At 38.4% G+C, this 555,386-nt stretch overlaps 8 protein-coding genes across 19 annotated transcripts; all 8 read left to right on the top strand.

The window, feature by feature from the left end:
- The first annotated feature begins 72,304 nt into the window (after positions 1 to 72,304).
- On the top strand, positions 72,305 to 128,075 carry cwc22 (CWC22 spliceosome associated protein). Of its 2 annotated transcripts, none has more exons than XM_039683653.2 (21): positions 72,305 to 72,441; positions 77,054 to 77,153; positions 82,957 to 83,132; positions 84,016 to 84,068; positions 84,155 to 84,253; positions 84,370 to 84,624; positions 86,466 to 86,594; positions 87,017 to 87,185; positions 87,256 to 87,309; positions 87,414 to 87,549; positions 87,648 to 87,854; positions 89,647 to 89,709; positions 90,663 to 90,761; positions 94,744 to 94,828; positions 102,098 to 102,158; positions 121,278 to 121,355; positions 122,195 to 122,347; positions 122,491 to 122,618; positions 122,717 to 122,818; positions 122,911 to 123,113; positions 127,208 to 128,075. In XM_039683653.2, exons 1-21 carry the CDS (start codon positions 72,379 to 72,381, stop codon positions 127,768 to 127,770), a joined length of 2,976 nt encoding a protein of 991 aa, XP_039539587.2. In that variant the 5' UTR covers positions 72,305 to 72,378; the 3' UTR covers positions 127,771 to 128,075. The 2 variants fall into 2 exon arrangements, with proteins under 2 accessions (XP_039539587.2, XP_039539586.2); XM_039683652.2 differs by having other exon boundaries at positions 82,954 to 83,132.
- Positions 105,821 to 107,929, top strand: LOC148978380 (uncharacterized). Its single transcript, XM_089133638.1, has 2 exons — positions 105,821 to 106,876; positions 106,965 to 107,929. The coding sequence occupies exons 1-2, from the start codon at positions 105,851 to 105,853 to the stop codon at positions 107,847 to 107,849; spliced, it is 1,911 nt and encodes a 636-aa protein (XP_088989764.1). The 5' UTR covers positions 105,821 to 105,850; the 3' UTR covers positions 107,850 to 107,929.
- A 5,616-nt stretch (positions 128,076 to 133,691) lies between the features above and the next one.
- Positions 133,692 to 272,788, top strand: znf385b (zinc finger protein 385B). Of its 7 annotated transcripts, none has more exons than XM_039683452.2 (10): positions 133,692 to 133,813; positions 162,819 to 163,136; positions 227,646 to 227,788; positions 241,731 to 241,841; positions 253,635 to 253,673; positions 255,892 to 256,078; positions 260,230 to 260,541; positions 269,172 to 269,356; positions 269,618 to 269,719; positions 271,669 to 272,788. In XM_039683452.2, exons 2-10 carry the CDS (start codon positions 162,821 to 162,823, stop codon positions 271,879 to 271,881), a joined length of 1,608 nt encoding a protein of 535 aa, XP_039539386.2. In that variant the 5' UTR covers positions 133,692 to 133,813; positions 162,819 to 162,820; the 3' UTR covers positions 271,882 to 272,788. The 7 variants fall into 7 exon arrangements, with proteins under 7 accessions (XP_039539386.2, XP_039539388.2, XP_039539385.2 ...); XM_039683451.2 differs by lacking the exon at positions 133,692 to 133,813 and adding an exon at positions 162,590 to 162,743; XM_089133375.1 differs by lacking the exon at positions 133,692 to 133,813 and adding an exon at positions 165,315 to 165,372 and having other exon boundaries at positions 162,997 to 163,136.
- A 14,460-nt stretch (positions 272,789 to 287,248) lies between these two features.
- Positions 287,249 to 326,576, top strand: sestd1 (SEC14 and spectrin domains 1). 2 transcript variants are annotated; one of them, XM_039683233.2, is made up of 19 exons: positions 287,249 to 287,383; positions 290,374 to 290,437; positions 292,355 to 292,440; positions 293,629 to 293,737; positions 296,280 to 296,370; positions 300,433 to 300,546; positions 308,113 to 308,226; positions 308,527 to 308,621; positions 308,850 to 308,905; positions 311,659 to 311,879; positions 315,349 to 315,471; positions 317,193 to 317,387; positions 320,178 to 320,292; positions 321,112 to 321,271; positions 321,363 to 321,444; positions 321,534 to 321,656; positions 322,845 to 323,036; positions 323,677 to 323,798; positions 325,404 to 326,576. In XM_039683233.2, the coding sequence occupies exons 3-19, from the start codon at positions 292,386 to 292,388 to the stop codon at positions 325,558 to 325,560; spliced, it is 2,124 nt and encodes a 707-aa protein (XP_039539167.1). In that variant the 5' UTR covers positions 287,249 to 287,383; positions 290,374 to 290,437; positions 292,355 to 292,385; the 3' UTR covers positions 325,561 to 326,576. The 2 variants fall into 2 exon arrangements, with proteins under 2 accessions (XP_039539167.1, XP_088989499.1); XM_089133373.1 differs by having other exon boundaries at positions 287,268 to 287,383; positions 290,279 to 290,437.
- A 1,713-nt stretch (positions 326,577 to 328,289) lies between these two features.
- ccdc141 (coiled-coil domain containing 141) lies at positions 328,290 to 369,271 on the top strand. 4 transcript variants are annotated; one of them, XM_089133372.1, is made up of 28 exons: positions 328,290 to 328,378; positions 328,499 to 329,991; positions 332,875 to 332,997; positions 336,408 to 336,599; positions 338,539 to 338,647; positions 338,939 to 339,192; positions 341,536 to 341,655; positions 342,678 to 342,872; positions 344,225 to 344,397; positions 344,532 to 344,673; positions 345,932 to 346,051; positions 346,197 to 346,388; positions 346,483 to 346,662; positions 347,346 to 347,525; positions 347,696 to 347,821; positions 347,910 to 348,098; positions 349,960 to 350,121; positions 350,340 to 350,489; positions 355,309 to 355,449; positions 356,159 to 356,356; positions 356,643 to 356,826; positions 360,669 to 360,781; positions 360,886 to 360,948; positions 361,473 to 361,991; positions 363,032 to 363,849; positions 365,041 to 365,213; positions 368,531 to 368,670; positions 369,127 to 369,271. In XM_089133372.1, exons 2-28 carry the CDS (start codon positions 329,881 to 329,883, stop codon positions 369,142 to 369,144), a joined length of 5,085 nt encoding a protein of 1,694 aa, XP_088989498.1. In that variant the 5' UTR covers positions 328,290 to 328,378; positions 328,499 to 329,880; the 3' UTR covers positions 369,145 to 369,271. The 4 variants fall into 4 exon arrangements, with proteins under 4 accessions (XP_088989498.1, XP_088989497.1, XP_088989496.1 ...); XM_089133371.1 differs by lacking the exon at positions 369,127 to 369,271 and having other exon boundaries at positions 328,499 to 328,572; positions 329,597 to 329,991; positions 368,531 to 368,775; XM_089133370.1 differs by lacking the exon at positions 369,127 to 369,271 and having other exon boundaries at positions 328,499 to 329,159; positions 329,597 to 329,991; positions 368,531 to 368,775.
- A 2,906-nt stretch (positions 369,272 to 372,177) lies between these two features.
- Positions 372,178 to 533,731, top strand: ttn.2 (titin, tandem duplicate 2). The gene is given in 227 exon segments (XM_089133368.1): positions 372,178 to 372,268; positions 372,798 to 373,001; positions 375,247 to 375,534; positions 375,625 to 375,710; positions 375,790 to 376,010; positions 376,711 to 376,966; positions 380,078 to 380,143; positions 380,229 to 380,487; positions 381,495 to 381,543; positions 381,651 to 381,863; positions 381,951 to 382,093; positions 382,180 to 382,361; positions 382,492 to 382,722; positions 382,812 to 383,050; positions 383,137 to 383,378; positions 383,883 to 384,047; positions 384,130 to 384,298; positions 384,384 to 386,080; positions 386,167 to 386,448; positions 386,539 to 386,805; positions 386,886 to 387,158; positions 387,249 to 387,512; positions 387,620 to 387,880; positions 387,961 to 388,221; positions 388,330 to 388,593; positions 388,714 to 388,974; positions 389,068 to 389,328; positions 389,431 to 389,691; positions 389,777 to 389,918; positions 390,018 to 390,186; positions 390,267 to 390,498; positions 390,584 to 390,868; positions 390,964 to 391,089; positions 391,895 to 392,083; positions 393,430 to 393,480; positions 407,158 to 407,436; positions 407,569 to 408,132; positions 408,429 to 408,710; positions 408,799 to 409,077; positions 409,167 to 409,448; positions 409,572 to 409,850; positions 409,939 to 410,226; positions 410,334 to 410,612; positions 410,708 to 410,989; positions 411,074 to 411,352; positions 411,444 to 411,722; positions 413,380 to 413,661; positions 413,752 to 414,030; positions 414,114 to 414,392; positions 414,484 to 414,771; positions 414,884 to 415,162; positions 415,399 to 415,680; positions 416,045 to 416,323; positions 416,409 to 416,690; positions 416,788 to 417,066; positions 417,173 to 417,460; positions 417,560 to 417,838; positions 417,936 to 418,214; positions 418,315 to 418,593; positions 418,697 to 418,984; positions 419,105 to 419,392; positions 419,645 to 419,935; positions 420,181 to 420,468; positions 421,190 to 421,318; positions 421,404 to 421,677; positions 421,977 to 422,160; positions 425,886 to 425,969; positions 426,203 to 426,470; positions 426,568 to 426,828; positions 427,088 to 427,297; positions 427,384 to 427,461; positions 427,558 to 427,584; positions 427,706 to 427,759; positions 427,855 to 427,905; positions 428,160 to 428,210; positions 428,690 to 428,761; positions 428,995 to 429,054; positions 429,226 to 429,297; positions 429,735 to 429,893; positions 430,102 to 430,212; positions 430,477 to 430,587; positions 430,885 to 430,989; positions 431,312 to 431,445; positions 431,647 to 432,757; positions 433,054 to 433,152; positions 436,306 to 436,395; positions 436,596 to 436,676; positions 437,382 to 437,456; positions 437,552 to 437,626; positions 438,017 to 438,061; positions 438,474 to 440,090; positions 440,563 to 440,607; positions 440,737 to 441,135; positions 441,253 to 441,522; positions 441,612 to 441,887; positions 441,977 to 442,116; positions 442,198 to 442,324; positions 442,433 to 442,699; positions 442,816 to 443,082; positions 443,255 to 443,518; positions 443,620 to 443,759; positions 443,846 to 443,972; positions 444,486 to 444,752; positions 444,852 to 445,118; positions 445,404 to 445,670; positions 445,790 to 445,929; positions 446,400 to 446,526; positions 447,335 to 447,477; positions 448,707 to 448,830; positions 449,146 to 449,412; positions 449,506 to 449,603; positions 449,771 to 449,939; positions 450,029 to 450,295; positions 450,414 to 450,680; positions 450,777 to 451,055; positions 452,170 to 452,578; positions 452,663 to 452,787; positions 452,906 to 453,172; positions 453,265 to 453,534; positions 453,606 to 453,905; positions 453,993 to 454,295; positions 454,380 to 454,567; positions 454,840 to 454,954; positions 455,048 to 455,332; positions 455,422 to 455,573; positions 455,666 to 455,813; positions 455,917 to 456,094; positions 456,183 to 456,304; positions 456,400 to 456,687; positions 456,775 to 457,071; positions 457,166 to 457,352; positions 457,444 to 457,559; positions 457,644 to 457,943; positions 458,511 to 458,810; positions 458,906 to 459,011; positions 459,644 to 459,840; positions 459,997 to 460,308; positions 460,414 to 460,692; positions 460,825 to 461,124; positions 461,210 to 461,512; positions 461,633 to 462,202; positions 462,545 to 462,847; positions 462,942 to 463,241; positions 463,349 to 463,645; positions 463,751 to 464,035; positions 464,135 to 464,428; positions 464,522 to 464,821; positions 464,920 to 465,228; positions 465,609 to 465,808; positions 466,000 to 466,429; positions 466,540 to 466,848; positions 466,940 to 467,121; positions 467,210 to 467,339; positions 467,428 to 467,727; positions 467,824 to 468,141; positions 468,231 to 468,527; positions 468,632 to 468,931; positions 469,388 to 469,702; positions 469,823 to 469,971; positions 470,307 to 470,457; positions 470,546 to 470,827; positions 470,921 to 471,223; positions 471,320 to 471,625; positions 471,716 to 471,997; positions 472,120 to 472,419; positions 472,533 to 472,835; positions 472,939 to 473,247; positions 473,363 to 473,644; positions 474,204 to 474,503; positions 474,614 to 474,907; positions 475,003 to 477,957; positions 478,073 to 478,408; positions 478,491 to 478,775; positions 478,880 to 479,179; positions 479,286 to 479,588; positions 479,700 to 479,975; positions 482,257 to 482,553; positions 482,640 to 482,942; positions 483,022 to 483,321; positions 483,403 to 483,690; positions 483,778 to 484,080; positions 484,599 to 484,901; positions 485,012 to 485,317; positions 485,402 to 485,689; positions 485,783 to 486,073; positions 486,162 to 486,449; positions 487,119 to 487,706; positions 487,807 to 487,911; positions 488,028 to 488,225; positions 488,325 to 488,621; positions 488,705 to 489,292; positions 490,585 to 490,887; positions 490,995 to 508,097; positions 508,215 to 508,511; positions 508,617 to 509,204; positions 509,300 to 509,602; positions 509,731 to 510,315; positions 510,554 to 510,853; positions 510,954 to 511,256; positions 511,372 to 511,677; positions 511,775 to 513,541; positions 513,682 to 513,975; positions 514,290 to 514,568; positions 514,656 to 514,955; positions 515,048 to 517,114; positions 517,227 to 517,529; positions 517,608 to 517,913; positions 518,017 to 518,307; positions 518,401 to 518,700; positions 518,808 to 519,113; positions 519,200 to 519,502; positions 519,658 to 519,939; positions 520,047 to 520,640; positions 520,744 to 521,034; positions 521,130 to 521,429; positions 521,527 to 521,829; positions 521,928 to 522,230; positions 522,366 to 522,950; positions 523,063 to 523,368; positions 523,462 to 523,761; positions 523,842 to 524,417; positions 524,520 to 524,825; positions 525,291 to 525,884; positions 526,020 to 530,794; positions 530,936 to 531,914; positions 532,008 to 532,304; positions 532,399 to 533,731. Coding segments are annotated over 227 exon segments (88,962 nt in total). The 3' UTR covers positions 532,698 to 533,731.
- Positions 394,516 to 402,341, top strand: LOC148978379 (muscle M-line assembly protein unc-89). Its single transcript, XM_089133369.1, has one exon. It carries the CDS (start codon positions 394,516 to 394,518, stop codon positions 401,452 to 401,454), a length of 6,939 nt encoding a protein of 2,312 aa, XP_088989495.1. The 3' UTR covers positions 401,455 to 402,341.
- LOC148978378 (titin-like) lies at positions 401,814 to 406,940 on the top strand. The gene is made up of 4 exons (XM_089133539.1): positions 401,814 to 401,832; positions 402,597 to 403,345; positions 403,427 to 405,877; positions 406,857 to 406,940. Exons 1-4 carry the CDS (start codon positions 401,814 to 401,816, stop codon positions 406,938 to 406,940), a joined length of 3,303 nt encoding a protein of 1,100 aa, XP_088989665.1.
- Positions 533,732 to 555,386: the final 21,655 nt, after the last annotated feature.

Here is a 555,386-nt window from a genome sequence, read left to right as displayed (position 1 = left end):
CACAGGTTCAATGATGGGCCACTTTTAGATGCGCTGAAGTGCGACGCTGAGGATCTGCTCAAGTGTGAGAGACCAGTTACTGAGGCTTTTTACAGAGACCCTGTCTGAATAGAAGCTTGTGTGAACTTATGAACGCATATCTGATGTCAGAGGGGAGGAATAGCTCACCGGGCTCTACATTTGTGACACAATACTGAGCTTATTGACACTGTCTTGGAGCCTCGAAATGTCCAAAATGTTTAGTAGTACTAGGAATGCTGCGAAGTATAGGCTGTATACCAATGTTTCCGAACCTTTTATGTCTTCTGTACTCACATCACCATGACACCATCAGTAAGACATCAAGTACCAATTTAACAATACTGTACTCTGTCTGTTGATCTATTTCTCTGTTTATCTCTATCTGTCTCTGTCTGTTGATCTATCTATAGCCTATATATTTATCTGCCTTTCTATCTATCTGTCTGTCTCTTAATGTGTCTATCTGTTTTTAAGTCTGTCTGTCTATCTGTTTTTCTATCTGTCTGTTGATCTATCTATACCAGTTTATCTGTTTGTCTACTGTCTGTTGATCTATTTATATTATTTTATATGACTATGATCCATCCATCCATCCATCCATCTATCTATCTATTGATTGGTCTGTATGAAATTGTGCGGACAACATGTTTTGATTTTTTTTTTTAGAATTACTATATAAGTCATAGTCTATAGTATATGAGTTATGACGTATACTGAAGTATAGAGCTTGACAGTACATTCTGTTTCCCCTCAATGTAATGAACTGATTATGCACTGTAGACAAGTGTATCTGTCATGATTCCTGTCTTGTGTTCCCCTTGTCTTGTGTTGACAAATTTTGTTGTTTTTTTTGTAGTTTTTCTTATTGAGTAGTTCCTGATTGTTCAGTGGTGTGTCTTGTTCGCCAATCTCCCCTTGAGTGTATTTATACCCAAGTGTTTCTCATGTTCTTTGTGGGGTGTTGTCCTTTGTTGGATGTATGTTTGGTGATGCTCATTCTGTTCTCTGGTCCATCCATCCAAAATATGATTATCATTTAATTTTTAATATATTTGTCATATCTGTGTACTGGAAGCTCCATTTGCCAGATTTTTTTATAGATTAATAAACGGTAAGTGCTAAGCTACGTTATTATCAGCATTGTTATTTGGGGGTATGCACATGATGCCACAGTAGGCAGAAATCTCAGTTCGTCACCCCTTTAACATTAGATATGATATGATCCGATATGTTGAATTTTGGGATAAAATCATACTCTAGGTTATATATTGTATTGATAACCCATCATTTAAATATTTACCATCTGCGTTACTGTAAAGCTTGTCAGTGTTTATTAAAAAACAACCATTATGAGCCTTGTGATCTACAAAGGGGGATGGTTCAGTTGGATGATGTTCTACAAACCCAGTTCTATTTCGTTCTTACTGACCGCCAGAGGCAGTGCTTCACACTGGATACTATCTCTCGTTGCAATGCATAGGTCGAGTCTAATACAAACAATGTCCCACGTGACCAGGATGACTCGGGGTGCTCCTCTATTTAACCCCGTGACTTCCTGCAGACTGTCCCTATAATCTTCTCGCGTGCACGTATGCAGGTCGTAGATTATGTAAAAAAAAAAAAAAAAAAAAAGGAAAAGTAAACTTGAATCCGTTCCTCACAGCTTCGCAACAGAAAACATTTGTTGGTGTCTCGCGACTGCGCGTCCTCCAGAGGCTGCAACGGATTCATTGATAACAAAATAAACAACATGGTTGGTGAGTTTGTTTACATTGATGCTGGGGTTCGTTCTCGTTTTCCTGGCATTGTGTTGGTCGCTAGACAGAGTGTTTTCGCTCGTTGAAAGGGCCATTATAACTTGCAGCTGTAGGTAAGTTAGTAAGACCACGCTGGGAGGGTGTGCACTCTGTATAGCGATTGGTATCTGAGCTACAATAGCTGCATACTCATCTATTGTGTTGGAATGAGTCTAGCATTGTAAAAAATAAAATAAAAAAAATAAATAAATAAATAAATAAAGAGGCAATAATTATACTGTTGGTTTTTGTAGTATAATTACATATACACTTCAATAATTGTTTGTGTTGTTTTTGAATTTTTATTTAATTGTTATTATTATTATTATTTTATTTTTTTTTTTTTGCCGGTCAGGGTGATTGCGCTCGACCTACCAAATATCTTCCTAAGAATGGAGAAGTTAGCTCATACTTGCACATTGTGCATGGCTGTTCTCCAGGAGGATGATGGGCATGACTGCTGCCCTTCCTGTTTAGGCCTAGAACACCTTAAACAAGGCCTCACAGAAGATGCCTGCACAAACTGTAGCGTCATGTCTTGGGAGAGGAGGACTTCAAGGATAACCATGGTGGAAGGGCTTTTGGGGGAGTCACTACCTCCACCCCCACCACGGAGAAAAGCAAGAAAACGTAAAGATACTGAATCAACCAGTGCTTCCGCTGGTAAAAGACCCAAGGAAGACCCTTTAGCGAAGAAGGTGGATGTGATGGCGGCTGAGTTTGCTCAGATTAAGGCCTTGCTTTTGAGGTTGCAACCGGGCGAGAGACTAGTATCCTCAGCCGGAGCCACTGCTAGGGAGTCGCCCATTGAGGAGGAGGATGTCCTTTCAATGGCGGCTTCTCAGAGCCAATTCTATGATGATGTTGATGGAGAGAGGCAGGGGTTTTCTGATCATCAATCCCAATTCTCCCATGATGGCTCCCAGGAAGCTGGTCAGGGATCTGCAGAAGGTCCACAGTCGGAGCAAGAGCTAGTGAAGCAGGCTCTTCAGGCTGCATTGGCTCGATTGGGTCTTGACACAGCCCCTGCTGCGGCAACCTCTTCTAGTGCTTTTTTCAGAGGTTCGGCGCAACCCTCTCCTCTTACAATTCCACCATCAAGGGATTATATCGAGGAGTTGCAAAGATGCTGGGCGAACCCTAGGTCGCTTACACACCCCACTAGTGCAAGCAGGGCATTGGCTGCGATGCAAGATGCAGACACTTATGGCTTGGGTCAGATGCCTAAGGTTGATCCATTTATTGCCTCTTTTGTTCTTTCACCAGAGGAGGTATTGAGGCCTAATGTTCGTTGCCCCCGGCCTCAATGTAGGATTACAGATGACCATCTTATTCAGGCATATAACACAGCAGCACGGATGGGTCGCATTGGCAATTCGTTGTCCCATCTCATGTTGGCCTTGTCTCAATCCCTTCAATCATCAGGGAGTGATCCTTTTAACCAAAACTTAAGTGATGCCTCCCTTCAGGCAATAGCATTCATGACAAGAGAGCTGGGAAGGCTGATGTCAACCCTCACACAAGCACGCCGCCAAGTTTGGCTTGCACAATCACCTCTGTCTGAGGCGTGTAGGAGAACGCTAAGGGACCTTCCAGTAGTTCCAGGGCAACTCTTTGGACCAGCTGCACAGGAGACACTGGAGCGTAGCGTCCAGGTGAATCAGACCAGACAGCAGTTTGCTGACCTGAGGAGAGTTCCACAGGCTCATTTAAATTACCGTCAGCCTTCTAGGGGGTATGAACTACCACACTCTACATTTTCAGCACGCTCAGGTGATATTCACAGGGGCCAGCCTCGGAGATCACCGCAAGTAGGAAATTCTGCTCAGCGGCCCCGGGCTCGGGGTCAGCATGATTTTCAGGCCCCTAGGGGTAGAGCACCTGGCCAACGGCCCACCAGGGATGCTAGAGGCCATGGACGGAGGTCCTGAAGGTCTGCGGCCGGCCGTCGGACAGTTTTCTTATCAGCAGCTCAGTTATTGGGAAGCAACAACTTCCGACCCGTGGGTTATAGCAACGCTAACCCAGGGATACAAGCTGCAGTTCCGACGGCGGCCGCCCGCCTTCAAAGGGGTCAGGATGACTGTAGTCTCAGACCCCAACAGTTCACTTGCCTTAAAACGAGAAGTAGCACAACTCCTGGAGAAAGGTGCCATCGAACCAGTAGATTGGTCAGAACGACTAGGTGGGTTTTTCTCCATTTACTTCATCATTCCAAAGAAAGATGGCGGTGTAAGGCCCATACTCGACCTTCGCAGCCTCAACAAGTTCCTGAAAATCTTACCATTTCGTATGTTGCGCATAACCGATGTTCTTCAGGCAGTCAAGCAGCAGCACTGGTTTACAACGGTAGACCTAAAGGATGCTTACTTCCACGTTCCAATTGCTCCTCAACACAGGCCATTCCTCCGATTTGCATTCCAGGACCAGGTCTATCAATTCCGGGTCCTCCCATTCGGCCTGTCTCTGTCACCACGCGTCTTCACCAGATGCATGGCGGCCGCACTGGCTCCAATCCAAGCCAAGGGGCTACAGGTGCTTCCATACTTGGACGACTGGCTCCTTTGCTCCCACTCTCACGAGCAGGCAGTGTTAGAAATCACACAGCTACTGACACATGTTACTCGACTGGGCCTTTCTGTGAATTTCAGCACGAGTCAATTAGCTCCAAGTCAGTCGGTGAGGTTCCTAGGTCTCACGCTGGACTCACGGTCAATGAAAGCCGCTCCATCAGAACAACGAGTGGACAATATACTACTACTCCTTCAACGGTTTCGGAGGCAGGCCAGACTTCCATTCAGGTGCTTCCTCAAGCTCGCAGGTATGTTGGCAGCAGCAGCGGCAGTCATACCATTGGGCCTCCTGTCATTACGTCCCTTTCAAATATGGATGAACAGTCTTCACTTGAACCCCAGTTGGCACAGGAACAGGTTGATCAAGGTGACACAGCGATGCCTTCTGGCCCTGAGGTCTTGGAGGAGCAGACCGTATCTGACCAAGGGGGTTGTTCTGGGCATGATTCCCTCTCGGAGGGAGATAGTCCAGACCGATGCGTCCCTTACTGGCTGGGGTGCAGTGTGGCAACACAGACCAGTCACAGGACAGTGGGGTCCTCGGGAAAGAGACGAGAATATAAATACCCTGGAACTTCGTGCAGTTCTGCGGGCTCTGAAGCACCTCGCTCCGTTTTTAAAGGGCAGGCATATTCTCGTCAGGACGGACAACAAATCAGTGGTTTATCACATCAACCATCAAGGGGGCACAAGGTCCAGCCAATCCCTGCAACTATCACAGGAACTGCTGACTTGGGCCTTCCCTCGCTTTGCAAGCATCAGAGCAATGCATATCCCAGGGGTATCAAACGTGGTTCCAGATTTCTTGTCGCGCCGCAGAATTCCATCGACGGAGTGGAGGCTCAACCCGGAGGTGGTGGAGATGATATGGCAGCGGTTTGGCAGGGCAGAAGTGGACCTATTTGCCTCGGCAACAACGACCCACTCCCGTCTTTGGTTCTCTCTAGCAGAGGAATCCAGTCCGCTGGGGCAAGATGCTCTAGCCCACGCCTGGCCAGATCGGTTACTCTATGCCTTTCCCCCGATACCGATGATCGGGGTGACTGTTCACAGGGTTCTCCAGGAGCACCACAGGCTGCTGCTAGTGGCGCCAAACTGGCCGGGGAGACCGTGGTTTCCAGTGTTATACAAACTCCTAGACGGGAATCCTTGGACCCTTCCCAGGAGAAAAGATCTCCTCCAGCAGTGGGAGGGTCATATTTGGCACCCGAACCCAGACCGCCTGAAGCTCTGTGTGTGGCCTCTGAGGGGCCGGAACCACTCTTTGGGGCGTGCGATCAAGGGGTCCAGAACACCATATTGAACTCTAGAGCACCTTCCACCAGGAGTGCTTATGCCTATAGATGGAAGCTTTTCTCTGAGTGGTGTTCAGAGCAAGCAGTGGTCCCAGAACACTGCCCTGTTCCTCTGGTGTTACGTTTTCTGCAGTCACTATTAGAAAATAATAGAGCAGCTGCTACTCTGAGAGTTTATGTGGCTGCAATTTCAGCACATCACGTGCGAATAGATGGTCAGCAATTGGGTTCTCATGCCTTGGTTACTCAGTTTCTTAGAGGTGCTCAGCGACTGCGCCCCCCTCAGTCCGTTAGGGTTTCTTTATGGGACCTGGGCCTAGTATTAAAGTCTCTTACATTGCCACCGTTTGAACCTTTAGAGCACAGCGATCTGAAATGGATCTCATTGAAGGCAGCGTTTCTCTTAGCCATTGCTTCGTCTAAACGGGTGAGTGAACTCCACGCGTTATCAGTTAGCGCATCCTGTATGCGTTGGAACGCAGATGGCTCAGTCGTGACGTTATGGCCCAACCCAGCATTTCTCCCCAAGCGGCTGTCTGCCCTTTTTAGGAACCAGGCTATTGAGCTGGCAGTATTTAATCCTCCGATGTCAAGTGCGCTGGAAGGAGATGGAAGCACACTGCTGTGCCCAGTAAGAGCTCTCCGAGGATATCTGAAGGCCACGGAAGTTGTTCGGAAATCAGACCAACTTTTTCTCTGTTACGGGGGCCCAAAAAGAGGTCAGCCCCTCTCAAAGCAGAGATTGTCGCACTGGGTAGTGGAGGTTATCACCCACGCTTACACATCTAATAAATGTCCAGTGCCTTTGGGGGTGAGATGCCATTCGACGAGAGGAATATCAACATCTTGGGCTGCATTAAAAGGGGTCCTTCTGAGTGACATCTGTGCGGCAGCTACATGGTCATCAACAAATACATTTGCCAGATACTACAGGGTGAATGTGGCTGCTTCTGGTAATATTGGAACAGCCGTCCTCTCCGGACCCTCAACTTCCTCTTAACAGTGAGTAGGTCCTCCTCGTGACCTTGTTGTTATAAGTCATCCAGTGTGAAGCACTGCCTCTGGCGGTCAGTAAGAACGAAATAGAACGAGAGTTACGTAGGTAACTGCGGTTCTATGAGTTCTGGATGACCGCCAGAGTTTTCTGTCACTCGGAGTCAGGCGAGAAGATTCCGTAGGGACAGTCTGCAGGAAGTCACGGGGTTAAATAGAGGAGCACCCCGAGTCATCCTGGTCACGTGGGACATTGTTTGTATTAGACTCGACCTATGCATTGCAACGAGAGATAGTATCCAGTGTGAAGCACTGCCTCTGGCGGTCATCCAGAACTCATAGAACCGCAGTTACCTACGTAACTCTCGTTTTCCTTACAAAGCAAGTTTAGATGAATAAATAAATAGGAGCACAAAGCAGTTCTTAAAATCCGTTTACACTGCTCTGTAGCCCATCATCTACCAGATGGTCGCAGCTTAATTATCCAGATAACTTTTTTTTTAAAAGTCTACAAAATATATTGAAACAACCATAATATCCATTAATGTTCTCATCACTTAAATTTCACCAACAAATCCCTTTTTTAAGTCAAGTCAAATTTATGTGTAAGCCTATAGCTTCACAATGCACATGGTTTCCAAGCAGTTTTACAGAAGTTTTAGGGTTGGGTGATATGACAATATATAACAATGATATAAGTAATTATCATGATTTAGCTCTATCTATGTTTTATTTATACTGTTTTGGCTTTTCGTTATATATTTCCCTAGTGTTGTCAATAGATGTCAACCCAATCTTTGTGGATGGACCACTGGGTCTTTGGTAGGTTTATTCAATTTTAAGCAGATAATCGTTTGTTTTACTCCCGTTTTCAGTTTCCCCAACCAAAGCCAGTCGTGTTGAGGAAGGATGTTTTGCCACTCGTCTCTCTGAGGGGGCGTTTCCTGACAGGAAGTGATGCCAATGCATACAGTACTATCTGTCATGATTCCTGTCTTGGTCCCCTTGTCTTGTGTGGACTTTTAATGTTATTTCCTGTTCTGTGCCAAATTTTGTAGTTTTTCTTATTGATTAGTTCCTGATTGTTCCCTGGTGTGTCTTGTTTCCCCCTGTTCTTTGTGTTTCTCATGTTCTTTGTGTGCTGTTGTGCTTTGTTGGATGCATGTTTGGTGATGCTCATTCTGTTCTCTGGTCTATCCCGTTTTCAATTTCCCCAACCAAAGCCAGTCGTGTTGAGGAAGGATGTTTTGCCACTCGTCTCACTGAGGGGGCGTTTCCTGACAGGAAGTGACGTCAATACATACTCTCTATTTCTCATCAGGCGTTTAGCTTTCGCAGTTTGTGAGGATCATCTGCAGTAATTGGCTCTGAAAACCTTGCATCATGAAAGGATTTCTTTGTGCAAGACATTGCAGCATTTGTACCCAGCATGCACCTGGTGGTGATCGTTATGCTTATAACTTGCTATTCTCAATTTTAAACATACCTACTGCGTCAGGCTTATTAATAAAGCATTTAAGTCCATGAATATTTCTTGAGATGACAACACAGGCATCTTTCTGATCTTTTTGATTCTGTCTCTGACTGGCACTGCACTCACTCACTGCTTTTGTTAAAACGGATTATGCTAAAAGTAAATATTGTTCTGTTACCAACAGAGAAGAAATTGATAACTGGTCATTTATGTATTGTCTTCTCTTTGTTCTGTCTGTTCAAACTGCAACAGACTTGTGAGCGTGTGTGTTTGTTTGTGTGGTGCAAATTTGCATGGAAGTATGCCAGACACTTGCAGCAGAGATAAGGCATCATTGATTGATGGGATTCCAGTGAATGGGGCCCTGTCTGCTGTGGAAAACCTCTGGAGTTTCTATTTTCAGCAGTAAAAAACAGTGCCTCATCTATTGGAAGCTACTGTGTGGATGTTTGTGTTTTCTTTTCGTTGGCAATGAAACATCCGACAAGGAAGGGAATTTTTTTCATTTGGTCTACCTAACTAGTACTCCGAGAGAATCAACCAATCTTTTTATAAGATGGTGTGTCTTAACTTTTAAAAACACGCATTGTTGAGACCTCTGCAAAATGTCCAATTGGTCAAGGTGTGGCTAGTTAGCATGGCACAGTTAGCACCTGGATGATGACGTAACTACATATTTTGTAGAAGAGGCTAAAAGCCTGTTTTTCCATTGACACTCAAACATAGCTGTGCATTCAGGAATTTGGTTTTGTTTTGCATGCAACCTAAACCACATTATTTAATTATATCCTTGTAATATGTAACAGAGCATTTGTACTTTTATCATTTTTACTATCTGTTTTTGTTGACATTACAGTTCAGGATAGTGACTAGTGAAGGCATTGGGATTGTGTTCATTCCAGTGTTACATTCTATTTTAGTACAATATAGTGCAAATGTGCCATGTAGAAAATATTAAATGTGTGAAAGTAAGCAATTTTAGCCACAACTTTAGCGTCTATTTTGGGAGTGGGTGCAGTAGATTCTAGAGAGCATTTGATTGGACAGAAAATCTTATGAGAAGCTGATGACATCAAAATCATTGATTCACATTGGCAGAATTGAGAGACTAAGGCCCCGTCCACACTACTGCGTTTTCGTTTAAAAACGGAGAATTAAAACGAAAACGATCTCCGTCCACACTAGCGTTTTACCTGCGTATTAAAATTTATCTCCGTGCACACTAAAACGACTGAAAACGTGGATCACGTGACCATTCACCAACACTGGGCATGCGCGCGCCGGTGTAAACAGTGGTTGGCAAATCAGGGAAAGATACGTCATGACTCTGCGTCATCGTTTGTAAACTCCTCCGTTTTGTCTCGTCCACACTAAAACGCCCTCCGGAGATTCAAAACGCAGCTGCAGCGTTTCTAAACTTCTCCGTTTTAGGTCTTCGTTTTTCCCGTTTTAGTGTGGACGGGAGGTGCAAACGTAGCAAAAGCTCTCCGTTTTTAAACGAAAACGCAGTAGTGTGGACGGGGCCTAAGTTTTTAATCTTCTTAATGTGAATTGTGTCATTGTTTTGGAGCACACTAGCTTTGTAGATAACAGTAAGACTAACTCATTCATATAAAAAGCATAAATACTTCATAAAACATAAATACTTCATAAAAAAGATGCAAAATGGTCTAAGAGTGATCCAATGCAACACATGCTGTATATTCCAAGTGGGAAAATGTTGGGAGCACGTGTTGGGACATTTAGTTTCATTTCTCTTTTTGTGGTCAGAAAAATAAAATTAAGTGTCATGCTACATTACAGCAACACCAAGGTGAGTAAATGAGACTTCATTTTTTTATTTTAGGGTGAAGTTGGCGAACTCTCCCCTCAAACACATGAATTATGATCCTTTTATTTCCTTTTCTCTATATATGTATAGAGAAAAGGAAATAATCATTTTGATTTCATGGGGACTTTAAATATGAGGGCCATTTTTGCACATCTATACAGTATGAATACAAAACCTGCAATACTTCTGGAGTGGAGAAATAAAATAATCTACACTTTTGTGAAGTTCAGAATAAATCTACAATACGAAATCTACAATAAGTAACAATTTGTAAAACACTCAAGCCACTTAAACTATTTAAATGATTGATTTTTGCTGTCACATTCAAGTACTTTTCTCTATTTATCAAAGAATGCAAGAATAAATATGCAGTGAATTTACAAAGTTGTGGAATTACTCCGATAATAATAGCAGAATTCGGGTGAAAATCCGCTAAATCCGAGATGTGAAACTCTCAGGATCGAATCACTGTCACAGTCATTGGTGGGATTCAAAGATTGGAAAGTGGTTTACAATGATGGAGTGTAAACCTGATGTGGAGGGTGCCATTCAGGAGTCTTTTATTTGCCTCTGGCGTGATGCTTTAACGTGCCGCTGAACTCAAATCATCAACACCCCCCTCCCGTTCCTCTTTTCTTTCTGCATCTCCACCGGGTCCATTGTCCTCTGACAGCACAATTGCTACGCTGCCACCGGCTGTGTGTTCAAATGGAAATAGACTGAATTAATATCGTTACTTATGAGTGTTGAATAATTCCACACCTTACCTGCCTCACAATGACAAATGGGAATATACTTACTACATATAGTGCAATAAATGTGTTGTAGTAGGATATACTATTTTGTGACATTGTAGGTTAGAATATGCTCATGTTTGACTATGGCTCGCTAGAATTGTAGAAACACACTACAGTAGGACATTATGTGAATGCAGGTTTTTTATCCTTGGTACAGATGTACATGCTTAATGTGTATTCTTGTATCACTGTGGTGGTAAAAACTTCTTTTTTCGTTTTTGTACTCATATTGCGTATTTAGTTATGCTTTTTGAGCCTTTGAATCTGAGGAGACATTGTCCCTTGTTGATCTATTTGTGTTTGTGTGTGCATATCCTCTCTCTTTGTCTGGGTTTAGTTGTGGCTAGGAGACATCATCTAGGAGTGGAAGGTGTGCAGCGGTGGTTTGCGGCGACAGTGGGAAGTCGGCGCTGGTTATTTTGTTGGCCGGTGCAGGCATTTCAAGAGGCGTCCCCAAGGCCACAGACAGACAGAGCGAGCCGACTCCAGCCCCTCTCCGTATGGAAGAGCAGCTGTATTATTCAGCTCCCACAAAGTGAAGTGCAGCCCCTCCTTTCTGACTGCTCACTGGCAGAGTTTGTTTTTAATCACTGCAATCTGCGGACACTTCTTCCCTGGCTCCCCTGATGGGTAATAGAATGTAATGGTGGGCTGATTCTAGGCTTGGCGTGGCTAGTAACATTTTTTTTAGATTTAGCTCACTTGGCCATGTAGGTTTCCACTTTTATAGCTTGTTTCTTTTGTGCTTTCACTACTTCAGTTTCTTCGTCCCTGTGGCAAAGATCTGCTTATACCAGCATGAATTTCCAGGCTAGGTTAGTCCTGGTTGCAAAGCTGTTCACCTGCAAAACGTAATTGGTGAAATGCACCAATTTGGTGGCGTTGAGAACTGCGCTCTCCTGATTAAGGATGCAAAAAGCCTACGTTCTGTGGAACTCAACAGCTGGGTTTTTGTAGTAATGCCTCTGCTGGGTTGTTGCGTCAGATGGGGGAGGGGTGTATTGTTTCAGTGAGATTGACTCATCTATTAACTCAAAACCCCCCAAAATTGCCCAACAGGCTCAAACAGGTTTTTTTTTTTTTTAGAGTTTATGTCTACTTAGGATGTATACATGACATCAAAATGGTCAATTCTTATTTTTTTTTAAACGGACAGACTGATCTCATGAAGTAGCGTGTGTATGACACGCCAATTCGTATTTCCATTTTTGGCGTGCTATCAAGACGCATGATCACTTTTCAGCGTGTTTATGAACGCCGTTGACTTAACGTTATTACTATATATATAAATATATGACTTACCTCAACCCCGTCCCTAAATCTAACCGTCACTGGGGTTAATGGCATTTATGACTGTTCCCTTACCATCCTAGGAAAAAAAAGATCGGTCCCCAGATGTAGATCTACATTTTGCTTCGTTTCGCGTGGACATTTGACGGCGTGTACAGACACGCAGAATCACTCGGACGTTAATGGCGTAGACATACACGCATACACGCGGATAGCTCAAAATGCGTAGAGATAACACGCCACTTGACTCGAAAGTGGCGTGTATGTTTACGCAAAAGTCATGATGTCATGTTGAAACGGAATATTACAGAATTTATTATAAATTATTCAGCTTTATTTTGATTAATGTGCCCTCGTAATCTTTAATCAAAATAACTTCCCCTCCCTCTTGCAGTGACATCTCTTCTCTGATGATCATGGTACAATCTGTCACTCACATGAGACCGACCAATAGCAAACCACAGCCATTCAACCATCCTATCAAATGCACATGGACAAAACAAATCCTGCCTTACATTTTTTCTTGTTCAAGAAGCCATTTCACTCAGATATATGACAAATTAGCGAAGAAAAGACAGCAAAGTCTCATCCTAAGACGTCAACCATCTTGAAAGACGTCAACTGACGCTTTTGACCATACGTTAACATCCGACGTTTTAGGGTACCCTTTAATGACAGTTAGATGAAGCTATCTAATCCTAACCCTACCCCAGACCTAAACCTACCTGCGTCATCTAACTGGCGTTAAAGGTAAACCGTCAGTTGGATGACGCCCCAGGATCATCATCTAACTGACGTTAAAGGGTACCCTAAAACGTCGGATGTTGATGTATGGTCAAAAGCCTAATCGCCAACTATTGCTAACCTTAAATATATGACCTATGACCAGTTTTTTTACCTTTAATCAACCTCCTGATTGACTTGTGTATTATTTTTTCCTCTAGTTAAGCTACATGTTCTGCAGGATGGGATCTTTGCATGTGTGTAGACCTCAAGTTGAGTATGGCAGAGGTCAGGACAGCCCCTTGAGGAGCTACATTTCCTGTGAGTGGCTGAAGGCATGCGTCCTTCCATTGTTTTGCCCTGCCAAGGTTTTCTCTTGAATGCTGTGTTGTGGAGGCCTTTGTGTCATTTTGCAGTTATTTAAACAATGCTGTCTGCAAGATGAAGATGATAACAGATTACTGTTCAGAACCCTCGGCTCACCGGAGAGAGAGACACCACTTAGATCACAGATTTTCACTGAAGCTTCTGTGCTGCAACCTGAGGGACGTTTCCAAACAAATGCCGTTTCTCTCATGACAAGCATATTTACAGTCACCGCAGACTCTTTGCGTCTAAATCTCGAGATGATTTCTCGCATGAGAGCAGTGTTGAGTGAGAAATGGGTGTGCGCTCTGAACACGATGGGTGTGTGCTCTCTTTGTTGTCTTTAGAGTGTCTATTGGGATATTACTTCCAGTTTCTGCTGCTGGGGCCTGAGGCTAAAAGAGGGATTACAGGATATACACAAAGACAGTTGATTTTGAGTTTCATCACTGCAGTCTTTTTTGGGCCCTTTTGTCTTCCTTTGTGCCGTTGATTCGTTCATTTCTACACACAATCAATTAAGGAGCGCTGCCACATGGATATTGTGCTTTCATTTGTGTCAAGTCTGGATTGATAGCTTGTATTTCTGTCACTAAGCCAGAGGAAACTTTTGGTGCAAAGATTAATCTATTAAGTTCTATTGTCTCGGTGTATAACCAGTGTTATTTTTACTATTATTTTTATACTATTATAGTATTTAACACTTTGAATTGGCTTTTAATTTTATGCATATTCATTTTAGTGTATGTTTTAGTAATTTCGTTGCTAAAACAAATGCTAAATATTAAAAAAAAAAAAAAAACATCTCGGGTTTCGACTGTAACCCTTGTTCATTGAGAAAGGGAACGAGACGCTGCATCAATACGACACTTTGGGGAAAGCCCTTAGAGTAATGCATCTGAAGTATGACTGACTAATCTAATCCAATCCTGATTGGTGATGCGTCATGACATAATGTGACGGCATACTCGGAAGCTACAAAGGGACACCAGCACACAACAGAGTTAGCTTCTGCGATGAAGCAAGTCGCTCCCAGGCAGGGGAAGATGTGGCAGAGGGACACAGTGTCTCGTTCCCTTCTTAGAGAACAAGGGTTACAGTCGTAAATCGAGACGTTCCCTTTCGAGGGAACTCGAACTGCGTCGATACGACACTTTGAGGAACGAATACCCACTATGCCACAACAAGCTCTGCTTTTCCCAGTGTGAAGCTGCGCACAGGCACACTTGGGATAAGAGTACTAGAGTGTACTTGTGTAGAAGGAATTTCCAGGCTATAAAATCTGTTAAAAGTATTAAAGGTGACACACCTGCGCACCTGATAGGCCATAGAGATAGCCTGAACAATTCCAGTTACTGATGGTCTGTTTGAATGCGGAAAGCCCCTTCTTGGGCGATGTCTGCTCTCTGATTCTGGTCCCCTGGGATGTGCATTGCTCTGAGAGATAACAGTTTCCCCTTGGACCACAGGAAGATCTGATGTACCCATCTGGATAGAGGGCACGATCTCAGAACCCCCTGATCAAGAAGATGAATCATAAAAACACTCTCTGAAAATGTTTTACAGTGATCGCTTGGCCTAGCTTTGTCCTGGTCACCGTGGCCAGGATGGACTTGATCCATGCAGGAGACAATTGTGCCTGCATTGTGACCACACCACTCCCAGGAACGTGGTTCTCTAGGCTGGTGCCAACACACTTTTTTTCGTGTTGAGTCTCAACCCCAGGCTCTGGATGTGGGCAAGGATGTCATCTCGATGCTGAATTGCCAGCTCTTGTTGTGACTGGGCCATAATAAGCCAGTCAATGATATCATTCAGCACCCTGATACACTGAAGCCTCAGCGGAGCTAGAACTGCATCTGTTCATTTGGTAAACGTGTGAGGGGAGAGAGCTAGGCTGAACCGAAGAAACCAATATTGGAATGCTTTACCCCCGAAAGCGAACCTCAGGAACTTGCAGGAGATGCAGCGCAATGGTCAAAGATGTCCATCTAGAACTATCTAGTGCCCTATTTAAGGGGACATAGCCTACATTTGCTTACTATAGTGGATGTTATTGAGTGCACTTATTCAATTCCACAATGCACCGCAATAATGAATGTACGTACAACCGATGTTAGCTCCACTGCTTCCATTTTACAAACCGCTGGTCCAATGTGACTACAGCGTAATATCATACAGGCAGCGACGGATTAACGCACTCTACCGGTTTAGTTTTCTCATACTGGTAAATTGTTTGAACCAATTTACCACTAATTTTTTTAAATGTAATCTACTGTTCACACATGAATTTACCAGTAAGGACTTGCATCTCTTTTTGTTGCACATCAAGGGATTTATTCTGTAAATTTGTTTCCGTAGTGTATGCGCATGTCTTCTCATCGGATTAAAAAATGATCCGCCTCAACTGAGCCCACGTGTTTTTCGTGAGCTTTTTTTAGAATTTATGCTCATTAATATGAGCAGCAGCACTAGTTCACCGAAAACTGGAACATTGTCATAATTTGTCATCTCCCCCTCTACTGTAGCTCTCAAATCCCTTTTAAAGGAGTAGCTCACTTAAAAAACTTTTGCTCATAATTTACTCACCCCCATGTCATCCAAGATGTCCATGTCTTTCAATCTTCAGTTGAGAAGAAATTAAGGTTTTTGATGAAAACATTCCAGGATTTTTCTCCAAATAATGCATTTTACTGGTAACCAAACGGTTCAAGGTCCAAACGACAGTTTCAGTGCAAACTATTGAAAGGACTTTAAGTGAACTAATCCTTTAAACTTGTGTTTGATTCAATAATTGTTGTTTTTGCAACAAGTTTGGCATCATTGAAGCCATTGTGGTAGGCCTACGACACATTTGAAAAAATATATAGATTTAATAGCTATGCCAGAAAGCGAGGCTTTCAGTAGCCGACAACAACATGCATTTTGATCTGTTTTTGTCACAAAGATCTCGCATTGCTTTTTGTGGTAAGAAGAATTTTTACTTTTGTGATAATTTGGGTCCTGTTTGGAGCTTGACTTTTTATCACCATCTACTTTTGCATATGGACAACAGGCTCTCAGACTTTCTAAGTACTGTAAAATCATCTTTAATGAAGATTTTTTGTGTGAACTTTTTGCATATGGACAACAGACTCTCAGACTTTCTAAGTAAAATCATCTTTAATAAAGATTTTTGTGTGAACTTTTCTTTTAAACAAAAGACTCTTTCTGTTTTCCAAATTTCAAATGAAATTACTCACCCTCATGTCGTTACAAACCTGTCAATGGAGGGACCAAAAGCTCTGAGATTTCATCAAACATATCTTCATTTGTGTTCTGAAGAAAAACCCGTCTTACGGGTTTGGAACAACATCAGGGTGAGTAATTCATGACAGAATTTTAATTTTGGGGTGAACTATCCCTTTCTTTTCTTTTTATGTTACAAATGTCAATAGCAATATTATTATACATTCAACATAAGCTAAGCTATGAGACTCACTTGTCGCCTGTTACCTTAATAAGAGGCCGACCCAATGGACCTGCAGCTCTGTGAAATGTAAATCAAACTGCTGCGCTTGTGATTTGCGAGCCGGCTGGTGGTTAACGGCAGCTCCTCGCGGTCAGATGTGATAGAGGAAAGTGCTGCGGTGCTGTTGCATTAAAGAGGCATGATGGAGCAGGAACGGGGGCTGGGAGATGGTTTGTGTCAGCCGTGGTGTCTCAACGGGGAGATTCCACACAAAGGGGGGTGGAGACAAAAAGCAACAAGGTTTGTGGGGGAAATCCTGTGGTTGTTTGCATAATACATCATGTTTTTAGAATGTAAGCAGGTTGTCATTATAGTCCATTTCTTAAAATTCATGTATGTGAAGTTATTATAATGCTCAAATATCATTCTTAAATGTGAGAAGAATGGCTGTAGTTATAGATCAGAGCATGTATAATGAAGTCTTACAGAGGAATTCTCGAATGTCATGCACCCGCTGATAGAATTACTCACTCCCATGTCATTCCAGCCCAGTTATGTTTTCTTTTCTTCCATGAAAAACAATAAAAATAGAATGTACGAGCTATGGTGACGCATTCCCCCTTTCATGTTTATTTTAGTATTATTTATAATAACTGTTTTTCAATTGAATTGGCTTTTATTTTTATATTTGTAGTTGTCATTTTAATTTTGGTTTAATGTTTTGTCATTCTGTTTTTTTTTAGGTTAATTTTAGGGATGCACGATATATCGGCCAGCATATCGGTATCGGCCGATATATGTTCATTTTTATTTTTAATGTTATTGTTATCGGCCTGGTAAGAAAATGTGGCCGATATATTAAAGCCGATAAATAATGTATTATTCCCTTCAGCTGAGACACTTGTTGAGCACTGTTTGTTTTTGAATTTCTTGAAATATGATCGAAATCTCTTCAAAAAATGAGAACATCATTATAATCGTGCGCTTGGGACATGTATTTAATTGTGAGATTTTTATTTTTTATTTTTTTATTTTATTTTTTATTTTTATTTTTGTAATCAGGCTCTCAAAATTAGATACAAATTTGGATTTAAATTTATCGGCCGATATATCGGTTATCGGCTTTCAAATATAAAGAATTATCGGTATCTGACAATTTTCATATCGGTGCATCCCTAGTTCATTTATTTTTATTACAGTTTTAGTTTTAGGCTAGTTAATTTGCTTACACTTTATTTTAAGGTGATGTGGTTACATTGTACTTATTCAAATAAGTACTGAGTAATATTAATTAACTACTTACTACACTCTAAAAATGCTGGGTTGTTTTAACCCAATTTTGGGTCAAATATGGACAAACCCAGCCATTGGGTTACATTTTTAAATTAAATTTTTAACCCAATGTTTGAGTTTGTCTAAAATCGACTTAAAATTGTGTTAACAACCCAGCATTTTTTTAGAGTGTATACAGTTACGGTTAAGGTTTGGTTTAGGGTCAATTACTTATAATTATGCATAATGTACTGTTATGGTAAGTAGATGTAGTAACGTGTAATAGCGTCACCCTTAAATTAAGTACTGGTAATTTGTTTGTTTTAAGTTAGTAATTTTAGTGCTTCAACTTATTTCAGTTTAAGTTTTTCATCTAATATTTACATTGTATTTTATTTCAGCTAAATTTTAATTAGCAGAAATATTAATAATAGTTTAGATTTGGTTAACATTAATCAAAAATATTTGGCTGAATAAGTATTTTCAGTTTTGGCCGTAACAACTTTGGGATGCCGAAATCATTGGCAAAAATGAAGTTTAATTAGCACTTGCCGATGGTGCATTTTACGAGTGTCTATTTAAGTGGATAAAACAACATGGTGCTGAGAATAAATGTTTGACTGAATGATTCTTTTAACTGCTATGCAATCCCAACCCTAGATACGTCTTGAATTCATTGTGAGTCTGGAAACTTCATGTTCAGCATTGAAGGAGTGGGCACGGTCATTTCATCATTCAATGTTAGAAAGCCTCATTGGTGATGGCTCTCCATTACAGCTGTAGAGTATCATGTCTTTTGACATCTCATATGATACTGAATGCATGAAATATGCATGTTCACATGATTTGCAAGCTTGTATTGTGAGATATGAGCATTTCTCTATGCGTTCATTCGCTCCATTTGTTTCAGTCACGCTACAGCTGACCTCAAGACCTCATGAATACCTACCTGATTGATGGCCTTTCACGTCACCCATGCGTTGCATGCAAAAGTGATGCTTGTGATCATCCTCTTGAGAACCTGCCACTGAATTCAGTTTCTACAGCAGCTTTTTTTCTCAACTGAAACCAATTTCAGGAATGGGTCTGACTAGTTGATTAGTGTGGTCTAGTTAGTTATTTTTTTGTAGCATAAATATTTTAGCAACAGTGCTGTGACTTTTGTGAGAGGATTTTAGCATGCTGACAGAGCATTGTTAGATTATCAGCACCGTAAACTCTCTCTTAGACATTGCGCCTCTGGTCACACTTTAGATTAGGGTCCAATTCTCGCTATTAACTAAAAAATCAATGCGTTTCATTTAACTTTTAATCATAATGTGGGTCGACCAGGACATTGTGCGTTCACAGATTATTGATCCTCCATCATTTTGTAACATCATCGCCTCCGCCACATTCTGACAGATGAATGAATGCTTCACTAAAAGGTTTCTTACGGTGAGCTGCGGATCACTTTATTGACATCTGTGAGGGATGACCCGGTCTGTCTGCACAATATCAGCGTGGTGTGATTCATTTAAAGGAAATTTAGACTCGGGACAAAATCCTTTATGGACCATTGAGGATGTGAAGTGTGTCAGAGGAGCGAAGCACCACTGAATTAATTTGCTTTTGAAAAGCGCCTGTCATTACCGCCCCATTGGCCAGGTCTTGCTCCCATCGTGCCCAGGGCGCTCCGTCAGCTTGTTCAAGCTGTGGGAGAAGAGGTTAAACAGGCATTGCGATGAGCTGACTACTCGATCGGTCCTCTTGTTAATGGGCATTCACAGGACACGAGTCAATGTCACTCAACATCAGCACACTCAGATGCGTTCAGATATGGCACTCAGGGGCTAATTGATTATCATCCAGTAAGCTATTAAAAAGATATTTTCCCTGCTGTGACGCTGTGGCTTTAAGCAAATGGACCGCGGTGTGTTTAAACCAGTGTTTGATTGTTTTATTGTGGTGTTGTCAGCCCACAGGCCAGTGTTGGGGAGTAACTAGTAAAAGCAGTGACGCTATAACTACATTTTTCAGTAGCTCAGCTGTTTTTAGTGTAGGGGTTTTGATAATTACAAGGTACTTTGTCCAGCAGTTTGTGGTGTAGCATGAAAAAACATCAATATTAAAATGTGCCTAACTGTTCCATTTCTCTCATGTAGGTTGCTTGCCATTCAGGCTTAAATTGTGAATACACACACACACACACACACACATAATTAAAAAACATATATATATATACAGTATATATATATATATATATACATACACACACACACTCACCCACATGCCATTTTATCAGAATGAGGAAGAAAGGTGATTTAAGTGACTTTGAACAAGACATGGTGGTTGGTGCCAGACGGGCTGGTCTGATTATTTCAGAAACTGCTGATCTACTGGGATTTTCACACACAATTATCTCTAGGTTTTACAGAGAACGGTCCGAAAATATCCAGTGAGAGGCAGTTCTGTGGGCGAAAATGCCTTGTTGATGCCAGAGGTCAGAGGAGAATGGCCAATGGTTCAAGCTGATAGAAAGGCAACAGTAACTCAAATAAGCACTCGTATCACAACATGACATCATGACTTTTGCGTAAACATACACGCCACTTTCAAGTCAAGAGGCGTGCTATCTCTACGCATTTTGTACTATCCGCGTGTATCTGCGTGTATGCGTGTATGTCTACGCCATTAACGTTCGCGTCATTCCGCGTGTCTACGCCGTCAAATGTCGAGTCATAAATGCCATTAACCCCGGTGACGGTTAAGTTTAGGGATGGGGTTGAGGTAAGTCATATCTTTTTTTACCTAGGATGGTAAGGGAACAGTCATAAATGCCACTAACCCCAGTGATGGTTAAGTTTAGGGATGGGGTTGAGGTAAGTCATATATTTATATAACGTTAAGTCAATGGCGTTCATAAACACGCTGAAAAGCGATTATGCGTCTTGATAGCACGCCAAAAATGGAAATACGAATTGGCGTGTCATACACATGCTACTTCATGAGATCAGTCTGCGTATCAAGAGAGGTCTGCGGAAGATCATCTCTGAACACACAACACATCAAACCTTGAAGCAAACAACAACAGAAGAACACATCAGTGGCACTTCTGTCAGATCAACAAGGCATCATGACTTTTGCGTAAACATGTTATCTCTACCCATTTTGAGCTATCCGCGTCTATGCGTCTATGTCTACGCCGTTAAATGTCCGAGTGATTCCGCGACGCATGTATGTACACGGCTTTAAATGTCTGAGCAAAACGAAGCAAAATGTAGATCTACATCTGGGGAGCGATATTTTTTTTCCTAGGATGATAGGGGAAGACTCATAAATGCTATTAACCACATTGACGGGTAGGCTTAGGGACGGGGTTGGGGTAGGTCATATATATATATATATATATATATATGCAGTAATGTAATGTCAAGTCAACGGCATTCATAAACACGCTGAAAAGTGATTATGCGTGTTGATAGCACGCCAAAAATGGAAAAATGGAATTGGCGTGTCATACATACGCCATTTCATGAGATCAGTCTGGTCAGATAAGAACAGGAAACTGAGGCTACAATTCGCACACGCTCACCAAAATTGACCAATTGAAGATTGGAAAAATGATTTGATTTCTGCTGCAACATTTAGATATTTGGTGTAAACATCATGAAAGCATGGATTCATCCCAGCGGTTCAGGCTGGTGGTGGTGGTATAATGGTGCGGGGGGATATTTTCTTGGCAAATTTTGGGCCTCTTTACCAGTTTAAACACCAAAAGCCAACCTGATTGTTGTCCATCTCCATCCTTTTATAACCACAGTGTTCCCATCTTCTAATGGCTACTTCCAGCAGGATAAAGCGCCATATCACAAATCTAAGTATGTATATGTATGTCCAACGCATTCTCATCCCAAGGCGTCATACTGACGCTTTTTCCAATGCGTAGACATCCAACACACATGGCACCCTTTAGCGTCAATATAACACGCTTCGGTTATGGGTAGGTTTAGGTCTGGGGTAGGGTTAGGGTTAGACCACTAGGAGGCGCCTTCTGGCCCATATATATCTGCGTCTCATATTGACGCTAAAGGGGGCCATGTGTGTTGGATGTCTACGCATTGGCAAGAGCGTCAGACGCCTTGGGATGCAGCACACCATCAGCTCTGATGTTACAGCATGATTTAAGAGATGAGCTTGCATGTTCATTCATGGAAAGAGCTGTAGACACACACACACACACACTTGCAACCCTTAAATCAAGAGTGCATGCCTGGGGGTGACGTCGAAATTTAGATTTCAGCATGAAATGACAGAGAGATAAAAAGCTTTTGGAAACAGTAATTTGAAAGGGGACTGCAAAGCACCATCAGGAGAAGAGAAAAAAAAACAGCAACAGGAGGGCATGGAAATGATGGCTGTGTCCCTCTCCCACGCACATGATTGAGCCGCTGGACCTAAATGCACTCTAAAAATACACACAGCAGAAAATGACAGCGCTGGTGCTTCTCAGGTTGCACTTGAGGAGGATTCCTGCACCTCGGGGTGGACTGTCTCTCCGTCTTCCGTGAGGGTGCAAGGACATTGCATGTGTTGTCGTTTTTTAATGTCTCACAGAGTCCTGAGACCTGTTTGAGGCATGTACGATCCAAATGGGAAAAACAACAGAACTGGTTTTAGATCAGCTGGAAAGAGACCGCTTTAATCAACACCTTGGGCTCTGGGTGGACGCAGTGGGCTCTGGTGATCTGAGGGAGATTTTGGGGCGAACATGGTTAAGACCTGCAATCTAGTAATGCGAATGTTCCTGCATGTCTCAGTACCTCCATTAGTCATAATGAGGTTCAGCCAGTGCTGCTAATGACAGGGTGATCCAGAGCGTAGGACAGAACACTGCAGGCGTTTGAGAGCCAGCGGCTGCGGGGGCTCTGTGTGCTTTCTAATTAATGGATTTTGGTGATTTGGCAAATGTATTTGCCTCTAATTTTTTCCCCTCCTTTTTTGTGGGTTTAAGCATATCTGCGTCATTTACCTTACCATTAACTCTGTCTCAGATATGCAGCATGGCAGTTAATCACGCTGATAATGTTCCTCGGATTTCTTGCAGGTTTTTCAAATTTTGTGAAAATTAAAAAAAAAGAGTTAATATTTCAATAAATTCTGTAAAAAAATAAATAAATAAATAAAAACCTTAAAGAAAGTATCATGGTTTCCACAAAAATATTACGCAGCATGGCTGCTTTCAATGTGTTTGTTGAACAAAAAAGAAACCCATTATTTTAAATTCTCCAGTTTAAAATTAGTGTGAGTTATTTAAAATAATCGTTTTCTATTTGAATGTAATTTAAAATGTCATTTATGATGGCAAAGCACCGTTACTCTAATCTTCAGTGTCACATGATCCTTCTGGAATCACTCTAATGCTGATTTGGTGCTTGAATTATTAGTTATTATTATTATCAATGTTGAAAAGGGTTATGCTGCCTAATGTTTTTGTGGAAACTGATTCTTTTTTCAGGATTCATTATGAATCTCAGAAGACATACATGTCTTTACAGTCATTTTTGATCAATTCAATGCATCCTTATTGAATAAAAGTGTCAATTTATTGTTAAAGGTGCCTTGTGTCAAAAAAATCAATTCACATTCCACACCAGATGGGGGCAGTATACCTCCAAAAAGTGAGTTGGTCTACTCTAGAGTAACAAACGAGAAACGGCATAGTCTCTATGCTCCGCCCCTACTTTCACAACCACCCTTGAGCCATAGCCGAAGTCGAGCCAACTCCTAATAGAGGACGTTTTGACTCCAGAGGAACGTTGGTTGATGTCAAGTGATTTTGACATCTTCAAGCTACTCCCCTTCACATTTACCAGTTCATATTCATTTTGTTCATATTAAATTTTTATTGTTAGTTTAAATTACATTGATTTGACAGACAGCATTTGCTGATGTTGACCAAGCTAGCGCAATTCAGAGCTGCCAACTCTCACGCATTCACCGAGACACTTTTCGCACACTCTCACTCCACACATGAATTTTGTCACGCACCGAAAAATCGCAAAGCAAAGAGGACATGGAGACCGACAGACTAGACAGAGCAGGTTCGTTTTGATATAAAAAAATTTCAGCTCGCAGATTCTGTCAATTTTATTACGCAATTCAAACAATGAATGTAGTAGGGGGCTGTATCCACACGATTGACATCATGTTCAAGTACGCCCACAAGCCGTGCGAGTTATTCGTTTATTGCAGTTTGGCTGGTGGTTACGTTGCCCCCACACCGCCTCCCATGGCCAAAACTAGTATTATGACACCTGACGACGGGCCAGGGCTAGCTAGTCATTTAGCATGCTAATTCTTCGCATTCTTTTGATGCGTGTATCTAATTTTTTGGATATTTTTACTTCAATTCTAACACATGGCACCTTTAAGAATTGAGATCTAAGATCTTGTTAAGATTATTCATAACAAATGAAAGTTTCCTCCTATTATCACTCCATATATCCTCATTATGTGTAAATAAGATGTCCATTAAACTGCTCTACAAACATTGTGCTTGTCATCATATCGCATAGCTCAAGCTAACATCAGTGGACAATGCAGAAGTGTAGAATATGTATCCCTTAATCATTATTTTATGTGAAAGTGAGATGAGAAGAATCAAGCTGGATGTGATCACCCCATTGTGTCGGATGTATTATAATTACCTAAGGATGTCGGAGAACAGCCCAAACACGCTGTCCTCCTGCAGAGAAGCCTGACTGCAGGCTATATTTACAGGTTATGTGATCCTCCCTTCCTTTCTCTCCACCATCTTTCTCTCTCTCTCTCTATTCCTCTGACGTGCTGTAATAATGATGTAAGACTCTCTCTCTCTCACTCTCAAACTCAATTCTTCGCAGCTGTTCCAAATGACTGCATTACAAGCAATAAATTTCTCTCTTCCTCACATGCATCTGGCTCAGTGGCTCTATTAGTGATTACGAACGAGAAACGAGAATGGAACAAATGTAACATTCCTAATATTAGATTGTGTTGAATAAAACCCCCCTCAGCAGTGGCTGCTGATAACAAACAAGCAGCAGCTTGACTGGATAGAGATGTTTCCTTTACAGTCGATGCATTATTCATTAACAAGGCTATTTTTCATTCACAAAATTTCAGCTCTGAGTGTGAGGAGGATACCCTACTTCCTTTCTCTGCTCACTACTTGACATGTAGAGAGTTTACCACTGCCACAGCCAGTATCTTGTTTTTTTATTATGTTTACTGTTCAACGGCATGACAGTATTTACATGCTGGTTCCAGATCGGGTCCCGTTTTACAGTCTATGGTCCCGAGCCAGATAAACAACATCAGCAGAAAGGTTCTTACAGTAATTATAGACTAGTGGTTTATATTCTTAAATTGGTGTAAAAAAAAAAAGAAAAGAAAAAACTCACAAGTCGTATTTTGCTTCCTGCTTCATTCAATTGTAAGTTGCTTTGGAAAAAAGCATCTGCTAAGCGAATAAATGATAAATGTAAATGTACAACTATATAAATATTTAATATAATATAATTTAGTGGTGTAATATTTGGTTAATATATGTTTTATTAAAAAATATATATATGAATAGTATATGTGCATTTAGTTAAGTGTATATACTGTATATAGTATATATATATATATATATATATAGATAGATAGATAGATAGATATAGATATGGATATTTAAATTTAGATATTTATTTATTATATCAATTGTAATTTCAACCCAATAGAAAGTTAATATTTTTTAGATAACATTTATATATTTATATTTCACAGTTTAAGTGGGTCTTCTTAATACAGAAACAGAATGTTATCTTTTAAGTTGGGGGTCCCTCACATACTGTATTTGGGTATCTATGCCATCAAAAAGTTTGAAAACATCTGTTATAGACCTCCTTGGTTAGGACTACTGTTCAGACAATATACGTCATAGGCCTGGGTGATTTGTAATATCACTTTTTCACATTTTCAGCCTATTTTTGATGGTAAAGACCTCTCAATTTTTACTAATAAAGCCAGTATTTCACTTTAAAGTTTTATACGGTACTGTTTTATCTCATCTCGGTTGGTTTAGTGTGACTTTTGAGTCATTAATAAGCTTGTTTCTCCGTCAGGGGTCTGTATGATGTCAGGGTTTTTAGTGGCTTCATTGTGTGCTTGAGGTCCTGTGGGCAGAGTGTGCTAGCTGCGTAGGTAATGAAAATTGAAGCAGACATGTGAAGAGGTGGATTATTGCTCGGCTTTTCTCAGCGATTCTCGCAGGAGGAGACACAGATGCTCTCTGACTGCTGAGATAGCAGGCGACCCCGACTCTGCACGTTCTGGCTGTGTTAGCCCATGCTGTGAGAGACTAACTCCTCTCCCAATTTGCCAATAGTTAAATCTTCCATACCTTCCATCCATTTTATTTCAACCTTGCTGACATATTTTCTTCTGAATTAGTTAGATGTGTTTACCTGTTTTTTTCTTCCTTTGTTTATACTGCAATGAGTCATTTAAAAGATTGTTTTTAGTTTCTGATTATTTTGTAGTTTAAATACACTCACCATTCCTCAGAGGTTTTGGTCCATATTCACATGATAGCATCACACAGTTGCTGCAGATTTCTCAGCTGCACATCCGTATTGAAAGAGAAGTCATTGTCATGTTCAAGAAACCAGTTTGAGGTGATTTGAGATTTGTGATATGCCACTTTATCCTGCTGGAAGTAGCCATGAGAAGATGGAAATACTGTGGTCATAAAGGGATGGGCATGCAACTATACTCAGGTCGGCTGTGGTGTTTAAATGATGCTCAATTGGTACTAAAAGGTCCCAAGAAAATATCCATTACACCACCACCACCAGCCTGAACAGTTGATACAAGGCAGAATCAATCCATGTTTTCATGATGTTTACGATAATGATGTTCCAATTTCTGACTCTACCTTATGAATGTTGCAACTGAAAGACCAGACAACATTTTTCCAATCTTCTATTGTCCAATTTTGGTGAGTGCGAATTGTAGCCTCCTCAGTTTCCTGTTCTTATCTGACAGAAGTGCCACTGTTCAATGTTTGATGTGTTGTGTGTTCAGAGATGATCTTCCACAGACCTCGGTTGTTACGAGTGCTTATTTGAGTTACTGTTGCCTACTGTATCTATCAGCTTGAACCATTGGCCATTCTCTTCTGACCTCTGGCATCAACAAGGCATTTTCGCCCACAGAACTGTAGCTCACTGGATATTTTTTGGACCATTCTGTGTGAGTGTGTGAAAATCAGAAGTTTCCGAAATAGACCAGCTCTTCTGGCACTAACAACCTTTCTTCCTCATTCTCATGCTTAGTTTGAACTTTGCCTTGACCGTGAGGTGCTTCTCATTTCTTATTTGTGCATCCTCATTTCCTTTCCTCACTTCTTTTCCTTGTGTCTCAACTCCATCCCAGTAGGATGTGAGGGAAGGATTCAAAGAAAAAAAAATGAGGACAGGACAAGGATCAAAGACAAGGTAATGTTTTTTTCACTCGAGCATCACTTCAATGCTTAATCTGTTGCGCTCAAGGGATCTTCCCTTATGTTGTTATTGAAGAAATTCATAAATGATATTAACCCTTGTGCTGCATTAGATTTTTAACACCGTTGAGTGCATTAAGGACCAAAAATGGCCACATATTAAACATTGCCTAAAATATTATATATTATTATTATTTTCCACTTTTACCAAGTTAAATCTTTTAACCAGCATCAGTCCTCATCATAACTACCAAAAATGTATTACAATTTCAGGATTTTAACCCTTTAATTACCAGTTTTGTTTGCGAAACCATCGATTTGTATAAGAGGAAAAAACACAAAAATTCTATTATTTTCAATAAACTAAATGCAAAGAGAAAACTTTAGATTTGGATTATCACAGTCCCACTTTGCAAAAAATCCCACTTAGCGCGTTAGAGACCAAAAATGGCCACATATTAAACATTGCCTAAAATATTATATATTATTATTATTTTCCACTTTTACCAAGTTAAATCTTTTAACCAGCATCAGTCCTCATCATAACTACCAAAAATGTATTCAATTTCAGGATTTTAACCCTTTAATTACCAGTTTTGTTTGCGAAACCATCGATTTGTATAAGAGGAAAAAACACAAAAATTCAATTATTTTCAATAAACTAAATGCAAAGAGAAAACTTAAGATTTGGATTATCACAGTCCCATTTTGCAAAAAAATCCCACTTAGCGCGTTTGAGACCAAAAATGGCCACCTATTAAACATTGCCTATTGCCTAAAATAAGGTGCATTTCCACCCATAGGGAATAAATATGTAGTGACGTCATCTGGTGGAATACACTATATAATGCAAATATAATGCTTTTGCTTCAAAATGAAAGGATGTTTGTGCAAAAATCATGTTTCATGTATTACTGACAGCCTCAGATTTAAACAACGTTTTAATGGGTTTCAATAGGCCATTTTTGGTCTTTATGGTGCTGAGTGTTACTATTTGATCTACACAGTGTGTGTTATACATATTTTGCAAAATGGGATCACATTTTTTACATGTATCCAAAAAGTCACAATTTTGCCAAATTTCATACCATTTGCATTAAAACAGCCAAAATGGTCAAAGAAATTAAACTGCAAAAGACCAAAAATGTCCCTAATGCAGCATAAGGGTTAAAGCAAAATGCCCTGTTGAAATAAGCGAGATGTATGATTTATTTAAACTGCAATGGGAAAATGTAAATTAAAATGATTGTGACAAATGTGAAGGGAGAGGAGAGTATGCGCGTCAGGTTTTTCCACAACACCTGTCTATCCTCACTCATAGCTCATCTGGAAGCTTCCTCATTCCTTGTTCCTCGTCTTGGATGTAATTAGAGAATTGAGATGTTCTTCAACATCAACTAACTTTGATTGGTTTCCGGGTCAAAGGATGGAGGAATTGTGGAAGCTTCAATTTGAGTATTGATCAGAACCCCGTGTCTACATGCAAAATGCATTGAATTGCTGCCATGTGATTGGCTGATTAGATATTTTAGTTAGCAAGCAGTTGATCAGTTTTACTAAATAAAGGCCTTGTCCACACGAATACGTTTCATCTTTTTCTCTTCTGTTTTGGCCTTCCGTTACCATGAGACAACGTTTTTGTTAATGAAAATAAAGCTTTTTGAAGACGCTCTCCAAAGTGGATAAATTTGAAAACGCCGATATCGGGTTGTATTGTGGACTTTCAAAACGGAGGTATTTAAACCGTGAGTGTAGTCAATTGACGCATATTGAACCATATATTCATGTTTATACAGTATTGTGCCTGTTATGTGCTATTCACTTTCACACAGTTGATAAAATGTGTTACTTTTCACACTCTTCATATCACAGTCCTGCAAAGATGACAGAAAATGTACTCACATTTGCTGTCCTGTGGCAATATATGAGAGCAGCTGCGTTTTAGACCAAACATATGGTGACTGAGTGCAACCTGGGCGCATCAGTGAATGGTGAAATATTTAGCTAAATAAAATGATCCTGTCAGAAGTATTGCACGATAAATGTATTATTTATTTGTTTTCGTCTGTATCATCTCAGTGAGGTTTTACGCATACACAGCGCGCAAACGCATAGCGTTTTTCAAAAGTTTCTTATCCACACTGAAACGTCGGAAAACGCCTGAAAAACACTTGTGTTTAAACGAAAATGCCGTTTTCAAATGTATCCGGATTAAAGGAGTAGTTCACTTTTAAAAAAACTTTTGCTGATAATTTACTCACCCCCATTCAAGCTGTCCACGTCTTTCTTTCTTCAGTTGAAAATAAATTACGGTTTTTGATGAAATTATTCCAGGATTTTCTCCATATAATGGACTTCAATGGGAACCAAACGGTTCAAGGTCCAAATGAGAGTTTCAGTGCAGCTTCAAAGGGCTTTAAACGACACCAGATGATGAATAAGGGTCTTACCTAGCGAAACCATCGGTCATTTAAAAAAGTGACTCGAAAAAAGATTTGTTCATTTTGATGAACAAGTTCGAAAAGGAGAGTCACGAACGCGCATCACAGAACAGAGCAAGGTGAGCATTTGTGCTTATAAAACTTAAACTTTTTTATTTATTTTTTAAATAGTCGGTCTTTTTGCTACATAAGACCCTTATTCTTTGTCTGGTATTGTTTAAAGCCCTTTGAAGCTGTACTGAAACTCTCATTTGGACCTTGAACCGTTTGGTTCCCAATGAAGTGCATTACATGGAGAAAAATCCTGGAATGTTTTCATCAAAAACCTTAATTTCTTTTCGACTGAAGAAAGAAAGACATGGACATCTTGGATGACATGGGGGTGAGTAAATTATCAGCAAAAGTTTTTTTTTTTTTTTTTTTTAAAGTGAACTAATCCTTTAATGTAGACGTGGCCTAAGGATATGTCTTTGTTGTTTTTCCAGAGACTTTGAAAAACTTGCACTTTGAAACCCGTTCTCAAAAGTTTGTGTACATGAACAGCCAAAACGCATAAAAAGTTTTACGTTATTAGTTGAAAACGGTGTTGTGTAAAAACAGCCCCTAAAATAACTTTAATGTAATTTTTTTGAAGGGATATCTGGATTATGGATTGCTATCGGATGTTATTATTGGGTTAATAACTTCATTCACTATAGCAGCAATATAATTGAAATGTCCTGCTCCAGTTATCAGAAACTAGTAGAATTTTTTTGGTCAAAAAATAAGACTAGATATATTTGTATAGAAAATATCTTTTTTTTTTCAGTACATCCGCCTTCCATTTGAATGACTTCAGAGAGTTTGTGACCCCAGTTTAAATCGATGGCAGCGTCGGAGGTATGAGCCCAGAGATTGATCAGGTCTTATCTTACAATCCGGTGCGGGTTCTGTGTGATGTACCTCATCATTAATGCTGTGTGTTAGTATGCAGCGGAGAACAAACACTCAACACTACAGCGTCAGGAGGATAAATGGTGGATCACTGCCTGGCTTTACAACACACTGGACACCTTCCAATATCTCAGCTGCTGATATCTCCACTTAGTTATGACAGCCTGTCATGTGATGTCAGATTGTAAAAATTGCTTTAATGGTTTAATGACATCTGAGGAGCTGCACTATGTCTATCTCGTCTCTCTCTCTCTATGTCCCTGCCTTCGTCAGCCAATCTCTCATTCTGCTCTCTTTCTCTCATTTTCGCCCGGTTCATTTTGACCTGATTACACTGATTAAGTGATGTCAGTGTGTGTGTGGGGTTGCTGTTACAGTCTTGAATTGGGAATTATAATGGGAATTTAATGATTCCCTTTCACACAATTCCTTTACTGATTATTTGAATACTTTTGAAGCCACTCTTTTTAATAATTGGTCCTATTAGGGATGCAACAATATTAAAATTCTGTCCCATGTTGATGATTGTTTTCATGTATGGCAGATAAAAGACAACAAAGAAACCTAAATGGTGGGAAAAAATATGAGAAAAAGTATATTTAAATAGGCTACTTTTGCATTCTCTCGTGAATATTTTGCGTTCCCCCGAGAAACTTTGCATTTACTTGCTGAACTTTTGAGCTCTTTGCAAGGGAAAAGGGAATACAAAGTTTCTCAACAAATTGCAAAGGTTTTGTGAGCGAACATTTTTCATAGAAACACACTTTGCATGAGAAAGCGAAAGCATTAAAATATATAATTTCTATCCCTTTTAATGGCTCTGTAAAAGAAAAATGAAATCAAAAAAACTAAAATCAAAACAAAAAAAAACTAAAATCAATCAAGATCACAACATTATAATGTAGACCTAAGTATGAAATGTATGAATACATAACAGTGTTTTTAAATTATTAACTATTAACTTGTTTTAATGGTTAGCTGTAATGTTAGCATATTTTAAAGCTTACTTTAAAAAAACATATTTAACTAGGACATAATTTGGACATGATGAGGCTGCAGTGCAGATCACTGCCTTGGCTTGGAGCTTCTCAGTTTTTCTATTTTTATTGTTTGTTGTATTCACTCGACTTTTCTTTCACTTTTCATATTTTTGTTGTATACGTGTGTGCACTGGAAGCTTAATTTACTGAGAATAATTCCTTGTGTGTAAGAAAACTTGGCAATAATTCTGATTCTATTTCTGATTCTGACTCTATTCAAACCCATGTCTATGGAAGCTTGTTTCTGCCACAGAATGAAAAATAAATCTCATTTTAAAAAAATTACATCTTGCAATTCTGACTTTATTTTTCACAATTGCCAGATATGAAGTCAGAATTGTGAGATAGAAAGTCGCAATTGCGTGTTATAAAGTCCGAATTGCGAGATATAAAGTAAGAATTGCGAGATATAAAGTCATTATTTTGTGAGTCTTTATTTCTCACAATTCTGACTTCATATCTCGAAATGTTGAGATAAAAAGTTGCATTTATTTATTTATTTATTTTTATTCAGTGGCGGAAACAAGCTTCCGTACATGTCTCATGAGTTCAAACCTTGTGAGTTTTTTTTTGACCATTTCATTAGTACTTTTCCACAAATTGAACAACAATGTTTGTGCTTTATGATTTTTTTTTTTTTCCTCATTCAACTAGATGACAAGTCTTATTTGCATTATTTCACGTCCCCCAAGGTCTCACAAAAAGCATCTCGGCGTAAAACTGGTTTGATTCCATCGTCACACTTGCCCTGATTGATGTCTTCGGCTCTCCTGGTTTTGTTCCATTACCGTTTCTTTTCTTTTTTTCGCAGCTCAACACTTTAGATCCTCCATGCTTAATGGCTGCCGCCAATCCATTCACACAAGGTGCTTCCCTGAACAGCCTTTTGGAAGAATCTATCAGGAAAATCCGTAACAACAAGGCACATTGTGTGGCGGCCCCTTGTGGCCGGTGTAATTTGAACGGACAGCGACGTGAATGAAGTCCATTTTGCCACAGCCGCTTTCATTTGGCCATGATGAATAGCGCTCTGTGCCACAGGAGAGCGGTCACTCACACTGAGGATCACGCCCGGACGGCAGAGGGCTTTCCGTGCCGTTACAGGTTATTAATCGCCGGGTCGCTTCGCTCTGGTGCTTCTTGCCAGAGATGGAGGACTTGACACGGGCAGAGGTGCCATGCTGAAGGAGTGTATCACAGTCTGGGAGCTGGGCCTTCACATTCAGCCCAGAACAAAAGGCTTTCTTGTGATAGATTGGCAGAGCTTTTCTCTGTGCCTCCACAGGCCTCTTCTGCCCATTTCTTCAGTAATGCTCTTGTTAGTGCACCGCAGTTTCCTGTCTTCGCTGGTTTCGCTTCTGGTTTTCAAAAAAAAGCTGTAACTTAGGCAAGATTAAATGCGTCATACTGCTCATTTGATATCGTGTTGTGCTGTTAACGATGATGTATCTATTTTTTATGGGTCCATTTCTCAAGCTCTAATCTTTATGCTTGTTAGTTACTCTACCATTCAGAAGACATCAATACTTTTATTCTGCAAGGACACATTCAATTGATTAAAAGTGACAAGACATTTACAGAATTTAAAAGAATCCTGGAAAAGAAAAATAGCACAGTTCCCACAATAAATATTTTAATGACATACTGACTTTGGACCTATAGGGTACATCAATGGAAAAAGTGTGTATTAATTATTAATCATTTTAAAACAAACATATTATTTTTCAGTATACTCTGTAATAGGGAACTGCAGAACCAAAATACAGTCAACATTTGAAGTGGATATTCTTCAAAATTCATGTATAACTTTGAAAGGTTTTGATCCACTTCACTGTATATTACTGCAATAAACTATATTATTTTAATATATATTTTTTTAGGAATTCACAATATATTGGTACCAAGTCTCTTGATATTAGACTTCATCTAATATCTAATATCTTAGATATTAGACTTTATCAGTATCAGATGATATTGGATATTTACTTTTACGTATTATACCATCGAATGTTAGGTTAAAGTAGGTATACACTTTTATCATTTAAAATGGTAGTTTTTAGTGTTTATCTTTGAGTTATTTAGTCAAACTAATAAATAGTTTTAATATCAAGTGACAAGTTCTGTATCTATTGGTGCATCTCTGATTATTGTAGTGTCATACATTTCAATATCAAAACATAACATTGGCTCAACCAATGGCACGAGTTGAGGCTGTTTATCAACCAATGGTTGAGTGTTTGGAAACCTATCTATAAACATAGTTTTTGCAATTCCATTTTTAAAAAATTTTTTATTAAGTGAGCATTTAAAAAATAAAACCAGCAGAATATTTTCACACAAAGTATCATTAAAATACAGGGCAGAAGTTTTAACCTTTTGTTTGAAACATTTTCCAGCCTTCTGTCATTCTTTCCCCCTCGTAGATTCATTGGATTTGCTAAGCATCTTCCGAAGTCGTTCTGCTCACCAGTCTGAGGCCTTCAGTGGCCGTGAGCGTGCAGCCGAGCGGAGAGGTTTGAGACTGAAGAATGTGGGTCATGTTTAAGTCCACTCGTGCACTGAACCACATCTTCCCATAAAGTCTTTATGCAATCCATCTGTGGCTGTCAGAGCAAGCCTGAGCGTTCTGTTTGTGTCTGTGCTGCCACCAATTACTATCCATATTCCCTCGGGGAGCCTCCATTGAACCTGGCTCTGAGATTTTACACAAAGCCAATTTGTCTGTGTTTTAAAGTCCCAAATATCACAGTTTCACAGCAGCTTTGTTTTGTTTGACAAATGAATCCGAGTTGAGTGGATCTTATCAGCATCCTTTCCTCTTGTCGGGTTGATACGAGTGTGATTCTCTGGGGTGAAGCCGTGCCTGTGTAAGCAGAGAGCTGTGTGTTCTGTGTGCGGCGTTTTAATGCGCAGCACTGCAGGGCTTTGCATTGCATGCACATTTATATCTCTATTCAGCTTGTTTATTTAGCCTTGTAGCCATATGGCAACATTAGATTTTTTTTTTCTTCACTTTTATTAATCACAAAAACTCTATTACATTGTTGGAAATCATGGAGCAGGCATTAATGTAACTAATAAAATTGTTTTTTTTTTTTTTAAAGCTATGTAACCTTTGATAATGTTATGAACCTTTGATAATGTTATCTGTATCTTGTTTTAATGTTTGCTGACTGTATCTAAATGTTGTTGTTAACTGATCAACTTTTATTTATCGATTTACGCAATGTTTATGAAAGTATAATTGCATTTAACCATTACCCAATCATGATCCTGCTAAACTAAACTGGGGATTTTGTCTAAATACATACAGATTTTTCTGTTGTTTTACCATGATTTTCTTATTTTATCATCAGCAGTTTTTATATATCAAATTCCAGATGTATGTTTATCAATTGCATCTGTTTGTTTGGAGTGAATTGTGTGAGTAGCCAAAAATGAGTTTATCTGCAAAAGTAAGCGAATTCCCAGCTGCGTTGGTAAAGATGGGTAACAGAATCAGGTGAAACACATTTGGGTGCTTAATTAATCAGTTAATTGGACATCCTTATAGGAAAGTGGGTGACATTCATTAAACGAGAGAGGAAACCAACCAAACCATTGTAGTGCCAAGGTGTACCCACAAAGACAGACAATGCCAAGATAAATGAAGATATCTGAGGACATCAGGGAAGGCAATAAGACCATCTCCAAAAAATTCCAGCTGTAAGACAAATCATCTACAAATGGAGGGCGTTCAACATGACCCCAACCCTGCCTAGAAGCAGATACCCATTAAAGCTATTGTCAAAAATCACCAGAAAAATAACAAATGAAATAAAGGCCAACCCACACATGACCTCTATTGTGTTGCAGACCTCTCTAGCAACATCTGGCATAAATGTACATGTACACGTCTACAATCAGACGTAAATTAAACAGACATGACATTTATGGGAAGGTTGCTAGAAGGATGCCTCTGCTCTAAAAAAAAAAAAACAACAAAAAAAACAATGCCAATTTCAACTTTGCCAAAGAGCATATGGACAAACCAGGAAGTCTTGGAAGTGAACTACCATCTTTGGAGGAAAGCCAACTCTGAATTCCAAGAAAAGATCCTCCTCCTCCTAACAGTGAAGCATGGTGGTGGAAATGTGAAGGTCTGTGGCTGATTTTCTGCATATGGACCTGGACGACTCCATATTATCCAGGGAAACCTGAATTCTCAAGTCTATCAGCAAACTCTTGATGAGAATTTCCTGCCATCAGTTAGGAAGCTGAAGCTGGGCCGAAAATAGGTGATGCAACAAGACAATGACCCAAAGCAATAAAGCAAAAAGACCAAGGAATGGCTCAAAAGAAAGACGATTCTTACTCTGAAATGGCCTAGTCAAAGTCCAGATTATCAATTAAATTGAAATGTTGAGGCTAGACCTGAAAGAGGTGGTACGTGCCAGATGTTCATCCAACCTCTCTCAACTGGCTGAGGAGTGCAACAAGGAGTTGGCAAAAATCCCCAAATGCAGATCTGAGAGACTGGTCAGTGGTTACAGAAGACGTTTGGTTGAAGTAATGGATGCAAAGGGATGTGCCACCAAAGAAAAGGGTTCACATACTTATGCGCAAGTCAAATTTTCAGTTTTTCTGAGATAAACCACTTTTGTTATATATATTGTGTCCATCATTTGGAAAGTCTGCTTTACAAATTGGGGTTTGGATGTACATTTGAAAAGGTTATTTAAAATGCAATTCCTCATGTCTGTAGGGTTCACAAAAACGTATAGTATATATATATATATATAAGCCTCCTTGTTAGAGTGCCCGTCTCCCACGCCAGAGACCCTGGTTCAAGGCCCACACAGAGTAGGGCGAGTAGGTCCTGAGGGGTTACATTGGTGCTGTGGCCCAGATGGGAGTAAGGTTTAGGGGGTGAGTGTAACAGGAAGAAAAGAAAGAAAGCTTTCCTGTAGCTCAGACAGAGGAGCGCTGGCGCTTGCAATGCCAAGGTCATGGGTCCGATTTCCAGGGAAAGCAAGAACTGATGAGAAAGTACAAATGTGTACCTTGAAATGCAATGTAAGTCGCTTTGGATAAAAGTGTCTGCCAAATGCATAAATGTAAATGTAAACGGAGGCCAGCTAGTAAGAATTGTGCGGGTAAACCTCACTCCCCTGATCTCAAGAAGTGCTCTAGCAACCGACGCTCGTGACTGCGGTCTTTAGCCTCTTTGTAGAGCCACCCACCTCCCACACCAAAAACCCATGTTCGAGGCCCGCACAGTAGGACCTGAGAGGTTATATCTACAAATATATTGTTTTAATTATTCCACCTGTTTCTGATCCTGTGGTAATGATCCACGCAGGAGTTAGAGATCTTTGGTTCCCTCTGGAGCCCCATGCTATCGGAGGCAGCTTGGCATAGATGCCTATAGGAATGAGTGTCGAATGCAAGAGGTCTTCAGAGCTGAACTAAAGACTAAAACTTAGACAGTTGTGCTCGGCTTGTCTGGCCTCGGCCTCATATGGTATGACCATGCACCGTTTAGGGAATGTCTGATGTGAACTGCCCTTAAAAACCGTAAAAAAAACTGCCTCAAAATGTCCAATCTGATTGGCTATAGATTTATGCAATTTCTGGGAGTCAATACACAGGGTTTTATCAGTCTGCTGGGAATCAGTCATGTTTACAAGTTCCCAGGCAGTGAATGCTTCAAGGGAAGAACAACTGGCATCAAAGTATAGTAAATAAACAATGGTCTTTAGTTCAGCTTTGGCTATGTTTGGATCGAGTACAAACTACTAAATATATTCCTGAAGAGTATGCACTGTATACTGCCTACAATTATTTAAAAATAGTAAGTGACGGACGTTGGTTTTGGAAAATGCTTGCAATGTCGCATGCTACATTTGACAGTTCATATGAAAACATTGCAAGGTTATTGTCTGATTTCAGACAAATGCCACATAAAAGAAAGCAAAGCTGCGGTTGTTTGGTTGCCTTTAATATCAGTCCGACAGCTTCTTCTTGTGTAATTGTGCGTTCCTGATCTGAATACTGTGCAGTGTGGGTCTGTCTTTATGCGATACTGCTGGTTGTCTTAACAGTATCTAGTCTCAAGCTGAGGCTGTGGTTCTTACACTCTGATTTATTTAGTCTCCTTCCATTCCACTTGTCCTTTTTGAAAGCAAAAGAGCCCGTCCCTAACAAGACTGTGTTGAGAAATGTGAAAGTGGGCGGTCAGCAGCTGGAGGCCGAGATGTCACGGTGGCTGAGCCCAGCTGGAACATCTGTCCCTTGCATTGGACCTTCTCCGTGAGAGGATGGCTCTGCCTCTGTGTCATGCTCAACCCCCTTCGGGGAGGAGAAAAGACCCTCTGTCCCGCTGGGGGAAAAGAGATGCACAGCTCAGTCTTAAGTCTGAGGCGTCTTTATTCTCACATACTCTCTCCATCCCATCTCTCTCTCTCTCTCTGCTCACCACTCTTTGCTGCAGTTCTCAGCTGGATTCAATTTGGGAGCAGATAGATAGCTCTGTGGTCATCTGTAGTGTTGCTGTGGTTTCCACATGGCCCAAGCTTTTTGAGATTATCTTTGTGCTGAGCCAGGGGACATGATGATGTGGGGTGGGGTGCGCAGAAGAATAGCATTCTCCATCTGTTGTCATGGTGTTGAATTGTGTGCGGATTCCACAGCGTAGCTTGAGAGATTTGCTGTCGGTTGATAGACTTCTTTTGATTAAGGAGACACTTTCAGTGTATTTGTGTGCCCTTCAGGGGCCTTTTACTTTTATGGCTACAAGTTATGTTTTAGCTCAACTTCCTCTAAACATTCGTCTTTTTTATTGTATTTGGGGCTGTTTGCCTTTTACGGTAAAACAGCAGAGAAAAGAAAAGGATGAAAGAGAGAGGGGGAATAGGATAAGGATACACTGCAGACTGGCATAATTGCAACAATCATAATCAACTTATCAAAGTTTTTGTTTTGCAACAATGACTGGCTGACTACAGTTTTTTATGTTTCATTTTATTTGTGTTGTTATGTTATTAAAATGTAACCTATTATTTATGTTAGTAAAATGATTATGTTATGTTACGTTATGTTACGTTATGTTATGTTGTGTTAGTAAAATGTAACCTGGACATTTCTTTGTTTGTTATATGTTATATGTTATGTTATATGTTATATGTTATTATATGTTATGTTAGACTGTTATAATTGCAACAATCATAATCAACTTATCAAAGTTTTTGTTTTGCAACAATGACTGGCTGACTACAGTTTTTTATGTTTCATATTATTTTTGTTGTTATGTTATTAAAATGTAACCTATTATTTATGTTAGTAAAATGATTGTGTTATGTTACGTTATGTTACGTTATGTTATGTTATGTTATGTTATATTATATTATGTTATGTTATGTTATATATGTTAGTAAAATGTAACCTGGACATTTCTTTATTTGTTATATGTTATATGTTATGTTATATGTTATATGTTATGTTATATGTTATTATATGTAATGTTAGACTGTTATAATTGCAACAATCATAATCAACTTATCAAAGTTTTTGTTTTGCAACAATGACTGGCTGACTACAGTTTTTTATGTTTCATATTATTTGTGTTGTTATGTTATTAAAATGTAACCTATTATTTGTTAGTAAAATGATTGTGTTATGTTACGTTATGTTACGTTATGTTATGTTATGTTAGTAAAATGTAACCTGGACATTTCTTTGTTTGTTATATGTTATATGTTATGTTATATGTTATGTTAGACTGTTATAAGTGCAACAATCATAATCAACTTATCACAGTTTTTGTTTTGCAACAATGACTGGCTGACTACAGTTTTTTGTTTCTTTTTTTTTGTTTTGTTTTTTTGTTTTTTGTTCTGTTATTAAAATGTAACCTATTATTTTATGTTAGTAAAATGATCGTGTCATGTCATGGTCAGGTCAGTAAAATGTAACCTGGACTTTTTTTTGTTCTATGGCCTGAATTATTGTTGAATGTTTGTTTGCCCTGCCAGTGCTGGTATGCTCTATTTCTCCCTTTTACGTGTATATTTACTTGTTCATTTGTTGCCGGCTCTTTAAAATTCATTAGATATATCCTGTGCTTATGGGTCCAGTGCTTGAATGGCCTCTCTTGAATATGAGCCTTTAATAAGAAGCGTCTTTAATCCCTCACACCCAGCGTTCAGCTTCTTGAGGCCATTAGGGGTTTAAACGAATGTTACACATCACAGAGGTTGATAGATTGGTCTGCAAGGCTCCTTCTCAAATCAAATATGACCCTGGCTCATTTAGACTGACTCCAATTATGAATGGAGTGAATTAATTCAGTGATACTTTACTTAATGAAATGTGATTCATATGGTTGTTTTAAGGCAGCGATGGGACATAAATCAATGGCTCATTCAGCTGATTGACTGTTTGTAAAACGGGCCGTGACCTCCCACTCATGTACGAAAATGTGTTTGCAATTGCTGTAGATTTCCACCTTATTCCGTCATAAAATATGGATGTTCCTCTGCACTCCAGCGTATGATTTACCGAGCTCTCCGCAGCATGAACACGCACCTTTGCAGTCAGAGCTTAAGGTAAAGTAGGACATCTTTCCAAACCTCTTTAGCAGACGGATCTTGAAAACGGATCCAATTTGACAACTGCGTGTTAAGTGCTGAGTGCTGTTCCAGGAAAAGCTCATTGCTGTGTTTGTGTTTGCTGTAACAGATGTTTGATCTGTAATACAGCATCATTAGAGTGACATTACAAAAAGCGTGCAATAGCAAGAAGCTTGAGTTTTTAATGCAACATCCTTTCTGACAGTGCTGTAGACCTCGACATCTTCAGAATAGGGGCCTTGGGAAATAAGCATATGCTTTAGAAGTCTGCTTCTGTGAGGATTGCGTGTGTGTGTGTGTTTATGACAAACAGCCCACTTAAAGAAGTACACCCCAAGGAAGTCAATGCTGATTGCATGATTGCATTTAAAATCCTTCCCACCCTTAAGCTCCACTCTTTCCCTCCACCAGATGATCCAAATGAAATGTTGACTCTCTTTCCACCGTTGAAGACTGTATAGTGGGACTATATCTCTGGATATTTGAATATGGTGGCATCTGGTGTGTCTCTGTATGTCACTTAACAATGACAAAATGTTTCCCTGATTCTATTTTTTTATTTAGATCAATCAGAAAGTTCAAAATTTTGGTAAAGGAAAAAAATGACATGGGGGAAAAATATATACGTATATCAATGAATTGCATTTGCATTCACGACTTTTGTTCTTTTGCAAGCAAATGGAAAGCTTCTCTGGGGAATGTAAACGTTTCGGGAGTGAATGCAAAGTTTGTCATGGGAACATGAGAGAATGCAAAATCATTGACATTTTCTCCCACATCATCTCATCTCATCTCATTTTTTTTTTTTTTTCAGCACAATGTTGCTTTAGGGGCTCCGTACACTACTGGTCAAAGGTTAGGAAGGGTTTTATGTGTCTTTACGCTCACCAAGTCTGCATTAATTTGGTCAAAGACACAGTAAAAACAGTGAAATATTATTAGAATTTAAAATAACAGTTTTCTATTTGAATATATTTTAAAAATGCAATTTATTCCTGTGATGCAAAGCTGAATTTTCAGCATCATGACTTCAGTCTTCAGTGTCACATGATCCTTCAGAATGATAGTGTATTCGTTTTCACAATAATATTAAGCAGCACAACTGTTTCACATTAATAATAATAATAGCCCATGTTTATTGAGCAGCAAATCTGCATATTAGAAGGATTTATGAAGGATCATCTATCTATTTATATATTGTATTATTTTATTATTTATTTAATATGATTATATTTTGCATAATGAAAATTAAGTCTTTTTGTTTTATGCACTATTTAAGAGATGAGGTGAGCAGGTTTAAGAGCTGATTTTTCCAACACAGGACCACTATGATCAAATTTATTAACATCATGGCACCATATTGGTGGAAAAGGCCTAAAACTGTGCTTAGAGTGCCAAAGTCTGTAATTAAAAGTCTAAAATGTCAGTATAAAATGTCAGATTTTCCCAAAAACATAATCTGAGCTATATCTTATCCAAATTAATTGCATAGCTCTACTGTATGTCAACAGTTTGTTTCTATTTTTCCTCCTAAGGAGCCGACAGGAGACAACACACTCCCTGTGTTCTTCTCTGGGGGTTTGTCACGGCTGTAAGTGAGAAGAACACCCTAATGAATATACAGCCAAATCAGTCTTGCTCAAGACTAAGCAGAACCCTCTTGGGTTTGAGCTCTTATCACATTTACACTGATGTCTAACTGAATGCGAGTAACCAAAATCTCAGCTTCATTCATTTGTTTATAGCCGACAAGATCTTATCCAACATTTCTGAGGTTTCTTCTCTCCCAAGCCATGCAGTTTTAGATCTTCATTCTCCGTCTCAAAGGTCTCAGATGACTCTCCAGGAGGTAGATGCAGAATCCTACCATGTTTCTCGAGCGCTTGTGTCCTGAGGGCTCATCATTTCAGGAAAGTTTAATGAAGTCTTTACAGTCACAGGGAGTAAGCTGTCGCTCGTCTGCTCCCGAGTTCAGCGGAAAATACTGTCTGGAAGATATTTGCTTTCTTTGTTTCTGAAAGAAGAGTCTTTTAGGTTTTTTATTGCAAATCATATTTGATGAATAGAAAATCCAACATTAAACCATTTATCTCAAATAGAAATCCTTTAACAATATACATTTTTTTACTGTCACTTTTGATCAATTTAATATGGAAGCTTGTTTCCGCCACTGAATAAAAAAAAATAAAGATCTTTTTATCTCACGATTTGGATGTTTTTCTTAGAAGTGCATTGTATAAACTCAGAATTGGGAATTATGTAAACTCGCAATTCTAAGAGAAAGGTCAGTATTTTTATTTTTTCTATTCAACTTTATAACTCGCAATTGCGAGAATCGCAATTACAAGAAATATTTTTGAATTGTGAGATATAATACATGAAATTGAACAAGTTTTTTTTTCGAAACACAACGACTTTATTCTCGATATTTATTGAGTTTATTCTCAAGATTGTATTACGACTTTTTTCCCGAAATTTAACAACTTTTTTTCTCGAAACACGACGACTTTATTCTCAAGATTTTATTACGACTTTTTTTCCCGAAATTTAAGGAGTTTTTCTCGAAACACAACGACTTTATTCTCGACATTTAATGAGTTTATTCTCAAGATTTTATTATGACCTTTTTCCCGGAATTTAAGGAGTTTTTCTCGAAACATAACAACTTTATTCACTATATTTAAGGAGTTTATTCTCAAGAGTTTTATTACGACTTTTTTCCCGAAATTCAACGAGTTTTTTCTCGAAACACAACGACTTTATTCTCGATATTTAATGAGTTTATTCTTAAGATTGTATTACGACTTTTTCCCGAAACTTAGCAATTTTTTTCTCAAAACACAACGACTTTATTCTCGATATTTATTGAGTTTATTCTCAAGATTGTATTACGACTTTTTTCCCGAAATTTAACCATTTTTTTTCTCGAAACACGACGACTTTATTCTCAAGATTTTATTACGACTTTTTTTCCCGAAATTTAAGGAGTTTTTCTCGAAACACAACGACTTTATTCTCGACATTTAATGAGTTTATTCTCAAGATTTTATTATGACCTTTTTCCCGGAATTTAAGGAGTTTTTCTCGAAACATAACAACTTTATTCACTATATTTAAGGAGTTTATTCTCAAGAGTTTTATTACGACTTTTTTCCCGAAATTTAACGAGTTTTTTCTCGAAACACAACGACTTTATTCGCGATATTTATTGAGTTTATTCTCAAGATTGTATTACGACTTTTTTTCCCGAAATTTAACGAGTTTTTTCTCGAAACACGACTTTATTCTCGATATTTATTGAGTTTATTCTCAAGATTGTATTACGACTTTTTTCCCCGAAATTTAACAATTTTTTTCTCTAAACACAACGACTTTATTCTCGACATTTAATGACTTTATTCTCAAGATTTTATTATGACTTTTTCCCCCGAAATTTAACGAGTTTTTCTCGAAACACAACAACTTTATTTTCTATATTTAATGAGTTTATTCTCAAGATTTTATTCCGACTTTTTTTCCCGAAATTCAACGAGTTTTTTCTCGAAACACAACGACTTTATTCTCGATATTTAATGAGTTTATTCTCAAGATTGTATTACGACTTTTTCCCGAAACTTAGCAATTTTTTTCTCGAAACACAACGACTTTATTCTTAATATTTAATGAGTTTATTCTCAAGATTGTAATATGACTTTTTTTCCCGAAGTTTAACATGTTTTTTCTCGAAACATGACTTTATTCTTGATATTTAATGAGTTTATTCTCAAGATTGTATTTTAACATTTTTCTCTAAATTTTAGGAGTTTAATCTCACATTATAATGACTTTATTCTCGAGATGGTTTTATTCTTTTATTATTGCTTGGCCCTAATCCTCTTATGTACATTCTTACATTGTACATACTTACAATTGCTTGATCAAGCTATACAGTTCATGCATCAAATGAATCAAACCCATGACCTTGGTGTTGCTTGCTTTTTGTTGTACCAGTTTGGCTCAACAGAGGTTTTACCACTATATCTATTATAGAGGACTCATTCATTTTTCAGATTTATTCTTTCCTAACTGGCCATAAAACAAACTGTGGTTTGTCTCTTTATGCCATTCAAGCCGCATTCTTTCTAGTAGCCAGTTCTTTTCTGCTTACGTCGCAAGACCAGGCTCATGTCATTCGGTTTTCAAGCATGAATGCTAAGAGTAGCAGCAATCAATGATCTGTTTAAATATACATGTTAAATTTGTCCTGGGTGTAAAAACATGGACATGATCACACTTTGCCATATTGATATAGCCTGTTTTGAGGTCAAATCTTTGCATCTTCTTCCATCGCTGAAATCTACCGTTTGTTGATCATTAATGGTTCCTTAATCAGCAACTGAAATGCCTATTAAATAATGGCAGTTATGGTTATATACTGCTAGTTTTATGTGTTCATTTAGTAAAATCATTTATATGTGTTAATAAAATAAAGCACAACACAGAGGTCAAAGACAGTTGTTTTATACAAACAACGATTCAGCTCACTTTTTAGCATATTCAATAATTTACACATTTGCCATTGTGATGTAATGTCTTTTGATTCTCTTCATTTGGGGTCTTTTCTCAGAATATATTGATAAATGAAACCAATTTATGTAACTAAACATTTACATTTGTACACTTGATGTGCAATTGATGTGTCCTCTGTAGTGTCTGTTCTTGGTCTGAAAAGGTCCCTTGAAGGCATATGTGATCTTGCATTTCCTTTTTCGTTTTACTGAGACATCGCTGTAACCACAGTCTCGCCTTGTGAATGAGTTGACATGAAATAAATATGCAAGCTTTAAACTGCAATCTCTCTGAAAGGCCGTGGACTTTAAGATCACATTACAGCTTGTGAAAAAGAGCTGTGCTCTTTACAAAGCTCACACATAATAGGGGATTCATTATGGTGATTCCAGCGCTGGGGGAGATAATAAAGAACATGACACAGGTTTATCACTTGACAAGATGATAAAAGCTGGTGCAGAACAAGATCTGGGATAAAACAAAAACGGCCACTCTCCATCAACTGAGCTGCGTGTTAAACGAGTTTTAAAAAGCAAAGTTTTAAAAATGTGATTTATTTTGTCCTGTAAGTATATCGGATACACATCCATGCAAAACATTTCGATTTTTTTGCGTTCGACTCCTTTGAATTAGTGGCTCATTTTATTGCTCCTAATTATACACATTTAAAAAAAATGCACATAATTACACAAAATTGATGTCACTATTTATAATGTCATAGCATCTTTTTCAGGTTTTTAACACCGCTTAAGCTTTACAATAAGGTTTCATTGGTTAACATTAGTTAATGTATTAAAAGGAGTAGTTCACTTTTGAAAAAAACTTTTGCTGATAATTTACTCACCCCCATGTCATCCAAGATATGCATGTCATTCTTTCTTCAGTCGAAAAGAAATTAAGATTTTTGATGAAAACATTCCAGCATTTTTCTCCATATAATGGACTTCAATGGGAACCAAACGGTTCAAGGTCCAAAAGACAGTTTCAGTACAAACTGCAAACTGTTCAAAGGGCTTTAAACGATTCCAGGCGATGAATAAGGGTCTTATCAAGCGAAACGATTGCTCATTTAAAAAAAAACAACAACAACAAAGTTTAAGTTTTATAAGCTCAAATGCTCGCCTTGCTCTGTTCTGTGATGCGCGTTCGTGACTCTCCTGTTCAGTTTAATGCACCTGACAGTTTAATTTAATCTTAACCAATAAAACTAGGTGGTTTCTTAAGTTTGATAATTAATCTCCTATGTCATGTTCATGACAGGTTGTGTTGTCTTAGTAATGTCAAGTTGTCATGACAAAGACACTGACAGGTCATGATGTATTGTTATCTCAAACAATGTCATATTTGCATTAAAAATGTCATAACTGAGCGAATAACACTTAATGACATGCATAATACTTCCTTCATATGTCATGTCATGATTATGAAGGTGTCATGTTAGTCTTATGCACACCCTTTCAAGGAAAGTGTTACCAGTAAAATAATCAAATCTATACCTAAAAGTTATTTGAATAGTATCTAAAAACAACAATGAAGACAATGTAAATGGTTTCCTAAATGATTTGACTGTAATAGAACACATTTTAAGAAACTAAACCCCTTTAGCACAAAAACAAATCACCAATAAGCGTGGGATTCACCAAACAATACAATGTGAGTGTAATGTAGAATGATTGCCGCTGAAAGACCTTCATGAAATGTAATCACCTACTCTTGTGTAATTTACCAGCTGTTCAATTATGCATCCCTGTCTTTCTGGTGGAGTGTGGCAGATCCAGCGCAAATCTCTTTTAAGGAGAAAAGTGCTGCCGTGACCCAAAGATGCTATAAAAAGTGAAGTGCTTTCATGGAGCAAAATAGAGATGTCAGTTTGCCTGATACGTTTTTTAGACAAGTAGGCCTCATTGGTTTGTCCAATTATTTCGTTTGTTCGTTTCACATGCCGTTGTTCTGAGCGGACCAACAGGAAGCGAGCGGGTCAGCCGCCAACGGGGCTAATCGAGTTGTAAGAGCCTGACTGTATACATTTGGTGTTGGAGGAAGACGGTGAGCCTGAAGATACCTACCTTCTGTCAGCTCTTGCTTAGATTTCCCACTGAGACCGGTCGCATTAAATATTTATAAAGAGGAAGTGGACTGGATCGCAGGCACTAAAGTGAGAATTAATTCTGGAGGACTGAGAAACTAGATCTCGCTGAGGGCGGCCGGTGTTCTGACAATTCATGCTACCCATCGAGATTTCCTACTTACCGGTTATGCGCATGTGCAGACTCACAGACTCACAGTTTTTTTTTTTTTTTTTTACAAAAGGTACATTTTCCTGTTATAATGTATAATTTCCCTTTAAAAAATGCTTACTAGCATATGAATATTTGTACGGTCAGCCAGCTGAAAAGGAATAACTGAAAGTTTCAGTTACTATAAGAAAAGGTGTACTTTGACAAGTCAAAGATGAATATTTTATGATAATTTTTACTTTTCACACCGGTTTAAAAATAAAAACAGTAGTCTACAGTATACAGTAGCTACTCATAACTTAGAATTGTATTAGAATTGTATTTCATACGACTTTAATCGGCATTCTGTGATCAATTCGCGCTACGGTAGCATTTTTCGACAAGGCAGCAAAAATCGACAGAACACCGGCACGCCCCACTGAGTGTCCGGTCTGTTCGCAAAAACACAGATGAAACTATTCTTTGAAAATAAGTAAATGCCAAAAATCTGTTTCGAGCTACATTCATATGTGGTTTGAAATCCAATTCCTATCCTATAGAGCAGGAAGTAAAGCCATGAATTCAAGGCCGCGCCCTCACTCTCGCTGAATCAATCGCAAGCACACGCTCCTGGATTTTAAACGAATAATAGAAATTTAGATATTAAATTAAAAACTCCAATCTCCTCTGAAGATCCTGTCAATCACACCTGTCAATCATGACGTCACACCACCGCATCACATAACTAACTTGATTTAAAAACAAACTCTTGAAATTACATCAGCGTGATAAAAACTACAGTAAATGACAGAAACCATTTTTGGAATAGCGATATTTGAAGTGTAATTTAATTGTTTAGTTGGTCTCACCATTGAATAACATGGGGAGGCGGGGTTTATGATCTATGCTAGGACCGGCCACCGGGGGGCGATCGTGACGTTTTGGCTTCACTTTTCAGGGCTTGCGCGGCACGCGTTCAGTCCCCAAGGACAAGCATACTGATAAACTGTATCTTAATGTGTGTTAAAGTATCTGCCAAATGAATTGAGTCATTCATTGAGTTTGTTTTCCATTTTCCAGTGCTAGAGTCTCCTGTTCTGTCTGCTCCAGAATAAATATTTCATAAGCTGTGGAAATATCCTTCTACATGTGAAAGCCTCAATGGAACAAAAGTGATGTACTTTTTTACACCCTGTATTTGGCTGGAGAAACAATGGGTGCATTATACGCCGTGCCCCTGGAAAGGGGAAAGTGTGCTGGCTGTTGCACGCGTCTAGTGTTCGGAGTGACACACGGGCACAATCGTTGCCTGCAGCAGGACAGAAAGCCGAGTAAAGCTGCATAACACACAATACCCTATGTCGGAATTGGAAAATAAAGTTCATAAATAATGTCTGGGATTTTTAAAAATTCAAATGATTTAATTAGGATTTTGTTAGATTATTTATAATATATAAATATTACAAAATATTCAATATAAATATATTTAAGATTTTGCACTATATCTAAGCCACTTAACCTCTTTATCTACAAAACATGTTTGTGGTTATCAACAGCAGATCATTCATTTCACTGTCCATTGTTTTGAATGCAACAGCTTAATAGATAAACTATTCAGCTGAAAGGTGTGCTAAATTCCCCTTTGTGTTTTTTGGCGTGAACAAACATGCCGTGCAAAACATGAGCCAGGAGCTTTTCATCTGCATCCTTCTCACTTTCTCTGTCCCTCCCACACACACACACACACAGCAGAGAATCTGGGTATTCACTGGTATCTCTGGCATTCAGAACTCGTCCTGCCCTCCTGTGGTGCTTATCACAGAAAACTTCTTTTCCACCCTCTCGGTTCACTGTTTAACCTTTTTTTCTCTACATCTATTTGCTATTGACATGAACGAGTACTGAAAGTATATAAAAATATATACTGTTACATAATGTTACAGATATACACTCACCTAAAGTATTATTAGGAATGCCTGTTCAATGTCTCATTAATGCAATTATCTAATCAACCAATCACATGGCAGTTGCTTCAATGCATTTAGGGGTGTGGTCCTGGTCAAGACAATCACCTGAACTACAAACTGAATGTCAGAATGGGAAAGAAAGGTGAAATAACCACTCGTTACAACCGATGTATGCAGCAAAGCATTTGTGAAGCTACAACACACAACCTTGAGGCGGATGGGCTACAACAGCAGAAGACCCCACCGGGTACCACTCATCTCCACTACAAATAGGAAAAAGAGGCTATAATTTGCAAGAGCTCACCAAAATTGGACAGTTAAAGACTGGAAAAATGTTGCCTGGTCTGATGAGTCTCGATTTCTGTTCAGACATTCAGATAGAGTCCGAATTTGGCATAAACAGAATGAGAACATGGATCCATCATGCCTTGTTACCACTGTGCAGGCTGGTGGTGGTGGTGTAATTGTGTGGGGGATGTTCTCTTGGCACACTTTAGGCCTCTTAGTGCCAATTGTGTTTAAATGCCACGGCCTACCTGAGCATTGTTTCTGACCATGTCCATCCCTTTATGGCCACTATGTACCCATCCTCTGATGGCTACTTCCAGCAGGATAATGCACCATGTCACAAAGCTCGAATCATTTCAAATTGGTTTCTTGAACATGACAATGAGTTCACTGTAATGAAACATAAAAAAAAAAACATTGGATGATTTATTTGTTTTTCATAAAAACAATTTAAGCATGCACAGTCTTTTTTATCTACTTTTTTTTACTTTGAATCAAATGTAATGGTATGATTCATGGTTGGTTTGGCTTTGCTGAACACTATTTTGAATTCCCACAGGAAAAAATGAATGGGGGAAAAAAATACTCCCAGAGCCAAAGCTGCTTCAACAAAAAAGACACACACACACACACATACACACACACAACAACAACAAAAAAACATTCTCACTGTGTAACAATAAAACGTCAAACCCACTTGTAATTACGTTGTCTGCTTTCTTTAATAATTGTATTATTACATATTTTTTTTTATGAGACAACTGGTGGGCAAAGAGCAATTTCTCCAGGCTGTTTAAGCTCATCTCATTTATTTCAGGCCAGGTGGTTGTCATTGTGCAAATTCTGCTTTGAATGCATTATGACAGCCTACAGCGAGGTGTTTAATACTCTACACCTATTTTAAAGCTTACCTCAGGTTAAACAGATCAAACTACCCTGGGGCAATGCACTTCACTTAAATATTACAATGTGCTGTCACTTAACAATGAGGATTTAGCTTGAAGTGTCTGTCTTTGTCCTTATCTCAATGCTGGCAGAGTCATGATTCTGTTTACTGGCTCGTTTTATTCATGGATCAGTCACAGTGGCCATGCCATAAATCTTTTTATTGGTCTGTCTGACTATCTATCTGTCCGTCTGTCTGTCTGACTATCTATCTGTCTGTCTGACTGACTATCTATCTGTCTGTCTGTCTGTCTATGTTCTATCTATCTGTCTGTCTATGTTCTATCTATCTATATCTGTCTGTCTATGTTGTATCTGTCTGTCTGTCTGTCTGTCTATGTTGTATCTATCTATCTATCTATCTATCTATCTATCTATCTGTCTGTCTGTCTGTCTATCTGTCTGTCTGACTAACTGTCTGTCTGTCTGTCTGTCTATCTGTCTGTCTGTATGTCTGTCTGTCTTTCTATCTATCTATCTATCTATCTATCTATCTATCTATCTATCTATCTATCTATCTATCTATCTATCTATCTATCTATCTATCTATCTATCTATCTATCTATCTATCTATCTATCTATCTATCTATCTGACTGTCTGTCTATGTTCTATCTATCTATCTATCTATCTATCTATCTATCTATCTGTCTGTCTGTCTGTCTGTCTGTCTGTCTGTCTGTCTGTCTGTTTGTGTTCTATCTGTCTGTCTGTCTGACTGACTGTCTATCTGTCTGTCTGTCTGTCTGTCTATGTTCTGTCCATGTAACTGTCTGTCTGTCTGTCTATCTATCTATCTATCTATCTATCTATCAATTCAATTCAATTCAATTCAAATTGCTTTATTGGCATGACTGTACATATTACAATATTGCCAAAGCTTGTAACACATAGCATAGTGAAGACATCAATAAAAACAAAGTATTATAACAACTTAAATTGAAATGTACAAATTAAATTAATTGCAAAAAATAACAGTGTAACAGATTATAAATTCTATGAACGTTTGATACCACAGTGTTTTAACATATATATACACACATACACACATTACTGAGGGTCACTGTGGTGGACATTAGGGAGACACACTGAGGTCACACATTCACACACATTCACCTACTGTCTCTCAGGCTGTGGCACGCACACACGTATCTGGCAGTCAGTGCTGCGGTCTGTCCCTCTCCTAGTAAGATCTTTATCTGCTCTACTTCAGTCATGGCTGTAAAGTTCTGTATTAGTTTATTAAGTTTATTGAAGTAGAGGTCTCTAATCGAGCTGTATTTGTGGCAGTGGAGGAGGAAGTGTGTCTCTGTTTCGATCTCTCCTGTGCTACACTGAACACACACCCTTTGCTCTCGGGGTAGCCAGCTCTTTCTGTGTCTGCCGGTCTCGATGGCTAGACTGTGTTCACTCAGCCTGTACTTGCTCAGGATCTGTCTCTGCTTTGTGTCTCTCACACTCTGGAGATATTCCTCCATTTCATAATTTGATTTCAGATTTCGATAGAATTGTAGTTTACTTTGTGTTTTGGTTTCCTGATCCCAATGTTCCAGATATGTATTTTTAGACTGTTTAGTAATTTGGTTTATTCTGATGTGTGTGTGAGGAGCAGTGCTGGTCTGAGACTGGTGAGTGTTAGTACGGTTAGTCGGGTTAGTGAGTCTCAGGACCAGCTGACTGAGAAGACTCTTTTCGGGGTTCAGTTCTTGGGTCTGTAATGCTTTAAAATGTAGCGATTCTGTGGGACTTGATTTTAGATGCATCCAGAATTTGAGGAATCTTTTTTGCATATTAATAATCAATGGGAATCGGCCTAATTCTGCCCTACACGCATTATTGGGTGTTTTCCTTTGTAGTTTTAGTATCATTTTGCAGAATTCTGTGTGTAGGGCTTCTGTTGGATGTCTGTCCCATCTAGTGTAGCTCTGATCACTGAGTGGACCCCACACCTCACTTCCATACAGCGCAATGGGCTGAATCACACTATCAAAGATTTTACACCAGATTGGAATCGGTAATTCAGAGTTTTGGAATTTCTTCTTAATGGCTTAATGGCTTAATGGCTTAATGGCTTCTTCTTAATCTATCTATCTATCTATCTATCTATCTATCTATCTATCTATCTATCTATCTATCTATCTATCTATCTATCTATCTATCTATCTATCTATCTATCTATCTATCTATCTATCCATCCATCCATCCATCCATCCATCCATCCATCCATCCATCCATCCATCCATCCATCCATCCATCCATCCATCCATCCATCCATCCATCCATCCATCCATCCATCCATCCATCCATCCATCCATCCATCCATCCATCCATCCATCCATCCATCCATCCATCCATCCATCCATCCATCCATCCATCCATCCATCCATCCATCCATCCATCCATCCATCCATCCATCCATCCATCCATCCATCCATCCATCCATCCATCCATCCATCCATCCATCCATCCATCTATCTATCTGTTGTCTATGTTCTATCTGTCTGTCTGACTGACTGTCTATCTATCTTTCTGCCCCAATTTATAACCTTCAAATGTCAAAACAATCTTCCAATTTCCATTCGTAAATCTTTGTTTTGACAAACCTTTCTAGTTTTGTATCCAAATAACATCCTGTCAATGCTATGTTATTATGGTGGATAATTCGAATGAATAATTTCAAAGCAAATGTGTACCGTCTCGTACACATCTAAACCTATTCTGGCGTAAGTTAATATCCCTCAGTTACATTTTTTTCTCTTTTTGGCATCCATATCTCCCTCTCTCAGCACAATTATCAGATATGGAAGTGAATGAAACCTGATCAGCGTAATTAGAAGCATGCGGAGTGCTGAGCAAGCTCCAACGAGGACCTGCACAGTTCACTCAAGCTGAGCACATTGTTGGATTATTCCAAGGTAATTAATTCCTGCCCTGAACACTGGCCGACAACACAGTGTTTGTGTTTAGCAGCTGTACTGAGATCTGATGTTTGAAAGGAGTGTCAACCTGCATTAAAGCTTCAGGCTTCTTTGTGAGTTGGATGAATGCACAAATATGTGTACAATGTGCACAGTGTATGTTCTTCGGATGGCATACCCATCTGTGCAAAAACATACAGTTCTGACAAACAGCTGTAGCTTGTTAAGTTTTGTGAACGTTCATTTAAAATTCAATACTTCATTCATAAAAGCAAATAATGCCATCATTTACCCATCATGTCTTTCCGAACCCGTATGCAAGGGATAACATACAGTACTGGTCATTGTAACAAAATAAACCCTTACAGGGTCATAAGGACATTCAGGACAACACTTTTTAAATTGTACTTTTTAACACAACAGTTCAGGCCCTCGAATTTGTTTAGAATTTTCAATGCAAATCTTCATGCAAGTTACACTGATACACCAGTAGGTGGCGACAAGTGACTGTCACTGAATCACAGTCGATGAAATGTATGAATGAATCATTGAATTATTCACTCAACTGATGCATTCAAAAACAATGCATCATTTAGAAACAAAACAAGTGGCCGAAAAGCTTAAAACTCTGCCTTTGGAGGATGCATTCCAAGGTGGGAAGGCATCAAGGCATGTCCGAATCCAATATTAACTTCACTTCCTGTCTCCTGGGATACCTTCATCTGATCGATTTTTGAAGGCAGCGTAGATGTATCCTTCACTGCCTTTGATATCCCACAATCCTGTGTGTTTCACTCCGTGACAGTTAAGGTAGCCCTCAAACACTAGCGTAGCCAGGAATCATAATGTAGGTGGGCCCAGAGAAAATCAGGTGGGCACAGCCTAAATGCATCTGTGATCAAAATAGGCCAACATAACTAAACCTTCTTGAATACACCACAGTTTAATCAGAGCACAAGCATGTATGTCATCATCATAAGCAGTATTAAGAACATAACGATAAGAACAGCAGTTTCACTGCGCGCGACCCCGCCCACACTACACACACGTGCGCATCTGACAGATGCAAAACAACACCATCATAAAATCAGCAGGACAGTGTGTAAAAACAATGCTTGGTCATAGTCTGGATCAGCGGCCACATAAACCACGTTAAATAAACAACATTAACTCGGCAACTATACGTAGATTACTTGTGATGACTAGCTTATAACAGGACAGTGCTGGCCCTAGGCTTAGCCGAGTCTGAAAAAATGAACGTACATAACGCTGATATAGTAAATCATGATTCATTCGTGTTAATTAATGCACATTTGTATATAGGCCTATTACTTATCCTAAGACATGGCTGTATGTACCTGTACACTGGCGTGTAGGTGAGGTAGAATGGAGCGCTGCTGGTGAGGGAGAGATTGCTGAATTAACGTAATCTCTAGCAGCAGAGCAGCTCCTTACTACTCGAGACTGATGGCTGTGAGGCTCCTGAACATCTGCATTATTTTCCTCCTGCAGCGGCCGTGGTCTTTTTGACACAAACTTTAGTAAGTTGCTCTGTTTCATTTTAGTTTAGCTAAACTTCAGTTTCCCTCTGTGAAATGTGTACGTCGTTGTGAAGGGGGGATGGGCTGTTCGCAATCTGACTGCGCGGGCATTTCGTCATCACCATGACAACCAAACAAGAATCAAGAAAAATTAAGATTTATTTTATTATTATAATTATTTTTATTATTTTTATTTTTAGTCAAGTATTGTGACAATCGCAACAGAATTCCCTGCTTCAGCTTCATTGTAAGGCCACTGACTGGATGGGCCTGACTGACAGGTGGGTGGGCCCAGGCCCATCCAGGCCCACCCGTAGCTACGCGAGTGCCCTCAAACCGTATTCACTTTAGTCCTTAATCCTGTAATTGTTTACAAATGTGGGCACAGAGGACTCAGGTGTGATCCTAATTTTTTATTTTTTAAAAATGTTATATCACTGTCTTCGATAAAGTTTTGTCTATCCATTTATGGTGTTTTTTATTATTTTGGGGGTATTTTTGAATTTATTTTCTTCAAAAAGTACCACATTTTCTATGTAAATTATGCTTATTTTTGTTTTATCTTTTTTTTTTATTTTTTAACTAAACTAATATATCATTCCAATAAGTTCTTAGAGCTAAAACCTAAAGATGAAGTGACTTTGCTGTCACCTGCTGGTGTCTTATTTTGGCTTATTAGAATGCTCTAAATTGCACTTTTTCCCGTTCATTTCTATGGGTGCCCAACAAGACGCCCAACATTCAACCCGAAAATAGTCATATAACCATTGCAATAACTCTGAAGCTATTCAGTTAAGATATAAAAAAACTGCATAGTGCTGCTTTAAATATTTGCTTAGTTATCACTAAAGCTCTCTCTATTTAGTTGTAGATCATTAAACTGTTACACTGCTTCAGACGCCTGTCTGAAATCAGTTTCACGTGATACCTTTGTGCACAAACGCTGTCTGCAAAGTCATTGTCTGATAGGGCAGCAAGGCAACAAGTCCGCTGGCTAAGCTTTCGAACGCAGCCAAATGACTCACTGAATCGTTCACTCAACTGATTCATTCAGCAACACTGCTGTTACCTGCTTCCATTGAAGAAAATAACAGAATACAAGACGAGGGTGATTAAATAATGACATTTCTGAGTAAACTATACCTTTAAATATATATATTTTTTTCATGACAACACTGATTGGCTTTCGTTTCATTACAGTTGTGCAGATTTCCTGTGTTGTCGTGTACTAAATTAATTACGTTTATTAAATTAATTCAAATCCATGGTTGTATTAAAGACATATTTGCAACAAATCATATGCTTCCCATGCACAACCTCAAAACACACCAATCATGTTTTCATAACAGTTGTTGCATGAATGAATGTCTGAGTGTGAATGATTGAGAGGTTTCAGTGAGTAAAGCTCCTCAGCCTGCTCAGAGATTTCCTTCAAGTCAGCTCATCGGGCAGTATCATCTATCAGCGTGTGTGTCGTCATAAGTGGATTAAACATTCTGTTCCAAGTCATTAACGCTATTATTCAAAACTAATGAAATCTATAGCCAGATTACTGTAATGCTTCTGAATTTACTGACATGAAATAAACCCCCTGTCACAACCGCTCAGAGCGGGGAAGCTAACGCGGCAGCCCTGTCTGTCATCTTAATTATGCTGATGGATAGTAATGCACTTTGAGGGTGGTTGCGTGTCGGTTAAGACTAAGATTGCCCCCTCCAATTACTCTGTGGTTATTTATGAAGATAACATTGATGAGGATTCTTACAGCGAGTACATGACAAAGCTGAAATGACCTCTTTCACGGATAATTACTGTCCGGACACTTTTGAAAATCTAAATTTAACCTTTAAATGATGCTGGATCACATACTCAGATTTTGTTCTTTTCAACTGAAATTCAGCTGCCGTTACATAAAAACGTTTGGTTAACAAGCTATCCTTGCGCTCTTTGATAATTTAACTGCTAGCTAAGGTAACTGTTGCTAGCGCTTTACAGTACAGTCCATGGGAATTAACTGAAAATTTCTGACTGAGAGCAGGACAATTTTCATGTCAGCTCGAGTGGCATTCATGTGCTCATAAAGTGGTACAAATAGATGGATATTATTTTTATGTGGGCTGGAATTAAATACAAATCTGCTGGTTTTCTTTAAATAACGTGGTGCGCATTTACATAATTATCAACTAAAGTGCAATTGAGAAAAAGGCTTCCGCATTCTACTGAAAAGACCAAAACCTTCGTTCAAAAGCTGTTATAGTGTAAGTGAACACAACTATTCCTCATGTTTCTACAATACATTTTGTATTAGGCCCAGTTCTTGGCAGCTATTGAATGGTTGGCTGGCATATATCCTGGGTGCATAGGCTAAATGTCAAAAGAATGTTTCACTTGCTTCTCATTCTATTTGATCATTCATTTTCACACACGCCAGCATGTGTTTTGGTACTGAAGAAACCTTGAGTGACCCTTCAGAAACAGATCTGCATTCCTCAGCACCCTGCTCTTTCTCATGTGTCAGGGTTTGCTTTGGAATGACGAGACCCCCATCAACTATTCGCTTCTAACCGTGGTTCTTCTTCCTGATGATTCACGATGACCGCCAAGTCAGTGAATTCTTTCCAGTTAGACCATTACTCTGCATGGACAAATATCAGTAAAATTCTTCAGGAATTCAGAAGGTCCTGCTGAATGACAGAGCCTGGAAATCAGGGCCCTTTGGGGCCAAATGATGATAACAAGAGGTTTTGGTTCCATTTGATTAACTAATTTATTTGGCAGACATAATATGGTGTGAAGCCTTTGTGCTAATCAGGCCAATTCCAGGAAAAAAAACAAATCCAGATAATGAGCTTGGAACAATATGAGCGTGAGTAGCCTAAATAAAGAGAGAATTTTCCTTTTGTGACATAGCTGGGTGAAACGGTTTCTTGAACATGAAAAAAAAAGAGTTTGAGTTTGTCTGTCAGAAATAATTTTATTTTTGTGATTTGCTATTGGTCAATCTCATGTGAGTGACAGACTGTCCCGCCCTCATGCCGGTAAATACGTCATCAGAGAAGAGAAGTGGTATTTAAGTTTCAAATAGATAACGATGTGCACAGATTGCATTTATAACAAAAATATTTTAAAAAAATTATAAATGTATAATAATTGGTAACTTTAAAGGAACACTCCGACTTATTTAGTTCCCAATATTTATACAGGTTAAAGATGGCTGTGTCTCATTTGACCTTGTTATTTGTACACACTGTGACTATAGAAATCACAACATATGTTTGCGTTATTTTGTCACTTATTTGGGATTAGTATGCTAGCTGTAGCCATTTACATCCAGTCTTTGTGCTAAGCTAGGTTAACGGTGGGTGCGTCAGACAGAGTTATAGCACGCACGGAGATGAAAAAGGTATGTATGGACTTATCTAACTCTGGGGGATATGGTGAATATGGTGAATAAGCTAAAGTCCCAAAAGGTTGGAGTGTTTCTTTAACAGTGGTAAAATCATGGTAAACCAGGTCTTGTTCATTTTGTAACATTTCTCTCTATTTGAATCTCCCTGAACACACATGAATTAGATATCAACATAAAAGACCATTTAAATGCTTTATGCTGAATTTAACATTGTGTTCAGTGTCACAAGCAATATAGGAGGCATCTGAGTGTGTGTTGCTGGATTAAAGCACAGCTATCATCTAACCTGCTTTTGACAGGCAAAGCTGTGCTGCCTGAAGAGACATTAATAGACACTTATATCTGTGTGAAAAAGCTAACTGCATCTGAACGCACAATGCAGATAAGAGAAGTCTCAGAAGGTTTAACCGCAAAGATGATACTCCCTCCAGAAAAACCTTTGCTGGATGACACCACAAATTGTGTTAAATCATGTTTAATGAAAAGGTAGCTCCGCAAGGCAGTCAAGTTGGATTACATAATTACAGGAAACTAGGGCATCAGCACAGCAGCGGCAACACACACGGCATACACCAGGAGACAAACACCTCAGGGGATGAAAGGCCCAGAAAACAAACAATGATTTATCATCCTCTCTCAATATTGCTTTTCTTCTCTGGCCTTTGCAGATTTTATATTAATAATCAACATTAAGTCAAAACTGACCTTATTTACTGTCTCAATAAATGTCTCCAGTCTCATTTTGCAAGCAGGTTCGCATTTTAGCACTTCCGGATCCATCGTCCCGACGTCAATGGGGTTTTTTGTCGGGGGAATCAGTGTGATGTGAACCACGAAATGACGTCAGCACCACTATTTTCTGGTGGCAGAGTCCACTTCTCACAATTAGAGCCCGACCGATCTATCGGCGGGCCGATATTAGGCATTTTCCTAACTATCGGTATCGCCATTTATAATGGGCGATAAATTAATATTTAAAAAATACAAATGTGGGTGCGGTGATTCATGTAAGGGTGGCGATGCCAATAAAGCACTTAAAAGCTGTCGGAAAGAACTGGCAAAATGATTGTGAATACATCAAATATAGCAATTAAGGAGACTTTTTAATTGTTTATTAATAAACAAGTGTTTTCAGTCAGTGTCGCTGCAAAGTTGACGACGCTGACTCGGGATCGCCAAAGAGAAATGCACATTTCATACGGATGACAGCAGAGAGCAGTATTTCAGTATAGATAAATTTCTGAGGTCTATACGCTGAGTTTTGGTTCATTTATGAGACGAGTTGCAGTTCACGCGGCTACCCATCAAAAGTTTGTACACACCAATAGGAATGTGTGTCCAAACTTTTGCCTGGTATACTGTACTATAATACACATACATAATATTGCTACTGTATTATTATATAGGCCTACACATAAATAATATCGGCCGATATATATCGGTATCTGGCTTTTTTTATCGGCATCGGCCCCCAAAAATCCATATCGGTCCTTCTCTACACACAATCCAATCAATTCTTGATGGGTATTGCTACTGTATTATAATATAGGCCTACAAACAAAGAATATCGGCCGATATATCGGTATCTGGCTTTTTTATCGGCATCGGCCCCCAAAAATCCATATCGGTCCTTCTCTACTCACAATCCAATCAATTTTCGATGGGTATTGCTACTGTATTATAATATAGGCCTACACACAAATAATATCGGCCGATATATCGGTATCTGGCTTTTTTTATTGGCATCGCCCCCCAAAAATCCATATCGGTCCTTCTCTACTCACAATCCAATCAATTTTCGATGGGTATTGCTACTGTATTATAATATAGGCCTACACACAAATAATATCGGCCGATATATCGGTATCTGGCTTTTTTTATCGGCATCGGCCCCCAAAAATCCATATCGGTCCTTCTCTACTCACAATCAAATCAATTATCGATGGGTATTGCTACTGTATTATAATATAGGCCTACACACAAATAATATCGGCCGATATATCGGTATCTGGCTTTTTTTATTGGCATCGCCCCCCAAAAATCCATATCGGTCCTTCTCTACACACAATCCAATCAATTCTTGATGGGTATTGCTACTGTATTATAATATAGGCCTACACACAAATAATATCGGCCGATATATCGGTATCTGTTTTTTTTATCGGCATCGGCCCCCAAAAATCCATATCGGTCCTTCTCTACTCACAATCGAATCAATTCTCGATGGGTATTGCTACTGTATTAGAATATAGGCCTACACACAAATAATATCGGCCGATATATCGGTATCTGGCTTTTTTATCGGCATCGGCCCCCAAAAATACATTTCGGATGGGCTCTACTCACAATCCAATCAATTCTCGATGGGTAAAATACGTACTATTTTTTCTATTTCAATCAGAAATACTCATTTCATTTAAGTCATGTAAGTGTGAGCATGTTAAATGGAAAGCACACTACTGTTCTGAGTCAGTAATTTTTAAAAGAGAGAGAGAAATAATACTATTATTCAGTAAGGATGCTTTAAATTGATCAAAAGTGACAGTAAAGACGTCTGCGCTCTGTTATAAATTCAATTGTAAATAAATGCGGTTCTTTCTCAAAGAATCCTGAAAAAACATGATCACAGTTACCACAAAAATAGCAAACGGCACGGCTGTTTTCAATACTGATCAGCATTAGAATGATTTAATGAAGGATAATGAGACACTTAAGACTGAAGTAATGGCTGCTGAAAATTCTGCTTTGTCGTTACATTTTATAATATATGAAAATGAAAAAAAAAATGCATCATGGGTGTTATTTTTTGTTTTGACTAACTGGCTACTGGCCTATTTTAGCAGCAATCTGCCAGTTTTATATTACATTGTGCTTGGACCTGTCATGCATGCCTATATAGGCACATAGGCTTCACGCTGTGTTTCACAGGAAATGCAGATAAAGGCTTTTATTTTTACTCCACTTCTTTATATCGGCCTTTCCCATCTGTAAAATTGGCGACATATAAAGGTGGGCAGGTGCTCTCAAATCAACCTCCCCGCTGCTTACTATCAGCTTAGACCCCTTAATGAGCTGATCATAGACATGTCCAACTACTCAGTGGGGTATAACAGTTAGAATAGGATACAATAAGCTCTTTCTTCCATTGCCCACTGTTCCCATTCAGGTTTTTTACAATCTACACACATGCCTGTCACAATATAATTAGATAGTCTCTTTAGCTAGTTGTATGGTGTTCTTTGTTGTGTGCGTTTCTACTGCTTCTTTGGTCTTAAAATTAACAATTTTCACAAAAATGTAAATAATTTACTCACCCTCATGTTTTTGCAAAACGTGTTAACATTACACTGAATGTCAATGCTGCTCTTTTTCATACAACGAAAGCTGAGTATTCAAAGGTTCAATGACCAATACATTATTTGTAGCACACTTCCTATCCAATATCACAATGAGCTTTGTTACTTTTGATAAAAAAAGAAGCTACTTTTCCACCTCCCCGGGGCAAACCATTCTCGTTGTTTAACCGTTTCATTCCGTGCCATTGCCTTGGTAACACAAGAGTTTACAGACATTTTGAGATGTAAATAGCGATCAGATATTTATATTAAGAACTTGTTTACTTAGCTCAAATAGCCAGTAGAGCTAAGCCAGTTATAGAGAAACTGGTAGCCAGGCAACTGACAAGTGACCAGTTTTGAGTGGTGATGTCACTACACGCAGAGTTATTCAACCATGCTGAAAAATAGTGGAAATATAACTGTTACCGTTCTTACAACTATTCGGCCCGACGATGGAAATGTGGCTACAGTCTCTGATTTCAAATTCTGCCAAATGTATAATGAAAATCAATCAATAATGCTATTTTGTCATTCTTCATGTCATGTGAGAAATTTGTGTAGCCGCTGGAGGGCGAGCGAACTGATCATCTCTCCTCTTTACTACTAGTTATAGCACAAAATAAACAGGAATGAACAACAGCAGGTATGTTTGACTTCAAACAGCTTGTGAATACCCAAGAAAAGGGTCGAAGTGACTGATTTGGAGTGCTCTATAGAACAACACATCTAAAGCCGCGTTTCCATCGCAATTACCAGGAACTATTTGCCCCGGGAACTTTTTTCACAGGAACTTTTTTTTCCCCCAGACCGCTTGCTAACTGCTTTTACACCGCGTAATAAAAGTACCGGTCCGAGGCGGGAAGATATGTTAAACTGAGTGCGACTGCTCTTCCTAGCCTTCCGTGTTTGTTTTGAGTTTTGTAGAGGAGATTCAAGCTTTGCTGCTTTTGTGTGCGATTGGTTTACTAACGAGGTAATTAACAAAACGGCAGAAAAGAGAAGAGTATACCCAAAGCATATTCAGAAAGCTCGTAATGCTATATAAAAGTAGACGTTTTTTATCAGCGGACCCGGACATTGACCGTGAGATAGATGGGACGAACGCGCGCCATCGAGCAGAAAGAATAGCGTGGTAAGAACCAATCAGCATTGTTCAGCGCACAAGTCCCACCCCGAAAGTTCCTGAACTCGCCAGCAGGGACTTTCTGAGGGGGGGATTTTTACCCGGAACTTCATTTAGACCCGGGTTCCTGCGGTGTAAACACACCGAGTACCACCCCAAAGTTCTGGGGAAAGTTCCTGCGGTGGAAACGTGGCTTAATTGACCTATCGGCCCCTCCCCTCGAACGCAGATGAGCCTATGGCAGTTGAGTATCAGTTGCACAGGGACCGGAACTTAGACATCTTTCACTAAATTTATTTGCCATTGATTTGATTCACATCCAATATTAATCAATTATTGATTATTTTCGTTTTGTTTCGGACGGGGCGCAACCTGATGGTCACAGTCTTACCTTGGAATTGACCGACTCAGATCTTGGCCTGGACTCGAATGGACTGATCTTGGCAATAAACATTAGTTGAAAAAGCTGCTTGTTTTCTGAATTTAATTAAAATATCTCCTAAATGTTGACCTGTTCCACCCACAGTTCCACCTACTGCTTCACTTTATCATTTCCTCTGTTCATTTAGAAAGAAGAGAAGCGCTGTGGTTGCCCACAGAGTAGAGGTAGACTTCTAAATAAACATTGGTATTCAGTTCAGTTAGCAGCTGCATCCCCTCTGGTCCAATCGCCCACTATTCAATTTCGACAAACACAAGGTTGCAGGGGTTACAACAATTGTCAGATCTCCCGCTTCTCAAACACAGCTTCGTCAGATGTAAATGACAGACCGACGCTAGATGTCTGCCTCGCAGCGTCACGTATCCAGCAACACCTCTTTCAGATGCTGTGATGTTTAATGGAGTGTAGAACATCTCGACAGCTCGCTCAAAGAAAAGCATTGTGAACTAAATCTCAGGGTGTGTCTAATCTCACATAGACGGAGCTAGATATGGAGTATTGTCTAAATGGCAAGTCCACACTGATTTAGCCCTAAATCGGCCACTACAGGAAGAGAGCAGAGCATCAGTAAGACTTTCTGTGATTTTTCATGGAACACCAGGAGCATGTCGATCAGTTACTCTGTTGGCTCTGGGAACCCCAGAGAACATTCACTGGGATGAAAACCAACAATCATATTGTGTATCACACCATTTATTTACTTTGAGAGCTCATCTCTCCCAAAGGCTCACTGTGGCTTTGTTCCAAAACCTACCGAGCTGCCTTGACAGCCGCTGTCTAAGGGGACATCATAAATAGAACCAGAAGTGACTGATTTGGAGTGCTCTACATACAGAACAACACATCTAATTGACCTATCGGTAAGCCCCTCCCCTCGAATGCAGATTAGCCAATAGCAGTTGAGTATCAGTTGCACAGGGACTGGAACTCAGACATCTTTAGGTTTCTGCGGCATAGAGAAACATTGGAAGATCTGAAGCTCTTATTGTTTTGATGGTGTTTATGCTACAATAATGGTAAAATGACGTGTCTAGCATAGCCTACTTGTAACAATGATATCAGGTATCCTGAGAGGATGGGCATGGGTATTCACGTATGCTTCAAAAGTGTGATAATATCTGCGCAATATGACTGAAGCCTGGTTAATTTATCAATGATGTGGGGTGGGCACAGTAAGCTGGTTCCCTAAGGATTCAACCCAAATCCCAATGAAAACAATTTTTTGGTTGTCATGCTCTTATTAAGTTACAATTTAAGTCAGTGAGTCCATGCTATCGTACAAACCTAGCTAACTGTTCTCACGGCATGTAGAGTGTATCAAAACACATAAACGAAGGTCCACGTTTCAGTGCCTCTCCATATTAAACTTGTTAAATGTAAATTAATTTAATCTTACCATACGTGTAGTGTGGATGTTGTCACATGACATGACGATCATAACATGAGCTTGAACCCTCGCTTCCAAATGAATACCAAATGAGTACCCACTATAATTAGGTAGTCTGGTTATTTTAAATAAGTAATTACTTCATGACCGCTAAAAAAAGCACGTTATAGTATGAGTGTGTAGTATAATTGTACTGTAAAAAAATAATTGTTCAATTTACGGTAAAATACCGTAATACAGCTGTGGTTGCCAGAAATTTACCGTAAAAATACGGTAACAAGACTTTATGGTAACAAGGTTTTACAGACTTAAAATTTACAGAAAGAAACCGTATTTCATTATTTGATATAATGTTAAAGTATCGACCAATTGAAATATTGATATCTGTTTTGTACCATTGTAATACACTGACAACCAACAATCACATCAGTGATGAGAGTCACATGACAGGTCATCACATGCAGCTCTTCCACAAGAAATGTAATATATAGAATTAAACACCATCATGGTAACACACATTTAATTAAATGTCACATAATAAGTACATAACTGATTATTAGAAAAAGACTAAGCAAACTATGAAGAAACAAGTTATTTCACACAAACATACAATTGGAAGTTTTTTTTCACTGTAAATGATACAATGAGTTGTTCATTTTCACTTTAAAAACGGTATTTTACAGTCAAATTACATGAAATTTACCATTAGATATATCACAGTCATTTACCGTATAAGGAAAGCTTCTGTTAACCAGTTAACAGTTTTACAGTTTAGTCTTTTACCGTTAAAATCACAATCATTTTTTACAGCATGTTGTCTTTATCATGTGACCAACCAGCGTCAGTTACACTGCCATTCGCAAATCCTCAGTAAAGTGTCCATGGTATGCACATTTCAGAATCAGAAAAAGTATGTCTTCTGGGTACTTTATGCCTAATTTTCTATGAGTAGCTACTGTGAATTTCGTCACTTTTTATTGTGGTCAATTACTACGACCAAGAGTGACACACAGACAGACACACACATCAAAAGTCAGTGTTGAATAAAAAGCTTTTTATTTTTCAAAATCCTAATTTCATTCTGTTACATCTCACCCTGGTGGATCTCATAATGTTACATCTCACCCCAGGGTATACAACAAACCCAGACTATGGGGTGAATTGGGACATTTCACTCCTCGGGTTTGGAACTAAACCATGCATTTTCTGTTTGTGTTGCGAAGATAAAAGTTATGTAATTTGATAGCAGACACTTGTAACTAGTTTGAATCACATTTTGAGCACACTGGCTTAAAAGTACTCCAAGATATAGATAGAAACATGTTAGAACCATCCCTTTCTCCCCTAATCTCTTTATCACTTTGTCCCCTCCCCCATCATGACAGCATACGCCCCCTACAGGCCTGATGATTGGCTACAAGATTGTTTTGGTGCTCTGTGGATCAGTCTGATCCACTTATTTTTTCTTCTCTTACACACCCAGGGCTATGTGAAAACACTTTCTTTTGCAGCACACACACAGTACAGAAATCCTGCAAATATTCAGCAAAAATGTTTATTTAGGTGTTCATTTAATTTTACAACAGCCTTTCTTACTCCACCTAAGATTGATTAACACTGAATTATTAAGCATTACATATTATTAGGTTAACAAATTCAATAATCCAGTGTTGCACTTCTGAGACCATACAGCTCACAAATTGCAACACAATTTGCAATGTTAAACTAAAAACACAACCTCAAGCAGTCTTGTATTTGGTACAATATGTATATATATACATATATATATATATATATATATATAAACAGAATTTACCCAGCAGCAATATGTATATTCAGCCCGTTCTCATCCCAAGGCGTCATCTAACTGACGCTTTTGACCATACGTCAACATCCGACGTACATGATGGCCACCTTAAGCGTCAATATGAGACGCGCCTCCTAGTGGTTAAGACCTAAACCCACCCGCGTCATCCAACTGACGCTAAAGGTTGCCATGTGCGTCGGATTTAGACGCAGTCAAAAGTGTCAGGTAGATGACGCCCTCGTTGGTATATTTCAAATCAAAAATGTTCTTGCTTTGTCCGTAATTGATCTTTTCCCACTGATGCATTTTCTGTAAAGCTGATTTGAAACAATTATGTATTGTTAAAAGCGCTATACAAATAAATGTGAATTAGATGGCAATGAATTTTATTTAATAAAAAATAGATATGCTGCATAATTACAATTGGAAGAGTCATACTTGCAGCTCATTAGGTTTTAGAGACTCTTCTCTTAATACTGCGACATCCTCTTGTTATCCTTCCTGTCTCCTGTGGTGAAACCAATACGAGCCCTCTTCGATTTCACATTCAAACTTATAAAAATGCCAGCTGTGATAACCTGCCTTCTAAACAGTATTGTGTCTCATAACATCATGGCAGGACTGTGGTAATGGCTTGAACCTGTGTCAGCTTAAACCTATTAGTCACACTTAATGGAACAGAAAGGAGATAAAACTGGGGAATCGTTTATTCATATCCTCTGAGGACTACATGAAAAACATCCAACCTCCTTTATTATTTGATTTGATTTGACTACGCGATATTGCATTTAGAAAGCAGCCGACCCTTTCTGTTTTTAATATCCATCTCATATCTGTGTGTGCAGTCCTGTGAAAGCATTTCTGCAAACATCATGTGGATATTTGTTCTGGGTCACATTCTGTGACTTCAGCTATTGTGTGTCTACATGCGTGCTGTAAACTGTGAAGTCACTAGTGGATTGACATGAATATACAATTTTGAATCTGTTAAGGCAGTGTTAAAATGTTTCTGCCTTTATCCAGACCGCAAGGATTTGCTTGGCTTGAAATAGTATTTTGTGCATTTTTATCGTTTTACTAACAAACGGATTTATTACATACATTAGGATTGCATTTCTTCACAGTAAATTGACAATTGAGGCCAATTCATTACTCTAATTTGTCTGAATGTTTCCCTTTTTGTAATTCCCAGGCAGTTAAGGTAATTAGGTGCTTAAAATTAATTTCTAAATAATTTTACAGTAGCTTAAGGGGCTGTTTACATGACACCATTTTCAAATAAAAATGAAAACTTTGTATGTTTTGGCCGTTCATTTACAGGACAACAGCGTTTGGGGGTCTGAAAAGGTTAACACAGTCTCATCCCAAGAAGTCATACAGCTGACGTCTTGGGACGTCTTTTGACCATACGTCAACATCCGCCTTTATAGGGTACCCTTAAACGTCGGTTACATGACGATCCCGGGCCGTCATACAACTGACGCTTTATCTTTAACATCGGTAGGGTTTCGGTCTGGGGTAGGGTTAGGATCCGATAACGTCATCTAACCGACGTTTAAGGGTACCCTAAAAAGGCGGATGTTGACGTATGGTCAAAAGACGTCACAAGACGTCAGTTATATGACGTCTTGGGATGAGACTGCGCTGAAAAGGTTTCTCTGTGTAAACTACAAAACGCAAATTTGTGAAAAACGCGCATCGGTTCTATTTTTGTAAATCAAAATCCACCAATGTTCAAACTTTTGGGGCTAGTAAGAAGTTTACAAAGGATTTTGAAAGAAGTCTATCCGAAGTCTGCATTTATTACCAAAAACACAGTGAAACGTAGGCTAATATTGTGAAATATTAGGCTATTAAAAGTCCTGTTTAATATTATCGTAAATTTCGTTTTAATATGAAAATTTCAAAAATTTCAGCATCATTACTCCAGTCTTCAGGGTCACATGATCCTTCAGAAATCATATGATGATTTAGTGCTCAAGACGTTTCTTTTTATTATCAATGTTGAAAACAGTTAAACTGATGTTGGTCGTTTTTTTTCAGGATTTATGAACAGCAACTTCAAAATATCTATTTTATTTTATTTTGTAACATCATACATTGTCATAGCTATTTGATCATCTTTATTTTCTTGTTTTTCTTTTGATTGCTCAGTGTATATGTGATTGAAGTATATTTAATATTTCTTTATGCTCTGCATTGGATTCAAGTATATTTCTCAAAACACATTTCATGCACTTTATGCAATGGTAAAATGTAGCAGATCGGCTCTTTATGTAGCTACATTAAAGGAACCTTCATTCTGCTGTTTGTTTACCCGTAGTTCACATTCAACAGCACTTAAGGAACATTAAATGTGATGCAACTTGTATGGTAAGTTAAGCAGGAGCATTAATCTTTTAGCTGCGGTGAGCTGCATCTCTGCCTGCTGCTTCTGATTGCTCTGGATAGAATAAAGAGTCGTTGCAGTCGCACATCATGTTTAACACAATATGACTCAAAGTGAGGCTGCCTGTTCAGGGTCAATGACAGGACACTCATTTGACTTATTGAGTTATTTAAATTACATTAAAGACAATGACTTGAATACATCTTTTTCAGAAATTATTGAATTCAACTTTTGTCTTAATGATGGTTGAAAGCAAAAACGTGAAACTTAGTCTTTATTTTTATTTTTTTATTTTCTGCAAAAGTCCCTTTAGGGGCTCCGTATGTTAGCCTATCGTTTCACAAATTTACATTTTATTTTATTTTAAGACTTTTGTAACAATACAAAGTGTATTTGTATTAACCTTTTCACAATACATGTTGTTTTAAACCAGGTTAATGATTTAGTGTTACAATCAAGAAGTATTCTGGAATGAGTAGGCTAAGAGATGAGTGTGTCAAAATTAATGTTCATATAGAGTAATACACAGCTATATAAGATATGTTGTGTGGTTCATCATGTATCGAATACTGTCATTTTAATTGTTTAAATGAATTGTTTCCTTTTTTTATGCTCTAATTTTGAATGAGATGTGTAAAGTAGAGTCATGAGTTGTTTAAAGTGCCAGTAGATGGCAGTGTTGTCTTTATATACGGAGACTCAGAATGGAAATAAGGGCAAAACCTATGGGGAAACACTTGACCTCGCATTGGTTAACTCACTTTAAATAATGAAAAGTTTACAACACTCAAACTGAGACCACTGGTGAAAATGCTTCTGTTTGCATTATTTTGTCATTTAAAAATATATTTACAAATTTCATCAGCATATTAATTTGAGTGAAAAGTTAATTGAAAATGAACTGGAAAAATAACATGATTTTTTCTTCCCAATTGCCAAATGGGAACAAAACCATGTAACCAATAGTTGATAAATTGTTAAGTTGGTAAATAGTTGATAAATTTCTCTTTCTGTTTTCCAAATAATGGCTTGAGTTTATATATATATATATATATATATATATATAAGGAATATTTCACCCGAAAATGAAAATGATGTCATATTTTACTCATCGTCAAGTTGTTACAAACCTGTATGAATTTCTTTATACACAAAATAATTTTTTTTTTTTTTTTTTTTTTTTTTTTTTTTTTTTTACTTTTTTCCCATTTGGAAGTCAATGTTCAGTCAACTGTTTGGTTTCTGACATTCTTCAAAATGTCTTCTTTTATGTTTAGAAGAAAAAAGAAATTCATACAAGTTTTTGGAACAACTTGAGGGAGAGTAAATGATGACAGAATTTTCCTTTTTGGGTGAACTATACCTTTAACAAATTATCAGTATAATAATGTGAGTGCAGAAGTTAAAAAAATAACATTATTTTTCTTCAATGGAAATAAGACCATAATGTAAATCGTTAATAAATTGGTTTATCTGTTTTTTCCAAACGAATGGTTTGAGATTTTCTTTGGTGTACTTTTGTATCTGCTATTACCATTATAATAATTTCAGTAAAAAATGGTTAATTGAAAATGTTACCTATATATATATATATATATATATATATATACTGTTAACTAATAAATTCTAACCATATAACTAATGTTAACAAATTGCTTTATCTGTTGTCAAAAATAATTCTTTGAGATTTTTGCATTGATACATTTGTACAAATTTTATTATCAGCAAAATCATTTATGTGAAAAGATTTTTCAGTTTTATTTTTTCAGTTAGCAAGACTTATATTTAATGAATTGCTGTATGTGTTTTCCAAAAGAATGGTTTGACATTTTTTGGTACATTTTATGTTACATACCCTTTATCTATAATTGTAATTCAATGTCTTACATTATTTTTTGCTTTATAATTGTTTTACATTTTACAAAGAAAAAAAAGTGTGACTACAGCTCTCATTTATGCCCTCTCACACTTGATTCTGAAATGCCCAGCGAGGTCTTGAGTCGCCTGAAGCTGGCACAGATATTTTATGTCCCTTGACATTCACGCTTTTGCAGACTAAGTGCTTTGAGAGAGTCAGGGGTGGAAATAACAACAGCAGCAGGGAGGCAGTTCAGGTCACTTCACAACGGACGTGTCGTTTCAGTTAAAGAAAATGCCACAAAGCCCTTAAACAACAAAAAGGAGGGAAAATAACCCCCCTCCGGGACGGAATAATATTTAGACAAACCCACTGTCTTCACCTTTATGAACAAGAGCTGGATGGGTCAGGGATGCTTCACATGTTCACATTGTCATTATATTATGGTAAATGCAGCTTGCTTACAGAGTCAAACACATGGTTTGAAACCATACTGTAGTTTTAAAAGCACACGCTTCATGACTCATGATGTGAGAATGACAGAATGATGCTTCAAAAGGGAGAGATTAGTGTCAATAAATGCATGGATTTTTAGAATGCAACCTTTTCAATGATTCATGTAAACAATGATATTAGATTAGATTCAACGTTATATTGTCATTCTGCAGAGTGCAAGTATAGAGTATGTGGAAAATTTCATGTCATGGTCTGTAACTAAATGATACTTTCACTTCATGGATACACAGCAATCCTTCTGTTTTGCTCAAGGGACTTTTTCATGTGCCTTTATGACGAGAGAACGGAAATGATCCAGGTCAGGGATGTGTCTGTGAGAAAGCACTTACGGATGTCATTTGAAAAGGTGACCTATAAAAATAAAAGTGAAAAGGGCTGGGCATTATAGTATATTTATACTTCACACAACTTATGCACAATGGCTTTAAACTTCAGATTCATTTACAGAGGATAACAATATATTCATGTTTTCTTTTAAAAAAAAGGAACATATAATCATTCTAAAATAATGAGAATGACGTTGAAAATATTATTAGATGATTTTTTCTTTGCTTGTATTGCTGATTTTGAAAACGTACAGAGGAGGTGTCGTAACAAAAATGGAAGAACACAGATTTTTTTTTATTTCAAATCATAAATTATAATTTATGTGTGTAAAGGGTAAATGAGCCTAAATCCCTCTGTTTTGGGCTTTTAACTTATAAACTTCCCCATAATAAATAAATACAAATTGTTAAAAAGAATTATTTTATTATTTTTTTTGTTGATAATTTAGATTAAGAAACATCACACTACACTATCAAATTACATATTACACACACACAAATATTAATTTGATGGCTGTCCTAAGTTGAAGTAGTCACCGGTGACACTAAATGAGAAATGAGACATACACCTGTGATTCTTGGAAACAACATTAATTTTGTAATAAATAAATAAATAAATAAATAAATAAATACATACATACATACAAGTAATTAATCTAATTAATCATTACATTTCTGTTAATTTTCCCAGGCCTGGACAAAGCATTAAATTAGCCTCAAGACCTTAATATAATGTAAAATATTATATTTTAATATAATGTTATAAAAATATCTTAATATAATGTTAAGACATCTGTTTCCTGGAGCTTAGTATTTTTTTTCCCATCAGTGATAATCATACAACATTTGCTCAGTAATGCAGTGTGTGGCTGTTGACGAAAACGCGTTTTGCTCCTCTTTGGAACCTCACGGGCATCCGTAGCATCACTTCCGGAAGACGGCGGGAAAGATGGCAGCCGAGGCAAACGAGTCCAAGACGGTGTTGAATATGAGTCCTACATCCAGAAATGAGGTATGGACGTCATCAATCAACCGCGGTAAAACAGTAGTATGTGTGTTTGACTGCGAAAGAGCGTTTAAAGCGGTTTGAGGATATGTTTGGCTGGATTTTACGAGGAAGGCCTGCACACATGGAGCAGATGGCGCTGCTTTACTGTGTGTGTGAGATCAGTTGTGTGTAACATGGTTATAAACACTGAATAAACACGTATGTTGTTTCATACAGCTACTCACTAGTCGTTTATGAGTCCCTTGATTCTCTCTTAGTGAAGTTAAGTTTCCTATACTAGTTAAAAGACAAGGTTATAAACCATAACATGTGATCAAGTCAGTTTGAAAACAATCAGATTACAATCGTAGACAGTAATGGAAGGGTTTGTTGAAATAATTGGCCTTTTTAATGAATGTTCTCATATTGTAGATTATATTTCAATATGACCCATAAATACGTTATTGTATTTGTGCATGCATACGTACTTATATTTCACTGGCATGCAGTGTTTTATTTACTTATGAGTATCGTTTCAAAGCCTTTTGACTTTACAAAACTCACCGTTTGAACAGTGAATACACACAGACATTGACTGAGTTGTCTTTATGTGACTGACAAACTACAGAATACCCATAATTGAATAGCTTGGCACAGACTATGTTCAAGTGTTTTGTTATTTTAATTTTGCTTGTGTGTGTGTACACTGTTCTTGTAGGGCTCTTAAAAGATCATCAAACTGGGGTCCACAGTGAGACTATTCTTATGTCATATCATGCCTATGTTTGTTTCACAGTAATGATACACTTCAGTGCAAAAGTGTAAGGTTAAGATTTTTGAAATGCATCTCTAATGCTCATCAAGGCTACATTTATTTGAAAAATACAGGAAAAACGGGAATTATGTGACATTGACATACTATAACAAGTAATATTTTAAATCCTAATTTATTCCTGGCAATTTCCAGGATGTGAGTCACATGATCCTTCAGAAATATTTTTTTCTGAATGTTGTTCCTCAAACGTTCCTCTCATTGGTTGCCGTCCGAGGAGCAGATAAACTATAACAATCAGAATATAATATCACACCCCTTAAGCGGTACTAACTGCAGTGGAAAAGCAAACCGAGCTAAAGCGAACCGTCATACCACGCAGCGGAAAAGCGAAGCAAGCCGAACTGTACTGAGCCGTACCAGCAGTGGAAAAGTGCCATATTACCCCTGTCTGACGCCCCTGGGTAGGCCTAATGTCTAATCTAGTGAATTAAGTGCTTAAACTGGACCAATTGATGGTATTGTACTTACTGTTCAGCAATATTATTGATCTGACTGTGCTGATGCTGTTGAATGAGAACTGAACTGAGCTGGATGATGACATAATTTTTAAAACAAAACTGAATAACAGCTGAAATGCATCATTTTTCTGTTATCACTGTTAAGCTGCTTTGAAACGGTCTGTATTGTATAAAGCGCTATATAGATGAAGGTTACTTGACTTCACTTGACTACTTCACATTTTTTAGGCTATTGGAGCTAGATGTAAACATAATGAAAATATTATTTTTACATAAATGATACTAAAATGACTTGAAATATTAAAAGTAATAGCATAATGCACATTTTATTAAACTGAACTTGCTTTACAACCCTTAAAGGTTAGTTCACTCAAAAAGGAAAATTCTGTCATCAATTACTCACTCTTATGTCTTTCCAAAACCATAAGTGTTTGAACTTGGATTCAACTGCTCTATTCAAATGGATTTCTTTTACAATCAAGCGTCAGAGTTTTGGGTGAATAGATGTCAATCTAGGGATGGACATTTCTCAGATCTTATTATAAATTCTCGGATCTTATTATTTTTGTTCCAAATTCCGCAGATAAACAGAGTTCTTTTTGGTTGAAATGATATGAATGTAATTCATGACAGAATTTGCAATTTTGGGTGAACTTGCTCTTAAAGGGCATATTGCAGGTTAGAGGACCCAATGAGTCAATCTATAGAAAAATAATGTAGGTTTTCACTGGAAACATTATTACAAGCTTACCGCTTTGAATCAAGCTAAGGCAAGCAGAGAGTTTTGAACACTGGCTGGTTATGTATTCTCTCAAATATGTATTTGGATAATTGTTAACCCCCAAAAAGCTACGGACTGCAGGCTTAAATTAATGATTCAATGACAAAAAGATGTTTTACTGTCATTTGTTACCACCTGCTGGTGTGACGATGTAAAGTTGCTCTATTTCGATCACTTCCATAGAACTTTTATAACAGTACTTCAGTGATAATATGAATATGTAAGACAAATAATGAAATAATGATACTGTGTGTGGTTTAAAAGACAGTGTTTGTGAAGCTGTTTCATACCTACACATGACAACTGCTTTCTCTGGGTCAGATTTGAACGTTCCAGTGTGATTTAGTCAAAGGCCGAGTCGCTGGCATTTAGGTATGAGATCAATTGGGTGTTTTTGAATCGAGATTGCGATCAACAATTAATCTTGCAGCTTTACTGGCCCTCCAGGAGCAGGATTGGACACTCCTGTTTTAAACCATGATCCAGCTATTGATTAGTTGCTGTGTTTTTTTTCTTCTTCTTCTGCATTTTCTCATCAAGCTTTTTTGGTGCTGATATGGCTCTCAGTCCGCTCTCTCACTTATTATCCTTTTTTTTTTTTTTTTCTCAGACAGGCACCGTGTTTCTGAGTGATTTATTCCTCGAGCGCTCAGCATTCTCAGTGTATGTGTAACTCTGAAATGCCAGCCTACCTGCTGAATGGCAGATCCATGTTTGAAAGAGCAGTTTCCCATAAGCTTGCAGAAATCACTCGAGCCGCCCACTGCATTCGGCCTGGGATTAGGCTCAGTGGGAACAGATAGGATGTCGAGTGAGACTGTTTTTTTTTTTTAATATATGGAGGAAAGCAAGCTCATGGCTATTCTTTGAGTGTCCCGCAACCGTTAGGCTGATGCAGGAACAGCATGAAGAGTTTCGCATTATCAACACCCCGGAAAACACATCTGCTTCCTGCCCACAGCCCGTCCTGCCGAAACAGCAAATTGAATTTTGATTGAAACGGTGACAGTGGCAGCTGTGAGTGGCATATTCAGGGAAATCGAATTGAGAGGAGAGAGCGATACTTTACGGCTGCTGGGAGAGAGACTCATGGCTTTGCTGCAGATCCAGATGTTAGTTCACTGATAGCTCGTCTGCTGTCTGATTATTTGTCAGTGCTGCTTGTAATCGAAGTTTACCTCTCTACTGCAAAATGGTGTATAACTGTCAGAAGTGTTCTGTCTTTTGATCTTGGTTATTTAGTAAAGTAATACTTGTTCATGCATACTATTAACATCCAAGGCTAAGCTATTCTGGTCACAACTGGACATAGTTCATCCAAAAATGAAAATGTAGTCATCATATACTCACCCTCATGTTATTACAAACTGGTATGATTTTTTTTTCCCCTTCTGTTAACACAAAAGAAGATATTTTGAAGAATGCTGGGAACCAGAAAACACTTTAACCATTAACATCCACTGTATGGTCAAAAAAAGTTTCTCAAAATATCTTATTTTATGTTTCACAGGAGAAACAATGTCATAAAGGTGAGAAAATTGTCAGAATTTGAATTTTTGAGTGAACTTTAAATACGTTTTTTGTTATTAATATAGCATTTTCTAATAAGCACAGCAAATGTCCGTGCAATAAATATCAATATAGAGTTACAGACTAAAAACAATTCACCACAAAGTATAGACATGCAAATAAGACAGGCATCATGGTAATACAAATATAACATTATGCAATTACCGCCCCGGTATGTTATATAAAACCATGTACAATTGATTGATTGGCTAGAAGAGTGATCAATATTTTTAAGCTGCTGCTGGGAAAAAAACGCAGACCATTCTGCAGAAAAATTCATTTAAAATGAAATGTTAATAATTGTATGTATCATTCACATTTATTGTAATTCAATTTTTTTTTTCTAATTTGAGTAACTTAAATTTAGTTTTTCAGTCAGTTGGCAAGGCAACATCTATTGTCTGTTGTCTGAGTTTAAGTTTGTTAGAAATCAGCTTTATTAAATTCATAATTTTTTTTTTTAAATAGTTATAGTTAGCAAGAACAATCATGAAGAAAAATTAAATAAAATTTTTTATAACAAATTGTATTTTCCCTTTCCATCATTAATCAAATTTCCACAATATCCCATTTAATAATTAGTAGAATAATAGTAATAATATTATTGTACGATAATTATGATAATCATCTTAAATAGAGGTGTAAATTGAGTCCAAAATGTTTTCCCATTAGCTCAAACCACATTCAGAAGTAATCAGAGACCATTAACTCAAAATTCATTCTCAAGGAGTCACAGGCGACATGTGCGTGTTAATACAAGATGTAAATAGCAATATTTTCCACTTCTTGTCCGATCACCTGAGACGAATGTACAAGGTATAAGAGTCTGTACAATGACACAGATTTGGGGCTTTTTTTTTAGAAATCCTTCCTCTGCCATTGTCCTTATTTTCTAGCACACTGCTCTTACTGCACACACACGTACACTTAGACCTACTGTACTTGTACTTTACTGTTCTAGTTCTTATTCTATGTCCTCTCTCTTTCCTCCAGCCGCCCAGCCCAGGAGAAATGGAGCAGCGACAGAGAGAGGCCAGCTCAAGTTCATCTGAGAATGGAGACAGTGATGGTGATGAACGCGGGAGGGTTGTTGGTGAGCTTGTCCTTTTTGATTTTGTTTGGTTCTGTAGCATTCAAGCAATAGTCACATACTAAGCAGCATTGCAACACCATCAGCTTTAATAGTGTTTTTTTTAATCCAAAAAAATGTTGTGCATTCACCTTCATTGTTCTGTAGAACACTATAGAAGATCTTTTTCAATGTTTTAACTGTTTTTGTCTTTACAATAAAAGCCAATGGGATCCAGAACAACATTACACCCCTTTGACTTTCATTATATAGACAAAAACAAAGTCATACAGGGTTGGAACAACATAACTGTGAGGAAATTATGACAGAATTTCTTTTTGGCTGAACTGTCCCTTTAAATCATAATGCCACTGACCCTATGTCCTCTGAATATTACAGTTAAAAATAATCCAAAGTGTAACTCCTGTAGAACAAACCGTACATCTGATGACCAGAATTCTGTTGCCTCAGCATTAAATTGGCACATAAGCCTGCTTGTTTCCTCGCAGCTGAGACCTACTTCCAACATTCCCTAAGTCAGCACAAGGACAAACGCTCACCGCGTTACAAAGTAATGCTTCACTGTAGACGCACCCGTTGTGGGTGAACACGACGCGGTTTGTGTCGCTAGAACGTTTCAGTTGATGTGAAAAAATGACCTCAGTCTAAAGACTTGTTAATACGAAGGACTGTCTATATCAGATTGAGTTGTTCACACTAGACTTACTCATGTATACTTTAAGGGAAGAATTGCCTTTATGTGATTGCCTTTTAGTCTTCCTTGACTGTAAAGTATTTTTTTTTTGGAATATCCTACTTTAAATTATATTAGGCAATCTTTATTCAGAAAGTACATTAAAGGGCATATTGCAGGTTAGAGGACCCAACGAGTCAATGCATAGAAAAACAATGTAGGAACTAGATTTTCTTTAAAATATACGTATAAACACGTTACAGAAGCTTCTGCAGTCGTTTTTGTGAGAACATTTTTCTTCCGGGTCTGAAAATGGGCGTGGCGGGCGCGACGCAATGAGCGGGAGAGCCGTCGATTCACACAACAGGAAAACAATGAATCGCATGACATTTCGGACGCTGAGGAAATACTCGTATGACGGATCAAGCCATAAAGTTATGAGCCTGCTATGCTAAAGAGATCAAGGACAGGCCAGGATAATTTCAGACAGAACGGTCCGAGAAAAATTGAGCTGTGATGTGAGGAGAACCAGTGTAGAACATGACAGGTGCCTTTTAGGGGAGAGACGTGCTTATACGTTTGCTAACGATATACACTGTGCTCACAATATTGTACAGATTATTATGATCCTACAACAGGCCAGCAGACATTAGTATGTTTAGGGTAGATTTATATACTATTAAATGTATAAAAACTTTACTTGAGTATATTTCTATACTAAAAGCATAGGCTATACTCACGTAAATTTTTAATACATATTTTTCACCTAGGTTATAACATAAACAGAACATTAAAGATTTGAGTATTTAAACAAGTTCTATTTAGGGCATGACATGACTAAGTTACCTATATAACACTATTTGATGCCATTGGTAGTATACGACGATCAATATTCTTGCTTCGGCATACCATGTTGAACTCCATCATATTGCCGGGATGCTATAGTCATTTGATCTGAAGTGAACGCTACACACGACCGCGTTTTCCGAGCCGATGCGGAAGAGAAATCCCGTCTCTTCACCTGCTCAAACCGCACCAGGAACGAAAGATAGGCTATATAGCACCGTCACTTTTATTGTAATGGAAACTTGTGGACTCGATCTTAAAGTCCTGACAGGCTGGAGTTTTTGCAATCTCCACAAACACAATAATTTACCATGACGATGATAAATTAAAATGCAAAAACTAACGAAAGCACACTGACTGACGAGCGCTCTCACTGAACACCAGCCTGCTCTCCACTGAGCCGAGGCTGATATGACGTCAAATGACGCGATGTTGAAAAAAAGCAGTTTTTACTAGCAGTCCAAGAAACGCTCACTTTATCTTCTAAATTAGTGCCCGTATGTTGTTTGAAAACATTTTAAATCCTGCATTAACTTTTCATATGGTATTTTCATACAAGGTTATCTATAAATTTCGATATTTTTTTTTACCTGCAATATGCACTTTAATGACATTTTTGAAAAAGAAAAAAAAATTATCCAAGGAAAATATTAGTATTTTATTCATCAGCTTACTCTGTATGATATAGTTTTTTTTTTTTTTAACTCTTTATTTAGCATTTTTCTTATTACAACACAACATACAAAGACAAAGAACAATATGATATTAGTTTTTAGTGTCTAAGGAAATAAAACAATGCATTGCCAGCCAAAATGTCATAATTGTGACAGTTGGATGTGAGCCTTCCCTTTTTGTGATGGATAAGATTCAGAATTGTAAAGATATTTATGCTCATTGTAATGAATATTACTTTACATCCCGACATTGCATGTTGGTGTGGAAAACAATGCTACTTTTGAATGACTTCATATTAAAATATTTGAACTACCTTTCAAAATGTTGGGGTCGGTACGTTTTTTTGAAAGTCGTATGCTGCTTACTAAGTATTACTTTGATGCATTTATTTAAAAATAATAGACGTAATGTTACAAAAGATTTGTCACTTTTGATAAATTTATTGCATCTCTTGAATACAAGTATTCATTTATTTAAAAAAATCTGACTCCAAACTTTTGAATGGTAGTGTGTGTTAATATTATGCTACTCTTTGCCTTGGGTGTCTCCAAAAGCAGTCTTGTACGACAATGTCAAGTCAATGATCAGTGTTTTCCCATAAAGGTGTCTCTATCTCAGGGCTCATCTGCATCCGGCCTCGGTGTAGCGCTGCAGACGTGTGTACCTCGCTGCTTCTGCCTCTTTATCTGATCTATTGCTCCCTAGTCTCTGGAGCTCATCACTAACAGTCTCACTTCACTAGTTCTCATAGTCCATGTTATCATCCATAAAATGCTTTCAATCATCCCTTCTGCTGAGCTGTTGCACATCCAAAATCTGCCCGAGCGAGAGCAACACAAGCGTCCTCCAGCCTCCTGACACCTGCACAAGGATAATTTCCCACGTATAGGTCTGATTTTTATAATTTGCCTATGCGCATGTCACCTATTAGGAAGCTGTGTTGTTCACTGGGCAATATGTTTAAGGACGGCACATTTCACATTTGGCATGCAATTTAGGCACTGTGTGTTCTTTTATCCAACATGATATTGAAAAACAAAAGAATTGCACGTCTGACTTGTCTCACTTATAGGGAAAGCTGTGTTCTAGGAGACCACAGGGACGCAGCATCTCTCTTCAACTGCACTTGTACAGCGTGATGTGACGTCAAAGTCAGTGCAGTGCAGTGCTATTTTAAACTCTATTCATCAGATTTCGTAAAAAAAAATGTATCACAGTTTCCACAAAAATATTAAGCATCACAACTATTATCAAATTAATATCAACTGTTATCAAAGTAATAAAAAACGTCTCTTGTGCACTAGAATGATTTCTGACTGGAGTAATGATGCTGAAGGTGTAGCTTTGCCATCACTGGAATAAATAACATTTTAAAATGTATAAAATTTAGGGCTGTATATTTCTTTTTTAATCGTGATTAATCGCACCCTTTTTGTGCTCGACATTAAGAGCGAAGCTGCCGCAGAGATAGAGCTCCATATTGGGAAATGTTACCAGCTGTCTGGGAGCCATTTCACACTGCGACTGCAGCAATTACGCATTTCAAGATCATTTAACAATAATCTTCCCATCATGCATTTTTAAACCTCTGCACTGTTGTGTGCGTGTTGTGATAAGTCATTATCGTAAATGTCTTCGAAAGAAGAGTGAAAACTGCATTGATAAAAGCTTCACTGTTTTTGTTCTCTTTCTTTGGTGCCTGTGTTTGAACTGACAAAAGGATCTGCGAGAACACAGCAGGTGTTGAGTCACAGGCCCAGTCGTGAGCTCTTTATGATTATTTCATGGGCTTTTATGCTCCCCGGCACTGATTCAGTGCTCAGTTATTGGCTTCTGTTGGTTTGAATGTCAATTGAGATTTGAGAGAATCATCGACTGAGTCATTCTTAAATAGAAATGCAAATCAGTCTTTGACTCCAAGCATGGATTGGGTTTCCCAAACACCACCATAACTCGCTGCTTTCATAAAGGTGTGATGCATCATTGGAGAAACTAGCTTAGTTTATTATTTGCTTGTTCGAACAGAGTAATCTAGGACCATAAATGAAGTGGGTGCCATCCAGTTGAAGCAACAGAGATTATCCCATCTAGAGTAACTCCCAGCTAAGTACTTTATGCCTATGCAAGCTTCAAAGAGATGACCCTAGCAAAAGGAAGAATGTTGGCAACGTTAGGTAGTTGTAAAATATGGGTTGGTTCGGAGATGGCACAGCTTGCCAGAGGTTGTTTTTTTTTTAATTCCCAAGACAAAAGATCCAAAACAGACCTTTTTCTTCTTAAAGACCTTTGAATTAAATCAAATCATTCCAAACAACGCTAGACGGCTAATAATCAAACATTGTTCAACTGCATAATTCAATGTGCACAACCTATATATGTGAATTTTATGCTCAGATCACACATAATTCTATTGAATGGTTGATTAAAAGCGTGCCTTGTTTGGGACCAATGGATGTGTCTAGTTTTAACTCTGACGATGACTTGAATGTAATCTGTGTAAAATGTATCGTATTCTAATAATAGGAATCATGTCTAAACTGTACTCTGCTTAGAGCAGGAAGTTAAGAGACCACAGATAACATGTAATTTATGTTGAGAGGAGGAGAAACAGCAATCTCTGAACTAAAGACCGAGTCTAATTGGTCAGAAGTCTTCTGAATCTTAAGACACGAACAAAGCATTAGACAAGTATACCCCAGAGCAAGATCAGATGGGTTAACGGCTTCATTCAAGCCTAACTATTCTCGTCTCACTTTTCTTTCTTTTACATAGAACACTGGACTCAACAGAAAAAAAATACTAAGCTAAGTTTTGCCACAAAGTTTAGCAACAACCTTTAAACGCCTTCAACTTCACGAGAAAGACTTTATACGCCAACACACCAAACTGATTGGCCCCCAAGACATCAATTCAGACACGACGAGATAGTTACGGCCCGTTCAAGTAAAACCATTCAGTTCTTTCAAAATACAGTTTATTAAAAAACAGTCCTATAAATTAATGAATAATTCACTCGAGCTAAATTGACCTGTTTCCTTTACCATCCTAACAAGAAACTATGCTTCAAACCACAGGTCGAGAGGTGTAGTTCCAATCACACAGCTTTGCGATTTTGTTTGTTGGTGCTATATTCTTGGGAAACACTGAAATGTTGACCTATGCTGGTAAAGACAGAACTTTCAAGGCTATTTTAAGGGATATTCCACTGTATTTTCATTTTAAACTGTTATTCCCTTAACTAAGATGAGTTGATGCATACCTCAATCGCTCTGGTGCGCGAGACACTTTGATAGCACTTAAAGGGATACTCCACTTTTTTTGGAAATAGGCTCCTTTTACCACTCCCTCAGATTTAAAATGTTGAGTTTTACCGTTTTCAAATCCATTCAGCCGATTTTCTGATATTTAGAAGAATATCAGTAACAAGACCGTTTCTGGTCTCATTGACTTCCATAGTATATATTTTTCCTACTAAGAAAGTCAATGAGACCAGAAACTCTCTGGTGGTTACTGATATTCTTCTAAATATAAAAAAAAATCGGAATTCGAAAACATTTTGAATGATGGCAGCTGTCTGAAACCTTGTCTTAATGTTGTGTTACCCTGAAGCAGATAGAGATGAGGGTATCACTGGTTCAGCTCAACCTGAGAGCTCTGGCATCAGAGATGGGAGTCCACGAGCAGGCAGTCCTGTGGCGAGGGCCAGCGGTTCAGACAGCGACAGCAGTGAAGACGACAGTGATGATGGTGTAGTGCACAAAATAAAGAGTAGTGTCACACATATCAAGGTGAGTTACATTCATACAGCATTTTAGTAATGTTAAAGGGATAGTTTACCCAAATATGAAAATTACCCCATGATTTACTCACCGTCAAGCCATCCTAGGTGTAAATGACATTTTTCTACAGATGAATACATCAGAATTATTTAAAAAAAAAAAAATGTCCCAATGTTCCAAGCTTTATAATGGCAGTGAATGGCCGTTTCTGTTTTGAAGTCTATGAAAGTGCATCCATCCATGATAAAACCCCACGACTCTGTGGGGTTAATAAAGGCCTTCTGAAGTGAAGCAATGTGTTAGTGTAAGAAAAATATCCATATTTAAAACTTTATCGACTAAAATATCTAACTTCTGGCAGACGGCCTACACAAGCCGTTTACAGTGCCATACGTAAGTGACAAGCTGCACATAAAAACTGATCACAGCCTTTGCGATTTCAAAATCACGATTAGTCGAATCGATTACATGGAAATAGTGATCCATTGCGCAGCACTAGTTTATTAAACACTTAAAGGGATACTCCACTTTTTTGGAAATAGGCTCATTTTACAACTCCCCTAGAGTTAAACAGTTGAGTTTTACCATTTTCAAATCCATTCAGCCGATTTTCTAATATTTAGAAAAATTTTAGGAACCAGGGAGTTTCTGGTCTCATTGACTTCCATAGTAGGAAAAAAATATACTATGGAAGTCTATGAGACTAGAAATTGTCTGGTTACTGATATTTTTCTAAATATCAGAAAATCGGCTGAATGGATTCGAAAACGGTAAAACTCAAATGTTTAACTCTGGGGGAGTTGTAAAATAAGCCTATTTCCAAAAAAGTGGAGTATCCCTTTAAATAGTGCTATTTAATATGAATCTCTGTGTGTGTGTTTGTTTGTTTCAGCGTGCCTCTGACGATGAGAGCAAAAACAGACAAAGAAGCTCCTCACCTGAGAGGTAAAACTTGTGTTATTCTTGATGTAAGAAAATCGATGTAGAATTGAGACCTTTCTTAAAAACATTGCTGTTTTTCTCTATTTCAGGGATGAAAAGAGGTCACAGTCAAGATCTCGCTCTAGATCCCGCTCTAGATCGCGCTCCAGATCTCGCTCTCCTCAAGAACGTTACGGAAGGGGTCGTAGGTGAGGGATCCTGGTGATTATGTTCTTGACAAATTTGCTGTTGTCTCTTTCGTCTAAATGTAAAAAATTGCACCTTTCAGTTGACATTGACATTTTCTCTGCTATCCTCGCATCAGATCCAGGGAGCGTGATCGAGAACGCTATGGCGATCGGGATCGTTATGAGCGGCGCTCCAGCAGAGAGAGGGATTGGGAACACAGGAGGAGGGGAAGGTCAGCCTCGCCAGACAAAAATGATAAAACTCCCACCGAGCAGCCTCCAGTGAAGAAGAGGAAGGAAGGACTGGACCCCATCCTGACCCGCACCGGTGGGGCCTACATCCCACCGGCCAAACTGCGTATGATGCAGGCTCAGATCACTGACAAGAGCAGGTTGGTTTCACTTTTTGTAGATTTAAATGCATTTATTTCATACTGCCCATCGCAATGAATCAATTCAAAACTCTTATTTTATGGAAATTATTTTGAATCGGCACATAATTTTTCCTACTAAAATATTTTTGCAAAAATACTCTGTATCAATCAAAAGTCACTACGATTTAAAAAAAAACTTTTTATGCATTAATTTGATCAAAAGTGACAGTAAAGACATTTATAATGTTGCAAAAGATTTCTATTTGAAAAAAAAAAAAACAACACTGTTCTTTTGAACTTTCCTTTCACAAAGAATTTAGAAAAAAAGATTCATGGTTTCTACATAAATATTAAGCAGCACAGCGGTTTGATTCTTTGATTGAATATTTTAAAACATTAAGTTTGCATTGTAATAATATTACACAATATGACCGTTTTACTGTATTTTTGTTTAAATAAATGTAGTATTAAAGAGTGCCAAAGTTACGACGTCACTTTGTAGGCCAAAACGCGGAAGTGAGTTAGCATTTTAGCACTTCCGGTTCCCTCGCCCTAAAGTCTATGGGTTTTTTGAATGGGTTTTTGCTAAATCGCCTGAAATAAGGTCTGTGGTTAAAAAAGCCTCTAAATATTTTCACGTTTTGATCTATGACTTAACACACCAGTTATAACCTGCTTGTGGTTTTTTAAACTTTATTGTGTCATCTTGTGTTTTTTTAAAACTTTATATAGGCTTCAAAATGTATAAATTTTGGATTAACTTATAAAGATTATCTTGATAGACAAAACGTGTAAGGGTCACAACTCTTTGTTGAACACATATCTTATTTTTTTGCGATTTTCCATAAGTCTATGGGGAAAATGCATAGCTTTTTCGATCGAGGGAACCCATGCGCCGCTATCTTCCGAGTTTTCCTACAAAGTGACGTCATAAGCGACTTCTTTAAAAAAACATTAAACAAATCTAACGGACCCCAAACTTTTGACCAGTAGTGTATGTAGGTAAATCTAGTTATTTACTTTTTGTTATTTTGGTGTTTGTATATAAATTATTCATTCAATTTCCCTGGCGTTCTTGTGAAAACCAGTGGGAGAAAATAGCTAATTGTTTTTATTAATTTATTTAATTGGCTTCAAATTACTAATATTTAAGCTATTTTTAGAGCAGATACATTACTAAAGTATTTATTGAATACTGTCAAAAGGCTGAAAAATATATAGAAATATTTTTAGGTTTATTGCCCAGCTCTAATAAGGAGTGATCATCAGGGTAGATTGGTGGTCTTTGTTGGCTTTCACCTATATTGATTTTGGAGTCTTTTCAGACATTGTGATAAGAATAGATTGTGATTTATTGAGGATGGGAAAAGCATCCACATGAATTCAATGAAGGGGTCGATTAAATATCCTCATGCAGGAGAATAGAGGTCACCAGCCAGGAAATATAAAGGTGTCCCTTGGGGATGTGGGATATCTATAGCAGGAGTGGAGTGTGCTTGAGGCCAGACACTGAAAGACAGGTGTTCGAGACAATACATCAGAGATCAGTCTCAAGAGCAGCTAAGGGCAGGAAATTAGATGGGGGTGGGGTAGCTGTTCTCCAAGAACACGAGTACGACTCGCAATCAGAGTTTTCTATGCATGCAAGTACAAACTCGAGAGCAGACAGCATTGAGGGTTGTGTCATGCTATTACAGTTGTGCAAACTGTGACCTTTAAAATGGTCTATTATAGTGCCCTAAAGACAAGTATTAGAAATTCAAGATTACCTGCTGTGTTAAAAGGCTGAAAGTGTGTCCTACAAGAGATACATGGGATCAGTGTAGTTGGTTTTTCATCCATTCTTTTTAATTTCACAGTTTGGAGTATCAGAGGATGAGCTGGGAAGCCCTGAAGAAGTCGATCAATGGTCTGATCAACAAAGTGAACGTTTCCAACATTGCCAACATCATTCAAGAGCTGCTGCAGGAGAATATTGTGAGGGGCAGGTAATGACTACTGATTTTGTGCTTTACTGATCTATGGCTTTGTTCCTAGTGTGCTGTCTACATAGGCAGCGTTTAAAGACGTCATGGGCACAATCCCAGCTTGAAAAATGTGGGCAGCATTATGCTACCTCCTAAATGTTTTCATTTGGCCAAATGCTCAATTCCATCATGCATGTTACAAGTGCAGTGGACAAAAATAAGCTTTTATGCACCTGTAATCTTATAGTACTGTGCACCGAAACGCATTGGCGAAATAAAGAGTTGTATCTTTGCAGCTCCATTTTCTGACTGTTTTGATCTTTCCATTTCATAAGCGTTGGTGGTATATTCCCAAAGCTTCTTTCGCTTTTCTTCCACGCACCTTGTTGATCTTGTAAAGTTGCACCAGAACGACTACAAAACACTGGTGTGTCTCTCTCCAGGGGTCTTCTGGCCAGGTCTACACTTCAGGCCCAGGCTGCCTCTCCCATTTTCACCCATGTGTACTCCGCTGTGGTGGCCATCATCAACTCCAAGTTTCCTCAGATCGGAGAACTTATCCTCAAGAGACTTATTCTCAATTTCCGAAAAGGTTACAGGAGGAATGATAAAGTAAGCATTCAGGTTTCTAAATAGAGCACTGATTTTAAATACTGTTCTAATTTTTCTTAAATCATTTCAGCAACAATGTCTCACAGCGTCCAAGTTCGTGGCTCATCTCATCAACCAGAATGTGGTACGTTCTTCTAGAGCTTTAACAGATTTTTGTTCGGACTGTAGAGTAGGGGTGTTTAAATGTACTGTATTATTGTAATTTCTTTTTTGTTTTGTTTTTCTAAGGCCCATGAAGTCCTGTGTCTAGAGATGTTAACCCTGCTGTTGGAAAGACCCACTGATGACAGTGTGGAGGTTGCCATCAGCTTTCTAAAAGAGTGTGGTCTCAAATTGACAGAGGTCTCTCCCCGAGGCATCAATGGTACAGTCTTAACTATTTTTATTAGTTCTCAGTATTGAATGGATTTTATCTTACGTCATATCTACACCGTCATGTTTTGTTGTTGTTTTCTTTTTCAGCCATCTTTGAACGTCTGAGGAACATCTTGCATGAGTCAGAGATAGATAAGCGTGTACAGTACATGATTGAGGTGATGTTTGCCATCAGGAAGGATGGGTTTAAGGACCACCCCATCGTCCCAGAAGGGCTTGACCTAGTGGAGGAGGAGGACCAGTTCACACACATGCTTCCTCTGGAGGACGAATACAACACAGAGGACATCTTAAGTAAGATCAGCCACACTTATTCATGCCATTTCAGAGTGTTTACACCTTTTCCATTTCTTCATATAAGGAGAATGAATGGATGGCTGAATTGAGATTTCAGTTAAAACTGGTTTAAGATTTTTATATACAACTGATTTTATATTTTACCATTTTTAGAAGTATTTTTTGCTAAATAGAATTTTATAAATATTGTTTTTGAGATTTCAATAAAGTACTTGGTCAAATTTACAATTTACAGAATTTTAAAGTTTCCGCAACCACTGATGTTGGATTTCAATTGAAATTTAAGGAAATTGAATACTGCCATTCAAAAGTTTGGGGTTGGTAAGATTTTTAGATAAGTCTCTTATGTTTACCAAGGGTGCATTTATTTAGTCAAAAATACAGTAAAAACAGTAACATTGTGAAATATTCTTACAATTTTAAATAACTGTAGCATAATTTATTTAAAGTGTAACTTCTCTTCAACATCATTACTTCAGTCTTCAATTTCTCATGATCCTTCAGAAATCATTCTAATATGCTGATTTGCTTCTCAAGAAACATTTATTATTATTATTAGAGATGCACTGATTGACTGGCGCGTGACCGGAACATTCTGACATATGCCGATTTTACGCCGGTCAACTGCACTCGGGTACCGCATGATTAACGTTGCGCAGCATCAGTATCACACGTGCACACGGAGCACATGTAGGTAACCTTGTGAATTACGGCAGTTTCACCCCTTATTTACACCTAGGGCTGCAACTAACGATTATTTTGATATTCGATTAATCTAAAGAATATTTTTTCGATTAATCGGATAAAAATTAAATTTCATTTTTTTGTTTATTATAACTAAATAAAAACCCTAAATCAGGGTTGTGGCGAGCAGGACAAGGCCTCGATGATCTGATAATCACTCTTTTGTGTGTTAAACACAATCTACTTAATACAGACAACTTCATTATAAAGAAAAACAACAAATAAAAAAAATAATATATACATATATGACCATAACCTGTGACAAAAATGCTATTATAAACTACTGTAGATTAGTGGATAACTCAGCAAAACTTAGCCTAGAAAAATCACAAGTGCACAATAATTTGATAAAATCTGAACATTTAGTGAAAAAAAAACATTCCTTTGTGGGGAACAAAAAAGAGACAATAGGTGTAGCACTAAATCTGGTAAAACGTTACACATTGCTCTTTGTATTGGTGTAAAATATAGAAATCAGACGCACAGCTGTTTTAAATGTATAGTCACTCTTGATCAATTCAACTCTATTTAATGCAATTCCAAAGTTCTTAATGACCCCAGACTTTTGAACTTTTGTTGTGTAGTTTTATTTCTCGTAGTTTCCACTTAAAAAAAATGTTTAGCAGCTAATTACCTTGATACGATCATTATGGATGACTTCATTCTCTTTAAAGCCACCCACGATGGAACGCATGCTGTCAAACCAGAGGCTGCTGTCCCTGCTCTGTCTGTGTGTAATTGAGGGTTTTGGTCTCTCACTTCTCATATTTAGCCTCTGTCTGTACTCTCTACTGATGTTTACGGATAAGCATCTTTTCTGAGACAAAGTGCACTAATTGAAAATCCATACTAGCAGGCCTTTGGGGAGCATGAACAGCCATTATCACATTAAGCTCTTTTTTTATGTAATGCGACTAATACACAGCAAATTTTTCCTTTATGGGTAATTGCCTCTGATTACATCTCATTGGCACTGACTTAATTGCTGCAAAATGTGTAATTGCAAACAAATGTCTGCTTTACATCAACAATATTCCTTTTGCAGATGTCTTCAAGTTGGATCCCAACTTCCTGGAGAACGAGGAGAAGTACAAAACAATTAAACGGGGTGAGTTAATGACTCGTCAGCTATACGCGTATTCCATTCTTCTCATTACCGCCTATTAAAAGAGATGCCCTCTGATGCACCGTCTCTGTGAGCGCATTTGAATTTTAATTGTGTACTAATTGTACAAAGGATGGGAGACAGCCATATGGTACAGGAAGCTGAAATGTTGGCCCTTGATTGCAACTATTGTAGGCGCTTGTTCTCTGATGTGAAGATGATTACTCCGTTTACAGCTTGAGATGCAAAGGCAATGGAATCCTTCAGCAGTGGAGAAAGTGACAGAACGTAGTTATGACCTAAGACGCCAACAGGGGACCTGGGAAAAGACTGTGTTCGTGTTACGCTTGTCACTTTTTCCTAAAGTCAAATTTAAATGAATCCCAAGTAGGATGAAATTTTAATTGGTAGAGGCTTAGACAGCACTGGAGTTCTTTACAGTAATGCAACTTGTCTGGCTCTTTATTAAAGACAAGTAAACTGTCTCAAATATCGGCATGAAGTCTGGTCTACTTTACAGCTTATTCTGGCCCAGAACCATTCAGATAGTTAGGAAAACTATCTTATGTTGTTAAATATAGATAAAAAATAAAGTAGTTCACAAAAACAAGCTATAGTGATGTATAAAGTGCAGTTAGTTTGAATAAAACCTAAACAGAAATGCATTTTTTATGTGTGTGGTTTCAATGCCTGATTTGTTGTAATTCAGATCCGTATATAAAAAATATTTTCAAAATTACCAATGAAATTAAAGTTATTTATGCATTTATATTAAAACACAACTCAATTGAAATTGTAAACCTAAATACAAAGTGAAACTAGTAACCCTGCGTCTGACCAACATATGAAGTTACCAACCACAGTTTGATGTGTTTTTGTGTGTTTAATATTTAAAAACATTTATTTATTTTTTTTTATTAAAAATGTAATTAATCTGTCTTGTTTTCATACCTCAGAAATTCTTGACGAAGGAAGCAGCGATTCTGGCGATGACGCTGGCGGCAGTGGAGATGAAGACGATGAGGAGGAAGATGAAGAGGCGGCAGCTGCTGAAGGTAGTTATTTTAAATATGAATGCTTTACTCTATACTTTGAGAAAAACGGGCACAACTGTAATAATATTCAGTGTTACTATATGACTGAGGGGTAGTGGTGCTATCCTCTGAATTGGTCTGAGTTGTTATGCGAGTGCAGGTGTTTGGAGACAATGCTTTGCATTAGTTCCCCTAGATAATCCTGCTCATATGGTCCTTTGGGTCTTTGTGTTGAGGAAAACTGCATAAAACACTATGGCCATCAGGAGAGACTGCCTGTTCCAGAGTGTAGCACAGTTCAGGCATTAAAGGGATCATATCTTTTTTTTTTCTCCCTAAGGTCCACTAACAAAGTTTCTTGCACTTAAAACAGTCATAATTTAGTTTTAGGCCAGAAACATGCTCTACTGAAGAATGCAGATGCTTGGGCAATCTAATGTCCTGTTAAATATTTAGATTATTGTGCCAGTAACAAACCTCAGCACGCAAGTGGGGGATGGTTACTTTTAGATGCTATAAACATGTATACTTCAACACGATTTTCTTCAAACGGTCATGAAAGTAGCTGATGTGACTAAGAAAACTGACCATGGCTGTGGTGTCCACATTTTTGTAAAAAGAGGCTAAATTCGTCATTGTTGACACAATTTTTTATATTTATTGGTTAATTTTCATTAACAGAAACTAATTTAATTTTCATTAACAGAAACAATCACATCTGTAAAATTTTAAAGGGTACAATTTAGATATACTTACTGAGTTAGAACTAGGGCTGTCAAGCGATTAATCGCATCCAAAATAAAAGTTTGTGTTTACATAATATATGTGGGTGCACTGTGTATAATTATTTTGTATATATATAAATACACACACACACGCTTGTATATATTTAAGAAATATTTTCATATATATAGATTTATATATAATTTATATTATATATAAATATACATATTTTATAGTGGTGCAACGGATCATCACTGATCCGTGATCCGTTCGGATCAATGTCTTCGGTTCGGCACACACGTGATCCGCGGATTGATTATGAAAAAAAAATAAAATAAATAAAACGTGCGCATGTTGTTCAGTCAACGCACAACTTCGTCATAGCGAGCGGAGGAACGGAGAAGCTTGAACGCCCCGCGTCATTTCAGGGCTCCAGACCAGACTGCGACCAAAATTTGAGAGTGTGCGACTGAATTTTACATCCAGTCGCACATGTGCGACCAGTAAATTTGCCACACGTTAAACGCATGGTAAAGCGGCGCGTCAATAAATCCGTGACAAGAATAGCGCGCGTAAACATCTGTGGGAGGGAGACGGAGACAAATATCACAACCTGATGTGCGTCTGAGCAATCAGCGATCTATCGACTCGTTAGTCGTTACCTAGCAGCGAATGCAAACAAAATGAAAGTGGAACGAAAATACGCCACTCATTTATGATTAGGACCGTAGAGCAGCAGCAGCGATCCATTGACAAAATAAAGCCCCGAACTTGCCAGTCGCGGGCCGATCTCGCTCACGCAACTACTGTTACTAGGAGATCCAGTGAAGAAATCCATTGAATTCGCCTCAGAATTAATAACATCAACACCACGAGATCCAGTGAGAAACACTCCGATTCGGCGCAGAGTTCTGTTATAAACCATATCAGATCAAACAGAGCTGACGTGGAAACCAGGAGAAACACTTATAGAAGGCTTTCAGTCCACAAATCAGCCTATATATGATAATGTGTAAGAAATAGTCAAATGCTTACAAGTAGCCTACTACACATCACTTCAATAATATCATAAATAAATGTTTTATTTTTTTGAATTTTTTATGTGATTACCAACACATTTTTTGTTTATCCTTTAAAGATTGTCCTAAAATGAAAAAAGTACGATGATATTTTCACTACTTTTATTAATTGATATTAAGACATTATAAATGATAATAACTAAGTTAATTTCATCTACACCCTAAATTAAGCTTAGTGATTTATTGTCAGCCCCAGTGCTACCAGAATTTTTTTTTTTTTTTTTTTTTTGTAGAACTCGCTGTGAGTTCTCATTTGAGGTGATGCTGCCCTCAACTTTCAGTCTGGAACCCTGTGAAGTTAAAATAAAACAGAATATCATAATGTTAAGTCTATTTATTATTAAAGAATTTGTCAGTAGGCTATTACAGTTATTTTGGGGGAAATTTGAATAATTGCATTGCAAGCTGATTTAAGGTGTGCCCCTAAATTTTCTGCTTGTGCTCCTAAAATTTTCAGTCAGGGGCAACAGCGCTCCTAGTAAAGTTAGTCTGGAGCCCTGCATTTAAATCACCTGTATGGGACCATTTTGGATTTTCCATCAAATATAACATGAAGGAAAGAGTTGCATAATCAGACCGGGCTAAAGCCATCACAAATGCTATCGGTGTGTTTATAGCTGCAGACATGAGGCCACATTCGGTTGTGCAAAACGAGGGCTTTAAACACATACTGAAAGTACTTGAGCCACGTTACGACATGAACTGTGTTGGATGAACTATCCCGAGCATCTGTTGCGCTCACGACAGGTGGACTTCTAGGGGAATAGAGCTATGTGACGATAACCATTATCGTCACATAGCTCTCACCGCTCACAATTTAAAAGTGTTAATAATCAAAAAGACAAAACTTATGTTTATTTGTCTTGTATTTTTTTTTTTTTTTTTTTTCTGATCCGAAAAATTATCCGATCCGTGACCCTGATCCGAGAAACGATCCGATCCGTGAGTTTTTTGATCCGTTGCACCCCTAATATTTTATATATAAATAATATTTTTTTCTTAAATATACATGCATGTGTGTGTATTTATTTATATATATATATATATACACAATAATTACACACAGTGCACCCACATATATTATGTAAACACAAACTTTTATTTTGGATGCGATTAATCGCGATTAATGGTTTGACAGCCCTAGTTAGAACAATGCTCCTATTAAAATGAACAACATTGTTTCTATGGTAGGCCTAACTAGTATGGTTTTATGGTATTTAGTTGTCAACACATTTAGTATAGATACAAACGCACGAAACTATCTTATAACAAAAGTTTCTGTTGCCATGTTTCATTTGCCTACTCCCCTAATATTTAATACACGTCTACCTAATAATATAATACAATTTTATATGAATATCCCACATTTCTGTCACTATAGCATGTTTACTGTTAGTGTTGCTACTGTAAATCCATAAATGTGTGTGATTTGTGGACTGTTTTCCATATCAGTATTGTTCAGAATGTCAGCGCTGGTTTCATCTGGCTTTAAACTAGTTTAAATCACCAACACGTGTGTTTGTATCAGAGACCTCTGCACACTCACTCAAATGCTCCTCAATGAATCTTACTGCACTGTTTACTGGTCGCGTGATCGAGATGGTCAGAGAGAAAAGGCATTTATTCTGAGCTCATGCTGCGCTGTATTTTGGGCTGAGCTAATAAATGGTGTGGCGCATTTAATGTTTCTCATAAGCAACAGAAATGGCAGTGTTTATCAGTTTTCACCTTTTTTTGACTGAAACTGCATGATTTGCCACATATAATGTATTTTGATAGACAAGTTGCGGGACATTTTAAATTTATAATAATTGATTTTTTTATTAAAGTGCTACAACATTTCTTACTTATTATCAGTTGAAATTGACCACGTTGTAAAAAAGCAACGTCAAGCACCACTCTTCTGTTTTTAGATGCTCCCAAATTTGTTGGATGTCCTGAACTTCTGTAGGATGTCTCGTTGATTTATAATTTAAGGGCTCAAGTACTCCGTGTCATTGAGGGCTTTTGTTCTTGTGATCAGATGAGCTTAGCTCTCTTAATTGCTTCTTCAAAAAAGGATTTGTGCCTGTGAATTAAAATCACTCTGCAAAGTACAAGTACTATTGACCTCTGGAGGGAGACATATCATATGACAAAAACTTCAGCCAGACTGTTTTATCTTTACAGCTCTCTTTCCTGTTTTTCTTCTCTTTATTTAGAACAAGAAAAAGTCACCATTTTCGACCAGACAGAGGTGAACTTGGTCGCGTTCCGTCGAACGATTTACCTCGCCATCCAGTCAAGGTGAGTGTGTATGGTGTGTCATGTGATCTAGTCTCTCGTGTCTTCCTTGCTTCCGTCAGCAGAACGGGAGCAGCTCTAAAAGCCACCAGAAATAGTATGTGCAAAGGCTTGTTTTGGCTGGAATTGAAAAACAACCTACATTTTGAGATCCCATGTGCAAGAGTTGAGGCTGTTTTTTCTTGTTTTTTGAGACCAAAGCCCCTGAGGGCCCCAGCATGCAGATTAAATTAAAAACGTTTCAGATTAGTTGTTTTTAATTGAATTTTGCCGGCACAGAGCAGCAGAAGTGCCATCACAGAACAGAAATTTCTGTGGTGAAAGACTTCAAAATTAGATATTCTTTGATATCAAGAGTGTTTGAAAATTGTTTAAACAACAATTCAGAAGCTGATTGACGAGAGTAGGAGGAAGGCAGCATGAGTCTATTTCCCTTGGCATCACAGGACCGTTTCACAGTATGATCGTCCCCATAGGCATGGAGCTGGAGTCCAATATTTAATATACATTTAATATATATCTTGATATTGGAGTTTGGGTTGTTGAAGCATAACATGTCCCTGAGGGTTTTTTCAATCATCAAAAATCAGTTTTTAATCTAAATTCATGGTATTTAGGAATTTCTTTTGAAGGACCAAGTTTGTTTTAGTTTCTGTTCACCTTTCTGTTATGTTTATGTCTACATTTTTTTACAAGTGCAAATATTCCACATAGTCTCTCAATTAATTGTTTTAGTTTCAAAGAGTCATTATAATTACAAGAATAATGATTCTAAAAGAATTGGCCAAATCTTGTTTAACATAGTTATTGCACAACTATATATACATAAAGTATAAATGTAACAATATTAATCAAAAAATGTATATTTCAATGCATTAATACTGAAATATCTGAAACGGTTCCAATACTCCTTTTCTGCAGTATCGATACACCTGATACCAGCTTCACGTTCTCACTCTCATAAAGCCGCCACTCTCATTTGCGAGAACCAAATTCATTTCTTTTTCATGGCTTATTGCACTCAAATACATACAAAATGTCAACTCTTGGCAAGTTTTCAAGTAAACAGTCAGTTAGAACGTAAATAGTTGGGAGAAATTGGCATGTTGTTTAACAGTATATTGAATCCGTGCATAAGCTTTTAAAGTGACAGCAGCCTAACAAACCTGTACCTCACTCTAGTAAATGACATGTTATTTTGTTTAGATGTCTATTGACTGTTCAGAATCATGGGAGCATTGTGGTCTCTATTTGAAACAAAAAAAATGTGATTAGCAATTTATCCAGAATTGTTCAGCTCTACTTTATTCTATTGTATTTATTTGTGTTATAAGTTTGAAATTCCAGTATTGTGACAACACTAAGAAATAGGTGCAATATTTCATCAAATAAGGAAGGAATAATATTTAATTTAAAATAAATATAAATGAAATATTATTAATATTTTATTAATAAATATTTAATCAAATGGGAATATTATTTAATATTTTTAGGGATGCACCGATATAAAAATTTTGACCGATAACCGATAATTCTTAATAATATCGGCCGATAAACTTAAATCCAAATGTTTATCTAATTTTGAGAGCCTGATTACAAAAACAAGTCTCAAAGTTAAATCCACGTCCCAAGTGCACAATTATAATGATGTTCTCATTATAGTGTTGTATAGCCGATATGTAAAATTTGTGCTGCACATGTTGTCCTGAACCAGATTTTCATCTTTTGAAGAGATTTCAATCATATTTCAAGAAATTCAAAAACATAAACTGTTCTCAACAAGTGTCTCAGCTGAAGGGAATAATACATTATTTATCGGTTTTAATATATCGGCCACATTTTCTTACCAGGCCGATAACATTAAAAATGAACATATATCGGCCGATACCGTTATGCTGACCGATATATCGTGCATCCCTAAATATTTATATATTTATATATGAAGAGTTCAGATGCAAAAGCCTCTAAATGCCATTTGAAATTTTCTTCTTTAATGATGATTTTTATCAAGCTTGTATATTTAAGTTCAGTGATTTCACTTAAATGGCAATGATAATTATCTATTAATTGTTATTTAAGTGAAATTACTGAACTTAAATATACAAGTTTGATAAAAATCATCATCAAAGAAGAAAATTTCAAATGGCATTTAGAGGCTTTTGCATCTGAACTCTTCATATATATATAAGAATATTATTTTTTTATAGAGGTAAATAAATACCGTTTTTACTTTTGTATATTTTTCCTTAAACATATAATTAACACACAAAGACATGAGCGTTTATGTCATGCGTTTTAAAATATGATGTGAGTGAATTTTTCAATCTGAGTTTGAAATGATATTCTATATTATTACTAAAACATTTCAATGAAAACAGTCTTGTGAATATTTATAGTGTGCATTTTAAATTGACACAAGAAACCTGTTGAATCAGAGATTTGGATGCATGGACATTTCGCATGGACAAGTTTCAACTGATTCATGTAGATAAATTGAACTTACTGCTATTTTCTTACTGCTATCTAGTACAACATCTGACTTTGCTCTCTCTAAATTGTGAGTCTTGACAAGGAATGTTTGTGAGACCAGCCAAATGACCCTTGAGGAAACTTAATGGTTGAATAAAAAGTTGAATTCAACATGTATATTCATGTGTCCTGTCCTTAGCTGGCACCAGGTCACACTCCGATGCGAGTGTGTTTATGGCCCTGGACTCCCAGGCAGCCTCTCACAGCTTCCCTTTTACACTTCTATTGACCTAAAGCTTTGAAAAATGTTTCCCTCATGGAGAATGTTTGAAAGCACTAAACCTTTCAGCTTCTCGAGGCTGCCGAGCACTCGCAGGTCAAAGATGCAGCAGAGGCTGTTTCTGTATTAAGATCTTAGCGGTCAAAAAACAGGCTTTGAATGCATATTGGCTTCATTTAACCTGTTTTTTTGTTAAGTCACTCTGTATTTGATCACAGATGTATGGCACCACGTCAAAGAATATGCGGCTGTGATGAGGCTTCATTCGTTCAGTTGCCATATATGTAACACATCTTTAAATATTTTACCAGCTGGGTGTCGACTGGCTTCCCTATAATGTCTTTAAACTTGCCCACTGGCTGCTGGATTCACCTCTTAAAACAAACCTGGTGTCTCGCAGCGCTCTACTGCAGCTCACTGCCCTGTGTGCAGAAAGAGAGCACAGACAAAAAAAGAGGCACTACAATGTTCTCACTTTCCCTTTCTACAAACTGCCTTTGAGGTCGCGTTGAAACTGATTTGGCCCACAAATCCCCCGCCCGGAGGCGAGGCGAGGCTCGTGTATGGACAGGAAAAAGTATGACCCGTCAGGAAATTAGATTAGCCCAGCTATTTTTCTGTTGAAATCAAGTGTATTCGTTTTGTGGCACAACCCTGTGATTCCCATAGTGAGGTTTTCTTTCTTTTTATATAGAGAAGAGAGGAAATGATGAAGAAAGTAGATAACGACCTCTGTAAGTTTGGCCATTTTAACATTTTTTTTTAATAATCTACTGTTGAAACATTTGGGGTGAGGTTTTTTTTGTTTTGTTTTTTGAGAAAGTTATACTTTTATTTAAAGGTACGATATGCAAGATTACAATACAATAACAAAGGCATATATTAATGACGTATATTCCGCATTGAGTGGAATTATGGATCTTGTCGTCGAGCTGATGGATCTTTTATGGATGAGTGAATGCATTGATGTTTTTAACATGACTGTACTATGAAGCAGGGCGCGATTGCTAGACGTATACCAGCGCCACACAAAGAGTCCCGCGTATATAAAGGAGTAAGGACATTTCATTCTACCGAACTACACGCTGAATAACTCACACAAGTCAGTTTATTAGAGGAATTAAACTTGAGGTATTGCAGCCAGCGCTGCTTCACTTGCTCTAACAGTTTCACTATCACACTAAATGGCATTTGAGTGTGTTGAATGTTGTTAGTTAGGTTGTTTGTTGGTTGTATGAGACTAGATTAGCATTAGAGAATAACATACAGATCATATTCTAACTTTTCATCATGTTGAACTATATAACATTGATGAGTTTTATGTACTTTGATTTGCTCACCTGTTCGCTCAAGTAACATGCAACACTCGTGTCTCTGTCAAGTCGAAGTTAGTCGCCGACATGGAGCTCTCGGCATCTCGAAAGATGTTGTTCTTCGTTTGAGTCCTCTTTTTGTCTTAAAATCTGCCATGGTCCATTATGTTTGAACAAAACCCAGCTAGGATCGCTCACGCTGTTGAGCACGCATAACGGGCATAACCGACCCAGTTGTCCACGTCTGTCACCATGGTTACTATCGCAGTACGAGGTCAAACCTGGTGGAAACCGGGGGCGCATCATTGACTGGCGACTCCTCGCCCCTGCTCACATGCCGCATTTCCTTGGTTAAAAATCACAATTTTTACTTTCTAAAAATTTAATTTTTACAATCACAATAATTACAATCACGATTTACTAATAGTTGAAAACATTTGGGATATTGTAAGTAATCAACTAAACAAAATATATAACATTGGCCTAGTGGTGTTGGGATATTTTACTGCAAAAATCCTGCATATTGTACCTTTAACATGGATGCCTTACTTTGATCAAAATGTTTGATGCTCGGGAAATATTTCTTATTATTATCATCAATGCTGAAAACAGTTGTGCTGTTTAATTTTTTGAGAGAACACTTTTTTTTCAGGATGTATTGATGTCCGTAAAGCTGCATTGGGTCATATTTATGAGGATCTGTTGACAGAAATGCAATATCATATACATAGCTATGTTTTCATTGGTGTATAAAGACCTTAAATAATGAACCGTTATGTTTTTATTACCTTAGAATGAGCCATCTAAACATGTAAAGTGCTGTGCTCACTGTGTACTGCTGAACTGTCCTGTCTTTTGTTGATGTGAATAGGGACTGTGTTGAGTGACATTTATATGGATTTTGTCCTAGGGGCTAACTGTGCACCATGGGACCTGTAGTGTCAAGTCTAGCCACCACATCTCTCTCTTTTCGGCTGCCCTCTCCCTTTGAAGTGGTCATGGCAAAGCATTCAAAGAGTAAAGAAGTAGAGCAGAGTAAACTTTATTTAGAACAGAAATAAAATGGTCATAGAGATTCTAGTTTGGTGAAATTTAACCACACTTCCACTCTGTAAACTGAAGCATTTAGCTGAGTTTGTTTCTCATGCTGTTTTGGTTTGTGTACAGGGAAGATTAGTATCTGCAGGCAGGCGTCACATGACTATGTTCGTCAGCAGTTTGTGAAACTAACTGATAGATGCAGAATTCTGGCAGAAATGTCTTAAAGAGATGTGAGGCTCGTGACCACTGACAGCATTGAAAGACTTTGATCTAAACAAACCCAATTTAATTAAAATGCCAGTATTGAGTCAAATATAATGGGTTTTGCAGATACATTTTTATTTTGTTTATTTTCTTTTCATCTTGACTGATGCTTTATAAATGAGTTTTATTTCAGTTCGATACCGATTCAGTTCTATTTGACTTGATATTGATTGATTTATAGAGACCTTAGGTATGGTGCATGGCCAATTTTATTATACTATATTGAAGGTTAAAATAAAATCTACTGATTTGTATACAAACACTTTAATTTACTTTTTACTTTTTAATTTTTAATTAAATCAGTTGTTTCTATTCCAATTTGTTTTTGTTTTTTTTAAATATCAGTATTTAAATGCATGGTGGCTGTCATAACTTGATGGATTCATTAAAACATTAAATATTGAAGAAAAAATGTAATATGGTGCATATATTTGCCTAAATGCTTCTCTCTAAAGTTAATTTTTGTAGCGGACTATCGAGTTTATAGTGACTGAATGGCTTTTCTGATGTAAATGGAACATGAAATATTGATTACAAGCTTTTTTATTGACGTCTTTCCGCAGTTGAAACACTGATTGAGGGATTTTATGGGACATGATATGGATTTCGATCAGTTCTGTATCTTTTAACACCTTTTGATGTTCATTCATGGTTGTTTCATGCTTTAACAAGTAGTAAAGCGGACGATATGGTCAGTTCATGCATGCTGCCTGTTTGTTTGGTCTAAGGTAGTAACAGCGATCTGTCATGCCACGTTAAATGGCACCAAAACTGAATTTATTGTTTGAATTTCATAATAAAATGGACAGAATTTGAAATTGTAGACTTTGTTTCACATCCAAAGTAACAACACAAAGCCTAGTGCTATCTATTGGATGGGATGCAGGCTACAATGGCTTTTATTTAATAAACTTTAAAACAGCATAGACTTGAATAATAAAAATACAGCCCTATAATACAGTATTATGTATTATAGGGTAATGCATATTACTAGCAACACAGATCTGCAGCTAATACATAATATATAATACATATTACATAGTAATATGAAGAGTTCAGATGCAAAACCCTCTAAATGCCATTTTAAATTTTCTTCTAAAATGACCATTTTTATCAAGCTTGTATATTTAAGTTCACTTAAATGACAATTAATAGGTAATCTTCATTGCCATTTAAGTGAAATTACTAAACTTAAATATACAAGCTTGATAAAAATGATCATTTTAGAAGAAAATTTCAAATGGCACTTAGAGGCTTTTGCACCTGAACTCTTCATATGTATATAGTAATATGTATTATACAACAATACAGCCCGATTCTTGGGATTTAGGAATTGATATCGGTTCATAAATTGAGAAATCAATTATTTTTAAAACACTTTTATTTCCCTCTCTGTATAATCACATTAAATTTTTTTTCTCTATGTATCGCAAATTCACAGCTCAGCTACAATATGTCTTTATTCATGCTGCTACAGATCCAGCAGCTCCACAGAAAACATTGGCCCAAAATGTGTCCAATATGCTTCAAAGCGATAGAATCTTGGGCTTAAATGAAGTACTGGAGAGCCAACACAGTCCCAGGACAGGCAAAAGGGTCAGCCTGCTTAAGATAGAAAGCCTCAGTTCTCCTTAGAGTGAACATATTGTGTAATTTCCTTTAGGTTTTAGGGCTGTATTATTATTCTGATCGTGGCGTTAACCTTGTTAAACTTCAACAGATGATGCCCCCTGGTGCTGTGATGGTTTTGCTTAATTTTAATCAAATCTGGTTCATATTTAAAATTACATTTGATTTATTATGTGGAACAGTTGCATGTAATATATTCAAATGATATGCATGTCAATACATTTCATTAGCACATGAGATGCAGAAGGTGACATTTTCATGTTTTTTTCTTCACAGCTTGGACTTCGAAGAATGCGCCCACAAGTTGATAAAAATGGATTTCCCCGATAGCCAGACGGTACGTAAATAAACTCTGCCGTTCTCTCTAAAATCCTGCAGATCTGTGTTGCTTTCTGTGTCCCTGCACACCGCTGTTTATCGGAAGCTTTTAACTTCATATAAATATTTGTTTTTAGTCTCCGAGGTAATTTGTGCCTTTGTGGTCATTTGGGAAGCATTTGTCATCTTAATATCCTTGTTTTGCAGTTTCACAGTGGGAAAAAAATGGGCTGTTTTGCCTAATGGTAACTGGGTGTTCCCTCCTGTTTTAACTGATCAAATGCATTTCTCCAGAAATGGCCCGTTTGTGATTGTCATCCTGTGTTTCAGTGCCAGCAGCTCATAAGTTTGATGGAAAGTCCTGTATTTGTCAGCGCATAAGTGGCATGGCTATAAGTTGAAAATTCACAATCATGTCACCATGATAACTTTTTGGAAATTTAAGTGATTGTGATGGCAGTTTTAGCAATTGCAGCTCTTTCATGGATGCTGGCTTTCTAAAGGTCTCTGCGTGTCTGTTTTTGTCTTCAAGGTGGATATTGAGTGTTTTGTCACTTCTTTTGTTTGTTCACAATAGGGCTGGGGTAAACGATTATTAACTAAACGATTAGTTGGGCGATTATTTTATCGATTAGTCGACTAATCTAATGACTAATTGGACGACTAATATAAAGAATATTTTTTCTTCTGCTCAATTAATAAAAAAACAATATCTCAAATAAATACTAGCATACTGAATCAAGATACTATAAGCTGGCTAACGTTAGTCTAATGTTATGTATTTGAACACCATCATTATAACTCTACAACCGCCAAAACCGTGTTATTAAAATATTTTTTACAAACATTTTTTATCATAGAGAATGTTTAAATATTAATATCTGAGGAGGGAAACGGAGGCGGAGTTAGTGGTGCGATCGGAGGCTTCTACTACTGGAGATGAATCGGGAGAGGTTTGTGCACCTACTGATCAGAGCGCGTGCTGACACGGAGTAAAGCCTTGTTTGTACTCGACACGTCCGCACGAGCGCGAATGTGCGCACGGCAAAAATGACGCGTTGGGTGCGCAAGACCAGGAAGACTCAAGACTGTGGCTGGCTGTGTGTACGCCTTTTTTTTGTAACAGCGCGCCCGGCGCCGCATCCGGAAACGACTTCAAGCCGAATCTGCCCGAGCTTTTTCTTAAGGGTTTGTTTACTGTGTTTGGTTCATTTAATGGATAGCACATTCACTTCTAGTTGTCTTCGTCCTCTATTCTGCAATGTTTCGGTCTCCCACGTGTTTGGCAAGCTGTACCACCGGGAACATGCAAAAAATAAATAAATAAAGAAGCGTCGACGCAATTTAGACGTAGAATCATCGACGTCATCGACGCGCCGCTACAGCACTAGTTCACAACCTATACTACACTGTTATACAACCTGTATAATCGATGAAATGCCAAGTTACTTTCAAAAGGTGCTTGGTTCTGTTTTGATCGCTAGATTTGCTACCATATTCATCTGTGTTTTTGGCTGAAATTTTATCCCAGTATTTCTGTGATATGGCGACTGTTGTGCAAATGGAAAATGCACTGCATTTATATAGCGCTTTCACAGACCAAATGGCCTCCAAAGCGCTTTACATATTGGCTCACCCATTTAGTCACTCATTCATACACAGACGGAGGTGTCAGCCATAGATTTGAATGTTCAGGTATGATTTTGTCAAAGGTTTAATAGACACGGGCGAATCGTGTGTGTGTTCCTCTTTTAAAGCTCTCTCTCTAGGCTATATATGTATATAAGAGAGAGAGCGTTAAAACATAAAAGCAAATAATAAAGAGGAACAATTAAACCTATTACAAGCCATAATCAAGGAGTGCTTAAATTATCTGAACGTTTTCGGGATTTTTCTTTTTCGCAGTTTTACTGCTGTTTTATTCTTACTGATGACATCATAGATCTAATGCGGTAGATCTAATAGGCTGCATTAACACTAATGCACAGATCTATTTTTACATTTCAGATGTTTTACCCTTACTGTTTAATCCCTCAAGACTTAACTGACTGTTTACATTAATCTCGTGTCATAAAAGCAATTTGAGATGCAAGTGCATTTAACTTGCATGGAGTTGAACAGCTGCGAACGCTCTTCACAAAGAACACATGAGCATTTGAAAACAGCTGTCAGTCAGTGAGTTTTGTGTATTGAAAATATAGGCCTGTTGCATTCCAAACTGAGGATTGATTTTTATTTATTTTTTCCACCCCGAACTGTAATGGAGCAAAAATATTTTATAAATATTTTACTAAAAAAGTTGAATTACAGAACAAATACACTAATATCTAATGCATCAAATGTCATCAAAAGTCTGATGAATATTGAGATGGGTGTGTTTTTATCTATATATTCAAGCACTACTCAGAACACACTTGTTTTCTTGGCTCCCATCCCGCTAATCAGTCCATTTGACCTTTTAAGAGAGATGAGGATGATAAACGGATTTGATCCCCTGGGTCCACTCTGCCTTCTTATTCCAAATATGGACTGTCTTGTTTAGCTGGTGCAGTACTGATAAGTCTGTATGTTGTCCCCGGAGCATATATGTAATGTCAAGAATGTTCACGGCAGGGATCGTTGTTTTTTTGCCCCTTTTTGAAATGACTTCCACTGAGACGAACTGTATCAAATAAGATGGGATTGTAAAAAGTCCTGAAATAGAATAGAGCCCCCTTCACCCCCACCACCACATCTGCTGCTTTTGGCCATTTGAGAAAAGAGCCAGTGAGGTGCACAAGATGGAAACATTCTGTTTGCAGGCCTAAGGGAGATTGTGTAACAGGGGTAGCATCCTACAAATGTCCTCTTTATCGCTTCGCTCCAGCTCTCCTTACAGGCTCAGGAGCACGTCAGGAGGGGAGAGGCATGTACTCGCTCCCTAGCATATACACATATGTCAGCTGTGTTGTGGGTGACATCCCTACATCCACCTACTATCATCTCCACATAAATCTGGGATGTCTTTGGCTCGAAAATAAGATTTTTTTTTTTTCAATTGGTGCCAGTAGTTTAGTTTTGCACTTCTCTTGCCAACAAACTTCAGTTGCAGTTGGTGATGTAAGAATTGTAGATGCTTAATATATGTAGGTATCGTTATTAGTTTTTAATGTTTATGCATTTATATTCAGACTTCTAGTCATACTATATATGTCATGATTTTGCCATCATGTCCATGGTTTCTCCTAGTATAGTGGCAGGATCATGACAGACCCTTGTTTTGTGTGCAAGCGCATGGCCAGCTGTTTTGGCCATGTGCTTGTGTTGTCTCGTTTCTTTACTCCGCCCCCTTGTTATCCTCGTCTCGTCATTATTGTCTAGTCAGTCTCACCTGTCCTTGTCATTAGTGTCTCCCTATATTATTCCCCTTGTGCTTGCTGTCTTTTGTCGGTTCATTGTTAATCCATGCCAAGTTTGTGAGTACCTATCCAGAGTATTTGTCCTGTTATGCTATTGTTTGTGTCAGTCGTTTATCTAGTAGTATTTTGTCAGTACCTTGTCTAGTAAGTCTTTATAGTCCTTGTCAGAGTCTTGTTTTGCCCCCTCGTGGGCTTTGTTTTCCCTTTTTGTCTACAATAAACTATCTGTGATTGCATTCTGTCTGCGCCTGGGTTCATCCGCCATCCACATCATAACAGAATGAACCGACCAAAGCAGAACCCAGCAGATGGTATGTCCTCCAGTGTCAAGCATGACTCTGAGGAACTGAAGGAGTGGTGGTCCAAGACCATCGCAAACTCGAGGAGAGGCAAGCTCCCGATTCCCGCTCAGGGACAGCTATCGATAAGGGAGTATGCCCGGGTTGTGAACGAGAGGAGGTTTTTCATTCCGGAGTTCCTCCTAAACTGCTACCTCGTCGCTGGTCTCAACTCTCTTCCACCCCTGGTTGAACGGGAGGAGCTGGTGACTTATCCGTTCACTGATTTGGTGGATTGCTTGTCTCGGAGAGAGTCACAGACACCCACAAGCTCATCATCCGCCAAGCTGCCCGTGATCCCGGAGGGTCGTGTTCTAGCTGTGGTCACTCAGGGGGATCTGGTTTCCTCCGTATCTTCTCCTGAGGTTTCGTCCACACCACCTCATCTCCGTGGCAAGCGAGAGAGACGGAGTTCATGGGATTCTCCTTCTGAATCATCCTCGACAGAGTCAACGCTGTCTGAGACTGCCCTTCCTGCACTAGTTACAGCCCCCATTGAGCTTCTCCAACCGGTCAAGGGTCCGTCTACTACGTCCGTGCCACGGCCTAGGAAGAAAAGGAGGAGGAGAGGGGCCTCTCGTCCTTCATCTCCACCTGCCCCAGAGCCCGCTGCTGTGGGCGCTGTCCCAGAGCCCGCTGCTGTAAGCGCTGTCCCAGAGCCCGCTGCTGTAAGCGCTGTCCCAGAGCCCGCTGCTGTAAGCGCTGTCCCAGTGCCCGCTGCTGTAAGCGCTGTCCCAGAGCCCGCTGCTGTAAGCGCTGTCCCAGTGCCCGCTGCTGTAAGCGCTGTCCCAGTGCCCGCTGCTGTAAGCGCTGTCCCTGAACCCGCTGCTGTAAGCGCTGTCCCAGAGCCCGCTGCTGTAAGCGCTGTCCCTGAACCCGCTGCTGTAAGCGCTGTCCCTGAACCCGCTGCTGTAAGCGCTGTCCCAGAGCCCGCTGCTGTAAGCGCTGTCCCAGAGCCCGCTGCTGTAAGCGCTGTCCCAGAGCCCGCTGCTGTAAGCGCTGTCCCAGAGCCCGCTGCTGTAAGCGCTGTCCCAGAGCCCGCTGCTGTAAGCGCTGTCCCAGAGCCCGCTGCTGTAAGCGCTGTCCCAGTGCCCGCTGCTGTTAAGCGCTGTCCCTGAACCCGCTGCTGAGGACACCGTTCCTGAGCCTGCTGTCGTGAGCGCCGCTGAGAGGGCTGCAGCTGATTCGGCTGCTGAGGCTGTTTTGCGGTCAGTGTCAGCAGATCAGGAGTTGCCTATTGCCGTTGCGGCAAGAACTTTGTCCAAGTACCTGTCAAGTCTGGCCAAGATCCTGGAAGTTCCAGCCAGGACTGGCATGTTTTCTTGTCCCGAGTCCACAGCTGCCGTGAGCGCCGACCCCCAGTCAACTGCCGAGAGCGCCGACCCCCAGTCAACTGCCATGAGCGCCGACCCCCAGTCAACTGCCATGAGCGCCGACCCCCAGTCAGCATCTGACGACGATCTCTCCGATTCAGAGATGTGGAGCGTTGGTACTGTGCCGTCTTCAGGGAGCTCAGTTCGGGCTTCTGCTCCACAGTTACCCGCAGCATCCCTTGTTTTGTCTCCTGTTGTGTTGCCTCCAGTGTCCCCTTTCAAGAGTCCTGTCCCATCGCTCGTTTCTGTCCCTGTGGGGGTTTCCCCCCCTGTCAAGCTACCTAGTGTTTCCCCTAGCGCTCCTGTCATGTGCAAGCCTCAGACTGTGTCCCCCAAGAGATCTCCTCAAGCGTCCACAGGAAAGTCCTCCCGGATTCCCCGTCCTCAGCCCTCGTCCCAAAGACCCAAGACCCCCAGTCCTCCCATCCACCCTGAACTGCCCCCCAAGGACACTGTGTTTCCCCCACCACCTCTGCCTTGTATGTTGTTTCTAATGTTTCACCCCAACCCGGTTGTTGTTTATTCATGTATCCCTTTAGTCATGTTTGCTATGTTTTGTTGGTTTTTGTCCATGTCTCGTTCTGTCTTGTCCCGTGCTTAGTGTCCCTTTGAGGAGCGTCTGGTAGCCGCTCCTTAAGGTGGGGGTTCTGTCATGATTTTGCCATCATGTCCATGGTTTCTCCTAGTATAGTGGCAGGATCATGACAGACCCTTGTTTTGTGTGCAAGCGCATGGCCAGCTGTTTTGGCCATGTGCTTGTGTTGTCTCGTTTCTTTACTCCGCCCCCTTGTTATCCTCGTCTCGTCATTATTGTCTAGTCAGTCTCACCTGTCCTTGTCATTAGTGTCTCCCTATATTATTCCCCTTGTGCTTGCTGTCTTTTGTCGGTTCATTGTTAATCCATGCCAAGTTTGTGAGTACCTATCCAGAGTATTTGTCCTGTTATGCTATTGTTTGTGTCAGTCGTTTATCTAGTAGTATTTTGTCAGTACCTTGTCTAGTAAGTCTTTATAGTCCTTGTCAGAGTCTTGTTTTGCCCCCTCGTGGGCTTTGTTTTCCCTTTTTGTCTACAATAAACTATCTGTGATTGCATTCTGTCTGCGCCTGGGTTCATCCGCCATCCACATCATAACAATATAATTATTATTTGAAAAAAAATTCTGTTTATGTTTTATTTATGTATATAATATACTTACATTTTAGAATATTGTAAGTTAATTTAATCAGATATTTTTGTTGCTGGTTTTTGTACATTTTTTACACAGAAACAAAACATTAAGGAAATTGACAATGCTGTTTCATTGAGCTCATAATGGAGCCTTTGAGTGATTTAAATAAAAAAACAATATAAATGATTACCTCATTGCAAGGAAGTGCTCGTGTTTGCCAGTTTGTTGGTGGTGGGTCGTTCTCAGATCTCTCTCTGAAGCCAGAACTGGCAGAACATGGCTCAGATCCAGACCTACCACAGTCCTCTGCGTCATCACACACAAACACACACACACACACACCTGAGCCTGCCTCAAACCCCTCAATCTCTCTGCAACATGAGAAAACACGTCAACTACTCTGGTTTCCTTAACAGCACTGTTTAATAAATAAGTTATTATTGGAACTAGACATCTGAAACTTGTAATCCGAAAGTTTGACTGGGGTTTCGTTCATCCAATTAAGTGTACACTTTATAGGCGTCTCAATGGCATTAACATATAATGTAACATAAAACGTCAAATGATAGCTTTTTTTGTGTCGTATGATTGATGTACTGTGGTGTACCGCAAACGCTGTCCCTCATTTGGAGCTCCTTGTATCATTGCGGCATGCGCTGTTTCTTTCACACATATGGGTTCACGTCCTTGGAACCCACTGCGTTTTGTCCCTCCTGAGTTGTCGTACCAGAATAAACTGTCCTTGAGTCTTTGGTTATTGCTGTTTCTGCCTAGTGATCTGGCTTTTCTCCTAAATGGGTTCCCACAGTCATCATGAAAAACCTGGAAATATGTGGGAATTTGAAAACTCTTTTCCAGGCCTCCAAAAAGCATGTTGTTAAAGACATGGAAATGAATGGAGTAAATGTAGTTTTCTAGACTTTGTTTTAAAACATTGTACATCTGTGCAAATCATTCTTTTGAGTCATTTGAACTGGTCCATCTGAAAGACTTATTAATGAATTTGAATGTTTTCATTTTCATTTATTTTAATTCATTCTAGGGGACATTCATTGATGTAAGAAACTCTGTTATGCAAAACACCCCATTTGTCCAGCCTTTATAGCTGTAATTTCATTTGTGGTAAAAATTGTTCTGTCTTATGATAATCCCTCTTGATGAGGTCATTAGCTTTTAAAGGCTGCTATAAAAAGGTGGAATGTTGCTTTAAATTCCGTACAGCCGCTGCTGATTGGCAGGTGTTTCTGTTAGGGTGGAGATTTGTTTATAGTCTGCAGCAAGAAGTCTACCACGTGTTTGGTTTCTAGTTTCCACACAAGACATCAAGAACAGCATTACAGAGCCAAAGACCAACATAGAACTTATTTGGAATCGGAACGTACATCATTCCCAAATTTCTACACATCCTTTGCCACTTGTGGATTTTATAACAGTTTGTCTAATTTGTTAGTTGTACGCTTCACTTATCATTAGCCGCGTTTCCACTGCCGGGCCAGGGCCGAGCCGTGCTAGTGCGTGCCAGGGCCAGTCACGTTTTCACTGTCACTTCCGGGTCTTGATCGGGGCCAACGGCCAAATCCTGGCCCGTCAAATACCTTGGGCAAAAGCGGGCCAGTTCGGGCTATGGCGTGCTCAAGGTAAAAGGCGAAGTTTATCGGTGTTATGGAACGTTATGATCTGAAGCAAGATGCACATTGCACTTTTTTTATATCGCGAAAAATAATCGCTGCTCGAAATGGAGAATCGCCTGTTACAATACTGGTCTTTTACAATACCAAAGCTCTTCTGATCATTTGGGCAGGAGAAAGGGTACAACGTCAATGTGACGGCGTGTGAAGAAACGATGACGTTATAAAATGCATCGATGATGAACTTTCTAAGCTAAGCATTCAGCGAGCAACGCTTCAAGTACAGGAATAAAATTAAAAAGTTGCGGGCGCAGTATTGTATTGTATTGGCGACTTGCGAGACAATCGGGACACTATTGCAGCCACGGCTTGTGAGTTAATATACATGCTATTTTCCTAACTTAAAAAATGAATACATTCATAATATGCTCTGAAATGGGTTGGGTTGTGTACGGTTTAGGGCAGCGCTTCGGGGCTACTGGCCCGGCAGTGGAAACGCAAGCCCGGGGCTTGAGGCCCGAGGCCACTGGCTTGGCTCGGCTCGCTGTTTGCCCTGGCCCGGCCCTAGCCCGGCAGTGGAAACACGGCTAATGTTCATTTAACATATATACAATGTTTTATATTTGCAAAAGTGAAATATTACAATTACGCTTGAAATAACTGTTTTACGATTTGAACATATTGTAGAATTTAATTTATTCCTGTGATGGAAAGCGGAATTTTCTACATCATTACTCCAGTCTTCAGTGTCACATTATCCGTCAGAAATCATTAATTTATTGACATTATAACATGGATTTGGCATTTTTCGTATTATTTCCATTGTTGAAAACAGCTGTGCCGCTTAATTTTGTGGAAAACATGATGTTTTTTCAGTAGTATTTGATTAATAGAAAGTTCAAAAGAACAGCATTTATTTGAAATATATTTATTTTGTAACATTATTAAGGTCTGTCACCTTCAATCAATTTAAATCCTACTGTCCCATTACTTTTAAACATTACTTTTAGAAAACATGGGTTGTAAAAACTAGGATGGCTCGTCATTATTCACATCACATTAAATATGCTGTCGACTCTGACTGAGGTCCATGAAGCTGAGATGATTCACTGTTATTCAGCCTTCGGTTTATAGGGATCATTTGATACTTCACCCTCGGAAAAGTGAAGGGCAAAGCATGGCATGTGAAAATATAAATTTTACTTTTAACTTGCTGTGTTGATGTTTGCACTGAAATGTCAGTGCAGAAACGATTGGTAACATTACAGCCAGTCTCATAATTTCCGTGTCGACACATCAAAGTTTCCCCTTCAAAAGAGGATTGTAAAATGTTTCATAGTGCACACTTTCGATGTGGTTCATGTGAAAATTAGCAAAGGCAATGACAATTGATGCGGAGCAGCCGCTGTCTGGCAGTGGAGTTGATGGCGCGATTATTAGTCTTGTGAGCAATAAACACATCACAAGTGTGGAATGAATCATGGGACTTCACAGATGGCCTGTTCATTATTCAGCCACATTTCTGCCTCCGCCCGCCACGGCCACATGAAGTACAAACTTATGGATTGAGTGCATCGAGCTGAATCACAACTGCATTCAGTTAGCAGATAGATAATTCGGCTGCATGAGACGCTAATCGAATGATGATTTATTTCAAAAGCTTCTGCTGCCTTTGTCACTGAGCGAGAAAGCATTAAGTACAGATAGGGTTATGGATGACCTTTCATTTTGTTTACTTGGGGTGTCTTGTTGTATGTATAACTAGCTTTAAGTTGTGGTCTGTTTTCATTTAGTATAATTGCCTCGGATTATCTCTAGATGAATAAATTTAAGTCATTTTCTTCGGAACAATGTTGAGTCTCATCATGCTTATGAGAGAACTAAATTCTTTACACTTCACAATAAGGTCCCATTAGTTAAAGGTGCTCTAAGCGATGTCACACGTTTTTAGGCCCAAACATTTTTTGTCAAATACAGCAAACATCTCCTCACTATCCGCTAGCTGCCTGTCCCCTAAACACACTGTAAAAAACCGCGGCCTATGCAGACAATCCAGGCTCCACAAATGGCAACAAAAACAAACTGCGGAAACCCGCTCCAAGAAACATAACAAACTGTTCCAGCCAATAACTGACAAGAAGGCCCTGGGGGGGTGGGGTTTCGGGGGTTAGTGCATGGATGAGGAGGAGGGAGGGTCTATCTAGCCTCCGTTTTGTTTGAAAATTCTTAAAACGTCAACAAGAAGTCACGTCACCCGACATCGCTTAGAGCACCTTTAACGTTAGTTAATGTATTACCATTAACCCACAATGAGCAATACATTGCAACGGGATCTTTGTTAATGTTAGTTAATAAAAATTGTTCCATGTCAATGTTAAATTGGGTCCATCAATTCAAATTAAATTTATCATTAAAAGTTAGTAAATGCGTTGGCTGTTGCTAACTATTTAAATCTATCGGGTTTGGCGTTTCGTGTCACAAATCCAATGGCGCTGGTAGTGACGATTCACTCTGACCAATCAGAGATCTCCAGTCTTTTCACATAACGTTTTAATATCGGTACGACTCACTTGAAATCTAAACCGAGGTGGAACTTAAAGGGGTCATATAATGTCATTTTTGTACAAGTTAATATGAATCTTTAGGGTTTTTAAATGAGAACTTTTTAAAATACTTTTATTAAAAATTCTCATTAATATTTTAAGAAAACACCCATTTTACTTGCTGCTTCAGCACGCCGTTTCAGTGCATATGCCTTTAAATGATAATTAGCTTCGCTGACTCCGCCCCACTTCTGTGACGTCACACGGTCGAACGGCTCGATTTGAGGCAGGGGAAAACATATAAGGAGATTAAAACAAAACCAGTGGATAGATTTTTATCATTAAATGACGGTTGTGTACAGACACTGCCAACACACATTTCAGTACAATCAACTTGTGATGTGCATGTACCATTTTTTGACTCCTTTAAAGTACCAGGTACTGTACACACTGTACAATTTGTACAGTAAGCTTTCTTTGAGATATATATATATATATATATATATATATATGAAGAGCTCTTTTCCAAAACGCGTTAAACGACATTTTAAAAAAAAATGAGTTTGTCGTGTCATTCTGCTGTGGACAGAACCCTTTCACTGCTCTATCAACGTTTCATGCCGAATCGCTATATTTCCTTGTTTAAAATGTACTGCAAGATACAGTTTCTTTCCAAACCACGATAAGCGCCAGCCCTGTTTTTAGCCTAAACACGATAAATCCTCAAATTCAATGAGCGCTCTACACAATCCAGCACGGCGGCACTCTGAACAGAGGTTTATTATGTTCATTCATTCCTCAAAATGAGTCCTAGTTTTCTAGTCGACTAGTAGTAGATCATTTAAGCCATTTGTATTATCAGTAATCACATATATTGATTTAATTAAATGGGAGAGAAACCATATGAGCGTTTTTAATTGCATATTCCGCATCTCAACGTATGCATAAAGCTTGCCACAAAGAACCGGCAAAAGTAATGATGCATGAAACATTTGAATTGTTTATTAATAAACTAGTGTTTTCTGTCAGACCCCGTTTACACCTGGTATTAAAATGCGATCTGTATCCAGATAAGTTATCCGGATAATAAAAAACGCATGTTAATGCAAGGTGTAAACGCGTTGTGATCGGATCGTGATCGAATCTGCCTGACCACATCTGGAGGTAGTCTGGCTCGCATTGTGTCCGGATCTTTACTAGGTGTAAACGCAATCTGGTTGTTGAAACCACATATGTATATTTTACTCCTCCCAAAAATGCTAAAAAATAAACGAGTGAGAGCGTGTTATACAGGCTATGTCATGTTATAGCCTCAGATGCGACAGGCATCACCGCAGATGAGCAGCTGAGCGTCTATTCAACGTGCAAACATCGCAAATAAAAGTGAAAGTAAGTCACAGACGCAGTTAACACATCTTCAAGTAAAGAAACGAAATTATCTTAGCAGGCCTGTTGCCACTCTCTCTTATTGATGTCTCGGATTTTGGAAATTAGCTGATGATCAATAAAATGCCGCTCAGATCTGTTGCTTTTGGTGGCGTGCAATCCAATAAATCTGCATATAACGCAGGAGGCGAAGATCGGATTTAGTATCCGTTTTGCAAAAACACATTTATGTGGCCAGGTGTAAATGCAATCGGTACTTATTATCCGGATAACTTATCTGGATACAGATCGCATTTTAATACCAGGTGTAAACGGGGTCTCAGTGTCAGCAACAAAGATAAAGTTGATGATGCTTACTCGCCATCTTCGCAGTGAACGCGCATAGAGAAACGCATACTTCGAATTAGCCTACATACGCAGAGAGTTGCCAATTTATTTTAGTTTTTAATTGTTTTGTTTAAAAGTAGATATTTAAAGCTTTCTGTAGCTTAGTTCTCAGGCCTGTGTGAGGCAAGCATCGCGGTGTTTCGTTTCATATTATGAGACGCGCTCCGGTTCACCTGCGCGCCTCTGTGTCCTGATTATATTGTCTGATATTTACTTCTAATGTTTTAATCCAGTCAATTTGTCGATGAAACATTTATTAAAATGAAGATACAATTTATATGAAACGAAATTTACAAGCTTTCTACAAAACAAAACTTAATAAGTGGTCAAAATCATGTCTGACGCACTCCAAATATTTTCCGATATTGGGCAGCTTTTGAATTTTGATCCTATCTTACTCATCTCATGCGGTTCCCTTTTCATAGCCTACTCAACATAGATGAAATAATAAAAATAAGTAATGTAATATTATTAAAAACAAATGTGAAATGTTTATTTTGTTTTTTTGTTTTTTTTTAACTTATATTTAAGCGTCATGCTGCTCCGCTTTGCTCACATGTTATGTAGCCTGTGTGTGTGTGCGCGCATGTGCTGGAGGGGTGCCCATCCCTTTTTTGAATATCGTTATCATATATTGATCATTTTTAATAATTCGTTTTTTTCATGCATATGTTGAAATTGGTATTAATAATTTGTTTTTTCCATGCATATGCTGAAATTGGTACTATTTGTTTGAGGTTTATTTCGATTTATAGCGTTTTGGAAAAAAATAAAATTAACTTTTAAATTATCATTAACAATATTGTTGTTTGATTTAATAATTATTGTTCAAAATGTTCAGACTGAACCAATAAAACATTTAAACAGGATAATTTGAATATTCACAAAATGTGTGGGTCTAGGTAAAAAATGTAGTTTTCCTGAAAACTATTGAAATGGATTTATAGCGTTTTGGAAAAGAGCTCTTCATATATATATATATATTTGCAAATTTGCATGAGTGTTTGAAATTGAGCTGTTACTACCATCGCAAAAAACTGGTATATTTTTTTTTCCTTGTTGGATCGACATGTTACCAGTGTGCCTGTGCTTTTGACATGTTAATGAAATTGCATGACATCTTTATACAGTACGTGTATATTTCACACCCAATACGGGAGTAATGAAAAACACATTTCTCTTGCACAGAGCTTTTCACCTGAACTTTCACTCATTGGAGTTGATTGAATGCTCCAGCTTGTTCTTTACACGGCAGATCTTCAGCATGACTTTCTTTGCCTGTCCCACAGACGTAGATGCGTAAAACTCATCCACGCTGAAAGAAGGTCATCATACTGACCCCACTGCACTTAGGGTATGCTGCTTTGCATCTGATTGAGTTCACTCAATGTCCCACATGTGCCAGTGTTTCAATCAAGCTGTTTTTTTGTTGTTGTGAGGTTTCAGTTGGGTTTTAGCAAGAGAAGTGATCTTTTTTTGTTGTTGTTGCTCTCTATATAGAAGTTTATTGTGTTGTGGATATACTGGAGAGAGGTAAGTGGTTATTGATTGTCTGGATGTGAGTCTGGGTTTCAGTCCTTGTGCTGTTTGTTCGATCTGACCGCTGCCAATTTTTCTTCTGGGGAAATGAAATAGGCTGGGGTGGTTTTGAAGTTACTTCAGATGGTTAAAGGGTTAGTTCACCCAAAAATGAAAATTATGTCATTAAATGGAGGGACAGAAAACTCTCGGACTAAATTTAAAATATCTTAAAATGTGTTCCGGTCCGGAGATGAACGGAGGTCATACACGGTTGGAATGACATTAGGGGGTCATTAAAATGTTTACACGGTATAATGTCCTTGTCCAGAAAGAAAATAAAGACATCATCATTGATGATGTCTGTATTTCCTTTCTGAGGGTGAGTCATTAATGACATAATTTTTATTTTTGGGTGAACTAAGCCTTTAAAGCCCTTCATTTGTTTCTTTATTTTCTTCATGTTCTGCTGCTTTAATAAAAGTAAATGGCATTTCATAATTTATTTTCCATCAGTCTTTGCAGAGCAGATGGCTGGTCATCTGTGGCAACAGTCTTGCTGTGCACGAATGCAGATTTCACGGACGCTCTCCTCATCTCATATCGCTCTTCAAAAATGTCTAGTCTGCCCTGAGGGAAAAGCTTCTATCAGCTTCGTGTCAATCACAATCCGTCCGTCATTCTGCTGTTCTTCTAGCTATAATGTATCAAAGCAGTGAAAGCAGAGTGGAGTGGGATGAGATGTTGCACTTACAGTGAGGGCATGCAGGAGCTCGACTGGGCCACAGGTGCAAAGTAGGAAGGAAATGGCTGTTTTGACCATGTAATACATCTGGTTTGCTGTTTGGGTTGGATCGCCGCAAAAAAGGGTCACTATGGGATTCTGACCCTTCGGGCTTAAAAGATTTACCTGACATCTCCCTTGATAGAATCTCTCATGGTTTTTCTGCTTGAGGCAATGGGGATGATGCTAATGAAGGAATCAGGGAGTGATTAACCAATGCCGAAGCCTGGATTTGTGCTCCTGCTTGGTCTGCTGCACCGTAATGCTGCCTGTGTCATAGAGCAGTTTAATTAACAGGGATTTCCTTGTTCATACATGAAGAACAGGTATTAGCTGAGTCAGAGAACCGTAGTTAGACTTCTAGAACTTGAAGCTTTGCTGACAGACAACTGTATAGAGAGCCTAAGTCCCGCCCCTCCGCTTCCGGCTCATGGGACCTTATTTCGGAAAAAATATGAATGGTAGTCAATGGCGAGAGACAACTTATCTTTTTATTCCGTCTGAACTGTGCCCTCAATTACACATATGATGTTTGTCAATTTAAAAGATAATTCTGAAAGTCAAAAACGTCGCAGTTTGTCATAAAACAGAAGAGTAACATTTAGTTTTATGTGAAAATCGCTCTATGAACTACATCTCCCGGGGAGCGAAACAACGAGTGAGATCCGCTGCCCGTGTGTGTGCAGTCTGGCACAAAACACTCAGGTATGACGGCGTAACGTTACGATTATAACGTAAGCCTATAGAAACAATGACATACAATAGCCTCAGTAAAGTTAGCTTCATTCATTGAGAGAAAATGTGTGCCTGTGGGGTTTGTAGTCTTTGTAATTACGTATTTTCAGTCTTATAGACGAATCCGGCGAAACTACCGGAAGTAAGCGGGCGCCATTACTGAGCTGTTGCTGGGTAGCGTTGCGCCATTGCCTTCTATTGTTTTAGTTGCAACTTGCGTCCACTGGAATAAACAGCCCGCGATTTACGACTGTCACTAACGTTACAACGTTAGCCCTTGTATAATGTCGAGTGGGTAAACAGTTTCTGTTATAAATTGTTTCAATGGTGGCAGTAAAATTTCAATTTTGAAGAGAAAACATTGTGAATACCCCGGGTCGACTGCCCCTGTCTGGTGCCGTACGGTTTACACAGATTTCCTGGGCGAGTACAAGACGCGGACATTCGCGTATAATAACAATTATTTAATGACATAAGTAAAAAAATATAATAAATGTGTGATATAGTGATCAGCAAAATCTCCTCTCTTGTTATTTTTTCTATTCAATTTACATGCTATGGTCATTAAATGGCTTTCCTGAGCTGAATGTAACGTTATGTGACATAATTGTTCTCCTGCTGTTATATTGACCTCTTTCCATGGTTTAAAAACAGTATTTGGTCGATATTGTGTATACTTTCTAGCTGTAACGTTACCTTACCCATGCCCGTTGCAATGAATGTAAAAATGAGATAAATAATGGACACAAATGAAAAACATGAAATTGTTTATTTGATTTAATTTATTTATTTATTTATTGTTGCCAAATGGACAGATCTTTTTTTAGTTTCCTCGGTAGCAAACGTTAGCCTAGCTTGCTTGCCAAGCTATTTTCATAAATAATCTGTAAGATCGTTTGTACCTTCATCTGTGACTGGAGGCCAATGTCTAACATCATCAACCCAACAAGTCTGCCTGGCTGTAGCTGTCATCAAGGGTGCGTTATCACCTTATCTCCGAGGTTTGTTTACATACCGGTGCATATGTCTATGCCGGTGTAACAGCTCAGTAATGGCGTCGCCACAAGATGGCAGCCTACACAAGAACGCTCGTCGGATTCGTCTATACCTCAGCGGTTTTACATCAAACTGCGACTTTCTTTAATTTTTAAAATGTATCTTTTAAATTGACAAACATCATATGTGTAATTCAGGGCGTAATTCAAATGAGATCAAAATATTTGTTGTCTCTCGCCATTGACTACCATTCAATATTTTTCCAAAATAAGGTCCCATGGTGGTCGACCGGAAAGGGAAGGGACTTTCTATTACCAATTTCTGAGATGCTCAACTGGTTTCAACATTGATGATAATATCAAATGTTTCTTTAATTGCAAATTAGCATGTTATAATTATTTCTGAAGACTGGAGTAATGATGCCAAAAGCCTTAATTTTTACCGTTTCTATTGTATTAAATCAAATAAATGCTGCCTTTTGTGAGCATAAGAGACTTTTTGGAAAAACTTATTCTTTTATTTTTTTGTCTTACTGATCCCAAACTTTTGACCTTGATCTGCCATATAACAAATATAAATGGGGTCTCTCTCAAGGTCCAAAAAGGACTAAATGCAACCTAATAGTGCTTAATAATAAGTCATTATTATACAAAAAAAAAAAAAAAAACTTCACTTTAGTTCACAACCATGTTTACGTTTCTGGAAAGTGACTGAACTTTTCCTTTCCTCATGAAATTGCTTGAAAGAGAGAAAAGATCAGTAATCGAGCACAGCCTGTAAGATTTCAGCTCCCTGATATATATATATATGAGAGACTAGTGCTGTAGGGCTAAGCCACCTTTCTGCTCCACACTTGCTCTCAAACTGTCCTGTGATCAGAACACCTTACCGTCACACCTGGCACATTTGGATGTCTGCCTGCAAGCACCTGTTAGAAGAGTCAGAAATGATCTCATCAGGGCTTAATGCCATCTCTACTGGACCCCAAGTGCTCAGTACTTTATCTGCTTGAACACTGTTCTTGATATCCAGCGCTGGTTTCTTTTGCAGGTCCTCTTAAAATGTTCATCTCTAATTTGGTGCCAGACTGCTGCCTGTATTGTTATTTCATTTGTAAATTGATCACAAGCATGCCTTTCTTCCTCAATCCTGAGCTCCCTGGTGAATATATGAGGTAGATCATGAAATCAATTAGCTTATGGAGTGTTATTATAGGGTATAAGTAGAGAAGTGCTGCAGCTCATGCAGTAAGATGAGATGTTACACCTACTGTGTGTGAAGGGCCGTGGAGCTCAGTTCGAGCCGCAGGTGTGAAGCTCAAAAAAACAACTTAATGGCTTTTTGAAGCATGGAATCCTTCCTGTTTCCTGTGAGGGAAAGAATGAGCATCTGTAGGTTGGTTCACATCCAGTCCAGGCATGAGGAAGGGCTCGCTAAGCGACTTCAGAGAATTACCTGACACCACCTCAAATGAATCTCTCCAACCATAGGTTTTCTTTGCATGCCCCCAGTCACTGCAGACTTTTTGATGTTTCTGCCCTAAATGTTTGAAACAACCTTAAATGCTGTGCGTGTGTACCTTGGAAAAGATGTTTAAAGTGCCTAAAAGGTCTCAGTACTACTTTGCAGGTAGGATTAGATGTTCCTGGCATCTTGAACTTGCCACATTTAGGCTGTTGATTGGCTCATATGTACTACTGTTCAAAAGTTAGTCATTTATTTTCATTAAGTTTCTTATGCTCACCAAGGCTGCCTTTTTGGATCAAAAATACAATAAAATGGTAACATTGTTATAATAAAAGCCATTACTCCAATCTGTTGTGTCACATGATCCTTCAAAATCATTCTAAAATGCTGATTTAATGCTCATGAAACATTTATTATTATAATTGTGTTTACATGCACCCTCATAATGTGTTTATAATGCTATTTTGGCATTATTGCGGTTAAACTCTACCTGTACATGTAAACAAGACTTAATGCAATTAATTTGAATTTATGTGGTAATAATTTGATTGAGGTGTTGAAATGCCTGTTTATTTCAGACCATAATGCGGTTATGCTCAAATGTACACGGATGCCACAGCTCCATGAATGACATTATTATGAAGTTTTCATCATTTCTTTGAAATAGTGCAGGCATTTGTAATGTGTATTATAAAAATATTTCTGTCACTTTTAATCAATTTAGTGTCCTTGCTGAATAAAAGTATTACGGTATTTAAAAAAAAAATTACCATGCTGGAATGGGATATATGGTATAAGCAGGGTAATCACATCTGGTGTACATTTAAAGAAGAACCATCTGATGTTAATAAATTCTTATATACAGCCATTCAAAACCCAATTGTCAACCATGTAGCTGAAAGCGATCACCTATAAAATCACTCTGGTTTGGTGCGGGGATTCATGCAGATATCGGATATGAGTTGTGTCTTATGTGAATCTAAAAAAAGAAAATGTCAACAGATCAGATCTGTGCATTATACACACAAATCCCAGTTCACAAAACATTTAATGATTAATCTGTATCTCAAGTGCTCAACACTTCATGCGCCTGGATTGTAGTCCACTGTTTTAGGTTATCCTGCTCACTGAAGGAAAGAGCCTTGAGATTTTACATGAACTGTTTTTAGATCATCACATTTAATGCGGTCAGGAGGAATCATTTGTTAAATTGATCATGTTGCTCTGTCTGTCTCAAAGTCCTAGGCACCTTGGTGAAGATATGAGCGTATGAAATCAATAGACATTAGTGAAGAAGTGCTGGAAATGGATGATCAGCTCCACACCTTCACTTTGTTTCTTTAAAGTGCGAAACTGATTCTCAGTGTGCTTTTTGAGATTTTTTTCTTTCTTATGTGCTTCTGTTTCTCTTCACAGAAAGAGCTGTGCAACATGATCCTGGACTGTTGTGCCCAGCAAAGAACATACGAGAAGTTCTTCGGTCTCCTAGCTGGGGTGAGCCTGTCATTTCCTCGTCACTGTTATGCTGTGTTCACGTCATGTTGAAATGACCATAATTCAAATATTAAACTTGTATTAACTTATTGTTTAAGTTAAGATGACACTTTAAAAAAATAATAATAATAATAGTTTTTAAAAAAAAAAAATATTTTTATTCCTTGCGTATTCAATTGTTTTTATTTTATTAGGTTTGGCAATTTAATTATAAGGTGAAACCTTGTTTTTTTTATTGCAGGTTCATTTTTAATTGATTTATTGGTTTATTTGTTTTGATTTTGTTAAAGGGATAGGTCACCCAAAAAGGGCGTTTCTGTCAGTAATTACTCGCCCTTATGTCGTTCTAGACCCGCAAGACCTTCTTAAAACAAATTAAGATATTTTTGATGAAATCCGACAGGTTTCTAAACCAGCCATAGGCAGCAATGTCATTGCAACTTTCAAGGCCCAGAAAAGTAGTCAAGACATCGTTAAAATAGTCCATGTGACTTCAGAATAATTTTTGTGCTCAAGTACTAACAAAAATAACGACTTTATTCAACAATTTCTTTTCTGTGTCAGTCTCCTATGCTGATCACACAGTGCAGCGCTTCTGGGTTCATTATTGGCCAACGCTGTTCACGCGAGCAAGCGTGTGATGCTGACGCAGGAACTGGCGTTCTGACGTAACCTGCCTATGGCTGGTTCAGAAACCTGCCGGATTTCAAAAATATCTTAATTTGTGTTCTGAAGGTGAACGACATGAGTAGTTAATGACAGAATTTTAGGTGAACTAACACTTTAAGAGATTACAGTTGTTTTTGTTTCTCTGTCTGATATCTTCATCTTTTATTTAGAGGTTTTGCCTGTTGAAGAAAGAATACATGGAGAGTTTTGAGGCCATCTTCCAGGAGCAGTATGAAACCATCCACCGGCTTGAAACCAACAAACTTCGCAATGTTGCCCGATTGTTTGCTCACCTCCTTTACACAGACTCTGTTCCATGGAGCGTGAGTTACATTCCTCCTTTCCATTCACCACATCAGCATTTAGCGTCCCGCAAAGCTGTAATTACGTTTCAGACAAAGACACATTAATACGGCGGGTTTATTGGTTTCCTAATGCAGTAAAAGTGCCTGATGTTTCCTCTCAGGTCCTTGAATGCGTTAGAATGAGCGAAGACACAACGACGTCCTCCAGTCGAATCTTTGTGAAGATTTTGTTCCAGGAACTTTGCGCTTACATGGGTTTGCCAAGACTGAACGAGAGACTGAAGGACATGTAAGTGATTTTCTTTGTGTACTGTGAGGTTTCAATGAATGAAATTAAACTTTATAATGAAGCCGTATAATGGACCATTTCATCTGTTTATTCCTCAGGACTCTTCAGCCTTTCTTCGAGGGTCTGTTCCCACGTGACAACCCGAGGAACACAAGATTTGCCATTAATTTCTTCACATCGATCGGCCTTGGAGGACTGACGTAAGATCCTGTGAAACATCTCTTGTTGGGTCACTTCAATTACTATGAAATAATGCTCATCAAACTTTGTTTTGTTTTTTTCTTTCTTTCAGGGATGAGTTGAGAGAACATCTGAAGAACGCTCCTAAGATGATCATGACCCAGAATCAGGATGTGGAGTCATCTGATTCTGATTCATCTTCCTCTTCCTCTTCAGACTCCTCCTCATCTTCAGATTCCTCATCTGACAGTGACAGCAGTAGCGACTCGGACTCGTCCAGCGGCTCGAACTCCTCCAGCGGTGACAGCTCTTCAGGTATCAAAACACTTGTCATTTTTGGATCCTTTTCTACCGCAAATCAATGACCAGCTACCCTATTTGTCTGAAGTACTAAAGGAATTATTTATGGGATCATTAAGTGGAATCAAAATCACAATAGATTAAACAAGTTAAATGTTCCTTACAACTAGGGCTGCTCAAAAAAAAAAAAAATTAAAAAAACTGAAATTGGGATATTTTCTAATATATATTGTGATAAGAAAAAAATAGGGCTTTTCTCGACATGACAAGAATAGCTATTTGAAAAGATTTTTTTTTTTTTCATAGAAAATAAAAATAGTTTCAAAAATTGCTTTTTTACTCTGAATTTACTTTTTTTTTTCTCAGTACAAATATTCCTTTTATGGTTGAAATAACTTCAAAAATGTGGTATGCACACTTTACTCTTTCAAAGAACTCAAAACTCCAACCTCTTTCAACCATAAAAAAAACCTTCAAATATTTCTACATACTAATATTATATTGTTAAATAAAAAATATATATATATATATATATATATATATATATATAGTATTTTATAAAATTAAAAATAATAAAAACAGAAATAAATTTATAGAACACTGTAAAATTACAATACAAATATTTTTGTCATAATTTTCAAATGGTAAACCACCTAGTTCTTAATTTTTTGTCATGAAGCAGAGCTGTGTTTCACATGCGTTTTACATGCATGCTGCTCATTATACAGTGTTTCAGCATCAGTGAAACCAGCAGCGCATATATTATAATTAATTTACCGTTTCAGTGTCGAACTAAGATTTTGATATATCATGCAGCGGCAGCCCTTATTAGAATTCCCACCTGAATTGTAAGTAGTGTTGTTATACCCATGACTAAATGTCCCATTTTGAATGGTTTAGATTGGATTGAAAGCTTTTAATTGTGGACATTGCAGTGGGTTTACTCTCATAATGAACAAGAGCAGGAACAATCCGGTTTCCCATTGTAACTTGATGAAATGTGAAAGGAAGTGCGGCCATTGGCCTAATTTTTTATGCCGTTTGGTTTGTGTCTAGACTTCACATGCGATCAGTTTTGTGTTTGTGTTTGTTTTTCTTGCTTAATTATTCTGCTTGTTATGGAATGTTCCCACCTCCCTTCCTGAGCTCTGATGATCACCAGTCTGTGCTTCAGGACTTTAGGAGTGTCCACTTTGTAGATTTGTGTGTGTGCGTGTGTGTATATATATATATATATATATATATATATATATATATATAAAAGTGATAACATCTTTAACCTTTAATTATAACCCTAATTTGTTTCATACATCAAATTTTCCTACATCAACAAATATCTTCATCCCAACCAGGAATGGATCATAAGTAGTTTCTTCTAATGAGACTACTGCGTTTTAGATTATGGGCGGCACTTCCAGTTTAGTCCCTATTAGAAGTGTTTACTGGAATGTTTCTTAAGCAGGCAAATACAATATGTGTTGTCTGTCACAATGAATTACTATTCTAAATTGACTTTGAATTACTATCACACAATGTTCAAGTTCATAAACATTTTTGATTAAGGCAATGTGTTACATAATACAGACATATTACTACAGTGGTCTTTAACACATCCGTAATATTGCTGCGGAAAAAAATGGGGGGTTATTAATGGTCTGTGATAGTAATTTGTAAATGCTTTTACACTTTTAAATGTCTTTTTATTGTTCAATGGTTGAAGAGCGAGTAGAATGTCATCTTATTGTACGCAGTTTTTTAAAATACTTATTGCGTTCAAAGAATGAACCTTTGACTGTTAACAGAAGTTACTCCCATAATTTCCACAGTGTCATAGGACGTAGAAAATAGGTGGATAAACACTTCCCCTTCTCAATCTGCATGCAAATAGACACTTTTTTGGACACTTCAGCGATGTGTAAAAAGAGATTATAATTAGATTGAGAACAGGCAGATTCTGACAGGAGTCTTAGAGACTCAGCCGTTCAAGTGCTGTAATTTGTTCTTGAGGCTGTTAATGAAGTTACATTTTTAGACGAGATTGTCAGGCCTCTCACATCTCCTCTGCCACCGTTCAATGAATGTTAATTGATGTTTATTGCTGCTTTTTAAGGAGGACATACTTGCAGTTCTTCAGCAGTTCCCTTAAATGTGTACATGCACGCAAACATTTAGTGTAACCATGAAATCAAAATGGACAAATCTTATTAATTTTTACAGAATGTTGCAGTGCTTGTTATACCAGATTTATATGTCCACATCTTTCTTTTTTTTTTCCTTTTCCTTTTCATGATGTCTCTGTGGAGGAGGGTGAGGTTAAATATCATGCAATCTGGCATTCAGGTCTGCCTTTAATTTAATTAGCAACAACCAACTTCCTACGATCCAATCAATTTCTGAAGGATGGAAACAAATCCCGCCATACATTTTCCTCACTCAGGAAGCCGTTTCACTTAACGTCACAATAACGAATAAAAGACTATTGCAACTTCCATTTCATCTTGATTTCCTGCATTTTAGTGGTTTAGTCATATATTGACTATAGTGGTTTAATCATATATATATATATATATATATATATATACTGTATATACTGTATATATATATATATATATATATATATATATATAGAAAATAGGCCAAATTTAGTGCTGCTGGTTCTCTCGTCTAAATCGCACGCAATGCTCATGAATCGTTTACAAAATACATTTTACATTTTAATGAGTTGATTTTGTTATAATGAATCAGTTAAAAACAGCAATCCCAGTTCATTGGTTTGAATCGCAGAATGACTCACTCACTGAATCGGTTTGAGTTGTTTTGAACTGGCACAGTTTTATCTACTTAACATCGACATTAAAATGATAGTTCACCCAAAAATTTCAATTAGCCTGTGATTTACATATCAATCAAGTCATCCTAGGTGTGTATGACATTCTTCTTTCAGACGAATACAAATGAGTTATTTAAAAAAAAAATGTCCTGGCTCTTCCAAGCTTTATAATGGCAGTGAATGTTTTTTTTTTCGGCCAAACAAACTTACGGATTTGACTGAACTGTAGAACGCAACTTACACAAGTAATGCGACACACTGCTGATATTTACGCAACGCCATGACGCACTACGCTACTTCTGACATCACAAGTTGCGCTTTAGAAGCAAGTAGACTGAAGCTAGAATTTTACTTTGTAACTTGTTAATATTGATATTTTTCTTACACGAACGCATCACTTCAGAAGGCCTTTATTAACCCCCCAGAGTCGTGTCGAGCACTTTTATCATGGATGGATGCACTTTTATGGATTTCAAATGTGAAATGGCCATTCACTGCCATTATAAACTTTTAGAGCCAGGACATTTTTTAATATAATTCCGATTGTATTCATCTGAAAGAAGAATGTCATATACACCTAGGATGGTAAATCATGGGCTAATTTTCATTTTTGGGTCAACTATCCCTTTAAATGGAAATTCACCCTATTTTCTAAATGCATGTTATTGATATTATTGTGAATGATTCATGTTTAATTTTTCCAAAATAATTTTTGGCAAATTTATCAAATTGTCATCTTCCTGCTATGACAAAGTTCTCTCTAGTGACGTACACTGGGCTTCTCCAATCATTTTATCAGCTTAAACCCCGCCTCTTTCTTACAGTTGACTACAAGCTGCATTGAAATCTGAACTCATTGCATAATTGATTCACTTTTTCACTGTTATTGAACCAAACTGAATCAACACCGTTTTTTTAGAGCTTGTTTACATCAGAATTGAATTCTGTTTGCGTCACTGATGATTGCTTTCCTGTTGATCACTGTAAAGCAGCTTTGAAACAATGCATTTTGCATAAAGAGCTATAGAAATAACCAAGCAAGTCTCATCCTACATTTTTTTTTTATCTAAACGATAATCAGATTCACTTGGAGGTACCTCGCAATAAGATCTTACATCTCGACTTGAAGGTTAGCGTGCAATCGTATTGGAACCGAACTAGAATTCCTTTTGATTCCTCATCCTTTTCATGTTACTGAATGAACTCCTCCTCCAAACTGAACACATCACTGTTGATTCTACCCTTGAAATACTTACAAAATTCTTCTTTTCCTTCACAGACTCTGACTCGAGGCGCAAGAAGGCTTCAGGTAAGAAAAAGGACAAGAAAAAGGACAAGAAGTCCAGCAAGGCAGCAAACCAGCGATCTCCTCTGGAGGAGCAGCCCAGCAAGAAGCACGAGAACCGGCGGCAAGACGGCGACAAAGAGGACCGCCGTGGACCCGACAAACTCCAAAGAGATTCTCGCCGCCGGGGACACGAGGACGAGTCGCCCCCTGCTCGACAACGAGGAGAACCGGAGCGTGGAAGAGGACATAAAGAGCAGCAGCATCCCAGACACGCTCAGGACTATGAGGACAGACAGACGGATTCACGCAGGCACAAGGACGATGGCAAAAACGACCCCCGAGCGGACAAGGACAAAGGTAGACGGCAGAGCCGAGAGAGGGAGCCTCTGCGGCGGAGCCGGGACAGGTCAAAGTCACGAGAGAGGAGCCGCAAAGAGATCCACTCCAGGGACTCGTACAGGAACGGCTTGGAGAGGGCTGACAAAGAGAACAGGCATTCTGACAGGAGGAAAGACGAGAGGAGCAGGGATGGCTCACCGAGGAGACGCAGATAGGAAGGAAGATGCAATCAAATTATGGTGTTCAATGTACTTTCACCTGTGTGCTTTTGCTTAGCCTTTATGTTATACAGTAAAGCATAGCGTTTTTGAGCTGTCATTTGAAAGGACTCATGGGGAAATGTACCGTACACACTCTGATGGTGTGTAAGGTGTTCCTGAAACAATTAGCGGTTAAACAGGGCTGTTCAAAAATATTTTGTATTTTGTGTAACCTTTACCCAATTGTATTTTTGATGTTGCTTTGGAAGTAAATGGGGGGAAAATCAAGATTAAAGATAACATTTGTTATAAATTTTAAAGGTTTACTGTGCTTATTAAAGCTCCATTGATCTCTTTAATGCTCACCACCAAGGCAGCATTTGTTTGATCAAAAATACGGTCAAAACAATAATGTGAAATATTTTAATCGTACTATGATGGCAAAGTGGAGTTTTTACGTTCAGAAATCATTCTAATATGCTGGCTCGCTTATCAAGAAACATTTTTTTATTATTATCAGCTTGATATTTTTGATAATTTGTATTAAAATCTGTGCATCCCTTAGCAAATATGGTGTTTTAAAGTTTATTTATTATTTATCATTTAGGTGTCTCGATGGCATTAATGACTTATGATTATTTTATTTTGTCGTTTCAGTTAATTGATTCATACGAGTTGTTGTGAAATCACTACTCATCATACTGTTTTTGAATTAAGAATGCTGTATTTATATTTGTTACATCTTGGTGACTATTTAATGTTGGTTCCTTTGATTGAAAAATGTAAGCCAATTTAGACCAAACACCAAAATATATTTCGGTCTGTTCTGATTTTCAATTAGATATTGAAAATCTCAATTCCTTGCTCATTTCTGTGGTACGCATGATGTTCGCTGTTCACATTCACCAAATGTGATTTCTGTCACATCTCATTTGAGATGCACTGAAATGCATGCGTTTCAAACAGCATGCCCGTCATTGGACATGAAGCTACTTTGCCTTCACTGATTTCTGCCATGCTGCCCAACAGGATTCACATCTGCCGTGACCTTCAGGGGGTAACTGAGACTGCATACGTGAAGCCTAATATAGAAACAGCCCTTTTCTTTGTAGCTGATGTTAATGGGACACAGGACAAGCCCACTGGGATTGTAGAGCAGCGAAACTCATTTGAATTAAAGGTCATCAATTGAAAGCTGGCAGTCAATTTAAAGAGGAAGGATCACAGGTTTGCTTTGTGGTATATATATATGATACAATGAATGGCGTAAATGAGAATTATTTTAGGATGAAAATAATTTTCATCATATACAGTATTTTATTTAGAATATATTTTATGAACTGCCTAAATTCTATGTGGCATTGATTCAACAAGGTGCTGAAAGCATTCTTTAGAAATGTTGGCCCATATTGATAGGATAGCATCTTGCAGTTGATGGAGATTTGTGGGATGCACATCCAGGGCACAAAGCTCCCGTTCCACCACATTTCAAAGATGCTCTATTGGGTTGAGATCTGGTGACTGTGGGGGCCATTTTAGTACAGTGAACTCATTGTCATGTTCAAGAAACCAATCGGAAATGATTCGAGCTTTGTGACATGGTGCATTATCCTGCTGGAATTAGCCATCAGAGGATGGGTACATGGTGGTCATAAAGAGATCAACGTGGTCAGAAACAATGCTCAGGTAGGCCGTGGCATTTAAACGATGCCCAATTGGCACTAGGGGACCTAAAGTGTGCCAAGAAAACATCCCCCACACCATTACACCACCACCACCAGCCTGCACAGTGGTAACAAGGCATGATGGATCCATGTTCTCATTCTGTTTACGCCAAATTCTGACTCTACCATCTGAATGTCTCAACAGAAATCGAGACTCATCAGACCAGGCAACATTTTTCCAGTCTTCAACTGTCCAATTTTGGTGAGCTCTTGCAAATTGTAGCCTCTTTTTCCTATTTGAAGTGGAGATGAGTGGTACCCGGTGGGGTCTTCTGCTGTTGTAGCCCATCCGCCTCAAGGTTATTTGTGTTGTGGCTTCACAAATGCTTTGCTGCATACATCGGTACGAGTATATATAATAGCAAAACAATGAAGCTGGTATTAGGATTGAAATTAAGCACATTTACCATTATGAAAACATTCTCATAACTATATATTTTGAGATATGAGTTGTTTTTTAGCAGTAATGAGAATTTTCATTACAAATTAATTTTTTTTTTAAATAAGGTAGTTTCTTATAATTTGTTTGTTTTAATTAAGACCCAGAACCATTATCTTGACAATCAGATCTTTTTAAAAAGAGAATAACACTCTGCGTTATACGTTAATACTCGGGTGTCTCAACAACATTAATGACTTAAGCTCTTACTGTGGTTAATTGACTTGTTTATCATTGGTTCCTGGTCGAGGCAGTCTTGACAGTATCAGAATAAAATATCTCATTCCCTGTCCAAGAGAAGCGGAAGAGCGCGCTGGAGGGAAAAGCATGCCCGTTTCATTATCAGTGAGGCAAGAGATAGACCTGTTATTTCTTCTTACTTCGACACCACACTGTCACAGTCCTTAGCTCTTTCAGCGTCACCAACATCTCTGCAGGAATTTTACACTTTGGTATCACACGACACTTTTGGAAGCCAACCCTTTCTATTCACAGCTAACTGCCAATTTGCATGCCTTACTCAGAATCACTTATTTTGTTCCATGTGGTTCTTTATTTTCACATTTATGCATTTGGCAGATGCTTTAATTCAAAGCATCTTACATTGCATTTAATGTATACCTCTGATCAGTTCATGCATTCCCTGGGAATCAAACCCATGACCTTGGTGTTGTTCAACTGTTGAAGCTACAAGGATGCATTTTTCGTTCAGTGGTGGTATCAAGCAATGTGTCTTGTCTTCTTCTGTTCTGTTGACATTATAGAATGTATTCATAGTTCACAGGCTGAGAAATGAGGCGAGATAATCAAACACATTCAGGGATGTGGGAATAGCAGCTTTCATTAGACCTGACTCATTCCTGGGACACAGGACAGACTTGACATAAACATCTGGTGCACTTGAGATGACTGCATCCATCTCCATTAATATCTATGCATGTTTGCATTTATGATTATGAATGTGGAAATTGATTTAGACTTATCACCACTCTCTTGATCATCTACCTCCCACTGCTGTTGGTGTGAGAATGGGGAGTTTTGTGAATGCCTGAAGAAAATACCCCATGAATGGAAGCTTTGCCCAACGTCACCACAGGAAGTGAGTAAACGGGTGGAGTTTCTTGTGGGTGCTTCCTCAAACCCTGTTTTTAAATTCTAAAATAGAATTTTTGTAGATCACTGTTCCTGTAGCGTGCAATTAGGGGTCTATACATTCTGGCGGGCCGTCTCGCCACAGCAGACATCTTGAACATTATTCAACTGTGTACGCAAGTCAAATTTGGCTCAAGCTATCCCTGCCTGAAGGAGGCATTGTTTTTATTAGTGAATACTTGGGTTGTCCCAAACCTGTGTGAATTTCTTCTGGGGCCTGTTTCAGAAAGGAGGTTAAGTGAAAACTCTGAGTATGTTAACCCTGAAATGAGGGAAACTCTGGGTTTTCCGTTTCAGAAAGGGGGGTATATCAAACCCGAGAAAGCAGAGTAAGTCAAGCCCGTTTCTGAAAGAGAGGTAACTTATACTCAGAGTCAGTTACCATGGTAACTTACTCTGTGAACCTAACCTGGTCGGGAGCAGGTTTTCTTCGGTAAACCCAGAGTTTCTTGCGGTCTCCTCCCCTTTTTTAAAGAGGAAGTGCTGTTTAAACACCAACAATAATACTAAAATGTATTTACACATTCTTTAAGGAATATATATATTGTTTGTCCATGGTTTAATTGACTAAATCTGTTTTGCAGCACTTTGCCAAAAAATAAAAGGATTAAAACATTTGCTAAACTTTTATTTGATTACCACTGTTTTGGATAATATATTTCTATTAAATCATTGAAAAAATTGTAATAAAATTTAATAAGTTATTCATGATAAAAAATAAGATGTCAATCATAATCATAATCAATTATTGAAGTTAGTTGATATAATGTTTTATTGAACAAATGTTTAATTTATTTAACTGTCATTTTAACTGATGAAAATAATAACCGTAATTTAATAATGCAGTTTATATATTTAACAATTGTTTAATACCATAAACCGTGATATTTTCTGAGACGGTTCTCATACTCTGAAACTCTCATACGTTACAACCCCACATGGGGGAGTCCCCCCACCCCACCCCACCCCCGCTGTTAAACAAGTTACTCAGCAACTTTTACTCATGTTTTAAATTAACTACTTTTTACTTGAGTAGATTTTTTAGACTGGTATTTTTACTTTTACTTAAGTAAAAATGTATCAAAGTAATAGTAGACTACTTTAGGTTGAATAACATTCTTCCAGTTTCACCTCTGATATTATAACAGTTACTCTAAAATAGTTATGAATTATTAACAACAAATGACATCTTCAACGGTGTAGTTAGATTAATGTAATAATTACTATCTCTAGAAAGTATTGGTCTACATATTTCTAAATCCTATATCAACCTCAACCACTTGATTAATACAAGGAGGAGAGACAAGAAACTGCACTTTTAATGCTTTCAAATTAACAATATACAATTGCATGAATTATTCTTGAATTGATCAAAGTGTGTAGAGGGAGAAGGTTATATAAAAATATACCTTTTAAAAATGTATGCTAAATGCACTATTGTTTTATACTGAATTGTTCTATAGTTTATGCAGTAGCCTATTTAATGTAATTGCATCATATTTTATTTTAAATTAAAGAAGAATTAAGAGTAATCCCTTTAATTAAATTACAATATTTAGATTACTTGGTAATTAATTATACCCAACACCTCTTTTTGTCTGGCGCTGTTGCCATGGTGACTCGTAATATCTGCGCTCCATTGATAATGGCTTTTTATAGCTGTGGTGCACGCGCTTAACTCAGAGTCAGTCAACTCAGAGTTGATTGAACTAACTCATTTCAGCTGTTCTGAAACCGAAAACTCAGAGTTTCCCATCTCAGGGTAAGTCAACTCTGAGTTCAAGCTTTAACTCAGAGTTGGTTGAACCTCCTTATTGAAACGGGCCCCTGCTGAACAAAATTATTATGTTTTTGTTGATGTTTTGATATGGGTAACCAATTATTCAAAATATTATTTTGTGTTCTACAGAAGAAAGAAATGCATACAGGTTTGAAACAACTCGAGGGTGAGTAAATTACAAATTCTGCAGGGAAGTTTAAAATCATATGGAAATTTACTTTTAAAATATTATTTTATCAAAGAGCTTGCTTGCATACTTCTATATCCTTGCATTGTGCATTACTGTTCGCTCTTTTTATCTGCTAAATGCATGAATACAAATGTAAAACAAATGTTTAACATTTTTCGGTGTTTTTTTTTTTTTTTTTCTTAATTTCCCCTGAGGATGCAAAGATTATTTGCTTTAACAACAACAACATGTGCAAGAACAGAAAACTTTCAGGGGTATTTTTATTGCCATATAATTGCCGAGCGACTTCTTCCCATAGGGAGAAAGAGAGGAAGGGAGTGTACAGGCAGTGAAAGTAGGGCATGCAGTGTGTGCTCTCAGGTAGCGCTGCCCCTGATGTATCGAGAGAAAAAAATTACGAATTCTACACAAATACTATGGCGACGTCAGTTTGGGAATAATCCTTGCACAGTGCTGACGTCGCGTGGTTAGCATCCAATAGGGAATGCTCAAAATATGTATTTTAATTTCATCACGCTGACGTTCTATTTGAGTGTCCAATGTCGAAATATTGCTAATGAATATTAATTAGTTCCAGGTGACGTTGCTTAGGAACCTGCCAATGGCAAAGGCTTGTGGGATGAATATTACTCACGAGGCCTCCGCCATAGTAGGATTCGTAAACTTCAGTAAGGATGCGGCGCATCGTCTCACAGTCCGTTTGCTCCGTGCAACCTGCAACCCAGAGTGAAGCCAAGTCTGTTCAACTTCACCGGTAAACATCAGCTGTTCAGGTAAGTGAACCGCTCAAGAATTCATATGCTAATGCGTTTTGACAGCTTGAAAGTAATTCAGCACCGCTCCGTCCAACTTCATTTTTAGTGATTGAAAAACAAATATTATAAGTAGTATAACTCATTTGTGTGATTTTATGAGTATTTAGACAGAAATATTGCGTATATTCTCTCTCTTTCTTCATTTTTTCCCCGTATGTTTAATCAACAAGTTTGGCAAAACACTTTCACCTTATCTGTTCTCACCGCTTTCTAAAATGTAAAGTAGTTTACTGTCATTTCTGTCCTGCAATGCATCATTGGCGTCATCTCCATGCTGTTTAGTTTCTCTGTATAACAGATATTTATAATATTTAAAGATAGTTCACTTAGAAATTAAATCTCATCCTCATGCAGTGCCAAACATACACTTTCTTTGAAAGTATGAAGAATGTCCTGCACTGTGCAATATTTTCTGTGCTATATGTCAAGCCTTTACAAAGGACTTGAAATCAAAAACGTGTCATAATAACAGTCGTCCATATGACTCGTATTCTATATTCCATGTTTTCGGAAGCCATATGAGAGTTTTTGTCAGAGTTGATAATCTTGAGTTGTGCCCTTGTTATTTGAAAAGTTAAGGTTCAGTAGAAACTGATTTTGCGTCATTTTTTGAGTTTTGGCATCTTTGACTTTGAGTGAAACATTCCATTGAATAACAGATAAAACAAAATAATAATTCATGAATGAAATTAATTATACAGTATGGTTTCATTGTCAGCATGTATCCATAATTCTTGGGTATCAGACAGCTTCATCGCCTTAGCTATGAATTAAATATATTTTTATGTATGTTGATGTATGTGCAAGAAATGGTGACAGTGGAATGGAAGTGTATGTAGGGCAGGCACACCAGTAATATGGGATTGCTTGCTGTGAGCGTCTTTCACAGTTTGATGCCATCATTTCGCATTTGTCCTTGGACCAAATAATCCTGTCATATTTGTAACGCTACAGTAAGCCTCATAATATACATATGCAACCTAAAGGGCTTATGCTGACTTGAAGCTCTGGCCTTTGAGCAACCTTTTTTCATTCATAATTGTAAATATATTAGAAATATCTTAAATGGAAATACAAAACGGTGGAATATGGTTGCTCTGGACTTTAATCAGTGTTGGTCAAGATTCAAGAAGCGTTGTGTTCATACATCATATCAACCAAATTTGCCTGGTTAAATGTTGTCAGAGTTTTATGCTAATTTTTGAATATTGGGTTGTGTTTCTCTCTCTCTCTCTCTCTCTCTCTCTCTCTCTCTCTCTCTCTTTCTCTCTCTCTCTTAGTGTGTGTAATGTGAACATAAGGCAGTAGGTGTGGCTTCTCAGATATTCTCACTGAAGTGTCGTCTACCTGTACATAATTAATAGAGCACTTATGTCCTTTACTTATCAAGACTAATTTGTTTTGTATTGTGTCATACCTTGAAAAGCAAAACAAGTTGTAGGCTTAAGGCATTCTGGGAAATGGGTTGGTCTGAAACGTCTTTTCATGAACGTATATTAGTCCACCTTGTTCTAAGTGTCCTTAAGATAAATGTACCCAGTGACGGTAAGCAAGCAGTCATAGAATAGGTCGCGTACGTTCGTTCGTTCGTTTCTTCCTTCGTTCCTTCCTTCCTTTGTTCGTTCGTTCGTTCCTTCCTTCCTTCTTTCCTTCCTTCCTTCCTTCCTCCCTCCCTCCCTTCCTTCCTTCCTTCCTTCCTTCCCTCCCTTCCTTCCATCCCTTCCTTCCTTCCTTCTACCTCTTCCTTCCATCCCTTCCTTCCTTCCTTCTACCTCTTCATTCCTTCCTTCCTTCTATCCACCCCTCCCTTCCTTCCTTCCTTCCTTCCTTCCACCCCTTCCTTCCTTCCCTCCCTCCCTTCCTTCCCTTCCTTCACCCCTTCCTTCCTTCCTTCCACCCCTTCCTTCCTTCCTTCCTTCTATCCACCCCTCCCTTCCTTCCTTCCTTCCTTCCTTCTACTTCTTCCTTCCTTCCATCCCTTCCTTCCTTCCTTCCTTCCTTCTATCCACCCCTCCCTTCCTTCCTTCCTTCCACCCCTCCCTTCCTTCCTTTCTTCCTTCCTTCCTTCCTCCCTCCCTCCCTCCCTTCCTTCTACCTCTTCCTTCCTTCCACCCCTCCCTTCCTTCCTTTCTTCCTTCCTTCCTTCCTCCCTCCCTCCCTCCCTTCCTTCTACCTCTTCCTTCCTTCCACCCCTTCCACCCCTTCCTTCCCTCCTTCCTCACTTCATTATTCCCACATACCCTTACTTCTTTGAAGAGAATCTAGAAAGTTTAATATGTCTGGAACATTGTATTATGGGACTCTGATCTATGCATTTTATTAAAGTAAAGAGAGCCAGCCTAATTCAAGTTTGAGAGTGGTCTTGAGCTCAGCATAAAATTGTAACCTAGAGCTCTCAAATGTTCACAGGGTTGTTATTATACCTGCTGTCTCGGTTAGAAATATGAGCTGGTGATGTGCCCTTGGTTTCTCAATGATGAGTGTGGAGAAGCACTTGTGGAGAGTAAAATCAAAGAGTTTCCCTTCTGTGTGGCAGTGTTACACCGTCTCATCACCGCTATTTAATATCTGTGATAATCGCTTATAAAATCTCAATCAACAGCATGCTGTTGCAAGTCATATCGAAGACCTGCTGTAAAATCCAGAGAGAAAATGATTACTTGCACAATATTTAACCTCCCCACCTCTGCTAATGATTATACAAGGTTAACAAGAACATCTTGGCAATTTCATAGATGTCTTTTAAGGAAATACTGGAGCAGTTTGGGGTTATACAAGGTCAATGAGAAAACGTAATTTGGTGAAATGTCATTTCTGTATTCCTGGAATCCCTCAATGTATTGGAACTGTCTGTCATTGGTTGGTTTGATAAATATGATGTCTCTAGTTGCCATCATACTTTCTCTGGGTCCATTTGAAAGGAAGTCAATACCCTGGAGATTGGAGATAATTACACAATGTTTTACATCACAGATTTATATCAGGAATCAAGCTTCTTAGTGAGAACTGAGCTTGTCTCATCTTGTAGTATGATATCTCTCGGCTCTGCAGATAAATAGTTTACCAGTTGCAATACAAAGCTGTCGCCTGAAAAATCTTAAGCAGCTCAACTTTTTCAACCATGATAATAATAAGAAATGTTTCTTGAGCTCTAAATCAGCATATTAGTATCATGTGACGGGTAAATGACAGTAAAGATGCTGAAAAGCTTTGCCAACACTCGAATAAATTACTTTGTGTAATATTCAAATAGAAAAGAGTCATAAATTGTAATTGTAATGTAATGTATTTTTGATCATATAAATGCATCCTTGGTGATGATGAGCAAATGCGCATGAGAGACTACTATCAAAAAAAAAAAAAGAAATCTGTTAACACTTTATTTCGATTGTCCACTTTAGACTTTAAATTCCTAATGGACAAAATCAAGTCGTGTCCTACATTTTTCACTGAATGTCCTGTTTTTTTTTTTACTCTGACATCAGATTATGTCAATAAAACGGGTTAAATGGCAACATGTCATGATCACTGGAAAATGAGTTACAGAGTTCGCCCACAGACAATTCCAGAAAGTTGTTATGTTTCCCTTATATTTACCCAATATTGGTTGCAGACCATACACTGTGCATTATTTACAGTAAACAGACTCACATGGATCATTCTTCTCAGTAATTTGTTTCATACTCCACGTGTATGTTATTGTTTACCTCCTGATTTTTATTTTTTTTCTTCAGACACGACATTGTAGGTCGCTATTTTTTTCCGCGTGTTGCACAAAAGCCTTGTTTCACAAAAGACTGGTTTTGTGGTATAGCTCGTCCCCCCTGCAGCTAAGAGATGCCTGTATAGGTAACTGGTAATTAGTCCCATTCTGTCTGAGTGATTTATGGAGCTCACCATCATGCATGCAAGTGATCCATGAGCCAAAGAGACAGTCTTTCTACACAAGCAAGCACAAGTAGATATTTCGTATTTTAGTCAAATTATTTAGGTTACCTTAGTACAAACCATTAATTGGCATGTTTAAATTTGATCCCATACTGTATTTTGTGGCCTTTTTGGTTCCACGTTGTCACTACCCTAATATGTCAGTAATCAATCCTTATAATATCTAAGGATGGGCAGAATGATGACATTCCATGTTTTTTTTTTCATTGCAATTATTTTTATGGCGGTAATATATGAACGGCAGCAAAAACTGACACACACCGTCACACGGTATATACCGTCATCTCAACAGTAATGTCTATTAACATGTCTCAGTTGGTCTAATAGTCGTCTGTCATTGGCGCGTTACTGTAGAGAGTCTTTTACCAGCTGAATTATATATAACTCATTTGCTGTTAAGGTCATGACTGCTGTGGAGTGACATGCAATTGTGATATGACATCTAACATGACCTGAATTAGCATGCATATTACCTCCAATACACACACGCACACATACGTATACCTTCGTCATTGTGTGCGTAGCTTTTTTGACCTTGCATTTATTTTTACTGACGGAAAAGCCCGGGAGGGGGCTGCTGCTCCTCGTTGGGTATGGAATGGGGCAGAAATAAATTGCCTCCACATCTCCTGCGTCTCTGCGGAGTTTAACAAATGATAAGGAAGCTGGGAAACTAGGATATTGGGAAGGTCAACTAGTCCTAGTAATTAGCAGGAGGGATGAAGATGGAAGGTGAAAGAGGGAGAGGGGAAGGGTTCCTCTTTGAAGGCAGTAATGAATCAGTCTTACTGTATTTTTTCCTGACAGGATGGGATATTTTAAGGGACTTAAACCAAATCCTTGGGAAAGGTATATTCTCCACAGAGAATTTGTTTTAACAATAAGAAACCTTTGAAATACAGTGCATCCAGAAAGTATTCACAGCGCTTTACTTTTTCCATATTTTGTTATGTTACAGCCTTATTCCAAAATTGATTCATTTAATTATTTCCCCCAATTCTACAATAAATCCCATGGATAAGCGGACAAGTTAAATTTCAAACAAAATAAAATGCCATGTTACTTCACGTTATATGCCACTCGTTACGTCTATTTTACGGATTTAATTTTACCGATTTGAAACGAACACATTTTTCGCGCTGCCTGTGAATGTCCTGAATGTGACTCACAGAAAGACGCGCGCCAGTATAATGCGCATGCACAGACCGCGCGCCAGAAGTTCTCTTTCGCGCTTGAACGAACATCAACAACACACACAATTAAGCCAAAATGTCATTTGTCGAGTCTCTTCATAACATAAGAGCAGTCTTATGGTGGAAAAAGAGTTGTGACTCACTGACTCGTGAGAGAATGAGGCGCGTGTGAGATCCGCGTCTCTGTCCACAGCGGCTCCTCTTAAAGGACCAGCTACCAATAAAGCGTTCAGTCAGTAAGGTTAATGAAACAACAAAGGTAACAGAGAAAATTACTCACTGCTCTTGACTAAAGAACTTGTGTAGCTTTAATAAGGAGTAGTCTATATATAATTTATAATTTATGCAGCGCAGACTGTTTGATAACTTTAATCAATTTCTGTATATGTCCTACTTGTTAGACAGTTAATTTTTATCCAGACATCAATGGCTTATTGATCATTATAGGTGTTATCTATCATTTAGTTGTTATTGCTAATTTCAGAATTATCACTACTCTGTGTGTGCATTTGGTTTAGAACCAAAGTTGACTCATGAAACCATTTGTTTATTATATCGCAATCGCATATCAAAACCGCAATATTGACCTCAATAATCGCAATATGACATTTTCCCCAAATCGTGCAGCCCTAGATAAAATTATAAATCTTTACCCGGACAAGTGACTTTTGTGCATGGACAAGTGAAACATAAATTTACTTGTCCGACGGACAAGTGCCTCAAAAAGTTAATGTCAAGCCCTGGATAAGTATTCACCTTTGCTCAATACTTTGTTAAGGCACCACTTCCAGCCTCCCTCAAGTCTTTTTGAGTATGATGCTACAAGCTTGGCACACCTATTTTGGGTGGTTTCTCCCTTTCTTCTTTGCAGAACCTCTCAAGCTCAATCAGGTTGGATGTGGAGCATTGGTGCACAGCCATTTTCAAATCTCTCCAGAGATGTTCAAGTTTGGGCTTTGGCTGGGCCGCTCAAGGACATTCACTGAGTTGTCCCATAGCCACTCTTTTTTTATCTTAGCTGTGTGCTTAGGGTCGTTGTCCTGATGAAAGATGAACCATCGCCCCAGTCTGAAGTCCAGAGAGCGCTCTCTGGAGCAGGTTTTCATTAAGGATGTCTCTGTACATCACTGCATTCATCTTTCCCTCAATCCTGACTAGTGTCCCAGTTTCTGCCGCTGAAATAACATCCCCAACGCATGATGCTGCCACCACCATGCTTCACTGTAGGGATGGTATTGGCCAGGTGATGAGCGGTGCTTGGTTTCCTTCAGACACGACGTTTGCCATTCAGGCCAAAGAGTTCAATCTTGGTTTCATTAGACCAGATAATTTTGTTTCTCATGGTCTGAGAGTCCTTCAGGTGCCTTTTGGCAAACTTCAGGCGGGCTGTCATGAGCCTTTTACTGAGGAGTGGCTTCCGTCTGGCCACTCTACCATACAGGGCTGATTGGTGGAGTGCTTCAGAGATGGTTGTTCTTCTGGAGCTCTGTCAGAGTGACCACCGGGGTCCCCTGATCGCTCAGTTTGGCCGGATGACCAGCTCTAGAAAGAGTCCTTGCGGTTCCAAACTTCTTCCATCTACGGATGATGGAGGCCACTGTGCTCATTACCATACTTGCCAAAATGCAAACTTGTGTATTGGGACAGTACTTGGGACAGATGACGTTTCACAGACAAGAACACAGATTGAGAAAGGCCCACTGTTAACTGTGGGACCATATAGACGGGTGTGTGCCTTTCCAAATCATGTCCTATGAACTGAATTTACCACAAGTGGACTCCAATCAAGTTGTAGAAACATCTCAAGGATGGTCAATGGGAACAGGATGCACCTAAGCTCAATTTTGAGGGTCATGGCAAAGGCTGTGAATGCTTATGTGATTTTTCTTTTTCCCCCCCCCATATTTTATTTGTAATAAATTTGCAAAGATTTCAAACTAACTTCTTTCAAGTTGTCATCATGGGGTATTATTTGTAGAATTTTGAGGGAGTCCATTTATAAAATATGGAAAAAGTGAGGCACTGTGAATACTTTCCGGTTGGACTGTATGGAAACCAAGAGTGGGCATCACTATTGTGTTGTATAAACCACACTCTCTGAATATTTCATTCCCTTTCTCTGTAACACGCAGTCTCTACTTCTCCCTAGCTTCAATGTGGATGTCCCTGTGTGTATCTCTCTTTTGCACCATTAATGTCAATTTAATAAATTTTTTGTTTGTTTTTTGCTTTCCCAAGTTAAAAGCTGCTCTTCGATCTGGGTCCTTCTGAGCTCATTCTTATTTGGCCAGTTCCTGCTAGTTATAGCCCCCATTTGTCACATGCGTTTAACGTAGCTGTGACAATTCACACCATGCGCCGAATGCCAAGGGATGGATGCCATGAGAATGAGAGCAATAAAGAGACTGATGGGACATTACGTCATTAGCAGATTTTGAATGGCAGGATCATAATAAACAATGTCTATGTCTTCACTGCATAAGTCCTGTGGATGATGCCAACATGTATGCAATTCAACAGCGAAAATCTTCACTGAGATAAAATGCTGAGTAAGACTTGATTTTATACAGAGGAATTGATCGGATTGTGTAAAGTGACTGTTAAGTGAAGTGAAGGATGAAACCAGGTGTTTAGTGGGAAGGGATGATAAGTAAGAGAGATTCATGACATCACTCAAAAAGGATAGATGTTTCAGAGGTGGAGCAAGTTTGTATTTGTAATTGCATGTACCTATACATTATGCACAATAAGACAGTGATGAACATATTTATAAAAGTAATGTTTGACTTGTAATCCACTGTGCAGCTCAGTTGTGTTTTGTCTCCTGTATCTTTAAAAAAAAAAAAATAATAGAAATTTCAAATCTAAAGGTAGAGGAGTCAGCTATTTCAGATGTTCCCTCTATGGCACCCAATTAGACTGTGACTCTGCATCAGCAAAATGAGGCAGTTTTCTCACCGTGGTGCATGCTAAAATCAATTAACACTCCAACACTCGTACCTCTTTGACTGACAGTAACTGAATTCATGTAAACACTTTAATACACTTGAAATGTTGATGTCAGTACTAATGATGTCAGTTAATATGAAGTAATCTTTTTTTAATTTTCCTATATCTGGGATGTGACTTTTGTAACCCTGATGTCAAAATGGCTTACATCAGTAGCTCCTACAGGCTGTGTGATTAGTCCTAGTCTGGAAGCCTGTATACAGAGTGGGGAAAAAAAAAACGCTTCGAGCTTTATGATGAACCCCACTGTTAAGCTCTGTACTGATTCACAGGATTCACTGCTCCTTTCATACTGAGCCGAGGATCTGTAGTTCACTTCAGTTGACAACTTGGCTTGCTCATTTGAAATTGCCTGCAATGTCATCAAAAAACATATAGCTTTTAAGATGGACAGGTCAGGAGTTTCCAGTACAACCATTTTTTTAAAAATGTGTCTGTGTGTGTGTGTGTATATATATATATATATATATATATATATATATATATATGCTGGGTTGTTGCACAAACCCAGCCATTGGGTTAAAAATGTAATTTAAAAATATAACCCAATGGCTGGGTTTGTCCATATTTTACCCAAAAAGTGTACAATTTTAGGGTTGGTAATTTTTTTTTTAAAATTTATTTAGCACAGATGCATTAAATCAACAGGAAAGACATTTAATGTTACAAAAGATGCTGTTCTGATAAATCATCAAAATTCATCCAAAAAATTATCATGATTTTCAACATTGATAATAATAAAATTTAGCATTGCGTCAGAGTAATAAATATCATTTTAAAATTGATTAAAATAGAAAGTTATTTGTATACAGTCTTGGTAGACTTAACATCGCACTAACTCCAAACTTTTAAATGGTGTACAATACAATATTCATTTACTTTTTATTCATGATGTTATTGTGTCCTGCCAATATACGTTTTTTCATTTTTCCTTGGATATGATATGAATGTGGAATAAAATCTAATTTATTTTCTTTAACGTTTAAAGCAGTTCAAATAAAGTGCTGAGTCTGCTCGTCCGCTAATTCGGTTGTCCTATAATCAGGTTGCATACAGCACTGCCCCTTAAAACTCTCGGCTCAACTGGGCTTTCGCTGATCTCCTTTTGATTGGCTGCTGGCACTAGGTGTCTGTCCTCACCTAGACTTCTAAGTTCTTTAGATTTCCTGTCAATCAGCCGTGGTTAGTGGGATGGAACCTTCATCCCACCGCTGAAACCCAGGACTGAGTAATGGAGAGGGACTGAATCTGATAAAAGCCCCTCTTCATTATGTATATTTCAACATGTGCATCAATGATTTAAGTCATGAGTGTAGCTCATGTTGGTATTTCACCACCTAGCCAATCCTAGATAATGGAATGCATGTAACTCAATCAGAGCGGATCCAGCAACAGACTTGTTGCCTGTGGACTACAATATTTAATTCATTACAATCAACATTTTTTCTGATTTGTTTTTAATTAAGCATTGTATGAAATAGGAATGCCTTCTCCATGAAGGACACATGCTGCTTTTGAATTTTGCCAAATTAATTGATCTTACAAGGCAGAATAATCATGTAAGGAGGAGCAGTGTGCCCATGATGCCTTAAAGTGCTGCCTACGTACTAGGTTTTGGGACGGAGCTGTTGTGTCTTTTTATAGATCTGCACAAGTGGTACAGTATGTGGGCCAAAAAGTATATATATTATAACAGAACTAGGGATCCAGACTTTAATCAGAGAGCGAGGAATCGTTTGTTAATGTGATTTTGAGGAAGAAAGCAGCTTGTGGATCAGATGAGCCGAGGGATGGTTTGGCTCAGTGACAGATGGGAAACATTAGGGCTCCTCTAATCCTTTCAACATTGACACCAGAGTGTGAGAGAGGTAACTCACACCCACAGCGCCTGAAACCAACGCACAAAGCAGAAGACCTTGCGCAGAATATCTCTTAAAGCTAGCGAAGGAGCAGAACTGCTGCATGGGTCAATGACTTGCTCTGTTTGAATAGAGCGCATTCAATGCAGCTTTATATACTCACTGGAAGCAGAGTTAATGCATTTCTATCAAGGGGTCAAGGTTTGGTGGTTAGCGTGACCCACTTTACCCCTGCTGGTAGATGTACACCATGGGCAAAAAGCATCTTTCTTCTTTGACTGCCGTTCAAAAGTTGTTGTTTAACCTTAATAAAATTGATTATTTTGAAATCACATAAATTTGTCATATTTATAGTAGATGATTTAACTCTTTCTCCACCATTGACAGAAATTTTCGGCTTTTCGTGTTTTTTCACTGTTAAATGGTAGAGGGGCACTATTACACATCCTCTGAAAGATTACTAAATCTCCTGATCAAAACACAGGAGAAAAAGAAGCAGAAACAAGCGATAGAAGCGATTTACATATGTAAAATAAAGCGATCATCAACATTAAATGGCATATAAAACAAAACTCAGAATGAGTTTTCAGTTGACTCAGAATGAGCTATACTGTGAAATATTTGTGGGTGTTGATGGACTCGATCTACTACATCCATGTTTTGATCATCTTTCTGAATCCTAGACAGTCTTTGACAAAAATGCGATTTTCTCAGCTTTTTGCTCAATGTAAAAAAAAAACATATACATTGTGTGTGTGTGTGTAATAGCAGAGGGTCTGTTCTTTCTTTTGATATATTGCATGTTAAGATTTTAATGTTTACATTTTAAAATGTCACGCTGTCGGAGAACTTTTTTTTTGTCACAACCATGAAAACAAACGCAAGACTCCAAGTCAAGCGTCGTTGACCTTTTATTACAAAATTAAAAAAAACTTCTGAACCATCATGTACTATACCATATATACCTTTATCATTCTACTTAAAATCAACTTAAAATTTTTAATTAACAATCAAACGATGAATAATACTTCAACAACCTTTATTAACCTGAATGTTACAAAGGGATTGGATTGTAAAGTGTTTTTGTAAAGTGTTACCATTTCATGTAAATCCAAACCATAATTCTTAGATGCAGAATTGCAATTAGATTATTGTATGTATACTCTCCCACTTTATTTGGATCTATTTTAGAACGAAGTGTGTTTTGTTGCATTGTTTTATCCGTTTGAGGTACTACTAGCGGCTTCTCAGCCTCCTGCTGTTCTCTATGCAGAATCTACTCAACACATTAATTACTTTATAATAATATGAAAAAGAGTTGCCCGTGAGCACACTTCTTAAACCTAAAATGACAAACAGGGCGGCCTACAGTCTTGTGCACTTAACGGACAAGCACGCGGCGACCATTGTAGGTCCACGAGATCATACAGTAAGTGCATATGAAGTGTGCCATTTGGAATAGGGCTTATCTGTCAGTTGCTGTTTCCCAACCACCTATTTTTATGCAAATTTTGGGATATTGCATAAAAACGCTGGATGGAAATGCCAAGATGTGTATAAATTATAAAAATGCACACAAAAAAATAAAAAACATGCATTTTTTTTATCTGATGAGCACACACACTATGATGGTAATCTATCAGTAAAATAAATTTCAATTTTGCATCTCATCTGCTACCTCATTTCGAATTTCCAGTTGAAGAATTAAGCAACTGATAATGCTAATGAGTATTTTTGGAGGTCGTGTACACCACTTTTATGAAGCCCTCAACCGCAGTAACTTCTGGACTGACCATGGGTTACTCTCTCTCTCTCACTGTCAGGTGTTAGTGGTGGTTTTATACTCCTATAAATCATAATGGACAAGAATACAGTTTCCTTTTAATTTCATTTAATATTTTCTGCTGCTGAAAAGGACCCATATGGATTAATTTTCCCACTTCCATTCATTTGTGCAGGTTTACGATGTCTGTCATAAATGTATTTTTTCATGAATCAGCAAATTATACTACAGGGATTTTACTTCTGTGAGATATTTTATGAATGTTCTTGTAAAGAATGAAATGCTTGAATTCTTTCATTTATCATCTGCCACGGTTATTTTTAAAGCGTGTCCCATGTTTATTCATTCTTGGAACATGACGCTTAAAGATTATCTGTCCAGTGAGGACGCAAGAGTAATCTGATTGCATAGTAGGTACAAATTATTGCATAAAGGGCCACACAAGTAGGGTAACAGCTGGCCTTTGTAAGCCCCATCTCTCAGATGATTGGTCAGCGATGGATTACTAACTCTGAGATAATTATGCTGGTAAGTCCCAAATCCTGAATATGCAGCAGCTGTACAGACAAACATGGCCTTTTTTTCACGTGTTGTTATGATATTGAAAATACTTCCCCCTTTCCCCTCTCCTGCTTTGTTATGGTATGATTGTAAATCGCTTATGACTGCTAATCCTGTCGCATTTTCAGTACACAGATATGAGTGATATTGCACATCATCCTATAATTGAATGCCCTATTCCTGACCCACCAATAAAATATTGGGAAAACAAAGTTGAGGGGATTTGGCTGTGTATTATCTAACCAAAAAAGTATTTATGTATTTCTTTACCGGAATACAAAATTAAATAATTGTATAGTTAAATTGAGGGTGACATTTGTTTTTATAGCTTTCCACTGTTTTGATAGCTTTGTCTTATTAAGATGCTGTCCGCAGTCCAACCACACAGTGTATTGACACAGTGGGACTTACAACAAGTCACTGTTACTCTTTTCTAGACAAACTTTGAGCATTTTTTTCTACCAGCCTCTGAGCTCTTTACATTGCGCCAACGTAAGTCTATTGATGAAATGTCCACCTTGTCCTGTCTTTGGACCCTTTTTAATAATTCATCTGTCATCTTTGTTTACGGCACGTATAGTCAGGCCAGGTTCATTAGGATGTCCCACAGCAAGGTGAGCCGAACCTTCTCATTTTTCGCCCAAAATCTTTCACTCCTTCAGACTCCGTCTGCTTCTCTCGATCACTCACTTGAAGGGATTGTTCATCCAAAAATGAAAATTTGCTATTAATTTACTTGCCCTCAGGCCAAACAAGATGTGGGTGACTTTAACTTTTTTTTTTTTTAGTAGAACAGTAAAGATGATTTGTAGCTGAAACCATTGTCCTTGGTGATTCATATAATGCAAATCAATGGCTACTGTCACTTTGAGAGTAAAAAAAAAAAACATATACAGGTAAAACAAAATGAATACCTGGCCCCTGCTGAACCATTACAGAAATGGTAATGGTTTCCACTACAAAACCATTACAAACCATCAGCCGTTAACCATTAAAACCATTACAAAATGGTGTCCATTACGTAGTGTGTTTTGGGCCATATTCTATAAGGATGTATTGGTTTGTATAGGTTTCCATTACAAATTTGTATTGGTAATGATATATTTAATGGTTTCCATTACAGTTTGTATTGGTTCTGATTTGTAATGGTTTCCATTACAAACATGTATTGGTCATGATTTGAACATATTTAATGGTTTCCATTACAGATTTGCATTGGTCATGATTTTAATATATTTAATGGTTAGGACAACCTATGTGTGTGGGTCAGGTTTTGACCTGATCACCAATGTTTTGACCAATGGCTATGACCAGTTTTTAAAAACTGTACCTAGCCTATTAATCATGTGTAGCCTGCATTAAATCATTATTATCAAAACAAAGGAAACACTAAATTTATTGGAGTCCTAATGGTACATAATGGTGTCCAGTAGATACCAACATGTAACCTATAATTTTCAAAGGTGTTCTATTGGTCCTTAATGGTATCCAATAGAAAACATATACCACCAATAGAAGAAAGCAAATTACCAATAGAGACTTACTTGGACCATCACCGTTTCAATTAAAACCAATACAGAGAAAAATACAAAACATGCCACCAATAGAAGAAAGCAAATTACCAATAGAGACCTACTAGGACCATTACAGTTTCCATTAAAACCAATACATTTCCCTTTATAACCATTGAAACCATTAGGAATTCTGTAATGGTTTCTATTGTTTTTTTTCAGCAGGGGCTCCTGACGATACATCTTATGAAGCGAAATGATCGGTCTGTGCAAGAAAGTGAACATATATACAACCTTATTACCTGTAATCACAGCCTCAGCAAACAGTCCTGATTGTTCATGACAGTCAGCAGCGTGAGCTTCCTAACGCATAGGCCTAATGACGTAAAAAAAGTCAAAGATTTTGAAAAAAAAAATCTACGAATTTAGTGTAGTTTATTGAAAACTAGTTCTAATATCAAATTTGTTTCTTTGATTATTAAAAATAATATTAATACATGTTGGTTTATTAGTTTGTTGGTGACCAGATTTGCTGAACATCTAGCTAATTAAATATTTTTGAGCAGAACATGAAAGCCAAAAAAAAAAGATTAAATAATACCCATTTCAGTGACTTTGACCTTTTTTCATGACTTTTCCAGGCCTGAAAAACATCTGATATATCCAGGTTTTCCATGACCGTGGGGGACCGTATTGTGTGTTTTGTATCTTTCTTGATGTATGTGTGTGTGCAAGTGTGTCTTCTTCCCTCTCCAACCCCAGTGACAGGAAGTGCCATTAATGTTCCTCGGAGCTGTCTCCTTGCGTGCTTTCAGATGGGGTGGTTTTTCTTCACATTGTAGGGCAAAAGGAGACATTTTTCTCCTACTTTTGCTCAGTGAGAGAGTTGACAGCCTGGTTCTGTCAGGCGATGAACTGTCAGGTAGAGTCTTTTCTCATTTTTCTTGCTCATAGAGCATATGTGGCTCTTATTCATCTGTAATGGCGTCACGTTCTTCTCCTGTCTTAAGCAGACTGTGAGCTGTGTGGCTAAATACAATAACCTTGACCTGCATCAGGCACTTTGGCAGAGCAGCCACACTACTATACTCTGAGTTGTGGCCAATTAACACAATTAAGCTATTAGCATGTCTGTTATTTTTTTTTTTCTTTACTACTCAAACATTACAATTTTTGTCAGCTTAATTACGCACAAAGTAAACTTACAGACATTATTTAAAGATAATTGACAACAGGATATGGGCGTGTCCAGTGGCTTTAGAAAAATTACATCTTATGCAAAATACTGATCACATTTCTTTATTTAATAATCGAATTAATATTAAATTGACACAATAGCATGTAGACTTCAAGTAAACCTTGCTTTAGTTTAGGGTCTTATGTAAGAGTAAATTGCAAATAATTTTGCAATGGTATTGTATTTTTTTTTTTGTTGACATATTACTGGTACTTTTGACATTCTAAGCGCAGACTGGAATGCAAAATCCTGTGTGGCCCATTGTGGTCTTGTTCACAATGCAAGGCACATACTAAGTGTCATGACAAATTTTTTTAATGCTATTTTTTTTTGCTGTCTTGCAAGCACTGTCGTTTCCCTCAGCAAATGCAGATCTTCCCTCTGTAATGCAATGCAGATTTCTACTACAAATATTTCTCAGCTTGCTCAAAAACCATTGCATTTTCGTTGTCAACACCTTCTGCTCTAAATAGCTCAGCAATATTGACGTTCATAACTAGTTGACGGATGCTGTTGTCAAAGAGATGCCCAACCTCTGAAACAGAACTCATCGCACACATATACCATTACACACTTGGGCAGTCGTGGTCACAATTGCAAGGGCATCCATGCTCACAACGGCTCTCTGCAACGGTAAACTCAAGACTGTTTGCATGCTGCTACAGCACACATGTGAATGCAATGCCGTGGGGGTGGAAATGTTTGTATCTCACACTGCTCTGGTTTCGAGGTCTGAGATGAGGTTGTTTGGTTGGGGAATGTAGAATCTGGTTTCAGGGGATTTATTTATTTATTTATTTATTTTTTTTCAAGTGCATCTTGATCCCCAACATGGGTGGTGATCTTAAAGGGCCACTTTCCAACTATTTCAACTTAACAAAACCGTTTAGAAATCATTTGAATGGTTCAATAACCTGTTCTGGAGAGAATACTGACTTTTTTTCCCCCGCTCCCCCCAGTGTTCCCAGGCGGAAAACCAACATGGGGACTAACGTAAATGAAAAGTTGGAAATAGAAGTCTCTCGAGAATGAGCGAGAAACACAAACTGCTTCATGGCAATTCAACATAATTCTACGATACTCTGTATGATATATAACCCAGTTGGTAGACATAGCTCCACACGATAAAGTTGGCTGACTCCAATAATAACAAATGCTCATGAACAGCAATAGAAAGCGTGAGTGTAACAGAGGCCAGCTAGTACTTGCTGTGTGAGTAAACCTCACTCCCCTGATCTCAATAGGCGCTCTAGCAACAAATGCTAGAGGCTGCAGTCTTTAGCCTCCTTGTTAGAGCGCCCGACTCTCATGCCGGAGACCCGGGTTCGAGTTGGACCCGGGTGGAGGGGTTGCATGAGGAAGGTGCTGCAATGAGGTTTTTTTATGACAGTGTTGTGAAAATATCCACTGCACACCTGTAGGGGGAGCTCGATTAGAAAATATGCGACAACAAAAGTTAAAATCAGCGAAGAAATTACTAGAGTTGCCAAGTGCCCCTTTAAGGGCAGTTCACACAAGATACATTATTGTGTGTGTAAATGTATATAATACTGACCCCAAACACTAAGTGTAAACAGGAAATGAACAGAATATCAATCTGAATGAATTATACGAATAAAAAACTTGTTGAATGAATGGTTCAATGACTAAATACTTAACTTGTTTCATTACTGGATGAGTCAGCATTTTTGAACGAATCTCTTGAATGAATGATTCAATGACAAATACATTTTTTTTAGCGGTCACATGTCACCACCTGCTGGTGTGAATGTTATTGATACAATTTTTTTTGAATCGCCAATGACGTTCAAAAAGCGATCGCTTCCGTAGACATCATTGTATCCAAGTTCTTCTGTGATAAGATGAATATTTGTAACAGAAATAATAATAGTGTGTGGTTGAAAAGACGCTGTTTCATACCTACACAAGACATCTGCTTTCTCTTGGTCAGAGTCAAAGAGTCAGAGTTCATCTTTTGTCAAAGATTAATAGACACAGACCAACCGCTTTCATTTAGTAACGGAATCGAGATCAGCAATGTTACATCTTTTTAACTCGTTAACTCGGCATGTCTCTATAGACAGGCAGAATGAATTCCCACTTTAATTTTCCAAATACTGTTGTTGTGTCATGGAATGTACATTTAAGAGTTTTCAGGTGAGAATTGCCCAAATCTGCGGTTTATTTATAAAAATAGCGGCTATTCTAAATTTTGCTTTGAAGTTTTCACACTGTAGTTGTGAGGTCCGGGCGATCACAGTGCACTTACCTCTGCAGGTCCTTCTGACATTTCCTGCAGGCTTTGATATCTCTAGCTGTTAAATATGACATATAATTTATTTTGGATACTTCTGAAAGGCAATCTTTGGTTTCACAAATAAATCTATTAGTTGATCCCAGGCAAATTGTTTTGTCTGAGGGCAAAGTTAAGTTAACCTTATGTTTATTTAACTTTAATGTTGCTAGAGCGATGCCTCGGTATATTCAACTGTATTGTATGCTTGTCTGTTTCCTATTGTATAAATATTTCAAAATGTAATTCAAAGCTGAATTATCAGGATCATTACTCCAGTCTTCAGTGTCACATGATCCCCTAGAAATCTTGATAATATTTAGGGTTTTTTTTGTATCAATGTTAAAAACAGTTATTCTGCTAGACATTTTGTGGTCTTTTCTTTTTTCTTTTCTTTTCGAAGGTTTGTTGTAGACTAGTTCACCCTGTCAGAGCAGAGGTCACCACGTTCATTCTCCGTGTACAGTCAACCAAGAACTCCTGGAATTGAATTGGGTTTTGTGTGAGTTTATGAATGCGGCTAATGTGTGGGAAGAGCTGGCACACTGTGAGGTCTGAATAGAATGTTGAGCATGAGCTTTGGTCTGACAGAATGAATAAAACTGGTTATATACAACTTCACCTCATTTTCAGTTTAGGTTTTTTCTTTAACAAAACAACAGTCGAACAGAATGACTTTCTAATAGAAATGCATTTAACTTAGTCCTAGAACATTCCTTAATACTTAAAGGGATACACATATTAAACTATGTCATTCCCTTAATTAAGACGAGCTGATGCATACCTCTCTCGTCTCAGTGCCTGCACTCTATCGCTCTGTATTGCCGCAAAACTATGTTAGCACTTAGCTTAGCCCAGTGCATTAAATATGGGCCAAAAAGAGAAGCGACAAAACACTTCCTCGTTTTCCCTATTTAAACACAGTTACTCGATTAGTGTAACTCGACCTAGGCTGGTGACACAAAGCGGGAGCCGGTAAGAGGACTTTTCACGAGTGAAGGTATTATTGCGCCAAGTTGAAGTGCTCTAAAGCACTTTTTTTATGGTATTCCGCCATACAATATAGTCATCAATTTTAAACGCTTAGAAAAACACAACGTTTTATTTTGTGTCACCAGCCTAGGTCGAGTTACACTAATCGAGTAACTGTGTTTAATTTAAATAGCTTAGCCCCATATTTAATGGACCGGGCTAAGCTAAGTGCTAACATACACTCACCGGCCACTTTATTAGGTACACCTGTCCAACTGCTCGTTAACACTTAATTTCTAAGCAGCCAATCACATGGCTGCAACTCAGTGCATTTAGGCATGTAGACATGGTCAAGACAATCTCCTGCAGTTCAAACCGAGCATCAGTATGGGGAAGAAAGGTGATTTGAGTGACTTTGAACGTGGCATGATTGTTGGTGCCAGAAGGGCTGGTCTGAGTATTTCAGAAACTGCTAATCTACTGGGATTTTCACGCACAACCATCTCTAGGGTTTACAGAGAATGGTCCGAAAAAGAAAAAACATCCAGTGAGCGGCAGTTCTGTGGGCGGAAATGCCTTGTTGATGCCAGAGGTCAGAGGAGAATGGCCAGACTGGTTCAAGCTGATAGAAGGGCAACAGTGACTCAAATAACCACCCGTTACAACCAAGGTGGGCAGAAGAGCATCTCTGAACGCACAGTACGTCGAACTTTGAGGCAGATGGGCTACAGCAGCAGAAGACCACACCGGGTGCCACTCCTTTCAGCTAAGAACAGGAAACTGAGGCTACAATTTGCACAAGCTCATCGAAATTGGACAATAGAAGATTGGAAAAACGTTGCCTGGTCTGATGAGTCTCGATTTCTGCTGCGACATTCGGATGGTAGGGTCAGAATTTGGCGTCTACAACATGAAAGCATGGATCCATCCTGCCTTGTATCAACGGTTCAGGCTGGTGGTGGTGGTGTCATGGTGTGGGGAATATTTTCTTGGCACTCTTTGGGCCCCTTGGTACCAATTGAGCATCGTTGCAACGCCACAGCCTACCTGAGTATTGTTGCTGACCATGTCCATCCCTTTATGACCACAATGTACCCAACTTCTGATGGCTACTTTCAGCAGGATAATGCGCCATGTCATAAAGCTGGAATCATCTCAGACTGGTTTTTTGAACATGACAATGAGTTCGCTGTACTCAAATGGCCTCCACAGTCACCAGATCTCAATCCAATAGAGCATCTTTGGGATGTGGTGGAACGGGAGAGTCGCATCATGGATGTGCAGCCGACAAATCTGCGGCAACTGTGTGATGCCATCATGTCAATATGGACCAAACTCCCTGAGGAATGCTTCCAGCACCTTGTTGAATCTATGCCACGAAGAATTGAGGCAGTTCTGAAGGCAAAAGGGGGTCCAACCCGTTACTAGCATGGGGTACCTAATAAAGTGGCCGGTGAGTGTAGTTTTGCGGCAATACAGAGCGATAGAGGTATGCATCAGCTCGTCTTAGTTAAGGGAATAACATAGTTTAATATGAAAACCCGGTGGAGTATCTCTTTAATAAAAAACTTTACTGATTACAGAATATTTTCTAAATTCTAACACTGAAACAAACGTTTTCTGTAAAGTTTCTTTGAACCAATATATATCGTGAAAAGCGCTCTACAAATAAACTTGAACGTGAGTCTGAATTTCGCCCTGAAATCAAGGTCTTAGAAATCATTCAAATTTCCAGTTTTCTCATGAATTTCATGTGTACTTTCCCCTTGAACGTCCTGCATGCATACAGTCTTATAGTGTTGAGTCTAACCATGCTCTGTGTCAAATGTCAAAAATGTCACACCTTCCCATTCAGATTGCCCTCTGAGAAAGCACCCACAAATGTTGTTGTTTTCCTTAGATGTGCCAGCTGAACCAAGAGAAAGGTTTATTGAAGTCTGGACTATTTAAGAGCATTCCTTTCAGACGGTGAAACATGTGCATGACAAATGTCAGTATGTGTCCAAAGCTGTCCTTTGCTCTTATTTGCTCTGTCTCCTTACATTTTATTGCATGAATCAGCCACAAAAGTTGTTTTTTCAGACATGCCAGCTAGAGCCAGAGAACCACGTCTAAATTGGTCAAACGCACCAGACACATTTTCAGACGGCCCAATGCGTACTTAGTCACAAAATGTGGGGAAACATGATTACTCCGCTTTACCATCAAGCTAGTCCCTGAGTTTCAGTATGACAGAGACATAAAAATACATACTTTGGACCAAGATAAAGTCTTTACACAGTAAGTCTGCTGTGAGAGGGTGAGATTACATGGAAATGGTGTGTGTGTAATGTTTTTTTTTTTTTTTATAAGCGGCGCATGAGCTGTGTTTCCTAGTTGGCAGCATGGTGCCCAAAGGCCTGCTGTGTGCTTCAGCCGCTCACCTCACATTCAATCAAAGAGTTGGGAATCGAAAACCAATTTCTTTTCTTCTTTTATTTGAAGGAATACTGCGACCAAAATGATTTAAAGTTAATAATGTTAGTTAAGTTAACAGTATCTCTTTCCCAGGTTACATTTGTTACGCCTAGTCGCATGATTATGAGTGATTCATCGAATCATTCTTTCAACTGATTCATTTAAAAACAGTCTTTCTGGAATGAAACCAGTTACTGTCTTTTTGAGTGAGTCATTGAATCATTCATTCAGCCGACTCACTAAATCGTGAATAGGTAACTGGAATCAGAATCAGATTAAATTTCATTACAGTTCCCATCCATATCCAAGACTGCATTTATTTGATGATAGATGCAGTAAAATGTAATAATATTGTAAAAAAAAAAATGATTACAATTTAAAATAACAGTTTTCTATTGTAATATATTAAAATTTAATTAATTCATGTGATGACAAAGCTGAAAACAGACCGTAGTGTCATTGATCATTTTGAAACCATTGTAATGTTCTAATGTTTGATGCTAAAGAGGCGTCATATAGGCGTCAAGGCGTCATGTACTGACGCGTTTGACAATGCGTATACATCCAACACACATGGCACCCTTTAGCGTCAATATGAGATGCAGATGTATATGGGCCAGAAGGCGCCTCCTAGTGGTCTAACCCTAACCCTACCCCAGACCTAAACCTACCCATAACCAAAGCGTGTTATATTGATGCTAAAGGGTGCCATGTGCGTTGGAAGTATACACATTGTCAAAAGCGTAACTATATGACGCCTCTAGGATGAGAATGGGTCATCTATTTAATGCATCTTTGCTAATACAACTATTTATTTATTTATTTAAATATGAATAAAAATGAAATCTTACCAACCCCAAACCTTTGAATGATATTGTAGACCTGGAAATAGATGTGCAGACATATATGGGCCTGTACCCTTTCATAAGTGATTCTCTCTTTCTCTAATTCTGTTTCTTATTCTCAATATATCCCTCTTCTGATCTCCATCTCACTTGCCATCTTTTTCATCTCAATCTCCTCACTCCATTTTTACATCTTTTCTTCAATTCCCTTGTCACTCTCCCTCCTCTGCCTTTTATCAGCCTTTTTTCTTCATGGATCTTTTTGGTAATGACTGAGTGGTAAATACAGTCATGTCTCATTGCCGTTATTTATAGTCTGTCTGAGAGAGTGTGTCCATGCGATAACCTATTTTATTTTCTCTTGGCTAGTTTGTCTTGTTGTCTGTTTTTAGGGAATTAGGGAAGTTGAAAGTACCCATACCAAGTTCAAAAATTGAAAGTACTAAAATAAAAAGGCCTCTCATTACAACAAGTTTTGGGTAGAAACATCCATATAGAGGTTAATTATGAATGTTCTGCTTTATTGAGTTCTTTCAGTGAAGCTGAGATGGATAATGTAGCTGGAAATGTTCCCATCCTCATAGTTAGTTTGTCTGTGTGCAGTGCTGAATCTGAGAGGTCACTCATCGGGAACGCAACGGCGGAGCAGGTGCAGTGATATCAGACCCCTTGGTAGGCAGATTTTCCTCTTGTATTTCCACAGACTCCAGCATTGTCAAAGACCCCTATCAACACAACCAATCCGATGCTCCACCGCCTGCATGTCTGTTCTGTCAGCTTTAAAGGGAATCAACATTGAATCATGCCACAAGGTCAGACACATATGTCCGACATATGTCTGCTCAGCCCACAGTCTTATCAGCGCAAGTGTTTTCAGTTCAGTTGCATAAAACTGCTATAGTGGATTGGTGTAAATATAATATCCACATGCTCCGGTCAAAGGCACATTGAGGACATCTGTGAACAGCTTAGCGATTGAGACTCTCCAGTTCTCACCTGACACTGCTGTAAGCTGCCGACCGTCCATTAACAGAGCTCTTCCTGTCCAGATGTTGCGCATGTGCGTGCCAAGCCCTCCCTGCGTGTGACAGACGCACACGGAGTGGAAAACTTTCACATTCGTTTTCTTTTTTCTGTGTTTCTGCTAAGAGCTTCCAGTGAAAGGCATTAGCGCGGAATTGGCCTGCAGAAACACGTTAGCGACCTTTCCATCTGTGAGATTCTAGCTGTGGGTTTTGTAATGGGCCATAAGTTTGAAATAGGCACGGCTGACCGGGTGTGACACGAGCATCTCTCCGTCTTTACGATCCCAAAGAGAGCTTTGAAGTAATTCCTCACTTTTCTGATGTGCTTTCTATCATTTATACCGTGTCCTAACCTGGCTCAATGTGAACAGGTTTCGTTGTAGTTGTGTCTGTGGGATTTAAAGACAAATGTTATGTTCAATAATGGATATGCAGATCTTTTTCAACTTTAATGATTAAGCAATAAATAATATTGGAAATATAATCTGCATTATGTAGCTGGGTCAATGACGTATAAGGCCTTTGAGAGGCCCATTTTTAAAATACTTGAAATAATAATATATTTGTCTTTTTTCTAAACATGTGGAGTGTAGTCTACACTTGCATGTGTGTGAAAACTTCAAACAAAGATATTTTAGTGCTTTTAAACTCAAATGAATAGGGCAATGACCTTAAAAAAGTCATTTGGGGCGACCGTAATTTTTCTTATAATTAATAGATTTCCTTTACATAAGTTATATTTTAAGAGGTATCAGTAATTAATTGAACTGTTTAAGAAAGATATACTCATGTGTCCTTTCATTTATTGCAAATGATGTTAAATACATTTTTATCTATAATGGCAGTGCCAAACAGAAGTCAAGGCCGGACGGTCGCCCCACATGATGTTTTCACACATCAGGTGGCAGAAAATGCCAATAAACCAATTATTTTTAAAGAAATAAGAGTGGGCATATGTATAAGGGAGGTGGTAGACATACAATATATAATTTTATTAATTTTAATGTTTATTAATTGGTAAAAAGTTCAGTCGGACAGAAAAAGCAAGCGTCACGTCATTGACCCAGCTATATCAATTACATTTTTATTAATTTAAGAATCGTTTTTTATTCATTAAACCATTTATAATTATGCAAAATATCTGTTAAAATCAAATCTCAATTTTTCTGTAGTTTCTAGGTCTTGAATATATTCGGAATGTTCTAAATTGTATATTTTCGGAATATTTTCGGATTTTGCCATTAGTGGTGTGTATAAATAGAAGTAATCGCTGATTAAAGCATATTACTATTGTATAGGATTGTTGTTTTTTTTTTCTAGAAGTTGTGGCATTACTTTTTAAGGTTCCACAGACAAATAATTGATTGGCTAACGGACGTTCTAGTGCATTTTGAGACTATATGAAATCCCTTAAAATGACCAACTCCCTGATCAGGGCCATGACTACTGAACTAGATGCTCCCATAGAGATAGGTGTAATTTCATATTCATCTCTATTTTTCTCCTTCCGTCTCTATTTTCTATCATCTCTCTCTCTCTCTCTGTCTCTAAATGCACAGTGGTTTTTAGTTAATGTTGCTATTTTTGTTCAACTCCCACAACAACCTGGCATAGAACTCAATATCTGGGTAAAGCTGGTAATTAAGCCCAAACTGTTATAGAAGCTAAGAGTGCCAAAGCATTAACATTTACCTTCTGTGGCTCTTAAATATGGCCTGCAGTGTATTCATCAGCACCTGCCCACACAGAGGTCACCCATACAAGCTCTTTGCCAAGGGCCACAAACCATTATACTCGAGACATGTGTTTTGTGCTGATTCCTGGTTCACTGTTGAACCACAGACTTGCCTCTATTGGATATTAGCATCTCTCAACAGAGCAGATATATTTTCTCACTTTTCTGTTTTTTTCACACTTCACTCTGATTTGTACTCTTTTTTTTTTTTTTTTTTTTTTTTTTTTTTTTAGATGAGTTTTTCCTGTGCACATTCATTCAGTTAGTGCAGTGCATTGCAAAAAACTAGATTGTTCCCATTATAATCAGCGAAGCTGTCTAGACTGGGAGCACCAATTCTGTCGTATCGTGTCACACTGTGAAGTGCCTTCAGTTAATGAATGGACTCTAGCTACTCTTCATAGATACTGCAGATATATACTGCTCTGAATTGGAATAAATACATAAAATGTATGTGTGTGTAATATGTGTTTATATAAATACATAATGTTAAATATTATTATTAATTATATAATATTTATATCAAACTTTATCTTAATGTAGAGATATTATCAGTTCCTTCAAATGGTTTGCAGAAATGCAGAATTTAAAAGATAGATAGATAGATAGATCGATCGATAGATAGATAGATAGATTATATATTTCATATATAATCTTCCTCATATATATATATATATATATATATATGAAGAGTTCAGATGCAAAAGCCTCTAAATGCCATTTGAAATTTTCTTCTTTAATGATGATTTTTATCAAACTTGTATATTTAAGTTCAGTAATTTCACTTAAATAACAATTAATAGGTAATTATCATCGCCATTTAAGTAAAATTACTGAACTTAAATATACAAGCTTGGTAAAAATCATCATTAAAGAAGAAAATTTCAAATGGCATTTAGAGGCTTTTGCATCTGAACTCTTCATATATATATATATATATATATATATTTCATATATAATCTTCCTTTCTCTTCCTCTCTTTCTTTTTCCTTTAGATTTTTCTTTCTTTTTTTGTCTCCCTGCATTACTGCCTACTTGACTGGAATGACCTGTGGTCACCTGATTAACTTCCTGTTGTCTGACCTCAGAATCTCACCATTGATTGCACATGGCATGCCTGAGCGCACGGCTCTCCATCTTAAAGCTGGAGAAGAAAAAAAGTTGGGGGTTGTGTGTGTGTGTGTGTTCGAGTGTGTTTCACTTGAACATGAATATAAGGGTTTCCTCAGCCGACAGTCTCACCTTTTCCCTCAGGCGTACAGCTGACTACAGATGACCACAGCATGACACTTATCATGTCATGTTTGTTTTAATGCAGTTATCACCTGACCTTTAAGAGGTAGATTATGAGTTGAAGGGAGAGAGAGAGTGAGAAATAAAGACAGATTAATAGCATGCGGATGTGTTAGGAATGAATTGACGATATAAATGTTCAAGATCCGTTAACTACTAAGCATTTGCAATGAAATGAACAGATAAATTAGTCAAAGATCTGCCAGCATTACACTCAGCTTCCACATTCTGCATGCTAATATACAGTAGTGCATTTGCATTGAAGGTTCCCACGCTATTTTAAACCTCTCGTTGCGTTATATCTTAACATTTGCGTTTGCTCTCCTATGAAGTGAAACTTCACTCTTCACAATTTCGTGCAAAGGTAACCTTTATCATCGAACAATCCAATGTTTGACCTTTTGACCTCTTTTTTAAATGGTCCACTTCAGTCTATATTTCTCTGTACTGGAGTGCTGTAATGGATGTTTTCTGGAAATTGCTACACTACACGTGAAGTATCAGGGTCAAAGCGCTCTTTATTTTTGCTTTATAGTATCGATATCCATTTTCCAGAAAGACCTTCAGAAAATGTCTGAGAAATGTTTGCACTTGTTGTCACACAGTAGAACTGCTTCGTAAATTTCAAAAGGACATTTTCATAAAGTCACTGCGTTCCACTGATCAGTCACGATAATAACGTTTTATAGTTCTTGGCCTACTTTGATCTGTGATCTGCTTCAAGATTAACACATTTATGGCCTTCCTGTTATAACAATGACGTGTACAGAAGAGTTTAGTAATTCATTCTTTTAAATTTCTAGGTCTAAACTATATGTTGTCTTGATTACATCGTCTGTTTGATTTGAAATGCATCGGCTGTTTCATTTAGGTCATGTGATTCAAAAAAGAGACTCACATCACTATATTGTTAGTTTGTACAGGTTTGTGATAAAGCTTTTTATAAAATCTTTTTTATAACTAAAGGCAAGCAGTTTTACAAAAACATTCCTGTACAGAAGGCCATTCCCTGGAGTATGCAATTTTAACAAATAAAAGAAAGTTATCTTTTAAGATTTTAAAGCTATGAAGCTATAAAGCTTACTATTAGGATTATGTAAACATCAAAATTTTTATTTCTTATGTTTGAAATACTAACATACAATTTTTTCAGTGTGTACTATGCAAACAACAACAACAACAAAAAAAAAAACATTAGTTTGCATGTACAGTAATGGGATGATGACTGATTATATTTGCCATAATATGTAGTATAACTTCAGAGCACATTTAATGTAATAATATACTGTGTCTCACAAATAATGCAATGGTTTAACTTCTATTTCCAGAGTGACAAATGTGACTGAGATTCTACCAGAATGAAAACCAGCATTTGATTCATTATTTTTGTCTTAAAACAATTCAGATTATCACAGAAGAACTGGCTTAAAAGTGTATAGCTCGGATATAAACACTTATGTGTTTGGTTGTGAACAAAATAGTATAAAACACCTTTTGAAAGTAAAAATTGTATCGGTGATATCGTTTGTTTATTGAATCATTTGATTCAAAAATGCTATTTTCATCCAGGAATAAAAAAAACACATCAAGTATTCGTGAGTAAATCATTGAAACATGCATTCAAACCGATTAAAAATTTAAATATAAATTTTGTTAAAACCTCTTGTAAATTAGGTTATATAGTTTACTAGTCTGTTCAGAATCGTGATCTCTATTTCAAACGAAAACCAAAAAATCGTGATTCTTAATTTATCCAGAATCGTGCAGCTCTATTATGTAAGCTGGCACTCAATGTGTTTGCACATTGATGTGACACAGGAGTGTTGGAGATGCCACTGAGGAAACGTAGAGGACCCTGGCTGGTTGATTAGTCGATCGCTAAAACCAACAGATGTGATGTGAACAGCCACGAACTGAGCATCACAGTCGGTTTACTTCCTCCAAACCCCAGGGCGCGGACCGCACCACATATCTGGAAATCCTGCCTGCGTATACAGGTCACCAAAATCACTGCAGCTTCGTTTTTTTTTTCATCTCACTGGCCTCATTTCCACCGCAAACTAGAGCAAAGCTCAAGCTTAAGTAATAGCTAGGAGTTAGAGAAATAGATTCACAACATTGAAAGAAAGTGATTAACATCAGGGATTTCCACTTACAGTTTTTCTTTCTCTGAATACAATAGATTCCTGAGAAAGTGTTAAGGAATGGAGGAGAGCTGAATGGCCCGAGAGGCAGGGGAAGTTAGAGGAAGTTTATCTGCAGGGATTATAGTGTGCAGCTGGCCCACAGAGATTACTCAGACAGTGTCAGGAGGATTACTAGACAGGGACCGAAACATGCTCGACGTGTGCAGCCTTTAAACTACATACGTGTCTGGGTCATTTCACCCTCAAATGAAAAGGGAAATCTTTTTTTTTTTTACTTCAGGAAAATCACACGTCTATTCTCTCACATGTAAACACCTGTACATGAGCACAGCGATGGATGTTTAATCCTCAGCAGGCTCTCGAAAGTGCAGCAGTTGACTCAAATGGTGTCTTTATGCTCCTTTATCCTCTATCAACCCTGCAGCCGTGGCTTTAGTGCAGACTGACCAGAAATTAAGTTTTTGCAATTTTCGGATTAAAAAGATCACCGTTTCCCAGAACTCATCATTCCCTTTTTTGAAGCTATCCATTACACCAGCCATTTAATTGTAGAGCTCAAGAGGTCGTGGCTCATGGGGAGGCTTTATGTAATTTATTCACTCTTGCAGACCACCAGACACACAATAGGGGTTTTGGCGTCTTCTTCCGCTGACATACAAATCCCCTCCTAGCTGATCATGCCCCCCTAGGCCGACTTGCTTCCTCCCATCCATGTTGGTTGTGTAAGACCCGTGGGCATGAGGTATGCGAGTCGGGTGTCTTCGTAAAGGCAACAGATGGGTCCGTACGCAGCTCTGTGCCCGCTCCACAAGTGGGGAAGCTTGGCTTGAGAATACCAAGGGGAGGAGTCAGAGCTCAGCGAGAAGAGAACATTCAGCCACCCATGTAGCCCACACAAGCGCTCCAGACATCCACACACACACACACGTTCCCGCTTCTCTACCTTGGTGGTTTTAGGATGTAAACTCTCCTCACCTGGTGTTCAAAAAGCTCTGTGTGGTGTGATGTTGAATTCAGAAGGTGAGTCATCGCCAGTCCTGGTTTGGATTAAACACTTCCCATGCTTCTAACACTCATCCTTTTGCTCTCCCGCAGGTATGAAGACCCCCTTGAGCCCCACCCAGCTCATAGAAAATGGACAGCTGTGCTTCGCCATCGCAGGCCGCATGGAGGTAAAGGAGCCTCATATTATCAACGCGGACATGCATCTACATCAGGAGAAGAAGAAGCTGCTCTTCTCGCTTTGCGAAGTCTGCAACATCCAGCTGCACTCCGCCACGCAGGCCCAGGTCCACTACAATGGCAAATCTCACCTCAAGAGGGTCAAACAATTGAATAAAGGAGAGCTGCCCACGGCAAGCGTCAGCTCGGCTTCCACTCCTCAACACTCTCTCAGCAGCAGTGGCAGTCAAGGTAAGACCCAGGGGAGTGAATCCTCCGATGCTTGCCTCCATGCAGGCGTAAACAGCTCTGATGGTAATGCGCCCTGAGTTAGCATTTGACTCAGAGGCCCTAGCTTGTCATTTCTTGTGGCATTTCTCTTTTAAAGAGGTGGGTTTTTTTTGTTAAAGCCGTATAGTTTACCCAAAAATGAATATTATGTCGCCATTTACTCCTCTTCATGTAATTTCCAAACCTGTATGACTTTGTCAAACACAAAATAAGCCAATTTTGGGTCTGTCAAGCTCAACATTTACAAAAAGATTTCATAAAAGTACCACAAAACAGTCTATAATGACATATTGACTGACTCTTATGGTTCCTCTGTGTCAGACATATGACTTCAGAAGTCTGGAAATAAGTCATTATTCACTGAAAATGAACAACCAATTTTGAGTCGGATCTTTTAATTGAATCAGCTGATCCAGTTCACGGAGCAATCTGGTGTGTGTTTCCCATAAAATAGCATAACTCGTTGGCATACAGTAACTATCATAGTACGGTGCATTGCATTGGATAAATCAACTAGCAAGTCACGAATGTTTCCCGCAATAACTTTGTCGCACGTGCCATCATGTTGGTTTAACAATATAGAATTGTTGATTATGGTGTCACAGAGCTGCTGGGTTAAAAGCTTCTGCACGTAAATTACTTTGACATTAAATTAAAGTCATATTATTGCTGTAAATAATGTTTAAATTATTTTGCTCAAAAGTCATACTAACAAGAAACTATGCTTGTAAATATGCTGTAATTTGTGATGCTGTTTGCTTCTAGAAGCACAGAATCATTAAACTATGTTGATAACGACGGAACTTTTTACCATAGTTGGCTAATGATGCTAACGATTGAATCAAACTGATTTGAATCTCGATTTCGAATGAACTGACTCAAATGTTTACATGTTTTTCAATGAATAATGACTAGTTTTTGGTCAGTTGATCACACAAAAGTATTGAATGACTTCTGAAAACTTGTGTGGTAAGCAGGGCGGGGCCAAGAGCTGTGGGAACGGAGTGGGGCCGGAGGTGTGAGTACTAATGAGTGTCACCTGCACACCACACTGATCTTGATCCTCACAGAGGAGATCCTCATGGCTCTTGGCCACACCCTGCTTACCAGACACATTCAATACTGTAATGTTACTTCCTATGATCTTACTGTTACACTGAAATTGCTCAGTCTAGTTCACTAACTGTTTTCTCATATTATACATTCACCTGATATTGCTGATTGTGAAAGAGACACGAATAGTTACTGAAATGCCTTATGCTAGATAACACCACAAATGTAGCGTTATCATCGTATGAGCATGGAGCATTAGTTCAACGTCAAACTGATAAAAGTAGCCTATTATTGTAACGTTGCAGTGGGAGTTTACATGAGTTTAGAGCATGTTGTGTGATGCTTTCTCCAGTGTGTTGAAAGTCTCAGTGTGGCCGTGTACCATGAGTGCTCGCTCTTGTGTTCGACCATGCGCAAGAGCACCAGCGCTCTTGTAAAAATTGGTTGCAATTTGAAACATCACCAATAGAGGCCGCTAAAAAATACATATAGCACCTTTAATTTCTGAGTGAACTATAATTTCTATTTATTTCCAAATCCAAGCCACCATTTAGTAAAGCAAGAAGCACACTTAGAAACCTCAGGTTCAGTGTTTTTCTCAGGGTCACACAGTTGTCACGGTCGTCTTTTGTGGGGCTTGAACCGGCAACCTTCCACTTTTATGTCCTGAACTTTAGACATTACAGAGACCACTTACACCACTTTGTTGATTTTGCTCATAAAAAAAAAATTTGCCTATTTGTCAAACAGTTGTGCAAATACTTTTAACTGAACTTAAATACATTCTAAATCTGAACAATTTTGGGTGTTACCTATATAAACATTATATTGAAAAATATTTTATATACAAAAATACCTGTAAATTATACACAATATATCATAACACAAACACATGCACACAAAAACACTCAGCTAGAGAACATTTTAAATAATTCTTGCACTCATTGGGGATTGTCCCGGAGCAGTACGGAGGCTTGTGCATCATTTTTGTAACCTCTTGGGAGTGTCTGACAAATAATGGCAATTAAATTTTGCTAAAGTATGCTTTTCACATGGACTTTCAAGGATAATGTGTGTCTTTAACAGGCCTGTGGTGGTGCTGGCATGTGTAACTGGTGCGAATGGCAGCAACTGCACTTGACCAGTAAGTGACAGTTTATCAGTGTGTTCACAGTCTGGTTGGTGGGTGGAACTGTTGAGACTGAAAAAAAGACCCTGTATTAATGGCTCATTCAGGTTATGAATAGGATCCAGATGCAGGTGAACTCTTCATATTTAAACAAACACTCTCTTGTTTTGCATGTTACCTGGGAAACATTTTGGTTTGCATTGATGCAAGATGGGCAGAGGATCTGTGAGAAGTTGGTGCTGGACTGGCAGGCGAGACTGTGGCTTCCAGTGCAGTGTCAGAGCGGTGGTGACCAAACTTTCATTAGATTGGTGGAAAAGTAGCATACAGGCTACAGACATTAGACAGAACTTGTTGGACTCCATGGGAAAACTTTTGCCTCTTTTGAACTGGCGGCCAAAGCAAAATGGAATTTTTGATTCAGTTTGAAGAGCTTATTGCACTATTAGAAGGTCTACTATGTCATAGCGAATTTCATGACTTTATGAATGCTGGTAAAATAATCTGTGTGCTTTTGCTTATGAAGAATCACAGATAGGATCCCCCCCCCCCCCCCACCATGACGCTACTATTAAACGTAAGAGATGTATGCCATAATTCTTGGCCAAGTACACAATAGACAGTAAAAACTTAGGGGAGTGAAAAGTTCTTTCAAATCCCTTAAAGTATCATACTGTTTGTGATGGTTGATGAATTGATCATCTAAAATGAATTAGAAACATGAATGTTTTTTTTTTTTTAATGTTTTTTGAGACTGGTATGGATGGGATCTCGCCACATGGTATTTTCTATCATGATATTATAATTTCTGAGCCACAATGTAATATTATCATGATTGTTAATATGTACACTACACAGAAGTTTGGGGGTAAAATATGTATATTTTATAAATATAATATCTTTAGCAAAGGTGTGTTAATTGATCAAATGTTAATAATGTTGTATTTTAAATAAATGCTGTTCTTATGAACTTTTGATTCATCAAAGAAGTTTCCACAAACATATTAAAGCAGCAACTGTTTCAACATTGATAATAAAAAATATATGTTTAGCAGAAAATCAGCATATTAAAATGATTTCTGAAGAATCAAGTGACACTGAAGACTGAAGTAATAATGCTGAAAATGTAGCTTTGATCACAGGAATAAATTGCATTTAAAAAAGATATTAGAATAGTGTATATATATATATATATATATATATATATATACATGAAGAGTTCAGATGCAAAAGCCTCTAAGTGCCATTTGAAATTTTCTTCTAGAATGATAATTTTTATCAAGTTTGTATATATTTAAGTTCAGTGATTTCACTTAAATGTCTTATGATAATTACCTATTAATTGTTATTTAAGTGAAATTACTGAACTTAATACAAGTTTGATAAAAATCATCATTAAAGAAGAAAATTTCAAATGGCATTTAGAGGCTTTTGCATCTGAACTCTTCATATATATATATATACTATTTTAATATATATATTTTTTCCTCCTCAAACCCTAATATTAATATTTTTTCAACCTTTGGTAAATTAACATATTGCAATGTGTTTTGTTTATGATTTTTAAGCTTTAAAGACTCTGTCAACTATAATGCATGGGTTGCTATTATAGCTGGTGGGAGAACCTATGGTGGAGAGTCAAGACACGCAGCTCTGAAACTTCTATGATGTCCAAAAGAGAGTGAGATCAATGCATTAGCGAGTAGCTGTTCAGTTTAATTCTGTTCATTTAATATGCATTTGTCAATTTTTCTGAAGTGAATTTGATTATCAAATGCAATTTCCACTCCTGTAAATAGCCAAAGTTATGAGCAAACTCAGTGTGAACAGAACAAGATTAAGCACTCAGAAGAGATTTTAGCATATTTATCAGCAGTGTGAATACGGCCATCAAGTTTCTCTGGAAATGAGGAGATTGTCATGTATAACCTGATGTAAGTGCATAGTTTGCCTGTGTTTGTAAGTGTGTCATCAAGTTTCGTTGGTCAGCTAATATGTGTAGCTGGTGTTATATACTGTACTTTTAGCCCATTTGTGCGTGAATGTAATAGTGAGTTATTCCGATTTATCTTTTTAAATATATGGGTGTGTGAAAAGCAGAGGTGATGTTTGATCTGCCCCACACAGCTGCGTCTCCTGCAGGGATGTCACGTGTTTTCATCTCTCTCTGGGAGCAACTCTAGTGTTCCATGGAGCTTCAATAAACAGCAATAAGAGCTGCAGGGGCTGGTGTATTTAAAGCAGTCATCTGTAAACGCCTCAACTGCTATTTAAAAGAATAGGTTAGCTAGTACTGTGCCGAAGAACCTTTATGTGTTTCAATTATTTCTTTTTATGATATAATGAAATAAAATGAGGAATTTCTAAAAATAGATTGATCATACAAGCTGTTTGTTTTCATGGCAAAAGTTTAGTGATTGTAGAATCAGACTGAATGAATTTTAAGCGCACATTTTGATTACCCTAAACTGTTTGTCTTTACCATGAGCAAGTCTCATTAAATCTATTGCTGGTGTTTGAGTGGCAATTTCATATAAGGGAGCAAACAGTCATCTAAATCAAACTGTACTTTGCGATTCGGTGATCGTGCAACGCTAAACCACATTTACGGTATAAAAACGATAAGTCAGAGGAATTTTGAAATGGAAAATGTGAAGGAATCCTGCATAAATCTCTTAAACCCACTTTATCTGTTGTCTAGATTTTGTGTTTGTAAAATGAAGTCAGAAGAGCGCCTGTGTTTGTGATTGATTGAGCGCGTTTGAGTTGGACAATGGTGTCAGTGACTCTGAATCTTTAAGCAGGCTGCTCATTATTTGCTGTAGTCTGAGCCGGACATATGTAATTACAGCAGGGAGGATGTGCTGCGCTTTACCGCGGTGTCCTGTTGACTGACAGTCGATCAGATCTGTTAAAGAAATGAGCTTAGCTCGCTCCTCACATCTGTGCGCCGATTTTGATGGATTATTGAAAGCATTTCTGCCAACGTATATAATGAGTACATTTCTGTAGTCTGTGCATGTGTGTGACCATGTATCATGCTCTTGTTGTGGTCAGAGCACTAGTGACCACTAGGGGGCAGTGTCATCATCTTGAAAACGTTTTCATCATTATGGCCTGCAGAGTTCATTGCAGGTGAAGATGATTGTATTTTTTAACTAAGAGTAATGAAGTTTGTAAACATAATATAAAATGTCAAAGTCTTGCATAGTCATATTTCTAATTTCTGTTTCCTTTCACCATCATTTTCTGTTCCACTCTTACTGATAAAGTGGCCAAAAAGCATGATGACTAATGACATGAATAAGCCAGACAAATTCCCTCTTCCTGTTCTTTGAATCATCATAGCTCATGCCTGTCTACTCCGATTCTGTCAGAATTACCTCAGATTAAAACAAACATAAGGTACATTCACAGCGTGCAGTTCAAATGTGTTTTTCCATCATATGTGTCATAGATCTGGGGGCTTTTTTTGATGGTATTGTGAATCACTGTCAGAAAATGTGCACAATTTGTTCCTTTAGGGGTACTAGCTTGTCGCTGGTTACTTGTCATCTTCATCCCTTATTTACCCCTAAAAGGTGCATATTAGTGTGTACCATTAAGGTACTACTTATGAACCTTTTAGGAGTAATTATGGTACAAATATGTCCCTTTCAGATTGCCCTCCTAGTGACAAGCTGTTATAAGGCGCAATTTTTGCCTTCAGTCGGACTTTTTCAATTTTATCTGTGCCACTGGCATGAAATAAATTGAATATGCATCAGGTTTCTTTTTTCTTTCAGTTTTTTTTTTCATTACACAGAATAGTGCAAAATGTACAGTATTTGTAGACGAACATTTACTTATAAAACGGTAACTTCCAGTATTTCATTCTGAATGCAATATTTTTACATATATACGCAACTGTTTAAAAGTTTTAGATCATGAATGTTTTGAAAGTTCACCAAGGCTGCATACATTTGATCATATTTATTAATATAGTAACCATGGTAATATTTTGAAATCTATTTACAATTTCAAATAGTTGTTTTCTATTTTAATATACAGTATGTTGAAAACCGTTGTGCTGGTTAATATTTTTGGTGGAAACCATGTTTTTTTGTGTTTTTTAGGATTATTTGTAATAGTTAATAAAGAACAAAAGTTCAAAATAACAATATCTGAAATATAAATATTTTGTTACAATATTACACCCGATTTCACAGTCTCCGACTAAAATGCAGCTGTTTTGACTGAAAGCAACTTGCACTGCTATCATGCCTGTGCCATTGTTTTGTCTCAAGATGCACATCAGTAATGTTTTTTTTTCTAAGGCATTCTTATAAAATCTACTTAAGTATACTATAATTAAATTAAGATCTAATCCTGGTTTAATCTAATCCCTGTATGTGAAACCAGGCCTTAATGCCTTTACTGTCACTTATAATCAATTTAATGTATCCTTGTTGAATAAAAGTATATACAAAAATAAATAATAAAAAGACCCAAACTGTTCACCAGTGCTTTATCCTTTAACACAGTAGAACTGTTGCTTGTTTAGGCATGCCAAATATGAGACAAATTATCACTCATGCAAACAGTCAGGCTGAAATGTGTTTGCATTTTATGTCAGTTTAACTTAAATGTTTCATGATTCATACGCCTAGCAGAAAGATGCTGACATACATAGTCAAACTGTAAAATTCATTGTGTGTGAATGGTTTTACATCATCCCACCTTTCCTGGTTCAGATCACGCTTCCATACATCCTGTACTTTTGAGGCTCCATAGAATGTATTTAAATTTTGCCTTTTTTTTGACTCCCGCCCTCATAATTAATCAGCATGCAATTTGACACCAACCTCTACTGCACAATGTGCACATAAGCTTCACAGGCATCGCCTCGCTGTATTTGTTTACCTCCAATGAAAGTGTCAGTGTAAGGTCTTTTATGCAGGCGGGTCAGTTTGGTCAAACTGGTTTCACTGGCCACATTTAAAAGGTAATGTTTTTAAAAAATTAGATTTTAGACAAAAATGTAAGTTTTTCTGCTGTTGTAAGTAAACTCATTAGTGAAACTGCTTGAATTATGCAGCATGTTGATGGATAAATGTCATAAATCATTTGGCGAGTCGTCTGCCGTCTGGTGAAATGCGGACGCCTCATGGTGATGTAGTCTCAGTTGATGAGTCATGACATGTTCGCGAGGTACGACCATCGCCAGGATAAGACTTTAATGGTCCCTGTTGAAAGATTTATACTATTTAGAGCAGCAGGCGTGTGAGGAACCTGGGAAGTTAGGCTCTGAGAGACGAGGAAAACAAACAAGCATGCAAATGGATATTATCGAGTCCGGAAAAATGATAAAGCAATTTTTTTTTATCGGGTGATTTATTGACTATCATGACAGGCCTACCACCGGCCTCCCGCCGGTCCTGCTCACCACACGTACATAATATTCCAGTTGAAGAGTAGGTCATACATGTGAGAAATGCCTCAAGTTGCAAAAAAAACCCAAAACAACGAAAACATTTTTTTTTTCTTGTTTCAGCAAGAAAAATTATGCAAATGTTCAGATCCAATTTTCCATGTGAGTGCAACTCTGCATGGATGATTTGCTATTCAAACTCCATCAAACATGTTTCTGTCGCATAGACAGAGGGTGAGACAACCCACCCAACAGGCGTTTGATGAGTCTAGGACGGCCAGTGCATGCCTCCCAGCAGATGGCCTGTCCTTCCCCTCAGCCTGTTTTCCATGTGGGTTTACATTGGTCTGTGTGTCCGTGAACGAACTTGCCTGCCCCGTCCAGCTCCTTTAGATTAACCTTCAAAATATATCCTGAAGAGAAATTGTTTGGGTAACACTCACAGTATGAAAAGTTATTTATTGCTGTGGGGTCGTTGAGAGTGTGCGCGTGCTGCATGAATTTTTTGCTTTCTGTTTATATGCAGCAGGCACCTTATCTTCATTTTCTTTGAATATGCTGTGCCTTGTTCTTGAAAACAGCCTTTACTCTCCCTTTGAAGTAGAAAAATTGGCCCATTATGTTTGGAGGTAAACAAAAGATATTATTTTCATTGTTGTTTGTTATTCAGATTCATGCTCATCATTATGCTCAAACATGCTTGTGCAGTGAGATGCTGCTTTGTGTGACCACAAAGTCTCTAAACATCTAAAAGCAAGCACCGTTTCACAGACTGGACGAGAGAAACAGAGAACTCTTTTCTACTATAACTATAACTCAAAAAATGGAAAAATTGTCATCAATTACTCACCCTCATATGCACTCTGAGAGATTTCTATCCCTCCATTGACAGTCCACGATGGGTTTATATGAATTAAGGCTTTTTTTCACGTATAGGCAAGCACATAAACAGAAGTGCAACCATATTTGCTTGACGCGTGAGAACAAACCTCATTGGTTCTTGCAGAAGCTCAAGCGTGCTACGTAACACGAGAATGAACCTCATTGGTTCTCGCAAGCATGCTCGACCTTTCGTTTACCATAACCGATGTGTGCGTTGATGAATGTTTATTGAATCATATATTTTTCATGGAGTTTCTATAGAGCTGGTAAGTCCCGCCCCTTCCGCTAACCCAACTGGACCTCTAGGTTGAAAAACCGTCAATGCAAGTGAATGAGAGAAAGTAATTATTTTCTAATCCCGTTTGAATTTTGCAATGAATGTAACATATGTTGTCTGTGAATTTTTTAAATAATGTTTCGTGTAAAGAATGCTACAATTTAGCGGGTATAATTTTCATACGGTTAGACTTTGTGTGAGAGCACTTTGTGGACTACTTTCGACGTGTTTGATATACATCACCCCCACTAGCACACGGATCCCGCTAAACATGCCTGTGTCTTTGGTGTACTTCACCGCCTTCTTTCAGGGCGAGGACAAACTAGTTGAGCGTGATGAAAAACGTGATTTGTGGAGGGAAAATGTGTTATGTGGCGACGTCACATATGCGACGTGTAGTCTTTCTCGTTATGTCTATTCCACAACTGCTAGCCAAAGAATCATACAATAGATGAATCCGACGAGCGTTCTGTGTAGGCTGCCATCTTGTGGCGACGCCATTACTGAGCTGTTACACCGGCATAGACATATGCACCGGCATGTAAACAAACCTCGGTGATAACGCGAACGCACCCTCGATGACAGCTACAGACAGGCAGAATGACTTGTTGGGTTGATGATGTTAGACCTTGGCCTCCAGTCACAGATGAAGGTACAAACGATCTTACAGATTATTTATGAAAATAGCTTGGCAAGCTAGCTAGGCTAACGTTTGCTAACGAGGAAACTATAAAAAGATCTGTCCATTTGGCAACAATAAATAAATAAATGAAATCAAATAAACAAATTCATGTTTTTCATTTGTGTCCATTATTTATCTCATTTTCACATTGCAACGGGCAAGGGTAAGGTAACGTTACAGCTAGAAAGTATACATAATATCGACCAATTAGTGTTTTTAAACCATGGAAAGAGGTCAATATAACAGCGGGAGAACAATTATGTCACATAACCTTATATTTAGCTCAGGAAAGCCATTTAATGACCATAGCATGTTAATTGAATAGAAAAAATAGCAAGAGAGGAGATTTTGCTGATCACTATATCACATATTTAATATTTATTATTTTTTTTTTTACTTCTGTCATTAAATAATTGTTATTATACGCGAATGTCTGCGTCTTGTACTCGCCCAGGAAATCTTTGTAAACCGTACGGCTCCAGACAGGGGCAGTCGACCCGGGGTATTCACAATGTTTTCTCTTCAAAATTGAAATTTTACTGCCACCATTGAAGCAATTTATAACAGAAACTGTTTACCCACTCGACATTATACAAGGGCTAACGTTGTAACGTTAGTGACAGTCGTAAATCACGGGCTGTTTATTCCAGTGGACGCAAGTTGCAACTAAAACAATAGGGGGCAATGGCGCAAAGCTACCCAGCAACAGCTCAGTAATGGCGCCTGCTTACTTCCGGTAGTTTCGCCGGATTTGTCTATATACGGTCAAACTCGTTACATGAGAAATTATATAAAAAATTCACAGACAACATATGTTACATTCATGGCACAATTCAAACGGGATTAGAAAATAATTATTTTCTCTCATTCACTTGCATTGACGCTTTTTCAACCTAGAGGTCCACTTGAAGTTTTACAGATGGGCGGGACTTACCAGCTCTATTGCGTTGTAAATAAAACGACAGACCCTGTCAAGATTCCTGTCTGACTCCTGTCGCACTGAAGCCCAGTGAGCTGGCCTGACCTGAGCACAGATACAGAAAAGATGGAGAGGAACGTAAATGAGGAACACAGCGGGACTCCACACCAGAGGTGTGACATTTCATTAACAATGGATTTAAGCCTAATGGCTTTACCCTCGGCATTTCACCGGATGATTGCATGAATAATTTCCTCTTATGCTCCGGCAGATTTGTCTATGAGTTGGGTCGTTAGGCAGTTCATTATTTAGATTACGTGGAGCTCTTGAGCTGGAGTATGTGCAGTTCCGGAATAAGGCCAGAAATATACTCTATGGAATACTTTGTGTACATCATTGGAAATTTGAACAGCAAATTATATCACAGGTGATAATTAAAACTTTGGCATGGTAACATCAATTTATGTTTTGTCGAATATATCCCCAAGAAGACTTCCTTATTCATGATTCAAAAACTCTAAAATTGTGTTTTAGTGTTAATTAGTATACCACATAATTGGCTTTATGCACAGCTGCACTACTTCCTGAACTTCAGCCAGCTCCTTGTGTCCTTTATTCGACAAACTTGATTAATTCAGGTGTGCCTGATTATTGTTGATGTGACTACTGAGGTCAGACACACATAGATTAATCAGTTTGTCCGATAATGGCGGACAGGAAGTTCAAGAAGTAGTGGAGCTGTGCATAAAGCCAATTTGCTTAACAAAATGCTAACACAAAGTGACACTGTAAATCGAGTCCCCTTGGTGCTTCAACCGAGGAGCGCTATTTCAGCCCGTTCTCATCCTTTAGCGTCATATAGGTGACGCTACATGACAAAACGGCGAAATACCCCTTTATCGTTAATATAACACGCGAACCCAAGGCGTCATAAATCCTTTAGCGTGAATATGAACCCTAAACCTACCCATCACAGCACATGTTATATTAACGATAACAGGCGCCATGTGCGTAGTATTTCGCCGTTTTGTCATACACACTTAGAAAAAAGGGTTCTATATAGTATAGGGTTCTTTACTCAACTGCAAAGGACCTTTTATGCAAAAAAAAAAAAATGATGATAATGTCAAGAAAGAACCCTTTTGGCTCTTTATAGGCTATATTCATTCATACATTATATTTTTCTGCAACATTTTGCAGTTGTAATTAAATTATTGTTTATTAAACTGTTGTAGTAATTTAATATCCCACTTTAATCATGCTGATTTTTGAAGGATAAAAACTGAAATGGCACTCTTCGTGTGATATTGATTTATTACATTTTTTAAACCCCATATCTTGAATTTTGTGATCATTCATGCATTGCATTTTAGGGGAACCTTTTAAGGTTCTATAGAGAACCTTTTCTTCTAAGAGTGTATAGCGTCACCTATATGACGCTAAAGGATGAGAATGCGTGTATACGCGTCTATACGTGTATTTTATATATGAAATATTTGTGAGTAATTGTGATTGTAATTATTGCCTTTTGATATATTTTTGGACCCTAGGAAGACTAGCTGTCGTCTAGACGTCAGCCAATGGGGATCCTTTTAAATAAACAAATAAACAAATGCGTTAGCTATTTGTACGATCCCCAGATTTCGTTTTTATTTCAGTTAATGAAGCATGCTACCTTAGAAGACAGTATACATCAATGCAGTGCACTTTGTTTTGAAACAGAGCCTCTTCATGTACTCAATATGTTTTGCATCAAATTCTCAGTAGTTGTGCGGCTTAAATAAAGATTATTTCCACATCCATCTCATTCAGCCAGTGGTCATCAGTGGAACACCGAGCCACTGTTCTGTAATTAACACACAAACACACACAAACAGGTGATGCTAGCCTTTGGAAACGATGACTAGATGTAACCGTGATAGCTCAGCGTGACATTACTGGTGGCTCGTGTAACAGGGCTGAAATATCCAGTTACATGCTGTGTTAGAATGTCGTTTGGCAGCTGCTCGAAGCTTTCTGAGCCGTGGGGTAACGGGGCTCATCCGGTGACATATACTCACACATTTATCTTAGCCAGCATGGCCGTTTACTCACAAGTGTCAGGTTGTGCTGGCCACTTCTCCATTCATTTTGTCACCTCCAATGGCAGGGCCCGTCCATCTGATTCTCTGTCGCGCGCGTCCCGGGTCCTTTCAGATCGCCAATCATTCTGATTTGTGACGAGGCCCTTTCTGAGGGACACTGATGAGATGAAAGTGTCATTTGGTTTAGTACAGTCATCAGCAGAAGCCTGACAGTTGTTTCAATTGTTGTTTTTATTTGCTTTTGTTTAATATAATTTAATTGGATTCTTTTCGTCGTGTTGCGGGTTCTAAAAGTGGTTTGCTGGACTTTACATTACATTTATGAATAAATAGTTTTTCTTCATTATTTTGCTGCCTCAGCTTGTCTAAAGAAAGAAAAAATACGGAAAAATGATGTGTTTTCTCATGAGTTATGTCTTATGGTGAAAAATATGTGGTCTGCACCATTACAGTGTATGAGCATCAATGACCCGAGGCAATTAGCCGGCTGACACAGTTTTTCTCTCTTCCCCTCCTCCTCATACAGATGTGTGTGTGCCAGAGATTCTGGGAGTCCACTGAGAGGGGAAATAAAGTGGTGTCTGAGGAGGTGCATTGATCTTAAGACTATTGTCACACAGATTAGAAGACACGAGACTGAGGCACTGTAGCACTGCTCAAAGCATTTCTAATGAAGTAATTCATTTTTTAAGGCAAATTTGTTTAATTTAATCTGAAGCCCCTTTATTTAACAGCATCGTGACAGAGTTGTGGATACTTTTGCTTATTCATCCATAAGTCATCTCCATTCTTCAGGTCAGCGGCAGGGCAGCGTGGGGACTAGACGAGGGAGGGGGCAGGAGTTTTCTATGTCTATGTCTGCATCCGGGGGCAGTAGACGCACTCTTGTGCATGTGTATGTGTGTGTGTGTGAGGCAATGGAGTGTGACATGGAGAGGAGGACGCTGGGATCAGGTGAAACAGGAGAGAGAATTCAGCTTGTTTCGTTCAATATGAAGCAAATCATGGATTTGAGGCAGATTAGTAGCTACAATTCACTTCAGATGAGGAGGTAGTCCACAAAAAGAGGTTTATGATACCTGGAGGAAGATTTCAGTTAGCATTGCCATCTCTGAGACAATCATCTGAGCTGTCAATGCCATATGACTAATCACAGTTTGAAACCCTTTTTGTTGTTATTATTATTATATTCTTTTATTCCACATATTTAGGACAAAAGAATGTCGCTGGGTCAAACATCTATTATAATATAATGAAATATATGAAATTTGTATGTTGCGTGCAAAATATTTGATTTCATCACACTACTCAACTATTGTACTTTTTAATGGTTTTCTTTTTGTAATTCAACTTTTTTTATTGTTCAACAGTCAAAACATCATTGTACATCACATTATTCAGTAATCACCTTTACAATTACACATTCCGCCACTAGTCCCCATCAGTGGCATACAACCAAAACAAAACCACATGAAAATTAAACAGTTATTGAGCAGTCGTCTTTACACCATTTTTATATGCTGCCAAAAATGGTCCCACGTTTTTTTAATTTCTCCCTCATTATGCAGTCTCCCCAACATGCTCTCATATGAAGCAATTTCAATCATCCCATCAACCCAGTCTTTAAGGTCTGGGGTTTTGGGGCATTTCCAATTTCGCAAAATCATCCTGGCAGCTGTAATACAGCCAATCTTAATAAGGGTAAATGTATTTTTTTCTATGTTGGGTATCATTGATTTATTTTTTAATGCTTTTCAATGGAGTAAGATGGTTTTCACAGCTAGAATGGTGTTGTTACTAAACATGTTAACCAGCCGATTGTTGGTAATCCAGTTCACAGATTTTTTTTTTGCTTTTTTGAGAAAGTGGTGTTTGGAGACTTGTGGTGTATATTTAGCACATATTGTATTTACATATTATAATAATATATATTATCAATATTATATTTGTGTTCCTGTAGCGAGTTGGGCTTTAACAATTCCAATTCAAAGTCCCAGGGAAATCAAAACATTTTGAATACTTTTGTATATTTTGCAAATGAATTAACCTCTGGTGTACATCTGTTTTTTATTCTTAGTTTATTTAAATACAAATTAAATCATTTAAATAGTATTATTTAAATTAAAATTTTTTTTTTTTGATTCCATGTCTTGAGAATCACATTTTAGATGGCTAGTTAAATCAAGTTAAACATATTTAGTTGTGCATTCTCTACCTGCTTTTGAAAGGATAAGAGCTGATGATTTGGGCCACGACTACCACAAAAAATACTTTCTTCCCACTTCGATTTAAGCAGAAAAGATTGCATCTGGTTTTATTAAGGGCTCCTGCTTCTGGATTAAAGGATGTCCAGTTGTAGGTTGCATTTGTAGTGGTCAATCAAATTTCAAGCCGCAAAACTGGAGCAAAATCAGAATCTCTTTCAAAAGGTTAGTTTATTGATGGCACGATCAAACGAGTGTCACAGAAATAAATAAGTTTTCCCTATCAGACTCTGGGACTTGAAGTGTGCTTTGAAGGCATGAAATTGCATTTGATCCCTGCTCTCTTTCCCCTGTTTACAGGCTCTTTTATTGCAACGGTCAGTTTGTGGTTCACTGCCAGGATTGGCTGCTTTCTGTCTCTAGCCCCGATGCAGTATCGAAAAAGTCAAGGTGTCTGTGTGAGATAAAACACCACAATGACACACCAGAGAGCGGGCTAACCATCCAACTGAGACACCAAGGGCATTATTGAATTAATTCTCTGGAATGACTGTCAGTTTTGGGAAATGTACGATTCATTACCGCCATCTAATTCCATATAATGGCTTTTCGTGCACAGTTTTGTGTTTATGTGGGAAGCGCACAGCATGAATGTGTGTGCACTTGTCTCTGAAATGCACCGCTGTTATGTGTGAGAGTGTTTTACAACCATCTTGTGAGTGTGTGTGGCTGACAATGCACATGAAGTTTAACTTCCTTGGCAGATCAATAAGCACTCCGCGTAAAGGAGCTGTATGTCAGCAGAGCCGCGGTGAGTCGGCCGGCTTTTAGAGCCATGATTTTATTAGCTCCACTAATCGATTTCTCCCCTCAGACCGGACAGCCGCCTCAAACCGATCTCTGCCTCTTTTCCTCCGTAATCGCTTGGCACGCTGAGTCCTTTTGTTTTTTCCCCCTTCACAAGAACTCTGATCCCCAGCTGATTGACATGAATGAATCAAGAGTGAAAATCATGTCATTAATTACTTTCAATCTTGAATGTTGTTATATTTTGTAGAACACAAAAAGAATTTATGGACATTTCATAGTCATTACAGCTGTCAAATAGAGCTTGTCTGTTTTCACCAACATTCATGCTTTTATACTGTACTAAATCAGTTATGTAAAATGTCTAAATGTCTACCTATGATTAGCACCATCTATGGAAGTGCCCAACGACTGTATTCGACAGGTAAGTTTCTTTTCCTGAAAATTGTTCTTGTAACAAAAGCAACTTAGGGGTGGGAATTGGTAAAAATGTGACGATTTATTTGGGCCACGATTTAATATTATTGCAATTCTCATTACATAGCAAGTATTGCGATTCGATTCTGCGATATATTGCGATTCATGTTCCCCATATTATTCAAAGACATCACAAAAAAATTAGGAAAATTAAACTGCTCAACTCACTTTAATTAAAGGGATACTCCACTTTTTTTTGGAAATAGGCTCATTTTACCACTCCCCCAGAGTTAAACTATTGATTTTTACCGTTTTCGAATGTATTCAGCTGATTTTCTTATATTTAGAAGAATATCAGTAACCAGAAAGTTTCTGGCCTCATTGACTTCCATAGTATATTTTTTTCCTAGAGAAAATGGGATGCGTGTCAGATCGCGTCTCTGTCCCTCATTGCACTGCATTAACGTGTATAGCTTACGCTCAACGGCTGTCCGAATTTGCTCACTCGTTTTCATTCACTCCTTCAAGTGAACAGTATTAGTGGACTAACTTGGGGAATGAGGGTTTAGGGGGCGATTTCGGATTGAACCTATGTTCTCAAGCCGTGAAAAATAGAAAAACCAATGAAGAAAACCGGAAAATAAAACGGATAATTTTATAATTAAATGAAAAATTAATTAAAATTAATGGTAACACTTTATAATAACTGCACGCTATTAATCATTAGTTAAGCATGAGTAAACAGTTAATTCATCATTTGTAAAACATTAATAGACCTTAATAAGCAGTTTATAAATATAGCTATAAATGCTTTTTTCTTGATTTATAAGCATATCTATAATGCGTTTAATAATTGTATTTTCATACTTTGTTAATGATCAATTAATAATTTCTAAATGAAGTATAACATTATTTGCAAACCAGTTGTTTAAGAGTTGTCAGTCATTTATAAGACCACTTAGAAAGTGTAAGTAAATGTAGTAAATACAGGTAGTTATAAAGCATTTATTAGTGGTCAGTTAACTATTTTTGTGAGCTAATCTAAAGTGAGGACTATTCATGCTTTGTAAAGCATTTATAAAGGCGATTTAAAGGCTCATCAATCTTCTAAACAGTAAAAAGTAACAAACACAACGCAGTGATACAGAAGATATTTAATATTTAACATATATTTAACAGCCTTTAAAAATGCTTTACAAGGCATGAATAGTCCTCACTTTAGATGAGCTCACGAACATAGTCAACTGACCACTACTAAATGGTTTATAACTACCCAAATTAACCCTGAATTACAGCATTGATACATGTTAATAAAGCATTTATGAACACACTAAGTAACCATCACTATATGTCTGAATGATAAGCTGTATGAATGTACATTTAAATAGTTTATTAATCATTTACTTACACACTCTAAGTAATCTTATGAACCATTGACAACTCTCAAAGAACTGGTTCATAAAAATTGCAATTCTTCATTTAGAAATGATAAATTGATCATTAATAAAGGATGAAAATACAATTATTTAACAAATTATAGATACGCTTTTAAATTAAGAAGAAAACATTTATAGCTGTATTTATAAACTGCTTGTTAATGTCTATTAATGCTTTATGAATGATGAATTAATGGTTTACTCATACTTAACTAATTATTATTAGCGTGTAGTTATTATAAAGTGTTACCAAATTAATCAAATAAATCAATTAAAATTGCAAAAAAAAGATTGATACTTGGCGCCCGTGTATCGATACAGTATTGCCACAGAAAATATCGTGATGCTATGCTGTATCGATCCCACCACACCCCCCCACCCCTATGTATATATTACTTTTTCACTCGACTAAAGCATAAAAATACCATAATATGTCTGCAGATATTTAGGAAACATGCTGAGTTCACATTCTCATTTCTCTGAAAAACATTTCCACAGCCAGCTATTGTACTTTGAAATGTGTGTTCCTTGTTAGAAGGTCTGTTTTTCTTTTGGTCCGTGTGATCTCGCCCACTGCCAGTTCACGCAATAGTATTTCGACACCCTAGGATGACAGTTGGCAAGAAACACATCGTATTGCATCCAGCAAACAAACTGGGTCAGAGATTGCAGATTCTACCCAACCTAAAACGCTTCGGTATCCATCTAAAAAGCCGACAAGTGTGTAAGTCTCCTCGGCTTTCATTGTCAGTCGCGCTCGTTCCTGTTGCGTGTCCTCAATCCTTGTCCTTGGCATTTTGAAGATCAATCATGCTGTTCACTTTCTTCTTTCCAGGCGGCTCTTGTTGTTATGAAAATATATGCATACTGGAGTGCTCCGTTAAGATTATGCAACATTAAAACAGGCTTCTGTCTGTGATGACGTCTTGACTTCTTACCTCACTTTAGCTTTTATTCTTGTTTGTTAAACTAACTCTCACCGATGGAGCCGACGCGATTCAACACACTGATGGGAGCACCGACAGACTCTCACCGATGGCCCAACGCTGGCCAAAGGTGACTATTGGCTTGGTGTTTTGCGGTCCTTACTTATTTAATATACTGTACATTTACCATAAACTACTTAACTTTTTAGCCTTTTTACATCTATTCATTTTGAAGTACGTAGTTGTTCTGCTTAGTATTTTTTTAAAGTATACTTTTTTTCAGGATTATTTGATGATTAAAGTACCACAATTTATTTGAAATAGATTTTTTTTTCAACCAGGGTTGAAATATAAATGTCTTTACTGTTTTTGAACAGTTGTGAAGCTTCAAAGAAAGATGGCAATAAACATGCGACCATTTAGTATAATTGCATTAATAAGAATAGATAATATGCTAAAATTGTTTGTGGAAATTGGTTATTAGTCATTTAAACATAAAAATGTTGGTCCATGAAATACAAACGAAATGTGGTTCACCCAGGACAACTTTTGTAGAGAATTGGTCTTTTTAAAGGTTTAGAGACACTGGCATGTGTTTTTTATCCCTTTTTGCTCATCTTTAATTTGTTTTCTGTCTGGCTCATGAATCTTCACAGAGAAAAGTACTCATTACTAGTAGATATGGAATATAGAGAGTTGATTTAAGATAAATTTCAGCTGCTTCATATAAAGCCTGAATGTTGTATCAAATGTATTCAAATGTTTTAGCTTCAAACTGGGCAGTTTTTTTCCCATGTCCTTTCCGTAGACTCATTCATACGATTTATTTCCACAATAATTGCTTCTTTTCATCTTATCAGCAGTTGTAAGAAGAAATATCTGACCATGAGATAAAATGTGAGTCAATAGCCATTAATGCTGCAGAAAAAGTAAATATGCAGTAGTTAAGAAGCACCATGAAAGCAGCGTTCATGTATCGCCCCAATCCAATATTCACGTTCGCGTAAGAATGGTTCTTTGATTCTTCACTTTACCCACCTTTTCAGTTTCATTAAATTAGATTAGCCTCATCAATGGAAGTCACTTCATTTCACATGTCCTCAACTTAAAAAATAATGGCGAGATATTGGTTTCCCCAGCATCTCGAATTTCTACGGGTTATTTCTATTTTCGCTGTTTTTACCTTGGAGGCCCCTGTCATCTTTACTCTGCAGCGTCTCTGGAGAAAACTATCTCTAATGTTGTTACTTCATCATTGCTGTAGTAGTGCTGCAGCAATTAGGATTTCAGCATTGATAGTCGGCAAACACGGATGCTGTGCCAGTGTTGCTGATGCATTACTCTGAGCCACTCTGCACGCAATCTCAGTCGTCTCAGATCACAGCTGATGTTAATTGATTTGGACATTTGCACACATGCACATAACCGCAGTAGTACCGATCTAGATTTCCACCATTTCATTATAAATGTAAACAAATATAGCGGTCTCTTGATTAACAAGAATTTACAAAATAATGCCAGTGTCGTGTATAAAGCAATAAGCTGGAGACCATAAATTATAGCAATATTTTTATTTTTATTTTATTTTTATTTTTATTGTGGTAAAATCACTGTAACAAATAGTCTCAACATTCAGGCAATGAATTGTCATTTAAGTGAAATTACTGAACTTAAATATACAAGCTTGATAAAAATGATCATTCTAGAAGAAAATTTCAAATGGCATTTAGAGGCTTTTGCATCTGAACTCTTCGTATATAGGTTTGGCTGAGAAAGACGTTTAAAGTCGGCATGAAATGGAATCTGAGTTAAACAGTTTTTCAAAAAAGAAAAAAATTAAATGTAGGACGGGCCTTGATTTTGTTCATCAGGAACTTTTTGGATCATTGGATTGTTCTGGTTTGCTAATGCTGTGATCTCATGACAGACACATATCATCTGAAGAGAAGGGATGAGTTCAATGAGCTGTGTATATTATTGCTGCCTATTACTATTCGTACTATTTCCCACTTCTGAAGTTGTGATTATGAGCTTGTCGCATTCAAAGGTTTATTGTCATAAAAAAACGTAAATCGCGGAGGACACCAGGTTTATTCTTGCCTATTTATTAAGAGAATCGATGAAACACTTTACAGTAACGTTAATGCAACTATAAACCAACCATTCATCTTTGTTAACGTTAGTTAATAAAAAATACAGCTGTTCTTTGTTTTTTTCATGTTAGTTCACAGTACATTAACTAATTTTAATAATGTATTAATGTTGAAATGAACACTAACAAAGATTAATAAATGTAGTAGAAGTGGATTTCATTATTAATTCATGTTCACTAATGTAGTAATGTTTACTAATAAATAAAACCTTATTGTAAAGGGTTACCGGCAAATCTTATTAAAGCCAAAATTATATTTAACGCCCCAGTCATTGACAGCCATTGACGAGACAAGGCAGTGTAGCTGTTGTGGATAAACGAATGCCAGTCACAGCAGCGATTGTTCGCCCCTTCGCCATGTTTAAAGTTTTGGCTCTCAGCTGATCCATATCTATAGGAATACAACGCCTATCACTGTATACATATATAATCTCCTTCAGTATTATCATCAGCTATTGCATTCTCAGGAGCTTATTACTCTCCTTCTCTCACCCAGTCAGGATTTGGCATTCAGATTCCCCTTGAATCAGGCTAAATTCTCAAAGTAATTGTACTTTAAAACCTTGAATTAATGATATCTGCATACATTCATGTTGGTTCTGTTCTGTTTACCCTAAGGCGGGTTATTTCTGCACTCTGAGTTAATTCCGATGGCACGTGAAGGCAGCATATGTCACGGTGACACTGCAATGTTGGTTTTGTGCTATTACATGTAGAAGAAGACTTACTAAACTGTTAAATCTGACATGAATCTTTTCACCACAGCATGGAGGTTGAGACCTGCGTGTGATGAACATCCTCTCTGTGTTTTATTACTGGCATTATGGCTTCATCCTCACCACAAATGTCTTCTCTTGATGCCTGATAGTGGAATTATGGTGAAAAACAGCTGGTGGCTCATTCACATGCACTTTGCCAAGCTTTTGTGTGGTTTGTTCTTGGTTAAAAGAGATCTCCGCCATATGCGAGCCATTACTGTCAGTTTTTACTCTATACGATGCCTGAAAGAGCCTGTGATGCCCTTGGATTTAGAGAATCGCATTCGATTCATGTAATTTCAAAGCTTGTGTTAACATGGTGTTCAGTTTGTCTCCTTTGTGAAGAAGCTGACTCACTGTGTTGAATAGCCTTATTGGAAAATGTGGCCCGTAATAATGATAAAAAATGAGTAGCTACCAGTAAACATGATCTTTTTCATTAGAATTAGTGTTTTTTTTTCTAAACATTTCCAGAAGAATTCTGGATTTTTCTCTACTTTGTGGGGATTTTCAGTAGTTGTGTTGGTTTGCTGAGATAATTAAGCTCTCAATATGTGTATTATGATCTAAAAGAGCTCATTCTCTATCATTTACTGTGTTCTTGTGCAAGTCTTGGCTCATGTGATTCATTTTCCCCTCTAAAGCATTGTTCAAGTGTGCTTAGGTGACGCAATGCTTACCCCTGCAATCCTATTATGCTTAAGACCTCTGTTTAGGCTCCAAAACCTGGAACTAAAATCTGAGGTAAATTCCAAGTTAAACAGTTTGCACTATTGGACTAGTAAAATCTTATAAAAGTCAACTTCAGTCTTAATCCTCCAACTAATGTTTAAGATGAATATTTGATTGGTGCTGGAGCAGTGACTGTTCCTGTTGAAATCACTGTGAGAAATTAACCTCTTTTGTTAATGAGTTTCCTTCACTTTCATCCTCAAGAGAAAGCGATAAAACACAGATGCAAAGAAAGGATATTCATGTTCTTAAATTGGATGCATTCAATTTAAAAGGCTTCATTTCAGAAATAGATGTGAACAGCTGATAATGTCTTTTTTTTTGTGTGGTGAATTAATATTAAAGGATTTTGCTGCCTGGCCAGCTGCTTTGAATAATAGGCAGCTCAGCTGACAGACGCAATATTTTGAGTCTATTCATAAAACTTACTGTCACCTTTTATAACCTCTATGGATTTAGCCAGTCAGAAGATCGTAAGCCAATCAGAAGGAATTTCACTATAATTTACAACAGGATCTGCATTTCCATGGGTTTCAAATAAAAGAAAAGGTTATAAGAGACAATAAAAACAACTTTGTTGCATCAAAAGCACTCAAAACCAGTTAAAAAATGAACTTGACAAATTTGTTGCAGCTGAATGTAAACATTTTTGACTAGCCAAACATGTCAGTCTCTAAGTAACTTGTTATTTATGAAATAAACGTATTTTACATTCTGTAATATATCAGAAATGTCTGACTTAATAAAGGTAGGGCATGTAATTTTCAGAGAGGCTAGCAATAGCAAGATTGAAAGCATGAGATCCCACCCTCCCTTCAGAGCATCACCAAAGCCATGCCTCCTTCAAAACGCATGAACGCATACAGCAGGGATCAAAGAAAAGCGTCACAAGAGACGGTGTTAAACTACCTCATGTAACAAAGCAATAAGATTAAAATAATAACAATCAGAAAGACCTGTACCACCTGACTGTTGTATATCAAAGGGGTCATGAACTGGCTTTTTAAATTTTATTTTATTGTTGTCTGAAGTCGACTTATGACGTTCGCTTGGTTTTCTCATTCAAAAACATCAAAATGAATAAGTAATAGGCTTTTTTCTACCCTAGTTTTGAGCCCAGCTCAGAAACCCTCGGTTTTTATGGGTGTCTCGCACTGAAGACTTGGAAGTAAACGCCCACTGCTGTGAGTGGATAACAGTTTTGCATATTATAATGAGTTTCAACTCACCCGTCGATGCACTTGGGGAAAATTGTTTTGAAAACGTCCAACGTTGTAAAATGGCAACCGGAATGATTCGCCCATACATGTTCGACCCAGAGTCCGTGTGTTGCACAATTCCTGTCAGATCCAATATAGACGGCACAGTCTTGTTTACAAAACAATCCTCAGTGAAATGAAGCGAACGGACGGACAATGTTTTACCTCATCAGCTGGAATGTCATTAAAAATAAAGTTTATCCATGCAGTCCTATTGGAATCCAGAGAAAGCATATGCACCGACTGTCTTCTTCCACAACCACGCACTGCACAATATTTTGTATTGCTTGGTAGCTCGATCCAGTTTGTCATCACAAGGTAGGCCTCTGTTATTTAGCTATGCGTGTAATGCGCGAATCGGTGGGCGGGGCTAAGCCGGCCGTGTTGAAGTAGGAGTTGATCTTCTTCTGCGGGGGTGGTGTTTTATCCTCTTTGACGTCATAGTTCCCCACTTTTAAAAACGAGTCCTTTGCTGAGGCTGGTGTCAGTAAAAGCTTTTATTGGACTAATAAGCCCGTTTTCAGTTCTGAAACTTAAAGGATATTCTTATAATATGATGACCTCTTAGATGTCAAAAGTTCAAGGAAAATTTGATTTCTGAGTTCATCACCCCTTTAAATTTGGCATTGATAGTGTTGCCATTGAAATGCATAAATTCGAGTCACGAACTGCTCCGAGTATAACCTCATTGGTTTCCATCTCTTCCAAATGACAGTAGTTATGGCGTGAACAGAGTGTCAACATGTTGTTTTGGATTAGGGGGAACTGTAAAAGGTGGCTGCGGTTGTGGTTGCGGTTCCCTTGCTCACGCTGACATCTGTGTAACTTGCTGACGACGTGTGATGTGAGGGTATGTGAAAACATACGTACATTGACAGGCAGGTAGGATGTCCTATTGTAGCCCTTTTGGTGGGCTTTGGTGGGAACGAAGCCTATTATTGCACAAACAATGGGGATATTCAAATTAAATGACCCATCATTGATCAGCTCTACCAAACTTGATTGTCTTTTTTCCATGAATAAACAAACAGTGTTAAGTTGTCTTGATTGATGTTGTGAAGCAGCTTTGATACAATCTGTATTGAGAAAAGCGCTATATAAATATATTTGACTTGACTTGACAAACATTTTATGGTCCTACACCGTCGACAGTCAATACAAATACATTAAGACCACTTAACTTAATGATTGCTTAGCTATCGGGATATGAAGAGATTTTCAACTAGCATAAAAAAAAATAATAATCTGGAATTAAAAATAAAAATAAGTTTTTATACATTGGCATTATGAGCTTTTTTTTAATCATTTCCATAAAATGAATATTTTAAGTGCCTCTGTTGTAACATGTGCTGAATAGCCTACACAAAGACAGAAGGCAGGAAGAGTGGATAATGTGCACATAACTTGCAAAATTACTGTATAAATGTCTATTGAGACTCGCATATTCTGCTTCTCTGTGTTACTGCCTACCAGGAGTGGCCGTCCAAAAATGAGTTAAGCGCCATCTGAGCATCTAGAAGCTCTGGCTGTCAGACTGTGTCGACTTCAGATTCCCTACTGTGAATTTGAATGTAGCCTGAAGTTGCAGTTCACTGAACCAGAGCTTGAGTTCTTCCAGAGTAATACCTTTTTGCATGAGCTTTCTGCATGATTGCAAATGTACATGCATGACTAGTTTTTTTTTTTTTTTTTTTGGTATTCCATATGAAACCTCATCAACCTAAACAGAAGGTTTATGTCCATTCAAACTTAGCAGGCATGACTAGACTATGCTTATTATTAAAGGGATGGTTCACATTGCGGTCCAAACGATTGACTCTCCTTGTTATTTTTTGAAATTTCATCTTTGTGTTCCAGGGAAGAAAGAAAGTCAAAAAGGTTTGGAACGTCATAACACAAATCAATTACAGATGGCAAGAGGGAGGCCAAAGTTCCTAGAGCACATTTAAGTAATACACTCCAAGGATATTAAAAAGTTGTCTGTAAAGTCTAGTCTATGGAACCAAGTGAGGTAGGTTTGCCATGGGCAAGCCCGTCAAAAATACACGCCTGACCCTTAATCCAGTCTTAAATGCTCTTGAAATGCTCAATGTTTCTGAGAATAAGTGGTTGACTCTTTGGAATGCTGGAGAGGTGTATAATAAATTCTTGGATGTAAATTCCAATCAAAGTCCACAAGAGAAAGCCAATAGTTGTGGTTTCCCTTGGAAACTCACTCCAAGGGTTATCTGGAATCAATTTTCCTAAAACGATGTTATTCGGAGATGATGTCATGGTGAAAACCTGCAGCTGGACTCTGGAGTTCAGAGAATTGTACCTTTTGGCTCTGGATCACATTTCCAAGCCTCACGTCAAAACTCATTTTCATCCTTCCAATAAGTATTACACATGGATTAGGTTAGCTGAAGAATTGGGAGTTGGTAATAGAAAAAGAAGACAAAGGCCCACCAAATCGGCACCTGTTTTCCATCCCCTGCTGTTTGGTCTCCAAGCTTTCCTCTGCAACTTGCTTCATTCAAGTGGGAAGTAATTATTGTACCATTAGTCTAATGAAATGTCTGACTCTCCGGGGAATGCGTCTGTCCACTGCGATTGATTTCCTTTGTAGCTTTGCAGCATAAACATGAAATCATTTAGTGCGGTTATGCTTTTGTGGTGTAGCATTAACATTTTGCCATGATTTGCTGTTTAACCCTTATGCTGCATTAGGGACATTTTTGGTCTTTTGCAGTTTAATTTCTTTGACCATTTTGGCTGTTTTAATGCAAATGGTATGAAATTTGGCAAAATTGTGACTTTTTGGATACATGTAAAAAATGTGATCCCATTTTGGAAAATATGTATAACACACACTGTGTAGATCAAATAGTAACACTCAGCACCATAAAGACCAAAAATGGCCCATTGAAACCCATTAAAACGTTGTTTAAATCTGAGGCTGTCAGTAATACATGAAACATGATTTTTGCACAAACATCCTTTCATTTTTAAGAGAAAAAGCATTGTATTTGCATTATATAGTGTATTCCACCAGATGACGTCACTACATATTTATTCCCTATGGGTGGAAATGCACCTTATTTTAGGCAATAGGCCAAATAAATTGCTAAATAATTGAATTTTTGTGTTTTTTCCTCTTATACAAATCGATGGTTTCGCAAACAAAACTGGTAATTAAAGGGTTAAAATCCTGAAATTTAATACATTTTTGGTAGTTATGATGAGGACTGATGCTGGTTAAAAGATTTAACTTGGTAAAAGTGGAAAATAATAATAATATATAATATTTTTTTAGGCAATGTTTAATATGTGGCCATTTTTGGTCCTTAATGCAACCAATGGTGTTAAAAATCTAATGCAGCACAAGGGTTAATAGACACAATGGAGTTGGGTCTTTTAATGGATAGTTTAGCCAAAAATCAAACTATTGTCATCATTTCAGAAGTTATAGACTTTTATAATACTTCAAAGTGCCCAAGTTATGCTATTTGAAAGGCTTCTTGTTTTATTTTGGAGGTCTCCTACAATAGATTTACATGCATCCAGAATTTGCTCTTAACATACATTGAAGCAAGTGTCTAAAACGGTTCGATAAAGGATATGTTCTTTATAAACCCCTCCTTTCTGAGCCTACTGTGCTGTTATGAAATGAAACGCACATTGCCATATCTAAATAAATTTCAGCTCTGGATCTTCCTCAGCTCTAGATGCACAGTGATCCAAACATTAACTATGGGACCAGTTTTACAGTATCTATTCAAGACTGAGTCCTCATCCTTTGGAAGTGCATGTTAGATTTGCTTTTGCAGGGCAGAAAACAGCGTATTCTCCATGTTTCAATAACATAAACCAAACTCTTCCAGCATACAGCTCCAAATACAGTGTTTGGGAGCGGGTCAAACTACATGGGGGAGCCCAAACTTGTTCACAGGGAGCCAATAAATAGGCTGGCATTTTGCAACGACTGGTTTCAGGCAGACAATAACTCCATTTATTAAACTTTTTTTAATATAAGCATGTACAAAACATGTCCCTTTTGTGCTCCACTGAAGAAAGTCATAGAGATTTGGAGTAAAGGATGACAAAATGTTAATTTTTGGCTGAAGTGTTCCTTTAATGAGAGTTACATTACTGCTGTTAAAATGTGCATACTGCATATTTCCTCTCTCAGCACCGCATCATGCAGCCCCCAGACTGTCATTTCTATTGCTCTTTAAATAACAGATACGCTCCATATGCAAGTCCTCTCTCAGAGCCACGTAGCAAGTCAGAGTTTGTCTGTGCACATATTTTCTTTCTCAGCACAGGGCATCAAAGGCAATTGCCTCTGAACTGCCTCACAGTTTGTCTTCTTTTGTGACATTTTGATTTGACATCTCTTTAATGTTTAGTATTGTGTCTACTAGGCTTGTATCCCACTGAGACATGAATTTTCCAACTGTGGCAGGTTAGAGATGTTACACTTTTTTTTAGATTAGAAGATTTTGGGGTTTAACAGTAAAGATGCTCTGAGGTCATTGTGAATGTTTCTGGTCAGATTGTATGTTCTTGCATTCATCATGTGTCAATCAATCAATCAATCAATCAATCAATCAATCAATCAATCAATCAATCAATCAATCAATCAATCAATCAATCAATCAATCAATCAATCAATCAATCAATCAATCAATCAATCAATTAATCAATTAATAATTTAATAATTTATTTCTAGAGCACATTTAAAACACAACCAAAGTTGACCAAAGTGCTTTACAAAGAATTAAAGAAACACAAGAAATAAAAATGTGCATGAACTCATGAAATTTTGTCTGAATTAAAGGACTGTGTTTCCCCTACCACTGTTTTGCCGTCATTTCCCCAAAAAATGATTTATATATTTTCAGACTCTGCAACTGATGTACATTAGTGTCATATTTTTGTTAAATGCTTGAAAATACCTGTGCTTTTAACTTTTGAATGTGCAAGGTGAATAGCTCTCTACGTTTTGTGGTATGTATTTACTGATTAAAAAATAGTACAAATGTGATTTTTGAAATATTGTGCAATATACATTTAGATTTTAATGATTGTGGAAAAGTTGTCCCTTGTATAAACACATTAGTCAACCAGTACCTGAGCGGTAATTCAAACACACTTTGCAATATATATTTAACAATATAGTACACCGTTTCAATTTGAATTTCAAATCAACAATTTCTTAATAATATATATTCATATTTCAAAAGTGCATGTTTTGTATTTAAAATGTATTTACGTATATGTATTTATATTTTTTATTACTTTCTGAACATGCTTTAAAAATGTAAAAAAATAATAATAATAATAATAATAAAAAATTTTTTAAAAAAACTTGTTGTTGAGCCCTGTACTATTTTGACCATGGATTCACAGAAGCCATGATTGAATTGGAAAATGTTTTAAGAAATCATATTGTCGTCATTATTGTAAATTGATCTTGGAAGCCCCTTTTATTAGCTCTTTTAATGGGCTCCCTGTTCATTTCAGGTTGCAATTTAGCTTTTATTGCTCTGCGGTCCTTAACTGGGAATTGCATGTAGTTTTATAAGAGGTCAGTGGAAGTCGTTTGTAGATAGGCCCAGTCATTGTACTTTTAACTTCCAAAGGGTCCGACTCGTCCACATTGCCAAACTAATTCATTCTGACACAATGCTGACAATATTTCACTAAGTGTCCCTTTAAGGATGTGATTTAGCTGTTGGAGCTTAGGAGCAAAGAGGACACAAATCAGGAAACCTCTATAAAAACCTGTAAACATGACTGTAAGAACTTTTATGAACCTGCCAGTGGTTGCCATTACAGACTTCCAGCAGGGGTATGGCATGAGGGGTGGTTGACTCGAGGAGGGGTAGAGGATTAGCATGAAGGACATCTTGCTAGAAGCTTCAGCAGAAGGAAAGTCCAGATGGAAAGTGACAGCTCGGCCTGTCCATTGTGCAATGAAGGACACCCAGTTCTTCACAAGCAGACGGCAATTCCTTGACTTTGATTGGCCAGCCTCATATGCTCCTCTAGACTATGACTGGCCACATAAACCGCTCATTACCTGTTCCTCAATGCTGTGAGTGAGGATAAGTGTATGCAAATTCCCCTGAGAGTTGCAACCTAATTTTTGAAACTGGAAATGCAGAGTAAGACACAATCTGCTCTAAGGGAACGGCTGTGCTAGACGCTTCAAGGCGTACTTGAGCCTTTATTTGGAAAAGACTTGATCTGAAGACCCTGTCATCTGTTTTTGATGAGCTTCCTCTGATCCTGGGATGGTGTCGCCCTTCCAACACCAGACGGAATACTCCCTAAAGAAAGCTCTAGGTACAGTAGCAGCTGGGTAGACTGGCGGTTTTGAGAGGCAATTATTGAATAAGTTAACTATACAAGCATAATGCAGTCAGATGGGTAAATTGGGTTGATTTGAGCACAATTCACTCTTGAGGTATTTTTTGGTGTGTCAATAGGGGCCTGTAGGTAATTTTCTTCAGAGAATTTCCCAGCAGGCCTCTGGTGCACAGCAGCAGTGATGAAGCGAGGCATTTAAAAGTATTTGATATTCTTACTTCAAAAGCTTTATACACTATTAGAGCTGTATTGTTCCGCTTTCAACTACTGAAGGAACGTTCCGGGTGCAATGCATTTTAAGCTTTACTACAGCAAATAATTTCAACTCATTCCTTAGTTCGCAAAAACAAACAAAAATGTGTTTGCAGTAATTAACTTATAATTGAGAGCTGTGGGACAAGGATGATGTTGAAATGTAAAAGACATTAGACAAAACAAATGTGATTAAAATGTTTTAAAGGGATAGTTCACGCAAAAATGAAAATTAAGTCATTAATTGACACCCCCATGCTGTACCAAACCCGTAAGACATTCGTTCATCTTCGGAACACAAATGAAGATATTATATTTTTGATTAAATTTGAGAGGTGGATCACTACCACATAGGCTGCCTAAGGGATCGAAACTTGACTTGACTAAGTTTAAATAAGATTATCAAGCGACGAGAATACTTTTTGTGCGAAAAAAAACAAACAAAAAACGACTTTATTCGACTATTCCTTTTCTTCCTTGTAGGCTTGAGACGAGATTTCAAGAGATTTCCACGACGCACGCGTGAGAACTGAACTGAAGTTGTTGAAGATCGCAATTCTCGCGCATACGTAGTGGAAATCTCTTGAACTGGGCCGTCAAGTTTCGATCCCTTAGGCAGCCTATGTAGCAGTGATCCAGCTCTCAAATTTAATCAAAAATATCTTCATTTGTGTTCCGAAGACGAACAAAGGTCAAGGGGTTGGTACAGCATGGGGGTGAGTAATTAATGACTTAATTTTCATTTTTGGGTGAACTAACCCTTTAAAATCACTTTATAACCTAAAGCTGTTTAACCCAGTAACTTCCACAGTATATGCACAATGTCGCCAGATAAGAACGACGTAACAGCACACTGGATTGACTTCTGTAACACAGATGTTCATCGTCCTAAAATAGTAGTTTCACCGTTAAAGGATGATTTAAACCAGCTGAAATGTTGCAGTGCATTTCTGCATTTAAACTCTCTTGAAAACCTTGCCACTAAGACTTACTTTGAAGATGCAGTTCTTGTACACTTACTTATTAACATAAAAGACTTTAAAAAAAATCTTGCTGACCCTAAACTGTTGAATTGTTGTGTATGCCACAGATGCTGTCAATAAAGCTTAACTTGTATCGTACTATGAGACTTCTCCTTAAAGCGTTAGTTCACCCAAAAATGGTGAACTAACGCAACCATATACATGAATTACTTGCTGCAATTCATGTACATTTGTATTCATACCGAATACCGCCTGTCAAATTCTAAGTGAGGTTAAAGTGTTAGGCCTAGTTGACCCAAAAATGAAAATTCTATCAGTAATTACTCTCCCTCATGTTGTTCCAACCCCATAAGACTTTCGTTCATCTTCAGAAAACAAAATAAGATATTTTTTGAAGAAATCTGAGAGCTAGCTCAGTAAGCTCACTCCCTCATTGGCTGACTTTGTGTTTTTTGAAGATGAACGAAAGTCTTACAGTGTTGGAACAACATGGGGGTGAGTAATTACTGACAGAATTTTCATTTTTGGGTCAACTAGGCATAACACTTTAGCCTCACTTAGAATTTGACAGGCGGTATTCGGTATGAATACAAATATACATGAATTGCAGCAAGTCATTATTTTCAAAAAGCCACAAATAATTAGTTTTGGAGCTCAGCAATCAGATGAGAATCTATAAATTGTCATATCATGAGAGATCAAATTTTCCTTGATCTTTTGAGATAAAAGAGTTCATTGAAACTTTCAGTCTTCAAAACTTTCTGCACAGTGATAAATGTTGTATGTGATATATATGTAATAATGAGGTGTCCTTTTACTACTCACCACTGTGTAATGTATGACTCACTGTACTTATTATCACCCAAAGCCAGAAGACATTTTTCACTGGTATCATTTTTAAATGTGTGTATTATAATTATCCTTCTTATCTGAAGGAATATTTTTACCATATATACCCAGCTATAGATTGAGACGCACTGGATATCTCTCCATCACTGTGCCAAACATCTTCAAAGAGAGTGGTAGACGTGCCTTTCCAGACTGGAATAGCCTGCCTGGGTCTCTAAGATCTGTCCTGTCACATCATTGTGTTCCTTCAAAATATCTCTCTTTACTTACTTGCAAGCAAACTGTTGCTGTAAATGTTTTCCTCATGTGTGACTGAACTTTTGATTTGTATACCCTTTATATCTGGGATACTTATTTTTTATTTATTTATTTATTTATGTGTACATATGCGAGATACGGTTGTTGGTGTTAACGGTGTTACACGGTGTGAACAAACAGTAACACACACAAATTATGCCAAAATGTCCAGTCTTAAATGATTTAAACAAAGTCTTAAACGAACTTAGAGATTTTTGAGAAAATGGGAAGTCTCAACTTTCAAATTTGGTCAGTCAAAGAAAATTAAACAATAAATAGGCCTCTTGTTTTGTGTCGTGACAGATTGCCTGATAAAGCCAAGTTCCACCGACGTTAATCTACTAACTCTCCTGAGTCTGACTGCTTTATTGGGCAAAAATGGTGGATTTTGATTGGTCAGATCACATGTATGTCAATCAAACTCCAAGCGAAGGATGAACTGACGCTAATTTAAAAGTGAAAGTGATTTAAAAAAATAGCGCATATTCAGGGCACAATAACAAAACAGTTCTATTTCGCACTACAGCACCATTATGAATGGCCATTCATGCCCGTGCAAATGCGCGCATTTTGCGTTTGCCTTTAAATTAGCAATTAGCGGTGACACCGGTATAACCGGTGTTGTCACATGCCGATTAACCGGTGAGAAAATATCCTCACCGTCACATCCCTAGTATAGACGTGTATATGTAAGGGCTAAATGTTATGCATCTTAATACGGCAATATGTTATTTGTTTCCAATAAGGAGTTGGTGGGCTAGGTGGGCAGGGCGGGCCGGGCAAGCGGGATGAGGTAGAACTTTAGTGTGAGTGAGTGTATATGTGCTGTATTATCTTTGTCTTTGTCTCGAGGACCCCCTCCAAAAAACGAGATGTTTCATCTCAATGGGTTCTCCTCAACAACAAAAAATTCAAATACATATAAAGTTGCCAAACCTTGTGATATTCCTAGCACCTGCCGAATTTCATATTTTTTGATGTGAGAAGCTAAGCAACTGATAATTGCATGTATTAGATCTTTCACTGTGTAATCAGGCTATGAAAAGAGTCTAATATTGAAGGATGGGGCTGTTGGGTCCAACCTGCTCTTTTGTGATTGAATGCAGTAGAGCGTTTCTCAATTCACAGTGTTTACATAAGTCTGAAAGACACAGCAGCAAAAAAAAAGCCTGTTTAACAAGACTAATATTTATTTATTTAGTGATTTGAATTCAACAGAGACAGATTTATCAAGAATTAAAACTATTAACAACAAGACTGAGATTTATTTATTTACTGTCTTTAACATGTTTTTGTGACTCTTGATCACTTGATTCGACTTTTGCTTTTTGACTTCTGATCTTGGCATTCGGTGAGACGTTGTTGAGATCTGCGCGTGCGATTATCGTAAGTGTATTTCATATCATGCATTTTTAATTAATGATTAAAAATGCATGATATGACCACTTTAAATGTCAGTGAACACCCTAATCTAGCACCAAAAGTGAATAATTGTGTTCATCAATAGACTAGAAAAGAGATTTTACAGTATCACGCAGCCATGGCAATTCTGCAAATTGTCAATTCCTTTTCTATTCTCATGCCCCATGTTTCCACAGCCCGAGGGGCACGATTGGGATTGTATTTCGCCCCGGCCCCAGCCTGAAGAAGTCACAGCAGGATTAAGCAGTTGTGCCCCACCTGACACGAGTGATCATTCCAGTCACCATGGGGCTGCAGCTCAGATGGCGATGACAAACAAGCAGAACCCGAGCGGTAATTCCATCAGCACTCTACGGGCATGAGAAGGAGCTCTCACAGCGAGATTGGCCCTGGACCTTTGATAAGGTCCTCCTCGGAAGTCCTAACATAAAGACATTTAAGGAGAAACAAAGGCGGAGGATTGTAAGAGGGGTCAAGCGAACAGATAAAGATAGATAGAGTGAGAGACAGGCCCGAGGGGAGGGCTGAAATAAAATGAAAGAGGACCGGGTTTGAGACAGAACAGGCGGTTCACATTCCAACGTGTTTTAATGACTGATGTGCAGAGGAGTCCTGCCAGAGCCAACGACAGCATTGGGTGATCCTGGGAGTGGGCTTTCCTGTCAAGGTACACAATCCACACCAGAGCTCATTAGTACGACGTGTCTAATATCTTTCACTTGGAATCTCTCTTAAGTAGGTTTTATATTGTCTCGCGAGCTTATTTGATTTACGGTCTGGTAGAGGCGGCCAGCCATGTTAAGTGAAGTATTTGTGTCCCGCTGCAGAGATTCGCAGCGTGCAATGTGTCCAAGAGCGTGAAGACAGCAGGGAATAAATCTACAAATTGGAAAAAGTGAACTTCCACAAGTGGAATCTTTGTAATGGTTGTCATCCTGATCTAATGGCCGGTGAGAAAACAATAAAATATTGTTTAATTCTGAACAGTGTGAAATTGGAAGGCCTAAAGGGTTTTCCACGCGTGTTCCAGAAACGTGACATTTCAGACGCCTCTGATTTTCACAGGGCGGCGCGATTTTAACCTCGTCTTTCTACGGATATTTTTTTAATGAGAACCACCTCATACTCGATCACAACGACCCATAAAGTCGACGTGAAATCATAATTGAATCTGCTTAATATATGGAATTCCTCTGTGCATATCGTTATCATTATTTTTTTTAACATTTCATTATAATAATAATAATATTATATTTATGTATTCTGTATACTGTTAAACAATAATAAATTAGAATTATTAATAATAGTATTTTTAGCATTTATTATTATGATTATTAAAAAACATGCATTGAAAAAGGATGCTCTCTGGAGAGAAGAGTTTTCACTGCAGAAATATAATCACTGCACTTCCAAAAAGATAGTATTGCTCAGATGTTCCTCTTTGTCTCTAAATTGATTTTGGGGAAATAAAAAACAAATTGTTTGTGTAAGCCATAAAATCAATGAGGATGGCATATTTCATAGATATTTGTTTCTTGGACACATTTTTCATGATTTGATTGTGATTTAAAGATTTTTGATTTTGGAAAATCGGAGCACTGTTTCATAACTTTTTTTGACAATACTTTTTCAGTGGCAACTGTATTCCCTACAATCCATTGCTTTGTACTATAAATAATTACAGAATTGTAATTTTTGGGTGAAGTGGATGTTTCATTTTCATATCAGCTCAAACAAATCATACAAAGCTACATGCCTTCATCAGCACGGGTTTGTCCTTGTGTGCTTGCCCGGCATCTGCTGCACACAAACCCCCCTTTAGTCTATTAACTTGCGCAGTGTGCCATTGTCTCAAGGCTCAGTGCACTCTGAACCTAATCTAACCATAATGTCCATGTGACTGACTCAATTCCACCCCTTATCTGTGCTCTGCCTTTATAGTAACAAACTGGGGATCTCTACATGCCCTTGTTTAACTCATTAGCAAAACGTTGCCACAGGCTCTATTTGTTTGTGTTTTTCACCACCTATAAAGTTCTGGCATCCTCTCGTCTGCTTAATGATATCTTAATGAAATACAGACACACTGTATGGCTCTTAAAGCTGTTTTTGATGTTTTATTAAGTATGCTCTGAAGCATTGTGGGTAAACTTGCATTATACCATGAGTGCTGTGCAAGTTAACGGAGTAGTGTATATATGTGTGCGCTACTATTTAAGTCGTTCCACTTCAAAATTTTACGTTGAATTCAATGTGTTCCTTGTCGTTTCTTTGTAATTATTTGTGAAATTAGCTAGCAATTTGGGTGAAAGGGGTTTTTTCAGACTAAAACTAAATGTAACTGTGGCTGCTGTTTCTCTTCCTCATGTTCAAAATAAAGAGTCTCTTATGCATGAGTGAAAAAATTCTCGGATACTTCTGAGGGACTATTATTTTGCCTGGCTAGCATTTTCCATCTCATTCTTTATGTTCTTTTTTTGAAAGCGATTCAATGATTCGTCTCATGAGAAATGGCAGCTGATATCTGGATATATTATAAAACAGATTATGTCCATCTGAAGCACTTGAGTCCTTGTTAGAAGACACAAACTGCTCCATGGTCTGTGCCTTTACCTTTCGCGCTTGCCAGAAAAAAAATAGATAATTTACAACTCTTTGAGTCTGACAGCGTCTTTGTGGAGGACGCCATTATTTACTGTAGTTCCTGACTGTTCACACATGCTATATTATCTTAGACAATGACAACAGGCCAAACAACCGCTCAGGGCAGCAGTTCTCAAATGAATGTGTTTGACAGCACAGCACCAAGGTGAAATGAAGCAATTTACAAAATGTCCCAAACGGCACCCTCAGTGTTCACTATCCTATACTTTGCAGAAAGTTAATTGGGTCCAAAACTCTTTTTTTTTCATATTTCTCTTGCTTATTCTTTCTTCTCCCTCATCATGAGTGTATATGCCCCTACTGCTGATTGGCTAAAAGTGTGTTTTGTTGCTAGGTCTGATTCACTTTCAACAGCGTAACCAACTGTGACCAATCTGTCATGTTTTGCTCACCCTCATGTCATTCCAAACCCATAAGAAACCCATTCCAAACCCATAAATGTTAACACAAATTCGAAACACAGATTAAGATGCAAGTTTTAATGAAACCTGAGAAGTTTCTGTCCCACCATTGAAAGTCCAGGTAACCAAAAATCCAAAAGGTCCAGATTCTGTATCCTTTGATGACACCTTTATGTCCAAAAGGTTGTAAAAATTAATCTGTATGAATTGAACCGTTTAATCCAAGTTTTGAGAAAAGATACAATCACTTCATATGATGAACAGATTCAATTTAGGCTTTTTTATTGACACAAACGCATAACTAGAGCGCATCACATATGGTAAACATTAAAGAACATGTCTGAGCTTCCATGTTTACCATATGTGATGTGCTTTAAGTTTGTGTGGTGGTCATTGTTTAGATCTAATTAAATCTGTTCTTCATATAAAACGATTGCATCTCATAACAAAACTTGGATTATGTGACCGCTCAATTCATATGGATTCATTTTGCGACTCCTATGATATGTTTGGATCTCAGAAGTTCTGGTTACTTGGATTTTCAGTGGAGTGACAAACCTTTTTGTTAAAGGGGTCATGCAAAAGTACATGCACTTTTTCAAGTTGTGCCTGTACACAACCATCATATAATAATAAAAATCTATCCAGTGTTTTGTTTTAATCTCCTTGTATGTTTTCCCCTGTCTCAAATCGAGCCGATTGTTGACTGACAGCTGCGTTTCAACACATCCCTGCCCTGAGCGAGCTGTCATCATAGTCCGCCGTTCTTGATGCGCTGGAGCAGAATAGCATCTTAGCGATTGTGGTGTTCTGTTCTTGGGTGTAATAAGAAACATAGTCATTTTGATGTTCCTAAATCCGAACCGGTGACGACACAGTGGCTGAGTTTTGTTTTCGAAGGGAATATTCCCCACGAGCAATGTCAATGCTTTCATGTTTGTGCGATTCGCAAATCTTTTCTCACCAGACTGCTTTATAAACGAGGGTCAATATAAAGTAGGGATGTTAACCGAAGACCGTTTGACCGATGGTTGACTGTATCAACGTTAACCGATCAAAGTTGTCGGCATGCAAAGAAAATAGTGTGTGGGACCATTTCACCTAAAAGAATGACACAGATGTAATTTGGAAATACATTACATCTACAATTCAATGGTAAGGTGATGATCATCATCATCTTTCTTTATTATTGTTAGCACTAACGTTAACGTTACCTCAAACTATTTTTCAAAGTCATTTTCTTGAATGAGCCACGGCAATGTTTCAAATGAGCTTCTAACGCTAGACTAACGCCTTTATTTTCAATGCGATCACCTTGTACCCAAACCATTTCGAAACTAAAAAGGAGCCATTTGTCCTCCGATTACATACAAGCTCCTTGGCGCCGCGTTTGCGGGGCTCATGTTTCGCGCTGTATGGGTATTTTAAAAAAGTGACATGAGTGGAAGGGCGGCGTCGGGGCAGTGTGTGTTTGTGTAAGTGGGAGGCAGAACGGCAGAGAGATGCGACAGAGTTGTGAAATTGCAGGCGCGGCTCAAAATGGCTGTTATTTCAAATTTTAAACCAAACGGTTAACCAGTTTCAACCGGCTAATGAGGCTCGGTGGTCGGTCAAGAAAATTTTTAGTTTTCGCCATCCCTAATATAAAGCTGTTTTACTAAGAAGCTGCTCCTAAAAAACGAATCGCTACCAACTATTCATGTCCCTGCTGCACCTCCAGAAGAAGTGAGTGTAAAATGTAACTAAACTTTATATTAATCTTTGCAAATTGCTTTTACTCAAGTTACTCTACCCTGCCAGTACATACAAAGATAGATCAAAGTGACATTACGTTAACCAACCATTCAGAAACGTCCTGTCCGTGCCTTAATTGTCGAACTTCTTTGCGGCCGTCATCTTGTTCCGGGTCCGACTCCGGTTCAAACTGATACGATTGCACAGATGTGTCCTGACATGTGTCCCCAACTGTTGTCAAGGCAACACTCCCTGGGCATTGTGTCAAAACGGCCGCAGAACAGAGGGACGAAGTAAGCGAAGCTCATTCCCAGCAAACACAGAACGTTCCCCAAACGTTCCCGAGTGGTCTCATGAGGTTATTTTTTTTGTGAACCAAACACGAACATAATAGGAACGTTCCATGTAGGTTATTTTTAGGTTCCATTTTTATAACGTAAGGAGAATGAATGTTGCGGGGACGTTCCCTTAACCTTAAGGGAAAGTTCTAGGAACGTTCTGGGAACCAAAAACTAACGTTCCCAGAACCTAAATTTGTTTGCTGGGTTACCATTTAAAGGCATATGCACTGAAATGACGGGCTGAAAACAGAGCTGTTTTTGACCTGGTAAAATTAGTGTTTTCTTACAATACCAATGAGAAATTTTAATGAAAGTATATTACAAACTTTTCATTTAGACCCTAAAGAATCAAATTAACTTGTGTGATTTGATTTGAAAAATATTTCATTTGTGTTTAGAAAATTTAAGTCTCACGGGTTTGGAATGGCGGGAGGCAGAAAAATTATGACCGCACTTTCATTTTTGGGTGAACTATCCTTTTAAGTAATGCAAATTGTGGGGCAGAATTGGCGCACTACATCTTTAACACTGTACAGTGCTCCAAATTCAAGACTGCTTTGTTTTGTCAATGGAAAGAATCCTTGATATGCTTCATATATTTATAGTTCCCCCTTAGCTTTGCATGTTGATGTAAACAGAGAAAGGTTAGAGTAGTATTCGGCACGTAATGGAGGCAGTCTGCTAAGTGATCAGCGCTTGTAAGGCCTCTCTATCCAGCACTGTAACCAGAGAAGGAGACAAACTTTTAGTTGCTGAAATGTTGCAAACAGATGCCGCTGTCCCTGTCCCGGTAAATCACATCAGCACCTCCTGGAGGGGAGGGTGTGATAACCCTTCATAACCTCCTAGGCTCTAGGGCACCGACTGGACGCTGGAATATTTGTCGAGATGATCGGGACTGAGGCGCTGAGAGAAGCGTGAAGCGTTGTTGTGCAAAATTATTTTTCTCCGAAACGGATTTCCGCAGAAAATGAGACGAAAATTGCCTCTGCTATGACAGGTTGGTCATCTCATTGTAACTTTTATGGACTGTGCAACCTAATCTAAGACACTAAAATAATACTTTTGGTATGTCCGAGTGGACTGTGATTACGAGTTCCATTCAGGTCGAACGTGTAGGTTGGAAACCAGATCTAGGCATTACATGGACTCTTCAAAAAGGAGGTTGTGTGAAAGTAGAAGTTCTGTTTGTTCCGTTTTGTTCTCTGCCCTTCCTCAACTGCACCCATGACGCATCTGTCTATCTCTCCTTTGTAAGCCGTCGGATTTACATGTCGTGAACTGTTGTATTCTTGGATGTGGGGTCTTGCACTCATCGCTAGCCAGAAGAGTAACTTGATCCTAGAGCATTCTGTGTAATTTCTTTCAAAATGTTCCATGAGAAACCCAACACCAGATGAAGGGCTTTGAGACCTAAAAAAAAAAAAGCCCATGCACAGATGTTTCACCCCTAGATTTGCACCTCCTCTCCACCTGTGTCTTTATATATCAGAAAGTTTCCTTTATAAAGTCACTCTGTGGTCAGTTGTTTTCTCAGAGAGCGGATCTGGTTTTGTTAACGCTCCTGGGATATTTACACACGCAGGGTCTGATATGACAGAATCACATTATGATTTCTCTGCATATGCGGCACATCGCTGCAGCTCAGTCACGATTTTGTTTTGTTTTCATTGCTGGCACTGTCGCTTATCTTGGTGGATGATGTGCAGATCTGTTCTGTTGTTTGGTTTTATTTACTGTGTCTATATTACTTTGTCAAGGTTGCTGGTTTTCTTTTGGACACAGATGATAGGTGTTCTGCCACAGTAAATCTTAGAATCTTGTATCTGCAAATAATTAACTATGCATTGTCACATGAATAACTACTTGTCAGTTGATTCCAGTGTTGTAGTCGAGACCACCTCACTCGAGTCCGAGTCGAGACAGAGACCAGAGAGAGTCGAGTCCGAGTCAAGACCGAGTCCATAGAGAGCCGAGTCCGAGACCAGAAACGGTCGAGTCCGAGTCGAGACCGAGACCAGTGAGGGTTGATTACCTAATTTACTTTTATTTACTTAGAGAAACCCTTTTTTTTTACTGAATTTACTTAGAGTTTAACAAATATGATCAGTTTAGGGTAAAAAAGGCCACATAGTAGGTGGTGTTAAAAGTAATTTTATTACAATTTGTCATGCGCAGTTGCGCACTAGAAAATCACCAATCACTGGGCGTGTCAATCAATTTAAAGAAATATTATGTATGTATTAACATACATTAATAATTATGAAAAATATTTTGAATTGAACTCGAGTGGACTCTGGAATAAGTCCGAGTCCTAAAAAAAAAAATGTTCGAGTACGAGTCAATTCCGAGTCCAAATGCACACGAGTCCATGACAAGACCAAGACCATTAAAATATGGACTCGAGATTCAGTGATTCAGTAACCAATTCATCGAAGAACTCGTCAAACCAATTTAAACCAGTAACTTTAAGGAGTTATAACAACCAAATCATAAGAGTAATCTTTTCATAAATTAAAAACTGCACTGGTATGTTTGTTTTCACCCTCAACTTAATTGGAACACTCAATCAGGCGTGTTTACTAAAAAACCGATCCCCATTCACACGGATCTGTGAAAATGACTAAAAACACTGCATTATGTTGCTTGTCCAGTATTTGGCGGTGACCTTGTAAAGAAATGCTACATGCCTATTGACTGAGAAAGTAATACGCAGGCTCATGATGTCACAGTTTTCAAAAATTCGCATTTTTGCAGTTTACACTGAGACTTTATAAAAAAAGCACTTTGAAAACTTTTTTCAGGCCCCGAAAACGCCATTGTCATGTAAATGAATGTCCAAAATGCATAATGTTATCTTTGTTTAGTTAAAAACGGTCGTGTGCACATTCAATTCAGACTGAAAAAAACCCCTTCACATTATGATAATCATATGATAATCACATGTTGGTAAAATAGGATTTATTTTGTACTATTTTTAATGTTTTTGAAAGTAGTCGCTCTCATTTTTTACCAAGGCTGCATTTATTTGATCAAAACTACATTAAAACAATAATATTTTGAAATATTGTTATGATTAAAAATGTAATTTATTCCTGTGATACGAAGACTGTGATTACTCCAGTTTTTTTGCCACGCACATTTACAAATTTCTCGACTTTTTTGTGCACCCCCTCACCGTTCTTTTGTAAAGGACATTTCTTTCAAACAAATCTTTTGTAGCCCTTATAGGACTCACTCTCCAACGCTGAATCTTTCTATATTATTTGAGTGACCAGTCTGTGTTCCAGCGTTCACAAAGTGAGGCTGGGATTGCCCCTGATTTACGAGATCCAGATTCCTACGAGCTGATTCACAGCCAGGTGCACGATTTCCAAAGCAGATCATCCAAAAACCCGTCCGATCAGCTGCTTCGCTGATTTTACACAGATTCTCGTGCCACATCCACAGTGCAGCGACCCAGATTTTCCCTTATTCTCCACGCTCAGAGGGACTGTGGGAGCCGCATCTGCCGAATCCGTCTCTGGGTAGACTCTCTCTCTCTCTCTCTCTCTCTCTCTCGCTCTCTCTCTCTCTTCGCTTCATCTCAGCTGAGAGCAGCACGCGTTCAGAGTGCATTCTCTCTCTGTCAGCGCTGTACCGCACGGACTGCTCCTGCACGAGTGCTTCATCACTGAGCTTGACCGGCACAGAAACCCTCACCAGCAGCACCTAAAGCGCTAAACACACAGCCATGCTTTTAGGTGAGTACGCTTTACACTCAGGGTAGCGGCATCGATTTTGTCTGCATGCGATACAGCGGTGAACATCTTAAAGAATGTGCCGGACTGGACCTGCCGTGATTCCAGATATAGTTGAAAGCAGCTTGTGATTTGTTCGGTTTGGCTTTGCTCTGTGTGTTTGCCAGGGGAGCTGAGCTTTGAAATACGACTGTGCTCTGGATTTATGTAAGAGATCCTGTCAGCACCGTTGTTTTGTTTATGTGGGTTAAGTTTGTTCCAATACTAATACAGCGTGACACCTTATCTCGCCTGACACGAACTTCACTGAAAAGACTGTCTGAATCCTTATAGCATTAAAGACAATCGATAGCTCAGTTAAAGATCAGAAATGTGATATTATACTGTGCCCGATGGCTTACAGTATGACCAGAATTTAAATTTTCTCTATTTTTTCATTTTCATTTTTCAAGTCTTGAATTGTTTCAAGTCTTGGTTAGGTTAAGCACTTGACTTTTTCACTCTGAACATATTGTTTCCAGAATTTGCTCACGCAACCCACACCTACCCGCTTAGAGCGTGTGCTGATCGCCCTCGTAGCGTGACATTGGTGCTTACGTGTGGGTGTTCGTGTGCTCCTCCGAAAGCTCATTGATACGAGCAAGATGGAAAGCCTCTCTCAGGAGCGTCTCGTTCGATGAAGTACTAATGCAGTGTCACATTCCAGAGGAGTGCGACTTGGAATAATCAGCGTGTCTGTGGGGAATAGAGGTTTGAAATTGCTGTTGATGGTTGCTGCGCGGCCGTCTGCCAGTCATCCGAAGCCCCCCGTGGAGAAGACCTGGGGGTCTCAGCCCTTTGCCAGAACTTTAGCAGCTTCGTTAAGCTTGCAGCTCCTTTGCACCAATGGAGTGATCTAAGGAAATTAGTTTAGTGCAAGATTTTTTTATATATATATACAAATATTTTTCTGCCCCAGTTTATTCTATAAGGGAGCCTATAAGTAAGTGACTCTAAGCGGGGTGATTTGGTGATTTATATCAAAACATTGTCCCGTTTAATGATCCCGACATAGCATGGCATGAGATTGGGCCGAGACTATCTGTTGGATAATGAAGGTGGGAGTCCTCAGGGAAAACGTACAATTTTTGACGAAAGTGGCGTAGAAATCATTTTAATTTTAATTTAATAAATGCTAATGGCTAATGGGTTTTCAAAAGTTACTAGCCACAATTTTGACATCGATACGATGGGGGAAAACTGCCATATAGATATTTTTTAATATTATCTCGTAATTTGGCAGCAGGTATATTAGGCTGCTGTCACTTTAAGACCTGACACGCAGATCCACTATACTGTTACGCATTACGTGAATACTCGCCAAGACATGCATTTTGACATTATTTTGAATGTATTTGATTAAGCGCAATAAGTAGTGAGCACAAAATCTGCGAGAGTAAAATTTTGCGCAATCCCTCGCCGAATCCAAGCGGGTTTGTGTGCCTCCGACTCACCTTTGGAGAGATGAAATATCGTGCTGGTATCGTGCATCTATTATGCAGATAATGGGTAAGCGTTTCAGAAATATTTTAGTATCGCTATGCATCCAAAAATCTATATATTTGACAACAATACATTGCATTTGGTTTTTTTATTTCAGATTATTTATATTTTCAAGATTACAACTATCAAATGTATATTATATACTAAATTCAACCCGCCAAAGTTGCTAGTCGGAGTGACTGCGTTACATACCACTGCTGAAATACACTCGCATTTGGCAGGTGTTGAGGTCAAGCCCTGATTATTATTATTATTATTTCTCTTATTGATTATGTTGTTTCTTTTTCTCTCTTTCAAACAAGTGCATCATGTTCTGTTCACAGTGTGTAGGTGTAGTACATGACTTCTGGTCTCGTTAGAATACTAATCGAAAATTTGTTTGTTCTCCAGGTTCTTCCTCACCCACTACTACCATTTTTAGTAGTATTTATGCCCACACAGATATATTTAAACATTCACGACATTACACATGCCCAAAATAATGTTCTGCATCATTTAATTTCAGAAAGTAATGGAGGCATTTGCATAATCAGGTTTCTTAAATTGGTGTATATGTGATTAAATATTTAAGCACTGTATTTGAACATCATCCCCTGTGAGCATAGGAGGTTTTGTTGATATAGGGAAAAGCTAAAAGCGCTCTTTCTTTCTCTCGCTCCCTCTCTCTCTCTCACTTCCTTGCTCTTTTTTTCTCTCTCACCGTTTTCTCTTTCTTACAGAGGAATCTGTAGTTGGGTTTTAGAAGCCGAGCTTAAGGAATGCTCTTTGGGTTGCTATACTTCTTGAGACCATCTTAATAATGATGCATACTCTCCAATCCAGTTGTGCTTCCCTTTTTAACAGTTTCACAATTATGTTATGCTTTAAAATCATCAAAAAATGCATGTGCATGTTCCTTTTCTGACTTATAAGTATTTTGAATAAAGAACGTAAAAATACAGATTCATTGGTACACATTGGAAAAGTGTGCTTTCATACTCGCTTATCTAAATGTACACTTATATTTGTTGATATTCGTCTATATAAGTTTGGGGTTAGTACTATTTTTAATGTTTTTGAAAGTAGTCGCTCTCATTTTTTACCAAGGCTGCATTTATTTGATCAAAACTACATTAAAACAATAATATTTTGAAATATTGTTATGATTTAAAATGTAATTTATTCCTGTGATACAAAGACTGTGATTACTCCAGTCTTCAGCGTCACTAAATCCTTCAGAAATCATTCCAATATGTTAATTTTAATGATTAGGTGCTCAAGAAACATTTCCTATTATTAAAATGTTGAAAAAAGTTGTATTGCTTTTTTTGGGGGAAAGTATAATACATTTTTTTTTTTAAGATTATTTAATTATTTAATCAGATTTAATCAGAAGAACAGCATTTATTTAAAGTCTGAAAAAGTTTTTATTGTCACTTGTTTTTTTGTTGTTGTTTTTTTTTGAGTAAGAAAGTGACCAAATATTAACAAATCAAAATTAAGTGGACAATAATTGAACAATAAACATAAATAAAGGCTAATGACAAGTGCTTAGTTTCGTACATCCCACTGTACTATTGCTGTGAGCATCACATTGTTTTCTTTTGACTGATGCTGTAAACAATTTTAACTTGATAACACGGGTCTCAGAAATATCATTTCTTCTGTATGAATTATTTAAATGCCTTAAAAAATTCCATTTTCTAACATTTAATGTCGTTTCTTACATTTACTTACATTAATCTCATTCATGTAGTCATGCAGTTTTGAAACGAGTAAATGATCACAGAATCATGTTTTGCTGTAATATCCCTTTAAGCTCAGATCTATCAGTATGCAAAACGAGTAAGACTTTGAGGTCCATTGTTTTAAAATATTTCCAAATCATTAAGGGAAATAAGTTTGCAGGTACCAATTGTCTTGTGTTGCCATGGTAGGCTGCACTGATATGCATGACAATTACCCTGGTCACCATTTGTGGACCTGATCTCTCGTCTCTTATCTGTAATTAGAGTCGAAGCGCTCTTCCACGCTTCACTGCGAAGTAATCGTAATTGCAAACATTTGTTATAGCAAACAACCCTGTCAGCAGAAACAGTGATAAATCTACAGGGCTCTCTCACTGACCTTAGGTTAATACAGCCACCGTTTTGGTTTTAACTGATGCAAAAGTCTAACTCCTGCCTAGGAGGAACGGCACAGCAGACGTACACAGCCAATATGTCAGCCGTAGCTTTGAGCGATGCAATAATCCTCTCGACAGGATTTGATTTGCATGCCCTTGTATGCTTCTCACTGCACTGAATATTAATGGCCAATACTGTTTGATAAAGTAAAATCAAGGAATGCATTGGGGAGAGAGAGCGCAGTCACTTAGAGCATCGGCCCACGCGCCGCGAGAGCAAACCCACCGGGGCCAATGCAAGGTACGTTTCAAACCAGCCCTGGGGGTTTGTAGCGGCTTGCCAAGTTGGCAACGCTAAGAGCTGGCTTTTAGCAAACATTTGAGATTCTTTGACCAAAAAAACAGCCTACAGCACATTAGCACGGGTGGCCGGAGGGGGCGGTCTGTCTGTCTATGTGTCTGTCTGCTCAAGGGATGTTGTTACCAGAGAGAGCCTCGCTTGGAAACAAGCATTAGGGACGGAGTTTGGGCTCGAGCGTGACAAGAGGTTCTCCCGTTCCCACTGTTCCTTAGTCTCCATGGAAACCACAGAGCTGAAACAACAAGTACTGCCGCTGGTAAAATCACTTTATGAAAGTAATTTGCACAGCAAGAGTGTTGCGTTCGGATACAAGCACGTTGATGGCTGCAAACATGAGCGTCCTCTTATGAGGGTGATATTTACATTTCCTTTTTTTTTTACCATTCTTGTGTGTAAAACACAAAAACAGCCCACTTGGATATTGCATTAACTTACGCACGCCAAGCCACATGAAACGAGCAAATGTGTGTGTAATTTAATCCCAGCTGGCTGATGCTTTTATATGGCAATCTCACCTGATTCATGCTCTCCTTTAATTCTATCGCTCGCACTTTACGGGAGGTTTGTAAATGCAGATCAGTTTTCAGGGGGCCTTGTGTCACTGCACGCTGAATCTGACATATTTTGTTCTTAGTGTGAGTAATGAAACAAGCTCCCCCTGTCATGTACCAGAGATCCCGTGACAGCATGCTTTAATGATCTTGTTATTGTTCTTTGCAGAACAGATGTTGGTGACTTAACCGTTGTTCGCGTTTTTTTTTTCTTGATCTCCCCTTTTTCAAGCATTACTGTCCCCGTAAATCTCTGTGTTTGATTTGCGCTGCGTCTATTTGCATTTCTATAAGCTTTTACTTATCAGCTGATTGCTAAATCAAAAAAACACCATTATTGTTGCTCATACTTAAGGTTTGGTTTTAGGTTTTTCTGTTGTTTTGTTTAAAATCCAGATTGTATCTTATCCGATATGGTATGATCCCATATAATTTTGCTGGGTCATTCTGGGTTTATAAATCACGTGTGCTCCAAAGCTTCTAAGTTTGTCTGTTCTGTTGTTGTTTCGATCCTCTTTTGGAAGGTAAAAAATCTTGCGTTTCCACTGAGCTTACCCAATGCATGTGATGTGAATAAAATTGAGCAGAGTAAGGTCTTGTGTGACCATGGGTATAAATTGAAAGAATATTGTTGGTTTAACTTAAAAAATTAAGTAACCTGGTTGCCTTAAAATTGATTGAACTGGAAAAAGTGAGTTAATACAATGGAGATTGATTTAATCATCAGAAACTCAAAATAATAAGTTATCTGAACTAAATAAATTATTTAAGTTGATTTGACAAAAGTAAAAATGTTGTGATAACAACATTTTTTTACAGTGATAGAAAACACTCAACCATTCCCATTTCGAACACTCAACCATGTTAAACTCCACTGCACTATAGCAATCAATCGCATAACAACAAACAACTGGATGTTTGAATTGTGACTGGAAATTGTGCTAAAGCAAAACCACTCACATTTTATTTTGGAAGTGTAAACATTTATTTCAATTTTACTCTTCCCCTTTCTTTATCCCAGCTTTTTTACTGAGATATTGGGATGAAATCATCTTTTTTGTCTTGATACAGTCTTCTGAGAATCCCTAGAGAAACTAGTAATCATATTATTGACAAGCTGCCAACATATCAGACATTTTTTCTTTCTTTCTTTCTGGTGGTTTTGCTTTGGTGTGCCATGTTTTATTGTTCTTTGTAGTGCAGACCTTGGGACTGATAATGTTGGTGGTATTTCTTTCATGCTCTTTTTTGCCAACAGTGCGTAGCTGATTCATGTCTCTCATCAGGCTGAATATTTCCTTTCCCAACCTCCCCAGAGTGGACACAGATTTAGTTGCGGTCCCTATGTTGGCACGTCTCAGTGCGTTGAGTTCACAGGTGTCCAGAAAGCAGGTGATGGATCTCTTGAACGTTCCCAGTGCATTGTCTCCAGTTATTATCCTCCCGAGAACCTCTAATCCTTCTGTCAACACAAGTGTATATCTCACTGAACGATCAATCCCTGGACACGCAGATCTCCTGCACTTCATTCTGATGGTGAGGGGGTGACAGCTGTGGATTCTTGCAGTGGGATACAATGCATCTTCTAAGCGTCCAAAAACAAAAAGTTGGCTTTAGATTTTGCCCTATGATTCCTTCCTCCTCCTCCTCTGTTTCTTTTAGCCTTTATCTCTCTTTCCATCCATCATCTCTTGCAGGTGGATTGAGTCAATCTCGATGAGTCACTCTTGTGTGCATATATAGAGTAAAATAAGAGTAGAAGATTCACCACCCACTATTCCATGGGGGGATTTAGAGAGCGAGAGTAACCTTCCTTGCTATAGCTGAAATACATCTGCTCATTTGCACTTTCACTCGAGGACCTCACTTCCATTTGCACGCTTACTTTTAGTATGTCCGCCCCCTCTCAGGAGAGCAAACACCAAGCTTCTTCTCGCATACAAATGCGCTTACAACTGAAGGAGGGGGCGAAACTTTTCCATCATATCTCACAGCTATGTTACAAAACAATCTGTAGCGGTCTCGTTCTTGTGTTTGTATAACTCAAAAACCAGTATTTCAGATAAGTGAACCCATTTAATGTTGAAGTACCCTTTGAGTGCTCCGAACGGACTGATGGTAGACAATTCGAGAAAAGTTTTTGCATCTTATTTTCCATTCAACAAAAGCCAAATTTTGTGACTGACTTGGACACAAGATTCTTTGATGAATAGAAAGTTCAAACAAATAGGATTAACTATTTGTGGGGACCAAGGTGTATTTGGGGTCCTTGAGATGTTCTGACATGCCCTGACATTTGTACTTTTTTCAGTTGCTTATAAACATATTAATGGCACAGGTGAAATTACACTCTGTTTAGCCCAAACAGGGCTACCATAATATGTGAGCAACATGTATGTACATGTTTGTATTTTTGAAAGAATATTGTTTAAAAATGAAAGTTTCTGAAATAAGGCCACAAAACACATACGAAATATGTGAACAGGCCAGCCCTCATCATGTATAATTAGGTGATTCTCACCTGAGAGAGACAAAGACAGGCATAATAATGAGCCTTTCATTCAAGTGAGTCAGACAAGAAAAAATTGAAAGGACAACATATATATATATGCACATACTGATTGGCAAAAAAACAGAATGGCCATTAAGCTAATGAGATATCAGATGAATTGTTATTCCTTTTGCTAGTTAAAGTTTTTTAGAGATCTTCCCACAAACTCTTCAATTTAATTCCAAAACCGTTTGTTGTGTATTCACGGAAGATGGTAAGAAAAACAGTGCCTTGTGAGAATGCTGCATTGTGACCTGTGGATGCTCTTGTAATTCCAAGCTGTTCATTGCATCACCTGCCAATTTCTGGCAATGTAATCATTCCCTGTAGCACAAGGACACACGCTCGCAGTGAGGCATGATTTCATTTACCCCGTTGTCAGGAGATTTTTATTAGAAGCCACACCAACTTCGTTTTCACAAATTGTGTTTAAAGGCACAGACTGAGCCCGTTCTGTCTCGCTCTGATGCGGACCTGAAGCACTGGCTTGTAAATCTGCATTTAAATTGAATTTAGGACATTATTAGATTTGCCTGAAATAGTGAAGGCTTCGCGTGCGTTGTCTGCATGTGACCGGCTCCACGCACACACACACACAAAAAACACACATTTGAGCAGCTGCGTCACATTAAGTAGTTTCATCTGACTGTGGTCACTCATTCTACCTGCTTCTAGCTGCGATATCACTCTTTGTGTCATCTAGCTTGACAGAGAATGTGCCAGAATTATGGCCTCTGTTTACTTTTCAGCACCACTTATGATCCATGACTGACTTCATAAAGCCATGTAAGCTGGCTAATAGTTAGTCTATTCCAGTATCATATCAATTTACACTTGACAGTCAGGCAATGTCAAGGCCAGACTTATTAATTCCACAAATATGTTTTGCTTGAATCTGACTTGCAACATTTACTGATCTTTCGACCATCCATAAAAATAGACAATGTGTAGTCATTTCAGAGCATCTTAGTGATTTAAACCTGATATTTACCATAGCCAATTGTAAAATAAAAGATTATTTTTGCATCGGTGAGCAGTTTTGCTGCAAGTAAATAATTCATTTAAACTAATTTTTTTTTAGTGAAGTGCTCTAACACATAGTTCTCTTTTAATATAATTACTATGAAAAAAGGTTTTTTAGACAGCTAGTTTTTAACAAACTTGGTGAGTGGGTGGTGGATCGTGAGCTGAACGGCGGTATTATAATAGCACTGTGTCTTTATGCTCTTTTGGTTCAGTTCAGTACATTTCACACTGGGATGTTTCTGTCGCTCTCTCTTAGACTCTCCTCTGCATGGATTTACATCAGCTGAAGCTAATATCATTGACCTACTGTCGTTTTTCTAATGAATATCTTAGTAATGGAAGGAAGTTCCTCTCCTTAGCAGACACTTCCTATCCATAGTGACTTATGGTGCACTAATTACACGGACAATCCCTCTGGAGAAACCCAGGGTTAAGTGCTGACCTCAAAAAGCTCATTGATGAATGAATAGGATTGCGTACTTGGTAACTCTTCAGCACTGCAACCTTGAGTTTAACCAGTCCGATCCTATTTTAATCATTTGCTCTTCCTCATGTCTTTCTGAACCTGTATGCCTTTCTTCTGTAAACACAAAAGTAGATATTTTAAATATATTTTTTGTGTATTAGACTGAAGAAAGAAATCCCAAAAATTGGATTCACTCTTAGAAGAAATGGTTCTATTTAGAACCAGAAATGGTTCCATCCCCCGCTTCATATATGGAACTCCAAAATGGTAAAAGTATGGACCGAAGTATGGGCCAAGTATGGAACCCCAGGGTTCTATAGAACCCAGAGGAACCCTTTTTTAAGAGTGTATAGAACCTTTTAGGGGTTCCAAATATGTAGCGCTGATAGAACCTTTTCCCAAAAATTAAAACATCATTATCTTACGTTGTTCCAAACCCATACGATTCATTTTCTTCTGTGAAATGCAAAAAAAGGAGGTGCTAGGCTGACCTTTTCCATACAATGAAAGTGAACTGGGACTGTCAAGCTCCAAAAAGGACAAAATGGCACTATAAAAATATACCATAAAAGTGAGGCTTGTGCACTAAATTCCGAGGCTTCTGAAGTCCCATGATAGATTTTTGTGAGGGACTGAAATTTAAGCCATAATTCCACTGATAAAAATGCTAGGTCGAATGGACCACTTTTACATCTATCCACTTTTACTGTATGGAAAAGAACCACTTTGACATTCTGATGAATAATTTTGTAACTCCATGGTTGAACTAAAATCATACAGGTTTTGAATGACATGTCAGAGGGTGAGTAAATGATGACAGGATTTTCATTTCTGTCTGCATTACTCCTTTAAACCACCATTGAGTTGAATCGTGCACCTGCTCGCGGATATTCTAAACGCTGTAGATCACAGAGACAGTCTGCTGTTGGGCTGAATTATTTTCACTCCTCGGAGATCTCCTTTATGCGAGCAGAATCAAATTCAGATGTGTGGGTTTTCGCCTGTGCTCTACAAAAATGAACGTTCATCGTTTATGGCAAGAATGAAAAAGCCCATCTATACCAGGCAAGATGTGGGCTCATTTAATCCCAAACATTTTCCTTTGTTGGCGTAGGAAATTGTCCTCAAACTGTCAGCAATGAGTGTTTCTGCGATTCAGAGTGTTCTCCTGTTGTTTAATTCTGCAAGCTGCATCTCACCGCAGCCTTTTCTCGGTTTCCCGTTCAGTGGGTTTCTTACGCTTCCAATGGTAACAGCCAGAAAAAATATGAAGTCATAACCACAGTATCTGTTTTCCCCTGTACAAAAGCTTAAGCAACATTACCCAGTCTAATAACGTACACTCTTTGGAAAGGCCTTTTTTAGGAATTAGTGATGAAATCATTCTCTGATGCCCATTTAAAAGGAAAAGTCACTCTCACAGTTGGGTTTGGAACGCAATCAAAATTTGGGAGGGCCTAATTTACTCAAAGTACTGGTCTTGCTTGTTTTTCCAACTAGATCTGAAAAGCTTCACCACCACCCTCATTTACTGTATATACTATAATTGCATAAATTCAGCTGTTGATCTTGTGGATGTGAATATCAGCCAAATCAGGGCAGTACGAAGTAGAAAAACACATGCTATGTTTATGATCTCTAGAAATGCCCCTGCTGTAGTGTTTACTGTAGTGAAAAGATGTGGTTTTCATTGCAGCTTGGTTTAGATTAGGTTTCAAATGACATTTGAGCCTGTGCAGGTTCAACATGATTTCTCTTTGCTGCTCATTTGGTGCAGCAGGTGGCTAGAGACCTGCAGGGTGCAAGTGAGTGACCACATCTCAAGATCTCCCTCGCTCTCTCTATCTCTCTTTCTCAGCTTGGTTTCTTGCTTCCAGTACAAGGATTAAACTGATTAAATCCCACCTGCCACAGAGACCCCCTTCCACGTAAACTACCTCAACATTTCCATCCCCACCTTGGAGAGATGGAGCGAAAAACCAGACCTAACAAACAGCCTGGACTCGGAGACCACACAGTATTGTTAATGAAACATCCCTTTGACTTGGATCTTTTTCACTGAATCGGTTGAATCAGTTTGTGGTTTTAAATGATTCTTTCATGAATCATTCACAAATCACATTATTTAATAGCTGGAATTTTATGTATAGGAAACATTTATTTATTATTTCAATTTATTATTATTATTTTAAAAATTCTTAGTTTTGTGTCTATAAGCTGAATTGGTCTGCCACAAACTGAACTAGGAAATATGAAGTTACTTTATTGTCTTTATTGTAACATTTAGAGCATTCAATATACCATACCGGGATATCGGGGACCACATGATGACATGAAATAATATTTTATCCCTTTTATCCCTGTCTTTGTTAAGACGGTGTCTAGTTTGACCAACTAGCAGTAAGACTATGTTTCAATTTAAATGAGACCGTTCAAGTCAAATCACCTTTATTTATTTACATAGCGCCAACTGGAGTTTGTTTATTAAGCGTGCAGGGAAACCACCCAGTAGAGCATTACAATAATCTAGCCGTATTTTTAAGATGGAAGAATGTTTTAGATCTGGTTGGTATCAAAGAGCACACCCAGGTTCCTATCTGACGACGAAGACTTGACCGAGTGTTAGACAGTATTCTATGTTACTATGTGGAGAGGTTTTTTGTCCAATAATTAGAAACTCTGTTTTTTTCAGAATTAAGTAGTAGGAAATTACTAGTCATCCATTTTCATCAGTCATCAGCTATGCATTCCATTAATTTTGTGAAATGTTAAGTTTTGTCCGGTCACGAAGAAATATAGAGCTGAGGATAAGCATAACAGTGAAAACTAATGTCATGCTTCTTAATGATATATGAGAAGCAACGGTCCTAGTACTGAGCCTTGCGGTACACCATACTGAACTTGTGATTGATAGGACATCTCTTCATTTACTGCTACAAACTGATAACGGTCAGATAAGTATGATTTAAACCATGCTAATGCATTTCCCCTAATGCCAACATCATTTTGGAGTCTATTGAAAAGAATGGTGTGGTCGATGGTATCAAATGCAGGACTAAGATCCAGTAACACTAATAGAGAGATACAACCACGATCGGATGATGACAGCAAATCATTTGTAACTCTATTGAGAGCTGTCTCAGTAGTACTATGATACAGTCTAAATCCTGACCGGAAATCCTCACAGATTCCATTTCTTTCTAAAAAAAAAGGCCTTTTCTAGATTTTTTTTACAGAAAGGATAGATTTGAGATCGGCCTTTAATTGACTAATTCTCTAGGGTCAAGTTGCATTTTTTTAATAAGAGGTTTAATAATAGCCAGCTTAAAAGTTGTCGGTACACATCCTTCTGCCTTTTGATGTTACTGACTTTAAATTGTCTTGAAGAAAAAATTTAGACGGCTAATTTTTAATACTTAGTCTAAGAAGTTTATGTAGCCAGCCACTGTTTTGCAGTGAGTCAGAATTCCCATCACTGACAACGGATGTTCCTGTAAAGCTGTGATATTATTCACAAAGTTGTCTTGTGGGCTCCAAATAAGACAAGCAGAAAGGAGACCGAAACTTAGACTTTTGACTTCATAAGCTCTGCTTGATTCCATAGTTTGTTCCAAAGTGTTACAATTCAGTCATTGTGATTATGGTGAGTGAATTTTTGGCAGTTCTGTATCCGTTGAATTATTGTTAGGACTTTGTTCAAGGACACACATCCTGTGTTTTGCGCTGCAGGGTTCATATTTCTTTGATTCATTGGACGGTATTTGTATGATATTTCTTGCATTGTGTGCTTTGGAGGATAATTTGGATTTGGTTCACGTTCACCAGTCTATTTCAGGTGAAATATTTTAGATTTGTGTGTGGAAAACTTTGTTAATCTTTTCTTACATTGGTTCTCAAGTTAATCATTTCTCTGTAAGTAGAGTTTTGTGAAAAGTGAAACGCTTTACGTGAAATTGTGACTTTACAAGTTTTATAGATAGCATGGGGATAATCCTGTCGAACTCTTAAGATGGCTAAATTCAGAATGAATTCTCTATTCCTTTTTTTTTTTCTCTCAGAGTGCCCCTGTGAGATAAGGTGCATATTGGCTAACCTTTGGGGAAAAAAGCAGCCTCACACAACACACTATTTGATATGGCGTTGTCCAATAAAATCAGATGGCGGCACTCAAAATTGCGAAAGAGTGAAGGTGAGCCAAGGGGCTCTCGCCAGATCTCGTTCGTGCGCTGCGGGAGGGTCCAACCTCTCACTCCATCAACACTGCAAATGTCACGGCGCCCCATCCGACAAGGCAAAGTACTGATAAGCACTTCGGTCCTGACCTACAGTCGCTCAAAAAAGGATTTGGGCACTTAAAGCACACTTATAACTGCACAAATGTCACTGTGTTAGATAACAAAATAGGAAATTATCTGCAAACAACTTTCACTATTTTTGACTTAACACTAGAAGTGCCAGAATTCCAAAACTACTAGAACGGCCACAAACGGTCATTTTGACCGTTAGATTCAAAACAGTGTTTATTTCTTTGACGAATAATTTTCGTAATTATTTTCGTCAACCACATTTTTTCAAAGACTGAAACGAGACGATAACTAAATAAAAACTAGGTTTGAATGACAAAAACTATGACAAAAATGTTAGATAGTGACGATATGCGAAGCGGTCAATAGGCTAATAATAATAATAGGACTAGCAGAACTAGTGAACAGCCCATGCAGCAAAACAAACAGCGCAGGACAGGGCAGCAGAGCTCACCAGGATCATCCGATATGAATTGAACATCTGGATCCACCGTGTCTGATGATAGCAGCCGTCTCTTTTTCCTTGATGTGAACTCTGACTCTGAATCACTCTCTGATGATATAGCCTATAACGCACGTATTGATAACTGTAGTCTGGTTTTGTTTGCTTAGTTCTGATCAACAACTAATGTAGAAATTATTATAAAGCAAACACCACTACAGAGGTGACCGGTCGGACCTTTCTGTTGACAGTTGAGAGAGAGAGACCACGATCAACCGCGGGATATTTAACAAAAAAAATATCGCGAAATTCAGTGCGGTCAATATGACCGTCTATGGCCGAAATAGGTAAATATGTTCATTTGTTTTGTTTTGCCTTACGTTTATGTAACTTAATTTATATGAAAATCATTTTAAATGAAAATACAGACAATTTTAGGAAAAGTCAGGTACCAGCAGGATTTTATTATTTTTTTCAACAAAGTTATTGTAGATATAAAATTCAAAACGGTCAAAATGACCGTTGTGGCCGTTCTAGTGTTAACTGGTTTGAAGATAATTTTTAGTAGATTTATATTCGCATAGGTGTCCTTTTCAACTGGAAATTTTACAATTATGGTCGCTATTGTTTTCATTTTGCACAGTATATCTATTGTTTTATCATTTAAAGACCTGCTTGTGCTGTCTTTCTTTGATATTTTTACAATATAATGCAGTGATGTTCAAACATTTTTGAGTGTTGCTGATGTGTCCAAATGTTTTTTGGGCTACTGTATGTTGCGATTGTATTAATGGACTGCTGGCCGTTTACACAGAGGAAACCTCTGAGAGACAAGTGCCGCTACCAGATGTTGCTCAGGCGTTTCATTTCTCGTTTCGGACTTGGAAGCACATGGCTAGATGATGAAACGGAGTTGAAAGAGAAACTTGGGTCAAGACTGATTTGAGTATACTGTATTTTTTAGCTTCTCGATTTCAGACTTCATTCTCTGTGAAAAGGCAGACAACTTATATGGCATTCTTTTCCACAGAAGATCTGTTTCTAAGCTTTGATTATAGACTCTTCAATAACTCTGGAAGTCATCGGTCTAGACTTTTAAACTTGTTTTCATGGCTGAACATGCATAATGGTAGACTTAAACTTGCTGCTTTTCCACAATCAGATGTGGCCTGTGATGGTTTGTTTCTTTGTGCTTTTGTGGCCTACGAGCGCTTTGCAACTCAAAGTCTGTCAAGACGGATATAGTCTCACGCCCACGTGCGTCTACTAACACTCTCCTCTCGCTGACCGTCTGATGGATATTCCAGACATAAAAAGGCAAGAGCTTGATATAAGGTACAGTGATACAGTAAGCACTTTTGAGGTAGAAAATTAGAAATACAAGAATAGAACTGGGCTGCTTTTCTCAAAAGCATTGTGAGCCAAGTTGATCGTAGAGACAATTGGTGCCAATGGTTCTATGTACCAAGGACGATTACTATAACGAAAACAATAATAAAAAAAAAAGTTCTTAATATATAAAATAGCTGAGTCCACAGACACCACAACTATTGGCTATAACAATAATGGCACTGAGAAATTATATCTTTGGAATTACTTTCAGCATGTTTTGTTCCAGCTGATGAACTACTGTATAAAAACACTGACGGCCAATCAGAATCCATCTTGCTTTAAGAGCTCGGGCATTTCAAGTAGCTGACTACAAAACTGAAGCGCTTAGAATGAACAGAACGATATTGTCCTCTGGTGTGGACACTACTAAAAGTTATTATAGTTATCTTTATAGTTATTGTTTTTTGATGTGAGATGGCATTTACTGTAGATGCTTTTGAGAAACCCAGCACTGGATATTTTATTATTATTAATGCTCAAATAATCTCTACTTATTACTTTTGGACAAACAAATTCTGATCACAAAGTTTTAATTTTGGCAAATGTGTTTTTAAAATATATTTTCCAATGCAGTTTTTTTTCATGGTGGTTTTATATTATGGTATTTACTATAAAGCAACAAACTTTCATGTAGATCAGATCATTTCTGATTTAATTGGGCAGATCTTTCTCAGAATAAATCGTTTGTTGATTCCTGTAAATGTTTAACATCTTCCAACACTTTTAAAGCCAATTTTACAACCAATTTATATATATTTTTTATATTTTCTATAACAAGTCTCCCAAGAAGTTCACCAAGGCTGCATTTTTTTGATAAATAATATAGTAAAAACAGTAATATTGTGAAATATTATTAATATTTCAAATAAATGTTATTCCTGTGATGCAAACCTTCAGTCACATGTTCCTTCAGAAAGCGTGCTGATTTGGGACTCCAGAAAAATGTCTTATTATTATCAATGTTAAAAATCAGTTGTTGTGGAAACTGCATGTCTTAATGAATAAAAAAATATGTGACATTAGAAATATAATGTTTCTTTTGAACAGTATCATAGATAATCACAATTTTGATCATCTCAAGCTGAAACATCAGACATCCTATATTCTCAAACCGCTAATCTTTCACATTTGGTAATTCACATTAACCATAAATACAGATTTTTTCCAGCCAGCAGTTTGCAGCTAAATGACAAATTAGCCTTTTAAAAAGTGTATATAACAATAAATTGCAAAACATGATGCAATAATGTGTGTAATAAGGGAAGAAGGAAATGTTTTCTGAGGAACCTGAAGACTTCCTGCAGAAAAATGTTCAGCTTTGCTAGCAAGGCGTCAGACAGGAGCCTGAAAACACGAGAGGGTCTTTGTGTGGATGTTAAAAACCACCTGTTGTTTACCTGGATGCGGTATTTCAGCTGAGGATTATATGCTGAAAATGATTTTAACCTTTCATTTACCTTTGCTAATGACATGCAGCTCACAAGCTTTCGGGGTTGCAGCTGATTTCTTCAGCGTTGTCAGGAGGAGCTTACCTAACTAACCAGCATGATCATTACCTGCATCAACAACTGACTGCTGTAGATGTTGGAGAGCTGTGTGTGAGTGTTCAAGGCTCTATAGCCTGTTTCTGGTTGATTGGAGAGCGTTTGGTGATGTTTTTCCATTTTAAGAGGTTAATTATATTACAGCAGAAGCATTTTTGATAGCTTTTACCCTATTTTTTAACCTCTATCCTAAACCATTCCCTATCCTCAGATTGAATTACTATCAGCGTGCAAAAACATAATGGATTCAAAAAGGGAAATGAGAGTTTATTTTTACCCTCTCCATTATGAAGGTACAGGCAAATCCGGATATGTCCTTGTTCAAATCACATACCCAGAATCCATGTAAATTACACAGAACTCCATCTCTTCTCACAACATGCTCTCTGGCTGTCACCGCCGTTTCCCAGGTAACAGTCATTACTTTCATCGGTTTCATTCTCGGGATACTGATGTTGTTTTTAAGAGATGGTGAATCTATTTGAATGACACATACATTCAGGTCGTTGATATACCTGATAACTGTTGCGATTTATAAACTAATCATAGCAGAAGCTCACTGCCAATTCATATTCATAGTCTATAATCTTCTTGAACAGAGAAAAGAGAATGAACATTTTTGTCTCTTAGCCTTCTAATATGGCAATTATTTATTGTTGTATTTATGTATTTTAAATCTTTTTTAAACATACTGTCATCTATGTGAGGATTTTTAATTAATCTTCCTGGAAGTAACATAGTAATAGACATATTATATGTTTATGTGACTCACTGCCTTAACTAGTGAGTCATTGAATTATTCACTCAAGAGATTCGTTTTAATATCGCTGTTTCATTCAGTCGCACTGTGGACGCAAGTTTGTTTTCATTGGCAGAGCAAAAATACAGTTTTGTCTTGTGTGTGTATGTTACTGAATATGTTTTTTGTTTGAGGATTTTTTTTTTTGTAAAAGTAGTTTCACCACAGCAATACCGAATGCGCTGAATAATCAAAACAACATTGATTGCTTGTGTAGCTTTTTATTTAAATCATAAAGATGTGGTTTCTATTTTAATTATATTAGATAACAAAGTGGTAATCCTAATTGGATAGTCAAGTGAATTTTAAATGTAAGGTGCCCATTATATTATTTACTATTTATTAATTATTTTTTATACAATGCACTTCATAAATTATCACTGACTCTCCTGCTGTATCCTCCTATGCTCTGTATGTGTATTTCTGTATGCTCTGTATGTGGTGGTCTGCTTCATAACACCTGATCTGGCCAAACACAGCTATTACAACAAAGAACAGTAATTACTGTAGCCCATTTCACACACACACTTTATCCTGTCATTGGTTTTAATGATTGGCCCTGACCACAGTCATGTCTGCCCCTGCAACACACAGCATCTTGTCTCTTTGTAATGGTCCGCTAGTATTGTTCCCTGCAATTTAGCCTGATGTAGAGGTAGAGTGTGAGAGTGGTTAAATAAGTACAGAGAAAAATACATTTACTTTTTTTTTTTTTTATGCGTGGAATCCAGAACTTTTCAAAGCCAATTCAACCATCCACAGGAAATACACAAGTTTCCTTGTTAAAAATGGGCAAGAACTCATGTGATATTTACCACAGGGAATCTCAGTGAGAATTTTAAGACCCGAGATCCCGAGTTGGTCGTGCCATAAACTTTAAACATGGTTGACTGGAGAATGATTGCTGCTGTGACTGGTATTCTTTATTATTTTTTTTTTCTTCATAACAGCTACATCATCTTGTCTTGCTGTTAATATAATTTTGTGGAGCCTATTTTATTATGAAGTGTATAATGTTTTATGCACAGCGAAAAATAGCCTCTATGAAATTCCATAATTGTCAACAAGCTGACTATCTAGATAGAGCAGCTAATGTTCACATTAAATATAATTTTGGCTTTAAAAAGATTTTCCCAATAAATCAAGAATATACCTGGTGTCCTCCATGATTCCTCCGCTTTCCTACAACAAAACACTTGAATGCGATAAGCTCGTAATCAAGACTTCAGAAGTCAAGGCGGCATATTACTTCCTAACCACCATGGATGTTGACCTTTGACCCTTAGCCATAATTTTATGACTGTTGTCTTTCTTATGTAACATTGGCTGCATATGAAACCGCATTCTCTTAAGTATTGCGTTTTAATAAGTAATTACTTCACTGTAAATATTGCTGGTTTAACTTAAAATTTTAAATTTTAAGTTCATTGAAATGGAACAAAAAGAGTTAATACAGTGAAGGAGATTGATTTAATCATCAGAAACTCAAAATATTATGTTATCTGAACCACATAAATTATTTAAGTTGATTTGACAAAGAAAAAATGTGATTACACTGTAAAAAAAAAAAAATCGTGATTTGTAATCACAACATTATTTCTTTTGTCAAATCAACTTAGATAATTTATGTAGTTCAGATAACATAATATTTTAAGTTTCTGATGATTAAATCAATCACCTTCATTGGATTAACTCAATTTTTCAAATTTCAATGAACTTACATTTTTAAGGCAGCCAGGTTACTTCATTTTTTAAGTTAAACCAACAATATTTTTTTTAAAGTGTACAAATCATGACATTTTTTTTTTTACAGTGTTATAGTGTGTATGGGTGCAGTCATATTACATTTGTCATGTTGTCTACCTGCTTAGCTGCAGCGTCGTGTGATAGTAAAGTGTCCATCAGATGCACACTTATTGTGAATACTGTGAATTCGGACACACTACCCTTTTCACATACTGTGCAAGTAGACAAGTATGCTATTTTGGAGGCAGTCTGTTTTTATTGTATGACAACATAGAAACAGACAAAACGTGATAAGGCACAAAGTACCCTGAAATACTGTATATTATTCCAGTGGACAGATGTATAACTCTCTTAAAATTTAATCATTTTGGCAGTGGATCAAACGCATATTGCTAATGATTATTGCCTTATTTTGAAGTCAAAATAATCCCTGAGAACATTAGACAATTCCTGCATCAAAGCGGTTAAACTAATACAGTGTGGCAAATCCTTAATGATGGGGGCAATCATTACCCATCTGAATCGGCACATCTCGCTTTGAAATATGCAGCGTTTTGCCTCATCTGAACCATGAAAAGGCAGTTGTTTTATTAAACTGAATGTTCTGGTCAGGCCTCAGAGCTTCAAATCACGGCTATGAATTTTGATGCCAGTCGGAGGGCCAAGTTCAGTTATTACATGTGGTTCTCATTAAACTCAGCAAATGGGAATAAAATATGTCTTTTTCAGTGCTCAGATGTACAGGTGGTGAGGGAGACATCTGTCTAGAGATGGAGTGTGTGCATTTGTAATTGTAATAAACCGAAGTGGACTTGTTCTGGCCTGTGCATTCATTGCAGTCATTGATGTTTTGGGAAAAAAAAAATCATCTTTTACTCGTAAATTAGAAGAGATTTTCTGGAAAATGTTGACATTGATAGTGTGTGAACACTGTTTTGAAAACACTGTAACCATGCTTTTTTTTTCATCTCCATAATTGGATTTTGTTTTAGAGCCACAAATGCAGTTTTATATAACCAAACAATGTTTGTAAGGCAGCCACAAAACATACTACAAGACGCCTCATTGAGCTTGTCTAGTCAGCCTTGACTTGTTGAATGGCATCTGAAAAGGGAGCCAAAAGCATTCCTCATACTCTGCCCTACTCCTTTTGTTTTGCTCTTTAGCTCACACTGACAGCTATCGATTCCTTGTTTATTTTTCGTACTTTTGTTCAGAGAAAAAGCACATTTGCAGCTTTTGGGGTTTTTTTTTTTCCCTGCAAAGAGCACAAATGTGCCACACTAGCTTATGATTAAAGCAGCTTTAGTGTGCATTATACCTCCCGGAGTGCCGTGCAGCAGCTTTAGATGTTCCTCTGCTTATTTTTTAGCATTGCCATTATTTTTACCAGGATTTGTTAACCATTACATAAAGAAATTCAAGACTAAGTTGACACAGCCATGGTCTGCTGTTTATATTGGCCGCTCTCAGGCTGATTTTGTTCCTCTGATTGGTACAACGAAGGATCTCGTATCTCTTTTAATTGAGCAACGAACTGGAAATGACCCTTTTTTCTTTCGTCACATACATGATTAGATATCTCCATGGCACATTACACGGGATCCTTCTTCATTACATGTCCGATTGGAGCTGTCATTGTGTCATATAAATGGACATGGTACTGCTCACGCTTATCAAATCGTATTAAGAGGCCAATTTATTCAGCAATGTCGCTCTAACATTACGACTCGGTTTTATTATAGTAGGGGTACGTGATCCAGATCTCCAGTCAGGATGAATAACTGTGAGTAAATGAATAGAGACTAAGTTCAGGCGGGCGAACACTGGACGAGGACGGACACTCGGGCGTCCGAGGACACTTTACTAGATATTCGTGTCTAAGCCACTGGTACACGGCACTACTGTACTGTACACGGCGAGCCGGCGGCAATTCACGCTAAACACGGAGATTGGAGCTTCCAATGTTGCTGCTATAGCTTCAGAAAATGAAAAGTGTGCAAATGATTTTGTGAAAAGACAACTAGAGAGTGGATTTGTATGTGTGTCACTCACTTGGCTTTAAAAATATTCATAGATCTAGTATATGTGATGTGGTTGTGTATGATTTGGGGACAGCTAACATGTTTAAAAATTGTCTATAGGTGCTCATAACTTGGCTTGGCTCATAATTCCTCGCACACAGTTTCAAGCATCAACGATTTCCACACGATTTCTCCTGAGAGAATCAAATCGACTGCAAGCTTGTATGACAGCCAACGTGGTACCGTGTACATTCGTCTTTAATGATTGTATAGAATTAAAAACTATTTATACTATTTATTTGTAACAAATGTGTATGCTAAAATTACGTAATTTGTTCAAAGCCACTTATAGGAACCTTGCCCCTGAAGTAATGTGGGGTTACACTTTATTTTAGTTGTCCATGTTACAGTATAATTATACATTTAAGTACTGATTAATATTAATTAACTACATATACTTACTATATGGTTATGGTAGATATTAGTATAGTATACTATATTAACTACATTTAACGTGTTTCAAGGACACTAAAATAGTGTTACCACGTGTAGTATAGGCGTCTTGTCAATGATGCAATAGTAAAATTTTGTCTCTGACTGGGCTCAAACCTACAACAGTATTTGAGTATATTGCACAACTAGTGCTCATGAGAAGAAACGAATCACAATTAATCTTAATAGAGTTTGGTAAAGTGCTATTTTTATCTGTATACTATTATTTAACAATGTCTTGAATTAACTTTTATTTTTACATTTTATATTATTCTGTCATTTTATTTCATTTTTAATACATTTCTATTTAGTTTTTTTTGTAATCTTAATGCTTAAGCTAATTTTATTTCAGCTTAATTTTAATTAATAAAAATGTTTGGTAATAGTTTTTGTTTTAGTTAACACTAACAGCACTGTTTTGACATTAGCATACTCTAATAAACAAATGCTTAGCACATTTGAATATTGGGTAAAATATTTCATTTTAAAGGTTTGTTAATACAATGTTGTACAGAATGAAATAAGTATATTATATTTTAAGCAGTTTTGTAATACATTATTAAATGCATTTTTTTGCATTAAGCTTGTTAGAGTTTTTTATGGGATAGGTTTCTTGCAAATAATAATATGTGCCTATGGTGTCTTAAAGGGATAGTACACCCAAAAATGAGGGAGAGTCAATGAGTGAGCTAGGTTCAGAACTTTCCTGATATATTTCTCATCGCCCTCTCACTCATCTCTTTTGTACCAAAATTCCTCCCCAGAGCGCTCAGGTATTCGGCTTCTTTGGCCGACGATGATGAGTTAGTTTCCTCTTATCGCTTCCCGCTCTATAATATACCTTTTCTTGCTCTCCTCATCTATGCACGAGTGAGTGCAGGAAAAAGTATTTTGTCCCTAGAGCTTTGAAAGTTTTGTCTTTTCTTTGTCTTGACCGTCTGCCTCTTTTTCCACTCCAGGAAGTTCCTGTCATAGCAACACGCTCCCCGCGTTGGTTCGGACTCCTTCTCTAATGATGCAGTCCGGTCTGGACATGAAGCCTTTCATGACCTTCCCTGTGGAGAGCTCCTCTCCGGTCGGCCTGTTCCCTAATTTCAATACGGTAAGCAAGCCTGCTTTCATCTCTCTTCTTTTGGCCGTCTGCCGCTTTAATGTTGGCCTCGTTCCTGTGTGGGTTGACACTGATGGAATTAAAACCTTCTCTGAAGATTCAGAAAAGCATTTTTTAATGTTCATTATGTTACATATATATATATATATATATATATATATATCGTTCCTCATAAATTGCAGCTTGTGTGGTTGTTTAGAAGAGAGTCCAATAGTTGTGAGCTAACGGCTATTTAGAATGGCATACCACACTAGAGCCTCGGCCAAAATGAGCCGTGAGGTTAGTAGACATAAGGGAAATAACATTGCTGAATACAGATAACAAAATTCAACTCGTCATATAAACCATGCATAGTTAGATCAGCAAAATAAACTGACTTTTCAATGTTTAAAAGGTATTTTGCCATTTTTATTTTGTGGCTTGCAGAAACCTTGAAACTTGCCAATCTAGGCAGATGCCAAACCAGACAGGTGGCATGACATGCCCTCGACTTCAAAAAATATTTTTGACCCAGACTGTGTTAATGACACCAATGTTCATAAGTTTGTGGTCAATCATAAGTATTTTTTAATTTAAAATATATGTATATAATTATATTTTATTTAGATTTCTATTTCAAATAGAACTGTTGCTAGATAAACTAGGATGTTTATGCCAGACACAAGGCGTTTGTGGAGTGAATTATTGGCCAAGAGCATAAAACCAGTTAGTTCTGGCTGGTCACGTTAGTCAAGCTCGCATCAGCTGAATCTCGGCTAATCCAAGTCAACCTATAGGAATATGACGCCTATCACTGTCTTATAGGGGTGTAACGATCCATGTATTCGTATTGAACCGTTCGGTACGAGGCTTTCGGTTCGGTTTTCGGTACGCATTTTTAAACCGAACTGTTCGTTGGACTATTTTTTTTTTGTCGACCAAAATTTTGCCATTTCAAATGTAGGTGCATCGCGTGTGGTAAGTGCACTCATAATGTAAGAGAGGCACGACATCTTGCAACATTGCCCAACATCAAATAGCAAATGTAATGTAAGCGGAACAAACTGAGATACTCGTTATTGTGTGGTTGACGGACCGTTTATCAGTTTGGACCAATGCAGCGCGAGGCCGCGAGATGTAGTGAGAAACATTCACATTTCTCCGTAATTAACGAATCAAACAGCGCTGACGTGGAAACCAGATCAGCAACATTCACCATTTACACCATTTACTGATTTACTGTAAAACACTACTAACTGTAACCATTGAAGTTTGGCAGGAATAGTAGGTTTTTTTTTCTTATGTCGGTTTTATTTTGACATTATGAATACAATTGCTGCTCTCAAATGTTAATCTGTTTATAACTACTACAATATTACATTACAATGTTGTCCAAGGAGCTGTTTTGTTTTATATGCTCCTAAGAAAAGTCAAGTATAGCTCCATCATTGCTCAGTTATATCAGACAGAAAGCATCCAGTGATTGACCTAAAACAGCCGAATCCCTGCCTGTAAAATATCATACTTTATGATGGTAGTTTTCATAAAAATATAATTAAAAAAATATTAAATCAAGGAAATTTCTCTGCCATTTCTTTCTTTTTGCTGCATCGGAAACGTACCGAACCCAACCGTGACACAAGTGTATCGTATCGAACCGAAACCGTGAGTTTTGTGAACCGTTACACCCCTACTGTCTTCATATATCCTTCAGTATTATCAGCAGCTGTCGCGTTTCCTCTCGTCCAGTCAGGATTTAGCATTCCGATTCCCATTGAATCAGACTAAATTCTCGAATTATGTTGTACATTAAAAAATTGTCATTAATGATATCTGCAATACATTCATGTTGGTTCTGTTCTGTTTACCCTACCTTATTGCTGCTCTCCCTGCTCTTATCCGAGTTAGGCTGCATAGATGCACTGGGAGTTCTTGCCCAGAACAGAACCATACCGCCAATTCAAATATATGGTAATGGTCAATCGTATTTGACGATAGTGGTCCTGACAGAAGTGAGTGTTGTTGGGCCAATGCAGTAAGTGGCAATATTCATACATTTCAGTGAGAATTCAATGCCATTTGGGTTGTTTTTCAGCAAATGTTCCAATTCCAAGCGCTATTCTATTTCTGACACGAACAACAAATAGATTTGCAGCGGATCCAGTGTAGAGACGGTGTTAGTTCACTTGTGTTAGCCTGTGTGGTCTATGTTTGTTTAAACATCCTTAAGCAGGGACTCTTTCTATACCTTGATTGTGGGCAAAAGTCATATTTGCTCACTCAATTCAACACGAGATCTGCTGCTTTAGTTTTATTGTAACCTTGTATTATTCAGTAACCTTGGTGTTTAAAAAAATGTGGCAGTAGTAGTTTTTTTTTTTTTTTTTTTTTTTTTTTTTTTATCAAAGTATGCAGTATATTCCATTCTGAACATCTCCAGTGTGTTTGAGGGAAAGTCTGCAGGCGTGTCGACCCCTCACGCATTGATTCTAGCCCCTGATCCAACCCCCAAAATGAGGGAGCAAAATCGATTTGTGCTTTTATCTCCCCAAACCCAGACTGCTGTGGTGATGGCAATGAAGGGAGACAGAGAGAGAGAGGCTGATGGGATCTGAAATAGAAAGAAATTCAGTCTGAATTTGGGGCTTGTTTAACTGCCGGTTTTATTGTGCCACTCAACCTTCTTCTTTCTTTCTTTTCACTTTCTCCCTCTGTCTCTTTCACTTTCTTGTCACTCTTCTCACTCTCTGCTATGCACTGCCCTGCCCTGATTCAAAGTGACAGTGCTCTTTAAAGCGGTTACTAGAGGCTAAGGCTTGGGTCAGTGTGACACGAGGGTGGTGTGCCATTTAGAATTAAATTACAATCTCTTTTAAATGTCAGTTCAATTCTTAATTTCAATTTCATTTTAGATACCAAACAGGATGCAGTGTTTAAATTTTATACATAACAAAAGGCACTTCTTTAATGTCATCATCCTCCAGAAAGTATATCTGAAGAGTTCAGATGCAAAAGCCGCTAAATGCCATTTGAAATTTTCTTCTAAAATGACCATTTTTATCAAGCTTGTATATTTAAGTTTAGCAATTTCATTTAAATGACAATTAAAAGGTAATCTTCATTGCCATTTAAGTGAAATTACTGAACTTAAATATACAAGCTTGATAAAAATGATCATTTTAGAAGAAAATTTCAAATGGCACTTAGAGGCTTTTGCATCTGAACTCTTCATATATATTTATTGTAGTTATATAACATTGAATCGGAAGTCAGTAAATTCATCTTCTTGTCATTGCAGCCTGGAGAACTTCCTGTGTGGTGTTGCTAATTCAATTCTAATTCCAGCTTTTGGGTTGAATTCTCACTGATCTGTCTGCAGTTGACCGCACTGTTTTTATGGCCTAGCACCCATTGGATTGCACCAAAAATAAACAAATAAACACGGCAGAAGCTGTCATAATTACTGCTTGACTGTTGGTGCAAATCAAGAGGTTCTCCAGGCTGCAATCACGCCACCGCAAAATTAGCGTAATTATACCAACTCCCTACAAAGCCATCAAATGAATTATTTTCTCCTAATGAAGCTAATCACTGTAGTCTGTGTTGAGCTTCCCAGGAACGGCATAGGCTAATGATAGTTAGTTTGTGCATTTTCGGAGGTATCAGTTGATCAGCGCTGTTGTTTGTTTGTCTCATCTACCTCTTGTCATGATGACTCCCCTCCAATCAACATCTAAGGTTCTCAGCTGAGTCATTCCTACAATGCAGTAGCTACATTTTAATGTGCCCATCTCATTTAAAAAAAAAAAAAATTAAATCATAGTTTTCGTTCATCAAAATATCACTATTAAGTAAACCTAGATGTAAATTTTAATCAATTTCACTAGTTTGGTTTGACCGTATATTGCCATTTTTCCATAAGTGAATAAAACATTTACCTAACCCTAACATTTTAATTGAAATATTTCAAACAACGCGTATTTGTAATAGGGCTGTCAAACGATTAATTGCGATTAATCACATCCAAAATAAAAGTTTGTGTTTACATAATATATGTGGGTGGGTGCACTGTGTATAATTATTTTATATATGTAAACACACACACATGCTTGTATATATTTAAGAAATATTTTCATGTATATACTGTATATAGATTTATTCTGTATATTTTTTCTTAAATATACATGTATGTGAGTGTATTTATATCAAAATAATTGTTAGTTTCAGCCCTATTACAGAACAAAACAAGTCTTTAGTCGCTGTAATATTACTTTTGTCAAAAATAGTGCATACCAAACATGCAAGATACCAGAACTCTGCTATGCTTTGCTACCATGCTGTCAATCATCACAATTTGGGAGTACGCACACGGAACAATAATTTAAGGCATTCACTCCTGTATTTAAATGCAGTTGTCACTCCTGAAACTATTTTGTGAGATTAATTATTTTATCTAAAACATTTGATCCTCTTTGATAAAATAACAGAAATTGGTATGATGTCATCCATTTGAAAGTTACAAAATATCAAAATGTTAAAAAAAAGTTTAGCTTTTGGGAATCCTGTTTACTTTCTTGCCTTTGTGTTATGCCTCTCAGGCCCCGTTTACACGATGAGAAAACGCAGATATTTCTCTGCGTTTTTCCCTCTCATTTACACGAAAACGCCGTTTTTATCACAGAAAACGATTACTTCTAAAAACTCCGGGCAAAGTGGAGATTTCTGAAAACGCAGGTTATGTGATGCCGTGTAAACTGGGAGAAACAGCGTTTTAGGTTCTCTATTGTCGATTCTGAGGATTCTGATTGGCTTGCATGGCTTTATCCTTAACCCCTACACTGCCGCCAATAGGTTTGGCATAGTTATGATGGCGCTCGATGGCGTATTTATGCGGGTGTGTGAACAATGTTATTTTTGAAAATGGAGAGGGGGAAAATATTCGTTTTTGCTAAATACCCGGCTTTTTGTAAACGTGGCCTCAGTCTAATCTTCTAAACTTATTTCTAAATGTTTGGTATATCTTTATTTTTTTGTCTTTAAACTAGCATAAATATTTGTATTATTATTTTAAGTTACAGAGTTTTGAAAGTACTGCATAACAGGAATACCTCAACGAAGAGATTTAGAGAAAAGAGAACTGCCATTGTGTCAGAATAACAAAGAGTTCTGCGTGTGTGTGTGTCCTGACATATGCCTCTCCTGGCACACCGTCACAACCGACTGTTTGTGGAACATTATGAGCAGGTGTGCTTATGTATAATTAGTGCTTCCTCCACTCCACATGCAGAGAAGCCTGCAAGTCCTCCCGAGCTGCTATTAACATAAGCCCACCTTCTTACTGAACACGATATCTTTTAAACGCACACACATTCTGCCTTTTGGAAGTGATTTACACTAGAGAATGGAATCATGGCAAATCCATTTTAATTCCAAATCTACTCAATGGTTCCATTATATTTAATGGTAACAATTTATCAATAAATCATCACAATTATTATTCCATCATACTATATTTTGTTTTTATACACTTCTGTTCTAGGTCAGTGAGATTTTTTTTAAGAACATTTTAAAGAAAGCTGAATAATACTTTTATTCAGCTAAAATCCTATTGGATTCTGTCACTTCGGTCTGTTTATTCCTGGTTTAGTGACACTCTGACACTCATTTTGTCATATCATGGCGACTGTGAGCGTGCTCTCATGTGTATTGTCTAACCTCGCCCTTCTTGTTATCTGATTATTGGTTCATTTGCCCCACCTGACCTCCATCATTAACTGCATATTTTGATGTAAGTTAAGTAATGTAAAAACATGTTTACCTGCTGTGACTTAAATGTAAATTGTTTTGAACAGACTTGCCTCATAGGAGCCATTCATTTACGAATCAAACTGCTTTTTCTGCATGCAAGATGTGCTGATGTGATGTACTAGCGATTTTTTTTTCAATGTTTTATTGTACCACTGTACATTGGTGGGTTAAATGTTTAAGAAATGTTAACAGACCCCATTGTGACCAAAATCATAGAGTTTGACTCGAACCCAATTCTCAGTTAATGAACACAAATGATAACAACAGAAAGTGGAAACGGACTAATTTGCCTCATGATTTGTGAAATAAATCTCTGCGATGGAGGCAGTTGAGGCAACATTGGATAAAGAGGAGTTAGTCATCAGCGCGATTGTGTTTATGTGCTTGAGAAGACTGCGCCCGATGAAGGATCCCAGTGTGATTACAGAGAGCACATAGTCACGGCTCTCTCTCTCTCTCTCTCTCCGTGACTGAAATCAATGCTGCCAGAGTCACAACAGACCGAGGCCGGTTTGTGCTCAGCCAGGTGTTCTCAGCCATGAAGAGAATCACCACATTATCCATCTGCTGTGCTTTCTGTTCTTCAGAGACAGTCTCCAGCCTTGGCAAGGTCACAACTATCAGCCCACTTTAAGGTATTCTTGCTATTACAGGGCGACAGATATCATTGAGGAAGCTCGTAAATAGGTTTAAAGACAGTGGAAGAGAATCGAGGAAAGGAAGAAGAGAGAATGTGTATCAATATTTTGATATCAAATTTCATTTGTTTACTTGATTGATTTTTAACTATATCAGAATGACAGAGAAGTGCAAATTTAAATTGATTCGCCAGTGACTGACTGGGGTCTCTTCCACTCAAGCTAATGTGATTAACAATGTCTGATTGACAGGTAGCTTTCATGAGATCCGCCCCCACATTGTGATGTCATTGTATATTTTTGTATAGGAGGTAAACTGTTGCTGATTGAGACAGTCATGTTGATATGGGCAATTTCAAATGGTTTGAAGGGTGCTCATGTGTCTTTGCAGCCTCTGCAATGTAGTGTCAGCCTCAGGCGTCGTGCCAAGCTCATTGGCTGATTGTCTAATGCGAATGGCACACAAAACTGGAAACTCTTCAGGTGTTTCAAAGTCGTCATCTGATTTCTGTTTTCTGGGAGATGTGTGCGTTGCGTTCTTTAATGGTCCACCTGGAAACGAATCCGTTGTGACGCCAAACGCCTTCATGGAAGAAGAAAGCGGTCGTGTTTATATCTGTGACAATGGGTCTCATTCATGAAACACGAGCAGAACGATTTTGTGTGTAAATCGTGTGTAAAGTGGTTCTGGCGTAAATTTCGGATTCATTAAAATGTTCGTATTTTCCAAATGTTAGTTGGTACGCAAGAAATCTACACCTGCTCCCAGCCACGCGTAAATGGTGCGCTTAACATCCGAACGTTTGGCTCATTAATAAGGCTCATTAATTTACCTTAAGCGGGTACATATTTAAACAGCATATTGAAAAAAAAAAAATTATATAGTAATTTCATACGGTTTTTCTTTTTACTTTTATTATGAAAGCCAGTAATAGCAGATCTGGTGATCGATGGCGGTCCTTCTCCAGTTTGAATACGATTTTTCCGAAGTGAACTAATTCGTTTTTTGCTGTCAAGATAATGTCGAACCATTTTCTTCTCACTACTGGGACTGTTCGATTAACAGATTAAACTCCATTAACTGCATCAGTAATATGCTGTCAAGCTTCCTTTTTTAAGGACCTGATAGGCCACTATGTACGCTTGAAAATAAAATGTGGCGTTTTGAATGAACTTCTGATAATAAAACTTCAATTTCTGAATCCGAGAAATCTTTCTTTTTCATTCGCATATGTTATTAAATGCCTCTATATATAGATGTCAGTCGGATATAATGGGCCTGATTTATGGTAATTGAGAATGAACGTGTACGCGCATCCCATTTACGACTGGTTGGAATTCATTAACACACACACACATTTCACTATCACATCCGACGTTTACGAAGTATTTGTGAATCAGGAGAAGAGTTTTCGGGAAGGTCTCTTCACTCTCATATTTACTCGTATATTTACGAATGTTTCATGAATGAGACCCATTGAGCGCTTATCAGGATCAACTAAACGTTTCCAAAAGTATGTGACGTTGTAGGGACATCGACTTTACATTTTTACGCCCAAAGCAAAGCAAACTGTGATTGGATCTTTAAATGTCAGTCAGATGGCCTCTGGGCATTTTTTTTTTAATTTTTTTTTTCAATGAAAGCAAAGTGAAAGTGACGTGAAGGTTACCCGTACTCTGAATTTGTCCTCTGCATTTAACCCATCTTAGATAGTGGACACACATTAGGAGCAGTGAGTAGTGAACACACACATACAAACACACATACACACCCAGAGCACTCCAGACATTTTTGCTTTGGTGCCCGGGGAGCGATTGGGGGTTAGTTGCCTTGCTCAAGGGCACCTTAAAATTATTAATGTAGGCCTACATTTATTAATTTATTATTTTATGTTTTTTCCTAATCTCATAGTATTTTGACGTTTGACATTTAAAAGTTGATCGACCATTTAATGTGAAATCATATTGTTGACGTTTCAGTTTTGAAATCTCTGAGCAATGTCAGTGCAGACTAATTAATATTCATGAGCTCTTTTTCTCCACAAAGGGACGTTGCAACCCATCCGTCTTCAGTTTCCCCCCTCTGTAGAGTGTCCCATACACCAGATTTTGCTGTGGCCACCAGCTGTATCCTCTCTCCTGACCCCTCCGTCTCCCAAAGTCATTGTATCTTTAGCCTGTAACTTCCCTGCACTGATAGCAGTTGTGCTTGCTGTGGTGGGAGAGAGAGATTTTAATTACAGATTACTGCTGTTCAGCATCATGCACAACAGGTAGAGTGTCAGAGAACTGACAGACTGCAACTGTGGACTTTGGATTCTTTAAAAAAAAATGACATGGGGAGTTTTCTGTACTGTGGTTTGTAGAGTTAGCAGCGGAGCAGTGAGGAACTGCATTAGTGACCCGTAGAGGGCATGAATGGATGGCTGCTAGTCGACTGTACCGTTCCCTAATCAAATAGAAAGCAGTGCACTATACTCTTATCCAAGGATAAAATGGCATCAGCAAAATGCATTCAAGTCTGCTTGAAATGGTAGTCTGGGGTCCTGTTTAGGTGAACTCACAATTAGTGCAAAAGCAACCTCTCCTAACTCACAGAGGTGAACTGCCACTGATGACATCATTTGCTTGTTTCCGGTCATGGAGTCAAGGGGTCAAGGTTTTGTCCGCATAAACAATGAAAAAGTTATATAAAATATATATTTTTAAAAGTTGTAATAAATTAATGTGTCACTGTATGAATGTATGTGTTCAATTATATACATTTAAATAATTGTAATTAAATACAATAATTAATTCTATGAAAAGGAGTATTTACTCAAATGTGTTTGTGTTGATATTTTAATGACAGCAAATAAGTTTCTGAATAAGATTATAAATAACTTTCTGAAAAAATGCATATATTGTAGGGCTGTCAAACGATTAATCGCGATTAATCGCATCCGAAATAAAAGTTTGTGTTAACATAATATATATATATATATATATATAATTATAGGCACTGTGTATAATTATTTTGTATATATATATAAATGCACACACATGTATATTTAAGAAAAAAAATATTTATATTTATATGTAATATAAATTATATATTTATAAAAAAAAAATTTATCCTTCATGGGAATCTGTATGTAAAGCACTTTGGTTCAACTTGGGTTGTGTATTAATAGTGCTAATCTATATAAATAAATAAACAAGAAACAAGAAACAAGATATATAAATCTACAGTATATACAAAAAAATATTTTTTAAATATATAAACCATGTGTGTGTGTGTATATATATATATATATATATATATATAAAATAATTATACACAGTGCACCCACGTACATTATGTAAACACAAACTTTTATTTTGGATGCGATTAATCGTGATTAATCGTTTGACAGCCCTAATATATTGATTTCTATACATTTCCAAAGCTGTCAATACAGCCACTTTCAGACTTCCAGTGATAATATCATTTCTCTCACTGTAAACAGGGATTGATACATTGAGCTAAACATCTAGCTAGTTAAGCCAGAATCCAAAAACATCCATTTTAGTTAAATAAAGTCAAGACTTTGGGTGCAATCCATCCGACTCGAAGGGTGACTATCATAAATTCTTAATGGACTGAGTTCATACGAACTCTTATCAGGAGTGAACAGAATTGGCTGTGTAGAGTTGACTCCTGTTTACCCAAGCTCATCAGTTATTCAGAGCTAATCAGCCTAAGATGCGAGGATCAGCAGGCAGGCAGGGTGACAGTGAGAGAGTGAGCGTGCATGCGTGTGTGTTTTTGAGAGATGGAGAGAGAGAGAGAGAGAGAGGTGTTGTCGTGAGAACAGACCTCCAGTGCATCGCTGCCGGAGTGCAAGCCACACCACATCTCTGTCCGTCTCTCACTGGACTCCTCTCTCAGTTGTGATTTCACACAAAAGTGCGTTATGGACACTCTCCATTCGCTCCAGGTAAAATATGCCAGAATTGTGTCTCAAGTTGAATAGTTTTTTGCTTTTGTCTGTATTTTAAGTGAGCTATGAAATGCCTTCCTGCTAAGAGAGACGGCTGTAGTGAGTGTGTGAAATGGTTAAATTACTTGGAGGCAAACTCAGAAGTCAGCTCTCTCAGGGTTTCACGCATGGCTTCGAGAAGTGAAACTCTGTGCGTAATCCTATTGGATGCTGCACAGCACATTTTTTAGAGCTTGTTAAAATTTTGTCCGTTTATTTTCTTGTCTCATTAAATTCTCAGATCCATGAGCATAGAATGGGAACATAGTTAGAAACTACTGAATATCATGATCATTTCTGCTTTTAAGCATTGAATGTTTGTTTTTTGTTTTTTGGCATATTTTTATTTGTTAAAGGAGAACTCCGGCGCAAAATGAACCTTTGGTCTAATAAAACATCGGTACCTAGTCAACCGTTCTCTGAGATTTGTTTTCATGATAATCGAATGTAAAGAGTTTTATCTCTAAAAACTGTTTAGCGAATAACGCTAGTAATGGGGGCATTTACTAAGTAAAAAGAAATCGCTAGTTTATACCACTAGCAAGAGTCAAAATAGCCCCACACTAACGAAGTAACATAATGAGGCTCCATACATGCAAAGCGAAGCATTGAGAACTTTGTAAGTGTACAGACCGTTTAATAAGAAGATACTTTATGAAGACAGTTCACTTCGTGTATACAGACATGAGCCATCTTTGGAAAACAGACTCGATAAGTAGAACCACGAACGCCGTTCATACATCATACAGTTCAGCTCACTTTGCAAATCGTTCGTGGTTCGACTTATCGACTGTTTTCCAAAGATGGCTCTTGTCTATAAACACAAAATGAACTGTCTTTATAAAATATTTTCTTATTAAACGGTAAGTCTGTACACTTACAAAGTTCTCAATGCTTTGTTTTGCATGTACGGACCTTCTTTCTATTACTGTGTTAGTGTGGCTATCACCGGCGAGATGGCTTTGCAAACGGTTAAACATTTAAATTTAGCGCCAGATGATACCCCCATGCACTTTATTTACTCTTATAATAATACTATAGTCATTTAAATTAAGAAATTGTATAATAAATTACCTTTCCGAATCAGAAAAGACAGACATTTGGAGGAAGGAATGTTATAATCATCATGTTTCCTCAAAGTTAAAGGGTTAGTTCACCCAAAAATGAAAATTAAGTCATTAATTACTCACCCCCATGCTGTACCAACCCCGTAAGACCTTCGTTCGTCTTCGGAACACAAATGAAGATATTTTTGATTAAATTTGAGAGCTGTATAACTACCACATTGGCTCCTAAGGGACTGCCTCTTGACGGCCCAGAAAGTCAATGAAGAAAATGTTTAAATATCCCAAGTGACTACCGTGGCTCAACTATATGTTTATCAAGCGACGCGAATACTTTTTGTGCGAAAAAACAAACAAAAATAACGAGTTTATTCGACTATTTCTTTTCTTCCTTGTAGGCCAGAAACGAGATTTCCTTAGATTTCCACGACGCATGCACGAGAATTGCTATCTGCTTACACTACTTCAGATCGCAATTCTCGCGCATGCGTCGTGGAAATCTATAAGGAAATCTCGTTTCTGGCCTACAAGGAAGAAAAGAATTAGTCGAATAAACTCGTTATTTTTGTTTGTTTTTTCGCACCAAAAGTATTCGCGTCGCTTGATAAACATATAGTTGAGCCACGGTAGTCACTTGGGATATTTAAACATTTTCTTCATTGACTTTCTGGGCCGTCAAGAGGCAGTCCCTTAGGAGCCAATGTGGTAGTTATACAGCTCTCAAATTTAATCAAAAATATCTTTATTTGTGTTCCGAAGATGAACGAAGGTCTTACGGGGTTGGTACAGCATGGGGGTGAGTAATTAATGACTTAATTTTCATTTTTGGGTAAACTAACCCTTTAAGAGCGTCAGTCGTTGTCATGGAGAAATCCTGTAAAAGCTCTGTGACGGCATCGCCGACGACTGATGACGTATCGGGTTCATGAAGGGTTGTTCAATTTCGTAGGGGTAATATTTCAACCCCTCGGCCCTTGTAACTCTGTTTTAAGGGCTAAGGGGTACTCTCGAAAACAAGGGGTAGGGCCAAGGGGTGAATTAGGATTGAGCCAGCCTGAGTGCATCTGTCATATTATGAGCTTTCAGGACTTAATTGGAGAAAATGAGTGCATATTTGTAAAGGTTTATAAAAGGCTTTTGTTTGCTTGGATTTCAAATTATTTGTTTGATTAAAGGATAACAAGCTGGCATAACTTCTGGAGCTGCAATCCATCAAGACCACAGATGTGCTTGGTTGCTCTCCTGTGCTGATGTGGCAGTGTTCATATTTGCTTTCCTGACTTCATTATCCTTATAATCAGAGTATCTATTTCTATTAGTTTGAGCCCACGAGGCAAGGCTGCCATTGATTCTCACCGTTAAACAGCTGCCTTGCCGGCAGCTTGGGATTCTTATTGTTCTCATTTAGCGTTCAGGGCCGTGGACATTGACTAATGCAGAGGACACTGTGTGTGTCTGATTCATGTCTCTCTAACTTTCTTTCTAATGCTGTTTTCATACTTCATTTTCTTTGTCTCTTTGCTAATGATACTCCAATTGTTCATTGATGTGAGAGCATTGTGAGTACTAGCAGCAGCTGTGTACCACTGTATCTACGTAATGACATTTTGAATTCACCACTAAAACCTTGCGTTCACATACACAGATGCTCTGCTTCTTGAGCAGAGATGGAAAGTTAAATCTAAGTGGTTGGTTGTGACTTATAAACTTAGCCAAATGACTTGGGCTCCTAATTAGAGTTTTTAGGTTTACAAAGATAATTATTATTTATTTACTGTAATTATATATTATTGCATTTTTGGGGTTGGTTATATTTTGTAATGTTTTTAAATGTCTCTTGCTGCATTTATTTGATCAAAACACAATTTTGTAAAATATTATTACAATTTAATGTTTCTGAAAGTGTAATTTATTTCTGTGATGGCACATCTGAATTCTTCAGCAGTATTTGGTGATCAAGAAACATTTTTTATTTATTTATCAATGTTGAAAAGAGTTGTGCTGCTTAATAGTTTCCAGTAAACATTTTTTTCAGAATTCCTCGATAAATAGAAAAGGTTTTTTTTAGCATTTATTTGAAAAATATATATTTTTAATATTATAAATGTTCTTACTGTCACTATTAAACAATTTATTGCATACTTGCTGGTTATGAGCAATCTATGAGAGTAAGTATACCCAGAATCATGAAAATATGCAAATTCAACATTATTAATGCAATTTCATATCCACAAATTGGACATATTACCTTTATATGGCAATTGAAAACTGCACCCCAAACCAACTTATTTATTTATTTTTATATGTGTGCACACCTGAGTCTAAAAAAAAACCTTTTTCATCAGCCAAACAATTCACACACTGACGACAAACAGACTCTGATCCACACCACAATCTCTAGTGTGAAAGCACCCTAAATGTTCCTCTGCTCTTTGTCTTCCAGATGGACCCTGTCCAGAAAGCTGTAATCAACCACACATTTGGAGTCTCCATTCCTCCCAAGAAAAAGCTAGTTATTTCTTGCAACATCTGTCAGCTTCGCTTTAATTCAGATGTGAGTACAAAAACTCTCTGGTTATTTGTGTGTGTTTTATACGAAGGCATATAAATGTTTGTCTTTGGTGTGTGCATGCGCTGCATCTCCTTCTGCATCTCCCTTTTCTCTTAAATATGGAAAGAGGAGTTATCATAGGCCATTCCAGTCCTGTCTGTGTAAAAGTGGCTGTTATAGCTCTGTGTTTCGCTGTGCACGCTGATCGCTGATTAAAACTAGCCCCAGTACAGCCGTTTAGGGTGCAAGTGGCAGCGCCGCTCTTCATTAATCATACAAAACAAGGTAAGTGCGCTAATGTATGGTAATTTTAGCAGACGTGATGCTGCCAGTTCACTCAGCCAGCTTTTAATGAACACTTCTCAGCCATTCTCAACAAGACGCATACTGGATCATTTAACTCGTTTCATTAAATCGATTGTTATGTTTGCTGTTTTTCAGTGCTGTATCTCATTCACTTCCTTTACCTGTGTTGATTGCGCTAAGACATTGAACCCATAATAAACACTGTTATTCAGCACAGAGACTAAAGTACGCCTTTATAATCAATTTTTGATGTTGTTAGTTGTATACACAAAACCTAAGGGTTTACATGGGGTTGGGAATCAAAAATCGTTCTTATTCAGAACTGAATTGTTATGTAAAAATAAAAAAAAATGGAATGAATGAAAATGAAAATCCAAATTATGTTTGTGATGTTCAGTGTTGATGTCAATGATTAATTCTTGCTTGATTTCTGCATCATGAATTATGGCCAAATAAAAACCATAGCAGAATAAATTATGTTTTAACCAAGTGTAAACAGGGTTGTGTGCGCGATTCCAATTCAGTTCCTAAATTTGAATTAAAGTACGAAATGGAATACAGAATTGCACTTCAAATTGAAATGCGAGGAAATGAATTGATGAATTGAAATTCTAAATAATTCCTAAAATTAATTTTTAACGAGACTTTTAAGTTGAATGTTTGCTTTACGGCCTTGTTTGAAGGCTTTGAAAACAGTATAAAAAGCCTCAACGTTTGAAGGTTTCTGAGATCATTTCAGTTTATGTCATTCAACTTCTTGTGGGTCGTGACATTTTCAATTAATATTCACACTCATGAATTTTAAAAGTCAGCCAATCTTCTTCATTCTGAATTTTGCACAACTCTGATTGTGAGCTTGCAGTATATTGAATTGTCAACATATCTTTATTTCGCATTTCCATCACTTTTACTCACTGTTGTAACATTGTAGTTGTTTTTTGTAGACTATTTTGAACTGATATATATATATATATATATATATATATATATATATATATATACACATCAAAAAGATTCACAATTCAGTCTCAACTACTTAAATGGATAGGTCACCCGAAAATGAAAATTGTCATAATTTGCTCACCCTCATTTACAAAAAAAGAGATATACACACAACAGTTAGTTCTGGTCCTCAAATCTAATAGCTGGGTTTCAGTCACGTGATTATGATGGCACGCAAAATTCAGATGGAGGGCAGGGAGTGAAGAGCGCAATGGACGAGATTGAGGAAAGTCCGTACTGTACTACATTACAACTATTACAAGAGAAAGATATGAACAAAAAATCAAACATATGTTGGATGTTATCCTTTTCGCAGCGATTTTTCAACTGAATTGAGATATTCCTGCCATCGAGGCAGTACCTCATCTTACAGGCATACTTAGACTTTACAAAGTTCGGAAACTGGTACGTTACATACATACAAACAGCCACTTGATTTGTATTAACTCACCTTTGACGAAGTGATCACTGCACACACACGGGCATTTTCCCATTCGGCTCCCCCCGACCGCAGTCGTACGTAGGTTTGCAAGCCTTTTTTCCAGAGTTTTTCCGACAATTTCTTGCATTTCCTCCCCTTATGAACAAAAACATTTGGTACATGATTAAAAACTCCTTGTGGTTTGATTGATTTAAGTAACCATAAACAATGCACAACATAAGCATTTTGAGTTTGTTATAGTGCTTTCTAAACACAGCAAATCACTTCCTGCCCTCCATTTGCATTTCGCGCTATGGCAACGCAGTGGCATGACGTCATATGAAACCCAGCTATTGACTGACATGCGATCAGCACCATGAGATATTCCACCAATATCAGCACTGGTTACTGTTTCAACCTCTCTATATTGCAATGTTAATGTTTTTACTGTATTTATAATCAAATCATTTGGTGAGCTTAAAAAGGTATTCATTTTTATTTCAGTCCAGTTTCATTATCCTAGGTGTTTCTCAATGGCAGGACGGGTCCTTCCAAGTCATTTCCTTCAGAGGCTAGGCAAGGGTCCTCTTTAGCAGGCTACTACCCAAGATGGTGTCCTCCAAGTAAACACATCACTAGCAGAAATTTTCGTGCAAGTGCACGTCATTGCGTCATTACATCAGTGAAAGGTCCGCTTCGGCGCTGCAAAAATCATAGTGCTGGTGTACTGCACTCTTTAAACACACTTGACAGTCCTTATTTTGTCTTGTCAGTCTTCATAGAAATAAATAAAAAAAGTAAAAGGGATAATGTATAGCCAGGCGGTTGTTATAGTGAATACAACCCCGTAAACTCTAACGCGAAGCGGAGGGGTCTTGATTGAATCAGCCTGAAGGGGTTGTATTCGCTGTAACAACCGCCTCGCTATACTTTTTCCCACTTATAACATGGCTACCTACCAAATAAATCAATAATTTGACACAAAATATTGATTTAAAAAGGAGTTTATTCATTCAAAAACGATTATATTACCGGAGTGAACAGAACTACGTCCATACTAGCTGTTAAAACACATGCAATTGTAAAAAAAATGTGACCAACAAAAAAGGCTATAACGTTACATGAAGTAAAAATTAAAAAGTTAATCACCAGTAAAAGGGAACAGCTTTAAATCCCGATTTGAGCCGATATGTTAAATAGTTTAACAAACAGGGGCGTAATTTGCGGGTGGGACGGGTGGGACATGTCCCCACCACTTTCTGCCAGGGTCGATATTGTCCCCACCACTTTTTAAAAGCTCTCCTGGCACGGATAGCTAACAGTAGAAATAAATAAAACATCTCCAACTGGCAGACCATTCATTTCATTCGTTTGTAAAATAAAAGAAGCGATCTGGCCCTGAAATACGTTGTTTTTTAAATCAAGTGATCAAAGTGCTCCTTGCCGCCTGCGATCGGTGGCGCGGTTACAGTATATCTCGTGGCTCACGCACAGTCTTCACATGCTTGCGCGCTTCAATCCGTTTCGGAGACTATTTGTTCGTTCCGGTGCAGAGCATGTGAGCAGAGTGGAGCGGGAGAGAGCGGGGAGCGAGCGGGCGGATCTTGGACAGAGCGCAGAGGGGCATTTTTAAAAGGACGGAGCGTCGTCGCCCTATTTCCCGCTCCATTTTCGCTCCGCTCACCTCACACCACGAGTCTGGCAGAGGGCAGAGGGTTTTCTCCGCAACCACCGCATGAGTCTGTCTGAATCCTCAGACATTGTCCAAACTTGTGTTCTTGAAGGTGAACTCAAAAGAACTGTAGATAAGGAAAGCAATTCGTTTTCTTTCTTTCTTTCTTTCTTTTTTTTAAAAGGTTTGACAACATAAGCCATTTAAATTGTAATCCATGTGCACTCTGCGCAAAATTTCAGTTATACGAATTTTGGCCTAATAGTTCATTTAGCATACTTTTAAAACGTTGATGTAGCCTACAGTAGGCCTATAGCCTGTATATTTTTATTTATACAATTAGGCTCATTGATTCGTAAACTTAATTTTACAGCATTTTTTTTTTTTGGTACAATTGATATAAGCATAATTTTATTTTATTTGTGCACGCTGTGCAAAAGTGTAGCTATCAAAATGTTGGCCTAATAGTTAATTTACTTTTTAAATTTACTTTTAAAATGTTTATGTAGGCCTTTATTCTTTTATTTCTTTACTTTTTTGTTAATACACTTTTTTATCTTAATTTATATTATTGGGCCCATTTATTCGTTTAATTGTATAGCAGTTTGTGTGTACAATAAGCCAATTTAAATTTTAATCGTGCGCGTTCCGCAAAAAATCAGTTATCAAAATTCTGGCCTAATAGTTAATTTAGGCTACTTTTAAAACTTTTATGTATATTTTTGTTTATATAATTTTTATTCATATTATTAGGTCAATTTATTCGTTTAATTTTACAGGACTTTCTGTATAGGCTATTTCCACTGCCACTGGACATGTTGTAGGCCTAAAGTCGGATCTATGTTTTTATTCACGTGTCACGTGTCACGTGATTCATTCATTTACACACATGTCCCACCCACTTTTTAAAACAAAGTTACGCCACTGTTAACAAACATTAAATAAATGGCTAAACTGAAATTATACTTGCTTACATATGAAAGCATATTGCCGTTATCACTCCGACTCCGCTAACCGGCGACATTTTTTATTTTTTGAACAAGATAGCAAAGCTGCGCATAGGATTGTGGGTGATTTAAGAGCGCAAAGGCTACACATATGCATCCTTTCCTGCGTATGGGATATTTTCCGAACGAAGGACTCAGTCCTCGACATCGACGACGTAGCATCCTCGAAATTCCGGCTTCCGAGGATCCTTCCTTGACATTGAGAAACGCCTATTGTTTTGGTGCATCACTTAGCTGCTAGTTATGTGTTCCCTTACATTTTGTAACCTATAATAATAGATATTCATGCAGAACGTCCCAAATAAAATGTAGGATTGTTTACCCACTGGCAGAGCAGTAAAATCCCAGCGGTTGCACTAAACGGTACCGTTGTGTTTACGAGTGCACACACAGGTGTGGTGTTCTGCGCAGAGTTAGCTGGCAGAGGCTTGTGTTGTGTTGTTCTCTATGGGAGAGGGGTAATTACTTACTGTACTGCCATGTTGTTCCACTCTGTCTTGGCATTGATTAAGCCATTTAATTCAAGATGAATGGCACGGGGTGGCAATAAGCCCTGGATGACAGAGGGCTCCCACTGCGAGCGGTAATTGAGAAAAGGTTTCTCTCGGAGTTGAAAACAGACGCAGGAGCACCATTGTGCATCTGTTTTGTCTCCTTCAGGTCTTTTTCATCTTTTTCATGACAAACAGGCAGGAATGCGGCACAGGAACCCGGGGAACCCCTTTGGACTTTTGAGCAAAGGCAGACGTGGTTCTGTTGTCTCCGCTGGGTGTCCCAGCCGGCCTGTTGTTCCCTCCCGCGGTGCGTAATTGCTTGATTGCTATCGAGTTTGAAACCCTTGTTTTCCAACACAGCCTATCTGCTTCTGAATTGAAGCGACTGCTAGAGATTAACTTGTCTTGGCTGTTATCGTTTTCCCCCCTTCTCTCTCTCTCTCTCTCTCACGTGCTCCAAACAAGCACAATAAAAGCGGGAAGCGAAATGACTGCTCTTCTTGCGATAAGTTAAAACGGTTTCCTCCCATTTGAACAATGCTTTTAAGATTAAGCGGCGTATCTGAGCTAGCATGGGGCGAGCAGAAGTGTCAACGGATGTTCCCCAGACTGCCAAGCTCTTTGATGCTAATTCGGGGTGCATGTGTTGCCACGTTGTGATCTCCACCGATAGAGCTGTCTCTCTGTGCTCCCTGGAGATGCTCATCTGCAGGCCCAGTCCTGAGCAGATCTTGCTTAAGTGGAAGTGATGCTCTGGTTTGCGTGTCAGAAGGAATCAGCCCATGTCCTCTGTTTACCTTCGCTCTCCCCAGGCCTGAAGATGCCTTGTTTGTCAAGCGCTGTGCTGTTAGTATTTCATGTTCCAGGAGAATAGAGATCTGCACACATTATACACAGGCGAAATGTCTCGTATTTGTTTCGCAGTTTGTGTGTTGATCTCGGAAGCCACCAAATTTATCCTCGACTTTATTAAAGCTTTAAATAAACGCCTCTTCGTTTTGCCACAGTCCTGCGATGTAATTTAATCTCATACTTTAGCGCACGCTCTGGACTTACTGTGTCATCCAATCCTGTTGCCAGAGGGGAAAAAATCATTGTGCAACTAAAGGTTGAACACATCCTCGGCCAAGCTCGAGTTTCGAGGGAAGCAGTTCCACCGAGTGCGTTTCTTTCCATAATTAGTCTCACTGTGAAGTATCTTATGAGCTTTTTCTGAAACATGAACAGATGAGATAAATAGGGTGTGATGTACCTCTCTTCTTGTACTGTAAAATATTCAAATGATAAAATAATAAAGATATTCAGATTTGTTCGGATCAGTGGTTTTTAAAAAAAAATGTGCCAGATATTCACAGTGAGTGCATGTGTATGTAATTCTCTACATGTTTTCTTGAATATTAGTATGTCTTTATATTTAGTTGTACGTTTCTGATAATTCTAATATTTCTGCATATGAAGAGTTCAGATGCAAAAGCCTCTAAATGCCATTTGAAATTTTCTTCTTTATGGATGATTTTTATCAAACTTGTATATTTAAGTTCAGTAATTTCACTTAAATAACAATTAATAGGTAATTATCATTGCCATTTAAGTGAAATTACTGAACTTAAATATACAAGCTTGATAAAACTGATCATTCTAGAAGAAAATTTCAAATGGCACTTAGAGGCTTTTGCATCTGAACTCTTCATATATTTTTACTTGTTATAAATGAATGTTATGAATAAATTGAATTAGTGTGCTTGCTTGGGCAAAACTTTTAGGTGGTTTCCAAACCATTGCTATATTGTTAGGGAATTCCAAGTGTTTGCTGTGGTTTGTTATCTTAAAAAAAAAAAAAAAACGAAAACACATTTTACACATTTATCTACATTTGTACACAAAATTTCTATTTCACATAAATGCTTTTCTTTTAAAGTTTCTATTCATTAAAAAAAAATCCTGAAATTAAAATGCATTACCGTTTTCACTAAGAATCCACATGACCGCCAGCTTTGCCATCACACTGTAAAAAAATATTGTTGGTTTAGCTTAAAAAAATGAAGTAACCTGGTTTCCTTAAAATTTGAAGTTCATTGAAATGGAAAAATTGAGTTAATACAATGAGTGAGATTGATTTAACCATCAGAAACTCAAAATATTATGTTATCTGAACTACATCAATGATTTAGGTTGATTTGACAAATGAAAAAATGTTGTTATTACAAATCATGAAAATATTTTTTTTTTACAGTTTTTAAATATATTTGAATATAAAACGTCTTTTAAATTGTTATAATGTTACACAATTTCACTGTTTCTGCTGTATTTTTTTATGCAGTCCTGGTGAGCATAAGATATTTTTGAACAGGACGTCGTGTAACTGCTGTCACACTGAGCGTTTGATTTGCCTGTTGAGCGTCACCAATGCTGTTAGGGTAATGTGTACAAATGGACACACCGATCACACGCAGTACAAGTTCCCTGAATCACTATAGATTAGCTCTAATTAATGGCTCAGATCAATGTGTGTAAAAGCCAAACCTTAAATGGCATTTATGTCCATTATGAAACTTTGCCAGGCGTATAATTACGCTTTTTAACCATTCAAATCCATCACGCAATTTACTGACCCCTTGCGACTTAATAGTTAAACTCCAGCCTCTGAAATGCCTCATATAAATGACCTTACCATTAATGTGTTCTGAATTATATTTTATGTTCTTTCCACAAACTAAACATGCTCCTATTTTCTGTAGAATGCAACTTTTTTAATGCCGTAATTACACTTCAGGCGAGGCCTACAGGCAGCTGACAGTTCTATAAACTGTTTTTGGTTTGATATGGGTTTTTTATTTTATATTTTGTCTCAGAAATCTTGGCCCTCGGTTTAGCTGTTAAAATAAATTTTTGCAGATGTGGCCTGAATAAACTCTGCAATTGTGGGAAAATCGCAGCTGAGTTTTTAAGCTTTTTACTCCACTGGCTAATACATATAAACTGTTTATACCTTAACTCTTCCCCCCATCGGCTTTGTCTTTTGTCAGTTATTACATTGTCTGATTTTTTTTTTTTTTTTCCTTTGTAAGGGGTTTGTTTTGAAGGTGAATCAGCCGTGGGTTGTTCTTTTGAAGACTGCATTAAAGAAATGAGAATAATGGCTGGAGTGCGCTCTTAGGTTTCCCTTATCTTCTGTAAATGAGCTGTTTTATCTCCATTTGCGCTCAGTGTAACAGAGAAGCCCCGGCAATTTAATTTGAAGTTACCTGATCTAAAGGTGTGTGTCCTGCTGTGATGTGACATTAGGTGAAGTGGAGGCTTCCCTCCAGAGACCAACAGCCCTTATGTGAGAACAAGCCAATATGGCAGATAACCAGCATATCTCATTAAAGCTTTATGGTCGCGTATACATGCCGTGTCATTACAGCCGTCACACCCCCGCAACACGTGTCTTTGTTGAAATGTCGTGTCGTTGCTTGACTAAAGTTACCCAGCGGCATAAGGAGAGCTTGGTTTCAAATTTCAACACAACTTTGTCAACATTCACACCTGGTATTAAGATGGTGAACAATTATCAAAAAGTGATGGAAAAATATTTAGCAGCACGACTGTTTTTAACATTGATAATAATAGGGAATGTTTCTTTTGAGCAGCAAATCAGCATATTAGAATGATTTCTGAGGGATCAGTGACAATGAAGACTGGAGTAATTATGCTTCAAATTCAGCATAATTACTCATATTGAGTCAAAGGGCATCAGATTGGCTGCCATATTTTAGGGTTTTTCCACTTTCAAAACCTCAATTTAAACCATACTAAAAGGGTTACGCAGTAATATTTTTGGGATGACTGATCGGATCACTGAGACAGATCTTAATACCTATGGGCCTTACAGTACATGTGAGGAGATCTGGAAATGGGTTCCTTCACTACTTTGAGATCTGCAGCAGTTCTTGTGAACTTTGTGTGGGTCAGAATCTGGTCCATTTAATACTGTTATACTGAATAATCTATTTATTAACTTTTATTTATTTATTTATTTGTATAGCGCTTTTCACAATACATGACTGTGTACATGGTGACTGTGTCCATGTAATGTCCATATTTCAGAAATGTACAGTTCAAAGATAATACAAATCCGACCTCATGTATTCATTTAGGCTGAAAAAAATAATAATTATTACAAGTTCGTATGATCATATGATCTGAAAATCTGGCAGTTGTGTGTGTTGATTGAGATTTGGTGTCATCTGAAGTCCTCGCAGCGGTTGGCATCGTCTCTTCACAGGTGTTGTTATTGAATCCACAGCATCACAGCAAAATTAATGATGTTAAATTTAGTTGTAAGCTCTTTAACTCTTTCCCCGCCATTGACGAACATTTCTGTCATTTGGGAGAAATTGCTCCCCCACTATTGATGGAATTTTCGGGGTTTTAATAATCATATGCATATGAAAAATAATGCAATTATTAACATTAAACAGCACATAAATCAAAACTGCCTAATGTTACAGAAAGAAATGTTGACCCACCTGCTATAAGACTGAGCTCTAAGGCCTGATTATATATATATATATATATATGTTGCTGTTTAAAAGCAGACCTTTGTTTAAAAATGGCATGTTCCGATATTCATAACACAAAATATAATGGGGGCCAGAACTTTGATGGTGGCTGGCAACTTTTTTTAAAAACACTGGCTGAGAAAGAGTTATAAGAAACAAACAAAAATATTTGAACAAATACATTCATATTTTAATGTTTTATAGCTGGGACTAATTATGAGGATGGATGTTCTGTTATATAGTACTATTATATTTGGAAGATGGATTACCAGAGGGAGTTCAGATCAGGGTGTGTTCTGCCAAAAGATTAATCTGGAGTTCACACATGTAAGGAACCTCTGATGTCTTGAGCTTTGAGTAGGTGGAAATGTAAAAAAAAAAAAAAAAAAAAGATTTATTATAAGCTGGACAAAAACACTTTTATCTGTGCTCTGAGATAAAAAAAAAAAAGGGAGAAAAAAAACTGGAGTCTGGAAATTGTCTAATAATCAGGCCTTAACGTTTGGCTTGCATTTTTCATCAAATTGAGGCTGTTATTGTGCTTAAAAAATATTTAAAAGGTTGAACAAGTGAGGGGTGAGGGAATAGAGTAGGTAATAATTGCTGTATGACTTCATGCATTGAGGAAGTTTGTGAGCAGATGTTTTGTGGCAGGGACCTGTGGCCTCAGAAAAACAACTAACAATGCTTGTATTGCATAATTGACTAAATCATTTGAGATTGTCTTTGTTAGACTAAATTTTGCACCACTATGCTAGCACACATGCGTTTAAAGGTGGAGTGTGTCATTTCGGTGCCAAACCAAGAATATGACTCATAACTACTGTTTCCAGACAGGTTTTCAGAATCCTCCACCCATCTGCATGTTGTTTGGAAAAGCAGGTAGTCCTTCTAAAAAAGGAGCTATGTTTAAAGTATTGCAGATGATGGCTCACTTATAGGCATTTCAGTTGCATTCTGCCACTAGGACTTTTAACATAGAAGAAACATGTACAAACCACTTTTATAAGACACATTGTAGTGGGATCAGAGGATAACAAAAAATAGGAGAAATAGGAAATCAAATACATTTCTGACCGTGTGTATATGTGTATTGCATCAGCCAAAGCCTGTATGCATGAGAGAATAGACTCCCTAAAAGATAAACTGTGTACTTTCATACATCAAGCTGTTACAATGTGTAGGTGTGTATGTGTTTGACAGGTTTCTTGTACAGTACAGGAGCGCTGAACGGGAGGATACAGAGACAGCTGTAGGGTAATGCACTGATATTGCTGGCAGCTCGTATTTGCAAATATCAGCAGAAAGGCTTACTGGTGCTTATTGCCAATGCAAGCCTTTTTATGTTTGCTCGATCGTGTCCTGCTCTTGTTGCAAAGACTTTTTTTGCAACATAGCTATTAATAAAGTGTGTATGTGCCTGACTGTTCACTGAAGAATGTCATACACGCTCAATGAGCCTCGTTCTTGATACACAGTGAAAATGTTTGTGAAAGTATATTCACAAATAAATTGCAGCATTGTGACTATTCGTTCAAGACATGCAGAATGAATTTGTATATTAAATCGTTTTGCAAACCATTCCTGCATTGATGGTTGATTTTGATAATCTGTGTATGTTACTTTTCAAAAGTTTGGGGTCATTAAGATTTTTTTTAAAAGAAATGAATACTTTAATTTAGCAAGGATGGATTTGTATTTTCTAAATGTAAAAATTATGAAGCAACACAACAAGTTTCATGAGCATCAAATCAGCATATTAGAATGATTTGTGAAGGATCATGTGACACTGGAGACTGGAATAATGATGTTAATTTCAGCTTTGACCACAGGAATACATTATATTTAAAAATTATTTATATTTTGATATTCAAATATTAAAATAGTTATATTTCAAAATATTTTACTGTATATTTGATACAGCTTTGGTGAGCATAAGAGACTTCAAAAAATCTTACAGATCCCACTTTTGAATGGTAGACTAAATCGAACGGCCGTTTGATTCCAGAATTTTCCAGATTTGTTTTAATCAATGGATCTAATTTCAAAATTGAAATTCCAGATTCATTTTCTCAATTCATCATGGGGAGTGAAGAGATAACTAAATAAACAGTGCCATATATACTTTACACTTATGATTGATATATGGATGTTAAGATATTGTTTAGCTACTGTGCTTTTAAAATCTGGAAATTTACATTTATTGGTGATTTTCTTCTGTGGAACACAAAAGATTTGAGAAAAAAAAAAATGCCTCAGTGTTTTTCTCCCCCATACAGTTACAGTCAATTGAGTCCAATGTTGTTTGGACCCCAACATTCTTCAAAATATCCTCTTTTGTGTTTTGCAGAAGAAAGAAATGTGCGTACAGGTTTGGAACAACATGAGGGTGAGTAAATTATGGAAAAAAAAAATGTTAATTTCTGGGTGAACTATACCTTTAATGTTCACAAAACCGTTCTATGTTTAAAAGTATTTACAGAGAAATTTCTGCTGATGGTGTTCCACGAATGAGGCCCTGTGATTGCTAGAGCTAAGCTGGAAGACACTTGATGTCATAAAGACTGAAATTATGGTCCGGTTGTGAATGTTTTTGTAAATATTGAAATGGGCTCACATTTAGCTTGGGAGAAAGTCAATTTATAAATGTCAAGTGCACTTAATCCAGGTCACAAGCGCTGCTAACATTTGCACAGTGCAGAGAAGACAAAACGCCCCAGGTCGTCACATCATTCTCTCCTGTCACTGTCTGCAGCAGCGTCCTGTGTGTCATTGTGACTCTCATGCCTGTCACTTGAACAAGCAATCGGTGCTGTTGGTGCGATGGATGTTGCGCACCTCATTTTCGCCTGGTCTGTCTCTGTCTTTCTTCTCTCCTATCATATTTAATGTTTTTTCAGCTCTGACTCAGATGGTTCAACACACATTATTCACAAGACCACAAGTGAACGGCAGCCATTTTGTCTTTATGACAGAAAAAAGAAACAAAATAACTTTGACCCCTCTTTAATACCAGCACCTTTACTACATGATGTTAGCCGCATGCTTTGTAATAGATATTCTTTTGTCTGTCTGTCCGTGTGTTTGTTTTGATCAATTGTATATATGTATTAACTAGTACAGTTAATATGTTTCTTTCAATAGAGGCACATCCAATACTGTTCTGCAATCACTGAACTTATAAAACTCGGCCTATACCCAAGTCCCCCAAATACAGGTTTGGTGAAGGTTCACACTGAGAGTGATTCATTGTAAAAAAAATAAAAAAAAAATATATATATATATATATATATATATATATATGAAGAGTTCAGATGCAAAAGCCTCTAAATGCCATTTGAAATTTTCTTCTTTAATGATGATTTTTGTCAAACTTGTAGATTTAACTCCAGTAATTTCATTTAAATAACATTTAATAGGTAATTATCATTGCCATTTAAGTGAAATCACTGAACTTAAATATACAAGTTTTTGACAAAAATCATCATTAAAGAAGAAAATTTCAAATGGCATTTAGAGGCTTTTGCATCTGAACTCTTCATATATATATATATATATATATATATATATATATATATATATATATATATATATATATATATTATGATTTGTAATCACAACATTTTTTCTTCTGTCAAATCAACTTAAACAATTCATGTAGTTCAGATAACATAAAATTTTGAGTTTCTGATGATTAATTCAATCTCCTTCATTGTATTAACTCAATTTTTTCATTTCAATGAACTTAAAATTTTAAGGCTACTAGGTTACTACATTTTTTTAAGTTAAACCAACAATATTTTTTTTACAGTGATATATAAATATATATATATGTTAATATTATAATTTTATTGTTAAATATAATTTTTAATAATAACGCAATTGTAAATGTAATAAAATTACAAGATAAAAAAAAAGATTAGCAGCACAATCAGTGTGAATGGCCCTTACCTAAAATGCTTGTTTCAACACCTCGAAAACTAGAATTTGCAGGATTTCTCTTTGAATAATCTGCAGGAAAAATAGTCTGCCCGCACTGTCAGAAATCCCTTAAACGTGCAGTTAGTGAATGTGACAGAGTATCAGCGTTTGGAGAGAAAATCCATCTGCAGGTCTTTTGGGACTTTGTCACTTTTAATGTCATAAAAATGAGAAATTAAGCCCCTAATTCTTACCAGTCAGATATTCAAATGTATCCGAATCCATCATAAGCTGTTTCTCTCTCGCTCCCTCTCATTCTATTTAAGTGTGAACCGTGAAGTAGTCATTTTCCCTTTAAATCTCCACTTGAAAGTTGAACAACTAAAGATACAAGTAAATGCTCCATTAGCAACCTCAATGATTGCCAGCTATCGATGTCCATTTCGTTTTTTTTTTCATTGAGAATCAATCCCCTCTAAACCCGGCCGGCATGTCCGTCTCTTTTTCTTATATAGGCTCTGGAAAATGGGCTCACCCAAATCTCCTCCTTACCTTGATTTGAACAGTGCCTGCTATTGAAAGCATGTCTGAAATGTGTGTGTGTGTGTGTGATTGCTGTCCATGATGGTAGATGCTAGATGTTAGAAATGAGCCTGATTGGATGGTTCATTTGTTCTCCTTTGTAGAGCCAAGCCGAGGCGCACTACAAAGGCAGTAAACATGCCAAGAAGCTCAAAGCACAGGAGTCCACGAAAAATAAGCAGAAAAGTGCAGCCGCCCAGGACAGCGGCGCTAAGACAATCACCACCACCACCACCACCACCACCACTTCCTCCTGCACTGCAGTCACTGCCAGCTGCTCTGACCAACCAGGTTAATAGCTCCTTTTGTTCTTGCTCCACATCACTTGTCCCATCCTCTTTCTCCTCTCCATGTGCGTTTAGTTTAACTCCATGTTTTCTTCCCGCCGCTCTAACCCCGTGTTGTTTACACACTCCATGTGCTTGTGTTTGTGTGCACTGTAGCTCCTCATAAAAGCATCTACAGCAGTTCTCGCCCTGCTGTGGCAGTAATAAGCCACATGCTTTATCATGCTAACGACAGAACACTTTTCCTGCAGCTCTGTTTGCTTCTTAAATCATCACCTGCATATTGAGTTTCCTGCGCATGATCTTTTTGTGTCGCGTTTAAATGTTTAATTATGTAAAGCGCTCACGTAATTGGAACGGGCGGTGGGATGCGTGCTGGGATGCTGTTATTTTCGGCTTTTTTTCCATCCTCTCTGGCCTTTTATTCGACTGAATTAGATTTGTGTTACATTTCAAAGAACATAATCATCTGATCTTTGCTTCACGCTGTGACCCACTCGATTCCAGGCCCTTGTGTCTGATTAAGAATTAAGACCGGGATGTACCAAGACACATGCCCTACGGGGTGCAAATCCGAGCCGGAGCATACTTTCCGAATTCGCTGGCTCTCTAGCTTCAGTCTCTGAGACAGATTTGGGTTCGTGTCGTATATTAGGCCGCGGTGTTCCTCATTGATATGCAGTGTCTTTGCACAAATCAGGCCAAATGAATGTCAGCCTGATTCACAGATGGCTTATGGGTCCTCACTGTCATGCCCGTCGTATTGGTGCGGTGTTGATCTCGGACTGAGGGTCGGGAGGGGGACGCTGTTTCCGTCTCTCCCCAAACCCTGGAAACACACGATTCAGTCAGTTTTAGTTTACATGGGAAAACTTCAAGCACTAAATCATTAAAATTGCTAGCGCCAGTGCTTTACGTAATAGCTTGCTTTATGTAATTTTTCAGAGCTCCATGTGTTGGATTATTCTGGGATGTGTGTGCACGGTAATTGCTCTGTTTGTTTGGGTTTTTTTTTTTTTTAAGATCTAGAATTTTTCAGAAAGGATATAGCAAGGTCATTTCAACATTGCGCCATACAAGCGCCAGTTGTTTTCACTGTGGCTTTGTTCTAAAACCTAGGGAGCTGCCTACATAGGCGTTTTGTTTCAAACTAAGGGTGGATTGCTTCTTTTAGCCAAATTCTAAGTTTGAATTGTTTTATACCATTCAAATTTATAAAATTTTTTAAAGAAAATAATACTTTTAATTTTCACCAGGATTACTTTAAAGGTATCAAAAGTAGGGTTGGGTATCGAGAATCGAGTATCGATTGGAACCATGACTAACTTTTCGTTTTTCCCGTAATCGTTCAAAAGTTAAAATTTCGATTCCTAGTTTCGATATTCACAGTCCGCCGAGCGGAAGAAGAAACCGCTGAACAACACCAACGAAGAAGCATCTACCGGAAGTGTTGGCATGACCGCGCGAGTCGAACATGACTAGCTTACGTCGGCGGTCCCAAAGTGTGTGTTTGTGACAAAAGGAGTATTTCCTTCAGAAAGGCCGTTGGTTAGCAAGGTTAGCTAAACTTTTTTTGACCCTGGCTTTTAAAAGAATCAGAATCGAGAATCGTTGGGAACTGGAATCGAAACAAGGAATCGGAATCGGAATCGGAATCAGAATCGTTCAAATTCAAACGATACCCAACCCTAATCAAAAGTGCCAGTAAATGGTTGTTACAAAGATTTCTGTTTCAAATAATTGCTGTTCTTTTGAACTTTCTATTCATCTAGTAAACAAATCTATCAGATTTTCCACAAAGAAATTAAGCAGCTATTTTCAACTGAATAATAAGAAATGTTTCTTGAACACCAAATCAGAATATTAGAATGATTTATGAATCATGTGACACTAAAGACTGGAGTAATGATTCTGAAAATTCAGCTTTGACATCATAGAAATGAATTGCATAATAAATTATCATATTAAAATAGAAAACAGTTACTTTTAAATTGTAATAATATTTCACAATATTACTGATTTACCCTGTTTTTTTACTGTAAATAAATGCTGCTTTGTAGAAAGTAGGCAATCTCATAATGCACTACATCTGAAAGAAGCCAGATAAATATTTATTTACACATATGCATTTTATATAGAGGTATGTCCAACACATTTTTATTAATTAATGAATTCCATGGGAATCAAATCCATTTCCTTGACACCACTTACTGCTGTTCGTATAAATCATCCGAAACCAAAAACTTTGATTATAAAAGTTTAATCTAATTAAAAATGACCTAATATTAGTGTGTGCTGCATGTTTTTATGCTTATTAAACTATAAGCAGCAACTATGTGTGCGTTAGATTTTTTACTGCCTATATTGGGCATTTTTAAACTGAACTGCTGCCTATGTAGAGACAGTGAGGCAGGTTACTTTGATTTGCTACAGAGTCTATGATTTCTCTTGGTTTTGAAAAGTTTTCCAAATAGTTGTACTTTATCTCTGATCTGTCGTCTTATTCGGTTACAATACGTTTTTTATGACTCACCGCAAAAAAAATAAAAAATAGTGAGAACAAGAACAAAGAGGCATATGTCTCCACCTACCACGCTTTAGAAGATTTGATTTATAAACTGAAACTGGGAGAGAGAAAAATGCAAAAGAGCAGCAGATCCAGCCTAGAGGTTCAGGTTAGTGTCAGTGGGTGTAATGTCACTGTATAGGGGAACATTCGACTGTTCTGGCTGCTTTGAGTCCTCGGGGAGAGAAAAAAAAAAGCAAGAAAGTGACATTCATATAAACCAGCGGAATATTCCCTCAGAAGCCTGTTAGAGAGTGGGTGGAGAGTATAGGCATCCGACATCAAGTACTTCTAGGGCCTCCCGTGGCATGTGACACTATGACAAGGGCGTATGGGTGGTGGGCGATCCAGGGGTCACGTCCTTTCACATTACAGCACGCGGGACCCGAGCAGTCACTGGTGTTAGAAGGCAGCCTGACCCTATCCAGTGCTGACGAGTAACTGGTTATATATGTTTTGTGGATTACGTCATTTGATTCCAAAAGATGGCGTACTTGTAATTGGATAAACTGTACCGGTCAAAAATTTGGAAACATTACTATTTTTAATGTTTTTAAAAGAAGTCTCTTATCAATCCTACATTTATTTGATAAAAATACAGAATAAAATGTAATATTGTGACTTGAAATTATTACAATTTAAAATAATGGTTTTCAATTTTAATATAGGCAATTTTAATATATAATTTATTAAATTATATTTATTTTATATTTATATCAATTTTAATATATAATTTATTAAAAACTTTGTGGTGCAAAGATTCATTTTCATAAGCCCTTACTGTAGTCTGCAGTGATTTGATACTGTATTTCACTTTAATAATACTTATAATCACAACACATTTACTTTTTTTTTGATGATATAATTTCATATTATTCACACAATGCCAGTAAATTATTAATAATTTATTGATTCCCTAATGTTGGTTAATGGTCACATTATTACATGCATGAAGCATTTTATTTTGATTTTAATATTTACTTCATTGTTATGGTATTAATTATTAGTATTGTCACAAATCCCCAGCAGTTCCTTCACAAACCCCACTTTGAGGTCTTTCATGATGTTGTTAAAAAATGGAATATATTTTATTTCTTTATAATTTTCTATATTATATTTTGTATGCATTTTTTTATATAGTATATTTATTTATTTTATTTTATTATATATATATATATATATATATATATATATAATTTATTAGTATTTATTTTTTTTAATATATCTTCTGTTATGAATATGATGATAAATACTCCTATTTAAATGTATATATTAGGTCAAAAGTAATAAAAATGGTCATAATGCATTACCTAAAGTATGTATTGTACTTGTATTTGTAATCGGTAACGGACTACAATTTGTGTAAGTAATCTCTTCAGCACTGGTTGCAACTCATGTGACAGAGAATCTAGATTGTTTTCTTGCAGTGAAGACCTTATATATCAAACCCTAACACACAAAATAGTGGAAAAACAGACAGAAAGGTGTTGAAAATGTGGCAGCGCATAAAACAACATGCTGAGCCCTTCACCACTAACTGTCAGATTTGCTCTTTTCTTGTTTCTTTCGCTCTCTCTGTCTCTGTCCAGAGAAAAGTGCAGAGCCGTCGGCTGCGCACAAAGTCCCTGCCCCCCCGCAAGCCTTTGTGCCAGCTCCCGCTGCGCCCGCGGTGGCATTAGTGCCCAGCCCGTGCAAGACGGCACCCGCGCATGCCAGCCCACCCACCGAGCCGACAGGGCACGCGGCAGCCCTGAAGAACACCTCCAAACCAGCGGCGGTGCCAACGGCCCCGTCAGAGCCCAGCGTGGAGTCCGAGGACGAGAAAGCCAAGAAGCTCCTCTACTGTTCGCTGTGTAAAGTGGCTGTCAACTCCCTCTCACAGCTGGAGGCACACAACACAGGTGTGGCCAACATCTGCCTCCGCATCACACTCTTTCCCACCGCTCCCTCGCCATTATACATTCTTCTTTATCAGAAATGAAATGTGTCATGAAGTGACCCTCTGAGGCTTGGGAGTGTGGAAATGTACTTGCAGTTAAAACATCAATCAGAACCAGTGTAGCGATGTGAGGCTCATCATTGATAATGTATGAAGAACAGGGAAATGTGGACGGGTTTCCCACTGTCAAGGAGATCCTGGACATATTGCAGAATTTTAAAAAGACTGGAAAAGTCATTGAGACTAATCAAATATTAAAAAGACATGGACATTTATGTATTCAATTAAGTTTTTTTTGTAGTTATGCTCAGCTATAAAATATTTTATCTGCAAGAAATAGCTTTTTTTAATGCTTAGAAAACATTATCCAGACACTATAGAAGAATGTGTTCAGAGTTGGGCGGGTGATAAAGCTACAAAATATCTTGATATTTTTCAGCCTTTTGACAATATTCAGTATATACACAACTGTTTAAAAGTTTGTGTATATATATATATATATATATATATACACTGAATGTGACACTGAATATACACAAACTTAATATATATATATATATATATATATATATATATATTAAGTTTGTGTATATTCAGTGTCACATGATCCTTCAGAAATCATTCTAATATGCAGCTTTGCTGCTCTTTTGTATTATTATCAGTTAAAAACTTTTGGAAACTGATGTTTTTTTTTTCAGGATTCTTTGATTAATAGACAACGCATTCTCACCCCAAGGCGTCACCTTTGACCATGCTTCAATATTTGACGTTTTAGGCGCCCTTTAGCGTCACTTAGATGACGCGATCCTACGGCATCATCTAACTGACGCTAAAGGAAAGCGTCAGTTAGAGGACGCGGTTAGGTTTAGGTGTGGGGTGGGGGTAGGGTACACGCGATCCTAGGGCGTCATCTAACTGACGCTAAAGGCCGCCTAAAGCGTCAGATATTGAAGCATGTCCAAATGCTTCCCAAGGCGTCAGTTAAGTGACGCCTTGGGGGTGAGAATGGGCTGTAATAGAAGGTTAAAAGAACAGCATTTTTTTTAAATAGAAGTCTTTCGTAACGTTATATAAATGTTTTTACTGGAACTTTTGATTAAGTTAATGCATAATAAAATCCGAGGGATGCATCGTCAGTAGTGCACCTCAATTTTCATTGGATGTTTCGACCATTATGTTTCAACCATTATAACTAGACATCCTCGGCTGAGGAAGGCTCTACAGGGGTGATCCCTGCAGTGTATCCCCCCAATCACTCAATCTAGCTGGAGCCCAGTCAGAGTCTTGTCTCTTTATCCACAGCCACTGGCTGATTCTCTCAGCTGCCTCAGACACTGCTTTGATAGGCTGGCGCAGGCTCTGGCCTCTGATTCCCAGGTCTCCAAGCTGTCTGGTGGTGGACACTACCACAAACCCCCTGCACTGAACGGACTTCAGTTTTCCATGCGTGATCTTGTGCTTCAGCATCTAGCTCAGCATAGCGTAGTTGTTTTCGCTCGTATGCCTCGTCCACTGAGTCCTCCCAGGGTACAGCGAGTTCTTCTTCAAGGCATAAGTGTGGTGATTGCAATCTCTGGAGGAAAAATGAGCATCTTGCAGTCACAGGCCCCTCGAAGCGGACCATGCTCCAGAGAAGTTGGAAGAAGTTTTAGATGTTTTCTATCTAAAATCCCAAATTTTGAATTGATTCACTTAAAGGAGCAGTTCACTTTTAAGAAAAAACTTTTGCTGATAATTTACTCACCCCCATGTCATCCAAGATGGCCATGTCTTTCTTTCTTCAGTCGAAAAGAAATTAAGGTTTTTGATGAAAACATTCCAGGATTTTCTCCATATAATGGACTTCAATGGGAACCAAACGGTTCAAGGTCTAAAAGACAGTTTTAGTGCAAACTGCAAACTGTTGAAAGGGCTTTAAACGATTCCAGACGATGAATAAGGGTCTTATCAAGTGAAACGATCGCTCATTTAAAAAAAAAAATAACAAAGTTTACGTTTTATAAGCTCAAACGCATGCCTTGCTCTGTTCTGTGATGCGCGTTCGTGACTCTCCTGTTCGAACTTGTTCATCAAAATTAACAAATCTTTCCGAGCCATTCATTTTGTTTGTTGAATGAACCAAATGACTCGGAAAAAGATTTGTTCATTTTGATGAATTTTATGAATTCGTTCAGTTCATTTTTAGCACTGAAACTGTCTGTTGGACCTTGAACCGTTTGGTTCCCATTGAAGTCCATTATATGGAGAAAAATCCTGGAATGTTTTCATCAAAAACGTCTCGGTTACGTATGTAACCCTCGTTCCCTGAGTAGGGAACGGAGACGTTACGTCAGAAGTGACGGAGATTGGGGGTTTCGCATAGAAAGCCAATCCTCTTCGAGTATTAAAACACGAGCCAATGGCATGCAATGCCTTGGGGCTGCGGAAATTTGCATAGCGTACTCCGCCCTACTCCGTGAGTATAAAAGGAGGAAGTGAACGCAACCGCAGTATGTCTTCGCTGAGGAGCCAAGACTGAACTCGGCCTCTACCCAGCGATACAGCAGAAGTGGCAGGGAGACGTAACGTCTCCGTTCCCTACTCAGGGAACGAGGGTTACATACGTAACCGAGACGTTCCCTATCGTAGTCACTTCGAGTTACGTCAGAAGTGACGGAGATTGGGGGTCTGTGCCATCACGCCATCTTCAAGCTGTCTTCCAGTGCCCTGCGAAAGACTGAACCCCCGAGCCTTACCTCTTTTTTTTTTTTTTTTTTTTTTTGGGGATCCGACTTTGACACAGGATTACCAAGGTACACTGGGAAACATATCCCGAAGGGGACATGCTACCAGCTGCCTACCGAAGGGAGGACTTAAGAATACACATATGGCCACATAGGAACGCATATGGAACACTGGAGTACCAACCGCAGGTGGCTACTGATTTAAACTCCAGGGGTGGCAGATGGCTTGCCAAGGGAAGACACATGCTCAGAGAGGCTTACAGTGGATAATACACATGAGACGGTTACCATGGGGAACCGTGCGCATGGAGGCACCTAGCTAGCATCCAGAGCAACGCAGTGGTGCCCGCATCGTCGGTGCTGGAGGACTCAAGACTTCAATGGAAGAACTGAGGAAATATCGCACTTATCCAGTCCGGGGAGTGGAGTGGCGAGCAAGCGAAGACACCTGAGCGGATCCAGAACTGGCCGAAACGAGTACGTGAGAGGATACCGGCTCAATTCGCAGATTATAGAATCTGGCGAAGGTGTTGGGTGTCGCCCAGCCTGCAGCTCTGCAGATGTCTGTTAGCGAGGCGCCGTGCGCTAAAGCCCAAGAGGAGGCTACACTCCGAGTGGAATGGGCCGTCACACCAAGGGGGCACGGAAGGCCTTGCTGCTGGTAAGACAAAGCAATGGCATCCACTATCCAGTGGGACAGCCGTTGCTTTGAGAGAGCCCTCCCTTCTGGCTCCCCCCATGACAGACAAAGAGCTGGTCTGAGGTCCTGAAACACTGCGTTCTGTCGACATAGGTGCGGAGAGCACGTACCGGACAGAGCAGTGCCAAGGCTGGGTCTGCCTCCTCCAGGGGCAGCGCTTGCAGGTTCACCACCAGGTCCCGGAGGGGAGTGGTAGGAACCTTGGGCATATATCCAGGCCGGGGTCTCAGGAATACGTGAGAGTAAGCCGGCCCGAACTCCAGGCACACTTCGTCAACAGAGAGTGCGTGCAGGTCCCTTACTCTCCTGATGGATACCAATGCAATCAGGAGTGCTGTCACATAGGACAGGACAAAAACTCTACCGACTGCAAAGGCTCCAGGGGAGGCCTCTGCAGAGCACCCAGGTCTACTGAGAGGTCCCCAGAGGGCAGGAGGGGAGGGAGGCGGATTTAGCCCCCTCACTCCCCTCAGGAACCTGATGACCAGGTCATGCTTCCCATAGACTTACCTTTCACTGCATCATGAGACGCGGCAATGGCCGCGACATAATCCAAAGGGTGGAGGGCGACAGCCTGCGCTCCAACCCCTCTTGCAGGAAGGAAGCATGACTCCGATCGAACATCTCCGGGGGTCTTCTCAGCGAGAAGAACACCAATTGACGAAGAGGTTTCACTTCAACGCATAAAGGTGTCACGTGGACGACGCTCTTGCGGAAGTGATGGTTGCCGCCACCGCAGGTGGCAGCGAACTCAAACCTGCCTCGTCCCGTCCTGGAGCCACACGTGCAGCCTCCAAGATCGGGACGAGGGTGCCACAGAGTGCCCCGTCTCTGAGAGAGTAGGTCCGGTCTCAGAGGAATAGGCCAAGGAGGTGCTGTCGCGAGGAGCAAGAGTTCGGAGAACCACGTCTTGGTGGGCCAGTAGGGGGCTACCAGCAAGACCTGCTCCTCGTCCTCCTTGATCTTGCACAACACCCGTGCAAGGAGGCTCACTGGGGGAACGCACACTTGCGTGGGCCCCGTGGCCAGCTGTGCGCCAGCGCATCCGAGCCGAGAGAGCCGCGGGTCAGAGAATAACTGGGCGCAGTGGGACGAGTCCCGAGAGGCGAACAGGTCTAACTGTGCCTCCCCGAACTGGTCCCAAATCAGCTGGACCGACTGGGGATGGAGTCGCCATTCGCCGGAGATGGGACGGGCCCGGGACAGCTCGCGGCTGCCCGGTTCCGGTCTCCAGGAATGTAACTGCACGAAGGGACCTCAGGTGCTTCTGACTCCATATCAAGAGGTGGCGGGCGAGCTGCGACAACCGGCGCGAGCGTAGACCCCCCCTGGTGGTTGATGTACGCTACTGCCGTAGTGTTGTCTGAGCGGACAAGCACATGCTGGCCCTAGAGCACGCTCGGAAGCGGTGCCGGGCGAGCCGTACTGCCAACAGCTCGAGGCAATTGATGTGCATGAGGCGCTGGGCTCCTGTCCAGGAACCGGCGGCTGCATGCCCATTGCACATGGCACCCCACCCCGTGGTAGACGCATCCGTGGAGACAACGAGATGCCTGGAAACTCGCTGAATAGGGACCCTGTCCGTAAAAAGCTGAGGTTCGACCACGGGAAGAAGGATCGGCGGCACGTCGGAGTCACTGGAACTCGGAGCGAGCCGCGATGCCATGCCCACCTCGGGACTCGATCGCGAAGCCACAGCTGAAGCGGTCTCATATGAAGCAAACCGAGCGGCGTTGCCGCGGCCGCGGATGCCATATGCCCCAGGAGCCTCTGAAATAGTTTCAGTGGAACCGCACTCTTGCCCTCGAACTGTCGAAGACAAGCCAGCAGTGAGTGCGCGCGCTCGTTCGTGAGCTGCGCGGACATGGCGACCGAGTCTATCTCCATGCCGAGAAAAGAGATCCTCTGCACGGGGCAAAGTTTGCTCTTTTCCCGGTTGACCCGAAGGCCCAGACGGGCTAGGTGCCGTAGCACCAGGTCTCTGTGTTCGCAAACCTGAGCTCGAGAGTGTGCTAGTAACAGCCAGTCGTCGAGATAGTTCAGGATGCGAACCCCGTGTTCGCGAAGGGGAACAAGGGCTGCCTCGACGATCTTCGTGAAGACGCGAGGGGACAGAGCTAACCCGAATGGGAGAACGGCGTACTGGTATGTCTGGCCCTCGAAGGCAAACCGAAGAAACGGTCTGTGTCGAGGGAGAATGGAGACATGGAAGTACGCGTCCTTCAGGTCGATCGCTGCAAACCAATCCTGATACCGAACACATTCGAAAATGCGTTTGGCCGTGAGCATTTTGAACGGTAGTCGATGGAGAGAACGGTTCAAAATGCGCAGGTCCAGGATCGGTCGTAACCCACCGGTCTTTCTTGGGGACAATGAAGTAGGGGCTGTAAAGCCCGGACCTCACCTCGGCTGGAGGGACCGTCTCGATTGCACCCTTCGCCAGCAGGGTCGCAATCTCCGCTCTCAAGACTGGGGCATTGCCACCAACCATCGTGGAGCGAACTCCCCTGAAGCGGGGAAGAGACCGTGCGAACTGAATCGCGTAGCCGAATCCGATCGTTCTGATGACCCAGCGGGAACCCCGGGAAGCGCTAGCCAGGCTTCCAGGAAGTGAGCCAACGGGGTCATGCGAACCACAGACGTCCCCCCGGAGGGGCAGCGAGGCGGGTCGACCGGCATGCGTGCAGGAGTTACCCCGTCCGGATGCACCGTCGAAACCCGCTCCCCGACAGAAGAGACCAGGGAAGGCAGAGCGTTCCACGGGGGTCTGTTCTGCCGGGGGTCTGGCGACAGAGGGGGAAGGGATTGGCGTAGCCCGGGGACGACACACGCACCCTTCCGCGCCCTCCGAGACAGAGAGGAATGAACGGGGCGACGCACTGGACGTCGTGCGCGCTCATTCCAGTCTGTGTGCTCAATGACAGTGTCAGCTTTTCCTCAACCAGCTCAGGGAGCTAGCTAGAACAAAAGATTCTCCACCGGCCCTCCACCGGGGAAGGAGGGGCCCTGCCACCGCCTCCTGAGAAAAACCATGACACTATCACTGAGCGGCCCGCCTCAGGAACATCGCTTCGCCTGGCATCTAGCGGGGCACGCGGCCTGAGGGGGGGCTCTTTTCTTGGGACGCTTACCTGTGGCCTCCTCCGCGACGCGAACCGGCTGAAGGCTGCTGCTGGGGCCGCGTGGGAGGGAAGGGAGCCGCAGGGGGGCGTCCTCGGCGGCGAGCTGGCGGAGGCGTCCGAGCCGACGGCTGGTTGGAGGCAGCAGCTGGCCGTCGGGGCAGAGAAACCGCCTTCGTCTGCTCCTAGGCGGTCGAGAAGTGCTGGGCAAAGTCCTGGACCGCACCGCCGAACATTATGATGCTCCTGGACCACAGCGGTGGGCATCACCTGACCAAGGGAGCGAGCGACCGCCTCCGTGACCCGTTTAAGGACAAGGTAGGCGACAGGCTCGCAGCTCGCTTGGTCCGTCACCTCCTCGTGCACATTCCTGAGCAGCTAGCTTTGTAGGTGCTCATCATATGCAGGGCGGAGGCTGCCTGTCCCGCCGCTCTACAGAATCGCGCCGCCATAGACGACGAGAACCCATAGGCTTTGGAGGGGCATCTGAGAGCAACCGCCGGTTGACCGGGGGAGCCCCAGCGTACCCACAGACAGCCGCATCGCCGAGGGGAGGAAGGGCGGGGAACTAAGCACGCTTTTTTTTTTTTTTTTTTTTTTTAGTGCGTGTCAGTTCCGCATGCAACTCGGGGAAAAAAGGAAATTGGGGTTGGCCGTGGCCGTAAGGCGGCAGCGTTACCCAAAAACCAATTATTCAGCCGCGAGAGATCGGGGAGGGGCGGAGTTCCACCCCCACCCGATGCTCACGGACGCCCGAGATAGCACGGCCATCATCGCGGGATCAGACACGGCGGCGCTGACGCTCCCGAGGGAGGCAACGCGGCCGCATCCTCACTTCCCGAGGAGTCAAGCCCGCCTAGTGATGCTGTGATCGACATCGCATCATCATCTGGAGCGCTGCCCGAAGCAGCCGGTGCCACCGAAGAAGCAACCGACTGAATCGAACTAACGCTCGCTGGCTCTCGCACTGAGGCGGGAGGTGTGGCCCGAGGAATCGTCGGGGCTTATCCCACACCATCACCGTAAATCACCAGGTCCCCGGGTCGACGGGCCCCCTATGGAGGAAACCGATCGAGCGGGGGGGACCGGGACTCTCACTCAAGTGAGATCATTGAGTCTCGACCTCAGTGTAGAGATGGTCATGTTCCCACAGAAGGAAAATGAGTCATCCACGAACGCTGCTGCTGCATGCTGAAATGCCCAGGCATACAAAGCAGCGATCGTGACCATCAGATGACGACAGAAATCAATCACACCCAGAAGAGCACGGGCGAACCGTCTTTAAAAAGACGTGCGCGTGCAGCTCTTTCAATGAGAGGAGGAAATTCACTCTTTCAGCGCTGAAGCGACCAGGGAGAAGCGCAAAGTCTGGCAGGCCACTGCTCAGATCGCAGGCGATGCAGAATCTCGCTGGGTACCGCCGTCACACCAACACTGAAGAGGACGCTCGTCTCGAAGAGTCTTGAACAGTGCTTTCAGGAGTGAAGAGGTTCTCTTGGCTCCGAAGCGAAAACATACTGCGGTTGCGTTCACTTCCTCCTTTTATACTCACGGAGTAGGGCGGAGTACGCTATGCAAATTTCCGCAGCCCCAAGGCATTGCATGCCATTGGCTCGTGTTTTAATACTCGAAGAGGATTGGCTTTCTATGCGAAACCCCCAATCTCCGTCACTTCTGACGTAACTCGAAGTGACTACGATAGGGAACCTTAATTTCTTTTCGACAGAAGAAAGTAAATTATCAGCAATTTTTTTTTTTTTTTTTAAGTGAACCACTTCTTTAATACTCACAAGTCGTGAGACAGGGGCGTATCACAAAATGAGTAGTGAAGGAAATTTAGGAAACTTAAAATACACATACCTTCAACAAAATCACTGTGTACTCGTATATTCCACAACTGTAGGCCATAAAAATAAGCATGAGTTAAGTCAATTTCTCATCTGACTTCATTGAAATATTCATTGTTAGAAATTGTGCAACGTTCGATCAATGCAGCCGAAAGCCTTACAGCTGCACTGAATAAAACATTCTACTTTGTCTGTTTCCCCAGGCTCAAAGCATAAAACCATGCTGGAGGCACGAAATGGAGCTGGCCCCATTAAAGCGTACCCCAGACCCGGGTCCAAACTCAAAGTTCAGGCCACACAACTTAACAAAGGCTCGGGCTTACAGAACAAGACGTTTCATTGTGAAATCTGTGATGTCCACGTCAACTCAGAAATCCAGCTTAAACAGGTATTCGGTTCAGTTTCATGTGTTCTTGTTAGCATGTGTCTTTGGCTGTATTCGGCGTGATCACATTACTTATGCAGTTTACAACAAAACATAACGTGTGCAGTGATGAATAATGAAAGCACTATAAATAGTAATGTGATTCTGTGGCTTGATCTTACCAAATTTGCATGCGGGTAAAATGAAGTTGTACTTCCTATTATGCTGTTTTTGATGGTTCAGTTCAGTGTTAAGTTTGGTCACAAATGTCTGTTTTCTTCACAGCATATTTCCAGCAGGCGGCATAAGGACAGAGTGGCTGGGAAACCCACCAAACCCAAATACAGCCCGTACAACAAGCAGCAGCGCAGCTCCGGCTCTCTGGCAGTAATGCATTATTTATACTCTTCATAATCAAGCGCTTTCATCAAGTGTTTCTCGCAGCTCAAGTGTCAGTGCTCTGAGGAGTTGTTCCACACTTTCTAGGCTGACAAATACCTACTCTGGGATGCTAATGTATCAGAGGGGCTTAATGCTCGCATCTTCAAATTATATGCAAAATATGCTATTTGTAGTACAGTTGGCCCTTCGCTCCACCTCCCTTGGTTACAGTTGCTAGCTCAGACTAGCTTTGCAGAATGTCACATAAGATTTTTTTTTTTTTTTTTTTTTACAATATTTTAGGACAATTTCTGTAAATTATCCAATCTATAGACTTGCATTAGAAAAGAACTATAACATTTTAATTATTACTAATAACAACAACAACAAAAAGAGTAGTAATACTAACATTTTTATTATTTTGTGTTTTATTATTATTTCCAGTAAAGCATAAAATATTTTAAATTATTATTATTAGTAGTAGTAGTAATTATAACAACAATATTATTATTTTTAAGTATTGAAAAAATATTATTATCGTCATTATAATTGTAGTTATTACTATTATAATATTATACATAAAGTATTAAACTTAATAATAATAATTATTATTCATATTATATCATCAATAACGTATTATTAAATAATAATAATTATAATAGGAATTATAATAATTTGAAAAGTATTAAACTAACAAAAAGAAATATTGTTATTGTTATTACCAATAAATAATGAAAATATGTATTATTATTACCACTAACAATTATACCAATAATAACAATATTGTTATTAGTAAAGTATTAAATATTATTATTATTGTTATTACTATTATTTAGTATTAAACTTTATTATTAACTATTATTATATCATCATCATCATCAATAAATGAATAATAATAGTAATAATAATTTGTAAAGTATTAAACAAACAAAAAGAAATATTGTTATTATTATAACCAATAAATAATTAAAATATTTATTATTATTACCAGTAACATTTTTAGTAAACTAGTAAATATTATTATTATTATTATTACTATTATTTAGTTTTAAATTTTATTATAAACTATTATTATAACATCATCATCATCATCAATATATGAATAATCATAGTAATAGTAATTTTTAAAGTATTAAAATAAAAATAAAGTATTAAAATAACAAAGTATTATTATTACCAGTAAAGTATAAACATATTTTATATTATTATTATCAGTGATAATTATAACAACAATATTATTATATTTTTATCATTATATTTAAAGTGTTAAATAATAATAATAACACCTTCAATAACTCTTCTTTTGTTATTTTATTATTCATAAAGTATTCAACTTAATTAGCATTATTATTAGTAGTAGTAGTAGTAGTATATCAATTATAAAATGGAGTATTATAATAGTTATCAATTATATTAATAGTACTTAGTAATAAAATGATTATTATTATTTGTAGATGGGTGAACTAAAGGAAGAGGTTGTAATTTCTGCTTATAGTTGACTATTTTTACATTCCATGTCTAAAAACAATTTCATAAAACCTCAGATGAACATGGTGCATGCAGACCAGAGTATATATGAAGAGTTCAGATGCAAAAGCCTCTAAATGCCATTTGAAATTTTCTTCTTTAATGATGATTTTTTATCAAACTTGTATATTTAAGTTCAGTAATTTCACTTAAATGGCAATGATAATTACCTATTAATTGTTAGTTAAGTGAAAGTACTGAACTTAAATATACAAGTTTGATAAAAATCATCATTAAAGAAGAAAATTTCAAATGGCATTTAGAGGCTTTTGCATCTGAACTCTTCATATGTATTTACATCACAGTAGGCCACATAATCAATGTGCTTTCCATTAACTGTGCAGTCCTCGTTTCTTTATTGAAGCAGACACTGTTCTTTCTCCGTCACCAAATTGATTCAGCGTTTATTTGTTTCCTTTCCTTTCCAGGCCAAACTCGCCCTGCAGAATGACATGGTGAAGCCCATTTCACAGGCTTTCCTCCACACACCCTTCGCCCCCACCACAGTCCCGTCCATCTCCCTCCACCCTCGTCCCAACACCTCCATCTTTCAGACGGCCTCGCTTCAGGCCTCCTTTCTCCGCGCCGCTCCGGGACCGATCCGACACACCGCGGGCTCCATCCTATTTGCGCCTTACTGAGACGTTTCTGGAACCATGCCGCACTATACGTTCAGATCTTGAAACAATGGTGTGTTTATTGAAACTTTATCCTCAACCGTCCGCTAAACCCAGGAAGGATATTCCGTCTTAGTGAGGACTTTTGCATTTGAAAACACTTCAATTAAAGTGTTGAACTGCTTCCTGAAAGACTTGAATTATCATGGTCTTCCTTTTCAACTCAACCAACCCCGGACAATCACACGCCTGGAGGCGCTGTCAGAAACAACCCCAAATCTCACGTGTTCAGTCAACGGCTTGATGTTGTCAGGGAGCCTGTGATGCAGTTTTTGGCCTGTGTGCTGTCTTGTATCGTGTTGTCAATAAGCTCAATCACCAGTTCACCACTTTATCCTTATCCTTTCATCTGACAGGAAACACAGCATTTCTCTTTTCCATGTGTTCGGGTTCCTCTTTTCCTCATATAAGTAGAGTCAGCCTGTTTTCATCACGATTCAAACTCTCTTTTGCGTAATAGGAAAAGCGTGGGCCTTTCCTCTCTCTCTGTGATATTCTTATTTGTCTCGAGACTGCACTCTGCAGCTCTCTGATGATGCAATAATGTATAGATCATTAATATTGATATTCTCCATTGTGTATTTAATGTTTACCTTCCAGGCTGCAATACTAGTTGTATTTTACGAGCTGGAGGAGAACTAGCTATGTTATTTGGTACTTTTATTTTTAGAGATCGAGAGAGAACAGTTTCCATTCACTGAAAATTCTTTAAGTCCATAGTATATGTACGAGAGGCTGTACATAAAGATACTACGTTTTCAATAAAATAATATATTTAAATGATTTCTTCATTAATTTATACTGTATATTTCTTTTCATGAATCTTTGTTGCTCATTAATAAATGTTTAGTAAAAAAACACATTAATATTACATGAATCATTTGATTTATTTTCAGGTGTTTTTTTTTATTAAGTTTCTCATTTGTGCAGGAGATTTGTTTGCTGGATGTTATTAAATCCTTCAGTTCAGTGTTGTGTAATTTTATTATTAGATTATCATAGTCCCCAGGGTTTTTCATGTGCATTCATCTCTGTAATGAATGACTCATTCAAGTCTTATTTGCTAATAATATTAACATGATCAAATCTCAGTTCTCTGTTTGCACAGTATGATTAATTGATCTACAAGTAATGTTTAACTTAATTGACTATAGGATTTATACACACACATTTATTTATTTTTTGTTAATCAAGAATTCAAAGTGTCAGTGTGAGCCTTTCATAATGGGCTTCAAATGTGAAAATGCTGCTGTTTTGCTTTCTTACTAACCATTTTTTCATCCTTTTTTTTTCATTTGAAACTATTTTATCATCACGATAAAATAAAAATTGCAAATATGTGCAATCGATATGTGCAAAAACTGTCCATGAACTTCAGAAAGTTACTTGTTTAATTATAGTGCAGTATCCTTAATATTATTATTTTTTTCTAAATTATATTTTTTAAGTATCCCAAATTTCTATTTTTATATTTATTGTTTATTTCTCAGTTTAAATGAAAAACATCCCAGTCAAATGGCGCTTTTCCACTGCGCTGTATGACTCGGTACGGCTCAGTACGGTTCGGTTCAGCACGCTTCGCTTTTCCACTGCGTGGTACGACTCGGTACGGCTCAGTTTGGTTCAGCGCGGCATGGTTCGGCTCACTTCGCTTCGCTTTTCCACTGCGCAGTACGATTTGGTACAGCTCAGTACGGTTCGGCCCGGCACAGTTCGGCTTGCTTCGCTTTTCAACTGCGCGGTGCGACTCATTGCGGCTCAGTACGGTTTGGTTCAGCGCGCTTCGCTTTTCCACTGCGCAGTACGATTTGGTACAGCTCAGTACGGTTCAGCCCGCTTCGCTTTTCAACTGCGCGGTGCGACTCAGTGCGGCTCAGTACGGTTTGGTTCAGCGCGCTTCGCTTTTCCACTGCGCGGTACGATTTGGTACAGCTCAGTACGGTTTGGTTCGGCCCGGCACAGTTCGGCTCGCTTCGCTTTTCAACTGCGAGGTACGACTCGGTACGGCTCAGTACGGTTTGGTTCAGTGCGCTTCGCTTTTCCACTGTGCGGTACGATTTGGTACAGCTCAGTACGGTTCGGTTCAGCCCGGCACAGTTCGGCTCGCTTCGCTTTTCCACTGCGTGGTACGACTCGGTACGGCTCAGTTTGGTTCAGCGCGGCATGGTTCGGCTCACTTCGCTTCGCTTTTCCACTGCGCAGTACGATTTGGTACAGCTCAGTACGGTTCGGCCCGGCACAGTTCGGCTTGCTTCGCTTTTCAACTGCGCGGTGCGACTCAGTGCGGCTCAGTACGGTTTGGTTCAGCGCGCTTCGCTTTTCCACTGCGCGGTACGATTTGGTACAGGTCAGTACGGTTTGGTTCGGCCGGGCACAGTTCGGCTCGCTTCGCTTTTCAACTGCGCGGTACGACTCGGTACGGCTCAGTACGGTTCGGTTCAGCGCGCTTCGCTTTTCCACTGCGCGGTACGATTTGGTACAGCTCAGTACGGTTCGGTTCAGCCCGGCACAGTTCGGCTCGCTTCGCTTTTCCACTGTGCGGTACGACTCGGTACGGCTCAGTACGGTTTGGTTCAGCGCGCTTCGCTTTTCCACTGCGCAGTACGATTTGGTACAGCTCAGTACGGTTTGGTTCGGCCCGGCACAGTTCGGCTCGCTTCGCTTTTCAACTGCGCGGTGCGACTCAGTGCGGCTCAGTACGGTTTGGTTCAGCGCGCTTCGCTTTTCCACTGCGCGGTACGATTTGGTACAGGTCAGTACGGTTTGGTTCGGCCCGGCACAGTTCGGCTCGCTTCGCTTTTCAACTGCGCGGTACGACTCGGTACGGCTCAGTACGGTTCGGTTCAGCGCGCTTCGCTTTTCCACTGCGCGGTACGATTTGGTACAGCTCAGTACGGTTCGGTTCAGCCCGGCACAGTTCGGCTCGCTTCGCTTTTCCACTGTGCGGTACGACTCGGTACGGCTCAGTACGGTTTGGTTCAGCGCGCTTCGCTTTTCCACTGCGCAGTATGATTTGGTACAGCTCAGTACGGTTCAGCCCGGCACAGTTCGGCTCGCTTCGCTTTTCAACTGCGCGGTGCGACTCAGTGCGGCTCAGTACGGTTTGGTTCAGCGCGCTTCGCTTTTCCACTGCGCGTTACGACTCGGTACGGCTCAGTACGGTTCGGTTCAGTGCGCTTCGCTTTTCCACTGTGCGGTACGATTTGGTACAGCTCAGTACGGTTCGGTTCAGCCCGGCACAGTTCGGCTCGCTTCGCTTTTCCACTGCGTGGTACGACTCGGTACGGCTCAGTTTGGTTCAGCGCGGCATGGTTCGGCTCACTTCGCTTCGCTTTTCCACTGCGCAGTACGATTTGGTACAGCTCAGTACGGTTCGGCCCGGCACAGTTCGGCTTGCTTCGCTTTTCAACTGCGCGGTGCGACTCAGTGCGGCTCAGTACGGTTTGGTTCAGCGCGCTTCGCTTTTCCACTGCGCGGTACGATTTGGTACAGGTCAGTACGGTTTGGTTCGGCCGGGCACAGTTCGGCTCGCTTCGCTTTTCAACTGCGCGGTACGACTCGGTACGGCTCAGTACGGTTTGGTTCAGCGCGCTTCGCTTTTCCACTGCGCGGTACGATTTGGTACAGGTCAGTACGGTTTGGTTCGGCCCGGCACAGTTCGGCTCGCTTCGCTTTTCCACTGCGTGGTACGACTCGGTACGGCTCAGTTTGGTTCAGCGCGGCATGGTTCGGCTCACTTCGCTTCGCTTTTCCACTGCGCAGTACGATTTGGTACAGCTCAGTACGGTTCGGCCCGGCACAGTTCGGCTCGCTTCGCTTTTCAACTGCGCGGTGCGACTCAGTGCGGCTCAGTACGGTTTGGTTCAGCGCGCTTCGCTTTTCCACTGCGCGGTACGATTTGGTACAGGTCAGTACGGTTTGGTTCGGCCCGGCACAGTTCGGCTCGCTTCGCTTTTCAACTGCGAGGTACGACTCGGTACGGCTCAGTACGGTTCGGTTCAGTGCGCTTCGCTTTTCCACTGCGCGGTACGATTTGGTACAGCTCAGTACGGTTCGGTTCAGCCCGGCACAGTTCGGCTCGCTTCGCTTTTCCACTGCGCGGTATGACTCGGTACGGCTCAGTACGGTTTGGTTCAGCGCGCTTCGCTTTTCCACTGCGCGGTACGATTTGGTACTGGTCAGTACGATTTGGTTCGGCCCGGCACAGTTCGGCTCGCTTCGCTTTTCAACTGCGAGGTACGACTCGGTACGGCTCAGTACGGTTCGGTTCAGTGCGCTTCGCTTTTCCACTGTGCGGTACGATTTGGTACAGCTCAGTACGGTTCGGCACGGCACGGTTCGGCTCGCTTCGCTTTTCTACTGCGTGGTTTGGCTCGGCACAGCACGGCACGGTTTGCTTTAGCTCGGTTTGCTTTTCCACTGCAGTTAGTACCCCTTCAAAGTGGGTGGGATTATAGTCTGACCGTTATACTGTAGTTTATCCGCTCCTCTACCGGCAAACAACCAGAGAAACGTCTGCACTTCATCCACTGACCACAATTCAGCCATTTATTTTTTTGGAAGTTTTCTTTCTTCCTTTTTTTTAAAGCAAGTCAAGCAAGTAGTTTTAAAACAGGTGCTACAGCGTTCGCTGTTACCTGCTATTTAAATCTAGCGGGTTTGATGTCTCGCAAATACAATTATTCTGGTAGTGATGATTCTGTCTGACTGACCAATCAGTGATCTGCAGTGTGTTCACGTCACATTTTAGGATCGGTACGTTACGCTTGGAAGCTCAACAGAGGTGGTACCATTTAAAGCGAGCCGTACCGAGCCGAGCCGTACCTTACCATGCAGTGGAAAAGCACCAAAGCATGCCGTGCCGAACCGAACCATACCATACCATGCAGTGGGAAAGCGCCAAAAGTGGTTTCATACTTTTGCACAGCACTGCCACTTTATTAGGGACACCTAGCTTGTGTAGGACCCCCTTTCTCCCTCAGAACTGCCTTAAATCTTCATGGCAAAGATTCCACAAGGTCATGGAAAAACTTCTCTGAGATTTGGGTCCATATTGACATAAAAGCATCACTTAGTTGCTGCAGATTTGTCGGCTGCACATCCATGATGCGATCAATGATCTACCATCCATGATGCACATCCATCATGTGAATTACCCGTTCCACCACATCCCAAAGGTGCTCTATTGGATTGAGAGCTTGAGACTGGAGGCCATTTGAGTAAAATAAGAAACCATGTTCAAGAAACCAGAAATAAGTTGAGCTTTGTGACATGACGTTTTATCATCAACAAGGCATTTTCGCCCACAGAACTGCCGGTTACTGGTTAATTTCTTTTTTTCCGACCATTCTCTTTAGTAGATCAGTAGATCAGCAGTTTCTGAAACTGAGACCATCCCATCTGGCACCAACAACATCACATTTCTTCATTCTGATGCTCAGTTAGAACTTTTACAGTCTACAGTTGCTGCCATGTGATTGGCTGATGACTATATCTGCGTAAGTGAGCAGTTAAACAGGTGTACCAAATAAAGTTGCCGGTGAGTGCAGCTATATATACCATATATTGTGATATTTGGGTAGTAAATGCCAAGAACATTGTGTCATCACTATTTATTTGTTCTGGCATTTTAATTCACACCACCTCACAATTTCTTCCATATTGTGACTTCATTTTTTCATGATAATTTGCCAGTGATTAAGTATGCAATGACAACTGCAACAAGAGTGTTGATATAATGGGACTGCTCTTCACCTCTGCTTTTCATTAGGACTGAAAGAAACACTGGCTGACAGATGTCCAGCTCTCAGAGAGAGCAGTTTAAAGACGCTGAATCCTTTGTGACGTCAAGATGACCGGTTCACTGGGTACAGAACACCCCACTGACCTATAGCACGCCACCCTCGGCATTCATAAACGGAAGGTGGGACATTCCACGTACAGTACTTTTAGAGAGGTAAGTCATAGGTAATATTTCGAGATGGCTAAAAGAGTCTCAGTTTTCATGGGTAAAAAGAAGAAAATGCATTTAAAAAAATACATTCCTCTAAAATTGTATGTTTCATTATGTTCTATTGTATCCATATATCATATGGGTTCCTGTGGTGAGTTTTGTTGAAAATGGAGCTTGACGTCTATATTTGATAAAAAATAACTAAACTAAAATTACCTCTGAAGACAAACGTTTCAAAAATGGCTGAATCAACAGTAAAGCACTGATCGCCTTATTATTAAAAAACTATTCTAGTACAGCATTTATTGTGTTTGAATCTAGTGAGCATTGTCTACAATTTGTCTATATTAACTTTTTTGGCGTGACATGAAATATTAGTCAGAAAAATCGAATGATTCTGTAAACACTTTGATCCTGGCAATGATTTCAAATAATTTAATCTCAAATATTTCTCGTGAGATTCTCTAAATGATCTGAGCTTTGCTTTACACAAGTATGCTTTTTGTATGTCAACAATTGGCTCATTTGTGTTATGTCTTTTTAAGAATTTTAAGATAAAGATATTTAAAAGCAATAAATAAACTCCATAATGAGCAACATGTCAGAGAGGGCCATGCACCGGAGATGTCGAGGAATCCTTTCAGACAAATGATTTCAGTTCTTATTGAAATGCTGAGCAAACAGAGAGGATTAGCTGCCCTTTCATTTGAGCTGAGTGACAAAGCTGCATTTATTCACAGATTCAGTCTCCAAGGCTCAATGTTGTCTCCATGTAAAGATCTCTACAGCTGATTTATACTCATTCCTGTCCCGTTCAAAACACAAGAGAGGAAACCGTGAGCCACTAGCAGCTCAAATATCCCCCACTGTCCATCAGAAGGATTTACAGTCATTGGACACGTATTACATTTCACTAGTTCACTGCCAGCAGCTCTTTATGTATTTTCGGATAAGGCTAGAGTTAACGGGGGCACTGTAGTCATATCCTCTGACAATAATTCCTGTTCTTTTTTTATACCGATTAAACATAGACAGCACAAGAACTGTGTTTGTTAAGCATCTAGAACAATCTATTCTTCACTTTTATACCAAAATGACTCACTATAGCTCAACCTGGACTCTCTCTGAGTACTTTGAAAATAAGCAAATGACACAAATAATTGGGGCACTTTAACTGATCTGGCTACTGCATCAAAAGTGCTGTATGAGTCAATGGAGAACATCATTTAACAAGCAAATGTGTTTTTAGATGAAACGTCTAATCTTTAATCCTTTCAGGAAACCCTCCTTTGGGAACAACAGTCGCAGTACCTTTATGCCTACAGGAAAAAAAAAGATGAAAAACCTTTAAAAAAAAAAAAAAAGACAAAAAGCTATTGTAGAATTGAAGAGACCATGGCGACATTCACCCACTCCTCGCAGAGCCCATTCTTCTCAAAACAACTCTTCTCTGATATTGCTGTAATCAAAGTTACAGCAATAATAAACCCAAATAAACGACTGTCTGACAAAGTCAATAGCAATTACCTTTTTATTACAATATTTACACTCTAGAATTGATTCCTGAGCTTGTATGTGCACATTTATCTTCAGGGTGTTTGTGTCAAACTGAATTAATTAACTGAAAGAACAATTCTATTTGTGAATAGAATTCCAAATATATATACAGTATATATGGAAAATAATATATATATATATATATATATATATATATATATTATTTTTTTTATTTTTTTTTTATTTTATATATATATATATATATATATATATGTATATACAGTATATATAATATTATATATTACAGTTTCCCCTGTATAGTAAGGGAACTCATTCATTGTTAACTAGTTATACAGTCTTTTAAAGTCAAAATTACAATAACTGTCATTACGCTTTAATTAAAACATTCGCTTGGCAAAACGCAGTTTGAGACGTGTGAGAATACTACGATCTTTTTCTCAGGAAAACATCTAATCTCATTGCTTATGAGAAAAAAAGAGAGATATTAAAGAGATTTTGTTTGTGATTCATTCATGGGTAAACATCTGATCCTCAGGCTGGTTTCACACTCACATTTCTTCTCCGCTTATAAGCACACAGCCCACACCAGTGGTTCTCAAAGTCCCGTTGCCAGGGGGTCCGCGAAATCATTTTAGAACCCTGAACAGAATCGCGGAATCCAGTCAGACAGGAAGTGGCCATTGGGAAAATTTTTGATGGGCTGGTCATAAATTGGGCCGGCAGCACTTTGATATAAAGGCAGTTTCTCAAGGCAAAGCACGATGGGGGTGCAGGGGGTCCTTGGAAGATTTTCTCCACTGTAAGGTGTCCCTCGTCCCAAAAATAAAAGCCTACACAACTTAAAACTGCTTGTATTCAGCTCCTCTCTGGATTCAGCTCCTCTCTGGCCAAGTTGTCCGCTAACTAAAGTAGGCCTACTGACTGAAAGACTGTTAGTGTAAATCAAGCTCACTGTCACTTGCTGCAGTAAGACAGTTTAACATTTTCACATGGGCTCTTCTTTACTAATAAACATCAGTCAACGCCTCAGTTGTATAAGTGCTTAGAAAATGTATATTGGTAGTAAAATAAGTTGTATACTTTTTATGCTGTTATGCAATAAACCAGCTAGTATTCCAGTAGACCATTTCCAAAAAAAAAGGTCCCACTTCATATTAAGTGGCTTTAAGTACTATGTAATTACATTCGAAAATAAGTACAATGTACTTGTGCTCATGTTGTATTGTAAAACACTTTTTGCTGCTATTGAGGTGTGATCTAGGTAAGGTTAGGGACAGGTGAGGTGGTATGGGTAGGTTTAAGGGTAGGTTAAAGTGTACATATGTAATTACATGCTGGTACTTTAAAAATATAACATGTATGTACAAAATAAGTCCATTGTATCAAATTATTTGTTTCAATAAAAGTACATAGTACTTAAAGGAGAACTCCGGCGAACAATGAACCTTTGGTCTAATAAAACATCGGTACATAGTCGACCGTTCTCTGAGATTTGTTTTCATGATAATCGAATGTAAAGAGTTTTATCTCTAAAAACTGTTTAGCGTATAATGCTAGTAATGGGGGCATTGACTAAGTAAAAGAAATCGCTAGTTTATACCACTAACAAGGGTTAAAATAGCCCCACACTAACACAGAAACATACCGAGGCTCCATACATGCAAAACGAAGCATTGAGAACTTTGTAAGTGTACAGACCGTTTAATAAGAAGATACTTTATGAAGACAGTCCACTTCGCGTATACAGGCAGGAGCCATCTTAAAAAATAGTCTTGATAAGTCGATCCCCGAACGACGTGCTGAGTGATCTGAGCTGTATGAAGTTCAGCGAACTTCTGAACTGTATGAACTGCTTTCGGGGATCGACTTATCGAGACTATTTTTTAAGATGGCTCCTGTCTGTATACACGAAGTGAACTGTCTTCATAAAGTATCTTCTTATTAAACGGTCTGTACACTTACAAAGTTCTCAATGCTTCGTTTTGCATGTATGGAGCCTCGGTATGTTTCTGTGTTAGTGTGGGGCTATTTTAACCCTTGTTAGTGGTATAAACTAGCGATTTCTTTTACTTAGTCAATGCCCCCATTACTAGCATTATACGCTAAACAGTTTTTAGAGATAAAACTCTTTACATTCGATTATCAAGAAAACAAATCTCAGAGAACGATTGACTAGGCACCGATGTTTTATTAGACCAAAGGTTCATTGTTCGCCGGAGTTCTCCTTTAAAGCCACTTAATATAAAGTGGGACCAAAAAGAAAAATCCTGGAATGTTTTCATCAAAAACCTTAATTTCTTTTCGACTGATGAAAGAAAGACATGGACTTGGGGGTGAGTAAATTATCAGCAAAAGTTTTTTTTTGTTAGTTTTATTTGTTAGTTGCCTTACAAAATGGGAATGGCTTTTCTAACTGATTTCTCTCCTTTAAATGTCTCGCATCAACCTTTTCCTCACAGACTGAGGCTCAAGCTCAATTAAAAAGAATGATTTAAAAGTACCCGCACATCATCCACCAAAAAGAGGATGAGATCCAATTTAGCCAGTGCCTGAGGAAAACAGGAACAGCAGTAATAGTGGCTGGATACTCTGTCCAGTAGAACCCCCCCTGTGTGGAGAACACAGATGCCCTGCCATTCTGCTCTTGTCAAACTGTCCCCAGGGCTGACAGGCAGTAATTACATATCAGCACAATTACTGCACACTGGCATGAGAAAAATACGCTGAACTGGCCGTATCTTTGCATCTGCTCATTACCGCAATCTCCTCCTCCAGTCCATTCAGCCCAACACCTTTATGTGACCAACAACTACAAGATGAAAATTTGTAAGCTGATATAAAAATATGGGAAACCAAAAAGAATCACTTCTTCAATTCCGCTGCATTGGCGTTGATTCCACTCAAATTTGTCCAGCTGAAAAATTCAACAACTCCTCTTGGGATTTCATTAATTCAATTGGTCAAGAAGACACATCCAGATTTGTTCACTGATTCATTCGGTCAATCTTTATTTTGCTTCCATCATAGGCTGTGTCCCAAATCTTAAAAATGCTGCCTTCCAAAGTAGGAAGGCATCAAGGCATGTCTGAATCCAATGTTAGCTTCTCTTCCTCTCTCTCCTGAGATAGGCTACCTTCACCTGATCGGTTTTTGACAGAATAGATGTATCCTTCACTGCATTTGATATCCCATAATCATGTGCTTTCCATTCTGTGACAGTTTGAGCTAAAAAAAATAAAGATGGCATCTGAGAGTTGCAGTTGGTAGTGTAACAGACATTGGCCCGTGAGAGCGGTGTGTGTGTAAACCTCATTCCCCTAATCAGCAGCCTTTAGCCTCTCATGCGGACGGGTCCGGGTTTGAGTTTTAATATTGATCGCCTATGCAAAATGCAAAAAGATTGCCTATGCAAAATACCCCAGCGCCGACGCTAGCCAGTTGCGTTCATGCAGCAACGGAAAAGTAATGTGATTGGCTGCTGTCCCTATGACGGTCACGTCAGCACAACTATTCAGTCTTCAACAACCAAAACATAATAGCAGGACTAGTTTAAGAGCCCATCCACACGAAGAAGCGTTTCACTGTATACGTATACATTTTTTATCGGATTGGCGTTTAGTTTACACGGATCCGGCGTTTTGGGAGAGTGAAACCATTATTTTTTTGAAACCGGGTTTTGAAATTTTTTGAAACCAAAGTGGATACAGTAGATCTGAAAACGACACCCTTGCGGTTTTGTGTGTGCAGCCAATCCATATATTTTGTGAAACGATGATGTCATCACATCACGCGTCGGCTGCGTCACACGCCATCATCGTCTTGTTCTTCTCATAAAGGCTAGATATGTCGTCCCCGCTGCTGGCCAATGGAGGTCGACGTCTGCACCTGGCGGCCATCTTGTCACAGGCAGCTCGCTCACTCGTAACATTCTGTTAATGATACATGTACTATTTAAATGACCATAACTTGCTCAATTTTCTACCGATTTTCAAACGGTTTGTTTTGTTATAAATGTCAGAGATGTAGTTATGAAACTGCATACTTATGAATAAAAAGTGTATAAATAAATAATCATCCAGATAATTATAGCCACGTTTATAACGTTTGTAAGAAACCAAACCGTTTGTAAATCCGTCAAGATTTCAGCGAGATAAGAGTATTTGTGTTCGTGCTGACCACTCATCTTACATCAGCTTGTCTGTGACAAGATGGCCGCCGGTGATGACGATGGAAACTCCGCCGCAACACATCTAGCCTTTATTTACATATCTATGGTTCTTCTTGGTTCGTATACAGCGGACAAGGTTATGCGCATGCTCAAAGTCTTCTTCTCTGTTTATAGTGTATCTCTGTGGCAGAATTACAGCGCCCCATACTGGTCTGGCATATATACTACACCGTTTTCAGCCGGTTTCAGTGGTTTCGTGTGTACGCAGATATTTCTTGAGACGACGCCGTGTTTACGGATTGTTTTTTAGAGCGAGAAAAAAATCGGATGGGGAACGCACCGGCTTCGTGTGGATGTGGCATAAAACAAAGGACCGAAAAAACATTAGTGTTTAAACAATGAAATGTTGTTGAGATTTGACTGAAATTAATAAGAGACATGACTTGCGCAACTGCAGCTTAGTTTTGAAGCATATCTTTATTTCTAATGTAATAAACCGCTCTATTCATATGGGTTAGTTTTTATGATCTCTTTCTGAACTTTTTGAAGCGTCAAAGTGGAAGTTGCGTAGCTGTCAATGGAGGAGCAAGAAGCTCTCAGATTTCATTAAAAATGTCTTGTTTTCCGAAGATGAACAAAGAGGGTTGAGTATAACAGAATTTTCATTTTTGGGTGAACTATTCTATCTCTTTTACAGCTGTTAAAAACAAGTATATATTCTGTTTTAAGATTTTTTTTTTACATAACTTAGTTTAGGGCATAACATCTTTTCTAAAGCAATCTCATAAATTTATTATGGTTATATTTTAAGAATATATTAATTGTTTTTATGTGGCTCATATTAGGGCTTAACCACTAAGCTGTTATAAAGCATTTGTTATATGTTTTTATATTTTATAAATATATTAGTGGCTCAGTTTTGGGCATAAAATGTTCAGTGCTCTGCAAAAAGGCAGTTTGGATCTTTTTAAGTTTCAGCAAATTAAATTACATTATAAACTTTGTTTAATTTGTTTTGCAAATGATTTCTCAAAGTTACATTTTTGGAATGAAGAAAATACTTTGAGTGTATAAACTGAATGAACGTTAATAAATATTTCTAAAGCAATTCGAGTCTTGTGATTAATTGAATTATTGCATTTTCAGGAAAAAATAATGACCAAAATATTACTCTTAAGCAATATTATGTTTGATATTGTTTCTATGTTGACTCAGTTAAATAAGTGATTTTATTTAAGTTAAACAAATATTGATTTTATGTCCATCTTGATCTATTTTTCATTGTTAAAATAACATTGTTCCATGGTGCAGACTTGATCAATATTAATCAATGTTAAATATAACCATTGATTCAGTGATCCACATTCAGTCTTTTCATCTCATTCATCAAATTATTCATCTCTATAACTCAAGTGACAACCCAACAGCACTGGAATAGCTTCCAGTGACTCAATGAGCAAACAGAGACATCTAGTGGCACGTCCTTTTCAGATAATTAGGCTTCTCTAAGCTATTATTATTATTACCATAGCAACTGAATCTATCCATCTTCTTCTATTTTTGGAACCCATACAACATAGCACAGACCTACTTATCTTAATCCCCCTTTCATGCATCTTTTTATTTAAATGAGTAAATCAAACACACACATATGAGTAAATCTATTTGTATTTATATATTTGTTGGCTCCATTGAATTAGATGTATATTGAAACAATGCAGTGACTGCAAATTAGCACATTTACCATATTCCCCACAAGTTTATAAATGCCTCTTACAGTCTTTTACGATTGCTTACACACTTTCCCACAATTAGGAAAAACTTTACACTCAAGGAGCAAAACCCAAGGCTAGATTTGCACAACGCACATTGTTCACACTATTTGCAAAACATTACACACAGTGATTTGCAAAACACTAAACACACTTGTGTATATCAGACACAGAACATCATGATGTCACTTCCTTGCAATTCCAAATCAGTCAACATGTCAACATGGAGAATCACTACAAAACATGTCCCAGTTGTAATTCTAGTGTGCATAACACTGTTACCTCAGCAAACAACAGACAAACGTAAAATACTGTATCCAGTACAGGTTACAATTAAAGTAAATAACAACAACAAACATACAAAATAATCTGAAAATAGGCAGGTGAACCTCCTGCTGCATTTTTATGTATATCAGCCAAACAAAACTTAAAGTGAATGACTTAAGGGTCAAGAGCCCAACTAAAACAAACATTGATCACCATAATGGTGACTTAAAATTATGGTTTTTCTCCTTCAGTGATTCTGCTTGTTAACGTCAGGTGTCTTCAGTATTGGCAAAATAAAATAAAGGTTTCTTCATTCATCTTTGCTGTCTATCTGTTATTCAGATATTTTTGTTTATTTTTTGGTGTAAATTTTACTCATTTTAAATGGTTAACTTTTAAGGAATTCATTTGATTCATTATTACTCAGTTCTAATTTGTTAAATTTAATTAATAATAAAGCTTGTAATCTGTTGTCACAATTTCATTGATTAGATATAGCGTGTTCATTTACAGTGAGAAATCAATGATATTTTCCTCAGTGTGCAGAATTGGACTTGTGTAGTGTTAGGTGAACTTTTAGTAGTATATAGTTGCATGTTATAGTTGCGCTTTCTCTGTGTACTTCATTTACTCTGAGAAACTTGCTAAAAGTGTTTTTGGTCAGCAACAGCAGTGTATAACTGGTTCAAAAAGATTGAAGTCATATGAAATGTGTGTGTTTTGTGTGGTAACAAAATATTGTTTTTATGAAGTCGTGTAGTTTTGACAAAAGCGATCCATTTTACAAATGATCTGAAGTGTTGTGTTACTTTTTACAATCCACAACATATTTAGCTAAAATCATTGAGAAATGCATAATTGCCAAATATGATAGCATTCAAGTTGTCTTGTTTAGAAACATGGATAGTTTTGTTTAAAATTTGAAAAGGAAAATTATTATTTTTTAAATTGATATAGGCCCGCATAAACACTATGCATGCACTTTTTGTAAATAGGAAAGACTGGGGCTAACAATTATCCAGTGTAGATTTCTCAGGGCATAGGTTTATTTGAAAAGTCAATATATTTCATATTTAAAAATAGACACCTGTAGTAGACTATTGACTCTTATACAGAAAAAAAAACTATATATACCATTGTTATCACCAATGAAAAAAGTACAGTTCTTTCAACATATTGACCTCAATCATTCCTGTTTTGAATATACCTGTGTTGTAATTTAAGGAGAGATTTCTATAATTAGTGTTCCCTGGACTTATAGCACTCAATATACTGTAGTCCACTCAATGTTAGACACTTAAACATTTTTATAGGCTATAAACTTCATTATTTACACAGCGGTAAAAGTTAGGAAAAAGTTGTCTTTCTTTCTTTTGATAATGCTATTTATTTATATGTTAATATTTTTTAATTAATCTTTACTCGTCTCTTATCAATTGTCTGATTCAATATTTTATGTGTTTTTCATTTGAGAAATTAGCTTTCTATTCATCGTTATGTTCAATTGATGTTCTGAATTTTTGCATGGTCCACTCCATTTGATGTCAGTGTTCCTCTCAAACAATCCACAAATATCATATATCATTATTTGAACGATGCACTGTCTGTTTAAAGAAACTCTAGACCCCGCCCACTACAGTGAGCGACACGCCCTGCGCCGTCATGTGGGAGGGGCCATGCGCCCCAGGAACAGCCCCTTTCTAACAAAACACAACGCCAAGCTTCTTCTCAGTATCAAAGGCGATTATCAATGTCATAGATCGACTCCGGGGCTCAAAACGGAGAAAGGTAATATTATTTTTTATATAATAATCCCTCAGTGTGATTAAAAATGCATTGACTTTGTGAGCGAAAGCACACGGATCATGCATTCGCGTCTTTAGCAGTGCTAACAATCACAGCATTATTATCGACGTGTATCTAAGGTAAGTTAGTAAGAGGTTGTCCTTGTATTCAACCCCGAAATACACCGCATTCATGTTAGCCATGTATTAACCTCCATAGACTGAAATATAGGTCATTGCATGCTGTTCTGCGGCTCGCGCGTGCCAGTAGCCATGCACGCTGCCAGAAAATATGGTTCATGGTCATGTGAAATAAAAGCCAAACTGCATGTAAATGTGTGCTTTCACGTGGCACCCAGACTCGTGCGTTGTCGTTATTTGTGACGATCGTTTTACTGCGCAGATGACCTGTAATCATAATATTATGTAGGCCACATAGGTGGATACCCGTCTTTGTCTCGAGCTGCGAGTCATTCCTAACTCAGCCAGCTGTTGGTTTGATTCTAGACACTGATTCCCAGGACTGGCCAACTGTTGTCCTTATGTGGCCAGAAATGACTCTCAAAGACCACAGTTTGAATCTTAATTCTTAAAGTTTGTGTTTAGTGCTGCTAGTGCTCTGACATGTAGTGAATCCTTCCAAGAACAATCCCAAGTCCCTTTTCACCACTTAATCAAAGCAAATGAAAACAGTTGTTTTGCTTAAAGAACATTTAAAAACATATTGACACTATGAGCTGTAAGCACATTTATTTTGATTATCACATCATAACTGTAATCCAAAATTGGATAACCCAGTCTGACATTTATTAAAATTCATCAACATGAAAATATTTCTTGATTAAAACATAGAATTGGATTAACTTTAATACAGTCATGATATTCTAATGAATGTGATTTGCAAAGTGAATTTTGATGGAAAACATGGCTATTTGTCATTAAAATTTAAAAGATCTAAACATTGTATGTCATCACACCATTTAAAGGGATACTCCACCGTTTTTACTCGCACTTCGACTCGAGATACTCGCACTTCGACTCGGCGCAGTAATATCATCACTCGTGAAAAGTTAACCATTTAAAATGAGTAAAATTTACACAAAAAAATAAACAAAAAGATCTGAATAACAGATAGACAGCAAAGAAGAATGAAGAACCCTTTATTTTATTTTGCCAATATAATGAAGACACCTGACGTTAACAAGCAGAATCACTGAAGAAGAAAAACCATAATTTTAAGTCACCATTATGGTGATCAATGTTTGTTTTAGTTGGGCTCTAGACCCTTAAGTCATTCACTTTAAGTTTTGTTTGGCTGATATACATAAAAATGCAGCAGGAGGTTCACCTGCCTATTTTCAGATTATTTTTTTTATGTTTGTTGTTGTTATTTACTTTAATTGTAATTTAATTGAATTACAACTGGGACATGTTTTGTAGTGATTCTCCATGTTGACTGATTTGGAATTGCAAGGAAGTGACATCATGATATTCTGTGTCTGATAGTGTTTTGCAAATCACTGCGTGTAATGTTTTGCAAATCGTGTGAAACTGGCAATGTGCGTTGTGCAAATCTAGCCTTGGGTTTTGCTTGTCGGAAAAGTTTCATTTAACTGTGTAGCAATCGTAAAAAAACTGTAAGAGGCATTTATAAACTCTCACTCTCCGGAGTGACGATATTACTGCGCCGAGTCAAAGTGCTCCCATACATATTGTAAGTATTCCGCCATACAATATAGTTATCCACTTTACTCGCTTAGAAAAGCGCAACATTTTATTTCGTCACCGTCCTAGGTCGAGTTACACTACTCAAGTTACTGTATTTAAATAGGGAAAACATGGAGGTGTTTGGTCGCTTCTCTGCTTGGCCCCTATTGAATGAACTGGGCTTGTTAAGTGCTATCAAAGTGTCTCGCGGACCAGAGCGATTGAGCGCACACAGAGGTATGGATCAACTCGTCTTAGTTAAGGGAATAACATAGTTTAAAATGAAAAAAAAAAAACGGTGGAGTATCCCTTTAAAGAAAAAAGACTATTAGGATATCAATTGTTATTTGTTTACTTGGCATTAAGACTCATTTTAATTATTTGATAGTTTATAATGTTGTTGCACTGCCCTTAGTTTGAATATCTAAATGGATGGATGTTTTGCAGCCATTTACAGTAAAGATAAAAAATATCTGAGAATTTGGTAATGTGATGACAATTTGGGGGGGAGATCATGAAAATACTGTCACAATGCAAAAAAAAATCTTATTCCGGTGTTTCTTTTGATTCTGGTTTGAATATTCTTGTTTGTTATTCTTTTAGTGTTTTAGGACTCAATTCATTCTTTGTAAATGCAAAATATGCCACTCCTCGCATATTGAAGCTGAAATTGGCATTCCATCAGTTTTGCATATTCAGTGACAATGCAGAATGTTATTATATCCTAGAACTAGAACACAAACATGGGCATTGCCAAAAATTTGCATTAGGATGGGCCAGTGGGTTGCATGGTAAAGCATTGTGCAGAAGTGTAATGTAGTAATTCTAAAGGTCCACTTGTGTTTGGTTTTTATTTGCTAGCACCCATTCCTGGCTTGCAGACACATCAGCAAACTGTAATCGCTGCTGAGCTGTCCTTTTCTAAATGATGTGGCACATTTCTGTGTATCAGCTTATGTTAAGATCACTTTGCCAAGCTCTGCTTCCTTTTGCAATCTTCCCTAAATCCATTATTGCAGTTGAGGAGGATTTTGATAATCTTTTTTTGGGGGAGCATTTAATTTTTATGATTTATTCTCAGTCAACCAGCAACACTCCTTTGGTGTTACCCTATTGGATGCTTACGTGACTACTTGCATTCTCAGCAGTTTAAGAGGAGGTCTTTACCACTGATTAATTCTGATGTTTTCAGATTGGTTGAACTAAACTGGATGGCAGAATCCAAATCACCAAAGAAGGTCTCAACATAGTTTTTTTTTACTCTCTCTCCTCCTCCGCTCTTTGCAGAACATGGACCAGGAGGGAATCGCATGAGATGGAATGTACTTGATATGCTGCATCACTGTTGAAGGTGAGTGGGACTGTCAGCTTTTTGAAGTCTAGTACAGCCTGCATTTGAGGACTCCAATCACTATGTACTTGAAGCGTGCTGTGAACATTCTAGTGTTGCCTAATTATAGGGATTTAACCTACTTTTCAGCTTGTTTTGACAATTTGTTCTTTTTTTTTGTATCGTTCTGGTATTTCTGGCATGGTTAAATGTTGCTTCTTACAAGCACAACTTTAAACAAAAAGGGCTTCCAACAAAACCTTTGTGTATCCTATAAAATTGAACAGGAATGCATTGTATGACTTGGCATTAAAGGAATAGTTTACTGGCTGTCAACCTCTGAAGTCAAATTATCCCTTTTTGCATGAAGCACAGACTTGAATATAAAGGGAGAGAGAGTTCACCCAAAAATAAATTCTTTACTCACTTCTTACTTCTGTAGGACATAGTATATTTTGAGAAATGTCTCAGTTTTGGTTACTATTGATTACCATTTTATGGTAAGTCGCTTTGGATAAAGGTGTCTGATGAATGACTAAATGTAAATGGAGATTAGAAACAGTGTGGTTTCCAACATTCCTCAAAATGTCAGCTTTTATGCACCACAAAAGAAAGTCATGCAGGTTTGAATGGTGAATAAATGATGATCAGTCACAGCAGGTTTGACATTCTGTGATTGAATAATGACTTCAACTTAGATTGGTTTCTCATGCAAAGCTAAAGCTGGCGTATTTTATAATTTTTTTTAAAATGGTGTTTTTGGTTCTTTTTGAAGCTTGACAGCAGTGTTCACTAATTTTGGCTAAACCATTCCTTAACGTATTTCCTGTATATCAGTGTTTAATTTAAAATATCTCAAATAACTGTTTTTATATCTGCCTGAAGTATTTGAAGAGTTCAGATGCAAAAGCCTCTAAGTGCCATTTGAAATTTTCTTCTAAAATGGTCATTTTTATCAAGCTTGTATATTTAAGTTCAGTAATTTCACTTAAATAACAATGATAATTACCTATTAATTGTCATTTAAGTGAAATTACTGAACTTAAATATACAAGCTTGATAAAAATGGTCATTTTAGAAGAAAATTTCAAATGGCATTTAAAGGCTTTTGCATCTGAACTCTTCATTTCTTATTAAGCCCTTTTCACGCAGCAATCTCGGTAAATTCACACAGAGCATCACACCAATAAGTGTTACAACTTCCCTTACTGGTCAATTGTCAGAACTGGTTTAAGGTCCTTTTCAAACATGATCTCTTACCGGTAAAGACTGTATGCGTGAAAGCGGCTAATACACAGATTTAGTTTTATTCACTCTGTGCCAATGGGACATAAGAGGCTATAATCATGAAAATGCATTTCAAAGTCATTTGTTTTAGCCTTAAATCAGTCGTGGCCTAATGGTTAGTCAAGACTGCTAACCTGAAGGCTGTGGGTTTGATTTTTAATACTGGCAGGAAATGACTTGAGCAAGGCACTAACCTTCAATCGCTCCCCGGGGGCCGCAGTGAATGGCTGCACACTGCTCTGGGTTTGCTGTGTGTGTGTTCACTGTTCACTACTCGTTGCTCCTAATGTGTGTGCACTAACTTGGATTTATTAAATGCACGGGACATATTACCACCGTATGGGTTACCACACCATACTTGGTCTTCATGTCACTGCTCACTAAATTATCACATACAAATCAAACATTAGTTCTTTAATTTCGATCCGATACCAATTTAAGCTCGGTCCGATACCAATCACACCTATGGAAGCATTGGTATGAGTGCCTTTTAAGATTTTTGTGAAAAAGGGTGTATTGTATATGTTTATATAATTTTTTTTTTCTTCCTTATTTTTTGTGTGGTGTATGTTCTGTTGTTGGGCCTAGAGCCTGTAATAAAGTTTATATATAAATTTGTTATCTAACAAGTGTTTCTTCAACTTTTTGCAGCTGTGTAAGTAGACAATAGACTTGTTCCAGGATGGAGGCCTCCATCATACTGCCTGTGCTGAAGAAGAAGCTGGCGTTTCTGTCGGGTAAAGACATTATGTTAAGATTTTAATTGATTAAAGGGTTAGTTCACCCAAAAAAGTCATTAATTACTCACCCCCATGCTGTACCAACCCCGTAAGACCTTCGTTCGTCTTCGGAACACAAATGAAGATATTTTTGATTAAATTTGAGAGCTGTATAACTACCACATTGGCTCCTAAGGGACTGCCTCTTGACGGCCCAGAAAGTCAATGAAGAAAATGTTTAAATATCCCAAGTGACTACCGTGGCTCAACTATATGTTTATCAAGCGACGCGAATACTTTTTGTGCGAATACTTTTTTCAGAAACGAGATTTCGATCTGCTTTACACTACTTCAGATCGCAATTCTCGCGCATGCGTCGTGGAAATCTCGTTTCTGGCCTACAAGGAAGAAAAGGAATAGTCGAATAAACTCGTTATTTTTGTTTGTTTTTTCGCACAAAAAGTATTCGCGTCGCTTGATAAACATATAGTTGAGCCACGGTAGTCACTTGGGATATTTAAACATTTTCTTCATTGACTTTCTGGGCCGTCAAGAGGCAGTCCCTTAGGAGCCAATGTGGTAGTTATACAGCTCTCAAATTTAATCAAAAATATCTTCATTTGTGTTCCGAAGACGAACGAAGGTCTTACGGGGTTGGTACAGCATGGGGGTGAGTAATTAATGACTTAATTTTCATTTTTGGGTGAACTAACCCTTTAAATGAAAAACAAGTCATAGTTTGGAGTAGCTTGGCACAAAGTATGCTGAAGTGTCCGTTTGTATACATGTTGCTTCCAACAGTGAATGTCAACAGGAACATTGGCAAAATTGGGTCATTTACTGAGGTGTCCTCTGATGAACTGATTATTTTTCTATAATTTTGTTTCTTAACAATATTTTTTTATCAAGGTCTTTGCACAAAAATTGGATAATGAAGGCTTCTAGGAAAGGAATTGCTGAAACATCTGATGCTTGGTGTCCTTGAAATGGCGCATGTTCCCATGAAATAGTCTGAATTAATTACAGTTTGCAATGTCACGAGGCTCTACTCCTCCAGAAGGCTTTTTTTATAACCTCAGTACTGTTTTTTTTTCTTTTCCTTGAAGCCTCACACTCTTGCACTGTTTTTCCATTCCTACATCATATTTCACTTTGTTCTGCTGGATTTTCTGCATAATTCCTGACTCGGCCCATTTGGTTTTCCAGGAGGCAAGGACAGGCGCAGTGGTTTGATCCTGACCATCCCACTATGTACCGAACAAACCAGCATGGAGGAGCTCAGCGCCACTCTGGACTACCTACTGAGTATTCCTAGGTAAAAACACAGCTCTGTTGCAAAGGCTACACATCAAGCACATGTCAAAAGTATTGAGAGCAGAAATTAAACATTAATCTGATTCTTAGTAATTAGGGGTGTAACGATACCCTCATGTCACGATTCCATACATATCACGATACTGAACTCACAAAACGATATTAATGCGATACTCCAAGACATGTGGTAAAAGGTTATTAAAATGCTAAATTTGATTTTACATTGTGGGTTTAAATAGTCTTGGACTTGGTGTTTGTAACCCAAGAAAATGGTGACATCAGAATAAAATTGTTCATGATTCTGAAGCTCAATATACTGAATTATTTTAGATGAATATATTTGCACGCTTTCACTGGCTAGATATATTTAAAATAATGTTGGCCACTTTTTACTGGTAACATAAGTCATTTGGCATTATCAGGACCTACAAATATTTTCCCATCGCATTATTATACATTATACTCAACATTATAGTAGTTTAATGTAGTACTGACACTAAAACTCTGAAAACTTGAATTTTTTCTCACAGAATCATTTTTATTTTGGGGGGACTATCCACGATACATATTGCCATTATCCATGATCCGTATTTGCAATATATTGTGGCACTATTAGTAATTATAATGCACACTGTTACGGTATTCACACATGGAATAGAAAGTGGCCATAATTCATGGTCAGACTGTGGTTGCAAGTTGAAAAATACTTTGATTTATCCAGACCTTTGAAGGTCTTTTGGGCTCCAAGGCACTGGAAAGATTTTGCTGTATGTTTCTGTTAGTTTGTCCAGTTTACATTTTGTGTCGGTTGTTACGGTATAAATAGTCTCGCGTAGCCAGACCTTCAGACTGACGGCTGAAGGTCTGGAATTCATAGCAGCTTTCTTTGGCCAAGGCCCGCCCATAAGGCCGTTTGACCGACATGTCAAACAACCAATTACAGTTCGTTTCATTCAGCGTCACGTTTCGGGGCGTGGAAATGTCCCCACAACATCAGACCGGCGTGCAACAAGTCAGTCAGCAGTCACCGGAGGCGCTCGTTAACAATGCTCCGCGTTATTAAATTCACCCACGAACTCGCGCTCATGTCCATCTTATCCCCGCTTTGTCACACGGCCAGTTCAACCTCGTATAAATCAGGTTATGTGTGTAAATCACGTGCTCACGAGCGCTCACTCAGACACACTGTCCCCGGCGCTGCTCGTGCGTCACAGTTATGTTCATAAAGCGCTCCCCGTTCACAGTAACCGGCTCGTCTCATTCAAAACAGCCAGCTGTAACGTTAGCTGTCAGCGAGCCGCCGCACATTGAATACTCGCAGTCAAACGTTTGACTCTGCAGTATCTTATGCACCTTATAATCCAGTGTGCGCCCAATATATGAATACTGAATCTCGGCCAGCTGCGATGTCAGCGTCTGTTGTTTCATGTTTGCCCACAAACGCGGCTGATATCCCCTTCGCAATTAAGTACTTCACTTGATCTTCCATAATTGATAGGAGGGGACATACAACTACGTTTAGCTGATCTTGATTAATGCTCATTGTCACTCATAAACACAACAGTTTTTCTTCCGCAATCACACTTCTGCGCTTTGTTTCCCGGCGGACCGAAAATAAACGCGACACTGACGCCCCCCGGAAATCCGATAAAATTCAACCAATCAGATGACGACTTCGACATTCCTGAAGTGTTTCCAGTTAAGTGTACCATATGCATCAGACGTTTAGCCAACGTTCCGTGGGCGTGACGTCTGAGGCTGAGACTACGGTATAAAGGTTTAACGAATAAATAATTAAATGGATAGTTATGATTATAAATTCTGACTGAATGAGCCATTTTCAAAACCACTAGATAAAAATGCACAGTTTGTAGCCATGAATTGATGCTTGACAGTCACAAACTGTTACTTGACAGAATAATTTGTAATCATTCCAGTTCCATAGAAAAAAGGGGTTTGTGGGCTTGGGTCTAAAACCACTAATTTGCCATGGTAAAACATTTTTCTTCTGGTTTATTGCTTTAATCTGAGTTTGTAAGAAATAGATAATCGTACCGGAGATAATTGGAGTTTTGACTAATGTTAAAGTCTGACAGTCGTGCCTCACATGAGTGCTGGCAGTTTGACCATCTCTTGTTCTGTAATCCCTTTAAATGCTGTCATAGTGACCTTCTCCAAATTACTTTTCTACTGACATTTTAGAGGCATTTTAAGGGGTGAGTTGGCTGTTCTTTTGCCCAAAGAATGAAAAATGTTATTCAGGGCCATTATCCATTATTATTTTTTTTTTGTTTACAAACCAAAATAGTAACAGTATGATTGAATACATGTTTCTTGGAATCTGTGAGTCATTGCTGCTCACACAAGCTCAGTTTATTCATTTTTAAATGCCACCACAGAAAAAACAAATTAGTCTGTTTAACGACACCGCCACAATGGAGTCGTTGTAATTGACTCATTGTATCTGTACCGACAACATGTATTGGTCTATCATTTGTTATGCAACCAAATAAACATCATGTTTTTCTGTTTTATCTCCTCAGCGAGAAGTGCAAAGCTCGAGGTTTCACCGTCATCGTCGATGGCAGGAAGTCTCAGTGGAATATAGTGAAGACTGTTGTTCTGATGTTGCAGGTAGGATAAGAGACTTTTATTTTATTTGCCCATTTTTGGATTTTGTTCAGATTGGCAGAAAGCAACAAAGGAAACATTATGTGAAACATATGTCTGAGCTTGTTTATTTGACATCTGGTGCTTACTTTTCCACTAATGAACTCATTAACATTTGTGGTGATTATTTAATGAGCACTTTACTCTCGTGTAATAGAGCTCACTTCTTAAGGAATACCTGTAAATAATGCGATTTCGGTGCTATTATCAGAAGAAAATTCTGCTTGCGTGTTGGCGGCCTTCCCTGGTTTTGTAGAGTGTGCTGTTGGAAGTCATTCACTTTGAGCTTTGTTGAACTGAATGGATGCTTGTTCTCCCCTGTTTATGGGACACTGCACTGAATTGCTGCTTTAAATAAAGGCTGCTAGTTTTTTCTTTTGCATTACGACTTATTAAAGTCCCAAAATGAAAGTCCGTTCACTCTATGGTCATCTTGGCGATATTTGGACACAGTGGACAGCTATTTTCTAGGCAATACCAATAAATTTGACAGAAGTGGCATCATAAATTGTGCTAAAAACTGTGTTTCAGGCTGTACCAGCTAAGACACGTTTGGAAGGGAAAAACAGGTGGTTGGTAGCCTGGCAAGCCAGAGCTACATCAAGATGTTAGGTCTGGGAAATCACAATTGGCATACCTCAATCTAGGGGTGTGCGATATGACGATTTTTAATCGTGGACGATTAAAATGTCTCCACGATCTGCTTTTAAAGAAATATCGTAGTATCGTGTTACAGTGCATTCTATCAGTTCAGTTCTGGCGCCCCGTCTCAACTGTACAACGCGACGCAGCCTACACATGATCACACGTTAATGAACAGGTACGAGACACTGCAATTCACAAAAGTTCATTATTTGCATAAGCCTTGCCGGTTAAACATTTAATTCACGCGCTAATGCGCTGTTCTAACGTGCGCTTTCCTGACCGCATAAATTACCCACGACAGCAGGCACTAGAAGCCTGTCAAACAGCGCCAGAATACTGGACTAGTTATCTCTCTAATACTGTTAAATACACACAATGTTTACATAAACAGGCTATGTCTAAAGTGAAAGCAAACATTTGAGAGAATATCTGGTGTAATATGCGTCTATGTTAAACGCGTCGCGTGCTGGTCTAAAAGCGACAGGAATAAATAGTAGGCTACTGCCGCTTGTCCTTAAAGGGATAGTTCACAAAAAAAAAATAATAATAATCTGTCATTATTTACTCACTCTAATGTTGTTACAAACCTGTATTAATTTCTTTCTTGTGCTGAACACAAAAGAACGATTTTTTTTTTATGTGGGTAACCAAACAGTTGCTGGTCCCCATTAACTTCCAGGAGAGAACCAATAAAAAACTATAGGGGGACCAGCAACTGTTCGGTTACCCACATTATTCAAAACAACTTTTATTTTCAACAGAAGAAAGAAACTTATTCGGGTTTAAAACATCTTGAGAGAGTAAATTAAGACCATTTTCATTTTTGAGGGAACTATCTCTTTAGTAAAAGAAAAAAAAAACACAAGGAGAAAATCACTCACTGACTGAGAACTTTAATAGTAGCTTTAATAAGAATCAATTTATTCAGTGAAGTCTCTGTAGTGTTTTCATTTCATATTTGTTTAATTTAATTACTTTCTTTAATGCTACTGCTAAATACACCTACTGCATCTGAAAAATAAAGCACTATTTATTTAATTTGAATATTAATTTGTGTAATGTTTATCTTGTCTTATTTTTTTAATAACAAAGAAAATAATGACAAAGATTTTTATCTTCGCCACTGGCCTAAATGTATGCCTTTCTTTTTTATTTTGTTACCTAAGGCTTTGTTTTTAACATAAGGAAATTAGTTTGGCTGTAATGAACAGCCACTTGCAAAATATTAAAACCAACTTGAAAAAGAATCGTGATAAAAAATCGTGATCGTGATTTTCCTAAAAAAAATCGTGATATGATATTTTTTCCATATCGCCCACCCCTACCTCAATCCAAAGGGGCGGGATAAAAGGTTGTCTTTCAATATCCCACTGCACGCCATAGGATAGCGCTAACCAAACAGAGCAACGAATGGCCGTGGCTGAGTGAGTCCCATGCGTTTTCCCGTCAAAACTCCGAACACATCTTCCTTTTTTAAGAATGACTTAAGTGACGTTCTCTTAACTCCAAGTCATCTAGAGTCGCGGCCAAAGCCGAATCGAAGGATCAGCAGTAGAGCCAGACCGATAAATCGGCAGGCCGATATTAGGCATTTTCTAAAATATCGGTATCGGCAGTTATAATGGCCAATAAATGAATATTTCAAAAATAAAATAAAAACGGACGAATCACGCAGCTTATAACTATTAGGCAATGTAGGGGCTAATTATTATTTTATTTAATCAGAACTTTAATATATTTTGATGTTCCTCTGTTGTGACAATAGAAACAAGTTTCTTTTTAAAATGCATTATCATATTATTTTAGTTAAAACTCATAAATAGCTACAAATAACTAATGTTAGGAAAATCTGTCAATATTTTGTTGTGCCTTTCTGAAATAATAATAATAATATCGGCCGATATATCGGAATATCGGATTTTAAAACCAACAAATATTTGTAGCGGTATCGGCCTTCAAAATCCTTTATCGGTCTGGCTCTAATCAGCAGGATCTTGTTTGTTTTCGAGTAGCAGGGAAATCACCTATGGAAATCATGGCGCAGAACCATCACAACTCTGTACATGATGTGATTGGCCTGACCAGAGTTTGGTTTTTCCACTGCGAAAACCCACGAAGAGTTGGTAGACCATACTATTTTGTTGCCACTAGGGTGCGTCTAGATTTCTAGGCTAGGTGGTTGGCTCTTTTAATTAAAAGGTGAGATGTCCTTGTATTGAGCGTTTTAATTTCTGAGTTGTCTCCTTAATACTGTCCAAGTCAGATTTTCTAACCCCTAATATTTCAGAATTCTTCTGTGAATTTGTTTTGTGAAATTAGTGATCCTGCTAGAGTATGATGTTGCACAAAACATGGCGACACCAAAAAAAAATCAGCAAGAATAATACATTTTTAAATGGATTTATTTTAAATTTTAATAATATTTCTAGTTTCACTGTCTTTAAAATCAAATAAATAGTGCTTTGGAGAGCAAAAGAGGCTTCTTTCAAAAACGTGAACCCCAAACTTTTGAACAGTAGTGTTTTACAGATCAGTTACTTGAAGGCAATCTCTTGCATTTTTTGTACACTTGCAATTTTGTTTCCTTACAAATATTGTCTTCTGCGCTTCTGGCATTGACATGCCTTTATGTTTGCCAGTAGGAGATTGTGAGTAAGACTAGATTCTCTGAAGGAAATAGCAGCTTAAAGCCTGCATAGAAAATAGTTTTAGCTTCAGGCTTGGAATAAAACACTTTGGTGTATTCCTTGTTTGTAAGTCGCTTTTGAATTTATTGCTGATGATATTTGTGAAGAACAACGTTTGAGAAAAATCAATACCCTACAACTGACATTGAATGGAACACAGCGTATGACTTATTCTAAATTGCAGTATTGTTTCACCCAAAGAAAGCTGAATTGGTTGTAGTTGGTTATTAAAGTGATTGTAGATTTGTGTAGTTTCTATCAGTGGAAGAGATGGTGAAGCCTCTCTGTTATTGTTGCTTGATGTGTCCTCTGGATGATCAGCAGTTTTTTATGATTAAGTGCATTTGCAATGTGCAGATAACTTAATTTCAACAGCTTTAAAGATAGGATTTAACAATAGAATCAAGTACTTGTATCTCTCAGCATTTTCTCACTTTAAGAGCCTTTGGCGGAATGACAGGAGTTTACTAGTAGGTACAATAGCATTGATCAGCCGATTTTTAAATGGTTGATTTGGCGATTATGTTAATTAAACTGAAAGGATTATGTGACCTTGGTCCCCTCCCCTTTACATCAATGATCGATCCATCGCTATTCTTCAATAAACAGAGTGATCTAAATGTAAGTGGTGCGTGTGTGGCATTGTCGTGTTTTTGGATGACTAAACAGCTGGATTGTGATATTTTTCTTCTAGAATGTGATCCCAGCTGAGGTCTCTCTTGTGTGTGTGGTGAAACCTGATGAATTCTGGGACAAAAAAGTGACCCATTTCTGCTTCTGGAAGGAGAAGGACAGGCTTGGCTTTGAGGTAAGTGTACTACAGATCTTTTGTTTTAGTGGACAAAGAGCTACATTTTTGACGACTATTATTTGACATTAGGGTTGGGAATGAGTACACAAGTACTTGGAAGTGACAGCAGTGTTTAAACATGAAAATGTGAATGGTTGCAGTGGCCCATTGGGAAGTAGCTTGTGCTCTGATTGGTTATAGTTAGGTTGAGTTTGTTTTATTTGTATATTGTAGCTGAGTTTTAACAACTCGCAATGTGGGTCACAGTTCATATCTGGACTGAAGCAAGTGTGTTTCAAGTTTTTAAGAACATATTTTGTTTACTCTTCTCACATATACTTCTGATCATAAACACAAATTATTCTGATACACAGAAGACAATGATGTAGACAGAAAATTCTTCCCAATCCTTTGGTATTTAAAAAAACCCAACTAATGGGTCAATGTCTATTTAGGTTGAACAAAATAAAAGCCAGTTTGCAAGTGTTTTCCATAAATCAGACTTTGGCTTCATCATTTTACTCCTGGTGTAGCTGCACATAATACAATCACACATGACGACAGCGTATTTAATTAGGGACGCCCGAAGGATGTCATGAGTGTAAGTAGGTAATTTCCTGCATTTGCTGTGAATAATGAAACTCCATATACAGAAGCTGTGCATCTTCATTATGGTGGTATGGGGCTTCACGGTAAGACATTGCTTTTGTTATTGACACTAATGCAATGGATTCATTTCTCTTTCATTTATCAGGGCACAAAGAGGGCAGTGCTGTGAGTAAAATAATGTTTTCAGGGCTGTTTTTGGATCTTTAAAGGACATTGGGCTTGTCTAAATGAATAATTCTGGAAAACTGGCATCATTAAGGTTGTTTGTTTCTTTGCTTTCAATTAGAGATGCACTGATCGACAGGCCAGGGACCGGAATCAGCCATTTTTACACATGATCGGCATTGTCCGGTAACCAGCTGGTCGGTCTCATATCTTACTGATTCCAAGCCAGTCAGTTTTATTGGCAATAACGTCAGTTGCATGGTTTTGCTCTCTACTGTCTGATGGCGAAGTGACCCTTGCTCTCAAAGACACAAGACCTTCTCTTACTCATTAGTCTCATTCGCTTTGGTTAAATAGTGTTTTTTGAATGAATATTTTATTCATTCCTGTAGGTCCTGTAGGCTCACACTAAAATTTATGTAAGTGGAGCGCACATAAGCCATCTCTCCGTCTCAAGCAGCTTGTGAGTCGCAAGTAACAAAATGAGTGGCTTACTGCGCTTAAATGGTCTACACACAAAATTATGTCAAAATGCCCCCATCTTGGCGAGTATTCAATTATACAGTTCGTTTTGTAAACGAATTAATTGAGAAAGATAAGTAGTAGTCTATATTGGATCCGTGCGTAAGCTCTTAAAGTGACAGCAGTCTAATATTCCTGCTGCTGTTAATAAAAGAACAAAAGACCAAGAGAAAATCACTCTCTGCTTTTGACTTCTTTCGTAACTAATTGTAAGCGTTTATCTGTTTTTAATTTTTACAATGAAGACTGTCCCAGATCCACTATCGGCCGATCTCTAAACCCAATCCTAGCTTGAATGAAAGTGTTTCATACTTTGAATTATAATATTAGAATGCCTAAATGTTTTTGTTTTGTGGTTTATTTAAGAATGATTGATTTATTCTGGAAAAATGATTGTCTTATTGATAATGGTAAAATTTGAAGCATGCGTAAAGTGTTTAAATCGTTACACAAGAGAATGTTTCATATAGGGTTGGTTTGTTCATGAATCTCTCCGTTTCATCATCTCTCCTGTAACATCATAAATTAGAGCAGACTGCAGTGTTTCCTTGTAATTGGGCCATGAAGAAAATGGGTCAAGTTGGCAGGTGGTTGTGTTTACATTGAATGAGCAGCCCTCCGGCATTCACTTTAGGAGCGGGAAATCGGGCTATATGTGAAAGTAGCCGTAACATGATCATGCAGATGTGCACTACAGTATGCAGTCATGCACAGTATGTGTGCTGATGAAGCCTGGCCTCCAACCGCATGCTCATTTGTCTGGCTGTCTTGCTTAATGCCCTCTCTGGGCATTAACCAAATGCCATGTTGCCTGGCAACCATCACATAGATCCAGCCAAGAGCCGAACGACGGGTTTAGAAGGACAGTCGGACCACTGTCTCCTAAATGGAAACCTCTGTATGTGTATGTTTGTTGGGGTCATTGTGTTGTTTGTGCCGTGATCTGGGCCAGCAGGCCCCTCTAGCTGCTTACAACTAGCAGATGGCACAGTTTGGGCTGAATGGAGGTCAGTGTATCAGCATTAGGAAGTGTGGAGGCTTGAACACGGAGACTAGTGAAAACATACTTTTGACCTACTTGAAGATCCATACTTGAATGGGGGTTTTGTATCTGCATCCGATCGCTGAGATGCACGAGGACCGTGCGCTCTGCATTAATCATTCTGTCCAAGAACCTCTTCATCACTGATGCTTGACCTGGCGTTAGTGAGCATATGGGAAGGAAAAGACCCCGAGGCCTTATTAAATAAGTGGATTCTCGTTCACTGCCACTTAGGGTCTATTGGACCGTCTGTTACAGGGCTGCACTTTTTTTTTTATCCTTCTAGACCTTATTCAGAGCTGCGCTGTGACAGGTATGAAAGCGAGCCTGTGATTGATAGACTGACTGTGTTTTCAATGGCATCTGCTGTAATAAGCTGTATAGAGCTCCTAGATCACTCAATTTTCCACTGCTCATATTCTGTTGACTGCCTTTGCTTATTGAACGTTTCATACAGATGTAAATATAAGTATAACCTTGTATATTTTTTTTGCATGATTTATTTAAAGTCGTTTTAAATGCAGCTTTTTTGTGTGTGTGTGTGTAAACCTTTATTGCTGAAATGCATGTATGTAGAGTATATCGGGCACCTTGCTTTGTAAATACTAAAAAAAGATTCAATTTTGTTTGGCTCACGCTGCATTGAGAAGACACGTTCAGTTTTTAATTGTAGTGTCTGTTCTCTAACTAAATTATTATTGGGTAAGTAAGGTAACTAAGCACATCATTTTCTTTTTCTAATTTTAATTTATATATATATATACCAGAATGCAAGCTGCTAGATTGGTCAGACAGCTTTAGCCGACACAGTGTTTAATCTCCTCCAGCTAACCTTGCAGATGTGAGGGCACAGCTGGCTCCAGTCCAGGCGGTTGCGTTCCTGCTTCAGCACCAGGCTTGCGTTCAGGGTCACTGGAGGATTTCAAAGAGCGCACATTACTTTGCTTAAACACACATCAGATTAAAAGTTTGGTGTGCAGATGGTTTTTCAAAAGAGTTGTTCACCCTAAAATTAAAAACTTGTCATTTATGTACCCACTAGGGGTGGCACGGTTCACGAAACCGACGGTTCGGTTTGTATCGCGGTTTTAGTGTCACGGTTTTCGGTTCTGTACGGTTCTTGTTATTTTTTTCTTTTAATCTTTAACACTTCAGAAATGTACTTCAGCATGTGATATATAGCTTAATTATCCACACTTTAGGATACAGTATAAAAAAAAATTATATTCATGCAATCATGCACAAACTGAATTTGACTCTTTGACTTTAAGCACATTTTGGGACTATCTCAGAGGAAAGCTATAGGTGAGATTTTGACACAGCAAGAGAGAAGAAATTGACATGCTTTTCGTTTATTTGGCAAAAAAAAAGGAGAATGTGTATCACTATGTCTACAAGAACTTGTGCATTTTTATCACACAAATCTTATTTACACAAAGAAATTAACTTGCATTTATGAACTGACAACTTTTGTAGCTCTTACAAAAATTCTATCTTTTAAAAGAAAAAAAGAGGAACTACACTGTCTTTTATGAATAAGTCAATATACATGAAACCTCATTGCCTATAATTAGGCTATAGAAATAGCAAAGGCCATAAACATAAAGTGAAAAGTTCAACCTCAACACAAAAAACAGTATCAACAATGCTTCTATTCCCAAAAAGTGAGGGTACCTTTTTTTCAGTTTAAATTAAAGTGCAGGATTTGGAAACATTTGACTGAAGCTCTTATCTAAACATAAAGTGCCACTGTAACGTTATATTAAAATACCATAACATGAAATCAAAAATGTCCCCACACACCGGACTTATAGGACGCTGGCGCATCCTCCAACTCCCTCATCTCTCCCACTTGCCATTTCTCCGCGTGCCGTGACCTGCAGCGCTCCATACTCCACTTTTACTGGCTTGTTTACTAACTTGAACCGGCGCTGCACAGAGCGATTCGGTAATGACCTCAAATATCGCGAAAGTGAGTGACGGAGCCGTCGTTCCCGCTCTAGTGTGATGTTATTCACCGGTCGCTCTGTGCAGCGCCGGTCCAAGTCGAACAAGCTTATGTCGCGCAAAAAGAAAACACACGTCACATACGGGCACGAGGTTACATTGCGCATGCGTCGAACCGTGAGACGCACACACGCTCCGAACCGAGACAAGCGAACCGAACGGTTCGGGTGTTTTTTCATGTACCGTGCCACCCCTAGTACCCACATGTCATTATAAACTTGTATGTTTTTGGCGTCAATCACAAATTTATAGTGACCACAGATACCAAGGCCCAAATTGGCTTCTGAAATCATACAATGGCTTTGTGTGATCTCCACACTATGTCCAGTTAGATGCAGGTGTCAATGATAAAAGAGTCAAAAAATGACAAAAAGGTGTGCACATTCTAAAACTAAGTTTGGCTCCGGTTCAGGACACAAAAGAGAACGATAAAATAAGCTACCGATCCGACACGATGAAGGCACTTCATCATCACAAGCTTGAAGAAGACCTGATCGGTCGAAACGTTGCACCGTTTATAATAAATATTTATGAATTGAATCGAGCTGTAATTTCAGTGTGCGGATATATCTTTTGTTTTCAACAATGAGAACAGAAACATGAATGAGATTTGAGAGCTGCAGTGTAGGGGAAGATTATTAGTGAATGGCTTTAGTTTCAGATGACTTCAGAGGCCACGTTCAGACTGCCAAAGAAAATGTGTGTTTGTTTTTTTTGCAAATCCAGATTTTATCCATATGTGGTTTTAATTCAGTCTGGATGCTTAAATTGGATTTCAAACAGTCTTTTGCATCACTTATCGATATCGCACAAACAATAACACATAAACGATGACGCCAAAACTGGAGGCAGAAATGCTGGACGCAATTAAATGGTTTGTCAAAAGATTATGGCAATTCGGAGGATTTCTGCACCGCAACTACATGCGTCAGGTTTGGAAGCCTCGTCACATACGTTGGTATGCACACGTTGTTTCTAAAGCAACCCTTTGAGATTGGTTGGTTATTTCTGGAAGTCTTATTTGATCAATTGCAATTAATCGTGTGGACAGTCGGCCTGAAAAGATCTTATTTGAGAAAAAAAAAATCCAATTTGCCTGCAGTCTGAACATAGCCAAAGAGATATTGTAATAGTATTGACTATTATTCTGGCCCTTCCCCTCCCCCCGCCCCAGCATACTGATGACATGAGATGTGACAGCATTTTTGTTTTGAGTGAACATTTCCTTTTAAGGCTTCTAAGGAAGGTGTTGGGTTTGTGTTTTAGTGATTTTCTTTTTTTCTCTGCATGCCTTCCATCTCGGAATTTGCAATGATTGAAGGAGATCGGATGAAAACCAGTTCAAAAGCTTTTATGCTCAAGCTGCATTTTAGTATCTGCCACAAAAACTTCATGGCCCAAAACAAGGCTTTTTAGATGCAAGAACACCCATTAGAAAGAGTTTGTGAAAACTGACATGAAACAAATGTGGCTTTGGCTCATCCTGTAGGTTTTTTCCCCCCCTTAAATTGTCCCCGGCAGACAGCCACGCAGCGGAGGCAGACACGCCTCTTACATCCTGTGAGTAATGTACCCCAGATATTATGAATCCAAAATATTTTTCTCCTCTTTGGTGACACAGGCTGGAACTGTTTGCAGTGAGGCCTTGTCCCTCTGTGCTGTGTGTTGACTCAGCTGAACATATTTGTAAAGACAGCTGTTCTGTCTCTCTTCCTGTCTACTCACCAAAGTGCAGTGAGGACGGGTGTCCTTATTTTTATTGAGACTGCATAAATTATGCGCAGACATAGGAATGATAAACATTTACATGTAAAGTATACCATAAGTCAATGTGTGTGTATAATGTTGCAGAATATATTTTACTCTGCTTGGCAGCTGTAAACGGGCTTGTCTTGTATTACCGAGCAGTCGATTGTACATTTATTCATCTTATTACTTAGCTACAACATAACAATTAAGTAAATAAATAAATAGACATGACGTATTGATTTGAGCTGAAGTGTTTGAAGATCTGTGAAGAAAGAAAACGCTGAGTGGTTAGAGACTGAACATCAGTCTCTGACCAGGGTTTATTTTGTCTAAGGAAAATATACAGTTTATTCATCATTATACAGAATTTATTTACAATAAATAATAATCATAATTTATTATGATTATTATTATTATTAGTAGTAGTTTGTTATTAGGTGTTCAAGCACAAATTTTTTCACCTACTTTTGCGATCTAGTCCCTGGGTTTTTTACCTGATCGGAACCAGACCAGTCTAAGACAATTCTCTGGACTCTTTATGTTAATAATGATAAAAAAAGTTGAATTTTGCCATTTGGTTTGCTTAAACAGGGTCATTTAGAAAAGGGGTGTGACAAAATTCACCCAAAAGCCTATAAATCCTAAAAGAAAACTCAGAACTTCACACAAATTGGTGCACATATGTGTCATAACATGCAGAAGAAGTATGGAAAGTTGTGTGGAGATTGGACCATAGGTGGCGCTATAACCGTCAAAAAGGTCTCATTATTAGGTGTTCAAGCATGAAACTATGGTAAATCATTCTAGAATCATGGTAAATCATACTGGAACATAGTAAATAATGAAAATCACACTGAAATGTGGTGTATCATGGTAAATCATGCTAAAACATGGTCTATTTCCATCTATGATCTCAGTGGTTAAATGCTTGCTTCATAAAACTGTCTTTTGATGCTTTTGTGCTTGAAGACGGCAGTATTATGATTACTTATTTTATAAAAGGAATAAGTAAAGGTTGTCTTTGTTAGTGGTTTTTACTAAAGATTAGTAATGTTCTTAGGCAGTTGTTTTTTTATCATGTTAATTTTCTCAAAGATGACAGGCAACGCTATATAAACATCTTGCCTGGTGTTATTCTATAGAAACAGTTTTGGGTAATGAGTGTGTGTTACATTATGTGACCCAGCGGAAGGGCTGCTTCACCTGCAGAGTTTGTCCTATATGCCTTCAAATATCAAATAAATTATTCACGGATTTTAACCTTGCATGACATTTGACTGCTGCCGAAGCTATTTCAGGTTATGCTACATTACGCGCACAGATGCCTTTTTAGTTGGTTACATTAGTAAATGGTCCACTTTCCCCTCTTACAACAAATAATTCTCAAATGGGTGGCTTTTATTATCTTGTCTTTTACATTCACAGAACAGGTATTAAAAATGTCCTTGGTCATTCCTGAGAGTACTTTTTTTTGTGTGTGTGTGTTTTAGGTGATTCTGGTGTCTGCCAATAAACTCACACGCTACATCGAGCCATGCCAACTTACAGATGAATTTGGCGGGAGTCTGGTTTACGATCATTTGGACTGGGTTAACAAACGATTGGTGAGTACCAAATTGCTTTATTTATTGGTAGACTACAATAGCCACAATACCACAGTTGTTCTGGCTAGTAGGGCTGAGTGATGTATATTCACATGACGTTGATGGCGATGTAAAACTTAGTAGTTTCAGTTTGTTAAATATAACAACACTGTTTGAAACTGTGATCCTGCTTCAGTGCAAATACTAAAATATTGAGATGGGTATTGAATATCTTAGTATTCAATAAGTGTGTAGCTATATCAATGTAGCGGTATGCTGTTTTTAACTGCAGGTCTTATTTGCCATTTATCCCTCATTCAGGTCTTTGAAAAATTCACAAAGGAATCCACATCCCTTCTGGATGAACTTATCGTCATCAATGAAAATGAGAAAGGAAGCCAGGCAGAGAAGGACAGGTATTTTATGTCTCATCATTCATCAAGAGCTCCTATCATGAGCTCCTATATGTCTGCGGTTTCAAGGGCCACTGTTTTTCTATTAACTATTCTTAAAGGGCTAATTTAAAATGCCTTTAAAGGCACTGAACAATCAAATACACATAGCAATCAATGAGTTTGTTTCATTAAATGGTCATAATTTTAAAGAAAATGCTCAACAACAACAACATATTGTTGCAATCATAGGTCTTCAGAGAACAACGTCCTTCCTTCATTTGACCCTGAAACGGTCCTTCAGACTGGTGAGTGCTGTCTGTGTTAGCATGCATGTTGGCATTGCTTTGAAATTGCAAAACTTTTAGATGTTTCTGAAATGGTTTGGGTTTATTTATATAAAAACTAGTTGCAAAAGCAGATTTTGGTTTGGGGATTTGAACTTCTGTGCTGTATCTAGCATGTGGTGTCAATGGTGAAGCTGTTTTTCCAGCTGGCCTGTGACTCCCTTCAGTTTTATTGGTTGGGTAGAGCTAAGAACTTGGCTTTTGTGCTGTTTAGCACTCTAAAGCGATTTCACAGCTCTTGTGTTTGAAGCTAAAGCTGGTTTGTAAAGTGAGTTGACTCTTTCCTGATCAGTATATCCCTCACATCATGCCCTGCAGTAAAGAATGGCTTCATCAGTTTGGTGTACCCCATGATAAAATCCACACTTGAGTGAAAGTATGTAAATAGATGGTAACAATCGTGACATTAATCGTTTGGGTCGGACTTTTTGTCACATTGCTGTAACCGCTTGAGGTACTACTAATGTAGCCTACTACTAATGTTCTTCACTAATGCAGCATTTACTTTATAATGATAACATGTACTGTAATGTAGACTGTATAACATACCATATTGTTGTCTTTGTTTAAATCTGTTTTTGAAGTGTCCCACTCATGTCCTGTGTCAAAACAAACTCCATGAGTGATAGTTTTTAGAGGCTGTTCTTGTACTGTATAATGACAGCTCACCCTTCTCAGCCACTCCAGCACTTGTTTGCACATGCCTGCTTGCTGTCATTCTTCCGACTTAAATGTTTTGTAAGTAACGAATATGCTTTGGGAAAATGTATTGGGGTAAAAGTGTACATACTATTTAGGAAATGTATTAAAGTAAAAGTTGCTTAAGTGATTTTGCTGTGAATAAAATGTAACAAGCAGGGTGGTGCACCATTCAGAATTGAACTGAGAATGCCTTTTAAATGCCTTTCATTTCAACTTGCTTTGTTTCAAAGTAGAATTGGTTATCATCAGTGCATCTCAAATAGGGGAGAGCGGGGCACAACCTAACACATTTTGGTTTTGGCTCAATTAATAAAAAAAAATAAGTTAGATTCAACTTTTTTTTTTACACAAGCAACATACACATCTCTGCAACAAATGAACACTTAAAGTTTTATTCTAGGACCTACCATTTTTGTACTGTAGCACTGAAAGTGACAGAAGTGCAAAACAACCTACCCCATATATGGGGTTAGTTGTAACTCTTGTGTGAAACGCACATAATTCAGTACTATTTTTTTTTTATATATTTTTTTATTATATTTATTTAACAGGGACAGTGTATGGCATGCAGCCATACCAGAATTAGCTACAAGCTAAATTTCATCTGTAGCCCCTGGGCAGGAAAGAAAAACATACAACCAACAATCCAGCAACACATATTAAACCATAAAACATCATCATACAAGCTTCATGGAACAATTGACACATCACACAAATCGCCTCTCAGACAACAAGTTTCACATGATCAATGGGTACATGATTGTATAGATTTTAACCATAATTTCACTTTATATTTAAAACAATTGAATGTACTAATGTCTTTAAACTCCTTTGGGACTAAATTCCAGTGTTTAGAGGCACTGATAGAGAAGGCTGATCTGCCAAACTCGGCACGTCTGTGTTGAATGGCACAGTGGCCACTACTGGATGCCCTAGTTGTTCTCCGGCTATCTGAGAGCAATATTATTAACTCCTCTAATGGGGGCGCAGCCAAATTATTTAATACTCTGTACACTAAACAAACATTACCAAAAAATATAAAATCTTCAAAAGTAAAAAAAATATGTTTTTGAATGATATTACAATAGTGATAACTTGATGGTTTTTTATTCTATTTTATTTGTATAGTTTGATCTTGTTTGTGCATCTGTATAGATAGATATCCATACATCCATCCCTCATTCAATCATCCTTCTATTGTGGATCAATATCATGGATAGAGACATAGAAAAGGACTGCACAGTTTTGCAATAAATAATAATAAATAAAATCATAAAATATTGTAATTGCAATTGAATTAGAATTGTGTGTGGCAGCTGCATGTAAAATTATTATTATTAATAATAATAACAGTAATAACAAATGAGCTTAAAATCAAAATAAAGGGTTTTATTGCATTAAAAACAGGCCATATTTTTAATAAATAAACAAGTGATCAATGCATAGTAAACTAAATTTTAAACATTTTAAATTCCAACATTGTTTGTGAAAGTCCAACAAAGTTAAATGTATAAAAGAAAAGGTTGTGTGGCTCCCTGTTTTCTTTTTATTATCATTGTACACATGGCGGCTTAGTTGTAACACTGTGCAACAACTAACCCCGCTGTGTATTACATATTTTAAGCCTAGCTAACAGTTGCTAGGAATTGCTGACATGTTTCAAAACGGTGCTATGTTTGAGCCAACAAGACAGTGATTAAGGCAATATAAAGTCAGATTTGGAAACGTTTACACCCAACTCAGAAACCTATGTTGAAAAAAATGTATGTCAAAACACTCTTTGTCCAATATCTTCACGAAAAATGATCAAAAACTTGTGGGAGACCATCTTCTGGCAGCAAGAGAAAAAGAGCAGAAAGACAACCCGCTTGATCCCGATTAACTATGTAAAAGGTCCGTGTTACCTTTAACCCCGCGTTAGGTTGTGCCCCGCGCTCCCCTATACATTACCAAAATATTTTAGTTTTTCTCGCATTAATGTTTATTTCCTCTGTTGTCTACCTCTTTCATAGGGCACGAGTTGCTCTCTGAGCTCCAGCAGAGGCGTTTCAATGGCTCTGAGGGTGGAGGAAGTGGCACAGCCTGGTCACCCATGGACGATGAGCTGCTGGCTCAGCCTCAGGTGATGAAGCTCCTGGACTCTCTGAGGGAACAGTACACAAAGTATCAGGAAGTTTGCCGACAGCGCAGCAAACGCTCTCAGCTAGAGGAAATCCAGACCAAGGTCATGCAGGTAAAACGGCAATAAAATGAAAGATCCCCTCCAGATAGTCAGCTTGTGTTTAAGATATGTCCCTCAGGCATTCCTGTTTCATAATGCAGGACTTAGCCTTGTGTTTATTTCATGTCTTTGCACCGTCATCTTTCACAAACCCACAACATGATGTAGTGGAGTGTGAGGGAGTTTTAATGTGAACCATTTTGCTTTATTTATATATCTAAATACCACCAAGGTTCGAAAGAAGACGTCGTACACTTAGTTCAGGCTTTTGCTGGGCTTCAAAATGATGGTGAGTCAGCAGTCTTTAGTCTACAAATAGACATTTTTGGTGGATCTCTGCACAATACAATCTGAGTTTTTCCACAGAAAAACTGTATTCTTGGAAGGCTTACAAAACACACTCCCACCAAATTCCCTCGGAGAATCCGATTACTATAGAGAATCACTGTTAGAGAGCAGGGCTGTGGTGGTGCAATCATACATCCATATATTGTGCTTTTGCTTTCTTTTTTTCTCTACATTGATTTTAAAGGTGCTATATGTAAATTTTTCTTCTAAAATTAATCCTTTTTTTATCGCCTGTGTGTGAAGGGGTTGTTATCACACATTATAATGATCCCTTGTCGTGTTTTGCTATCACCTCTGAAGGCCAGTATTCCTATTTCAATGTGAAGTCTCCGGGTCGGATTTTCTGCGAAATCCATGCACGCTTCCGAGCCTCTCTCCTTTTTATATACGGTCTATGCGACGGCACTGCAGCTGACGACATGAGTCTGATAACACAGTCATTCCCAAAGTCGGGGTCCCGACCCACACGTGGGTCGCGGGAGATTTTGTCTGGGTCGCCAAGTCGAGCACTATTTTTCAGTGTGTTGTAGGCTACTCTCTAGATATGGGCTATTCAATTCAAATCATCTCCATACGGCCGAGGGCACCCCAACCTCCCTCTCCTCCTATTTTCTGGTGGTGCCGCGTGGCTAAATTTGGTTAGATATGCGCGTGGACGCAGTGGCGCGTGCAGCTGGATGACTATACGCACGCACTGTGTGTGTACCATGAGCACTCCGACTGACCTGAGAGAAAAGTTTACAGTCCGAATATTTCAGCAGTTTTTATGTGTGTCCCGTATTTCTGTCGACTGAACCAGCGATAATAATCATTCGTTGGTTTGATTATTTCCTTTCCATGAATTGGCCATTGGCCAAACGCGCGTGCATAACGGTCTGAAACGATTCGGATTTTTTTCACCTGAAGCGGTTTCTCGGTAAGTAACAACAAATAGAGAACAAAATAGCGCTGGTTTCAGTCGTTTCACTAGTTTACTTTGAACTAGGCAGCACGGCCCAGTGGATAACGGAACGCAAAGCTTAAAGGAGTTGCGTTTACTCCCGGTCCCGTACACTATTATTAAACAACGTTGCGCGACATCCTTTAAGAAGCGTCGGACACGTACTCCTCTCTCTTACAAACCACACATCACTCAATGATTTTAACTAGTTTTAAATCGGATGAAACAGTCTTAACATTCCCAACACTACTGATGAGAAAAATAGAAGAAACATGAATAAAGTTAGAAGACTAAATGCCCTAATCACCCCCCTTACAAACATTTACCATGTAATAGCCTGAATGTAATAATTTCAACACGAACTTTCATGAGATCGGGCTGAATAATTTACCATGGTTTGGGCATAAATGTGGAATATTTATATTGAATGCTATGTTATAGTCATTTATATTGCCTTAGATTTATTAGGGGGGTAGAGGAATATGTATTTAATCGTGTGTGTAGTTTTTTTTTTTTTTGTGCCTGTTTAGGCATTTTTATGCAGTGGTAGTGAGCCATGCATGGTTACAAAGTCTCAGTGTCAGAATATTTTAATTTAAGCCTATAATAATTATTATAGTAAATTATGTACACTGTAACTATGAGAATATGAAAACAATGAGATGCCCTGTCAACTTTTCCTTTCTCATTTCACCTCTGCATATTGTCAACAACAGGTTAAACAAAAAAAGTGCTTTGTCAAATATCTGTATCTCTTTTAAATAGTTAACTGGAAGCTTAAAAAAATGACCTTAAAAAAATGGTCATACATATTTTGTTAATGCATAAATTCTCTTCGTGATATATGAACTATATGGGCCTAATGTTTTTTGGGTCACAAGGATTTATCGACTTTAAAATGTGGGTCGCCAGAAAAAAAGTTTGGGAAACACTGTGATAACACCAAAACACTCCTTCCTCCAGCACAACACACACTCCAACACAAACTCCACATGAATATAAAAAAAAAAAATTTGATCTGCTAAAGCTCGTCAGGCCAAACGTGAATCGGATCGAAACGTGAAAACACGGATCAACATCGGCAGAGCGTTTGAATTATGGAGAGACCTCCGCTATTTTTATTGATAAATTACAAGTTTTCAGATATGCTGAAATAGCAAGGTAAACTACAACATATGAGACATGAAATAAATACAAAAGACTGTCCCAGACTGCTGGGAAAGAATGTATAATGAATAATGTCTAAAAAATATCTGGAAATCACCAATGTTGATGCCAAGATTTGAAGTTGTGACTATGAAAGTCTCCCAAAACCACTCCTGTCAGATGAAATACAATGTCTGTTTCCATGGTGATCTTGTGTGTTGGAAAAGGAGTATGGCCTACTACTTGTCTTCTGTGAAAAATTGTGCAGAGAAGAGGGAGATCATTTGTAATCCACAGTGCCTGAAGCAATTACAAACAGGAAGCCTTGCAAACTAAGCAGCGATTCTTTAAAAGTTCAGGCACATCAGCATTTGACAAATTAATGACTTTGTTCACAAATCAAGTTCTCTAGCTGCGGTTCCAGACTTTTTATTTGCTCCCCTAGGTCATTGAACAACAGAAATGAAATGAAATTTTCTGCCGTTTCAGTTGTAATTCCCATTTTTAACTCTTAGCTATCAAATTGAAACTGAACTTGCAGGTTAATTAACGGGTAAGTTCACCCATAAATGTAGTTTTTTCACCTTCATGTTGTTCCAAATCAGTATCCTTTTATTTCTGTGCAAAACAAAAGGATGAATTTTGAAAAATCTTTACAAAGAGGTTTGAATAACACCATTAACGCTGTAAATATTATACTACCGGTATATCTGTGTGAGGAAACCGACTGAAATTTAGGTGCTATTCACTGACGATCTCATTTTGCTCTAACATTGATGTTCATTGAAAATCTGACAGCTAAAGGATCGTGGAGCCTTCGAGACGTGTTACCTACTTTTTTGTCTTTTTGTAAACAAGTTCATATCTAATTAAGTAAATCTTTAATTTGAGCTCTCATCGACCTGATCCTGTCATTTAGTTAATTAGATTTGCTCTTTGTTCCTCCTGATTTATTTCCGATTAGAGTCTGCTCAGGGGACAAATGTGGCAGTGCTTCACTAATTAAAGGTTTCTTTGTCTGTGTTTATGTGTCTTGTGTGCGAGCAGGTTGTGAATTGGCTGGAGGGTCCTGGCACAGAGCAGCTCCGCACCCAGTGGGGGATTGGAGACTCCATACGTGCGTCTCAGGCCTTGCAACAGAAGCATGAGGAGATCGAGAGTCAACACAGTGTAAGTACAGCTGTCATCTATGGCTTGTGTATGTGGTTTTTGTGGAATGTATAGCCCCTCTGAAATGCAAATGGGGAATTTTCTGTATGGGTCTGTTGTATACAATGACATAATGGATTGACCAAATCAAAAATTGATACAAAATAGCATGAAAGTCATGTTCTGAAGTCATATAATTGCTTTGTGTGAGGAACATACTGAAATCTATGGTTCTTATTTGCTAATAATATTTTATTTGAGCGATTAGCAAAAGAACTGATGTTGCTGGATCAGTCAGCGAGTTGACCTCAAGGACCGTACCAGTTTGTTATGTTATTTTTGAGTTGGTTTGTGTCAGATCAGACTGAATCAATTCACAAATCAGAAATAAACTGTTCAGTTCAGCAACTAACTCAGTCTGGTCACAAGTTACTTGTACTTGTACTTGTTCAATACTTGTTATATGTTTGTTACTTTTGTAACACTTTACTTAAAAGGTGTAATTTGTTAAAGTTAGTTAACAAGAACGAACAATGAATAGGCTACTTCAATCCATGACAATCTTAACCTTTAACATTTAACATTAGTTAATGCTACTTGTTTTGTGTTCCAAGATATTATTGCTATCTTGAGTAGATTTGTGTGGTCACAAAAGCAGAAGTTGACTGAAATGCCACAATCATGCAGTTTATGTCCTGCCAATAGGTGGCAGTATTGATGTATTTTGCTTGAGGGAATCACATTCCAATTTTGTTAAACATATTTGTGCTTCACAAACTTTCCTTTATTTGAGGAAATAAGAATGATGTATTTAGATTCATCTTTGATTTCAGGCTACCTAAGATATTTTAGTACATATTTCATGAATACTGTCATACAGTCTTTGTTAAAATGAATTTGATTTGCTGTAAAGATGTCAGTTTTCCTGAGGGTCAGCTGTTTAGGAGTGGTTTGTGGTTGTGTCTGAAGTCTGTATTTCTTCAGTGTGGTTTGTGGCTCAGTGTGATCACAAACAGCCTCTGTGATTTACCGGGATCTCTGTGACGTAGAGTTGTTGGTATTGATGTTTTGTTACGGGAAGGTGTTGTTCTGGAGTGTGTGACTCAGTGGCTTCATGGTTTGTTGAACAGTGACCTCTTTGTCACACTGAGCCAGGAACTGAGCCAATTATAGACATGGTTCAAACCGTAGGTTACGTAAAAGTGATTTCATGTTAGTCAGCATGCAAAGTGGTGTGATTTCTTGCAAGATGGCCTTGCAACACTCCATGAATAGGGATTTTGTACACAGTAGTAATTTTTCTAGATCTTTTCTAAAGAACGAGAGTATGAGGTTGGGATTGGTTGCCAGGACATTATGCGGTTACTAAGGTGTTCAGCTTGGTTGCTAGATGGTTATTTACTGGTCTCTGTGCTGAGTCTATATATACACTATTGTTGAAAAGCTTGGGGCCAGAACGTTTTTTTATGCTTACCAAGGCTGCATTTATGAGATCAAAACTACAGTAAAAGCAGTAATATTGTGAAATGATTAAAATTTAAAGCAATGGTTATCAATTTTAATTGTAATTTATTCCTGTTGGCAAAGCTGAATTTTCAGCATCATTACTCCAGTCTTCAGTGTCACATGATCCTTCAGAAATCATTCTAATATGCTGAAACCTGTGGTGGACCTGTGATCTTTATGAGTGCTAGTGGTTTATTTAACTGTCTTAAAAGCCAATGTCATGCTGTTTTCTGCAGGAGTGGTTTGCTGTTTATGTGGAGCTGAACCAGCAGATCGCAGCATTGCTGAGTGCAGGAGATGAAGAGGACCTGATAGAGCTCAAGGGTCTGCAGCAGCAGCTCAGTGATGTCTGTTACCGGCAGGCCAGCCAATTAGAGTTCAGACAGAACGTCCTGCAGTCTGCCCATGAGTTCCACATGACGGCACAAGATGTAAGATTCGAGACCATATCTGATCATGACATCTGCACCCACAGAATTCTATCTTTAAGCTCTTTAAACATCTTTTGACTGTAGATTTAAGTAAACATTTTGGCTTCTTGGATGCTTCTGTTATCTCTAGATACAGTGTAATACTATCAGTTGTTGTGTGTAAAGTCAACATGAAGTCAAAATTTTACTTTTCCAGTGTCTAGTTTTGGTCTTATTGTGCACAGTTCACCTATACATGTTGTTCAAAATGAAATGCAACCATTTATTAACTTGCTCAGCCTCTAAAATAAATTAATGGCATGAATCCCTCTTTCATATTTTCATCCCATCCCCTACAATCAGCAGGCTCCAATGTGGTATTTATCACCCACGCTTCACAATCCAATCCAAATTCCAGATGGATAAAATCAAGTCTCATCCTACTTTCTATTTTCCTCTTGAATTACTTGGATTTGTCAAAATTTTTAAGTAAAATGTCTTAAAGTCAACATAAAATGCTATTCACAAGCCATTTACGCATATTTAAAGTGCCCCTATTATGCTTTTTCAGAATTTACCTTTCATGTAGTGTGTAATAGAGATGTTAGTGAATGTAAAAGGGCTGCAAAGTTTTAAAGTCCAAAGAGTTATTTGCTGCCTTCCAATTCGCAAACTATCCGTCCTACGTAGTATTCGAAAATAGAATTAGTACGTCCCAAATCGTAGTATGTAGAAATGAGTGTTTCAATAATACCCAGATGGTCTACTATTTCCGGTCAGAATCCGAAATCCAGATTGATACACACTCTAACAGCTGATAATGCCCACAACTCATCGCTCGTTGGACGAGGATTCGGTTAGAACTACAAACACGAGAAAAAAGTGTTAAAAAAAAACTACAGACATGGAGAACCCGCGGTTGTGTAGAGAGGTTTAGATAAGAGCTTTGAGAGATTTATTATCAGTATCTAACCTGATGATAATTAATTTATTCAATGTTGTCCACATTATATTGCATCTGCTACAGCATTGTGAACTTTTGTAAAGACTTTTTAAATGCATCATTGTATTCAAATTGCAAACACAAGGAGAGTCTCCACATGAAAGACCCACGACTGGCAGATTAACGTGCTCAGAAACGGTGTGAAATCAAATTAGATTGAATAGTGGATTTTAACTGTGACAAGATGATTGACAGGGCAGTTTACAGTGACAGGATGTCCTTTAAGATGCACTTTTTCTTTACAAAAAGAGTACATACTTTTAGGGCATAGTATAAGTTAGCCAAATTGGGACGCAGCAATTGTCTCCCAAAAGAAAGAACCAATTCTGGAGTGACTGAAATGAGTCGTCAGCAGTGTTGTGCAAGTTACTTCCAAACTGTAATACATAAGGTATTACTTGTTACTGTTATTTCAAAGTAATTCATTACCTTACAATATTACTGTCCCAGAATTGTAATGCGTTACATTACTCATGTATTACTTTTGAGTTACTTTCACCAAAATAACTAAGTAGAACTTAACTTTGGGGCTGTAACGATATGCAATATGAAACCGAAATCGCGATTCGCCACACGACTCAGATCCACGAACCTACAGAATCGCGACACACCTCTTCCAACTCCAGCGTTATTCTCCTTACCGTCCAGATCCAATGCTGCCTTATCTTTAAATTAGGCTATTAGTATTATTTGAAGTTAACATTATAAAATACGTAGACCTACACCACAAAACTAGTTGAGGATAAATTATTTAAAATTGGGGAAGTCCAGCATTATGGACCTGACATTTGCAGTCAAAACTTGAAATACAAATTCTCAGAAAATACATGTATTGAAACGTATATAGGCTACTTCCTTAAAGGACTCCAGACATTAGACAAATATCAGTCTATGTTTTATTTTTAATATTAGGGAAAAGACACACATTCATGCGTGACAAAAACATAGGAGGCAAAATATATTTTTTGTAATTCTGTTAATTACACTGCGCAAATCGGATGAGGAAGGGTTGGCTCTCCAGTCTCCATAGAACTTAAAATATTCATTTTATTTTAGTTTTCGTATTCGCATTTATGAGGAAAAAACAATGTTACAGACGCGACTGCTCTGAACTGGCACTAAAAGTCTGCTTTAAAACTTTCACATATCTGTTGCCTTTAAGAAGTAAAAGCAGACAATACACTGTAATACAACTGTAATACAAGCCTCACTGAACATGTAACGAGTAAAATATTACTGAAAATTGATTAGTAATGCCTTACACTACAGCGTTACAGCAAAAAGTAATATGTTACTGTAATGTATTACTTTTGTAATGCGTTACTCCTAACACTGGTCGTCAGTAATTCCAGTCTTACTTCCTGCACAAATGTTTGTAAACAATTTGCATAATGCTCTTCATTGGCTGCCCACAAACAACATCTAGTTTGACTCGTTTCAGGCATTTAGTTCCAACACAACAGACTGGGCCATCTGACCAATCACAGCAGAGTAGGAAAGGAGAGGTTTAGAAAGGCCGAACCCTTTATCAAACCATTTCAGACAGTGTGAGAAAAGAGATTATGCTGCAGTGTATATCATGAGAAAATGAAAGTTGTTGTTTTTTTTAACCTTGGATGCATGTAAATCTATTGTTGGAGACCTCTAAAACAAAATTAGGAACCTTTAAAATTGCAAAATGCTGTCTCTTTAAAGCCATTCCACAGATTTCCTCCCCAAATGATCATAAAAAAAGTGTGAAAAATTCTTTGTTGGCCATATATATATGGAAAGCATTTTTCTGATGTCCGTGTCTTTGTTTGTCTCAGTTGTCCCAGCAGTTAGACGGGCTGTTGGGAATGCTCTGTGCAGACGTCGCCCCTGCAGATGGAGCTGCAATCCAGCAAACTCTAAAACATCTGGAGGAGAAACTCAAGAGCGTAGGTTAGGAAGCCCTGTTGTCCTACTTGTATACCTGACAATGTTTCATGTAATTGAAGTTTGATAAAACAGAACTTCTGATGCTTATTCATTAGTCTTACATAACCAGATTTTTAATAAAGCCACCCTGACATAAGGTTATTGTTCAATGTGTTATATAGTATTTCGTTACTGTGTCGTTTATAATCTGAATTAAATAGAATTTAAATTAAAGTTTAGTCTTAAATGAAATGCTATATACTCTGCACTGTCTACTAGTGTATGAATTGTATAAGGTTATTTTGTCATCCAACATCAGAGTCTGATAGCCCTCCTCCTGGCATAGTGTCCAACATTCCACGCTTGATTTTTTTTTCAGTTAAATAAGTGCATCGTCCGGGTATTTGAAGTGCACTTTTTGCATTTGGAAATTTCAGTGTGGACATAATACCTGCACTATTTATAATATTAATAAAACTTGATAAATTAGTGGATAAGTACATGAATCGGGATGCTTTTTAAAAAGCGCAATTTAATTTATATTTAGCAGATGCCAAAGTGACAAAAGAAGTATAATTCAACTCTGACATACTGTAATTCATGAAAACAATGCAGAATATGCAGTTCTGCTTGTAGATGTCTAGTTAACTAGCTAGTTAGTGCTCCCAACTAAAAAAATAGTGAGCAGCAAAAAAAAAAAAAAAAAAAGATTTGAACAGAATTTGTCAATTTTTGTGCAATATGCATCGGGCAGTCAGTGGGCGTGCCGTCCAACTCAGAGACTAAATATGCATGAACATACAACAGGTTTCAGTGTATTGAGTTTCTTTCACTGTCCTCCAGAGGGTGCCTTGCAAAGTTTAAGAGAAAAAGGCCAAGTGCTGCTTGACCAGATGTCTACCCAGACGTCCTTTTCCTACGGCAAGGATGTAGGCATTGAGAACAAAGATAATATCGACCACATTCAGAACGTCATGGAGGACATGCAGCTCCGCAAACAGAGGTTCCTCTCCTCTTTTTATGATTTCTCATCATGGACACATGAACTCCTTTTGTACCAAGAGCAAGCTTATGTGTTCGCTTGTGTTTTACAGGTGTGAGGACATGGTTGATGTCAGGAGACTCAAGATGCTTCAGATGGTACAGCTCTTCAAGTGTGAGGAAGATGCATCGCAGGTCAGAGCATGAAATTCATTTGAAAAGACTATTTTGAAGTGTTTCCGTTGTTCCTGGGGGTCTGTAAGGGCCGTTTCATTTCTTCTCAGGCGGTGGAGTGGTTAGGAGAGCTGCTCGATGCTTTGTTGAAGACTCACATCCGACTGGGAGATGATGCACAAGAAACCAAAGTTCTGCTGGAGAAACACAAGAAGTTTGTGGATGTTGCACAGGTATTTGAAACTGAGGTTTTGATTTTCTTCTTCTAATGCACCTTGCTTTAATAAGTTGGCACATTGAATTTTTTTGCATTGTGCACAGCTCAATTTTCCACATTATTATTGCATTTTATAATATTTTAGTTTAAAATTTTGATCAAATAATAATTTAATCCTGGTTTATAGATTCTCATAATTCAATTCCAGCCTTTTCTATCCTTATGACCTATTATGTTGTCTTTTTTATATGTTGTAGTTTTTTATGAGATGATGTTGTTTCATTTCAAATTTAAATATCATAATTGCCATGATTTAAAAAGTATTTAATCCTCATAAATGATCATCTATTAGCCCTCAATCGGGTCATGGGGTCTATACGAACCCAATCGACTTTTACTTAATAAAAAAAAGGTTGAAGGTTCCCTTCATCTCAGTGGAATAAGATTTTGTGACTTTTCATACATTATCTATCTATATACACACACACACACACACAAAAAACTGGGCTTGATTCGGTTGTTCTAAAGGTGTTTAAAAAAAAATGTTTACACTTCTGGTCTTCGGGGTCAATATGACCCCACATTGAAATGAATGGGAAATGTGAAAAAAACGAAATATATTTTCTTCGTGTCAAAAAAAAAAAAAAAAAAATCCGGCATAAATCTGAAAATTTTTACACAGAAATGAAGGCCTAGTAGTAGAGCATAAATGCAATGTATCAAAAAAAAATTATGAAAATGTTTCATATGCAAGCTAGTGGTGTAGTTGAGGAATTGTGTGGTATATGGATACAAAAGTACTTTATATCTCCAAAAACACTGCATTAATGAATAGATGAGAAGTAAACAAAAAAAAGATATATTAATTGTATGATTAAAAATGTATATTTTTTGTACAATTACTCAATCAATTGTTGGGGTCGTATAGACCCCGAAGCCCAGAAGTGTAAACAGGAAATGAAGACCATTTGAAGGTGAAATAAATTCCTCCTTTTTTATGTTTGTTACAGAAGGAAACAATTAAACAAGTAATTTTCATTATAAAAATGGTCATTTTATTATAAAAAAAAATTCAAAAATGCAATTTTCCCCAGTATAAGTGTATGAAATGAGTTTTCATGCATCTTAGAGTATAATGCCGTAAGAGTATCCAGCCCATGTGGTGTTGATGGCTCACTGTCAATGTTTCCTTTCCTTCCTCCAGAGCACCTATGATTACGGCCGCCAGCTGCTGCAGGCCACAGTGGTGCTGTGCCAGTCTCTGCGCTGTACCACCCGCTCCTCAGGGGACACGCTGCCCAGACTCAACCGTGTGTGGAAACAGTTCACAGTCACGTCTGACGAGAGGCAGCACCGGCTGGAGATGGCCAGTGCCTTCCACACAGCTGCTGAGAAGGTTGGCGCAGTTCTGCAGAACAAATGTCATGCCAAATTTAAAGGGATAATTAAAGAAAAACTCTGTCATTTATGTATGAATTTCCTTATTCCATGGAACACAACAGGAGAAATCTAGATGAGCAGCGTGATTCTTTGGATTTTTATCCCTTTTGTGTTCTACGGAAAATAAAACAGCAAATGGGTTTGTAGCAACATGAAGATGTGTAAATGACGGAATATACATTTTTGGGTGAACTGTTTTAAACATAGTTGAAACTTTTAAAGCAGTTAAGGCATTGCAAAAGCTTTTTTATTATGAACCCATAAATAACTATTGTCTGCTTGATGGTGGAGGAAATATGCATATTCATGTCTATTTTTAGGCAAATGAAAGCATTTATAAATCTCAGTGGGGTTCAAAAAATGAATTTGCATTTTACTTAATACTTTTTTCCTTTAGTATCATCATCATCATCATACAAGTGAAAAGAATTTTTGATTTTTTTGAAAATGTATTATATTCGAGCCGCTTTGATTCTGAAATCTATCCAAAGCTTGATGATTTTGAAGTGATTGATATGATATTATATGTAGACTCGTGCACCAAACCAGAGCTCTGTAATATATCAGACAATAACTGTCTTTCTCCCCGCCTTCAGATTCTGAGAGAGAGCCCTGAATTAGCCGAGCTGATGGTGGATGTGGAGGCGTATGAAGAGGTGGAGACGGTGGGGAAAGGTTTGCTGGACAGGCTCACTGTGCCAGTCATTTTCCCTGATGGGTAAGAGCCAAAAAGCCAAATTCCAGCACATTTATGACACTCTTCTACTGTCTTTTTTTCTCTCTCAACTGTCATTAGTTGTAGTATATTAATTAGAACTGCGCCATTTTAATTGTTAAATAATTGGGATTTCGATTCAAACACCCTTGTGATCTTATTCCTAAATAACAACGATTTGGCTATGTCTATTAAACCTAAAACATCATGTGTAGGTATGAAACCACTTCACAGTGCGGATTTGTGTGATTTTCATGCAATTTGGGGTATTTTCATATCATTCTAGAAAGACTTCAGATAATAGGTGGATTAATGTATAGTCAGATCAAAGTGGAGTAGATAGGCCAGCCATTTTATCCCAGAATAAAGGCTATTAATGGCCAAATACAAACAAATGAATAATGCTAAAAGTAGAATGAAGATTAGATCTCATTACCCGCTGGAGGTCTCTAAAAACACACAAGACATGATCTCAGAAAATGCTTTATAAAAATCATAGTTGTAGAGATAACATCCTCAGATTTGAAACTAAGCATGATCACACTAAAGCCACATTATAAGTTTTATATATTTAACAAAATATTCTTCATATTTGTATTTTTGTTTATAATAATCAAGCGTAGCGTCTGTTCTGGCTGGGCACGTTAGTCAAGCTCGCATCAGCTGACTCTCGGCTGATCCGCGTCTACCTAATATGACGCCTGTCGCTGTATACATATATGATCTCCTTCAGTATTATCAGGAGCTATCAGGTTTCTCAGGAGCGAATTACCCTCCTCCATCCCCAGCTCCTCCTCTCGTCCAGTCAGGATTTGCCATTCTGATTCCCCTTGAATCAGACTAAATTCTCAAATTATGTTGTACTTTAAAATCTTGAATTAATGATATCTGCATGCATTCATGTTGGTTTTGTTCTGTTTACCCTACTCTCTTATTTCTACTCTCCCTGCTCTTATCCATGCTAGGCTGTTAGTTCTCACCCAGAACGGAACCATACCGCCAAACTAAACTCTATGCTAATTGTCAGTTGTATTTGACGATAGTGGTCCTTTCAGAAATTATCATTATTGAATACATTTTTAAAAACAGAATCCTTTAAAATGGAGTAACCATGTATGTTCAATCAGTTCATGGGTTTGGTTCCTAGAGAATGTATGAGTTGAAAAATGTATAGCTTGAATGCTGTTGTATAAGCCATAATGCATAAAATGTTGCCTGCTTGTACTTCGCTTTAATTGATCTATTTACTAATAATTTATGTATCCACATAGAACATCGTACGATTACGTTTTCATTATTATTATTTATGAATACATTTTTTAAAATATGTTCCTTTTAAAAAGCATTGAAGGAGTTGTGATGTACGTTTCTTTCACTATCTGTTCTGATTCATCCATTACAAACATTTTTTTTTTTTTACTTTTGAAAAAAAAATCCCTATATTGGGGCAATTTCTATTCGCCTCAAACCAATTTAATGCATTAAACCATCTTTTAATCTTTATTCCTTAATTGGAATGCTTTATCGCCTTGACCTCAACAATCACTGAGATGGATATGTCTTGTTTTTGTCATCATTCCCCACCATCCCCATTCGCCCTGGTTGCAGGAGCGAGCAGTTCTTCGGCAGCCCGGGGGACATGGCCTCCTCGGCCGAAAGCATCCGCGACCGGATGAAGCTAGTGGAGGAAAAGAGATTCCTGCAGGAAGAGGAGCAGCAGCGGCTGGATGACGAGGCTCTGGAAGCGGGGCCTAGAGAAAGTTGAGAACCCGACACCCGTCATGCCCTCTCGCAGGAATCGACAGCCTGATTCTCACGTGTTGTCCCGCTGCGATCCCGGTCCAGTCCAGGAGCGACCCCGATCACCCGCCGTCTCTGTTGTACTTCACCTCACCAAACCATCTTAACTTACAGAGCGCAGTTAAAGATAGACTCCACGGGCTCGCGTTGCATTGCCTGCGTGGACCGCTGAATACTAAACCGACCACATTACTTTGAACTCTCGCCTCCCTAAGAAGCTTTACCTTACCTGTCGACTTGTTCTCCTCCCGCGAGGCGCCTTGAGCTTGTAATGGTGCTACTAAACCTGTAGAATGTACATAAAGCACCATCTTTACTCCATTTGTACCTGGTGCTCTAGATTTTTAGGCCTTTCCTGACCGTAAGCATTGTATTTTCTATTTCTTTTCTTCAGCTGCTTTCTGTTGAGAATTACCAAACCTTCTCTCTCGTGCCAGTAAAAGTATCCATCCAGAAGGCCTTCGCTGAAATGGCAGAAGATGGCATCTAATGTAGAAGCGGTATTGAAACAACGCATCAGAAACTAAAGCTGTTGTAGTTCAACCATGAAGGTACAAAGCAAAGCTTTAAGGTCCAAATGTAGAAATGTTGTTTTGATGGGAAAATGTGAGCAACGGTTTCATCTCGTATATTGTCTAATGCGTACGCTGCTTGCAAATGAATGCATGTCATAAAATATTAATGCCATATTTATTTTCCTTTTTTTTGTACCTTGCATACCATTTAAATTGTATAATGCTTTTGCCATTTTTAAAAGGCTATAGTGTATTTTATGAAAATATAAGTTGTATAAAATAAATGAAGAAAAAAATCGTGACAGGAGAGGAAAGGCGGTCTCTCTTACTATGTCATAAAGCTGGCAGGTTGTTACAGTTTACAGGACTTTGTTACTGTATGTATGCTTTGCATAAATCTGCCTCATAATGTCCATTGCTGTACAGGAATATTCTAGCACCCATTCAATAAACATGGGCAATATTGCGTTTTGTGATGTTCTTTTTTTGTCAGTGCAATGCCAAATAATTAGCATTTCTGGCTGATTATATCAGTGTTGGTACGTGTCTTTTTTTTTTTTTTTGTTTAAGTAGTCTCTTGTGCTCACCAAGGCTTCATTTATTTGAATAATAATAAATATTGCATTTTAAAATAACTTTTCTATTTTATTATATTTTAAAATGTAATATTCCTTTGATCGCAAAGCTGAATGATCAGAAATCCATTGTAACATTTTAAATGTCTTTACAGTCACATTTTTGACAAATTCACTGCATCGTGAATTTAATTTTTTTCTTTCTAAAAATCTTACTGACCCCAAACTATTTTATAGGTAGCATGTGTTTAATTATAGAGAGAGCGAGAGAATTTTTGGCTGCAGTATAGATATTTACAAAATCTTCATGCATACTGCTTGAACTCTGACTTGTGTTTGTATTGCGGATTTCTTATAACATCCCAAGGACAAATGCAAGTCAAGCAGGTCATTAGTTGCCATTGCTGATATTAGGCATTGCTATTCACTTACAGTACATGCTCTCTGCCATGTTCAGCATTTTAGGAGAAAAGTCCTTGTCAGTTATGGTTAAGAATATATTTTTATACACTGAATATTTAAAGTTGCATCTGTTTAACTGCAGATTTCAGCAGCTCATCTCAAACTCTTGCTTTCTGGTTATTTACAGGCCCTAAATGATTCACTCATTGGCATAACTGGGAGTCGTTTGAATAGCATTCTGATTTGATCTCAAAACCTGTTCAGAACTTCAGTTCACATTTCACCTATAAAGTAAAAAGAAATGCTGAAAATTTGTTATACAAAATTTGTAATTCTCTTTTTTTTATCATTTATTGTTTTTACTGCAATATTATTTAAAGAAGTGAAGTTCTTAAATTGTTTGCATTTGATGTGTATGTGTTTATTCCCTCATTATCAAGATGTAACAGGTGTCATTTTTAGCATATACATGCTTGTCAGGTTTCCACAGAGCTTGTGTGATGACTGGCTTGAGAATCAGAGTTTTGTCTAATAATAAACTTGAGTTTATCAGGGCCCCGACAAATGGCATGGTTGTCGTCAGGGGCCTTCTTAGGTCCTATACAAGCCATTGGTGCTCTCTGAAGTCTATTGAATTTCTCAGCTGTCTTAGCAGTTGCTGCCTCTGTGCGGGTTTTGGGAGGACTGGTGGCATGTCTGTAACACTGGGAAAAAAAACACCCTCTGTGGATACTTTCTGAAAACCTTTATATTCGTTTTTAACAGGCAACTTTTTAAACGGATCCCAGTCTTTACAGTGAATTTGTGCCGTGGATATTTTTTTCTTAATATTTAACAAAATATTGCTCTTTTGTAGAGTGAAACTTGAGTTATTTGAAGGCCAACTGACTTACAAATCAGGACAAGTTATTCGTTAGCACTAAAAGTCTGAATTTGAGTGATTAAAAACAAAATTGTATCTAGAAAACAACTTCAATGGTCATGGAAATACTGTTTAACGTGAATTCCACAGACAGCCTGTAGATTATTTTTCTATTTTCCGTTTGGGTTGAAGATGAAATGACATCGTCTCATGTTCACTGTAATGGTTATATAGCTGTATAAAATGCTGAATAATCGTTCAAAGCACAGCTGAATTGCTCTTCCATTGCTGCCCTGTTGTTATCAGTTTCCACACTTTATCTTTTAACATTTCCTCCATCAGGCACTGGTAGGAAGACCCCATAGCAGGACCTCAGGATGTTCTGCAACTGCTATTGTCCTCAGTGGAAAAGACAACATTGTTGCAGCAGTAAGTATTTGGTGGGATGCTGATCTAAAGGTCACTTTTTCCTCTGTTCACCGTGATCATTTCAGTAATTCATATTTTGATAAATGTTTAAATAGTGCCTTTAAGTGATTTTCATTTTAGGAATGCCAATCATAAAATGTCTGTTACCTGACACCTGTCATAAGAAACTCATACCGGTTTGTAACAACGTGAGGGTAAGTGAATTTTGTCAGCATATACTGTAGGAGTTTTCTAAATCTAACTTTGATTTCATGCTCTTTGTAAAATAATTGCAACAAAGTTTGCTGGGTGTGGGCGAGTAAAACATCATTCACTCGCCCTCGTGTCTTTCCAAACCTGTTTGACTTTCTTTTCCCCTTGAAAAATAAAAGATATTTTGATGAACAATGGTAATTAAACAGCTTTGGCAACCATTGATTTTCATTACATGGACAAAGTATATTTTAAGCAGCTTCACAGGCTTTAAACGACACCAGACGATGAATAAGGGCCTTATCTAGGAAAAAAAAAGATTCGTTAATCACAGAACAGAGCAAGGCGAGCATTTGTGCTTATAAAACTTTTTTTTTAAATGGCCGTTTCGCTAGATAAGACCCTTATTCATCGTCTGGTGTCGTTTAAAGCACTTTGAAGCTGCACTGAAACTCTCATTTGGACCTTAAACCGTTTGGTTCCCATTGAAGTCCATTATATAGAAAAAATTCCAGAATGTTTTCATCAAAAACCTTAATTTCTTTTCGACTGAGGAAAGAAAGACGTGGACATCTTGGATGACATTGGGGTGAGTAAATTATCAGCAAAAGTTTTGTTTTTGTTTTTAAAAAGTGAACTACTCCTTTAATGTAAAGAATAGGAGTAAGTATAGTTAAAACGTGCAGCTTTAAGATAATGGGGACCGACTTAAGGACTAGTAATAGAGCATGACAAGATTTTTAGTAAATGACAACTTTAAGTTTTAGTTTTGGAATATTAGAACTGCTTGTTATTTACATGATATAAGTAAATAAAAGAAGAATGTTTTTATAATTTTTTTCTTCTGGTATGTAATAGTTAGCAATATGTTCTATTGTGATGAAAAACTAAGGCTAAGTGAGACACATGCAAGGGGTGGAGAAAGAGCAACCAAACGGGGGTGTGTCAAATGGCTCTCCGCACAGTGTGATAAACTTAGTGGATATGTCTATTTTTAACACGCCTCTCTCTGCCCTGTCAACATAGACGGCTGTGTTTTCACCATACTGTTCAGTCAGGCCAGTGGCCCTGGTGGAGCCTGCAGGAGCCCAGCTATTGTGAAAGTCCTTTGAGGGGTTGCTGAGTTTATTTTTGCGGATCTTTGATGTGGACGTGGGCTGTGTCTCTTTAAAATCCTCAGAGACTTTACTCTGTTTGGGTTTAGCCGCCCACTGGGACCGTTGTGGAGATTTGGATTACAGCAAGAACCTGTGTGTACCGAGCTTTGTTCTGACCTTTCTGATTCTTGGACGTGTGGACTCGAGGGGAGAATGTCCACAATGTCCAGTGAAGGTGATGCTGGAGGTCAGCCTTCCACAACCACAATCAGCACCGTGGCCGTACAGGCTGGAGACTCACAGATTGTTGTAGCAGTGCTCAAGGTATTTTAATTTGAGCTATTTTACTTTACAATGCAAAGACGTTTCGTTGTGTAAACATGTTTGTGTCGAATTATCTGTATGGTCATCTACTTCTAAAGGTCAGTTACAAACTGCCCAAAACAGAGCTGCCAGGTTAGTATTACATTGTCCAATCAGAACAAACACTATCAGTATGCACCGTCGACTCACATGGCTAACGGTACAGAACAGACTGGTTTTCAATTCAACCCGTTTTCTTATATAACTAAATTGTTAGGTGTGTTCAGGTTAATTCCCATTTGACTAGGTCAGCTGATGATAGCCAGATGATGTTACCACGCCCAAAATCAAAGGCTTTAAAGAGAACAGTTATTTATCATGCCATCAATCATTGGAATAATTGCCCACTGAATATACGCAAAATGAATGGCAAAGTCTCTTTCTAGTATATCTGAGAATGCCCACTTTAAAATTGTGATTATGGAATGGATATATTTACTGTATGAATGTAATAATGAATATAATACTGTAATAATTTATTCTGAATCATTTCTGATGATGTTTATAATGATGTCTATAATGTTTTTCTGCTTTTAGATTATTATTATGTGATTTTTTTTTTCTCGTTTTTTTTTTTTGTGGAACCTAGGAGGACTGTCTCGTCTCACTTTGGTGACAGCTAATGGGGATCCTTTAACAATAAACAACAAATAAACAATATATTTATTGTACAGCAGAATTTTCTTACTTACTAATATAGTATATTAATATATACTTTTTTATTTATAAATTTTGCAGATTTTAATTTAAGTTAAATTTTTATCAATTTGTTTTGTGATTGTTTGTTTTATTTTAGTACTTCCAACTCAACTTATATACTTAAATACTTCATATACTTATATACTTAATTTATATGCTTAATACTTCAACTTATTTATTTCAGTTAGTTAATTATCAATACATTTCTATTTATGTTTGATTACCAAAATATACAGTATATATTCAATTTTTAGTTTAAAAAGTAATTTAATCATTTTAGTAATACAGTGCAATTTGATGGGGACTGAATTTACATTTTGGGGTGAAATATTCCTTTCTTAATAATATCTTTCAGTTAAAACTACTGCATATGTGAACTCACCGTGAGATCTTCGTTGATTTATCTAAAGCTCTGCAACACAGAAAGGAAACTGCTCCCACCAGTGATGTCCTGAGCACACCGTTTGCTTGGGCTATATTCAACAGACTTTAGGCCTAGGCTATCAATACAACCTTTTGTTTTTTTGTGAGAGAATTCCATGCACTGTGAATTTTCCAAAAATGCCTGACATAGTGACTAATAGCCGGAATACAAAAACAGCTGTGAGACAAACACAGAGCCCTGTAATGGTCCAAACTACTTTTGGCATGAATTATTCATAATGGTTTTATGCGACCGTTCATCCTCCTGTCTTGTTATTGTCTAGTGTGTGCTTGTTAGTATGGCACTGCTGTGTTTCAAGGAATAGTTCATCCCAAAATTAATATTTTCACTTCTCGTAATTTATATGCTGTTAATATGTATTTTAGGGTCAAAAAGTAGTCCTTTTGAAGGCTTTGGATAAAAGCGTCAGCTAAATAAAAAATGAATAAAAGTGCTTGCCTGACATCATTTAATAGCTTTGTGTGGGAAACAGTATATTTAAGTTGTTATTCACTGATAATCTTCCCTTCACCAGTGTTGCGGGAGATTTGATATCATTGGCTTTTTAGGTTGAAGCAGTGTTGTAGTCGAGACCACCTCACTCGAGTCCGAGTCGAGACAGAGACCATAGAGAGTCGAGTCCGAGTCGAGTCCGAGACCAGAGACGGTCGAGTCCGAGTCGAGACCGAGACCAGTGAGGATTGATTACCTAATTTACTTTTATTTATTTAGAGAAATACTTTTTTTTTTTTTTTTTACTGAATTTACTTAGAGTTAAAAAAATATGATCAGTTTAGGGTAAAAAGGCCACATAGTAGGTGGTGTTAAAAGTAATTTTATTAAAATCACCAATCACTGGGCGTTTCAATCAATTTAAAGAAATATTTTATGAACATACATTAATAATCATGAAAAATATTTTTAATTGAACTCGAGTGGACTCGGGAATAATTCTGAGTCCTAAAAAAAAAAATGTTCGAGTACGAGTCAATTCCGAGTCCAAATGGACACGAGTCCATGACAAGACCAAGACCATTAAAATATGGTCTCGAGACCGAGTCCGAGACCGAGTCCGAGTCTCGAGTACTACAACACTGGGTTGAAGTATTCACTTTGTTTGTATGGCTGATTCTTCATACACAAAGCTGTTGGTTTTAGCCTGCAATAGACCCAGTATGCTGCCTGAAGCTCTCGTTGAGGAGGGGTTTAGAAAGACTGAATCCTTTATTAGTGGACTATAAGTGAAAATGCTGTAATGTGTATTATTATCTGAAAATTAAAGTGTTTCTTGACCTTAGATGCATGTAAAGCGATTGTAGGACACCTCCAAAAACAAGGAACGTTTAAAATAGCATATCAGGGGCACTTTAATGTATACAGAGCTGTATTTTTTGCTTTTGTTTAACAAACATGACAGGCTGTGGCAGCTGTGGAAGCTTCACATTTCATTCACTCTCAGAATGGCTTGTCCCGAACTTGCAAATTGCAATGCGAATTTAAGATCAGTGCAATTTGCATGCCAAAGTATGCATTGGGACTAGCAATTAATCGGATGAGAATTCACTGAGGGGGCTTGGCATTGAAATCGAAGTGCGCTTTGGCCAGGGGCCAGTGGAGGGACTGGTTTTGTTTACAGTCTGTGAAATGCACTTGGGGCCACGTGGATATAAGAGGTGCAGAAGCACAAGCAAACATTAACACTTCCGTGTGTGTGTTTAAAGTGTGGGGAGCTGGTGCATCTACACCTGATTGAAGCACAACCCAACCTCTTGGAGATTGGAAACAACCAAGATGAGACCAAAAAGCTTCTAGAGGAACACGAGCAGCTTCTTGCCAAACTTAAGGTAATCTCAGCTGTACCAATGCAAAATACAATTTCTTTTTATCTTAACAGACCCCCTGTGGTGAAAATCAAGTTTGTTCATATGTCGATGGTGTTTTTAATTAACCTGGCCCTAGCCAGATGAATTTCGCTCCGCCTAGCTCCACTCATCCATCTGGAACCGATCCATTGAAATGGCGTTTCAGAAGGCTGGGCCTTGTCAAAAATTCTTGCATATGATTGGATAAGCCACTTGTCTGTTATCTTTATCGGCGTGCTATTTCAACCACTCACACCGAAGCCAACCCGTGATGCCGATGAGAGCGACGCAACTGAAATATTAGGAAATATTAAATGAAACAATATTAGGTAGATTGGATAACACGGATTAAATAGCAGCATCAATGTTAACGCTTGCTTCCTCGATGCGAGCCGCCATTGTTGTCTGAATCAAAACAGTCTCACGGTCGCTTCTCCACTACGTCACATCTATGAAACTCCCGCCCTGCGTCCTGATTGGCTAAGCCATAAAGTTGGTTGGAGAAATCACTCTCAATGGAAGAGGTTCCAGATGGATGTGAGTGAAGCTAGGCAGAGCTAAGCGGAACGACATTCATCTGGCTAGGGCCAGGTTAGTTTTTAATGTGGTTTAAAGGAGAACTCTGGTGCAAAATGAACCTTTGGTCTAATAACACATCGGTACATAGTGACCGTTCTCTGAGATTTGTTTTCATGATAATCGAATGTAAAGAGTTTTATCTCTAAAAACTGTTTAGGGAATAACGCTAGAAATGGGGGCATTTACTAAGTAAAAAGAAATCGCTAGTTCATACTACTAACAAGGCTCAAAATAGCCCCACACTAACAAAGTAACATAATGAGGGTCCATACATGCAAAGCAAAGCATTGAGAACTTTGTAAGTGTACTTTATAAAGACAGTCCATTTCGTGTATACAGGCAGGAGCCATCTTTGGAAAACAGACTCGACAAGTCGAACCACGAACAACGTGCCAAATGAGCTGAACTGTATGAAGTTCAGCGAACTTCTGAAATTTATGAACGGCGTTCGTGAGTCAACTTGTCAAAACTAATTTCCAAAGATGGCTCCTGCCTGTATACAAGTGGACTGTCTTTATAAAATATCTTCTTATATGCCCCCATATACTAGCGTTATATGCTAAACAGTTTTTAGAGATAAAATTCTTTACCTTCCATTATCATGAAAACAAATCTCTGAGAACGGTTGACTATGTACCGATGTTTTATTAGACCAAAGGTTCATTTTGCGCCAGAGTTCTACTTTAAGACAATCCAGTCTGTCTACACCATTGGTGAGTATTTTCTCCTTAAAACTGCGGGGAACCAAAGACATGAATGGTGTTTCTGACATCACAAACAACCTTGTAACCAATCAGGTCAACGACTGATCATCAACAGGTGGATCTATGAGCTGTTTTGGTTGCTAATTTGCATATTCATAAAATAGCGTATACTAAATGAGGCAAGGGTGTTACATTCAAGCTATTTTAAGGCATGAATACATTTTTTCAAGGAAAAACTTTTAAATATGTAATTTTGGTGATCAAAGATCAAAGGGATATAATGATTCACTAAACGGGGGCTCTAAAGCACAATTGTTTTATTTTGGAGACTACCAGACAAAAGTTAAATTTCTCATGATCTCTTTAAAACCATTTTTTATCTTAAGGTTTTATGCAGACATTTTATTATTATTATTATTATTTCTACTACTGTACGGAGTTGTACTAGAGAGTGAAGTAAACGTCCTTACTGTATTTATTGATCAAATAAATGCAGCTTGAGTGAGAATAAGAGACTTTGACTCAAAAATTTGTTTTAGCAACTTTAAAGAAGCTATAATATAGTTTTGATGATTCCCAAACTACAGTTATTTTATAGTGTTGATGGCTTTATTATTATTCTGAAAAGTAAAAAGTAGTATGTGTGTTCAAACTTTTGTCTGGCATATATTTGTATGGTTTTCTGTTCTGTCGGTGCCCTATCTTAAGCCCAATGTCTTCCTCACAGAACCATGAGGAGATGATTAATTGCATTTCCACTGATGCTTTACAGTATGTTGCCGTTGTTGGAGGCTCATGAACTTTAATGCCTATTTAAGACCCACCACAGTTTAACTGCAAGATTCTTTATTGTTTCATTTGAGCCTTTGAAATATGATTGTTATAAATCTGCTCTTTTCAGTGGGATGATTCCATCATGAGTAATGTTTTGAAGGTGAATTATAAAGTTATTTGCTGGGTAAAAATCAAGGATTTAATGAAGAGAAATTAATAACAGATGTTTAACATTCTGTGCACAGTTTTCATAAGACACATGCACACTTTTGTATTGCCCTATCTAAATAGCTGGCGTTGCCACAAAGCGATGCTTTCAGACCTTACAAGGGGAGTTCTTTGCTGCTTTGATCTGCCTTAAAAATATTTATTTGAACATACAATTATATGCATTTCTGTGCTATATTTGAAAGTGAAAAAAAAATGGTCAGACCGCTCCAAACTGTTTGGGTGAACATCAGAGCTGCTATCTGACCAAAAGTAACTACAGACCCAGAACGGAGAGTATAGCCTTTAATCAAAACAAACAACAACAAAAAATCCCCTACCACAGTTAAAGCAGCATTGCATATTAATATTTCATTATGTGCGTATGTGCATCTGCCCACCAGACGTGTCTAATCAGCATGGAAGCTGCTTCTTGTTTACAGTTTAAATAAAAGAAAGATTTGGGTACACTAAAAGGATAATTCACTTTGAAATACATTTTTTATACGTTTTAGCTTACCTCAAGGGCATCCTAGATGTAGGTGTCTTTGTTTCCGCAGTATTTTCAATTTTGATATTTTTAGGTCAAACCATTGTTTGTCAGTCATATAATGGAGGTCTATGGTCACCACCTCGAAGAGCATGCACAGAGAAGTCCAAATTAAACATGATTTAATGACTTGTAAATGTAAGTACACATTGATGGCCTAAGACACAAAACGAGCGGTTTGTGTGAGAAAACGAACAGTGTTTATATCGTTTTTACCTCTTGTAACCTCAGCAACATGCAGTGATCTGATGGCGCGGGCGCTTCTGGCTTGCGTTCAGATCACTTGGACATGACGGCTCGTTTCGTGTCTCATGCCATCAATGTGTACTTACATTTACGAGTCATTAAATCATGTTTAATTTGGACTTCAGGTGGTGACCATAGACCCGCATTATATGACTGACAGACAAGAACGGTTTGACCTAAAAATATCAAAATTGAAACTACTGCGGAAACAAAGACACCTACATTTTGGATGCCCTTGAGGCAAGCTAAAACATACCAAAAATTAATTTCAAAATGAACTATCCCTATAATATACTTAATAATACTCTGATAATTGCATTTCAATCCAACAGAAAAATGAAGGAGGTGTGTGGGCTTTGCTGGAGGAGGTAGATAAAACAGCAGCTCAGAAGGAAAGAGAGGGTCTGGTGTATGAGGCAATGGCTGTCTCTCTCAGCGAGGCTTGGAAAACACTGGTGACCCACCTGGAGAAGAGGAGATCCCTCCTGATCTTGGCTTGCTATTTCTTTGAGTGTGCTCTGGAGGTAATGTAGTTGCTTATAGGACCGGCTGACATACTTGAACCCACAGAGACTCGCTGTTGCAATTTGCACGTTTAAAATGAGATTTATTTTTTGAAGCCGAAAATGCAAAGGGAACTGTGTCTTTATGTGTCCTTTAGGGGCCACTGGGCATAACAACAGTGACATTTTGTAACTTTAAAAGCCCATTGTTATATTTTCTCAACATTTTCCAAACATAAAGTATCATTATTTTCATAACCAGCGGCTTTTAAAAACAATTTATAGAAAAAAAGCTTGTTCTCTGATGGTTAAACAGTCCACGGGGATTGCAGTACGCGGTGTACTGTTCAAAACAATGACGGTTTTTGTTTTTACAGCTTTAAAATTGGAAACCATGGTGCTTTTTTGATATTGAACATGCAATGTTACGTTTTTTTTTTTAAATTTCTTCAGTTTTTTATAGTGAACAACCACTTCTGTGTAAGTCAGTCACAATACTTTGAAATCTGCTTCCGCTTTAAATTCCAGATAAAAGATGACTCCTCATCAAGGTCACACGCTGCTGTTTTGACAGAAGCCGAAAGCGAAAACAAATGTTGAACGTGTTTCAGAACAGTGTTTGTTTTGCTGCTAACATTTAAACACACATGCTTCCTGCTAAATTACCGTTATGATGATGTACATAGTCGACTGCATTCATCCGTTGAAGGTTGCTGCTATCATTTTTGTTACGCGATGGAGTTGTCTTTCACCAGAAACTGGTCATGCAGAGTACACACACTGTTTCCGAGCAGATGTTGAAAGAAATGTGGAGTATACCAGATCTCAGATATCGTTCTTTCTCAGAGATGAGAATCAAAAGGACTTTAACTCTTTTTCTTCCAAAGTGATTCCATCAACAATTGCTTTATTAGGAACTTTTGAAGTAATCTGAAGTATTTTGGTAGCATTTTGATATTTGCATTACTGAAACCATCTATTACAACAAAACTCTGTTCTGAATTTGATTCTGAACTACATGTTGTCATGTGAGCAACAAGTCAGTAACAAAAATCTCAAAAACATACAACACAGTAACAATTTTTTGTTCATTTTCGTTGGAAATGGCTATAATCACAAATAGTTGTTTGATTCAAACCAGTGACTCAAGTATTTTTAGTTCATGGGAGTAATTTGCCTTATACTGGTCACATGCTTGTTGCGTACAGTTCTTTCTATAAATCTATACTTTTTTTTTTTTTACAGTTTCCACTGAAAGTGCAATCATTTTCAACATTGACAATAATAAAAAAAAATATTTCTTGAGCGCCAAATTAACTCATGAGAAAGATTTATGATATATCGTGTGACACTAAAAAATCAGCTTTGGATGTACGGGAATAAATTCGAGTTATGTTAAACTGTAATAATATTTCATAACACTATTTTACTGATTAAAGCTACACTGTGTGATTTTTACCCCCATCTAGTGGTGAAAAGGTATATGACCATCCAGTGAATATTAGTTTCTGTTCCTCTCAATTCCGATTTCGTTTTAACTCCTACGGTGGCCAATGTAGTGCAATATTAACATGGCTTCCAGTTCGACCTCGTCCATGAGTGTTAACTCAAACGTAAACGCGAATTAACAGGTATGTCCCTCTTTAGCTAATGTACATTCAAGATGGAGGGGCAACATGGCGACCGACATTAGAACCCCTTACCCGTATGTATTTTCAATGGCATATTATACACTCACAAGAATACTTTATTACTTGAACGAAGTAAATATACATTAATGAGCACATATATTTTTGGAAGAACTAAGTGTTTTTAGCTAAGAATAAACTAAAATAGTTACACAGTGTAGCTTTAAATAAGCCCTAAACTTGAACATATTTTTTTTTAATTAATATTTCCATAAGCCTTTTAATTGTACCAGTCTTTTCAGCTGCCTTTAAAAAACTTTTTTCAATTATAGTTTGCCATCAGCATAGACGAAGCTGAGGACTTTCAGAGTGTTGGCCAGAAGTCGACCTCTGCAGACAACATGAACGAATTGCTTCAGAGACACGGCACTATTAGAAGAGGTACGAGCTTTGTTCCCCAGGTTTGTCTGTCATTCAAGCTAAGTAACTACAGGCACCACTCTGAACACCCTTGCGACTCACAGTCACCCGAACACCAAAGCAACTGACTTAATGTATGACGCACCCAACACCCTAGCAGCAAGAGCAAAGTCTGTAGTGGAAGCTTTGTTAGATTGACAGTAAAAAACACTATAATGAGTTCCTCATCATATGAACGTCAAAATAAGTGTGCATAAAGCTTACTGTTACGCTGTAGGATCAAACACACCAAAGCTTGTGCTCTGTCCTCAGGGATGTTGGAGAAGTCAATGCTGGTGTTGAATAAGAGTCGTGAGTTGCTGGAATTTTTGAAGGACTTCCAGTCTGAGAAGGCCCTGCAGTATGACAGAGCTTCTCATGGGGCCTGGAGCAGCTTTGGGAAAGTTGAAGGTCTAATGGAGATTCTGCAGGACAGACGCAGGCAAGTGGACCTTTGCATGAGACATCAGCAGCATGAGCTGGAAACAATCCACCGGATTTGCCAATGGGAGCGACAGGAACAGGAGGTAAGCCACCCTGCCAGAAGAAAAGGTCCTATTTATTATAGAAAGTGGAGATATTGTGTCTTAAAGGAGTAGTTCACTTTAAAAAAAACTAAAAAAACTTTCGCTGATAATTTACTCACCCCCATGTCATCCAAGATGTCCATGTCTTTCTTTCTTCAGTCGAGAAGAAATTAAGGTTTTCGATGAAAACATTCCAGGATTTTCTCCATATAATGGACTTCATTGGGAACCAAACGGTTCAAGGTCCAAATGACAGTTTCAGTACAGCTTCAAATGGCTTTAATCGACATCAGACGATGAATAAGGGTCTTACCTAGCGAAACGATCGCTCATTTCAAAAATAAATAAAAAACTTTTATGTTCTATAAGCTCATAAGCTCACCTTGCTCTGTTCTGTGATGCACGTTTAGCAAAATGAACAAATCATTTTGTTAGTTGAATGAACGAAATGACTCGAAAAAAGAACTACTCCTTTAAAAGAAGATATGCCATCAGCTGCACCTGGACTTGCAACAAAAGAGTGTAATAGGCACTATTTTTAAGTGTTCAGCTTTGTTGTAGTTGTTTTCTGAATAAAACATTAAAATTTACTGATTGCTCCTTTAAGATATACCACATGACATCAGAATAAAATGAAAACAGTATATGTCTGGCTGTGCTGCATAAAGGGCTCTGCAGAAACCAGTCCCAATCCTGACATTACTGCCATTGTGCAATGAATAACTTGGTAATAAAATATGATATGATGAATATAGCTAACGTGAAAGTCATTATTTTCATGATAACGGCTTTTTGTTGTGTTCACTTTAGTTTGTAAAAGTAAAGGTTACTCAAGCTCAAAGACACTGCAAAAACACGCTGATGACTGGCTGCCTTTTAAAAATGTTGAACTAAAATAACTGTCCAGCATACTTAACATGCTGAGAGGGGACAGCACACGTGCTTGTGTTTGATATGATCCCTGTGAAAATGCTCTTACTGCTTTCACTAATGTTCTGAATCACAAAGTTCAATTAAAATAATAATACTGAATAAAAAAAAAAAACTGTGAATCAAATCATATTTAAGATTATCAAATAAAAAAAAAAACAGTGAGATGTGTTTAGAACAGCCTTTCTCAAAGTGGGTGCCGCGGCACACTGGGGTGCCCCCTAGCTGTGTCAGGGGTGCCGCCAAAAAATTACGTAGGCTAAAAAAATGTGAAAAAAAAAACAGAAAAAAAACCAGCTGACATTTCATATATAAATATATTTGAATTTACATATTTACATTTTTCTTTTTAAACATATGAACATATTAATAAAATTGTAAATTCATTTTAGATAAATATATAAAATTAATCATAAAAAAATCCGTCTCACAAGACCGAAGCAAGACACACACAACTTGACGCAAGTGACGCAATCCATAGCAACGCGTTATAGCAACACCTCAGACTGACAGAAACGTAAAAATAAACGTGAATTTAGGCCACTTTAGTTACAGCATTATGGGTCGTTTTTTGAAAAGAAAATCCCCACAAGAGCCGGGGATTTTTATTTTATTTTATCTGCATCCTGCACTTCATTTGAGTTCTCCTGGTCTGGATTTGTTATTGGGTTCTTGTATTGGGCGGTCCACCTCTTACAGTTTTATGCATTTGTATCTCTGATTAATTATTTTGTGAATTACTTTGCAAACCTGTGTTTTTAAAGGTGCTATAAAGTTTTTATTATTATTGTTATTTACAGTTCATATTATGCTCTGTTCATTACTGTTATGTCTAACTAAACAAGACATTTGCATTTAAATTTGGGTTATGCAGTGTTTTTAAATTATATTTTACACTGGGGTGCCTTGAGATTTTATGCACTTTTGAAAGGTGCCCTAACTGAAAAAAGTTTGAGAAAGGCTGGTTTAGAACATACACTGTAAAAAAAATCTTTCCACGATTAGTAATCACAACATTTTTTCTTTTGTCAAATCAACTTAATTTATTTAGTTCAGATAACATATAATTTTGTTTCTGATGATTAAATCATTCTCCTTCATTGTATGAACTCACTTAAAATTTGAAGGCAACCAGGTTACTTACTTTTTTAAGTTAAACCAACAATATTTTTTTTACAGTGTACCTACACTAATCTTGCTGGAAACAGTGATCATCAGGTTTTATGTATGCCAGATCTGTACTGCTGTCATTAAAGACAGCAAATAATAAAATATATAAAATAAATAATAAAAAAATACTTGTATCTATTTTCAAGCTCATCTTTTGTAATTTAATTTCGTATTAAATTCTTCAGGTCTCACACTTTTCTCAATGTTGCATCTAAAAACTGTGTAATATGTGCTTTTAAACAGGTAACACAATGGTTTAAGGAAAAGACGACTTTGCTCTTGGAAAAAAGTCAGCTGGGTTCATCTCTGTCAGAAAATGAGGACTTACTACATGAATGCAAAGAGTTTGAACAGAAAGCCAAGGTAAGAGATCACTTTACAATAAACATTTGGATTCAGTTTAAATTGAGAGTAAAATAAAATAAATAAACCATATTTTGCAGTATTTGTGGGTGGGTTCTCAAAATACAATGAATAAATGTCATAATTAAATTTGAAATAATTGTTTCGCCATGTTTGCTCTGTCCCAGGTGCGCTGTCTGCTAAAAAAACAATTTAGTAGGAATATTTCAGGTGTTATTTATTTCTCTTTTCCAAAATGTTTCAAAACGAAACACATTCCTCCAGTTTCACAGACCAGGCTTAAGTCTAGTCTCAGACTAAAATGCATGTTTGAGCCGTTTAACTGAAAGCAACTTGCACTGACATCTTAAAATATTAATATTAATGTATTGTTGTTGTTTTTTCTAAGGCATTATTAAATGTCCTAATTAAACTAAAACCTAATCCTGGGCAAATCTAAGCCCTGTCTGTGAATCCAATGTGTTTTAATTGGTTAAATCTATAATTAGTTTAAAGTTCTTTGTCCACAAATGCTATATCACATTTTGCACATTCAAACAACTATTTTACTAGCAAAAGCCAGACATCAGGATGTGACATCATTTTGGTGGGAAAACAACACATACATCAGTTAAAAAAAAAGTATAATAATCGTATACATTAAATAAATAATTTTAATAAAAAATAACATTAATTTAAAAAAATAGTTTGATATAATGACAGAAATGTGTATACTATTATATAACTTTTGAAATTAAATTGGCATCAGCATGTAATTTAAGTCCCTCACTGAGCCACAGCTACAGTAACATTAGATTTCTATTTCTGAACTGTTAATCTACTTGCCATTGTGTGAAATAATCAAGTTATAATTAATAAAATGTCTGAGCGTGACCACAGCATATTACTTCAAATCTGATATAGAAATAGCTGCTAGTATCACAGCACACACACATTCTTATCCAATTTAAAAGGTACTTCATATCAGGACTGGCCCAAATAATACCGTCTGTCATTGTGTTTCATACTGTATCTTCCTTCAGGACTGGGGAGTGCTGGTCGAGAGGTTACTACAGCAGGCATCAGATCTGCTTTCCCCCAATGAGTCCACACAACTCCAGAGCTTGTCAGAGAAGAGTGATAACCTCAAAACTACACACGAGCGCTTCTGGAGCCTCATGATGAATCGTCTGGCTCATCTACAGGAGAGCAATGCCTTTTACAGCAGTGCTAATAAAGTATGCACTGTAGTCTAGTAGCACTTCACATGCTTTGACTAAGTTGAGGTTTGGATAACTGAGCTGATAGAGATCTAACTCTTGGTAAACACTTCAGCGGCTGTATGTCTTCTGAGCGCATGCTAGTGACTTATGTGTTTTGTTGTTGGAGGTAGTACCCCCTAGTGGAGATGTGAATGGGCTCTATGCACGGCGTTATTTCCAGTGAAGGATTAAGGATGCTCGATAACTTCCGCCGATCATAGAGTCCAATGCAATACCGAGAATTTATATTGAATTTTATACTCCATGGTTATACTAAAGAAACGTTAGTCACAAAAACAGATAAAACAGACACCCCTCGTTGTGTTTATGCTTCTTTTTAAAATTATATTAAATAAACATAACTATATATAAAATTACATCTAAACGTATGTACGTTTCGTTTCAAAGACGGGAGGACAGTAAATATTGAAGACTCTGCCATAATCCCGTTTTCTCCGGTTTTCCTCCGCTTTAATCTACACAACCGGTAATGAACGAGCATCCTTACGTCAAATGCGGAACTTATGCGTGCATATAGCCCATTGGATTATAAAAGAGAGAGAGGAGAAAATAGAGTGATTTGTTGCAAACATTGATATAAAGCTGTTTGGTCATGAAGGTTAATTTGCAGTGAACTTTATTTCCTCAGGAATAAAGTTTTTTAAGTCCTGTTATTGACATTTTTTTTTGAAGAAACGTTAAACGTAAATTATACGGATACCTTAAAGGTGAATTTTTGTTGTGTGCTTATAAAATGTAAGTTGATATAGTTTATAAATGCAGAGTGTGTAAAGGAATATCAGGGAAATTGAATATTGCATAATATATTTAATGTCTTTAATATTTAAAGAACAGCAACTACATCATTACAGAAACTTCTACTTTCAGATTACTTTTGACCAAACTCGTTTATTGCATTGAATTGAATAGGGTTTGTGAAGGAACTGCAGGGGGTTTGTGAGTTTAATGAAAAGCAAATGTCAAATTAAAATAATTATTAATGTGTAATTACCCGCCCGACTAATGGCTTGTCTGACTTTCTGAACGTATTTAAGTGCTAGGCTTTTTAGCTTTTTAGGCTGATTTACTGAGTGATAACATCAGTCTTTTGAGGGCCATAATGGAGACATTTGTACTGAATTAATTTGTAAAGTATAAATTGTTTAAATATATATTTCAAGAGATTGGATCCTGACTTACAAATGGAAATTAGTGTCCCTATATTTTATGTGTTAGTCAGCATACACTCAAACATTACTGATTCACATTTATGTATTAAACACTAAAGTTTTTATGACTTTTTTTTTTTTTTTTTTTTTTGTCATCAGGCATTTGAGGTGCTGGGCACGATAGAGATTGCTATAAAGGAGCTGAAGACTCAACCTCTGTCATTACCTGAGCAGGCTAGGAAACATGAAGAGTTTTCACGCCGTATCAAAGACTCATCCACCGAGCCTCTTCAGAGAGGTCAGCTGTTCCTTCAGAAGCTCGACCCACAGAGGTGAGATGACAAAGAGCAGATGGTACAGTGTGTTTAAAAAAAGACCCTATCACAGTTGATATCCAGACACCAGGTTTTCCATGGATTGGGATGTTCTGTGCATTGTCTGGCATCTTTGTTTGTTTGTTTGTTAGTGCCCAAGTTGGAGGAATACAAAGGATGCTGGGATACATCAAAGAGAGAATTGAGGTTCTGAGCCACGAGTGTCATGCCCACAGAGTGTTAACAGGCAAAAGGCAGCAGCTGGTGTCCTCCTTTGAAGAACTGGTGGATAAGGTATGGAAAATGAGATGTTTTAAGACAACTCTAATAAGATCGAATTATGAGAGAAACAGCTTTTTTTTTTTGATACATTATTTTAAAATGATTGTAATTAATAATAATACTTAAAATGCAAAGACATCATTTATATGAAGTATTTATTATACATAATGGTTGTATTTGCTGTTGCCTTTCTAATCAAATGCAAAAATATAATTATTATTTACGGTTGACTTTCTATTTATGCTGATTAAAAACAAATCAAATTTATTTATCTAATGCCACAAAATATGTAAATTTTTAGCACATTTCTCCACCTAATAATTATAAAAAATAATAATGATTTATGTACAGTATTGTTGCCATTGCTGTTGTCTTAAAGGAGTAGTTCACTTAAAAAAAAAAAAAAACTTCTGCTGATAATTTACACACCCCCTTGTCATCCAAGATGTCCATGTCATTCTTTCTTCAGTTGAAAAGAAATTAAGGTTTTTGATGAAAACATTCCAGGATTTTCTCCATATAATGGACTTCAATGGGAACCAAACGGTTCAAGGTCCAAAAGACAGTTTCAATGCAAACTGCAAACTGTTGAAAGGGCTTTAAACGATTTCAGACGATGAATAAGGGTCTTATCAAGCGAAACGATCGCTCATTTAAAAAAAATAAATAACAAAGTTTAAGTTTTATAAGCTCAAATGGTCGCTTTGCTCTGTTCTGTGATGCGCGTTCGTGACTCTCCTGTTCGAACTCGTTTATCAAAATGAACAAATCTTTTTCGTGTCATTTGGTTCATTCAACGAACGAAATGAACGAGTTTACTTGGGAAAATATTCATTCATTTTGATGAACGAGTTCGAACAGGAGAGTCACAAACGTGCATCTAACCCTAACAGAGCAAGGCGACCATTTGAGCTTATAAAACTTAAACTTTTTTTTTTTTAAATGAGCGATCGTTTCACTTGATAAGACCCTTAGTCATCGTCTGAAATTTTGCACTGAAACTGTCTTTTGGACCTTGAACCGTTTGGTTCCCATTGAAGTCCATAACATGGAGAAAAATCCTGGAATGTTTTCATCAAAAACCTTAATTTCTTTTCGACTGAAGAAAGAAAGACATGGATATCTTGGATGACATGGGGGTGAGTAAATTATCAGCAAGTTTTTTTAAAAAAGTGAACCACTCCTTTAATGCTGAAAGGACGAATCCTATTCATTTATAACATAATCATTTTAAGTGTATGTATTTCCTCAATGATCTGGATCTCTACAGGTCTCTGCTTGGATTAAGAGCAGCAACAGTGTCCTGTCTGCCAGCACAGAGCCCGGTTCATCTTTAACTGAGGCTGAGGACACCCTTAACAAGCATGTTGAGCTACTCTCACAGTCTCAGGTGTCTTTATACTCGCCTACACTGAGAGTACAATATGATGTGGAAAGTTCAAAGTGAACTATGTTATTTTATACAACCCCTAAAAAGTTTGTAAAAGTGCTATAAAGATCTACTCATTATAAACCGTGGTGTTTTTGTCCTGCAGGATGCTATGAGAGAATCAGAGGCTATATCTAGTTTTATAAAAGAACTAAAGGAACTGGAATCCCCAGAGACGGTCGAGTTTTCCAACAGAGCTTCACTTCTGGCAGAGGAGATGAAGACATTGGTGAGGAACATATCATCACACGTGGAGAGCCTCAGGCCCTATGTGGACTTTTTGCGCTGTGCAGATGAGGTATGGTTATATATTTATGACATGTTTTTATTATAATGAAGTACCCAGTTAGACTACTGTAAGTCCAATGATGATATTTGCTGTGGTGGCACAGGTTGAGGAGCAGATAAGGACCCTTCAGGAATGCTACAAGATCAAGCCAGAGGAAGAGGAAGAAAATGAAGGAGCATGTGCATCCATGAAGGAAATGTTGGATGCTAAGTGGCAGTCGTTGCTGCAGAGGTTTTTCACCATGCAGGATCTAGGCAACAACTTTATTAACTCATCGAACATGGTAAGAAACGCTGTAGTGACAGATTTTAATACAAGCTTAAAGGAGTAGTTCAATTAAAAAAAAAAAAACTTTTGAATCTTGAAACGTTTAAAAAAACAAAACAAATCTTTTTACGAGTCAATTCGTTCATTTTGTTCGTTGATTGAACCAAATGACACGAAAAAAAGATTCGTTCATTTTGATGAACAAGTTCAAACAGGAGAGTCACAAACGCTCATCACAGAACAGAGCAAGGTGACCATTTGAGCTTATAAAACTTAAACTTTATTTATTTATTTTTTTAAATGAGCAATCGTTTCGCTTGATAAGACCCTTATTCATCATCTAGAATCATTTAAAGTCCTTTGAACAGTTTGCAGTTTGCACTAAAACTGTCTTTTGGACCTTGAACCGTTTGGTTACCAGTAAAGTGCATTATATGGTGAAAAATCCTGGAATGTTTTCATCAAAAACCTTAATTTCTTTTCGACTGAAGAAAGAATGACATGGATATCTTGGATGACATAGGGTTGAGTAAATTATCAGCAAAAGTGTTTTTTTTTTTTTTAGAGGACTACTCCTTTAACAATAAATGGTCTTTACAAATCTATGGCAGTGTCTTGGGGGTTTAAAACAAACAATAAATACATATTATGTGTGTGTGTGTGTGTATGTATGTATGTATGTATGTATTTATTTTGCAGATCAGTGGCAACCTGAATCTAAACGTTAAAGCAGCAGGGCATGTTGTAGAAAAATATATGGAGACACTAACCAGGAAGAAATCTGAACTAGCAGACTTGTGGACATCCTGGCAACTTCATTATAGTCAGATCAAATCTGTGAAGAAGCAATGGAAAAAATGTAAAGATCAACTTAAAAAGGTAACTTGGGATTTCAGAATATGGCAATTTGTGATATTTGGGCCCATCCATGTTATTTTCAATTAATAGAGCATTTTAAGAGACTGCATTTTTTATATATATATACATCAAAACATTATTAATAGACCATCTTTGTTCATTGCCCTACATTTCTGGTTCATTGGCTGCAGGTTCTTCATGATTTAAGGGCATTGGAGGAGATTTTTGCTCCAGCATCAAAGGTTGATTTGGGGGGTGATCCCCAGTCTGTGTATAAGCTACAGGAGAAATTAAACTCTGTAAAGCCAGAATTCCAGGTGAGAGAAGACTTTTTGCTTTCTCATTAGTGCTTCTTAATTTGTTTTAGCAACTTTACAACCAACCTAAATTTGAAAACCTTCATAGCAACTGAATGCAGAGGTGGAATTCCTGGTTAAAACATCCGAGCTGCTCGGCTTAAAGGGGATACCAGTGAAAGAGAAGAACGAGAAAGTTTCTGAGCTTCTGCAGCTACATCAGCATATCACAGATAAAATCAGGGAGTATGAAACCGTTCTCAGTATGGCCGGCAAATTTCACCAGCTTTATCAAGAGGTAAAGTCATAACACTTTATAGAATCAGAGAAATCAGAGATTGTGATGGATTTAAATGTTAATAGATGGACACCTTCTCTTTTTTATTGATGTTTTCACAGTTTTAGAGTAATTAATAATTAAAGCATGAGAATGAAATAGTGATGCGGAAAATTTAAAAGCATCTTCAGTCACCAACCAAGCTGCGCATTCTTTTAGCCAGCGTCACAAGTTACATCCTGACAACTAAAAATTGTTACTAAGCCATTGGACTAAACACTAATTAATAGTAGTAGTAGTAATAATTATAATAATAATCATCATCATCATTCACTATTTGGATGCATTTGTTTTAAACAGTGTTATTACTATATGCTGGAAACTTGTTGCCTGTTTTTCTTTACCTTAAGGCAGGGTAGGTAGGTTTGAGAAACTAGCAGAAAACTGCTGGATTTTGAAAGTATCCAACAGAGAAACTCCCACCCCGCCCTTCTGCGCTCCTTCCAAAGCCACGCCCCCAAAATACAGTAACATCTGGAGGAGGAGTTTACTAGCGAACGGAGAGGAGCGCTGTGCATGGAGTGACATTACCTTTTTTTGCCTTGTTTGCCTGCGCTGACTGTACATGTGATGCGATCTGGGAAAACCCACCACATGGTGAAATTTGACATATTACATATTACTTTCCAAATCAGTTTTTATTTATTTTATCGTATTTCTGTAACAAAAGTTATGGTTATCTGAAGTCGGCTGATCGCTGTGATTTTCAGAAATGGAATTTTGAGAAAAACAGGTTTAATTAACGGTCACGTCCTGCTAGCGGGACGACTGGTGCTCCCTTTTTTATTGCCTTTTTTTCATATCACATATTTTAGTAATCATCATAGATTAGGTATCACTCGAAAGCTTACGAACTCAAAATTCAACCTGTGAAAACCGTTTTGATTGAGAGGCGAGCAAGGACTTTTGAGCGAGCAGCTTCAAACTCCGCTGTTCTCTTGTGCTCCGCATCACACCACATGATAACGCCGGATAAAAATAAATAAATAAAAACTTGCGGGCTGTTGTAGTTCACCCAGGACTGGACTTTATTCTGTTATGTGGTTTAGTTTGATAGGTGAACTGTCTTTAGAAGGAGAGCTAAACGGGAGATATTGTTTTTTGCCCCTCCTCTCCGCCTGCGTGTTCTTAAAGAGAAACACAGTCTTTTCAGCTGGACATTATAAATCGCTATTTTTCTGCACTAAACTAGTGAATTTTCCCAAGATATATTTAGAGATGATAAACAAGATGTTCTAGAATAATAATTTAATAAAAACCCAATTTCGACAAAAAACTGACATTCAATCTATATTTAGACCTTACTGAAAACGTACCAGAGCGACATCCGACGGGTTTTCCCAGATCGAATCACACACTTCCGGCCAATACGTGCCTCTCCTCTTTTGAAAATGAGTGAGTCAACCGGGCGCGCACATGTGGGCAGCTCCTGTAGCAGCAAGGGTGGTCGCCATGGTAGCGAGGGAGAGTGACAGTCGCCCAGCCAATCATTGCATTCGTTCCGAATGGAAAGAGTCGCTGTATTTATTGCAGCCCTGAGAGGACTACAGACACTTGATTTTTATACTCTCCTTTTCAGAGTACTTACATTTAAGATATGCATTGATATATAAAGACAGTTTAAACAAATTTGGGGAAAAGTGTTTTGGAAACAAACTGCCTACCTTGCCTTTAACTACCATGCCAGCTTATTAAATATATATATAAAGACAATTTCGGTTAACCAATAGTATTGCTACTAGTAACAATAATAATTATATTACATTACATTAGATACTGAAATTTGGAGCATAATTGATTGTTTTTACTTTTTTTTTTTTAGTTGGATACCGTCTTACACACAGAACCAGTGATGGTGTTTAGTGACACCAGTCAGGCCAGGACTCAGTTGACTCAGCACCAAGAGAGGCAGTCTCACATCCGCCATCTGTATAAGCTGGCCCTCTCGCTGGGCGCAGACCTCACCAGCACTGTGCAGCAGTCGGTGCGTTGATGGCTTAACAATATTTCATGCCCTCGTTATCTTCAAAAAATCCATGCATTATTTGGATTTCCTTACCTGAATCTAAATTAACTTTTTTTTTTACATTGTCAACAAAAACATGTGTTGATTATTTTATTTGCAATGCATAAACAATACTTATTGATTTGATAGAAACTGCCACAAATGACCATCCTTTTCCCCCTTCTTTATGGTCACAGCATGTGCTGGTGTTGTCCGTGCAGCAGTTACACGAGAAACTGGTAAAGTTGGAGAGGGGAAGCACTGACTGGATCGCTGAGGCTAATAAGTGTGAAGAGAGTTTGATAAGCAACGTTCACTTCTGCCTTCATAAGGAAGAAATCAGTGAGGTGAGTATTGTATGTGTGTGTCAGTTGCTCAGCGTTTAGGTCATTTACTAATCTGTAGTGATCTCTGACCTACTAATCTCATCCGAGGCGCACATCAGGAGAAACACAGGAAGAAAGATTAATATAATATAATATAATATACAAAGTAATATAATATAATATAATATAAAAATAAAGTGTTTATTTGCACTTGACTGTGTTTTTCCCCATGAGGTCCACTTATAATATTTCTGTGCCCAAAGCAATCATAACTTAAGAACTCAGAGGCGTTATTTGCTGTTGTGCTATTAAGACTCCAGTGAAAATGACTGTTGGGTCTAATATAGTTGTTGAGGTCCCTTCCTTCACAGCCTCTTTGCAAAGCCTGCATTGGATTGTGGAAAGCAATGGTGGATTTAAATATGCAAAAATGGCAGTAATTTTTTTAAAATGTATGCATCTTAAAGGAGTAGTTCACTTTTAAAAAACTTTTGCTGATAATGTACTCACCCCCAGGTCATCCAAGATGTCCATGTCTTTCTTTCTTCAGTCGAAAATAAATTAAGGTTTTTGATGAAACCATTCCAGGATTTTTCTCCATATAATGAACTTCATTGGGAACCAAACGGTTCAAAGTCCAGTTTCAGTTTCAGAGCATTTGTGCTTAAGTTTTATAAGCACAAATGTTCGCACAAATCTTTTTTCGAGTCATTTTCGTTTGAACAGGAGAGTCACGAACGTACATCACAGAAAGGCGAGCATTTGTGCTTATAAAACATAAACTTTCTTTTCGACTGAAGAAAGAAAGACATAGACATTTTGGATGACATGGAGGTGAGGAAATTATCAGCAAGTTTTTTTTTGTTTGTTTTTTTAAAGTGAACTACTCCTTTAATGTTGGAAAGTACAGAACAAGCCAATTTTTGCAGCTTAAGTCTCAACAAATGACCTTTTTTCACTGGGGAAGAAATGTTAGGTTCTGGAAGTTAGTATGTTTTAATTTTTTTTTCAGACCACTGAAGCTTTGATTCCACATGATCCCCTTTTAACTGTATAAAGAAGGATTTTGGTCCAGCCTTTCCTGTCAGTCATTTTCCTTAAAGATGTGTTAACGTCCCAGCCCACAGATCCAGGGCTCAGCAACACATGTGTTGGGCTTTTGTGGCTGCCTCTCATTGTCTCTCGCCCTGAATTATTTATAGCTTGTTAAATTTAGTCTGTGAACTGCAGGGATTGTCTTTCCCTCTGTTGACTAAGGGATCCTGCCATTTGTCTCTCATCACTTCAGATAGCAGGAAGGATTCCACCCTTATCACATACTTAATGCCCCCCAACCACAAAACCCACAGTCAATCCCCAGGATTACATGGCAAGCCTCCCAGGGCACTTTCCTATCACGAGTCACGACCCAGTTTCATGATGTCCTTTATGATTTGTGATTACAGCATTGGTTTCTGTGTAAGAGGAAAACAGACATATTCACTTATCTTTCTTTTTCTTTTTCTTTTTTTTTAAGCTGCCACATGGACTGCAAAAAAATGTTAACAATAGTTTAATTTTAGAGATTGGTGAGAGGCAACATAAATCATTTCAAACATTTTAGAACGTCTTCATAAAAACATTTGTTAGCGTTGTGATGATATTATAATCTCTGCCTCCCTCTAGAGGACACAATTTCATTTTTTTTTCCTCTCTGAATGAATAAGCACAGACATATAGACCCGGGGTCCACTAGGGGGCCTCAGCAAACCTTTATAAAGACAAAACATGCAATGAAATTCATTATTTCGAAACATTTTATTTTTAATTTTTATTTATAATTCATCCTCTCAACAACTGTTGTCTTTGAATGATCTTAAAACTGTGATTTCTATACTTTATAAAACCTTATAAATCAGTGTCTTAAAAAATGTAAATATTGAGAACCACTGATTTAGACTTTGTTAATAATCGCAATAATAATTTGTGAACTGTTTAATGCAGAGGACTGTCACTTTCTGTAGATAAACCAGAGAATTAAAAAATAGTTTATATTTTCATAAGGTGATTTCATGCCAAGACATGGGTTGCATTAAACCAATTAAACTCATGGGTCTCTATTAGTTAATCAGCATTCCAGAACCCTTGCGCCTATATCTTACTCCTCAGTCAAATTCAAAGCTTCTTAAACATATCCAAATTAACTATGCCACGTGATGTCATGCTATTTCAATGTATGACTGCTGTAAGACTGTAAATAGAGCAAAGCAATTTCTAAAAGTAGCTGTACTTTATAGAGCTCGTATATTTCCTAGTTTTATGTGAACATTTCTAGTGTGGCTTTAAAATGTAGGGAGTCTTCACTTCTAATCACTGTCTAAACAGTGGGATTTGGAGTGGTGTATAGACTATGAAAAGCTTTTCATGAAATGAAAACATACAAGAGTTCTGTATACAGATAAAAAGAATGGGGTGGATATCGAGAATAAGGCATCAAATTCAATGTCCATGTGAGTCACCAAACCATATTGTCACGTGAGTCATACCCATCGATCCACCATCCTGTCATAAATATTATGCATGAGTAAACAAGCTGACATTTTAGCTTGGACAGTTGCTGCTGTTCATCTGCAAAGAGGACTGACTCTATTTCTCTCACTGTGAGTTCACAAGTCCAGTGTGCATGCTTACAGAAGCGTTCGTATGTTACTGAAAGTATATTTCATTGTAGTCATGCATGTTGACTCCTTTACTGTATATTTTAGAGTTGAATTAGAAGTAAGATCTCTAAAATCTCTGTTTAGTAGTGGATCTAATTGCCCCCAAGATGTGCTGTGATATTTAATGCCTGAATAAAAGTATTAATTTCATATATATATATATATATATATATATATATATATATATATATATATATATATATATACACATATACGTATATATATATTAGGGCTTAACGATTAATCCCGATATACACCACTTTGGTCTGCAGAAACCCCCCATTCCTTGTTTTACAGATCTCAAGGCCATGAAAAAAACAGTGAAATGTTTACTGAGCACAGTTTGAGTAAGTTGTTTAGATGGCAACCATTAATGTAACTGAACTTTCCTCCATGCATATCCCTCTGTTTGGGCGGCAGCAGAATTTTCCTCTACAGCCCCCTGTTGGAAAAATCCAGCAAGACAGTTATGAGGCTTCTTTAACTGGCTCTAAGCTGGGCTGCAGCTGTCTTTGGGCGACACTTGAGCCTGCCATTTGGAGACACGACACCATTGCAAAAACTCATCAGGCTGGACAGAAATGGATCTGCATTATAAATCATCCACCGGTCTGACAATTAATCCCTCTAAAATAATCCCCCTGGACTCTGCCCTCTCCTAAAGATCCTCCCCACATCCATGGACCAACTCATCTTATATTTGATTACGCGTTTCATAATCAGCATGTTAAACAAGGCAGATATTGTGGTTTTAGAGAGGGGTTTTAAAGGGATAGTTCAACCTAAAATGAAAAATGATTCATGTTGTACAAGTTTATGTTGTTCCATATATATCACGGAGGGTGAACCAACACCATGATGATATGCGATTCCGCTTTAAAAACATTTACCATATTGATTTGGCAAGGCAGATTACACAAGTGTATAACACAAGTCTGACTTTATTAGGAATGGGTATTCTCAACCAAAAATAAGATTCGATGATCGCTGGGAATAATTTTGATTATTACTTGAAAATCGCACCCCTCCCCCACACGCTCAGCGGTTAAATGGCGTTTGTAAAAATCCCGCTTTGACTTTAAAGGGTTAGTTCACCTACAAATTAAAATTGTGTCATTAATGACTCATACTCATGTCGTTCCAAGCCCATAAGACCCCCGTTCATCTTTGGAACACAGTTTAAGATATTTTAGATTTATTTCCGAGAGTTTTCTGTCCCTCCATTGAAAATGTATACACAGTATACTGTCCTTATCCAGAAAGGAAATAAAGACATCATCAAAGCAGTCCATGTGACATCAGTGGGTTAGTTAGAATTTTTTGGAGCATTGAAAATATATTTTGGTCCAAAAATAACAAAAGCTACATATATATATATATATATATATATATATATATATATATATATATATATATATATATATATATATAAATATATAACTGTCCTATATATATATGAAGAGTTCAGATGCAAAAGCCTCTAAATGCCATTTGAAATTTTCTTCTTTAATGATGATTTTTATCAAACTTGTACATTTAAGTTCAGTAATTTCACTTAAATAACAATTAATAGGTAATTATCATTGCCATTTAAGTGAAATCACTGACTTAAATATACAAGCTTGATAAAAATGATCATTTTAGAAGAAAATTTCAAATGGCATTTAGAGGCTTTTGCATCTGAACTCTTCATATATATATATATATGTGTGTGTGTGTGTGTGTGTGTGTGTGTGTTTGAAATGTCTATATTAATCAAAACAATTCAAAACATAAAGAAACAGTTGCTCTAGGCTTACTCTATGCTTATATAATCCCTAACATATGAAATGTGCATTTCTCATAGGTGCATTAAACTGCGAAAAGTCAACCGACAAACCGAGCTAGAAAACACTAGCTCATTAATAAAAAATTTAAAAATCTCCTTGCTGTATTTGACACATTCATAATTTTGTGTCATTCAAAGATTTAATTGATTTAATTACTTTTGCCGGTTCTTAAATATTCTTTACAATTTCTAAAAAAAATGTCTGAACTCATGGATATAATATTTCTTCATTCACCCTTAGCTGTCTTTTAGTAGTGTTTTATGCACTTTTTAGGCACTTATTTACATGTTGTTCCTGAATCCTTTATTTTAGCTGAGAGAGTCCTTTAAAGATCTCAAAAAGAAATTCAACAATTTGAAATTCAACTACATGAAGAAAAACGAGAAGTCGAGAAATGTAAAGGCTGTGAAAAATCAGCTCCAGCAAATTGAGATTTACATTGAAAAGCTGCAGGTAAGGAAGTCCTCATTTAATCTGCTTGCACTAATTTTATTAACGTTTTATTCCAAATCTTTTCTTGTCTTTCTTTCTTCAGTCGAAAAGACATTAAGGTTTTTGATGAACACATTCCAAGATTTTTCTCCATATAATGGACTTCAATTGGGAACCAAACGGTTCAAGGTCCAAATGAGAGTTTCATGGCAGCTTCAAAGGGCTTTAAACAACACCAGACGATGAATAAGGGTCTCATCTAGCGAAACCATCTGCCATTTCAAAAATAAAAAAAAACGTTATGTTTTATAAGCTCGCCTTGCTCTGTTCTGTGATGTGCATTCGTGACTCTCCTGTTCAAAATGAACAAATCTTTTATCGAGTCATTGAATGAATGACGTTTTCGCTTGATGAGACCCTTATTCATCGTCCGGTCTGGTTTAAAGTACTTTGAAGCTGCAATGAAACTGTCTTTTGGACCTTGAACCATTTGGTACCCAATGAAGACCATTATATGGAGAAAAATCCTTGAATGTTTTCATCAAAAACCTTACTTTCTTTTCGACTAATGAAAGAAAGACATCTTGGATGACATGGGGGTGAGTAAATTGTCAGCAAAAGTTTTTTTTTTTTAAAGTGAACTAATCCTTTAAGGAGATTTCTTCCTTTTTTAATGCTTTGAGAGTTTTATATTTATAAAATGTAACATCCAAATCCCTCCCTTTTGTAGGTTTTGAAGAAGAAGCTGCAAGCCTTCACTCTGAAAGTATCCAGCAGCAGTGAGAGGCATTTAATTGGCAACAGCCTCAGAGAGATTGAGGATGCCTTAAATGAGCTGCAGAGACAGGTGTGCGACTTTGACAGGGCAGTGGAGGAGTACAAACAGAACCTGGATATGAATGTCAAGCTCCAGCAAGCCTTAGAGGAGGTGGGGTACACCAGGAACATACAGTATAATGAGACAAAACATTTTTTACATGTTCAATTTATAATCCTGTTGTGGAATTTCTGGAATTTTTCATTTCTTTCAAAGTTCACATCTTTTCAACTGTTTACTCTCAGATCTTCCCATTACTAATGCTGCTAGATGAAGTAGAAACAAAAGGAATCGGCTTTGCTTTAACTTATGTTTGCCTTCACATCAGTCTCTCAGTAAATGTCTATAAATAGTCTCTGAAAATAGTCTCTCCTCTCACCTTTCGTTTTAAACACAGTATCAGTTCTGGTGCGACGAGGCAAGTTCCACAATTGTCCGAGTGGGTAAATATTCCTCCCAATGTAAGACTAAGGAAGCAGTCAGCTCTCTCTACAAACAGTTTGAAAAATTTGTGTGGCCCACAATTCCACAGCAAGAGGAGAGAATAAGCCAGATCACAGAGCTGGCAGTGCGGCTGCATGGTGAGAAACTGAGGATGCATTCTGAAATATTGTATTCTTTATCATTACTATGAATAGAGAATATAACCCTCGTTTATGTATGTCAGAGAGCCCAATGGCAGCAATTTGGGAATTTTTTTTAGTTTAAACCCTTCAATTTCTTTATAATGTTCCTCTGATCAATATAAAGTTAGAATGTGCTTTTACAAGGTGAACATGGACTTATTATTAGGGCCCGAGCACTAACAGTGCGAGGACCCTATTGAAACTGTTAGGGTTATTAGGGCCCGAGCACTAACAGTGCGAGGACCCTATTGAAACTGTTAGGATTATTTTTTTTTTTCTTTTTTCTGCAAAGTAAGTGCCATTTTCGGGGCCACAACATGCTCAAAAACTCACCAAATTTGGCACGCATGTCAGGACTGGTGAAAAATTTCGTATTTTGTGGGTTTCGCGGATGGGCGGGGCAAAATGGCACGATAGCGCCACCTAGAAAATTGGAAAAAATTAGCCCCTCGTCCACGTTCAACCTACATGCACGAAATTTGGTGGGGACGTGTATCATATCAAGACGCACAAAAAAGCCTCAAGAACCCATACCCTAAACTCGACAGGATGTCCGCCATTTTGAATTTGGCGGCCATTTTTGGACGATTTACAGACTCCGTACTTTAACGAACTCCTCCTAGGGATTTAGTCGGATGGACTTAAAATTTCTGCTGTGCCTTCTAAAGGCATTGACGATGTAAAGTTGTGCTATCTGCGCGTTTTCGTCGATGGGCGTGTCTGTGGCGTCGAAGATTCGCCATGAAACAGGAAGTTGTAATAACTTGGCTGTAAATGCCCAGACCTGCACGAAATTTTACACATTTGACTAGAGTCCCGCCCTGAACAAATCTACATGCCGACATTCACCCTAAGTCATAGCGCCACCTGCTGGCAACAGGAAGTGACCTGTAACGTAGCAGCCCCCGCCATATGTTTGACCGACATGTACGAAATTTCTGTGGTACATCTACCATGACCAGACGTACAAAAAAGCCTCAAGAACCCATACCCTAAACTCGACAGGAAGTCCGCCATTTTGAATTTGGCGACCGATTTGGGACGATTTACACACTCCGTACCTTAACGAACTCCTCCTAGGGAATTAGTCGGATCAACTTCAAATTTCTGCTGTACCTTCTAAAGGCATTGAAGATGTAAAGTTGTGCTATCTGCGTGTTTTCGTCGATGGGCGTGTCCGTGGCGTCAATGATTCGCCATGAAACAGGAAGTTGTTGTAACTTGGCTGTAAATGCCCAGATCTGCACGAAATTTTACACATTTGACAAGAGTCCCACCCTGAACATATCTACATGCCGACATTCACCCACAGTCATAGCGCCACCTAGTGGCAACAGGAAGTGACCTTAAACGAAGCAGCCCCCGCCGCTTGTTTGACCGACATGTACGAAACTTCTGTGGTACATCTACTATGACCAGACGCACAAAACAGCCTCTTGGAGCGATGCCCTAAACTTGACAGGAAGTCCACCATTTTGAATTTGGAGGCCATTTTTGGACGATTTACACACTCCGTACTTTAACGAACTCCTCCTAGGGATTTAGTCGGACCGACTTCACATTTCTGCTGTGCCTTCTAAAGGCATTGACGATGTAAAGTTGTGCTATTTGCGCATTTTCGTCGATTGGCGTGTCCGAAGCGTTGATGATTCGCCATGAAACAGGAAGTTGTAGTAACTTGGCTGTAAATGCCCAGATCTGCACGAAATTTTACATATTTGACAAGAGTCCCACCCTGAACAAATCTACATGCCGACATTCACCCACAGTCATAGCGCCACCTGCTGGCAACAGGAAGTGGCCTTTAACAAAGCAGCCCCCGCCGCATGTTTGACCGACATGTAAGAAATTTCTGTGGTACATCTACCATGACCAGACGCACAGAAAAGTCTCCTGGAGCGATGCCTTAAACTCAACAGGAAGTCGGCCATTTCTAATTTTACCGCCATTTTTTGATGATTTACTCATTACGTACTTTAACTAACTCCTCCTAGGGCTTTAGTCGGATCGACTTCACATTTCTGCTGTGCCTTCTAAAGGCATTGACGATGTAAAGTTGTGCTATCTGCGGGTTTTCGTCGATGGGCGTGTCCGTGGCGTCGATGATTCGCCTTGAAACAGGAAGTTGTAGTAACTTGACTGTAAAAGCCCAGATATGCATGAAATTTTACACCTTTGACGAGAGTCCCACCCTGAACAAATCTACATTCCGACATTCACCCACAGTCATAGTGCCACCTGCTGGCAACAGGAAGTGACCTTTAACGAAGCAGCGTAGTAAATACACAGCCGCACTGGCTGAGCTGCAGAAAATGCAACGCGGCCGCCTCAGACCCCGACGTGCTACAGGTGCGAGGGCCCGCCCATCGCTGCTTGCAGCTTTAATTTTTTTTTCTTTTTTCTGCAAAGTAAGCGTCATTTTCGGGGCCTCAACATGCTCAAAAACTCACCAAATTTGGCACGCATGTCAGGACTGGTGAAAAATTTCGTATTTTGTGTGTTTCGCGGATGGGCGTGGCAAAATGGCTCCCTAGCGCCACCTAGAAAATTGGAAAAAATTAGCCCCTCGTCCACGTTCAACCTACAAACACGAAATTTGGTGGGGACATGCATCATATCAAGATGCACAAAAAAGCCTCAAGAACCCATACCCTAAACTCGACAGGAAGTCGGCCATTTTGAATTTGGCGCCCATTTTGGGACAATTTACACACTCAGTACTTTAACGAACTCCTCCTAGGGATTTAGTCGGATCGACTTCAAATTTCTGCTGTGCCTTCTAAAGGCATTGACGATGTAAAGTTGTGCGATCTGCGCGTTTTCGTCTATGGGCGTGTCCGTGGCGTCGAAGATTCGCCATGAAACAGGAAGTTGTAGTAACTTGGCTGTAAATGCCCAGATCTGCACGAAATTTTACACATTTGACAAGAGTCCCGTCCTGAACAAATCTACATGCCGACATTCACCCACAGTCATAGCGCCACCTGCTGGCAACAGGAAGTGAACTTTAACGAAGCAGCCCCCGCCGCTTGTTTGACCGATATGTACGAAATTTCTGTGGTACATCTACCATGACCAGACACACAAAAAAGCCTCAAGAACCCATACCCTAAACTCGACAGGAAGTCCGCCATTTTGAATTTGGCGACCGATTTGGGGCGATTTACACACTCCGTACTTTAACGAACTCCTCCTAGGGATTTAGTGGGATCAACTTCACATTTCTGCTGTACCTTCTAAAGGCATTGACGATGTAAAGTTGTGCTATCTGCGCGTTTTCGTCGATGGGTGTGACCGTGGCGTCGATGATTCGCCATGAAACAGGAAGTTGTAGTAACTTGGCTGTAAATGCTCAGATCTGCACGAAATTTTACACATTTGACAAGAGTCCCGCCCTGAACAAATCTACATGCCGACATTCACCCTAAGTCATAGTGCCACCTGCTGGCAACAGGAAGTGACCTTTACCGAAGCAGCGAACCAAATTCACAGCCGCACCGGCTGAGCTGTACAATATGCAACGCGGCCGTCTCACACCCCAACGCGCTACAGGTGCGAGGGCCCGCCCATCGCTGCTTGCAGCTTTAATTTTTAATGTGAAACTTATCCAACATAGTAGCAAATATTGTGGGTCAATTGCACATCAGAAACACTAGAACAATATGATAAAATAAATCCCATTAAACAGGAGTGTATATCAATGATTTCCCCCCAATGTTTTCGTGTTATACTGTAGATATAACCCTGAAGGGCATTTAGTTAGTTGAACTACAGTGTGACTGATTTTTTAAATGTAGGTGCTGAAGATGGGAAGAAATATATGGAGAAAACAATTAACAAACACCATGAAATTGTTGAATCAATAAAAGAACTCTCAAATGGACTGCTGGACCTTGAGGCCAAACTTCAGGTGATGAAAACACCAAACATAATATTGTAATTGATACATTCATCTGAGATTTTTTTTTATGGAAAATACTTTAACTAATATTTTCAAATGAACTCTTTCTGTAGCTAGAGACTTTGAAACAACCTCTTACACCTGAAGACAACAACAAACAGGACACCATTGATACGGTAAACGCCAGTAACACTTCGGCTTACAATTTCGAACATGCCAGAATTACATCGTTCTTCATTTTGTGCATACATGTTACATTCTAAATTGTTACAAATTGTTGCATTCAAATGCAGGACATTACAATTAAAGTAATAGAGTAAAAAAAATAAAAAAATGTTTTCCCTGTTTGTAAATAAAATCTGTGAATATACTTATGTGAATATTTGATGTGTATGATCTAAAGGTATCATTAGTTCAGAGTTTTGAATCGATTCATTGAACTAATTCAGAGAAATGAATCAAACTTGCATATAAACTCTAAAACCATATTTGCTTCTAAAGTTTAAATCCCAACCACAAGACAAGGATCATAAAACCAGTGTAATGATGGTCTAAAAGGGTTTGCTCGGGGCCTTTAAGGAAACATAAAAGACAAATATAATGGTTATTTACTGTCATCAGCAATGGCATTGGAAATATCTGATAAATATTCAGAAAATCGCTCAACCTTAAACCATACTTTTTTCTGTTACCACTTCAGTCTGAACCAAAAGAAAGTGGACACACCCCTGAGATGACAGGCCCACACTGTACTAAAGAAATGCCTGTCGGCAAGAATCCAGAAAACAAGAAACCTCAGCTTCGCAAAACACAAAGCCAAGATCTGCCAGACATGCATCATCCAGAGCATCAAAAAGTGCTACAAGAGACCAGGTTGCACACCCATGAGGCCTATTCCAAGACCAGCAAAGTGGAGACCATCATGTGCAAATCTACTGTAGAGAGAAGAGAAGAAATCCACACTTCCATCTCTAATTCCCGCACCATTAATGTGAGCCATTCCCCTGTGGAGCGGGATAAGAGAAGTCACAGCAAGAGAAACTCACAAGAAACTCCTCCTCCGCCACCTCCACGAGATCCAACTTTATCTCGCCCCATCATCATAGATATAGAAAGGGAATTGCATGGTACAGAGAAACAGCATCCTGTTCAGAAAACCAACTCTGAGGACAAATATCAGGCCTGTAGTAGAAATCATCCTTTACTTTCATATTCCAAGGTGAGCCTTGTTTGACATAAGAGTTGAAAGATGCCTTTTGCCATGTTGAAAAGGGGATTGTTGACTGATTTATTTAGGCAAATTATAAGTAAGATTTTAATAATTCTATTCAATAGGCCTATCGATAAAATCATGTTTTACTTAAATCAATTAATTAATTTACAAATTAATGATGTAGCCTATTTTTAAAACCTACACTACATTTGAAAAGTATGGGATATACAGTATATATATATATATATATACATAATATATGTGTGTATATATATATATGTAATGATTAATCGTTATTAATCACATCCAAAATAAAAGTTTGTGTTTACATAATATATGTGGGTGCACTGTGTATAAGTATTTTGTGTGTATATATATATATATATATATATATACACACACACTATTATTATATATAAATCTATTTACAGTATATACATGAAAATATTTCTCAAATATATACAAGCATGTGTGTGTATTTATATATATATATATAAAATAATTGTACACAGTGCACCAACATATATTATGTAAACACAAACTATTATTTTGGATGCGATTAATCACGATTAATCATTTGACAGCCCTAATATATATATGCAAATATCTGATATATATATATATATATATATATATATATATACAGTACATAATATATATATATATATATATATATATTCAAGGCCATGTCTTGTTGCTTTTTAATAAACACATTTAAAATAATTTCTATAAGCAACTGTGATCTCTCATGAGATTGAATAAGTCTCATGTATTTTTGAGTTAATATATTTGATACTTTCATGTCCTGTGTGCCATTGTTGTAGTCCTGTGTAGTATTTTTCACCCTCAAGGGCTAACACGGTGGAGCCGGCAGAGCTGGAGACCAAAAAAAAAACCCCCACACAGGACTACAACAATGACACACTGGACTAAAAACAGGAATATAACAATATTTAAGCTTGTAAATGCTAACTAACAAAAAATGGTAACACAAAATTATTTTACACAGGCATTATTTTCTCATTATTTGTGTGTTTTATTTCTAGACGGCAGCTCATCATTCTTTAGAGGAGGACTTTTTGTCACATGGGACTCCAGAGCCAGCAGTTCCTGTAGGAAGTGTACCAGAGGGTGAGTTCCAGCCTGACCATCTCACTGAGGAGTCGCTCTCCAATGATGAATATGAGTGCACCTCCCCAGATGACATCTCTCTGCCTCCCTTATCTGAGACTCCAGAGTCCAACATTATTCAGTCAGAAAATGACCTTGATGATGGCTATTGCGTGAGCTCTCACAGCCATCGGGTTAACCAGTACAGCCACCAGTTCCACTCCCAGCAGGGTGACACCCAAAACCACAGGCAACAGGAGTGGATGTCGTGCCAGGCCGAGAGCTGCCCATCTCCCACCACTGGCTCGGGGGCCAGATTTAGAGCAGAATCATCCTCCTTTCTTCAAAGCCCCCTCACAGTACCTGCTCCTAGTCTTGTGTCAAACACCATCTCCAGCATCTTAAAGAAATCTGTCAACCCGCCACCAGGCAGCCTCACTGAAACGCTTTACTCAGTGCATGAGATGCAAAAGTGTGTGCATGAGTCCAGTATGGGTCAATCCCACAGTGCTCAGCCCAATAACATGCATGCTACCCCAACCCCATTAACCACAGAGCTGGACTCGGATCTCTGCAAGCCCACATCCATTCGAGAGGAGATCAGGCGGGCTTCTACCAAAAAGGTTATGGGCAAACTGACAGGCGGCACAAGTCCTAACTTCTCCAAACCCTTGTCTAATACCACGGTAATGGAGGGCTCTCCGGTGACACTGGAGGTGGAAGTCACTGGATTCCCTGAGCCTACATTAACCTGGTGGGTAGCTTATAACAAACTTGACCTATAAGTGAAAACATTCTTTGCTATTTCTTCAATATAGTATAACATAATTTAATGCATAATATAGTTTAATATAACTCTTCAAAAGTTTGGAGTCAGAAAGATTTTAAAGAAATTTAGATGGAAAGATGAAATATTTCAGGAAGGATCCAGTAAATTGTAGTTCACTTTGAAATTAATTTTTTGATTTGTTTTAGCTTACCTCAAGGGCATCCTAGATGTAGGTGTCTTTGTTTCCACAGTATTTTCAATTTTGATATTTTTAGGTCAAACTGTTCTTGTCTGTCAGTCATATAATGGAGGTCTATGGTCACCACCTCGAAGAGCATGCACAGAAAAGTCCAAATTAAACATGATTTAATGACTTGTAAATGTAAGTACACATTGATGGCTTAAGACACGAAACGAGCGGTTTGTGTGAGAAAACGAACAGTGTTTATATCGTTTTTAACCTCTTGCAATCACAGTCACGTCCAAGTCCAAGCGATTAATTGTCGTTTATAATTAATCTCAAAAATTAATTATAAAGTGAACTATCCCTTTAAAGGTGACTTAACACTTATTAATATATTAAAAAAATAAAAACAGTTATTTTAAATTGAAATAATATTCCACAGTTGTACTGTTTTACTGTATTTTGATCAAATAAATTTTGACTTCTTTCAAAAACATAAAAAAAATAAAATAAATGTACCGCCCTAAACTTTTGTAAGTTGGTGTATAAAGATGATTAATTATCGGAATACTTTTCTATCTAAATGGGGTGGCAAATTCTCATTATACAGTATACAGATCAATATCCAGTTTTTAAAAACTAAAAATGAATCACAAAGCCCAGTTTTTTTAGTCCAGATAGATGAAGAATTATGTAGACATATATTTGTGTCTGTCTGCATGAAGCAGGTTTGTTGAGGAACGTTGACATATTCCATTCATTTTGATTCCATTTCATTTGAAGAATTTAACTTCTCTTCCACTGTCATGTATATCCATTCATACTAACTTTTTATTCCATATTTCCTGTAGCTAACATTTCCTTAGTTTGTATGTATTGTCTGTATACCTTCAACTTTAACATACCTCTAATTTCTCTCTTCCATTGGTATTAATGAGTGCCCTTTTTTTTGCTGTGGTGTGATTGTGTGACATAATTCACTCTTTGTTTAGGTTCAAGAATGGACACAAACTGGCAAATGATGAGCACATTGAACTGTCCCATAAAGAAGGCAAACATGCATTGTTCATTCACAGCTCTGCAGTGAGAGACTCTGGGCAGTATGTGGTTACTGCCGTAAACCCAGCTGCCACAATCACGTCCAGCTCCATGCTACAGGTCAAAGGTAACAGCAGCCCTGATTTTGATCTCCTCAAACTGGACTGGCACACCTGCTTTGGCACCCTCTGTTTCTTCTTGTGGCTTCTCTATCTGCTGTTTCTATAACAGACACTGCCATTAACATAAGGAAAACTCTTGGATGTGGACTCTTTACTTTTGAACCTTCTTCACACGCACAAAACCACTGGTGTGCACAAAATTTACTGTGTTTGCACAAATATAAGAGCACATGGGTTGATATTAAGCCTTTTTTTAGACACATCTTGTGGTGTGATGTGCTTTACTCCATCTAAAACTAGTTATTATTTTATAATTTAATGCATATTTTGTTTGGAAAGTTTAGAAAATGTTGTCACGACAAGACAATGCAGTGAACTATAAAGGTGTCTTGAAATAGTGATCAGTCACAGGCCTAAATATACACTTACGGTAAACTTATACATTCATATAAATGTTAACATAAAAAAATTTAGTGTTTTTTTTTTTTAATTAAAAATGTATGCATCAACTAACCACATATTTGTTCGTTTTGGCTATAACACTGAAATCACTATAACAATGTTTAGCAGTAATCAAATTCAACATGAGATTAATTATTCTGTATCTTTCCTAATATATTATGCAAGTTGGAATAGATCTGCATACAATTCCCTTTGTGATGGTAATGAAGCCCTGGTCTGCTCTCCAGTTATTTATAGTTACAGTTTTGAAATAACATGTGCAGCATTTTGCAATTAAATTATTTATTTTTAAAGAGTGTGTTTTTTTTGTTGTTGTTTTTTCTTACAAATCCACTTCCAGATCTTAAGGAAATGGTTCAATGAGGAAAATTTATTTATCAGTCCTTTCAAATCTGTATGACTGCAGAACACAAAAGAAGGTATTTTGAAGAATATATAGGCCTATATGTTTTGCCCATACGATGAAAGTAAATGGTGTCCATTTAAAATTGTACACACCAATAAATAAATACATAGGCAAATAAGTAAACAAGCTGTTCAGGAGGCTCAAGAAGCTCTCAATATTAGTTGACTGTTGGGTTAGGGTTAGTAGAATAAGTTGACATACTTAAAACTGACTACTCTAATGATTCTGATGGTAGTTGACACGTAATTGCAAAGGTACTTATAGTTAGTAGAATGTCCAAAGTGAAATATTAAAATAAAGTGTTACCAATATTTGTTGTATTTTGTTATATATTTATTGAAATTTCCATAATTAATCCGATAAATTATAACCATAATACATACATGATCATAAATTAAGGTAATTTAACCTTTTGGAACAGTGATTAATCTAAAGCTGGCCACACTTTAAACACATGTTGATAACACAACACAAGGGGTGTGCATAAGACTGACATCACACCTTTATAATCATGACATGACACGTCATGAATATAAAGTGGGGTTTATGCATGTTTATGACAACTGTCATTCGCTCAACTATGACATTTTTAATGGAAATATGACATTGTTTGAGATGTCTTCGTTATGACAACTTGACATAAACCAATACATCAAAAGCTGTCAACGCACACCCCTTAAGTAAAGTGTTACCATAATGTTTTATTGTGTTCACTTTTTATTGCAAAACACTTTTGCTAATATTGAGGTTTGTATTCTTCTAAATATAAGTGCAGTATAAAAATACACAATACACTGTATCAAATGATTGATTTAAATGTTAGTAGACACTTAATATAAAGTTGGACCCTAAAGCCTTATACTTCTAGATGAAAATGTATAGTGATCCTTATTTTATACAGACATGTGGTATTGTTGTTCAAAGGACTTCATATCCAACTTGTCAGCACTAAGCTTGATAATAAGAGTAAGGACTGTTGTACAGAATGTACCTTTGGTTGTGAGAGAGTCTGTAATTTGACCTGAGGGAAGTATATTCACCAACCCACCAGCTAATAGACACATCACAATTAACTTTGTTTATTGTATGCAAGTTGCTTGTCAGTGGTGTCATAATATCCGCATGAGTTTCAGATTCTTAGTGTTCTGAATTTCTGTTGATTTTGTTGACAAGTACATTTACTAAAATTTCCTGTTGATAAAATATTTTCCTTTTAGTAGGAAATACATTTTTAGTAAAGTAAAATAGATGCAGGATGGATTATATGTTCTGTAACTTAAAGGAGTAGTTCACTTAAAAAAAAAAAAAAAAAAAACTTTTGCTGACAATTTACTCAATCCCCATGTCATCCAAGATGTCCATGTCTTCAGATGAAAACATTCCAGGATTTTCTCCATATAATGGACTTTAATTGGAACCAAACGGTTCAAGGTCCAAATGAGAGTTTCAGTGCAGCTTCAACGGGCTTTATACGACACCAGATGATGAATAAGGGTCTTAAAAGTCCATTATATGGAGAAAATCCTGGAATGTTTTCATCAAACACCTTAATTTCTTTTCGACTGAAGAAAGAAAGTGAACTAGCCTACTCCTTTAAGGCTTGCTTAAAACCTGATCCTTAAAGACCCTTTTAAATATTTTTTGTATTTTTTCTTCCGGAGTCTTTTCTGATTAAAAATGAAGTTAGGAAGAAACATATTAGTTAACAAACACCATCGCACACCTGCAGGTGATAGGTGGCGTAGAAAAAGAAGACCAAATGTAAACCGAAACGTTGCTAATAAAACGTTTTTTTTATATTACTTGCAAGTACTGTTGGTGTGCGGAAGTTCCTTATTTGAAGGAAGAAACATACCGGATTCACCGATCATTTTATTGTTAATCTCAATATTGATACTTCATTAAGTGCAAGATGAGTCGATGTTTAGCGAGAAGAGATAGTTTTATGAATAATGTTGAATGATGAATTAAATGAATGAACCTTTAGCGATAGCAAATAGATTAGCTTAGCATACAGTATACGGATGACCTCAGATGTTACAGAGTAAAAGCCTCAAAATTAGATTTTTTGGCGTCTTTAAGGCTCTCTACTGAATGAAAGGGCGACTAGCATGTTACTGTTATCACACAGCATAACTCAGGGCTCTCGGGTTACACCTTTGCTTCCTTGCCATGTCGCCCTACTGAGAAGGTGTCTATGGCGTCATTCCTCACCCTGCATTCAGATACAGCTGTCTCGCAGTTATACTTTTAACTTTGCCTCCAGTGCTCTTTACTTTTTTACTTACTACTTTTTTCCAACAGTACAACAGAGGCAGGTTATGTGCTTAACGAGGCACATGTTGGAGTATGATGACCCTTTTTAAACTTTAACATTTTATTAGCGTTTTTTTCTTTTTTTTTTCAAGATAATGATTCAGTGCAGTAAATTATAATGCAAATTGATTTCCTCAGGACACAGTGCCACTTCACACTTCCTCTCCAGACTGGATGAGCAAAATGTATTGGTGGAAAAAGACCTCAGCTCGCACTGCACTTATCCTCAAGTGCTCTGTATGAATGATACTAAGGTTTCAGCATGTGACGAGAACCATGTGAGTCAAACGTATATACACTGAACAAAATTATAAATGCAACACTTTAGTTTTTCCCCATTTTTGATGAGCTGAGCTGAACTCAAAGATCTAAAACTTATTTTCTATGTACACAAAAGGCCTATTTCTCTAAAATATTGTTCACAAATCTGTGTAAGTGAGCACTTCTCCTTTGCCGAGATAATCCATCCACCTCACAGGTGTGGCATATTAAGATGCTGATTGGACAGCATGATTATTGCACAGGTGTGCCTTAGGCTACCCCCCCCCCCCCTTTTCAATTTATGAGCCTTTACAAAGGCAGCCTGTTAACAAAGTATTTATACATCAAATTTTTAAGCCTGTACTTTCCTGATGACTCAGGAGAAATATGTGTTTTGTCTAGTCGACTATTAAAGACTATCTTACAAAATATACAATAATAATAATTATTATTTGTATGTATATTTTTAACAGGGGCCAAAACCACCATAAAGGTCACTGATTATGGGATGTATAAGGATCTGCAAAACCTCCTATCACTCTTTGCATTCACAGACACAGATTCTGTTTATGGGAAAACTTTGGATATTCAGTTCACCGAGCCTAATCTTATTTGTGAATTATGAAAAAAAAGGGTAATATCTGTAACACTACTGCTTGGAACTGATTGTTTTGTTTATACGTTGTCTTGCAAAAGTATTCAGACCATTAACCAATATCAGTAAATGTCATATAACCACATTCTGAACAAAAATAAAAAACCTGAAAAACAGCTGCGTCTATATCGTTTTTCAGTGATTGTTGCTAAAAGCTTACAAAGATGGAGAAAAAAATGATTCATACTATTAAATAACTCCCATATGTGATTATCAACATATAGTATGTGTGTATGTAAGTTATTAAAGGGTTAGTTCACCCAAAATCAGTATTTACTCAAGTCAGTATTTACTCACCCTCATGTTGTTCCAAACCTCTATGTGTTTATTTGTTCTGCTGAACACAAAGGAAGATATTTGGAAGAATGTTTTAATCAAACAGATCTCATTCCCCATTGACTACCATAGTAGGAAAAAATACATACTATGGTAGTCAATGGGGAATGAGATCTGTTTGATTAAAACATTCTTCCAAATATCTTCCATTGTGTTAAGCAGAACAAATAAACGCATAGAGGTTTGGAACAACATGAGGGTGAGTAAATACTGACAGAATTTTCATTTTTGGGTGAACTAACCCTTTAATGCAGTCAAAGGACTGTTTGAATAGTTAACTCATGCCAGTCCTTGTCAACACTAGTCATGCATTCCACTATTAGACGTCACTGCCTATCTTTACATGGTCTCCTTGCTGCTAAACCAACTAGATCTCACCATGATGGTAAAGTTCACAATGTAACTTTTTAAAGTCACTTCTGCCTCACTGTACGGATAAACAAAAATGGGTGAACACTGCCTGTGATCTGAGCTGGAGACACAGAGCCTGAGTGACAGTGACAGCCCTTCTCCCCCATTTGGTTCTTTACTTCTTGGTGATCAACATGCTGAAACAGTGATTAATTTATGAGATAAAGCTAGTGACGATCTCTTTCTTTATGAGGGGCATTTTCCTGTTTCTATAGGTACGGGGGTTTCAGACCCTCTGTGATAATGAGTCCTGCGCTATGTTAAGTAAAGTAGGTGACAGGTGTGAGTTTGCATAAAATGGCCGCTACCTCCCATGATGCCTCGAGGGGGGATGGCCAATGGGGCATGGCAATGTAGTGATGATGCTGATTAGCCAGGGGTATATAAAGTAAAACCACCATGTTAACACTTCTGAGCAGTTGGAGCATTCCCAGCCTTGCCTCGGGTGTAGGGATTGCAAGGGAAAAAAAGCAAAACTACACGGTTAAGACCCTGTGTAGTTTTGTTTTTTGGGATATTTTGAGGCTCATCCGTTCTCACACTGTGTTTTCTGAAATAACATCTGGATAAGGACTTTGTTTCAGAAGACAAAACCCTTTGGGATTCGTCCCTTCAATTCAAGGCACTCTTGGATACAAGTAAGTATGCTTTGTGCTCTTGTACCCATGTGCCAGTGCTTTCCTTTGGTGTGAGGACCCTCTTGGAATTGCTCTGTTTATGATGATGCTTTGCTGTGTGATTCTAACAGAGTAGATGTTTACTTATGCTTATGATCTTATTCAAATTGAATGAATATTCATTTGATTTTGTCCAAAGACTTCTCTTTGCTGAAGGTTATAAAATGGTGCAGTGGTTTTAGTAAGGCCAAGAATAGCCTGTGATAGCATTAGAGTGGTGCCCTAGCTGGGCCATGATGTCTTTTTAAGGGAATCAGCAGCAGAGATATCAGTTGCACCTCTAGCTATGTGCCACATGGTGACTGTCAATCAAGCTGGATACTGACTATTTTTAGAGGATGCCTTTTGTGACACTGGGTTTGATTTGCTTATGAACATTTATTGCAGTTTAAATGGATTTTCTTAAAGTGGTTGCTGGAAACTGCCTTATTGTTGTGCAGATACAGTTATTTTCAAGTTATGGTTCTTAAGGTTTAATTCTGAACTTTTGCTATTAATGAACCTGGTCACCTTTGAATAGAGGCTATCATTTATTTTTATTACTCTTAATTTGTTTATTTTTTAATAAATGAGAATGTAAGTCAAATTATTCCTCATGAAACATGATTTGTTCGTCACTTAAACATACACATGCATTGTTGTGTTGTGGTTGTATATTTCAGAGCAAAGCTACATTTTCATTTAGAATTATTTTAATGAATTTAAATATGTAAACTTAAATGATATCAAATTGATAGCTGTACGGGTAACTATTATATTGATTATACACAAATGTAATAGTACTTTTACAACAATAGAATTATTTTCACCTGATTTTTGTTCAGTCTGTGTTGTTCTATTTTAGGTAAAGGTCATGTGTCTAGTAGTTCCTGTCAGCCATTTTAAATTCTAATTATAAACTAGTTTTCATTTTTTTTTTTTTTTTTTTTTTGCAGTGTTTAAACCTTAAGAGATTGTATGATTATGCAGTATGATTATGAATAACATCTCAGTATTGCTTGTCAGAGGACCAGTTTTTCAATCCAGCATTGAGTCACAAGTTCAATAAAGATGCATGAGCCACTTATTTATATTAGTTTTAGATTTGATGATACAGACCTGTCTGGCTGTTATAACTGGAGGGCTATTCTAAATTATGCGTCATGCCGGAAAAAGAGCTCCCTGCAGGCCACAGGCACCAGTTGTTACTGTCATGTCTCAAGACCTGTCAGTTGATATGAGGCCCAAATGTTTGGCTTAACACCCAATTGAGCCACTGAATCTCAAGTGACAGGCCAGGTTCTCTAACAGGTTGATAGGGACCACACCAAATGATTAGTCTGTTTAGAAGCTGCTAAAAATACTGTTCTCTTTTTGAATTAAGATAATATTCTTTTAAGGTTTTGCAGGGTTCCAAGCCAAAACTATAATTTTATTTTATGTCTTCCTTTAGGGTGCCTTCCACCATGTCAACACAGGCGCCAACATTTACACAACCGCTTCAGAGCGTTGTGGCACTTGAGGGTAGTGCTGCAACGTTCGAAGCTCAAGTTAGTGGTAAGAATGTTACCGATTTGCCATTCCATTGCAGCAATGTAGAATTATACTTGAGTCTTTTACAATGTGTACAATATGAAATTAGTTAAAGGAATGTTTAGAATTTATTTGCATAACTCCAGTGTGTTTACATTACATAGCATTGATGGATTTATCTGAATAAGCAGTTTTCACATTGGGGTCTGTAACAGCATTGTATGGGATTCAGCCATTATTATTTGATCGCTTTATTTATTTATGGGAGGGACAGTAAAACATTTAACTAACTTATTTTTTTCTTTATATTTGTTTATAAATACAAATGTTATAATAATCACTGTGCAATGTTTAAGCATCATGATAAAGTTGTAAATGCATTAATATGGTACCATATGTGCATGCTCAGGTCAGGATTAAAATGAAAACCTACAGCTCCATCTTTCTATCCACCAAGAGGACATGAATTTTGACTACAGATTAAGAAATGTTTGTATTTGTCTAGATAAAATATATTTTATTATATTATGATAACATAAAACTCTACACACAGGTAATCCAGTTCCAGAGGTGAGCTGGTTTCGTGATGGCCAGGTTCTTACTGCTGCCGCTCTGCCCGGCGCTCAGATCTCGTTCAGCGATGGCCGCGCTGTTCTGATGATCCCCGCCGTGACAGCCGCACACAGTGGAAGATTTTCTGTGAGAGCCACCAATGGTGCTGGACAAGCCACTAGCACAGCTGAACTGCTGGTTACAGGTAATAACCAGTAACTTGGTTTGAGCTATTGCCACCGGAAACAAATAATAATAAACATGCCTCCCATGTCATTGCTTTCCAAAATACTACAGTTAGCCAACTAAAATTAGTGTTAATAAAATATTAACTTGTCTCATTTGTTAATGATTATAGTGATTACAAGTTAATTTGTAGTAGAGTCATGAATTCTCCCACTGCGTGCTGGCACCCTTGAGCTACAGTAAGCAAATATGTGGATTGATTGATCGGCTCATAAAGTTAATGACTGTTACTTACTTGTTATAGAAAGTGGGTATAGGCTATTGTTAAATTATGCAGGCTGTCATTGCTCGAATAATTTATGGAAAGGAATGTGTGTCACCTTTTCCAATGCTTGCAAGGCAGTGCTGTATTGACAGGGGATTTAAAGGGACACCATGGAGGAATTCCGTTTTTGTCAAACAACGACCCCTAGAGTCACTGTGGAGTACTTGTAGTATTTGACGTTACTATCGTAAATACCACGCACACAGAGATGGCGTGATGTTTATAGTATAAAATAGCACACTGTGTTTAATTTAATTTGTCGTTTAATTAGATCTAATATATGTTGCTAGAGGTGAGAATTTTTCACATTTTTGGCATGCTATCAACATGCATAATCGCTTTTCAGCGTGTTTATGAACGCCGTTGACTTAACGTTACATTACTGTATATATAAATATAGGACCTACCCCAACCCCGTCCCTAAACCTACCCGTCACTGGGTTTAATAGCATTTAATAGTCTTCCCCTACCATAGGAAACAAAAAAAATATTGCTCCCCAGATGTAGATCTACATTTTGCTTTGTTTCGCTCGGACATTTAACGGCGTGCCGTGTACATACACGCGGAATCACTTGGACATTTAACGGCGTAGACATACACGCATACACGCGGATAGCTGAAAATGTGTATAGATAACACAGCACTTGACTTGAAAGTGGCGTGTATGTTTACGCAAAAGTCATGATGTTACATGTTGGGCTATGATATTTTTGATGTTTAACCCAAAAAAAAAAGATATGGACTGGAGCTTTAAATTGTCTTTTCTGTATTTTTTTTTTCTCAAATAAATGCAGGCACAGAGTAATATAGAGATGTAAAAGCTAAAATGGCTTTCCATAGTATGTCACTGTGTTTTAAATAATAAAAGTAATTCTTGATGGTTATTATTTACTGAGGGATGTGCATACATATTGACCAGTTATGTCCAGCCAATCAACATTTTAAATGCAATATAGGCTAGCCTATTCAATGTATGTCATTTCTTTATTGCAGAGTCGTAACTAAACTGACATGGAAACTAGATAATCATTGTCATGTTTTAAAAGTATATGCGCCTATATGAGGAGTGCCATCACGCCTATTGTACTGGTCCCAGATGTTTTGCTGGAAAGTGCACTGTGCGCGTTTCATTTCGTGCACGCGCATATGAACGTAACGCGCGACGCGGTTATCTTTTCCGAGCTGCAGTAAGTGCAGTTTATAAACAAACACCGTTGCCTTTTTGCTCGTTTATCAAACGTAATACATAGTATTTCACTCTCACTTTTAGTAAAAAAAAAAAAAAAAAAAAAAAAACACAGCCCTGGAAGTGGCCGGCATTAGCAAGACACGGAAAGACAAAAAGATGCACTGCCGAGCTGGGTTAGACAGACTAGAGAGAATGCATCAACTTTACTGTTCTTTGCTGACATTAAACTTGGTGAGGAGAGAAAACAAGTCTACCTGATTGCTGTTTCCGAAATTCACTCTCGTGGTGTTTTTTCCCCCTCTCTTTTCGTGACCAAGGATTCCGCTTAATTTTCTTATTGATGTTAACTTGACACGATTTGACACGAAGGGGAGGCGCGGCTTTGAGTAATTTGCGGGGCTATGCAGCAATTTTAATATCCTAGGCCTGTAATATAATATTCATTTGATATAATTAATAAATATAAAAGCCAGTTCAAATTGCACTTGGCAAGAATGGCAGCAGACACACCTGTCAGCTTCTTAGCATGGTCGGCAGACGCCCATTGTTTTCGCTGTTTGAACATGTAACGTTTACTTGAACATTTTTCTCGAGTTGTGAAATGCCTGACAATGTAATTGTAATCTGATGATTGTCTGCGTTGCTAAGTCACTGGTGCAGTGTGAATTGGCCTTAAGAGAGAATTTGATAGCCTGTTGTGTTAAAAGTAAAAAACAAACAAACATGTTAAACCATATTGTAATTTGCAGCTGAAACTGCGCCACCAAACTTCATTCAGAGACTACAAAGTATGACTGTGAGACAAGGGAGCCAAGTGAGACTGGATGTTCGAGTTACAGGAATCCCTGCACCTGTGGTGAAGTTCTACAGAGAGGGAGCTGAGATTCAGAGCTCTGCTGACTTTCAGATTGTTCAAGATGGAGACCTTTACAGTTTGTTGATTGCTGAAGCCTTCCCTGAAGATTCTGGAACTTATTCTGTCAGTGCTTCTAACAGCAGTGGACGTGCAACTTCAACTGCAGAGTTGCTTGTTCAGGGTAAGATTTTTTAGCCGGTAAAAATATGTAGCATTTTTCTTATTTTTATTTTATAGATGTCGCAAATAGCATTTCATTAATGATTTACAGGCGAAGAAGTCGTACCTGCAAAGAAGTCAAAAACAATCATTTCAGCCTCTCAGATTTCACAGACTCGTCAGACAAGAGTAGAGAAGGTGAGTGACGGTGTCTGTGAACTAGCCACAACAGAATTTTACCCCGTAGATCACTGTGTTAATTATTTTCTTTTAACAGAGGATGGAGGCTCATTACGAGGCCTCTGCCACTTCCATGATGCAAATGCAAGTAGAGGGTGGGGTTGTGACCCATCAGCTGGCACATAAGACACCACCTCGTGTGCCCCCTAAACCAACCTCCAAATCCCCCCCTTCACAAGTGACTAGAGTGTCAGGTGCTCGCCAACAGTCTCCCTCTCCTGTGAGGCATGTTAAGGGCCCGACACCCTCTCCTGTCAGGTAATGCATCGGAAGTTTCCAGATTTACATGTGTAGGCAATTCATATTATATTTTTAAGTGGATTTGATGATAATAAGTAACTTTAAAGTATATTTTAAAATCTATAAAATATTTCTTTCCACATTACAAAATGTTTATTCATAAAGTAGTAAGTAACAATTTTGGAAAATGATTTAAATTATGTGCATGCACATTAGATTGATTGATGTAGATTTCAGTCAAATAATAGTAAGCCTAAAAGCTGTTTTACTCTACCCAGAGTCAGAGTGAATCACATCCTACCATGTTGACATCATGGCCAGTTGTGTCTTGTAGTTTACTACTACTTGTACTACTAACAATAAATAATACATATTTTTAAAAGATGTTCGTTTAGCGTTTTAATGGATATAAGGAAATGTCCATATCTTACTGTTTGTCCTGGAGCTGGTCATTTCTTTTAGGGTTTTCATTTTTAAACATTACCTTTTCTAGTTCCATTTAAACATCTCCAGCTGTGTGACAAGTTAATTTTCTACAACCAATATTCCATGTAGTTAATGAGGTCATAAAAACTGCACGTTTAATAATTGTAAAAGTTGTAAAAATTGCTTTCAGATGAGAATAAACAGTACATATCAAGTTTCCCAGCTCTTATTAATCCAAAGGCTAAGGTTTGTGGTTCATGTTCTCATAATATGTTCTTCCATTTAATTTCAGTTCTGTCTCTCCATCTACGAGACTGTCTGTTTCCCCAATCCGACCAGTCAAATCTCCCGTGATGACCCGCAAACAGGTCACGCAGGCCTCTGAGGTCCTACCCCCATGGAAACAAGCAGGGTATTCCTCAGAAGCCAGCTACACCCGCATGATTTCCGGTGCGACACAAGTCCAGACGACTTCTACCCATGTCCAAATGGAACAGCGTTGGGAGGCCTCTGGTTCTATCCAGCAACAAGTTGGAGTTGTCAAAGAGGTAAATAATTTCCCATTAGACAAACTTGCTTTCAGTCTTTCTGCATGTTATGAATGACTTGTTTAGTGGTGCCACCACTTCCTTTCTTCAAGTGTCTATCTCATGTAAATGTGTATTTGTCGGTGAAAATGCCTGTAATGTAAACTCTAACGACATATTGCAACGGAATTCTACTTGCATGTGAAAAAGGAGCAGAAAAACGTGGATGAGAAAAGTTTTGCTGTTGCCACTGTGGTGGCGGCAGTGGACCAGGCTCGTAGCCGTGGGCCGCTCAGTGGCTCTGTAAATCAGCCCAGTGTTGAAACCGGCATAGCTGGAGAACACATTACATCTCAAAATGAGCAGGTAGTCTGGTACTTTAGTGTTGTGGTTGTCACCCATCCAAACCTCATACTCCTATTTTTTTTGTTTTTACCACTGACTCCACAAAGATTTTTATTGGACAACAATAACAGAATTTACTTGCCCATTTTTCCATCCATAACTCCACCTTTCCAAATATAAACTTTATTTTATTTTTTTACATTTATACAACAATTTAGAGATTTCTTTCCACATGTTCATAGATATCATGTAAGGAAATCCAAGAGGAATCAGTCACAACTGTGACAACTCATAAAATCAATATAGATGTTTCAACCACTAGTGAGAAATCCTTTGAAGAGATCTCATCAACTGCAGCGGTAGAATCTAAGAGAATAATATTTCAGTTGGCCACAATTCTAACGCCTTATATCCTGTTTTACATTCACTTGTTTTTCAGAGAGCACCTTCTGATTTTTTTTTGCGTTTAAGGGCAACATTTGAAAGGTTACATATTCAGTTATTAGGTTGAGTGATTAAATAATTTGATTTTATGGTCTTATTTGAACAATTGTCAACAAATAACTTTGATTATGAAGACAAAACATTGTCTTTTCTAAATCTTCAAGTGAATTGTTTTGTAAAGCGTTAGATGAATATAAATATGTTAACTTATTCTTTAGATGTAAAGTAAATGTAAGCCTATGTAAATGTTACCCTTAAATCAATGGAGGTCAATTTGTCTCTTTTTCCACACCTTTCAACACTAACATTTAGCAGACAACTTCACTGGGTGGTGCATTTTCCAGCTTTCGTCCCATAATGTTTTTTTTTTTTTCATTTACAATATTCAAGATCTGTATTTATTTATTTATTTATTTTTTGATGAGAATGGATTCTGTGTATTATAGATATTGATCAGTGATTGCTCTTGTCAGGGTGATGGGAAAAAAGCAGGAGCCGTTGCCACTGTGCTTGCTGCTGTTGATCATGCACGCATACGAAAGCCCACGCATGCTGAAGGGGCTCAGATGGAAGAAGAGGCTGATATAAGACATCAGGAAATGCTAGCCACTAAGCAACAGGTCATAAGTAAAAAGGAGCTGTTGCTTATCCCCACTGAAATGTCAACTTCTACTACTGAGAGTGTACATGTCACCCAGGTTAGAAGCATTTAACAGAAGCTGAAACATGAACATGACATTTTTAGTCTATCTGCATTCAAATATTCTTCTGTTGATTTGCAATAGATTCAAAGAGCTACTGAGGTCAGCTCCAAGGTGGAGACTGACCTTTCACCATCCCCAGTTCCACATTTCACAGTATCAAAAGTTACTGTACCAAAACCAGATCATAGTTATGAGGTAAGATTTGGTGATTACAGGCAAGCAGTGAAATCCTCCTTTTCTAAGGTATCTGGATTTTCAGATATTTAGGAAAGAGGGTGATGAGAGAGACACAACTGATATAACATTAACAAATGAGTTGGAAACAGATGAAATAAATCTGAAATCTATTTTCTTTTAATTAAGTTGTTTTCCTGCTTGCCTGAAACACAGTTCAATTCAACCGTATATTTATGCACAAGGGGTTCCAAAATCTGAGACCACTATGAATATTTTCAAGGTTTTTTTTAAATCAAAATATATAAAATATAAAACATCAAAATTATTAAATGTTTAACATTTTGCTCAGTTTTAAGCCAATGCACAAATCATATAAATATCAGTTTATGCTTCCAGCGCTCATTCTGGAGAACTTGATCATTAGGTTTTACACAGACTTGAGGAGATCAACTGCTGTTGATATAGCAAAAGAACATACCAAATACTTATACATTCTGAAATTAAAGTACATTTAGTTTTCATATAAAATAATAAAATCCTAAATGTATGCATTACACTAGTAGTCTCAGAAGTTGTGTCCCTTTGTGGTAGACTTAATTTTAACTTTTCATCATTAGCCTTTAACAAGTGCCGCCTATCCAGACCAATCTAAAAACCCACCCTCAATACCTAATATACAATCTTCACAATAACTTTCAACATAACATCCATCCATTAGTTTGTCCATCAACCTCTTATTATATCGTTGAGTATTTGTTATCTAAAATTGCTAACTAATTAATTTTTTCCTGCCATCCTTCTAAAGGTTCCCTGATTGTTCCCCTCTGTGTGGCTAAACAAAAGTGAACTTGTTTTTTTGATATTCTGTGATAATGTTGCTCTTCTTGGGTTGGTCAGGTTTCAATAGCAGGTTCTGCTATTGCCACACTACAAAAAGAGTTATCCTCAACTGCTGCTCAAAAGATCATCAAGCCTGTCAGGCCTCCAACACATAAGATTGTGGAGACTCGTGTGACCCCAGAGCCAACCCCTCCTCCTTTTAGAGACACTGCAGAGAGATATCAGACTCATTTCGACAGAGAGTTACAGAGAAAGATAGGTGTTTCGTTTGCCGGCGAAGAGTGGGACGCACAGGTTTGTAGTTTAACATGTTGCCCACTCGCAAAGCTAACATTGACTTAATATCAGTTATTCATCATATGGAGTCTTGTGTGGTTGGATTATCACTTACAGAAAGATTCCTCAAAGCTAACTATTTCTCCTTACAGATTCCATCTTATAAATTGAGGATTTCTTCTCATCACCTCCACCTAATCTTTATTAAAACATTTTTGTTTGTTTCAAACTCGTTCTTTTCTCAACCTCTTTTCTTTTTTAGCATTACCTGTGGCACTTGATAACAAAGCAAATTGTATTCAAGAGTCACTTGGTTTGTAAACAAATGTTGATTTTTTTCTTGCAGGTTGTTGAGACTGCAGCGATCCCCTCCGCTATCAAAGAGCCTGTAGTGCCCCCTACCTTGAAAGCAGTAAGTGTTTTATTAGCATTTTGATGAAATGCTGCTGATTTGTAGATTCACTTGAAGAACCACTAATTGGTGTCTTGTTCATTAGGGTTTGAAGAATGTGACTGTCACAGAGGGAGAGTCTGTCACTCTGGAGTGCCAGATTTCAGGCCACCCCACCCCAGCTATTATGTGGTTCAGAGAAGATTACAGAATTGAGCACTCCATTGACTTCCAGATCACTTACGAAAGCAGCTATGCCCGCTTGGTCATCCGTGAGGCCTTTGCTGAAGACAGTGGCCGCTTCACTTGCACTGCTACCAGTGAGGCTGGAACTATCAGCACCTCCTGCTACCTGCTTGTCAAAGGTACATTTTATTTACAGTACTGTAATAAAATTTCTGTGTAAACATTTTTTTGTAGAGAACAAAAATATGCTTGTTTTAAAGGAGTAGTTCACTTTTGAAAAAAAACGTTTGCTGATAATTTTCTCACCCCCATGTCATCCAAGATGTCCATGTCATTCTTTCTTCAGTTGAAAAGAAATTAAGGTTTTTGATGAAAACATTCCAGGATTTTTCTCCATATAATGCACTTCAGTGGGAACCAAACGGTTCAAGGTCCAAAAGACCTTCCAAACAACTGTTCAAAAGGCTTTAAACGATTCCACACAATGAATAAGGCTCTTATCAAGCGAAACGATCACTCATTTAATAAATAAATAACAAAGTTTAAGTTTTCTAAGCTCAAATGCTCGCCTTGCTTTTTTCTGTAACACACGTTCGTGACTCTCCTGTTCGAACTCGTTCATCAAAATGAATGAATCTTTTTCCGAGTCATTTGGTTCATTCAACGAACGAAACGAACGAATTAACTCAGAAAAAGATTTGTTCATTTTGATGAACGAGTTCGAACAGGAGAGTCACGAACGCGCATCACAAGGCGAGCATTTGAGCTTATAAAACTTAAACTTTGTTATTTATTTATTAAATGAGCGATCGTTTCGCTTGGAATATTTTCATCAAAAACCTTAATTTATTTTCGACTGAAAAAAGAATGACATGGACATCTTGGATGGCATGGGGGTGAGTAAATTATCAGCAAAAGTTTTTTCAAAAGTGAACTACTCCTTTAAATGTAAGTCTGTAATAAGCTATAACAATTATGTTCACAAATGTTTTAAAACAATACCATAAATTTAAATCTTCTACCACCTCAGTGCATCTCTGTTGAACCCAAGGTTGAAAATCTTGAATGAAAAGACTATGATAAAAAAAAAAAAACAAAAAAAAAACAAACCCAGGGTATCCCTCTATCATAGTTTGAAAATAAAAACAACCTCAAAAAACCATTTATGTTATACTTTTTTTTACAGTGTCAGAGGAGATTGAGAGCAGAGAGGAGATAACTGTCCAGGAGAAACAGTAAGTTACAAGGGCAAGAGCATGGACTACTAAAAGAGTCGAGCCAAAAGGTAACACATTTTAATATTTGGTGTAATTATATTGTGTGTGTGTGTTTTTCAAACAAGGACTGTCATTGAAGCCAAAGAGGAGACCATGTCTGAAATAAGCGCGGTCTCTGTGGACATTGGAGCACCTGTTGCTCCTTTCTTTGTGAAGAAGCCAGTGGTTCAGAAGCTGGTCGAGGGAGGCAGTGTTCTCTTTGAGTGCCAGATCGGAGGAAGCCCCAAGCCCCATATTTACTGGAAGAAGAGTGGAGTTCCACTCACTACTGGATACAGGTATAGATTTCGAGCAAGTAAACTTTGGATCTAGTTGGTCTCTACACAGTGAAAAATAAAGCTCATACTTTCCTCGTAATTTAACAGATATAGAGTTAGCTATAACAAGGATACAGGGGAATGCAAGTTGGAAATTTCCATGACATTTGCCGATGATGCTGGAGAGTACACCATCTTTGCCAAGAACCAACACGGAGAGGCATCTGCTTCCACATTCCTGTTTGAAGAAGGTTAGTTGTGACTTTATTATAAAATGTGACTTACAATTAAATAAAGCTTTGAACAAAAAACAACAACATCCATCATGCATTTACAGAGGAGTTTGAAGCCTATTTGAAGAAACAGGATGTGACATATGTAACGGAAGTGACGGCAATGGTGCAGGAGCCCAAAGTTGCGGATGTGCCCCCTGTAGTTGTAAGTGAATATGAAAAAGAGCTCATACAGAGGAGAATGGCTCAGCAAACACAGATGATGAAATCCTTCATCTCAGAGACGGTACGATTTTATATGGGAAAACAAATTTTTGTAATGAGATCCTAAATCACATAAAACATTTGCATACTAAGAAATGCCTCTAAAAAAACGATAATTAAATAAAAATGTATAAACATTTCATTCTTTTCAGGAATTTCAAATATCTGCTATTGAACGAAAAATTATCCAAGAGATTGAAATCCGCATCCTTAAAATAACTTACCGAGAGCTGGTTATTGAGGATGGTGAGGAGATGGTCATGAATGTTGCTGAGCATGAGGCTGTCGGATCCTCATTTAGCACTCCTGTCAAAAGCTACAGAATTCTGGAAGGAATGGGTGTTACTTTCCATTGCAAGATGGAAGGAACACCATTACCAAAGGTAATGGATGGTATTTATATTGAAAAGCAGTATTTTTACAGCAGCAGCACAATGTATACAAGTAATATTATATGATTTGTGTTAAATAGATTGCCTGGTATAAAGATGGCAAGCGCATTAAGCATGGAGGCCGCTATCAGATGGAGGTTCTACAAGACGGAAGAGCCAGTCTGCGCCTACCTGTGGTGCTGCCAGAAGATGAGGGGATCTATACTGCATTTGCAAGCAATATGAAGGGTAACGCTGTCAGTTCCGGAAAACTCTATGTAGAGTCCACTGCAGCTGCTCAGCCTTACTACCCTCAGGCCGAAGCTGTGAGAAGAGTCCAGTGAGTTGCCTTTGCCTTCATCTCTGGATTTGCTGTTCTGTAATTATGTTTATGATAATGTTGTCCATATTTACACTTTTATTTAGGTCAACATCTCCAATGTCTGCTCGCTCAACTAGCTACTCCCCTGGACGTTCTCCTGCTCGTTCTGTTAGCCGCTCTCCTGCTCGTAGACTTGATGACACTGATGAGAGTCAACTGGAGAGACTATATAAGCCTGTTTTTGTACAGAAGCCATCATCCTTCAGGTGTTCTGAAGGACAGACTGCAAGGTTTGACTTAAAAGTAGTTGGAAGACCTATGCCCGATACTTACTGGTTCCACAATGGTAAGTGTGTTTTAAAGCCGCACTACCATTCAAAAGTTTGGGGTCAATTTTTTTTTATTGATTTATTTTCCTATTGTTCTATTTAGCAAAGACTCCTAAAAAAATGCATCACAGTTTCCACAGTTTTAAAAAACAATTTGTATTAACATTGATAATAGAAATGTTTCTTAAATACTAAATCGAGAATGATTTCTAGGATCATGTGACACTGTAATGGCTGCTGAAAATTCAGCCTTACCATCCCATGAATAAATTATAATAAAATATATTCAAATAGAAAACAGTCATTTTAAATGGTAATATTTCACAATATTACTGTTAACTTTATTTAAGACTAAATAAATGCCATGTCTTGGTGAGTATGACAGACTTCTTCGAGAAAAAAAAAATATACCCCAAACTTGTAAACAGTAGTTTTTGCCTGGTTATTTGTTTTCTTTCTTGCCTGTTGAAAACAGAAAAAAAAGAAAGTTAATTTTTTATCTTTTATTATATTTACCAAAGGACAACAAGTGGTCAATGACTACACCCACAAGATTGTGGTAAAGGAGGATGGAACTCAATCAATGATTGTGGTTCCTGCCATGCCTCAGGACTCTGGAGAGTGGACAGTTGTTGCTCAGAACAGAGCTGGAAAAACAACTGTTTCTATGACTCTCACTGTTGAAGGTAAACCGTTTTTTTTTTCCAACTGTATTTGATCTTGACTCAATGGTGTGGAACATTGTGTAAAAACTCATCTGTGTTACAGCAAAGGAAAATTTGGTCCGGCCCCAGTTCATTGAAAAGCTAAAGAATATCAGTGTTAAGGAAGGAAGTTTGGTTGAGTTGGCAGTAAAAGCCATTGGAAACCCCCTCCCTGACATTGTCTGGCTGAAAAACAGTGACATCATCTCTCCTCATAAATACCCTCACATCAAGTATGTTACTTTACTTTGGATTTTTGTTTAATTATTTCATTTTTTTTTTGTACTATCTATACTAAATTCAAAAATTGTATTACAGAATTGAGGGTACCAAGGGACAGGCACATTTCCAGATTCCTCAGACTTCCGGGTCTGACAGTGCGTGGTACACAGCCACAGCTATAAACAAAGCCGGTAGGGATACCACTCGCTGCAGAGTCAATGTGGAAGTAGAGTACACAGAACCTGCACCAGAAAGAAGACTCATCGTTCCTAAAGGAACATATAAAGCTAAGGACGTTGCTCCACCAGAGATTGAACCACTGCATCTTCGCTATGGTCAGGAACAGTGGGAAGAGGGTGACCTCTATGACAAGGAAAAGCAACAGAAGCCACACTTTAAAAAGAAGCTAACCTCAGTCAGGATGAAGCGATTCGGTCCCACTCACTTTGAGTGCAGACTGACCCCTATTGGAGACCCAACTATGGTTGTTGAGTGGCTCCATGATGGCAAACCGCTGGAAGCTGCTAACAGGCTGCGTATGATCAATGAGTTTGGCTATTGCAGTCTTGATTATGAAGTTGCTTATTCCAGAGATAGTGGCGTCATTACATGTAGAGCCACCAACAATTTTGGTGCTGACCAGACTTCTGCTACACTAATTGTGAAAGATGAGAAGAGTCTTGTGGAGGACAGTCAGATGCCAGAGGGAAGAAAAGCACAGAGAATGGATGAAATGGAGCGAATTGCCCATGAGGGCGGACCCTCTGGAGTAACTGGGGATGACATGAGTGAAAGGACCAAGCCAGAGATTGTCTTGCTTCCTGAACCCATAAGAGTATTTGAGGGTGAAACCGCCAAATATCGCTGTAGAGTGACCGGTTACCCCAATCCCAAAGTTAATTGGTACCTCAATGGACAGCTCATTCGAAAGAGCAAACGTTTCAGACTACTCTATGATGGTATTCACTATTTGGAAATCACTGACTGTAAGTCCTATGATTCTGGAGATGTCAAAATATTGGCTGAGAACCCAGAGGGTAAAGCTGAGCACACTGTCAAACTCGAAATCCAACAGAAAGAAGACTTCAGGGCAATCTTGCGCCGCGCTCCTGAGATGAAGGCTCAGGAGGCACCGGGCCCTGAACATGGCCGAGTGTCTTTTGATGTTGTGAAGGTAGATAAACCTGTAGATGCTTCACAAGCAAAAGAGGTTGTCCGACTGAGGAAGGTCGAGAGAGTTGTTCATGAAAAATCCACAGAAGAGACAGAAGAGCTGCGAAGCAAATTCAAACGCAGAACTGAAGAGGGCTATTATGAAGCCATATCCTCAGTTGAGATGAAGTCTCGCAAGAAGGACGAGTCTTATGAAGGAATGTTAAAGAAGAGAAAAGATGAACTTATGCACTGGACCAAAGAGGTGTCTGAGTTAGAAAAGAAGAAAGAGGAGGAGGAAGGCAAACTTACCATTCCAACAATCAGACCTGAGAAAATCACTCTCTCTCCAAGCATGGAGGCTCCAAAGATCTTGGAAAGAATTCAGAGCCAGACAGTTTCACAGTCTGATGAAGTTCGCTTCCGTTGTAGGGTTGTTGGTAAACCAGACCCAGAGTGCCAGTGGTTCAAAAACGGCATTTTACTTGAGAAATCAGATCGTGTTTACTGGTATTGGCCTGAGGACCATCTCTGTGAATTAGTAATTAAAGATGTCTCAGCTGAGGATTCTGCTAGTATCATGGTCAAAGCCATTAACATTGCTGGTGAGGCTTCAAGCCATGCTTTCCTGTTGGTTCAAGGTATGTTTTTTCATTTATAAATCCGTTTTGTGGTCATTGTTCATATTGAATTTACTTTCTAATAAATTGTCCTTTTTTTTTTGCAGGCAAGCAAGTTATATCATTTACCCAGACATTGGAGGATGGCTACGTTAAAGAGAAAGACACAATGACAACCTTTGAATGTGAGACAAATGAGCCATTTGTTAAGGTAAAATGGATGAAGAACAATGCTGAAATTTTTTCTGGAGACAAATACAGGATGCACTCGGACAGAAAGGTGCACTTCCTATCTGTGCTGATGATCAACATGCAAGATGATGCCGAGTACACTTGCGCTGTAGCTGATGATGACCACATAAGTACCACTGCCAGACTCTATGTTGAAGGTTAGCTTACACTCATGTGTGTTATTGAATTTCACATTTTCAGTCATCTCTGAATTTTTGGTCAAATGTGCCATCTGATCTGTTATACAGGTGCACCACTGGAAATGCTAAAAAAAATAGAGAGTGTTGAAGTGCCTGAGACATACTCTGGAGAGTTTGAGTGTGAACTGTCGCGTGAGGATGCAGAAGGCACCTGGTACTTTGAGAGCAAAGAAATTAAGGCAAGCCTAAAATATGTTGTATCCTCTCGTCGTGGCCGACACACCTTGTCTGTAAAAGATGTCAGGAAGGAAGACCAAGGCAAATATACTTTTAAAGTGGGTAATCTGATGACAAGTGCCACACTGAAAATGAAAGGTAAGTAGAATTTAAATATAGTTTATATAAAAAAAATATATACATGGTATGTAAATAATGGTGTTTTTGTCTTGTATCAGTGCGCCCTGTAACTCTGATGCAAGGCCTCTCTGACTTGACGATCTGTGAGGGTGACATTGCCCAGTTGGAGGTGCGATTCTCTCAGGAAAATGTGGAGGGATCATGGTTGAAAAATGGCCTGCCCATCTCTGCCACTGACAGAATTCACATCGTCATCGACAAACTTGTCCACAAACTTCTAGTCGAAAATGTCAACAGGGATGATGCAGGAATCTACACATTTGTTGTTCCTATTCAAGACATTTCTACAACTGGAAAATTGACTGTCCAAAGTAAGTTTTCCCCCCACTTTTTCCAGATACATTTTTACAGATAAAAGGAGAATGCAGAAATGTAACCTTTCTTTTTCACCCTCTTCCCAGCAATTGAAATCACAGCTCCTCTAAAGGATGTCCATTCTATTGAGGGTACGAAGGCAGTGCTAGAAGCTAAAATCTCTGCCTCTGATGTTGCTGCAGTGAAATGGTACCAAAATGACAAGCTCATTGTAGCTAGTGAGAGAATCCAGATGGTTGCCAAAGGAACCAAACAGAGACTAGTCTGTAACAGGTCCTTTGCTTCTGATGAAGGACAGTATAAGATGGTCGTTGGCAGAGTGGAAACAACTTGTAAACTGACAATCGAGAGTGAGTGTTTCTTTAAAGGAACTTATATACAATCTTTCTCTGGGTTTGCTTAAAAGTTCATTTAATTGGTTTGTTATTATTAACAAACACATTTATGTCTCACACAGAGGTCAGCATCATCAAGCACATGGAGGACTGTGTGTGCACTGAAACTCAGAATGTCACTTTTGAAGTAGAATTGTCCCACACCGGGATAGATGCTTACTGGACCTTCAAAAATCAGCCTCTTAAGGCTGGACCCAAATACAAAATTGAGTCCAAAGGGAAACACTACACCCTGACCATCATCAATGCCATGAAGGATGAAGAGGGCCAGTATGCATTTGCAGCTGGCGAAAAGTCATCCAGTGCAAAACTGACTGTGTCAGGTATGATTTTCACCATTTGTTAAATATGTGTTAAGTTGATGCACAGATATTGCCTCATGGTTACGTTTGTTTCACACAAGGTGGTGCTATAAACAGACCACTCCGTGATGTGACTGTAGCAGAATCCCAAACTGCTGTTTTGGAGTGTGAGGTTGCTAACCCTTCCTCTGAAGGCAAGTGGCTTCAGGATGGCCACTCTGTTGACTTTAGTGACATTGTCAGGAGTGAGGATGTAGGTGCGGTCCGTCGACTTATCTTTGTTACCACAAGACCACAAGATATTGGAGAGTACACATACCAAGTAGCAAACTCCAAGACATCTGCCAACCTTAGGGTTGAAGGTACTATTACTTTGACTACAGTTTTGGCAGAATTTGTTTTTCATACTGATAATATTTTCCTATATGTGTAACTTTTTCATACTGATCCTATTTTCCTGTCTTTCACAGCTGTGAAGGTCAAGAAGACACTGAAAAATCAAACAGTCACCGAAACCCAAGAGGCAATCTTTAGTCTTGAACTCACCCACTTAGATGTGAAAGGATCCCAGTGGATCAAGAATGGAATTGAAATTGTCCCCAGTGACAAATATGAGATAACAGTAGATGGATTGGTTCACACCTTAAAGGTCAAGAATTGCAACTCCCAAGATGAATCAGTCTATGGATTCAAACTTGGAAAACTCTCTGCTAACGCCAGACTGAATGTCGAAAGTAAGTTCAACATTTGGCTTAATCAAATAATTGGCACTAATATATATATATATATATATATATATATATATATATATATATATATATATATATTTAAAATGTTATTTAATTCTCTTGCAGCTGTTAAGATTGTGAAAAAGCCAAAAGATGTGACTTCCCTGGTAAATGGAACTGCCTCGTTTGAGCTGAGTTTATCCCACGATGACATACCTGTTAAATGGATGTTCAAAAACCAAGAACTGAAACCTAGTGCCAATATTCAGATAATGTCTGAAAGGAAAGCACATAAGTTAGTCATTCAAAATGTTGAAGAAAGCAGTGATGGAGAGTACACAGCTGTAGTTGGACATTTACAATGCAGCGCATATTTACATGTTGAATGTAAGTATAACATTTGAAGATTTATAGATTTTAAGTCACCAACCTAAACTTGTCTAGTGTCACACCACTAACTCCATACAATGACTGTTTCAGCTTTGAGAGTCACAAAGCCCCTGAAGAACATTGAAGTTCCAGAGACCCATGTGGCCACGTTCGAGTGTGAAGTTTCACATTTCAATGTTCCATCCACCTGGTTGAAAAATGGAGTTGAGATTGAGATGAGTGAGAAGTTCCGGATTGTGGTGCAGGGCAAACTGCATCAGTTAAAGATCATGAATACAAGCAGAGATGATTCTGCCGAATACACATTTGTGTGTGGAAATGACAAAGTCTCTGCTACCCTGACAGTTAGCAGTAAGTTATTTGTGATATTTTTGTATTTTTGTAGTACAGACATGTACTTACAATGGCAACAAGAATAAGAATTGAGTCAAATGTTTATTCCCTCTCCTTCAGCTGTCCTCATCACATCTATGCTCAAAGACCTGAATGCACAAGAAAAGGACACCATCACATTTGAGGTGACTGTCAACTATGAAGGCATCACCTACAAATGGCTGAAGAATGGAGTTGAAATCCGATCCAGTGATAGATGCCAAACCCGCACCAAGCAGTCCACTCACTCCCTCACTATCCGAAATGTTCACTTTGGGGATGTTGGAGAGTACAAATTTGTGGCCGGATCTGCTGAAACAGCCGCAAACCTTTTTGTTGAAGGTAATATTTACTTCATTATTCAGATTTTCTTATCATTTGTTTTTGGCTAATTCTGATCAAATGGTTTTTTCATGATCGACTTAAGCTCGTGTCATCGAGTTCACCAAGCACATCAAGGACATTAAAGTTACTGAGAAGAAGAAGGCCATTTTTGAATGCGAACTCTCTGAGCCCAATGTCCATGTAACATGGATGAAAGATGGTCAGGAACTTGAAATATCTGAAAGGTACTCAATATAATGGTTTTCCACATTTAGCTTTTTGACATTCATAATCTGTCTTTATGAAGTTCATGTCCTAATGGAGATATCATCTTCACCATTTAGGTTCAAAGTTTCCACAGAAAAACACATGCATCGTCTTATGATCCAAACTGTGCGCATGTCTGATGCTGGAGAGTACACTGTGGTTGCTGGATCGAGTGTATCGAAGGCCAACCTCATAGTTGAGGGCAAGGATGTGCGTATAAGTGAACCTGCCGAGAAAGAAATCACTGTAAGTACCAAGCTGTCATAAATAATGTTTCAATTCTGTTCAGTATATCAATAATGAGTTCAATTTCTTTTTAATTGAAGGTGCTTGAGAAACAACGAAGTACATTTGAATTTGAAGTCAATGAGGACGACATTGAGGGACGCTGGCTGAGAAATGGAGTCGAGATCCAGTTTTCTGTAGATCAGCGCTTCAACTATGTCATTATCAGAAAAATTCATCGCCTGACAATCACAGAAACCTACAGAAGCGACGCCGGAGAATACACATTCATTGCTGGAAAGAACAGGAGTGTTGTAACCCTACATGTCAACAGTGAGTTTGATCTCAAGTTTTCAGTTTGTTCTTGTTTGTCTCAGTGTATCTATTATTAATTCTTATACATTCTTGCATTGTTTAGTCCCTGAGCCTCCTCAGATCATCAGGCACTTGCAGCCCCTGTCTGTTGAGGCTGGCAAACCTGCACGCTTCTCTGTGGAGGTGACAGGAATTCCTCAGCCTCAGGTGTCCTGGTATAAGAACACTCAGGCCCTGTCTTCTGGGTTCAAGTGTAAGTTCCTGAGGGAAGGAAATGAGCACACATTGCTGCTCATTGAAGTCTTCCCAGAGGATGCAGCTCAGTACAACTGTGAAGCTAAGAATGACTATGGAGTAGTCACAAGTTCTGCGTCACTTAATGTGGAAGGTAAAGAAAGACAAATGAAAAAACAAAGGTGTATTATATAAAATGGATTAAAGTTACACAATTTATTTATATTTGCTATGTCTTTTAATCCTCAGTTCCAGAAGTTGTATCCCCCGACACTGGAGCCCCACTGTCACCACCTGTTGTCATAACACCAATACATAACACTTCTGCCAATGAAGGACAATCTGCTAGATTCCAGTGCCGTGTCTCAGGGGAAGGTAAGATCAGTAACTATAGGCCTGTTCCAAAACCTAGTGAGCTGCCTATTGGCATTTGCATTATTATTATTATTTTTTTTTTATCTCGCTTACTAATGCTGCGTTCATGTGCTATGGTAATTATGGTAAATACCAAAAGCCGACGTGGAAAATGCACATGAACACCCCCTCATGTGGTATTTTCCACTGGGCAACTCTTAGAATATTTTGATGGACGAGTTGCCGAGATGAGATAACCTTTGATCTTTTCAAAATGGCGGAGAGCACCGCAAGAGTCGTGAATGGTAAAAATATACTATTCATGATCTAGAAAATATAGGCTACAGTATATTATTTACCTTTTGAGTTTTGATAAATCATTTTCTTGCTGTTGCAGATGACTTAGGCAGTCTAAAATAGTTTTAGCTAAATAACAGGTCTGGATCTCCGTCTTTTTACCACATTACGGCAACAAAAGTACTTGAACGCAACACACTGGTAAATACCAGTTCACAAGTGGAAAATATCCTATTTTCCATAGCACGTGAATGCAGCACAAGTCTCATCAATGAGGCTCTACAGAGGCAGACACTATATGCACCATAGAAATATTTACAGTTTATTTAGGTTCTGCAAATGAAATGGTACAATACTGTAGTCATTTATAAAGCGTAGCTCTTCTATGATCCTTTAAAATGAAGGTGCCTCACTACGTCTTGGCGCAGAACACATATATTGGCACATCCAGAATGATCAAGTAAATTGTCATTTGTACCTTAATTGCTGTTTGACGTTATACATATTCCCCTGATTTACTCCTGTTTAGATCTGACAATTACTTGGTATTGCAAAGACAAGGAGATCAAGCAGTCTGATATATTCAGAGTGTCTCAGTTTGATGAAAACTGTCAGTTGGAGATCACCAGAGTGTATCCTGAGGATGAGGGCGAGTACACATGTGTTGCCCGTAACTCTGCAGGAATGGTCTCATGTTCTGCTGTGCTGAAAGTGGACGGTAAGCTACATTTTCTTACCAAACAAAAATTGCAAACTAATAAAAAGCTGATAATAGCTTCCTTCAACGATAATATGTTATTATTATTAGTCAATAATGCGATTGGTGGTGGTTTGACTATTAATAAGGGTTGTCAAAGCTAACACAGTATTTCTAAAAACTAATCAAACTTTCAGAGCGAACTACACAAGTACACGTCGCTGAGCACCCATGTATGAGTAAAAGTCATTTGCTTTCTGTCATTCATAAAAACATTCATTAGAAAACTTGCAAAGAACTGCATTTTTAAGATATTTTACAAATAGTTACTGATTTGTTGCAGATTTGCATTTCAGTATTTACATTTCTCCTACATTTTGATGAAATTTGAGAAGTCTGTTGCTTTTTTTGTGAGTGAGATGAGTAAAATACACTGTTGGCCTTTTTTAATTTCCTTAAAAAGGAACTGAACTCATTAATGCATTAACTACAAAATGAGATTCGTCATGCTTAAATTCGAACAAAACACAATTGGTACAGGGAAACAAATTTCAATGTGTGCAATGTAGTGATTAGTTGAGGATAAATCAATACTTCCTTTCAGGACAAACACATATTATGGACTGTACATCCAAGTCTCAGTCTCAGTCAGAAGCCACTTCCAGCCTCTTCACAAGCATTAAGAGTGTTCAGAAGGATCCTATTGGCCAAAAGCCCACTTTTATTCAACCCATTGTGAGCTGTGTGGTGGCTCATGGAGAAGTGGCTAGATTTCATGCTCGTGTGTCTGGCATGCCAAAACCAGAGATAAGTTGGTTCCATAACCAACAGCCTATAAAGCCTACCAAAAATGTTGTCTTTCATTTTGATGAGATGACACACACTGCTACGCTAATCATAGTTGATACTTTCTCTGAGCATGCTGGACAGTACACTTGCAAAGCAGTCAGTATCGCAGGAGAGGCAGCTTGCTCAGCCAGCCTTGCTGTAACTGAAGAAGGTAATTGAGATCAAAGTAGTTTATGGTTTTTGATTAACATATCACATTTAATTCACATCATTTTCTTTCAACCAACCTCAAGAACCTCTCATTGAATTTCCTGATCACGTTCACTAATTTCACTTTATGAAACCTCATCAATGCTTCTGAAGAAGTTGTATCATACAGTGCTCTCTTGATGTTGTGCTGGCAATGCATGCTTTTGCAAACTCCCATGTTTCACCTCTTTTTAACATTTTCTCATGTAGATAAACCTATTTTTTTGTCCTTATTAAATGATTGCTATGGTGATCTTTCCTTCATGTTATGGGTGACATATTTGGCTAATTGTTTGTTATTCATCAATTCATGTGACTCTATTTTACAGTTACAAAAGTACGCGAAGAGATTGAGGCAAAAATTGAGGAAGAGGTCAAAGGTAGGATCATTTTACAGTATTTATTTTGTTAATAATGATGATGTCTCTCTGTAAAACTATTGAATTTAACATTTCCGAGCATATTGTATTGCATGCGAACAAATCCTCTTTTATGAGAACAACTTTCATATGTCACTGTTGGATATGTGTATGGTTGAAATCAAGTGTTTCTGGATAGCAAGCAATTTGATTGGTAAAATGCTTGCTGTGAAGCACTTTTGCAAAGTTTTGCATCTGTCTTCCCCTTGAAAAGCATGAAGGATATGGTACTTCTTGGTTGTTTCTAGAAATAAAAGGTGCAGGATGTTTGTCCTTTAAAAGTTCCAGACCACAGGAAATTACATTTCAAAAGATATGGAAATAGCCACATCTTTTATTTGCTTCTTACGTTTCTTGCATCTGGAACACCTTCCTGCAAATATTTCTTAGACTGGCTTGCAGATAGCGGGATGTGATTAATGTTGTTTGCTTTTTAAAATAACATGGTTATACCTGTAAACTATATTAGTTCGAATAAACGCCTTCTCAAAGAAGTCTAGAGCTGTTTTAATGACCACACTCTTTTTTATCAATAGAGTGATGTTTCTCTATATTTACGAAAGATTTTCGTCATTCTAAGGATTAGAAAGGGCGTTTATTCATCATTCTGCAAGTCAGGTAAGGAATATTTTAGGATATATATCCACCAAGTTAAATATAGAAGAGGCTCTTTTCCGAACCAGATCAGTATTATTTGGATACGTGTTAATGCTTTGAAAATAAATTTATGCTTTGAAGAACTGTCCACAGAAGAAGGAACAAAACATCAAGCGATTTTCGTGTCAGAATCTTTAATAAAGACTCAAGTCTTGCGTTTATTCGAACAAATATGGTGAGTGAATTTGTTTTTTATGGCTTTGTGACTTGATGCATGCTTTAATATATCTATTAATATTCTATTTGAAATATATTTCATTTTCTTTAGCAAACTGGGCATTTTGTTGAAATTTGTCTCCCTTTTTTACAGAGCTGTTTTATAATGAAGGAGCTGAACACATGGAAAAAGGAGGACTGCAGCATGAAGCATTTTCAGACCCAGAAGAAAGTTTAGATCAAGGTCTTGTAGCCCCATCTGAAAACTTGAAACCCTCCTTCACCAAAAAGCTGAAATTTCAATCTGTTGTGGAGGGTGACACTGCATCTTTTAGGTGCAAGCTAGTTGCAATGCCGCCTCCAACGATATTGTGGTTTCATAATAATAGACAGATACAGAAGGAGCACCATCGTACAATAAATACAGTGAGTAAAATGCATATGCATGCGACCAGTTTAACGATTAAAGAGATTAAGGAAAAAGATTCAGGCAGTTACAAAGTCATGGCAATTAACTCTGAAGGCTCTGCTGAAACCACAGCATCACTTCTTGTATCACTGAGGGAAGAGCAAGATGTAACTTATTTCTGCCATTCTAGATCCTCAAACAAAGCCCACTCAAGCTCTGATTCATTAGCTGATTCAACAAAAGAAAGAAAATTTAGAGTAGATCTAAGATGTGTTGGCTCTCCTTTTGATAAACAAAGCAAAGGGCAAACAAAGGGACGTCATAGATCAAAAAGCACTCTGTTCCGCACCATGTATTTTAGAACTTCATCCCCATCAAGAACACCAGACAAAGACAGCAAGTTTGAGACGGCATCCGAATGTGCACGCTCTCCAACTCCGATGTACGAGAGACACGAGAGGTTCAGTGACCGGTACAGTGATATATACTGTGACAGATTCACAGGTCGTGACCGATACAGTGACAGGTTTAGTGATAAATTCAGTGACCGATGTAGTGACAGGTACAGTGACAGATTTAGCGACACCGAGAGCCTTCATGGAGAGGTTAAAGCAAAACTTAGTCTCCTACAAAAGGCTGTCAAAAAGAAAAAGAGACTTTCAATATCAACAATGTCCTCTTCCGAGTTTGAGGTGGAATCGGTTGCAAGTGAGCCTGGTTACACAGATTATGTTGAGAGACTCAGAGTAAAGCCATCTACTTTGCCCGAAATTCAACATGTTGTTCGCCCTGGTGAGCAAGCTGAAAGTGGTAGATATTCAGCAGAATATCAGAGCAGACTAGAGAGAATTACTGGACTCGGCTCCCAATCAACAGAACGAAGAGTCAGACACTCCTTTGAACCTCAGTCAAGATCTAGGGCACTGCGAATTATGAAGGGTGAACTTCCTCCAGAGAACACTTTTAGAAAAGACATTCAAGTTGAAGTATCTGATGCACGGATGGATCAAGAGATCGCATCTAAAGAGGAGTCAGAAAGGGATATAGAATATGATATTTTAGATCACAAAGATGATGCAAGCCTGAGTCAGTGGGATGAGGAGGCACAGGCCAAGGCAAAAGAACCATTTGTGTTGCAGTGGTTAGAGGCAGGAGAAGCTTCTAAACAAGCAAGCAATACAAAGGAGATAAGCGCATCACTTGAAGAGTCACAAGAAAAAGATTCATTAAGAGCCAAGGCAGTGAAGCCAATGAAAGAAATATTTTTTGATGATGTAGTTAAAACAGTTCCTGTGCAGAAACTAGAACAAAGAGCCATGTCAGTGGAGAACATCCTTGAGAAAAACCTTGAGAGTGAGTGCTTAGAAAGTGAAGATCAGTTCTTAGCTCAGCGCATTCGAAAATGGCAACAGGATGTGCAGTGGAATGAAGAGCCACAAGTCAAGGCAAAGGAACCATTTGGGTTGCAGTGGTTAGAGACAGGAGAAGCTTCCAATCCAGTAAACAGTCCAAAGGAGATCATCCCTTCACATGAGAAGCAAGCAGACAAAGAGTATTTAAGGACAAAAGCAGGGATGTTAAAGGAAGAAAAAAATCTTGCTGATGGTAGTCTGGAACAGGAAAGTAAAAAGGCTCCTGTACAGAAATTAGAAAATAGAGCTATGCCAATGGAGAACATCACTGGGAAAAACTTGGAGGGTGATCACATAGGAAGTAAAGATCAGTTCTTAGCTCAGCGTACACAAAAATGGCAACAAGATGTGGAGGTTGATCAGGCAGAGTCTGTTTATCCCCGAAAGTCAGAGAAAAAAGGCTCATATTCTCATCAATCTTTTGACAAATTTCAGAAAGAAGAAGCAGAATCAGCTTTATTAGCTCAAAAGGAATCCACATTTAAAAAGACTTCAAGATCTTCCTTTAAAGAAAAACGTTTGCATGAATGCTCAGGTGAGAGTGAGTTGCACTTATTGCGAGAAAGAATAAATGAGTTAAAAAGTGAGAGCGAACATGTGAGTGAAAAAGAGGCACTGACTCAACGTATAATGAAATGGCAACAAGATGTTTTGACTGAGCAAGAACAGGCTGTTGAAATTGATCCTGACTGGGGTGGTGTTACTGAGAGTGCTTTAGATAACACTCTCAGTAAAACTACATGTGAAGATGTTGAATTGGAAAATACGAATAATGTGTCGCCTCAGAGAACAGCAAAAGAGAGGTTCTTTAGTGATGTTTCTTCTCACTCCTATGTTACTGATGGGTCTAAAACACAAAAGCAAATGATTTCTGAGGCTGATAGTGAGAAGTTAAGGACTGAAAGTGACTATTTTGTCAGTGAGGAGGAGGCTCTAGCAAAGCGGATTAAAAAATGGCAACAAGATGTTCCAATTGAGCAAGAAGAAAGTGTTGAATTAGAATCTAATTGGGCCATTGCAGAGCATGTGCAGCCTTCTGTTGTATTACCTGAGACAACGTTGATGTCCACAGCTTTGCCAACAGGAAAAGGTACAGATGTGGCTGTAGGAATTGAAAGACAATATTTGGGTTATGAGGATGTAGTTCAGCAGCATCATGGTGATGCAAACGTTGCGACAATGTCTAGACATGAACCTGATGTAATAGGCCAACAGAAAACTCTCTCAAAACGAGAAATCCCCAGTGTTTCTCCCATTGCAGGGAAAAAGCCAATAAGTGTAGTAAAACCAGGAGCACCTGTCTTTGTGATGACATTAAAGCCAGAGATTGAGGTAAAGAGAGGTCAAATGACTGAATTAAGTTGCCAATTCCAGGGAGATCCCCAGCCATCTGTTTCATGGCTTAAAGATGGACATCTTATAATGAGAGACCCTGATTTTGATGTTCGTACCAAAGCAAATTCATCAACACTGACCATTTATTATCCAACAGTTGACCATCAAGGTGTGGTTACTTGTAATATTGCTAACAAACATGGAAAAGCAAGTACATGCTGCATATTTAAAGTAACTGAAGAAGGTATCTTGCCTCCTCAAGAAGTTAAAGTAACAGATGAGTCAGTGTTCACTGAAGAAGAAATGATAGAGGAAGAACTTGAGGCCCTAATGAAACCCGAGCTAGACAACAAATACACATTGCAGGTACCTCAAGCAGTCATTCACATGCCTCAAACTTCATCTTCATCTATTCACTCCTCACCAGTTGAGATCAGAATAACTGCTCCAACTCCAGTGCTAGAGATGTTTGATGAGGCTAAAGACACATTTAAGCCTGTTGAGCAAACCTCAGAATCTCCAGTTGATGATGGCACCTCTCAAACAGTGAAGCATAAGTTCACATTTGCCTTTGATGATGGTCGTGAGGCTCCCCAAGTTTTCAGAGAACTAGAAAACATTAGTGTTTCAGAGGGACAGACTGCTATTCTTGAGTGCATCATAATTGGTGATCCAACACCTGAAGCCACCTGGTTCCATGATGACATTTGCCTTGATCTTAATAACAGTAAATATAGATTTCAGGTACAAGACAAAAGTTATAGACTTTTCATTGACAATTTCACATGTCTTGATGCTGGAATTTATAGATGTATTGCAAATAACAAACTTGGGCAGGTTGAAAGTGTTGCTGATGTGTCTTTTGATTCGGCAACTCTGGACTCTGGATTTTCATCCATTGCCAAAACAGAACTGGATAACCAAACAAGATCTCTTGGCTTATCTTTAGAAATGACCAAAGGTCAAACAAAGACTTTATCAAGTTCTTCCACACCATCCCAAGATATTACTCTTACAAGTGAGGACATTCTTGATTATGACTCTTCAGTCAAACCTTCTAAATTTCAAGATATTAACAAAACGGATGAACCCTATTACCCACAGCTAGATGCTCCCAAACTTAAGCGCATTAAGAAACCAGCTTCAGATATGCCTGTAATAACAGGCTGTGGGTTGCAGTCATCTGGGGCAGAGGTTAAAGTATCAAAATTAAAACAAGCATTTGAGACACCAACATCTTTTGTAGATGAGTCAATAGCACAATCAAAGGACGAAGCCTCTTTTCCTGTTGAAGATATTCCAGAGTTTGCTCTTGAACCTGGGCAATATGAAAAAGAACAAATAACTTCAATTCTCTCCAGTGAGGACAGGATAAAATATCCTACTTTGACTGCAGCTAAGAGCTTCCCCTTAAGAGCTCCAACAGATGTTCTTGTTCTTGACAACACAGAAAGCACTATAGAAGAAAAGTCAGATGTGAGAATGGCTTCTATAGACTCAACGTTATTTGACTTGCAGCATTTTGTATCCTTGGCAAATGTTACCGAGACTCAGCAATCACCTACTTTATTCAGACCCCAGGCAAGATTACCTGAAAAAATTAACCCAGAAGACAGTTCTGTTAGCCCTAAAACAGTTTTGGGGAGCACAGTTGAGCAAAGAATTATAGTGGAGGAGGCATGCGTTAGGCAAAGTGAAATTGGTAACTATGCTCAAAAACCAGTCATGTTAGAAACCCAGGTACAGTCCGCTGAAATAACTGAACCCATAAAAATGGGTACTATCAGTGTTCAAAGAGCAGAAGTTGAGGACATGCCGCAAGATAACGTCAGTTCAGTTGATATAAAACGTGATGGAATGGAAGCCTCAGATATAACAAAACCTCTTATTGTAAAACCCAAAATTGAGGTTGACAGAGTATTGCAATCTGACTCGGCAGATTACCCTTTGTCAGAGAGACTGCAACCTCAACAGAAAAAATCTGCTAGGCTAGGGGCTGTTGGTGTTGCCAAACTTGAGGAAGAGGAAGTAACTTTTAGTGCTGTTTATGACTACTATAACCAACCGACTGATTGGGGAAGGCCATTGTCGCCAGAGTCAGAAATGTCTATTGAAGTTGGTAGCACATTCAGTGAGGAGATGGCAGAAATAGAACGGTTCTACACACCAGCTTCATCCACTGAAATTTCTCAAATTCAAAAGTCACCAGAATCTTTCCATACCCCCTCTGAGACTCCAGGGGGTGTCATGACACCTCCTGAGTATCCGTTTTCCCCTGTGGAACATAACAGACTCTCAACTAGCTCTAGTGAAGGTTTTTATTCCCCGGCTAAGTTTCTCACTTCTCCAGATGATGAGGGTATTGAAACAACTCCCCCTGTGTTTACTATCGATGAGTGTATGATTCTTCCAGAGGGACGTGGTTCACTAGGCTTGGGGACACTTCAGGAAAAGGTTCAGGGAATTCCTCCCGCTTTCCTTAAGCCACTTACAAAAAGAAGAGTTTTTGAGGGCGATTCCTTACAGTTCTGTGCTGAGGTATTTGGACTACCCACTCCAGAAGTGAAATGGTTTAGAAACAAAACTGAGCTTGAAGCAGATGAGAGGACTATTATTGAAAGAGATGGTGATAACATTGCCCTAGAAATTAGGAATATCACAAAAGCTGACCAAGGGGAATATATCTGTGAGGCTCTTAATTATGTTGGGGAGGCAAAAAGTGTTGCTTTGGTACTTGTTATATCTCAGGAAGCAAGGCAAATGCTACCCCCTCCTATTGTTACCCATCAGCATGTCATTGAGTTTGATGTTGAGGAGGATGAGGATCTGTCAAGGTCTCCCTCTCCTCAAGAAATCTTGTTGGAGGTTGAGTTAGATGAGAATGAGGTGAAAGAGTTTGAAAAACAGGTAAAGATTGTTACCATTCCAGAGTATACAGCTGATAACAAAAGTATGATCATATCCCTTGATGTTCTTCCAAGCATGTTTGAGGAAGGCACTGTGGATTTCATAACTCAAGAAAGTGATGATTTAAAAATAGCTTTTGAAGTTACAGAAATGCCGCCACGCTTTATAAACCCCATTTATGACATTGAGACTTCTGAAAACACAAATGTAATGTTTGAATGTTCTTTAATGGGTATTCCCTCGCCCATAGTGTCATGGTACAAAGGCAATGTGAAGATTCCTATGGATAAGAAAAAATACATCTGTAGCTCAGATAGTGATAATCATTTTCTGAAGATTCTCAAAGCCAACACACGTGACAGTGGCATATATACATGCAGAGCTATTAATGTTGTTGGTGAAACACTTTGCAGGGCATCGCTTACGGTTATGAATCCACAGTCATTCTCAGGAAAGACAAGGGGAAGAGAACTAACTGCAGTTTCTCTTGGCAGTGCAAAAGTTCATCCTCAGAAGTTTGACTTGGTTGTTGGAAATTCATCATTTGATGGAGAACAGACATCAGAGATAGAGCTTGAATTTGAGTTCCAGCAGGAATTTGATGAGTCTCAGAAAGCGGTCAGACTGGTTGCCATTACTGATAATGAGACAAGTGAGCAAGGAGAGAAATATGTTAGTATTAATTTTGATGTCTTTGCGGAACCTTCCAAAGATGACAAAATAGAATTCAAAGGCAAATCAACAAACTCTTGTAGTTTTGAGTTTCAGGTCACTGAAATTCCCCCAAAATGTATAATCCCACTACAAAATGTCACTGCAGCTGTAGGTACGCCTGTGATTTTTCAGTGCTTAGTAAGCGGAAAACCAAATCCTACAGCAGAGTGGTTCAAAGATGGTGCTCCGGTAAAAAATGCTAGATATATTATCCAGGAGAAAGCATCAGGGCATTTCAATTTGCTTATAACGAATGTAACTCACAGTGATGCAGGTGAATTCAAATGTATTATCCAAAACAAAGCTGGTTACACTGAAACAAATTCGTTGTTAAAAGTGTTTTAATTTGACCGCAGTTTAAAAGTGCAGTTTATGAAACAATGTCAGGCAGGTTTGTCGTTTTGTTTACTTTGAACACAATACATACACATTTTTTTTTTATGTATTACAATTGTAAAATATTGTGAAATTATGTATAGAAACGTTTACTCAATCTGCATTCAAAAGTATTATTCTGTGGTATATATTTTAATGATCGATCCACAATTTATTGAAAAGACCTGAAATTATCATCAATGTCTCTTCAGTAACTTACATTGGTTTTCCAATTTGGGGGACAGATAGTTTTTTCCCTTTTGGATGGTCTTGGACTTTGTTTTTGGTGGTGAAATGACATGTTATAATGAAATATTGTACCTTTGCTTATGTCTGCCAACAGTTTGGGTGAGATTTTCAAGCACCGTTTTGAAAGATCCCATTGAATTTCTTGTTAACGCATGTCCATTCTAATAGATTTAAAATGTTGACAGTTTTTTGTTTTAATTCAAATTGCATGAATATTATTTCCCTTTTTGTGATTTTCTCTCTTCCTTAATGTTAAGAGTGTGATCAGAAAAAAAGTAAAGAAAATTTGTTTAAATACTTAGTTTTAATAATGTTTGGAGAAACTATATTTTCCTTGCCCAAGTTCATAATTTATAGTATAAATAAGACTGCATAGTGTTGGGTTATAATTTAACATTTTTTGTTGTATAGTTCGATCATGTTTTTCTAAAAGTAGTAGTAAGTGAGTTAAAGATTTAATAGGTTGTAAATAAAAATGTTAAAATAAAAGTAGGTTAGATTAAAAAAAAACAGTCATGACTTATGAGTAATAATTTGCTTATGTGTTCTCATTTCTATGCCTTTATGTATCTACAATTGTCATTATTTTGGGATACAAATATAGGTAGTGAGGTAGTCAAACCTGTATCGATAGGGATATAGAAATCTAAATGACTATGTTCTACCTATTTATTGTAATTCTATGTACATGAAAAGTAAATAAAATTATGATAAAACTGATATTCTGTTGTTGTTTTTTTTAATCTCTTGAGGGCATTATTATGTCCGCTTCTTTACTAATACTGAATGACCTCCATCTTTATCTAAACTTGTAATTGATGAGAATATTTTGTTGAATCTTTAATTCCATTATTTTCATACAGAATTTTCTAGTTTGACTGTGAAGACCGAAGAAGAGGAAGAAACCTACAGCACATCACTTCATTTACCCGAGAAGTCGAAAACACTTGAACTCGAGCCAGAGCAGAAACGTTTTTCTAGTGTGTTGGAAAGGAAAAAGGAGAAACCTGTTTTTGAGTCCAAGCTTACACCTGCGGAAGTTACCGTTGGAGAGTCAGTTAGGTTTACTGTCACAGTATCTGGTTTTCCAAAGCCAAAAGTTCAGTGGTTCTACAATGGAAAAATTATCACTTCTTCGTCCGTTTATAAGTTTGTAGAAGAGAGAGATGACTACACTTTAATAATAACACAAGTAAAGAAAGAGTACGAGGGAGAGTACTCTTGTACCGCTAGTAATAGATTTGGCCAAACCACCTGCAAGACAATATTAAAAGTACAAGTGAGTCAATTATCAGCAGCAGAAAAGTGGGTGGAACAAATGTTTAAAATACCAGGGCAACCGCCATGCTTTACCACTCAAATTCAACCTGTGCAGTGTGCAGAGGGCAGTGAGGTGAAATTTCAGTATAGAGTTACTGGTACTCCACTCCCTGATGTTCAGTGGTTTAAGGGTAATGTTCTAATTAAATCAAGCCAGATCTGTTCTGTTGTGAGTAACCCAGATGGCTCTGGCTTTCTTATCATGACTAACATCAAACAGAAAGACAGTGGACTCTACACATGCAAGGCTGTAAATCCTTTTGGGGAGGCAAGCTGCAGTGCTGAGTTGATAGTATTCCACAAAAAAGTCTCTGTATTTCATAAACAGCAATTAGTTCAAGAGCAAAAAAGTTATAAGGTGTCCATGAAAGAGGAAGCCACTGAATCACGTTTGTACAGTGTTAGCCTACCTGGACAGGCAGGTGCTAGTTTGCAGGGAGACCATTCGGTAATTTATACCATTGGCACAGAAGATAGGCAAATGGTAGAGAGCGAGCAGGTTGACAGTCTCCATGACTTGGATGTTTCCATTGCAACTGTGCACAGGGAGCAGGTGACTCATCAAGCTGCTGTGTTGGAATCTCATGAAGTGCAGGAGAGAGTAATTTCTGCTTCAGTTCAGCCAGAACCAGTGGTAGCAATCCCTTTGAAACAGCTCCAGATGGCTACCATGACCTCAGCAGTTCAAGAACGCCAAGGCTTCACAGAACAGCACTTTGAACGAATCAGAAGTCCAGAGGTTACAGAGCTGGAAATTGCTAAAGAGCACCGCTCACAAATAATGTCTGCCATAACTGAGAGTGTAACTCCACTGACAATTGTCAAAGCTGAGCCATTATCAACCAGAGAAACGAAACAGATCAAGGCATCTCCTGAGCCCAAGTATCCAATATCAAGTCACCAAGTTGAGTCAAAACTCCCAATTCTTAAAGAACATTCACAGGTTATACCGCATACTCAGGAGGAAAAGGGCTACCAGGTTAAAGAGGGAGTTAAAATACTTTACAGTGCAGTTTCAACGGAGAAACAACAGATCACAGAAGGTCACACTAAAGAACTGTCAACTCAAGAATCTACCTTTCAGACAACAGTGAAGAAAGAACCACCAGAACCAGTTGTCCTTTCAGTTAGTGAGACTGCTCAAACTTTAGCAAAAGAACAGAGGTTATCAATGCACAGGCCAGTTGAGGAGACCGCATCTCTAGTCAAAGACAGTGCATTGAAATCAGCACTCGTTGCTGAGGAAAAGCATCAGCTCCACGCTGATCAGTCAAGTTTGATCCCAGGTTTAGAAAGTGCCATTTCAGTGCAGTCCCAGAGAGAAGAAGAACAAGTTCTACATTTACAGGTCATCACAGATCAGGATATTCTTCCATCTGAAGGCAGGTTTGGCAGTGAGAAACCTGTCCCAGACAAGGCAGATGCTCAAAAAAGTCCTGTTCTCAAGCATACAGTGGCAGTGGATTTACAGCAGACAGTGACATGCGAGGAGTCCTCTCAGTTTTCAGCACAAACAACAGAACTTTCCATTCTTCCTGGTAAGGAGGCTCCTACTCCCTTGCATCTTCAGGCAATTCACTTAGAAAATACGTTGACAAAAGAAGGGATAATCTCAATGGAAAAACCAGATAAACAGATTGCAGTACAGAGGCAGGAAAAGGCCCGTCATCATGCTGCAAGTACAGAAGAGAAAAGAGCGCATACTGCTGATTATTGTGAAGATCTTGATGTGTCTGTTACAGGCATGCAGTCTGAAATCAGAAAAGAACCCAAACCTGAAAGTATTCTTCAAGTCTTTTCAGAGCCAGTGCCGTTACCGAAGGAAACTCCTTTCGTAAGTGATGTTAAACAGCAGCGTGCCCTAGTTCAGAAAGAAGATCACTGGAATATTGTGCATGTGACATCTGTGTCAGAGAGTCAGGATATAGAGGAGGGACACACAGAGAATATAGGAACAATTGAGAAATTTGTGTCTAAAAGCAAAGTGGAACCCAAAATCCCATCTGAATTAATTTATGTAGAAGAAAAGGCTATCTCAACAGAGAGTAGTATTGCTCTTGAGGCCACCGAACAAGACTTTGCAGTTCAAATTCAAGAAGGGCAGTCTGTTAGACAGTCAGTATTAATGGAAGAAAAGCGAGTAATCAAAGCTGAGTCATCTGAGGATATTACAAAATCTGAAACAACCACAGCAGTTGTCAGTGAGCAAAAGATGGGTACTGTTTTAGTGTCAGAGGCAAGAGAGAGCCAAACGCTGCCCAAAGAGCTCACTTTTGTTATTGCGCCTCCAAAACCCCATTCATTGGACATTAAATACCAGTTAAAAAGTACTCTTGCAACTGCTGTTGCTCTTGACCAGCCTTTGATCCTGGCGGATGTAGTGGAGAGTTTAGGAGCTGTGGAAATTCATGAGGTAAAAGAAAGGAGAGAACCCAAATGTGTCATGTTCACTTATCTTATCACAAGTGCAAGTGCCCCTCTTGAAATTACAATTGCTTTTGAAGGAGATTATCCCCAGACTGCTGATCTCAGAAGTGAACTTCAAGCTGCTTTCTACTCTATTGTCTATCGAGAGCAACAGGTTCTGACCTCAGAGCAGCCAGGCACAATGCAAGTCGACAGGCCCCAAAGATTACAGGTAACTAAGGCTTCTACAAAAGAATTGCTTTCTCCTGTGGTGGAGATGGTAAGATCGACAGAAAATGTAGAGCCTTTCACATCACCAAATATTCAATCTGCAACTGTAAAAACTGAAGCCAAAGCCTCTTTTCAGTCTGTAACCACTAAAGAGCAAGCTTTTGCGCAACAGTCCACTATTCATGTGGCAAGTCAATCAAAAATTGAGATTCAACGGTCTATCCAAGTTGAGCAACAAGAAACCAGATCTGTGACAGTAAAAGGGCATAGGAGGGATGTAGGTATGACAACCGAAGCTGTTTCGGGGTCTGTTTTAACTGAAAGTGAAGTCAAATTTCAGAGAGAGGAAAGGGAGGAATATATAACTGAAGCATTTATGGAATTAGAGAAAGAAGTTGTTAAAGAGGGTTACCCAATTTTTGAAAACATTTTGGAGGATATTATAATAGAGGAACATTCAGAGGCAACATTTTCATTGAAAATTAGACATGTAAAGAAAGTGAATTGGCTTTTTAATGGAAAATCTATTAAGTCTGGCAAAGAGTTCAAGTGTTCCACAGATCATGACACTTACACACTAGTAATCAGCAAGGTTATGAAGGATCATCAAGGAGAATATACCTGTGAGGCTCTAGGTGATGCTGGCAAGACCTCAACTTCCTCCCACCTCACTGTGGTCTTAAGAGGTTGGAATTATGGGATTATTTTGTCACCACATGACTAACTCTTGGCATTCATAGCTAAAATAGCCACACTTCATCAGACGTGCTTTCTCAGTATCTCCACACCAACTAATAGTACACTATAGATCTTTGTTTCATATGGAAATGCGTTTGTAATGTCTTCTGCTCTGATCTTCTTCACAATGCTGAGATTTTTCCACCATTTTTTTCCACCCATCACTGAAATGTTAGCATGTCTTCACTTCTTCACACCAACTCTTAACCCGTTGGATCTTTCAGTGTCATTCCAACATTCATCTCCTTCACTCCTGCAGTATTTTCCACGTTTTTGTGTTCACCTCTGTGAATTGGTCATGAAATACTCCATTGTTTTTCATTGTTTCATCAGTCATTGAGCACTTCATTCTTGATCTTTGTTGCTTGCATGCCAAGATGTCAAGTCTTTTTCACTCTTCATGGAATTTGTTTTTCTCTCCCTCATAGCGAGATCACCATTACTCTTCAGTCACTGCTGGAATGCTTTTTTTTTACTCCATTACAGTAACCACAGAAATTGGCACTTTTTGAAAATACCATATCTATAAATATTATAGATGCTAGGATGTACCGAAATGCTTAAATTTAACCTATTGAACTTAGTAGTAAATGATTTTTGTAAAACATTAAAGGTGTAATGAAAGTGCCAATCAGTGGTTTCTGCTTTTCATTCTCACGCTTATTACTTGTTATCGGACATGTTAAATATAATGTTCTAATTTGTTTTTTATCTGTGGGCACAATTTAGTGCCACCTGTTTTTAGGCAGAAAATTCAAAATCTGGAGGTCAATGTCGGCAGCCCTGCAAAGTTCGAATGCGAAATTATGGAGGCTCCTGGTGTGACCTTCAAGTGGTTCAAGTCTGGTTCTGAGCTCAGACATAGTGACAAATGCAGAATTATCAGCTTTCATCACACCTCATCCCTGGAGATCTTTAGCCCATCAACCGCTGACAGTGGAGAATATACATGCAAAGCGTCAAACCGCCATGGAAGTGACAGCTGCTCTGCTAAACTAAGTGCGACAGGTAAGACAAATATAACTTTCTTATTGTCCATTGGTTGTCTTGAAATATTTAACTCTGGAGCTGACATGCTTTGTGTTTGATACTTTGTTGGCAAAGTGTTCATATATTCTTATTGATATCTTCTTTTTGTAGAGCTTTTCCCTCCAGAGTTTGTATCAAAGCCTGATTCGATGACTTTATATGTGGACAAGCAGGCAAAATTTGAGTGTGTTATTTCTGGTTCTGACCCAATGAATGTTGTCTGGCATAAAGACAATATTGCCATTTCAATTGATGATCACTACAAAGCATCCTCTGACAAAAACAAATATTTTCTTGAAATCTTGAATCTACAACAAAGTGATCAGGGAACATACCTTTGCAAAGCTTCAAACAGTGTCGGTACAGCTACATGCTGCTCTGAACTGAGGGTTGTTGACAAACCCAACTTTGTGAAGAGCTTTGAGGCAATCACTATTGCTGTGGGAAACCCACTACGTCTTGAATGTCATGTAGATGAAGATATTGGTGTTTCCATCATCTGGATGAGAGATGGCAAGAAACTCCATACTACAATGGACTGTAAACTAGCTTTTGAAGACAAAATAGCCTGTCTTGAGATTCAAAAAGCCAAACTCAAAGATACAGGTACATATACCTGTACTGCTGCCAATGAGGCAGGAAGCACCAGTTGCTCTGCTAGCGTGACAGTGCAAGGTAAGACTTTCAGATTAATGCCCTTGGTAAGTGCAGCATTTGAAACAAATCTGCATGACTGAGTATTAATTTCTGTCGGTGTGAGCAGATTATTATATTTGCATTGCTTAGACTGATGTCACAAAGCTTAAGCATCAGTTGATGCTGCTCTTCTTTTATTAAGTCTTACAGCTTTTTTTCATGACGGTGCTTCACATATCTCTTATATTTACCTGTTGAAGTTGTCTTTTCTTAACTTGTCTGTTTCTTTCAAACAAATCAAAAATCTTTCCCCCCCATTGCATTTTAATCCGTAGAACCTCCAGTCTTTGTGAAAAGGCTAGAGCCTAAGATCTTATGGAAACAAGGAATGTCATCACGTCTGTCGTGCACTGTCAAAGGATCGCCTGAACTCCACGTGACTTGGTTTTTGAATGACAAACCGCTTAGCTCCTCTGAAAAACAAAAAATCACATTTAAGGCTGGCCAAGCCACTCTTGAGATTATTGAATTGTCTGAATCTGACAGTGGAAATTACACTTGTGAAGTGATGAATGAGGCTGGCTGTGAAAGCTGCAGCTCTCAAGTCACTGTAAAAGGTAATACACACGATTCTTACCTTATGATTAAAGCTCATTATATTGAGATTTAATGTAATATAACTCTTATTGCTTTTATTATTCTTAGAACCTCCTACATTTAAAAAGGAGTTGCAAATGGTGGAGGTAGTCAAAGGGTCCACAGCTCAGCTTGAATGTGAAGTTACAGGCACTGCTCCATTTGAGGTGACCTGGCTTAAAAATAAAAACCCAGTTTCCTCTGACAAGAAGTACAGTATTGTTTCAAAGGACTCAGTTGCATATTTGGAAATCAAATCTTTTGAAAGTGCAGATGTTGGAGATTATCAGTGCTGCATTTCCAATGATGTTGGTAAAATATCTACAAAAGCAGTGGCCAAATTGAAAGGTTGGTACAATCAATTTCAACGGCCTAAAAAATGCTTTGTTGTTAATGTTTTATTTAATGTGAAAGTTAATCTGGCTTTTTTTATGCAGACCCACCATCCTTTGTAAAGAAGGTTGAGAACACCACTGCAGTTTTAGGCAGTGCTGTGAAACTGCAAGGAACTCTTAAAGGTTCTGCTCCTATCACAGTTCAGTGGTTTAAAGACTCAGAGTTAGTCAGAGATGATGATCCTAATATTACCACAAGTTTTGAAAACAGCATCACTATTCTGGCAATAGCAAATGTGGCCATCAACCATGGGGGAAAATATACTTGTCAAGCTGAAAATGAGGCCGGAAAACAAAAATGTGATGCCACTGTTTCAGTTCAAGGTTAGAGTTAAACCATAAACATATCACTATTTAGCAATATATTATTTTGTAGTACGTATTTTCTTCTTCTTGTTGTTGTTAATTGATTGGTTTATTAATTGATTTATTTCATTTTTGTTAAAGAACCAGCTAGATTTGTTGAGAAACCTCCATCCATCAGTGTAACAGCAGGTGACTCTGCAACTCTTGAGTGCAAAGTTTCAGGAAGTCCAGATCTCAAAGTAAAATGGTTCAGAGATGGCAAAGAGATGACAGGAAGTCGAAAATACAAAATCTCTTTCAAAGACAATGTGGCAGTCTTGAAAATCCTCTCGGCAGAGCGGGGAGATAGCTGTGAATACAAAATTGAAGTTTCTAATCGGGTTGGAAAAGAACAGTGTTCTTGTTCAGTCATTGTTCGAGGTTAGTGGTATTCTTCCTAAATTATCTTTAAGTTGTTTGTGTGTGTGTGTGTGTTTTTTAACAATAGTGTTTTACTTCTTTTGAGCAGATAAAATAATACCTCCGACATTCACAAAAACACTTAAAAAGGTAGATGGTAATGTTGGTGGTAGTATTCAAATGGAATGCAAAGTGTCAGGATCCCAGCCTATAACAATATCTTGGTTCAAAGAGGGACAGGACATTACAACTGGAACAAAATATAAAACTGAAATGCAGGAAAGTACTGCCACACTGAAAATAACAGATTTAGAGACATCAGATGCTGGGGTTTTCACCTGCCATGCAACTAATGCTGCAGGACACAGTGAAACAAGTGGAACTGTTTCTGTTAAAGGTTAGACTACTAGATCCCATTTTATAATTTTTGTATTTGCTTGCTGTCATCTTGAAATGTGGTTCTTAAAATAATCTCTTTCCCCCACTCTTTCAAATGAACTTTAGAACCCCCAGTCTTCTCTTTGAAACCTGAAAGCCAAGATGTTATACCAGGAACTACAGTCGTTCTAAAAGCTGCATTCACTGGGACAGCGCCTTTTATTATTAAGTGGTTCAGAGAAGACAAAGAAATGTTAACTGGAGGAACTTGTTTCATCAAGAAAGAAGCCAACTCAAGTTCACTGGAGCTGCACTCTGTGAAGCCAAATCAGTCTGCAAAATACACTTGCCAAGTTTCTAACGATGCTGGACGGGTCTCATGCACAGCTGCCTTATTTGTGAAAGGTGCCTTTTCTTACTCTTGATGATATTTTTACATCTTTATTTTTTGGTATTTTGAATTTAGTTATTCATCTCAATGTGTCATTCTCTTTTTATAGAACCTCCAAAATTCGTGATGAAGCTTGAATTGAATAAACTTGTATTGAATGGGAGTCTTGCAACTTTGGAATGTAAAGTGACTGGCAGCCCAGAGATCAATATTAGATGGTATAAGAATGAGACTGAATTTAGCTCAAATGAAAAATACCAAATGGCCTTCACTGACTCAGTTGCTACACTAAAGATTTCCAATTGCTGTGTTGAAGACAGTGGAGATTATATCTGCCAAGCATCAAGTGAAGCTGGTAGTGATAGATGCAGTTGCTTGGTTACAGTCAAAGGTTTGTTTGAAGTTAATCATCTTACTTCATTTCCTGTTGGTTAAAGCAGTTCTCAATTAGCTAATTGGTGCTTTCTTATCTCAGAACCTCCCGAATTTGTGAAACCTTTTGAATCCAAAGAAATTGTTAAAGGCACAGATGTTGTGTTGGAAGGAACTGTGTCAGGCTCAGCTCCCTATGAGATTTCTTGTTTCAAAGAGTCAAAGCAGATCCGGAATGATAGAAGACATATAATAAGCCTGACAAAGGATGTAGCAGCTCTTCAGATTTTGAAATTTGAACCTGGGGATGTTGGCAAATATCAGTGCACTGTAGGAAATGAAGTTGGCCAAACCTCTTGTGATTTTCATATTACGATGAAAGGTTAGTACGTCTAGGGAATTCTTGGAAATGTTTTTTTTTTTTTTTTTAACATTGTCCTAACATCATCTTGCATTTGATATCCTTCAATTAGAGCCACCATCATTTGTGCTGAAGATGGAAAATACAAATGTCCTCCTGGGTGGTGAGGTTTCCTTGCAGTGTGTTTTGAAAGGGTCATTGCCTATGACCATCTCTTGGATGAAAGATGACCATGAGATCAAGGAATCTGAGCATGTTCAGATATCTTTTGAGAACCTGACTGCAGTGGTACACATTTCTAGTGTGCCATTAATCCTTGGTGGAAAGTACACTTGCCATGCTCAGAATGAAGCTGGTAGTCAGAAATGTACAGCAGTACTGGCAGTAAAAGGTGTGTTGTAATTTTTGTAGACTAATGCATTTTTATGTTTTTGCAATTTAAATCTCTTTTTCTTCAACGTTATTTTTCAGTCATCGTGTCATAGCTCTTTTTGATTTAGAGCTTTTTTTCATGTATTTATACGTATTTTATTGTAATTACAGAGCCTGCAAACATCACAGAGCAAGCCAAGTCTGTCAGTGTTACAGTAGGGGATCCTGCCACTCTAGAGTGCAGGTACTCGGGTTCTAAAGTTCTTAAAGTAAAATGGCTAAAGGATGGCAAAGAGCTGACATCAGTGAAAAAATACAAAGTGCAGAGCACAGATACAAGCTCCAAGTTAAAAATTCTTTCTTCTGAGAAGAGTGATGCTGGAGAATATATATTTGAGATTTCAAATGATGCTGGAAGCAGCAGTTGTGAGGCAGTTGTAACTGTTTTAGGTTAGTATGTTAGAAAATAAAACGTTTTAGATCAACATTTCAGATCAATTTTATCTTATTTTCTATTCACTTTAACAGATCAAATAATCAAGCCTTCCTTCACAAGAAAATTGAAGGAAATGGAAAGTATAAAAGGATCTTTTACACAGTTGGAGTGTCTGGTCTCTGGATCTCTTCCCATTACTATTACTTGGTTCAAGGAAAATAAGGAGATTGAGACAGATGAGAAGCACAAATGCATATTCTATGAGAATGCGGCATCTTTGGAAATAAGTCGTCTTGATAGTTCAGACAGTGGAAATTACACTTGTATCGCTAAAAACCAAGCAGGCACTGTTCAGTGTTCTGGCATGCTGAAAATTAAAGGTTTGCAATTACCCTTGACTTTTATGAGCGAAGATTTGATTTGTTAGTTTCAGTAAATTTATTAGTAAAATATATATTTTAATCTGTAATCTTAAATCTCCCTCTTGCAATCAGAACCTCCATCAATCATTGAGAAGCCTGAATCACAAGACGTTATACCAGGATCCAAAGTGCAGTTTAATGTTCTTGTGTCTGGAACACCACCAATGACCATTAAATGGTTTAAGGATAAGAAAGAAGTTACATCAGGAATTGACTGTTCGGTTCAGAAAAATGACACTTCCAGCTCACTTGAGCTCTTTTTTGCAAAGCCTTCAGACTCTGGAGACTATGTCTGTGAAATAAGTAATGATGTTGGATCAGATGCCTGCCAAGCGATGCTCTTCGTTAAAGGTTTTCACTAAAATTTCTTTTCACTAAACCTTTGTTAAATGTTTAAAATAAGTACTTGATTTAATTTATTTAATTTTTTTTTTTCAGAACCCCCCAAATTTACCCACAAACTTGAAAAAATAACAGTGGTAAAACCAGGCCAATTGGTAGTTTTTGAATGCCATATTACAGGCACTCCAGAGATAGACACCTACTGGTTCAGAGATGGTAATGAAATAAGTCCAAGCGCCAAGCATAAAATTACCTTTGTCAATTTTCTCGCACGGCTTGAGATAAGTAGCAGTGATATCAAAGACAGTGGTCTGTACTACTGTGAAGCCCGGAACGAGGCGGGCAGTGAGAGCTGTAGTATGGAACTAAGAGTGAAAGGTTAGTATATAGTGCACTTTGTAGGCTATGGTTCTTTTAAAATGTCTATAGCCAGAGCATAGAACTGTTTTCATACCAAGTTTTTTTTCATTTTTCAGAGCCACCAGTTCTTGTCAAGCCATTGAGTCCTCTTGAGGTTGTAAATGGCTCAAATGCATATTTTGAATGTCAGGTAAAAGGCACAGCTCCTTTTGAGGTGACTTGGCAAAAAGATTTAAAGGATATCAAATCAAGCCTTAAGCACGTAGTTTTGCAGAAGAATGGCTCTATTTTGACTCTTGATGTACAGAAATGTGATGCTTTAGATGTTGGAGAATATCAGTGCATTGTAGCAAATGAAATTGGCAGTTGTTCAAGTCAGACAACACTCAGCATAAAAGGTTAGCTTTGAGTTTTTCTGATATTTGATATCAGTTTTATAGATTTTATCTCTTTTCACCTTGTTTAAAATATTTTGCACTTCCTATCAGAGCCTCCATCGTTTGTGGAGAGGATTGAGAACGTTGTCACAGTTCTTGGAAAAAAGGTTGAGTTTAAATGTGTTGTAAGAGGATCACCTCCTCTATCCATACAATGGCAGAAAGATGAAAACTGGATTTTGGAGGATCCTGCAATTGAGAGGGCATTTGAGAACAATATTGCCACTTTGAGAATCCCTGTGTGCGAGTCAATCCACAGTGGAAAATACACCTGTCAGGCTGTGAATGAGGCGGGGCAAGAGAAGTGTTTTGGTACACTTGTAGTGCAAGGTTGGTTATTTTTGCAAGTGATTTTTGTAGCTGCCCATCCTAAAGACTTGCTATTATAAATATAATTGTTATGTTATCCCCAGAGCCACCTCAGATAATTGAAAAGCCAGATGTGATTAATGTCACCACTGGAGATCCAGTAAGCTTCGAGTGCAAAGTTACAGGCTCTCCTGAGCTGAAAGTCAAATGGAGTAAAGATGGCAAGGAAGTGATGCCTTCAAGACAGCACAGCCTTAGCTTCATCAATAATGTCAGCCAACTTAAAATTCAATCTGTCCAATTGGAAGACAAAGGAACTTATGTATTTGAGGTCTCCAACCACATCAGTGCCTGCCAGTGCAAAGTGACTTTAAATGTGCTAGGTTAGTGTTCCTTCATTTTCATTAGTTTCCTTGATTAGTATAGTTGAATTGTAGTGATATTTATGATATCTATTTCCTTTGTTTTTATCAGAGCAAATAATACCCCCATCCTTCATCAAACCTTTGATGGAGATGGAGGAAATTCTGGGCACAAATGTTGAAATCGGATGTAAAATATCAGGCTCACTCCCCATAACTGTGGAGTGGGTGAAGGACGGAACTAAACTGTCAGGAAGAACCAAACATAAACTTCTTCAGCATGACAACAGCGTGTCTTTGGAAATTGAGTGTTTGGAGAAAACTGACACTGGAATGTACACTTGTAAAATTACAAACAAAGCGGGCAGTTGTGAATGCAGTGGCACGCTGAGAGTGAAAGGTCAGATGGCTTTTGTAGTATATTTAGTGGTATATTTCATTACCCTAAGATCTCTGACGGCTGCCGGTTTCTTAACAGATGTATTTGTCTTTCTTTCCCATCAATTATTTAGAGCCACCAAGCTTTGTGTTGGTTCCAGAATCACAGGCTGTCATACCAAATACCACTGTTCGCTTTAAGAGTACATTTAAGGGAACACCTCCCTTCACAGTGAAATGGTTCAAGGATGACACTGAGCTGCTTTGTGGACCCTCCTGTTTTACTGGCCTGGAGGGCCTCTCATGCTTCCTAGATCTTATTATGGTTGGAATATCACACAGTGGAACTTACTCTTGTCAAATAAGCAATGATGCTGGTACCGCTAAATGCACCACAACCTTGTTGGTTAAAGGTTGGACATCTTTTCAAGTACCCTTATTGGCACTTTTCAATATCATTCTTTTTTAATGCTTCACCATTTGCATTTTCTTGTCTCGCTTACCTGTCACCATCATCGCTTGTCACCATCATCTACACGCTTTACTCCATTTCAGCCATCATCTGCTATCTTCTTGAAACCATCTTCAGTGCTCCATTTTATATATGATATTATTCGTTATGATAACATGTTTAATTTTGGTTTTACAGAACCTCCAGAGTTTGTACAGAAACTCCCAGCTGCAAAAGTCATAAAGATGGGAGAGCCACTCCAGCTTGAATGCAAAGTTACTGGCACAGCTCCTCTGAAAATAAGCTGGTACAAAAATGATGCCATACTCAGTGATGGTGGCAACTTGAAAATGGCTTTCGATAACTCTGCGGCAGTCCTTGAAATTTTCAAGTCCAGCTTTGAGGACAATGGAGTCTACACCTGTGAAGTCCAGAATGATGCTGGAACTAAGAGTTGCAGCACCACACTCACAGTGAAAGGTTAGACGGTGGAGGGATATTTCACTCACTAGTTTAATGCTTATGCCTTGACATGGTCTATATGTTTCCGATGTGTTACTATTTTATGTTTTATTTTACATGTTAATATTTATGTTTTTTTTATTCTATTTCAGTTTTAGTTTTCATTCATTTCTAGTTAGTAATTTTTGTACTTCAACTTAGTTTGAAAGGCAACATTTAAATTTTTGTTTACTTTTAATAGTAATATTTTATATTATTTCAGCTTTATTACTCATTTTAGTTCTAGTTATTGATAATAGATATTATCTATTGATTTAAATGAACCTTTTATTGATTTTAATATGCATAAGCATTATTTTTTATTTGAATTACTTTCTTGTAGAACCACCAACTTTCCACAAAGTCCCAACACCAGTTGAGGGGTTGAAGGGCAAAGATGGCAGTCTTAACTGTGAGCTGAAAGGCTCAGCTCCTTTTGAGATAACCTGGTTTAAAGATCAAAAACAGTTAAAAGAGAGTAGGAAGTATAAATTTGTGTCTGAGGGATGCTCTGCTACTCTCCACATCCTTGGACTGGAAGTATCAGATGCAGGAGAATATGAGTGCAAAGCATCAAATACTGTTGGAAGTGATTCCTGCCAGGGCACTGTAAAGTTAAGAGGTCAGTAAGATAGGAGTTTAAAGTAGTAAATACTTGTTTTACACTTTAGTTTTCTGACTCTGATGACTATCTTCCTGACATTCAGAACCACCAGCGTTTGTGAAGAAATTATCCAATACGACAGCCATTTCTGGTGAAGAGGTGATTTTGTTGGCAACAGTCAAAGGTTCGCAGCCTATGACTGTGTCTTGGGTTCAGGATAAAGACCACATTCTTAGAGATGGTGACAACAGGAAAATTACATTTGAGAATAATCAGGTCACTCTTAAGATATTTAAAGCTGACTCCACCACTGCTGGAAAATATACATGTCTGCTCAAAAATGATGCTGGAGTAGCTGAATGCACTGCTAACTTAACAATCCTAGGTTTGTAAGAATAATATTTTCCCCTTTCAAGTACATTTAATCTTTTACAATTAATTGAATTTTGTAAATTACCTTAATGACGCTTTTAAATTTCTAGAACCCGCAGCAATTGTCGAAAAGACAGAGTCAATCAGTGTAACCGCTGGTGAAACCGCAGCCTTAGAGTGCACTGTGTCTGGAACTCCAGAACTTAAGCCAAAATGGTACAAGAATGGTGTGGAGTTGTCTTCAGGTAAAAAATACAAAATCACCTTCTCAAAAAGGATCTCCAGTCTTAAGCTATTGTCAACAGAGAAAAGTGATACTGGAGAATACACATTCGAGATCAAGAATGAAGTTGGCAGTGACAGCTGCAAAATGGACCTCACTGTTTTGGGTCAGTAATGTTAAATATTCTTGTATTTAATATTTGTTACAATCTTAGAATGGCGTAGGATTTCTTATGCAGCCAGAAGTTGAGTATGTTGTTTTTGGTCAAACAGACAAAATCGCCCCTCCTTCGTTCTCACGAAGACTGAAGGACACACAGAATGTTGTTGGAAAATCTATTGAAATGGACTGTAAAGCTTCAGGGTCTGCACCTCTCTCTATCTCTTGGTACCATGATGAAGAGGAAATTAAAAGTGGGCCGAACTATGAGATTACATTTGCTGAGAATACTTGCACATTGAAAGTGCCAACTTTGAAACTTTCAGACTCTGGCACATATAAATGTAAAGCAGTAAACAGTGCAGGAACTGCAGAGACAACTGCTTCCTTAATAGTTAAAGGTTAGTGTTTGACTGCAGAATCATTTATAATAACTAATAAATGTAAATCTATTGGTTAAACCACATTTCACAACCTTTTCCATGTCATATTTGCTACAGAACCCCCCTCTTTTGTGACCACACCTCAACCGGTGGAAGCCCTCCCAGGCACAAATGTCACCTTTACAGCAACCGTTCAAGGAAGCTCCCCAATGAAACTGAAATGGTTTAGAGGAAGTAAAGAAGTAGTGTCTGGGAGAAGCTGTGAGATTGCTTTAAGAGGAGATACAGCAATTCTAGAGCTCTACAACATTGATAAATCTCATGCTGGCGAGTACACTTGCCAGATCATAAATGATGCTGGGAAGGAAAACTGTCCTGTGAACCTGTTTGTTAAGGGTTAGTTTTAATTTAGTTAATATATAAGCAACAATTTCCCGTATACTTGTCATAGCAGAACTTTGTGTCATTGTCATTGTCATGTCATTTTCCTCAGAGGCTGCACACTTTGTCAAGAAGCTAAAGAACCTCTCTGTTGAAATGGGCAAAACGCTGATACTTGAATGCACATATGCGGGAAGCCCAAAGATTCTTGTGAAATGGCATAAAGATGAACAGGAAATTTACTCCTCTTACAAGCACAACATTACGACCACTGAGAACTCCTGCATCCTGGAGTGTCTAAACAGTGATAAAGAGGCTGCTGGAAAATACACTTGTGAGGTTTCTAATGATGCTGGACTCGACACTTGTGAAGCAGAAGTGTCCATTTTAGGTTTGTTTCTGAGTAGATGTGCTCAATATAAGCTACTGTGAGACAATATTAAAATGTGCATGCTTTTCCTTATGCAATATGTATGTTTTGTCACTTTTAGAACCACCTTTGTTTATTGAGAGTTTGGAGCCTATGGAAGTCACGGCAGGTGATGCAGTTTGTCTGAAATGCCAGATTGGTGGCACTCCTGAAATTAAAGTGTCATGGTTCAAGGCAGATGGCAAAGTGCGTTCTTCTCCAACCTGCAAGATGGAGTTCTTTAAAGGCACTGCCTGCCTGAAACTTGCTAAAGTTACCAAATCTGACATTGGTGAATACACATGTAAGGCAGAAAACAGCATAGGATCTGCCTCTTGCAGCTGCCACTTGACTGTACAAGGTGATGCATATTTCTTTCTAAAGCTCTGAATCTGTCTCTTACGGAATTTCCCTACACTGTGTAAACACTATCAATGTATTTTGATTCATGTTTTGCTTTCCAGATGTGAAAACACCACCTTCTTTCCCTAAAAAGATTACTAGCATTACACAAATTGAAGGGCAGCCTGTCCAGTTTGAGTGTCGTGTTGCAGGATCCTCTCCTATGGAAGTCTCTTGGCTCAAAGATGGTGAAGCTCTAAGGAGCAATTCAGAAAACACAATGTCTTTTGATGATAACTCTGCTATCCTAAAGATAGCCAAGGGTGAAATGAGACATTCTGGTGAATACACCTGTGTTGCTACTAATAGTGTTGGAACTGCTTCTTGCAGGGCCAAGCTCACGCTTCAAGGTCTGTTTATCTCTTTCATATTGTTCTCTGATTAAATGAGTTTCATGTGTTGTGAAACGCACTGAAATGGATGTTAACATGTCTATGCGATTGTACTGTTGTCTCTATTTAACTCCACAGAGCCAAGATATCCACCTGTGTTTGATAAAAAGCTCATACCCGTGGATGTGACAGTGGGAGATACTGTCGAACTGGAATGCCACATGACGGGATCATTGCCTATAAAAGTTACTTGGTCCAAGGATCACAAGGACATCCGTACAGGGGGCAATTATAAGATATCGTGTGTCGATAACACCCCTCATTTAACAATTTTGAAGGCTGATAAAGCAGACTCCGGTCGTTATTCTTGCCATGCTAGTAATGATATCGGGAAGGACTCTTGTTCCACAGAGGTTTCTGTGAAAGGTATTTGGTCACTGCTTTTTTGGTGTGACTGTCTTCATTGTCTTTATTGTCTTGGTCTGACCTTATGGTGCTTTATATCTTTTACTTTTGTGTCTTCCATTCTTCATGCCTTTGCCTTGGTAATGTTTTTCTTTGCTTAAAATATGGCGCTGTTGAGCATCTTTCACAAATTCTTTAGTTTTTGGTATATGCATTTAGATTCCCTGTCATATATGTCCTGTCTAACAACACCTCTATTTATTGTTCCTATAGAACGTAAAATTCCTCCTAGTTTTACCAAAAAGCCTGGAGCAACTATTGAGGACATTGAGGGCAAAATGGTGAAGATTGAGGCTCGTGTTGCTGGATCACAGCCACTGACTGTCAACTGGTATAAAGATGAAAGAGAAATCTTCACCTCTGACTGTTATGATGTAACCTTCAAGAGCAGCCTGGCTGTCCTGTGCATCAAAAAATCTCAACTGTCAGATAGTGGCACTTATATGTGCAAAATCTCCAATGAAGCTGGCACTGCCTCTTGTGAAGTGTCAATTCAGATTACAGGTATTCTGCTGGTTTCTATGTCAAGTTTTTCTTATGTCCATTGTCTTGTTTTAAATGTTCTATTGCTTACATAAAATACTGTGGCAATGTCGTGGTACAATGACGGTATCAGAAGTTAATTTCATGATACTAAATGTAATTATTCTTGGAAGTACCTATGGTAGTCCCATAGTACTTTCTTGTAAAATATGTATGTAATACAATGTGAAATGTCCCTTTTATAAATGACTTTTTTTTTAATACAGAGCAAAAGGTACCACCAAGCTTTGACTTGCCTCTTAAACCAGTGACTGTGACTGAGGGTGAGCCACTTACCCTCAGCTGCCATGTACGTGGATCTCCTCCTCTAAAGATTCAGTGGATGAAGGACAGACATGATCTTTCTTCATCTGCAAACACTAAGATCACATTCGTTGATGGCACTGCCACACTGCAGATGATTCGTGTATCTAAGACAGATACTGGAGATTACCTCTGCAAAGCAACCAATGAGGCTGGTAGTGAGTTCTGCAAGTCTAAAGTCACTATCAAAGGTAGTAATTTTCTTCTATGTGTAAGAAAAATAATGGTTTTATCATTCTTGGTAATTCTTGGCTGATTTTATATTCCTTAGATTTTTTTTTTTTATTTGCTTTATCCTAACCTATCCTGACCTTATGTTGGCTATTTGCCAATATTACAATATTTGAGTAATTATTAATCTGTTCTGTTTTTTTTTTTTTGTGTGTGTTTTTTTTTTCTTGACCTGGCAACAGGTTACTTTTGCCAGGCTAAGTATATGCTTGTTGCTTGCGAAGAAAAATAAGAAAAAAATATTTTTTTTATGTAAGAAAAATAATGGTTGTATCATTCTTGGTAATTCTTTCTTTTTTGGCTGCTTTTATATTCCTAAGCTTTTTTATTTTATTTGCTTTATCCTAACCTTGCCTTATCCTTATCCTAATCTATTTGCCAATATTAGAATATTTGAGTAATCATTAATCTTTCATTAATCTATTTCTGTCTTCATTTTCTTGGCCTGCCTACAGATTACTTTTGTATATGCTTGTTGCTTACAAACAGGTCTCAGTGATCGCCAAATCTGCTTCTTTGCAAATGTTTCATTGCCATTCTTATTCTTCCTGCAGCTGTGCTTTTTGAAAAAGTTCAACAGATCTTGAGTTTTTGTTGTTCGAAATGATTTAAGCCTGGTTCTTGAATATCTTCAGCTAAAAATGTATGTAACTCACTGCAAAATTCCTTTAAAATATTCAGAGAAACCAGGAGCACCTGCCCCGGCTGAACCTGCCCAGGCAAAGGCCGCACCTTCACCACCACAAGCAGTTAAAAAGTTGGACAACTTGTTCTTTATTGAGGAGCCAAAGAGTGTCCATATCATTGAGAGTAAGTGATGCTCCTTTTCTTTTTCATGAGTGGACTGTATTAAAATGTGGAAGAAAGTGTTATTGAAACTTTTATGTTTTTACAGAGGGTACAGCTACCTTCATTGCTAAAGTTGGTGGTGACCCCATTCCCAATGTGAAATGGATGAAGGGCAAATGGAGGCAGATGACTCATGGTGGCCGCATCAGTATTGAACAAAAGGGCCAAGAGGCCAAGATGGAGATTAGAGAGGTGACCAAATCTGACACTGGCCAGTACAGATGTGTGGCTTCAAACAAACATGGAGAAATTGAGTGCAGCACAGACTTGAATGTTGATGAGAAGAAAGAGACATCTTTAGAAGTGGTCAAACTCAAGAAGTAAGTGTGTGTCAAATTGCAAACCATCTCCAAGGACCCCTCTCCACCAACATTAGTTAGACATTTTAATGTAAAATAACTTAATAAAATGGTAAATTTGGATTAAATACATGGGTTGCTATTATTAAAGCTGAACCATTTGTGCCTACTTGAGTTTAAGTTAAGTTTTTTTTAATGATGCAATTGTGCCATGGACCAGTAGGGGTCATGTCCCCCAACTTTGTGAAACACTGCTTTAATACCTGCCCTAGTAAACTATACAAGATTACCTAAGGTTTTTTTTCTTTCTTTTTTTACAGGACTCCATCAAAGCAGAAAAGCCCTAAAGAGGACAAGGAAATTGACATTGTTGAGTTGCTTAGAAATGTTGATCCCAAGGAGTATGAGAAATACGCTCGCATGTATGGAATCACAGACTACCGTGGACTCCTTCAAGCTATTGAGTTTCTGAAGAGGGAAAAAGAACAAGAAAGTGGAAGACCGGTAATATTCAGTCAGATAATAGTACAACATCATCAGTTCCTTTGGGTGATAAGCCCGAACACATTGTTTCTGTATCAATTTATGAAACATTACCTAATTATCTCCCTGACACATTTTAGTGTCGTTCCAAACAAATGCACTGCAACCTTAACCTTTGTTATTAAAACTTTTAATTGATTCATGATAATACTAATTTTTAGGGATGGGGCCGATCCGATCCAGTATCGGTATCGGGACCGATACCAGCGTAATTCACGTATCGGATTTTTCCGATCCAACCTGCGGAGAAATCCGATATTTATGATCCATGTCTGCGCTTTAACGTTGGCTGCTGAAATGACTCCAAAAGGGATTCCTCTGCTAGTCTGCTAGCTGGCTGCAAACTGTGGAATGGATATCCTGAACGGAGGTGCAGCTCAATCATAGACTGTAAAAAATAGGGCTCAATGAGACACACAGACGCCCGCTCAAGAAATCCATTCCGCAGTTTGCAGCCAGCTAGCAGGATAGCATTGAGCTACCAATATGTTCGCTGTGTGGAAATCCTATGGTGGAAATACTTCACACTGGAAACACCGCAGCAGAGCAAGACAGCAAAATGCAATGTTTGCAAAGCCGTATAAATTAAACTATTTGTCTGTGATGATGCATGTTTGCAATTCGCAGTCCAGAAGAGAAAGAGAGAGAGATCTCTCACGCGGTGCCACAGCACGCACAACACGACAGCCCTGCTTAATGAGTGACGACAGAGAAAACATAGCCTGGTTACACTTTAGATCTGTGATATTAGTCTGATTTCCAAAGATTAAAGAATATATTGAGGTAAAAAAAAAAAACATTAAACAATAGCCGCATTCTGTGTAGCCAACTTCCTTCCCATCGCGGCGGTGCACTGTCATTTCTCCGTAAAACTCAAACTTTAAGACAGAATCAGCACGATCAGTAATTGTTGTAAAATGCCGTCTCTGCTGTTGCTAAATTGCGGGACGCTTTTAATAATAAAAAGAGCTATTAAAAGCACAAAATTTGCGCAAGAGGGCGGCGCGCGCTCCGAAACAGACAAGCAAATTATACTTTCCCAGATAGCAAACTGACATTGAATCAACGTGGAAATAGGACATCGAAACAACGTTGATCTGACATTGTTTTGCTCATCGAATTAATGTTGAACCAACGTCAGATGCGTCATTCTTTCAAAACTAACGGAAAATCAACTTGAAATCAACGCGTTGTTTCAACGTTATGAAAGCAAACCAATTTTCGATTTCATTTAGCTTTGAAGAATGCCGCGTCTGACGTTGGTTCAACGTTAATTCGATGAGCAAATCAACGTTGTTTCAATGTCATGAGAGACGTCGTTTCCACGTTGATTCAATGTCAGTTTGCTGTCTGGGTTGGGCTTCATATGCGCGTCTAAACGATCAAATGTAGCCTGCACAAAAATGTCAAAACGACCGGCTTGGAGATTATCACTTAACTACGTTCATTTTAGACATAAACGGTTTATGGAAATAGTTGGGAGAAAATATGGTGCATCAGTAGACTATGAAATCCGCACTAGTTCTTAAAGGGGCAGCAGTATAAATGTGACGATTGCGACATTACTGCGAATCAAACAACAAAAGGCAAAGAGAAAATCACTCACAGCTCTTGAATTAATAACTTCAGCTTTAATAAGCATAAATCTATCTATGATAAACTTTGCAGTGCTATTTTACTTTTGATTAGTTTATTATAATTCTTTTTAGACGATATACCTGAATGTTAGTAGACCTTCCTGAAATTAAAGCACTGTGTAGGCCTGTATAATGCGTATATCTTTGTTTAATTGTCTATCTATTGTTTAATATATCTATTATATATATATATATATATATATATATATATATTGACATAGGCTACATACGTACGTATCATCCTTGTTTGTAGAGAGGTGTTTATTTCAGCATCATATAAAATCAACAATAATGATAAATAATGTTAAAGCAAACACAGGTCTGGTATCGGAAAAGTATCGGTATCGGCCGATATCCAAAGTCAGGTATCGGGATCGGATCGGAAGTGAAAAAATGTGGATCGGTGCATCCCTATTTTAATTGATAAATCTTAAAGGGATACTTCACCTCTGGAAAGATGAATGTCTATTTAAAATGGGTCATTTATGTAGAAGAAATGTGAAATAATTTTTGAATTTGGAGCTTTCTAGACTGAGAAAAGGCAGAAAATGTATTTTTGGCTTATGTGGATGAAAGACAACAACTCCCAGAATGCACTTCCTTCGCTGCCCTAGGAGGCCACGCCTACCAGTAACCACACAGTAGTTTAACAAGTCTAGGCTACTAGTGAGTCTCCGTGATGAGTCTGCCCAAAAATGTGTTTCGAGATCGCCCAAAATGTCCGGGATTCGGCTTTTGCGTTGTACAGTCGCCATTTATTATGTTTACTGTGGCGAGCACGACGAGTGAGGGCCGCGGGAGAACCGCACGAGGCCTGTGGCGTGAATACTGATGAGTGACACCTGTGAGATGCACCGATCTTGTATCTCTCACAGAAGAGCGGGAATTTTCTTAGCAATGTTAAAATGCACATCAACTGATCGCTTGTTTAGCGTTTATGTAAACACTACATTCAGATTCACCAATCAGAATGAATTCAGTTAGATTGAAACAAAAGATCTGCATGTAAACATGGCGACTGCATAAAGAAATAGCTGAATCCCGGACATCGACGGACGGACATGTCCGGAAAAAGAGGATGGTAACTCTGCTTTCTCGACAGAACAAGAGCCTGCTAGCTTAGCTTCCAAAAAAAGATGGCTGACACTATGTGTGATCCCAATCCTCCATTTTTGACCATTCAATAGTAAGACTGGTTTTCTAAAAATGGAAAGCTTAATGCAAATGGGTGGAGTGTCCCTTTAATAGTTTAGCTTAAAGGGTTAGTTCACCCAAAAATGAAAATTAAGTCATTAATTACTCACCCCCATGCTGTACCAACCCCGTAAGACCTTCGTTCGTCTTCGGAACACAAATGAAGATATTTTTGATTAAATTTGAGAGCTGTATAACTACCACATTGGCTCCTAAGGGACTGCCTCTTGACGGCCCAGAAAGTCAATGAAGAAAATGTTTAAATATCCCAAGTGACTACCGTGGCTCAACTATATGTTTATCAAGCGACGGGAATACTTTTTGTGCGAAAAAACAAACAAAAATAACGAGTTTATTCGACTATTTCTTTTCTTCCTTGTAGGCCAGAAACGAGACTTCCTTAGATTTCCACGACGCATGCGCGAGATTTGCGATCTGCTTACACTACTTCAGATCGCAATTCTCGCGCATGCGTCGTGGAAATCTAAGGAAGTCTCGTTGAGCCACGGTAGTCACTTGGGATATTTAAACATTTTCTTCATTGACTTTCTGGGCCGTCAAGAGGCAGTCCCTTAGGAGCCAATGTGGTAGTTATACAGCTCTCAAATTTAATCAAAAATAACTTCATTTGTGTTCCGAAGACGAACGAAGGTCTTACGGGGTTGGTACAGCATGGGGGTGAGTAATTAATGACTTAATTTTCATTTTTGGGTGAACTAACCCTTTAAATTTACTAAATCAAAGAATATGGTCACGGCAGGCATTTAGTGACACCTTTCAGGAACTCAACTTTCAAGCCAGGGATGAAAGTAAATTGTATTGATTGTTTCACTGCTTGGATTTATTATATTACAGGAAGTGGAAAGTGGTGCAAGAGAGTCTGAGGAAGATTTGGCTAAACTTGTTGCTGATTTGCAAAAGAGGATGGAACAAACAGAGGTTTGAAATCTATATTAAATATGTTCTTTCAGACAGCAGAAATGCTTGAATATCATTGTATAATATAACAGACTTGTTTCACAACTAGCTCTTACAATGTTGTCTATTACATTATTGCCTAGAATTTCTCACTTTGCTAAATACAGCTTTGGTTAGTGTCAAAATGTTGTGTCTAAATACTTTGTGGAGCCACTGCATGTAATTTATAGAGTGTTAATGTGTTTTCTATGCAGCCTGTCACTGTGGTACGTGATATCACAGACCAGACAACTGCTGTTAAGAAGGAAGCTGTGTTTGAATGTGAGATCAAGATTAACTACCCCGAAATCACACTGTCCTGGTACAAAGGAACCCAAAAACTTGACAGTGGTGACAAGTATGACATCAAAATTGTGGGTGATCGTCACATCTTAAAGATCAAGGATTGCCAGACAAGAGATGACGGCAATTATCGTATTGTGTGTGGCCCACATATCTCCAGTGCCAAACTGACAGTGCTGGGTATGTAGCAACATCATTTCCTTTTAGTGAATGCAAAACTTTATAACTATAATTATAAGGTATGTTTTTACAATATTGACCCTTATTGTTTCTGCAGAGGCTGAAGTGGAACAGCAAATGCAGGATGTGGCTGGTAAGGAAGGCCAGACATGTACATTGACATGCCAGTTCTCTGTACCTAATGTAAAAACCCAGTGGTTTAAAAATGGGAAGCTTTTAGAGCCTCAAAGCAGATATACATTTGCTGTGGACAATTACACTCAGAAGCTCTCAATCAAAAATGTTAGACCTGAAGACCAAGGAGAATATACCTGCAAATATAAAAATCTTGAAACAACTGCAAATCTTTCGATTGAAGGTTTGTATAGATTCACTGAACTGTCAGACTTATTAATACTGTAAGTTATGCCATCTACTAACCTCTTATATCATCATCTGACTACTTCTTCTTCACCTCTTATGGAAAAAGAACTCTTCGTATTTTAAATGCCAGGGATATTTTGTCTTCACATTTTCCTGGCTTTCTTTTATAGCAAATCCTAACAGACTGTACTATGAAAAAAAGATTCCACATCAGATTCAGTCCTAATCATCCACCTTGCGTTATCTTTTTCTAGCCAAGCAAATACATTTCACCAAACGCATCCAGAACATTGTGGTGAGAGAACATCAATCCGCCACTTTTGAGTGTGAGGTGTCTTTCGACAATGCTATTGTAACGTGGTATAAGAACACTTGGGAGCTTAAAGAGAGCCCCAAATATACCTTTCAAAGTGAAGGGCGACGGCACTTCATGATCATCCGCAATGTTACCTCTGCTGATGAAGGTTTGTGGACTTCCAGTGTGGGACCATTATTCGTTTTAATAATATTTAAAAAGAAGGCCCATTTAACCAAATCAATAATCCTTTAGGCGTGTACTCGGTCATTGTCAGATTGGAGCCCAGGGGTGAGGCTAAAAGTACAGCTGAACTTTATCTGTCAGGCAAAGGTCGGTACAGCTGTCGTGATCCAGCATTTACTTAACTAACAATCTCTAGAATATCAAGGCTCCTTACAATTTTTTTTTATATATTTTTCCCCCCAGAAATTGAAATAGAAAGTGTACCTTATGGTAAGTATGTGATAATTATTATTATTTTTTTTAACACCTATAGTTCACATTGACAGATTATTTCTCATAGTCCATCATTTATACAAGTAATTTTTAAGAATGTTAAATAACACTCACACAGACATCCCGGATACATCAATACAAGTGCCTGAGGCATCTGCATTAACCATTGAAGGTAAGGTTGGGATGTTATAAAAATTACTTAAATAAATATATCCTTATCCTTAAAAATAAGAGACAGTTACTCACACACTTATTATTTTCAAAAAGCTGAGTCTTCCTCGGAATATTACCATTATGAAGAAAAAACGGAAACGAGAGGTAAAAATGCATTGTTATAAGAATTAAACTAACTTTTTCACATCATCCTTTTCATATAGTATCATTCACTAAAATTGACAAAAATCAATTAACCATCCATCTGTTCAACAACAAAAAAATCAAACAAATAACACGATTGTGTGAGTTTTTTTTTTTTTTTGATTTACCAACCTCTTGCGTGAAATAACAAAATAACGTCAATATTTAAAGTATTCTTCTTTTGAGACGTGTAACGACATTTTACTATTCACCAGAGTATGTGTCCTGGACAGAGGAGAGTGTTGTAGAGGAAATATCAGTCACAGGTATTACTGAGAGCTTTTGGGTCAACAAATATAATTCACCATGTTGTTCTAACCCTCTTTCCTCTTTTGTTTGCTCACATATTGTTATATCTGTGTCGTATGTATTTCTGACATTCATATAATGTTTTTATTTCCCTTTGTCTTCACCATGCCCTCACAATGTCTTATTAAGTTGTATTGTATGTGTTGGTAACACTTATATAGACTCTTTAATAGTTGCTGATGCAGTCATCATTAATTAATGGTTTAGTTCTTCATGAGTCATACATTAACTTATGATTATCTGTGCATTAGTTAAACATGAATTAATGCATATTAGTGCACATGTATTGTGAAGTGTTACCTATGTGTTTGTTGTGTGTTGTCATACAATAAGTAACTTTACCATCTTTTTAAACAGATTTATTTTAAGATTTTGTGTTGTTGTCATATGTTTCTCCAATGCCAGTTTTTATTAAAAACTTTCTTTGTCTCATCAGCCCCAAGGGTCCCGATCGAAGAGGCTGTCACTAGAAAAACTTTGGGAATGAGAGAGATGGCTCCAACAACAGGTACTGAAAGACAAAACAGCTCACTGCTTTTCTACTTGTTGGCAAACCTTTATTCACATTCACATGTGTCATGTTTATAGGTGTGTTTGTGAATTTGTGGTAACTTTCACATCCTTAGTTATGTGTGTCATCAATGTTATGTGCTGTCAATTTTTTTGAAATGCATGATCACTCTCAAAGCTGAAGCTACTAGTCTTGATATTATTGAATAATTGTTCTTAATATTCTCAAAGAACTCAAGGAACCTGAGCCATCTAAACCACCGGAGCTAAAAACTGAAGTACCTGTGAAAGGTATGCAAATGTCTGTCTAATGTGCTCCAGTGTTTCAATTTCTGTTTGTATAAAGAGCACTTTCTTCTAATTCTGTCTGTGATGTCAATATTCTGTTGTAGTGTAATTGTTTTTTTGTTTGTCTAATTAAATATTCGTAAAGCATTTGTAATCATTTTTTTGTCCAACAAGCCAAAAAGCCTGTGGAAGAAATAGTTACTGCAGTTACAGTGCCAGAGCCAATTGAACGGCCCACAGCAAAAGGTATGCAAAGAAAGAACACATGCCATTATTTCCTGTTCTGTGTCACATTACCTGGTTATTAATGCGTGCATATGCACCTCTTAAGCTGATAAAAGTCCTTTTTTACGCCCTCTTGTGAATGTAGATATTTTGCTTCAATGTTAAATATATGTTATGCATAAACGTTTTGTGAAATCAAAATCAGATATGACCCTCTTAATTCTTTCCTTTTTGTATGTCTGGTATCTTTATTGATGTCAAGTCTGCTTGTTCTTTTTCTTATAGCATGCAAACAGCAAATCTTGTGTTATCTTATGTCATCTTTTTCTATGTTTGATGTATGATTTTAACTGCTTCACACTGCTGTTTTCTTTCATTCATATCTCAACTCTTTTGAAACGCTACAAATGTACTAATACCAAAATATGTGTTATATGAAGAAGTGTCACAGCCAGCAGCACCTATAGCTCCTGTGGCTCCTGTACCTAAACCTGAGGAGCCTAAAGCTACACCAGTAGCTGAGCCCAAACCAGAACCAAAATCCAAGATTGAACTTAAGCCCGAACCTGAGGCTAAGCCTACTCCTGTGAAGAAGCCTGAGTCGCCTCCAGCTAAAGGTACTGTTAATTGCTTATGCTTCATGTTGTGTATTCATGTTCTTGTCTACAAGCTTTTTATATATCTTTCTTTGTTGTTGCAATTGTCCAGTTTCCATTAGGAAGTGCATTGAATGTGACGCTGTGTGTTGTTTGACATGTGGTTGTAAACAAATCATTACATGTTATAAAATTAATCTTAAAACAATACAATGCATGTTCTTTAAAGTTCTTGTGGAGGAAAAGAAACCAAAAGCACCAATTCAAGAGCCACTAAAGAAAGTGCCAACTAAACCTGAGGAAGTCATTGCAGTTCCAATTGAAGAACCTCTAAAGAAAGGTATTGACTTTAGTGTGTGTTCTTAATTTACCAGCCACACTCTTATGAAGAACATGTGACGTACAGTGGCTTTTGTTTGTCAATGTCTTTGTCCTGAGATTAATATTGTTTTTTGGTACCTACAGTACTTATTATTAAATGCTGTATATTGCTTCTTGTCCTGCTTCCATTAGGAAGCATGTTTTTTTTTTTTTGTGACATTGTGTGTTCTTTGACATGATTTTGAAAATATTCTTTAAACAATACAATGCATGTTCTTTAAAGTTCTTGCGGAGGAAAAGAAACCAAAACTACCCATTCAAGAACCACAAAAGAAATTGCCAGCTAAACCCGATGAAGCCGTTGCGGTTTTAATTGAAGAACCTCCTAAGAAAGGTATAGACTTACTATTTGTATGTAGGGCTATTTCTTTATCAACTTGCCACACTCTTATGAGGAACACATAACCCTACTGTGGCTTTTGTTTGTCATTGTCTTTGTCCTGGAATATTATTTGGTTTAACTTATGGCATATTGTTCATTTCTAATGCTTTATGTTGTGTGTTTTTCATATACATGTCTTTATGGGTGCAATTGTCCTGCATATTTTATGTGACACTGTTTTTTTTTTTTTTTTTAATGTGTGTGCCTATGAAATTAATCTTAAAACAATACAATGCATGTTCTTTAAAGTTCTTGTTGAAGAAAAGAAACAAAAACCAACTATTCAAGAACCACCAAAGAAAATGCCAGCTAAACCTGACCAAGCCATTGCAGTAGAAGAACCTCCAAAGAAAGGTATAGAGATACAGGTTTTGCATGTAAGAATATTTTCTGTTGTGTTTGTGTTTCTTTATTAACTAGCCGCACTATTATGAAGAACACTGGGTTTTATATCATTGTCTTTGTCCTGCAATATTATTGGACTTTGGTGTATTCTTATTTGCAGCTTCTACCATATCTTTTACATCTTATGTCTTCATTTCTTATGTGTCTTAAGTCTTTTATATTTAGTTGCATTCAAATCTGCCTAAATTTTCTTTCACCCTTCTTGTCTCACTCTTAAATCAGTGCAATTTGAAGCATTGTTCTTAACTTTAATATTCTTTCTAAGTGCAAGAACCTTCCAAGAAGCCAGAGGCCCCTCTGATATTGGCTACACAGAGAGAAGACTTGATTGAAGAAGAACTGCCTAAAAAAGAGACTGTTTCTACCCCTAAAAAGCAGGAAATTGTGCCTCAAAAGGAGGAAATTGTACCTCAAAAGGAGGAAATTGTACCTCAAAGGACAGAGGTTTCTCTTCCTGCTAAACAGAAAGAGGAAATGTTGCCCAAAGATAAAGATGTTACAGCAGGAATTGATCTTCTAAAGAAAGAGGTCTCACTTCCTTTTCAAAGGGATGTGGAAATTGTACCTAAAAAGATAGAGGTTCCACTTCCTGCTAAACAGGATGAGGAAATATTACCTAAAAAGAAAGAGGTCCCTCTTCCTGCTAAAAAGGAGGAAATCTTACCTCAAAAGAAAGGTGTTTATCTTCCTGCTAAACAGGATGAGAAAACATTACCAAAAAAGAAAGAGGTTCCTCTTCCTCTTAAAGAGGAAGAGGCAATTGAACCTAAAAAGAAAGATGTTCCTCTTCCTGCTCAACAGGATGAGAAAACATTACCAAAAAAGAAAGATGTTCCTCTTCCTCTTAAAGAGGAAGAGGCAATTGACCCTAATAAGAAAGATTTTCCTCTTCCTGCTAAACAGGATGAGAAAACATTACCACAAAAGAAAGAGGTTCCTCTTAAAGAAGAAGAGGTAATTGAACCTAAAAAGAAAGATGTTCCTCTTCCTGCTAAAAAGGATGAGAAAATATTACCAAAAAAGAAAGAGGTTCCTCTTAAAGAAGAAGAGGCAATTGAACCTAAAAAGAAAGATGTTCCTCTTCCTGCTAAACAGGATGAGAAAACCTTACCTAAAGAGAAAGAGGTTCCTCTTTCTCCTAAAAAGGATGAGGCAATCGAACCTAAAAAGAAAGAAGTCTCTCTTCCTCTTAAAAAGGATGAAATTCTACCTCAAGCAAAAGAGGTTTCTCTTCCTCCTAAAAAGGACGAGGCAATTGAACCTAAAAAGAAAGAGGTTCCTCTTCCTCCTGAAAGTTCCTCCCAAGAAATTCTACTTCAAGAGAAGAAAGTCCCTAAAAAAGATGTGCCTCATATTATGACTCATAAGAAAGAGATACTTCCCACACAAATTTCAGAGAAGAAAGAAGAAAAAGAAATTTTCTTCATAGAAGAAACTGCACGTCTACAAAAAGATGTGATACTTTCCGCACAAATTTCAGAGAAGAAAGAAGAAAGCGAAGAGATTTTCTTCAGAGAAGTAATTACACATCTAGAGAAGAAAGAATCCTTTATACCAAAACTAGAAGAGAAAGAAGAGATTTTTCCTAAAAAGAAGGATGTAGTTGCTGTACCTAAAAAACAAGAGGTCATACTGCATCATGAGAAAGAAGTTCCTGTTCCTGCTAAAAAGGGTGAAGAGATTGTACCCCAAAAGAAAGAGGTGACTCCTACAAAAGGTACAATATCAGATAACATCTGATTGTCTTTTCTTCTTACTCTTTACTTTCCGGTCGTAGAAACGATTTTCTTTGAAAACTTATCTTGAACTATTTTACTGTACTAATTTCTTAGTGTCTGTGTAGTCCCATATCTGTTTGTCTCTTGTCCATTGCCAGTGTGTTTTTATTCTTCTTCATTAACCTCTTACCACTCGCTAGAGTGATCTCTTGATCCTGTAGATGTGGACTTTCACTTATATATTTCTTAAGTACTGTGCTACCTGAAAAATGTAATACTTTGATAATTTAATATAATATTTTGGTGTGAACATGGACAGAATCTCCAAAATATGAACTACAAAGAAAGCCAGCTACAGTTCTTTTTCCACCAAAGAGAAATGAGAATACTGAAGGTACATAAATCAAACACCACTGGATTCTTTGCAATCTTTTTATTAGACCTTCTCCTTTCAACAACTTTTTTCTCTTGAACATCTTTGTCTTCGTATTCTGTTTAAATCCCATGGGGTATACTAAGTACAGCAATCTTTAATGTCTTTCAAGAGGGAGAAACCAAACCCCAAAATGTCCAAACTAATGCTGCTTCCCTGTTAAAGATACAGATTATGAAATCCCTATAAGATAATTTGTGTAAATTTGTATCAAATGTAATGACTCTTAAATTTAATCGTTCTTTAAAGAGTTGTTTAAAAGCCTGAGACAGTATTCATTCATCAAGTTATTTTTTCAGCAAAGACACATTTCTTACTTTGTTGTACGAAGTATACCCTGTTACCAGATTTACGATTCATCTCCATTACAAACGTAATATCTTTCTATTATCTATGAATCTCTTGGTTCCACTGTTGGGTAAAATTTTCTTCACAATTTTTCACCACATCCAAGATCTTCAAGAGCCAACTTCTGTCCTGAAAAAGGATGAAGTCATGCAATCAGACAATCAGAAAATTGTAATGAAGATAATGATATTGGAAGAAATTTCAAAAGAGCATGTCTTTCATCAAAAACCTGTATCACACACAGAAATGCTGTATGATGGAAGAAAGAGCACAGAAATTGACAGTTTACAAATTTTAAAACTGAAGGATTCTTCAAAAGAAAGTAGAGTGTCTAGTATGAGTAAAAACTTTTCTGATGAAAAGCCACCTAGAGCAATTGTAATGCCAGGTGAGATAAAAAAAGGAAACCCGTGCTTACATTAATTTTAGAATTGTGGATATGATCACTGAGAGTTTAGAGGAATCTTTTATTAGGAGCAACCCCTCTGAACTCTCAGTGATCCGAAATCTCCAATGTCAAAATAATTAAATTAGAAGAGTTGTTTCAAAGTCAGAGACAACATTAATCTTCTGCAATTCTCCTTTTACAGAAGCTATTTTTAAACATTATTCTTTTGAAGTGCAAGAACCTTCCAAAAAGCCAGAGGTTGCTCAGTTATTGGCTACTGAGAGAGGAGGTTTAATTGAGGACATAGGTTTTATGAAACCAGTTGCTGAAGATAGTAAATTAGAAGATATAGAAGGCAAGGAACCTCAAAAAAGAGATACTGATGCTTGTCACCAGAAAAAGAAAATTCCAGACAAACTGCCTAAAAAAGATTTTGTTATTGGCCCTGAAAAGGAAGAACTTGTACCCCAAAGCGAAGAAATTGTACTTAAAAAGAAAATGTTTGCTGATTTTCCGGTAAAGGATGAGGTTCCTCTTCCTCTCAGAAAAGATGACGAAATAGTAGGCCAAAACAATAAGGTTGCTTTTTCTCACAGAAAGGATGAGGAAATGTTACCTAAAAAGAAAGAGGTTCCTCTTCCTCCTATAGGAAAAGACAAAATTACTCTTCAAAAGAAAGAGGTTAAAGAGGAAGAGGAAATGATACCTAAAAAGAAAGCTGTTCCTTACAGAAAGGATGAGGAAATTATACTTGAAAAGAAAGAGATTATTCTTCTTCCCGGAAAGGAAGATGAAATGGCTCTTCAAAAGAAAGAGGTTCCTCTTCCAGCTAAACAGAGTGAGGAAATATTACCTAAAAAGAAAGATGTTTCTCTCAGAAAGGATGAGGAAACATTGCTTAAAAAGAAAGATGTTCCTCTACCTTCTAAAAAGAAAGATGAAATTGTATCTAAAAAAAGATATGTTGATCTTCCCCTTAAAAAGGAAGAGGAAATTGCACTTCAAAAGATAGAGGTTTCTCCTCCTGCTAAACGGGATGAGGAAATGTTACCTAAAGAGAAATATAGTCCTCCAAGAAAGGATGAGGAAATCGTACCTAAGAATAAAGAGGTTCCCCCTCCCCATAAAAAGGAAGAGGAAATTGCACCTCAAAAGAAAGAGGTTCCTCTTCCTGCTAAACATGATTCTCTCAGAAAGGATGAGGAAATTGCATTTGAAAAGAAAGAGAAGGTTCTTCCTCCAAGAACTGATAAGGAAATATTCTGTAAAAAGAAAGAATTTCCTCTTCCTCTTATAAAGGACGATGCTCTTGTATCTACAAATAAAGTGATTCTTCCCTCTCCCAGGGAGGAAGAGGAAATAATACTGAAAAATAAAGATGTTTCTCTTCCTGGTAAAAAGGAAGAGGAAATTGTATCTATCAAGAAAGGGGTTCCTCATAGAAAGGATGACAAAATTGTTCCTCGAAAGAAAGAAGTTATTTTTCCTCCCAGAATGTATGATGAAATATTGTCTAAAGAAATCCCTCTTCCTTTTAAAAAAGACGAGGAAATTGTACCTAAAAATAATGAGGTTCCTTTTCCTCTTAATGAAGAGAAATCCGTTACTCAAAATGATGCTCCCACACCGACAGCAGAAGTAGTAGTTCCAATGAAAAAGAATCAAGTTGTCACTGCTTCTAAAACAGAAGAAACTGTACCTCAGATGAAAGAGATCATGCCCACAAAAGAGAAAGAAGAAAGTACACTTAAAAGAGCAGTTGCTCCCTCTCTTGATAGGGAAGAACTTGCATGTCTACAGAAGGAAATGTCCCACAAACTGGAAGAGAAAGAAGATAATTTGCCAAAAAAGGTTCTTCCATTTTCTCAAGTAGAAGAACTCTTATCTGAGCGTAAACCACAGGAGGAAGATGTTAAGCCTAAAAAGAAAAAAATGGTTGCTGTCACTATTAGAGCAGATGCTATTGTACCTCAAAAGAAAGAGGTGACCCCTACACAGGGTATAATGACATCAGACAACATCTTGCGTTATCTTATTCTAAAACTTGGTGTCTTAGAACTTCTTTTAATCTTATACTAAGTTTTTTTTATGTCTGTGTGGTCTCGTATGTCACTTGCTGTCATTAATATTTATTGACACGGAAAGTAGAAATTTTCTTACAATTACATCCATTTCTTACGACTAACCTCTTCTTTGAGCTGTCTTGAAGTCATAAATACAGTTACGACCCCTGATCTTAAGTATTCTCTAGAGTGTTCGTCATTTTTCCTTTTTAGTGTGTTTTAAACTTTTTAAACCAGTCTAATGGTAAAATGGAAAAAAATAAATAAATAAAAAGGTTTTGGTTTATAATGTACAATTTTATTTGTGATATAAAGTGGCAGAACCAGAGAAGAAACCATCTCCAGAAAAGATACCATCTTTAGAGAAGACACCTGTTTCTTTGAAAGAAGTGGCACCCCCACAAGGTACAATGGGGATTCTTCAACAAAATCTTATTATGTCATACTAAATTTTTATGTTTCAGTTTGTCAAATTATTGTGGTCTCTTTTTATTGTTTGTCCTGTGAGTCAAATCCTTCATATCTTTTACAAATCATATCTTTTTGTTCATCATAACTTCTGAATTTTTCTCATCATAACACATTAAAATTTGTAATTTTCACAGTTGAAAAGAAACCATCTCCACAACCTGAAAGAAAGAAAGAATCTTTGCCCGAGCCTCAGGCAAAGACAGTTTCCCCAGAAGGTACTTTTTTGTTTGATATGTATGTGATATGTTTTGTCTAACAATAGCTTTTTTTTTTTTTTTTTTTTTTAAGCATATTTTAACCTCAATAGAGAGGGCCTTAACATTCTGTACATTTGCTGTCATATTTTTATGTTGTTTTGTATCATGTGTGTTCTGTAATAATATTGGTCAGTTACAGTCTTAATGATAAAAAGTTCACGCTTAGTGAACCACTCTGACTTGGTAATTAGTCTTTCATTTTATCACAATTTTGTGTCGTTAAGACACGCTCTCTTTGGGATGCTTAGAATATGTTCTGTCAAATCTATGTGCATGCATGTCCTTGTAGTTGTTTGCATGAGTTCTTAATACTAACTAATAATTTCTACAGCAAATATCTTCAAACTTTCTTACAATAGTTACTTAAAATATAAGCTGTGCGATATCTTCTCGTATCTCACCTTCTATCACTTGTACGGTTTTAATCTATAGAAAAACATACACTAATATCATGAGAATATTTTGCACATTACTACTAAAATAACTGTTCCTTTTATTTTAACATAAGCATATAGAGTAGATTTAAGTGTTTTATGTGTTTTATGTCATGCTTGTAATATCTGTGTGTCTATTTCTTAACCTCGATAGAGGTTCTTTCATCACATTGTTATCTTAAATGTCTTTCGACTTAAATTTACATCAAACAACACACTTTATTTTAATTTAAAGAAGTCGATAAGAAGGCTGAAGATAAACTCATCTCTAAGCCCAAAGAAGAGAAGATAATTCCAACAAAAGGTATTATGGTAACCACAAGTATATATCCCTGTAATGTGGTGAGAATGAATGTCTAGTACGGAAATCTCATCACATCTTTGAAATTCTTTTTGAAGTACTGACACCTAAAGAACCAGAAAAACCAAAGCCTGCTCCAAAGGAAGAACCGGTACTAATCCAACCAGTGGAAGGTACTGAAACAGAAACCCTTCTTCAAAATAACTCCCACTCTTTATGATATATCTTTATGGAATTATTTTAATTTAAAAAAAATGTATAAAAGGTAAGTCATAATCTGCTTCTCAATGTAAAAACTTCGCAAGGTGTGCTGTAATGTCTGTCAAGTTATGTTTTGTATGTGTTTCTCTTATGTGTAAGCTATTAAGTGAATGCACTCAATAGCGTCCCCTTTCCACTTAATAAAGATCGGTGTCTTATTTAACTCACAACCAGTGAAAATGCATATTTTCTGCACATTTTGATATCCATTATTTAATTTAGACACTTTTCTTTGCAGTAGATAAGAAATATTGTTATTGTAACTTTTTTATAACTTGTTTTTGACCACATCTCTAAATCAGATGGCGAAAAGGGACCAGTTTCTGCACCTGGACCAGGAAAGAAAGGTAAAAGCATTAAAAATGTTTCAATCTTAACAAAAATATTTCACCAACAGATTCACTTAACAGATGGTTAAGCTGATTTAGATTATATGTTCTGTCTAATTGTATTTGTGATGTTATTTTGAATTTGGTTATACATGTATGTATTAAAAAAAAAAAATGTGTATGTTGTCAGCTTTGTCACTTTGTATGTTGTATGTCAAAGGCTTTGTCCATCTTTGTCACTTTGTCTCTTATTGATTTTGTTATTTAGTCTTGTATTATGTTTTATGTTTATCTTGTCTTGTCTTGTATTATGTCTTGTCAGAGTTTGTTGTACTTGGAGGCCAAAGGATGTTACTGTGTTAAATGTGCTGTGGTTGTTTTTTTGTATGTACCGTTCACTTTATAATGCAATAAATTTCCAAATCTAAAGGCAAAGTTCTTGAAATAAAGGAACAAGACGGAAGATTTGAAATTCCTACCTTGAAGAAAGCTAGAAAAGTATCCAAAGATAAAGATGAAGATCAAGAAATGGTTAAACTGAAGAAAGTGCTCAAACCACAAGAGGAGGAATATAAAGAAGGCCCAAAAGTGTACACTGAGGCTCACACTGAAGTTGTCATAACTGAAAGTTATGAGGCAGAAATGCATTTTGAGACTTATGAAACTACCAAGAGAGTTGAGACAATTCAACCTAAGGTAGAAAAAAAGAGTCCTGTTGATCCTGATCAAACATCACCTCAGATTAAACCAGAAAGCGGAGTAGAAGAAAAAGCAAAGACCAAGACCATAGGAAAGGTTCCAAAAAAAGATACACCAGAAGAGCCTGGCTTCGCACTGAAAAAGGTTAAAAAGTTACCATTAGACAAAAAAGATGAAGAATCTGTCAAATTAAAGCCATTTGAGAAACCTGTAAAACCTACTGCCGAAACTGAAAAAGACACCAAAAAAGATGAGAAAGGAAGAGAACCTATAACTTTTGACAGAAGTAGAGAACCAGTTACTTTTCAGAAAGGAGAGCGACCTGAAAAGAATGAAATCCCAAAAGAACTTGATGTCTTGAAAAAAGAAGTGCCTTCGGTTCCTGATAAAAAGGAGCCAGAGGAAGTTGCCGTTAAAGCAGTAACTAGACCTCCCAAAGATGAAGCACCTTCAGAGCCTACAGAGAAATTATTTAAAGGTAAAGGTAAAATTCCATCTAAAGATCAGGAGTCTGAGAAGGTTCAACTTAAACCATTTACGAAGAAACCTTCAGCTGGATCACCAAAAGAAAAGGAGGTTCCAGAGCCAAAAGAACAAAAACCAATTGAATTGTCACCACTTAGTAGAGCACCAAAAGATGAAATTAAAAAAGAAGCAAGTATTCCACCGAAAAGAGTTGAGAGTCAAGAAACTCCAGACAAAGCTAAAGAGGTTCAGAAGATACCAACTGAAGTACCCGTAGATGACAAAAAGACGCTGCCTAAAAAGGTTACCCCGGTAAAGGTCGTTACACAAAAGGAAGATGAGAAAAAGCCTATAGTCACCAAAAAGGGTATTTTACCCAAAGAGGCTGAAGAGAAAGAAGAAATTATTCTAAAACCCGTTAAGCGTGAAAAGGGTGGTTTAGAGCCTGGAAAGATTCCTTCGCCCAAGGTTGTGAAACCAAAGCCAACTGAATTAGCTCCTGTGGAGAAGAAGCCTAGTGAGGATTTAGCAAAGAAGCCTAAGAAAGTTTCACCCAAAGACTCAATTGAAGCTGTTATCTTGAAAAAAGTACCTTCAAAGGTTTCACCTGAGATGGAGAAATTTGAAGAATCTGAAGTTGAGGAGATTCAAGTCCTAAAGGAGCTGTCTCCTGGAGCTGTACAGTTAAGAAAAGTGTCAACCCAGTTTGAGGAAGAAGTTTTTGAAGAAGAGTATGAGGCTGAATTTGAAGCTGAAGGTGAAGAAGAAGAAGCGTGGGGATGGGAGGTTGCTTCTCGGGATAGTTATGGCTCAGAAGGCTCTGAAGAAAGATATTTGGAGGAAGGGGCACTTGAGACTCCTGGGATGCCAGGGGGTAGACGAGGTGAGAGGATGGCTGTGAACTACACCATTGAATGCCTCATTTTCCATGCTATGGAAACCAGCCCCCTATTGTTATTTATTTTCTTCCCAGATAATTTCCATGTCTACATCCATGTTCATCCACATAAAACTGCTAAATCTTGTTTGCCGCCTTCTTCATCTTCTTTCGATCTTCATTGTGGCATGTGTGTTGTATTTGAATGTCTTTTCACCTTGTTTGTTGTTTATATGTGTGTCTTCATTGATCTGAAGTATAAGCACTGGTGGTAAGAACAGTTATCGTATTTGGATCATAATTTGTCATCTAACTAACTTCCCATTAATTGGAAGCATGATTTTTATCATCTTCATGACCCTTCATTCCCTATGTTTAGTATTTTCCTGTTTGTCTCTAAGTGTTTCTTCATTACTTGACATTTCAATTAAATTTTTCACATCCATAAATTGAAAATAATTGATTTTTGCTTGTTCAGAGGGAAAGCCTAAAGAGGAAGCTGGAAGAGGCAGGGGCTTGAAACGTATGTTTATTTATTTATTTATTTTTTCTATAGCCATTTTAAATCATTTATATATTCACTCATGACAGCTCTGGAATGAATGTGTCTCTATGAATTTTTAGTTTAATTAATCCTCTTTTTACATTACAGCAAGACAAACTCCTTCTCCTGGTGATGGTGGAAGGGGTAGAGGCCTGAAGCCTGGCGCTGGTGGTGACAAACCTCCAGGAGATTCACCATTTGGTTTCCAGCTCAAAGCCGTCCCCCTGAAGTTTGTAAAGGAGCTCAAAGATATTGTGTTGCAGGAGGCTGAGTCAATCGGCTCTTCGGCTGTATTTGAGTGCCAGATCTCTCCATCTACTGCTATCACCACTTGGATGAAAGATGGAAGCAATCTAAGGGAGAGCCCGAAGCACAAATTCACATCTGATGGCAAAGACCGCAAACTGCAAATCATTGATGTACAGCTTTCAGACACTGGAGAGTACACATGTGTTGCAAAGCTTGGCAACAAGGAGAAGACCTCAACAGCTAAACTTATTGTTGAAGGTAGTTCATAAAAATATGAATATACTGTCATCTCATTTAAAAGATATACTGTATACAAAACAATAATACCACATGAATTGAGATTTTCTTTTGTTTATTATTTTTTATTTTTGATAGAGTTACCAGTGAAGTTCACAAAGACTCTGGAGGAGGAAATGTCTGTGATTAAGGGACAGGCAATGTACCTGACCTGTGAGTTGAGCAAGGACAAGGATGTGGTCTGGAAGAAGAATGGAAAAGAACTCAAGAAAATTGCTGGCAAAACTCAAGTTAATGTCATTGGACTGCAGCGCTCTGTGACGATCCAAGACACAAATGATGATGATGCTGGTGTTTACACTTGCGAGTGTGAGGACATCAAGACAGAAGCCAAAGTCAAAGTCATTGGTATGCACATGGGCATCTTTATAGTTATTTACTTTATCTATTAATAGTTTTGCACAAAAAATGTCTAAACTAAATATCTAACTTTGCAGAAATAATCAGAGATTGGTTGACAAAACCTTTGAGGGACCAGCATGTAAAACCAAAGTCTACTGCCACATTCAAGTGCGAACTTTACAAGGACACTCCCAACTGGAAGTGGTTCAAGGGAGATGAAGAAATTCCTACTGACCCTACAAATAAGACTGAATTGAAAAAGGATGGAAAAGAGATCACTCTCACAATCAAGAATGCTCAACCTGATGATGTTGGAGAGTATGCCATAGAAGTCGAGGGCCGTAGATATGCAGCAAAACTCACTCTTGGAGGTGTGTTAGACAGACTTTTCATGTATTACCTTTTGCAGAATATTGTTTTTGTATTCACTTTAAATACTCATTTTGACTAATAAATTTAGAGCGTGAAGCTGAGATCTTGAAGCCTCTTGCTAGTATGGAGGTAGTCGAGAAAGGGGAGGCCAACTTTGATACTGAAATTTCTGAAGATGATGTGCCTGGAGAATGGAAACTTCGAGGACAGGTTCTGACAAGATCACCGGTAAGATAATATATAATTAAAGAAAATGCAGATTTATATAGGCTATTATACACAAGTAATTATATCATTTTTCATCCTCAGACATGTGATATCAGAGCAGAGGGAAATAAAAGATTCCTCACATTGAAAAATATTCAACTTGACCAGGCTGGAGAAGTCTCTTACCAAGCTTTAAATGCCATCACCAGTGCAATGCTAACAGTCAAAGGTATGTTGATGAGCATAAAATGTATGTCTGAACAAAAAGTGCAGTATTTATAAACTGAAGAGGGTGGAAAAATAACTATCTTGTGATAACTGTTATTCACACCTATAGAAATTGAAATGGACTTCACAGTCCCATTGAAGGATGTTACTGTGCATGAAAAGAAACAGGCAAAGTTTGAGTGCACGATCACTAAAGATGTGCCTAAAGTCATGTGGTTGAGAGGATCTGATATTGTAACAGCAGACCAAAAATATGATATCATTGATGATGGAAAGAAACACATGTTGGTCATAAACCACTGTGAATTTGAGGATGAGGGAGAATACACTATTGAAGTGTTGGGTAAAACATCAACAGCCAAACTGACAGTTGAGGGTAAGTGTTCATTCAAGCCATATTTCAGTCACCATGGGGTCCTCTGAAAAAAAAAAGTGTTTTGTTCACAAAATCACCAAGCTAAAATGGTTTTGCAATGGACTAACACATTATAGGTATGCGGCTGAAATTCGTCTCGCCGATATCGGATCAAACTGTTAAGGAAGGGAAAACGGCTCGGTTTGAGCTTGAACTGTCCCATGACAGTGTACCAGTGACATGGCACAAAAATGAAACAAAACTGCATCCGAGCAGAACTGTACTTATGCATGTTGATGGAAAGAAACATATACTAGAAATCAAGGATGCTACTCTAGATGATATTTGCCAAATAAAAGCAGAGGCTAAAGGATTGTCGACAACAGCAAACCTGACGGTGCTAGGTAACTTTTTATATGTATGATGGTGGTGGTGGTAAAATAAGTGGTCTTGAAGTCTGTTATCTAGTGATCATTAACTAAACAATAATGATATAAAAGAGTGTTTTATTCCACAAACTACATTACTGGATCTCTAAACTTTATTACTTTTTAAATTTGATTTACTTTAATATAGAGGGAGATGCCTACTTCACAGTTAAACTGCAAGATTACACTGCAGTTGAGAAAGATGAGGTCAATCTTGACTGCGAGCTCAGCAAAGATGTCCCTGTCAAATGGTTCCACAATGAGACTGAAATTAAAGCATCCAAGATGGTTACCATGAAGGTAGAAGGAAAACGAAGAATCCTAAACATCAAAAAAATTGAGGAGAAAGAAAAAGGATTGTATGTTTGCGACTGTGGAACAGACAAGACTTCGGCCACCGTGAGCATTGAAGGTTAGTGTTCAAGGCTATGCTCTACAAAAATACCTGTAATGTTTCAGGTCTTTTTTGTTCTATATGAATAATCTCTCTCTCTAAATAAATAAAAAATTCAGCTCGTGACATCAAAGTGGTGCGACCCATGTATGGCGTTGAGCTCTTCGATGGTGAGACAGCACGTTTTGAGGTGGAAATCTCTGAAGATGATGTCCATGGCCAATGGAAACTGCAAGGAGAACTCCTCTCTGCATCACCAGTAAGGCTACTGAAACTATTTGAAATTATGACAAATGTAACATTTGCATGAACGACTTCATTGTGTTTTTCTCTTTGTGGCAACAGGATGTTGAAATCATTGAAGATGGAGCTAAGCACATCTTAACTTTGTACAACTGCAAAGTGTCCCAGTCTGGAGAGGTTTCATTCCAGGGTGCCAATGCAAAATGTTCTGCCAATTTGAAAGTGAAAGGTACATCATGCCTACATTTTATGGTCTAAACTTTTACCAGCAAACTTAATCATTCAAATGAAAAGTGTGGAACTCAGTTCTGGGGGAAACTGCAAACTACCAGTTACACTTTAAGGCTAAAAACTTTTAGGATTTTTGTCCTCAATACATGCATACAAAATTAAATTCTTTAATTTTTACTGATCTACTATTTTTTAGACTGCTGTTTTATTAATTAATTATTTGAAATTAACTAGACTGCTGCTTACTCTGCAATATACCAGTAAGTTATTGAAGTGAAACAACTGAAACACTTTATCACAAATTAATGTTAACACAATCATTATAATGAGTTAATCAGTTTAATTAATTAAAGTGTGTGTGCTTGTAAATTTTAGTTATTTTATTTTTTTAAATGTTAAGTTTTTTTTTTTTTTTTTTTTTTTTTTTTGCTAAATCAGTTCACGGAGCACAGTTTGAGAGCCACTGTTACAGTTTATTGGATATGTTCTTCATTTATTTATTTTTTTGCAGAGCTTCCCATTACATTTGTAACACCTCTGGCTGATGTGCATGTATATGAGAAAGATGAAGCAAGGTTTGAGTGTGAGATCTCAAGACAGCCAAAAAGCTCCTGTTGGATGAAAGGATCTCAGAAGATTACACCTGATGATAAATTTGAGGTACTTCAGGAGGGCAAAAGACACATTCTGGTGGTCAAATCTGCTTCCTTTGAGGATGAGGCTAAGTACATGTTTGAGGCTGAAGACAAGAGAACGTCTGCCAAACTTGTTATTCAGGGTAAGGGGGAGGAAATAATACATTATTTTAAAAAGAGTTTGTCAAGTTTTAAGTGAAGACTACTGCCAGATTGAATCATGTGCTTGCATTTTTCGCCAGGCATACGTCTTGAGTTTGTCAGACCCATTAAAGATGTCACTGTTAAGGAGCGTGAGACTGCAGAATTCAGCATTGAACTCTCTCATGAGAAAGTTCAAGTCACCTGGTACAAGAATGACGTGCGTTTGCATCCAAGCAAAGTGGTGCACATGTCCGAGGATGGCAAGACCCATTCTTTGTCCTTCAAAGAGGTGTCTATTGATGACACATCTCTCATTAAAGTTGAGGCTCTTGGAAAAACTTGTGAGGCGATGCTCACTGTACTTGGTAGGTGTTAAAAAATAGGAATTGAAGAGTTCAGATGCAAAAGCCTCTAAGTGCCATTTGAAATTTTCTTCTAGAAGTGATTTCACTTAAATGACAATGATAATTACCTATTAATTGTTATTTAAGTGAAATTACTGAACTTAAATATACAAGTTTGATAAAAACCATCATTAAAGAAGAAAATTTCAGATGGCATTTAGAGGCTTTTGCATCTGAACTCTTCAATTGTAGTGTCTTAGAGAACTTATAATTAATTACATTCAATTTCCTCTTGTATATCAACAGAGGGAGAACCTTACTTTACAACCAAGTTGCAGGACTACACTGCAGTTGAGAAGGATGAGGTTGTCCTAATTTGCGAAGTGAGCAAATCATCTGCTCAGGTGAAATGGTTCAAAGACGGCAATGAGATCACTCCCTCTAAGAATGTCATCATCAAGGCTGATGGAAAGAAACGTATCCTGACAGTAAAGAGGGCAGAGAAGGGCAACATTGGCGATTACGCTTGTGACTGTGGCTCTGACAAAACAACAGCCAAGCTTAATATTGAAGGTATGTATCTTTATGTATTTGTGTGTTTTGTTTTGTTATAGATTAATAGATTCAATTGATAAAATCACTATGAACTACTATATCTAGTCTCTTCTCCTCTCCTCTTCCTTTCTCCGCAGAACGTGATATTAAGGTTGTCCGTCCACTGTACAGTGTGGAGGTCACAGAGACAGAGACTGCTCGCTTTGAGACAGAAATCTCTGAGGAGGATGTTCATGGACACTGGAAACTCAAAGGAGATGCGCTGCACCAGTCACCGGTAATTTCTTTTGCTCCAAAATACCAAAGAGTGATTTCTCAATAGCATATTAGCATAACTTACAGATGCTTTTTGGACATTTTGATGTTTATCAAAGCTCTAATTAGTTAAGAGTTAATTAGAATAATTTAATTTGAAATAAAATCATAATAATGGATTGTATTAAAGGAATAGTTGATAATTGTGTTATGTACACACTGTTCTAAACTTTCATTAATATTTTATAGTAGTCTTTACACAAAGCACCATAAAATTATGAAAGTATTAAGTACTTATTGTGCGATATATTTGATGGACAGATTGAAATTCAAGCAAAAAAAAATAAAGTTACTTGTGGCTTAGAACAAAATTTTCAATTTAAGGTGAACTGTTCCTTTAAGAGCTAAATTGTGTGATTTAATTTAAATTACCGTGAATTGTTCTCTGTGCTAAAATGATCTTTCAAGCATGTTTTTTATTTCATTTATTAGGACTGTGAAATTAAGGAGGAAGGCACCAAGCACATGCTTATCCTTTACAATGTCCGCATGGATATGGCCGGTGGTGTAGACTTCAGTGCTGCTAATGCTAAATCTAAGGCTCAGCTCAGAGTTAAAGGTAAGGAGTGATGAATACGATTCTTTCTTTGCATATTTTGGATACGCCAGAAAAATTGTATATCAGTGGAAAGACTAGAAAAATGTGTGTTGAGTCACAAGACAGATGATATGTGCTGCTTTAGAATACAGGATGTGAATTAAAGGCAGTTAAATTAGTCGGGCACTGCAGTTTATCATTAGCTCGTAAATTACTCTGACAGATGTCATGTAGTGATAACAGGGTGTGAAAAGCATTTATTATGGCAGGGATTAATGTTTTATAGATAGGTTTGGCAGCCAAACATTTTTGTTGTTAGATTTTTTTAATACTCATGCTTTAGAATCAAGTTATGACATGGCACCCCTTCACAATGATGTGGGATTATTTTCGTCTATTATAATTTCACATGTAACATGTCACTTTCTCCTTTTCCTGGAAAAATCCAGTAGGTTGATTGACAGTAACAGATTTCTGAGCGGGGTTTCATTACAGGGGTGGGCTAGTGGCCAATCAGGTGTTGCGGTTATTTTAGAATCTGCATGCCATATCTAGAGAGGGTCTGTCAGTGATTGGCAGAGGCTCAACAGAACTACCTCCAGTTTTTTTTTCTGACCATATACATCTTAAGGAAACTCAATATGCAAATGAAGTAGGCCCCCAACGTATGTCCCTCTCTTGCTGAATCCCACTTGTCCTGGAGGCTTATAGGCTCCAGAGCAGTGGCCTGTAGTCAGCGGGAAAGCGTTATGTGGATTTGTAGTTAAGGGATTGCCAGTGACTCTTGGAACTTGGAGGTGACTAACAATGTCTTCTCCTGAATCCAAAGCACGAATGATAGGCCTCTTGAGGCCTCTCAAGGATGTAACAGTGACAGCGGGAGAGACTGCAACCTTTGACTGCGAACTGTCTTATGAGGGCATACCTGTGGAATGGTTCCTTGGGGGTACAAAGCTGGAACCAAGTGACAGAGTAAGTGTGCATGTTGTCCTGGATAAATGCATGTGTTTTGTGGTTTTGGGGGAAAAGCGCTTCCTTATTGTGTAAGCAATAATTGAATCATACCTGAATTAATCAATTCAAGATGGTCGCTCTGACCCTTTAGGTGATACACCGCTAATAGTATAGGATACCTATTTAACGACTGAAAGACAATTATGATTATTTTTTCTGCATATTGCATTATAGTTCTTTACATTTGTGAGTTAAATGCTCTCCTCATATAAGGACCTGGCGGATCAGGATACCAGTTGAGCATTTGATCCGTGTTTTGAGATAACACACAGGGGTATTCTGCTCTGCAAGCGTTCCTCTGGTTATTTTTAACTGCTTCAACTTCAAGACTCTATGTGCAGTGGCAGGTGGCAAGAGGCCTTTTTACAGACATAGCTTGTATATACATGTAGCAATGTATGCATGTGTTGTGTTTAAAGCATTTAAATGTGTTTTCCATGTCATTTGCAATGCGTGTCAGTTAGATCTTCAGTAATGGCCTATTTTGTGTGTGTTATGAAGCAAATGGCTTTGGTAAAAGGCCGTACATTTAGGTGACGACAAGATGTGCTTGTATTCCTGATATGTTTGTATGATAACTTGATTCTTAGTACACATGAACCCTAATTTTACCAGTTGTGTTTAGATATTTTGATTTCAGTGTATGTATTTTCCAGCTACTGCGTTGTATTCGGAAAAGCTCATATTATTATTATTTTATTTGGTTAGTATTGTGCGATTATTATCACATAAACACATTATAATGTTGTTTAACAGAACTAAATGTATTTAATATTTAGAAATGGTAATGAACAATAAAAAAATTACAAGATTTTGCTGCAGAATGCTTGAATTGAGGATTTAAGACTGTTATGTTACTTTGTAAAAAAATAAATAAAACTTTTATTTTTAGTTTTATTTCTATTGATAGATTAAGGTGGATGTTAGTTGTAAACAAATCATATACAACAGTTTTCAATCTTTTCATTCATCTTAGATAATTTAGCCTTATTTGAAGTTGCACAAGCCAGATGTAGGAGTGTATAAATTGTCTCCCATGGAACATATTTGAGGCAGTAGAGGTGTGAAATTGAGAACAGTTCCTAGTCCTCAGCTGCTGACGTCTATTGCAGAGGGGCAGTAAATAGCCTCCCTCACCCTTGACACGGCAAGGGGGACTGATTTATCAATCGGTTTGATTCTCACAGGTGGTAACCCGAGCAGAAGGCAGAACTCACACGCTGATCCTTAGGGATGTGAAGCTGACAGAAGCAGGAGAAGTAAAACTCACTGCAAAGGACTTCTTGACACAAGCTCAACTCATTGTAAATGGTGGGTGTCATTTGTTCACTATGAAATGTAGATTAACTGTAATTGCACCCTCTTTACTAACAAGCAGCACATGTATTTTTTTAATCGTCCTGACGTGCAAACATTCAGGGGTACATGTAAGTAAATGTCTATCTATGATCTAGCTCAGGTGCTTCTCAATAACACAAAACATTCTTGAACCTGTGTAAGAAAGTGTCTTTCGCTGTTTCAAATAAAGATATAATAAGCCTGTCTTAAAATATTAGCACTGGAAAGTATAACTTTGTTAAAAACAGTAAATTGTAAAAATAAAAAATACATTAATTTTCTGTACAGAGCCTCCAGTTGAATTTACCAAACCTCTGGAGGACCAGACTGTGGAAGAGGAAGCCACTGCTGAACTAGAGTGCGAAGTCTCCAAAGAGAAAGCAGAGGTCAGGTGGTTTAGAGATGGACAAGAAATTCGCAAAACCAAGAAGTATGATATGGTTGCTGATGGTCGTAAGAGAAAACTTGTTATCCATGACTGCACACTTGATGACTCAAAGACATATACCTGTGATGCTAAACAGTTCAAGACTTCAGCTTTCTTAAATGTTGAACGTAAGTCAACCAGAATGAAAAAAAAAAAAATCAAATTGTACTTGTAATGAAAAAATAAAGCACTGAATTTGGTTACCTTGATTTGATTTTCAGCTCCGCATGTTGAGTTCACAAAGCCACTCCATGATGTTGAGGTCAAAGAGAAGGAATCTGCCAGATTTGAATGTGAAGTGTCTCGTGAAAGTGCAAAGGTTGGTTGTCTAATATTCAATTAAGTTTTTTTTTTACCTTAAGCCTTTTATTCATCTCTATTCAACTGATATACATCTTATTTTATCAGTGTAATTCATAAGTTAAATGTTAGATATTCTGTTATGTAATGAATTTATCGATATATTCCATTGTCCGTTTTGCATAGGTTCGCTGGTTCAAAGATGGCAATGAAATCAGAAAAGGCAAAAAATATGAGATGATTTCTGAAGGGGTAAAACGTATTCTCATCATAAGCAAGTCTGTCTTTGATGACGAAGCAGAATATGAATGTGATGCCAGGACCTCCAAGTCTTCTGGAATGCTGACAGTTGTTGGTAAGTTATCCTCTTTATTTGTAGTCTAAAAGGAATGAAACAGCTTACTTTGAAAGGTAGACTGATTTGCTTGATTTTTCTTACAACAGAGGAGGAGACTAGATTCACAAAGAACTTGGCTAATGTTGAAGGCACTGAAACCGACAGTGTTAAACTGATTTGTGAGGTCTCCAAGCCCAGTGCGGAGGTTTCATGGTACAAGGGTGACCAAGAGTTGCCTGAAGTTGGTAGATATGAGCATATTGCAGATGGAAAAAAGAGAATCCTCATTATTAAGGGCCTCCGTATGGATGATGCTGGAGAATACCACTGCAAACTTCCGTCCTCACAGACCACAGGGAACTTGAAGATTAATGGTGAGACTTTGTCTTGTCCCTGAAAATGTACTTTATATTTTTTACTTATAAACTGCATTCCTTGTTTCTATAAACATGCTTCATACATGTGATTGCCATTTTTTTCTTAACCGTTTAGAACTTGCCGCTGAGTTCATTGCCAGGCCTCAAAACCAGGAAGTGGTTGAAGGTGAAAAGGCACAATTTGTGTGCTCAGTCTCCAAAGACACATATGAAGTGAAATGGCTCAAAGGAGATAAGGAACTTCAGTCAGATGACAAATATGACATTATTTCTGAGGGCAAAAAGAGAGTTCTTGTTATCAAAAATTGTGAACTCAAGGATGAGGGAGGATTTGTAGTCCTAATTGGAACCACAAGAGCCTCAGCTGATTTGATCGTGCTTGGTATGTACCGCATGTTGCGTTTTTCTCTTTATTTTTCTTTTGAGAAAGGCTGACAGAAATACGAAAATTATGATGTTTTGTTGTGTTATATTACAGAAAAGCTCAGGATTGTCACTCCTCTCAGAGACATAAAGGCAAATGAAGGACAAGAAACTGTCCTCAATTGTGAAGTTAACACTGAGAATGCAAAGGCAAAATGGCTGAAGAATAATGAGACATTATTTGAAAGTAGCAAGTTCATGATGGCCCAGAAGGACAATGTGTTCTCTCTGAGGATCAAAGACACCAACAAATCAGATGAGGGCAACTACTCCATTACACTGACCAACCAGCGTGGTGAAAATGCAAATAGCTCTGCCAACCTTACTGTGCAAGGTATGACACATACACGGATGTCCTTTATTTTTTATAGTTAATAGTTTTTTAGTTTTTTGACTTTGAGCGTGAGAATCCATTTTAAGTTGCAAAACTATTGACTTGGGCTCCAAATTAGAGACTCATGAACAAAAGTCTATATGTCTGCTAGGAAAATATTTTCTATGAATACTGCAACTGTGTTTATATAAAAGGCAATCTCTCATGAACCATCTGCCAAAAAAATAAAAAATAAAATAATAATAATAAATCCCATTGAGTGGGTATTTAGTGGATTGCTTACAATTATTTAGAAACAGTAGAGGGGTTTTAATGTTTAAAAGCTGACATTTGTTTTTTACAAGTAGTAAAACATTATTTTAAAGGATTTAACTATTATAAAATATATTTAAAATAAAATAACATACTTATATAGTCATATTTCTTATAAATATGACATTAATTGTTGTGCTAAAGACTTTATACAACTAACCTGCATCATATAGTGACATTTTAAGTAAATTTATTTCAGACTTAGGCTCAATCCCAATTCACCCCTTGGCCCTAGTCCTCCGTTTTGCACGTTCAAGGTGTCCCGATTCTTGTTGATCGAGGGGTAGGGCTACATAGCCCTCGAAATGGAGATTTTTCTGAGGCACACCCCAAACGGAGGGCTACGAGAGAGTTTACAGAATGCATGGTAAATCACCGGCGAGATGGCTTCGCAAACGGTTAAACATTTAAATTTAGCACCAGATGATACCACCATGCACTTTATTTACTCTTATAATAACCCTATAGTCAATTAAATTAAGAAATTGTATAATAAATTACCTTTCCGAATCAGAAAATACATACATTTGGAGGAAGGAATGTTATAATCATCATGTTTCCTCAAAGTTAAGAGGAGCTGCGCTGATTGTCAGTCGTTGTCATGGAGAAATCCATCGCCGACGACTGATGACATATCGGGTTCATGAAGGGTTGTTCCATTTCATATGTAGCTCTGTTTTAAGGGCCAAGGTGTACACTCGAATATAAGGGGTAGGACCAAGGGGTGAATTGGGATTGAGCCTTAGACTTTGTTGCAAAATCACATGCCAAGTTAACTTACCATACTCCTTAATTTCCACAGAGGAAGATCTTAGAATCATTGTTCCTCCTGAGGATGTTGACACACAGGAGAAAAAGACCATCAGCTTCTCATGCAAAGTGAACAGACCAAATGTGATAGTCCAATGGATGAAGGCAGGTCAGGAAATCAGTCTTAGCAAGAGAATTCAATATCGTGTGGACAAGGACAAGCACACCCTGACCATTAAGGAATGCAGCCTTGCAGACGAAGGTGAATACACTGTAGTTGCTGGTGCTGCTAAGGCATCGGCAGAACTGATCATCAGTGAGGCACCCACTGATTTCAGCACTCAGCTCAGCGACCAAACCATCACAGAGTTTGAGGATGCTGAGTTCACTTGTGAACTTTCCAAAGAGAAGGCTGAAATCAAATGGTACAGAGATGGCAGGGAGATCAGAGAAGGACCCAGGTAAGATGCATTCTGAGGGTTTTTGTTAAGGGCATTTTTGTTGGGTTGAGGATGTTTAATATGCATTTTATGTTCATTTTTAAGATTCCAATTTGAGAGAGATGGCAAAACATGCAGACTGCGTATAAAGGAGTGCAGACCAGATGACGAGTGTGAATATGCCTGTGGAGTGGATGACAAGAGAACCAGAGCCCGTCTTTTTGTTGAGGGTAAGTTTGTTTCAGTGTCCATCAAAAACCTGAAAATATCACAGAATTTCCAGGCGTATAATAGTCATGGAAATGAGTGAAATCTTAATTGTTATTTATGACGTTTTCACCTCTTTAGAAACCCCTGTGGAGATTGTCAGACCACCCACAGATGTGTTTGAGCCCCCAGGCTCAGATATTGTGTATGAAGTTGAGCTCAACAAAGACAGAGTTGAGGTCAAATGGCTGAGGAACAACATGACCATTGTCCAAGGTGATAAGTACCAGATGATGAGCGAGGGTAAGATTCACAGGCTTCAAGTGTGTGAAATTAGGCCACGTGATCAAGGCGAGTACAGATGCATTGCCAAGGACAAAGATGCCAGAGCCAAGCTTGAGCTTGCTGGTAAGACATTACATATTTTAAATTATATGTTTTACAATCAAAGCACAATCACATTCAATGCATGTTCACAAAGCCCTGGTGTTTCTCTACAGCCAAACCAACAATTAAAACCTTGGATCAAGACCTGGTGACAGATGCTGGAAAGCCATTTGTAATGGCAGTTCCTTACAATGCTTACCCACGTGCTGAGGCTGAGTGGTTCTACAGTGAAATCAGTCTGCCAAAAGACAATATTCACACTTCAATCGACAGGACAGAGTACAGGCTTAAGGACCCTAAGAAGTCAGAGGAAGGCTCCTATAAAATCATCATCCAGAACAAACATGGAAAAGGAGAGGCTTTCATAAACCTAAAAGTTATTGGTAAGTTATTTTCATGTTTTTAGTAATATATCCCAATATTGTATTGTTTCAAAATATTGCTCTTTTCGCAGATGTCCCTGGGCCTGTGAAGAACCTTCATGTTGTTGACACTGCTGACGGTGAGGTCAGCATTTCTTGGGAAGAGCCTGAGAGTGATGGTGGCAGCAAGATCTTGGCTTATGTGGTTGAGAGACGTGATATCAAACGTAAGACCTGGACTATGGCCACGGACCATGCCGATAGCACAGAGTACTGTGTAACTGGCTTGCAGAGAGACTCCAAGTACCTCTTCCGTGTCTGTGCACGCAACCGAGTCGGAAGTGGACCCAATGTTGAGACAGATAAAGCTGTTCAAGCCAAGAATAAGTTTGGTAAGTCAAGAACATCCGAAAGTCAAGTTTTTGTGCACCCTATAGCCAATGATTCTCAATTTGTTTTTTTAATTGTACACACTTCAGATGTTCCTGATCCACCACAGAAAGTTATTGTTGGAAATGTCAACAAGTTTAGTGCCACCGTCTCTTGGGAGCCACCACTGTTCGATGGTGGATCTGAGATCACATCATACATTATTGAGCTACGCGATAGAACTTCTGTGTCCTGGGCTCCGGTCATGGTGACCAAACCACATGAACGCACAGCTATCATTAATGATGTTATTGAGAACAAAGAATACATCTTCCGCATTAAGGCTGAGAACAAGGCTGGAATTGGCAAACCAAGTGCTGCCACTAACCCAGTGAAGATCATGGACCCTATCGGTTTGCAAAATCCCAAATATCATTATTTTAGCACAGATGAAAGCTTTCACATGTGATATATGTATTCAATGTTTTGATTCACAGAGAGACCAAGCCCTCCAATGAATTTGACACACTCTGAACAGACCAAGGATTCCTGTCTGTTGACATGGGAGACTCCCTTAAAAAATGGAGGCACAGCGATCACTGGCTACATCATTGAGAGATGTGAAGAAGGCACAGACAAGTGGCTCAGATGCAATGCTAGGCTTTGCCAGGACCTGTTGTACAGGGTAAGTGTCCTAGCTTTTCAATCTTTGCCAAAGACCAACCAGTTTAATGCTATTTAAGCATGGGAAACATCATTTATGGGACAGTTAATGTTAGACTTTGAATTTAGCTATCAATTTTGAGATCAGTATCTCCCCTATTCTAATGTCTTGTTTGCCTGAAATAGTGAACTACCTCCTTGTGAATTGACTTTCCTTGAAAGAGATTTTGTCTTTGATTATTGTAGTGCTTCTTAGTATGTTACAAAATGCTTGTGATTGAATAATTTCCACAGATGTCAGGCCTGAAATTTGGAAAAAAATACAGCTATAGAGTACTTGCTGAGAATGCGGCCGGGCAGTCTGACCCCTCAAACATTATTGGACCTGTGTTGGCAGATGATCCACACTGTAAGTGATTTCACCCTACAGAACTCTTTGATATATTTGAATCTTCAAGCCAAATCAAAATACTTACTACATGATTTGCTTCTCTTGACACAGTTGCACCCACTCTGGACTTGAGTGGATTTAAGGATGGTCTGGAGGTCATTGTCCCTAACCCTCTTGCAATTCGTGTCCCCATCACTGGGTACCCGGTGCCCACAGCAAAGTGGACGTACGGTGAAAATGTGCTAACGGCTGGTGAACGTGTGTCTATGGTTACAAAGTCAACCTTCACAGAGCTCATTATAACCCCAAGTGTGCGTCCTGACAAAGGCACATACTCTTTGATGCTGGAAAATGATGTGACCAGTGTCTCAGGAGAGATTGAAGTTAATGTCATTGGTGCGCACAATATTTGACCATAGGCATTCATACATCAATTTACAATTCAGAAAGGAAAAAGTAAAGAGTTATACTTTTTTATCCTGCAGCATCTCCAAGTGCACCAAAAGACTTAAAGGTTGCAGAAGTGACCAGAAAGCATGTTCACCTGATGTGGGAGGCACCAGATCATGATGGAGGCAGTCCAATCACCGGCTACCAGGTTGAAAAGCGTGAGGTCTCCAGAAAGACCTGGGTGAAGGTATAAACATTAACATATCTTTGACCATTAATTTCCGTGAACTGTTTTGCGAACTCACAGTGATCTGTTTCCTTGTGCTTATTTAATTTTAGGTGATGTCAGGTTTGCAAGACCAGGAATACACAGTCACAGATGTTGTTGAGGGAAAGGAGTACTTGTTCAGAGTTATTGCCTGTAACAAATGTGGCCCTGGAGAACCCGCCTATATTGATGAGCCAGTGAATGTGTCTTCACCTGCAAGTGGGTTTCAATCCTAATAAGATATTAGTCAGTGTTAAATATTCACAATGTCAAAAGTATGAAATGCCCCATAAATTCATGTATTGGTGCGTGTGATTCACAGCTGTACCAGACCCACCAGAAAACCTTAAATGGCGAGACAAGTCTGCTAGCAAGATCTTCTTGTCATGGGAGCCTCCCAAATGGGATGGTGGAACTGCAATTAGAGGTTATATTGTTGACAAGTGCCAACGTGGCACTGACAAGTGGGAGCCATGTGGAGATCCATTGCCTGAGCTTAAGTGAGTGATCATTTCAGATTTCCTTTTTTTGTAAACTGAATTGAGGTGCATACTTGCAAAAGTGAAACTGAATTAACTCTACAAACAGGTTTGAAGTGACTGGTCTCATTGAAGGACAGTGGTATGCTTATCGTGTGAGGGCTTTGAACAAACTGGGTGCCAGTAGGCCTTGCAAGGCGACAGATGAGATCTTGGCGGTTGATCCTAAAGGTACTTTATTAGATTATGCTTTCACATTCTGAGACATTATGACATTATGATTGAGGTTAAGCTCAATGTTTGCCACTTTATTACCACTTTCACAGAGCCTCCAGAGATTCAACTAGATGCAAAGCTGTTGGCTGGCCTGACTGCTAAAGCTGGCACTAAGATTGAACTTCCTGCTGACATCACTGGCAAACCAGAGCCTAAAGTCAAATGGACCAAGGCTGACCTTGTCCTGAAGCCAGATGACAGAATCACAATTGATACCAAACCTGGCCACTCAACACTGTCCATTGCTAAGACCAAGCGGGATGATACAGCTACATACATTATTGAGGCAGTCAACAGCAGTGGCCGTGCAACTGCAACTGTTGATGTAAACATTCTAGGTAGTATGACGACCCAAAAAAAAAAAAAGATATTAAGATTATAAGATTATTTCCATTATATTAATATCTAATGCTACCTCCATTTAGATAAACCTGGTCCACCAGCTGCCTTTGATATCTCTGAAATCACCAATGAGTCGTGTTTGTTGGCCTGGAATCCTCCAAGAGATGATGGTGGCTCAAAGGTGACAAACTATATTGTTGAGAGGAGAGCTGCAGAGAGTGAACTTTGGTACAAGTTGTCCTCCACTGTGAAGCAAACCACCTACAAAGCCACCAAACTTGTGGCTTTCAAGGAGTATGTATTTAGGGTTTATGCTGAAAATCAGTTTGGCGTTGGTCCCCCAGCAGAACATGCCCCAATAATTGCCAGATATCCATTTGGTATGTTATTTAATGCTGCCTCAACAATTCAACACACATTTTGGCTAGCTTTTTAGCTGAATATTAATTAATATATATGTTCACTATATCTTAGAAACCCCTGGTCCCCCATATAAATTGGAGCCATCTGACATTGCAAAGGATGCGGTAACTCTGTCCTGGTATGAGCCTGATGATGATGGTGGAAGTCCTATTACTGGATACTGGGTAGAGAGATATGAGCCTGACCATGACAAATGGATTAGATGCAACAAGCTACCTATTAGGGACACAAACTTTAGGTATGTATGGATGTCATTTCACTCTAGTATGCCATTGTTGTATGTTATAAACTTGTTTGTTTGTATGTCTGAAATACAAATTTGCTTGCAGGGTAAAAGGCCTGCCCACAAGAAAGAAGTACAAGTTCCGTGTTTTGGCAGAGAATCTTGCTGGGCCTGGCAAACCAAGCAAAGAGACAGACCAGATTTTGATTAAAGATCCAATTGGTAGGATTAACATTTGATTGATATACTACTTTTCCTATTTCATCTACACAATTTCATACTGTTTGATGTGAAATTTGCTTTTAGATCCTCCATGGGCTCCTGGTAAGCCCACTGTTAAAGATGTGGCCAAAACATCTGCCTTCCTGCAATGGACAAAACCTGAGCATGACGGTGGTGCAAAGATTGAGTCTTACACCGTTGAGCTCCTCAAGAGCGGAACTGACGAGTGGGTGCGTGTAGCTGATGGTATCCCCTCTCTTGAGCACTTCCTGAGAGGATTGATGGAGAAGCAAGAGTACTCATTCCGTGTCAAAGCTGTCAACGCAGCAGGCGAGAGTGAACCTAGTGAACCAAGCGATCCAGTGCTCTGCAAGGAGAGACTCAGTAAGTCACACTGTTAATATAAGAATTCTGTCTTCATTTATTTATCCTCATGCAGTTCCAAACCTATATGACTTCTGGGGACCATAAAAGAAGAAATTATGAATAATGTAGTTGATTACTCTTTTTCATGCAATTTCAGTAAATGGGGAGATTACATACTTCAAAAAGGACACAAAGGGATCATAAATGTCTTACACAAATAGTCCATATTATGCGTGTACTAGTCTTCTGAAGGCATGTAACAGTTGTGTGAACTGTCTGTTCCTCATAAAAAAGTTATCATATGGCATCAAAAGCCGTTTTCTGGTGTTTTATTGTTATTTTGGAGCTTAAAAGCACCAATCGCTATTAACTCCTCATTATTTACAAAAAAGTAATAATAGGCTGGATATTCTTGACATTCTTAATATTATTCTTTTATGGAAAGATGGAAAGTCATACTGGTTTGGAAAAGATTGGGAGTGAGTAAATGATGGTGAACTTTTAAGTTTAGGTAGAATTAACCATTTCTCTAACATTTAAACATTCAAGTGCATACAACATTTTCTAATGATGATCCTCCTGTAGATCCTCCATCGCCACCAAGATGGCTTGAAGTAGTGACCACTACCAGGAACAGCGCTGAACTAAAATGGACAGCACCTGAGAGAGATGGTGGCTCTCCAATCACAAACTACATTGTTGAGAAGAGAGATGTCAGACGGAAAGGCTGGCAGGCTGTGGACACCACTGTGAAGGAGCTGAAGTACACTGTCACCCCATTAAATGAAGGGGTTCTCTATGTGTTCCGTGTTGCTGCTGAGAATGCAGTTGGACCCAGTGAATTTTGTGAACTTGCAGACTCTGTTCTTGCCAAGGATACTTTCAGTGCGTATTTAGTCCTCCTTATTGCTTATTTCATCCTTTTGATTTGTTGATATTTAGTACTGAATTTGTTTCACTTATGCTTTTCTTCTTCACAGATTCCCCTGGACCGCCATATAATCTGACCATTACAGGTGTCTCAAAGACTCATGTTGACCTGAAATGGGATGCACCTAAGAATGATGGTGGAAGACCTGTCTTGAGGTAGTTACGTACTGTACATATGGCCATTGTAGCAGTTTATTGTTATTTTAACATTTAGCAGTTTTTATTTTAGAATTCTTCATATACTATTATAGTGTTTATTCATATTTTGAATTGAGCTTTATTTTATATTTTCAATGTTTATTTTTAATTGTTTACTGAATGAGTTTTATTGTTATTTTATTTCAGATCTTTTTCAGTTTTAGTCATTTTAGTACTTCAACTTATTTTATTTAATTTTAAGTTAGTTGCCATAGCAACATTTCTAATTTTATTTTTTTTTCCATAAATTTACATGCATTTTTTATATTTTTATTTTATTTCAGCATTTATCTCAAGTTAAATTACTTTTTTTATGACCCTTGAATGCAAAGCTGACCAATGCAGATAGTTACCAGATTACAGCATGTCACTTTTTAGACATTGTCACGCAAATTTAGCATGTTCAATCAGCAAAAACTAGCTCTGACAGACAGCAACAGACTCCGGCAGGGTTAACACACTGATCCGACAAAACCCGGCAAAGCATCTGTTGTCTGTCTGTGTGGTGTGACTTAAAGTCCTCCAGTTAATATATCTCAAAGCATACAAATTCCTTAATTTTTTGTGTTCCAAATATCCATCTTTCCTAGATATGTCATTGAGAAGAAGGAGAAACTTGGAACCCGGTGGGTGAAATCTGGAAAGACTTCAGGTCCTGACTGCCATTACAGAGTGACTGATGTGATTGAGGGGACTGAAGTCCAGTTCCAGGTCTCTGCTGAGAACGAGGCTGGAGTTGGTCACCCAAGTGAACCCACTGATATTGTGGTCATTGAGGACCCGACAGGTATTTCCAGTTTTTCCAGTCTCACAAATTCAGAATACTAGTAAACGCACAATATGGAATATTTTCATGAGACAAAAAAGTGGGCTAAAAAATTGGTTTAATATATTTGATTTGAGATGTAATCCATAATGAAACCATTTTTTTTTATCTTGCCAGGCCCACCATCACCACCCCAGGAATTGCATGTCACAGAAGCAGCCAGAGACCATCTTTGTATTGCCTGGAAGGCACCAGATAAGACCGGAGGAAGTCCCATTATTGGCTACCATATTGAGCTCTGTGAGGCTGGAACTGAGAAATGGATGAGAGTCAACTCTCGTCCTGTCAAAGAGTTAAAATACAGAGCAGGGGATGAAGAGGGCATTGTTCCTGAGAAGCAGTATACCTTCAGAGTCCGTGCTGTCAATTCTATTGGTGCCAGTGAGCCCTCTGACATTTCTGAGAACGTATATGCCAAAGATTCTGACTGTAAGAGTTTATTGTTATTATTTTTTTAAATAAAATTTTAAATGATCATTTGTTACCATTTTAATGTAAGGATAACTGATTGCCCTATTACTTTTATCATTGCAGGTAGCCCAACCCTTGACTTCCAGACCAAAGACCTTGTTGTTGTAGAAGGTGAAAAGATGCACCTACCTATTCCATTTAAAGCTGTGCCGTCACCTAAGATTACATGGCACAAAGATGGAAATGAACTGAAGGCTGATGACAGAACCTTCTTTAGAGCTGAGTACACATCCTGCCATCTGGAAATTCCAAGCTGCCTACACGCTGATGCTGGCCAATACAAAGTTACCTTGGAGAACAGAAATGGTTCAGCAAGTGGAACACTCAACGTCAAAGTTATTGGTATGTCTTTGAGTTCTACTGCTAGTTTAACTGCTTTATTTGAATATTTGATCTGTTAACAACTGATTTATGCTAACATAAAATTATATTTTAAACTAATGCCATTGTTTGTTTTTTTTTAACAAACATTAGGTCTTCCTGGAGTGTGTAAAGAAATTGTTGCTAGTGAAATTACCAAGAGCACCTGCAAGATATCCTGGGATCCTCCAGACTATGACGGTGGTACCCCCATTCTCCACTATGTGTTGCAACGCAGAGAAGCAGGAAGGAGAACCTATGTCAATGTTATGTCTGGGGAAAACAAAGTGAGCTGGCCGGTTAAGGATCTCATTCAAAATGGGGAGTATTACTTCCGTGTCAGAGCTGTCAACAAGATTGGTGGTGGTGAATTCATTGAGCTTCGTAATCCTGTAATTGCTGAGGATCAGAAGCGTAAGTAGTGACATTCATTGAACGGATTTGGATTTACCTTTCATTTTGAATGATATTTTTATTATTTTTTTTTTTCCAAATACAGAACGTCCTGATCCTCCAGTCGATGTGGAAACACACAACCCAACTGCTGAGAGTGTGACCCTTACATGGAAGCCTCCCATGTATGATGGTGGAAGCAAAATTATGGGTTACATTCTTGAGAAGATGATGAAAGGGGAAGATCAATTTAAGAGATGTAATGACTTCCTTGTGCCAGTGTTGTCCTATACTGTTAAGGGATTGACAGAAGGAAAACAATATCAGTTCCGTGTGAGTGCCGAAAATGCAGCTGGTGTCAGTGATCCTTCACGCAGCTCACCTTTTGTCAAAGCCTCTGATGCAATTGGTATGAACTTAAACTTTTGTTACTTGTCAAATCATAACGGTTTTTTTTCAAATGTGAAGTCCCTCTGATGCAAGCTATTGGTACAGTATATGTAAGCATTTTTTGTTATTCTGCTTCCAGATCGTCCAAAAGTATTCCTTAGCGGTAGTCTACAATCAGGCTTGTCTGTGAGACGAGGTGAAGAGATCCGATTGGATGCCAACATCTCTGGATTTCCTTACCCACAAATTACATGGATGAGAAACAATTCAACCATTTGGCCAGAGCCACTGAAGAAGAGACCAGAAAGGCCCATTAAAAAGAAGAAAGAGAAAGAAAAAGAAAAGGAGGAAAAGAAAGAGGCAGATGCCGAAAAGAAAGAGGTAGATGCCGAAAAGAAAGAGGTAGATGCCGAAAAGAAAGAGGCAGATGCAGAAAAGAAGGTGGAAGACAAAGAGGCCAAGGAGGAGGACAAGGCAAAGAAGGAAGAAGAAAAGGAGAAAGAAAAAGAAAAGGAGGTGGAGGAACCGGAGGAACCTGAAGAAGCATACCACCCAAGCTTAAATGAACGTCTTACCATTGAATCCAAGAGGAAGGGTGAATCCTTTATTATCGTAAAAGATACTATCAGAGGTGATCATGGTGTTTTCACCATAAAAGTGGAAAATGATCATGGTGTTGCCTCTGCCACCTGTGAAGTTAATGTCCTTGGTGAGTTGACATAAATATTCTAAAGATTCTTTTTGTCTCAGTAATCTTTAATCAAAACATGATAATGTACTCTTCATCTAAGAAGATAAAGCATGACTTTCCTTTTTTGCTGATGTCACCTACCCCACACAAGCTATTGGATAATGTATTCAATACTCAAATAGCTAATTAGGCATTGTTCAAGTAAATTTTTTTGGTCTGGTATACCACATTGGTATGGAAACAAATTAAGTTGAAACCGACTTTAATAATGAAACTTTACAAGAAACATATGCACCCTTTTCCACCTTGAATATTTTGGGAAAAGAATGGAACGTTCATTTTTACACTTATATATTTCAGATAATCCTGGACCTCCAGTCAATTTCAAATTCGAAGAGGTAAGGAAGACCTCAATCCTCTGTAAGTGGGATCCTCCTCTGGATGATGGTGGTTCTGAAGTCATTAACTACATATTAGAGCGAAAAGATAACTCCAAGGCTGAGCTTGGGTGGATCACTGTAACATCAATCCTTAGAGGTTGTAAATTTCTAGTGCCCAAACTTATTGAGGGCAAGGAGTACCTCTTCCGCGTCACTGCCGAGAACAAGTATGGTCCTGGAACCCCATTCATCTCCAAACCTGTCATTGCAAAGAATCCATTTGGTATTATGAATTTCCATTGTTTGTTTGATCACATAATTTGCATTATTGTTTTTCACAGTGGATCTAACAGTTAAATACGCCTTTGTCAATTCAGATCCTCCAGAGGCGCCGGAGAAACCTGAAATTAAGGATGTTACAGCCAGCAGTATGCGTGTTACCTGGATAGAACCCAATGACAATGGCAGCCCCATTGAGGGATATTGGGTAGAGAAACGAGAAATTAACAGCACACACTGGGCGAGAGTCAATCGCACCATGGTTCCTGATTTGGAAATAAATGTAGAGGGCCTTTTAGAGGGTCTGACATATATTTTCAGAGTCAGCGCGGAAAATGTAGCTGGACCTGGAAAGTTCAGTCCCCCATCAGAACCAAAAACAGCACAGGCACAAATCAGTAAGTTGGTAACATTAAAACTGACTATATAAACCATGAAAATATCGGAATTACCTTTAATTTCAATTTAGAATGTAATATTTATTATATAACAATTATTTTTTCAGTGCCCCCGGGTCCACCAATTCCAAGAGTTGTTGACACCTCAGACTTTTCAATTGATGTTGAATGGGATCCTCCCGCAGACGATGGTGGCGCAGACATCTTTGGTTATCATGTTGACAAAGTTGTTGCTGGTACCAAGGACTGGTCGCGAGCCACAGAGAGGCCATGGAAGAACCGCACATTTACAGTGTATGGAGTGAGAGAAGGCGCAAAATACATTGTCCGTGTTGTTGCAGTCAATTGTGCTGGTGAAGGACAACCAGGTTTTACAGATGGAGTCATTGTGAGAAACCCTGCAGGTATAAAAATAATACTAATGCTAATTATCGTAGGCTATTGTTTAATTGTTAAGCAATTAAAGTGTTCCAAGATAAACAGCTAGTTGTGTTTCTTTGCCAAAACAGAGGTTCCTGTCATCGAACTTGATATCTCTGTTAAAAATGGCGTTGTCGTTAGAGCTGGAGAGATGCTGAGAATTCCAGCACATGTGACTGGCAGACCTTTTCCATTTTTGAAATGGACAAAGGATGATGCAGCATTAGAAAAAGATCGTATGGAGGTAGAAGAAGCTGGACCGCTCAGCACTGTTGTCATTAAAACCACAAAGAGAAGTGATCATGGCAAATACCAAATCCAAGCAGCAAATCCAAGTGGCATTAAGTCTGCATGGACCAGAGTTGAAGTTATGGGTACGAATTTTTCAATTGTAATATGGATTCAAAGTGTACACTCATTTTCATTACAGCATGCATAACACACAGTTGACAACATTTAAAATCTCTCTGCAGATGTTCCTGGACCAGTTCTTGACCTGAAACCTGTTGTGGTTACAAGAAAGCTAATGATGCTGAATTGGTCAGATCCTGATGATGATGGTGGTAGTGATGTGACAGGGTTTATCATTGAAAGGAGGGAACCAAAGATGCACACATGGAGACAACCCATTGATACTCCTTCCTCCAAATGTGAGATTGTAGGTATTATTGAGGGACAGGAGTACATTTTCCGTGTTGTGGCTAAGAACAAGTATGGATGTGGACCTCCAGTCGATCTTGGACCAATCCGTGCTGTGGATCCTCAAGGTAAACCTGACATACACAATGCTTTTACTATTAGAACATCCAACTCTCACTGTTCTTGTGTATTTATTGTCATATGTTTTTTTTTTAAACCAGGTCCACCAACTTCTCCTGAAAAGTTCCACTATATTGAAAGGACCAAGTCCTCTGTTACTATTGAATGGAGACCACCGCGTAATGATGGTGGTAGTCCAATCATTGGCTACATCATTGAGAAAAAGCGACAAGATGAACCAGCCTTTCAGCGTGTCAACCCAGAGCTGATCACTGCTCAAATTTTGACAGTTGAAAACCTTGATGAGTTGCATTTGTATGAGTTCCGTGCAAAGGCTGTCAATGCACTTGGTGAAAGTGAGCCTTCAATTACCATGACTGTTGTAATTCAGGATGATGAAGGTTTGTCCAATTCTAGTTTAACATCACTGTTCTTGAGCATAGACATTTCATCTGTTTTTTTGATGACATACATTTCATCTGTCTTTTGATAATTCTAGTGGCACCAACTCTGCATATGCTAAAGCACTTCAAGGGTGATTTGATCCGAGTAAGGAAAAACGAACCTATTGAGATGCCTGCTGAAGCCACAGGCCTACCAATGCCAAAGATTGAATGGCTGAAGGATGATGTTGTTATTGACACGGGCTCTGAGAAACTCCTGATAGAAACCAAAGAGATTGACAGAGTGACATCTCATACAAAACTCTCCATCCCTGCTGTTACGAGATTGGACAAGGGCACATACACTGTTATTGCCTCAAATCGTTTGGGATCACCCAGTCATTCCATCACAGTGGAAGTGTTGGGTAAGTTATCCTTACATTAAAATAAAAAAGTATTGGACACTTTCACTTAATACTGTTTTTAACAAAATGTCAAACCAAGTGGCATCATGCTGAGGTGATTTTAGTGGATGTTTGGAGTCAGATCTCCTTAAGTTCACACAGTTGAATATCACATTAACTATGGAAATCATCTACTTATGTTTGACAACCAAAAGGTGCCTAATACCCTTGTCTTGATTTATATATATAAATAAATCTCTTATATAAAAAAAATTGTTGTGAAATGTTTTGTCTGCTTTTTTTATATGATGCAATGGCAACCAGTATGTCACAGCTTAAGTTTACAAAGTATGTTTATTTGGCATATTCTTTATGATTTATAATTATCTCTTTTTTCATAGATCGCCCAACACCACCAAGGAATATTGCTGTTTCAAATATCAAAGCAGAGTCTTGCAACCTTACCTGGGATGCCCCATTGGATATTGGTGGCAGTGAGCTTACCAACTACATTGTTGAGATGAAAGACCTTAATGTTGAAGATCCTGAAAAGGCTGAGTGGGTGCAGGTTACTAAGTCCATTATTGAGAAGCGATATGGGGTAAGCAAAACTATTATTTCATAGCATTTGTGTAGGTAGTCATTCAAAATGTTTCAAACAAGAGCATTGTTTATATATTAGACATATATATATATATATATATATATATATATATATATATATAAAACATATATATTTGGAAAATTTGCTGAAATAATGATATCATCTTGTTTTCTAATTTTTTTTTGCAGGCATGGAACCTGCAAACTGGTGGCAACTATAAATTTAGGGTCAAAGCTGAGAATAAGTATGGAATAAGTGAGGCCTGTGAAACCGAAGAGGTTCAGATTAAGGATCCTTTTGCTCTGCCTGGCCCACCTGAGAAGGTCACTATCACTGAGCACTCTAAGACCCATATGGTACTGACATGGGAACCACCTATTGACAGTGGTGGTTCTATGATTACTGGCTACTGGCTTGAGAAGCGTGAAAAAGGCACTTCCTATTGGTCTCGTGTGAATAAGACACTGGTGTCAAAACGTGGCATGAAAGGCTGGGAATACCAGGTTACCCGTCTCATAGAGGGAACAGAGTATGAATTCCGTGCAATGGCTTGCAATTCTGCTGGTATTGGACCACCTAGTGCCATTTCTGAATCTGCTGTTGCCGATGATCCATTGAGTAAGAACATAAATGAAATGCATTTGTATTTTTGATAGATTTCAAATGAATGTTGTTTTTTTTAACATATTTAATGTTTGTTTGTTTTGTGTGTGTGTGTGTGTTTACAGCTCCACCTAGCATGCCAGCAGCTCCTGAGATTAGTGACAAAACCAAACATAGTGTCACTCTTGCGTGGACCCCACCAGCTAAAGATGGTGGTCGCCCCATCAAAGGTTACATCATTGAGATCCAGGATGAAGGAACTTCTGAGTGGGCCAGGATTAATGATGCTGAAAATCCGCATCCTTCTACTGAGTTCACAATTCCAAACCTCCCAGCACTTAAGAAATACAGATTCAGAATCATTGCAGTCAATGAAATTGGCGAGTCTGAACCAAGCCCCAGAACCACTGAAGTTCGCATAGAGGACATTCAAAGTAAAATCTTTTGTACTAAATACAAATTAACTTCCTCAAGAGTCACAATATTTATTTTTGCATGACCTTATGCATTCTCTTAATTCTACAGCTGGACCAAAGATCTTCATGGATATCAGTGCTCATGATCTTCTGTGTATCCGTGCTGGTTCTCCATTTAAGATTCCTGCTACCATCACAGGGCGTCCTGCTCCCAAAGTTACATGGGAGTTTGATGGCAAAGCAAAGACAGAAAAGAAGGATCGTCTTCATATCTTACCAGTGGATTCACAGGTAATACTTTTTCTCTAATTTTAGACACAAATACAATTTTCTTCTTAATATAAGACTGATGTTTATTGGTGATTTTCTTGGGGATTAGGTTGAATCAACTGACACTACCTCAGTTGTTACAATTCCTGTCAGTTTGAGAACCCATTCTGGCAGGTACACAATTACAGCAAAGAATAAATCAGGACAGAAGCATGTCAATGTCAGAGTAAATGTGCTTGGTGAGTTTGCTACTTGCTATTTTAATATTTTAAAGACTTAATCAAAAATAACATTGTGCTATGAAGTAAATTGATATTTTCTTTCCAGATGTTCCTGGAGCACCCAAAGAGCTCAAAGTTACTGATATCACCAGAACCACAATGAGACTCATTTGGAAGCTGCCAGATAATGATGGTGGAGAGAGAATCAAAAGTTATTTTATTGAGAAGAAGGCTGTCAATGGAAAGGCTTGGACAGTTGTCAACGCTACTTGTGCCAGCATGGCCTTTGTCGTGCCTAACCTCCTTGAGGGACAGGACTACTTATTCCGTGTTCGTGCTGAGAATCGCCTTGGCTTTGGACCATTTACTGAGACCACAGAACCTGTTAGGGCAAGGGATCCTATCTGTAAGTTGGTTAGCCCAGAATTTTGAGAAGCATCGCATACCTCTAAATTGTTTTCTAATTAATTTCTGATTCATCTTATTTTCTTTTAATGTCAAGATCCTCCTGATCCTCCAACCAAGGTGAAAATTAACCTTGTTACAAAGAACACTGTTACCCTGTCATGGGTTCCTCCTAAGAATGATGGTGGAGCACCAGTAAAGCATTACATCATTGAGAGGTTGAGCTGGGATACCAGTGGTCCACAGAAAGAGACTTGGAAACAATGCAACAAGAGAGATGTTGAAGAGACTACCTTTATCATTGAAGAGCTTAAAGAAGGTGGTGAATATGAGTTTCGTGTTAAAGCTGTAAATGAAGCTGGTGCAAGCAGACCCTCTGTTACTGCCGGACCAATCGTCATTAAGGACCAGACATGTGAGTTGAAGATCATGTCTTTTTTTTGATAAAGTTTCTTGAAATATGACACTTAGTTATTTGCTAACATTTATTTTTTTTAAATGTAGGTGCTCCAAGTATTGACCTCAGAGAAGCTTTAGAAGGTGCTGAAGGATATGATGTCACCATTGTTGCCAGGATACAAGGCTGTCCATTCCCATCTCTTGTCTGGCACAAGGCTCCCCAGGATAAGCCTGATGACAAAGCTGCTGTACAGTATGACAAACATGTCAATAAACTTGTTTCTGATGAGAAATGCACCCTGTTGATTCAGCAGTCAAAGAGAGATGACAGCGCAATATACACTCTGACAGCCACCAACAGTTTGGGCACAGCCACCAAGAGCATCAAGCTTAGCATTTTGGGTAAGTCCTTGAATTCCATGATTTAATTTTCTCCTACAATAATTTGGAATGATTCATCCATTTGAAAGATAAAAAATAATAATATGCTAATCTTGTGTCCTTAGGACGTCCTGGTGTACCTGTAGGACCAATTAAGATTGGGGAGATTTTCGCTGAAAGGATTGGTCTCTCCTGGAATATACCCTTAGATGATGGCGGTTCCAAGATTACAAACTATGTTGTTGAAAAGCGTGAGGAAAACAGAAAAACATGGGTCCATGTCTCTAGTGATCCAAAGGAATGCCAATACACAGTGCAAAGGCTAACAGAGGGCCATGAGTATGAGTTCCGTGTTATGGCTCAGAATAAATATGGAATTGGACCACCCTTGTACAGTGAACCTGAAAAAGCACGAAACCTCTTCAGTAAGTTTCATATAATTGGAATCTCTAAGTCCAGCTGTTTTTGATTCCCATGACCTCCAAATATGATGATCTCTATGCGAGGGACCACCTTACTAAAATATGTACATAAATTAGGACGCATAATTCAAATTAAGCAAATTGGCTTTTATATCGTCATTATACTAAAGGAGAATATTCAAATGTTATCTGGAACATATTTACTATGCATTAATTTGTCAGTGTATGTTGATATCTAGTGATTTTTTTTTGTGCATAACTTAAAGTACAAGTAAGATGAATGATCTCATGATTTTTAGTGTTTTAAGTCTTTTAAAAACAGAATGAAACATTGACAAGGTAAAATTCAGTAAAAGCTAAAAGGGTTTTAAATGTATTAAATATACCATTCAAACTCGGATCCTTGCAAAATGAATGTATTGTTTAAATTTCTTATTTTACTCCATTTTCCCTCAATAGCTGTGCCTGGCCAATGTGAGAAGCCAACTGTTACAGATGTTTCAATTGAATCTATGACCGTCGAATGGGATGAGCCAGAATATGATGGTGGCTCTCCAGTAACTGGCTATTGGTTAGAGCGTAAGGAAACTACAAGCAAGCGTTGGACAAGAGTAAATCGTGAACCTATCAGAATCAGGACTCTAGGAGTTTCCCATATTGTAACTGGCCTTATGGAGGGTGCTATCTACCAGTTCCGTGTTATTGCAATTAATGCAGCTGGTTGCGGCCCTCCTAGTGTTCCTTCTGATCCTGTTCCATGTAGAGACCCCATAGGTATGTCAGGATTTTCTAGTTTTCTTCATTTTATTTTTTTACTTTTGCATTTTGGTGGGCCTTTCATCTTTACTGATTCATGCATCTATTATACATCATTTGTATTTTTTTTCTCAACAGCACCTCCAGGACCTCCAACACCAAAAGTAACAGACTGTACCAAGTCAACTGTTGATCTTGAATGGATTCCTCCACTTGTTGATGGTGGATCTAAAATCACAGGCTATTTTGTAGAGTACAAAGAAGAAGGGCAAGAGGAATGGGAGAAGGTATGTGACACACACACACACACACACACACACACACACATATATATATATATATATAGACCATTTCAAAAGATGTAAACAACACTGGTCCAGAAGCACTTCCTGTTTCAGTTTGTAACTGTTTTCTTTATTTCAAATGTAAAGAAAACATCTTAAAGATGTTTGTTTAACTTTTTGATTCAGTTTTAAATGTTCTGTTGGTTGTATTTTATCCCAGCTTTTATGTAGTGTTAAAAAACTGAAACAGGAAGTGCTTCTGGACCAGTGTTGTTTACATCTTGTGAAATGGTCTATATATACACAGTATATATAATGTTTTTACTTTTTTATCTTAGGTTAAAGACAAGGAAATCAGAGGCACCAAGTTTGTTGTTCCTGGACTTAAAGAGCTTGGACTCTACAGATTTAGAGTGAGAGCTGTAAATTCTGCAGGTGTGGGAGAACCTGGTGAGGTTTCTGATGTGATTGAAGTCAAGGACAGGACAAGTAAGCATTAGTTCAGATTTTAGATTTCTTTCCTGTCTTCTGTTTTCTGTATTTATTTACTTTATATTTAATTTACCATATATTTTAGTTCCCCCTGAAGTAGACCTGGATGCAACTGTCAAGGAAAAGATTGTTGTTCATGCTGGTGGAGTTATCCGCATCCTGGCCTATGTGTCAGGAAAGCCTGCTCCAGAGATCATTTGGAACAGAGACGATGGTGATTTACCAAAGGAGGCTGCTGTTGAGACCACTTCTATAAGTTCAGCTTTGGTTATCAAAAGTTGCAGGAGACAACACCAGGGCATTTATACGCTGACTGCTAAGAATGCAGGTGGAGAGAGGAAGAAAGCGATTATTGTTGAAGTATTGGGTGAGTGTTTTTTTTATATATATACATATATATCTTAATTCTGAAATGATTTCAATAAACTAATGAACACTGCTTGTTTTTTTCTCTTTACAGATGTCCCTGGCCCAGTGGGTCAGCCTTTCTCTGGTAAGAATCTCACCACTGACTCTTGTAAGTTGACATGGTACTCTCCTGAAGATGATGGTGGCTCAGCTATCACCAACTATATAATTGAGAAGAGAGAAGCTGACCGCAGAGGCTGGACTTCAGTGACATACACTGTCACAAGACATAATGCTGTTGTCCAGGGTCTTGTTGATGGCAAGGGTTACTACTTCAGAATCGCAGCTGAAAATATTATTGGAATGGGTCCCTTCACTGAGATTTCAGCTCCAGTCGTCATCAAGGATCCACTTGGTAAGCCTTGTTTTTGTTAATTTGTACATTTTTTACATGTCATTACATTTAATTACTTGTATGATGTCTCAAACATTTCTCACACAACTTCTTCAGCTGTACCTGAGCGTCCAGAGGATCTTGAGGTCACAGCCGTCACAAATGATTCAATCAGCATCGCATGGAGGCCTCCAAAGTATGATGGAGGTTCAGACATTACAAGCTATGTTCTTGAAGTTCGTCTTATCGGACAGGACAATTTCAATATTATTGCCACAGAGGATAAACTTTTGGATCGTAAATTCAGACATGTGGGTCTTAAAGAAGGATATTCTTATGAATTCCGAGTTAGTGCTGTCAATCAAATCGGTCAAGGCAAACCATCCTTCAGCACCAAACCAGTTACATGCAAAAAAGAGTTTGGTAAGTAATTGAATTACTGCACCTAATTGTTTTTTTTTATTTACTTATTTTTTGACTCTTTGATTTATTGTATACTATACTCTTTACTAGAACCACCAAACCTTGATCTTGAGTTCCGTGACAAGCTTGTTGTTCGCGTTGGGGAAACTTGCACTCTTCAAAGCAAATACACAGGCAAACCAGCACCAACAATTAAATGGTTCAAAAATGATGAGGAGCTTCAGGCAAATGAAGAATTCGCTCTTACCAGCACACCGAATAAATTAGGCTTGACTATTGCAAAAGCAAAACGTGATCACAGTGGAAAATACACTGTGCTTCTGGAGAACTCCATTGGCTCACGCAAGGGCATATGTACTGTTACTGTTGTTGGTAAGCTAATGTCTACTTTTTGTCAAGTAGATATTATATTTTTTATGTATTATTTTTTTTATCAATTTTACAATTATTTCTTTACAAACTTAATGATTAATCTTGTTTTATGAATTTTTCAGACCGTCCACAACCTCCAGAGGGTCCTGTTGTATTTGATGAGATTTACAGGAATTATATGGTCATTTCTTGGAATCCCCCATTGGATGATGGTGGAGCTGCTATTTCTAACTACACTGTTGAAAAGAGAGACACCAACAGGGATTTATGGATGCCTGTTACAGAATCTTGCACAAGGACATCATGCAGAGTTCCAAAACTAATTGAGGGAAGAGAGTACATCATTAGAATTTGTGCTCAAAATATTCATGGTATTAGTGATCCATTGCTATCTGCTGAAACAAAAGCAAAGGATATTTTCAGTAAGTAACAGATTCTGCAGTATAATACAATAGTCAATACATTATTTTAACAAGAATCTTTTAATGAATGGTCTAGAGTTTTACTCATGTTCTCAAATTTCTTACACCTGCAGAGGTTCCAGATGCACCACAAGCACCTGTGATAAAAGAAATCTATAAAGATACGGCTCTGATTTCGTGGATCCAGCCAGCTGATGGTGGCAAACCAATCACAAACTACATTGTTGAAAGAAAGGAGACCAAGGCCAATATGTGGACTAAAGCTGGAAAAGACCGCATTTACCCCAACACAGAATATTGGGTTCCTGATCTTCTCCAGGGATGTGAATATGAATTCCGTGTCACAGCAGAGAATGTAATTGGTGTTGGTGACCCCAGTCCACCTTCAAAGCCCATCTATGCCAACGATCCTATTGGTATGCATCCAATTATATTTTAAATAAAAAAAATTACAATTAACTATTTGTATTAATTAAAGTTAAAATAATAACCACTTTTTTCATGATTGTCTTGTTACAGTGATTCCAAGCCCACCTGTACTTCCAGTAGCAATTGACAAGACAAAAGAGTCTGTAACTCTTTCTTGGCAGCCACCAAAAGACTGTGGCAGAGGCAAAATCTTTGGCTATCTCCTTGAATATCAGAAAGCTGGTGATGAGGAATGGCTTCAAGTTAATCAGACACCCGACTCCTGCCAGGGCACTGTATTCAAGGTTATCAACCTTGAGGATGGTGCACTGTACAGATTTAAGGTGAAGGCAGTGAATGCTGCTGGCGAATCAGAGCCTGCATATGTCCCAGAGCCTGTTCGAGCACAAGACAGATTTGGTAATTTATGCGTATTCGGATATGTATGATATTAGTTAATAATTATGCATGTTATTGCATTTAAGAAAATGTGTGTAACAATATTAAATGCTATTTTTTTTTTTTTTGTCTATAGAGCCCCCAGAACTTCAACTGGATTTGGGCATGCCTCGTGAACTCAAAGCAATGGCCGGAACCCATATTGCTATTACTGCTGGAATCAAAGGAATGCCTTTCCCCAAAGTCACATGGAAGAAAAATGAATTAGATGTTCCTACAAGATCAGAGATTGAAACATCTGGAACAGCAACTAAACTAGAGATGCGTTATTGCACCCGTGCAGACTGTGGCGATTACACACTAACTGTTGAAAATCCAGCTGGATCAAAGACAGCCACATGCACCGTGCTTGTTCTTGGTAATTTTTTTTTATATTACAAAGACTATGTAAAATCAGAAATTGTACAATTTTAAATAATTTATAACAAATATATAATGTATAAGTAAACTAAAATGAAAATACTAGGGGTGTGACAATAAACCTAGCTCATGAGACAATACTACATTATATTGGGCTCACAAGAGCAATTCAAGATGATATTTTAACACTATTTTTAAGAAATCTTCAATGGCTGGAGAAATAGACTATTATTCAACTGAATCACAAAACGCAAAACATTTTTTAAGACTTTTGACTATTAATCGTCTTAATAATTGTAATATATGTCACTATTTCTAATTTCTTAGTATGAATTTTCCTATGTAATAAAAGACAGAATAATATAGGCACTGTAAAAGCTTTTGCCACAAGCTCAACTCCATCATGCTGATATTGCGAGACAGCTTTTCACCTCAATGAGAAAAATCTTCACTTTTTAATATAGCAAGATCTTGTGACTCGTCAAACCCCCTAGAAAATACCGTTCTATTCAGGCAAAGAGTTAAGTTGTTGTTGTTTTATGTGTTTGTTTTTGTAGACAAACCTGGACCAGTTCAGCATCTCAGGGTATCTGATGTCAGATGTGATTCTGCCCAGCTCTCTTGGAAAGACCCAGAAGATAATGGTGGTGCACGCATCACTAACTTTGTTGTTGAGAAAAAGGATGCAGCATCTGCACAATGGGTGCCAGTCTGTTCATCATCCAAAAAACGCAGCATGATGGCTAAGCATTTGATTGAGGGAACATCATACATGTTCCGTGTGGCAGCTGAAAATCAGTTTGGAAGAAGCGAATATGTTGAAACAACAAAAGCTATCAAAGCAATGAATCCCCTGTGTAAGTATGGCCTGAGGAATGTCTCCACAGGCTTATTTAATGTTAATTTTCAAAACAATATATATAATGTATAACAATATAATAAACTAACATCTATTTTCATATTTCAGTTCCACCTGGTCCACCAAAAGACCTGCATCATGTAGATGCTGATAAAACCGAGGTGTGGCTCCAGTGGAATTGGCCCGATCGCACGGGAGGAAGTGACATCACAGGTTTCTTGGTTGAGTATCAAGAAGAAGGTGAAAGGGATTGGATCGTTTTTAAGACTGTCAGCATTCCTGAGTGCCATGTGACAGGACTGGAAGAAGGAAAGACCTACAGGTTCCGTGTTAAGACAGAGAATGCAATTGGTCTAAGTAGACCAGATACCACTGTGCCAGTACTTTGCCAGGAAAAACTAGGTTAGACTCTAATTTTAATGTCCCATATGATTTTTGTTTTGTTTTGTTTTCAATATGTACGATTTAATATTTGTATTCTTCTACTGTCTTTGTAGTACCACCCATTGTTGAGGTTGATGTGAAATTGATTGAGGGAATCATTGTGAAAGCTGGAAGCACTATTAGGATGCCTGCCATTATGAGAGGCCTTCCGGTTCCCATTGCCAAGTGGGTCATTGATGGAGAGGAAATCAAGAGTGAAGGCAATATCAAAATCGACACAGACAACTTCTCCACTGTTCTGAGCATTGCCGATTGTACAAGAAGTCACACCGGAATCTATATTCTCACAGTGTCTAACTCAGCAGGAAGTAAGACTGTTTCTCTGAATGTCACAGTTCTTGATGTGCCATCTGCCCCGATAGGTCCCGTAAATATCCTTGAACTGACTCCTGAATACATGGTCATTGACTGGCGTCCTCCCAAAGAGGATGGTGGAAGCCCTGTCACGAACTATATTGTTGAGAAGAGGGAATCAAATAAGGAAACTTGGGGAGGAGTAAGTTCTGGCAGCACTGCCACAAGGCTCAAGATTTCTCGTCTCCAGCAAGGAGTTGAGTATGTTGTGAGAATTCGTGCTGAAAACAAAATGGGAATTGGCGCAGCTCTTGAAAGTGCACCAACTGTAGCCCGGCACCAGTTTGAGCCCCCTGGCCATCCTGGAAAACCAGTTGCATCTGATATATCTGAAGATTCACTCACACTTGGATGGACAATGCCACTGTTTGATGGTGGTAGTCCAATCAGTGGTTACATTATTGAGCGAAGACATAAAGGAGGCAAATGGATCAGAGTGAATAAAACACCCTGCAAGGACCTGAGATATAGAGTGCTTGGGCTTTTTGAAAGCATCGAATATGAGTTCAGAGTATTTGCTGAAAATATTGCTGGCTTTAGTGGACCTTCACCTATTTCAGATCCTGCCAGACCTTGCAGACCAATTACTGTTCCGGGACCTCCAATTAACCCTAAGATAAAGGACTACAGTTGTATACATGCTGACTTAGTCTGGATCAGACCCACAAAAGATGGAGGCAGTCCAGTCTTAGGATATATAGTTGAATGCCATAAAGAAGGTGCTGAGTGGGAGAAAGTCAATAAGGATGATCTGATTAAGCAGTGTGCTTATAGAGTAAAGGGACTGATAGAGGACACAGAATACAGGTTCCGTGTTAAAGCTGTTAATATGATTGGAGAAGGAGAGACTAGGGAAATCCCAGAGTCAGTTATTGCTAAGGATATTGTTATCCCTCCCGAAATTGAGATGGATGCCACATGCCGTGAACGTATGACTGTCCGTGTTGGACATAACATTAATCTTGTTGCATATGTGAAAGCAAGACCTGATCCAGAAATTACTTGGAGCAAAGGTGAAAGCATTTTGGACAAGGGCAAGCGCACCACTCTGATAAACAACTTCCCAGTAGTGCAAATGCGTATCAAGGAAGCGACCAGAGCAGATCATGGAAAGTATGTACTTAAGGCTGCTAATGAAGCTGGAGAGGCCTCAGCTACTATTAGTGTAAATGTTCTGGATAGACCTGGGCACTGCCAGAATCTTAAGATGACGTATGTAACTAAAAACTCTTGCATGGTGTCCTGGGATGCTCCTGAGGATAATGGAGGCACTGAGATAACAAATTACATTGTGGAATGTCGGGAGCCAAGTATACGAACCTGGTCAATGATATCATCTGACTGCACAAATCGTATGGTAAAGGCAAAGCTCATGGAAAATCATGAATATTTATTCCGTGTGTCTGCTGAGAACAAATGTGGTCCTGGGCCAGCAACAGAAACCAAAACTCCTATCCTTGCAATCGACCCACTTCAGAAGCCAAGTGAGCCAGAGAACTTCCACGTCAGTGATATCGGTAAGAACTTTGTTTTCCTTAAATGGAGAAAACCAGATTATGACGGTGGCAGTCCTAACCTGGGCTTCCATTTGGAGAGAAAAGCAAAGGATGCTGAAGAGTGGGAAAAGGTACATGAGGGAGTCCTGAAAGAGACATTCTTCATGGTGGACAAATGTGTTGAGAACCAAACCTATCAGTTTAGAGTCCAGTCAACAAATGATGGAGGTGAAAGCGCCTGGGTTAAGACATCCGAAATTCTTGTCAAAGAAGAAGTTCAGAAACCAGTTATTGACCTGAAATTTGTTGGTACCATAGTGGTCAAAGCGGGTGAATCAGTTAGACTTGAGGCTGGAATTAGAGGAAAACCACAGCCTGAGGTTACATGGGTGAAGGACAAGGCTACAGGCGATAACCCAAGGATCAGTATTGACACTGGATACGATTACTCAAAATTCCTCCTTACTAAAACCAAACGTAGTGATACTGGAAAATATGTGGTCACTGCTACAAACTCGGCAGGATCGTTCACAGCATATGCCAATGTTACAGTTTTGGATATACCAGGACCTGTCAGAGATATGAAGATTTCTGGCATCTCCACAGAAAAGTGCAGAGTTGTATGGGATCCTCCAGAGGATGATGGTGGTTGTGAGGTGGATAGCTATATTCTAGAAAAATGTGAGACGAGAAGAATGGTTTGGTCCACTTACTCTGCCTCTGTCGTCACCAACTACTGTAATGTAACACGCCTTGTTGAGGGAAATGAGTACATATTCAGGGTCAGAGCAGAAAATAAAATGGGGACTGGGCCGCCAATGGAGAGTAAGCCTATTACTGCTAAGACACAATTCAACAGGCCTGGTCCACCTGATGCACCTGAGGTAACCAAAATTGGTAAAGATGAGATGACTGTGGTATGGGCTCCTCCTGAGAATGATGGTGGAAAGTCTATCACTGGTTACATTCTGGAGAGAAAAGAAAAGCGGGCTGTTCGATGGGTTCCTGTCACAAAGAGCCCTATCTCTGAGAGACGCATGAAGGTCACCAATCTGATCCCTAACCACGATTATCAATTCCGTGTCAAAGCTGAAAATGAAGTAGGATTGGGAGAACCGAGCAAAGCATCCAGGCCCATCACTGCAAAAGATCCAATTGGTGTGTATAATCTGTATTTCATCTATTCATCTGAGATTGTATAATGGTTTTTTTTTATCCCATAAATATGTATTTAATTGTATCTTAATTTTTTTTTTTTTTTTGTAATATTTAGAGCCCCCTGGTCCTCCTGGCAGCCTTAAAGTAGTTGATAGCACAAAGACATCAATTACACTTAGCTGGACGAAGCCTGTGTATGATGGTGGTGCTCCAATTATTGGATATCTGGTTGAAATGAGGGATAAGGTGCAAATGGAAGGTGAACAAGTGAGAGATCCTGAGGAAGGCTGGAAGAAATGTAATACTTCTGGACAACTTGTCCTAACTGAATTTACAATTATTAACTTGGATGAGAGACAGGAATATGAATTCCGAGTTTCTGCTCAAAACCAAGTTGGCATGGGCTATCCTGCTATCCTCAAGGATGCTGTATCACCAAAGGAGGTCAACGGTAAGTGTTTGTTTTAAAGTGTTGCTTATATGATTCCCCTTGAAATTCAGTATACTTATTCAGTCTCTTTTTATCACAACAGAACCTCCAGAGATTGATCTTGATGCCAGTCTAAGAAAAGGCCTTAGCGTTAGAGCCGGATGTCCTATCAGACTTTTTGCAACAATTAGAGGAAGACCATCACCTAAAGTGACTTGGAAGCGCATGGGTGTTGACAATGTCGTTAGAAGGGGTCATGTGGATCAAATTGATACAATGACCTTTCTTGTGATTCCTGAGTGTTCACGTGAAGACTCTGGCAGATATTCTTTGACTCTTTCAAATGCCTCTGGAGAAAAGGCTGTATTTGTTCGTGTAAAAGTCTTAGGTAATCTTACATTTGCATAAAATGCATTTTAAAATTAAGATAAGCTTTACACTTACCCAATATCAAGTACTGTTGGTAAAACTGTTCCTGAAATTTATCAACAGATACTCCTGGTCCTGTTGGTGGACTGGAGGGAACTGATATCACTAAGACAACATGCCAGCTTGCATGGTTGCCTCCAGAAAATGATGGTGGTAGTCCAATCCTTAACTATGTTGTTGAAAAGCGTGAGGTTGACAGGAAAACATGGACAAATTGCACAAATGACTTAAAGAAGACAAGCTTCAAAATCACAAATCTGACACCAGGAACAGAATACTACTTCCGGGTGATGGCAGTTAACAAGTATGGCATCGGTTTGCCTCAAGATTCTCCAAAGTCCTACCTAGCTACAGATTCCAAAAGTAAGTCCACATTGCACCGTATAATTGATTATATTATGTTCTATTGTATTGTATCATATAATATAATGCATTTTAAAAATAATGTGTTTATTTTTACTTTGTAAAGGTGAGCCTGATCCTCCAAAGAAGATGGATGTATTAGAAATTTCTAAAAACAGTGCAACTCTTGGGTGGCTCAAACCACTTAGAGATGGTGGATCTAAGATTAATGGATATGTTGTTGAATACCAGCAGGATGGTCAACCTGAGGACAAGTGGACATCATACTCGGTTGTGAAAGACTTGACCATTGTTGTTGCTGGACTAAAAGAAAACACTAAGTACAGATTCAGGGTTGCCGCAAGAAACGCAATAGGATGCAGTTTGGCAAGAGAAGCTGAGGGCATATTTGAGGTCAAGGAACAGCTGAGTATGTAGACAAAGATTTTGTGCTCTCCCATTATTAATTTATTTTTATTCATGCTATGTTTTTCATGAATCACACTCTGAATACATTTTATACCTTAATACCTTTTTTTAGTGGGACCGAAGATCATCGTCTCTGATGTGGTTACAGCAAGAGCAGGAACTAAACTTATAGTTGATGCTCTTGTGTCTGGGAAGCCTGCACCAGTCACTAAATGGAGAAGAGGAAATGATGATTTAGTTACATCTGATCGTCTCTCCATACAAAAAACACCAACCTCAAGTACTCTTTCGATTAAAGAAGTTACAAGGAAGGATAGTGGTTATTACAGTTTTTCTGCTGAAAACAGCACTGGCAAGGTCAACCAGATCATCCGAATAATCATTATGGGTAAGTTTATTCATATACATAAATATTTATTAAATAGCCGGGCTTGACATCCAGCCTTGTCATGTACTTGGATTTTTGGTGGTGTAAACATAATTTATTCTCAAGCAATATTTAGATACTTTTAGATACCATCAGCTTTTAGATACTTAAATCTATATATTTTTTATTATAACCCCAGGGCGTTATTTACCTTTATGAAGGCAATTTTTTTAACCTGTTAACTGTCACCCCCCTTTTTTGAATAGACATGAAAATGCATATTTTGAACTTAAATGGTTGTAATTCAAGAATGCTTTGGAATATAGACATATGATTGGTCTTGTTTTAAAGAAGACATTTGGCAGATTTTTGTAGAAGTGAAATAAATTAAGAAAGTGAAACAGAAAAAAAGTTATAGAAGTTTGAGTTTATGGAAATGTACAATGTAAAATATTAATTATTCATATTTTACATAAAATATATATTTTCAAAACCTGGGCTACTCTAAAATGGCAGAAAGATCAAAGCCAAAAATCTGAACAAGTTGTGTTTCAAATTTTAGGTTGATATCTCAAAAAATGAGCTTTCAGTAAGATTTTGTTTGAGCGCAGTACCAAACTTTTTCACTAGGGCACAATCAGACTCCATTACTGCCCATATAAGGGCGCCTGCATTTCCATTCGTGTTTTGAGTGATATGAACCATTATTTTCACAATTTTCATACAATTTCTGAAGTAGAGATCCTATTCAGAAGTAGCATGGGAAGTTTGGCAGATTTTGATATGAATTGAACCTCTAAGAAACACATACAAAGAACACGCATGTAAGTCATAGCTAGCTGACACGTCACAAATGGTGAAATTATTATTTTTTTCTTGATATTTCAAACTTTTCAGACCTTTTTTTTCCAAAATAATTGAATGGATTCTATCTTTTGAACTTTTGGCATGAAAAAAAACTGAGGTATCTACCATTTTTCATGTTTACTGCTATTTTAAAATAAAGGTCTGAACACGCCTTAAGAGTATGAAAATATTCTTGTTTTATATTGATAAATTATGGCTCCTCTGTAATATATTTTGAAAATCAGTCACCAAATATGGAAACTAGAGATTGTAAGCTTTCAAATGATATATAGTTTGTCAATATTAGTTAAGGTATTTACTAAGATATTATTGTTTTAAAAATATAGTGGCAAACGTCCCACCTGTGGGACGGTGACAGTTAAGTGTTAACCTTATTAAATCTTATGCCTCATCTCTTAATGTCAAATTCTTACATTTGCTCAATAAATTCAATTATCATAATGAGACACTACAGAGCTGTTACCAATTAAATTAAATAATTTACAACTGCAATAAATATTGTGATGAGATTAATGTTTTAAATGCGATTTTGAATAAACACATAAGACATGTTTGGAAACTAAAACATGAAACTAAACCACCAGTATGTAGCGGCAAGTCCCTTAATGAGTGAGTCATTGAGTCATTCATGCAACCGATTTGTTCAAAATGCTAAATCACAAAAACACCGCTGAGTGTTGCTTTGAGACGGTGCAATAGTTCTGCTGTGATCTTTTTTGGAACTATTTTCGTTGGTGAAATAAACAAAAACAGTCAATATTGTATCTTGTGACTTATTATTAACTACTTGTTTATTGAACTTATAAAATCAATGTAGCATTTGCAATCATAATAATAATATTCAGCAAAACAGCTCCCTTGGACTTGTTACGTTACTTAACTATATTACATTATAAATAAAAAAATCAAACATTTAGAATTAGAGTTTCTTCTGTGAGTTACTTTATGTGTGCTGTTATGCTCATTTCTTTTAATTTCTCCACAAAGTCTCTCACAAAGAGACGGGCAGCATGAGTCTCAACAGCTCAACCTTCTTACCAAAAATATAATATCCATTGCCAATAGCTGTTTACACAGACTGAAATTAATTCTTATTGAATTCTCGCGTTTCAATGCTTCCCTAATTATTTTTTGTCACTGAGGTTTTAATCAGTCTACTTGTCGAGGCGGGCAAGTAAAATTATCTTTCATGTGCCCCTTCAAAAAATTCACTTGTCCTGGACAAGCGGACAAGCATGAAGGTTGAGCCAAATACGTATATATATGAGCAATATCACACAAGTAGCAGTGCGAAATGGATGTATAACAGCACGGCTGTGATTCGGCCGTAGGCACGGTGTGGTATATTTTTTCGTAAGAAAATTGTGTTAATAGTCTTAAAAGGATAAAGTCTATTTTGAAGTCTATTAAAGTAAATTTATTTTCCTTTTTTTAGACATCCCTGGTCCTCCACAGGGTCCTGTACAAATTATTGAGGTGGACGTAGACGCCTGCACACTAGCATGGGATTCACCTGCTGAAGATGGTGGCAGCAACATCACAAACTACATTGTTGAGAAGTGTGATGTGACAAGAGGTGATTGGGTCACAGCTGCATCTTGCACCAAGACCAGTTGCAGAGTTGGAAAGCTCACGTGTGGCAAAGAGTACGGCTTCCGTGTCCGTGCTGAAAACCGCTTTGGAATTTCAGAACCAATTTACGCTGAGAAGATCATTGCTAGATATCCATTTGGTAAGCCTCATAAATGGACACCTTTAAACACAGATATGCAAAGGGATTAGGCTTTATTTACACCAATACAAATCTTTTGATTTCAGATCCACCCAGTGAGCCAAGGAACTGTTGTGTCAACAAAATCAGCAGGGACTTTGTTGTGTTGTCCTGGGAGGTACCAGTGAACGATGGTGGCAGTCCCATCACAGGATATTGCATTGAGCGCAAAGAAAGAAATAGCCTCTTGTGGTCCAAGGCAAATGAAGTCCTTGTTCGCTCAACTGAATATACATGCTCTGGCCTCATCGATGGTCTGGAGTACACATTCAGAGTGTCTGCTGTTAACAAAGCAGGACAAGGCAAACCAAGCAAACAGACAGATTTTATCACTGCGAGATCTCCAGTTGGTATGTGTAGGGGGGGAAACAGGCTGCTGTCACTTTTAGTAAACGTTCAAATTAAAGTTTTATGAATATTCTTTTTCAGATCCACCTGGCAAACCCCAAGTTCTTGATGTGACCAGAAATTCTGTCTCTCTTGTCTGGGACCGTCCAAAACATGATGGCGGAAGCAAACTCATTGGTTATTATGTTGAATCTCTGAAGATTCCAGGTGACAAATGGATGCGTATCAACGCAAGCAGTCAAAATGTACCAAAGGAAGAATACGTTGTTCCTGGACTTGAGGAGGGAGCCCAGTACAAGTTCAGAATAATTGCGAAGACAGCAATTAATGTCAGTCTGCCCTCAGAGGAATCTGATGCTATCCCAGTTATAGCAGAGCATGGTAAGTCTTACGTTCCACCAATAATGTTAACATTTTCTAAATGAAGGACTTTATTTGATGTCTCTCTTTGTATTATCTCAGTTCCACCTAGAGTTGAGATTAGTCTTGAAATGAAGAAATTAATCGTTGTCAAAGCTGGAGCAAATGTCTGCCTGGAGGCTGAAGTTTATGGTAAACCAATGCCAAAGGTCACTTGGAGGAAAGATGGTGTTCCATTCAAATTGTCCGAAGGTATGAAAATGACTCAGAAGGTGCATCTCTTCTCCTTGGAACTGTTCTCTGTGACAAGAAAAGAGTCTGGCGAGTACACCATTTTTGCTGAGAACCAAAGTGGCACAAAGTCTGGCAACATTAAACTGAAGGTTCTTGGTAAGTTAACATTAAAATATGCCAAAAAGCATAGTGTGTGCTTTGTCTTCCTTGTTATGTGAAAAATGCGTAATTGTGTTTCTGCAGATAAACCTGGACCCCCAGCATCAGTGAAGATAAGCCATGTTTATGCTGACCGAGTGAAACTGAGGTGGGAGCCACCTCTTGCAGATGGTGGTTCTGAAATCACAAATTACATTGTTGACAAACGTGAAACAAGCAGAGCTAACTGGGCACAAGTTACTGCTAACATTAATGGTCAGATAACGGACTGTTCCGTGGAGAAACTCATTGAAGGCCATGAATATGAGTTCCGCATCTGTGCTGAGAACAAGTATGGGGTTGGAGACGTAATTGTGACTAATTCTGTGATCGCCAAGAATCCATTTGGTAACATTTTATTCTTTCTTTTGCATTTCTATATTATAGACCGATGAGTGACCATTACAGCATTGAGTTTTTTATATTAATAATATAAATAATATTACGTATAATTAAATATGATTTAGAATGTACTCTACAGCAAAAATCATAAATTCTAGGGAAGTAGTACTCCATTTCAGAAATCTAGTCTTAGTTAAAATCAAACATGTTACATTATTTTCTACTGGGTTGTAATTATGTGGATGAATAATGCTAAAAATGATGTTAACTGTATGTGTTCATCTAATGTTGAAAGTTTTGCACAGGCACAAAATTTGTTAACTACATTATTGGTTAATAAGTTGTAATGGTGTTTTGGGTGCTATTGTTTAAAGGCTTTTTTCACCATTAGAAAAACCTAAAAATCATTCATAAATGTCAAACCAATTATCGGTTGATCTCTAAATCGAATGTAAATATATTATCTAATTTTGAAAATGTGATAAACAGATCCAACCTAAATCATTTTATTTTTTCAAATGAAGGTGTTCCAGGACCATGTGAACCTCCAGTTATTACCAATATCACCAGAGATCACATGACTGTCAGTTGGAAGGCCCCTGCTGATGATGGCAAGGCTACTATTCTTGGATACCTGGTCGAGAGGCGTGAAACTCAAGACCTCAATTGGGCCAAAGTAAACAGAAAACCAGTTATTGACAGGACAATTAAAGCTGGAGGCCTTACAGAGGGAACCGAGTATGAATTCAGAATCATTGCACTGAATAAAGCTGGTCTTGGCAAACCAAGTGATCCATCAGTTGGTGTTATTGCAGTAGACCCAGTGTGTAAGTACTAACAATACTGCATTGGTAGATAATTAACAATTAAGTTGGCAAAAAATACCTTTTTATAGTTCATGCATTTAAGTCCTTGTGTTTCTGTGGTTGTATCATAGATCCTCCTGGACCACCTGCTTTTCCAAAGGCTGTTGACTCTACACATAGTTCAATCAGTTTGTCCTGGACCAAGCCAGCCTATGATGGCGGATGTGAAATTCTAGGCTATCTTGTTGAGTACAAGAGAGCAGATGCAGAAGACTGGCTAAAGTGCAATGTTCCGAAGAATCTCCAGGCGACAAAATTTAATGTTACTGGTCTTATAGATAGCATTGAATATCAGTTCCGTGTTAGTGCTGTAAACAAGATTGGATTTGGAGAACCAAGTGAAGTTCCTGGAAACCATATGGCAAAGGATATCTTGAGTAAGTAGATCTCATAACTGAATATATATGGGATTTCAAAATATGTACATTTCTGATATTATTTTCATTAAAAATTTCTCTTAGTTGCTCCTGAGGCTGAACTTGATGCAGATCTCAGAAAAGCCTTAGTTTTGCGTGCTGGAGTCACAATGAGAATTTATGTACCTCTGAGAGGGCGTCCTGCTCCAAAGGCAACATGGACTAAGGTCAATGCAAACTTGAAAGAGAGACAGGGTCTTATGATCAAGACAACTGAATGGGATACGTTCCTTTATTGTGAGGAAATCAACAGATATGATGCTGGCAAATATGTCCTAACTCTAGAAAACAGTAGTGGTACCAAGTCATATACCATTGTTGTCAAAGTACTAGGTAAGTTTTTTTTTTCTTTTTTTTTTTCTTTTTCTCACAACTTTTGAAGTTTATTATTTACTGTATCTAACTTCTGTTTATAAATGTACACAGACACACCTGGACCCCCAGTCAATCTGATTGTTAAGGAGACCTCAAAGGACCATGTATCAATTACTTGGGATGCTCCGCTAATTGATGGTGGTAGTCCAGTTAAGAGCTATGTTGTTGAAAAACGTCTGGCTGAGAGAAAGGCATGGACCTGTGTTTCTCCTGAGTGTTCCAAGACGTCTTTCAGGGTTACTAATCTTGAAGAAGGAAAGGCTTACTGCTTCAGAGTCCTAGCTGAAAATATATATGGCATTGGTGAGGGTTGTGAGACAGCTGGACCAGTCAAAGCCTCAGGTGAGACTTTAATGTTGCAAGTTAGTTTGCATTTTAAATATATTAATCTGTTAATTATACTAAATTCTAATATTGATGTGTATTGCAGAGCAACCTGGACCAGTTACAGATTTTAAACCTTCAGAGATCACCAAGACTTCTTGCACTATTGGCTGGAAGAAGCCAATCAGTGATGGTGGAAGCCATGTTGTTGCATATGCTCTAGAGATCAGTGAAGGGGAAGACAAATGGAAGCTTCTAACTAAGTCTAAGCTCACACATTACACAATGAGTGATCTTGTAGAAGGAAAGGAGTACTTGTTCAGAGTCAAGGCCATTAATGAAGCAGCTGAAGGACCACCAACTGAGCTTACTGTATTACCTAAAGATCAAATAGGTATTCATATAATCTACTTCAGGGTTTTTTCAAAGTCAAATTTAATAAAATATGAAATATGCTAATTAATATAAATATGACAAATTCTAATAGAATAGAATAAAGATACAAATGAAATAGTGCTTTAAGGTAGTTTTTATTCTCTTGTAAAATACTACAGAAATTAAATTATAAAAAGTAATCAAATACAAAACAAAAAAACTGCATCCTCATCCTTGTATGAATTAAATACGCTACAAAAGCTATTCGGTCAAGAGAAGTGAGTCATTTTTCTCTCACAAGGATGTCAGTTTAATACCTAATGCACAGATCCAATATAATGATACACATATATCGGTTACTTAAGACATAACTTAAGAATGTGTTTACATTAATAGTCTGTGGCATTTTAACAAAGTGTGTATTTGTCCATACAATGGGACTTGCAAGAGAACTGAATTCATGCTGACATACTGCTTTCTGTCCGTGCACCTCGTATGTGATTTATAAATTTATAGCAAAATCTCTGTTGTTTGAAACTGGTTGCACATTGGACATGTCACCCAGCCGTGCTGAAGTGCTCTCCCCAGACTTTGAGAAGCCCTGGTGTGCCTAATAGTTGAATTGGTGTCTTTGTGGGTATACAATTATGTCCATTAACATTTTCCTTTTTCTCTTTTCTCTTTACAGTCCTTCCAGACTGCAACCTTAAAGGCTTGCCAGACTCTTGCTATGTAGCAAAGGAAGGAAGCACTGTTCGCCTTAATATCCCTATTATTGGCATACCTGCTCCAGCAGTCACATGGAAAAAGGGTGATGTTACTTTATCAGATAGTGGCAGAATCTCAGTTGAATCCACCGCAACAAACACGGTCTTGCTGATTCGTGATTGCCAGAGAGTCGATGCTGACAAATTCACTATCATTTTGAGAAACATTGCTGGAACCAAGGAATCAACTATTGACATTAAAGTTGTTGGAAAGCCTGGAATCTGCACTGGTCCTATCAAATTTGATGAAATCACAGCAGAGGCGATTACTGTAGAATGGGGCCCACCCACAGATGATGGGGGATCAGAAGTTAGCAACTATATTTTGGAGAAGAGGCATTCTACTGCTAACAAGTGGGTCACAGTTGCTTCTGCGATTCAGAAGAACTCTATGAGAGTTACAAGACTTCATGACGGAACAGAATACATCTTCAAAGTTTGTGCTGAAAATAAATATGGAGTTGGAGAGTACCTCAAATCTGATCCAGTAATTGCTAAACATCCATTCAGTAAGTATTTAACAGGAAAGCCCAAATATGTTTTATTCAATGTAATGTGCTGGATATTTAAAAATATTTGTTTACGAATACACACTTTTCCCTACACCAGATGCACCAGGGGCTTCAGCACCACCTGAGGTTGTGAGCATTCGCCATGAGTCTGCTATCCTAACATGGTCTGATCCAAAAGATACTGGAGGCTCTCCCATCACTGGTAAGCATTTCTTAATTATAGTTATTTATTTATTTATTTATTTATTTATTTATTTATTGTAGTTATTTATGAGTTTCTTTGTATCTAAAAACTTTTACTTCTAATATTACTTATAGGATATTATGTGGAATTCAAAGATAGAAATAGCTTAATGTGGAAGAGAGCCAGCAAGACACCTTTGAGAGTGAAAGAATGCCGAGTGACCGGTTTGATTGAAGGCCTGGAATATGAATTTAGGGTAATAGCTATGAATGTGGCAGGACTTGGAAAGCCAAGCAAACCAACTGAATCACTTGTTGCACTTGATCCTATTGGTGAGTCTCAGTGTGCTCTTTTTTTCTTCTATTTGTTGATGGTTATGAGGAAGAAAGCACAACATGATTTTTTTGTATTATGATTGTCTCTTTCTATAGATCCACCTGGCAAACCTGATGTGATCAGTGTCACAAGAAACAGTGTAACACTTATTTGGACTGCACCCAAGTATGACGGGGGCCACAAATTGACTGGCTATATTGTTGAGAAACTAGAGCATCCTGGAAAGACATGGATGAAGGCTAACCATGTGAATGTCCAAAGCTGTGCATACACTGTTACAGACTTACAGGAAGGCTGTACTTGTGAGTTCAGAGTAAGGGCTAAAAATGCAGCTGGAGCTATCAGTGCTCCCTCAGAGACAACTGAGCCTCTTCTCTGCAAAAATGAATATGGTAATATTGGTTTTAATCAATTTGCTTAACCAAACCCTCCATAAACATAACAATGTTTATAATCATTAATTCACTTTTTACAGAACCGCCAACTATCACAATTGACCCTGAAATGAAGGATGGGGTGACTGTGAGGGCCGGAGAAACAATTGTCATCAGAGCATCAAGCATTCTTGGCAAACCACCTCCTACAGCTGTCTGGTCTAAGGGTGGAAGAGAATTCAAGTCCTCAGATATTGTCCAAATCACAAGCACTCCCACAACTTCAACTTTGTCTATCAAGTATGCCAGCCGAAAGAACACTGGAGAGTACACCATTAGTGCGAGCAATCCATTTGGTATCAAAGAAGAAAAGGTTAAAGTGAAAATCCTAGATGTGCCTGGACCTCCAGGTCCTATTGAAGCCAGCAGTGTCTCTGCTGAAAAATGCACATTGACATGGTTGCCTCCAGAGGAAGATGGTGGCTGCAGTATCAAATCCTATACATTAGAAAAGAGAGAAACCAGTCGCCTTCTCTGGACAAAGCTTGCTGAAAATGTTATGGATTGCCGGTATGTTGCCAGCAAGCTGATAAAGGGAAATGAATACATATTCCGTGTTTCAGCGGTCAATCAGTATGGCACTGGGGATGCAACACAGTCTGGACCAGTTAAAATGGTTGACAGCTTTGGTAAGCCCAACTTCAATTTTTACTTTATTATTTTGTTTCAGTCTATGTGTGTGTGTATATATATATATATATATATATATATATACTACCGTGCAAAAGTTTTAGATCAGTAAGATTTTTTTATGGTTTTAAATGAAGTCTCTTCTTCTCACCAAGGCTGCTTAATTTGATGAAAAAAAAAAAAAATAACAAACAGTAATATTGTGAAATATTATGACAATTTAAAATGACTGTTTTCTATTTTAATATATTTTAAAATGTAATTTGAAAGCTGAATTTTCAACATCATTACTGTTGCTGATTACAGATCAGTTTTCAGTGTCACGTGATCCTTCAGAAATCATTCTAATATGCTGATTTTATGCTCAAAAAACAAAAATGATTATTTTCAATGTTGAAAACAGTCGTATACCATTTTCTCCCCCAAAATTCTATGATGAATAGAAAGTTCAAAAGAACAGCATTTATTTAAAATATAATCTTTTCTAAAATTATAAATGTCTTTACTGTAACTTTTGATCAATTTAACTCATCCTTGATGAATAAAAGTATTTTCTAATTTCTTTCCCCCCAAAATAAAAAATAAATTCTTACTGACCCCAAACTTTTGAATGGTAGTGATTAATGTTACAAAAGCTTTCCATTTCAGATCAATTCTGTTCTTTTGAACTTTCTATTCATCAAAGAATCCTGAAATAAAATTGTAAAAAAATTGTTTTTTTAACATGGATAATAATCATAAATGTTTCTTGAGCATCATATTATAATAATTTCTGTAGGATCATGTGACGCTGAAGACTGGAGTAATAATGCTGTAAATTCAGCTTTGATCACAGGAATAAATTACACTTCACTATATATTCACATAGAAAACCGCTGTTTTAAATTGTAATTTTTTTTTATCAAATAATTGCAGCTTTGGTGAGCAGAAGAGACTTCTTTTAAAAACATAAAAAAATCTTACCGATCTAAAACTTTTGACCGGTAGTGTGTGTGTGTGTGTGTGTGTGTGTGTTTGTGTATATATATATATATATATATATATATATATATATAATTTATTTATTTGATAGGCACAAGGCTAATTTGCAATGTCCGTCCCCAGATGGGCTTTTCACATACCGGTACATACAGAAAGTACAAAAGAATACATTTACAGGAACATTACTTATTTGTGACTTTGCATAAAAAAGGGTGCATGTGAGCGCAAACTATCGATGATTGCATACTTGATCTCTTTTTAAAATACGCTTTACATGTATAATGTTTTTCAACTTCTTCTTTTTTTGTAGGACCCCCCGGGCCACCATCAAAACCAGAAATTGATAATGTCAGTAGAAATGCTGTGACAATTTCCTGGAAGAGACCAATCATAGATGGGGGAAGTGACATTAGAGGCTATAGTGTTGAGAGAAAAGAGAGAAGAGGAATGAGATGGGTCAGAGCTTCAAAGAAGTCAATTTCTGATCTACGTTATAAGGTCTCGGGCCTGTCAGAGGGAATTGAATATGAATTCCGTGTCACTGCAGAGAATAAGGCTGGTTTTGGCGAGCCCAGTGAGCCATCACAACCTGTAATGACAAAGGATATTGCATGTGAGTAGATAATTGTTGTGTTTTAAATTATATTTCCAGATATTTTTTCTCGTTTTTGCCCCAAAAAAATGTTGATTATTTATCGTTATCATTTAATTATTTTTCAGATCCGCCAGGGCCTCCATCCAACCCACGAATTACTGACACCACCAAAACAACAGCAACATTTAACTGGGGTAGACCCTTCTATGATGGTGGTCTTGATATTACAGGATACTTTGTTGAACATAAAAAGGAAGGAGATGATGATTGGGTTCAAGACACAACTACTCCCTTGAGAATAACAGAATTTGTAGTTTCAAGTCTACAATCAGGAGGAAAATATAACTTCAGAGTCAGAGCACAGAACTCAGAAGGACTTGGAGAACCCGCTGAAGTTGAGCAAGTTACTGAACTGGTGGATCGAGAGGAGGTTCCTGACTTTGAGCTTGATGCAGAGCTGAGAAAAACACTTGTTGTGAAGTCAGGCACTTCAATCCGCATATTTGTGCCAATCAAGGGCCGACCAGCTCCAGAAGTAACATGGCATAAGGAAGACGTACCTCTTAAAGGCCGTGCTCACATTGACACTACTGAATCATACACTCTAGTAGTCATCCCTGAGTGTACAAGATATGATGCAGGGAAATATGTCCTAACATTAGAAAATGTTGCTGGAAAGAGGACTGGATTTGTCAATGTTCGTGTTGTGGACACCCCAGGACCTCCAGTAAATTTGAAACCAAGGGAAATCACAAAGCATAGCATTACTTTACAATGGGAGATTCCAATTATTGATGGTGGTTCAAAGATCACAAATTATATTATTGAAAAGCGGGAGGCAACACGAAAGGCTTACTCAACCTTAACTGCAAACTGGCAGAAATGCTCATACAAAATTCCAGATTTGGAAGAGGGGGCAGAGTATTACTTCAGAGTTTTTGCTGAGAATGAAAGGGGTATTGGTGAACCAGCAGAGACACCTGAACCAATAAGAGCTTCTCAGGCTCCATCTGCACCAGATAATCTGATTGTTTCGGATGTTTCCAAAGACACAGCAACTCTTGCATGGACAAAACCAAAATATGATGGTGGTAGTCGAATAACTGGCTATGTGATAGAGGCTCAAATTAAAGATTCTGATCAGTGGACCCATGTGACAACAATAAAAGCTTTGGACTACACTGCAACAGAATTGTTGGAAAATGCAGAATATGTGTTCCGCATCTTTGCTGTAAACATGTCAGGCAGGAGCGAACCTCGTGAAAGTCGACCAGTTGTGATTAAGGAGCAAACCACAGCTCCGGAATTTGACCTAAGAAGTATACATCAGAAGATTGTGGTAGCTAAAGCAGGTGATAATCTTAAAGTTGAGATCCCTGTTCTGGGTCGCCCAAGACCACTTGTTGTATGGACGAAAGAAGATCAGGAACTTAAACAAACACAGAGAATAAATGTTGAAAATACTGCAACTTCTACTATTCTCAACATAAATGAAATTAAGAGAAAAGATGGTGGACAGTATTCAATGACTGGAAAGAACATCTTAGGAACTCTGACTGAAATCATTACTGTTCAAGTACATGATATTCCAGGACCTCCAACTGGACCAATAAAATTGGATGAAGTTTCTTGTGACTATGTTCTAATATCCTGGGAAGCACCAGAAAATGATGGAGGAGTTCCTATTAATAACTACATTGTTGAGATGCGTGAGACCACTGGTACATCCTGGGTGGAACTGGCAGCAACTGTTATCCGCACAACATTCAAAGCTGCACGCCTTACAACTGGCATTGAATATCAATTCCGTGTTAAAGCTCAGAACAGATATGGTGTTGGACCCTATATAACATCACAACCTGTGGTTGCTGCTTATCCATTTGATGTACCAGGACAGCCAGGAATTCCACAAATAGTTGCCTTCACGAAGGATTCAATGACAATCAGCTGGAATGAACCCTCTTCAGATGGAGGTAGCCCAATTTTAGGATACCACATTGAGAGGAAAGAGAAAAACAGCATACTTTGGCAGAGGATCAGCAAAGCTCCAGTTGTTGGCAATATGTTTAAATCACCAGGTCTGGTGGATGGTATTGCATATGAATTCCGTGTTATTGCAGAAAATATGGCTGGTCTCAGCAAAGCAAGCAAGCCATCTGAGATGACATATGCATTGGATCCCATAGACCCCCCAAGCCAACCAGTGGCACTTAACATTACTAGACATGAAGTTACTCTTCAGTGGACAAAGCCAGAGGGTGATGGTGGTTTCTCAATAACTGGATATACAGTGGAGAAAAAAGAACTTCCTAATGGTCGCTGGCTCAAAGCCAACTTCAGCAACATTCTTGAAACAAACTTTACTGTGAGTGGTCTCACAGAAGATGCTTCTTATGAATTCCGTGTACTAGCGAGGAACTCAGCTGGAGCGGTTAGTAAACCATCTAAACCTTCAGAGGTCATTGTCTGCAGAGATGACATTGAAGAGCCGAAGATTGATGCTGATGCAAGTTTCAGTAGTGCTGTGGTAGTGAAAGCAGGTGATGTCTTCAAGCTAGATGCACGTGTTACTGGTCGCCCAATTCCATCCTTGGTTTGGACTAAAGATGGCAAGGAGCTTGAAGATACTGGAAAACTAGAGATCAAATCATCAGATTTCTATACTTGCTTGATTAACAAAGATTCTTTACGTAGAGATGGTGGTGCATACACACTAACTGCTAGCAATCCGGGAGGATTTGCCAAATTTGTCTTCAATGTTAAAGTTCTTGACAGACCTGGCCCACCTGAGGGACCACTGCATGTCACAGACATGACAACAGAGAAATGTATTCTGTCATGGCTGCCACCACTTCATGATGGAGGAGGAAAGATTGAATATTACATAATTCAAAGACGTGAAACAAGTAGACTTACATGGACAAATGTAGCCACAGATTTACAAGTTAACCGCTATAAGGTTACCAAATTGCTGAAAGGAAATGAATATATATTCAGAGTCATGGCTGTGAACAAGTATGGAGTTGGGGAACCTCTTGAATCTGTGCCTGCTGTTGCCACTAACCCATATGTGCCTTCAGATCCTCCACAGACTCCAGAAGTAACTTCTATCACAAAAAATTCAATGGTGGTTTGTTGGGGACATCCTGAACATAATGGCGGAAGTAGTATAAATACCTATATCATTGAGAGGAGAGATAAAACTGGTCTTCGTTGGGTAAAATGCAATAAAAGGACTGTTACTGATCTGCGCTTCAAAGTGTCAGGACTAACACCTGGACATGAGTATGAATACAGAATCTTAGCTGAAAATGCTGCTGGCTTAAGTGCACCAAGTCCTTCAAGTCCATTTTACAAAGCTTGTGACACAATATTCCAACCTGGACCCCCTGGAAATCCTAGGGTTTTGGATACAACAAAGTCATCCATTACTATTGCTTGGAATAAACCAGTTTATGATGGTGGCTCGGATATCACAGGTTACATTGTTGAAACATGCCTGCCAGAGGAAGATGAATGGACAATTGTCACTCCAAAGGCTGGTCTAACAGCAACATCATTCACCATAACCAACCTTACTGAAAATCAAGAATATAAGATCAACATTTCAGCTCTTAACTGTGAAGGTGTTGGAGAACCAGCCTCTGTGCCTGGATCACCTAAAGCAGAGGACAGACTCCTTCCACCTGAAATTGAGCTTGACTCAGACCTCCGCAAAGTAGTGAACATCAGAGCATGCAGTACCTTAAGATTATTTGTGCCAATTAAAGGAAGACCTGCTCCTGAAGTCAAATGGTCAAGGGAGAATGGTGAACCCCTTGATAGAGCATCCATTGATATTACATCATCATTCACCACACTTCTTATTGAGAATGTAGACAGATTTGATGGTGGAAAGTACATGCTAACAGTGGAAAACAGTTCAGGAGCTAAAACAGCATTTGTTAATGTCAGAGTTCTTGACACTCCTGGTGCACCACAAAACCTTGCAATCAAAGAAATAACAAAAGATTCTGCTTCACTCATCTGGGATCCTCCAATCATTGATGGTGGATCAAGAGTCAGGCATTATATCGTTGAAAAACGTGAATCTACAAGAAAAGCATATTCCATTGTTAATGCCTCTTGTCCCAAAACAAGTTGGAAAATTGGAGGCTTAAAAGAGGGAAGCTTGTATTCCTTTAGAATTTTAGCTGAAAATGAGTATGGTGTTGGTCTTCCAGTAGAGACCCCGGAAGCTATAAAAATCTCTGAGAGGCCTCTTCCTCCTGGAAAAGTGACTCTAAAAGAAGTAACTGGCAACAGTGTAACACTTTCTTGGGAGAAGCCGGACAATGATGGAGGAAGCAGAATTAATAGTTATATTGTCGAAATGCAAACGAAAAACAGTGAAAAATGGACCCAAGTAATGACTGTTAAAGTAACAGAGGCAGTTGTTGTTGGCTTAATACAAGGTGAAGAATACTCCTTCCGTATTTCAGCAACCAATGAAAAGGGAACCAGTGATCCACGTCCACTTAATGTCCCTGTGGTTGCTATGGATGTTGTTATTGCTCCTGCCTTCAAACTTGTATTCAGCACATACAGTGTTCTGGCAGGTGATGATCTGAAAATTGATGTGCCATATGTTGCCCAGCCCAAGGCAGCAGTTAGCTGGCAAAAAGATGGCATTACTTTGAAAGAAACAACAAGAGTAAATGCTGAAGTAACAGAGAAACACCTTTACCTTGTGGTAAAAGAGGCAACACGGGATGATGTGGGCAAATATACTATTAAACTGACCAACTCAGCTGGTGAAGCTACAGCAGACATCAATGTTATTGTACTTGATAAACCTGGACCACCAACTGGCCCAATCAAAATAGATGAGGTAACTGCAGACAGTGCTACATTATCATGGGAGCCTCCAGAGTATGAAGGAGGCTGTAGCATTAATAACTACATTGTTGAAAAGCGAGACACATCCACCACAAACTGGCAGATTGTTTCTGCAACAGTTGCGAGAACAACAACTAAAGCTGCAAGATTAAAGACTGGCTGTGAATATCAATTTAGGATTGCTGCTGAAAATCGGTATGGAAAGAGTTCTGTTCTTCTCTCTGCACCTATTTTTGCACAATATCCCTTTGAGGTTCCAAATCCAACTGGAACTCCCACTGTTCAGTCTGCTACTAAAGAAAGCATGGTAATTGTGTGGAACAAACCCAGTAGTGATGGTGGAAGCAAGATTTTGGGATATCATATTGAGATGAAGGAAAGAAACAGCCTGCTGTGGGTGAAACAAAACAAAACGATCATTCCAGACACAAGATTCAAGATAGGTGGCCTTGAGGAAGGCATTGAATATGAATTTAGAGTTTATGCTGAGAATATAGTTGGGTTAAGCAAAGCAAGCAAAGTATCAGAAATACAAGTGGCTAGAGATCCATGTGATCCTCCAGGCAAACCTGAAGCAGTTATCGTTAAAAGAAGCTCTGTAACACTCAGGTGGACACAACCACAATTTGATGGTGGCAGCAAGATCACTGGATATGTCGTTGAGAAGAAAGAATTGCCCAATGGCCGCTGGATGAAAGCCTCTTTTGCTAATATCATTGAGACAGAATTTGTCGTCAGTGGCTTAGTAGAGGAGCAGCAGTATGAGTTCCGTGTCATTGCAAGAAATGGTGCTGGCGTGTCTAGTGCTCCATCAGACAGCACTGGTGCAATCACAGCAAAGGATGAAGTTGATCCACCCAAAATTGACTTGGATGCTAAATATTCACAAACTATTGTTGTTCATGCTGGTGAGTCATTCAAAGTAGATGCAGGGATACTTGGCAAACCCATACCTTCAGTTCATTGGATAAAAGCTGGCGAAGAACTTACAAATACTGCAAGATTTGAGATCAAGAATACTGACTTCACAACTACTCTTAGTGTGAAGGAGGCTATCCGTGTTGATGGGGGCCAGTATACCTTACTACTGAAAAATGTTGGTGGAGAGAAATCAGTTAGCATCAATGTCAAGGTTCTGGACAGACCTGGACCTCCAGATGGCCCAATCTCAATCTATGGGGTTGCCAGTGAAAAGTGCAGCATTTCCTGGAAAACTCCATTGCATGATGGAGGTGCGGAGGTCTCTCATTACATAGTGGAAAGACGAGAGACCAGCCGATTAGTTTGGACTGTTGTGGAACAAAAGGTACAAACCCTCAATCTTAAAATTTCGAAACTTCTTCCTGGAAATGAGTATATTTTCAGAGTGATACCTGTAAATAAATATGGAATTGGTGAGCCTTTGGAATCTGATCCAGTGATTGCAGCAAATCCATTTGTCCCACCTGATTCACCAAGTAATGTTGAAGTGTCAAATATAACAAAGGAGTCCATGGTTATCACATGGGAAAGACCCACTAATGATGGCGGTAACGCAATTACAGGATATATAGTTGAAAAGAGAGACAAAGAGGGTGTTAGGTGGACAAGATGCAACAAACGTGTAGTGAGTGAATTACGCTTTAGAGTAACAGGTCTTCTTGAAAACCGAAGTTATGAATTCCGTGTGTCTGCTGAGAATGCAGCTGGGGTTGGTAAACCAAGTACACCCACAGTGTACTTCAAGGCAGTGGATCCAGTCTTCAAGCCCGGTCCCCCAAACAACCCTAAGGTAATTGATGTCTCAAGAGCATCTGTTATCCTGCAGTGGGGCAAGCCAATCTATGATGGTGGATGTGAGATTCAAAGTTACATTGTTGAGGCCTGTGAAATCACTTCTGATGAATGGATGATGTGTACACCACCCTCAGGAGTAAACGAGACAAGATTTGAGGTTAAAAAACTCCTTGAAAAGCATGAGTACAAATTCAGAATCTGTGCCATAAATAAGGTTGGTGTGGGAGAAACTGCTGATATCTCTGGATCCATAATTATAGAGGATAAACTTGAAGCACCAGATATTGATCTTGATGCTGACCTGAGAAAGATGATCACTGTCAGGTCTGGAGGCTCTCTCAGATTGTTTGTTCCTATCCGTGGTCGGCCAACCCCTGAAGTAAAGTGGGGAAAGGCTGAAGGTGAAATCAATGAAGCAGCTCAGATTGATATTACAAGCAGTTTCACTTCACTTGTAATTGAAAATGTTAATAGATTTGACAGTGGAAAATACACTTTAACTCTGGAAAATGCCAATGGAACAAAATCTGCATTTATTAGTGTCAGAGTATTAGATACGCCTGATGCACCTGCAAACTTCCATGTGAAAGAAATAACAAAAAATTCAGTCACTCTTACCTGGGAGCCACCTTTGTTGGATGGTGGAGCTAAAATAAAAAACTACATTGTTGAAAAACGAGAGAGTACAAGAAAGGTATTCTCAGCAGTTACTACCTGCAACAAGATGACATGGAAAATTGAACCACTCCAAGAGGGGAGCATCTATTTCTTCAGAGTTCTTGCTGAAAACGAACATGGAATTGGATTGCCTGCAGAGACTCTAGAACCACTAAAAATCTCAGAGGTGCCACAAACCCCTGGTAAAGTTTCTGTAGTGGATGTAACACGGAAGAGTGTTTCTCTCAAATGGGAAAAACCAGAGCATGATGGGGGCAGCAGAATTACTCATTATGAAATTGAAATGCAAGCAAAAGATCAAGATAAATGGTCTCTTTGTGCTCAAGTAAAATCCCTTGACACTGTTGTAACTAATTTAGCCCAAGGTGGGGAGTACCATTTTAGAGTCATTGCTGTTAATGATAAAGGAAAGAGCGATCCCAGACTCCTGGCAAATCCTGTTGTTGCAAAGGACCTCACTATTGAGCCCTCAGTGAGAACAAAACTTAGTACTTACAATGTTCAGGTTGGGCAAGATTTGAAAATTGAAGCACGAATTGCTGGTCATCCAAAACCAACAATTACATGGTCCAAAGATGGTTCAGCTCTGAAACAGACCACAAGAGTAAATGTTGCTGACACAGCACATCATACCACTCTTACAATCAAAGATGCAACAAGAGAAGATGGTGGAATGTACAACATTGCTGTGGCTAATGTACTTGGACAAAAGGAAGCCACTGTTGAAATAATCATACTTGAAAAACCTGGACCACCAACAGGCCCTGTCAGGATTGATGAAGTGAGTTCAGAGAGCATTACACTGTCTTGGGACCCACCAACATACACTGGAGGCTGCCAGATTTCAAATTATGTTGTCCAAAAGAGAGACACCACCACCACAAACTGGGTAGTTGTTTCTGCCACAGTAGCAAGGACGACACTAAAAGTTTGTAATTTAAAAACTGGATCCGAATACCAGTTTAGGATCTTTGCTGAGAATAGATATGGTAAAAGCTATGGCATTGACTCAGATCCAGTTCTTGCCCAGTATCCTTTCAAAGAGCCTGGGCCTCCAGGAACTCCATTTGTGTCTGTTTTCACAAAAGAGTCTATGGCAGTTGAATGGCACAAACCAGTCTCAGATGGTGGAAGTGCTATTCTAGGATATCATCTTGAGAGAAAAGAAAAAAATAGTATTCTTTGGACAAAGATCAATAAATCGCTAATTCAAGACACCCGATTCAAAACATCTTCATTGGAAGAGGGCATTGAATATGAGTTCAGAGTTTATGCTGAAAACATAGTTGGAATTGGAATGTGCAGCAAAATCTCTGAGGGTTTTGTGGCACGTGACCCATGTGACCCACCAGGCACCCCTGTGCCAGTGATTGTGACAAGGCACTCAGTGAAACTTAGATGGACACCACCAGAATTTGATGGAGGTAGCCTTGTCACTGGATATGTTGTGGAGAAACGAGACCTGCCAGAGGGCCGTTGGATGAAAGCTAGTTTTGCTAATATTCTTGAAACTGAATTTACAGTCACAGGCCTGATAGAAGACAACAAATATGATTTCAGAGTTATTGCCAGAAATGGAGCTGGATCGGTCAGCAGGCCCTCTGGGAGCACAGGCTCAATTACAGCTAAGGATGAAGTTGAACCACCAACCTATGAGGTTGCCTCAGAATATTGCCAGATTTTGACTGTGAATGCTGGAGAAACATTTACCCTGGAAGCATCCGTACTAGGAAAGCCAATTCCAACAATGCAGTGGTTTAAGGGTGATGTGGAAGTCGAGAATTCTGCAAGAGCTGAGATCAAGAACACTGACGTCAAAGCAATTCTTGTCGTCAAAGACGCCATTCGAATTGATGGAGGACAGTACACATTGCACCTCACTAATGTGGCTGGAACAAAGTCTACTTCCTTCAGTGTAAGGGTGCTGGATAGACCTGGCCCCCCTCAAGGTCCTTTGACCATTTCTGGTGTAACATGTGAGAAGTGTTCATTGTCATGGCTACCTCCAAGACATGATGGTGGCAGTAGCATTTCTCACTATGTCATACAGAAAAGAGAAACAAGTCGTCTTGCTTGGACTGTAGTTTCAGGTGATTGTGGAGCAACAATGTTTAAAGCTACCAAGCTTTTAAAAGGAAATGAATACATATTCCGTGTCATGGCTGTCAACAAGTATGGAGTTGGTGAACCACTTGAAGCTGCACCAGTGATTATGAGAAATCCTTTTGTTCTACCTGGGCCACCTAAAGACCTAGAAATAGCAAATATATCAAGGGACTCTATGACGGTATGTTGGACTCGTCCTGAGACTGATGGTGGAAGTGAGATTGTTGGTTACATCGTAGAGAAGAGAGACAGAGCTGGAGTACGGTGGACAAAATGTAACAAACGCAGGGTCACTGACCTACGTTTCAGAGTCACAGGCTTGACAGAGGATCATGAATATGAATTCAGATTATCTGCAGAAAATGCTGCTGGAGTTGGACAACCAAGTCCACCAACTATTTATTACAAAGCCTGTGATCCAACATTTAAGCCTGGCCAACCAACTAATGCACACCTTGTTGACACTACAAAGAATTCAATTACAATTGCTTGGAGTAAACCAATATATGATGGTGGCTTAGACATCCAGGGCTATGTAGTCGAGATATGTAAAGTTGAAGAAGAAGAATGGACCACATGTACTCCACCCTCTGGATTAAGTGATACTAAATTTACAATTACTAAACTCACTGAACACCAAGAATACAAAGTTCACATATGTGCCCTAAATAAACTGGGTGTTGGTGAACCAGTTGCCATCCAAGGAACCGTCAAACCAGTGGATAAGATGGATGCCCCTGAAATTGAGCTTGACTCTGAGTTGAGAAAAGGTATTGTTGTACGTGCTGGAGGTTCCATGAGAATTAACATACCATTCAAAGGACGCCCCATTCCTGAGATAAACTGGACCAAGGATGAGGGTGATTTACCAGATAAAGCCCAATTAGAAAAGGGACCAGATTACACTCAGTTATCAATTGATGTATGTGACAGAAATGATGCTGGAAAATACATTCTGACTTTGGTAAATAGTGCTGGCACTAAATCCGCATTTGTGTCAGTAAAAGTACTTGATACACCAGGTGCTCCACAGAACCTTGTTGTGAAAGATATAACAAGAAATTATGCCACCCTGGTTTGGCAGCCACCACTTATTGATGGTGGTTCCAAAATAAGAAATTACATCATTGACAAGAGAGAATCAAATAGACAAGGATTTGTAAACATTACTACTAAGTGCTCCAAGACCAGCTTCCGAGTTGGTGATCTGACAGAGGGTGGTATTTATTACTTCAGAATCATGGCAGAAAATGAATTTGGAATTGGTCTGGCTGTAGAAACAGAAGAATCTGTGAAGACAGCTGATCCTCCTCTATCTGTTGGCAAGGTAACTTTGACTGATGTGACAAAAACCACAGCATCACTTTCCTGGGATAAACCAGATCATGATGGTGGTAGTAGAATCTTGGGTTATTATATTGAAATGCAGCCAAAGGGATCAGAGGAATGGACAGTTGCTGCAGTCACCAAAACATGTGAGGGTATAGTGACTGGACTCAGTTCAGGACAAGAGTACCTCTTCAGAGTTTTAGCTTACAATGACAAAGGAAAAAGTGATCCAAGGGCATTAGCTGCTCCGATCATTGCCAAGGATGTAACTATTGAACCAAGCTTCAAAATACTTTCCAACACATATAGTGTTCAAGCTGGTGAAGATCTCAAAGTGGAAATACCATTTAAAGGTCGTCCAACTCCAAAAATTGCATGGATGAAAGATAAACAACCTCTGAAAGAAACAACCAGATTAAATGTCTCCAGCACAGCAACATCAACCATTCTTAAAATTAAAGATGCAAATAGAGAGGACTCCGGCAAGTACACAATCACAGCCACAAATAATATAGGTACGGTCACAGAGGAAGTTGGCATAATCATTCTAGACAAACCAGGCCCACCAGTCGGACCAGTCAAAATTGATGAAGTAAGTGCCACCTATGTTACCATATCCTGGGAGCCACCAGTATACACAGGAGGTTGTCAAATAAACAACTATATAGTGGAAAAACGTGATACAACCACTACTAACTGGCAGATTGTTTCAGCAACCATTGCTCGAACCACAATCAAAATCTCAAAGCTGAAGACTGGTTCTGAATATCAGTTTAGAGTGTTTGCTGAGAACAGATATGGTAAAAGCACATCGTTAGATTCAGCACCGGTTGTGGTCAGTTATCCTTTCACTGAGCCTGCAGCTCCTGCTGCTCCGTTTGTTTCATCAGTGACAAAAGACCACATGACAATCGAATGGAAACCCCCGAGCAATAATGGAGGCAGCCCTATTATTGGGTATCACCTGGAACGTAAAGAAAAGAACAGCATTTTATGGACTAAACTTAACAAGCTTCTTATTACTGACACTCGATTAAGAACAAACGGTCTGGAGGAGGGAATTGAGTATGAATACAGAGTGTATGCTGAGAACATTGCAGGAATCAGTCCATCAAGCAAAGTCTCAGAAAGTGTTGTTGCACGTGATCCATGTGATCCCCCTGGAACTCCTCAAGCAATTGTTATTACAAGAAATCTGATAACTCTTCAGTGGTCTAAACCACAGTATGATGGTGGCAGTGCAATTACAGGATACATCATTGAAAGAAAGAAGCTGCCTGAAGGTCGTTGGATGAAGGCCAGTTTCACAAATATCATAGACACACAATTTACAATAACTGAATTAGAAGAAGAACAAAGATATGAATTTAGAGTATTAGCCAGAAATTCAGCTGGTATTTTAAGTGTACCCTCTGAAAGCACTGGACCAATTACTGCTCAGGATGAGATTGAAGCTCCATCTGTCTCTATGGACTCAAAATTTAAAGATGTTACCATTGTAAAGGCTGGCGATTCATTTACAATTGATGCTGATATTGCTGGCAAACCTCTTCCTGATATTATGTGGTTTAAGGATGGAAAGGAAATTGACAGTGCTACACATAGAATGGAGATTAAATCCACCATCACACGAACAGTTTTGACTGTTAAGGAATGCATCAGAGTAGATGGTGGTCATTTCATCTTAAGTCTCAGTAATGTTGGTGGAACAAAGCAGGTACCCATTAATGTAAAGGTTCTTGATAGACCTGGTCCACCTGATGGCCCTCTGAAAATAACTGGTGTCACAGCTGAAAAATGCTATTTGCATTGGAGCCACCCATCACATGATGGTGGAGCTAGTATTTCTCATTACATCATTGAAAAAAGGGAAACTAGTAGACTGTCTTGGACAGTGGTGGAACCATCAATTCAAGCTATCAGTTACAAAGTCACTAAACTCCTACCTGGTAATGAGTATATTTTCAGAGTCATGGCAGTAAACAAGTATGGTATTGGTGAACCACTTGAATCTGAACCTGTCCTTGCAAAAAATCCTTTCAACAAACCTGGACCACCTTCAACTCCAGAGGCAAGTGCAATCACCAGAGACTCAATAGTCCTCACATGGGAACGGCCAGAGGAGGATGGTGGATCACAAATTGATGGTTATGTTCTTGAGAAACGTGATAAAGAGGGTATCCGATGGTCAAAGTGTAACAAGAAAAGACTCAATGACTTGAGATTCAGAGCCACTGGGCTTACAGAGGGACACTTCTATGAATTCAGAGTATCTGCTGAAAATGCTGCTGGTGTGGGCACACCAAGTGAACCATCTGAATATTACAAAGCTTGTGATGCGACTTATCCCCCTGGTCCTCCAAATAATCCCAAAGTAACAGACCACTCAAGCACAACTGTTTCCTTAGCATGGAGTAGACCAATTTATGATGGTGGCGCAACGGTCTCAGGATACATTGTTGAGGCAAAGGACGTTAGTGAAGATGAATGGACTGTGTGCACTCCTCCAACCGGTGTGCAAACAACTCACTTCACAGTAAAAAAATTAAAGCAAAATGCAGAATACAACTTCCGTATCTGTGCAATTAATATTGAGGGGGCTGGAGAACACATTGATGTCCCAGGATCTGTAATTGCTGCTGAAAAACTTGAAGCTCCTGAGGTAGAACTTGATGCAGATCTTAGGAAATGTGTAGCTGTGCGTGCCAGTGCAACACTACGCTTATTTGTCACTATAAGGGGAAGGCCTGAGCCAGAGGTTAAGTGGACAAAAGCAGATGGTACCCTACCAGAGCGTGCTCAAATTGAAGTTACAGGCTCTTACACTGTGCTTGTTATAAACGATGTTAATCGATTTGACACAGGAAAGTATGTTGTGACCCTTGAAAACATTTCTGGCTCAAAATCTGCATTTATTAATGTCAAAGTTCTTGACTCTCCAAGTGCTCCAGTGAACTTTGAAATTAGGGATGTAAAGAGAGACTTTGTCCTTCTACAATGGGAGCCTCCACAAATTGATGGTGGAGCCAAGATCACGCATTACATTGTGGAGAAGCGTGAATCTAAAAGGCTAGCATTCACAACTGTGACAAACAGCTGTGTCAGAAATTCATTCAAGGTTGATGATCTCCAAGAAGGAGGTCTTTACCACTTCCGTGTATTGGCTGTGAATGAACTTGGTGTTGGTTTGCCTGCAGAGACCACAGAGGCTATCAAAGTATCCCAACCACCCTTACCACCTGGTAAAATTACAGTTGTTGATGTAACTCGCCACACTGTTACTCTAGCATGGGAAAAGCCAGATCATGATGGTGGCAGCAAGATCACAGGCTATGTGGTGGAAATGATGACTAAGGGATCAGATAAATGGACAGTATGCGCTACAGTAAAGGCACTGGAAGCCACAATTGAAGGACTTACAACAGGAGAGGAATACAGCTTCAGAATTACAGCTTTTAATGACAAAGGAAAGAGTGATACTAAACCCCTGGGAGCACCTGTTGTGGCAAGAGATATTACTATTGAACCCATTATTGATTTGCTGTTTAATACCTACACTGTAAAATCAGGAGATGATCTCAAAATAGATGTTCCATTCAGAGGCAGACCATCTCCAGAGGTTGCATGGAAAAAGGATGGTCACTCATTGAAGCAAACAACTAGAGTTAATGTTCTGACATCAAAGACAGCATCCAAGATTGTCATCAAGGATGCAACAAGAGAGGACGTTGGAAAATATGAAATTACTTTAACCAATGCATTTGGTGTCAAATCAGCAGAAATACGTGTCATTGTTCTTGATAAACCGGGTCCACCAGGTGCAATCAAGGTAGATGAATTAAGTGCTGATTTTATTTCACTATCATGGGACCCTCCAATATATGATGGTGGCTGTCAAATTAATAATTATGTAGTTGAGAAGAGAGATACGACCACTACAGCATGGCAAATTGTTTCAGCAACAGTTGCAAGAACATCAATAAAAATTACTCGTTTGACACAAGGAACAGAATATCAGTTCCGTGTTGCTGCAGAGAACCGTTACGGTAAAAGTCATGCAGTTGACTCAGCCCCAATTGTTGCACAGTACCCTTTCACACCTCCAGGTCCTCCAACCTGTCTTCAAGTTTCTCATGCCACTAAATCAGGAATGCTAGTTACCTGGAACAGACCAGAAAGTGATGGTGGAAGTCCAGTCATTGGATATCACTTGGAATGCAAAGATCAGAGCAGCATTCTCTGGACAAAGATGAACAGAGTACTTATTTCAGAAACTCAGTTCAAAGTAACTGGTTTGGAAGAGGGCCTCTTCTATCAGTATAGAGTGTATGCTGAAAATATAGCTGGCATTGGACCTTGCACAAAGGCATGTGTTCCTGTTTCTGCCCGTGATCCATGTGCACCTCCAGGTCAGCCAATAATATTGAACATCACAAGAACATCTGTTTCCCTCTCCTGGGCAAAACCTGAGTATGACGGTGGAGCTAAAGTGACTGGTTACATTGTTGAACGCAGTGAACTTCCAGATGGTCGGTGGTTAAAGTGTAATTTCACCAATATTCAGGGAACATTCTTTGATGTCACTGGTCTAATTGAAGATCAAAGATATGATTTCCGTGTCATTGCTAAGAATGCAGCTGGCCTACTTAGTGAACCATCAGAGGGTACAGGACCTGTAACTGTAAAAGATGATGTTGATCCACCACGCATCACAATTGAGGACAAGCTGAGACAACTGGTTGTAGTGAAAGCTGGAGACATACTGAGAATTGATGCCGAAATATCAGGACGTCCAATTCCTGTGATTTCTTGGGCAAAGGACGGAAAAGAAATTGAAGCCAAGGCCAGAGTTGAGATTTCGTCAACAATAACTAGTACAACACTAATTGTGACAGATGCTATTAGACGAGACTCGGGACAGTATGTTCTTACATTGCAAAATGTTGCAGGCACCAGATCTTTAGCAGTAAACTGTAAGGTTCTGGACAGGCCCGGCCCATCATCTGGACCATTGGAAGTAACTGGTTTGACTGCAGAGAAATGTACATTGACCTGGGGACCTCCACAAGAAAATGGAGGTGCGGAAATTCAGCACTACATAGTTGAGAAACGTGAAACAAGCCGACTTGCCTGGACTCTAGTCTATGCAGACATGAAAGCCACAACATGTAAAGTAACAAAACTGCTCAAAGGTAATGAGTATATATTTAGAGTTCGGGGAGTTAATAAGTATGGAATAGGTGAAACTCTAGAGAGTGATCCTGCTAAGGCAATGGATCCATTTACAGTCCCTGCAGCACCAACAGATGTTGAAGTCACCAGTGTTACAAGTGAAGCAATGACAATTTGCTGGGAAAGACCTGTCTCTGATGGAGGCAGTAGCATTTATGGCTATGTAATTGAGAAACGTGAGAAAACTGGTCTTCGTTGGGTACGTGTCAACAAAAAGCCTGTTTATGACTTAAGAGTAAAAGCTTCCAATCTTCGTGAAGGATGCGAGTATGAATACAGAGTATTTGCTGAGAATGCTGCTGGTTTGAGTGCGCCAAGTGTACCTTGTCCATTGACAAAGGCAGAGGATCCACTGTTCCTACCATCACCTCCAGCTAAACCTAAAATAATTGATTCTACTAAAACATCTATTACACTGTCTTGGCACAAGCCATTATTTGATGGTGGCTCTCCAGTTACAGGATACATGGTGGAGTACAGGAAAACCAATGATGAAGACTGGACAGTTGGTGTCAGTAACACTAAGAGCACAGAGTTCACAGTGGTTGGACTCACACAAGGATTAGAGTATGTCTTTGTAGTCAGATCAATTAACAAGATTGGTCCAAGTGAGCCAAGCAATGAAACCGATCCACAGTTAGCAAAGGACAGAGAAGATGAGCCAGTTTTCCTAGTCAGTAATGATATGAGGAAGACACTGATTGTCAAAGATGGCAGCTCATTTACCCTTAGAATCCCATTCAAGGGGAAGCCTGTCCCACATGTAATGTGGAACAAACCAGATGTTGACCTGAGAGTAAGGGCAGCTATTGATACAACTGATAACTGCACATCAATCACAATTGAGCAAGCTACAAGAGATGACTCAGGAAAATACACTGTAACCCTCCAAAATGTTGCTGGAACTGCTACTCTAACATTGAGTGTAAAGGTCCTTGATTCTCCAGGCCCACCAGCCCACATTGAGGTAAAGGACGTCACTAAGTGCTCTGCAACTATTTCGTGGGATACTCCTGAGAATGAGGGTGGTGCTCCAGTCAAGAACTACCTTGTTGATCTCCGTGAGGCAACTAAAATGGGCTGGACCAGGATTGCAAACAGTTGTCCCAGGTTGACTTATAAAGTGATTGACCTTCAAGAAGGGGGGGTTTATTATTTCAGAGTTACCGGTGAAAATGAGTATGGTATAGGAGTGCCACTTGAGACTAAAGAAGGAACAAAAATGACAGGTAAAATAAAATTCTTACGTGTACCATATCATGATTGTAGAACATTTGTTTGATTATTATTTTAAATCTATTTTTTTTTTTTTGTTCCTTACACTTGTTACTTTTGTCCAATTTTAGAAAAACCAAGTCCACCGCCCAAGCTTGGAGTCACTGATGTCACAAAAGACAGTGTCTCACTAGCATGGCTTAAACCAGAACACGATGGAGGCAGTAGAATTACAAGCTACCTGGTTGAGGCTCTTGAAAAAGGGCAACAAAAGTGGATAAAGTGTGGTTCCACCAAATCGACTCACTTTGTTGTTTATGGATTGAGAGAGAATGCTGAATATTACTTCCGAGTACGGGCTGAAAACCATGCAGGACTTAGTGACCCCAAAGACATGGTTTTACCTGTGTTTGTAAAAGATCAGCTGGGTAAGTTATTTATTATTAATGATGTTTCATTTTTACACATGCATAATGTTTTATTTTATATGATGTTAAATTAAATATAATCGTGTTGCTTTCTTTAATCAACAGAGGCACCTGAAATTAGCATGAAAGACTTCCAGCACAACACTGCCTATGTTAAAGCACGTTCAAATCTGAAGATTGAGATCCCCCTCAGTGGTAAACCATTACCAAAAGTATCCCTCTCTAAGGATGGACAGGTTCTAAAGTCAACCATGAGATTTAACTCTGATGTGACAACTGACTCCCTTATCATTCTTTTACGTGAGTGTGTTGCTGCGGACGCAGGAAGATATGATATCACAGCCTCCAACTCCAGTGGGACCACAAAGTCTTTTATAAATATTGTGGTCCTTGACAGACCAAGTCTTCCAGTTGGCCCTGTTGAAATTTATGATGTCACAGAGGACAGTGTCAATCTGAAGTGGTTGCCTCCCGCATATGATGGTGGTAGCCCAATCACCAACTACATTGTTCTCAAACGTGAGATGACTACTGCAAACTGGATAGAAGTCTCATCTGCTGTTGCAAGGTGCTCAATCAAGATCATGAAGTTGATTACTGGAATTGAGTACCAGTTTAGAATCAGGGCTGAGAATCGCTTTGGCATCAGTGAGCACATTGATTCAGAGACTGTTACAGTCAGTCTTCCATACAGTGAGTAAAATGCTTCTCTACATCATAAGCAGCAAATTGGTATACAAATATATCCCCATTAAGCATCTATGAAAACTTATGACATTTTGTTTCAGCACTCCCCGTGGCACCTTCACAACCAAGGGTATCAGCAGTAACAAAGGAAAGTATTACTGTTGACTGGAAGGAGCCATCTTCAGATGGTGGAAGCCATGTCTTTGGATATCACCTTCAGATGAAAGACAGAAATAGCATTCTTTGGCAGAAAGTTAACACAACTGTTATCCGTGCTACACACTTCAAAGTATCAAATGTGAGCGCTGGTCTGATCTATGAGTTCAAGGTTGCAGCTGAAAATGCTGCTGGTATTGGTCCAGTAAGCAAGCCCTCAGATCCTGTGCTTGCAATTGATTCATGTGGTAAGCATTTAGCTCCCTTTAAATTGATTGTTCCATATACTTGAACCATCAGTATTAATAATTATAGTTTAATCCACTGAGAAAATTCTATAATTAACATTAATTACCACTGTTTTCTTCCCCCACAGAACCTCCAAATAACCTTCGAGTCACTGATATCACAAAGAGTTCAATTAGCCTTGCCTGGCAGAAACCCTCATATGATGGAGGAAGTAAAATTACTGGATATTTGATTGAAAGTAAAGATGGTCCAAAAGGCAGATGGTCAAAAGCTAATTTGACAAATGTTACTGACACAAAGTTCACTGTATCAGGCTTGACTCAGAATGAATCTTATGAATTCCGGGTCATGGCTAAGAATGCAGTTGGCTCCATTAGTAACCCATCAGCAACTGTCGGACCAGTCGAATGCGTGGACACTTATGGTGCCCCTGAGATTGAACTTCCTCAAGAATATCTTGATGTTGTAAAATACAAAGCGGGTGCTACAGTTCAGCTTAAAATAGGTATTATTGCTAAACCTCAACCAACAATTGAATGGTACAAGGATGGAAAAGAGCTAGAGTCTGGAGGTCAGATTTCTATCTCCAACACCACTGACTCTGCATACATCTCAGTCAGGGAAGCCACACGTTTGAATACTGGAACATATGAACTTAAGATCAAGAACTCTTTAGGCTCAGCGTATGCTGCTGTCAGAGTGCTTGTCCAAGGTATGTTGCAAAGTATACTGCTAAATATCGTTTAATAACTTGCATTAAATCTAAAACTATTTACATGAATCATTTTATTTTTAAATTATATGTTATTACATAGTTATTTTACTTTTAAGGAATCAAGAAAAAGAAATAGCTGTATTAAATACATTGAATTTATTGCATGTCTTAATTTATTAGTTTTGATAGCCATAATTTGAACATTTTTTGCTAAATTTTTGCTCACCTTCATCAGACAAACCAGGACCCCCTGCTGGAGATATAGAGTTCAAGAAAATCACAGCAGATACTATGACCATCATGTGGGATCCTCCATCTGACGAAGGTGGTGCAATGGTTACCCACTACATTGTGGAGAAACGTGAGACAAGCAGAATTTTGTGGTCCATTATCTCAGAAAAACTAGAAGACTGCATTGTCACAGTCCCAAGGCTAATTAAGGGCAACGAATACATATTCCGTGTTCGTGGTGTGAACAAATATGGAGTCGGAGATCCTCTGGAATCTAGACCAGTAATTGCACAGAATTCCTTCGGTAAGATTTTTTTTTTAATCAATTTTTTTCATTATTTAAATAATCTAATATTTTTTTATTATTTAAATTGTAACCCAATATGATTCATTTTGCCCAACAGTTCCTCCTAGTCAGCCTTCTAAACCAGAAGTCACTATGATTACAAGATCAACAATGACTGTGGTATGGGAAAGACCAAGTTTGGATGGTGGCAGTGACATTGATGGATATTACTTGGAGAAGTGCGAGAAGAAAAGTCTACAGTGGTTCAAGGTTGTTAAAGATACAATTCGTGATACCAGACAGAAAGTCAGCAACCTCACAGAAGGAAATGAATATCAGTATCGTGTCTGTGCAATCAACAAAGCTGGCGCAGGCCCATATTCTGATGTGTCGATTTTCTACAAAGCTTATGACCCAATTGGTAAGCTTTTTTTAATTTATTTGTATTGTTTTATTTTCCTGAATGTGCATTGATTATGTGCAAAGTATGTAATTATATTTAAAACAAAATTTACATTTACTAATTGTTATTTTAGATCCACCAAGTGAGCCAACCAAGCTCACAGTTGATGATTCAACAAAGACATCCATTACCCTTAGATGGGTGAAGCCTGTCTATGATGGTGGCAGTGAAATCACAAGCTACGTTGTCGAACAAAGAATGGCTGACGAGACAGAATGGGTGACTATAAGTTCTAAAGGAGAAGTAAGGACAACTGAGTTTGTAGTGTCCCACTTGAAACCTGGAGTGTACTACTTCTTCCGTGTCTCTGCTGTTAATTGTGTTGGATCTGGACGTTCAATTGAGATGATGCAGCCAGTGCAAGCCAAAGATATTCTGGGTTTGTACTTTCTAAATGTCTGAAGCAATAAAAAACCTGATTGAAATTATTTTATGATACTGTGAACCTGATCAAATATGTTCTTTCATTTTAACAGAGGAGGCAGATGTGGATCTTGACATGTCAATGTCAACTCAATACATAGCAAAGTCTGGTAGAGATGTGGAGATTGTAATCCCTCTTAAGGGTAGACCTGCTCCAAATGTAATATGGAGAAAGGGAGACAAGAACATTAGTGGTGATACAAGATATGCCATCAAAAACACCGAATACTCAACTACACTCATCATTCCCAAAGTCACGAGGGATGATACTGGCAAATACCTTCTTGAAATTGAAAATGGGGTCGGAGAGCCTAAAACCATTACTGTGTCTGTTAAAGTATTGGACACACCTTCTGCTTGTAATAGATTGATCGTGAAGAATGTAACACGAGGTAAACTCACACTAAGCTGGGAACCACCTTATATTGATGGTGGCTCTTCAATCACAAATTACATAGTTGAAAGGAAGGATGCTAAAATGAAGGCATTCACCATTGTGACAAATGAATGTGCCAATACAACATACAAAGTTGATGGTCTTTCAGAAGAAATTTCCTATTTCTTCCGTGTTTCTGCTGAAAATGAATATGGTGTTGGTGATCCTTGTGAGACTGCACAACCTGTGAGAGCAACTGAGATGCCTGGTGCTGTAAAAGATGTTGTACTGGTGGACTCAACTAATACATCTGTATCTTTGGCATGGACCAAGCCTGATCATGATGGTGGCAGCCACATTTCTGAGTACATTATTGAGAAGAAGACAAAGGAAGAAGAAGCCTGGAGCATTGGTGGTACATGTAGATGTTGCCACTATGAGGTAACACACCTTAAAGAGCTTGCAGAAATGTACTTTAGAGTATTTGCCAAAAATGAGAAGGGTCGCAGTGACTTCTCTCAAATAGGACCCATTACTGTAAAGGAGTTCCTTATACCACCTGAGGCAAACCTTATTGACTATCCTAACGCAGAATTAAGCGTTCGCATTGGACAAAATGTAAATATTGACTTGCCTTTCAAAGGTAAACCTAAACCAACTATTCAGTGGATGAAAGATGATGTTCCACTCAAGGAAAGCGAGCAAGTTCGTTTCAGGCAAACAGAAAACAAGGCAAGTCTCATTGTAAGAAATGCAAGAAAGGACAATGCAGGAAAATACACCTTGGTCCTTGATAACAAACTTGTCAAGAACTTCTTTGACATCAAAGTGATTACTCTTGGGCCACCATCCCAGCCTATAGGCCCAATCCGTTTTGATGAAATTAAAGCCCAGAGTATTATCATCTCATGGGATGAACCCCAGGAAGATGGTGGAGGAGAGATCACCTGCTATAGTGTAGAAAAGCGAGAGACATCTCAAGCAGCATGGAAGATGGTTTGCTCTAGTGTGGTCAGGAACACATTCAAGATAACAAAATTGATTAAGGGTACTGAATACCAATTTAGGGTACGTGCAGAGAACAAATATGGAGTGAGCGAGCCTCTAACCTCAACAGATGTGGTTGCTCAACACCAATATATGCCACCAGGTCCACCAGGAAAACCTGTAGTATTCAATGTTGTAAGTGATGGCATGACTGTTCAGTGGGATGCTCCAGGATTTGATGGCGGTTCTCCAATCACTGGATACCATCTTGAGAAAAAAGATAGGAACAGCTTATTGTGGATGAAAGTGAATTCCAGTGTTATCTCTGGACGAGAATACAGAGCAATTGGACTTATTGAGGGACTGGAGTATTCATTCAGAGTTTATGCACAAAACAATGCCGGCATGAGTCCAGTCAGTGAACAGAGCAAACACAAACTGGCAATTTCCCCTGTTGGTAAGTCTTAGTATTGTTGTTTGTAACATTCATCCACGATAAGCTTTTGTTAATGCTTATGGTTAATTACTTCACAGAATGTATCTTTTTGCCAAAGTTCCTTATTTTCTTCTCTTCCAAATATCTTTTTTTTTCTTTAGATCCTCCTGGCTCCCTTAACTGCATTGATGTTACAAGAGACACTGTAACACTTCAATGGGAACCACCAAAACGTGATGGAGGAAGTAGAATTGTGGCATACAGTGTTGAAAGGCGTCAAGGAAGAGCACGTTGGTTGAGATGCAATTTCATTGACATCAGCGAATGTCAGTTTACAGTAACAGGTCTTGCTGCTGGTGATCGATTTGAATTTAGGGTAATTGCCAGGAATGCTATTGGAACGGTTAGTCCACCCTCTCAGTCATCTGGCTACATCATGACCAAGGATGAAAGTGGTATGTAATTACAAAGGCATTATTCACTATAAATTGTTCTACATTAGGGCTGTAAAATTTTAATTCAAATTTCAAATATTGTTCTAAAAATAAAAAATTCAAATGCAAAAAAAGCAGTGTATTTAAATTTTAGGTTTGTGTCAGGCAGCCTTATCAGTGGTGCACAAGAGGCGATGATGATGTTAGAATCATTGTTGCGTTTTAAAGTTTTTGTTAACCTAGAGAACCGCATGTTTAGAAAGCCATGTAGAGTTAGAAGTTGTTCGACTTTTAGAAAACATTTCTCAATACCCCCCAAACATTTTCTTTTTCAGTCATCCCTGAGATTGAGTTTAAAGCTGAGAAGACCCTCACCATCAAGGCAGGAGAAAACATTAAACTCAGCTGCAGTATAAGTGGACGTCCTGTACCTCAAGTCACATGGTATAAAGATGGAAAGGAAGTAGACAAAATGCTGGTTGACATCACAACTGTTATTGGATCAAGCTCACTATTCATCAGAGATGCTGACCGCAATGACCGTGGTATCTACACAGTTGAGGCCAAGAACAGTTCTGGCACAACAAAAGTGGATGTTCTTGTCAGAGTACAAGGTATAATCTAAAATCAATTTTGATTTATAGTTTTAATAAAGTTGTTGTGGATTTAGTCGTTGCTTATTTTCCCTCTTTGTTATTCAGATACCCCTGGACCACCCGAAGGCCCTCTTCGCTTCACAAATATATCTGCAGAGAAAGCAACTCTTTGGTGGAGCCCACCTGAAAATGATGGTTGTGCACCTATCATTAATTATTTGATTGAGAAGCGTGAAACTTCCAGAATTTCATGGGCACTTGTAACATCTAAGTGTGACGCCTGCTCCTTCAATGCCACAAATCTGATCAAAGGCAATGAATATCAGTTCCGTGTATCTGCTGTCAATAAATTTGGTGTGGGCAAGCCACTAGAGTCTGATCCAATCATTGCTCAAATGCAGTACAGTAAGTAAAAATAGTTGTTCTTGATCCAATCATTTTCTAATTTATTCCTGGTTATTCTTGACTTTAACACATTCTTTTTTGATATCTAACAGCGGTACCAGATGCTCCCGGAACACCTGACTGCACTCATGTGACAGGAAACAGTATCACTCTATGCTGGACAAGACCAAGACATGATGGAGGAAATGAGATTAAGCAATACATTCTTGAAAGACGAGAGAAAAAGAGCTTAAGATGGTTGAAGGTTTCCGCAAAGAGACCAATAACTGAACTAAGGCAAAAAGTTACAAATCTTACAGAAGGAAATGAATATGAATTCCGTGTTATGGCTGAAAACGGGGCTGGAATTGGACCTGCAAGTGGTACATCCAGATTGTTCAAGTGTAGAGAACCAACAAGTGCACCCAGTGCACCATCTTTAGTGAAGGTCATTGATTCCACAAAGACATCTGTTACTTTGGAATGGACAAAACCAGTATTTGACGGTGGCATGGAAATCATTGGTTACATTATTGAGATGTGCAAGGCAAGTCTTGAGGAATGGCACAGAGTCAACAATCAGACTTGCATCCATACACATTACAAAGTAACAGAGTTAGAACCTGGTGAAGAGTATAAATTCCGTGTTTGTGCAGTTAATGGTGCTGGCAAGGGAGAATTCTCTGAGATTCCCAATGCAGTACAAACTGTTGATAGACTGACTTCACCAGAAATTGATATAGATGCAAACTTCAAGCAGACACATATTGTGAAGAACGGTGGAACAGTCACACTTCACATTCCCTTCCGTGGAAAGCCAGCCCCACTTGCCACATGGACAAAGGCAGATGGAGATCTTGGCGTAATGGTGGATATTAATACCACAGACACATACAGCACTTTGACAATTGAAAATTGCACCAGGTATGATGCTGGAAAATATACACTCTCTCTTGAAAACAACAGTGGTCGTAAAGCTATTACATTAACAGTCAAAGTGTTGGACACACCTGGACCACCAGGACCTCTCTCATTCAAGGATGTGACAAGAGGTGCTTTGACACTCATGTGGGATGCACCATCCAATGATGGAGGTGCACGTGTTCATCACTACATTGTTGAGAAGCGAGAGGCAAGTCGATTGAGTTGGCAAGGGGTCAGTGAAAAGTGCACACGTCAAATCCTGAGAGTGACCAACCTTGAGATTGGCGTTTCATACTTCTTCAGGGTTATCGCTGTAAATCAACATGGCAAAGGTGAGCCATTTGAAATGACAGAGCCTATTGTAGCCACAGAAGAGCCTGCACCACCTAAGCGACTGGATATCATTGATACTACATCCTCAACAGCCAGCTTAGTATGGATGAAACCTGAGCATGATGGTGGAAGCCGTATTACTGGATACATTGTTGAGACTAGAAAGAAGGGCTCTGATCACTGGGTTGTAGGTGGTCAAACTAAATCTCTGAAAATGGTTCTGGAAGGCTTGGTTGAGAACACAGAATACGAGTTTCGTGTCAAGGCTCAGAATGATGCTGGCATTAGTCATCCACGAGATGCACTAGCCTCTGTCATCATAAAGGAGCCACGTATTGAGCCAACAGCGGATCTCAGCGGCATAGATAAACAGCTCATCACTTGCAAAACTGGAAATTCATTTGCCATTGATATTCCAATCAGTGGCAGACCGGCACCCAAGGTAACATGGAAACTTGAAGAAATGAAACTCAAAGAAACAGACAGAGTGTCAATTAAGATTTCCAAAGGCAGAACCACTCTACTGGTTAAGGATGCCAAGAGAGGTGACAGTGGAAAGTATTATCTCACGCTTGAAAATGCAGCTGGATCAAAGACATTCACTGTCACCGTCGTTGTCTTTGGTAGACCGACCCCCCCAACTGGACCTGTTAAGGTTTCAGGAATATCATCAGAATCCTGTGTGTTGACTTGGGAAGAACCTACAGATGATGGTGGAACAGACATAACCAATTATATTGTTGAGAAACGCGAGTCGGGCTCCACCACATGGCAGGTTGTGAATTCAAGTGTGAAACGGACCACCATCAAAGTAACTCATCTCACTAAGTACATGGAGTACACTTTCAGAGTCTGCGCTGAGAACAAGTTTGGTGTTAGCAAGTCAATTGAATCTCAAACTATTGTTGCTGAGCATCCATTCAGTAAGTATTTGGTACTGTATATAACATTATCCATTGATGAAATGGTACATAAACAATTCAGTATTGATTTTTGTTGTCTCCTGTCTGATAAATGTTATGTTTCTGTCTTCAGTTTCACCAAGCCCACCAACTCGCCCAGATGTAGTTTCAGTGTCTGCTAATGCAATTTCTATCCGCTGGGATGTGCCATATCATGATGGTGGAAGCCAAATAACTGGATACTGGATTGAGAAGAAAGAGCGTACTACCATTCTGTGGGTGAGGGAGAACAAGATTCCTTGCCTTGAGTGTCACTACAAGGTCTCCAGCCTTATTGAGGGCCTTGAGTATCAGTTCAGAGTATATGCAATGAACATTGCTGGTTTGAGTAAAGCAAGTGAACCATCAAGGCCAGTGCTGGCTCTAAATCCAGTTGGTAAGTAGTTTGTTGCTTTCTACTTTCATTTTTATTCATGGCTTAATATTTATCACATGTTTTTGTCTGCATTTTTAGATCCACCTGGCAAACCAGAGGTTTATGATGTAACCAAGACCTCAGTGTCTATTAAATGGTCTATACCATTCAATGATGGTGGCAGCAAGATTGTTGGATATGTTGTTGAACGCAGGGCATCCAGTGATGATGAAGATGCTCGTTGGTTAAAGTGCAACTATACTACAATCACAGAAAACTTCTTCACTATTACATCACTCCATGAGGGAGAGGAGTATGAATTCCGTGTTATTGCCAAAAATGGTGCTGGAGTCCATAGTATGCCATCTGAATCGACAGGATTTATCACATGCAAAGATGAATATAGTGAGATGGTTTCCTTAATTGATGATGCATTCTTACAATATGTGTAGAAACAAACATATAGTGTTTTGAATATGTATTAATATATGCTATTCATTTATTACAGCACCACCAAAGGCTGAGCTTGACAGTAAACTTGTGGGTGAGACAATCACTATTAGAGCAGGATCAGACCTTGTTCTTGATGCTGCTGTTGGTGGAAAACCAGAGCCTAAGGTTTTTTGGGCCAAGGGTGATAAGGAGCTGGATCTTGGAGAAAAATATTCGCTGACGTACACAAGTACAAGAGCGATGGCGATCATTAAGTCGTGTGATAGAAATGATACTGGAAGATACATCCTTACTGTGAAGAATGCAAGTGGAATCAAAACAGCTGCTGTCAATGTTAAAGTACTTGGTAAGAACATAATAAATCACATGTTTCAGTCACAAAAAAAACCCCAAACATTTATTGGCTGTATATTTAATGAGAAAATCTTTTATTTTTAAGATACACCTGGTCCACCTGATGGAACAATAACAATCAGCAGGGTCACAGAAGAGAAATGTTCAGTTTCCTGGAAGATACCTTCAAATGATGGTGGAGATCTTGTCACTCATTATATTGTTGAAAGACGTGAGACCAGCAGACTCAACTGGGTCATCATGGAAAATGAATGCAAGACTCTGTCTTGTGTCAGCACAAAACTGATCAAGGACAATGAGTACATTTTCCGTGTCAGAGGTGTAAATAAATACGGGCCCGGTGTGCCCCTTGAGTCTGAACCAGTTATTGCAAGAAATGCATACAGTAAGATTAATTACAATTATTATGTATTAGTGTTTCCATTTTTAATTGAGGTTTACCTACAGCACCAAGGATAAAATATTAACATTAGTATGTCATTTACATTATAGCTGTTCCAAAACCTCCTGGAGCACCAGAGATCACTGCTGTTGCAAAAGAACATGTCATTATTGAGTGGCTTAAGCCAGAGAGTGATGGTGGAAGTGAAATCAAAAACTACCTTGTGGATAAACGTGAGACGAGCAGTGTCAGATGGACAAGAGTGAACAAAACCTACACCATTTATGATACACGCCTCAAAATCACTGGTCTCATTGAGGGAAGCGATTATCAATTCCGTGTTGCAGCCGTCAATGCCGCTGGCACCAGCATTCCAAGTGATGCATCTCAGTATGCTCACTGTAAAGACCCAACATGTGAGTAACATTGACCTACATCTACCCCTTCTAAAAAAAAAAAAAAGAATATAGTAACACGCCTAACCTGTCCTGTCATTTTACAGATACCCCAGCTCCACCATCAGTTCCCCGTATTACAGACACCACAAAGCACAGTATTAGTATGACATGGACACGGCCGATGTATGATGGCGGATCTGATGTCACAGGCTATATTGTTGAAATTCTGGAGGAGGGAACAGAGCAATGGTATAGAGCCACCCAGAAGACCTTGATCAGTACCGAGTACACAGTAACTGGTCTGGCAAGTAACAAAAAGTACAGCTTCAGAGTGGCTGCTGTCAATAAAATGGGTACTGGAGAATTCAGTGAAGGCAGTATTGATGCTGCACCCTCAGAAAGAATTGGTAAGTTTTTAAAAAAAAAAATTATGGTCAACAGTGATGTGCAAGGACCTCGCGTTCCTTCACACCACTAATGGTCAAACTAATTTCTGCTCCTAAAGGGCTATTTTATTTCATTTTTTTGTGGAATTACTGCATAAAATCTGTTATCTTCTCAGAAATTCCTGATATTGAACTACCTGATGAACTGAAGAAAACAATTTGCATCAGAGCTGGCAACACTTTACGTCTTCATGCTACTACAAATGGAAGGCCCGCACCAGTTGTTACCTGGAGAAAGCCTGGAATTGACCTACAATCCCGAGGATTAATAGATACTACAGAAAACACAACAACTTTAATAGTGGAGAATGTACATCGTTATGATGCTGGAAAATACACAATAGAGGCAGAGAATCCATCTGGCAAGAAAATAGTTACCATTCTAGTCAAAATTTATGGTAAGTAAATGTATGCAGTAAATAATGAATACTCTGCATTCACTTATATTAAATAGGCTAACTTGTTTGTAACCAATGCTTAAAACGCTTTAAAAATTGTCTTGTAGATACTCCTGGACCATGTGCTGCAGTAAAGGTCAAAGATTACACAAAAGAGTCTGTTGTAATCACATGGGATGTGCCTACTGTTGATGGAGGTGCTCACATCAACAACTACATAATTGAGAAGCGTGAAGCCTCAATGAAATCTTACCAAACGGTGACAACAGAATGCAAGAAGACATTATACAGAATCACTGGGCTGGAAGAAGGAACACATTACTTCTTTAGAGTATTGCCAGAGAACATATATGGTATTGGAGAACCTTGTGAAATTACAGATGCTGTACTGGTTTGTGAAGTTCCATCTGTTCCTCAAGATCTGTGTGTCATTGATACCACAAAGTCTACTGTCATACTTGGATGGGAAAAACCGCTTCACGATGGTGGCAGCAGACTTTCTGGCTATGTCATCGAAGCGTGCAAAACTGGAAGTGACCGCTGGATGAATGTTGCTAATGTGAAATCATCTGTGCTGCAGCACACAATTGTCTCGCTGAATGAAAATGAGCAATATCTCTTCAGAATCAGAGCTAAAAATAGCAGAGGTGTCAGTGAGCCCAGAGATCTCATGACACCTGTAACAATACAAGAACAGAGAGGTAGGATATCATTAAAAACTGCTGAAATGAGGAAAACAGTAAAAATTTCATATAATTTGTCTGTTTGAAAGGTTAATTATTGTTATTTCTGTTTTCATTACAGCCATGCCCAAAATTGATTTGACTGGCATCCCACAAAAGATTGTTAATGTGCCAGCTGGTAAGCCAATTGTGCTCAACATTCCCATTAAAGGTCGACCCATACCAGTCTGTTCATGGTTCTTTGGTGGAGTCAAGATGAAGGACAAGCTTGACCGCATCAAGATTGAGACAACTGCTAAATTTACCAAATTGACAGTCCGTGAATCCACACTTGATGATACTGGTGACTATTCTCTTGAAGTGAAAAATGTCACTGGAACAGCATCTGAGGTCATCAAAGTTATCATTCTTGGTGAGAATTTTAAATTTGACATTTCCTTGCAGGTTTTACAGGTATATAGCTATATTAAGTTTTCTTTAAATTGACCAAATATATTTCTTTCCTAGATAAACCTGGAGTACCTGTTGGGCCTATGAAAATTGATGAGGTTGATGCAACATCTGTCACCTGCAGCTGGGAACCACCGGAGAAAGATGGAGGTGCAAATGTCAGTGGCTATGTTGTTGAGCAGCGTGATGCACATCGACCTGGATGGATGCCTGTGTCTGAATCTGTCACAAGACCCATGTTCAAAGTTACAAGACTTGTGGAGGGAACTGAATATGTATTCCGTGTGGCTGCAACAAATCGTTTTGGTATCGGCGGGTTCTTGCAATCTGAAGTTGTTGAGTGCAAGAGTGTCAAAAGTACGTTTTTTTTTTTTACCTATTTCAGGTGCTTTCTATTTATATTTATGTCATTTAAAAATGAAAGTATTAAGTTAGTCTCATATCCTTTTTGTAGCTGTACCTGGAGCTCCGAGCACACCTGAAATACTTGATGTGTCTCATGATGGCATGACCCTTACTTGGACACCACCTGAGGATAATGGTGGTTCTACTATTGCTGGCTACATTATTGAGCGCAAAGAGGCTGCGTCCGACAGATGGCTTCCCATCAATAAGAATCCAGTTACCATGACAAGATACAGAGCCACAGGACTTATTGAGGGCCTTGAATATGAGTACAGAGTGACCGCTATCAACTCTAGAGGAACCGGAAAACCAAGTGCAAACTCTAAACCAACTATTGCAATGGATCCTATCGGTATGTACAACGGAACAAAACAAGCTTGTAAAAATTTAAGTAAATCAGTTGTCAGTAGACCAAACATGACCAATGTGTTCAACTTTCCTCTTAAACAGAGCCTCCTGGTATTCCACTGAACCCAAGAGTCACAGATACCACAAGAACATCAGTTTCGCTTGCCTGGTCTTCTCCAGAGGAAGAGGGTGGTGCTGCTATAACTGGCTATCTGATTGAGATGCAGAAGGTTGACCAGGTTGAATGGACAAAATGCAACACAACACCAATAAAGATTTGTGAATACACCCTGACACATATGCCCCAGGGAGCTGAATACAAGTTCCGTGTGTTGGCATGTAATGCTGGTGGAGCTGGAGAACCAGCTGAGATTCCAGGAGTGGTCAAAGTTACAGAAATGCTTGGTAAGAGGAATTACCTAACAATGGGAGTAAAAATGTGTTATTATAAACATATGTACACATACAAACCGTATTATTCTGTCATACATGTATATGGCAGTGCATTTTTGTAATGGAAGAACTTTATTATCTTTTCAGAATATCCTGATTATGAGTTGGAGAAAATCTACCAGGAAGCCTATGTTGTCAGACAAGGAGGTGTCATTAGATTATCTGTGCCCATCAAGGGCAAGCCCTTCCCAACATGCAAGTGGACAAAGGAAGGTCATGACATTTCTCACAGAGCTATGATTGCAACCAGTGAAGAACGTACTGAACTTGTGATCAAGGAGGCCCACAGAGATGATACAGGCACCTATGACCTTGTGTTGGAAAACAAATGTGGAAAGAAGGCTGCCTATATTAAGGTCAAAGTAATTGGACGGCCAGATCCACCAGAGGGTCCTCTTGAATTTGATGATATTCAGGCACGTTCGGTCAGAGTGAGCTGGAGACCGCCCTCAGATGATGGTGGCTCTGATATCTTTGGTTACATTGTGGAGAGGCGAGAGGTGCCAAAAGCAGCTTGGTACACTGTGGACTCACGTGTGGTTGATACATCACTTGTGGTCAAGGGACTGAAGGAAAATGTTGAATATCACTTCAAGATTACAGCAGAGAACCAGTTTGGTATAAGCAAATCTCTCAAATCTGATGAATCTGTAACACCAAAGACACCTCTTTGTAAGCATTTTTATATATTTATTTATGTGTTGTTGTTTTTTTTCTTAACCACTTTTAAATGATTGAAAATCACACTAATTATTGTACATTGTTTTATTCTTTTTGCATAAAGCTCCACCAGAACCTCCTAGTTTCCCTCCAGAAATCATGGATGTTACAAAGAACGCAATTGGCCTGTCCTGGTCAAGACCCAAGGATGATGGTGGATCTCGTGTCACTGGATACTATGTTGAGAGAAGAGAGATTTCCACTGAGAAGTGGGTGCGTCACAACAAGACGCATATCACGACAACAATGTATACTCTCACTGGTCTCATCCCTGATGCAGAGTACCAGTTCCGTGTGGTTGCTCAAAATGATATTGGTCAAAGTGAGCCTGGACCTGTATCTGAGTCAGTTGTTTGCAAAGATCCATTTGGTATGTAACTCTCTCTTCTCACTTCCAAAGTTAATACATTTCCTAAATAAAAACAAAATTATTTTTACATCCTTAATCCTTTGTGTTCAACAGATAAACCAGGCCAACCCGGTGAGATTGACATCATCTCTATAGCCAAGGACTGCATAACCATTCACTGGTTGCGTCCTGAATCCGATGGTGGAAAAGAAATCCTTGGGTACTGGATTGAATTCAGGCAAGCAGGGGAAAGTGCCTGGAAGAAATGCAACAAAGAGCGTTCCAAGGATAGACAGTTTACCATGGGTGGACTCATGGAAGCAACAGAGTATGAATTCAGAGTGTTTGCCGAAAATGAAACTGGACTGAGTAGACCAAGAAGAACAGCAATGGGCATTAAAACAAAACTGAGTGGTAAGTTCATAAAATTACTTCTCTGAAAAATACATTAACAAAGTATGCAACGTGACTAACATGTTCAATTGATCCTCTAGTTGGAGAGGCTCCATGCCTGAAAGAGGAAATTAAAGATACTACCACTAAACTAGGAGAATCTGGATCATTGACATGCCAAATCATTGGAAGACCTCTTCCTGAAATTAAGTGGTATAGATATGGAAAGGAGTTGATCCAAAGTCGAAAATACAAGATGAGCTCTGATGGCCGAAACCACTCTATAACAGTGTCAACAGATGAACAAGAAGATGAGGGAATGTACACATGCAGAGCCGTCAATGAGGCAGGTGAAATTGAGACTAGTGGCAAGCTTCTATTGCAGGCTGCACCGCAATTCCATCCTGGATTCCCATTGAAGGAGAAATACTATGCTGGTTGTGGAACAAGCCTACGTCTCCATGTCGTCTACATTGGTCGCCCTATTCCACAAATAATGTGGTTCTATGGCAAGAAGCCTCTCAATCCATCTGAGAATGTAATAATTGAAAACACAGAAAGTTACACTCACTTAGTAATCAGAAATGTCCAGCGTAAGACCAATGCTGGAAGATATAAGGTACAAATGAGCAACAAATTTGGCACAGTGGAAACTACCCTCCGTGTTGAAATCCAAGGTAAATTAAGGTCCATTTTTAAACAGATAAACACTGAAATACCAATAGACTTGTTTGTGTGAAATTTGCAAATGTAAAAAAATACTCTCTCTGACTTTTCAGATAAACCTCTCATGCCTGAAGGTCCAATTGTTGTTGATGCTCTCTTGAAGAGCGCTGTGATCATTAGCTGGAAACCACCTAAGGATGACGGTGGATCAATGATCACAAATTACATTGTAGAGAAACGTGAAGCAAAAGAGGGCGAGCAATGGCATCTTGTGTCTTCAGCTATCCCAGGAACCACATGTCGTGTTCCAAACCTCATTGAGAGTGCGGGATATTACTTCCGGGTTTCTGCACAGAATCAGTATGGAATAAGTGAATCTCTTGAAATACCAGCTGTTGTGATTATCAAGAGTCCATTCGGTAAGTTTCATGAATTGGTGGTCTTTAAATAGTAGTCTCTCTCTCTCTCTCTCTCTCTCTCTCTCTCTCTCTCTCTCTCTCTCTCTCTCTCTCTCTCTTAAATAAAAAAAAAACAGTAATATTGTGAAATATTATTACAATTTAAAACAGCAGTTTTCTATGTGAATATATAGTGAAGTATAATTTATTCCTGTGATCAAAGCTGAATTTACAGCATTATTACTCCAGTCTTCAGTGTCACATGATCCTTACAGAAATTATTATAATATGATGCTCAAGAAACATTTATGATTATAATCCATGTTGAAAACAGTTTTTTACATTTTTTTTTTATTTACTTACATTTTTACATTTTTTATTTACATTTTTATTTTTATTTCTATATATATATATAAATTAGCATGAAACACAAAAGGATAGATTGTCAAATCCATTCAATTTAATCCTCTTTATTTTTTCAAACAGAGAAACCTGGAGTCCCACAACAGCCATTTGTTTCTTCTGTTACAAGGGATTCATGTGTTGTTTCTTGGAAACCACCAACCAGTGATGGTGGTGCCAAAATTAAGAACTATTACCTTGAAAAAAGAGAGAAGAAACAGAACAAATGGATTACAGTTACTTCAGAAGAAATCCACGAGACATATTACACTGTCAATGGTCTTCTTGAAGGTTTCGAATATGAATTCCGTGTCAAATGTGAAAATATTGGTGGAGAGAGTAACTGGAGTGAGATTTCAGAACCAGTCATTCCAAAATCAGATACAGCTCTCCGTGCCCCATTCTTCAAGGAAGAATTGAGGGACATGTGTGTCAAATACAGGGCAAATGCCACATTTGTCACAAAGGTTGTTGGACATCCCAAGCCAGTGGTTAAATGGTACAAGAACGGCAAAGAAATTTCCCCCGATGGAGAGAAAATAAAGGTTCAAGAATTCAAGGGGGGTTACTTCCAACTTGTTATCAGCAATGCTGATGAGAATGATGCAGCTGTTTACCAAATTAGAGCTACTAACCAGCTTGGATCAATCTCCACAAGCATGAACCTAGATGTTGAGGGTAAGTAGTTCAGGTGGTTTGTTTTTTAACATGTTATTTAACCTGAGTAATTTTTAAAAGAATTATCTTTATACGTTCATTCTGCACTACTACTATTCCATATTAAATTGTCTTTTTTGTTTTTGTTTTTTCTAGTTCCTGCCAAAATTTACTTACCATTACATCTCCAAGGCATGGGAGCTGTTCATGCCATTCGTGGTGAAGTGGTTACCATCAAGATTCCAATTAGTGGAAAACCTGATCCAATAGTCACATGGCAAAAGGGACAAGAGATTATTAATAATACAGCATATCATCAAGTCATTCTCACAAGATCATTCACCTCCCTGGTGTTCCTAAAAGGAGTGCAAAGGAAAGATTCCGGCTACTACATAATTTGTGCCAAAAATCGATTTGGCACGGATAAGCAGACAGTTGAACTTGATGTTGCTGATGTCCCTGATCCACCAAAGGATATTAAAGTCAGTGATATTAGCAGAGATACACTCACCCTTGTTTGGAGTCCAGGAAATGATGGAGGAAGTGAAATTATCAATTACATTATAGAAAAGTGCCCTACCACTGGAGACAGATGGATTCGTGTTGCTCAGACTCCTGAGTCCCAATACACCGTGATGAGTCTCTTTGGCAAAACAAAATACCAGTTCCGCGTGATTGCAGAAAACCGATTTGGCTTGAGTGATCCATCTGCACCAACGGACCCTGTGACTACAAAAGAAGACAAGTTAGCAATCCGAAACTATGATGAAGAAGTAGATGAAACAAGAACGGTTACAAATGAGGAGGCACCACATTCAAAAGTCAAGCTTGTGCCATCTCTCTACACAATCTCAGAGGAACTTGCACGCAATGGACAGTTTGGCATTGTCCATCGCTGTATTGAAATTAGCTCTAAGAAGACATTCTTAGCTAAATTTATCAAAGTTAAAGATGCAGATAGAGAGCTGGTTGCAAGAGAAATTGAGACACTCAATATTGCAAGACATAAAAACATTCTGTATCTTCATGAATCCTTTGATAGCCTGGAAGAATATGTCCTGATCTATGAATTCATGTCTGGTATGGACATCTTTGAGCGCCTTGGTACAAACTTTGACCTCACAGAGCAAGAAATAGTTTGTTACATGAGACAAGTCTGTGGAGCCCTGAAGTTCCTCCACAGTCGCAACTATTGTCATTTTGATATCAGACCTGATAACATTGTTTATTCCACAAGGAAGAGCAATACAATCAAGATAATTGAAATGGGTCAAGCTAGATTGCTTACACCTGGAGAAAACATCAGGATTCAGTTCACTGCCCCTGAGTACTATGCACCTGAAATCCACAACAGTGATTCTGTCACCACTGTCACTGACATGTGGTCTGTGGGTGTTCTTGCATATGTCCTCCTTAGCGGACTTAATCCTTTTGCTGCTGAATCACATCAGAAAATGGTTGAGCACATTTCAAATGCAGAGTATTTGTTTGATAGTGAAGCCTTTAAAGAGACCAGCATTGAGGGTATGGACTTTGTCGACAGACTGCTGACTAAAGACAGAAAGCTACGAATGACTGCCTCAGAAGCTTTGGAGCACCCTTGGCTCAAGATGAAATTGGAACATATTAGTTCAAAGGTTATCAAGACTTTGAGACACAGAAGATACTACCAATCCCTGGTGAAAAAAGAATGGAGCACTGTTGTTTCAGCAGCACGTGTTGCCTATGGTGGTGGCTACAGAAACCAGAGAAATGTTTCCATTGGTAGAGTGAAAGTTGGACATCCTGAACAAGGCTTGAGAGCGGGTCCTGTCATGCATGGATCTGCTGAAGAGGGAGGACATGTCAGGTTTGTTTGCTGCATTGAAAACTACGACAGAAACACTGAAGTGACCTGGTACTTTGGGTCTCGCAAACTGATTGCAAGCCACAAATATGAAATCAGTTATGCTAATGGAGTTGCTAGCATCTATGTTAAAGACATTGAAGAATGCGATGATGGATTATATAGATGCAGGGTTGTCAGTGAAGACAGGGAGGACAATGCTTATGCTGAGTTGTTTGTTGAGACTGTTCGGTCCCACCGTGAATACTATCTGGGACGCTCACTCAAGAAACCAAAGCGTAGAATTGACAAAACCAAAATTTTGCAGAGGCCACCAGAGTTTACTTTGCCATTATACAACCGTGCAGCATACATTGGTGAAGATGTACGCTTTGGTGTAACCATAACAGTCCATCCAGAGCCAAGTGTTACATGGTTAAAGGCTGGGCACAGAATCAAACCAGATCCTAAAAAATACACATTCACAAGTGACAAGGGTCTTTATCAACTCATGATACACAATGTTGACCTCAGTGATGACGCTGAATACACTGTTGTAGCAAACAACAAGTTTGGTGAGGATAGTTGCAAGGCACGTCTCACTGTGACACCACACTTAATTGCTGAGGACACTATGAGACCAATGTTCAAACGTCTCTTAGCCAATATTGAGTGTGTTGAGGGGCAAAGTGTTCGCTTTGACTTGAGAGTATCAGGAACCCCAGCACCAACTCTGAAATGGGAGAAAAATGGCAAACCTCTTGAGTTCAGACCACAAGTTGAAGTCGTTCAAGAGGACGTAGACTATCATGTTCTACATATCAGAGAAACCCTCATTGAGGATTCAGGCACATACAGAGTCACTGCAACAAATACAGCTGGATCAGCAAGTTGTCAAGCTACTCTCAAAGTTGAACGCCTGACATACACAAGGAGGGAGTTCAAGAATGAGGAAGAGAGGCAGAAATATGTCAGAAACCAAATAGAAAAGACACTGAAAATGGCAAAACAGTTCTCAACGGCGGAGGTTGTTACACTCAATCCTGTAGCACAGGAGGCTTTGAAGGAAGCTGCTGAATTATATAAACCTGCAGTGAGCACCAAGAATGTGCAGGGTGAGTTTGACATCTCTGATAAAGAGGATCAAGAAATAAAGAAAATAAAAGAAGAAGATAAGAAGATACGTATGCCTTATGAAATCCCTGAAGCCCGTGCACATGATCCAACTGTTCTTGGTGAAGATAACTTGATCAAACACTTTGTGCCGTTATCTGACATGAAATGGTACAGGAAACTGCGTGACCAATATGAGATTCCTGAGAGAATGGAAAGAATTGTTCAGAAGAGACAGAGGCGTATTCGTCTTTCCAGATGGGAGCAATTTTATGTCATGCCACTGCCTAGAATAACTGATCAGTACAGACCAAAGTGGCGCATTCCAAAACTTACGCAAGACGATTTAGAGACTGTTCGACCAGCAAGGCGGTCACCATCCCTGGAATCTGAGGCATCATTCAGACTGAGAAGACGCTCACTAGGAGATCTTTCTGATGAGGAGCTCCTCGAGGGTGAGGACTATCTGACAATGAAGAGAACTGAAAAAGAGAGGCAAGAGCTTGAAGAAGAACTAGAACTTGGCTTCTCTGCCTCCCCACCCAGTGGAAGCCCTGTACGCTTTGAGCTGTCTGCACTGCGTCGTGCCTCACCAAAACCTGTTCACAAAGCTGAAATGAGACGTGTAGAAGAGACCAAACATGTAACAAAAACTGAGCAAGTTCAAGGCTCTCCTCCTCCCATTTCATATTTCTTGAGAAGGAGGAGATCCTTGTCTCCAACATACATTGAACTGATGCGTCCTGTCTCTGAGCTTATCAGACAACCCCGTGCACGCATCTCAACTGAGACTGAAGTTGAACTCATTGAAAGAAGATCGCCCACCCCTGAGAGAACACGCCCTCGATCACCAAGTCCTGTATCCACTGAGAGAAGATCTTCCAGATCCTCCTCTAGATTTGAAAGGTCTGCAAGATTTGACATCATGTCTAGATATGAAGCAAGAAAAGCAGCTCTCAAATCTGAGCGCAAGTACCAGGTTGTGACTCAGCAACCCTTCAGTCTTGACCATGCTCCACGTATCACAGTAAGAATGCGTTCTCACCGTGTACCATGTGGTCAAAACACTAAATTCACTTTGAATGTTCAATCAAAGCCAGATGCGGATATCCAGTGGTTTCATAATGGACAACAAATACAAGAGAGCAGCAAATACCAGTTCACAAATATGAGTGGAGTTCTGTCTCTCCAAATTAATGATTGTCAGGCAGAGGACAGTGGCACATACCGTGTTGTCTGCACAAATTCAAAGGGTGAGGCATCAGACTATGGAACTCTTGATGTTTCAGGTGGAGAGTTTACTACGTACTCCTCAAGACGGAGAGATGAAGAGGCTCCGACACCATTTGTACCTGATATAACAAAAACTGATTATTATCATTCAACAACAATCAGAGCTTCCTCTGCCTCAAGAACACATTTGGAGATCAAAGAAACCAAAACAAAACTAACTGAGAGACGTGAAGTTTCTGCCTTTGAAAAATATGAATCTCAGAAGCTTGCATCAACTCCAATTAGATATGCATCCACTGAATACTTATCATCAGCTTCATATTCATCTTCTGAAATACATACAACATCTGAAAAACATGTGTCATCTGAATCAAAGATAAAAGAATCAGAAAAAACATCTGCTGAAGTATCAGTAAAGAAAGTTAAAGCTACTCTTTCAGCCAAAATACTCACAAAACCACAGTCTCTGGCTGTATCTGAGGGTGACTCTGCACGATTTGTCTGTGATATTGATGGAGAGCCAGCACCAAGTGTCACATGGATGCATGAGGGAAGAACAATTGTCTCTTCACACCGTATTCATGTGTCTACAACACAGTATAAGTCTACTTTTGAAATTTCATCGGTTGAGTTTTCTGATGAAGGCAGCTATACTGTAGTAGTAGAAAATTTGGAAGGAAAGCAAGAGGCAAGGTTTACATTGACTATTCACAAACCAGTACTTAAAGAGGAAGTTACACCTACACAAGTGACATCTCCAGTGCCATCAGTTAAATCTCCAGAGCCAACAGTCGCATCTCCAGTGCCATTAGTAAAGTCTCCAGAGCCCTCTGTGAAATCCCCAGTGCCATCAGCAATGTCTCCAGAGCCCTCTGTGAAATCCCCAGTGCCATCAGCGAAGTCTCCAGAGCCCTCTGTGAAATCCCCAGTACCATCAGTAAAGTCTCCAGAGCCCTCTGTGAAATCCCCAGTGCCATCAGTAAAGTCTCCAGAGCCCTCGGTGAAATCCCCAGTGCCATCAGTAAAGTCTCCAGAACCTTTAGTGAAATCCCCTGTACCCTCAGTTAAATCTCCAGAGCCTTCATTAAAATCTCCTGTGCCCTCAGTAAAGTCTCCGGAACCCCAAATTAAATCACCACAACCCACTGGTGTGAAATCTCCTGAACCTCGAATTAAATCTCCGGAGGGTATCAAATCCCCATTCAGAGTGAAGTCACCAGAGCCGGTTGGCTCTCTTCAGAGGGTAAAGTCTCCACCTCCTATTAAGTCTCCTGAACCAACCACCCCTCAAAGAGTAAAGTCTCCAACAGCTCTGAAGTCCCCTGAGCCAATAGCTTCACCTGCCAGGGTAAAATCTCCACCTCCTATCAAGTCTCCTGAGCCAGTTGCCTCCCCTCTGAGAGTTAAATCCCCTACAGGCCTTAAGTCTCCAGAACCTCAGAGAGCTAAATCCCCACCAACAGTCAAATCTCCTGAGCCAATCATGTCACCTAAAAGAGTTAAATCCCCACTTACAGTGAAATCCCCAGCCCCGCCAAAGGAAGCACCACCAAAGATCATTCAGCAACTCAAAGCTGAAGCTTATGAAGATAAAATTAAGATGATCTTTGTTGCGGAGAGCTCAGTGAGAGAAGTTGTGTGGTACAAGGACAGCAGGAAACTCAGTCAAAGTAGTCACTACCAGATTCATTCATCTGCAGATGGAACTTGCTGTCTCTATATATCTGATGTTTCTGAGAGTGACCAAGGGGAATACTCCTGTGAAATCATAAGTGAAGGAGGAGCAGTGTCTCGAACATCATTCTCACTTCTTGGTCAAGTGTTTCAATCAATCTACACAAAAGTCACTGCATTTGTGTCTACACATAAGGTTGTTCAAGGTAAATTTAATTTCCCATAACCTATATTAAATTCTCATCCTAGTTTTGATGCCCATTCTTCTTAATGCCAATGATTTATTGTCTTTTTTCCAGAATTGGTCTCGTCCCAAATACATGGGGGAAGTGAAATGATTCTTAAGAGGGAAAGTGCTGCTGTTAGCGCCATGCATGAAAGTTTTACTTCAAAATCCACCCACATGGAAAGCACAATCCAAGAAGCATCATTCAGCAGCTCTTCAATGGCTGAGATGAAATTTGAAACTATGTCAATGTCTAGCTTATCCTCTATGACATCAGAGTCAGTATATGCAATGAGCTCAAGCAGTATAATGTCAAGTCATTCACATGTTGAAGAATCCTCAGTTAGAGCAGCCCTCCACAGTGCTCAAGGTAAGGACCAGTTTAATAACAAAAACGCATAAGAATTTGTAAAATAATGTTGTAATATGGAAGAATATCATTTTAATCCTTTTATATTTTATAGGCTTAGCTCCAAGAATTGAAGCTCTTCCTGAAGATATTAGCATTGAAACTGGAAAGGTTCTAACGGTGGCCTGTGCTTTCTCTGGAGAGCCAGCACCTTGTATTGAGTGGTCACGCGGTGGAAAGAAACTGCCTGGCGAGGAAGAAAGTAGCAGGTTCCATATTGACACCACAGAAGACCTGACTACACTCATCATCACTGGTGTGAAAGAGAGTGATGCTGGGGCTTACACACTCAAACTTTCCAATGAGCATGGATCTGACATGGCAACTGTTACCATCAGTATTCGATCAAAGTAAAGCCATAATTTATACCCCCAACCCTTTCTTCATTAAGCGACTTTGTATTTTTTTAAATGAAATGAAAAAAAAAATCTTGATAAGTTACCTGGATATCTGTTCCTGTAAATATAAACTATTTTTATACCAAACCTGACATTAATTTATGCCAATCTAGACTAAAGTCTAAAGTATTATAAAATGTGCCATATTGGATAATTATGACTTAGGATTTTTGATCCAATTTTCTGTGACATGTACATAATGTATATAGCCGAATTTAACGGTTATGGAAAATGTATGAATTGTTATTTATAACAATATTTACTGAAACAAATGGAACTAAATGTTTATCAGGAGAAAGTTTCACATGGAACGAATACCCTGATAAACCTGAAACTAAACTCTGTGCCTCAACAATAAGTTGAAGTCTTAAGATTGCCTCAACAGGTAGAGAGGCTCCCTGTTGATGTTACACTAAATCTGAGAGACTAAGTTATGCCTGCACGTTTACTCGTGCAGTGATATTATAAAAATACTCTTATGCATTGTTACTTGAATGTAAGGCCTTGAGTGCTGTTTACATTTTACCCTCATGTAAGCAGGGCGACTAGGCCTTGTGTTCTGACTGACTATGTCATACCACCATTTTAATGACATGCTCAAGGTGCGAGCGGCCTGCACTTTATGAGCAAAAGTGTTTAATGTGCTCTGTTTCTGGCAAGGGACTGCTCGAATAAACTTTCAAAATAACATCTCCTGGCCAATAACAGAAGTATATCTTGTACTTCCTTGCAGAAACAGAGCCTCCTCTTGGAGGTTTGCTTTGAATCATTGTGTGTTTGTGTGTTAGCTTTAGAATTCACCTTGTCACTTGTTGGGCAAACATTAAGAAAGTGTGCCGCAGTAACACCACCTGCTGTGCAATGAGAAAGAAACAGTTTAGTATCTTAATGCCCTTGACTTTGGTTTGATTTTATGTAGAATTGTAGAATTATCTATATGCAACCTCCTTGAGTATTAATGATTCAATAAAGCATGTTCTCAGCACTAAATTATGTCCTTGTCTTTATTAAGTGGTTTCAATGTATCTTGTTTCATTATGGCACAATGATTTCTTCATTCGCTTATTAATCGTTTGGACCATTTGTCTTTATTTTATAGGAAAGTGGAGCATAGACAGGAAAGTAGTGTTGAAAAAGATGGAATTTATCTATTAGTTGATTTAAAGTCGGCATGAAATCAAATTTGACAAATCTTCTTTTTATATGTAATATTGCAGTGTTTATTATAAATGATTTATCGGTGCACTTCGTTATTTTTTTTTTAAATTCCTGTACCCTTAAAATGTCTAATCAAATACATTACCCTTCCCTCTCCCATCGAAACGACCTCTCTTCTCTTTTGGTCACGTGGAATGGCGAAAGGGTGCGGCCAGATCCGATGAGGGTGCGGCTATCGGTGCACCGCCTCTCAGAGAATCGGATTTCAAAATGTTTGCAACGTCCAACCTCCAACGATCCAATCAATTCCCGAAGGATGAAATCAAGCCCTGCCCTTCATTTTTTTCTAATTTCAGAAGCCGTTTCACTTGGATATACGTCACGACAAGGAAAAAATGACAATCTCAACTTACGTTTCACGCCGACTTTAACATTGCACAACAAATGTATTTTACAAGACAGAGTGCTGCTGTTACCGGCATGCATGGAAGTGTGCTGCTAACAGAATAGGATTAAGGCACAACACAGACTCAAACAAGTGAATGTGCACAGTCCACTTTGCCACAAAAGCTATGTATTTATTTATGGCTATAGGGATGCATAGATACCGATATGGGGCCCGATACTGCGCTCATGTTCTTGTCAAAATGCTCCGATACCAACAACCAATACCACGCGAATCACGATACCACATTGTTTGTGTCCAGACAAAGAAACACTGACAGCAGAGAGTAGAATGGAGGTAAAAGAGAAGGCTGTCTATGAAGTAAATGCATCTAATGTGTGAATATATTAAACAAAATATCGCAAAGCCTATATAGCTGTGGTGCACGAGCTGATTTGCAGAAAAAGAGCAGTAGATTGAGCATGCGATGCGTGAGACAGACATCAGTCGAATGTAGTTTGTAGTTCAGTCAGATTTGTAAATGGCAAAGAAAACGAGGCATATTACTAATGTTAACTGATGGGAGAGAGAGAGCGTGCAGTTCTGTTGCATGCTCTTGTTTGCTGATCGTTTACTCGCCACACATGCATTATTTATAAATCTTCTATGCAAGTAAAACATGAACTGTGTAAAGAACCAAGCTCAGGTTTGGGGTATACCGAATACGTATGCAATACTTAATTTATGATCAAAAACTATTGGATATGGATTTGAACCAGATAACCATATATAAAAATCACCCAAAAGGGGATATAGCCCACGTGTCTGCTTCAGATAGACAATTAAACGTAACGAAATATAATTAATTAAGAATTTACATCATATGCAGAGGGGCTATTAATTTTCAGAATACCTTAATAGAATTAACCGCACCTCAACTAATCAGTTCGCCCACCGAACTGCTTTGTTAGATACTCTTTATCAATTCTCAAGGTTTCTTCCTGGAGAACCCACAGCCGCTGTTAATTGCTGCTACCCAAAATGAACAAACAAATTTACAAACAAGTCAAATTTAACTTCAAAAGCCCAGAGTGCCGCTTCTGACCCCTGCATAGAGACACCAAGTGGATGAATATTGAACTCACAAGTGCCAGAGTGGTAGTAATACAACGCATTCTCACCCCAAGGCGTCACCTTTGACCATGCTTCAATATTTGACGTTTTAGGCGCCCTTTAGCGTCACTTACATGACGCGATCCTACGGCGTCATCTAACTGACTCTAAAGGAAAGCGTCAGTTAGAGGACGCGGTTAGGTTTAGGTGTGGGGTGGGGGTAGGGTACACGCGATCCTAGGGCGTCATCTAACTGACGCTAAAGGGCGCCTAAAGCGTCAGATATTGAAGCATGTCCAAATGCTTCCCAAGGCGTCAGTTAAGTGACGCCTTGGGGGTGAGAATGGGCTGAATAATAAGATGGCTGACCACATGCTGTTTTGTTGAGCTGGAAACCTATCCAAAAAATTTGTCTTCTCAGCATACCAGCGGTTGTAAAAATTTTGTATTTTTTTGTTAACCTATTTAGTATTAGCTTGCAGAATGCCTAGAAGTACGTTTTATATTCTTTTTGGATAAATTTAGCCACTCTGAGCTAGTTAAAGAAGCATTTCACCCATTTCAACATTAATCTTTATTGAAAGTGGATCTTATAGCCTAGTCGAAATGTAAAATATTTTTTTATTTGGTGCCCTCTTGACCGAGAAAAAATAACTGAAGGGCACATTTGTATGCAAGACAACAACTCCCACAATGCACCACATTGCACACCCACTAATCCAGAAAGGCGCAAAAACATCAGAGAAATCACTCGTTCATCTACAAGGCTAACGTTAGCTGCCACCAGAGTTTGAAATTAATTTCACACAAAATCTCTAGTTAGCGAGCAGGACGAGGGCGAGTGACGTGAGAGTCAATTTCCCATTAATTTCCTATGGGTCGGTCATTTTTGACAGAAGAGCAAAAGTGTGACTCATTTTTTACGACCACTGAAATTGCTCGAATCAATTTTTTTTTGTGTTCACATACCCAATGCCATAAAAAGTCACCAAGTTTGGTAACATTCCGATGAAGCTGTGATTTTTAAAATTTCAAACCAGAACATTTTTCAGTCAGAAATGACCGAAGAGCACCTGAGGGTTAAAAGAGCTTTTATTCCATTCCTCTGTCCTCCTTTCCTTTCCTCAGTTCCTTCCCTCAGTTCCTTCCCTCGCGTCCTACAGGGGGTGGAGCAGAGAGGCAAGGGAAGGAAACGAGGATGCACAAATAAGAAATGAGAAGTTGGTAACTAGAAGAAGAAGAAGAAGAAGAAGAAGATGCCAAAGTAGGATTCAGTCTAATTGAAGAGAATTGGCACTGGCTGGTTACTTCTGGGTTCTGGACGCGTAACGCGTAATGCAGTAACGCGTCTTTGTCCATGCGGGGGCGCTCGCGGTCGAGTGCAGAATGAATGGGAGTCAATGGGGTTTCACCCCCAGAAATCCACTTTTCTCAGGATGTAATTTTTTGTCAAGTAATTTGAAAGTTGCATTCAAAAGGGAGGGCTAAGAAAATACACTCAGCTGAAAATTGCATTTTTAAGTTCACTTATCTGTTCTAAAAATCCGTTCAAAACTGTGATGACAGGGGTTTCACGTCAGATACCTGTCCTAACTGTACATGTGCATCAGATACCTGTGTGTGTGTTTACAGGGGTTTCACGTCAGATACCTGTCCTAACTGTACATGTGCATCAGATACCTGTGTGTGTGTTTACAGGGGTTTCACGCCAGATACCTGTCCTAACTGTACATGTGCATCAGATACCTGTGTGTGTGTTTACAGGGGTTTCACGTCAGATACCTGTCCTAACTGTACATGTGCATCAGATACCTGTGTGTGTGTTTACAGGGGTTTCACGCCAGATACCTGTCCTAACTGTACATGTGCATCAGATACCTGTGTGTGTGTTTACAGGGGTTTCACGCCAGATACCTGTCCTAACTGTACATGTGCATCAGATACCTGTGTGTGTGTTTACAGGGGTTTCACGTCAGATAACTGTCCTAACTGTACATGTGCATCAGATACCTGTGTGTGTGTTTACAGGGGTTTCACGTCAGATACCTGTCCTAACTGTACATGTGCATCAGATACCTGTGTGTGTGTTTACAGGGGTTTCACGCCAGATACCTGTCCTAACTGTACATGTGCATCAGATACCTGTGTGTGTGTTTACAGGGGTTTCACGTCAGATACCTGTCCTAACTGTACATGTGCATCAGATACCTGTGTGTGTGTTTACAGGGGTTTCACGTCAGATACCTGTCCTAACTGTACATGTGCATCAGATACCTGTGTGTGTGTTTACAGGGGTTTCACGTCAGATACCTGTCCTAACTGTGCATGTGCATCAGACACCTGTGTGTGTGTTTACAGGGGTTTCACGTCAGATACCTGTCCTAACTGTACATGTGCATCAGATACCTGTGTGTGTGTTTACAGGGGTTTCACGTCAGATACCTGTCCTAACTGTACATGTGCATCAGATACCTGTGTGTGTGTTTACAGGGGTTTCACGCCAGATACCTGTCCTAACTGTACATGTGCATCAGATACCTGTGTGTGTGTTTACAGGGGTTTCACGCCAGATACCTGTCCTAACTGTACATGTGCATCAGATACCTGTGTGTGTGTTTACAGGGGTTTCACGTCAGATAACTGTCCTAACTGTACATGTGCATCAGATACCTGTGTGTGTGTTTACAGGGGTTTCACGTCAGATACCTGTCCTAACTGTACATGTGCATCAGATACCTGTGTGTGTGTTTACAGGGGTTTCACGCCAGATACCTGTCCTAACTGTACATGTGCATCAGATACCTGTGTGTGTGTTTACAGGGGTTTCACGTCAGATACCTGTCCTAACTGTACATGTGCATCAGATACCTGTGTGTGTGTTTACAGGGGTTTCACGTCAGATACCTGTCCTAACTGTACATGTGCATCAGATACCTGTGTGTGTGTTTACAGGGGTTTCACGTCAGATACCTGTCCTAACTGTGCATCAGATACCTGTGTGTGTGTTTACAGGGGTTTAACGTCAGATACCTGTCCTAACTGTGCATGTGCATCAGACACCTGTGTGTGTGTTTACAGGGGTTTCACGTCAGATACCTGTCCTAACTGTGCATCAGATACCTGTGTGTGTGTTTACAGGGGTTTAACGTCAGATACCTGTCCTAACTGTACATGTGCATCAGATACCTGTGTGTGTGTTTACAGGGGTTTCAGGTCAGATACCTGTCCTAACTGTACATGTGCATCAGATACCTGTGTGTGTGTTTACAGGGGTATCTCTGCTCTGTAAGGGTCTAGAGCCTCCATTTTTGCACACAGGTCTAAGTCGCATGGCCCTCTATCAGAATCCAGAGTTTCAAGAAATCAGAAAAACTGTGATATTGATTCTGATAGAGGGCCATGAGACTTAGACCTGAGTGCAAAAATGGAGGCTCTAGACCCTTACAGAGCTGAGATATTGAGATCCCACGTAGCATTTATGCCATTATAAATATCTCAATATCTCTGCTCTGTAAGGGTCTAGAGCCTCCATTTTTGCACTCAGGTCTAAGTCTCATGGCCCTCTATCAGAATCCAGAGTTTCAAGAAGATCAGGGAAACTCAACATTTCAACCAAAAAAAAAAAAAAAAAAAACGACAATGGTACCCCTTTTCTTTTGTTTTTTCGGGGCGAGAAAATAAGTTTCTCCAATCTTCTCAAAACTCTGGATTCTGATAGAGGGCCATGAGACTTAAGCCTGAGTGCAAAAATTGAGGCTCTAGACCCTTCCAGAGCCGAGATATTGAGATCCCACGTAGCATTTATGCCATTATAAATATCTCAATATCTCAGCTCTGGAAGGGTCCAGAGTCTCCAGTTTTGCACTCAGGTCTAAGTCTTTATATTTCCTGCTTTATATTTTGGGGTGAAGTGTGACCAGGATCTGGTTTTGTTAAGATTCACACACTGACTGTGGTGTGTTTGTGCGTGTGCACCTGCTGTCTGGTCTAGTACACAGTAGTGCAGTACCAGATCAGTGCTGTGTGTAATAAGCCCAGCAGTGTTTATGTGGATGAGTGCGTGTTGGCGCTGATTGTGTCCTCTTCACATCCGTTCCTCCACTCCTCCAGCACCTGACTGCCAACACTCACTTCAGTCCCTAATATGAAGACATGTTGTGATGGATCCGTGTCAATATCGGGATTCTGTTAACACCTGGTTTGGCCTATACATCCTTTAACATATCTCAGCTCTGGAAGGGTCTAGAGCCTTCATTTTTGCACTCAAGTCTAAGTCTCATGGCCCTCTATAAGAATCCAGAGTTTTGAGAATATTGGAGAAACTTTACTTCTCACCCCGAAAAAACGAAATAAAAGGGGTACCACTGTCGTTTTTTTTTTTGGTCGAAATTTTGAGTTTCTCTGATCTTCTTGAATCTCTGGATTCTGATAGAGGGCCATGAGACTTAGACCTGAGTGACTTAGACCCTTCCAGAGCTGAGATATTGAGATCCCACGTAGCATTTATGCCATTAAAAATATCTCAATATCTCAGCTCTGGAAGGGTCTAGAGCCTCCATTTTTGCACTCAGGTCTAAGTCTCATGGCCCTCTATCAGAATCCAGAGTTTCAAGAAGATCAGAGAAACTCAAAATTTCGACCAAAAAAAAAAACGACAGTGGTACCCCTTTCGTTTTTTTTTCGGGGTGAGAAAATAAGTTTCTCCAATCTTCTCAAAACTCTGGATTCTGATAGAGGGCCATGAGACTTAAGCCTGAGTGCAAAAATGGAGGCTCTAGACCCTTCCATAGCCGAGATATTGAGATCCCACGTAGCATTTATGCCATTATAAATATCTCAATATCTCAGCTCTGGAAGGGTCCAGAGTCTCCAGTTTCTGCACTCAGGTCTAAGACTTTATATTTCCTGCTTTATATTTTGGGGTGAATTGTGACCAGGATCTGGTTTTGTTTACAGTAGTGCAGTGCCAGATCAGTGCTGTGTGTAATAAGCCCAGCAGTGTTTATGTGGATGAGTGCGTGTTGGCGCTGATTGTGTCCTCTTCACATCCGTTCCTCCACTCCTCTAGCACCTGACTGCCAACACTCACTTCAGTCCCTAATATGAAGACATGTTGTGATGGATCCGTGTCAATATCGGGATTCTGATAACACCTGGTTTGGCCTATCCATCCTTTAACATATCTCAGCTCTGGAAGGGTCTAGAGCCTCCATTTTTCCACTCAAGTCTAAGTCTCATGGCCCTCTATAAGAATCCAGAGTTTTGAGAATATTGGAGAAACTTTACTTCTCACCCCGAAAAAAAAAACGAAAGGGGTACCACTGTCGTTTTTTTTGGTCGAAATTTTGAGTTTCTCTGATTTTCTTGAAACTCTGGATTCTGATAGAGGGCCATGAGACATAGACCTGAGTGCAAAAATGGAGGCTCTAGACCCTTCCAGAGCCGAGATATTGAGATCCCACGTAGCATTTATGCCATTATAAATATCTTAAAGGGTTAGTTCACCCAAAAATGAAAATAAAGTCATTAATTACTCACCCCCATGCTGTTCCAACCCTGTAAGACCTTCGTTCGTCTTCGGAACACAAATGAAGATATTTTTCATTAAATTTGAGAGCTGTATAACTACCACATTGGCTCCTAAGGGACTGCCTCTTGATGGCCCAGAAAGTCAATGAAGAAAATGTTTAAATATCCCAAGTGACTACCGTGGCTCAACTATATGTTTGGCAAAAATGGAGGCTCAAGACCCTTCCAGAGCTGAGATATCAAAATTCAAAACTTCGACCCGAAAAAAAAAAACGACAGTGTTATCCCTTTCTCTTTTTTTCATTTTCGGGCGAAAAATTAAGTTTTTCCAATCTTCTCAAAAGTCTGGATTATGATAGAGGGCTGTGAGACTTTGACCTGAGTGCAAAAATGCAGGCTCTAGACCCTTCCAGAGCTGAGATATCAAAATTCAAAATTTCGACCTGAAAAAAAAAAACGACAGTGTTACCCCTTTCGTTTTTTTCATTTTCGGGCGAAAAATTAAGTTTCTCCTATCTTCTCAAAACTCTGGATTATGATAGAGGGCCGTGAGACTTTGACCTGAGTGCAAAAATGGAGGCTCTAGACCCTTCTAGAGCTGAGATATCGAAACTCAAAATTTCGACCCGAAAAAAAAAAACGACAGTGTTACCCCTTTCGTTTTTTTTCATTTTCGGGCGAAAAATTAAGTTTCTCCAATCTTCTCAAAGCTCTGTATTATGATAGAGGGCTGTGAGACTTTGACCTGAGTGCAAAAATGGAGGCTCTAGACCCTTCCAGAGCTGAGATATCAAAATTCAAAATTTCGACCAAAAAAAAAAAACGACAGTGTTACCCCTTTCGTTTTTTTTTTTCATTTTCGGGCGAAAAATTAAGTTTCTCCAATCTTCTCAAAACTCTGGATTATGATAGAGGGCTGTGAGACTTTGACCTGAGTGCAAAAATGGAGGCTCAAGACCCTTCCAGAGCTGAGATATCAAAATTCAAAATTTCGACCCGAAAAAACAACAACAGTGTTACTCCTTTCGGTTTTTTTTTTCATTTTCGGGCGAAAAATTAAGTTTCTCCAATCTTCTCAAAACTCTGGATTATGATAGAGGGCTGTGAGACTTTGACCTGAGTGCAAAAATTGAGGCTCTAGACCCTTCCAGAGCTGAGATATCAAAATTCAAAATTTTGACCCGAAAAAAAAACGACAGTGTTACCCCTTTCGTTTTTTTTTTTCATTTTCGGGCGAAAAATTAAGTTTCTCCAATCTTCTCAAAACTCTGGATTATGATAGAGGGCTGTGAGACTTTGACCTGAGTGCAAAAATGGAGGCTCTAGACCCTTCCAGAGCTGAGATATCAAAATTCAAAATTTCGACCCGAAAAAAAAAACGACAGTGTTACCCCTTTCGTTTTTTTTCATTTTCGGGCGAAAAATTAAGTTTCTCCAATCTTCTCAAAACTCTGGATTATGATAGAGGGCTGTGAGACTTTGACCTGAGTGCAAAAATGGAGGCTCTAGACCCTTCCAGAGCTGAGATATCAAAATTCAAAATTTCGACCAAAAAAAAAAAAACGACAGTGTTACCCCTTTCGTTTTTTTTCATTTTCGGGCGAAAAATTAAGTTTCTCCAATCTTCTCAAAACTCTGGATTATGATAGAGGGCTGTGAGACTTTGACCTGAGTGCAAAAATGGAGGCTCTAGACCCTTCTAGAGCTGAGATATCGAAACTCAAAATTTCGACCCGAAAAAAAAAAACGACAGTGTTACCCCTTTCGTTTTTTATCATTTTCGGGCGAAAAATTAAGTTTCTCCAATCTTCTCAAAACTCTGGATTATGATAGAGGGCTGTGAGACTTTGACCTGAGTGCAAAAATGGAGGCTCTAGACCCTTCCAGAGCTGAGATATCAAAATTCAAAATTTCGACCCGAAAAAAAAACGACAGTGTTACCCCTTTCGTTTTTTTTCATTTTCGGGCGAAAAATTAAGTTTCTCCAATCTTCTCAAAACTCTGGATTATGATAGAGGGCTGTGAGACTTTGACCTGAGTGCAAAAATGGAGGCTCTAGACCCTTCCAGAGCTGAGATATCAAAATTCAAAATTTCGACCCGAAAAAAATAACGACAGTGTTACCCCTTTCGTTTTTTTTTTCGTTTTCGGGCGAAAAATTAAGTTTCTCCAATCTTCTCAAAACTCTGGATTATGATAGAGGGCTGTGAGACTTTGACCTGAGTGCAAAAATGGAGGCTCTTGACCCTTCTAGAGCTGAGATATCGAAACTCAAAATTTCGACCCGAAAAAAAAACGACAGTGTTACCCCCTTTCGTTTTTTTTCATTTTCGGGCGAAAAATTAAGTTTCTCCAATCTTCTCAAAACTCTGGATTATGATAGAGGGCTGTGAGACTTTGACCTGAGTGCAAAAATGGAGGCTCTAGACCCTTCCAGAGCTGAGATATCAAAATTCAAAATTTCGACCCGAAAAAAAAAACGACAGTGTTACCCCTTTCGGTTTTTTTTTTTTCATTTTCTGGCGAAAAATTAAGTTTCTCCAATCTTCTCAAAAGTCTGGATTATGATAGAGGGCTGTGAGACTTTGACCTGAGTGCAAAAATGGAGGCTCTAGACCCTTCCAGAGCTGAGATATCAAAATTCAAAATTTCGAACCCGAAAAAAATGACAGTGTTACCCCTTTCGTTTTTTTTCATTTTCGGGCGAAAAATTAAGTTTCTCCAATCTTCTCAAAACTCTGGATTATGATAGAGGGCTGTGAGACTTTGACCTGAGTGCAAAAATGGAGGCTCTAGACCCTTCCAGAGCTGAGATATCAAAATTCAAAATTTCGACCCGAAAAAAAAACGACAGTGTTACCCCTTACGTTTTTTTTCATTTTCGGGCGAAAAATTAAGTTTCTCCAATCTTCTCAAAACTCTGGATTATGATAGAGGGCTGTGAGACTTTGACCTGAGTGCAAAAATGGAGGCTCTAGACCCTTCCAGAGCTGAGATATCAAAATTCAAAATTTCGACCCGAAAAAAAAACGACAGTGTTACTCCTTTCGTTTTTTTTCATTTTCGGGCGAAAAATTAAGTTTCTCCAATCTTCTCAAAACTCTGGATTATGATAGAGGGCTGTGAGACTTTGACCTGAGTGCAAAAATGGAGGCTCTAGACCCTTCCAGAGCTGAGATATCAAAATTCAAAATTTCGACCCGAAAAAAAAACGACAGTGTTACCCCTTACGTTTTTTTTCATTTTCGGGCGAAAAATTAAGTTTCTCCAATCTTCTCAAAACTCTGGATTATGATAGAGGGCTGTGAGACTTTGACCTGAGTGCAAAAATGGAGGCTCTAGACCCTTCCAGAGCTGAGATATCAAAATTCAAAATTTCGACCCGAAAAAAAAAACGACAGTGTTACCCCTTTCGTTTTTTTTCATTTTCGGGCGAAAAATTAAGTTTCTCCAATCTTCTCAAAACTCTGGATTATGATAGAGGGCTGTGAGACTTTGACCTGAGTGCAAAAATGGAGGCTCTAGACCCTTCTAGAGCTGAGATATCGAAACTCAAAATTTCGACCCGAAAAAAAAAACGACAGTGTTACCCCTTTCGTTTTTTTCCATTTTTGGGCGAAAAATTAAGTTTCTCCAATCTTCTCAAAACTCTGGATTATGATAGAGGACTGTGAGACTTTGACCTGAGTGCAAAAATGGAGGCTCTAGACCCTTCTAGAGCTGAGATATCGAAACTCAAAATTTCGACCCGAAAAAAAAACGACAGTGTTACCCCTTTCGTTTTTTTTCATTTTCGGGCGAAAAATTAAGTTTCTCCAATCTTCTCAAAACTCTGGATTATGATAGAGGGCTGTGAGACTTTGACCTGAGTGCAAAAATGGAGGCTCTAGACCCTTCCAGAGCTGAGATATCAAAATTCAAAATTTCGACCCGAAAAAAAAAACGACAGTGTTACCCCTTTCGTTTTTTTCCATTTTCGGGCGAAAAATTAAGTTTCTCCAATCTTCTCAAAACTCTGGATTATGGTAGAGGGCTGTGAGACTTTGACCTGAGTGCAAAAATGGAGGCTCTAGACCCTTCTAGAGCTGAGATATCGAAACTCAAAATTTCGACCCGAAAAAAAAACGACAGTGTTACCCCTTTCGTTTTTTTTTCATTTTCGGGCGAAAAATTAAGTTTCTCCAATCTTCTCAAAAGTCTGGATTATGATAGAGGGCTGTGAGACTTTGACCTGAGTGCAAAAATGGAGGCTCTAGACCCTTCCAGAGCTGAGATATCAAAATTCAAAATTTCGACCCGAAAAAAAAACGACAGTGTTACCCCTTTCGTTTTTTCCCATTTTTGGGCGAAAAATTAAGTTTCTCCAATCTTCTCAAAACTCTGGATTATGATAGAGGACTGTGAGACTTTGACCTGAGTGCAAAAATGGAGGCTCTAGACCCTTCTAGAGCTGAGATATCGAAACTCAAAATTTCGACCCGAAAAAAAACGACAGTGTTACCCCTTTCGTTTTTTATCATTTTCGGGCGAAAAATTAAGTTTCTCCAATCTTCTCAAAACTCTGGATTATGATAAAGGGCTGTGAGACTTTGACCTGAGTGCAAAAATGGAGGCTCTAGACCCTTCCAGAGCTGAGATATCAAAATTCAAAATTTCGACCCGAAAAAAAAAAACGACAGTGTTACCCCTTTCGTTTTTTTCCATTTTCGGGCGAAAAATTAAGTTTCTCCAATCTTCTCAAAACTCTGGATTATGATAGAGGACTGTGAGACTTTGACCTGAGTGCAAAAATGGAGGCTCTAGACCCTTCCAGAGCTGAGATATCAAAATTTCGACCCGAAAAAAAAAACGACAGTGTTACCCCTTTCGTTTTTTTTCATTTTCGGGCGAAAAATTAAGTTTCTCCAATCTTCTCAAAACTCTGGATTATGAAAGAGGGCTGTGAGACTTTGACCTGAGTGCAAAAATGGAGGCTCTAGACCCTTCCAGAGCTGAGATATCAAAATTCAAAATTTCGACCCGAAAAAAAAACGACAGTGTTACCCCTTTCGTTTTTTTTCATTTTCGGGCGAAAATTAAGTTTCTCCAATCTTCTCAAAAGTCTGGATTATGATAGAGGGCTGTGAGACTTTGACCTGAGTGCAAAAATGCAGGCTCTAGACCCTTCCAGAGCTGAGATATCAAAATTCAAAATTTCGACCCGAAAAAAAAAACGACAGTGTTACCCCTTTCGTTTTTTTTCATTTTCGGGCGAAAAATTAAGTTTCTTCAATCTTCTCAAAAGTCTGGATTATGATAGAGGGCTGTGAGACTTTGACCTGAGTGCAAAAATGGAGGCTCTAGAACCTTCTAGAGCTGAGATATCGAAACTCAAAATTTCGACCCGAAAAAAAAACGACAGTGTTACCCCTTTCGTTTTTTTTTCATTTTCGGGCGAAAAATTACGTTTCTCCAATCTTCTCAAAACTCTGGATTATGATAGAGGGCTGTGAGACTTTGACCTGAGTGCAAAAATGGAGGCTCTAGACCCTTCCAGAGCTGAGATATCAAAATTCAAAATTTCGACCCGAAAAAAAAACGACAGTGTTACCCCTTTCGTTTTTTTTCATTTTCGGGCGAAAAATTAAGTTTCTCCAATCTTCTCAAAACTCTGGATTATGAAAGAGGGCTGTGAGACTTTGACCTGAGTGCAAAAATGGAGGCTCTAGACCCTTCCAGAGCTGAGATATCAAAATTCAAAATTTCGACCCGAAAAAAAAACGACAGTGTTACCCCTTTCGTTTTTTTTCATTTTCGGGCGAAAATTAAGTTTCTCCAATCTTCTCAAAAGTCTGGATTATGATAGAGGGCTGTGAGACTTTGACCTGAGTGCAAAAATGCAGGCTCTAGACCCTTCCAGAGCTGAGATATCAAAATTCAAAATTTCGACCCGAAAAAAAAACGACAGTGTTACCCCTTTCGTTTTTTTCCATTTTCGGGCGAAAAATTAAGTTTCTCCAATCTTCTCAAAACTCTGGATTATGATAGAGGGCTGTGAGACTTTGACCTGAGTGCAAAAATTGAGGCTCTAGACCCTTCTAGAGCTGAGATATCGAAACTCAAAATTTCGACCCGAAAAAAAAACGACAGTGTTACCCCTTTCGTTTTTTTTCATTTTCGGGCGAAAAATTAAGTTTCTCCAATCTTCTCAAAACTCTGGATTATGATAGAGGGCTGTGAGACTTTGACCTGAGTGCAAAAATGGAGGCTCTAGACCCTTCCAGAGCTGAGATATCAAAATTCAAAATTTCGACCCGAAAAAAAAACGACAGTGTTACCCCTTTCGTTTTTTTTCATTTTTCGGGCGAAAAATTAAGTTTCTCCAATCTTCTCAAAACTCTGGATTATGATAGAGGGCTGTAAGACTTTGACCTGAGTGCAAAAATGGAGGCTCTAGACCCTTCCAGAGCTGAGATATCAAAATTCAAAATTTCGACCCGAAAAAAAAACGACAGCGTTACCCCTTTCGTTTTTTTTTTCATTTTTGGGCGAAAAATTAAGTTTCTCCAATCTTCTCAAAACTCTGGATTATGATAGAGGGCTGTGAGACTTTGACCTGAGTGCAAAAATGGAGGCTCTAGACCCTTCCAGAGCTGAGATATCAAAATTCAAAATTTCGACCCGAAAAAAAAACGACAGTGTTACCCCTTTCGTTTTTTTTCATTTTTGGGCGAAAAATTAAGTTTCTCCAATCTTCTCAAAACTCTGGATTATGATAGAGGGCTGTGAGACTTTGACCTGAGTGCAAAAATGGAGGCTCTAGACCCTTCCAGAGCTGAGATATCAAAATTCAAAATTTCGACCAAAAAAAAAACAAAAACGACAGTGTTACCCCTTTCGTTTTTTTTCATTTTCGGGCGAAAAATTAAGTTTCTCCAATCTTCTCAAAACTCTGGATTATGATAGAGGGCTGTGAGACTTTGACCTGAGTGCAAAAATGGAGGCTCTAGACCCTTCCAGAGCTGAGATATCAAAATTCAAAATTTCGACCCATGAAAAAAAAAAACGACAGTGTTACCCCTTTCGTTTTTTTTCATTTTCGGGCGAAAAATTAAGTTTCTCCAATCTTCTCAAAACTCTGGATTATGATAGAGGGCTGTGAGACTTTGACCTGAGTGCAAAAATGGAGGCTCTAGACCCTTCTAGAGCTGAGATATCGAAACTCAAAATTTCGACCCGAAAAAAAAAAACGACAGTGTTACCCCTTTCGTTTTTTATCATTTTCGGGCGAAAAATTAAGTTTCTCCAATCTTCTCAAAACTCTGGATTATGATAGAGGGCTGTGAGACTTTGACCTGAGTGCAAAAATGGAGGCTCTAGACCCTTCCAGAGCTGAGATATCAAAATTCAAAATTTCGACCCGAAAAAAAAACGACAGTGTTACCCCTTTCGTTTTTTTTCATTTTCGGGCGAAAAATTAAGTTTCTCCAATCTTCTCAAAACTCTGGATTATGATAGAGGGCTGTGAGACTTTGACCTGAGTGCAAAAATGGAGGCTCTAGACCCTTCCAGAGCTGAGATATCAAAATTCAAAATTTCGACCCGAAAAAAATAACGACAGTGTTACCCCTTTCGTTTTTTTTTCGTTTTCGGGCGAAAAATTAAGTTTCTCCAATCTTCTCAAAACTCTGGATTATGATAGAGGGCTGTGAGACTTTGACCTGAGTGCAAAAATGGAGGCTCTTGACCCTTCTAGAGCTGAGATATCGAAACTCAAAATTTCGACCCGAAAAAAAAACGACAGTGTTACCCCCTTTCGTTTTTTTTCATTTTCGGGCGAAAAATTAAGTTTCTCCAATCTTCTCAAAACTCTGGATTATGATAGAGGGCTGTGAGACTTTGACCTGAGTGCAAAAATGGAGGCTCTAGACCCTTCCAGAGCTGAGATATCAAAATTCAAAATTTCGACCCGAAAAAAAAAACGACAGTGTTACCCCTTTCGGTTTTTTTTTTTCATTTTCTGGCGAAAAATTAAGTTTCTCCAATCTTCTCAAAAGTCTGGATTATGATAGAGGGCTGTGAGACTTTGACCTGAGTGCAAAAATGGAGGCTCTAGACCCTTCCAGAGCTGAGATATCAAAATTCAAAATTTCGAACCCGAAAAAAATGACAGTGTTACCCCTTTCGTTTTTTTTCATTTTCGGGCGAAAAATTAAGTTTCTCCAATCTTCTCAAAACTCTGGATTATGATAGAGGGCTGTGAGACTTTGACCTGAGTGCAAAAATGGAGGCTCTAGACCCTTCCAGAGCTGAGATATCAAAATTCAAAATTTCGACCCGAAAAAAAAACGACAGTGTTACCCCTTTCGTTTTTTTTCATTTTCGGGCGAAAAATTAAGTTTCTCCAATCTTCTCAAAACTCTGGATTATGATAGAGGGCTGTGAGACTTTGACCTGAGTGCAAAAATGGAGGCTCTAGACCCTTCCAGAGCTGAGATATCAAAATTCAAAATTTCGACCCGAAAAAAAAACGACAGTGTTACTCCTTTCGTTTTTTTTCATTTTCGGGCGAAAAATTAAGTTTCTCCAATCTTCTCAAAACTCTGGATTATGATAGAGGGCTGTGAGACTTTGACCTGAGTGCAAAAATGGAGGCTCTAGACCCTTCCAGAGCTGAGATATCAAAATTCAAAATTTCGACCCGAAAAAAAAACGACAGTGTTACCCCTTACGTTTTTTTTCATTTTCGGGCGAAAAATTAAGTTTCTCCAATCTTCTCAAAACTCTGGATTATGATAGAGGGCTGTGAGACTTTGACCTGAGTGCAAAAATGGAGGCTCTAGACCCTTCCAGAGCTGAGATATCAAAATTCAAAATTTCGACCTGAAAAAAAAACGACTGTGTTACCCCTTTCGTTTTTTTTCATTTTCGGGCGAAAAATTAAGTTTCTCCAATCTTCTCAAAAGTCTGGATTATGATAGAGGGCTGTGAGACTTTGACCTGAGTGCAAAAATGGAGGCTCTAGACCCTTCCAGAGCTGAGATATCAAAATTAAAAATTTCGACCCGAAAAAAAACCGACAGTGTTACCCCTTTCGTTTTTTTTCATTTTCGGGCGAAAAATTAAGTTTCTCCAATCTTCTCAAAACTCTGGATTATGATAGAGGGCTGTGAGACTTTGACCTGAGTGCAAAAATGGAGGCTCTAGACCCTTCCAGAGCTGAGATATCAAAATTCAAAATTTCGACCCATGAAAAAAAAAAAACGACAGTGTTACCCCTTTCGTTTTTTTTCATTTTCTGGCGAAAAATTAAGTTTCTCCAATCTTCTCAAAACTCTGGATTATGATAGAGGGCTGTGAGACTTTGACCTGAGTGCAAAAATGGAGGCTCAAGACCCTTCTAGAGCTGAGATATCGAAACTCAAATTTTCGACCCGAAAAAAAAAAACGACAGTGTTACCCCTTTCGTTTTTTTTCATTTTCGGGCGAAAAATTAAGTTTCTCCAATCTTCTCAAAACTCTGGATTATGATAGAGGGCTGTGAGACTTTGACCTGAGTGCAAAAATGGAGGCTCTAGACCCTTCCAGAGCTGAGATATCAAAATTCAAAATTTCGACCCGAAAAAAAAACGACAGTGTTACCCCTTTCGTTTTTTTTCATTTTCGGGCGAAAAATTAAGTTTCTCCAATCTTCTCAAAACTCTGGATTATGATAGAGGGCTGTGAGACTTTGATCTGAGTGCAAAAATGGAGGCTCTAGACCCTTCCAGAGCTGAGATATCACAATTCAAAATTTCGACCTGAAAAAAAAACGACAGTGTTACCCCTTTCGTTTTTTTTTCATTTTCGGGCGAAAAATTAAGTTTCTCCAATCTTCTCAAAACTCTGGATTATGATAGAGGGCTGTGAGACTTTGACCTGAGTGCAAAAATGGAGGCTCTAGACCCTTCTAGAGCTGAGATATCAAAATTCAAAATTTCGACCCGAAAAAAAAACGACAGTGTTACCCCTTTCGTTTTTTTTCATTTTCGGGCGAAAAATTAAGTTTCTCCAATCTTCTCAAAACTCTGGATTATGATAGAGGGCTGTGAGACTTTGACCTGTGTGCAAAAATGGAGGCTCTAGACCCTTCCAGAGCTGAGATATCAAAATTCTAAATTTCGACCCGAAAAAAAAAACGACAGTGTTACCCCTTTCGTTTTTTTATTCATTTTCGGGCGAAAAATTAAGTTTCTCCAATCTTCTCAAAAGTCTGGATTATGATAGAGGGCTGTGAGACTTTGACCTGAGTGCAAAAATGGAGGCTCTTGACCCTTCTAGAGCTGAGATATCGAAACTCAAAATTTCGACCCGAAAAAAAAACGACAGTGTTACCCCCTTTCGTTTTTTTTCATTTTCGGGCGAAAAATTAAGTTTCTCCAATCTTCTCAAAACTCTGGATTATGATAGAGGGCTGTGAGACTTTGACCTGAGTGCAAAAATGGAGGCTCTAGACCCTTCCAGAGCTGAGATATCAAAATTCAAAATTTCGACCCGAAAAAAATGACAGTGTTACCCCTTTCGTTTTTTTTTATTTTCGGGCGAAAAATTAAGTTTCTCCAATCTTCTCAAAACTCTGGATTATGATAGAGGGCTGTGAGACTTTGACCTGAGTGCAAAAATGGAGGCTCTAGACCCTTCCAGAGCTGAGATATCAAAATTCAAAATTTCGACCCGAAAAAAAACCGACAGTGTTACCCCTTTCGTTTTTTTTCATTTTCGGGCGAAAAATTAAGTTTCTCCAATCTTCTCAAAACTCTGGATTATGATAGAGGGCTGTGAGACTTTGACCTGAGTGCAAAAATGGAGGCTCTAGACCCTTCCAGAGCTGAGATATCAAAATTCAAAATTTCGACCCGAAAAAAAAAACGACAGTGTTACCCCTTTCGTTTTTTTTCATTTTCGGGCGAAAAATTAAGTTTCTCCAATCTTCTCAAAACTCTGGATTATGATAGAGGGCTGTGAGACTTTGACCTGAGTGCAAAAATGGAGGCTCTAGACCCTTCTAGAGCTGAGATATCGAAACTCAAAATTTCGACCCGAAAAAAAAAACGACAGTGTTACCCCTTTCGTTTTTTTCCATTTTTGGGCGAAAAATTAAGTTTCTCCAATCTTCTCAAAACTCTGGATTATGATAGAGGACTGTGAGACTTTGACCTGAGTGCAAAAATGGAGGCTCTAGACCCTTCTAGAGCTGAGATATCGAAACTCAAAATTTCGACCCGAAAAAAAAACGACAGTGTTACCCCTTTCGTTTTTTTTCATTTTCGGGCGAAAAATTAAGTTTCTCCAATCTTCTCAAAACTCTGGATTATGATAGAGGGCTGTGAGACTTTGACCTGAGTGCAAAAATGGAGGCTCTAGACCCTTCCAGAGCTGAGATATCAAAATTCAAAATTTCGACCCGAAAAAAAAAACGACAGTGTTACCCCATTTCGTTTTTTTCCATTTTCGGGCGAAAAATTAAGTTTCTCCAATCTTCTCAAAACTCTGGATTATGGTAGAGGGCTGTGAGACTTTGACCTGAGTGCAAAAATGGAGGCTCTAGACCCTTCTAGAGCTGAGATATCGAAACTCAAAATTTCGACCCGAAAAAAAAACGACAGTGTTACCCCTTTCGTTTTTTTTTCATTTTCGGGCGAAAAATTAAGTTTCTCCAATCTTCTCAAAAGTCTGGATTATGATAGAGGGCTGTGAGACTTTGACCTGAGTGCAAAAATGGAGGCTCTAGACCCTTCCAGAGCTGAGATATCAAAATTCAAAATTTCGACCCGAAAAAAAAACGACAGTGTTACCCCTTTCGTTTTTTCCCATTTTTGGGCGAAAAATTAAGTTTCTCCAATCTTCTCAAAACTCTGGATTATGATAGAGGACTGTGAGACTTTGACCTGAGTGCAAAAATGGAGGCTCTAGACCCTTCCAGAGCTGAGATATCAAAATTCAAAATTTCGACCCGAAAAAAAAAAAACGACAGTGTTACCCCTTTCGTTTTTTTCCATTTTCGGGCGAAAAATTAAGTTTCTCCAATCTTCTCAAAACTCTGGATTATGATAGAGGACTGTGAGACTTTGACCTGAGTGCAAAAATGGAGGCTCTAGACCCTTCCAGAGCTGAGATATCAAAATTTCGACCCGAAAAAAAAACGACAGTGTTACCCCTTTCGTTTTTTTTCATTTTCGGGCGAAAAATTAAGTTTCTCCAATCTTCTCAAAACTCTGGATTATGAAAGAGGGCTGTGAGACTTTGACCTGAGTGCAAAAATGGAGGCTCTAGACCCTTCCAGAGCTGAGATATCAAAATTCAAAATTTCGACCCGAAAAAAAAACGACAGTGTTACCCCTTTCGTTTTTTTTCATTTTCGGGCGAAAATTAAGTTTCTCCAATCTTCTCAAAAGTCTGGATTATGATAGAGGGCTGTGAGACTTTGACCTGAGTGCAAAAATGCAGGCTCTAGACCCTTCCAGAGCTGAGATATCAAAATTCAAAATTTCGACCCGAAAAAAAAAACGACAGTGTTACCCCTTTCGTTTTTTTTCATTTTCGGGCGAAAAATTAAGTTTCTTCAATCTTCTCAAAAGTCTGGATTATGATAGAGGGCTGTGAGACTTTGACCTGAGTGCAAAAATGGAGGCTCTAGAACCTTCTAGAGCTGAGATATCGAAACTCAAAATTTCGACCCGAAAAAAAAACGACAGTGTTACCCCTTTCGTTTTTTTTTCATTTTCGGGCGAAAAATTACGTTTCTCCAATCTTCTCAAAACTCTGGATTATGATAGAGGGCTGTGAGACTTTGACCTGAGTGCAAAAATGGAGGCTCTAGACCCTTCCAGAGCTGAGATATCAAAATTCAAAATTTCGACCCGAAAAAAAAACGACAGTGTTACCCCTTTCGTTTTTTTTCATTTTCGGGCGAAAAATTAAGTTTCTCCAATCTTCTCAAAACTCTGGATTATGAAAGAGGGCTGTGAGACTTTGACCTGAGTGCAAAAATGGAGGCTCTAGACCCTTCCAGAGCTGAGATATCAAAATTCAAAATTTCGACCCGAAAAAAAAACGACAGTGTTACCCCTTTCGTTTTTTTTCATTTTCGGGCGAAAATTAAGTTTCTCCAATCTTCTCAAAAGTCTGGATTATGATAGAGGGCTGTGAGACTTTGACCTGAGTGCAAAAATGCAGGCTCTAGACCCTTCCAGAGCTGAGATATCAAAATTCAAAATTTCGACCCGAAAAAAAAACGACAGTGTTACCCCTTTCGTTTTTTTCCATTTTCGGGCGAAAAATTAAGTTTCTCCAATCTTCTCAAAACTCTGGATTATGATAGAGGGCTGTGAGACTTTGACCTGAGTGCAAAAATTGAGGCTCTAGACCCTTCTAGAGCTGAGATATCGAAACTCAAAATTTCGACCCGAAAAAAAAACGACAGTGTTACCCCTTTCGTTTTTTTTCATTTTCGGGCGAAAAATTAAGTTTCTCCAATCTTCTCAAAACTCTGGATTATGATAGAGGGCTGTGAGACTTTGACCTGAGTGCAAAAATGGAGGCTCTAGACCCTTCCAGAGCTGAGATATCAAAATTCAAAATTTCGACCCGAAAAAAAAACGACAGTGTTACCCCTTTCGTTTTTTTTCATTTTTCGGGCGAAAAATTAAGTTTCTCCAATCTTCTCAAAACTCTGGATTATGATAGAGGGCTGTAAGACTTTGACCTGAGTGCAAAAATGGAGGCTCTAGACCCTTCCAGAGCTGAGATATCAAAATTCAAAATTTCGACCCGAAAAAAAAACGACAGCGTTACCCCTTTCGTTTTTTTTTTCATTTTTGGGCGAAAAATTAAGTTTCTCCAATCTTCTCAAAACTCTGGATTATGATAGAGGGCTGTGAGACTTTGACCTGAGTGCAAAAATGGAGGCTCTAGACCCTTCCAGAGCTGAGATATCAAAATTCAAAATTTCGACCCGAAAAAAAAACGACAGTGTTACCCCTTTCGTTTTTTTTCATTTTTGGGCGAAAAATTAAGTTTCTCCAATCTTCTCAAAACTCTGGATTATGATAGAGGGCTGTGAGACTTTGACCTGAGTGCAAAAATGGAGGCTCTAGACCCTTCCAGAGCTGAGATATCAAAATTCAAAATTTCGACCCGAAAAAAAAACGACAGTGTCGCCCCTTTCGTTTTTTTTTTCATTTTCGGGCGAAAAATTAAGTTTCTCCAATCTTCTCAAAACTCTGGATTATGAAAGAGGGCTGTGAGACTTTGACCTGAGTGCAAAAATGGAGGCTCTAGACCCTTCCAGAGCTGAGATATCAAAATTCAAAATTTCGACCCGAAAAAAAAACGACAGTGTTACCCCTTTCGTTTTTTTTTTCATTTTCGGGCGAAAATAAAGTTTCTCCAATCTTCTCAAAAGTCTGGATTATGATAGAGGGCTGTGAGACTTTGACCTGA

Source organism: Pimephales promelas, chromosome 7 (genome assembly GCF_988280905.1).
Source record: "Pimephales promelas chromosome 7, fPimPro1.hap1.1, whole genome shotgun sequence".
Lineage (NCBI taxonomy): Eukaryota > Metazoa > Chordata > Actinopteri > Cypriniformes > Leuciscidae > Pimephales > Pimephales promelas.
The sequence above is the reverse complement of the archived record's forward strand: the minus strand, read 5'-3'. Positions and strand labels throughout refer to the sequence as shown.

Excerpts from the sequence above, each read along its gene's own strand:
- LOC148978380 (XM_089133638.1), top strand. The coding sequence starts at position 105,851 with ATGTCCTCCAGTGTCAAGCATGACTCTGAGGAACTGAAGGAGTGGTGG. Across the intron at positions 106,877-106,964 it reads AGCCCGCTGCTGTAAGCGCT|TGCCCGCTGCTGTTAAGCGC; the intron begins GTCCCAGAGCCC and ends GCGCTGTCCCAG.
- sestd1 (XM_039683233.2), top strand. The coding sequence starts at position 292,386 with ATGGAGGCCTCCATCATACTGCCTGTGCTGAAGAAGAAGCTGGCGTTT. Across the intron at positions 311,880-315,348 it reads TCCAGACCAAGGTCATGCAG|GTTGTGAATTGGCTGGAGGG; the intron begins GTAAAACGGCAA and ends GTGTGCGAGCAG. Across the intron at positions 315,472-317,192 it reads AGATCGAGAGTCAACACAGT|GAGTGGTTTGCTGTTTATGT; the intron begins GTAAGTACAGCT and ends TGTTTTCTGCAG.
- znf385b (XM_039683451.2), top strand. Across the intron at positions 163,137-227,645 it reads CAGCAGCAGTGGCAGTCAAG|GAAGTTCCTGTCATAGCAAC; the intron begins GTAAGACCCAGG and ends TTTCCACTCCAG. Across the intron at positions 269,720-271,668 it reads GCAGCTCCGGCTCTCTGGCA|GCCAAACTCGCCCTGCAGAA; the intron begins GTAATGCATTAT and ends TTTCCTTTCCAG.
- cwc22 (XM_039683652.2), top strand. The coding sequence starts at position 72,379 with ATGGCAGCCGAGGCAAACGAGTCCAAGACGGTGTTGAATATGAGTCCT. Across the intron at positions 84,625-86,465 it reads CAGATCACTGACAAGAGCAG|TTTGGAGTATCAGAGGATGA; the intron begins GTTGGTTTCACT and ends TTAATTTCACAG. Across the intron at positions 87,855-89,646 it reads CAACACAGAGGACATCTTAA|ATGTCTTCAAGTTGGATCCC; the intron begins GTAAGATCAGCC and ends TTCCTTTTGCAG.
- LOC148978378 (XM_089133539.1), top strand. Across the intron at positions 403,346-403,426 it reads GCTGCAGTGCTGAGTTGATA|GAAGCCACTGAATCACGTTT; the intron begins GTATTCCACAAA and ends TCCATGAAAGAG. Across the intron at positions 405,878-406,856 it reads AACAGTCCACTATTCATGTG|CGAGATCACCATTACTCTTC; the intron begins GCAAGTCAATCA and ends TCTCCCTCATAG.
- LOC148978379 (XM_089133369.1), top strand. The coding sequence starts at position 394,516 with ATGGAAAAAGGAGGACTGCAGCATGAAGCATTTTCAGACCCAGAAGAA.
- ccdc141 (XM_089133371.1), top strand. The coding sequence starts at position 329,881 with ATGTCCACAATGTCCAGTGAAGGTGATGCTGGAGGTCAGCCTTCCACA. Across the intron at positions 338,648-338,938 it reads ACACGGCACTATTAGAAGAG|GGATGTTGGAGAAGTCAATG; the intron begins GTACGAGCTTTG and ends CTCTGTCCTCAG. Across the intron at positions 344,398-344,531 it reads CAGAAGCTCGACCCACAGAG|TGCCCAAGTTGGAGGAATAC; the intron begins GTGAGATGACAA and ends TTTGTTTGTTAG.